Source organism: Halichoerus grypus, chromosome X (assembly GCF_964656455.1).
Source record: "Halichoerus grypus chromosome X, mHalGry1.hap1.1, whole genome shotgun sequence".
NCBI classification, from domain to species: Eukaryota; Metazoa; Chordata; class Mammalia; order Carnivora; family Phocidae; genus Halichoerus; species Halichoerus grypus.
In genome coordinates, this window is record NC_135727.1 from 37,287,650 (window position 1) to 37,848,756 (window position 561,107).

At 43.5% G+C, this 561,107-nt stretch overlaps 3 protein-coding genes, 1 non-coding gene and 1 pseudogene across 26 annotated transcripts; 3 read left to right on the forward strand and 2 right to left on the reverse strand.

Moving 5' to 3' along the window:
* The first annotated feature begins 17,300 nt into the window (after positions 1–17,300).
* On the forward strand, positions 17,301–125,375 carry DCX (doublecortin). Of its 5 annotated transcripts, XM_036092798.2 has the most exons (8): positions 17,359–17,421; positions 17,583–17,610; positions 19,284–19,669; positions 27,746–28,086; positions 92,431–92,533; positions 94,542–94,679; positions 109,340–109,437; positions 119,753–125,375. In XM_036092798.2, the coding sequence occupies exons 3-8, from the start codon at positions 19,306–19,308 to the stop codon at positions 119,807–119,809; spliced, it is 1,101 nt and encodes a 366-aa protein (XP_035948691.1). In that variant the 5' UTR covers positions 17,359–17,421; positions 17,583–17,610; positions 19,284–19,305; the 3' UTR covers positions 119,810–125,375. The 5 variants fall into 5 exon arrangements, with proteins under 5 accessions (XP_035948690.1, XP_035948691.1, XP_077921545.1 ...); XM_036092797.2 differs by lacking the exon at positions 17,583–17,610 and having other exon boundaries at positions 17,301–17,421; XM_078065419.1 differs by lacking the exon at positions 17,359–17,421 and having other exon boundaries at positions 17,443–17,610; positions 109,340–109,434.
* LOC118536116 (U4 spliceosomal RNA) lies at positions 71,105–71,249 on the forward strand. The gene has a single exon (XR_004917510.1). It is a non-coding gene; the product is annotated as a U4 spliceosomal RNA (small nuclear RNA).
* A 27,366-nt stretch (positions 125,376–152,741) lies between the features above and the next one.
* CAPN6 (calpain 6) lies at positions 152,742–177,496 on the forward strand. Of its 2 annotated transcripts, XM_078065074.1 has the most exons (14): positions 152,742–152,838; positions 159,133–159,312; positions 168,033–168,164; positions 169,183–169,391; positions 169,912–170,104; positions 170,863–171,056; positions 171,294–171,371; positions 171,478–171,664; positions 173,530–173,652; positions 173,831–174,033; positions 174,627–174,748; positions 175,094–175,230; positions 175,827–175,976; positions 177,226–177,496. In XM_078065074.1, exons 2-14 carry the CDS (start codon positions 159,148–159,150, stop codon positions 177,328–177,330), a joined length of 1,998 nt encoding a protein of 665 aa, XP_077921200.1. In that variant the 5' UTR covers positions 152,742–152,838; positions 159,133–159,147; the 3' UTR covers positions 177,331–177,496. The 2 variants fall into 2 exon arrangements, with proteins under 2 accessions (XP_077921200.1, XP_077921201.1); XM_078065075.1 differs by having other exon boundaries at positions 175,827–177,496.
* LOC144380648 (U6 spliceosomal RNA) lies at positions 155,100–155,208 on the reverse strand (annotated as a pseudogene).
* A 13,591-nt stretch (positions 177,497–191,087) lies between the features above and the next one.
* On the reverse strand, positions 191,088–444,038 carry PAK3 (p21 (RAC1) activated kinase 3). Of its 18 annotated transcripts, XM_078064982.1 has the most exons (22): positions 309,845–310,048; positions 308,879–308,944; positions 308,646–308,755; positions 303,503–303,650; positions 292,743–292,895; positions 283,227–283,428; positions 264,812–264,912; positions 262,233–262,295; positions 260,587–260,631; positions 259,311–259,464; positions 257,451–257,488; positions 247,858–247,989; positions 246,811–246,976; positions 238,619–238,682; positions 222,972–223,020; positions 222,485–222,597; positions 219,776–219,893; positions 218,222–218,321; positions 217,512–217,708; positions 201,974–202,111; positions 201,516–201,643; positions 191,088–197,766 (listed from the first exon to the last, which is right to left on the reverse strand). In XM_078064982.1, exons 5-21 carry the CDS (start codon positions 292,893–292,895, stop codon positions 201,545–201,547), a joined length of 1,932 nt encoding a protein of 643 aa, XP_077921108.1. In that variant the 5' UTR covers positions 303,503–303,650; positions 308,646–308,755; positions 308,879–308,944; positions 309,845–310,048; the 3' UTR covers positions 191,088–197,766; positions 201,516–201,544. The 18 variants fall into 18 exon arrangements, with proteins under 18 accessions (XP_077921108.1, XP_077921107.1, XP_077921121.1 ...); XM_078064981.1 differs by lacking the exons at positions 308,646–308,755; positions 308,879–308,944; positions 309,845–310,048 and adding exons at positions 394,064–394,159; positions 443,872–444,038; XM_078064995.1 differs by lacking the exons at positions 292,743–292,895; positions 308,879–308,944 and adding an exon at positions 284,236–284,302.
* Between the last annotated feature and the right edge of the window lie 117,069 nt (positions 444,039–561,107).

Here is a 561,107-nt window from a genome sequence, read left to right on the forward strand (position 1 = left end):
TGTTTTTCCCCTTCCAGAAATTCTTTTTACTTCCTCTCAGAGCACTTCAGCGGTGTCTTCTTTATGGCACTGACCTCTTTGGACCCTGTATCGTCATATCTTTGAAGTCATTTGTTCACTTAATGCCCCACCGTGTTCCAGAAAGAATCTGAACTGATTTTGTAAGAAGAAATCAAATACAATAGATATAAATTAAAAGTGGAGTGGAAGAAAAATGAGGGTGGGAACATAAATGGAACCTGGAATGCTATTTTTATATGGTTCTTAACCTTCCTGGCAAATAGTGCCATAAGGAAAGTACTATTTTATTCATCTTTGTATTTCTTTTTTTAAAGATTTATTTATTTATTTGAGGGAGAGAGAGAGAGCATGGGGGGGGAGTGGCAGAGGGAGAGGGAGAAGTAGACTCCCCGCTGAGCAGAGCCTGACATGGGACTGGATCCCACAACCCTGAGATCATGACTTGAGATGAAACCAAGAGTCAGCTTCCCAACTGACTGAGCCACCCAGGTACCCCTCATCTTTGTATTTCTAACAAGGCCTGGCCCATTCTTTTTTTAAAAAAACAACTTCATTGAGATATAATTTATGTGTAATAAAATTCACCCATTTAAATGTAAAATTCGACAGATTTTAGTATATTCACAGAGCTGTGAAATCATCATCCCAATCCATTTTGGAAGATTTTAACCACCCCACAAAGAAACCCCATACCCATTAGCAGTCACTTCCCGTTCCCCCTACCCCTGAACCCTGACCATTAATTTGTTTTCTGTCTCTATGGATTTGCCCATTCTGGATTTTTCACGTAAATGGACTCATACAACCTATGGCCTTTTGTGTCCTCCCCCACTTAGCATAATATTTCATGGTTCATCCATGTTGTAACACATATCAGTACTTGATTTCTTTTTGTGGCCACATAATATTCCATTGTAGGGATATAACACATGCGGTTTATCCATTCATCTGTTGATAAGAATTTAGGTTTTCTCTACCATTTGGCTATTATGAATAATGCTGCTATGCACATTTGTGTACAAGTGTCTCTGTGTATGTATGTTTTCATTTTTCTTGGGCATAGACCTGGCAATGGAATTGCTGGATTATCTAGTAACTCTATGTTTAGTTATTTGAGGAACTGCCAGACTGTTTTCCATGGTGGCTGCACCATTTTACATCACCAGGGCATGAGGGTTCCAATTTCTCCACATTCTGGCCAATACTTGTCATTATCTGTCTTTATGATTCTTCCATCCTAGTGGGTGTGAAGCAGTATCTCAATTTGGTTTTGATTTGCATTTCCCTAATGACCAATGATGCTGAACCTCTTTTCATGTGCTTATTGGCCATTACGCTATCTTATTTGGAGAAATGTCTATCATATCCTTTGCTCATTTTTAATTGGGTTATTTGTTGATTTCCTTTGAGTTGCAGGAGTCTTTATATATCCTATCATACAAGTCTCTTGTCAGCTATATGATTTGCCAATGTTTTCTCCTATTCTGCAGGTTGTCTTTTTACTTTCTCTTCGAATGATGCTGTCATTTGAAGCTCAAATGTTTTTAATTTTGATAAAGTCCAAGGTATCTATTTTTTCCTTTGTCATTTCTGCTTTTGATGTTGTTTGTAAGAAGCTTTTGCTTAGGGCGCCTGCGTGGCTCAGTCAGTTAAGCGGCCAACTCTTGATTTCAGGCTCAGGTCATGATCTCGGGGTGCTGAGATGGATGGAGCCCCTCATCAGGCTCCATGCTCAGCGGGGAGTTGGAGGGAGCCTGCCTGAGATTCTCTCCCTCTCCTTCTGCCCCGCCCTCTGCTTGTGTGTGCTCTCTCTCTAAAATAAATAAATAAATCTTTACAAAAAGATTTTGTTTAACCGAGGTTCACGAATCATCCAGCCCTTTCTTGCACAGACCAGACGTGCAACTGTTTATTTACAACAACAGCTACCATCTGTTGCGTGCTTGCTTTATGCTCGACAAAACGCCGGGCGCTGTCCAGAGCGCACTGACATCAGTGATGGCAACATACTAGCTGATTTTATTGAGCTCTTATATGAACGGTGTCATTTATTCCTCGCACCAAATCTTTGAGGTAAAGAGAAATATGTCTGTTTTACAGATCGAGAAACTGAGGATCATAGACATTATTTGCATATGATGCCTAGAGTTGCTGTATCCATCTTCTGGCCACGAATCCAGCCATTGACATCAAGCTGTGAGGGACAGAAGGAGAATATGGAAAGGACCAGCTATTGATGAGATACTGAATTAAAAACCAAATAATAAGATCAACCACCACATTAATAGCTGACATTTATTGAGCACTTAACAAGAGCTATCTTGTTTAGTATCACAGCAGTTCTGGGGCCCCTGGGGGGCTCAGTCGGTTAAGCATCTGCCTTCGCCTCAGGTCATGATCCCAGGGTCCTGGGATCAAGTCCCGCATTGGGCTCCCTGCTCGGCGGGAAACCTACTTCTCCCTCTGCCCCTCTCCCCTGCTCATGATCGCTTTCTCTCAAATAGATAAATGAAATCTTTTTTAAAAAAAATCACAGCATTTCTTTGAGGAAAAAGGTACTATGACCCCACAGTGAGGCTCAGGAATGTTAAGTACTAAAGCAGACTTTATTGGTCCTTTCCACTCTTCCTCAATAATAGAACCTCGATTTTTTTCACCGTCTTTAGGGTAGTCATGATTATTTTGGGGGAAGGGGGGTGGTACTCTTGCCAATCCTGAGGAGATGAATCATGATTAATTTTAGCCAACCAGGGATCTCATTCCCCTTGCCAATAATTGATTTCTGCATGGAAATGGAACTAATCCTAGCCAATGGGACTTGAATGGAGGTCTGCTGAGGGATTTCTAGGAGAGATTTTCACTGAGAATAAAAAGACACTCATGGGAAGAAAGGTCTTTCCTGTTACTTAAAGTGGATGGTTCTGCGCATGATGCCTAGAACATCTGTAACCTCGTGGCTCATACAAGCAGACACTGATGACAAACTGGGGAGGGCAGAGGGAATACATGGAAAGCACCAGTTTCCTGATGAGCCACTGAATTGAGAACCCTGTAATTGTCCCCAGATTTGTTGTTTAAGCCACTTTTCATCAATTGTTCTTTCACTGGCAGCTATATTCATCCTGTGTATTTATCCAAATACGTAGGTAGTAAATGGCAAAACCAGGAATCAAACCAAGGTCTGTCTGACTCCAAAGTTCATGAGCTTACTCACTATATAACATGTCTCTGTTTGAATTGGTGAACTTGCAATGCAGGATTAACAGCCGGTGATATGATATCATATAAGATCCTGTAGGATAGAAATCATTTTGTATTGGTAAAGAGTATATGTATAAATTTAGAAAAGAAACTTAGAATCTTAGATGTCCTGATCCAAACTCCCATTTGGTGTAGGACTTCCCTCTTTAGCATCTCTAACTGACGATCCTTCCAGTCTACTTAATTATTTCCAGTGGAGAGGCAGTAATTGTAATGGAGAAAAGTTAGACTTTGGAATCTGAGCTGGATCTGAATCCTGACGACTACTACCTTGGCCTTTTGGAGTCTAAATTTGTAAAATGGGCGCCATAATAGTCCATCAAGGCTGTGGTGATGGTTACTACAATAAATATAAAATTTCTGAATAGATGAAATAGATTGTAGAGAGTCATTATCTCATAAGGAAGTCATTCTTCTGTTGAATGTATAGTGATTTCTTTCTCTCTTTTTTTAAAGATTTTTTATTTATTTATTTAATTTATTTATTTGACAGAGAGAGACACAGCAAAAGAGGGAACACAAGCAGGGGGAGTGGGAGAGGGAGAAGCAGGCTTCCCGCCGAGCAGGGAGCCCTATCCGGGGCTCGGTCCCAGGACCCTGGGATCATGACCTGAGCCGAAGGCAGACGCTTAACGACTGAGCCACCCAGGCGCCCCGAATGTGTAGTCATTTCTAATGAAAAGAAGTTGAGCTCCCACCCAAACACCTGGGAAGACTGGATAACAAAATCCTCCTTTTTGAGGGCTAAAGAATTTTGAAGGGTGCTAGCCGATACTAAGAATAGCAATTATACCATTCTATAGGCAGAGGAAACCTTGGGATCCCATCTGACATTTGCTCTTTTAACTCCCAAATTTGGATTATATGGAAAATTGTATTTTCCCACAAAACCACAACAGTATGTCTCACCTCATGTGTTCTTAAACTAGGATCTCAATATTCCTCCCACTGATGGAGTGGGCTTTATGTTTCTTTCCCTCAAGTCTGGGTTATGGCTTATGACTGCTCCAATCACTTACATGCAGTGGAAGTGAGGTTATCTTATTTCTGAAGCTAGTTCATCATAAAGATACAGCTTCTTTGACACAGCCACCAGGCCCAACTAGCCCACGTAGGGAGACCACATAGACAGGCTCGATATGGAGGGGACCCGAGGCCCTCAGGTGACAGGCAGCATCAACCACCAGACATGTGAGCTAGCCTCGAGGTGGCTCCAGCCGCTAGCCTCTGAGTATTCCAGGTGAGGCCCCACACATTATGGAGCATCCCTGCTGTGCCCTGTCCAAATTCCTGACCCACAGAATCCATGGCCATAATAAATGGTTGATTTACGCTTCTAAGTTTTCAGGTAATTAGTTACGTAGCCATGGCAACTGCACTAGGCGACATACACACAAAAATTCAGTAACATATCTGTAGGGTAATTTTTAACCGTAGCTCTATAAATCATAGTTAGTATTTAATATCATCACCTATGGGCTCTGAACTTTGTATCCATTATTTCATTTAATTCTTGCAAAATTCCTACAGGGTTGGCCCTATTCGTATTTACATTTTGTAGCTGAGTAAACGGAAGCTCAGTGAGATTCAGTAACTTGTTTGGAGTCATGCAGCTAATTCCGCTATGTCACATGGCTTCTTAAGAGAGAACTATATTTTAAATATGCAACAAAAGATAGAATCTCTAGGGTTTGATTACAGAAACCTTACTCAGATTTCCCATGCTTGTCCCTCCCAGCTTCCATAAAGCCACTTTCACTAAATGCCTGTAATTACTGCATTAGCTTCTAGTTGGTTTCTTTGCTTTCAGATTTTCGGGGTACAAAGTCCTCCTGTACTTTCTACCCCATTGAGCTTCCTAAAATGCCAATGTGGGTCTGTCTCTTGCCCATGTCTTTAACTTACTAGCTTCGTCCGAAAGCCCCCTTCTTTTCCAAACGACTCCATCAGGAATGCCAATTCTTCAAAGACAAGGATCTTCCACTTCCTCTTTTTCTTTTCTTTTTTTAAAAAATATTTTATTTATTTACTTGAGAGAGAGAGAGAGAGCACAAGCAGGGGGAGGGGCAGAGGGAGAGGGAACAGCAGACTCCCCGCTGAGAGGGAGCCCAATGCGGGACTCGATCCCAAGATCCTGAGATCATGATCCGAAGGTAGACGCTCAACCAAGTGAGCCACCCAGGCGCCCCACTCTTCTTCTTCTCATCGTTGCTCCCTTCCGTGCCTGCCCAGAGCCTGGCAGAGCAGAGGCTCAGGAAATACTTTGTGAAATGAAATCTCTTGAGAACACTATCGTATAGGTCAGTTTTCTGCCTTCTTTCATTTTGTTCCACACAAGGATATTTTAGACCAGGAATGGATCTCTTTCTAGAATTTGTTTCCTGGGATTTAAACTAGGCCAGTGACCAGAGACATCCCTCATGCCCTTCTAAACTTCTGGAAAAATGACCTAAGCATTCACATTCCCTTTGTTGATGTAGAGTGAGAACAGAATGTTTTGCCTGGTTTGAGCAAAAATTTTTTTGTTTAAAAATTTTATTTTATTTATTTGTCAGAGAGAGAGAGAAAGAGAGCACTCACAAGAAGGGCGAGCGGCAGACAGAGGGATTAGCAGGGTCCCCACTGAGCAGGGAACTCGATCCCAGGACCCCGGGATCGTGACCTGAGCCAAAGGCAGACGCTCAACCAACTGAGTCACCCAGGCATCCCAGTTTGAGCCAAATTTATGGGTAATACCTTTCACTGAACTGACACTTGCAAACCTTCTCCCAGGTTAGAGATAGGTTGCATCTCATATTTTTTACAATTAATTTTTAATTCTGTAAATAGTACACAAATGATTTCTCATTGTTTCTTTGACACCATTACTTTCCACAAATTATGTTTCTTTTTGCCGAAGTATATTCTCTAATAATTATTTCTAAGAGTTTCTGTGGTTGGTAAGGATTCTGGGTTCACCTCTGTCCAAAATGGCTTTATTTCTCTCTCCCACTTATATAATAGTTTGACTTGGTAATTAAATCCGAGGTTCAACATTATTTTCACTCAACAATTTGAAGATATGCTCCATTGCTTTGTCTGATGTTGCTAATGGCAAGTCTGATGTCAAACTTCTTGTTCCATTGTAGGTGATCTTTACTTATCTTTCAAGGTTTTTAGTATTTTCCCATTATCTTTGATGCACCAAAATTACACTGTGATGTGTCTAGGTTTAAAGTTTTTTTTTTTTTAATTACCATTCTTGTTTTTATAAGTCCTCCTCCTTGTCACTTAAAGGGTCCTTTCAATCTGAATATTCATGACTTCAATTCTAGGAAGTGTTTTTGTTTTGGATTTTTGTTTTGCTATTTATTCTTCAGATATTGATCCCCATCTATTCTCTTAATTTTTATTCAGTAGAACTCCTATTAGACAAATGTGGAAATTTCTTGATTGGTCTGTCCTTCATGCATCTCACTTTTTCTTTACTACTTTCCACCATTCTATCCTTTATCCTATGCTTTGGGAGAATGCATCAGTGCAATTTTCCAGCTCGATTTGATCTCTACTTGTATCCATTACAAATCTTTTTTCAGTCCATTTACTTACATTTTAATTTTATCCATGGTATTTATTTTTAAAAATTTCTTATTTTTTTCATATTTACCTGTTATTGTTTCAAAACTACTTGTTCTTTCATAGATGTGATCTCTTATCATTCTAAAATTATTATGATCATTTTATACTTATGTTCTGAGAAATTTTTCTCTCAAGACCATTTGTCTGATGAAAGTCTTTTTATTTGTTGAGTTTTTTGTCTGTATTTCATGTTATTTTCTTTGTTTAAATGTTTGATGATTCTCTTATTATATGCTTCTCTCTGTGGTTGAGATTTCTTTTTAGACTATCTGTTCTGTCTGTTTGGGCAACCTGTTTCGGAGAATAGAGGGAATAGGTAGAGCTGCTGTTTCCAATCAGAATGGGTGAGCTAGAGAACATGCCATGAGAAGGGCACCTTGATAAATCTGTGTGCCTCTCTATTTTTCATAAATGCTGCTTGGCCATTGCCCATCACCCAACATACTAGACTATCTCACTGCCTTAAGCTCCCATACTTATTGCTTTCACTTCAAGAGAGATCCCTCTGTTACTGTATGTGGTGACAAAAGGGATGGGCAAAATTTGAGTCTTCTGGCTTTTCTTCCTGGGATACTGAGTAGTTGCCTCTAAGACAGCTCCTTCGTCTTAGTTTTTACCTTTTGGCATGGAGAACTCCTGTGGTGCTTTCGTCATCTGTAAGAATACTCTACTATGCTCTCCCATGTGTGTCCCAAGCTGTGGTTTCCTTCTTTAATCAGAACCCATCTACTCCTTGTCTTTCACATGTCCCTCTCAAGAGCCTGTCAAGAGTGATTTCAAGCATGACTATGTATTGAATCATTTTTGTTGTTGTTGTTGTATCAGGCATAATAGAGAAAGGGAAGAAACTGTAAACAGTGGTGGCTCAAGAAGATATAAGCTTATTTCTCTATTACATAAACAAAGTTTGTAAAGAAGTTTCTCAGGGATGATATGGTTGCCCCATGATCACCAGGCTTCCGTCTATCTTGTCATTCTGCCATTCTCAAAACCTGCCTTCCACTTCCAGGTGCAACATGGCTGCTTGCACACAAATCATATCATTCACGTTTCAGCCAGTAGGGAGAAGGAAAGGCAAAGAAGGGGGTCATCCCTCCCTCTATGGGTACTTCTTATATGTTGTACGTGATACTTCTATATTCTGGGAGTCTGTATTTTTACAGATAATACATATAAAAAAAATAAATACATATAAATGTATTTTTATACACACCATGCATACTGCAAGGAAATTTACATATGATGTTTCATTTATTCCTTAAAACAACCCTTATATTATCCTTATTTTATAGATAAACTCCACTAATTTGCTCAAGGTCATACAAGGAATAACTGGGATCCCAAGTCAGATCTGACTCCAAAGTTTACCTTATTAGGTTCTTTCCACTATGCCTTTGGCTATACATTAGAATGACTAGGGTAGCTTTAAAAAGTATTAATGCTTGGGAACTACACCAGATCAATTAAATCACAGTCAAGAATAGTTTGAAAAGCCTCCCATTTGATTCTATTGTGAAGGCAGAGTTGAGTACTACTGCACTTTCTAACTAGTTTTTTTCTCTCTTCTTTTCTTTGCCTGTGTATGCTTTATATCAAATATTTTGATTACCTGATTGCTAACTCTGCTTATGTTTTTACATGTCTGTGTAATTTTTCATTATTTTGAAGAAATACTGACAACTCATATTTGATTCAAACTAAATAAGTCATTGAGAAATATATCAGACATGCAAAAGTATACAGATTTTGAAAATCTATATACTCAATCATATTAACAGATTACAGAAGAAAAAAATCACGTGATCAAATCAATACATGCAGAAAAAACATTTGACAAAATTCAACATCCATTCATTATTTTTTTTGAAAGCCCTCAGAAAACTCTAGGAATAGAGAAGAATTTGCTCCATTTGATAAAGAACATCTACCAAAAAAAAAAAAAAAGAAGAAGAACTTACAGTTAGTATCACACTTAATGATGAGAGGGCTAAATGTTTTCCAGCTAAAGACTGGGAACAAGTTAAGGATGTCCATTCTTACCACTGCTCTTCAATATAGAACTATAAGAAGATTTGGCCTCAGGCAATAAGGCAAAAAATGAAATAAAAGGTATTCTGATTGGAAAGGAATAAAGCCATCTCTTTTTGCAGATGACATGATCTACATAGAAAATCACAGGACAATTACAAAAAAACTTGTGGAGCTAATAAGTGAATTCAGCACATTTGCAAAGCGTCAGGTCAATATACAAAAATCAATTGCATTTCTATTTACTAACAACGAACATGCAGAAAGCAAAATTTTAAGTATAATACCATATACAATCCTTTAAAAAATCTTAGGGATATATCAACAAGACATGTATAGGATGTGTATGCTGAAAATTATAAAACATTGAGGAAAGAAATCAAAGAAGATATAAATAAATGGAGAGACATGTCATGTACATGGATTGGAAGACTCAATATAGAAAGACGTCAATTCTCTTCTAACTGGTAGATAGGTTTAACCCAATTCCTATCAAAAATCTTGCTGAGGTATTTGATAGATACAGACAAGATTATAAAATTTCTATGGAAAGGCAAAGGACCTAGAATAGCCAAAACAATTTGGAAAAGAGTAAAATGGGAGAAATCAGTTTACCTGATTTCAAAACCTTTTTTATAGTTACAGTAATCAGGATGGTTTGATATTGGAGGAGGGATAGACACAGAAATCCGTGGGCTAGAATAGAGAACACAGAAATAGACTCACATAAATATATTCAATTGACTTTTGATGAAGGTGAAAAAACAACTCAATGGAGGAAAGATAATCTTTTTAACGAATGGTGCTGGAGCAACTACACAGCCATAGACAAAAAATATGAACTACAATCTAAACTTCACAGCTTAAACAAAAATGAACTCAAAATGGATCTTAGATTTAAATGTAAAGCATACATCTATAAAACTTTTAGAATATAACATAGGAGAAAACTTCAGGACCTAGGCTTTATGAAGAGTTCTAGACACAACACCAAAAGCACAATCCATAAACAACAAAAGACTGCCAATAGCCAAAGCAATCTTGAGAAATTGTTGGAGATAAGAATAAAGCTGGAGATAACATGCTCCTGGATTTCAAACTATACCACATAGCTAGAGTAATCAAAACAGTATAGTACCGACACAAAAACACACAGACCAATGGAACAAAACAGAGAGCCCAGAAAGAAACCCAAACTTATATGGTCAATTAATCTATGACAAAGGAGGCAAGAATATACAATGGGGAAAAGACAGTTTCTTCAGTAAATGGTGCTGGGAAAACAGACAGCTACATGTAAAGGAATGAAACTGGACCACCTTCTAACACCACACACAAAAGTAAACTCAAAATGGATTAAAGATCTAAATGTGAGATCTGAACCATAAAAGTCCTAGAAGAAAACACACGTAGTAACTTCTCTGACATTAGCAACGTTTTTCTAGATAGGTCTCCTAAAGGCAAGGGAAACAAAAGCAAAAATAAACAAATGAGACTACATCAAAATAAAAAAGCTTCTGCACAGCAAGGGAAACCATCAGCAAGACAAAAAGGCAATCTAATGAATGGGAGAAGATATTTGCAAATGATCTATCCAGTAAGGGGTTAATATCCAAAATATATAAAGAACTTATGCAACTCAACACCAAAAAAACCCCAAACAATCCTATTTAAAAAATGGGCAGAGGACATGAATAGACATTTTTCCAAAGAAGACATCCAGATGGCCAATAGACACATGAAAAGATGCTCAACGTCACTAACTGTCAGGGAAATTCAAAGCAAAACCACAATGAGGTATCACCTTACACCTGTCAGAAGGCTAGAATAATAATAATAAAAAAATAAATGACAAGCTTTGGCGAGGATGTGGAGAAAAAGGAACCCTTGTGCACTGTTGGTGGAAATGTAAGTTAGTGCAGCCCCTGTGGGAAACAGTGTGGAAGGGCACCTGGGTGGCTCAGTGGGTTAAGCGTCTGCCTTTGGCTCAGGTCATGATCCCAGAGTCCCGGGATCGAGTCCTGGAATCCAGCCCCAAATCAGGCTCCCTGCTCAGTGGGGAGTCTGCTTCTCCCTCTGCCCCTCACCCTGCTTGTGTTCTCTCTTTCTCGCTCTTGCTCTCGTGCTCTCTCTCAAATAAATAAATAAATAGTAAAATCTTTTAAAAAGAAAACAGTATAGAGTTGCCTCAAAAAGTTAAAAATAGATAGACCATATAATCCAATAATTCCACTACTAGGTATTTACACAAAGAAAATGAAAAAATTTATCTGAAAAGATAGAGGCACCCTTATGTTTATTGCAGCATTATTTATAATAGCCAAGACATGGAAACAACCCAAGTGTCCATTGATAGGTGAATGGATAAGGAAGATGTGGTACACACACACACACACACACACACACACACACACACACCCCTATAAAAAAAGATGAGATCTTGCCATTTGCAACAACATGGATGGACCTAGAGGGCGTTATGCTAAGTGAAATAAGTCAGACTGAGAAAGACAAATAACGTGTGATTTCACTCATATGTTGACTCTAAAAAACGAAACAAATGAATACACAAATGAAAAGCAGAATCAGATCTATAAACACAGAGAACAAACTGATGGGGAGATGGGCAAAATGGGTAAAGGAGAACGGGAGATACAGGCTTCCAGTTATGGAATGAATTAGTCACGGGAATAAAAGTTACAGCATAGAGAATATAGTCAATGCCATTGTAATAGCATTGTATGGTGACAGATGGGAGCTACAGTTGTGGTGAGCAGAGTATAACGTATAGAGGTGTTGGATCACTAGATTGTACACCTGAAACTAACGTAACCTTGTGTGTCAACTATACTCAAATAAAAAATCTTTTTAAAAAGCACAATCCTTAAAAAATAAATTACGACTTGCGCTCTATGGAAGACCATGTCAAGAGGATGAAAAAACAAGCAACAGTCTGAGAGAATATATTTGCAAACCACATATCTGACAAAGGACATATCTAGAATATATAATAAACTCTCAAAACTCAACATTAAAAAATGGGGGTGCCTGGCTGGCTCTGTTGGTGGAGCAGGAGACTCTTGATCTCGAAGGTTCTAAGTTTGAGTCCCATGTTGGGTGTAGAGATTACATAAAAATAAAATCTTTAAACAAACAAACCAACCTGGCAATTCAATTCGGAAATGAGCAAAAGGCACAGAGTCATCTCCCTGAAGAAGATACACAGTTGGAAAATAAGCACATGAAAGATATTCAACACTATGACGCATTAGGGAAATGCAAATTAAAACCATAAAGGGATATCGCGACACATCTATTAGAATGGCTAAAATAAAAATCTCAAATGCTGGTGAGGATGCACTGGAACTGGGTCTCTCATACATTGCTGGTGAGAAAGTAAAATTTTAAGTCACTCTGGAAGAAAGTTTAGCAGTTTCTTATAAAATTAAACATACAAGTATCATATGACTCTGCAATTGCTCTCCTGGGCATTTCATTACCAGAGAAATGAAAACTTATGGCTGCGCAGAAATCTGTGCATCACCACTTACACTTAACGCTCATTTATTCTATTTTACTGTGTATAACATTCCACGTATGAATAACCACTGATCAAATTAGTATGCCGATGATGGGCATTTGGGTTGTTTTCATTTTTCCACATTTCAAATAATACTTTTATAAATGTCCTTGTAATGGTCTCTTTGAACCCATGTGTGAGCATTCCTCTTGCATGGGTATCTAGGAATGAAATTTCTGGGTCCTAGATTGATACCTACTTTCAAATCTACTAGCTACTGCCCAAAACTGCTCTCCAAAATTGTACCAATTTATGTTTCCTTCAACATTGTATGAGTTCCAGCTGTTTTTTTGTCTTCGTCATATTTAAAAAATTTCTACCAATCTCACAGTTGCAAAATACGTAATTTCTGTTTTAACTTGGATTTCCCTAGTTATGTGTGAGGTTGAGCATATTTTCACATGTTTATTGGCCATTCCAGGTTTCCTCTCCTATGAACAACCTGGACTAATCCTTCGCTCATTTATTTTTTCTATTGGAGCTTTGCCTTTGCCTTATTGATATAACTTTATATTATATATTTCAGGACATTAATCCTTGTTTGTTATATAAAATTCAAATATCTTTTCTCAATTTGTTACTTATCTTTTAATGCTTGAATGCTGTCTTTCACCTTCAGATGCTTTAAATTTTCATGTAATCAAATTTACAAATATTTTCCTATGAGATTTCTGCTTTTTCGTCTTGGTTAAAAAAAGTCTTTTTTTTTTAAACCACAAAGATTTAAAGAGAATCTCCCATATTTTAGTCTAATAATTGTAAAGTTCTGTTCTTTATATTCAGGACTTTAAGACATCTGGAGTTTATTTTATGTATGGTGTGAGGTGTGGATCTAATTTAATTTTTTTCCATATGAAAGTTAATTGTCCCAAACCATCTATTGAATATTCCATGCTTCCCTTACTGAATCCAATTTAAAAATCCCCAAACCTACTATGTGTTAGACATTGTTCTTGGCATTTTGAATACAGTATTAAAAACAAACAGGGGTGCCTGGCTGGCTCAGTCAGTTAAGGGTCCGACTCTTGATTTCAGCTTAGGTCATGATCTCAGGGTCATGAGATCGAGCCCCACAGGGTTCTGCACTCAGTGAGGAGTCTGCTTGAGACTCTCTCCCTCTGCCTCTGCCCTTCTTCCCTCTCATACACACACACACACACACTCTCTCTCTCTCTCTCAAATAAATAAATAAACCCTAAAAAATAAAAACAAACAAAAATATTACTATTGGTATGGTGAATTGTATTTTATTAAAGCTGTTAGAATATTCCTGCCCTTGTGGAGCTTATATTCTACTTGGCAAGATATATAATAAACATAATAAATAGGTATATTAGGTAGTATGCTGGAAGACGATAATTGTTATGGAAAAAACAGAGCAGGATAAAGTAAATTGGGACTGCTTCCTTGAGCGGGAAAGTTGTAACTTTAAATAGGGTGGTCTATGTTGGCCTTGTCGAGAAGTTGCTATTGGGGCAAAGATTTGAAAGAAGTGAAGGAGATGCCCTATGAGTATTTGAGGGAAAATAAAAACTAATACTTTTACCATATATACTATGTGCCAGGGTTTGTTCCAAGCACTTTACATATATTTACTCATTTAACCCTTATAATAACAGATATTTCACAACAACCGATATTTATGAATTTCACAAAAATTTCTGTTGGGGTTTTTATCGGATTTCCTTCATATATATAGATTACTTTGGGGAGGGTTGACACCCTTACAACATTGCCTCTTGCCATCCATAAGCATGGTCTGGTTCTACATTTATTCAGTTTCTTTTATGTTCCTCAATCATTTTATGATTTTCTCAATAAAGGTTCTGTACACATTTGTTAGATTTATTCCTATGTACTTTATTGTTTTGTGGTCCCCGTAAACAGTTTGTATATATTTTCAACTTCGCTTCCTGTTGCTTACCCTGCGCCACCCCAGATCCTACTCTCTGTGGTTTTTTTTTTTTTTAGGTAATGTACTCTAGTGATTGTGTGTGTGTGCGTGTGTGTGTGTGTGTGTGTGTGATGAATGGTCTTGCTACCTGACCCTGCTCTTTAAGCTGAGTTTGATTAACCCAGACAGACCACAACATATCAAGAACGATCTAAGCCCTTCCCCTTCATGATTTTTGCAAGATACGTATTCTTGTCCTGTCTCCTCAATGAGTCTTTAAGCTCCCTGGGGGCAGTGAGTGTGAGCACATGGGAATGACTCAAAAAGGTCTTACTGCTACTTTTCCCACAATGGGGTTGCTGTACTTTTTCTTCAATTTCTTCACTCCATTGAGCCCTCAACCATGACTCTCCCTTGATCTTCAAAGTTGACTTCCATACATAAAGATGCTCCCTGGACTCACGCCTGAGCTCTTCTTTTCTGTCAGTGATTCCTCTCCTTTCAGGAAGTGAAAGAAAAATCTTGATGAGTAGCTGAGAGCTCTTTGAGAGAAAATATGTTTGTGAGATGATCTAGCCCAGTTTTTGCAAAAGGTTGATCCACAAAACATTAGTTTATGAGATGCCCTGGAAAAAGAGGTTCTGAGCTTTTTAAAAATTTTTATTTATTTATTTGAGAGATTGAGAGAGAGAAAGAGAGAGCACAGCAGGGGGAGTGTCAGAGGGAGAGAGAAGCAGGCTCCCCGCTGAGCAGGGAGCCGGAAGCTGGGCTCCATCCCAGGACCCTGGATCCTGACCTGAGCCGAAGGCAGACGCTTAACGACTGAGCCATCCAGGTGCCCCTGAGTTGTTGCTGTTGTTTTTAAAGCAGGAAGCCCTTTTTACTAAATTGCTTTTTTGAGACAAATGTCATATTTTATGCATATTAAAGGAGAAGTTTTATGGTAAAGAAAACAAACTTTGTTTATCCCCCCACTTTTTAAAAATTTTTGACCAAAGAACCATTTTTGTTTGTTTGTTTTTAAAGACCACTTGTTAACATCCACATACCTCACACAGGGAAACCTTGATCTTGTTCACCCATCTGCTCTTTGATGGATATAAACAAACGAAATCATCTACCCCAGACTGTCTCCTAAAGACATTTTGCGGCTTCCACAGTAGTGTTGCAAAGCCTATATCATGAGGAAATCCCTTCTAAAATCTATTCTAAATCCTTTATGTTTTTTTATCATCCCATCTATTCTTCTATCCTCCCCAGAAAATAAAAAAAAATTGAGTCCCAATACAAAACCGATCACCGTATATTTATGAAACGCTTATGATGTGCAATAAAAATATTAAGACATTCAGGGACGCCTGGGTGGCTCAGTCGGTTAAGCATCTGCCTTCAGCTCAGGTCGTGATCCCGGGGTCCTGGGATTGAGTCCCGTGTAGGGCTCCTTGCTCAGCAGGAAGCCTGCTTCTCCCTCTGCCTGTCGCTCCCCCTGCTTGTGATCGCTTGCTCTCTCTCTGACAAATAAATAAATAAAATCATTAAAAAAAAATTAAGATATTCACCTTGCTGGACAAGGAAGCTACAACCATTGTCTGGAATTTCCTATTTCCCTGCCCTTATTCCTTGATATGTGTCTGCCCTTGACCTGAATAACCCTGATCTTTCTGAAGATGGCCACAGTGTAAGGCAGAAACAAATGGAAGAGAACACACTGGACACAGGCGACCCTCTGAGGTTGTTATTTAGAAGCCAGAAGAACAGCAGCAAAGTGGGCAGCCTTGACTAGGCAGGTTGCGCACGGAGGCTGTCTACCTCACTAACACAGAGATCTTAGACTTGCTTTGCCAACACCTTCCCAAAAAGGAATGTCATTTTTTTAATCCCACTTTGAGGCATCTTACAGTAAAACACATGCACCAAAAAATGCTTCACCTACTCAACAGCTATATCTAAAAAGGAAGGTTAATTGTATTAGGAATCAGATAGAAGATCATTAAGGAGCCTGCTATTAGCTCTGAGCTTTCTGGAAGCCAAGTGACAATGGAGTCATGGTAGGTCAAGACTCTACCTGTTAATACACGTAGTCTCAGTTGTGAAGATGGTAGCCCGCCCCTCCTTTACTCTCTCACCTTTCTCTTCTTTTGTCTTATAGTTTGATCTGATTTAATAAATTTAATGTGGTTGCTTCCTTCCCTTTTCTAACATATTTGATATAAAGAAGACATTTTGTAACCAATAGGAAATTTGAGGAGCCATTAATATTCATCTTGTAGCCATCAGACTCACTTCACATGGAAACGTCTCTGGGTTGGATTCAAACTCACAAACTCTCATAGGTAAACGCCACAGATCCCATTAACCAGATTATTACAGCAAGCTAAAAGGTCTTTGGGGTCCTTTTTCCGACATCATCCCCCAGGAAATTCTGGAACTCTTTTCCCTTGTCTTGTCCTTTTTGTTCTTCCTCGTAGTCTACTCCACTGACCTTAATTCAAAAACGACCAATTGTTGGATGCATGAACTAAGGATGCCTTCAAGAACGTTCAGGTTTGATTGTTTTGTCTCAAGAAGGTGAGAGGAAGAGAGCTACAATTTCTAAGAAGCCTGGTTTGACTACCTGAGTCTGATCCCCAGGCAGATTAGGCCAAGGTTTTGGCCAAGTGAAATTGCCAATTCCTTTTAAAAAGGGGGTGTGGGGGGACTAGCACATTGCTCATTAGAACATTCTGCACTTGCCTCTGCAATCTTTTTGCTACCCTGCAATTTCCTGTCGGTTATAAATGAAACCTTTCTAGCTGTTAATGCAGCCTGAGAATTGAAAAAAAAAGAGCATGTAATTAATCATAGGAGTTGGGGGGATTCACTAAGCCTGAGTTATAGGGGAGAAGCTGGACAAGGCACTAGGACCTAGAAGGCATCTATCCACCCTGGCAGGAATTTCTTGCTTGGAGCTCAGACAACAAAGGCATAGAGAGATTGGTTTTCTTTCTCTCAGCATCTCCACCCAACCAGCAGAAAACCGGTGAGTGGGGCTTTCGGTGATTTTCAGGCAGAATGTAACAGATGCCAAGCGGGAAAAGCACAAGGCAACACACTTGCTCTAACCCTCTCTCCCTTTCTCTCCTTCTCCTTTTTTTTTTCTTAAATTTTATTTTGCCTTATTCTATCGGATTTTTTCCTAAGCCTCTACCTGGGATTTTCCTTTGGAAAAGTGAGTTTGATGTTCATTTGTTTTCACTGTGTTGTTGATTTAGAATAATACCACCCGTGATCCTAAAGCAAAGCCAAGTGTTACTGGCATGCCTGGGGAAATGCTTGCTACTCGTCTTGAGGAAGTGGGGTCTCTCACCCCTGCAGGTTGTCTGACGGAGACAAAGCTGAGCTCAGCACAGGTCATGGTGACATTGGAGGAAAAGGGGGATAGAGCCTGGCAAGCCTCCTAGGCACCAGTCCTCCTTTATCTCCTGTCCTCCTGGTCCCTTGCAAATATCTCGATGTGGCAGTGTGTAGCAGCTGAGCCCTGCTGGCTCTGAGTCTTTTTATCCCCATCTGTGAGATGCATGTTAATAGTTGGGTTCCTAGGCTGTGGTCACTACCTTTGCTAATGCTTGAGGCTTCTGTTGTGTTTGGTTTCATGTTTTGATTTCTCTCCTTTTTTCCTCCCTCCCTTCCTTCCTCCCTTCTTCCTTCCTTCCTTCCTCCCTTCTTCCTTCCTTCCTCTTCCTTCCTTCCTTCCTTTCTTTCTTTCTTTCTTTCTTTCTTTCTTTCTTTCTTTCTTGTTCAGCAGAAGAGGAAAAAACAAATCTGACAAATGACCATCTTTTGCCTCAGCTAATGCACCTGGGCAATAGATAAGTTTGGGGGTGAATTGCTGTTGTGAGGGGCAAAATGCCCCTTCGGTCAGGGTAGAAATCCAGAACAATGAAAGGTGTGCTTGTTTCGAAAGGTCCCATATGCTTTCCAGGGACTCATTGGGGAATCTTTCAACAATTAAATTATTCCATTAAGGGGTGGGGCTGCCTCGTTGGGGAGGGATAAAGCACATATTAAAAAAAAAAGAAGAAAGAAAGAAAAGGATTTTGTGACCAAATGGTACCAGGGGGAAAGCAGAGCTAATAACTTGTTAAATAACTGATTTTTCTAATCCTTTTTTTTCCAGCTTATTTCTTATGATTGTCGGATAGCTGCACCAGCTTGGTGGGGAAAGGGTTTGATGAATAGCACAAAGACACTAGCTATTCTCTGGAGGCTGTCCCTTTAAAGGAGAATTCTGGTTTATTGGGGGGGGAGGGGAGGCACACATTAGAGTAGGAAAGGGGGTTTGGAATAAAATGAAAAACCTTCCCCTCCCGTCGTCATTTTACTGAAGCACAAAGATTGCTTCCTAAACTGGAGATGCTAACCTCAGCCAGCGCCTTCTATTCTCTTCAAGGGGATTCTGTCAGGCTAAGGATTCATTTACAACTGTGAGTCATGTGGGCATGTGTGAGGAAACAGATGCCAGTTTTAATGTATTTAGCCTGAAGTTACAATTTGATAGGACCCACTGTCAAGAAGTCCCAGGATTTCAAGCGATTTCAGAATCCCTCCCTCTCCCCTGTTTGGAACAGTGCCCAGAGTGCCTCCCTCCCTATCTCTTACCCCACCCCCCCCAACACCAGCACCCCCCCCAGCCCCTCCTTCTTCTCTATTAAAATCAATATTCCTGCAGGTCAGGGGCAAGCAGCAGATGGGTCACAGGCTTTTTTCAACCAGTTCTTTCTACAAGCAGCAGATTGCAGAACTGGATCTGACTAATATTTGAATTCCTTTCTTTTTTTTTTTCTTCCTCCCTCCCCCTTTTTCTTTGCCTCTTTCCACCCCCCCCCCTTGTCCCACACTCAGGTCTCTGAGGTTCCACCAAAATATGGAACTTGATTTTGGACATTTTGACGAAAGAGATAAGACATCCAGGAACATGCGAGGCTCACGAATGAATGGGCTGCCCAGCCCCACTCACAGTGCCCATTGTAGCTTCTACCGAACCAGAACCTTGCAGGCACTGAGCAATGAGAAGAAAGCCAAGAAGGTACGTTTCTACCGCAATGGGGACCGCTACTTCAAGGGGATTGTGTACGCTGTGTCCTCTGACCGTTTTCGCAGCTTCGACGCCTTGCTGGCTGACCTGACTCGATCTCTGTCTGACAACATCAACCTGCCTCAGGGAGTGCGTTACATTTACACCATTGATGGATCCAGGAAAATCGGAAGCATGGATGAACTGGAGGAAGGTAATGCAAGGGTGGTGGCTCTTGGTGGGAGGTGGCATCCTTGGCCGTGCTTACATCTCTTGGAGTACCCTGAAAAAAAGATTCGGGAATGGATTTGTCAGAACGCCAGGTTGATGCTGCGACTGCTGAGTCCATAGGCATTGACGGGGCCATTAGCCATTATCCTACTCGGCCTTTAGCCTCTGCTGGCGTTGAAGCGTGGATGGTGGGGACAATGCATTGTGCTTATCTGCCAGGGTATACAAAGGAAAATCTGAATTGTGTCATTTACTCTAGATCTTGTTCATAATTAATTCTAAGTAGCATTATTGAGGCAGACCACGAACTCATTAGGACTGTAAAATGAGGAAGGAACTTCGGTCGGGTTCACAGAAAGATAGCCAAATATCCTTTGGACTGCTTGTGCATTGCGACGCATGGAAATACGCCCCCTAAAAGCAGGACTTCCTGGTCCTATTCACAAAGGATTATACTTTTAGGTAAGTGGTCACTGCTCAGCTGTCGCTTCTAAAAAGCCCACTCCAGGGTGTGTCCCTAAGGCTGAGGTCATTGTGAGAAATACCAAAGAAAGCTGGAGGTATGTCTGGTATTTTAATAAAGACTCTTCCTATTAGAATAGGAACTGACTCACTGCACCTAAATCCCTTTAAAGCCTTTCTAGACTTCGGTTTTACAATTGAATGTTATGATGAGGTTGCTGAGAACCCAACAACCTGTGTACCCACTAAAAAATAAGGGAAGTCTCAGCTCTTACCAAAGCCTGCTCATCCACGACGCATTTTTTTTTTTTTTTTTTTTTTGTGGTTATTTAGAAAATAGATCTTGGGACAGGTGCTTAATATTTTACTGTGTCAAGTCACTCATATTGTGGATGCCTCCCTATGCCCATCTTTAAATGGCTATAACATGTAACCAACTGATAATACAAATGGCCCTCCCCCTGGCCTCTCCCCAACTTTCTAGCCCTCCCTCCGCCCCCCTTCCATTCCCTGAGCACAGGTGAGTTTAGAGCAGGCAAATCTCTCGGGAAACCAAATTATGAAACAGCCAACAGGGAATGGGAATCAGCACATTAAATGACTTGGTGTGGGAGGGCCCCGCCTCCGCTTCACTGCTTCTAGGTTTCTTGTGCTCTTAGACAAAGGAGCATGAGGGCTTCCCTTGCACGAGACCATGTTCTTGCACATTGCTGCTGTTTCTCAAGTCAGGTCAACTGATTTGGGGCCAGTTCCTTATAAGCGACAGTGTCCCTACGGCTACTGGATCTGGGTCTCAGGGTTCAAGTCTGAGGTTTTTCCCCATAGCTGACCTTGAAAAGCAACGCTGAGAAGGCTTAGAATATTGGATCATGTGCTGGATGGCCAGGCAGAGGTTAATCCTAGGCTTTTTCTGCACATTGAAGGATTGACTATCCTAGCCCATGTCTTGAAGGAGAGTAAGGGCAAACTGGAAGGACTTGGAGTGAGGTTGAGGGAGCTGTCCAACAGAGTAATTGATATGCTATGTGTCTTTTGTCACCGTGCAATACATATCTCGGGTGAATTTGAGGGGTGTCTCTGGAATAATTGTCACAAACAAAGCACCTTGAATCACCCAGTGTGTCCTCATTTCCCCTAGCTGTGATTTTTTAAAGACCGTGACAGATGCCAGGGCAGAATTCTGAACCCAGGGACATTGTATTCAGAGTAGGAATTAAAATGTTCTTGTGTCTGATATAAGAGAAGTATCATGCACACATTTCCCCCCACAAATCCATTTTTTTAACACACCTTGCTCAAGGACAAGCCCTTGATACTGATTTTTCTTCCTGGATATGTGTGTGTGTGTGTGTGTGTGTGTATGTTTTGTGATAATCTCAGTTCAAAATAGATAATAAATGTAATTTTGAAGACTGCACCCTCTCTCCTGACCCTTTTGAGTCCTGCTAGATTGGATTCCTCCCCTGGGTGCATGGTAGTACTTCCTGGGTATGTAGAATGTAAATAAGGTTCAGTTGCATTTATTCATGTATCATCTACAACCACAAGCTGCAGTGGGCCTCAACCCCCTCCCAGTCTTGAGTACTGCCTCTGCAGTCAAGGAAATTCTGGGGTATCTCTAGGCTAGTTCTGAGAAATGTGTCCAGTTTTCCCACTGCTGCAGAGTCAGATGGGAAAGGGCACTGGGATAAGGAAGATAAAGAGGAAAAAGCCTTTTCTCACCTGTTTTGTCCTCTGGAACTACTCTTCTAGGAATGGAGGACAGAAGTCCCTCACTTCGTTCACCATTGGAAGAGGTTGAATGAAAGATTAAAAACATTCATACACATTGCTCCCCAAGAGACTTCACACTGGAAAAGTTTGGAAAGATCCCTGATGAAGAATGAGAGGCAGTGGGTTCTAGTCTTAGAGGCAGAAAGTTATCACAGGAAAAGAAGTCTTTGGAATCAGATTTGTTGCCAATCCAAGATCTGCCACCTGCTAGCTCGTGTGACCTTGGGGAAACCAGTTAGACTCCCCGAGCCTCAGTTTTTCATCTGTAAAGTGGGAATAACTGCTTTGAGGATTAAATAAGACAATGGATATGAGGTGGTTACTATTATGCCTGGCATACAGTAACACTCAGTAAAGGGTATCTACGATGGTTGAGTTGTCCTAGTTTATAGCCGGTTAGCTACATGACCATAGGTCTATCCTTATCATCACTGTGAATTACTTTCTCTTTTTTAAAACAGCATTTTTGAAAAAAACAACCATTTAAAGGTATAATTTGCGTAACATAAAAATCACCCATTTAAGCGTACAATTCAATGATTTTTAGAAAATTTACCAAGTGGTACAACCATCATCATAATCTAATTTTAGATCATTTTATTCACCCCAAAAAGGAACCCTGTACCAATTAGCTGTCACTGCCCATTTCCCTCATTGTCTCCAACCCTAGGCAACAATTTACCTACTTTATGTCTATACAGATTTGCCTATTATGGACATTTTATATAAACTGACTCATACACTGTGATGTCTTTTGTGACTGGCTTCTTTCCCTTAGAAAAATGTTTTCAGGGGTTATCTGTGTTGTACTTTGTATCAGCACTTTGTTCCCTTTTATGGAGGAATAACGTTCCATTGCATGTATGGACCACATCTTGTGTCTCTGTTGTAATATTCTTATCTGTAGAAAGAGACTAGTAACACCTGCCTTCTTTATCTATCAGGGCGGTTGAGAGGATATAATGAGATAATAGATAGAAAAACACATTGACAAGGTAAAACTACAGCTACACGGTATTATTGTTAATGATGTAAAAAAAGTAGTAATAATAATGATGATGCTAGTGAGGGGTTGGGATGGCCAGAGGTTCCCAAACCTGGCTGCCTTTCAGAAACTTTCAGAGATTTGGAAAAATATCAATTCCTGGGTCACACCCCAGATCTATTGAATCATAATCTCCAGGGCTAGGGCCCTAGAATCTGTCTTTTTATAAATCTTCTCAGGTGATTCTTATGAGCACTTAAACTTGAGAAATACTAGATTAGGTGATCTTGATGGTCCCTTTCAGATAACTACGGTGGTGGGAGTTCCTAGGAGTGTAGAAGGCCTTGTTTTTGTTTTTGCTTTCTTGCTTTGTAGATCTTAAAGGAATGATGGAGCACAGAACATACGATTTCCAAGTGGCCACTTTGTTAAATATTTAGACTAAAATAAAATGAAATAAAAAACAATGGGTTAATAATCACTCTGGCCTGTGATACTCCTTGTCTAATACCTCTAGTCTATGGTCTGCTAGATACTGAAAGTCACAAGAGGAGTGTTTTGGGCCCAAATCAGGTTATTTATGTCAGCTTTCCATAGATCCTTGGGTACACAAAGAGTCTTAGCGAAGCCATGAAGGCTGTGGTCATATACGTATTAGTCATATTCCCAATGGGTCAATGAATGAAACCCACCAGTGACTTTTCCTTTTGTCTTGCTTAGTCTTCCATCGCTAAGTCATTCTTCTTCCTTTCCTGCCCAGTTCTTTCCCCACTTCCTTGTTTGTGAGTACCCAGATCAATCTTAGGGGTATTGTTTTGAGCATTATTACATGGACCACAGGACAGAATATTTCCAACTGGGACAGTCTTGTTGGAAAATCTGAGTTGAATGGCAGCCCTAGTTATGATCCAGTTCCTTTGCCATAGCTCATTTGAGATGAGATGAGATGAGACCACCTTCTCACTAATTTATCCTCCAGCTACTAAAGCAGGCACATCGCTGAAGAGAAGGATTTAAAGATACCTGGGAGAGAGATGCATCATTAATAGATATGATGATACAATAAAGTATCATTTAATATTTTCCTTCTTGAGTGAGGAAGTCCTGGCAAAGCGGAGAAAGCCCAGGCAGAAGTGTTTCTGTGCTGAGGAAACATGAATGCATGTAATGTTTTTGAAAATGGGGCCCTCCTGAAAGTGAAGGGAGGTGGACATTAGATCGTCTTGAACCCACAGCTTGCTCCCTTCCTGCTCTTTCAGCTGTGCTTCCATGACTTCATTTCCTTACCCCCTCATCCTGAAGCAGATTGTCAGCCCCAGCAAATCGTTGCCTTGCTTGGCTCTGAAGCTAGCTTGCCTTCTAGGCTCTCAATGGGTGGGCAATGGCCCCTGGAAGCTGCGACAGGATGGGAACCCAGCTGTGTAAAGGTGCAACACACCTCATCCAGCTCCAAGTGCCAGGCAGCTGGGCGTGCAGGAAGCACCGAGCTCTCTGGCAGCAGATGTTGCAGACGTTTGCAAAATCTGAACAAGGAAGCCTTGGTCTAGAGAAGCAGCGCGTTTCATGTCTTTCCAGTAGTACAAGTGGCGAGTCCTCAGTAGTGGGCACCTACTTCTTTAACATTTAATGACCATAACGACTCTACCTCCTACAGCCTTCTGGGGATGGAAAAGAGAAGAAAATTCCTTCTTATAGACCTTTAGGGCTGGAAGGGGACTGAGATGTTGCCTAGTGTAATGCCTTCAATTTATAGATGGAAAAGCTGAGACTCAGAGATTAAGTAATTTGCCTGAGGTCACACCACTCATAAAGGCCTGATTGGGACTGAATTCAGGTCTGTCTGACTCCGCAAGCTGCCGCCCTCAACTGCCATAAATTTCCTGCCCTCTGGTAGGGGATGTTTGTTTACTCGGGAGGCTATGCCCATGTGGAGACAGGGGTCGTGTGGGAAATGTCTGTACCTTCCCCTTAAGTTTGCTGTTAGTTGAACCTAGAACTGCCCCCCCCCCAAAATAAAGTCTTACGAAACATCCTGCCCTTAGTGTGCATCAGCAGCGGCAGCAAGCGGCTTCACGTGTGGCATTTTCAGCAACTGGACACTTCCTCTTAACCAGCAGGAAATCGTTATCTTCGAGGCATGAGACCTGGGCGGTGGTCATGTGATGTAATGATCGTAGCTCAGTTCCCAGATGGCTGCCCTTGCCTCTTTCTTTTTTCTTCCCTTGGGCTTTTGCTCTTCCTCTTTTCATCTCCTTTCTCTCAGCCCTTTCTTCCTCCTTTCCTCTTTGCTCTTTCTTTCTTGTTCCCTTTCTATTCCTTCAGATTAGGGCTTTAATGATAACGAGAGGTGGAATTTATCAAATGCTTACCAAGCATCAGGTTCTGGGCTCAGCACTTTATATCCACCATCTGATTTGTGCCTCGCTCCCACCTTATGAGGTAGGTACTGTTATTATCATTCCCACTTTGCAGACAAGCAACTGAGGCCAGGGGAGGTTGGGTAACTTACCCAAGGACACACAACTAGGTATTGGAGACCCCATTCTGACTGACATCACATCAGCTGTTCTTTTTCCATTACTCCATATTGGGGCCAAAAGGAGAGAGTGGAGAGACTAAAATGTACTGTTGGAAGGTGCTCAACATAGATTTGGCCAAGAGCTGGGCCCTCTGGAAAGTTCTTGGTGCCATATGATACTATAGCTGTCTGCCATCATGTTCATTTTCATCTGGGGGTGGTTAATCATACTCATAGTTCAGAGGCTTAAGAGGTTTAAGAGATGGGAGCAAAATAAGTCCAGAGTCCTAATAGGGCTACACAGCTGACTCTCCAGAGGAGACTGAGAATGAGTGAAATCATAAATATATAGCCTCACACATTTCTACACCACCAGTTGTCAGAGTTTTAAAGTACTTGACAAGTTATGGAAAACATCTGACTCAAAGGCACTAACCTCTTGGAAGGTACCCGTGAATCTGGTGGAGTGCTAAGGCGAGGGGCCATCTCTAGGGCGTGGGGGATATTGGCTGTAAATAGATGGGGGAATTGAAAGGGCTCCTTCACCCTTTTAAGTCACAAACTAAAGACCCTAGCCTCTAATCACTTGGGTTAGGTTGGATTAGCCAGCAAGGGAGCCAGAGAAATTAGGGTTTCTTTTGGCTGAGTTCTTTGACTCCTCCATCCTGGGTGTGTGTGTGTGTGTGTGTGTGTGTGTGTGTGTGCACCGAGTGGGAGAGAATGCCCACGTTCACCTACAAACCATCCCTTGGTCCCCCTGTCAAGACAGAAGACTAACAGCCTCTGGGACTCAGGGCAGTGTTGGAAGCCCCTCACCCTTCCCCTTCACACAGACACATAAATGTCCTCAAAAGTGCCCTAGAGATTTTGACTGAATCTTCTCTCCGCACTAACTGAGAAATTTATTAATTAACACGACTTAAAAGATTTGGTGCTACGGCAAAGCAATCGATATTTGCAAAAGGAGTGAATTACCAACCGGGTGTTTCTGAATGTCCCTGCGCGGTTCTCCTGCTGAGACCAAAGGAAGAGCCATCAGAGTATAATTGTGTTTAATGCTTTCTTTGCCCTGGCCAGGGTTGACTTATTCATTTAGAATCATTACTGATGAGTTAAGCCTGATTAACTCACTAGTTTTCTGCAGCTTGACCTCTGGATGAACTTCTGTATACCTTGAGGCTAATGTGTTTTACGCAACAAATGCAGCCTTTTCCAACACTCTCTCCCCCACCAGGCTGAGGCTACCTCTCTTCCTCTTTTCTCCAGCTTCTAATCCCAGGTGTCTAATCTCCACCCCCCTTGCCTCTGGCCCCTGTGTTTCTTCCGCTGTATTAGTCATTTCCTCTAGCCCAAGGTAAATGTGAAAATTATGCTAGATTCCTCCAATCCATAAATCTGGTTGTATAATGTATTCTCACATCTCCACCTCATTACTTGTGGCAGCCAAGGGTGAGCCCTTGTGAGGATGACCTTGAACATACAGATCGAGTGTGTAGCATTTAGGAAAATGGAAAGATGAGGGGTGGGTGGTGGAAACAGGGGAAAGTATTTCTCAAGCAACGGCTAGATTTGCAAACACGAGCCATGGTATGTGTGCATGTGCATGGGTGTGCATGTAGTTATTTAGACAGTTTTTCCACTTGGGTGTGGGGGTGAGCGGTTGAGGACACAATTATACACATACATATATATATTCACCACACACACACATTTCACATTTCAGTATTCTACTACTTAGCCATATATTCCATGCAAAGGACAGTCTGGTTTCTTGGTAAGTATGTACTCTATGCCCAATATGCAAGGACACTTGGGTCACTTTAACTTGGAATAAACTGTATTCATTTTGAAAGTTCTCCTTGGTTTATACTATAACCACCGAACGGGGCTGTGAGTTCAGAAACAGGACAGGAACATTAAGAAATAGACATGTTAAAAACACTCCAGTAATGCCCCCTAGATATTAACAAACATCCAAGAAATTGACATAGGCATTTCAATTGCAGTAAAATTCTGTGAAGCTTGAGAACCCGGCTTGTTAGATTATATTTAGATGTGTTCGTAGTCCTTGAAACCCTTAGCTTTATAGGATTTGTCAACTTAGGTATGCCATTATAATGAAGAATGTTTAGTTGATGACTTGCCCTTGAATTTGAATGAGCCAAGTTGTTAGAGAGAGAGCCCAATTAGAAATTGCGCCGACAGTTGGTTATTATCACGATATTTCCAAAAGTCCAACCCCAAGGTCAGCGTGCGTTAGTTTGGTTAGAAGAGTCCGTATATCGGCTATTCAACTGATTATCGCTTATTTCTTCCCTTAGGGGAAAGCTATGTTTGTTCCTCAGACAACTTCTTTAAAAAGGTGGAGTACACCAAGAACGTCAATCCCAACTGGTCTGTCAACGTGAAGACATCTGCCAATATGAAAGCCCCCCAGTCCCTGGCTAGCAGCAATAGTGCCCAGGCCAGAGAGAACAAGGACTTTGTGCGTCCCAAGCTGGTGACCATCATCCGCAGCGGAGTGAAGCCTCGGAAGGCCGTACGTGTGCTTCTGAACAAGAAGACAGCCCACTCTTTTGAGCAAGTCCTCACCGATATCACTGAAGCCATCAAGCTGGAGACCGGGGTTGTCAAAAAACTCTACACTCTGGATGGAAAACAGGTAATTACTTTTTTTTTTCAAAGTACTCTTCTTCTCAGTTGTTCCACATACCTGGCTGCCCACCCTGTGCCTCAGGCATTTCGGGTTGGGGGACTCTTCCTCCACCTCTCATCATCCCTACCTGATATTTTAGGTCTCACTGGGAAGAAAGGTCTTTTCGGCAGACCAAGCAATGGACCAGACATCTGAGGCTTTGAAATTTATTCTGCTTCCATCTTATCAAGTTGAATGGTCACTTAGCCTCAGCTTTCTGGTCTGCTAAGCAGAGGACCTAGAACCTAGGTCCTACACATTCTTATGAATATGAATGTAGCTATTACACGATGCAACTTTGATCATTCGATGCATGTGACTTGAAATGAGATTTGCGGGCTCCTTTCTTCTTAGGCAGCCTCATGATGGTGTTCGGCGCCCATTCTGGTGAAAAAAGGTTGAAGTAACCATTCATAGTCTATGAAAGGACCCAGATACAGGGGGAGCACTGAAGTGTCAGGTTCGTTGTCTTTGCCTCACACTAGACCACGTTTTTTCTTTCTCCCTTTCCCATGTGACATAGCTGTCTTAATTTGGTTCCACTGATGGTTTTGTGTGAGAAAGGGACTATTTCAGGATCCTAAAATTAGTCCAAGAAGGATGCTACCATCTGTTCCTCTCCAAATCAGGTTCTTCATGTCATTGGTTATGCTACTAAAGTGCCACCTATATTAATATCTGGGAAAGAATGCAGCCAGGCGTCTCCATCAGACAGATGCACCATTCTCTTGAGCATAGGGAGCTGTAAATGTTATGAAAAAATACGTTCCAAAGGAACTGGTACAGTGGCTGGTTCTGTTGGCTTTAAAGGGAATCCTGGTCCCCCATCAGAGAAGACAACTGTGGATTATTATCAGTCCCTACTTTCTACCCCTTAACATACCTTTGGTGTTTGAACAACTAGATAGATTCTAAAGAAGCAGACTCACTATACATCAGAGTGACTGATGAGTGTTCAAATGCAGAACTATGGCTCCTCCCACAATTTCTGACATATACTGTGTGTTTCAAGATTTTAAATTTCTGGTGAAACTCAAACTCATGTATGTGGGAACTTTTCTAAATTTGGGACCTCTATCTGTTCCTCATTTTGTGATCTGAGCAACACCTGGAGGTATTGGTGTTATGTGATTTGTGTTTGTTGTACCGAAGCAATGAGTTTACCTGCAGAGGGAAAAGTCCCAACTCCCAATCATCTCTCAAAGAGTATCTCTCTCCTGAGGACCAAGTATATAATAAACAGGAGCTTCCCAGGAACAGGCTTAATCACCGGAAACCTCATCTTGGAGAAATAGAACCTAGGAATTTTAGGATCGTTGGATTTTAGCGTTGACAGAGACCTGACAAACCATGATACTTAATCTCCCGCCTATGGCAAGGATATACTCTACAACCATTTCGATTTCATTAAGACAGCTTATTCCACTGTTGAAAAGCTGTGAGTTTTAGAAAGATTCTCCTCAAACTGGGCATAAGTCCACTTCTCTATACCTTCAGCCTCTTGAAGTAATGCATCACAAACACAAATCAAGGACATAAGACTGGGAATCAGAAGACTTGGTTTCTAGTCTTAATATTGCAACTTACTATGTGACCTTGGGCTAATCACTTAACTATCCTTCTCTGTACAAAGGGGCTGATCACACCTGCCCTACTCATGCTCACAGGATTCTCCTGAAGATCAAAAGACATAATGGATATGAAAGCACTTCGTAAATTAAAACACAAGATGTAACTATGTATGCATACATCATTAAATGAGACAAAATACGTAAATTGCCAGACAATTTACATATATATCAATAAATGATAGCTCTTTCCCCTCCGCTTTACCTCCATCATTCTTAGCATGAATTTCCAACATTTTGTGGAGATACACCACACCTTGGCATTCTGGGATTGCTCTTAATGCTAAATGAAGCAACACCCCTACCTCCCAGGTGAGCGAGCTCCAGTCCAGTGATGGGTGGATTTTCATCCTACAGCAGGCCACGCAGAACAGCACGTTTTCTCCAACTCCTTCAAGCATTGGCTCCCATTTCTTTGGGGGAACACAGTATAAAATGCCAGCGTATGACATAGTGCGTATACAGAAACTTCGCAGAACAGTGCCTCAGGGGAGCAGAACAATGCCTTGGTAGGCATCCGTGCCTCTCTATACAGTTCATTCTCTCTAAAATGTCTCCCTCTGGGGGTGCCTGGGTGGCTCAGTCGGTTAAGAGTCTGACTCCTGATTTTGGCTCAGGTCATGATCGCAGATGGAGCCCTATGTCAGGCTGTGCGCTGGGCATGGAGCCTGCTTAAGATTCTCCCTCTTCCTCTCCCTCTGCCCCCAAGCCCCCCTAAAAAAATAAAATGTCTCCCCTCTGCCTACTTGGACCCCTGGGGGTTATCTTTTAAGGCCTGTTTCAAATATCATATTATCTCTGGAAACTTCTCTGTCTTCACCGTGCAAAGCTAAAGCAATCTTAACCTTTTTTTTTTTTTTTTTTTAAATGTTCAGCTCCTGATATGTTGTGGAATCTCTATAAATGATTGTTGATTGAATGGACTGACATAAAGAGATTCTCACATGGTTCAGGTAGATGTTCTGAGATGTCCTGAGAAGCCCTCTGCTCTCGGTGCCCCAAACACTATCCTTAGTCTATCAGAAAAAGATAGGAGGCTTCCAAAGGCGTGTGTATTCCACCTGGGGAGCTCCTTCCTATTTGTTATTTACTTGGAGGTCCTGGAGGGCAGACTTTTAAGACAACATTTCCCAGAGTATATTCTAAAAATTGTCCCCATCTCCTGCTCCCCAGCAGCTTTTCATAAAAGGGTTCTGTGGTCAAATAATGTGGTGAAGTGCTGCAAATTATATGCCTTTCTTAGAGATTCACAGTGCTTGTCGGCATATTAAATGTTCTGAGAAGTCCTGCAGGAAGGAAACCCATTTAATTTAGACCCAGGATTTCCCAATTTTATTTAACCACAAACATTTTTAATGGAATATACATATATATATATTCTGCAGAGCGCATGAGAAAATGCTGTTTACAGAAGATGCTGAATGATTAGGCACTAACTACCCTAACCTCACTGGTAAGATTGGTATGCATGGGGTAACCCACAAATCAAACATTGTTGTGTGGTTACAGCAAGGACATTAAATAACAAAATTTGGGGGTACAGGGACAAATCTACTAATTACAAAATAGGTGCTGAGTATACTGAAAGTTAGCCAAACTCAAAATTTTGGAGCCGAGCCCATTCCCCAATTCTGGTGATGACAGCTCTGATGTTAACACCTGTCAGTCACTTTGATTACTGGTGGGTGTTCTTACTGCTTGGGAATATGATCTTCCTCCATGCAGGCTGAAGGCACATGTGTTGCAATGGCTTGGACCTGCTTGGATATTCCATGTCTGTCTTTGGCTAAATGTGGCACCAGGCAGAAAGGACAATGCATGGTCAAGGCTCTTTGTTATGGAACATTTTAATCATGAAATCAAGACCATCACTTGGTTTTGGCCTTGCTCTGACTGGATCTCCAATAGACAAAAATCACGTGGTTTTCTCCCACATTGTTTGAATAATGATCAGTTAAAACAGCCCAGTTGATGATTCCAGATTTACTGTTGCTTCTGTCCTTGTGTGTACCATTTGATTGACTGGCTTACTCAGATCGACAGGAAATCTGCAGACAAGGCTGTCATCTCTCTCTGTTTTTATTTTGTTTGGATGGCTTTTGGAGCGCTTGATCTTTTTAGGGCTTAAGTTTTGCCAGTATGGAAGAAAGATTTCCTCACCCATTGCCTCTGAGAGACTTGTGGTCTGTGTAGACAGGGAAACTAACCATCGTTAGTACAAAGGGGTCCCAATTTATTCTTCACCTCAGTAAGAAGTTGCTAATGAAATAAGGAGTGGTTGGCAGGGCCCTTGCTACTCCTGTGGGCTGTAATGAATTTGTAGGAGATCAGGGAAGATATGAAGGGTTAGATGATGATGCATATTAGTTAACTCTCCAGTGAGATTGTTCTCTTGATTCTTTAGCAGCTGGAGTGGTTGTTGCAGTGTGTTGACGAAATTATCCAAATATTAATTTCTATAAGCAAGCCACACATTTATGCTTAAAGATCATTGGGTGCCTAAAAACCAGAACCCAAATTTCTGGTTCACTTGGTAGGAGTAGCTCCATAGTCTAAACTTAAATTCATTTCTATAAAGCACAGAGCATGGTGCTTCCATTAGAGATGCAGAGCCTTAATAATAGACTCGGAGCTTTTTGGCATCTTAAACAGGGGTGCAGCTGGTCCACACACCATCCATATTCATGCTACACTTATTGGCATCTCTGGTCTCAGTTTTGTCCACATCCAAGGTCTGTGCAGTCAAAGATTTATCATTGCCTCAAGACACATGCCTAAGGGATAAGTATGGCTATTAGTATGTGTGTTAGCTTTGTTAGGCCAGTTTTCAATTGGTTGAATTTATTTCATTTCTCTGTCTCTGTCTTTCTAGTACCAACTACTTGGACTGGGAATTGTAGGTCTCAGAATAACATGAAAGGGTTTTAAGCTGATTCCAAGATTACCCATAGCCTTGGAAGCTAGAACAGGAGTTTTAAGAAATGTTTGAACCATAAGATGATGAAATAGGAAAAATGAGAGCACAGAGGATGTTTGAGCAGCTGTTAAGTATTCCAGAAAAAACTTGCTCCATCTTGCTCTACTAAATAACTGGGTGCTGCAAGCACAAAGGCAATCACAGGAAATACAGGAAGACAAGTTGGATTTAACCTTGAAAATGTTGAGTGCATTTCCCAAGGTGAATGTGTCTTTACTTCGCCTGTGTAGGCAGTTTTTCTCTCCCCTGCCCCCCCCCCCCAGTCATCTCTGCCCCCTCCAGCCACATCTGGTCTTACTTATATTCCCTGGCCTCCAGCTCTCCCACAGCCAACCTCTCCCTCCCTCCTAGTGTTATGCCCTATTCAGCCAACATTGGGCTCAATAGAAAAGGCCACGTGGCCATAAATTATGCCCCATGAGGGAGGTCATTTACCATTGATCTTCTCTTGAGCCAATCAAGGCTGGAAAGGTGATGTTTGTCTTACCAAAAGATCCCCCCTTCCCCAGTCTTCCACAGATTCAATTCCTGGAGACAGGCTTTGAGAAGATTGGCTTGAGCATGAAGTGGAAAAGAGCAAAGATGGGAAGCCAGGCCCGGGCTCTTTGAAAGGAGACAGTTTGCAAACTACCTTGCCATATGTAGTGCATACTTCAAGTTGCCTCACACTGAAGTAGATTCTGTACTTTAAAAGAGGGCCTGTGATAGAAGTAGCCAAACATCAAATATGCCATCCTTCGGGAAAGAAAGGACTAAGCGTAGCCTGGCAATTGGTTATTTCTTCAGTAATTTATCCTCTTAGAGTTTTATTGTTGATGAGATGCTCTTGGCTCTGAGCAGTGAAGAGGTGGAGCTTGGCCATTTCCTTCAAAAGCTTTGGCATAAAATTCCAGTCTCCCACACTGACTAGTCTGTTGATATCCAACATTCGGCCTATGGAAAGAGCCCTAAACTGAGATTCAGAGACCTGAGTTCTAGCAGTCACTCAGTTTCCCACTAACTATGTGATATGGGGCCAATCACATCTCTTCTCCGGGCCTTAGGTTTTGAGATAATACGTGACCTTTAAGAGTACTTCTAGCTCCATTAGAACAGAGTATTTAATTCATGGTGTTGTTTCCATCTAGATATTTTTCACCAAGCCACTAGGCTTCTCAATGCCCTTCAATTCTTTGTGCTCCTAGGATCTCCAATGTGATGTGGTACTCACCTGGGTGGGTATGTTGTTTCCTAGGATGTTCCCTATAGAATTTGCCCTGTTCTTATGTTCCGATCTTTCTTGCGATTTCTGTGATGGCATGACCAAGGAATATTTTCAAACTTATAATTTTGCTTTGACCTCTTTTTCTTTCCAGTGAATGACGTGAGGAGTAGAGTGTGGAGGAATCATAAAACAAAACAAGCTAAAAGCCAGCCTGCCAAAATTGTGACAGGCATTTGACAGTCCCATTATTAAGGTGTCTCCACCACCGTGGTGCCATTTTCAATGCTGGGAAGGATCTCTGCCAATAGGGAAAGTTAGCGTCAGAGCTATTTCTTGAATAAACTGAAGAGGATCATCAAGTGGGGATTGATCCAGGGATGCAGACTGTTCTATGACCAGCCATTGAAGTAATTAGCCTCTTGTCCTTCACTCTTTTCATCCTTCTCATTGTTGTCATTCCCTCAAAGTGGCAAGAAAAGCATTGTCGCAAAATATAGCATTGAAAATAGGCTTACTGAGATATAATTCCAATATTGTATAATTTATGCATTTTAAGTGTATAATCCAGTGGCTTTTTAGCATATTCACAGAGTTAAGCATCCATCATCACAGTCAATTTTAGAACAGTTTCATCTCATCACCACACACACACATACACTGTGGACATCATGCTCCAATCCCCAGTTGTCCCATCCCTAGTCAATCTCTTATCTACTTTCTATCTCTGCAGATTGCTCATTCTGGACATTTAATATAAATGGAATCATACAATTAAGTGATTTATTGTGGTTTACTTCTCAGCATTTTTTCAAGTTTCATCATGTCATATCATAGCAGTCCTCCATTCCTTGTTATGGCTGAATAATATTCCATTGTATGAATATATCCCATGGTATTTATTAATTCATTAGTTGATGGCCATTTGGGTTGTTTCCACCTTCCGGTTATTATGAATAATGCTGCTGTGAACATTCATGTTCAGCTTTTTATGTGGCCTTCATTTATCTTTGGTAAATACCTAGGAGTGTTATTACTGGGTTGTATGTTTAAAATTTTAAGAAACTGCCAAAATGTTTTCTAAAGTAGCATCACCATTTTACATCCCTATCAGCAATGAATGAGAATTCCAGTTTCTCCACATCCTTGCCAACAACACTGGTTATTGTCTGCCTCTTTACTAGGGTCATCCTAGTGGGTGTGAAGTGGTATCTCACTGTGGTTTTCATTTGAATTTCCCTAATAACTAATGATATCAAATATGTTTTCACATGCTTATTGGACATTTGTATGTCTTCTTTGGAAAAATGCCTATTTAGATCTTTTGCCCATTTTTAAGTTGAGTTATCTGTTTCCTTATTATTGAGTTATAAGAATTCTTCATATATTCTGGATACAAGTCCTTTATCACATATGCAATTTGCAAATGTGTTCTCCCAGTCTGTAGCATGTCTTTTTATCTTCTGAATGACTCTCTTAACTTTTCAAGAGCATTTGTTTCATTTTGATGAAGTCTAATTTATTAATTTTTCTTTTATGTAGTATGCATTGGTATCATAGCTAATAACTCATTATCTAACACAGGGCCCTCAAAATTTTCTCCCAGGTTTTCTTCTAGAAGTTTTATGGTTTTATCTCTTATATTTAAGTATCTGATCCATTTTGAGTTCAGTTTTGTGTATGGTGTGAGGTAAGGGTCAAGGTTCATTTTTGGTGTGTATGTTAGGAGCAAATGTATATCTAATTTTTCCAGCACCATTTGTTGAAAAGAGAAGACAGTTTTTTTAAATTTGAATTTAATATGATGCCTAGAAATAGCAGTGGCCCATATTCTCATATCAGGGGGGTACCCTGCATCAAAAGTTGGCAGCCAAATACTCTGAAGTTTTCTAGAACTTCCAAGAACTGTGGATGTAAACTAAAGGCATGGAAGTTTCTCCTATATAGATGCTCTGAAATACTAACTCACTCCAAGGCCACTGCTGTAGCAATGAGGCTGGCTAAGCCTCACTAAGTAGAAAAAAAACCAAGAAGTTAAAAGGAACCGTTGTTCCTTGGCAGTGCCTCCCGCCATGCTCTAGACTACTGACGTTATCATCCCAGACCCAGCCAGACTTGCTTGTCCCATGTCCTATTTCTTTAGGATGGTGCTAAGCACAACTGGGGCAGCGGATGTAGGGAAAGGCCCTGAATTGCTTGGGTTACTAGCTTAATTGAGATATAATTTCCATACCATAGACTTCACCCATTCAAAGTGTACAATTCATGATTTTTAATATATTCATAAATAGGTACAACCAACACCAGTTAATTTTAAAACATTTTTATCATCTAAAAAAAATCCTGTACCTTTTAGCTACCACCGCCTACCCCGTATCCCCCCTAGCCCTAAGCAACCTCTAATCTATTTTCTATATCTCTAGATTTTCCTCTTCTGGACATTTAATATAAACAAGTCATGCAATATGTAGTTTTTTTGTGACTGGCTTCTTTCACTCAGCATATGTTTTCAGGGCCCAGCCATGTTGTAGCATGTATCTGGACTTCATTCCTTTTTATGAATGAATAATATTCCATTGTATGGATTGACTGCATTTTATTTATCCATTCACTTGTTGATGGATATTTGAGGTGTTTCCATCTTTGGGCTATTATTAATAATGCTGCTATGAACATTTGTGTATAACTTTTTGTGTGGACATATATCTTCATTTCTCTCAAATATATATCTAGTAATGGAATTATTAGGTGTTGGGGTTTCTCCTGTCCCCTAACCACCAAGCCCATGTTCCTAAAACATGTTCCTCAAGGGATGCTTCAAACAAATTCACTCTTCTTTCTGTGTAATGATTTGGCCCACAGTTCTTGCCTAAACAATATAGAAGGAACCATGAATGTCTCTTTCATAAGTTTTCTTAAAGTTAGAGTAAATACAAAGAAGTCATTTCCTTTTTCTTTTTATCTTAGTCCCTTCCTGGCTGTTCTAATTCTCCAGAATCAAAGATGTCTTCTAAACAGAAGGGACTCCTAGTACCAAGAATCACAGACTACCCCCAAACCACCAAAGTTACTTAACTTTAAAAAGGTATATCACATGGGATTCCAGAATGCCAGTCTATCTATTTTTCCTAGATTTAGAATACTTTTATTCTTGATGCCATAAACCCTACCCTTTCCAGATATTGTGATATTAGCTCCTGAAAAAAGCCCGCTTGAGTGTAGGGAACCACAGCAGGTCCCTCATGGTCTTCAACCAGGGCAGTTTTCTCCCCAGGGGGCATTTGGCAATGTCTAGAGACATTTTTGGATGTCATGAATTGGGGTGGGGTGTTACCGACAACTAGTTCATAGGGGCCAGGGATGTTGCTAAGTATCTTACAGTGTACAGAACAGCTCTCCATAACAAAGAATGATCTGACCCAAAAGATCAGTAGTGCTATGGTTGAGAAACCCTGTGTTACAGAATAAAGAGCAAGGCGTATGTGGCAGAAGATACAGCTGAGAGGAAAGCAAGGGTAAGATCCAGGAACAACCTTGTAAACTATGTTACGGAGCTTGGATGTTATCCTGTAGGGCTAGAAGCCACTGAAGGATTTTATTTATTTATTTATTTATTCATTCATTCATTTTATTTATTTATTTGAGAGAGAGAGAGAACACGAGTGGGGGGAAAGGGCAGAGGGAGAGGGAGAAGCAGACTCCCTGCTGAGTGGGAACGAGACCCTGGGCTCAATCCCAGGGCCCTGAGATCATGACCTGAGCCAGAAGCCAGACACTTAACTAGCTGAGACACCCAGGCACCCCACCACTGAAGGATTTTAAGCAGAAGAATAACATAATCAGATTTGCAGTTTGGGTAAGTCACTCTGTTGTTTTGGATTTGAGGAAGACAAGGCCAATAGGGAGGCCAAGTAGGAGGCTGTGTGGTATAGTACAGGAAGGAGAATGGAAGGATCCAAACTCAGGCAGTAGTAATGGACATAGAAAGAGAGAGAACAGATTCAAGAAATATTTGGGAGGTAGAAACTGGAGAGCTTTGTGATTAATTGAATTGGGGTACATATTAGTTTTCTACTGCTATGTAATAAATGATCACAAACATAGTAGCTTAGAACAGCATCCATTTATTATCTCACAGTTCTGTAGGTCAGAGTTAAAGCAGACTTGACTGGGTTCTCTGATTAGGGTCTCACAAAACTGAAATCAAGGTATCAGACAGGCTAAGCTTTTATCTGGAGGTTCTGGGGTGAATCCAGTTCCAGGTTCATTCAGGTTTTTGTCAGAATTAAGCTCCTTAGATCTGTTGGTCTGAGGTCCCCATTTCCTTGCTGATTGTCAGCTGGGAGCCATTTCCAGCCTCTAGAAGCTACTCACATCCTTCTCACATAGTTCTCTCCATCTTCAAGCCAACAAGGGTACAGCAAATCCTTCTCATGCTTAGAATCTAACTTCCCCTTTTGCACCAGAGCAAACTTTCTGCTTTTAAAGGGTTCATGTGATTAAATTGCTCTCACCTGGATGATTTTTCTTTTGATTGACCCAAAGTCAACTGATTACTAACCTTAATTACATCTGAAAAGTCCCTTTTGCCATGTAACATAACATAATTGTAGGAATGATATACTCACAGGTTCCTACCACAGTCAAGGGGAGGAGATTATACAAAGGCAAGGGTTGTTCTTAGAATTCTGCTTACCACAAGCAAGGGAGGGGGAGGATTTAGGCGACACTGAGGTTTATGACTGACATGTATGGGTGAATGATAGGGCCATTCATTGAGGTGGGGAAATCCAGGGTAAGAAGCAGAGTTTAGATATATTGAAGTTGGAATGCCTTGCTACATCAAGTGGAGTCTCCAGAAGGTGGTGGTATACATGAGTCTAAAACTCAGGAGACAAGTCTGGGATGGAGATACTAGATTTGAGAGTAATTTGCAAACAATGGAAGTAAAATTCAGGCAAGTAGATGAGCTCACCAAGGGTTCATATGTGAAGTTGCTACAGGAGAAGACGAGGGGGGATATTTGCTTTAAAGGGATGGGTAGGAGGAGAGGCCCAGGAACTGTTAGAGCCATGGAGAGCTAGATAAAGATAGGTCCAGAGAGGTTAGGAGAACAGTTTGAGGCAGGAATGCGCAACTGTTTCAAATGTGGCAGACAAGGTCTATTTCAGGTGAATATTTAGGCTACGAAGCCAATCAAATCCAGGTTATTTGATTGCCTGTCATTATTTCCAGAAATAGATCAGAAGGCAGGGGCTGACTCAGGAGGACCCTCAGAGGCAACCAAGCAGATAGTCACGATTGGGTCAGGCTGTGGGATTTGATGTCTCTTGGCCACTCCCCATGTTCCAGATCTATCATAACTTGCCTGTCCAGTGTCCCATCTTCCTAGGGCCTTACTCTCCACTAGCTCTTGTGTTAGACATGGTTGCTAAAATGCCTTTCTGAAATAGCTTATGTCATATATGCATTTTACTATGCAGAGCTAGTCATTTGTCCAATTGTGCTCCGTCCTACATTATAACTTAAAGCTTCATACCCAGATGAATCAGTTCTTTTTTGGGGTCTGATTTTCTCAGAGCCTTGATCTCAGCTTACGGATTCAATTGGTAAGGCTCTAACAAATCAATCCTCACTATCATGTTAGATCCTATCAGTTTAGAGCACATTTCCCAAACTGTGTTATATGTAATACTAGTCCAATCAAATGTTCTTTGATCAAATAAGTTTAGTAACATTGCATAGTATATTCCCCGCTTAGGAAAAAACCTCCCATAAGCCCTCTGTAAAGAAACCCGATTGATTTTTTGTAGTCCAGTGTTCCCCAAACTTGTTTGAACACTAAACCTTTTAAAAAAACAAAAACAAAAACAAAACAGTGACCATATGGTAGAATGCACTTTGGGAATCATTGCCCTCTGCCTCAGGTTTTTATTTGCATTTTAATTAGAAAATCTTGAAAAGAAAAAAACCCTTCAAGGCCCAGAGGAATAATTAAATGGAAAGAAAACAGGCACCATTACATTTTGACAGGGGTGATAAACTGGGGCAAAAGGGGCTTTGTTGCTAGAGTATCGACAATCACCACCAAGGTAACATCTATTCATCTGTGGTCAGGGTAGGGCTTGAGAGCGTCTATCCTCATACAGACTCTAGAGAGAAAAGGGGAAACTGATCAGGAGGGGAGATTTCTCTAGCAGATGTTTTAAGAGTCCCCCCCAAAAGTTGTAAGAGATTAAGAGAATCCTTTTGATTACAGGCATTAAAGTTGGGCTTCTCCAACCACAGTGGTAAGGAGGCAGGAACGTGAGATGCATTGCCGCCGGGTTTAGAACCTTCGCAATAGATTTGGTCCTAGAGAAACCAGCACTCCTCCCACTACCCCATGCTGTGCTGTCTCACTGGAGGAATCAGAGACGGGTTTACTAATCAGACTTAACTACCATAAGTAGTGTTTGCCATAGATGCAGACTGCGTACTTTCTTTTGCACCAAGTCCATGCTTCTCCAGCTGGCAACAATTTGGCAGACCCTAGGGGTCTGAATGGCTCCCCCAGCATGATAATATCCCTTGCAAGAGGTTTTGGGCCAGAGACCAGTACCTACTGAAGTCTCTTTGTGTCCACATATGCATGCCTGTGCCCCTGTTTCTTTTAAGTATTGGCTGTCTCATCTGATGAAGTCGTATATAAATATTTATATGTCAGGACATTTCTGGTCTTACTCACCAGAGACATTACAGCCTTGATAAAAAGCTTCCCTCTGGCAGTCTCTGACTCTACAGTTTATTTAATATGGCAGTTGATAGGTGAACTTCCTCTTGCTGTTTGCAAAGAGGATGGAGCCTTGCCTTGCTTGGAGTTCCAAGTGTTTGGCTTGTCGCCTGCTGGGAATTGATATTTGTGCTTTCCCAGGGGCTCCCCTGATTAAAAGAAGTTTGGGTTCACAAATGGGCCATCCTACCCTTTAGATTTTGGATCTTCAGGAATAGTTGATATACTTACAGATGCATCATGACTTTTGTAGGCCCTAGGTACTTTTGCCTTTGTGGACCCTTTCCTCCACTAAAATAATAATATTAATAATAATAATAATTTCCAGTGTGTTGGTATAAAGAGGAATATATTAACGTTACACATTTAAACATTTTCTTCAACCTAAAGTGGTTTTTTCTGATTTTAAAAGAAATGAAGTCATTTTCATAAAAGTACGGTGGGCCCCAGGCCCTGTGCCTCTGTACCTAATGGATAATCTGCAGTGGATATACTGGGCTGTTTCCTGGGCTGGTCGTGAGCTCATGTGAGCCAAGCCGTGAATAAGAATGCTGTGACACAGGATTCAGATCAAGAGAGCAGTAGTTACTTAGACCTCCCGATGACTAGTTGAGAAGTAGCAAGTAGGACCCTGAGTTTGGTTCCAACATATTTCACCCCCGGTAAAAGGCATGATAAAACGCCATCAGTAGTCAGGATTTCCTCTGGCTTGGTGGACTCAGAGTTGGCAAGAGGGACCCGCTTCCTCATCATCTTTGAGGAGAGACTTCTGGGATTGATGAATGGTATCATTCATTTCCAGGCTGAAATTGCAGCTGAGGGAAAGGGGGTGTGGAAGCTGATTAGCAATGAGATAGATTACTGCAGCTCATCCAGAGGAATCAGGGTGGGGGCTGGTTTTAATCCATGTCTATTTTTAGTGACAGGTAATATAGACACCTCTATCTCAACCCCAACCATAATCTTCTTCAGCAAAAGCTACCCACCCCGGAATGGGGTTCAGAATTCACCTGCTGCTGTTATGTTGGCTGCTAAAGAGTCTGTTGGCTAAAGGTCTACCACTAAGCCTCACTTGGAAGTTGGTGGTGGCTGGAATTGGGTATGATCTGATGTAGAAAGTAAGAATTTAAAAACTAATGATGTATTGTATGGTGACTAACATAACATAATAAAATTAAAAAAAATAAAAATAAAAATAAAAAAGAATTTAGAGGGTCCCTCTCATGGGGTTTACTACCCCCGCTTTTGGATCTTCCTCCAACTGGGTCTAGGGCTAGGACTCTGACTCCAGGGGAAATAGCTGTCACTCACTGGGCAGGCTAAAACATTCCCAGCCTCCCCCGCCCCACCACTTGGCTTAACAGTCCTGGCTTTGGCTCAGTTCACTGAGTGGTATGGGGTTTGGTTACTCCTCAGGGACCTGGCCGAGACCTTGAGGTCAGATTGAGCAATCTCTGTCCCTCCCTTCTTGTAAAGCAAAAAATCTGTTTAAATCAATATGTTTCCTTCCCCCCAGCTGAATGTGGCTTTCAAGGATGACAACATCTTCTCCATACTACCCTTGCCCTTGTCAAGTCCTAGCCTGAAGTAGAACAGAATGGTGTGGGGTAGCTGGGTTTGTGTATGTAACACATACACCATAAATGCAAAGATACAGACCCTGGAAATCTTCACACAAAGGCAGAACTAGTGGGGATACAAAGCAAGAGTGAAATATAATTAGAAAGAATTAAGGTTGATCAGAGTTTGCAGTCTCTAAGAAACTTTCCTTTGGAATACAAAGGAGAATCTGATTTTCCATTACTCATAATACAATAGATCAAGGGTCAGAAAACTATGTATAGGTCTAAAAAAGAAGAAGAAAAATATGCAACAGAGACCATTTGGGATCACAAAGCCCTATATATTTATCATATGGCCTGTGTTAGCCAGTGTTCTTCAGAGAAACAGGCAAAAGGACAGATATCTATCATCTATCTCTCTCTCTCTCTCCCCCCTCTTGGCCCTGGTGATTGTGGGGCCTCGCAAATCTGAACTATGCAGGCAGGTTGGTAGTCAAGAGACCCAGAGAAGAGTTAATGTTTCAGTCTGGAGTCTGAAGGCATGGTCCTTTATAGAAAATGTTTGCTAACCTCTGAGATAGAGGCAGGGATAATGGAGGAGACCCTTGGGCAAGGGACCTAGAGACTCTTGCTCTGCCACTAAATAGCTGGGTAATGTAGAGTAAACCACTGCCCCTCATTGGATCTTGGTTTCTACTTTCATAGAGTAGATTAAGAGTTCCTTTCCACAAAGCAAACATTGTATGCACTTTAGTCCTGTGTATATGTAAAGTTCTATGATTCCATAACTCAAATCTGGAAGATCCCAAATAGGCTAGCTTAAACTGCTTCCTGTTGATGTCTAGAAATGACTCCCCACTGGCAAGAATCCCAGATATGAGTAAGTTTTCATTATAACATACAGAATAAACAAAATGCCCAATCTTTATAATTTATCAGTGGTTTTTCTTAACAGTAGTTTCTGTTAAGGATAACTGATTGTGAGAGTTCTCTATAATCACTAGAGACATCTGTTATTGGTATTATACAAGGCACTTTGGGGTACTTTAAATAAGTACCAGGAAAAAGAGTATCTAGTCTTGAGGTGCTTATAATCTAGTTAGGAAGACATATGCCATACCTAGAAAAAACTCTTTAATCTTGTAGAGTAACATGCAAACATCTGTTGGCGGCTGAGGCATTGCTTGTTCATGGATGTGTCCTCAGGACCTAGAACAGTGCCTAGAATATGGTATGCATCCAATACATATGTTGAATGAATGAATGAGTGGAGGATGGCTTAGTGAGTAGTAAGTACTAAAGTAAGGCATGCATACTTACATCAGGGCTATGTGGATGCTAATTTGGGAAAGTCTTCTAATGGAGGAGAGGGTATAGTGAACTCAACAGAAGAAGCTCAAGAATGATATTTCTGAAATGCTAGATTTCTGTACATAAAGATACACAGGGCAAAGTCAGGGTTAAGGACCATACAGGTTTTGGACATTAAGCAGACTCAAAGTTGTCTGAAACAGAGGTCTGAGCTTTGGAGTAGAAAGACATAGGCTCTATCTACTACCTTACAACTGACTTGTACATTTCCTTTGGAATACAAAGGAAATTAAGTCATTAAGCTCTCTGTGCCTCAGTTCCCTCATCTGTAAAGTGCAAAAGACATCTAGATTCAGAATGTAAGAGATGGGAGAGACCTTACACCTCATTTGGTCTGCTGGGTTTCAGTCCTGGATACCCATTAGAAACACTTGGAGAACTTTCAGAGGCCCAGTGTTCAGGCCTGTTCCCATACCGATTACGTGAAAAATCTTTGGAACTGGGCCCAGGCATCTGTTTCAGTATTTTCAAAATCTCCCTAGGCAAGTCAGTGTTCAGCCAAAGTTGAAAACCATTGTTCTAGCACAGCCCTTTCATTTTATAGACAGATAAACTGAGGCCCAGAGCAGGTTGAGGAACTTTGTTCAACCTACCTCACGGGACCATTAGAAGGATAATATAAGACTATAACATTTTAGAGCTGAAGGGACCTTAGGTATCAAAATATCTGTGAAAGTGCTCTGAATAACATAAAACATCATTCATTTGTAAGAGATTATCATATCAACAGAAAAAGAAAGTATTAATTGGCAACCAGGCAAAACAGTCTCTTCATCATGAAATTACACTAGAAGGACAATGGATGAAACTTGCATCCTTTTTTATTTTCCAAGTCTCCCTGAGTTAGCAAATGAGTAAATGTCCCATTCCGAAAGCTAAGATATGGATTATTGGTTTGCCTTCTTGGTAGATAAAGGTGGCCTACATTGCCCTAAAAATTCACATTTTCTCAAGAAGAAACATAAGCATTTTGTAAATGTAGGAGGACATGGAGCCTTAGCAGGAAGTGTTGTTTAGCATAGTTCTAGCATATTTCTAGCCCATGTCATCTGTTTGGGGTGTGGTCATGCCTGGAGGCAGAGGGATTAGGTTTGGTAATTTTAGCGTGCTATCAGGCATTTTGCTTAGAAGAGCCTTCTTGCTCTTTGCTTGAGAGACTTTGGCTTGCATTGAACTTGAAGATGCTTCGCTTTGTAGAGGATGAAAAGCCAGGGTGATTTCCATTCAAGATCCATTTCCCCATTCCTACCCTTTCCTTATTTATCAGATCCACTCTTTGTCATTGGTCCTTCCAAACAAGACTGTGAAGTTGGGTGTAAAGAGCATGTTCTAGTTCCCCCATTTAGCCCCTGTTTTTGACATATGTTTATTCTTTATCTGAGAGACTATTGAATTATTTCCTGAGAAAAAAGTGATAAAAATGCAAGATCATTTGTTATGCAGGCCCACTGCCCTCCTGTTTAGGGAAGCTTTCTGGACTACTCCAATTCACTTACCTTGTTTCAATATCTATTATACTGAGAATGCCAGAGAGTTTATCCATCACTGTTTTGTAATTATTTTAATGTGTTAGGTCTATCTCCCCAGTAGATCCTGTCTTACACTCCTTTGATCTTTCGGCTTACCCCAGGATCTAGAATATTATTTTTTTCAAAAGCAATGCTTGAGCCATGTATCTGAGCAACTACCCATTGCTAAAGGCCTTTTGGAAGCTAGTAAAATGCTTCTCTGCTGGAGTCATTTACCCCTTGGGGAAATCGCTGGGAGGATAAGATGTGGGGGTGAGGGTAGAGAAGGTGGGGCAGTTGCAATAAAAATATGTTGGGATGGGGCGCCTGGGTGGTCAGTCAGTTTAGCATCTGAGTCTTGATTTCGGCTCAGGTCGTGATCTGGGGGTTGTGAGATCGAGCCCCATGTCGGGCCCGTGCTGGGTGTGAAGCCTGCATGGGATTCTCTCTCTCTCTCTGCCCCTCTCTCTCTGCCCCACCCCCCACCCCTCTCTAAAAAAAAATATGTTGGGATATGACTAGTCCAGAGCAATGTTTTGTTTCCCAAAATGGGCCATGCATCAGAATCACCTGGGAACTGGAATTTCCCGGGGAGGGACCTGAGACTATATATATTTTGAAGCTCCCCCAAATGATTCTGATGAACAGCCAGGTCAGGAAAACACCAGACTCATTGTTCTGTGGTGCTCCTCAAACTTTAATTTATACAAGATTTTGCATTTCTAACAAGTTCCCAAGTGGTGCTGATGCTGCTGGTCAGAAGACCAAACCAAGCTACAGGGTAGTGGTTCTCAGCATGCAGTCCCTGGGCCAGCAATATCAGTGTCACCTGGGGACTTGATAGAAACACAGATTCTTGGTTCACACTCTGTCTACTGAATCCAAAGCAATCTGGGTCCCAACAATCCTTGTGGGTGATGTTTGTCAGAGTCTGAGAACCACAGCTATAAATAACACTAGTAATAAGGTTCAGGAGAGCGGTGCAGTGGATTTGAAAAACTTCAGATCTCTGCTCTGTCTCTGGACCTTAGTTTTTTCAACTATAAAATGGGAATAGAAATCATATACAACAATTCAACAAACATTTGTTTTGCTGGGCATTTCATTAGGTGTTGGGAATATATTAAGATGAGTAAGATACATTCTGTGTCCTTGAGGAATTCACTGTTGCTTTGCCTAATGAACAAGGCTGTTACAGATCTTAAATGAGGTAGTGTGTGTGAAAGTGCTCTGTGAACTATGAGGTACATTGCAAATATGAGTTACGGTTCTAATCAAATCTGCCCTCCCCTTTTTTTTAACATCTTGCATTCATAAAAGTTCTCAATGGTCCTTGAGCTTTAGCAGACATTCCACTGGTGAAAGCTGAAAGAAGTGAGTGGAGTAGTAATAAAAATATTTGATTGGAAGAAAAGATTTGTTTTCTAATATTTAATTTTTAATATTTCAATTTATTTAAATAAAATATTTTACATATGCACTTCATGCTTTTAGAAATTCTTTCACTTCCTTTTTTTAAAGATTTTATTTATTTATTTGAGAGAGAGAGAATGAGCAGGGGAGGGACAGAGGGAGAGGGAAAAGCAGACTCCATGCTCAGCATGGAGCTCGATGCGGGGCTCAATCCCAGCACTCCAGGATCATGAACTGAGCTGGAGGCAGACACCTAACCGACTGAGCCACCCAGGCACCCTGAGAAGTTCTTTCACTTCTGTTACCCGTTTTGATTGTCACCACAACCCTGTAAGATAACCTAGGTGGATGTGATTATCTCCATATGACAGATGCAGAATCTGGTGTCCAGGGAAGTGAAGGGACTCATCCAAGGTCACAGGACTGATCAGTGGCAGGGGCATAAATAGAATACAGATCTTTTAACTCCCAGGTCAGTGCTCTCTCTCCCATTCCATGCTGACTGATCAAGTAAAGGTCCTTTCAGATATTCCTTACATGCTAATAAGGTTACTGCAAGCACAGATGGGAAACCAACTGAAGCCCTTTCAAAATCTTAAACCTGTCTGGCTTTGACTCATCTACTTGAGTTAAAACATACAGCCCATCAGAGAGACATAGCTAAACTCTGTTTTGAATTTCTATCTATCAGGAGCCTTATCAACTGCTGGCAGGCAGTTGGATTACATGTACATTTCAAGAATCAAAGGCTTGCATTAGATAGTTACATTAGGAAACCAGAATAATAGTCTTGCATCGCCAAAAGTCCTTTAGAATGGATTATAAATAAGAACTTACATCTTTTAGTGCAAGCTGAAACCGGAGGCCTCTTCTTTGCTGTTGAATTTTGTTTTTTTGACACATAGCCTAATTTTTAGAGTTAAGTAGATGTTGGGGAGTTTCACCTTTGGACTACCACAGTTACTAGGACTTACCTCTAAACATAGACATTTCCTATTTGCAAATCAATAGCTAGAGCATGAAATATTTTCCTTGAGCAGACAAAACTGAAGGATCAAATATGCTTGTTTTCTTTTTTTTATTATGTTCAGTTAGTTTATTATGTTCATCATTAGTTTTTGATGTAGTATTCAATGACTCATTAGTTGCGTATAACACCCAGTGTTCATCACAACACATGCCCTCCTTAATACCCACCACCTTGTTACCCCAACTCCCCCCACCCCCTCCCTTCTGTAACCCTCAGTTTGTTTCCTGGAATCCAGAGGGGAAAACTGAGTGGTAAGAAATCAGAGAGGGAGACGAACATGAGAGACTCTGGACTCTGGGAAATAAGCTTGTTTTCTAAAGGAGATGTTTTTGAGATATGTTCTGGACAGAGTTGTCTTCTTCATATAAGAGACAGAACGAATGGCTGCCCGCTGGTGTCTTGAGGGCATTTCTGCATTCTTCCCTAACACCCCTGTAAAAACCTTACTAAAAGGATGGGGTTTCTTTTGGGGGTGATGAGAATGTCCTAAAATTGCTGCGGTGAAAGTTGCACACTTCTGTGAATATACTAAAAACCCAATGAATTGGACACTTTAAATGGATGAATTATATGATATGTGAATTATAGCTATGCAAAGCTCTTATCTTTTTTAAGTTTCTATTTTTAAATTTTTTAAAATGTTTTTTAGAGTGGGGGGGGCAGAGGGAGAGGGAGCGAGAGAATCCCAAGCAGGCTCCAAGCCCAGCATGGAGCCCGACATGGGGCTTGATCTCCCGACCCCAAAATCATGACCTGAGCCGAGATCAAGAGTCAGATGCTTAACTGACTGAAACACCCAGGCGCCCCTAACGTTTCTATTTTAAAGATATTCAAATTCAGCAATATAGTTCATGTATAAATTACAATGTACACCTATCAACCAAAAAATTGTGTATCACAGCTTGCGATGCTTCCTTGTTTTAAATTTTAAACACAAAATCTCTAAATACAGAATAACAGAATTGAAGTAAAACTATTACATAAGGACTGGAGATCAGAGATAGGAAAAATCGGAAAGTTTTCTCCTGTTTGTGAGGTTGGGTGTAGAGTGCCATGTGAATGTGCCTGTTAGCGGGTGGCTTCTAGGAGCTGAGAGTGGCCCCCGGCTGACAGTCGGCAAGAAAATGAGGACCTCAGTCTTACAAGGAACTGAATTCTGATGGCAACCTGAATGAGCTTGGAAGAGAACCTGGAGCCCAGGTGAGAACTGCATTATAGCTGATACCTTGATTGCGGCCACATACAACTCTGAGCAGAGGACCCAGGGAAACTGCAGGGACTCCACATCCCTGGAAACCGTGAGATGATGATGGCTGTTGTTTTAAGCTGCTAAATTGGTTATATCACAATAAAAAACTACTACACAAACTTGCTATGAGAATGGGATTGGGCAGCCAAGATGGAGTTAGGGGGTGACCTCTTTGTTTTGCATCTGAATTTGTGCATTTGCTGTAGCTTAAAGGGCTGTGGGCTGAATAACCCAAGTGTAACCAACATGAAGTCTCTAAATGGGCAGTACAGTCAATTCCAACCTCATTTCAAGTCAGTGGACTTGGAGATGGAGACAAAATGGATGCTTACCAGACAGACAACTGTGGATATAGTAGAGCAAGCTAGTAATGCCCCCCGAAGAGGCTCTTCCTGCCCAGAGAAGAAACTGGGCCACTACTTAATTGGGCATATGAAGTTGGAAGACAGTTATCTGTTAGGAGAAACTGGTGGTGTGGTATGAAGAATATTATTTGATTACATAAAAAATTTTAAGAACACTTTATGACAAAAGATACTATCAACCAATATTTTGCAGTGTTGCTCATAGACCCCATGCTTATGGGGAGGTTGTTAGAAATGCAGATTTCCTGGACCCCACCCCAAACTTACTAAAACAGATTTGCTAGTGGGTGGGGCTCAGGACTCTGTTAGATGATTCATGTAAGTGCTACTGTTTGAAATCCACTGAGCTAATCCCACCTTTTGAAACATTGGGAAGTGCTTAACACCTGGGGCATCAAAAAATACAGATGGTAGGACCCTCCATCTGTATTTTTTAAAAGTGAGAGAAAGAGAAAGAGGGACAGAGATAGATATCTATAGATAGATAGATAGATAGAGAGATAGAAAAGAAGCAGAAGAAGAACCAGGGAGGAAGGAGAAGAGGTGGAGGAGGAGGGGGAGGAGGGAGAGGGAAGGAGGAGCAAAGAAATACCCAATTATTGAAGATGTGTATTGAAGATTAAAGACGAGCTACATTATCAAAGAATAAAAGCCATGTGCATCGCACAGAATATTTGACATCTCTGGGAAGCATCTTCAGTCCCACTCCTCCCTCAACCCTACCATTTTCACACCCAGGGGTGATTGCTGGAGCAGGTGGAGGTGACAGGAAGCTGAGCCCAACCAGCCTGATTTGGCAATTGAATCAAAACAGGAAGGGGGCTTCAATTCCTGCTTATCGTCTCTTACTGGCATATAGTATTAGACCCCAAGACAAAGCTCGGATTGATGCAGTCCCCACCCCACCCTTCTTCTCCTGGCTTCTTTTCTGTAAGTCATGCTTTCAGTGTTTGGAGTCTGGCAGCTGCAAGGCTTGGTTGCTAGGTAACAATTTCCCAGCACAAAGAACTCTCAGCTGGGTAGGTCAGGTCTGTCAGTGTGAAACAGCTGTACAGAATTTTTATTTGTCTTCCTCTTGTTTTGGTTAATCACAGGGCATGGAACCAGAATCAAACTTTTCATAGAAATGAGAAATGCTGGAGGATACTAGCTCAGCTGCTGCTGCTTTTTTGCTGCTCTTCAAATCACAGCCTTTCTACTCTGGCTCAATAGAGCCACAACAACAACAAGACTGGCAGGCTGCAGGTGGAGGAGGGTGGTAAAGGGGTCAGGTGTTCGTTAGCCTCTTTAGCATCTGGGCAGGGGAGGGCATAGTTGAACCATGAGCTAAGAAGTTAACTCCCTTTCTTCACATTGACCAGCAAGTTCCTAGGATTAGAATCGCCGGATTAAGTAAAGGACACCCAGTTAAATCTGAGTTGCAGATAAATGATGAGAAATTGAAATGGAACTGGGCATCTGGAATTTGTGTTTGCTAAGTCTGGCAGCCCTACTTAGTTTACAATCAATTTGCTGTGAATTTTGTGTGGGATGGATATGAACAGAGTAGTAGAGATGGGGATGGACCCAATTCTGGCACTGTCATGGAGGATTAAACCTCAGCCCTGGCTTGGTATGCTAGAAGCTCAAGTTGGAGGCAGTTTTGTATAGAGTTACACAAAGAAAAGGCTGAACCCATTTCTGTTGTTGTCACCTTTCCTTATAGTTATCCATCAGATGCTAGTCTAGTGACTAAACCTGGGTGTGGTGCTCTGGGATAGAAACACATGACTGGAAATCAGGAGGCCTGGGATGTAGGACTGGATGGATAGATGGATGGATGGAGTATGGAGTAGGGAGTACTGGACAAGTCATTGCTAGTTTTGGCCCTAGTTGCCTTTTCTATACCCTCAACAGGTTGTATTAGAGCATAGTTTTCAAAGTGTGCCCCCTCCTCCATCAGCAGCATCAGCATCACCTGAGATTATGTTAGAGATGCAGATTACCAGGCCCACACACCACACACACCTTCTGAAGCAGAAACTCTGGGGTTAGGGCCTTGCAATCAGTTTTAGCAAGCCCTCCAGGTGAATTTTTTCTTAAAACCCTGTTTCCCAAAGCCCCTCCCCTGCCCCATTCCTGGTTCTTCCTATAGAACAGTATAGAACCCCACCCCACTGTCTTCATAAATATCTGATTACAAAGGGAGGGAAGCAGAATCAAGAGGAGAAACTCAGGGAGCTAATGTGCCCTGTAGCCGGTTTCTCACAGTAAGTGGCATCCTGTGGTGTTGTCCATGGTGCTGAATGTGGTTGTTGAGCCTAACCTTGGAAATCTTTGTGGGAAATGTCCGCAAAAGGAGAGGAAGTTGGATTGTTGTAGTAGTCTGACCTCTGTTTCATCTCCCACTGGAGATAACCTAATGAATATGGTAATCACATTATGCAACTTAGTTAAGGTGACCAGGGCAATTATGTTGTTTTATAGGCTAGTGCCTTTCCTCTGGTGTTTTCCTAGTGGACTAGCAAAGAAAGGTGCTCCTAGCTTGGGTAATTATATTTTATTCTGATGCAGAGGGCTGTATGTAAAGTGTGTGTTTACTTAAAAGCAATGAATCATTCTCCACATGCGACCCTGTAATTATGAATGAGTGGGGAGAATACTAAGATATGACAGATGTCAGTCAAGGGCCTACGGTAGGACTCACAAATCATCTTAACTGTCAAGCAACCATAAGGGCAAGAAAACCCAAGAGTGCTGCCTAGGCTACTCACAGAAAGCTTTTTAAATCTACTCTGGGCTATGCTCAAGTAGGTGGATAGCAGGACCCAGATAATTAGAACGGATTAGCTTAACTCTGACACTCCTTCCCGCCTTGTATACTGAGCCTCGGTTTTCTTGATCTCCTTTGGGGTTCTCATTATGGCATGAGCTCTACTTTAATAACTTTTGGAGCAAACTTTTATGTGTTCATCTGCATGGGTGCCTACTCTTAAATTTCAGTTACAGATGGCCTCAAATTACAATGGTTTGATTTATGATTTTTTGACTTTACAACTGTAAGTGATATGTGTTCAGTAGAAACTGTACTTCTTGTTTTAAATTTTGATCTTTTCCCAGGCTAGCAATATGTGGTACACTACTCTCTTGTGATGCTCCTAGTCAGCCATATGAAGCATGAGGGTACTACCTATATATTTGCAACTGTTCTGTTTTTCAGTTTTGGTACAGATTCAATAAATTACATGAGATATTCAACACTTTATTATAAAATGATCCTTGTATTAGATGGTTTTGCCTAACTGTAGGCTGATTTAAGAGTTCTGAGCACAATTAAGGTAGGCTAGGCTAAATTATGATGTTCAGTAGGTTAGATGTATTGACTGCATTTTTTACTTACAATAGATATTTTCAACTTACAATAGGCTTATCAAGACATACATAACACCATTGTAAGTCAAGGAAGGTCTGTAATTTTATGGACTCAACAATCACTTAGAGGATCCAAGTAGGAAAAGGGTAGATGCAGGGAGCCCATAGCTATCGCTCTAAGGAGCCTGGGTTTGCTAGAAGAGAACAAGGGAGGAATATATCCAATTCCAGATCACTTTAAACTGTCACATGTAATTATAAATTGTGACTCATGTAGGTTAATCATCCTCTTTGAGCCTCAGTTTTGTCATCTGTAACATGGATATAGTGATAGGCACTATTTATCGAGTAGTTACTATATGCCAGACACTCCCTACTTCACAAAGTTCTTGTGATAATTAGATATAGCTGTTATAAAGTGCCTGGTGCAGAGTAGGCACTCAAAAAGGGCATTTAGTAAAATTATTAATCATTTTTTAAAAAGATTTTACTCCACTTCTGAGGGGACCTGGATTCATTGGGGCCATGCATGGTGGATCAGACTCTTGTTGGCCAGGAGTTGATGCTATGTAATGTTAGGTCTTAGCATATCTGACAGATGTGTCCCAGGAACTGCAATTATTCCTAGAAACAGGAATAAATACAACCAATTCTTCCCATTTCTTGGCTCAGCAAACACCATTTTGTGTGTGTGTGTACCATAACCCTAAATGAGGACCAGAGCAATCCCTAAGATATTTGACTCCTTAGGTTGAGAGTCAAAGTATCCACACAGGCAAAATCTCCTAAAGGACTGGGCAGGTCATTGCTGGTTAATATTCACACAATTATCTTGTCTCTTCTATGGACTCAGGAACCAGGGAAGGGATTTCATGTGGCTTGAACTTGTTTCCTCTGTTCCTACAGCTCTATACCAAATGGGATGCTCAGACCCTCTGGGGCTAGAAGGATAATGATAGAAAGGCCAGCTTTGCTTTGTTTTGCCCAAAAGTCCAGTAGCTGATAGCATCAAATAATAGTAGTGATTACTCTGGGGACATTAACTCCATGGGTGTTGTGATAATGGAACATTGACCTTCCTAACAGAGAAACTCATTTCATCGCATTGTGTTATCAGCTTTCCTCTATTGGAAAGAATCCCTTGATTACTGACTCCATCATAACCCCAGGCCCTTGTTTAGCTGAATTGCCAGCTCGTTCCCTTCCCTGGTGGAAGGGTCCCTAACAGCCTTCACGGGATTTTTAAAAAGCCTGGCAATCTGAGATTCCAAAGGAGTCACTGAGCTTGAAGGCTCAGCAGCCCTCCCCAACTCGTTCCCCCTCTCCTTGCTGCCTGCCTGCTGAACTGAGCTTCCAAAACTTTGAAATTGATTTACCAGTCATTCATAGGTTTCCTCGTGGTGATAAAAGAAATACTGTTCTGTTTTCAGCTGTCACCAACACTTCCTCTTAAGGCTCAGTGACAGAGTTTACTTCTAGACACCCATCTGCTGCCCTGCCTAGAGCTTGCCACTCTTTTTCCTTTGCCAACCAACTAGTGTCATCTCTCCTTTGAGGGAAGGCTGTTCGAATAGGGGAGACTGAAGGGTAAGATGGCTCTGTGTGATTCTGCCTTACTTGGGAAGAAAATGAACTCTGATGTGCATAAGCAGCCACCTCGAATGGGGCGGGGATAATTGTCCAATTTAATGGGATTTTCGTTAGGGGGAAGAGTAACATAATGTAGCTTGAGTGAGCCCTGCCCATTCTCTGGTTCTGTGGAGATGTTAATCATGCTGCTCCTGGCAAATCTGTCAGAGCTGAAGCCGATGATGTAACTGATTTTCCAGCAGGCCCTTTGTCTGAGTGACTGCCGCACAGCCGCAGAACAGAGCGCCAGGGAGCTGGATGTGTTAATGGGAAAAATGCGCTTCCCATAGTTCTTTCTTCCAAAGGGATGTTGTCACTGGGAGCTTTGTGTGTTGGTCAGCACGGTGGCTGGTCTTATTTCTGGTGTTTCTCAAAGTCAGGGCGGAAGGGGCATTGTTAGGAACGCAATAGATATATATGCTCATGCCAAGGTGTAGACCAGCAACGTTGGACTGCTGTGATCTCAAAGCTTTGTGTCAGAGGTCCCATGCCTTCATTCGGACTTTTTAACTGAACAAGTTATAAAAAAAATAGGTATACTAATATATATTACTATATATGTTACATATATAATACAACATGCATGTAATAAATGTATGGCATTTTTTAAAGAAACAGCAAGTTTTATTTTATTTTTTAGAAAGAGAGAGGGTGAGGGGAGGGGCAGAGGGAGAGAGAGAATCTTTTTTTTTTTTTAAAGATTTTATTTATTCACTTGAGACACAGAGATACAGAGAGAGAGAGAGCATGAGCAGTGGGAGAGGCAGAGGGAGAGGGAGAAGCAGGCTCCCCACTGAGCCAGGAGCCGGTTGTGGGACTCGATCCCAGGACCCTGGGATCATGACCTGAGCCGAAGGCAGACGCTTAACCATCTGAGCCACCCAGGCACCCCGAGAGAGAGAATCTTAAGCAGGCTCCACGCCCAGCTCGTGAGCCCGATGTGGGGCTCAATACAACCCCGAGATCATGACTTGAGCCGAAATAAAGAGCCTGATGCTTAACCGACTGAGCCAGGCGCCCCAATATATGACATTTTTGAGCTCTTACTATGTGTGTCAGGCATAGAAAAGGAAGTGTGGTATTTAGCAGTGTGGAAGTGTGATCCTTAGACTCAAACCACTTTGGGATTATATTCTAGTTCTTCCAATTATTAGCTGTGTGATTTGGGGCAAGGTACTTACCCTTTTTAAGCCTCTTTCCCTATCTGTCATGGGGATCATTTTGGTAGGGCAGATTAGATGAGATAACCCATGTGATTAACTTAGTGCTTAGCAAATTGTAAGCACTTAATAAATGTTAACTTTATGACTAAGTTATTTATGTCCTCTCATTTAAGTCTCCCAATCAACCTGGTGTGACAGGTACTATTATGATCCCTCTTTTATTGGTGAGGAACCTGGAGTTCATAGACGTTTTAACTTTCCCCAAATCACACGAATAGCAATTGTTTCAGCTGGACTTGGCCTCAAGGTAGCTGACTCCAGAGCTGTTAGCCAACAAGCTCTACTGTCTCAGTTACAAAGGGCTGGCAAGTTGGAATTCGTCTATCTCTCTTTAAGGGGTTCTTCACCCTGGCTGCAAATTGGAATCATCTGGAAAAAATCAGAACAGAACACTGATTGCCTCTCAGGGGGTGGAGGTTGGTGTTTACTGGGAAGATGCATGAAGGGATTTTTTAATATCTTGGTAAGGGTTTGTATTATACAGGTGTATGCACTTGTCAAAACTCATCAAATGATACACTTACAATTTATGCATTTCATTATATGTGTTATCTAAAAAAAGAAACCTTAAACAAATATTGAACTCTAATTAATGATATGCCTGCAGAAGTGTTTAAAGGTGAAATGTGCAGATGTCTACAACCTATTTTGAAATGTCAAAAAAGAACGTGGGTGGATAGAGGGATAGATAGGTCATAAAGCGATATAGCAAATGTTAATTGTAGAATTTTGGTGATACCGACTTTACTGCATGTTTGAAAATGTGCAGAATAAAATGTTGGGGAAAGAAATTAGAATCAGTTGGGGAGCTTTTTAAAAATACTGAAGCTTGGCATCCCCTCAGAGTTTCAGAAACAAATTAGTCTGGAATAGGGTCCAGGTATGGGTTTTTAAAAAAATCTTTTCAGGTGATTCCAAAGGGTCTTTAAAACAACATAATGTATTCTGGGCTCTCAATGCCAGTTCACAATAAGCATGCCTGGGTCACAAACTGAAAGTGTCCTGATGACATGTCAGATAATGGTAGGCCATCCCTCCTTCTCAAGCATACATCTCTACTTCCTACACTCCACCCCTAGCCTCAAACATCTCCTCTAGCTGAAAGCAGCACCGGGAAGAATTGCAATAAACAATGTCAGCTAAATTATAAGTGGAAGCCACCTCCCTCTCCTACCCACTCCCAGCCAACAGTTTATTGCCCCCAGTTCTGCCCCACTCAGGCCTCCACTTTGCAGCTCCTGGTGAGGCACACACTCATCTTTTGGCTGAGTGGTTGACCAGACAGCTAGAGCTACATACACGGTATGGGATCATGGAAGAGAGAGCTCAAGGTTGCCTGGATTTTAGTTTCGGTCTTGTTGCCTCTTGTTTATCGGGAGCGGGTTGGGATTGTGTTATCAAACAAGCATTATTTAGGTTTCTCCAAGGGGAGCAGAAGCCCCAGGATCTGAATTTCAGCTTATGGGATCTCCTAGGGGCACTTACCATGTATTTTCTGCCAACCCTACTTAGGATTTCATTCTCTCTCTCTCTCTCTCTCTCTTCATTTCTCTCCTTCTCTCTCCTCTCTTTCTCCCTCTCTCTCTCCTGCCCTCCCTCCCTCTCTCTCTCCTGCCCTCCCTCCCTCTCTCTCATCCCTACCAGAGTGCCATAGATCTATAATGGCTCACATGCAGGAAGGAACTCATGCTGTAAATGACCCATAAGTTAAAGTCACATAGAAATGGTTCCTTCTTCAATCAATGCGCCAGGGGTCACAGGCTACTGATTCAGCTGATTCATCATCTTTTTATCATTGATGTAACTCACACAAAGGATAGTTTCTCCCCTGCATTTGGAAGGCAGCTCTGCCAGGAGAAGCAGGGACTCCTTAATTAGACTGACATATGGCCAAAAGAAGGGTTATGTGAAATTTGTGTCAGACTCTAGTGGAATCATTTCAGGAATCAGTGCAGTCACCAGTAGTTCAGACTGAGGGGAATGAAATCAGAGCCATACGCTAGATTAAGTTAAAATGGCTCTTCCTGGAGTCTCCCAAATGCAGGTAGGTGCATTGTCCCAATACCCAAACCTACTAACTTGGCCTGGCCAGAAATGAAGTTGGGTAGAAAAATAAAATTGCTTTTAATGGCTCTATTCTTTTTTTTTTTAAAGATTATTTATTTATTTGAGAGAGAAAGAGAGAGTATGAGTGAGGAGAGGGGCAGAGGAAGAGGGAGAAGCAGACTTCCTGCTGAGCAGGGAGCGCGACACAGGGCTGGATCCCTGGGATGACCTGAGCCTCAGGCAGATGCTTAACCAGCTGAGCCACCCAGGTGCCCCTTAATGGCTCTATTCTATCTCCAAGCATCACATATTCTGTTAACATTCCTGGCAACCCAGATTCTCTCTGTGGCTTGGGCCTGTCCTGCTCCAGAACTATACTCTGGACCAGGGTTCTCTAAAATGTGGTTAGACATTCCACCTGTGGCACGTGATTTTTTAAATGCGCTTCCTAGATAAGTGTTGTAAAGGTTTGTTTCTTTGTGAGAAAGAGAGCAAGGGAGAGGGACAGAGGGAGAGAGAATCCCAAGCAACCTGACGCGGGGCTCGATCTCACGACCCCGAGATCACGACCTGAGTGGAAACCAGGAGTCGGACACTTAACGGACTGTGCCACTCAGGTGCCCCAAGTGTTTCAAGTTCCAATAGTTATGTTTGCTTTGATGTATTAGGAAAAACTGGCACATCAGTCCTATTATTTCATCAACATTATTGCCTAGGATGAGGCTAATTTCTGTAGGCAAAAAAGAAAAAAAACAGTCATTTTTAAACAAGTGTATGCGGAGATGGCAAAAATCACGAAGGCGATGCTCAAATGACTAAAAATTAGTAAAGACTGGTCTAGACTGGTAGTTTTCAATCTGGAGTGATTCCCCCATGCCAGGGGACGTGTGGCAGAGTCTGGAGACATTTTGGTTGTGACAACTTGTGGAGAGGGGTGCTACTGGCATCCAGTAGAGGCCAGGATACTAATAAACGTGCTACGTTGCACAGGAGAGTTCCCCCAGCCCCTGTGAAGAAAGAATTCTCCATCCCCAAATGTCAGTAGTGCCAAAGTCAAGAAAGCCTGCTATAGACCAGTGCTTCTCTGAAGCACATATGAGTCACGTGGGTATCTCGTGAAAGCACAGCAGCTGATGCAGGATGTCTGAGGTGAGGTCTGAGATCCTGCATTTCTGACAAGCCTTTAGGTGATACCCATGCTGCTGGTCCATGCACCACACATTGAGTAACAAGGACCTATAACTTCCTTCTTTATCTCTCCACCAGATCCTTCCTATCGAGAGTTCCAACCTCTCGCGGCTTTGCTTAAGGTTTGGGTATTCTGAGAAACTACCAAGCAGTAACGACTGAAAAGAGATTAATGTGTTTCTTGCAATTATCAGGGCCACCGAAGCTTTAAAACAAAGATTAACTTGGAAGAGAATTTCAGGAGCTGAGCAAAGCCAGAGAGAGATGCGTGTTTTGCTCTGGGATTCCTTCTGGGGAATAGGCAAAGTTCTCAGTAAAAGCCAGGTGCACCTAGGCTGGGTTTGGAGAAGTTGTCTTGCGTATTTCCCTATGCCTGGTACCCAGCACAGTGCCTAGCTCAAAGCAGATGCCTAAAACATGTTTGTTGAGCCAATAGAGAAGTTATCTGTATGGGCACCTGGGTGGCTCAGTCAGTTGACCATCTGCCTTCGGCTCAGGTCATGATCCCAGGGTCCTGGGATCAAGTCCCACGTCAGGCTCCTTGCTCAGCAGGGAGCCTGCTTCTCCCTCTCTCTCTGCCCCCCCACCCCACTCATGCTTTCTCTCTCTCAAATAAATAAATAAAATCTTTAAAAAAAGAAGTTATCTATAGCTCTTTAGATAACTGCTAGAGCAGCAAAGCAGGGTATCTCTGAGGGCTGAACACTGTTGTCAACCCCTTCGAGACTAGAAAAACAAATGCCCTTCAGCAGCTTCCCATTTGAAACGGTAACACTAAAATGCACCCTCCCAGAATGTTCTGCTGACCCCCGGAGTGACAGCAAGGTCACTGAATAGTTGTGTGTTTTCACTCTTCTTTGTTCAAAGTGAGAAATCACTGAACTCTACCTCTGAAAGTAATAATACACTCTAGGTTATTTAATTGAATTTAAATTAAAAAAGAAGGAAGTCTACAGAGCAGGGTGAGGGTGGTGCATCTGGGGGCAGGGGGTGATATTTTACTTGTTCCTTTCTCAGAAAGGAAGCTTTGTGGTCAGGACTGAAGACTTCAGCCCTAGGAGAAGGAACTGGGCCAAAGAGGGGAATCATCCAGTAGTACTGGCTGAATACGCTTGGCAGTGTACCTCTTCCCACTACCTCTGACTCTTGGAAACGTGTGCTAATAGATTATGTGATTTGAGGTCTGCCAGTCCTGCCAGTGCTCCACATGTTCCCTTTCGTGGGCCTGCCACAGAACCTGAAAGCTCCCCTTTGAGGACTATCACCTTGGATAATGCACCTTTTCTAAAGTTTCCTGTTAAATATATGGATTCTTGGGGCACCTGGGTGGCTCAGTTGGTTGGGCATCTGCCTCTTGGTTTTGGCTCAGATCATGATCTCAGGGTTGAGAGACTGAATCCCGCATCAGGCTCCACACTCAGTGTGGAGTCTGCTTGAGATTCTCTCCCTTTCCCTCCCCCTCTGCCCCTCCCCGTTCTTGTACACACTCTTGCTTGGTCTCTTTCTCTCTCAAATAAATAAATAAAATCTTTAAAATATATGGATTTCTGTGTATAGAGAGAGTAGATTGGTTGGTTGCCTAGGGCTGGGGAGGTTGGAGGGAAATGGGGAGTGACTGCTAATAGGTATGAGGTTTATTTTTGGAGTGATAAAAGTGTCCTAAAATGGATTGTGGTGATGGTTGCACAACTCCAGGAATATACTAAAACCCGTTGAATTGTATACTTTATTTTTTTTAAAGATTTTATTTATTTATTGACAGAGAGAGACAATGAGAGACGGAACACAAAGAGGGGGAGTGGGAGAGGGAGAAGCAGGCTTCCCGTGGAGCAGGGAGCCCGATGTGGGGCTCGATCCCAGGATCATGACCAGAGCTGAAGGCAGACGCTTAACGACTGAGCCACCCAGGAGCCCCTGAATTGTATACTTTAAATGAGTGAATTAGAGAGCATGTGAGTTATATTTCCATAGGGCTATTATAAAAATATATAGGGGCGGGGCGCCTGGGTGGCTCAGTCAGTTGGGCGGCTGCCTTCGGCTCAGGTCATGATCCCAGGGTCCTGGGATCGAGTCCCACGTTGGGCTCCCTCTCCGTCTGCCTGCCTCTCTGCCTACTTGTGCTCTCTATCTCTCTGGCAAATAAATGAATAAAATCTTTAAAAAAAAAAAAATATATATATATATATATATATATATATATATATAGGGGCACCTGGGTGGCTCAGTCAGTTAAGTGTCCGACTCTTGGTTTCAGCTCAGGTCATGATCTCAGGGTCATGAGATCGAGCCCCACATTGGGCTCTATGCTTAGTGGGAGTCGGCTTGAGATTCTCTCCTTCTCTGTCTGCTCCCTCCCCCCCACTCATGCTCTCTCTCTCTAAAATAAAATAAATAAATAAAATCTTTAAAACCATAAAAATAAAGGTAAAAATAAGTACATGGATTAAATTAGGAGATACAGGTTAATTTAAGAGCTAACTAGGGAGTACTGCATGGGAGGGGAAAAGAGATTGTCCCACCAGCAGAGAAGGAAACATTGAAACAAGAAATACAGGGCAGGAATTGGGAATTTTCCTTAATTTTTCAACTCTTCATAAACGCATTTCTGCTCTTTTGGAATCCAACTGCCAATGATGTTATCAAGTTGTTCAACATTAGATTCATTGCTTGGAAAAACAGCCAGGAAATATTTGGATGCTGTGAACAAAGAGAGCCAGGTCCCCTAAGATAAAATGTCCATGGCATCATTAATAAAACATAGGGTTTGGCACTATCCCCATGGTTCTGGAAGCTCTTTGAATTAGATCAAGCCGCTGGACCATTGTTGCTGCCTACAAAGAGCTATAAGACCTGAGGCCTGAGAAAAATGGCTTTCTTTTTCATTGAAATGGAGACTCTGGTTTTGGAAGAGGTGATGTGAAAACCACAATTATCTCATATAGCCTTGTGGCCAAAGGCTCGAAAGCCACAGAGGGGGAACCCTTGTCTTTCCACATGTGGCTTTCCATGAACCCACTGTAATTTCAGTAGTTTGGTATGGCTCAATTGGAGTATAAATGGCAGGGCTACTTCAATAAATCTGTTTAAAAAACAGAAGTGGCAGGGCCTAGGATCTGGAACCCCTGTTCCCAGGGCTGAGCTCATGCTCACTGAACATCCAAGTGGTACAGTTTCAAACATAGTAAAGACATCTTCGCCCGCCCTCCAACTTGTGGCTTGAAATGCCTTTTGGGAGGAAAAATGGCATATTTAGCTATTGTCCGTGTTTATATATTGCTGTGAATGAAGGCTCTAAGGAGTGGGGCATGATGGTTTGGCCAACTTGGGAAAAAATGGCCCACCATTGGGGGATGGGGGCGCCAGCTAGGAGGTTGGGGCTAACGAAACAAACTGGTCTTTTTTTTTTTTTAAAGATTTTATTTATTTATTTGAGAGAGAGAGAAAGAAAGAGCACGAGTGGCGGAGGGGTGTGGGGAGGAGAGGGAGAAGCAGGCTCCTCACTGAGCAGGGAGCCTGATGCAGGACTTGATCCCAGAACTCTGGGATCGTGACCTGACCCGAAGGCAGATGCTTAACCGACTGAGCCACTCAGGTGCCCCAAACTGGTCTTTTTTTTTTTTTTTTTTTTCCAGTTTTGCTCTAGGCTTCTTTTGTCTGCAACTATGACCAGTATGTCCCGGGCTTGCAAATATAAATTGAGATGGGGCTGTCACTGGCACCCAGAATTGTGAATCTGCCCCAAAGGGCCACTGACTACCCTACTGCTCAGCACACCATTTGTGATTTGTCACTCCCTTGGGCACTATTAGTGCCAGAGAAACCCAGGACAAAGGAAATTCTGCAGGAAGACAAAGAGAATAGGTATTCGGTAGAGTACCGAATACATATGTATTTCAGAGTGAGGAATTATCTCTATTGGATGCCAGTTGGAGCTAGTCCAGCATTTGGCCAGTGACTGACCCTGGTTGCAAAAAACCCCCCAATTTTCAGGAAAGCATTGTGGAAACTCCTCTGATTGAACTCATCTCATTCTTTAGAGAACAGTGGGTTATTTATAAGGCATAATGATATCCTGCAATGCTCCCTTTCCTGCTAAGAAGAGATTTCATCATCTCCCCAGATTTCACACCAGGGTTCGTCTCACTTGGCTCCATTTTCCTTGTGTCTGCAGATCTCAAATTGTCATGGAACATCTTGTCAGGAAAAGGCCAGATGGGCAGGCAGGGAAGTGATCCAGGCCCCCTCACCGCACCCCCCACCCGGCCCTCTGCCCCCCCAGGGAAATAAAGTGCTCAACTTATCTCCATTCCCTCAGGGCACTGGGGAGTGAGGGGCCAGACAGTGACGCACAAGAGGGTACCTCCAACTTAGCTTAGAGCTGCAAAAACTGGGGCCAGATGAGCATTTTTGGAGATTAGGAGCAGGAAATTCAGATTTCCATGTTGTAAGTTCACATGATGAAATCTGATACCACCCCCTCCCCTGCTCTGGAAATGAACTCAGTCCTCTCCTTGAATCTGGGGTCTCCGAGCCACAGAAGCTCACAATACCCTTTTGGTTCGTGATAGATGGTCTAAGTGCTCACAATGCACAGGCATGGATCATGATACATGGTCTACGTGCTCAAAATGAGGGACATTCTCATTGCTTTTACATTTTGATTCCCGAGAAATGTTCTTCTCTGGCAATTCTGTGGTAAAGAGATTTTAGACGAAGTCATTCCAGAATCATCTTGGCATCCTCAGCACCTAGCATAGTGTTCCATAGGTGGTGCTCAGTAAATGTTTCCTTAAAGAGTAAGCCTGACATCCAGCATTAACCCGTCCTTGTCACTTTGGAATTTGAGCATTAGGGTCTCTGGTCTCTTGACCTCATCAGGCAGATGCTATCCCTTCTGTGGCCTATGTCTGCCCTCTGGATTGACTATGCCCTGGGAGCCTAGACAATGTCTACATAAAGCAGTCAGGGAAGAGGGAAGCATTGTTAGCCAAGCAACCATGCTTTGGATTCTTCTGCAAGCTGATCTAGGGTAAGATCTAGTTGGCTTCCTCTTCTTGGCCTTGGCCTTTAGCTTTGTGGCTTTGACCCACAGCTGGACTGATAACTTTCTATAGTCTTATTAGCTTTCCTGATTATTATTCCTCTTCCCTGACCCATGATGTGAACATTAGTCCACAGATGTCAGGGCAAGAGGCTTGGCTCTTATTGTATAGTCGCTTTACTGGTGATAAGTCAGAGTATAGTTCTGGGTTGAGGAATTCCAAACCAACTAACCTAGAAAAGGAGCAATGAGAAAGCAAGGTCAGGTTATCAAGTCTGGGGTTGAGATCCACAGGCCAGGATCTGAAAGTAAAATAAAGACAACACGCTGTCTTACATTTGGAAGCATGGGATAGGTTATGAAGATTCCTATCATGAGATTATGCTAATGATGTATTCAACCAGTTGTTCTCAACCAGGAGCAATTTTGCAAGAGGACATTTAACAACATCCACAAATATTTTTAATTGTCATAACTATGGGGATGCTGCTGTCATCTAGTGGGTAGTGACCAGGGATGCAGATAAACATCCTACAAGGCACAGGACAGTGCCCCCCCCAACAAAGAATTATCCAACTCAAAATGTCAGTAGCGCCAATGTTGAATAACCTTGTATTAAAGACAGATACAAATTATAGATCACAACTATATAAAATATACAGATGAAAAAAGACTGGAAGGATACACATCACAGTTATAATGAAGAGTGTCTGGGTGGCAGGATTATGCATCTTTTTTTTCTCTTTCTCTGGTTTGCAAATTTTCTAATATAACCATGTTGCCTTCAATTTACAGTAATTTTCACCTAAATATATGAACATATTCTGCTGGTAAAGTATTATAGTACTGCAGACTAAAGACCTCTCTGACCACCTGGCTTCTCCCTTTCCTTCCCTCAGTCCCTTTCCCAGAGGTAACCAGTTTGCGGATGTGACATTTCAGAGCTCTATCTGTGCATTTACCCATAGATAATGTGCAGCTAAAGAAAACATATATTATCTCATTATTTACAGCTTCATAATATTTTGCAGTTTATCTGTTTCTCTGCCGATGGACATGAGGTTGCTTCTGATCCGGGGCTATCACGGCAAATGCTGCATTGTACTTGCCTCCTTGAACATACTTGCCAGAGTTATATCCAAAAGTAGGTATAGGAATGAAAATTTCTAGGTTATGGAAAACACACATTTAAAATTTTATCACCGGGGCACCTGGGTGGCTCAGTTGGTTAAGTGTCTGCCTTTGGTTCAGGTCATGATCTCAGTGTCCTGAGATCGAGCTCCGCGTAGGGCTCCCTGCTCAGTGTGGAGTCTGCTTCTCCCTCTCCCTCTGCTGCTCCTCCTGCTTGTGCTCTCTTGCGCGTGTGTGCTTTCTCTCTCTCAAGTAAATAAATAAAATCTTCTTAAAAAATTTTTAAAAATTTCAAAAAGATTTTATCACCTACTATCAATTGCCCTCCAAAGAGCCCACATACTTAATTTTCTGACACCTTCACTAACACTTGATAACTTACGTTGTTTTTCACATTTGCCAATCAGATGGTTGCAAAACAGTATCCTGCTTTTGTTTTAATCTGCATTTCCCTTGTTACGGATGAGGCTGAGCACCTCTCCATATATTTGTCGAGCCTGTCGCATATTCTTTTCTCTGAACAGTGGTGTCCACATCCCTTGCTGACTTTTGTATTACAAGACCTTTCCAATAGTTTTTAAGAACAAAAAAGAGCAGGGTTTGGTTGTGTAAAAACACAGAAGTCAGCCTACCCAGCATCTTGCCTGCCCTTTTCTACCTAAGATAGAGCCTGAATCTCACCCAGGCCCAAATAACCCTTTCTTGCCATTCCTGAGAACCCAAGAACGCAGCTCTATTAGGAAACACATTACCCGGGCCCGTTCTCACCACTGCTCCCCATTGCTCTGCACTGTAAGCCTTTGCTATGCCAGCATCTTACCACTGAGTAGCCAGCAGGTACTGCCAGTCACATTCACTCTGGTCAAATACAAATCTGATATGTGATGAGGCATAAAGGACCATGAAAGGCAGCGTGTGAACTGAATGGTATCTGCTGTCCGTGCAAATGGCAATTAGGACCATTAAATTTCAGTTAATCTTCATTAAGAACATCTGTTGTCTAGCCCACATGAGGAAACCAAAGATGGGGCTGGGTAATTGTGACTACTCCAAATAAGTAGTTGTATCAACTGGTTTCCCACCCCGCAGGCATAAACTGAAAGAGATGTGGCAAGGAAAATGTATAACATGTGCTATGTAGTAGCTAAGGAATAAAACTAGAGAGAAGGCTTCTTCAAGACTCTTGGGCGTTATTCGAAACCGGGGTACCTGGAAGCCATGCCCCTTTGTGGTGAAGAACATGATGGATTTCATCCTGATGAATTTCAGGATCAGAAGCAGGGGCCCCAAAGACCCAACCAGAACTGGCCCTTGGCCAGATTAGGTAAGGTCAAGTTGGGCCTTACCCAATCTGGCCTTTCTGGTCCCCTTTATTTTGGTTGCCCCATCCCACATACCCTCCTACTCTGTCCCCTTGGGGCCCCACTCTCTGCTGAGGGACTGTTGATATTAAGCACTTCAAATCCCTGCTACCAACATGTTGCTTGCTTGCCATCCTTCTGCCCCACAAGTGGAGGACATCTTCTACTTCATGACTCTCCCAGTTGGCTTGTGTCTGTGTTGGAGCGGACTGTTCTCACCAGTTCCAGAAGATGTATTAGGGGAAGGGCAGGAACTTCTGGACCTTTGTCTGAGTTTAGGCAGGTTAAAATCTTCCTGACCATCAACTGCCATGGTGATGGTCTTCTTTTTGAAGTGAGTGGGGGGTCAGGTATCTCACCTTGGTAGCCTGACCACAGTTGTAATTTTACATTTTGGGGGGTGATTATTTTGTCAATATCAGTCTCCCCGCCAGTCTGTAAGTAACACGGGAGCAGGAACCAGGTCTATTTTTGTTCATCGCTGTATCCCCAGCACCTAACACAGTGTCTGCTACGTAAGTGCGAAATAGAATTTGTTGACTAAAAACACAAACAGTTGCGGCTTGGATGTTCTTAGAATGAAAGACAGCCAGGTGTTCTGGCAAGCGGGTGGGGAGCAGCATTTGTAAAGGGTAGGGCATGTCGCTATCTCTCTGCTCTCACCCTGGGAGTCCACAATTGACCTTTGTGAAAGGCTGTCCCCAGCCACAGCCATCCTCTGAATCTGCCAACAGTGCTCTCATCGAGGAAGGTTGGGAATGATTGAGGATGAAGCTTGCCTTTGACAGTTAACTATTTCCTCTGCTCTCAAAGCCACTGTCTTCTCCCCGACAGATGCTCATTAGCAGGCGCAGGCCCATCTTGCTTCTTGGGGTCTCAGGGTAAAACTGTGCCAGCAAGCTGTGGAGCTGGGATGATGGCGGGCAACCGAAGAGCTCAGAGACTGTATTTCCACTGAATTTGAAACAAGGACATACTGGCGCATTTCTTGAATCCTCACTGCTGCAGGAATCTGCCACTATATCACTCTCTTGCCTCTCAAAGAGAATTGACATGGAAGGAGGAGAGGATGGAGGGTGTTGCAAAGATGCTGGAAATGGAGCAAAGATAGCGTTGTGAACAAACTTTGACTCAAGCCTTGATTCAAGAGAATTCTTTTTTTTTTTTTTTTAAGATTTTATTTATTTGACAGACAGAGAGACAGCGAGAGCAGGAACACAAGCAGGGGGAGTGGGAGAAGCAGGCTTCCTGCTGAGCAGGGACCCCGATATGGGACTCGATCCCAGGACCCTGGGATCATGACCTGAGCCGAAGGCAGATGCTTAACGACTGAGCCACCCAGGCGCCCTGATTCAAGAGAATTCTTATGAACAGAACTAGTGATTCTTTCTCCACCTCTTCTCAACCATTCCATTTAACCTCTTTTCCAATCCTGCTCTTTTCCCACATCCTTCTCTTGACCTCTTATCTATTGCCCAGAATTCTTGCACAGTCTTAATACCTCTGTTCCTGAACAGCAAAAATCAGAGATTAAATGAATCCCTAGCCTCTCCCTTATGGATCCAGGATCTTGATGCAGAAATGAGGGGCAAGCTGGATCTATGAGTACTTTCTCTGCATCAGCTCCTCAGTTGCTAACTGGAATAGCTCTTGGTCATAAAACCCAGAGTTTTCCAGGGAGACCATTGCTAATCCCATAAACTCAAGACATAGATAGAGCAGTTGGCTTGAGTATCACTAATTTCATTTTCATGCTTATGCTTCCCATCATTCATTCAGGGACAAGAACAAGTCAGCTATGATAAGGGTAAACTGTGGATTAGCATTGCGTATCATAGCTGTAAATTTTACTGCAAATGAAATGCACAGATGATTTACAACCCGTTATAGAAGAAACAAGAAGGGACAGATGAGCCTTTGATGGAAAATAACTTCGTTATTTGCTTAGTTGGGTATTTGGGACTCGTTTATTTTTCACATTTATAAGGAGATAGTTCCCAATAGGTCTGAGGATTGGATTTATGATAACAGTTTAGGAGCTTAGGTGAAATTAATAAAACCAAACTTTAAAATATGCTGAAATGAAAGTTAAGAGTTTGAAGTCTAGCTATTTTTTAAAAGATTTACTTATTTATTATTAGAGAGAGAGATAGCATGAGCGGGGGGGCAGAGGAAGGGGGAGAATCTCAAGATGACTCCCTGCTGAGCCATGGAGCCTGATGCAGGGCCCCATCTCACAACCCTGAGATCATGATGTGAACGTCTGACAAGAGTCAGACACTTAACCGACTAAGCCACCCAGGCGCCCTTGAAGTCTAGCTCTTTTAAAGATACTGACAATTTCCCTTTAGAAAGTGATCCTTTCAACTCTGGACATCTGAGAGACACGAAGTTCATTGCTTTTTAGTGTTTTTTGAAAATGCATACACATAACATACTCATCCGTCATCATTTTTATGTGAGTCAAGCAATCCAAAAGTATAAAGAGAATATGTGAATGTCCTTTCTCCTCCTCCAGTTACTCTTTCTCCTTCCAGAGGTGACCACTGTTAAGTGTTCAATGTGTATCCTTCTAGCCCTTTCTGAATACATTTATATCAGTGGCTCTCAACCAAGGCAATTTTGTCTTTCAGGGGAACATTTGGCAATGTCTGGAAGCATTTTTGGTTGTCATAGCTGGGGGTGGGATGTTACTGTCACCTAGTGGATAGAAGCCAGGAATGTTGCTAAACTTCCCACAGTGCACAGGACAGCTCCTCCAAGAAGAACAAAACAAAACAAAAACCCCACAATCATCTGGGACCCCTGGGCAGCTAGTTCGTTGAGCGTTAGACTCTTGGTTTCAGCTCAGGTCATGATCTCATGGTTGTGGGATCGAGCCCTACACTGGGTTCGGCACTCAGTGTGGAGTTTGCTTCAGATTCTCTCTCTCTCACCCTTCGCCCCTCCCCACTCACGCACTCACATGCTCTCGCTCTCTCTCTCTCTCTCAAATGAATAAATAAAATCTAAAAAACCCACAAAAAACAATCATCTGACCCCAAATGTCAACAGTACCAAGGTTGAGAAACCTTGATTTACACATAGAGATGGAGGTAGAGATAAATATATCTATTCTTAAATAAGATCACATAATCTCCATTTGTCCACAATCTGCTTTTGCACCATTTGGAGCTCTGTCTGTATGGGTATATACGTTCCCATTGCATTCCTTTTTAATAGCTGCATGGTATTCTCTAGTATGGATATATTGTAGTTTATGAAATAGTTCTCTATTGGTGGATAGTTAGGTTGCCTCCAATTTTTGCAGTTACGTACAATACTGTAATAAGCATCTTTGTATGTATATCATTAGATTCTTAGAGGTATAATTACTGGGTCATTGATTACATATATTTTCTGTTTTGATACATTCTGCCAATTGTTCCATCCCTAAAAGGCTTTATAAATGTTTACTCCCATCCACAGTGTTTAGGAGTGCAGTTTTCTTATATTTTCTGCAACACTTTCATCAGTCTTTTAGATTTTTACTAGTCTGATGGATAAAAATAATATATAATTGCTGCTTTAATTTGCATTGCCCTGAGACTATAGAGATTGAGTGAGTGAGAATTTTGGCCATTTTAAATTAATTAGTTAATTAGTTGCCTGTTTATTTACTTTGCCCATTTTCCTATTGGATTCTTTGTTCTTTTTAAAAAACACTGATATGGGAGTGACTGGGTGGTTCAGTCGGTTAAGCGTCTGCCTTCAGCTCAAGTCATGATCCCAGGGTGCTGGGATCGAACCCCGCATCGGACTCCGTGCTCAGCAGGGAGCCTGCTTCTCCCTCTCCCTTGCCTGCCTGTCTGCCTACTTGTGATCTCTCTCTCTCTCTGTCAAATAAATAAATAAAATCTTTAAAAAAATAAAACAATAAAAATAAAAAACATTGATATGATATATTTTAGAAGGTAATCCTTTGTTGAATATGTGGCCAGTATTCTCTGTCTTATAACTTGTATTTATTTATTTGATTTATTTACCTCTTCTTTTTTTGTAAAATGTTAAATTAAAAGCCTTTAATTTTGGCATAATCAAATTTATTACTCTTTTACTTTGTGGCTTCTGTGTTTTAGATCTTGTTGAAGAAGGCCTTCCTTACCTGAAGATCATCAAAGCATTCTTCTCTATTTCTTCAAACATTCTTATTGTTTTTTCCTTTTATGCTCATCTCTATTTTTTGTGTTTTTTGTGAGCTACAGGGAAGTGTCTACCGTTTTTCAAAAGAGATAGGCAAGGTCTCATCCCAATTTATAAAATAATTAAATTCTTTCTCCACTGATTAGAAGTGTCATTTTGACTCTCAATTCATCTATGATCTCTGTTCCATGGATTTATTTCTGCCTGTTCCTGGCATAATACTACCCTGTTTTAAATACTATAGTTTATTTTGATGTCTGATATTGTAAATCTCCACTGGGCCCTTTTTTCCCCAAGATATCATGCCCTATTTTTATACATTTTGTCTTCATATGAACTTTTTAGAAACAGATTGTCAATTTTCATTAAAGTGCTACTGAGATTTTTATTTGGACTGTCTTGAATTGTATATCTAAGTTTAAGGAGAAATGACATCTTTAAAATATTTTGAAAATGAAAATATCTTTTATTTTCTTCGATAAAGACTTGTATAGTTTTCACCAACTAGGTCTAAGACATTTTTAATAGATTTACTTCTAGATATCTTATAATTTTTCTTGCTCTTGTGAATAGAATATTTTTCCTCTAAATTTTTTAATAATTGACTATTGCTGCAGTATAAGAAAACTATTATTTTGTATGTTGATCTGGTACGTGGCCATCTTGCTAAACTATCTTATTGGAGCACATGGATTTTTGTTCGTTTTCTGCAATTTTCTGAGTAGATAATCATCCAGTATGAGAATAGCAATGATTTAGCTCTGCACAGTGGCAGTATTGTGGCCAATGAGGTTTATCCGAGGCACAATTATTGCTCATTGAAAATAGTGATAATTTTTCCTTCTATTTTGCAAAATTTATACCTCATTTTTTGTTCTTACTGCAAGCTCATTACTTTGTAAGGCTATGTGTTTAAAAGTTCAATCCTATGGTGAGTCAAAATCTGTTTTGAAATTCTTTTTGTCCAGCAGTTCCAGCTCAGTGTTCTAGAGCTAAACAGAATAAGGCAAATCATTCTTCTGCAGGATAAGCCTTCAAATATTTAAATTTGTTTATCGTGTCCCCCACATCTTCTGTTTTCCAGGATAAGCACCTCTATTATCTTCAATATATATGCTTTTCCCATCCTGAGTCATCTTTCTCCAAATGCATTCTGTTTTGTTGATGTCCCTCTCAAAACATGGTGCCCAGAGTGGAAGAGAGTTCAGATATTGTCTGACCATTGCCCAGTACATATAGAGAAACTAATTTTACGAAGTTGCACACAACACTCCCCTCAATGTCCTGTAAGATTACAATGTTAGAGCTACATGGCTTTAACATATTATTTTTTTGCAATGGAATTCTTTTTTTTTTTTTTTATTTGAGAGAGAGCACGAGCAGGGGAAGAGGCAGAGGGAAAAGCAGACTCCCTGCTGAGCAGGGAGCCCAACATGGGGCTCAATCCCAGGTCCCCGAGATCATGACCTGAGCCAAAGGCAGATGCTTGATGGACTGAGCCACCCAGGCGCCCCTGCAATGGAATTCTTTTGCAAATGAAATCTTAGCCAGAATCCCAATTCTTAAAACACTTAAGAATGGAGTTTCTCTTGTTGAAATGAAAGGAGGGTGGGAGGTTACAGAACCTTCATGTCAACTTCCTTCTTGTTCCCCAAGGTAGCCCAAGAAGCATCCCAAGGATCTGAAGAGCGTAGTTTGAAAACCATGAATTGAGTCCAATCTCTTCAGAGAACAATGTGGCCCAAAGAGGCAAAGTGACTTACTGAGGTCACATGGTGACTTAGCGAGATAGATAGAACTAAACTTGGGTCTCTTAACTCCCATTCCAGAGATCTTTTCACTGTGTCATTCTATTCCTCACTATTAACTCTCACACATTAATGACTCATATTAGCCTTGGGATCAACTAAAATCCTAAGGCTGCTGTTAATATCCATCTTGCTCCACCATATACAGTTGATTTTTGGAAATCTAAATGTGGAACTTTACATTTATTAAGTACATTAAATATAATCTCTCCTGGAACTCAAAGGAACATTAGAAATCTTTGCTTTTGGCCCATAAGTCCTGCCCTTTAAAAAACTTTTTAAAACTTTTTTTTTTCTTTTAAGATTTTGTTTTCAAGTAATCTCTATACCCAACATGGCACTTGAGCTCACAACTCCAGATCAAGAGTCGCATACTCCACTGACTGAGCCAGCCAGGTGCCCCAGAAAACTTTCTGAAATCTTGATTCTGTCATTTAACATCAATCGCTTTCTTTTGGCAGGGCTATTCAAGTAAAGCTACAATTCATTACACTGACATTAAACCCCCAGTTCTTCAATTTGCCAACAAATGTATAATCAAGACCTAACTTCAGGGGCACCTGGGTGGCTCAGTTGGTTAAGCGACTGCCTTCGGCTCAGGTCATGATCCTGGAGTCTCAGGATCGAGTCCCGCATCGGGCTCCCTGCTCAGCAGGGAGTCTGCTTCTCCCTCTGACCCTCCCCCTCTCATGCTCTCTTGCTCTCTCTCATTCTCTCTCTCAAATAAATAAATAAAATCTTTAAAAAAAAAAAAAAAAAAAGACCTAACTTCAAAAACTTCAGACTGATATTTTATGGCATTTCTGTTCCTTTACCTGGAGAACTCCTACTCATCTATTGAGACCCATTTCTTTCTTTTTTTTTTTTTTTGAGACCCATTTCTTTTTTTTTTTTTTTTTAAGATTTTATTTATTTGACAGAGAGAGACACAGCGAGAGAGGGAACACAAGCAGGGGGAGTGGGAGAGGGAGAAGCAGGCTCCCCGCTGAGCAGAGACCCCCGACGTGGGGCTCGGTCCCAGGACCCTGAGATCATGATCTGAGCCGAAGGCAGAAGCTTAACGACTGAGCCACCCAGGTGCCCCTTGAGACCCATTTCTAATGTCACCTCCTCTGTGAAGTGTTGCTATGCCCTCATTCTTCCTCCTTGAAGCAGAATTGATGGGTCCCATGTCTATAATATACTAGAATTTTAATGACTAACATACTTTACTATTTTATGAATTCCTAAAAGGGTCTTATGTATTTTCTGCATCTCCAGACTGTGAGCCTGGGATGGCAGGTGGACTAAGGTGACTGCCTACTGAGAAGGAGTGCACATCGGGGAGGAACTCAGCGCTAGCGTGTTGTGAGGGGTTATGATTTCTGCCATGGGCTCAGGAAGGAAGTATTTTGCCAACCCTGGCCCAGGGCATAGTCAGTACACAAAACATGTTTTTTAAACTATATTTTTATATCCCCCACAGATGTCTAGAAGTTTTATCAAAAGAAAAGGTAGCTGGGCATGGCTTGTGCTGACCCTTATTTGTGTCTAGTGATCCTAATTTTGCTTGAGTGCTCACAAACAGTATTCTAATAGCCCTTTTGCAGTATTTTTGTGGGTATCAGCATCAAGTTAATTATTCGTTTATATTTTCTGAGATATACTTCTTTCCCTTTTCAAAAAGTAGGACAACATTTCCTTGTCTTTAGCCTTCTGGCGCCTCTTCCATTTTCCAAGAACTTTCCAGGTGGTGGTGACTCATTTAGAGAAAATGGCCCCATTCACTCGGACCTTTCAACAGCATTGTTTGTCATGGTCAGGGGCCATGACTAGGAGAGCTGTTTCTTGGAAAAAGTATATTTGAATTGGGCAAATCAGAGGCTGAAGTCAGGATGGCCAATAAATGTGTTATTGACAGAGGCCTGGCCTAGAAAGACAGCCAAGTCTAGGGAGGCAGTTTTCTCTGAACCATGGCCCAGCAAGCATTTCAGATGGCTCTCCCTGTCTCTCTTCCCTTCCCCTTCTCTTGGCTCCATGTTCTCCGCTTGCTGTAGTTTGTCCACTCTGAGCTGAATTTGGATGGCTAAAGCATAACCTCAGCACAAAAATGACCAGAAGAATGCACATCTGCCCTTGAGTTCCGGATGAGGGCCTAGGTCAGTAACTGTTAATGACAGAGATAATAAGCAAAACAGGAAACTATTTCAAGAAATTGAAGATATTAGGTTAATAACAGATGTACTTCAGGCTGTATGTATCTGAAAAAGAGAGGAGATCAGCTATGGAGACACACACAAATACAGTAAATGGCGATTCGTTGGAATGCTAAAAGAAATAAATGTTCTGTGAACCTACTAGATGCCCAATCCTGTGCTAGCCTGGGAGGGTGCAAAGACACCTAAAGATGTTGCAATAATTAATTAAACTGATTTTTAATTTAACCGATTAATAAATAATTAAACCGATTTTTCTACCTTGATAGGGGAATAACAAATAGCCAGGGTCTGATGTTTAGTTTTTTTTTTTTTTTTCCTTCACACTTCTGCTTGAACAAAATTTGGAACCAAAGTATAAGTGAATTTTTGAAAAGGCTAACCTTCAGTGACCGGAAAATGAAATTCATCCATACGCTCTGTTTCAACCATGTATTAAATGACCCTGGATCTACTGTAAATGTGGAGAAAATGAGATTCAAGTGATCGTAGCTTGTCTCCCGCACTCCATGCGGAGCTTGCTTTGTGGAAGCTGCAACAAGCCTGGTCTTCGTTGGGACTGGGAAATGTCACCATGCAGGTTCAGTCCAGCTAAGGTTCTTGTCTCCTCGATGCCGATCTTACCACTCATTTGGGTAAGAGGCACAGTGAGAGTGGGCCCTCAGCCCTCCAAGGGGTTGTCCTGTTGCTGTAAACCATTGAAAGCCTGACTCCTGATCCCAGCAGCCCATGCAAGGGACGAATGTAAACAGGGGCTGCTTTGCTCTCAGTGGAAAGGTTTGAGTTGAGCTTCTTCCAGGCGATCACACTGGCTGCCATTTTATACAGTCTATTTCTGTCTTCCTGTACACATCCCTCAATTTGCATTCCTGCTTAAACTTGCCACTAGTCCTGCCTCTCTGTGTGGGAGGCGGAATGGATTTGAAGAGGGAAAAAAGAAAGGCCTTTTTGTGAGGAGGGAGAGAATACAGAACTTGCACTAGCCGTTCCTCCTGGGTGTCTTCAGAGAAGCATTTTGTCTCCCGGCCTCCTTGAGGGTTGTCACAGAAGCTCTCTTTCTCACAGGAATCATCCTACCTTCTTTGTGTATTTGACTTTTAGCTGCGTTTGAACGAATCTGGCTCATTAAACATGGTGATGGGCATAATGGGAATGTGAACTAAAAGAAAGTGGAAATGGAACATTAGAGATGGTTTGCATGAAGAGAGTGATTTGAAGGGGCCATCAAAGGCTCTCAGATATCCTTTACCAAATGCTAAGGGATGAGAGATGTCTACTATTAGAGCTTTATTCCTTAGCGTTCAGTTATAGTCCTCTCTAGGCATTACCTACAACCCTGGGCAGGATGCAGATTAAGCTATGAATACTCTAGCATCTAGAAATTAGTCTTCAGAAATGTGCAGTCAACTCATCCTTTCCCAGCAACCAGTTGGACTGGTTGCCAATATATTGGACTTGGATTATTTCCCCCATTCTTAAGGGAAACTAATTTAATTGTGTAAGTTTTCAGTCTTAACAGGCTCAAAACACAATTGCTATGAGTCAAAACTTGGAACCGTGAGGCAGTTGAGATGATTGTATAAACAAGGTCCCAAAGTCAACGTTTCAGACCATTACATGTAGGTCAGAGGCAAGAAGAGATTTAAATTGTGACAGAAGGAACTCAACCAAGGAATTTCCACCAGACTGACAGCTCCTCGAGGACAAGAGCTGTGTCTTATTCTTTGTTACCTAAACGGTTACCATGGTGGCTAAATTCTCATAAGCACTCAGTGATGCTATTCAACAAGCGATTGAATTCAGAAGAACTTTTTGGCCTAAAAGATCACTTCTGGAATGCATTACTAAATCATGTTAGGGAGTCCTTTGTTGCAAAGATTTTATAAAAGGAGATAGGTACAGCTATGCCCAGAATGTGGAAATAAAGTGCTCTGTAGGGGCAGAGAAAGTGGATTTTCCTTCTAGTCCTTGGGTGCTGTAAAACAGGACGAAGATAGTTCACAGAAGATTCTCTGTCTCTCTCTCTTTATCTCTCTCTCTGCTTCTGTCTGTCTGTCTCTCTCCTGCCCCTGTGTGTCTCTACCTCTTTGTCTCTGTCTCTCCTTTGTCAAAACCTGATTTCCCCTACCAGCTTTGTTTGGTCCCTCCTTATCCACATTCATTTCCCCTTAAGTCACACACCTTCTGCAAAATAATTATAATAATTTGCATTCATAGAACATTAATGCTTTTCAAGGCACTTTCATATGCACTATCTTTTTGTTCCAAATTGGAAAAAAAAGAAAACTACAGTTATAGTATATCAGTTCCATTTTTTTAGATGAGGAATAAAGTGTGAGTGACTTGCCCATGATCACATAGCAACATGTGACTGAACCAGGACTAGGAGCCAGTCCTTTGCACAAATATCACCCTGAGTCTCAAAAATCAGAAAAAAAAGTTTGTTAGGAATACAGCAGTTACTCCTACTTGCCTTCATGGTTATAATCCTCATATTTTGTGTTGTTGTTTCAAATTCCTTTTTTGTACTCCTTCCTAAATGTATGAGGCTAACACTTGAGAAAGGGCCAAATCAGACATTATTTCAACCGTGGGGTCTCAGTTTATCCTCAGCGCTTTTTTTTTTTTTTTCTTCTTCAAACATGAAGTACATGCTTGACGAGATTTAAGACAACATTGTGGAACGCCTGGGTGTCTCAGTCGTTAAGCATCTGTCTTCAGCTCAGGTCATGATCCCGGGGTCCTGGGATCGAGCCCCGAGTCGGGTTCCCTGCTCAGCAGGGAGTCTGCTTCTCCCTCTCCCTCTGCCCCTGCTTGTGTTCCCTCTCTCTCTGTGTCTCCCTCTGTGAAATAAATAAATAAAATCTTAAAAAAAAAAAGACAACATTGTGTAGGACATCTTTCTGTCTCTCCTTAAGCCAGCTGACACAGAAGTCTTCTGAAATGTGCTGCATCAGAAAGCATCTTCTCGGTCTTTCTCTTACAACTTTGACAGTCACAGAAGAAGTACCTCTTGTACTAGTTGATATTTCATTGAGTCTTTTCCTTCCTGGGGCAGGTAACTTTCTCACACAGATTCAAGAGGCAACAGGTCTAGGGTAATTACCAGCCCAAACCCCATTTGGTGTCCCAGAATGGAATGAGTAAAACAGTGTTGTACTGAGTACTGAAACCATGGATGAAGTTGGACCTCAGAGCCTGGGAAAGATGCCAGGACTAGAAGAGCCAAGGGCTTTGCAAAAACCAGAGGTCTAGGAAGGCTGTGAGTCATTAACCAGACAAGCAGTTAGGAACTAGGAAATAAGCTTCTTAGCGGGGTTAAAGTAAGGCCAAGGGTCAAAAACTCAATAGCGATGGACAATAGTAACAACAACAAACCACCCTGGGAAATGAGATGAATTCTGCCTTAGCCCAATAGCCTGCTGACATTGAACTGGCTCTGGAGAGTTGCTAGCCTACCATCCATAGGTGGAAGCAAGGAGGCCATCTTTACAGCTGGGGAGTGGAGAGGGTTGTGGTCGTAGCATGGGTAACATCTTGACAGTTGAGAGATGCCCTAGAGCAGGGTTTCTCCAGCCTGGCACTATTAATGTTTTGGTCCAGATTGTTCTTTAGTTCTTTGTTGTGTGGCTCTGTTCTGTGCATTGTAGGTCATTTAGCAGCATCTCTGGCCTCTACCCACTAGATGTCAGTAGCACCCCCACCCCCAGGTTGTGACAACCCAAAATGTCTCCAGATACTGCCCAATGTCTTTGGGGGAGTTAGATGGAGGCAAATGACCCTGGGCTGAGAACTGCTCTAGAATCTATGGATCGTGAAAGCTCATTGGCTTTGAACCTTGTAGGATTCACTGGCTTCTAATTATCTTTAGAACAAGGAGTTTAAGGTTGCAGGCAGAGACATCTGCAATCCCATCCTTCCCAAATGTCCTTTCACATCTAGTGCCTGACTCATCTCTTCCATTAAGCACTATGCAGTTCCTAAGAACACTGAACCCTCAGAATTTTCCTCTAGTCCTACTTAATTGCAAACTCAAGGGTAGACCAGCTCCTGGTTTTCCTTCTTGGTTTACATGCAAATTGGGACAAGTTTGAAAACACGTTTTTATTTTTTGCAATGGAGTTTGAAAAGACATGGTAAGTTTCTGTTTTCTTATTTGCCTTGGGCTTTTACTTCTTCATTTCCATTTCTTTCCTACTTTCAAGCTATGACAGCCTCTACAGTGGAAGTCTGTAGCTGATGAGGTAGGATAGCCAGAGGCCAGAAACGAAGAAGGAGAGAGGATGTGGGAAGAACTGGGTCTAGGAGTCTCTGCTCTGGAAAACAGTTGCAAAGAATATTGTACCCACTTATTTATCTTCCAACTCAGCCTGTTTTCGTACCACTGCATCATACTGACCCTTTCTTCAAAATGTGAGGAAGCAGTCCCTGCAGTTTTGTTCCTCATTGTTGCCCTTGTGGTGGATTTTCACATCTGTCAGTAGTAGGACTCCTATAAAGTCCTGTCGGAGCAACATTGTGGACTGAAACGTGACACAGAAAAGACCACAAGGTATAGTGCAAATGGCCCTAGACTAGGAGTCCAAACCCATGTTCTAGTCTCCATCTTCCTCTTTATCGACATTTGAGCTTGCAAATTCCCTTACCTTAGCTGAAGTTCAGGTTCCTCATGTGTAGACTAAAACTACCCATTTGCCTACATGGTAAGTCCACGGCTCAGATGAGCCAATAAGGTGAAAGCAGCATGAAACATGTAAAGGCTTTTACACATGCAAAATGGTATCATTATCGCTTAATTGCAGTTCACACCTTTTCAGTTATTCTTGCCCAGATGTCACAGGGCCTGCTGGGTGGATGTCACATTCAAGGCCATGGTAACAGTTCCTTTCTCTTGCCTGCAATGACAGACCTGCTCTCCAGGCCTTCCTCTTCAGATTTACTCTCTACTTTCTACCCTACGCCGCCCTGCTCCCTGTCAACAGGCTCCCTCGTCTTCTGGATTCTGGTTGTGTTTAGCCCATGGGGAACCCTGGCAGAGAGGAGAAAAGTAAGGTTAGGCTGTTTATTCCCTGGCCCCCTGCCTGGAAAGTTGCTGGGCGTCTTTTGACTGAAGGTCACAGCTCTGATCAGGGAGCTCTTTTCATATCATTTTCATGCTCTCTCCTTCCTCTAGGTTCTGGTAACTGCTCCCTCCCCTCTCTCTTTCAGGAATAAGGGTGATAGGGGACCCCACTATTACTAGTCCTGGGACACTGCAGTATCCCCTGTGCCTTCTTTGTACCCTGCCCATACTTTTGTAAGCAATCCCCTTTGTTAAACTACTCAGTTTGAGTGTGTCGTGGGTTTCTTACTGGGACCCCGACTGGTACACCCAACCAAATCTCTTTCTTTTCTTCTCTCCTGATCTTTTTTTAGTACTAAAATCTAGTCTCATAAAGGGGGAATGCAGTAGGTTTATGGCCGTTAGCATTCTGTGCAGCCATGTTGAGAATCACCTCCTAAGTCATCAGCTCAGAACATCTGAAATTGAGCTGTATGTTCCTCACCAATGCTCTTTGTCCTTTCCCCAACCAACCATTGAGGCACATTTAGAGGCCATGACTCTTGCGCCTACTCTCTCCCACAAAGGTCATATCCTTGCTAAATTCCAGCATCCTGGGAGAAAACCATCAGATGCACACTCCAGTCTCTGGTTTGCTGTAAATCAGTTTGTACCCCTTTGCTTCCCTTGGACTCAGTTTGCAGAGAATGAGCTTACATCCTTTTGCTTCCCTTGGACTGGAGTCTCAGGAAGCCTGGGAAGGGGGGTACAGTTAAGCCTCTGGGATTCCACCACAGCTGCCAGCATTCTGGCCCTGGTGTCTCTGCTCATTAACTGTGTCCAACTTGGAATGTTTCAGAGACTGTCAGAGCTAGAAGAGACCTCGGAAATCAACTACTCCAGAGGTTCTTAACTTAGGATCTATAGATGGGCTTCAGGGAAATATTTAAGCCCTGAAATGATATGAAAAATAAGCTATCTATCTACACATATGCATTTTTTCTGAGAAGCTCCATAGCTTTCATCAAATTCTCAAAAGGGCTTGTGACACAAAAAAGTCACAGACCTCAAAAGGCTCCAGACCAGCACCCTCACCTTACAGCAGGGGAAACTGAGACCCAGAGAGAAAGCAACTTATCTGATTCCACAGTGAGTCAAAGGCAAGAATTAACCCAGAATCTAGAAAGACATTAACTTCCTTTTTGAAACAAACCTTTCCTTCCTCTACTGAATTCGAAAGCCATATTCCCACTATACTTTGTGCATAGCAGACAGCAGATAACTCGTTAAATGCAACTGATAACGGCAATGGGCCCTCCAAGTACACTCTCTTATTTTAATTGACCCTGCTGAACAGAATCTGGAGTTGTGTGGGGCTCAGAGCCAACCTTAGAGCTTAGTGGTGCCAAGGGATCAAGCAGGGTTTTTCCACCCCAGTTCTCGCTGATGAATGGAGTTCTGTCTCGTCCCTGTTTCTCTGAGCCAACTTGTCCCCAGGGCCCTGTGGAAGGGCAGGTGTCGGTCCTGGGCATGGACTCAGCAGCCCAACTCCAGCGCCTCTGCAGCTGTTCTCATCCCTGCGAGGCCCCCAGTGGGACCTGACACAGAGACTCTTGGAAAATGGCAAAGAAAAGCTAAGGAAAAAACACCCTTGAGCATTGAGGGGTTGCCAGGCTTCCAGGGGAGCTGGCACTGCCTAGCTCAGGTTATTAAATCACAACCAGCTTCTGGTAAAATAGGGTGGAAAGCCTTGCTCCTTCCCATCTCCCCTTCTATGCTCTTCTTTCCCAGGGCATAGATATTTTCATACTACCCAGAGTGCCCTACTGGATTTCCTTACCCAGGTCTCGCCACCTAGGAAATAAGTGCCTTTGCTGTGTAACTTAGGTATCCGGTGTGTCAGAGTCAAAGAAGAAGTCTTGAGTTCTAGTATCAGCTCTGTAACTAACTAGCACTGTGGTCTTGCACAAGTCACTTAACTTTGATGGGCTTTCACTCTTCGTTCATTAAAAAAAAAAAAAGAAGGGCTAATGAACCAAATGAGGTAATGGAGGTGAGATCACTTGACAAATGCAAAACAATGAAAGGTCATTATGACCTTTGGCCATTCAGAGATAAATCGTTTTAAAGGCAGAAAGAATAATCTGGAGGGCTGATATAGCCCAGCTGAGATGTAGATTTCAGTTTTGTGGGGGAAATTCTAGAATGAAGGTGGAAGGAGAGTCACTGTTGGCTATGCAAAATCCATTGACAGAAACTCGATCTATTCCTGAAGTTTCGTGTGCTACTTTACATCCCAGAGACCTATGAGAAGAGCTTCTAAGGACCAGTCACTCTTCACCAGGCAAGGAAAAAGAAAAGCCCAGTCAGGTCTAGTGCTGGAGGATCAGAGGGAGTTAGCCTCACTGTGACTTGCCATAGAAATAGGTAGACCAGCTTGCAGAGGGGCATAGAATTCCCTGAGGGTGGCACAAGATAGTGGGAACAGAATATCCATCTCTCCCACTGCAAGCAGCCAGTCAATACTGTTTCCTAAGGCCCTAAGGATGGGTCACACACTAAAGCTAAGCACCCTGAGGCAAGACGAAGGGAATCAGAGACATGGTCAGTGCCTTCAAGAAGTGGATGCTTTGATGGACAAAAGTGAGACAGGACAAAACCCATAGGGCAACTAAGGTGCTTAAGAAACGGTCTTTAGTGGGTGAGCAGCTTGACACTGCATTGTTTTATACGAATAACTAGAAAGCCGATAGATCCAGAACTTAGTAAAGAGGTCAATCTTCATCTCTTATGATTTTGTCTAACATGCGGTGTAGAGGACAGGGATCACTAGCGGTCTAGAATAACCTTGTCATACTGGAATAGCCTTAATTAGGAAACTAAAATTTAATTATTAGGATCCTTAGACTCTTGCTATTATTGATGATAATATTTTTTTTAAATGTTTGACTTTTTACACTGGAATTTAGTGGAGATGCAGTGGTGAACAAGACAGAAGCGGGCTCTATTGTTTTGGAGCTTCCGTGGTGGCGGTGGTTCTAGTTTAGATCAGGAGATAAGGACACCCTCTCCAAATAGATGAAGGTTGACTTCTGCCTCTGCAATATGGCAGACCAAGTATTCTAAAAAGCCTCCCTGTTACAGTGCAACTAAATCCTGGATAAATTATAACAAACTGTAACTATAAATGGCTCTGGGGCGCCTGGGGGGCTCAGTCGTTAAGCGTCCGCCTTCGGCTCGGGTCGTGATCCCGGGGTCCTGGGATCGAGCCCCACATCGGGCTCCCTGCTCAGCAGGAAGCCTGCTTCTCCCTCTCCCACTCCCCCTACTTGTGGTCCCTCTCTCGCTGTGTCTCTCTGTCAAATAAATAAATAAAATCTAAAAAAAAAACCAGTTATAAACGGCTCTGTTGATATATAATTCACATACTATAAAATTGATCCATTTAAAGTGTATAATTCAATGATTTTTTGGTATATTACTAGGGTTTTAATTGTAGTAAAATACGTACTATAAAGATTCGTCATTTTAACCATTTCGTGTGTGCAATTCAGTGGCACGAATTACACTCACTGTGTTGTTCAACAATCACTACTATCTAGTTCAAGAACTTTTTCATCACCCTAGACAGAAATTATGTAAGTATGAAGCAATAACTGCTCAATCCCCCTCTCCCCTAGCCTCTGGGAACCTCTAATCTACTTTGCATCTCAATGATTTTGTCTATTCTAGATTATTTCATATAAGTAGAAGCATATAGTGTTTGTCCTTTGGTGTCTGGTTTATTTCATTTGGCATAATGTTTGCAAGGTCCAGGCTGCATGTATCAGAGCCACATTCCTTTTGTGGTTGGATTGTATGAGTACAGTGTGATTCCTTTGTATGTGTTTTGTTTACCCATCCTTCCATTGATGGACACTTGGATTGTTTCTACCTTTGGGCTATTGTAAATAATGCTCTAATGAACACGGCATACAAGGACCTATTAGAGTCACTGCTTTCAATTCTTTTTTGTATATACCTAGAAGTGGAAGTGCTGGGTCTGATGTTGTGATAATGTTTTTTATAAGAAATATATATATTTGGTCTTTGTCCTTTTCCTGTCAAAGAGCTCCTAAAACTTATCTTGGAATATCCTAAGGGATGAGTGACGAAGGTGTTCTTTGTTATGTTAATGAGGAGACTTTGGAAACTGCCTAAGGATGTGGGCTGGTTGCCAAGAGAATCAACCAGGTGATTAGTAGTGGAACTTTCAGTCCCACCCCCAGACCTCTGGAGAGGGGAGAGGGGCTGGATATTGAATGGATCATGAATAGCCAATGATATAATCGATCATGCCTATGTAAAGATGCCTCCATAAAAAAACAAAAAAGAGAGTGTTGGGAGAGCTTCTCGGTTGGTGAACACATGGAGATGCAGGGAGAGACGCACACTCAAAAGGCTTGGAAGCTCTGTGTCCTTTACCCATACCTTGCCCTAGGCGTCTCTAAAGAAGTGCAAGCTAATAAGAGAAAGACAAAATATTCAGTCCTCTGGCTATCGTTATCTATAATAGATAAACTAAAAGTAAAAGACAATAGTGTGTCAGGCCAAATGCAGATTTCAGTGAGTCTGAGCTTGGGCCACTAGCCTCAAAGCTGCTCCCGCCCGTGCAAGGTAAAAATTGTGAAGGGGTGACAGAAAGTCCCTTTAAGACCTCTGGTCACCCGAACCATGAGAGACTATGGACTCTGAAAAACAAACTGAGGGTTCTAGAGGGGAGGGGGGTGGGAGGATGGGTTAGCCCGGCGATGGGTATTAAAGAGGGCGCATTCTGCATGGAGCACTGGGTGTTATATGCAAACAATGAATCCTGGAACACTACATCAAAAACTAATGATGTAATGTATGCGGATTAACATAACATAAAAAAAAAAAGACCTCTGGTCACCAAGAGGGTAGTCAACGTGGAGGAAGGGCAAAACCAAGAAACTACTGGAACCAAGGAGTGTAGTGTGAAGGAATTGTTTCATTTTGTGGATCAGTATCATCAACTTCCTGAGGAGCTTTTATTGAAATTGATTATGAGAGTGACTAATTTAGGGGCTGTGTCTTTGAGTGTGAATGCTGCAGAGTGGAAGAGCCTTCCCTTGAGTTTGCAACTCAAAGCTTGTTCTAACACAGGCCTGGAGTTCAAATCTACGGTCCTCAAGTCACATGTTCAAAGTTCACATGTCACAGTTCAAAGCACTGCTGAGAAAAGATGGCCCCATGTTGTTAGTGCCTCTTGGCACCTGGCAGAAGCAAATTCACATCTTTTTGGAGGAGAGCATCCCCAACCTAGACCCCTCGGGATTCCCCAAGACTTAGTTCAACCAAATAGGAGCTCACAATGAAAAAATACGTATCTATCAAACATACAAGAAAACAAGTCACCGCAAGGGAGAGTTAGCACAAACAAGAGATTTGGATTCCCAAAGACTTCAGATACTAGAATTAATCGGATACAGGACATAAAACAACTCCAGATGGATTGTTTCAAGAAACAAAACATGTAATCAGAATGGGATAAGAAAAAGAGATTATCAGCTATGACCAGGCAAATCTGGGAGAAAAATGAAATAGAATTCAGTGAGTGGGCCAAACAGCAAATTAAACACATCTGAAGAGAGAAAGAGTGAACTGGCAGATCTGAAGATCTTTTTTTTCCAGAATGGAGCACTGAGAAATAAGAAGGTGGAAAACATAAAGGTGAGGTTGAAGCATGAAAGATAGAGTAGGAAGGCCTAACACGTGCCTCATTCAAACATGACCCCTGGAGAAAGATCTAAGGTGTAACAAGGAATAGTGAGCAAATAAACTGGTAAATATGTAGGTAAATCTGAACAATATTAACTGTGAAGTAAAAGAGTAATGACTAATTTGTGGGGTGAAATAAAAGAACTAAGAGTCTAAGCAGCAATAGCACGTAAGTTGAGGGTCGCAAGGGCTTAAATATGTGATTCTTTAGATTTGATTGTCAAGAGGCAGCTTGCCCTGTGACCATCCCAGAAGATACTCGACCCTCCAGGTAGGGGGAGCTTCCAAAGTGAAGGCCCAGAGGCAGGAAAGGTCTTGATGTGTTTGAGTGGCAGAAAGTAGGCAGTCAGACTGGAGCCGGCTAGCATGTGTAGTATAAAAGTAGCGCTAAGGTCAAAAGGTTGGTGTTTATTCTCTCTATGATGGGCAGGCTGAAGGATTTTAAACAGAGGAGTGATATGACTGATTAAAATCGTGAAGTACTGTCGTGGTCACAATACGGAGGGCCATATGAGTATATGTGTAGGGGGTGGGGGGGTGTGCTGCCAAGATAGCGGGTATGAGGCTACTGTACTAGATCTTGAACTAGGCCAGTGACAACAGGAAGGGGGAAATGTAACCACTAGTAACAAATGACTTCTAAGTTTTTGGTTTGGGCAACTGGAGGAATTGTGGTACCATTTAGAGGAGGGGGAGAAATGAGTTTAGTCTTGGACAGATTTAAATTTGGGATGCCCATTCCTCCATCTTGGTTAAGTGGAGCTATCAAGCAGGCAGCTGAACATGAATCTTGAGTTCAGTGATAAGAAGGGCCTAGAGATATTAATGTGTGAGTCATTGGTATATCGATAGTATGTAAAGCCTTGGGGGCTGGACATGATCACCCAGTAAATAAATGGAAATGAAGAAGAGAGGGGAGAAAAAGGGGGAAAAAAAGATGAGACGAGATCTGAGCACTGAGCACTGAGGCTTTCAAAAATGGAGTAGTCTAGGTGATAGACATTGGAGAGGGTATGTGCTATGATGAGTGCTGTGAATTGTGTAAGACTGATGAATCACAGACCTGTAACAAATAATACATTATATGTTAAAAAAAAAAAGAAGATAGCAGGAAGGGAAAAATGAAGGGGGGTGGAAATCAGAGGGGGAGACAAACCATGAGAGATTATGGGCTCTGAGGGTTCTAGAGGGGAGGGGATTAGGGGGATGGGTTAGCCTGGTGATGGGTATTAAAGAGGGCACGTATTAAATGGAGCACTGGGTGTTATATGCAAACAATGAATCATGGAACACTACATCAAAAACTAATGATTTAATGTATGGTGATTAACATAACATGATAAAATTAAAAAAAAAATGGAGCACTCTGGAAGAAAAAGAGAATCTAGCAAAGGAGGTTGAGGTGGGAGAAAACCCAGATGGCTGTGGGATCCCAGAATCGAAGAGGGGCAAGTATTTAAGGATGAGGACTTGCTCAACTTACGCCCAGTGTTGCTAGGAGTTTGAATAAGATGAATCCAGAGACGAGACCATGGGATTTGACAACATGGAAGTCATTGTTGACCTTGACAAGAGCAACCTTGTGGAGTGAGGGGGATGGAAGCCTGGTTGGATTGGGTCGAGGGGAGAACTGGAATTGTGGAAGAGTACATAAAATACTATAAATGTAGAGGTACTTTGAAAAAAGTAAAAATATTTTACAAATGCAAGTGGCATTGTTATTTTGTCACCAGAGATTTTATGGAAGTTCAAAACATTGAATAAACATACCTATGCCCATAGAGGTCCTGCAGAACCAAGGAGCTGTTTACCCAGGCAAAAATGTTGTCATGAGAAACCACAAGTAAGACTTCAAGATAACTACAGGAAAACAACGTTGATAAGAAAGCCAGGGTGGTCTCAGAAATGTTGTCTCAGCTCACCAAGCCAACCTTGTGCCAACCTCTGGAGCCCAACCAGAATAAGAATGGCGGTAACTTTTAGAAAAAGCTGCATCCGTAATGTTTACTGACTCTTTCATTAATTCATCTTGCAAAGGTTGCCAGCCACTCTTTCCATGCACTGGGCATACTGTTGGCAAGACTGGGAAATCAGTGTGGTTTGTCTTCCTCGCCGCAAGATTCCCTCTTCTTCACCACCCGGGCCACGCCTCTTCCCATAGATGCTCCCTGCCCTTCTCTTCACCCTTCGTCTCACCAGTAGGCAACTGTATGTTTTGTTTGCAAGGCTGGTAGATGGGTCCAAGCACTGGTGCTCTGGAGAGTTAGAATCTCTGGGACCGCAGTTGATGAGATGCAGGTCTTTTTCTCTAGGGCTACCGAGAAAAGACACGTTCCTGCCTTTATGCAGTTACCTGGAATATCCTTTACTCCATCTCCATCAGCTGTATCCCACACATCCCTCAAGACTCAGATTCTTTGGCATCTTCTCCTCTGTCACCTTCTCTCCCGCTTCTCATGATTAGAATTGTTCTCTTTGTCTTCTGTGCTCCCCCCGCCTTTTTTTTTTTTTTTTTTTTTAAAGATTTTGTTTTATTTATTTGACAGAGAGAGAGAGAGAGACAGCTAGAGAGGGAACACAAGCAGGGAGAGCGGGAGAAGGAGAAGCAGACTCCCCGCCGAGCAGGGAGCCCGATGCGGGGCTCGATCCCAGGACCCTGGGATCATGACCTGAGCCGAAGGCAGACGCTTAACGACTGAGCCACCCAGGCACCCCTTCCCCCGCCTTTTTTTTTTAAGGAAGAACACTGAGTTAATGGTTCAATGTTAATATGAGTTGATTTTATTGATTTTGTGCTGGCAGTCGATTAATTACAAAGACAGGCATCGTGCTTTTGTGTTCTTGTCCCTGACTTAAAGACTCAGGTGTGACTCATGCAAAAGCTGATGTCAGCAAGACCCTTGATCTCTGAGGATGCTGTAAGTGATATCATAATGATTATTAGATTTACCACTTCTGTTGCCACCTCATGAAGGAAATTTTATCTCAAAAAACTCAGTTGCAAAATTATGCATTTGCCATGTAAGCTAAGGTGGACTTCCCGTTGTGCTACCTCCATGGAATTTTACAAAGCAGGTGTGAGTGTGAGTTTCATTTGGAAATTATTTCTTACACTCCATTCTTCTCCTTCTCTTCTCCTTTCTTCTTTTCTTCCTCCTCCCCTCCTTCTCCTCGTCCTCCTTCTCTACCACATACTCAGTTGCCAGTTACAGTAGTGAATAGGAATCTTCTTGTTCAGGGATGCCTGGGTGGCTCAGTCAGTTGAGCGTCTGCCTTTGGCTCAGGTCATGATCCCAGGGTCCTGGGATCAAGTCCCGCATTGGGCTCCTTGCTCAGTGGGGGGCCTGCTTCTCCTTCTGCCTGCCCTTCTCTCTCTCTCTCACTGACAAATAAATAAAATTTTTAAAAAAGAATCTTCTTGTCCCTAGATTCAAAATATGATCCATAAAGATGCTTTCTTTTTTTCAATCTAGTGGTATGTTCTAATGAATATCAAGTATTGGTTAGGACAAAGGGGGACTCTCCTGTTTTAGGCTCTATGCAAGCCTTTGAATCAGGACTTTAGGAAAAGCATGTTCTCTCAGACAATTGAATTGCTTTGTCCTGAATTGACTCAGGACAACCTGAACACTAGTCTCGACTCTGCCAGGAGCCATCTGTGTATCCTTGGGCCACTTTGACTCTCTGTGTTTTGGGTTCCTCATATTTAAGATGGAGAGCCTTCTATTTCCCCAACTTTGTAACAAAGGCAGGGAGAGCTGTTGTGTCTCAGTATCCAAGGCCTTTGGGAAAGCTGGGTATTCACATGCACAATGTGAACTTGTCTACATTTGGGAGCCAGTAAAATGTAGGGAGGGATCACACAAGAAACCTGATGCTGAACAGCTGGATTGCAAAATGAATGTTTTCGAAGCCAGCCACACCATTGTGAGTTTGTCAGAAGCATCGGGGGCTTTGCCTTTCTTAGAAGCTCCCCAAAGGAGGGGTTATCCAAAGGCTTTTCCCAAAGCCTGGGTGGGGGCAAAAAGGCTTGGGGTTGGAGGAGGGTGGATCATTGTAACAGCAACCCCCAGAGCAATCTGTGAGGGCTTTGTTGTCCTACAATAGGATATCATGGCGTGTCACTGCAATGACTGCTTTTGAGCTTTTGGTTTTTGTTTTTGGGAAGCAATTTCCACAAGCACCTCCAAAATGAATGTTCTGGTGCCTTTTGGGGGCAGGGTTGATGTTTGAAGTGTTTGCTCAATTCTTTTCATGGCTAGTAGTTGGTTGAGATTTTCTAGTTCTTTTTGAGCCAATCTCCTTATTTACATTTTCCTTTAAAATCATTCATTTCATCTAAATTTTCAAACAAATTAGCACATTTATGCAGAGAAGGACTTCTGAATGCATAATCATTATTCCTTTCTTATTCCTAAATTTGTGTATTTGTGTTACCTTTCAAAACCTTTCAATGCTAGTTTCTGTTGTCTGCCAAGATTAATTTCTTTTTTGTTCCTACTTTTCTGCCTTTGCATATCCTTACAAAGCCTCCTTCTTATTTCCTTTACATTTGGTTGAGGCAAGAACAGCCCTCGCTAAATTCTCACTATGTGATAAGCGCTCTACCAGGAACCATGGGGAGATACAGAGAGAGATAAACTTGGTTGTTACATTCAGGAAACCTGGGAAGGACGAGGGGAATACTCATGAGAATACAGGCAGGGCTTGAGACAAAGTGCTACATCCTAGAGGCCCCTACCGGAGGGACACCCAAGGATGAGGCTTCCCTAAACCCATGACCAAAATGAAAGTCAGGGCCAGGGCCAACCTCGAACATGGGGACTTGGCAGGGATCTTCAGGGTCAAGGAGGCACCAGGGGGCAAACAATTCAGAGACACACAATGTATCAGAGTTAGGGGCTCCAGATTTGCTTGAGCCAAGGTCCAAGATATCCGTGGGAGTCCTCAGCAGGGTGCAGAGCCATGTAGCCTCTGTCATTGGATTTGCCACCAGGACAATATGGAGGATGCTGATTGAACTAACAGTGCCAGCAGTGACTGCATCATTTGGATGTGGTACTAAGAAGTTCCCACAGCACCTACAGATACTCCTATCCTAGCATTCATGACATGACGTTGAGACGCTACATCCTAGCATTCAAGACACTCTATTGAGTATCTCACTCCATCAGACTGTGAGCCCCCTGAAGTCATGGACTGAGTCTTACACATCTGCGTCTTCCCAGTGCCTGAACTATGCATGAGTGCTTTGTATTACTGCATGGCCCAAAGCACAGGCTTTGGAGTCAGATTGATCTGCTTTTGTTTGGCTTCATTACTCTCCACCTGAGTCATTCACGTATTGTCTCTGGGCCTCAGTTTTCTCATCTGTGAAACAGTGATGACAATAATATCAACCTCTAGAATTTGGGGTGAGAGTAAAATGAGATGAAAGATTTGGAAGTACTTAGCAGAGTGCCTGTGATAGAATAAGCATTCAATTAGTGGTGTAGCTCTCATTGCCATGACGTGATCATGGGATGAATGGGTGAGGGACAAGTGGGCTGAAGAGAGATGTTGGCCTGTTTGATGAGGTCAGGACACAGGGCTGGGAAGAGGTTTAATAGGAGCAACACTGGCAGTCCCCCAAGTCCCCCTCCCTTATCTTGGCATCTCCTGGATGATTGGGAGGCCGAGACAATGGGGATAATATTTAAGCATCTCTCACTTTGTGTTAATCTTGTAATCATCTTGGCTGGGTGGGCGAGGATTGAATAGACCCTGGGTGGGGGGTGATGTTATTAATATAAACATTTTTTCAAATGTGAAATATTGCTCTCTGCACCCAGAAAGCTGTTATTAGTTTGTGAGCAGTGTGCCTTTGGAAAGCCATTGCTGGCAGCTTGCATGGGTAGCTTAGAACAATTAGAAGCTTTGAACACTTTCAAGCTAAGGATTGGGATAAGAATGTTCTGACTCTATGGTTTCTCCTGGGATTTCCCTGGTGTGCTGGACTAATTATCAGATGTAATTAGGAAGCTGAGAAGTGGGGAGACTGCAGGGAGCAACATACTTTCCCAGGGACCCTCACTTCTTTGTGCAGAAAATGGGTTAGGGAGACTATCTCTCTGTTGTGGAGAAGCAGCAATGCATAGGGCACTAGAGGGCAGGAAGGATCCTGGGAACATGGCTTTACCAGCAGAGCCTCAAGCCTATGGGGACTCATTGCTCTTGATTAAGTTTTAAGTGGTCAGGACAGTTTCCCTCCTTGTTCTTGAGGGAAGAATGGTATTCTGGGCTACTTCCACGTTCTTGGTCCATTTTTAGCAAAAGTCCAATTTCCTGGGTCCAAATCAATAAGGAACTGGTGCCCTTCTTTCAAAACTCATGAAGATGAAGAGAGGAACTTCCACATCTTGGTCAGCCACAGAGTCTATCTATTGTGGCTGCAGAAGATCTTTCTCATCTGTCTTGGCTTGCACTTTTGGCCCCAGAGTTGGGCTAGGAGCACTATGTCTTTAAAGCTCTGAGAAAAGGTAACATTTGCAGGGCCATCTGCTTGTGAACTTTTTTTTAAGTTTTTTTTTTAAGATTTTATTTATTTTTTTTGACAGAGAGATAGCACAATTAGGCAGAGAGACAGGCAGAGGGAGAGGGAGAAGCAGGCTCCCCGCTGAGCAGGGAGCCTGACATGGGGCTCGATCCCAGGACCCTGGGATCATGACCCAAGCCGAAGGCAGTCACTTAACCGACTGAGCCACCCAGGCACCCCTGCGTGTGAACTTTTATTCCAAGGCAGAGACATTCCCTTTGGACATGGTCTTGAAGTTCTTCTTCTTTTTTTTTTTTTTAAATGGAGAGAGCGTGAGTGGGGAAGGACAGAGGGAGAGGGAGAGAGAATCTTAAGCAGGCTCCACGCCCAGCACAGAGCCCGACACAAGGCTCAGTCTCATGACCCTGAGATCATGACCTGAGCCAAAACCAAGAATCGGACGCTTAACCGACTGAGCCACGCAGGTGCCCTGGTCTTGAAGTTATTCTTAATGCAATGGAAACAAGATTACCACACATGAAACATAGAAAGACAATGGTATTCCTTTGTATCTTTACTCACTGGGGGCTGTGATGCAGACCATAAGCTTGGTAATTTGAAAAATGGAGATCCCTGGGGGCTAAGGATGATGGCCCAGATGTGAAGCTTTTCCCGCCTGCCAACATGATATTAAGTTTATTGTCACAAGATAATCACGTCAATCCAATGTCTCTGCTCTCTCCACAGGTAACCTGTCTCCATGATTTCTTTGGTGATGATGATGTGTTTATTGCCTGTGGTCCTGAAAAATTTCGCTATGCTCAGGATGACTTTTCTCTGGATGAAAATGGTAAGCGCAACCACTGGACTTTATTGCTCCATTGTTCACCCTCCTTCTATCCCTTAGGATTTTCATGGGTTCATATGGCCTAGAGAACATCCATGCATGGACCCTCAAGGGCAAATATTGTTAGTCTTTCTCCTCTGTGTTTGGATATGTGAGTCACGAAGTGAAAGGTTGACTGAATGTCCCAGATTCCCAGCCTCCAAACTCAATAAAACTCACTCTCTGCCCCAATAGTGACCATATTTCTCGAACTACATATTCTGTCACATGGGCTGACAGGTGCAATCAAACTATAGGAAGGAACATTTGGAGTCAGAACTTGGATATTATATGTATACTTTTTTTCTAGTCAACATCCTCCAGCGACTTGGCTCATGTTGATGGTTCCATTTTAGAAAGATTTTCCACTGTGTTCTTAGTGTCAAATCTTTCCCCTCTTCCCGCTTTCTGGCCTGCTTCCCCATTCCCCCTGCTTTGTGACTCAAGATTCCAGAGGCTGTTAATCTCAGGAAGGAGGTAAACATCTGCCCACTTCCCTTTGCTTGAATCCAAGTTCCATGTAGAAGTTAATGGTGAATTAGCTCATACAGCGACAAGGTTAGGATATGATCTTGATGCGAAGACACATTCAAAACATCTTTCCCAATTATGAGGGGTAACGTGTGAGAAAAACAAACCAAGTTGTATTAATATAGACTTTACGAACCGCTCGAGTGACAAGAACCCTGACAGAGGTGGCATTTCTGCTGTGTTCACTTTGAGAAGAGACAAATGGCCATAGAATAGCTAAACAAATCCCAGGCTATCTCCAATTTCCTATACCTTCTACATTTCCAGCTCTGGACAGTGATCACTGAAGTTCATCAATCAAAACAAGAAGTTAAATAAACAAAAATGAGCTTTCTGCTTAACTCAGTTTCCCCAAAAAACTCAGTTTACCAGAAAGGATCCCCTAATCTTTCTGGGTAATTGATATTTCAATATATCTTTAAGTAGGAGGTGACAAGGAAGTGTCCAAAGAAAAGACTGCCCTCTACCTAGCCATGTGGTTCCACTTTGAGCATCACGGCACAAGGTTGGAAAACCTACAGTGGAAAGAGCACTAGATTTGGACTTCAGAGACTTGGTTGCTAGTCCTAGTTCTGCTATTTTCTTGCTTTGTGGCCCTAAGCAAGAGGCTTACACTCTTTGTAGCCTCACCAGCAAAGTGAGTATGATAATTCTCCTAATGCATTAGCACAATCAGTGCCCCCAAATTACCACAGTAGGGATGCTGAGTGACCTGCATAGAAAGGTGCCCCGAGCGTGGCAGACTGAGGTTGAGGCAAGTAGCAGAAACATTTGGCAGATGCCCCTACACACCCAAGAGCTTTCTATAAGCTCTGAGCGACAGAGTCACTGCTGGCTCATTTATTCATTAAACCAGCATTGGGATTTATGATCATGCATTTTGAAAATAAAAAAGAGCTCTACAAATGCGTGATGGTGGCGGCGGCGGCGGCGGTGGTCGTGGTGATAGTGCCTATTTATAAAGTGACATGACTTACAATACATGGCATGTAATGAACAGTAAATGGTAACTCCCTCTTCTTCCTTTAAATTACTCATGAATGTTTCATCTGTGTGGCTGCAGCCTCTGAGCTGTCAATCTCTTCTCCAAGGAAATTAATTAATTATGTCAACAGGTGCTATTCTGAGACGTGGCTGGGGCGCCCACAAATGATCAAGTTGACTATTTAATAACCCACCCAACCTGCTTTTCAACTCCTTCCCTTGTTTCCATAATCCAGGGATTTAAACACCTGGCTTGGCCCAGATGACTTTTGAAAGTTTCTCCCATGCCTCCCCCCCTTCAGAGCCGTCATTCCTACAAACAATGAGGACCACCTTGTAGTCCTGAGCCATTGGGTACTTTGGCCTGTGGTGGTTATTCCAGTTTCCAGAAGTTGGTAACATGCCAAAGGCTCGTTTCTCCCGTGGCTTTACTGAGCTGTCTGTTCTCTTCTCCCAGAGTGCCGAGTCATGAAGGGAAACCCATCGGCCACAGCTGGCCCAAAGGCATCCCCGACTCCTCAGAAGAGTTCAGCTAAGAGCCCCGGCCCTATGCGCCGGAGCAAGTCTCCAGCTGACTCAGGTAACGACCAAGATGGTGAGTGCTCTTCTCCTAACTGTGCACGCTGACTTCACTGACAGAGGCCCACACCCTCTGCATGCAGGGGAATGAGTTCCTCGTGACCACCGCTGTGTCTCCATGACACCAGTTCGCTCAGTTCAGGGACTGAACAGCCAAACTTGTTTGGAGTCATGGAGACACGGCTGCAACCCCTGGTTCTACTCAGACGGACGCAGACCAGAACTCTGGCCTATTTGCCATGCTTGCCGTAATGCTTATTGTCATGTTTGTTCTCATAGTCTTCATCTTCCACGTCATCCAGCAAAAGCGTAGTCAAGGACATAATCAAGTCAAGCATAAACGTGAAATAGAAATCAAAATCGGAAACAAAAATGTAAAAAAAAACTGCCACCCCAAAGTGTCAACAGAGTTGATGTGCTTGAGCTTCAAATTTGACTTTGAACTTTTTAGAAGTCAAAACAAAAAGAGAAATGAGATAATTTGCATCATTCCCATAACGAGAAAAAAATATATATAGGCCAGGTTCTGAAAGGAAACACAGAGATTTGTCACACAGGATTTTAATTAGTGGATAGTGAGTGATCAAAAAAAAAAAATGTGGTCTGTGGATCCCTGCCAATGCATGAACTATTTATCAGTCTGTGACAAGATTAGAAACTTGTGCCAAATGCAAATTATGCCACTAAGCAAACATTTACTTCAGCTGACTCTTTTTTCCTAGCACGATTTTTTTGATAAAGGCAGCAGTGTGTTCTTTTAAGTTCTGGTGCAAAAGCTTGCACCCACAGTTTGAGTGACACTGATCTGAAAGGCAGAAGGCCACAGAAGTTCAAGTTTAGAGGCTTAGTAGAGTCAGGCACAGACAGTGTGAGTTCTTCATGGGAAGGAAATTGTACGGTCCAGGAGACTCCCATTCGTCGTCCCGAGGCTCAGGGCTCACCCTGAGAATTCTTCTAGCCTGGGAGTCTGGGAGCTTTGGGGCAGAGAGCACAAACGCTCTTTATCTCTTCTTCGGTTTGAGGCAGCTCGAGCAGCCTGCTGGCTTTGAAATGCTCGTGGCCTAGAAAAACAGCCTGTCCTGCCGGCCTCACACTGCCAGGAGCATGCACATCACCAGCCATATTTTTTTTTCTCGGGCAGAAGGAACTAAAATGGTGAAGAGGCAGCTCGAGCTTTTCATACTTCCATGTCTTTGCTCACCCCATTTCCCTGCACCTGGAATGCCATCCCTTGAGCCTACCACTCCTCTCTGCTTGAAAATGTCTGTTCATCCCTCAACACCTCAAATAGAAATATGTTCATTTTCTGCAATATCATAGCATGTTCTTCCTGTATCTGGGGTAATATTCACCACAGTGTGTTGTAAAGTCTGTATTTACCTGTCTCCTTCCCCCACTAAATACTGGGCCCCTCAAGGGCAAGACATCATGTTCGTTTTGTATCCTCAGTGCTGAGCACAGTGCCTGGGTCCTAGTCGATGCTCCAATAATGTTTGTGAGTGAACAGATGCGTAAGAGCGCCTATTTCACCCAGCGTGGTGCTAGAGACTTAGTTAGCACTTAGGGAATATTTGCTAAAGGAACAAAAGTGCATGCGTTTGGTGATATTTTGGTGAAATGTACAAAACAGCACATGCCTCTATCTAAGCAAATTTATATTGCTCACACTGTGAAGACCTAGGTTTTAACACCTGGGTTAAAAACGAAATTATTTGTACAAATTCCAGGCAGGGCCTTGCAAAAAAAATAATGGACTTTAAACACTTGATCAAGATTCATAAAATCTGGCAATAACTGCTTAGCCAGTCATTTTTTTTTTCAGAAATATCACTGACCATTTCTGGGATTTCTAATCTACATTACTTATCTCTTGCTATGAAGCAAATTACCCCCAAACTTAGTGGCTTAAAACAACAAATATTTATTATTTTATCATTTCTGTGGGTTAGGGATTTTGGTTGCTTAGCTCTGTGGTTCTGTCTGGCTCAGGGTCTCTCATACAGTTGAGGTCAAAGTGTCGGTGGGGGCCGCAGTCATCTGAAGGTTCAGCTGGGACTGGAGGGTCCACTTCCAAGACGGCTGTCAACAGGATCTTCTCCCAGAGAGTGATTCAGGAGAGTGAACAAGGAAGAAGATGTAGTGTGTTTTTTTATCTAGTTTCCTAAGCCACATACTGTCACTTGGGTTTTAGTCTATTCATCAGAAGCAGTCATTAAGTCCAGTCCACATTCAAGGAAAGAGGAATCAGTCTTCACCTCTTGAGGGGAGGTGGACCTGTTTTTAGACTGCCAAGAATTTGTGGACCTGTTTTTAAACCAGCACATAACCTATTAGTTAAAAATGCTGAGGTGGCAGCAGCTTGAAGTCAATAGATTCTCTGCGGACTGTATCCAGGTGGGTTATCCAGCACATGTGAACCCAACCACCTGTAATTAAACACGGCTTAAACATATGTCAAATTATTGATCACCAGCATGCTAACCACAGAATTTCCCTTCTAGAAACTCTGCACCTCACTAACTCTAAGATATTAGAGACAAAGAAGGAATACATTAGGACTCGATGAATACTTGTCAAATTAAAAGGAGTTATAATAGATCCCAACCCAGGCAAAGGCAGGCAAGATCTGCTTTTGCTCCTTCAGAACTCCCTTGCTAAAAAGAAGGAATGAGGATAGATTCACACACACAAGATAAAAAGAGTAACCAATTTGAGGCGGGGAAAGGGGACTTGACTTGGCAGATATCAGAACCACAAACAGCCCTTGCTCCCTACCAGAAACAAATATAAAGTGGTGTTCTCATGAGAGAGAATGTAAATCTTTATTTCAGATAGTTCATGAACATAAATGAAGCCAAACTCTAGTCTGGCCAGCCCTAATGGCAATTTCCAGAATGTTTGAGCTCATCGCAGATGATGTGTCTGTATCTTCCGCATGATTTCAGCCCCAAAGCGTAAAAGGATCTATGTGACATGACCTTGTCATTCCATGGCAGTTTAGAGCCATGTCTTAGGCCATCCACTTAGTGAACATTTCACAGGGGCAAAGCTGATCTCAGGCAAAACAGTACTTTGGATTTGGATACAGTACTTTGGATTTGACATACCCATTTTCCCCTTCCTACCTCCATGTCACTCAGGACCATTCCAAGCTGGGAAGGGGAGGGGGCTAGGATATGGACAAGGAGAGGGAGTCATCTGCGTGGGAAGGCCCAGTGACACCATTTCCCAGCTTTTGACTTGGGACAAGTTTCTTACCATGTCTAAGACATGGTTTCCATTTTGGTTAAGACAGAATTCGCATGTCTACGAGGTAAAAACCATTTTCCAATATTATCAGTTTTTTCCAATTTACAGAGTTGTACAATAGCTTCCACGGAATAAGAATTGGATAGCCAGAAGGATGAGCTATAGACAATACATAATTTTGCATCAGCAAGTGTAAGGTTTTTCTGAGCTCTCAGCAAGGGACGCAGGTTAATACACATTTAACCGAAGAATAATGGTGTGGAGTGGGGCTGAAATTCTTTGTTCTTTTCTAGAACATGGCAGTGCCGCCCTGTTTCCATCCTGGGTTAGTCTGTCTTGGATCTGGGACTTGTGGGATGGATTCACATTTTTTTCATTCAACCTGAGTAACTCAAGGTTGAGGAAGATAGGCCATTTCCAGGGAATTTTAACTACCTTCCTTTGAAGGCAAACGACAGCCAAAAATGTTCCTCTGCAGCAGGGATTCAAACCAAACGAAACATTGGCTCAGTTCAGGTTCAGCTAAAGGAATGTTTTGATGTTCTAGTTCATTAGAAAATATATAAGTTTGATTCTGGTTTGAACAAGTTTGCTAGAGTTTCAAATATTTTTTAAAAAGAACAGAGCAATGGAGTTGGGAGAAAGCAAATATTTATTTAAAGCTATAAAATAAAACAAATCTTTCAGAGGAGGGTACTAGTGAATGAATAAGAGAAATGAGCCAATTAGACATCCATCCATATATATATATATGTGTACACTTGATCCAATTCATGGTTCAGTTAATATCTGGGTTCAGTTTGCCTTGAGGTTTAGTAAATTGATGCGATCTGGTCTGTAATTTGCGTCATAATTTGATTCCTTGGTCCTTAAGTTGTCTTTTTTTCTGTTCTTCCCATGAATAAATCAAACTCTGTATACTTTATTCCCTTTGAGTTCAATCCCCACTCCTGCCAATACTGAGGGCGCCCCAAATGGACTGTCTGTTGCTAAGCCCTACACGTAAGTTAAGGAAGGATTCGGTTGTCTATATAATATTGCTAGAAGGAGTTCTCATTCTCGCTGGGCAGAGCTGATGGACTCTTAGAATCCAAGTCCCATTAGCCATGTCTGCCTTTAAAGTAGGACAGGGAACTGTGGTAAGTAGATCAAAGCTGAGCCCAGAGGTCTCCTATGGGGGGTTTGAAGAAAGCTTGTATAGTGCCCCCATTTTGATTAACCCAGGACTTGCCATTTTGATGGGCAAAAAGGCAAGCCTGGCCTGAGAGCTGCAGGAAGACCTTTCTGACGCTGTCTCTTGCTGTTTCCATTTCAGCCATGAATGTGTTAACTTTCCCTTTTCTGCAACTACCCCCAATTGAATTGAATTGAATTAAAAGGACAAAGTAGCTAGTTGCTGGGAAGGAATCTTTTCTTTTTCTTTCTTTCTTTCTTTCTTTCTTTCTTTTCTTTTTTTTTTTTTTTTTCCTAAAGGAACCTCCAAGGAAGCTAATTACGCACCCTGGTAGGCTGAGAGAATTGTAATGTGATAATTAGTTCGCGGTTGTTCAGCAGTAAGTCATTGTTGTAGCAACTCAATATTCCCCACCCTCCTTCCCCCAACCTATGCATACCTAGTCCTGAAAGTCAAATCTTCCCTGTTCCCAAAGCCCTGAGGAAGAATGGATTTGCTACCAAAATATACAGCTTTTGTAAGGGGAGGTCAAGGGACACAAAACAGCGGTGTGGGGTGGTGTCCATGGGAGAATTGTATCCAGGAGTATTTCTTTTCTGAACCCAGCAGGCAGCTTTAAGTTGCCTAAGGAGGGACCTAGCCATTCTGCCCTTCCTGAACGTGGCTGTCTGGACCAGCTCTGTCCAGTAGAAATATAATGTGAGCCTTGTAGATCATTTTCAATTTTCTAATAGCCACAGTTAAAAAAGGCCAAAGAAACAGGTGAAATCCGTTTTGATAATATGTTTTACTCAACTCAATATATCCAAAATATTATCATTTTGACATGCAATCAAAGTAAAAAAATTCTAAGGAGGTATTTTCCATTCTTTGAAATCAGGTTGTATCTTACACTGAGGGCACGTCTCAATTCTGGCTAGCCCCGCTTCAGATGCTCAAAGGCAACATGTGACTAGTGGCTAGTGCTCTAGACAGCACAATAACTTTCCTCTCTGTCTAAGAGAGGTTCAAGATAACCATCTTCGACGTAGATGAGATGCTGTGCAAAATACTTCCAAATCCGTCACCTCAGCTGTCACACACATAATAGCACCATGAACGAGGCTGGGAAAGGAAAATCATCCAATTTTTGTTCTTTTAGACTGGGGCGCTAAGAGGGAAAGAGGTTCAGTATCTTGCGGTCTTCTCAATGCCGTGCAACTATTTGGTACCCAGGAGCTAGAGCCCAGCTGTCTTGACTTCAGGCAGGCAAGGCTTGTGCTGTCCTTAAGGCAAGGTGTGGAAGCTCCAGAGTGGTAAATCGAAAGTTCTCTGTTGGCTGGTCTTTGCTTCTCTGCTTCTTTCCACCTTCCCTCACCTCCGGGCAAGGGATGTGGGGAGGCTGGGGAGTGGAGTGGCCTCGGAGTCATTCTCTTTGTGCTGCAGTGAGTACAGCTGTGAGGAATTAGGCCCCTCTGTTTCCAGTGCCCAGTCCTACACGTGCCATCGGCTCTCCTACTGCCACTCCAAGGGTAAGTGGTGCCCTTGGCAAAGCTGTGGGAAGAGAAAAGCATCCATTGCCCCTCGCCCATTCTGATTCTTTCTAAAGCCACAGCTCATGTCTAGTTTCAGTGGAAGAACTGCCCTACATCTAAGGCAACATTTCCGTCATCATTGGAGAACCACTTAGGAAATTGTTGAAGCAAGCAATGTAATGGTGGCCACTGAGCACGCTGTGGGGCATGGGATGTGGTGGTGTTGACCCATCTCCCTGTAATAGGGCTCCTGTCAACCTGCTGCAGTCTGAGACTTGTGTTTAAATATAATTGAATCGGGGCGCCTGGGTGGCTCAGTCGTTAAGTGTCTGCCTTCTGCTCAGATCATGATCCCAGGGTCCTGGGATCGAGCCCCGCATCGGGCTCCCTGCTCAGCTGGGAGTCTGCTTCTCCCTCTCTCTCTCTCCCTGCTTGTGTTCCCTCTTTTGCTGTGTCTCTCTCTGTCAAATAAATAAATTTAAAAAATTGAAAATAAATAAATAAATAAATATAATTGAATCTCTAGGGTTTTGGTGGGACACCTAGTAGTGCTAGGTGCTACGGGGAAAAGGAATAAGATGAATTCCCTGTCACTAAGAATTGGGGAACCAGCAGACATATAAATATGATAAAAAAATTTATTTACAAATACTTACATAGTTCTTATTATGTGCCAAGCAACTGTTCTCACCACCTTATACATATTAACCGATTTAATCTTTACAACAACCTTACGAGGTAGGCACAATTACCCCCATTTTGCAGCTGAAAAAGCTGGAGCATATGAAAGCTAAGTGACCTGCTCAAGACCACACAGCTAATCGGTGGGAGAGCTGGGGTTTGAACCCAGGCTATCTGGCTCCCCAGTCCACAATTTAACCATTGCACCGTGGTGCTAAATAGGAGTTAACAGTAATGGTGTGTTTGAGTGCCCAGTGAATGGGAGATGCGGGCAGTAAGTGCTTAAAGGAAAAACTGGGGCTTGTAGGAGGGTTATATTTCAATTGATAAGGAAATGGATTATTTCTGGCAGGGAGGGAAAGCATGAACAAAAGATCAGGGGTGGTGATAAATATAGCATATGAGAGTACAGGGAGGTGGCTGTTAATCTACATCTCCAGCCCCAACCTTCCTTCCAGATGTTAATCTCATGAATGCCTACCAGACAATCCTACTTAAATGTACCAAATACAATGTGTCTAAAAACCAAAAACATTTCCTCCTCCAACTCCCTGTCTGATGATAGAATAAATTCTATTCTGTTCCCCGGGTCCAGTGTCTTCGCGTCATCTTTGATTCTTCCTGTGCTTTAATCCTTCAAGCCCACCATATGCCGCTGTTGAAGAACCTTTGAAACATCTCCACATCACTCACACGGGAATCCTTACTTTGCCCTCATCACCTGATGCCAGGGTTACTCCGCAGGCTCCAAAGTAGCATCTCTGTTTCAAATCTCAGTCCCTTTATGCATTTGGTGTGGTGCCACCATATTTCTCATCCTAAAACGCATTTCCATCATGTGACACCATCCCCCTCTGCTGCTGCAGAACCTTCAGTGGCTCCACACTGCATTCGTGGACCACCTCCATGGTAATGGCTGAGAGAGTAAAAAGAGAAATGCAGAGGGCCAAGCACAAGGGCTATGTTTTCAGAAGCACAGCAATAAAATGCAAAAACCAAAAAGCAATGGGCTTCATTTGGAAAAATTTCAATCCTCTAATGCCTGACGTGCTAGCCAAAGAAAGTCCTCAGCCCATAGAGGTTGATAAATCATCCCTCGTAGAAGGGGGTTTCCAAACTCGGTGCCTATAGGTTGCGTAGTTACTCATGTCCTTCCATTTCTAGTAGTGGCAATATTAAGAGAAGAAGATGTCATTATGAAGCCCTTTCTAAGCACTAAGGCACTTAGCTAAGGATATCATGTATAGTCTGCCATGTAATCCTTAGAACAACAACGACTGAGTTAAACAGTCTTTTCATTCAAATGTTACAGATGGGGCAACGGATACCTACAGAGGTTGGGGGACACCCGAGGTTACACATCCAGGCTGAGCCAGGATTTAGAACCTTGACTGGTTCCAAAGCATGTGTTCTTTATACAGATTAAGAGCAGTGCAGTGTTTTCTAGCTTCTACCCCAGGAAAACAGTAGTGAGCATAGGCAACAGGCTCGCTCCGCCAGAAACATGTTCTCGGCAAAACCACCTTCAACAAGAAACAAATGTTGTCAGCATTATCAAGTCAGAGAAAACAATCCTGGCACTCCAGCAGCCTCCTTACAGATGTCCTCTTCTTGCGGGACATTGATCTGTGTCAAAATATTGCAAGAATGGGTGTACATGTTTGTTTTGCAAATTCTTCTCTCCTGATTTAGAAGATTCAAAGCTGCATGCTGCCCAAGACTCTGTAGGAAATAGATTTAAAATTCCACTTCCAACTCCCGAAGTGATGGTATCTCACAACCTATGATTGAATTTGGCCTGGGAACCAGCCCTCTGATGGGATCCATGAAGAACTATTCCTGTGCCCTCAGTTCGGGCTTCCCTCTGGTGTGGATGGCTCTGGGGAGAGGGGCACAAGGTTTTCCACTGAGCAAAAACAATTAGCCAAACCAGTCCAGACACCCATCCCAAGGGTGTCTTCGGAATGAATGTGTAAAAACCATAGGCTCTGTCTCTTGGCCTTGTTCTGAAGTAAGTTGAAACCACCTTGGTTCTACTTGGATGGCCTTCCAGAAAAACTCCCTGTATATGTAGGGAGAAAACAGGGTGTGTTTGAACTGGAATGAAGGAACATTTAGAGCATCTCAATATGAGGAAAAATGAGGAAGTGGCTGAATTATATATTGAGATCTCCCTCTGCAACGCATTAGGGAATGAGAGAAGACAAGACAGAGAACCAATCACTGTAAGGTCACGGTGGGAGGCATATGATGTGCAAATCCCAGAGGTCACCATCCATTGAAGAGAAGCAATTTTTACCCTTTCAGCAAGTCCTACTCTCTCTGAACCTCTATATTCTTGTGATTAAAAGGAGAACACTAATTGCTGGCCATCATTTCTTGGGGTTATCAGGAGAACTCATATATGGTAAAATGGTTTGAAAACAATTGTAGAAATACAACTGCAATTATTAAGACGGCTCTCAAATTATTGTCATGGCTTTTTTTTTTTTAGACTGGGGTTATTTTTAGTGAGCAATATTTCAAAACAGACATCCAACCAAAACCAATAGGCTTGGGATTAGAATGGGAGGAAAAGCCGGAGCTAAGTGAATGAGCATTATCAATTTGGTCTCCTGGCAAAGGTTGGGTAAAAACGAGATGCCAAACCCTCCCCTTTCCTTTCTGTGCCATTCTGGCCATCTAAACTTGAACCCATAAAGTATAATGACTTGTCTAACTTGCTGCCCAGACAGTTCTATGATTTCCACACCTGGGACTACTTACACCCACCTTACGTGCAGCTGCATCCCAATTTCCAGGGATCAGTCCAGCCTCCAGACAAGGGAATCCATAGTCTAGGAGCTCAGCATCAACTCTGTTTGGCTGGTGACCATACTCTGTCCTTGGTTGCCCATGCCAGAAATTGGACTCTCTCCTTGTTCTTCGGGAACTGACTCAACCTGTCTTATTCCTCACTCCTGGGAATCCATTTCCCCCCATGCATGTAAATCCCTGTGAATAGGTACGTCAGCCTAGTTACCTTACCAGCCATTTTTTTTGTTTGGGTTGGTCTTGCTCCATTCTAACAGAGCCAAGGATTTGAAGATGAGCATTGGGGCAAGGGCAGGCATAATGATTCAGAGAAGCTAGGGAGCCAAGACTGTGTGCCGAGCCAAGCTTGGCCATTGTGCTGCATAGCTGAAGGGAGTAATGGACATAGCACAGATACCATCTTCCCAGAAAGCTCTGTGGTGTGTGATGGAAGTTACATGCCATGCTGGCTGCTCTGTCTGCTACTGTTTCATGACACTGTCTATGATCCCCAGTTGTTTGGCGAATAAAAGAAGGTTCTTGCTAAATACTTTCTAATCTAAACTAGGTAAGTGGAATACAAGTTCAGTAGATGTGTGTAAGTTCTGACGTCTACTTCTACCTTGTCCTATTCCTCTCTCTTTTCTCCACCACAACTTTTCTGTCCCCCTTCCTTCCTCCATCAGAAAGTTGTCCTAGGAAGGAGTCCCAGAAGCAATTCATTAATAAAAGCAAGAATGATGTAGTAAAAACTGAAAACTAAATGAAACACACATAGGCTTTGGAATCAGACGTGTGTTCAAATCCTGACTTTGCTATCCCCAAGTGGAGCAGCTTCTCTTTCCTCATTGGAAATGAAAATACAACTAAAAGAGGCTGTGTTTTGTCTGTTTCTTTTTTGGGGGGTGGTGCATGCAGAATGAGTGCCTGATCTATCAGACATTGAAGAAGCACTAATTATTACCTTGGGTTTTATTGATAAGATTGATAAGATGGCCTAGGAGACTGAGAAGTCCTTGATGTACCTTGTTGTGGAGGGAAAAAACTGCCCGTACAACGAGAAAAAAAGGAATGAAAGGATTTGGACTCTGAGGAAATAAAAGTGGCCACAGTGAGACAGGGCTGTGGTTCTGAGCAGGGAAAGGAGAAAGACAAGTCAAAGGGGGCAAAGTCTCCTTTGGTGCATCCCCAAATGGCAGCTGAGAATTAGAAGCTCAAAGACAGGAGCTGAGGATATTTAGTAAAGAAAAATGAAGGACAATGACGGATGTCAAGCAGTGGTGTTATTTCCAGCCACTCTCACGATGAACTGTCATGGCCGTCCGTGTGGATTGACCAATGTGAGACCACGCATAGTTCATCAGACCCTATTTGCAATTTTTTCCTGCTCCTTCTCTTACTTGACATTTATATGAATTGGCTTCAGAATCCATATCAAATGGCACACTCCCAGGTATTTTTTCCCATGTGTGAATGTATTTTTATCTAGTCTGTAAACGTAGGGGCTCCTTCAGATTGGGAGGACTTGACATCTGCTTGTGCATGTCTACGTTCTCTCATGTCTCCATGTCCATCTTTGGGTTTTAGTCCATCAGGAAGTCTGGGCAAGTGTTTGCATTTTCCAACACTGAAATGAGTGGCAGTTAAGGTATTAAAAAACTGATTTTCAAAATGCTTGGTGAATGTGGATGACAAAATAAAGCCTTTTATTACAGATAGCTTAAGATTGACTAGCCGGGGAGTAGCAGAGAGTCAACATAGACACACACAGAGACTAGAGAGAGAGGTATTGATAAAATATGGATTTAGGTATTACCCCTAAAGTTTTTGAGTTAGAGAGTTTCCGAGGATATTGAGAAAATTACTGGAAGTTGCCCAAGAACCTGTCTGTGCAGGTCTATGGCCAATCAATAGGTGGAAACTGCCTCACCCACAGACATGCTTGTGGTTCACATTTTCTCCATTTTGGCAAGACCAGTGCGCTCACCCTCAGCTAGATGAGAGTGTAGATGAAAAAAATTGTTTTTCACATCGGGAGTATAGTAAGTATAGTAACCACCACTGCGTAGTATGGCTGACAAATGCTGGGGAACTCCAATCCGTTGTTGTCAAAGAATGCATTGATCCCGTGGAACAAAATGCCAGAACTTACCTGGGGATGCCTACATCTGTTAGACTTCATGGCTGAGGTCAGGGTTCTTTGGGAAGACTTGCATTATGTCAGCTCAGACCGATCTCCAAGACTGTTCTCTAGCTTGAATACTACATGTCAGGTCCTGCTAGGAAGGCCTTCAGGCACTGCAGATGACCCAGCAACTCCTTCCTTTTCCTGTAATGGACTACTTTGCTCCACTGTGGCTCCACACACTCTTGCCTTTTCCACAGTGCCTCCTTCATTTACCAGAAAGCCTAGTGCCCTGGCCAAGCCTAGCACCCACAGTCTCCATGTTGGTTGGCACAGATCACGTTCTTCTTGGCGTGGCTTGCCAGTGCACGCATATAACCCTCTAAGCTTATCTGTCCTCTAGGCCTCTATCTTCTGCCTTGTCTCTTCTCTCCCTCTCCATTGCCCCTCTCATCATCACCTCTCACCTGGGTTCATGCATTGTCTTCTTTTTAAAAAAAAATTATTTTAAATAAGAATTTAAAGAGAGTGGGGAAAGGGGCAGGGGGAGAGACAGAGAGAATCCCAAGCACGCTCCACACCCAGCGCGGAGCCCGATGCAGGGCTCGACCTTACGACTGAGATCATGACCTGAGCCGAAATCAAGAGGAGGACGCTTAACTGACTGAGCCACCCAGGCGCCCTTGGACTGGTGCATTGTCTTCTAACCGATCTCTTTGTTTCTACCTTTACCTCAGCCCACCCCACCCCAGCTTTATCACAACAGCTGGAGTAATAGTTTTAAAATGCAAAATTGAGAGTATCACTCTCAGATTTCTTTCACAAATGAAACCCCCCCAAAAAAGGCCCCACAAAAGGCCCCCACAGCCCATGTCATCTCCCGTCTCATCTCTTGGAACTCACTGCTGGCACCCTGTTTTTGAGCCATTTGGGCTATCTGTACTCTATAAATATACGGTATTCTGTCACACTCCCTTGTCCTTGCCCCTACTGGTACAATCCTAAAGTCTAGAATACCCTTTCTGCCCTCTGCCTAAGCAGGTCCAATTCATCTTTTTGTAATGGCTTTATTGAGATACAATTCACATAAGAATTGACTCCTTTAGAATATACAGTTCAATGGATTTTAGTTTAGCCATAGAGCCGTGTAATGGTCACCACGATTGCCAGAACATCTTTATCCCTCTAAAAGAAACTCTGCACCTATTAGCAGGCACTTCTCATTTCTCCCCAGCTACCCACTTCAACCCTGGCCAGCCCCTGGCACTGGTCAATCTACTTTCTGTCTCCATAGATTTGTCTCCAGTTATTCCAGAGTCATCTTTCAAGATTTTTTTTTTTCCAGGCATTGCCTCCTCCTGTGTGCCTCCCAGTCCCCTGATTTCAAAGCCTCTCCTCTGGGCTGTAATAATTACTCCTGCATGGTTCTGCCACAGTACTTAGCCCACTGTATTCTTGCCTGGCTCACCACAGGAAGTGACTTACTCATCTCTGAAACCCCAATGTCCAATACTTGGCTTGGTTTAGAGAAAGCACCCCGTAACTACTGGTTAAATGAATGAATGACTTTCAGGAAGCCCTGACAGGGAGAAGGACCTCTCAGTAAGTGGGTGAGAGATGCATTCACTAATACACAGCTCAAGCCAGATGGTGGATACCTATGTGCCCAGTTTTCAGCTTACCTGTACTTGGATAAACTCAGCAAACATCCCACTGGTGTCCCTTCTATCTCTACAGTTGATACACAGGTTCCAAAACCTAAAGGAAACATTATCTTATGTGGAGGAGAGGAACTATATCCTCAGGAAATATTCATGATACAATAGTTTAAGCTTTATGTGTGGGACTAACTCAGGTCATTCTCCTGCTTAACTTTCAGAATTTTCTATTCTCTCTCTCTCTCTCTTCCTCTTGCCTTCCCTTCCTTTTTGTTTCTCTCTTCCTCCCCCCTCTCTGCCCCCACATACCTTTGGGATATTTTTAAAATATCCTTTTATTTTTAAAGCACATTTCAGAATATCTCTGATTAACAATGTTGGTCCTTAGATTAAAAAAAACTAACTTTAGCATGAGATGTCTAAACACGAACCTACTCAAAAGCTGTTTAATTGTTCCATTTCATGCACCACATTTTTTTTTCACATGATTGGATCTTGAAAAAGCTCATTAGCAAGGGAAATATAAAACAATTTGCCAACACAATGGAATAACAAGATGTTACATACTAAACCATCTCCTTTTCAGCATTTTGTTGGCCTAGAGAGAAATGGGGGTGCACCCTGACTCTGGCCATGGCTGGCTGCCTTCCTCTGTCTCTGTGCCTTTCTCCCGGTTTCAAACTTCCTCATTCTTTTCTTCTCCTAATCTCTTACCCCCATCTTCCTTGTCTCCCCTCTCCACTCCTGATCTCTTTCTCTCCCTCGTTTTTGATCCCCTCCTCTTGCCCATCTTGCTCTGCAAGCCTTTATGTCTCACACTGTTTCTCCTCCACTTTCTTTTCTATTCTTCTTCCTGAGTGGTTCCCTTTCTTTTTCCTTTCCTTCTGTTCTTTTCAGCCAGGATGAGGCAGGGAAGAGAGAGTGGGGCGTGGGGGGGAAGAAGGAGGTGAGCAGGAGAAGAGAGAGTGGGGAGGGATTGACCATGGGACTGTCCTGTACCTGCCACATCATCTGCCACCAGAGGGGATGTGCCCCTGGTCCCAATCACCCATATTCCCTTCCCCTTTAAGGTAAAGCACAGAACCTCTTTGTGCCTCACTTTTTTTTTTTTTTTTTCTGCCTTGTAACATTGAAACAAAATCGTATGTTCCCAGACTACCTCCCGGAGATGGTGTTAGGGTCAAACTTGGGAATGAATATGAGAAAGGTTTGAAAAGAACCAGAGCCCTGTAATTGGAAGCACTCAGGGGAGAGGGTGGGCGGATTATGGCCCTGCACTGCTCCAGGATCTAATTAACTGAGGGTTGCAGTTCCGGCTTTTCTGAGGAATGTGTTTCTTCTCACCTTTGTTCCGCTCATCAAATCACTTGGTTGTCTGTGTACCTTGCCTGAATGTTCTTAGTGTCTTCGGAGGGGAAGGATAACTGGTTCCTTTGTATGCTGTTGATTCTTATCCCTTCCTTTTCTCTTGCCTCGGGCTAGCAAACGGGACCTCCAGCAGCCAGCTCTCTACCCCCAAGTCTAAACAGTCACCCATCTCCACGCCCACCAGTCCTGGCAGCCTCCGGAAGCACAAGGTATTATGTCTCTTATACCTTACTAAATCCCTTTGCACTCCGATTTCTTTGAATGGCTGGGTGAGGGTCTGCTCTGCCATCTACTTCAGCAATGCAGCAAGGCCAGAATCTCCCTTCTCTGGTCCTTGAGCTCGCAGCCCTGGGAATCCCAGCAGGGACCAAACTTCCAGTCACTTTCATTTATTCCTCTCACCGCCTGCCTCCCCCACCCCCCTCACGTTTACCTACTCCCAGTTCCACTTACCCAAAAGGAAGAGGTAACAAAGGTCCCAAATACACATTATGAGTTCACGGTGTCGGTGTCGCCAAATGATGGCTCAGAGGATGAGCTAAGTGCTTTTCACTCCAACTGAGAGTCGTAGCAAAGAGGGTGTTGAGGGCAACTTATGTCCCCAGGCACCAGTCGGTGGAAGGGACAAAGACAGCAGTTAAAGTTAGCACCGAGTGACTGACTCCCTTTAGATTTGTGGGACATCAAGATATGAACAGACCCTAGCTTCGCTAGGTATGCTTCATTCCCAGGCAGATTCTGGTTCAGTGTAGGAGAAAAGGACACATATGTGCCGCATTGGCCCTGCCTGGGCACCGTTTACCCCTCCCAAGTCATTCCAAACAAATACCCCGCTAAAATAAGAGAAGTTTGTAAACTTGCTAGCCCCACTTTCCAAGCAGATTCCCACCCAGAAATCTCTTCTGGATAGAACATCTGGAGCGGGAGCGGTCATGGCCTTGAACCTCATCTCCGAGGCGATGTGAACGTGGTTTCTGCTCCGACAATCTGCCACACTCAGGAGCAGCTCCTCCCTGCTCACAAGACTCGGTGTGAGATGGAAAAAAGCAAAAGGCCACTAGTGTGGCCAGCTCCATCATGGAACCACAGATGTTCGGAGCTGGAAGAGATTTTAGATGGAGATAGATTACTTTCACTTGATTCTCTCCATCATCTTGTGAGGCCGACCTTTTGCAAGGGAGGAAATTAGGACCCAGAAAGGTTAAGTTACTAGGGTGACATAGCTAGGTGGTGGCAGACATAGGCCAGCGATGCCATGTTGGTACCTAGAACTCAGCCGTGGGGGGAATATTTGCACCATGGAAATCAGCACACACTACACATCAAGGCTGTTTTCTCCCCCCAGAAAGTCGGTTGTTACACGTGTAACAACAGTACACCACTGCCCGACATCGATTTTCATTTCTCTACATTAGGATTTTAATTTCCTGGTTAATCTGACCGTTACCCGTTCCATCGTTCCTACTTCCTGTTCCATTCCTGTAAGGGCCCCTTTAAGTTTCTGGTACTGACCCTGACCAGAACCTTCTAATTGTCCTGCTCAGCTATTTGGCTTCCCCCAAAGGACGATCTCCCACACTGTGTGTATGGCCAGTGTTACCTAGAGGTTGTAGCAGGGATGAGAACTGCTCTCGCAGTCAGCTTTCAGTTATTCTTCTAAGCAAAGCTTGTTAAGATGGGCACGCCAAGATGGAAAGTAGCCTCCTTCTGTTGTTCCACTCTCCAACAGAAGCTCCTACGCTACATTGCTTCTTGCTGTGTCTTTGCCTTACGCATTTCTGCCCTTACCGCCCTTCAGAGAAGATTGACCTGCCCCCAGCACTTTCCATCAGTACCTTCCCAAAGGGATGGGGCAGCTTGGGCATTTATTTGGCCTGCTCACTTGAGTCGTTCAGCTTTTCAATTGACATGTTTAGTTCATTTAGGCTGGGGACCCATCGTCCATAAGCCCGTTGAGGTGAGTGCTGACATTGTTAAATCATTTCTCCTGGTTGGGTTTGCAGGCTTTTTGTGTGGGTGTTTTCTTTTGTTTTGACTCAATTCTACAAACTAACCACTGAAGGACTAGAACAAGCTATAGGGGGCGACACTGTCAGAGCCTCACTGTGGGATTTCCAGTGAGTCCTTTTATTTTTAAAATGACTCTTTTTTTATGACAGTGAAGCAAACAACCATTACGTAATACATGATACGATTTTCAAGAGCCGACTTTTAAAAGTCTTTCTTTTTGACTGTGTATTGTAGAAATGGAGAGTACGGGCCAGTTCTTTGGTAGAATGTCCTTTGATTTAGGTGTGTCTGATGTTTCCTTGTGATTAAGTCCCTATTATGCATTTGGGGCAGAACTGTCATAGAAGTAATGTCGTGTCTCTCTTAGTGCATCCAATCAGGAGGCAACAGCTTCATGCTTAACACCACCAAAGATGCAGGGTGAGCTGGTTTTTCTGAATAAGCTAAAAAGTTCTGTGACCTTGGCTCAGTCCCCCTGGGTCTCAGGACTCGGCTTCTTGCTCCTCCTTTTACACAGCTACCTGAGCCTTAGCACCATCAAGGTCCTTGGGCAGTGGGCCTAAGCAGTTCTCATCTGAACTTCCATCCATGTGGACCTGAAAGGTGTGAGTCATGGTGGAGACAGGAAGCAGGTGGCTGAGGCCATGACTTTCCTCCTGCGCAACTGGAAACGAACTTGAAGTCCCAGCATCCCTTTGGTAACTTGATGGCTGTGGCAAGGCCCTAAGCTGTAATCAGCCACTTGGCTTCCCCTCTTAAGCAGCTCATGGAGAATCCTCTTTAATGCAGCTGTGAGGGGGTTAGCCAAAGTCCGCATACTCAAGTGCTACAATATGGACACAAAGTAAGTCCTTGGATAGTTAATGAGAACAACATTTTGCATTTCCATACTGCTTTATCCTTTTGCACAGTCATTTTCCTATTTACCCTTGCGATAACACTGCGAAAGAGCTAGGTCAGGTAGCGTTTCCATCTTACAAATGTAAAAGGGGGGGTGCCAAGGGCAAAGACAACCCCAGTATGATTCAACAGTGTGGAGAAGGTAGCACATTAAAGATGTCCCAAAAGCCTAGAAATATAGGGAAACTCTTTTGTTTATTTAAAAATGTTTTCCAGATTAGTGATTGCACTCATGCCTTCAAAGGCATTTGGCTTGCAAAGCTGTCTAGAGATCAGAAGGGAATATATTTGACATATTATTTGAAAATATAACTAACATTATTTAAATACACATTCTCCTCTATGTTTCTAGACCTTTTTTCTGTTGTCCTATAAGCGCTTGGAGATATCGATAGTTTGATGAATAAAGCAGGGTCCTGATCCTTAAATCACAGACACCACTCTAAGTGGATTTTGGTAGTGTAATCAAGAGCGGACAAAAGGACTATAGGAACACAAAGAGGGGTGGGAAAGGCCTCTGCCTGGGGGAGGGTGGGAGATGGGGAAAGTTTTGCAGACTAGGTGACATTGAAGTGGGGCCTTGAAGCCTGGGTAGGCTTTTGATGGCTGAAGAGAATGGGACTCCAGCATTAAGCCACACCATCAGAAAAGTGCAGGGCACATTTGGGAAAAAGCACACCCAAACTAGAAGCCAGGTTTCTCAAAACTCCTCTCTGACTTCCTTTGGACTATAAGCTCCTTGGACCAGAGACCAAGAGTTTGTTTTCTCTAACGCAATAGTATCGCCAGCACAGCTGTATTTGTTACAAACATTTTGTTCTGTAGGGCTCCGAGGGACTAAGCAAATGAATTTCAGGTGCAAATTATTTGTATTGTTAAGCAATATGTGTGTTTCTGTATTTCTACATATCGATCAACAAAAACACAGAGTTGAGATAATTCCTTTTCCTGAACATTGTTCTACCCATACAAGAAAATACCTTTTGAATACGAAATAAGTGGATGGAGGACAGAAGTACAGAAGTTCATTGCCAAGACTAGTCCTATGGATTCCCTCCACAGCCTGCCTCTCACCTTACCGATCCCAAGTCATAGCAACTCCAAGTGCAGTCTCCGCCCTATTCTACCCCTAGGCCTGTCCCCCTGCCTTCCTCTGAAATATAAGTCTGAAATAATCCCCTCCTATAATTATTTCCACCAGCCAACCAACTACACTGAAGGGTCTGTTACATGAATGATCAAGAGCAAGGGTGAATGCTAAAGCCCAGGGTTCAGTGTGATGGGACTCAAAGGGGCCTCCATAATGAAAAGGCCCTTCTGTATTGCCCCCAAAATGCCCAGGGAGTTCATGAACTTGGCAGTGTCTGTCTCGTTTCTCTTGCTTTGGTCTAACTAATAAAACACAAAATGCAGTGATCTGACTTAGAAACTTTTAGAACCAGAAGGAAACTGAAAGATCTTCTAGTCTGCATCTTCCTCAACTTTCAGATATAGAAGCAAAGGCCCCATAAGGGGAAGTTAAATAGCCAGGATAGGGCTAGAACCTAGGACTCCTGACTCTTAATCCTGTGCTCTTTCTCTACAGTGGACATGCATTGTGTGTAAGTTTGACTAATGGAATTCATCAAAAGTCACAGTAGAGTCATAGAACAAAACTACTACAAAACTGTCTCTTATATTTCTACACATCATTACATGCTGGATAGTACTAAGTCCATTATACATCGATGCAGGCATTTTGCTCTGTAGGGTAGCATGCTCAGGAATCACATAATCAGTATTCAGTTGTCAGCGTAAGGGATTTTCAAAGGTACTATTTTTTTAATAACAGCTTATTGAGATATAATTCACATACTGTAAAATTCACCTCTGAAAAGTGTACACTTTAGTAGTCTTTAGTATAATTACAAAGTCATACAAGAATATATTCATCACCCTCAAAAGTAGTCACAGCCCCTTGCCCCTCTACCCAACCCCTGGCAACCACTGATCTACACTCAGTTTCTATGAGTTGGCACATTCTGAACATTTCCTATAAATTTCCCTCTGAGCACTGCTTTAGCTGCATCTCATAACTTCTGGTGTATTGTTACTTCATTTTCCGTTATTTCAAAAGTCCTTTCTAATTTCCCTTGTGATTCCCCCTTTGATCCATTGGCTATTTAGCAGTATGTTGTTTAATTTCCACATATTTGTAAATTCCCCAAATATCTTTCTGTCTTTGCTTTCTAATTTAATTCCACTGCAGTCAAAGAACATACTTTGTATGATTTCACCCAGGTGTAGACTTGTTTTGTGACCTAGCATATGATCTGTTCTGCAGAATGTTCCACACGCCCTTGAGAAGAATGTGTGTTCTGCTGTCGTTGCATGGACTAGTCTATAGATGTGCAATTGTTTGTAGTGCTGTTCAAGTCTTCTCTTTCCTTGTTGGTCTTCTGCTTAGTTATTCTGTACATTACTGAAGGTGGAGTATTGAAGTCTTCAACTATTCTAGATGAGTTGTTTATCCCTTCCTTCAATTAAGTAATTTTTTGCTTTATGTAGTTCGGTGCTCTGTTGTTAAGGCACATGTATGTTTATGTTTTCAGATGTATTGACCCCTTTTGTGATTAGGAAATGTCTTTATTTTTCTCTAGTAACAATTTTTGTCTTAAAGTCTATTTTTTTCTGTTATTAGTATAGCCTCTCCAGCTCTCTTTTGATTACTAACTGCATGGTAAGTCTTTTTCCATCCTTTTGCTTTCAACCTACATGTGTCTTTAAATTGTGACTCTTTCAGGCAGCAGAGAGGTGGATCATGTTGTTTTTTTGTAAAATCCATTTTGCCAATCTCTGCCTTTTCATTTGAGTGCTTAATCTACTTATGTTTAATGTAATTACTGGTAAGGTAGAAATTACATCTGCCATTTTGTTATTTTCTATATGTCTTATGTCTTTTTTGTTCCCTTATTCCTCAATTTCTGCTCTTTTTTGTGTTAAGTGTTTTTTCTAATGTACCATTTTAATCTCTTTGTTGTATTTTTACTAATTTTATTTTGAGTTATTTTCTTAGTGGCTGCCCTGGAGAGTACAATTAACATCTTAGTGCAATCTACTTTGGAATAATATCAACTTAATTTCGATTGAATATAAAAAAATTTACTATAGTATGGCTTTGTCCCTCCCCCCACCCCTTTGGGCTCCTATTGACATACAAATTACCTCTTTATGCATAATAAGTCCATCAGCACACTTATATAATTACTATTCCACGCAGTTGTCTTTTGAACTGGATAATAGAACAAAAGAGTTACAAAAATAAATTTGTACTGTCTTTTGTATTTACCTATGTATTTACTTTTACCAAGTGTTCTTTCTTTCTTATGTGGATTTGAATTACTGTCTATTGTCCTTTCATTTCCCCCCTGAAAGCTTCTCTTTAGTATTTCTTGGAGGGTATGTCTGCTAGCAATGAATGCTCTTTGTTTATCTGAGAATGTCTTGTTTTCTCCTGCATTCTTGAAGGATAATTTTGCTAGATTTTCTTAAATGCCTTGATCCAATAAGGCTCCCTGCCTTGGCTGAGACGCTGTGTGTGTATGTGTGTGTGTGTGTGTGTGTGTGTGTGTGTGTGTGTTGGGGCATGATTTCAATGCTCTGTCAGGCAGTTTATAAATTTCCTTAGCCTTCATTTGCTGCTTCTGCAGGGCCTCAAGGCCAACCAGAGGTGAGAGTCTAGGACCTTCTTAGGTCTTTTCTCAGAATACACCCAGTCCTGAACATATGCCATGTCATTGAGATTCCTGGGAATATGTGAATATGTTATAGCTTTTCAGAGTCTCCTAAGGACACTAATTCTCTAGCTTTTCCTTTTAAGATTTTGAGCAGCTTCATTTGCCCCAACAGTTTCCTCTACTTTAGGCAGCTGTGATTTCAAAAAATTGCAGCTGATTAATGCTCCTTGAAAAGGCGGTTCACAGTGAAAGTGCTCTGCATCAGGTCAAATCAAGAGCCCTACAAGTGGGAGTTTCCAAGGAACTACCAAACAGGTCACATAGTGACAATTCTCTGGGTATGGGGCATTTTGGGGAGCTCCCAACTCATTCTGCACCGTCTGGTCACTACTAAGTTGCTGTTGTTCAGATACTGGAACTGGGAGGCTGTTGGTTTTCAAAGCTACCCTGGAGCTGGGGAGAGAGAGAAGGGAAATAGAATAAGCTAAAGCACTACAAGTTTTGGTATTCTTACTGAGATTCAGCCATTTTTCTTGAACAAACACTTTTTGGATTGCTGAAAGCTTTTGGTTAATTTCCAGGGTTCTGAAAAAGTTGGTATTGACAATTTTTCCAGTGTCACTGTCGGAGCAGATTTTCAAAGAGTCTTTCTTTGCCATTCTGGAAGTTTAGAGCTCAAAGATACTTTTTACTATGTTCAATTTTCACTTTACTCAAGTACAAGAGAAGTAAAATCCCTTCAGAGATGTGACCCGATTGTGTACCACTTTGCCTGAGTTCAATTTTACAAGTTTTTACTGAGCTCCCTATTTTTTCCTCAGCCTTGCACTTCCTGTTTATCAGTTTTATAAGAGATTGTGTTTGGTAGTTTAGAACAAGGGTGCCAAATACTGCTTATGGCCTGGTTGTTTGGGGATGGCCCCCCGATGTAAAAAAAGAAATGTTTCTTATATCTTTAAAGAGTTGTAAAACAAGCAAAACCCAAACAAACAAGACTGCGTGACAGAGACCATATGTGGCCAGCAAAGAAAGCACAAAATATTTACTATCTAGCCTTTTACAAAAAAGTTTGTCAGCCCCTGATTTACCATGAAGGGATGGCGGGTTGGTGAGAAATGAGTCTATTTGCTATAGTTTCCTTTCTTGTGTTTTTTAATGATCAAATAGTCCCTTGAGGGTCCAAAATAACAGTCTGAGAGGTGGAAGAGACATTACATATTGTCCTTTCCAATACTGAATTTTCTTGATGAAGACACCAAGATTCCAAGACTTGTTCAATATCACAGTACTAATTATCCGGGACTAAAAGTTCAGGTTTCTGAATATACTTTGCTCCTCTTTCCATTGAAGCTGCCTAAAAATTTTCTTACCCCTTCCTTCTCAGCAACAAACATTCTTTTTTAAAAAAGATTTTATTTTCAAGTAATCTCTACACCCAACACGGGGCTTGAACTTACAACCCCAAGATCAGGAGTCGCATGCTCTACCGACTGAGCCAGCCAAGTGCCCCATAGCAAAAAGCATTCTTAATGTTAGATAAGTAAGTCCCTCTTCTCCTTCCTCATCTTCATTTTTTCCTTTGACTCACAGAGAAGCTGTATGCTCCAATTTTTTGGACAGTTCTCTACCTAAGCTCTTTCTTTGTATTATACCAAGGAAGGTCTCTTAAATATCCACAGAGTTGACCCTAAATTTTTTGGTTCCCTTTAGTATCTTGTTGATAATGTGAATGGTAACAGTGGTTTTCAAACTGCTTCATTTGGAGATGGGTGAGATTCTGCCTCCCCCATGTCCGATTCAACCACAACAGCTACACTTTCATTTATTTTATGTATTGGGCTTCCAAACAAAATTTCATTTGAATAGAGGATTTAGAAGGAGAAGAGAGAGAGAGATTAAGGGAGAGAGAGAGAGAGACTTGAAAATCGCTGATTTAGATTCTGAGTGAAGTAAGTCCAAGAAGAATCACAAGTACCTCCAAATACAGCTCTGGGGACAGTGGGAAAAACCAGTATCATGTCCTCTTCCCATCTCCTCAAGATGTAGACAAGCCTTGGGCAGAATTGGAGCCATGGATCCTAATTCCTGGTGCAAAATGGAAGGGCATCAGGAAATAAGTTGCAAGTAGGCAGATGGATTACATTTTCTGGGTTAGGCATTTGTTCAGGACCTGGCAGTTCTCTGGGAGCCTGAAATGAACTGACACATATATTTACAACTGATTTTTTACAAAGGCACAGATTCAATCAAAGGAGGAAAGATAGCCTTTTCAATAAGTGGTGCTGGAGCAACTGAATATATATAGGCCAAAAAATGACCCCTAACCTAAACCTCACATCTTATGCAGAAATTAACTCAAAAAATGGACAATAGATGTAAGTGTAAAAGAGGTGTAAAAGGAAATATAGGAGAAGATCTTGTGATCTTTGGCTAGGCAAGGAGTTCTTAGGTTTGACAACAAAAGTACCATCCATAAAATAAAAAGAATAATAAGCTGGACTTCATCAAAATGAAAAACTTTTGCTTTGTTAAAGACCATGCAAAAGATATGGAAAGACAAGCTACAGAGTGGGAGAAAATATTTGCAAGCCACATATCTAACCAAAGACATATATAGAAGATAAAAACAACTGTTAAAACTCAACAGTAAGAAAGAAAAAAAAAAACAAGTAGAATATGAACAAAAGACCCGAAGAGGGGCACCTGGGTGACTCAGTTCGTTAAGCATCCAACTCTTGATTTCGGCTCAGGTCATGATCTCAGGGTGGTGAGATTGAGCCCCGTGTTGGGCTCCGTGCTCAGCGTGGAGTCTGCTTGAGATTCTCTCCTTCTCCCTGCCCGTCCCCCTGCTCACGCTCTGTCTCTAAAAAAAAAAAAAAAAGACCCGAAGAAACGTTTCACTGAGGAGGAATTACAGATGTCAACTATGTATACGAAAAGAAGTTTAACACCAGTAGCCATCGGGAAAAAGCAAATTAAAACCGTAATGAGATACCACTACAAACCCCCAAGAATAGCTAAAATAAAAAGTAGCGAAACCACCAAATACTGGTGAGGACATAGATAAACTGGATCACTAATACTTTTCTAGCAAGAATGTAAAGAGCAGCCCCACTCTGGAAAACAGTACTGCTGTCATTACAGACTAAACGTGCAATTGCTGTACAACTCAGCAGTGGTACTCCTGAGCATTTATCCCAGAGAAATATAAACTTCTGTTCACGCGAAAACCTGTATAGGAATGTTTATAGCAAGCTTAATTTGTAATAGCCCGCAATGCCCTTCGATAGGTGAATAGTTAACCAAACTGTGGCATAACCGCACTATGGAATGTGGCTCAGCAATATAAAGGGGTGAACCTGCTGATGGGTGCGACAACTTGTACGAATCCCCAGGGAATTATGCTAAATGGGAAAGGCCAGTCCCAAAAGGTTACATACCGTACGATTCCATTTATATAACAGTCTTCGAATGATGAAATTATAGAGATGGGAAACAGATCATTGGTTGCCATGGGGGTTTAGAGGTGGGAGACGAGGGGCTGTAGCTCTAAATGGGGTAGCACGAGGGAACCGTTTGATGGGGGTACAGGTCTATATCTCAGCTGTGGTGATGGGCACACAAATACACCCAAGTGGTGAAATCGCATAGGACTACGTGCACGCACATGCAACACGAGTGCATGGAAAATGGCAAGACGTTACCATTGGGGGAAATTGAGTGAAGGGTACATCAGCACAAGTATTCCTCCCGATACTTCAGCTTCCTCTGAATCTGTAATTAGTTCAAAATAAAAATTAGAGAAAATACTAATTAAAAAACCCCAGTCATCTGATGTTGCCCATTTCAGAGCCCAAGATGGCAAGAAAAGGAGTTAACTTTATCTCTTATCTTCTTACAGGATCTGTACCTGCCTCTGTCCTTGGATGACTCAGACTCACTTGGTGATTCCATGTGAAGGAGCAGAGAATGTTCAGAGTCCAGAGTACAAATCCAAGCTTACCATTACAATAGGGTACTTCTGCTCAAGTGTCCAACAGGGCTATTGGTGCTTTCAAGTTTTTATTTGTTGTTGTTGTTATTTTTAAAAACACACTGTAATATGTTGGGTTTATGTTCCTGTGATTTCTCCTCTGGGCCACTGATCCACAGTTACCAATAATAAGAGATAGATTGATAACCATCCTTCGGGGTAACTTTCCGGGGATGCAAAATGTCCTAGTCCATGACCTTTCTATTGAAAACTTAGGCGCCTGCGTTATTTCTCTCCCGTCTCACTTTGCTCATACACGACAGTCTTCCTTCTGTAGAGGGTTGTTTACATACATAGCACTTAAAGTGCGTATGTGGGAAAGAAACTCATTGGCAAATCCAAGAGTGACAAACACAAGTGCCCCTTGTCTCCCGATCTCAAGAATGCTGGAGGATCCTGGGAGGGCAGCAAGGCAGCTCCCCAGCCTCGCTCTTCACTCCCAACTGAGCCTTCAGTTTGTCGTCTAGCACCAATTCTGGCTGTCAAGGGGGAGAAACACCAGCAACTTGTAATTCTGACACCAGATGCTTAGGACCCCGGTGCAGGGCTAGCAAGAGAGAAACCAGGCAGAACTGAAAAATACTGTAGGCGTTTCGGCAGAGTTTCTAAAGCACAGCAAATTTCTTGTCGATCTCTCCAGTGGGGCAATTTGGAATCAATAAGCAATTAAGAGTTGGCGGTGAGGGACTTCATATGCCTGATTCCTCTAGGAGACTGTCTAACATAGCGAGTTACTGCACAAACGGTATGGTATCCATCTGTCTCTGGTCTATTGAATGCCTTGTAAACAGCCAACACTGAAAACACTGTGAGAATTTGTTTTCAGGTCTGACACCTTTCAGTCGCTTTTTATAGCAAGAAAACCAATATCCTTTTTATAAAACTTCATGTCTGTACTGCAGGAGCAAACTCTTCAGGCTCCTTTTTTATAAACTGGTGATTTTTCTTTTGTCTAAAAAACACATGCAGAAAATTTACCAAAAAAAAAAAAAATGCAGAAGAATAACGTAGTTTAGAAATCATGCTGTCACTGCCAAACAGAAACCTCCAGGAGGACACAAAATGAATAGCAGAGGCCAATTCAATAGAATCAGTCTTTTGATAACTTTTTAACAGTTATGCTTACATTAATAATTTCAACGTGGACCAGACATTCTAATTATATTTTAAAGGAAATGTTACGGCATATTTTAAGCAACTCTTTTTTACCTATGATCCTGATATTTCATACTGAAGACATAGAAACCTTTCGCTTGTCTTTAATGCTCGAGAGGATTTCTCTTTGCTAAGGACCGATCATTCGCAATAGTTCTCAGTCTTTGAGGTACCGGTTCATAACACTGCTTTTTGTCTGTAATCATAGCCCATTACGGCAAAGACGACTAAATTGAAGAGAAAGCCATGCATGCCAATTCTGTGTTTGCTTTTAGCAGATATGAAGATTTTTTCCTTATTTCTTTGTAATTGTTCGGATAGTTTGCGAGGTGCAGCATTCAAAGCCAGGCTGCTGTTTGGCTCCTGAGTGACTTGCAATTGTTCCTCCGCTTGAACTGGAATGAGCGTGGGGTGTGTGTGCGTATGTGTGTGTGCTCCCGCAGTTGCTTCAGAATTAGGAGATACTATAGGATACCCCCACGTGGATCCGTGGCAACTTGGTGGCGTTGCTGATGTGGAAGGGAACTCGGTGGTGGAAGGGGTAGCTCAGATGCCCCTAGACAAGCTTCAGATGACCTTAGCTACAGGAAATATGTTTGGTTCAAGGAAAGTCCTGATGATGGTAGTACTGATTCCTGGTTAAATTGGTCCCCGAAGAACCCCAAATCATGAGAATCTCTCTTTGCCCCTCTCCTTTACGTGTAGGCCTGTTGGAAACCATGACGAAGCCCATTTTTCTTACCCCCTACTTCCTTCTGGAAGCTCAAGGTGTTCCTTAGTGCCTCCCAGAACAATTTGTAGTTAATTGGGGAAAACTGGTACTTGGGATTGTAGGGGTGGGGGGCAGAGGCAGTGTAGAGAGAGTGGTAGAACGTCTATTTTTAATCTTCAGGCCAGACCCCCAAAGATTCCACTCTCTCCAGATCTCATTTAACCCAGTTCCTTCCATTTAAGATGAGACGGAGGCTGAGGCAGCTAACTAACATGCTGGTGAGGAGCAAGACCAGAGGAGGAGCTCAGATTTTCTCCTGTCCAGGCCCTGTGCTACCTCCCTGAGCATTTCCTCACTGGTGGCGGGTGTACCAAATGGACACATTTTCTTTGATCCAACAGTCTTCAGTCATAAAAGTAGATTTTCCATCTTTCTTTGAATCAATTATAAGAGAACGTTTCTGTACTGCCACTTCAGGGGGCTTGGTCTTGTTCCAAAATGCAAGCCTTTAATGATTGCATTTTAAATTAGACCATTTTCAAGGCAAAAGACAAAATTGTAACTGCGCGCCTTCACCCCTGTCATTCATGCCGGATTTTGCCCAATCCAGTTTTACCACTAAAGTCCCATTGTGTTACCTTCTGCACACTCAGCAAATATCAAGTCATTCGGCAAGCATCTGCCACCACTCTCCTCATCCTCCCTCCCTGTTTTACGCACGTGCGTGCCCACATGTGCACGAGTACTCACACACGCACGTGCACGCGCACACACACACACGCACACACACACACACAGAGTCCATCTGTTGCTTGTTCCTACCTCCTGATTTTTCTCCCTTACAGAAATAGAAATAGGGACAAAGAAGGGGAAAATGTATATATGGGGGCTGGGCTGAACAACTTCATAAGTAGTGTTAACTAGAGGTAAATTGAGAGAAAATTTCTTTTTCTCTTCACTGTTTTGGAAAGGATAGCCATTAGCATGACTGCTTTGTGTCCTTAAGGACTTTAGTATTAGCCTAGATTGAATCATAGAGATTTCTAGCTGGAAGGAACCTTAGGATCACATCATCTACTCCAAATTCCACATTTTCAGGCCAGGAACGGAGATGCAGAGGTAGAGTAATTTCCCCAAGGTCACACAGCTGGCTAGGGGCAGGGCTGGGATTAGAACTCACATCTCTTGGCTCTTATTCCAGGGCCTTTTCCCACTGAATTGTATTGCCTTCCATTAGGCTCCTGAGAATTCTTTCCCAGGGTCATGTTGCATCTTGGAGCCATATGCTGCTGCCCTGAGCTCAGTGGGAAATCCACCCAGCAACCTAATACGGCTCTTTCTCCCTGTGTTCACATGGTTCCCATCCACATGGACTGCAGATGTCCCCAAAGAGAAGGAGGTACTGAGGACCCACAGGAACAATGAGGTCCCTGACCTTGTCCACCCAACACAGAGGATCACTGCCCCACCTCGAGGAGCCCTCAGCCCTCTGAGCTCCTGCCCTGCCCAACTGAAATGGGGGAAGACTGATTTTTCCCTGTCAGCTCACGTCATCTCATCTCCTACTGGTTGGGTCTTCGTAGGCTGAGGGAAATGTTTCTTGTTCCTAGAGCAGGGAAAGGAAGGAAGAACAGAACCATAGCTTTGTTCATCCTGACATTCCGAGACGGCTTTTCAGTATGTTTTAAATGACTGTGGCTGCCATTCACTGGTAATGATTTCTTTTAAAATATGGGAGAGAGGCTAGCTAGAGAAAAGAACCTGGTCTCGCTGTGGTGGTTCTCATCCACAATGTTCCCATAGCTATCCTGCCCCAATGGGGACAATTTCCAGGTATAAGCAAGGGGCTTTGTAACTAAAATGCAGCCTGGCTGATGGTAAACATTGGCTCCTTGTGTTTGCACTAAAATAGCAAGCTATGTGCTCTACACACCATACTCCTCTTCTTGTGTACATTGCTTGTTCCTGTGGCCTCCATGGCAGAAACCAGGGCAACTAGGTCTGAACACGTGGTTTGCCTCACAGCAAGGTTCCTCCTGGGAACTAAGGGGTATTCATTAGTTCAGGTCCAAGAGACCTCCTTCTGGGCTTACCCCACTTCTCAGGAAATTCTCTCTTCCTCCTGCTTCTCTTCCCCAATTGGAAGGAACCAAGGAAACTTAAAGTGGATGTAGAGTTCTAAGAAGCAGGAAAATAGAAGGGGCCTGAGCCCCCTAGATCCTTCTTTGGATCACCCAGCCCAAGTCTTAGATCAGCAATCCAGTGCTTGGCTTGGACAAAATTGTGTCTACTTCTCTAGTCCTTTCAATACTCTGGCAGGACATGCCCTCAATCCCCCTCAGATTTGCTTCTAAATAGCTTTTCTTTTTTAAAAACACATCTCCCTGGGACAAGGGAAAAAGCATGCCTATGTGCCCCAGATGAGCTCCAGCACACTGATGAGAATGTTTTCAAAGATCAGCCTACCTCCGAAACATCTATGCCAAGAGACATCTCTGGATAGCTGCCCCAGGACAGTGGGTTTTGAATGACCTCCTTTGCTACCCAAGTCACTCTGGGGACTGAAAGGCATTGGAGATTTATTTTTTGAAGAAGGCCATTGGAACCTGTCCTTGGCCACAAAGGGCCACTTGAATCTCCAAGGCCAGGCCTCAGTCATGCATTGCCCTCATTGCATTCAGGGATTTGGCTCTTAGGCCCAGGCTGTTTTCATCAGTAAACCATCAGTATTTTGAAGCTCATCTGAGATGTGGGGGCATTAAGGGTCCTCTGTTTTGGGACCTAGGATCCAGGGAGAATGAAGTCCCAGACATTGATCTGCCAGAGGTGATCTGAGACCTCCTGTGTAGCAATGGAACCGTCACACTTCTGCCACTGCCCTAGGAGGGGGACCTCTTATGTAGCATTGGCCAACGGGACATTCTGTGATTCCATATGGGGTTTCCTCTTCCTTATCGGTGTGACCCCCTGGAGCAAGGATACTGCATTGATTCCTCGTGCCTACCTTTTGGCGGGAGAGGCATCTCCAACAGGCTCTCTGGCTCTTGGTGGCCCAGACCCAGTCTAGTGCTGTTAATATTCAGTGGATTACCCTAAAGGCTGTGATTATGGACCAAAACAACACTGGCCATTTCTTAAAAGTGAGTCCCAATTTTATTCGTCTCTTCAGGAAAAGGAGACTTTCTCCTCTGTCTCCCCCACCCTGGTCTCTAGAGCTTATCCCCATCCCCAAAGATGTGGTGTGGCCTTGACAGTCAACCTCTTGGTGTTGCTGTTGCTTCCTGCTTGTTTTTCATGAAGGATCCATGCAGACCTCCCACTTTGGCCCAGGTGGTGCGATGTGACACTGGCTATCACACGACAAGACTCTGGAACCTGCTTCAAACTGCCTACCTTTGTATCCCTGAATTTATAGGCTTTGACATTTTCTGGAATCAGATGGAATCTTGTCTTACGTTAGATGCCTGGGGCTGGGGGATGGGGAGTATAGAATTCCCTTTGGGAATTAAGGCATCTTCCTGCTCCTGATTAGGACAGGCTAGTGGGGAGAGGTCAGATAACACAACGGAAGTCAAAGCAAACAACCTGTGAACTAAGGCACAAACGTGGGGGCATGGAAACTTCTCATTTCTGGGTTAATAACCTGAGAGGAATCAGTGTCTTTTGTCCACTCTCTACCTCCCCTGTGTATCTCTTTGTCTTCTCTCTCTCTCTCTAGTTCACTAGAATTGCTCTGTTATCACGCTCTCCTTCCAGAGTACAAACGTCCATCCCTTGTCCTCTACAATTCTCTCTCTTGTTTGTTGTCTCCCGTTTTATTCCTTCCTTCTTCCATGTCTAGGTATTGGGCACATGCCTCTTCTTAGCCCTGGGATTCTGCCTTGGGGATGCGAAGTTATTTCTGGACTTGACCAGCGCTGATCCCACCCCAGTCCAGTCAGAAGTGTGGTGGTTGAAATCAATCTGATCCTGGCTCTTTCTTCTCCATTTTCAGTTGTGATTCCCCAAAGATCTTCACAAGCAGTTTCCTTACAGCTCATGTATCTTTGGGTCTTTGCCTTCCAAGCACTGTACGGAGCACTCTGTGGTTCTTTTTTAGTCTGCCATTTTGTGGAACAATGAAGTGTGCTCAGAGAAATAATCAGCTGAACAGAAAAATCCACCCATGGATTCTTATCAGCTAAATACTATTAACTGATTTTGTTTGATTTGCTCATAGTTTAAAAAGCTGCAATATAGTATAATGAAAGACCACAGGTCATTTCTGCTGTCATTTGGTTTGGCCGGGTGGGGGCTTGAGGAGGGGAGCAACTCGGTTCAATTTTACCCCATGACACGTTAAGCTGTCCGTAACAACCTTATGTTCGGGGCTTGCCAACTGTTGAACTGTTTTAGCTAAACTGATAGGCAATTGGGATTGATTTCAATGGAAAGGGTAATTAACAAACCCCTACTATAGAAAGAAACATCCACTTAATTAAAATGTATTTGTCTTTCTGTTACTAAATTCACCTAAACATTTACTCTTGACTCCCAACTGTTCCTATCCCTGTGCAGGCAGTCCATATAAGAGTAATTAGTGGGCCTCAAGAAGTCAGCTTGTAGGTGCTAATTTATTCAACAGGGTGAGCAGCCCTTGGGGATGTCACCGCTTGGCAATGCCATATGGAATGCCCTTTCCGATGGCTTTTCTTTATAAGTCCTCTTAAAGGGATTTGAGCAAGTAGGAAGTTATACCAAAACGTCTCCCATGTATGGTCCTGCAATATATTGCAGCTTGAAGCCAATGATCCCTTATGACTTGTATACAACTAATGCATGTTTTGATTGAAGTTTGCATTTCTCATGTGTGGTAAGTTCTTTAAAAAAAAAGTTTCGGGTCACCTTTTTGTGCCATTAAACTTGTACAGAAAACGCTTTTATGGCCATTTTCAAAGGGAGAAAGTTTAAAATGGAAACAGCCCACCCTTTCTGCCCTATAGCTGTAGTTAGAACTCAGTAAGTGTAGCAAAAGCAGCTGTAATTGGTGGTTGTAGTATTAGAGGCGTTTAGCTTGCTAGTGACTAGCTTTGGAGAGTAAATGCATGGTATTGTACATCACATTTCTTAAATAACTCATTTTAACCTCTGAAAAGAATATATTCTTCCCTGTGGTCCCTCTTCCCTGCCTTGCCCACTCCCTCCCCCTGCTCCCAGGTGTCTCACAGTTGTAAATAACTGATTTGGGGGCTGATGCCTTTTGCCAAGTCAAGTCAGCAAAGAACAAACTGGCCAAAAAGGGGGGAAAGGCATTTCTCAACAGTCTCTTCGGCAGCTAGTGACCATTTCTCAAGGAATGACGTTATGATCAAAGACTCAACTTCCCTTTGCATTAAAAATAATCGGTGGCAGCTCGAGAATGTGTTTGACCATTTGCTTATTACATTGTGGAGTTGAATAGTTCTCAGAATCGCGTGTAATTGAAAGACAGTGGACAATGATGTGTCTTTATCCCTGCAGCAGTTTTGAGGTATTTGGAGACCTCACAAGGTTCTGCTTGACCAACAAGCAATACTTGTTAAGAAGCAAAGAGTGAAATGGAGAAAGACAACAGATAACTTAGGGACTTTTTAGCTGCCCCCTTAGAAGAGTTCTAGCCGTAAAAGACAAGGACATGCTCATATATATGCATTGCCCACCCCCAGGTTTCCCAGGCAATGCCCAGACTGTGATTCTAAAGTAGTGTTCCAAGAAAGGCACTCTCTCCTTTTTGGTTTGCTGTTCCCACTTGGACTGGTAGGTTTGATGAGGCTCATGTAAAACCAGCTGGAGCAGACCCTTTTCATCTCCTGTGCCTGTTAATATCCCTCTCCCTCCCTCCACGATTTCATGAGGGCTTTCTTTGGTTAGAGGACTTCAAAGTCTAGAGAAGTTCCCCATGTGTGTAACGTGTTGTGAACTGTGAGTGCTACAGATTCACGGCATTCAATACCAGGCGGCCGAAGAGCTGCTCTTGCAATCATTTTGGCTCTCAAGCTCTGTTCTTCATCTCATTCTCATTTCTGTGTACATTTGCAAGATGTGTGTAATGCCATTTTCCAAAAATAAAATTCGGTTTCAATATTTCTGGCTGACAGTGTCCTTTTTTTTTTTTTTTTTTTTAAGCATTGAACCAATGATCATATAACCGCAAAATGTCCGAGCTGGAAGAAAACTTAGACGTTCATTGGTCCAACCCCTTAATTTCATAGATGAGGAAGCTGATGATCGATATATGATGGAAACGCCATAATTAACAGCACAGCACATTTACACCATATAAGATCCCAATCTCCCTTCCAGAATGGAGCAGGAATCAAATGGCCTCTTTTTATGTATAAGATGCTTTGATTAAGGTCAGCCTTGGTCATCAGAATAGGTCACTTCCAGTCCTGTGTTTGCAGAGGCCCAAGAAAGACTCCACGTGGGTTCCTTGCAAATACCTCTACCTCTAGTCCCTACCTGCAAATTCCCAATCTGTTGATGGTGCAGCTACTCTCGGGGAGAGGGGACACCTAAATATCTTACTCACCCTCAAGCATAAATGACTAATTAAATAATGTTCTCAGATAAGACTTTATTAACAGGGAGAACACAAGGTGCTGGGCTTGCAAAGAGGTTGATTGAAAGGGAGGAAGGAAAGGTTACAGAAAGAGGAGGCTGAGTTCTTGGAAAACAGTGTGAGCAGTCTCACAGTAAGGGCCAACCTTGAAAAACCCAGTATCCTGGGTATTCCCAAGGACTGAGATGGTTGGGAATTTTCCTTTCCTCCGTACAGCATTTTATCAACTAGCCCCATGCCATTACTCTGGTTGAGACAAAAAAAAAAAATGTAAATGGGGATGGGAATTCTTAGTGTTCCTAATCCAAATACAACAATCAGACTGGCCAGGTTAACCTTCCTGCCCACTATCGCCAGACCCTCCTCCTTGCTGATCTTTCAGGATGTCGCTTTCTCCCAGCTTGGTCTATCCTGGTCTCCACTGCAAGTAGATTCTTTCTAAAAGATCGTTTTGACGTTGTCATTTCTCTGACCAGGAATTTATGACAGTTGTCTACTGTCCATCAGATCAAGTCCAACTCGTCCGTGTGGTTTTCATTAAGACATCTCTGGAGTGCTATGTTCCAGGTACTTTGCCAGTTGTTGGGCCTTGGGTTTAAGAGTTTCAGTCCAGGGAAGGCAGACCTGTAAATAAATGAGTCTGGTGCCAAGGAGCAAGTACTATGGAAACACCAATGATGGGATAATTAATGTCTTGGGATGGTGAAGATCAGGAAAACTTCACAGAACTGGCAGCATTTGAGAGCAGACTCAGAGTTTTTGAGGTGGGCACAGAGTGTTCCCAGCAGAGGGAAGAGCATGAGGAATGGCAGAAAAAGCAAGACCCTCTCCAAGAACTGAAAATTACCTGAGGTGGCAAGGTTATAGGTCCAGTACATAGGGTTCTGGGAGGCAAATACAAGCGCCTAGTCTGGAATTACAGTTTGGGTGGCTGACCAGTGGTTCCCGGGTGTTGGTGCAGCAACCAATGGCAGTCGGTAATAAAGTTTGCTACCAGACTGTGGTGAAAAAAGAGAATTAAGGATAATATAGTGTGGGTTTTTTTTTTTTTCATAGAAATAAATTACTCCAGGGCGCCTGGGTGGCTCAGTTGGTTAAGCGACTGCCTTCGGCTCAGGTCATGATCCTGGAGTCCCTGGATCGAGTCCCGCATCGGGCTCCCTGTTCGGCAGGGAGTCTGCTTCTCCCTCTGACCCTCCCCCGTCTCATGTACTCGCTCTCTCTCATTCTCTCTCTCTCAAATAAATAAATAAAATCTTAAAAAAAAAAAAAAAAGAAAGAAATTACTCCATGTAGAGGACTAGAAGACAGGTACGTGTTGATTTTTTAATGTCCTAACAAGGCAAAATAAAAAGTGAGTAAAACCAGTAGGGGCTCAAATCCAGTCTAGCTCTCTTTATTTCCTTTCTTTTCTAATTTTGATCATCTGTGAAGTTTGGAAGTATGGCAGCCAATGGTTTAGACTAAAAGAACGGACAAATGGAGAAGCAGGTGGGGGCTGAGTTGTAAGGAAAAAGATGTGTGGTATTCGAAGGAAGTTCTTTCTTTGAGCCTAAACATTCTCTCCTGTTGGCCCTCCACCTTCCCCACACTCCCTTCCTCTCTTTCCCTTCTTCCCTCAGTCCTCCCCACCTCCCTCTCTTTTTTCTCTTTTTATGATTTCCTTCTTTCAACAGTTGCTGCTGAAAGCCTTCTCCACTCCAGGCTCTATGCTAGGGGCCTGTGGATACAGGGATGAAACAGGGTTTTCTGCCTTCAAGGTGCTCATATTGCAAAGCAGTGCATCAGCACCACCTAGGCACGTGTCAGAAATGCAAATCCCCCACATACACTGGATCAGAAACTCTGAGAGTGGGGCCCAGTGAGTCCTGTTTTAACAAGCCCTCCAGTGGATTTTGAGGCCCTCTCTCGTTTGAGAACCCCCGCTTTTGTGAATTCCATTTCCCTTATCCCCAGGACCCAGTGAGGACCTAAAGAGCATATTATGATCTCCTGGGCCATTTGAATTCGAGTTTGCATCTTGTCCAGAAGAACAAAGAGGCTAGAAAAAATTCTGGTCAGATCTCTATATGTTTAGTTTTCTGATGAAAGACTGCATCTCCAAGCTTGAGAAAAATCTTGCATAGGTAAAGGCATACTGAGAATGAGTCTTTGCAGCTGTTGCAAGGGTCTGGAAGGAGACAGGAGGAGACCCAGAATTAAAGCCAGATCAGGGGTGGTAGAGAGGAAGGATGGGGCCAACGGGCTGCTGGTACAGAAGTGTCAGGATGTGGTGGACCGGCTGGGTACATGGAGGAGATGTGAGAGAAGGAAAGCCCCGACTTGACTTGAGTAATTCTGTCCTAGCTTCCCCTGTTCCTAGACATGATCCTGTGTTCCGGACAGCTCAGTAGCCTCCTTCTCATCCACCTCCTCCCCTGACTTGGGCCCTGGCTATGCAATGCTCATTCACACTTCACTCTTGCTGACAGAGTCTACCCTTCTTTCTCTGCCCAGAAAAATACCCTCTGAATGCCCTTCCACATTCTCTCCACCTGTCTAAATCTCAGAGGTAGCCAAAACCTACCAGCAACGGAACTTAAAGCATATTTATAAGAAAAACAAACCCAAACATGGAGGAAGACTGGCAACTTTTCTCTCCTGAACTTTCCAGGGCAGTCCTGATCTTATGTAATTTTTTTTTTCCTTTTCCAAATAAAGGTGATTTGTTAAATATATAACTAAATGTGATTTCGTTTTTTAGACCTTTCTTAAAAATTTTATATAAATACACTCACAAATTGGAAAACATCCCTTGTCAGGACACACATCCGCACTGAGGGTTTGGAAAATCTGATCCCTTTCCGGGAGAGGCTTTCCCCAGGCTGGCTTGTCAACTCGTCTGGCCCCCCTCGCCTCCATCCTCTTGCCAGTGTTAGGAGAGACACTGCCCTTCCATCTCTAATCCCTGCTTTTCAATCCTCCAAGAGGGTCTTCCAGATCATCTGATTATATCAAGCCTGACTGCGTCAAGGAGACAGTCTTGAGTAAGTAGGGAATTTCTCTTTGAACCCTGGAGACTGCTGGTTTTCTCCAATCAAGAAGACTTAGTTTAAGTTGTTGTAATCCCTCTTCCTTTTCCCCCACCTGCATGGCCCTGGATGATTCTGAAAATACTTTACCCAATTTAGAGAGGGATAAGTCCTGGAGGTCTGCATTATGTACCACTATTTACTATCGCCCGTAGTGAACCAGTTACGCACAGAATTGCAGAAAGTCAAAGGTGGAAGGGCCCTTAGAAACCACTTGTCCAATGTTTCCCAAACTTCCCCAGGGATGTGAGTCAATTGGGCTACTTGCTACAAATACAAGTTCTGGGACCCCATCCCATTCCCACTTCATTAGCCTCTCCAGGATAGCGGCCAGGCAAACTGTACGTTTAACAAGAGCTTCAGTGATTCTTTCATCTGGGAAGTTCACAGCGCTCCCCCAGACTTTTCTGTGGATGGAATCACCTGAAGATCTTGTTAAAATGCAGCTTCTGATTTACAAGGTCTGGGGTGGGACCCAGATTCTGCATTTCCAACAAGCCACCTGCTAATGCCCCATGCTCCTAGCCCGCAGACCATGTTTTCAGCAGCAAAACCTTATGTTCATTGTTCAGAAGAGGAGGAAACTGAGGCCCAGGGCAAGAAAGGAAGTTGCCCACATGTAGCACTTGGCCAAGGTCGACTAGCACTGAGGACTCCAGACTCCCAGGCCAGTGCTTTTTCCACATGACCAAGCTGCCTATCACCAGCAGCTACTAAAAGCAGCCCAGCTGCATTGGTACTGTTTCCAATCAAAGGCTAATTGGAAAAATGATGTTTCCTGAAAGGGGAGCAGCCCTGGCTTGTCTCAGTAATGAGTGGGCACACTGGCAGGGTGTGGGGGAAGACAAAGTGTGGGGGAGGGGAGAGAATTTACGTCTCATTTTAATTGAAGAAATGAGCCAAGTTCCCCTCATGAGGAGCCTGAGGGTTTAAGGTCACACAATGTCCCCCGCCGTCTTTCAGGAAAAGTACTAAACTAAACTACACCGAACCACCCAACCAAGCAAAAACCCATCATCCAGAGCCTCGGGAAAGGGCTATGACGGAGGTCCTGCAAGGAGCCGGGAGAGCCCAGAGGAGGGGCAGTCTGGTGCTGGGCTGGAGTGATGAAGGCTGCTAGATATTAGAGTTAGTATAATAAAGGATTAATGATGAAAAATGAGCTAAGAATTACCCTGCCTGGAATAAATCTTCATGTTAATGGTCCCCTTCAGGCACAGGCTTCACTGAGGACATGTAACCTGAGCTGAGGCTTAAACAAGTTGGAGTTTGTTAGGTGATGAGGGGAGGAGGGGAGGACGGGAGGACGGGGGCATGGCAGACAGAAAGGCCAGTGTGAACAAAGGCAACGAGGTGTGAGCCCTGTCCACTGTGTCCGGGATCAGAAAGTCCTCCAGTGAGGTGGACTGACCCCCGGGTGCAGAGGGCAGGCCTGTGAGTGGATGAAGACCACGTTGGGAAAGCGAAGTGGGGTTCAGTCGTTTGCTGCCAGCCACCGTCCTGGGCTCTGGCAGGGAAACAAGACGGGGTCCCTGACCTCCCAGAACTCCAAGGCTATAGCTAAAAGAGGGCGGTAATTCTAACAGGGCGCCGAGTGCTGTGACCTGAGAAAGAACAAAATGGCAGAGGAAGCACGTGGTCACCCAATTCAGCTTGGGGCGGGGGGGAGGTGAGGAGAACCTTCCCAGAGGAAGTGACATCTTCACGGAGGCTTAAAGATGAATACAGTTAGCCCAGAGGGGGAAGAATGTTCCAGGTTCGGAGGAAGAGCATACGATAAGGCCCTGAGAGACAGCACTGTTTGGTGGAGCAACTGAAGGAAGGCCGATATGGCCCACGTGTGGAGTGTGATGGAGGAGAGGTGGTGAGAGATGACACCAGAGAGGCGGACAGAGGCCAGACCTCGTGGGGCCTGTAAGCCATATTAAGGAGTTTGAACTTCCCTCCTGAAGAGCACCCAGGGAGTCATTAAAGAGTTTTAAGCAGGAGAGTGAGATGAGCAGATAAAAGTTGTGGCTAGATCACTCCTGCCACTGCCAGGAGACTGGACAGGAGGGACACAGAGCTGGAGGCGAGCAGAGTGTGTGTGTTGCCGGGGGGCGGGGGCAGGCGGGGTTGTCCTGATCCACGGAAGAACTGATGGCAGCTTGGACAGGGGTAGGTGGCAGTGTAGACTAGAAGGAGGGAAAAATTGGCTCTCTCAAGAAGGTGAATCTACAGGCTTGGTGAAGGATTAAATCTGTGGGAGGGTGAGGGAGAAAGGTTTTGGTTCTGGAGGGAGGGAGGTGAAGTAGGAGAATAGGAAGAACTCTGGGCCAGGAGGAGCTAAGTGTCTCTGAAAGGTGTCACTGAGGGAGGGACATTTGGGGACCTCCCGCCAGGCAGTGGCAGACTCTCATAGAACCTGGGCTGCTTCTTCGGGCACAGGTCTACCAGAGGCCAGGGGCCAGTGAGGGACTTCTGTTTTCGAGGCCCCCCTCGGTGCTGTGTGGCCTCTGAGTGGAATGGGTCCCTGCTGGGCATGCTGCCTTCTGGCTGAAGAGTCTGGGCCCAGAGGGAGGAACTACCCATTGCCGGCCTCTCTCATGGTGTGTCAGGCCCTGAGCTTGACACCATGCATGCTTTATTCCAAAGAAGGCTCACCAAACCCCAGCAGGGTGGGGGGTGCTCTCCTCATATTTACAGGTAGGAAGCTGGCTCAGAGAGGTTAAGTGACTTGTCAACAATCACACAGCCAGGAAGCGATGCTCTGGCGGTCTTTCCATTAGACCAAATTGTTTCTCAGAGAAATGGTGACACATCTAATGGACTGTACACTCAGTCCTGCCACTATGGCCCCCGCAGAAGCAGGGTTTAAATGCGTCTCTGCCTGGGACGGCAAAGAGGCTGCAAGTGGATTTGAGGCTGCCTTATCACAACACCCAAGGCTGAAGATGCTGCAGGCTGAAAAGGCAGACCTCACAGGCATGAAGAAAGCAGCAAGAAAGTTGTGGGGTGTTAGAGGTGGATGGTACTTAGGGTAGAGCATGTTCTCTCTAGAAGCAGCCTGGAACTAATAGGGTAAAGACCGTGCAGTGTACACAAAGCTTGGATGCTTAGGGAGCATCACCAGGAGGATGGGAACTCAAGAACATGGCTCAAAGGACTTGGAGGAATCATCTAAGGTGGCCCCCATCGTGTTGGCATCCTTCTTGCTGGGTTCTTTCTCCATTTCAGCACATTTTCCTTGTCTTTCAAAATGTGGGCTGGAGCATTGGATGGCACAACCTATAGCATGGGAGAAAATATTTGCAAGTCATGTATCTGATAAAGCGTTAATATCCAGAATACATAAAGAACTCCTACAACTCGATGACAGCAACAACAAAACGATCCAGCTAAAAATGGGGAAAGGACTTGAACAGACATTTCTCCAAGAAGATATACGAATGGCCAACGAGCACGCGAAAGGGTGCTCAACACCCCAATCAAGGAAATGCAAATGCGAAACACAATGAGATATCACTTCACACTTGTTAGGATGGCTACTCTCAAAACATCCTAGCCAATAACAAATGGTGACAAGGATGTGAGGAAATTAGACCCCTTGTGCGTTGCTGGAGAGCATATAAAATGGTGTGGCTACTACAGAACTCGGTGTGGCAGTTCCTCGAAAAACTGAAAATAGAATTATCATATGACCCAGCAGTACCATTTATGGGTATGTACCCCAAAGAACTGAAAGCAGAGTCTCCACGAGATACTTGCACCCCCCTGTCCACAGCAGCAGTATTTACAAGAGCCAAAATGTGGAGCAACCCAAGTGCCCACTGACAGACAAATGGATAAACACAATGCAGTACCTACATAGAATGGAGTATTATTCAGCCATAAAAAAGAAGAAAATTCTGGTGCATGCTACCAAATGGATATGCCGGGAGGACATTATGCTAGATGAAAGAAGCCAGCCATAAGAAGGCAAATATGGCATTTATATGAGGTATCTACAGTAGTGGACTTCATAGAAGCAGAAAGTAGCACGGTGGTTACCAGGGGCTGGGGGGCTGTTGTTTGGTGGGTGCAGAGTTTGTTAGGCAAGATGAAAAAGTGCTAGCGACCTGTTTCACAACACCAGCGTGAGTATACTGAGCATTATCGAACTGCAGCCTTCAAAATGACTAAGATGGTAAATCTGCTGTGTATTTGATCACAGTTACAATTTTAAAAAGATTTTAAATGCGGGCTGGGAGATCGGTATCTCTGGGAGTTGCTCCTCCCTCTAGAAACCTCAGCTCTCCCCTCTCCTAAGTTTTTCTGAGCTCTCCCCCTCAACCTCCTCCAGAAAACTTTTCTAGACAATGGGAAGAGTGGGACTGATTCTAGGAGCAGGCCACTTCCAAACCTCCTCCGCCTTCCCTCCCCAGCCTGCAGGACCTCTCCTCCTTTGCTTATATCCAGTGGATGTCTTTAGCCTGTTTCCAGCCCTTCATAGAATGTGTGTTCTCAGAGGTCCTGGATGGAGGCTACTGACGAGAAGGGGAAAGGTGCGGACAGCTTGTTCCAGCCCTGTAAGTTACAAGGAGCTGAGCGCTTGTCTAGCAATAGCATAGCTTTGTAGATTTCAGGCAAGCCTCTGCTTCCTCTGAAGTGTTCTTTCACTGCAGGTACAACAACACAGTAAACCGCGATCCAAAAAAAAACCCTGTCCACCCGTGAATGGCGCTTTGTAAGCCGGTTAATGTATAACACTTTAGAAAGCTGGGCAGGGAGCATGTTTGCTTTTCCAACAGGAACCACATCAGGGGTGTCAGATGCCAATAATCCCAGGATTCTGTGGTCATAGGCTTTGAATCTGCAGCCAAACTTTGGCATCCAGACGTGGAGGCCGGTGATTTCCAACCTTTTCACCACCAAGGATCCCTTTTATTACTTTTTCCCCGGCGGGCCCCATGTTTGGAAAGATTTTTATCTAGCAAAGCTATTTTATTATGGAATAATTCATTTTCCCAATTTTTTACTCCCTCGGAGCTTCTGATCCACACGAGATAACCACACCGAGCTAATATAATTTCAGTCAAAAGCAAAGAAACATGATATTGTACTTAGCTCTTTGTGGCTTTGTCTTGGCTGAATGTACAGTTTCTATTAGCCTTTTTTCAATATTGAACGAAATACATCTTAAGGGCACCAGTCACTACTTATAGAGACCTCTGGATTGAGAACTGCCAGTACCAGGTAGTGGGGGCACTGACAGGAGGACTATCAGCTTAAGAAGCTATGAAGCCCATGAACCCCAGATAGGACAGAATCTGTTCATCAGGAGGCCTTCCTGCTTTATTTCACTAGCTTAAGTACTTTTTTTTTTTTTTGCCATGTAAAGGGAATGATGAGAGAGATTGTTCCCCAAATAGAAATAACAAACGTTTACCAAGCCCCTACCTAGGTGCCTGGCATTGTGATGGGACAAGTCCCAGACACAAGAGTCTGCCTCCCCCCTAGGCCCTCTTCTTCCCAATTCCAGGCACACTCCCTCTAGATCAAAGATCTTTGGTCATAGGGCATCTTAGAGGCTCCTCTAAGCCAAATGTCTCTTACCACACTGAATACAAATGGACGTGTCTACGTGTTTATGGAATGCTCTGAAGGTCACGGATCTTGTCCTATTTTTCTCTGTATCTCTGTGTCTCCGCCAACCAGTGCAATGCAGTGCCTGGCCCTCAACAGGTGCTGGGAGAATGAACGACAGCGAGTTCTAGGCTGGATGAATAGTTGAACAACTGAGAATGGAAACGAGACCATGAACTCCTTAAGGGCAGACACTGCGTCTCATTTACTTCTGTGTCCCCAGTGCCTGGCGCGGTGAATGGCACAGCGTGGCCCCTCAACAAATACCCCAGTGAACGAACGAATGGGTGGATTCCGTAATGCGTGATGACGCATAAACCAGTTATTACCGGCACACAGGTCAGGGGCCGCAGGTAGAAGCCTCTTCGCATCATTTAATTTTTCTAAGCCGTCGCCCAGTGCCACCATGTCTCTGGCTAATCCTTGGCTACCACACTCCCTCCTGCGGGACTCAGTACATCTCCCCCGCCCCGCCCTGGCTCCCTCCTCTCCCTCCTACCTCAATCACCCTCCCACCTTGCTGTTGATTGCCTATATAAACCCACACGTACTCTTCCGATAGAAGAACACGGTTCAGAACCCTGGCACCCCATTTTGGAAAGGGCAATGACTCCTGTTATAAAAGCAGCTCGGAGAGGACAGAGAATGAATGCAGCCTAGACATGTCTCTCCCTGTGGTGTCACTGGGTGTAATTTAAGCAGAGGCATTCCTGCAGTTGTTACACCCAGGCAAGTGTGGGGAATGAAGCAGTTGTCTGTGACTGATTTAAACTGTGGTTTTTGACAACTGTGCCCTGGATTGAAGTGTCCCATCTGTTAAATTTAGTGTCCAAGGGAGCTGTGAACATGAGCTCTAAGAGCAGCGGCTTCGGTTCTATGGGGTCCTTGACAACTCAGGAAGAGTTTCTATCCCCAAACCAAATCGGGCATTTTCTCTGCATCTAAGGGCTGTTTAATTAATACAGTTATTCCTGGCAGGATCCTGGAATGCAGGAATAAGGTGGGCAGAACGTGGAGGGGGCAGTGAGGGAATGGCGGCGGGGGGTGGGGTGGGGAAGAAGCCTCGTTTCAAGTATTTAAGAAATAACCAGGACTATCCTCAGGCAAAGGTCACTGAAAATGCCCCCTTCTCAAATTCCCACCTCTACCCGCATCTTCACTCCGCCCCTGTTCCCCTGTTCTCTAAGCCTGAAGTCCCCTGACAACCCCTGCTTCCAGCAAAGCCATTGTAGGCTCCCATTCAAATTTAAACATTATTAAGACGTCATCAACCATTAATGTTTATTCTGAATTTGCCTATCAGATTTATACTAGTGACATGATAGAGCCCTGAGAAAAAGCCATGTGGTTTGGATGGAGGAAGGAAAAGGGAATAGGAGCGAGAGGAAAAGAGGCCTCCTAGGGAAGGTGATCCTGGGTGAGACTTTGCCAGTAATGAAAGGTGAGAGCTCTCTGCGCCGTGGGCAGGACGGAGCTGTTGAAGTTCAAGGAGAAGGGAGGGTGGAAGCTGCAGGTGAAGAGACCCAAGGCACACAGTTTCACCATCAGGGCGGGCCCTGGCTCACCATCTCCATTCCAGAGGCGCTTGATATGAAAGAACTTTCAATGATATTACCCATCCCCAGGGGCAGCCTTCCCAGCTGCCCCAGTCAACTAATCCATGACTGTCTCTACGGCTATATTTGGCCAGGCAGACTCCTGTGTCTACACATACCAGCTTGCGGAACTCACGTAAACTCCTAACTCCTCCAGATTTAGGCTCTGCCCGGTCTACTCTCCCACTGTTTGCTAACACGAACTCTGAAACGCAGCCCCACCGGTCCCCTTCCGTGTTCTTCCCTGAAGCACATTCCCAGCACACACATTTCCACTTGACTGACTCGAGGCCTTAATCTCTGTGGATTGCTTCCCCCCTCCCTACCCCAAATGCCGACTTTCTCTCGGAGCGCCATTATCCTTCCAGGCCCAGCCGAGTCTCACCGATGGCACAAAGAAGTTCTTGACAACTCTAAATTCTATAAAACAGAAACAGAAATGCAAAGTGCAACATCTAATGGAGGATAAAACAACAAAATAGGCAATTAACATAAAAGTGTGATCAGTGGAGGACCTGTGCTCAAATCCGGGTCCTGCTACTTGGTAGCTGCGCAAGTATGGAGAAATCATTCAACTTCTTTGAACTTGTATCCTCATCTATAAAACGGGGCAATTCGCAGTACTTACCTCACTGGGCCAATGGAAAAATTCAATGAAATAATGCATGTGAAACACCTGGCACAGTTCTGCTCCCTTCTGCTCTGGGGCCTTAGACATGATCCAAGAGGCAGTAAGGGCTTAAGGAGGGAGAGTTTGTCCCTGTTTCTTGAGGCTGAAGATTCTGTTGGGATAAGCTTTGACAGAGAAGCAAAAATATACAGCCTAAAGCGAAGTACCTCTGGGGTGGAGAAGAAGAGAGAGAGTCTATAGGAGTTTGGGGGAAAGGAAGAGGCCTGGCTTCCTGGTAGAGGTGAGACCACTGGGGCTGTTTGCAAAGGAACAGTGGGAGCACTGTATTGGTTGAAGGCCAAGCTGGGTGAAGTACCAATTGGTAGATAGCAATAACTTCTCAGCTTCTAAAAAGGGGAGAGAGAGAGGGAGAGGAAGGAAGAGAGAGAGGGAGAGAGAGAGAGAGAGAAATACCCTACCTCCTCCTCCTCCACACCCATTCTGTAAGGCACAAACTACAGAGGCCTTTTAAGGGTATTTCCTACTGAGGGACAAGTACTACCAGTCACCACAACAAAAGCAAGAAACTCATTGTAGGCCCTCATGAGAAGAGAGTCCCCAGATTACATTTTCTCTTGGACTCTTCCACTGTGAAGCCCTTAGTGCCCCCTTTCACTTCTGCCACCCTCACCACCTCCTCCCAGGAACTGATGTGTTCCATCATATTAAAAGTCAGCATACAGAAGAGCAGTCTAAGTCTGGGACCACAGAAACCTTTACCAAGACTTGTAGCAAGCTCCTTAGCTGTCTTCAAAAACTGATATCCTCACTATAAGTATTTGGCTTCTCAAGTGTTCTTGTTCCTTGGCTACTGATTTTCTTCTTATGGTTCTCTGGCTTCAGGAGGTTTAATTCTCCAAGTTGGGTTCTAGTTAAATAGGAACAACTCTGCCAAGAATCTTTTAGTCAGAGGAAGTAGCAACATCACCCATCCTTGAAACCTACAGCTTGACCTCTCCCATGGTCCCTGTCCTTAGGCACAGCCGCTGAGTGGCACCAAGGAACCAAGAAAACCTGCCTGGCGTAGACCTTTGTCTGACACCTCACAACTGAGCTTCACTTGGCTCCTGAGGGGTGAGCACCAGCCGGTTGCAGCCAGTTCCCTGGCAGGCCTCCAGAGGAGTCCTTGTATCTGGGTAAAATTGTCTCATCCATCTTACAAGTGTTTGTGGATGCCCCAGTCCTGGGGCTGTCTATGCTCTTCTGAGTGGAATGTCTCAGGAGCAGACATCTATAGGGGAAGGAAGGGAAGGAAGGAAGAAGCTCACTAAGAATGCCTCTGGACCCCAAACTTGAGCCCAGCTAACCATGGCATATAAGACACAATGGACGTGGCCAGGCCTTGCTATCAGAAATCTTGGATTTGGATCTCAGCTCTGCCACGGAAAGACCCATCTTACTGTCGTGAAAGCTAAACATGACAATATATAGGAAGTACATTGCACACACTGGGTGCTCCATCAAAGTTAGCTGAATCAGAGGTGCTGAGGAAAAATTTGCCTCCTGCGTTTGGAATATCAGCTCATTTTGGGGGTAGTGTGCCTGCATTCATTCTCTAAACCTGTTAATACCCATTCTCTCCAGTAGTCCATCACTCATACTCCTTTCCCTTTGCTACCTTCTTCTATTTATTTATTTATTTATTTATTTATTTATTTATTTATTTATTTATTATTATGTTCAATTAGCCAACATATAGTACTTTATTAGTTTTTGATGTAGTGTTCAATGATTCATTAGTTGCATATAACACCCAGTGCTCATCAAAACATGTTCCCTCCTTAATACCCTCACCCGGTTATGCCAACCCCCCACCCCCCTCCCTTCTGTAACCCTCTGTTTGTTTCCGGGAGTCCAGAGTCTCTCATGGTTTGTCTCCCCCTCTGATTCCCCCACCCCTTCAGATTTCCCTCCTTCCCCTTATGGTCTTCCGCACTATTCCTTATGTTCCACATATGAATGAAACCATATGATAATTGACTTTCTCTGCTTGACTTATTTCACTTAGCATAATCTCCTCCAGTTCCATCCATGTCAGTGGAAATGGTAGGTGTTCATTCTTTTTGATGGCTGAGTAATATTCCATTGTACATATGAACAACATCTTCTTTATCCATTCATCTGGTGAAGGGCATCTCGGCTCCTTCCACAATTTGGCTATTGTGGACATTAGCTGCTATGAACATTGGGGTGCATGCCCAGCAACCCCTTTGCTACCTTCTTAAAGGAGCCAAGATTTAGCCAGACCTCAGGGTGGGAGCAGACCTCCTATGCACCATGAGGCAGGTCTCAGGTCTGCACTCTTTGGGCTTTGGTTTTCTCACTCCCTGATGAGTGTACTATGCTCCCCGATCTTTTTCCACCCCATACCCTTAGCCACTCTTCTCTCCCTGTCATGTTCAAGCCAGGCTTATTCTTCAAGGCTCAATTCAAACTCCTCATCTCATGAAACTTCCCTCCATGTGCTATCATTAACACGGCCTGCACATATTCACTTAACAAACTGGGTTGTAGGAAATGTCCCTGTTTCATTTCTGTTTGGCTTGCCCCCTTCCCCAGGCAGAATGGAGGCAATCTGAGAGCTAGGGCCAGTCATACCTTCTCTCTCTCTCTTTTTTTTTTGAAGATTTTATTTATTTATTTCAGAGAGAGAGAGAACACGCACGCAAGCATGAAGCGGGAGTGGGGGGGGGGCAGAGGGAGAAGCAGACTCCCCGCTGAGCAGGGATGCGGGGCTCCATCCCAGGACCCTGGGATCATGACCTGAGCTGAAGGCGGACGCTTAACCAACTGAGCCACTCAAGTGTCCCAGACCCTCCCTCTTCTTTTGTATCACTGCATTCCTTCTAGGAGGAAGCACTGTGTTAGATGCTGGGGCTACAGAGATCAACTTGACACGTACCTGTTCTCAGAGCAGGGTGAGCACTGCGAAGAAACAGGTGAGAGGAGTGCTATGCCATTTGAAGTAGCTGGCCAGGGGAAGGTGGGCAAGGTAAAGAAAGGAGCCTGTGGAAGGGTCTGGGGAAAAGAGAAAGACATGTCTCGTTCTGGCAATGATTTGAATGCTGTATCGTGGGAGTTTTGGCTCCACAGTAGGAAATACAGCTCCAGGTGGAGAGTGAAGGCCCCTCTGAAGGGCCTGGCTTTGGAAGAGTCTGAATCATATGCTGTAAGTAACGGGAGCCGAGGGAGCTTTCTCCATCTTAGCAGAGAACACATTTTATATCAACTCTCTGTCCACTTGTCCGTTTATGCTACCACAGTGGTTCTCAACCAGGGCTGCTTTTGCCTCCTTGGAGATATTTGGCCACGTCTGTGGATATTTTGGGGTGTTGTGACTTGGAGGATGCTCCTGGCATCTAGTCAGGAGAGGCCAGGGATGTTGCTAAACATGGTACAATGTCCAGACCAGGCCTCCACAACAAGGAATTATCCAGCCCCAAATGCCACTATTGCCACGGTTGAGAAATCCTGTCCTACAAGAAGATTATTGTCTGTATGTCTAAGGCCCAGCAGGTTCTCAGACTTCATGAGTGCTTGAGCGCTTAATAAATATTGAATGAATGAATGCATGGCTGATGTAAGATCCTTTTCTGGGACAAGTATGTATCTAAATAGATGCTAGTCTATTTAATTACTCTCTTTCCCAACACATTCGGTGCATGTCTGTCTCCATCTATTAGAAGGTACCTCCGTGAGGGCAGGGACTCTGGCCTGTCCACACTCTTGTCTCCCCAGCAGCTAGCTGAATGCCTGGCAAATATTAGGTGCTCATAAATGTTTGTTGAATCCATGAATGGTAGGCTTGATGGGTGGGGTTGGGGATAGAGACCAGAGGAAGCCAGGGTTTGAAGTAGTTGGGATTCCTCCCTCTTCCCTGGTCATATGCAGAAAGGGGAGACTGACAACCGCGAAGATCTTCTGTACTGAATTCCTTGAAACCCACTCTCTCTTTTGGACCATGACTCCCAGTTTGGGGAAGTTTAATTATGGTGTGTCTCGGCATGGATTTCTTTAGGTTTATTCGGTTTGAGGCTCACTCAGCCTCTTGAATTTGTAGCTTTATGTCTTTTGACAAATTTGGAAACATTCTCAGCCACTCTTTCTTCGAATATTTTTTCAGTCCCATGCTCTTTACTGCTTCTTTCTGGGACTCCAATGATATGCATATTAACTCTCCCGTTGTTTTTGTTTCCAAGTACAATTTTTTAATGAACTCTCCTGTTACTGTTTCACAGGGCCCTGAGGCCCTGCCAGCTTACTTTCTTCAGTCTATCTTGTCTCTGTTACTCAGGTTGGGTAAATTCTATTGATCTGTCTTCCCGTTCAGGGAGTCTATCCTATCTCCCCTCTATGTTGAGCCCGTCCAGTGAGTATTTTTTTTTTTTTTTTTAGTTACTGTTTCTCAGTTCTGTAATTTCCTATTAGTTCTTTTTTTTTTTTTTTTTTTAAAGATTTTATTTATTTGACAGAGAGAGAGATAGCGAGAGCAGGAGCACAAGCAGGGGAGTGGGAGAGGGAGAAGCAGGCTTCCCGCTGAGCAGGGAGCCCGATGTGGGACTCGATCCCAGGACCCTGGGATCATGACCTGAGCCGAAGGCAGACGCTTAACGACTGAGCCACCCAGGCGCCCACCTATTGGTTCTTTTTTACGTTTTCTGCATCCTTGCTGATATTTTCTTTTCTCTTCTTTCTTTTTTTTTTCTTTTTTGGTTTCACGAGAATGCATAATTGCTTGCTGAAGCTGAGGAGCTGAGCCTCGCATCTCCTTGTTCAGTGTCCTTGAGGCAGGCTGGGGGCGGAGACTCAGCACACCACTGCCCTACTCTGAGGAGGGCGTTGGAGCACTGATTGTTTCTGCCAGGCAAAGCACGGCAAATCAGCCCCCCACTCAGCCCCTCGGAACCCCCAGGGGAGCGCTGTACAGTGGTTCCATTGGTGTTTCGTGGTAGTAGGGTGGGTAATGCCAAAAAAAAAAAAAAAAAATGCGTTCTATTGTTAGGTGACCATTTTCTTAATCCTTTGGCTAGGGGGAACAGGCTTTCTTGAAATTTTTTTTTTGGTCTGTTCCTGTTGGAAGTTCTGGGTTGGGGGTTTCCTGCAGTGTCCTTTCTGGTATATAGGGGAGATAATAAGAGAACACAGGCTATGTTGTTCCTCAGGTGCTAAGGTCCTTAGCTTGTCTGCCTTCTTCCCACCTTTCAGTCTTTCTATGATTGTTTATTGTGTCAAGTCCAGTGTTTTTTAGTTGTAGGAGGGAGGGCCTGGGAGGGAAGAACGGGACTTCTCTATCTTGGCCAGAATCGGAGGTCTGGGGCATGAATTTAACCCTTATTTCTTATTCTGGACATTCGATCAAATCAGTCACCACATGCTAGGAGAGACTTTGGGATGTGTGTGTCATGATCATGTCTTACACTTCTAGAACTCATGAGAGCTTTCAGAGTGTGTTCACAGCCCCGATCTCATCTGGTCCTCACAGTTCAACGAGATAAGTACTATTGCTATGAGGTCCATTTTATGGGTGAGGAAACCGACACAACCAGAGATTCATTAATTGCTCCAAGAGTAGCAGAGCTGGCGTTTGAACCCAGGCCTCCGGGCCATAGTGGAGAGTTGCCTTCACCGCACACATTGGGATGGCCACCAGGCTGATCTGCTTCTCACCGGCCAGTCTCCCTCCAACAGTTGGCACCCAGGGCTTTCCAGCCCACCTTCCGCCTCTGGACTCTTGGTGTATCTGGTCTAAGCCACGGCACTGCAGCCGACCAGTCAGTGGGATTTTCCAAGTGCCCAGTTCCGTGACTTTACAATGAATAAGTCCCCAAAGGCCACTTGAGCTTCAGTCATCTCCGTCAGTCCAGGTCAGCAGGGAGGGGTCGGAAGGGGGTGCTTGTCTGAATTCTCTAGATGTTGAACCTGTGAAGATTTAGCAGCAATGTTCCCTGGGGCCAGGACTTGTGCAGTCACATGAACCCCTCCCTCCCCCAAGGGAGGCCCAGTGCCTGGTTTCATGCTTTGCAGTCACCACCTCGAAATTCCTTGTACGTTTGGAACAAGAGGCCCCTCATTTTCATTTAGCACCGGGCCTCACAAACTATGTAGCCGTTTCTAGCTGAGGTCCATCGTCAGCAGGTCTCTGGAAGCAGGGTTCAGTCTCCCAGAAAAGAGCAGAGGAACCTGCAAAGTTATGGCCTTGAATGAGAGGCCTCCAAGCGTGAAATCTGTTCCTTCGAATTTCACACCACACTTCCATTCTTTTGCCCTCGGTCAGGCTCAGCGACCCGTGTGAACTTTCTCCCTGAGCTGAGAGTCCCACCACCTCCAAGTCTTGGCTGCACTGCTCTGATCTACCAGGGTCACTGCAACTTCGTCTCCAAAAGCGATGGCTGTGTGATTAGAGAGAATATATTTGATGTACCTACTAACCTTCCCCCTACACATACTCTCTTTTTTTATATTGAAATATTTGAGATAATTGTTGATTCTCCTGCAGTCAGAAGAAGTAGTACAGAGAGATCCTGTTGATCATTTCCCCAGTCTTCCCCAAAGGGACCATTTTGCAAAACTCTAGTCTATCCCAACAAGGGTATTGATATTGATCCAATCAATCCACCAATCTTATTCAGACTTCCTGTTTTGCTTAAGCTCATCTGTGTGTGGATTTGCTTCTATACAATTTTATCACACGTGGGTTCACGCATCCACCACCACGGTCAAGATTCTGAGCAGTGCTGTCACCTCAAGGATCCTTTGCGGTAGGATCCTTTTAAAACCGTGCCCACCTCCCTCCTGCGACCCCCTTCCCCACCTGTGGCACACACTGGTCTGGTCTCTATTTCTGAACTTAGCACATCTGGGCCGGTTGCAGGTCTTGCTATCACAACATCACCTCTGTTTCTGCCCGTGTGTTCTTCCCATGAATTCGTGGCCATTGAAATGGGTTAATAAAGCAAGATGTATCAAGAAAAGTCTTCATATCCCCTATCAGTCGATGGATATTTTCAATTTTAGAGGCAACACCGTCCCAGAGAAAGCTAGAGGACTTTAGAGTTAAGAATTGTTGTTTCAAAACAAAACAAAACAAAACAACAAAACAGGGCTCCATTCTTTCTTTCCTGTGTGGCCTGAAGCTGGATACTTAACACCCCACCACCATCACCCCACCCTCCACCCAGCATCTCCCCTACCTCTGCTAACCTGGAAGAACAATCCCTTGTTTTTGTGAGGATTAAATGAGATAGCTCAGGAAAGCTTCCAGTCTCTTCTTTCTTGGCACCAGCTGAGGAGGGGGAATGGCTCTAACATAGTGAGAAGTCGAAATTGTCGTTTTTCTAAATGCAGTTTTAATACTCGCAAGTATTTACAACAAGAGAAAAACAGGACAAGAATGACTATACAACTGGGACTTATAATTAGCTTAATGAGACTTCTAAAGAGCTCTCGGAGGGAACTGGGAAAACTCCTTTTAACTATGTCAAACAAGACCTCGTCCCATCCCCCACTCCCTCTTCTAACATCGAGGAGGGCTTAATTAGTTTAGCAGCTCTTTTCTTTCAAGATCTGGCCATAACAAGCTACAGCCTCCCTTAGTTCAATTTTTTTTTTTCCAAAAATCCTAAATTAGTGGAGGCCAGATGAATGACATTTTCCTGGGATTGAAAAAGATTCCTTTCCCCCCATGTTGGAAATGCTTCATAGTTCTGTTTGTTTCCAACCCCCTCTCAATCTTTACTTCACTCTCAGGCTCAGTGACAGCTCAAGGCTGTCTCCGCCCTTTTTGTTCTAATTCTATAAGCTTTCCCAGCACTTAAAGGGCTGTTTATGGATGTGTAGCTCTGACAAAGAGATGCTATCATTTCTTTCAGACCTCCCCTGTGTCTCAAGTTTTGAAATCCCAGAAGACAGTTCTACTTGATTCTCTAAGCACTTTGTGTGAGGGTGTGATGGACCCATCTCGGGGGATCCTGCTAAACTGTGACTGACTCCCATTTGGAATGTCTCTGGACCCCACTGACAAGGGTTTCCTGCCCTGTGTTTCACACCAGCAAGTGCGCAAAAGGCAGAGCTGCTGCCCTCAACGAGTTCGCAGTTTGAGGAAACTCAAGTGTACACATGAAACAGTTGGACAGTGATCAACTAGAACCCCGCGTGATATGACGCTGACCCCAAATGAGACGATTATTCGGTGGTTGCTGAGCAGTCCGTGAGGGAGGAAGGAGGTGTCACAGAGAAAGTAAGGCTGGAGAATCAAAGGATAAGCAAGACTTGGATGGACAGAGGGGTTGGAAAAGACAGTCCGAGTCTGGGGACATTTCAAGTAAAAACATGGGAGTAGGATTGAATCATGCCATGCGTCCAACCTCCCTGTGAGTTCTGGATCACCTCAGTTCCTGACTCCTCGCCTTGCCTCTTGTTTGTGATCTTGCCTACTCTCACTTGAGTACCTAATGCTCAGTTCTCTGGGGGCTTAAGTCTTGGACGGCATCTATATCCAAAGCATCATCCCGAGCCAGACTTCGGTAGCCCTGAGTTTCCTACCCCAGCACCAGCCAGTGGTGGTTGCGTTCCTGAAAATGTTGTCCAGCCCTAAGAAATGGAACACAGAGGCAAACTAGACCAGCGCCAAGGAGTAGTAGTGAAACCAATCATGGCAAATGGCTAAAATGACATCCCTCGGTGGAGGAAGGGCCTCGGTGACCAAGCAGAGGAGTATAGATTTGATATAGTCATAGATTAGGAACCACTGTAACCATTTATTTAGGGATAGAGGTTTCCTTTGACTAATATTGAGAAACTAGAGCCCTTTAGTTGACAAGGCAAATGAGTTGCTTCCCTTAATTAAAGGAAGTCCTGCCGACAGCCCAGTGAAACATATTTTTGTGTTAACCAGGCCAACAGGGAAGGCATCCAATTTACCCCCTCCCAAAGTCTTGGTTGAACTCCACCCCACACTGGCCCAAGGCTATTTGGTTTGGACGCTGCCGGTCCATCCTCTTCGTGGCTTCTGTTCACACTCTCACTGGCCTTGGGGGATTGTAATGTCAGAATAGGCAAGGACTGCCGTTCGCTGGCCAAAACCAAATGGTGCTGCCACATACTGCTGCCCTCGCTGCACTAACGTGATCCTCCCCACCCCCCACCGCTACACACACACACACACACACACGCGCGCACGCACACACACTGGATGCAGCTGGCTTTTCCCCACCACAGAACTCAATTTTACAATCTAGGGTTGGAAGATGCCCAAGATGAGAGAAATGATTGGGCTGGGAATGCGGTCGGAGGATGCAAAAAGGCAGAACCCAAGACTTGGGTGAATGCTGAGATGGAATTAGTCGGAATCTATAGCATTTTGGAGAGAGTAGCCAGCAACTCGCTCCACAAATCCTGGGCTCCTGGATCAAAGGCTCCTTACCACTGTTCCCACAAACTTTTGAAGGAGGTCAAAACTTCTGAAGAAGTAAAATGTACCACTTTACCCAGAATATGAAACCAAAAAAAAAAAAAAATAGTACAGACAGAAAACTTTTACAAAGTCTACAGATGGTGGACCTCTAACTCCCTGAGGGCTGAGATCATGTTTCTTATTGTTCACCGTTATGTCCCCAGGATCTGACATTGGATCTGGCATACAGTAGGAGCTCAGTAAATGTTTGTTGAATGAAAAATGAATCTCAGTAATAATAATGATAATGATAATGATAATAATAATAATGACAGCATTAAGTATTCGTTGAGTCCCAACCATACGCCAGGCAGTGTTCTAAGTACTTCACATGCGTTAACTAGCTGATGGAATCCTCACAACAACCCTCTAAAGTAGGCCTATCATTATTCCCATTTTCTGGAGCAGGAAAGCAAGGCTCAGGGGGATTGGGCCTTGCCCAAGGGTATACAACTAGTTAGCACAGAGCTTGAAGGAATGGCTACTTCCTCGGGGAAAGAAGGAACATGCTGGCGATCTCTTGACCTTTTGTGGTCTCTTAGCGTTCATAACGATCAATCAAGTGCACTACGAGGTAAGACCCTAGGTAACTATTCTTTATTATTTCCCCTGCCTGGGATGCTATCCTCAATTTCCTCTTATCATCCTACCACATATGCACACATTGCTCCCTTCTTCCTATTCAAATCCTACTCATTCTTCAAGAGCCAGCTCAAATTTCACCCTTTTTACTAAGCTTGTGCTGAGGAGTCTTGCTCTCTCCCACTTTGGAACTCATATAGCACCCATGGGCCATACCACTCATTTGGTCCTCGAAAGCTACTTAGCATGCTGGTTAAGAGCCAGATTTTAGAATCAGACAGAGCAGGATTTAAATTCCAGCTCGGCCAATTTACTAGGTGTGTGACTGTGGGCAAGTTACTTAACCTCTCCATCCAGGAGCATGATCTTTGAACTGGAAAGAGAATTACAGCCCAAGATAGATGAGGAGATAATAAGGGAGTACTTAGCTGCCTTCAATGAGTTCAAGTTTCCAGACCCAGACAAATTACATCCGAGGCTACTGAGAGAATGTGCAGATGTGATCCCAGAGCCAGTCTTACTAACCTTTGAGAAATTATGGCAAAGGGAAGAGGTGAGAGAGGCAAAGAGGCAGGCAAACGTTGTGATTTTCAGCAAAGGGGGGAGTGGTGCTTCAGGGCTCAAGATGTAGATCCTGGAAACTGCAGGTCAGTGAGCATGGCATTGGTCTTTGGCAAAAGTATAGAATGCACTATTAAGCAGGTGATTTTTAAGGCTTTAGAAAGGGAGCGGAAATCACTAGGGGTAAGCATGAACTCACTAAAAGCAAGTCATGCTTCACTAAACCCATTTCCTTTTTTGAATGGGTATCTAAAAGGGTAGACGAAAGGCATACTGTAGCGTAATGTATTTGAGTTTCAGCGAGACATTTGAGAAAGTCTTATGATATCCTCGTGGAGAAGATGGGAAAATAGGAGCTGGGTCGGAGCAGAAGCAATGTGGGCGGCTTCAAGTTTGGACAATCTTATTAAAAGTGCTTGTTAAGAAGGGGAGGACGCCAAGGTTACGGTGCAGTGTTCAGTCCTGGACTCGATCTCTTCAATAATTGTATTAGTCTGGTTGATCAAATATGCTGATAAAAGAATCTTCCTGATATAGAGTGTGCACTGTCAGTGGAGGTGACAGCGCCCCCAAGAGGGCAAAAACTGCTTCTTGGGGAGTGAAAAAAACTTTTTTATATACAGAGCGCAGATATGCGTAGGGTACATAAACATAAGTACAGCATATCTGTGCTATGAAAATCCCATGGAAAATATTAGAAAATAATGTCTTAAAAGGCCCTTTAGGGGTGTGATCATGAAAAAAAGTTTGAGAAACAGTGATATAGAGAATATGTTTTACATGAAAGACTCAAGATCTAAATAAAATTCCAAGGGATACACTGAAATAAAAAGTAAACAAGGAGATGGTTCTTGGGAATGCATGTAAAGCCCAGCATCTAGGTTAAAATAAAAGTCAGTTGTATAAGCACAGAATCAGGCAAATAATAGTAGTTCATACAAGAAACAGAAGACAGATTTTTTAAAGATTTTATTTATTTATTTGACAGAGAGAGTTGAGAGAGAAAGAGAGAGACAGCAAGAGCGGGAACACAAGCAGGGGGAGAGGGAGAGGGAGAAGCAGGCTCCTCGCGGAGCAGGGAGCCCAATGTGGGGCTCGATCCCAGGACCCTGGGATCGTGACCTGAGCCGAAGGCAGACGCTTAACGACAGCCACCCACACACCCCAGAAGACAGATTTAATTGAGCTACAGGATCTGCTCAGAAGACAACCAGAATGGCCAAGATCTGGAAACTGTGTCCCATTAAGCATGGCTTAAGTGAACTGAGGCTATTTAGGAGGACAGAAGGCTTGGGGTGACATGACAAATATTGTAGTCGTCTGTCATGTGAGAGAGGAATTAGAAATCGTTTGTGTGAAGCTGATTTTTGCTCAGCCGAAGGAATATGTTTTTAACAATCAGGGGGTGCTCAAACTTGGAACAAGCTGCTTTACAGAGCTTCTCAGATTCTATGATTCCCTACTCATTTGAAAATTAGGGAGGTAGAAAAGACGGCTGAAGAAGATGACCGCAGAAAAAACACCGCCCCCCCCCCCCCCGCTTGGTTTCAAAGCCCAAATCCCACAACATGGGGGGATACTTGCTTGAGAAATCTGCCACTCAATTACCAAATTGGGTGCCACTATTTAAAGCCCTGATTCTCCTGGGCTTTGGTGTTTTGTACTGCCCCCTACCTCTAGCTCAGTTTCCATTAGGCATAGAGGAGGAGAAGGCACAGAGGGAGTTATGGGGAAAAGCCAAGAGGGAGGTCTCAGAGACCAGAGTCACAGAATTGCTCAGCTCTGTTTCATGAAAATATCATGGTATGGGGCCAGTGAGTAGAGAGAAGCACACTTTCTTTCCTTCTTGGAGTCCTTGCTCACTTGTTCTCTCTCTCTCTCTCCCTTCCTCCCTCCTTCCCACTCCCTCTCTCCCTCTCCCCCCCTCTCCCTCCCTCCCGTCAGTCAGCTAGCCAGAAGGAGGGTTGGTGCAGGGATAGGGGCCGAGAGTGATCATTTCAAGTCAAAAGGTTGACACCACATTGGTCAGGCGAGCTGGGGAAGGAATGAGATGATGAGTCTTCACGGGTTGTGAAAATTGAAACAAACAAAACAACTTGGGGATGGCGTCCCTGGGACTGTGTCCCAGTGAATGTCTCGGAACGAGGCCTTGACCAGGGTGCAGCAGAGTCTTTTACAGGTATTCCCCTGAAGTAGCCCCCGAAGCCTCTTGGCCTTTCAGAGCAGATACTTGCTCTGCTTTTCGCCTCACACAGCCAGGCAGAATCGCCAGGGCCCCCTTGCTCGAAATTAGGCTTCCTACAACTAACTGCCTTGGAATCAAACTCCACTCCCTTCCCTCTTCATGCTCCCTTCTCTCTGCCCTTGGCCAGAAGTAACCTGTGACTTCACAAAGCAATCTTTTTCTTCCCTGTGCCCCATCAGCTCCACTTTCTCTCCCACTCACTGGCAGGATGTGAGTGAGATCCGTGTACAAGGGCCATGTCTGCAGCCCGGCCCGTGAGAACTTTGTTGACACTTCAAGATTTTTCTCTCCGTGTCCTCTCTCGAGTCTTGTCCACATCTGCACTCTTAACCCCGGGACAGAAAAGTCAGGAATCTATCAGAGCCCTCCCTGAAAGTCCTCTTGCTCCTCGGAACAGAGAGAGCTTTCAAACGTGGCTTCCTGAGTTTTCCAGTTTGCTGGTGGGTGGGTCTGGAGTGGGCATCCCGTCTGCACATCTGGCAGGGGGCGCTTTCCAGATTTTCCTCATGACTCAGGATCAGTTTCTGACTGCGAGGCGGGGCAAAGGCTCCTGAAGTTTCTGCGAGGCACCTCCCCCTGTGAGCAGAGCTTGGTACAGCCCAAATAGTTTTCAGGTTAAGAAAGCCAGGATCTTTGTGCAGCGGCACTGACTGAGCAGACTTTGTAGGGGTTACCTGGCCAAGAGCGGCGGCGGCGGCGGCGGCGGCGGGGCGCCTGGGCTAACTCAGGTGAGCAGGGAGGGCGTTTGCACACTTCTCTTTGCTGGATAACTTGGAGGCTAGAGGAGGCAAAGCAACTGGAACTTTATAGTTAGTCCAACTCGGCAGCTATCATTTTTATGAGTTGTCGGAATCCAGTAGGCGTGTGGAATAGTTTGCAAACTTCAAAACGAATGGGACACTTTGTGATGGGGGGCGGGGGGATTGAGGTTGTCTGGCGATGAGATTTTTCTGGTGATATCTGGTCGGTTGTGTGTGGGGTTGTTTGTTGGTGGTGGTGGTGGTGGGTTTTTTTGTTTTTGTTTTTGTTTTTTTTGTTTTTGGCTTCTTGTAACCCAAAGTACCTGAGAAGGAAGAACAAACCTGGGAGGGAGGTGTGGAGGGAGAAACCCTCCCAGGGCTGACAGGGCTTCCTTCTGGCTTCTGCGGACCCACAGTTGTGGGCAAATTATTGAAAGGCAGGCATAATCGTGGCTGCACACTGTGTACCAAAGGTCTTTAAAAGCCCTGGGAGTGGGGTGCACGGGCTGTGCGCTCTTGCACAAGAGAGAGTGGCTGTGGCGGCTGTCCTGTCCGTGCGGCCGGGGGTCCTCCTGCCCTGGTGACAGGTTGATCTTCTTCGTCTCTGATTTTCGCTCTAGCTTAAACTTTGATTTGCAGCTGGGGCTCTACCCCCTTCCTCCCCACTCCGCTGCCACTCACAGCCCAGGGGCTTAACTGGGCTACTTGACCAGAGTGGGGCGGAGGGGGGAGGGTGGCAAAAGGATCCGAGTATTGCAATGGAAAATTGGTTCTGAGGATTTGGAGCCTGCCGTCTGGGGACAGTCATCTAGGAAAATGAAACAAATTCTAACATCCCGACGGTCACCTCTGGCTTCAGGATAAAGCATCGTGGTTTGTATTCATGTTTTACTGAAATATGGCTAACGTCTCATTTGCTAATCTCGGTTGTGCAATGAAAGACATTGTATGGGAGGGGATTAAAAAAAGATTCTTCGGGTGTGGGGCTGGGGGGGGACTGCTAATTAACTCCTCTGCCAGTTTGTGTGCATGTGCGCGTGTGCGCGTGTGAATACTTGGAATTTGAATAGTGTTCTTTATTTATCCTTACAGAGTCCCTAGCAGGCCACGGAAAAGTCTAAACACTTGCCTTGTCAGGAATAGGTTAAAAAAAAAAAAAGTCTTTCCGTGTCCTTGGGTGTTTTCGGTTCCTAAATTAAAAGCAAGGGAAAAAAAAGTCCCTTTGTGACCCCCAAACAGTGTTTCTTTGATTAGCTTTGATTTGAAATCATCACACCTTCTGACAGCTTGCAATTCAAACACAAAACTCCCGCGTGCATTCTTGTGAGAAGAAGACAATGAGAATTCTCAAAAGCAGGAGGTCTGAGTTTTCGGGCCAGCTCTGTCACTAACTGTGTATGTATGTAACCTTGGGCCCGGGCTTTCACCTTCTTGTGAAAGCAAGGAGTTGGGCGTCGTGATTTCTAAGAGTCCTTCCAGCCTAACATTCTGTAAAAATTGGAAGTGGATTCTCGCAAGGCTGTAAAATTAGAGTTATAGGATGGGCTTATTCATCCAAGAGGGGAAAAAACGGGTAGTGGGGCAAGCCAGCCAAAAAGGAGAGGTGGAAGAGAGAGGGGGTATCGAATGGCAGAGGGGCCATTTTATATTGGTCTTTCAAATGTCGGTGAGTGTCTTAGTTAAGGCAGGTGACCACATCTCATTTTCCGCTAAGGATAGAGACGAGATTTATTTTGCTAAAAATGAATGTTTTCTAATACTGCTGCTGGACATTGGTCTTATCTTTAAAAGTTAAAAGTATGTACATATGCTTAATTTTATTCGATCCCCCCCCAACCAGCATAACACTCTGAGGTTGACAAGACAGCCATCGTATTTCCTTTGTGCTGATGGGGAAACTGAGGGACAGAGCTGTTATCTACACTAAATGGTGGTATCTGGGACTCGATCCTGGATCTGCTGACCACTTGTGTTCTTTTTATGATTCTGAATTGTTTTGTATTCTTTGATAAAGTTCTTCAACAGTGGAATTAAAGGGAATTGTGCACTCTTTTTTTCTTCTTCCAGTTTCTTTGAACAGTCTTCTCTCTGGATAGAGTAGATGTGTCCCAGATAAGGCTGGATCCAAGGACTTTTATGGTCCCGTTCCAACCCCAGGATATCTGGCCAACAAGTGGAATCTGGTCAGCCATATGTTCCCTGGTAGATGCGTGTGCATAGATGTGGGCTATGACTCCGCCTGCGTAGCCACGGGAGGCACTATTCTCTGGGGAACATGCCTGTCATCCTTGCACAGGGGCCACGCTCATCTTCTCAGTATCGTCCCCATTTTAGTGTATGTGCTGCCGAAGCCAGCGCTCTGTGTACCGTGGACGCCGAGTTTTTATTACTTCTCCCTCCCCGCACCACCCCCAGGTGTGAGACTAAAGTGGTGCCTACTTCATGCCTGGGCAGAGTTAGGTCTTCTGCATTCAGTTTGCTCTGAAAACTCCTAATTGCTGTTACCTCCTATTTTGCTTCGAGGACAGCACAAGGGGGAACTGAGGGCGGGGGGTGGGGGAGAGGGAGGGAGGGAAACCGGCCAAGGACACCACTTCGGGAGCCATGCTCTCTCCCGCTCTCCCCCTTAAATGCCCGCCCTTCCTCTCCCGCTCACCCCGGGCAAAAGCAGTTTGTAACCTGCAGACCGGATTTCCTCTCTCAGAGAACAATTCTCTTTAAGAAACTGAGGCAGATTTCCTGTTTCAGAGCCAAATCTGGTTTCGATGTTAAGGCTGACCCACAGGTGACGAACAAGTGATTTTCTTCGTAAGAGTTTGCCCAGCTCCCCCGCGATTTCCAGTCCAGCGAGTAGCAAAAACTCCATCCCCCCAACTGCAGCCCTTGTATTATTCTACGTGGCAGGCTCCCTCAACTTCCCCTGGCAATCTCCAACTTTCCACCCTCTGGACCCACCCCTCCCACTTGCCTGCGTTCACACAGCCTTTTTCATGCTCTATCTCTAGGCAGTGGGTCCTCACTGAAATCGTACTGCTTGAGACTGTCGTCTTAATGCAAAACCCTGCACTCTGCTTCACCCAACCACCCAATACCTCCGACCCTCAGACCACGGGGTCCCTCATCTTAGATGTGCCCGTTCCCTTTGTTAGCCAGAGGCTCTCTTTGGTTGATACCCGAAGCCCTAGCTTGGATTCTATTTACTGACTTTCTCAATATGCCATCTTTAACCTAAAGGCCCTCTTGTCTTCACAGTTGGGTGCAGTAAGGCAGCCAAGAGGAAGCAGTCCCTTCCCCACTCTCCTGGGCTCCAGCAGGGCAAATTGTTTGCGACAAACCCAACTTACAAATTTCTGGGTTTCCAGAAGGTTTTGTTTTTTTTTTTTTTTTTCCCAGACTTACCTAATGAACCCTCTGAGGTGAAGGGTTCCAATTCTCCCATGATCATCAGACCGTGGACATAAAGAACATTTTCAGTATCCACCGTGGCAATAAGTGCTAGGCAGAATGCCTCCAACTTAGGTATCATGTTTGCTTTGGAAGGTTTTCCTCATTTGAGCTTAAAAAAAAAAAAAAAGAAATCCCTTCAGTGACCAAAAGAAGCAGTGTGGTGTAAGGGGAAAGCTGCACACTGAATCTGACATTGCACAGACCTGGGTTGGAGCCAGTTTTGCGTTTCTAGCTGCCCCTTCTGTGAGTTGCCATTTCTGCAGATACAAAATAAAGGGCACGGATAATGCCTCCTAAACATGGCTGCCACCAGGAGAACCTGAACTAGAATGTGCGATTCGGACAATACATGCGAGCGTTAATTGTCTGCATAAGACATTCATCCGTTCAACCGATATTTCCTGGACAGCGGGTGTGTGCCCAGCCCTGTGCTGACAATGTGTATCTTGCCTTTACGGAGCCCTTTCTGCTTATTCAAAGTACTTTTACGCTAACCATCTCATTAGGTACAGCCACAGGGTAAGGAGGGCAGGATAGAGAACCCCACTCCCCTGATGAGAAAATCGAGGCACAAAGGAACCAAGCCAGAAATGGGGCGCAGTTCTATTCTGCAAGTCCAACAGGACCTGAGCCTACAATTTGATTCGAATGAAAGCCTGTCAAATTTCAGGCTGATAGCCTGCTGCTCCGTATTTACTGTGCACGCCCTCACCCAGAAGGCTTGCCCTATACACGTCGGCTGGATATTCTGCCTCTGGAAGGGTCTACTGGGATCATAACTGGTGTTTCAAATCAAGCCTGATTTTCTTGTCAGTCGATGCGGCTTCTGCCTGTAGATAGGCCCTCCTTATAGAGCAGGGACTTGCCATTTGACTGAGTAGCGAGGGAGGCATGGGGGCAGAGCGCCTTCCCAAGAACAGGAAATACCCATTTATCCAACACGTTCAAGGGCTAGGGGGTTCTGGCGAACTAAATACCCTAATTGCCCCAGACTATCCGCCATTTACAATCCCCAGCCCCTGGCAGTCCACCAACCCTTCCAGGGAGAGCCAGAGGCACAACAGTGTTTGTTATAAGTTAGAGCACACGTGAAAATTGGGGTCCATTTGTAACAGGCTCCAGAAAGGAGACTGGGTGTACATTCAGATTGGCTCCGCTACTGCTTAACGGAAAATTATTACTGATACCTCTCATGCCTCCAAATACAATGAGATACACTTTAATATTTGAAATATGTGAACAAAATTAAATCTGATGATTTAATCAGAATTAAATCTGATTTAAAGGCATTTTGGCATTTTGCAGTGTCCCATAACCTTCAATTTGAAAAACAAAGGTCCATCAATAAGGCTATATATTAAAAAAAAACAAACAAACTATGATTCTTTTCAGCTTCTTATTCCTTGGATTCAGAGAAAGGGTAAGTTTGTTTTTATATATTGTAGTTTGCAAATAATGTCGAATTCAATTTTTTTTTTTTTTTACGGTTTTCAAATAGGAAGACTTCTTTACCATTAAGGCATCTCAATATAATACTGAAAGGACGTGAAATAAGACAGTAGAGAGGTCTGATTATTATTTCACTTTTTATAAAGTAGTGACTCCCTCTTTATTAACTGGATTTTGAGCTGTTACCAACAGAGACACTCTTTAAAGTGCTAATTAGTTTTTTCAAACTTCGCCCACTTTTCAGCAGATACTCTGACCTTAGATACATCCTGCTTCGACCCTCACGTAATCATGAAATATAGACACAGTTATCCCTAAAAAATATTTTTTAAATAATTGGCACCATGTAAATTTCACAACCCTCCTCTTACTAACCATTGAGCGTCAAGAGAGAATCATTAAAATCATTACGAATCTATCTTTGTGAATCAAGCAAAGGCATTGAGAACCCTATTATCACCCCAAAGTTATTTAAAATCAAAGTTGTCTTTCAAATTATCCCCATAAAAACCAGTTGTTAGGGGCATTTGAGTGTGGGGCACTCAGATAGACCATTGCTTGAAGAGCCACTATATTAATTCTCTATTTAGCCGTGTGAATTTTTTTTTTTTTAAAGAAAAGAAAGCAACAATGTATTGCCGTGGGATAAGAATCTATAGTCCATCAAATTAGTGTAATTGAATTTCAGAGTCTGCCTTTTAAAGTGGGCAAATGATTGCATGTTAGACTTTGAAGAAGAAAGACACAAACAATCTTTCTATCTTCCCTTGTCTTTGGAGGCCATCTGCTGAGCTCTGTTGCTTGCATTAGCCTTCCTGGCCAGTAATAAAAAACGCAAAGCTCTTTTAATGATAAAAGGGAAGGAATTGTGTAAAGGGGCTCCTTAGAAGTGAAAGGGGCTGCTTCTCCCCTGAAGCACATAGTGTGTGGCCCTTCAGGGCACCAACTTATTCTGAATATCGTAAAATGACTTTTTTCTTTTATCTTCAAATTTAAAATTGTCCTTTGCTTGAAACTCCTCTCTGCTGATGTAAAATGGAAGCTTGCCCTTTAAATGAGAATGACATTTAGGGAGCGATCTTAACATTTATTATCTATTTTTTCAATGATATTGTTCAGGCCCATATTGCCCCATTTGGCAGAGGAAGAAACTGAGGCCCCCAAATGTTTTAGGCACCCTAGGCAAAGCCCCATGCTGAGCTAATCGGTTGCAGAGCCTGGACCCTACTTTCCCTGAAAATCTTCACTTTTCTTTTAAAGCCAAGCTCCATGTGCCTAGCTCCAGGAATAAAGTCACTGGGATGACTACCGTTTGTCTAATTTCAGGTAATCTTCAAAATACTTCAGAACTTCTTCCTCCAGTGACCACAATTTTTCTCATTCTAGACATAGTTCGGCAGTATGGGTCCTCCTCTGAAGCTCTTCAAAAACCAGAAGTACCAGGAACTGAAGCAGGAATGCATCAAAGATGGCCGACTGTTCTGTGATCCGACCTTTCTGCCTGAGAATGATTCGCTTTTCTACAACCGGCTGCTTCCCGGAAAGGTGGTGTGGAAACGTCCCCAGGTAACTTTGTCTTTTGTTTGTTCGTTTGCTTTTTACTTTCTGTCTCCTTCTCAGTCTCTTGCATCATAACTCTGCCTGGTCCACGGTTTCTCTCAACACAGCCTACCACGCGCAAAGCAATTTAGGAGACAGCTTTAATGTGGCAAGTGTTATGGATCTGTGCTTCTGACTCTAGCTTGGGGAATCTTGAATTTCAGTCATATTTGGTCAGATAGCAATTTTAAAAGAAGAACAACAAAACTCCTGATGTAATGAGCATAAATGAAATGAACTCTACAAGGACAAGATGGAGTTTTGGGGGGGGGAGCAGGGGAGATTTCTTTGTTACTCTTTGGATACCATCACCTGGATCCCCTCACCATTAGCCCAGTGGGATCTAAGTAGGAGTGTAGCTCTTTCAGACCTATCACTAGTTATTATGGTTCTCTGCAGAACAGCTGTATATTGTGTCTCTAAACCAAGTCTCAGAACCTCTTCACCAGCCCTGCATGAGAGGGAGCTCAGTGTATAAAATGATAGGATGGTGGAATCTGGAGAATAAATGGCAGGCAACCTTGCCTTCTCTAAAGGGTATAACTGGAAGAAGGATATTATACCCGAGCTCCTTCCCAAAGTGGGTGACCAGGGACATAAGCCACAGAGGGCTGTTAGGACATGCACATTTTTGGACCCTCACAATATCCTGAAGGCCTTCTGATCCCATGTACCGATGTATCTTTTTGTGCCCTATTATGCAACCACCTCCTTTAACAACTTAAGGTTGGCTTTCATCAGCCAGCAGGCTTTTTAGTTGCAATTACATTCCTTAACAGACTTCTCACGAGAGCCATTGCAGTTGCTGTAGGTTGCCACCAGGTGGTGCCAGGATACATTGGTCCCTTCAAGGCTCTTGTGTTTCCTATGTGACTGGAAGGACTGGTCTCAGTGTTTGCCCGCAAAGTATGATAGCCATTGAGAGTATGAGACTTGGAGAAGTCCTTTCCATCGGAAGGAAGATGACACTCCTCCTGACCTTCTGCGCCTCCAGTTGTTGACATCCCCGCAGATCACTGACCTGCCATAAAAATCTGGGAAACGTGAGCAGAATTCACTAGCCACTAATTCGGTATGCAGAGGGGTAAGTTCTGTTTTGTTTTGTTTTGTTTTGTTTTTGCAGAAATGCACGAAGAAAATAAAGATATCTTGTCTGGGTGCCACTCTTATGAATGGATGATGATAATGAGGGGCACCACTCTTTTCTGATGCCCGGATCGGAAAGACAGGACATCCATGGGGCAGAAATAGCTGAAAAGGAGGCAGGAAATTGAGGAAGGTTTTCTGTTGGGGGGAGGGGATATCTTTTTAAAATAGGACAGACTTGAATGTATTTCTAGGCCAAAGAGTAAACAGTAAAGAAGAAGAGGTTGAAGACACAGGAGAGAGAAGGAATGATTGATGAGGGAGAGGTCCTGGAGGAGATAGGAGGAGACCCAATGGGCGGCAAAGTTGTAAGCCAACACGAAGCCATTTCCCAGATGTGAATCAAGCTGACAATGCTTCTTGTACTGGCTGGGTCTTGAGACACATGCTCCCTCCTCTCTCTTGGCTCAGTCCTTTGTCCTTTGCCTTCTTCTTCCAAATTCTGTGGACTGAATCCTAGATGGATTAGCAGGGAAGGAAAAAACTTGATAACCATGGCAAGAGTCCATCTTGCCTCTGAAGCAAGCAATACCCTTTCCAGGGTGAGGGGATATCAGAAAGAGAGGGTGAATTGGGGTGGGTAGGAAAAGGAATCGGCATTTATGCCATGCCTACCATGGGCCTAGAGACTGTGTTTAGAGTTTTCTGTACATTTTTTTTCATTTCATCTTCATTTGCCATGGCTTAGCAAGGTAGGTATCGTATACATTTCTCCGACGCGATTCTTTTTTTCCAGTTTGAAAACTAAAGGTAAATATTACTGCATCCGTTTTATTGATGACAAAAGTGGATCTCAGAGAGAAGGTAAGAATTTACCCAGGGTCCGAAGGCGGACACCCTGGGATTTGAAACCAGGCTTGACTCCAAAGCCCACGTTGGTTTTCACGCCGCCATGTGGCTGTTACAGAGAAACCGAGCTCTTTGGGTCTCTTCTTTTTTTTTTTTTTTTTTTTAAAGATTTTATTTATTTATTTGAGACAGAGAGAATGAGAGAGAGAGAGCACATGAGAGGGGGGAGGGTCAGAGGGAGAAGCAGGCTCCCCGCCGAGCAGGGAGCCCGATGCGGGACTCGATCCAGGGACTCCAGGATCATGACCTGAGCCGAAGGCAGTCGCTTAACCAACTGAGCCACCTAGGCGCCCTCTTTGGGTCTCTTCTTTTGCTAAAATTGGTAGCTTCCCACCAGTCAATTCCCACATTCCTCCTCCCTGGGTCGATGCTGTACATCCATTAAATGATCCATACCCTCCCTTTTGAGAACACCCTGTGAGCTTAGTCTTAAGTCTTGAGAAGCATTTATTGAGCACCTACTCTGTGCAGCCTCTGTGCAATTTACAGACACAGACTGGGGTGAGGCACTCCCATTCTAGTGGGAGAGATGGATATTGAGCCATCAACGAGTTAAATAATAAATGAATGCCTGATACAAGAAATGCTATCTTCAGGCACACAGACAGTAAACCCTGTAGGGTTTTGAAGAAGGGGGAGATCAGCATAGATTGTAGTGGTTGGGAAAGGGGCCTCTTGTGGGAAGGAGGGAAAAACGAGGTTCTGGACCACCATCTGAGTCTCCTCAAAAAGCTCTGGATTCCTTTCCAGCCAGAGTGGAGGCCAAGGCTGTGGTCAAGAACCACGTCAAAGTTCTCTGGCCTCCCATCAGGAAAGCCAAGACACAGCCCTGGGCCTCTCTGAATTGGCTCAGGGAGACCAGATGGGTCGTTGGCCTCACCCGCTTCATTGGCAAGGTTGAGATCCCGGTTTGTAGGGAAGCTTGCAGACATCTTGTCCCTTGGCATGCCACACAGCCTCATCCTCAACCAGGGCTGTTTTCTGAAGTCTCTAAAATGGAAGAAGCATGATTAACCTGATATTCTCTGTTTCTTCCCTTTCCCATGTTCAAAAGCTTCTGCCTTTATAAGCCTTCATGCCTGTAAACCCCAGGGCTAGTTGAACCAAACAACTTCAGTTAAGCCCCCAGTATCCTAGGGCAGGATTAAGTGTCCCCTTCTTCCCAATTGCCCCTCCCATGCTGTGTCCTAAGGAGCCACTTTAGATAGGCAGGGATTATGGGAATGTTTTGCAGTTATTCAGGGCCGGCTCATCTGCCCATACCCTCCAGAGAAAAATCCTTCTCCTTAACTCCTCCAGTGGTCCACCCCAGGCCTAGCTTCCTGGATACACTGGTATATGGCTTGAGACATGTGTTCCTGAACTTTCCTGTCCTCCCGGGGCTTCCTCATATACAGTCTTAGTAAATTCTAAGCTATGCCGATTTCTACTGACTGACCGCGTGATCGTAAGGCTTCAGGTACAATTTTTAGGGCTGAAATCTGGCTGGCCAAATGCCCATAAAAAAATCTCTTCTCCAGCCACTCTTCCCTCCTACCCGCCTCTGGCTTTTTTCCTGACTGACTCATACCCAGCTACGAGAGGGTCTTAGAGTCAGACACATCTAATCCCTGACTAAAGAGGAGCAAACCCTCGCGGGGATTTGTGCAGCCAGCTGTGGGGGAAGGAAGGGCACCTGCACAAGATCTTCTGTCAGCTCTGGTCGAGTTTTGAGCCCGGGCCCTACTTACCATTTCCCTTGCCCAGGTCCTTCCACGAGGAATACCCTCCCCAGGGGCCATTTCACTACCCTGCGTGGGAGGAGGGTGATGAGGGTCTGGATGAAAGCCAAAGGTGGTAGGAATGGAAGGGAAAGTTCGATGAGGGGAGACATCAGAAGCAGAATACACAGGCCTTGGGGACAGATTGCCTGGGAGGAAACAGTAAAGGGGAAAACACTTTTCTCTGTGCTAATCGAAGTTTCCGGCTCCCCGCTGAATGGGGCATCTCTGTGCCATAGTTTTGGCCTAGACTGGTCATAAAGTTCTTATCGTTCCCAGAGATCATGTCCCCCAACCTGACTAGTCCTCATGTTTTCCACTGGTGACACAGTTGAAACCAGCTGGATGGGCCCATCCTGTTTATTTTCACTTGTGCCCTTTACCAGCTTTCTCACAGTACAATTTATAGGTCATAAAATTCACCTGTTGGAAGAGTATGAGGCAATGATTTTTAGCAAATTCACAAAGTTGCAAAAACTTCATCATGGTAGAACAGTCACAGTCACCCCGTAAGACCCTCTGTACCCATTTGCGGTGAGTAACCCCCGCCCCCCTGTCACAGGGACTCACTTAATCTACTTTGGCTTTCTATCTAGATTCGCCCGGCTCTAAACATTTCACTTGGAACAGAAAAGTAAAAGCAACTGGTTTCTTTTGCTTTAGCATAACATTTTCAAGGCTCATTCATGTGGCAGCATGTAATCAGTTTGTCCCTCCCATGGCTGAACAGTAATCCATTGCATGGATATGTAAATTCTTCCCAATTAAAGCAGTTTGAGATTTATACCTGGAGTCTTGTAGCCAAAGTCTGAAGGTTCAAATGGGATAACTATGTCGTGACTCGGTTGTCTAGGCTGGAAGTAGAAGTTAGGCTTAAGACCTGAATTCTCAGGCTTCATATTGAGTTTTCCTTGGAGGGTTAAGGAAGGAAGTGGCTATTTTACTGATGACATACTCTTCCCGCAAAAGGAAAATTCGCCAGCAGGTAAAGTGAACTCCTTGAGAGGCTGGTCCAACATTGGTCCCTGAGCCCAGCTCCACCTATGAAGGCCCTGCTTGGAGGTGGTTCAGGTTTCTTAGGATAAGGTAATGGCTACTTGGACCAACTGGCACAGCCCTCGGGTCCCGAATGGCAGCCCTGAGGCCTTCTGGGACTCGTTAGGGTGCTGGACTTGGTCATAATATATCTACTGCAGGGCCAGCCTCACTTGCAGGTGTCCAGGCCCCCAGCCCCTCAGTACCGCGAGACTGGAGCATCCTTGAAAATGCCTCCGCTCTTCTGGCTGCTGGTTTTCTCGGCCTCCTTTCATTTTACTGCAGTTCTTGAGGTTGTTGACCCGGGACCTCAATGCTTATTGTCCGCTAGTTTCGCCTGTGTAAAAAAGTTGCAAAAGCCACGTAGAATGACACGTACAGGGCTCCAAGCCTGGTAATCGTGTGTCTCCCTCCCCGCCAATCTTCCAGAGGTCTCTGCGAAGGGAGCTGAGGTGAGGACAATGGGAAGGACTCTCAGTGCTCAGTTAAGAGAACATATTTCCTAGAGAAGCTGTTTTGCTTGTAGAAGGCTTTGGCTCGGGGATGGGGGTGTGCGGGGACGGTTCCTGGCTTTACTCTTGGTGTCCAGCTTCCTAGTTGTGTGTGTTTCCCCCCTAAGAAATTATTTTGCCTTGACAAACAGCCCAGTTCAAGGATCACAGCAACTGCGCCAACACAGCTGGGAGCCATTAGGGGCCCAGCATCTCCCCTCCCTCTCAAGCCACCCAAATATGTGAATATGTGAGCTGTGACCTCTTCCCCAACTCCATTCCTTACCAGTCCAGCAGAGCTCAGGCTGAAATATCCCATCTGCACTCTCCATCTCGGCTCTGAGTTACAGGAAAATTTCTCCCGCCTTACTTCCTTACTCCCAACATGAAGACACCCCGTTGTCCAAAACTAGAGAAAAAATCAATAAACAGCCATTTCATTATTTTCAAATATGTCACCAAAAAAGTCCAGCTGGCCGTTAGATTTGCACTGACTTATTACCCTTTACCCTTTCTCCCTCCTTAGCTCCTTTCTAGTCTCGGACTTCCTTAAAGAGGTAGAGGATGTGGCATAATAAAGATTTCCTCCCATGTTTCACATCACGGTGCTGACATACATAAGAGATTGATTCCCACTGAGTGGATGAAACTGAGGCGTTTAAAGCCTATTGGTGATATTTAGCTTGGAACCAAAAGCCGAGATATAACTTAAGCAAGTCTTCCAGAACGATGAAGAGCTTTTAGGCAAGTGTTAAGCAGAGAGGCATGAAGCACCTTCCCCAACTATATGTGCTTTTGAAGAACCTCAAACTTCAGTCCTAGGTCTCCTACTAACTACCTGCATGCTGGGAGGGGCAAGTTGCTGCCCTTTCCTGAGCCTGTTTTCTCCTTTATAAAATAAAGAGGTTGAGTAAATAGTCCCTAAGATTTCTTTCAGCTTTGACAATCTATGGCCTTTTAATTTATCATGTTTTATTTTTTATTTTTTTTTTTAAAGATTTTATTTATTTATTTGAGAGAGAGAGCACATGAGAGGGGGGAGGGTCAGAGGGAGAAGCAGACTCCCTGCTGAGCAGGGAGCCCGATGCGGGACTCGATCCTGGGACTCCAGGATCATGACCTGAGCCGAAGGCAGTCGCTTAACCAACTGAGCCACCCAGGCGCCCTAATTTATCATGTTTTAAAACCCATTGTTAAATGGCCATCCATCATGCATGAAGAGTGGTGAAGGAAAACTGGGCCATGGGCCAGTTTACAAGAGGAAATAGAAAATAAGGGATTTTTTGGGCCCAAATTTATATTCTCTCATGATTACATAGAGTTACACACACACACACACACACACACACACTCACAGAATGACCACATTCAGCTTGGATCTACAGGAGAATAATTACCCAGTTTCTCAATTTGAGTTCTGTTTACAGGTATTTGCTCATTTATGTGACCCTTTATGTCTTGAATAAAAACTGGCATGCCAAAAGTGTTGGCTGAGCCTGGATCCCTGCTGTGAAATGAGAGCCTCGTGGCAATCCAAGACACTGTAATGTAACCCCAACCACTAACAACTTCACATAAAACCAGCAAATAATTTGCCTTAATAATCTAAAAGCACACTTTTCCATACACCAGTGTTCACTTTATTGTTTTTCCATGCTAGGCAACTATTATTTGCATCATTGAAACCCAAGAAATCATTGTATAACTTTATGTCTTGCTCCAAATAAAATAGTAACACCTGGCCCACGAGAAAAAGCTGTGTTTAGTTTCATCTTAGAAAGGGCAAAGAAACAATTGGGAAAGAAAGAATATCAGGGCCTAATTCACCCAACACACCTGCTCTATGCTCAATAAGTGAAAAAACAGGCAAGTCCCAGCCCATAAAAAAATATTAAGATAGAAGTCTTCTTCTAAGACAAAAAAGTGATGTCGAGACACTAGGTATGCATCTAAAAAAAAAAAGACCAGAAAATCCCAAACTGAAAACCCACCTAACCCTCTCCTTTTGGCAGAGGGATACCCAATTAATCTTTATTTTGGATTTGTCCCTGCCTAGAATGTTTATTCTTTTCTCATGTGATTTTGGCTTTTAAAGAATATATGGAATGTTTCGTTCTGTAGACCAGATCCTTCATCAAGGAAAATTATGTCCATTAAAAAAAAAAAGAGGTTTGAGAACCAGAAAAATATAGCTGTCTCTATTTAATAAAATTTAAAAGGATATATGTCTAGATTTTCTTTCCATTTGAGACTAGGATTTATTTCTGCTGGGTAAGCAGAATGTCAAGGTACCGGCCAACGGCCTCCTCCACGAAGCTTTCTCCAGATACTCAAGACTTCGTTGGTATTTCCTGCCTTTGAACTCTGCAAGTGCTGATTCTCTGAGTCACACAATCATGTCTTCAATTACGTGATGTTGTGTATGCGGCAATGCCTTTGTCTATGCCTGTCTCTCTACCCATCATGCCTCCGTACCTCTCCCTTGTCCAACTGCCTCACGCTAGTCATCCCTAAGGCTTCAACTCGAGTGTCACCATGGCTATTCAGTCTATTCTATCTACCACCAGGGAGACTTTGGGGATCCTTCCTCTAGACACCGATTATACTTTGAAAATAACCGCAGTGTGCCCTCAGACACTGTGTCCTCATTGTACTATTTGGGTCTCATTTTCCTACTTGCCGTGGGAGTGGCACGGCTGTTGACATGTTTGGGGAAGAAAGACCCATACGCCCCAAACAAATACTGTCCCCCACCTCTGTCCGGCTTCCCTCAGAACAACCTCTGTGGGAAAAGAGTGTGTTGAAGTGCTCCTATGAGGGGTCCATTACCACCTGCTGCCATCTGTATTCATCCAAAGATGGGGAAAAATCTAGTTGCCATGGAGACTGCCGTTGCCTTTGCTTTATGTTGGGGAAAGGGCTTTCTGTATAAGGTCTCCGAACTCATTTTCCCAGGGAGGGAGAAGCATTCACCACCGTCGGGCCTTGTTTTTTGAAATGCAATTACCCTTCCAGGCACAGGTGCTTCAGAAAATCTCCTCATGACCAACAGGACCGGAATGCAATGTGCTAATCTCTATTTCTCTTCAAAAGCTCACTGCTGTAGGGAAAACTCTTCCAAACCGCAATGCTAGTTCTGAGCACCCCCACCAGCCCATCTCAACCTGTCTCATCGCATCCCCTCCTCCCATTTCTCCTGCCACTTCCCCTCATAACCCTATCTCTGCGGCCAGATGATCGACTGCTTTGTATTTTTCCTCACAATCCCACCCCCCCAACTCCCTGGACTTTCCCTTTATCCCACTTATGGAAGTCCTAGTCATGATCTCTGTCCTGCCTACTTCAGCTCACGCTGACTCTTGGGAAACACTTTCCACACCCTTAGAACCAATTATTGTATCTGCAGGACATCTGTGATGACCCCCGTCTGATCGTGGGCAACATCAGCAACCACCAGCTGATCCAAGGGAGACTGGGGCACAAGCCGATGGTCTCTGCGTTTTCCTGTTTGGCTGTTCAGGAATCTCACTGGACAAAGGTATCCCCCTCTCTTGTGAGACCTCACTCAGTTTCCACCTTTTTGTCTTCCTTAGTAATTTTGGGAAAAATCAGGTCATTAAGTTTTTTAGATTGTTCAATTCCTGAATTATGAGAATCTTTTACAAGTTATGAGGATTTTTTACCAATACAGGAAGTTGAAAGAATTTTACAGGGGACACCTATATACTCACCTAGATTCTTACCATTAACATTTTACTCTATTGGCTTTGTCACACGATAGTTGATCTTTTGTCACTTGTAGTGCTTTGACCTAGTAGCTCTGCATACTTGTGTTCTCTGCACTGACTGGAGGATAGAGCCAGCAGGGGCCAGGAAATCACAGATAGGAATAACAGAAAAGACAAGAAAAATGGAAATAGTTCCTTGAAAAGGTTCTAATAAATTCTCGAGTACAAAAATTTCTTTGGCATTTAGGTCGAGTCAAAGGCAGTGAAGCGTTGGCTTGATTTGACTTGATTTTTCTTCAGAAAAAGAATTTTCGAAGAGTGATGTGTAATTGCATATAAAAAGGAGAATTTCCCCAATATAATTTTGTTCAAGGTGTGAGTCAAATCCATATAGAATCTACATGAAATCTCTAGGATGGACCTTTAAAGCCCGAAAGTGCAGGCGTCTGTATTTTCAGTGATTTTGTCTTTTAAAATGCCTTATTTAGATGGTTAAACATGCAACCGGATATGTTAGTATAGACAGTTTCTCATGATCGACTTTGTAGATTATCTGTGGGAAATAATTTAATTCCTAATTGGCTTCCCCTCAGTCACCCTGTGTGTATTCAGGGCCGGCATGGTAATACTATCCTCAGCAAAACTGACCTAGGGAAGCAAAAGTTGTGGGAAAAAAATGCCCAACCTAGGACTTCCCAACCTAGATCCAAACCAGATGTATTTGGTGTGCTTCCTACTGCCGTATAGATTTGCTGGAAGTCAACTGCAACTCAGTATTTGGATGTGGTCTGGTGAATAACAGTTGTATGACTGTTCTTATATTTCCAGACAATTCCCAACCATAAGGAACAGGAATGGGACCCTCGAAAACTTGATAAATATGCTGGGATATTTCGCTTCCGTTTCTGGCATTTTGGAGAATGGACTGAAGTGGTGATCGATGACTTGCTGCCCACCATCAATGGAGATCTGGTTTTCTCCTTCTCCACCTCCATGAATGAGTTCTGGAATGCTCTACTGGAAAAAGCTTATGCAAAGTAAGGAGGGGGTTGACCAGTCAGTGGTCAGCGTACACGAGGAAGGGAAGGCCGCATTTGTCCTTGGGAGCTCATCCTCTCCCAGCCGAGCCCTTGAGTTTAAATGGGGTAGCATAGCAGTCAGATCCAAGGCATTGCTTTGGGCCTGGGCCTGGGCCTGGCCCTCAGAAATCCTGGATGATAGAGAAATGAGCTCTTCCGGTTTCCATTAAAAACCCTCCCTGCTCATAGGTGCCCCTTCCTGCTGCTGATCTGCAGATCGCATGGCATCATGGCTTCACCTTTTCTCCTTCCCTAATGTTTACCCGGAGAAGGAGCTTCTTCACGGACTGCCCTTGCTCAACATAACCTAAGCCGAGAAATCTCTGGCTATAATCTCATAATATCTCTCATTTCATACCTCGAGAAAAGCCAGCTGGTAAAGGCTGGCTGGGCAGGGACTGTTCTAATTCTTGGGAACAAGACGTCCTCCACCTGGAAAAATTAGTTTACCAAGATAACCTTGCATATTTGCCCCCAGGCTGCTTGGTTGTTATGAAGCCCTCGATGGTTTGACCACCACTGATATCATCGTGGACTTCACTGGCACGCTGGCCGAGACCGTTGACATGCAGAAGGGAAGATACACCGAGCTGGTTGAGGAGAAGTACAAGCTATTTGGGGAGCTGTACAAAACATTTACCAAAGGAGGGCTGATCTGTTGCTCCATTGAGGTTTGTTGTCACCAAAAACAACCATTCTTTGCTCACACTACAAAATTAGTAGGGAATGTCACCCTTTCCCCAGAGATTCAGGAGAAGGCATTATGGCGCTCAGAAAGCTAACAATATGCATTGAGTCCTGGAACAGAGGCCACTGAGCTTTAACTTTTTTTATTTTTTCAGAATTTATTTATTTCAGACAGAGAGCGAGCGAGCACGAGCCGGGGGGAGGGGCAGAGGGAGAAGAAGACTCCCCGCTGATCAGGGAGCCCGATGCAGGACTCGATCCCAAGATCCTGGGATCATGACCCAAGCCGGAAGGCAGACACTTAACCGACTGAGCCACCCAGGCGCCCCAGAGCTTTAACTTTTTATCCTTCTGTACGAACCATCCCACTGGGGGCGGATGCAGTTTCTGAGCCTGTGTCAATAGCCTCTGCTAAATTATTCCTCCTACCTCTGCCCCTGGAGGTAGAAGTTATAGCAGTTTGCTCATGCAATAAACCAGCCCCACCAAATTTTTAAGCTGTTGATATCAGTGTACTACTGTGGGAGTTTCAATCTGAATTGTTTAAGTGGGTTATTATATTAAATTCTTTATTTCCTTTCTTTCACTTGCTTTGTGTCAAGTCAGGTGTCTGGATAAAATTTCTATCTGCTTAAGGAGAACTGGCTTCAACCATACTGGGGTAAACCAATCAAGGAAAAGTTGGAGCCAGGCCTTGGGTCTCTCAATTCTTGTGGCCTTATGTATCTTTCTTTGCTCTCAGTCTCCTAATCAGGAGGAGCAAGAAGTTGAAACTGACTGGGGTCTTCTGAAGGGCCATACCTACACCATGACTGATATTCGCAAGATCCGTCTTGGAGAGAGACTGCTGGAAGTCTTCAGTACTGAGAAGCTCTATATGGTTCGCCTGAGGAACCCCTTGGGACGTCAGGAATGGAGCGGCCCCTGGAGCGAAATGTGAGTGACATTTCACTTGGACGGCCACGTCTCCCAAGCCCTACAGTTCTCCCAACGCATCCCTCCAGATTGCTAGTGGGCTGTCAGTGCTTAGTGACATCTGTGGGGTCTGTGACCCAGCCAGAGGTGAAATAAAGCAGGCCCAATCCTCACGCCTTCCAGTCCTTTGGTGTCCTGCTTCCTGTAGGAAGTCAATGGTAAACCTAATGGCTTCTCCCTTCATTCATTTGCCTTTAGTTCTGAAGAGTGGCAGCAGCTGACTATGGCCGACCGCAAGAACCTGGGGCTTGTTATGTCTGATGATGGAGAGTTCTGGTGAGGAGGGGTTTTCAGTGCTAAGGGCCTTGGGGCTCCCATGTGGCACTACCGCTGTAGGTATTTGGCACCATCTTCATTTCTTTCCTGCCTTCCTTCTGTTCAGGATGAGCCTGGAGGACTTTTGCCGCAACTTTCACGAACTGAATGTCTGCCGCAATGTGAACAACCCCATTTTTGGCCGCAAGGAGCTGGAATCGGTGGTGGGATGCTGGACTGTGGACGATGATCCCCTGATGAACCGGTCAGGGGGCTGCTATAACAATCGTGATACCTTCCTGCAGAATCCCCAGGTTTGAATCAATTTTTTTTTTTTTCTCCTAATCTTGTCTCCAACTTCTCAAGGCAATAGGAACTTGGGTCTCACCTTGCAGTATTTCTTTGACATCAGTTTTTCAATTTGCAGCTGTTGTGTAATACTCATCAACCAAGGTGCCTAAGGATTGGCTCAGACGCTGTAAGTCATGGCAGACTGTGTCTATTGCAGAGATGTATGTGGGGAACAATATTAAATCTGAGTCATCTCCTCTGGCTGCCTCTCCCCTGGTGCCATATTGCTTGGTATGGCTCTTTGTGATTGTCCCCCATCGGACAGAAAGGATCTGCTCCCAGACACTCAATTCTTTTTCATTTCTTGACTGCCTATCTGTTCTCTTGGGTGCGCATTTACAGTGTGCATCTTCTTTCTCATGCAGTGAATCTTCTGAATGCCATCATTACGCCTCCCTTCTCTCACCCAGAACCAGGTCATTTTGCCCAGGATCTGAAGCACTACCCGATCAGTGACCCTATCTCATCTGTCTTCCATTACAATGTTCTTCCACATGATCCATTAGGGGTCAAGCCCAAGCATGCCCCAAAGCAAAAAAATCCAAACATCCAAAGCCTGAATCTGTAATAATCTTGATGGTTTTACCCCCAAATGTGCTGATGAGATAACCCACGGGAGGCAAGAATTCTGACTGTACTGTCACCTTACGTCGGTATGTCTTTTTTTTCCATGGGCCTCATTGGCCAGGCATTTGGAAGGACGCTAAGATGAGTAGGCTGATTTATTTAACTCATACCTTTTTCCCCCCATTCTTTCCATCCTTTCTTTTTCATCTTAATTGTCTTTTTTTTTTTAAAGATTTTATTTATTTTATTTATTTGACAGAGAGAGAGACAGCGAGAGAGGGAACACAAGCAGGGGGAGTGGGAGAGGGAGAAGCAGGCTTCCTGCCGAGCAGGGAGCCCGATGCGGGGCTCCATCCCAGGACCCTGAGATCATGACCTGAGCCGAAGGCAGTCGCTTAACCGACTGAGCCACCCAGGCGCCCCTCATCTCAATTGTCCTTAAAGAAAGGAAGGCTCCCATTACCGCCCCCCCGCCCCACATCATCCCCATGTACAACCCTGGAAATGTTTCAAATATCAGGCACATCGACCGAGCTGGAGAAATGGGCTTTTGGCTTCACACTTAACTGCACAAGATTGATCGTTAGGGGCCTTGCAAACCTATGATTCTGGATTTATTTTCTGTTTCTTGCTAAAGGGAAAGAGAGAAAAAAGCAGAGAGAGAGAGAGAAAGACAGAGACAGAGAGACCAATCAGATGCCTTTTAGTTTTACTTCCCAATGGCACCATGATTCCCTCAGATGATGTTTCAGAGTCTCACGCACAGGTCTGCAGCTTCCCAGCAGAGAGGATAGCAAAGCCTCAGTTCTCCAAGGAAGTGGGTCCAGCCCCTCCAGAAGCCCCACATCTGGGCTGGCTAGAGGAGGCTAGCTGAGGGGGATGCTGTAGTATCAGGCTAAGTCAAACAAAAGTGCCTTTTGCCTTTATGGATTCTGGAATTTTTCAGTGTGCAGCTTTTAAAAGCAAGGGATGATTTAAAATAAACCCAAGATCTTACCAAGAAGCTTACCCTCTTTGGCATCGAAGACCCAGGCGTGAAGTTGTCTCTCAATCCATGCCAAATGCCATAGGGAGGAGCAATATATGATCTCCACTTAGCAAGCCCATGAATTATCCAAGGCCACAGTGTCTGGTCAGTGGCAAAGCCCAGAAAATGATCAGAGTCTCTGCTCCTCAACGTAATTGTCTTCTCTGAGATCTGAGCTGGCTCATCTGAAATGGAAGTGCTAACTAAAGCTCCATGGTGGCCTCTTTCCCTTAGTACATCTTCACCGTGCCCGAGGATGGGCACAAGGTCATTATGTCACTGCAGCAAAAGGACCTGCGTACTTACCGCCGCATGGGAAGACCTGACAATTACATCATTGGCTTTGAGCTCTTCAAGGTAAGAACGGGCATGTGCAGCAGAGAGAATAATGGCAAAGAGAGTCACAGTTAGGACGGCCTGGGGTGAGGGGAATGAAGATAGGTACAAGGATAAAGAAAGCAGAGGACCTAGGATCTCCTAACATGAACACTGCGATTCGAGCGGAACAGGGCATTTCGTCCTGTCTCATTTTCAGGTGGAGATGAACCGCAAGTTCCGCCTCCACCATCTCTACATCCAAGAGCGTGCTGGGACATCCACCTACATTGACACCCGCACCGTGTTTCTGAGCAAGTACCTGAAGAAAGGCAACTACGTGCTTGTCCCAACCATGTTCCAACATGGCCGCACCAGCGAGTTTCTCCTGAGAATCTTCTCCGAAGTGCCCGTCCAGCTCAGGTTCAGCTCCCGCGGCCAGTCCAGCAAACTCCTAGTCTCTGCTTTGCCTCCTGTCCCAACCCACCCCCCTCCCTTGACCCTGCTCCTCCTATGCAGACACGCAAAAGGACAACCTGTCCAAGTCAGACTTCACTGACGTGACGGTGGTAGAAATATTTCTCAAAATGGTTATTTTCGTAACCACGAAAAATTCCCCAGCAGAGGTCTGAGCTTCAGACCTCTGGGCTGCCACCTCAGGGGAACAGGCCTATAGCCTAAGCTTTCCCATGTATATCTTCTCTTCCATTCTCTGGCTGACTCTATTCTTCTCTTAAGCAGCTGGGACTCCTCACGGCTCCTCTATTATGTTCTGAATGCTGGGTCACCAAAGCTGCCTTTTCACCCCGGCCCTGCCTACTCTGATCTTTATCTGCTGGGCCTTAACGCCAGGGGAAAGGAAAACAGACTCATAAAATACAAGCTATGTCTGAGGAGGAATGAGCTGGGTCACTCAGTATTCCATGCTTTTCAGCAGCAACGGCTGCCTTGGCAAGCCTATCTCCTCATCAGAGGGCATTCGTCATCAGTGGCCTGTCTTCTTTTTGATGTTCCAGGGAACTGACTCTGGACATGCCCAAGATGTCCTGCTGGAACCTGGCTCGTGGCTACCCGAAGGTGGTGACCCAGATCACCGTTCACAGCGCGGAGGGCCTGGAGAAGAAGTATGCCAATGAAAGTAAGAACCGCAGAGGTGTCTGGGAAAGCGAACTTCAGTTTCATTTATTGCACCTATGGTTAGAAAAGGTGGTCACGAACAATTCTCTCCAGGGGTATTTTCAGTCTCGGGAAGTCAGGATGGCTGTTGACCTGGACAGAGAACGGGATGTGAACTTCCTTGGGCAAGGCCTACATACTCTTCATCTTTATAAAGGCTAGAGAAGAAAAGGGAATCGGGATCCAGGGTTCAAGGTCATTCTGGTACCCAGGTGTTAGGCTAAAAAGTCCCAGTGAACTAGTTTCTCGACTCTCTAGAATGAGAACTGTAATCACTCCGTTAAAAGCGACTGTCGCTTTGTTCCAGCCGTAAATCCGTATTTGGTCATCAAGTGTGGCAAGGAGGAAGTCCGTTCTCCCGTCCAGAAGAATACTGTTCATGCCATTTTTGACACCCAGGCGATTTTCTACAGAAGGACCACTGACATTCCTATTATAGTGCAGGTAGGTGTGTGAGCAGGGACCCCACCCCCCGCCCCCCAGGCTGGCTCACATTCCATTTGAGAGGCTGGATTATCCCGAGTGCCTCAACTATCCAGGATACACAGCAAGGGTCATCCTGGTCTTTGGCTGTTTATTTTTACTCCAAGACACCTCCCACCAAGCACAGACACTGACTGCCTCATTAATTTCCATTGTAAACACCCTCCCCTCCGTCCCTTTCATTGTGGGTGGAAGGGCACATGCTCACAGGTACACGTGTTGTGACATGTACTATAAAATCCCATGAGGGGAAGCATATGCCAGGTCAGATGACCCTTATCCTGCTAGGTCAGGATGGACCACTATCACTTGGCTGTTCTGCTGCCCGGCTGCCTTTACAAAGCCATCGTATAGCTGACCTTGAGTGCTGCTGGCTGGCTCTTCGCCTCTCCTCTTTGAGGTAGCTTCCTGTCAGCTAGAGCCTGTTATCGGGAAAGAGAGTCCCTCGGTTTTAAAACAGGCCTTTCCAAGTTCGGCGCTAGGTTCTAGATGCCACTGGGCCACGTCCGGTCTCACAGAGGGTGGTTCACATTTGCTCTCTTGACTTGTCTCTCCAGGTGTGGAACAGCCGGAAATTCTGTGATCAGTTCCTGGGGCAGGTTACTCTGGATGCTGACCCCAGCGACTGCCGTGATCTGAAGTCTCTGTACCTGCGTAAGAAGGGTGGCCCGACTGCCAAAGTCAAGCAGGGCCACATCAGCTTCAAGGTTATTTCCAGCGATGATCTCACTGAGCTCTAAATCTTCAGCTCTAGGGAATCCTGACAGAGCTTTCCATCCTTCCCTTTTCTGTCAGGTGCCAGGTCTTACCTAATCCATACTCCTTTGAAAGAAAGAAACTCACAGTAACTAACTTTTCCTTTCTTCTGATAAATCCCCCATACCTCCCGATCCAGGTAGCATCAGTAGCTACATAACCTATATACCTCCAGCAGCTGGACAGGGGGAGGTGACAGTCCTATGTGGAGATCACACAGATGTTTGCCAACAAAAAGATCTCTGGGGCTTCCGGGGGTGAGATTTAAGCAGGACAACAACGGCCTGGATACCCTACAGATGTCTTTGCTGCTCTCAGGCGCCCAGTGTTATCTCCCCTGTAGGGCGTGTTGAGGAAGGAGGAGGGGTGATCAAGGCCAAGCTGGTCTAGCCTGACATCCCAGCTCCCGACTGAACACTTCAGACTTGCCGGCAGGCTTTCAGCCAGCGGCCAGAGCCTGCTTCTGAGTCCCCAGCTCTCATCACCGCCGGTCCCAATGCCACTTCCGCCACCACCGCCACCGAACACCACCAACCATCACCACCCCCGGGAAGTGTAGTCCTGCCCTCACCCAGGTCACCCCCCACAGTAGGTTTTACCTGCATGTTGAGGACGCTTCCTAGGTGCTTAATGACGAGCTGGAGTTCAGTGAGGTCTAGACAGCCAGTGGGAAGGGCCCGAGCTCCAGCTCGATGGAAGCCAGCTGTGTGCCCCCAAGAGGGAAACATGGAAGAAGCTGCAGTGGGAGACAAAGCCTCGGTCCCCCACCCATCCACACACACCTACACTCACACACGCGCACATGGGCGCGCACGAACTACCGTTCAGGCAGTCAGCGGGCACGAGGAAGGACGAATAAGTACCACACACCCCCCGAAAGGATGAGAAAACCCTCCCAGGCATATAGTACAGCCAATTTGGGGCCCCTGACTGCAATGTGAAATCTCCTGCTGCTGCTAGGTTTACAAACAAGCCCATTGTCCTGTGCCTCCGAATATCATTGGTACTGAAGACCCCACCTGGGGGCTTGAGATTTTGGGTCCCAACCCCAGGCTTCTCGGTTGGGAAGCTTCATTCCCTGGGGGCGTTTGTTTGCCCTCTTGTTTTTTCAGTATTTCTACAGAATTTTCTCTAGAGTCAGTCATTCTGAAATGTTCTTCCCCTCCATCTCATCTATCAACGTTCTACCCCTCCTTCCAGGTCCAGCATAAATTCCACCTCCTCCATGAAGCCTTCCCCAACCCCTCCCAACCCCCACTTCTGACAATATTTCAACGCTTCTGCAATGATGAAGAAAAAGCATAGTTGTAGTACTTAGTCTAGTCCAGCACGCATTCATTTAAAAATATATTTTGTAGGTGTTTTTTTTTTTTAGCTCACTCATTTCTTACCATGTTTTTCAGTCTGTGTAACTTCTGCAGTGCCTTCACCACACTGCCTTACATAATCCAAACCACAATAAAGTTCACATTCAATAAACCAACCAGTCTTGACTATTTGTTGGCACAGGAAAGATGGCGGCAGTGACCGTCTCTTGAGACTCGTTTTGGAGCCCCTAGAGTTGGGAGTGGGGATAGGGGAATCTGTGCAACCTGAGCCTAACAGGGTGGGAGGGATGAGGTTGGGAGAACGGAGAGGGGGGACCCCTTCTATTCCACATTTAAGGATATTTGTGTGGTATTTGGGGTTACAAGATTTTGAAACCCCTATGGGATCGGACTCCAAGCCAAAGCTATGCTGGCCAGATCTTCCAAGTGCAGACCACCCAACAGAAGAAAATACCAACTCCTTCCTCCCATCATCTCCCCAGACCTCCCAACAGAAGAAAATACCATCTCCTTCCATCAGCCTAATGGATGAGAAGACTTCATTCACTTGTTTCCACACTCAATATCTCATCTGCCCATCTTAGGGTAGGGTATGGAGGAAACTCTTCTCCTTTTTCCTTGGTCCCTGCCTCTTAACAAGGAAGGATACCTAGGCAGGGGAGGGGTCTCCAAGCTCAGCAGAATAGTCTTTCTGTAAAGCCCTCAATCCCCGTCCTTACAACACTAGCTCCGACCACACTGGAGAGGACATTTTAAATACAGGTTTTCAGACGTGGTAGAGCTTTGTCAGAAATGAACTCTACAGTACAAGTAATGTAATAGTTCTATATGGTCAACAGATGGCACTATGATATTACAATTAAGCTCAAAGAAGCTATTACTTTTTTTTTTTTTTTTTTTTTTTTGCAGGGTGAGAATTTTCTTCCCCTGCAAATCAAATGGTAGAAAAGAAAAGGAACCGGCACTTTTTGATTGTTTGCTATGCATCAGGCTCTGTGCCCAGTGCTTTATACTATTCGTCTCATTTTAAAGCCCATAACAACCTTATGAAGTGCTGTCATTATCCCCGTTTTCTCAAAAACAAGGAATTTAAGTCACTGAGAGGCTAAACAGCTTACTCGAGATTGTTCAGTCAGTAATCACATCATGATTATTAGTCAGGCAATTATGTCTATTGACTCCTAGACCTCAACCTGTCCCAGGAAAATATGCCGTCCCTCAGAAAGTGGAAATATCTTCCCTGCATTTGTAAAAGCGGCTGTGTGTCCACAATACTGTACCAAGAACCGTTCAGCTAGCAAATAACATGCGTCTCTCAGAATCTTTACCTCTCTCGCTTACGTGTGCATGTAGGTACTTACATACGCACACATATAATTGGTCAGTACACTTGGTTTTCCCCAAGGGAATCCAATGCACTAATACACACCACTATGTATTTGGCAACAACACGAGTGCATCTCACAATTATTATGCTGAGTGAAAGAAGCCAGAAAAAGAGGGTACAACCGGCCTGATTCCATTCTTAGAAAATCTTGAAAATGCAAAGTGCTCTCCAATAACATGAAACTTACCATTGGTTGCCTGGGGAGGTGGGGAGGGAAGAAAGAAAATTAATACGACGTGGCCTGAGTCAACTTTGGGGAGTAATGACCACATTCATTATTTTTGGACTACTCTCTATCTTGACCATCATATTGGTTCCATGACTGTGTGCATTTTTCAAAACTCAACTGACTTTTGCTGTAAATACATTTTTTAAAAGATTTATTGGAGAGAGAGAGTGTGAGCAGGGGGAGGGGCAGAGGGAGAGGGAGAGAGAGAGAATCTCAAGCAGACTCTCCGCTGAGTGTGAAGCCCGATGCAGGGCTCGATCCCAAGACCCTATCATGACCTGAGCCAAAATCAAGAGTCAGCGCTTAACCAACTGAGCCACCCAGGAGCCCCACTGTAAATACATTTTTAAGAAGTAAAGCCTTAGGACCACTTCACCCTAAGACTGATCCTTTAAAGTTTCATAGGTGTTATATCTAAATACATTAAAAACTCCTCCAGACAATGTTATAATATTTTTTCTTTGCTTTCAATAGTCATACATATTTTTTAAAAACTTAAGAGGAGGAAAGTAGTCTTTTATATTTACCACTTCTGTTTCTCTTTATTTCCCAAGTTCCAAGATTCTCTCTGGTATGATTTTATGTTCAGCCTAAAGAACTTCCTTCAGTATGTCTTTAAGAGTTGTTTGCAAATTCTCTTCGTTTTTCTTCATCTGAGAATGTCTTTATTTTGCCTTCATTCCTGAAGGGTACTTTCACTGGATATAGAATTCTGGTTTGGCAGTTCTTTCAGCAATTTATTTTTTTTAAGTAAACTGTACCCCCAAATGGGGTTTGAACCCATGACCCCAAGATCAAGAGTCGCATTCTCTACCAACTGAGCCAGCTAGGCGCCCCACTCTCTCGGCAATTTAAAGACATTTCTTTGTCTTCTGCCCTCCCTGGTTTCTGATGGGAAATCTGCAGTATTTCAAATTATTATTACCATATGTATTATGTCATTTTTTTCTAGCTGCTCTCAAGATTTTTCTTCATTCGTGTTGGGCAGTTTTATTATCTGTCTATGTGATTTTTTTTTTAAGTTTATACAGTTTGGAGTTCACAGAGTTCTTGAATCTGTAAATTTATGTCGTTGATCAAATTTTGGGAAATTTGAAGCAATTATTCATCCAAAAATTATTTTCTGCACCAATCTCTTTTCTGCTCCCTCTGTGCCTTTAATGACATGAATTTTAGACTTTCTGATATTGTCCCAGAGATCTTGGAGGTCTCTTTAATATTTTTTCATTTTTCAGTTGGCATATATGTTTTTAATTTAATTTTTTCATCTTAGAAATGTACATAGTGTAAATGATTTGATACACCTAATCCCCTGGGGTCAGGAAAAGATGGTGGAAGTGATATCTAAGCCAATCCTAATGGGTGAAAACAATTAACCAAATGAAGAAGAGAGGGACCAACAATCACAGGCAGGAGAACGATGTGTGTACGTGATTTGCACTTAGTTTGTTACAGTTGAAACATAGGGAGCCAACTTGGAAATGATAAAAGATGGTGTTGGAGAAGTAAATGGAATGAATCATGCAAGATTTCAGGGTAAACACCTTTGACTCAATCAATCCTGAGGAAACTCTCAGGAGTCTGGATTGTCCTGAGGACAATTGGAAAATGAGGTTTTTTAAAAATGTGAAGTGAGTTTCTTTTTCTTCCTTTTACTTTTCTGATTTTCTCCTGTTTCTATAATGAACGTGTATCACTTTTGTATTATAACGGCTTTAAGTGAAATATAGTTCGCATACCATACAAGTCACCAATTTGAAGTGTGCAATCCAATGGTTTTTAGTGTATTTACAGAGTTGAGCAACCATCGCTGCAATTGATTTTAGAACGAGTTTATCCCTTCCAGAAAGAAACCCTGTACCTTTTAGTAGTCACTTCCAACTTCCTCCCAGCCCTCTTCCCCTCCACCCTAAGAAACCACTAATCTACTTTCTGTCTATGGATTTGCCTATTCTAGACATTTCATATAAATGGGATCATACAACATGTGGCCTTTTTTTTGGTCTGGCTTCTTTCATTCAGCACAATATTTTTAAGTTGCATCCATATTGTAACGTGAATCAATACTTTGTTTCTTTTTATTGCCAGATAATATTCCATTGTATGCCTGTACCACATGTTATATATTCACTCACCAGTTGATGGAAACTTGAGTTGTTTCCACTTTTTGCCTATTATGAATAATGCTGCTGTGAACATTTGTGTACAAGTTTTTATGTGGACATACATTTTTAATCTTCTTGAGTATATATAACTAGGGGTGGAATCACTGGATCACATGGTAACTCGATGCTTAACTGAGTAACTGACAGATTATTTTCCAGAGCAACTGCACCATTTTGAATTCACTCCAGCAATATATAAGGGTTCCAATTTCTCCAATTCCTTGCCAATACTTGTTATCTGTCTCCTTTTTTCCAGTTTTATCAAGAAATAATTGACATACATCACTGTATAGTTTTAAGATATAGAGCATGATGATTTGCTATGTTTAAGGTATACAGTGTGATTGATTTACACATATTGTGAAATGATTAGCATAATAGGTTTAGTTAACATCCTTAGTCTCATATAGATACAGTAAAAAGAAAAGAAAAAATATTTCTCCTTGTGATGAGAACTCTTAGGAACCACTCTTTGAACACCTTTCCTGTATATTATACAGCAGTGTTAACTATAGTCTCTGTGTTGTACATCCCATCCCTTATTTATCTTATAACTGGAAATCTGTACCTTTTGACCACCTTCATCCGATCCCTCCTCCCCCACTCATTGCCTCTGGTAATCACAAATCTGATCTGTTTTTCTTTTTTTAAAAGATCTTATTTATTTATTCATTGGAGAGAGAGAGAGAGAGAGAGATGGGGTGGGGGAGGAGCAGAGGGAGAGGGAGAGAGATTCCCAAGCAGACCCTATGCTGAGCGCAGGGGGATTGAGCTCACAACCCTGAGATCATGACCTTAGCCGAAACCAAGAGTCAGACGCCTAACTGACTGAGCCACCCAGGCGCCCCTGATCTATTTTTCTATGAGATTTGTCTTCTTGATAATTCGCATCCTAGTGTGTGAAGTGATGTCTCACTGTAGTTTTGATTTGCATTTCTCGGATGGGTAATAATGCTGAACATCTTTCTATGTGCTTATTGGACTTTGTTCATCTTTTTTTGAAAAAATGTCTATTCAGATCCTTTGACTGCTTTTAAATTGGATTATTTGTCCTTTTCTTTAGTGAGTTGTAAGTGTTCTTTATATATTCTGGATCTATGTTATTTAAGAGATAAGTGATTTGCAAGTTTTCTCTCCCATTCTGTGGGTTGTCTTTCCTATTTCTTGATAGTGTCCTTTGAAGCACAAAATTTTTAATTTGATGAAGTTCAATTTACTTTTCTTTTGTTGCTTATCATTTTGATGTGATATCTAAGGAAGCATCGCCTAATCCAAGGTCACAAGATTTATGTCTATATGTTCTATACGTTCTAAGAGTTTTGAAGTTTCAGCTCTTATATGTAGATCTTTGATCCGTTTGAGTTAATTTTTGTATATGGTGTAAGGCAAGGATCTAACTTCATCCTTTTGCATGTGGATATCCAGTTGTCTTAGCTCCCATTGTAGAAAAGACTATTCTTTCCTCCAGTTGAATAGTCTTGACACTCTTGTTAAAAATCAACTGACCACAAATGTATGGGTTCATTTCTAAGATCTAATTCGACCCCATTGATCTGTAAGTCTATCTTTATGTCAGTATCACACTACCTTGACTACTGTAGCTTTGTAGTGAGTTTTGAAATCAGGAAGCATGAGACTTCCAATTTTGTTCTTGCCTTTCAAAATTGTTTTGGCTATTCTGGGCAGCTTGCACTTCCATATACATTTTAAGATAAGCTTGCAATTTCTGCAAAGAAGCCTGCTGGGATTTTGATACGGATTGCATTGAATTTTTACATCAGTTTAGAGAATATTGCCATCGTATTATTAAATAACATTTAATTTATCAGAATGAACATGGGACATGTATTCATTTTTAGATAAAAGTAAAACTAATATTATTTATTTACAAAATGGTACACTACCCTCCTTGCAGGGCCCCTGTCTCAATGAACACCCCATATCTCCCTATTGTATTGTTTCTAGTTGGTCCTTTAGAGACAGAAACAATGACCTTGCTATTAGAACTAGACCATATCAAAAAAGGGTAGCTCTGATCCTGAGGATTCTTGGTTTTGCAGACTCACTTTTCATGCAGTCTCAAGCTGGACAAGAATAGAGGAAAACTATCATTTATCAAGAGGATACCATTTGCCAAGTCTTGTACCCTGCATTTCTTCACAACATGGTCTCAATCAATCTTCACAACAGCATTTTACATGGGTATAACTATGCCAGTTTTACAGATAAAGAAGTGAAATCCTGGGGAGTTCACAGAATTGGATCAAACTCAGGACGGTTAGGTGGCAGAGGTGGGATTGGAATCAAAGTTGTCCTAACTCCAGAGCCTTTGATATGCCCACTGCTCCCATGACCTGAGACCACTGACAGTAAGAAAGCATCTGTCCAAATACCTTTCTAACCCTGCTGCCCAGACCTGGCATAGGGTCTCTTCTCCTTTCTCTGGACTCTCTTACGCTGTTGAGTTGTTGCCAGATGCTCTTTAGAGATGTTGAGAGTCACAAGAAAAGTTCATAGTCTGTGCCAGAGTCCTCATCCAAGTTGACTTGGCCCCTGGCACAGTCCAACTCTTTGCAGGAGCTCTGCCCAGAGAAGGGCATTACCTTTTATCCCAGGGCTGAACTTATAACCCAACCAACAACACTCTTACTTTTGAATTTCAGTACAAACCTTCTCACCTGGTAAATCATTTGGGATGAAGCTCTGAGTGATAATTGTGTAAGAAGATTTTAAATTATGTAAAAACATTTTACTCCGTAGTGGAAGATGTCTGTGTTTATAGCTCTAGACCACTATAGGGCTATTTCCAAAAATTCTGAATATATCAAACCCATCCAGAAGGATCGTGCCTTCTCAGAGCATCAGAATAAGAGGAGAGTTAACTTACTTTTTGGGAGGGAGGCTAACCTGCAGCAACAGGAAGGACAAATCCAAACACCATGGAATGGGAACACTATGATTCCTCTGAACGATGCCCGGTGCAAAAATGTCTTCTTTTCTTCTTAATCAGTCTCTGAGTTCTCAGCCACAGAACTAATGACATCCTAGGGCATATATATATGTGTGTGTGTGTGTGTGTGTGTTTCTCATGGGATTATCATACAGGAAGAGTTTACAGACACAAACTATAGCCAATGTTCTTCACAATTTTTTTTTACTTCCTAGTGGCTTAGGGATCAATAATTTTGATGTCTTGATGTGACTTTCATATGTGTTTCCCATATCTCTCCAGGGATTTACAATCCAAGGTCATGGTTTCTGTTCAGGAATTATTAGACAAGCTCTTGAACTTTTTCTTTAAAAGATTTTATTTATTTATTTGAGAGAGAGAGAGAAAGTGAGAGAGAGCATGAGCAGGGTGAAGGGCAGAGGGAGAAGCAGACTCCCCATTGAGCAAGGAGCCTGATGTGGGATTTGATCCCAGGACCCCGGGATCATGACCTGAGCTGAAGGCAGACACTTAACTGACTGAGCCACCCAAGCGCCCCTTGAACGTTTTTTAAAAAAGATTTTATTTTTATATTTGAGAGAGAGAAAGCATGAGTGGGGGATAGGGGCGGATGGAGAGGGAGAAGCAGACTCCTTGCTGAGCAGGAAGCCCGATGTGGGGCTTTATCCCAGGACCCTGGGATCATGACCTGAGCTGAAGAAGGACACTTAACTAATGAGCCACCCAGGTGCTCTGACAAGCTCTTGAACTTTGCGTGAGCATCCACATGAAGGGGTTACCCTGAAGAGCAAGAGGTCCATCCTGATGGTGCCAGAGAGTCCATGCAAAGGATTTAAAAAAGGTTATGACTTAGTCAGATTTGCTTGTTAAAAAACAACCATCTAGGGGCACCTGGGTGGCTTAGTCGGTTAAGCGGCTGCCTTTGGCTCAGGTCATGATCCCAGGGTCCTGAGATCCCAGAGCCTGGGCTAGAGCCCCACATTGGGCTCCCTGCTCGGCGGGGAGGCTGCTTCTCCCTCTCCCTCTGCCTGCCGCTCTGCCTACTTGTGCTCGCTATCTCTCTGTCAAATAAATAAATAAAGTCTTAAAAAAAAAGAATTAAAGAATCACCTAGCAACAATGTGAATCAGAAGAATTCCAAGAGTGGAAGCTGACTCACAGTTCCTAAGGCCTTCATAGTTTATTTTCCTGGATTGCTGAAGTATTCCCCAATAGTCGTGAGGTAGTGAGGGTAAAACGTTAGGGATAATTTAAGAGACGACAGAAGTAATCAAGAGAACTTGGTAACTTAGAAAATAGTAGGGATAAATAAGATGAGGAGAAATTTAAAGATGATGCCTAGATTTCTGATGTGGGTGGTGATGAGGAAAAGAACGTAAGGAGAGGATCTGATACAGTGAATAGGAGATAATGCATTCAGTTTGGGACACATTAGTGGAGATTTCAAGTAGGTAGATGGATTTATTATTAGGGTGTGAAGCTTAGAGGAGACATATGGACTGGAGATAATCATTTGGGAGTTATGGTATAGGTGAGAGCTAGAGACATGGGTGTGAATAAAAAAAGACCATGAAAGAATTGTGGGGGACACTTACATGTAAAGGATGGCTAGAAGTAGGATTCTGGAAAGGGAACTGGAGAGGTGGCAAAAAGAGAGGTGAGAGAATGATAAGGAGGGAGTGGTCACAGAACCAAGAGAAGATAGGGTTCCAAGAAGAAAGGAACTGCCAGGCGCCTGGGTGGCTCAGTCAGTTGAGCCTCCGACTCTTGGTTTCGGCTCAGGTCATGATCTCAGGGTCCCAGGATTAAACCCCCTGTTGGGCTCTGCAGTCAGCACAGAGTCTGCTTGTCCCTTTCCCTCCCCCTCAGCTCCTCCTTCCACTCGCACACACGCATGCGCGCGTGCTCTTGCTCTCTCCCTCAAATAAATAAAGAAAATCTTTGGAAAAAAAGAAGAAAGGAACAACCAACATTCGCTGAGTCAACTAAGGTTTATTGAATGCCTACTATGTGCCTGGGGATGCTTCAAGGAATTACAAAGAAGATATATGCCCTGGTGGAACTTACATTCAACTGGGAGGAGTTAGACAATGGACAAAATAAACAAATAAATGGTAGAGTGTGAAAGAAGTTGATAAATGTTATGGAAGAAAGGACCAGGGAAAGCATATCAGGAGTTCTGGTCGGGCAAGTGCAGTTGAAATGGGGTAATCAGGGTAGGCCTCATTGAAAAAGAAATATTTGAGCAAAGACTTGAAGGAAGTGAGACATGAGACATGCGGATATCTGAAGGAAGAGTTTTCCAGTTAGAACAGCCATCACAGAGGCTCTAAGGCAAATGCATGCTTGAAATGTTTGAGGAATAGTTAAGAAACCACTGTGTGTGGAGCTGAATGAGTGAAGGAGAGAATAGGGTGGGATAAGATAAGAAGGTAAGAGGGTGGTCCACACAGTGGAAGGCCCTGGAAGTCATTAGAAGGATCTTGTCTCTAAGAGGAATGTGGAGCCATTGAGAGTGTTGATTTATGTTGAATGACATGTCAAGATTATAGTTAGGCATGCAAGAAGGTAGAAATAAGAAGATCAGTCAAGAGGCTATTGCAACAATCCAAGCAAGAGATGAAGATGACTTGGATCCAATTGGTAGCAATGAAGGTAGTGAGAAGTGATCAGATTATATATACATACACACATTCACACACATACACACACATATGCTCAGTCACAATCATGTAGTTTCTTTTTTTTAGAGAGAGAGAGAGGAAGAGAGAGAGCAGGGGGAGGAGCAGAGGCAGAAAGAGAGAATCTTAAGCAGGCTCCACTCCCAGTGGGGAGCTGGACCTGGGGCTCGACCTCATGACTTCATGACCCTGAGATCATGACCTGAGCCAAAATCAAGAGTCAGATGCTTAACCGACTGAGCCACCCAGGCGCCCCCATGTAGTTTCTTTTTAATCAGCTTCATTGAAGTATAATTTAGACACAATAAAATTGCATGATTTTAATTGCACAATTCAATTATGGGTCAACCATGTCTTAGATGGATGCTATAATGTCTCCTGCTAAAATAAGTTTAAATAGCTGGGTTTTCCCCAAGAGTACTGTCCTAAGGTTTTAAGAATATTACACAAAGTCTTTGGCAATATAAGAAGGGACTTGGTAATTTTTAAAAAAACTGATTATTTCAGCCAAAGATGGATGAGGGCTTGAAATACAAATGTCAGGCGTGAGTTTGTTTTGCACAGCACAAGACTTCAGCAATACAGAGAGCATAACTGGTTGCTATACCCAGATGCAAGCCACTGGTGTTAGTGAGCAAAGATTTCTTGCTTTAGGATACAGATGTGAGAAAAATTGGGATGCACGGTCACGCTGTCTGCATACTTCACCAACTAGAACTTGCTCAAGCCTGTCTTCCACAGGACCAGCAGGTCTCCAACAATGGCTACGGTGTTATGGAAGAAACATTTCTCTGCATTTGGACTGCCAACCAAAATTCATTCCGAGTAGCGGTTACTTTTGAAGGTGTTCTGGTTGGCCAGAACTTTTTTTAAGGCTAATAATAATAGCTACTATTTATTGAGTACCTGCTCTATGACCAAATGAGCATTTTGATAAGTTAACTTTTTTATTCTTCACCAGTGTGTGATGTATTTTTTGTCCTCTTTTTAAAAAAGATTTATTTATTTATTTGAGAGATAGAGAGTGGGGAGGGGAAGGGTGGAGAGAGAATCCCAAACAGACTCCCCACTGAGTGCGGAACCGAAGAGGGGCTCAATCCCACGACACTGAGATCATGACCTGAGCCAAAATCAAGAGTCGGATGCCTAATTGACTTAGCCTCCAAAGCGCCCCTATTTTTGTCCTCTTTTTATAATTGAACTTAATGCTTAGAGAGAAGTGAAATGTAGTTCTGGCTCTGAAACCTAAACTCTTAATCCCATATGAGCCTAAGGGGGATCCATCATTTAAGAGATTCAAGTAAATTGATAGCACATGATTGAGTCTTGCTGAGGCAAGAGCAAAAGAGGTGGTGGGAGCCAAGATGGAGCATTTTGGGTACAGGGCTATAATTCTACTAGGAATGATGATTTTACTCTCATTATTTTATTTTTGGTGGGAAAACCCGCTGTCCAGAGACTTCTTCTATGGGGGGGAGGAAGTAGGAGGTCTGAAGATTTAGAAAGCTGATATAATATGTAGCTAGATTGCAATGGAAACCATTAGAAACACACAGCTTGGTCCTCCCACCCCAAGTCATTTTGCAGCAAACTTGAATGGAACCAGCACCAATGCAATGTTAGAGGGTGATGACAGGAGCTGCATGAAGGGGTGCTGAGTGATGTTGAGGAATGGGGGCGGCGCTGGTGAGCCCCAAACGATTGCCCTATCTATGGACAGGGAGAAAAATGGGGTAAACCTATCACAGTGGGCCACAGTGTATACTCCAGCCAATAGGTAATTAAAGGGAAAGCCACTGTCCATACACTGGCAGGCAAAGTAAATACCCTTAGAGGCTAAAGAGCCAAACTTGTACTTGGCCTGGCTCCTGCAGCTGGCCCAGGTATAACCAAGTACCATGAGGTTGACGAGGTACCAACCAGGTACCATGGTTGATGAGGGACCACATGACTGGAAACTATTCAGCACAACGTGGTGGTGGGGGCGGGGCAGAAGTGATGCCAAAATGGTGAAGGAAAAGTTGGTGGTAAACCTGAGGATCTGAGAAAGTGCAGAAAACTGAAATGGGTCCATGGCATCTTAACAAATCATTAAGCCTGTGACCATGTGCCGAGGCTCACCTTTACCATCAGGAGAACAATGATTTCTGGAAGGTCACAGAGAGTGCAGAGGCCCATCACAACGACATTGTGCCCCGCATAGTATAGATATTAGTGCAGATGACATCAAGGCTTGGGCTCCTTTAATAACTATAAAGTGCTATCATTGAGATGCCATTTGATGAAGGGCCTAGGGTAGGTGTTAATAACCCCAAACCTATCCAGATAATGAGTTAGGAAAGATCACAGGAGTGTATCATGGAGCTAAATTAAAAGGGTTTCATTGATCCTGGAATTGATGCCTTTGCTACTCCTATGAACACTAAATAAAGGGGAATGTTCTAGATTACAGATATTTATCCTGGAACTGTAGGCTAACTGATATTGATCCACATGCCTGTGTCATTGGTAAACACATCAGTCTAAGTGGAATCCATATAACTCTGCCACTGGAGAGGCATTTTCCATGGAATTGAAAAATTCATGAGTGTAGCTTCTTGCATGAACCTCTTGAGACTGTCTTCCAATGTGGAGGACCAAACCTTTTATCGTTCAGGATTTGGCAATATGGGCCCGCACACTATGCTGTATTTATATCATTTTGATGTTCGATGGGTTGGTGTCGGTAAGAGTGATGGTAACATATGGGAGCCAGATAGTATTTATCCAAGAGAGTTAGAAGACTCTAAATTACAAATGAACAAGATTGGACAAGATCGTCTTTTCCGCAGTCAGGTCCTATGAAAGAAATATTATGACACATGCACTTCTGCTTCAGGTAAAAAAAAAAAAAAAGTTTACCAAACCCAACACACCATCAGAAAAGAATCATTGCTGAAGGCAGTAATGGACCAATAACACTGGGGATAAAAATCTTCCCGAAGGGCAATAGTTCGGTAATCCCCGCTCTCTACTTGAATGCTAGGGGAGTAACTGTATCATTTTAAGTGATTAAAAGGTTTTTTGAATTATGTCACACAACCACTTAAATATGAATGGGATTTTCACTACCATTTGCTAATGTCTGCTCAAAAAGTTTAGAAAGAAAATGTGGAAATCACAGTGGGGCTAATCATTTGCGCCCTTTTGCAGGGTTTCAGGACACAATGTCAAGAGCCTTATTCTGTAGTATAGATGGTAAGAACATGACATTACCCTCCTGTATTTTATTTTATTTTATTTATTTTATTTTTTTTAAAGATTTTATTTATTTATTTGACAGAGACAGCGAGAGCAGGAACACAAGCAGGGGGAGTGGGAGAGGGAGAAGCAGGCTTCCCACCGAGCAGGGAGCCCGATGTGGGACTCGATCCCAGGACTCTGGGATCATAACCTGAGCCGAAGGCAGACGCTTAACGACTGAGCCACCCAGGCGCCCCTACCCTCCTGTATTTTAAAGCACAGCAATTCAGTTTTACCTCTGTGAAAGTAAAAGTTGTTTCTTGTTAAAAATTTTATTCTCAGGTGACACTGTAGGCTGATGAGCCAACCGACGCCCATGGGGAAGAACTCCTAAGCAATGACAGTTGAGTTCCCTGCTTCCCCAGTGAGACCTCAGAAGCGCCTGGAAAGAGAGTGGGCAGTCCTACTACCCAAAGTGGAATTAAATTAGGGAGGAACTTCTTGATACCAAGGTGATTGGTAGTTGGTGGTGGAAGTGGGTTAGGGTACCATATCCAGCCTGCGTCCTATCTCCTTGCCATGACCCCTGAAATGTCACGATGGAGGTATCACGTAGTCTGTTGCTTTTCTCACTGGAAATTTTATCAAGATCATTGAAGAGCCACATGCAGTTGTAAGAACTAATATAGAGAGATCCTGTGCACCCTTTACCCATCTCCCCCCTGCCCAATGGTAACAGAGTCTGTTACTTCTTGCTTTGTGGGAATGTATATCCTTTGGAAATAAGACCAGAGTACTCTAGTTAAAACATTAAAGTGCACATATAATGGAGCCAAACTGCCAATTTCCTTTTCACTCCAAGGTGGGCCACTTGGGAGAACATGGAGAACTTACAAGTGAGATTCCAAGTAAAAACCATGACTCTGAGCTATTCCATGGGACACCCGATGGAGCCCCTGGGTCTGAATTACTTAGTGGCAGAATCTGCAGGACATTTCCTGCATGGCTCACGAAGGCAGGGCATTTCCCCGTGAGCTAGGTAAAATGGCCAATGCCAAGGGGGGGCCAGGAAGGTGACAGAAGAGAGAAGCACCAGCTCGTTGATGTTTGTCATTTTTATTTGCAATACTTTAGGTCCAAGTTTCAAACTGCAATATTTTTACACTCAAGACACAGTCATGCACAATCCATATTTCAATTTTCTATTGCTTCAACCACAATTTAAAATAACGATATTGGAAACAAAAGTCCCTAAAAAAAATCAGAAGCTGAGGTCAGAAGGATAGAACCACACCATCAGCAGGTCTACGAAAGAAATAACTTACCGAAAAAAATCAAACAAACAAAAAGACCATAAATACCTTTAATCCAAAGTTACAGAAGAATTTCACTACACATGGGTTTACAGGTAACACATTTGAACAAAAGTAATGCACAACCAAATGAGATACAATTCTGATAAAAAATGAAAATATAGATCCTCCTCAACTTGTTTTGTCTGGATATCATGAGTATAATCCCATCAGCCACCTGTGATCTGAATCCTCCTGGCTGATGTCCTGAGATTTAAAACTCAACCCACGAATGGTTATAGGATTCTGTGAAAGGTCTTATCATCACTAATGAATATAGTAGATGCGGGTCCATAAAGCACGCCACACACAAGCACACACACTGAACTTGAATTTCGCACTCAGGGCTGGTTGGCACTCTGCTAACAGGCAGGGCATTGGGACTAACTGACTTCCGGTGCACCCTCTCTCCAGCAGTATCCTCCGACAACTGGCTGGTCAACTGTGGGAGCTGTCATCAGAAATGCTATCTTTGGTTCCCAACAAGTGGATTTGTCAACACTCCTCAATGCTAATAGCATGTACTTACTTTGTCATTTCTTTCTCTGCAACCTACAAGTGCTTACGTCCGCTTTTAATAGTCCCAGCCGTTGACATGCATGGTTCTGCCGTCTTGTGCCATTTACAAAGTAAAGTCTACAAAGCCCAGCATCGCTTCATAGGAAAGGAGAGGCCCAAACGTAGTTCTGTTCTAGCAAGTGTGACAGTGTATTTCTGTTCTAGTAGCAAATACTGGCCACAGCTTAATGAAAACCAGACTTTACATACAGAGCATATGGGAAACACACTAAAAACTGGGAACACACTACAGGAAAAGGACATTAAAACAACAACAAAACAAAACAACTGTGAGGATTGGGAAGGCTGCCACAAGTTTTATCAACACTCCCTAGTGTTATGTTCATTCACTTGAGGTTTTTTTCCCCCATCATCTTACATATTTCTATTGTTTAGTGGCAACATAAGAAACCCAGGCTTAAGCATGTGATATTTGCCATCCATCACTGTAGCAGGCTAGGTCTGCAAGGCAACCTACGGTACCGCAGAATGATAGAACTTTTGGAAAGACCTCGGAGGTCGTCTAGTCTGATACCCTTATATTACAGATGAAGGAACAGCCGTGAAAAGGTTAAGTGACTTGCCCAAGGCTACACACTAAGTGAGCAACAGAGCCTATATTAGAATCCACGTCTCCTTACTCCTAGGCTAAGTACTCCTTCCACTATGTCTGCTTGCTTCTTTATAATTGCTGTTGACCCGTTAGGTACTAAACCAGGTGAACACGGTATCTCCCTTACCGCTGGTAGCATTCACCCGATGGCAGCTGCCGAAGGAGACTGATGGCACTAACCAGCTTCTATCAGTTTATCCTGCAAGTTTGACTGTGTTTTGTGGCAGGAAATGCGGCTTGTAATGTTGTATATACTCGCACACGGAAGTGTGCGCACGGAGGCGCTAGTTCCATTCCCACGTTTGCAGATTTGGTGAGATATTGTTTAATATCAAACAGACATTCCCAATGCATGAGGAGTTGGGTGATATTCATTTGGTCACTAAAGGAGCATGGGATCAGGAAAGGAGTGAAACAATCAAAGCTAACCAACAGAAAAGATTATATTGGAACCAAATCTTTTATGAAAAACTCTTTCTTAGGAAAAATATTTCCATTCCTTCCAAGGTACCATTTCTTTCCCTCCCAAGCCACATGCAAATATATGTTCAGAATTGCGTGTTAAGTTCACTTGAAATCCCAGGCCTATTAGACCATCGATTTACAAATGCTGAGTTTCAGTCCTCTTGCTCAGAGACTGGGAGAAGCTTTGCATCACTGGCCATGCCTGTGTTTAACTGGGAATATTAACTGCAAGTAGCTCAGAAAAGGACCATGAGATTCGACTGGGGATGGTGGGGAGCAGAACTCCTGGAAGTATTTTTATGTTGAGGATGGCCAATGAAAAGTGGGTTCTCCAGGTATAAGGTCTGCTCTTGGGGAAACTGAGTAACATCTGAGACTGCTACCTTATAACAAGGTCACCTACAATTTCTTCAGTGAGTTAAGAGAAAAATTCCTCTCTTTTGGTGGACGGTCTCCCTTTTGCTCTTTAAAAATGACAGTAGTTACTGCCTACAACCTATAAATCAGGCGGTACAGAAAGCACACGGAGGCCATCTCCAGCCCAAGCTAACCGGAGCTGAAGACCAACAGGCAAAGGCAGCTCTAAATATTTGTCTTTATGTTTTCACAGTCAGCTTTTAATTGCAAGTCATAACTTCTATTGAGATCAAAGGGACTTGCCCCCTGGTCACTAGCAGGAGAATCCTGCCTGAATGATACAACATCCGGTCAGACAAGGACACGGTGGGAGCCGGGGGATTCATCCTTCTATGCCTCCAAAATTTAACCCGAAAATCTGCTAACAGGAGCCAGAGAGGTGATACCCGAACCAGATGTTTTCAAGGGGGCGAATCAAATGTCACCCCACCCAATCTACGGTAACCAAAACAGAAACCTCTCTGCCATGCCCAAGCACAGGGCGGCCACTTTTAAAGCAGAAGGATGTGCCTGGAGCTCGAATAGCGACGTCTCCCTAGCTTCCACTTAGAGATAACAGTCCCCTAAGAAAGCACGTGCCATACCCGAGCGTGTGCCAACCTCAGCACCCAGGCAAATACGAAGCCTACGGAATAACTGTAACTAGCAAATATCTGTGCCCCGCATGCTCTGGGCTCTGGCCAGACGACACCTGCTGCTGGCATCTTCTCTATGTTTCCATAGTCCCCTTTCTGCTGTTTATTTATTATAAAGCAATATGATAACAATACCAAAGAAAATTTTAAAAGGAATGAAATTGTTTGTGCATAATCCCACCACCCTAACACAACTGATTTCAACGACCTGTGTTCCCAGTCTTTGTCCGTTACGCACACTTAGTTTTACAAAGCTGTAATCCCTGTTTATGTTATTTGAAAGTGATCTGATAGACTCTCTCTGAGAACTGGCAGCCTCGTTAGAAATAAACAACCCAATGTGCAAGGGAATATAGTTATTTACACGATCTTTGAGCTGAGAAATATCCTTTATAGACAAACATCTCAAACTATCAAAACAGTTATACAGACGACAGGAAGCAATTTCATATTTCTTTTTCTTTTAGCAATGGAATGTGCTTCACAGGGGAGGAATAGATGTGGGGGATCAGGTGGTTAAACTCAACATCGGGGGTGCAATTCACAAGCCTGAAGAAATCTGAGTAACACAATTAAAGAATAAATACTTGAGTTAAATCTTCTTACATGACTTGGCCATCCAGTAGCCAAAACGGAACATGGACACACGAATATTTACAATGACACATAGACGAGATCAGCAAGAACGAAGTCATTACCCAACATGGTGACTGATTTGGGGGGATTGTGTCATCCAAAAAATCTTCATTGGATTATGACAACGCACCGGATCCTCACTACATTAATGTTCTTTTTTTCTTAAATAAATAATCTCTACTGTGCTTCTCACCCTTCCCTGACTTTCCCACTGCCCTATCCCTATCTCCGGACATTTTGGAATCAACATTCCACAAAGTGCCCTCATTATCTCCGGGCGTGCTAGCAACTTTAAAGATCTGGATAGACTCATCTGTGTCAAGATGAGCTTAAAAAAAAAAAAAATCCAGAGAAAGGGAATAAACGATTAACCACCTGGAGTCCAAGTTGTTCAAGTGTACCCAATGTGAATCCTTCAGGATCATTTTGGCAGGAGAAACAGCTTCTTGCTAATACTTATTAGAAATATACATAACTCTCCAACACAGGGCAGGGGCTTTAGAAGCTGTTCTCGTTGAAAAATTTACATAGATATAAATTTGTAAGAGTAAAGCCTACTGCACTATATTACCACAGAATCTTGGTACAATGGGGGCGTGGCGAAGAAGTACCTGGCTCCTCGTTGTTAATATGCACAACTGAAAGCATCAAAGAGCAACCATTTCTCTGCCTAGAGTGATACGAAGGATCACTGCTCCAGGTCTCTCCCTGCCCAAAAGGCCTTTATGACATATAAGAGATGCTCATCAGCAACTAGGACTTCCTGACTAGCCCTGTGGTTCTCTCCACTGGCAGGGCTGAGTTAGTGTACTGAATTCTATTCACACCCCAGGTATTATTTCATTGAATTCCCTGGCACTATGAATGAAACACTAAAAAAAAAATATTTAACTTTAAATGAAATAAAAATTAAGGCCTCTCTCTCTCTTTCTCTCTCTCATTGGAACAGTGTGGCGTTAAAAATTTCAGGCCGAACCACCTTTTTGTAAAGTAGAACACAGCATGCTTCAAATGAATGTTACCATTTGATTTTCTTTTTCACATCTGTTGTTTTCTCTCACTGTGGGTGTTTTCTGGGGAGGGGGGTGTCAAGCCCCTCCCAACCTTTATAGTCAAAGAAAACAATAGGAAAATAGGAAATCCACCAGCGGCGCCGTTTCCTCAACATAAACACGTGCACTACATGGTTAGCAGAAACTCTCTAAAGAAAGTGCTTGCATTTTAAGGAATGGATGGATGGTTAGATGGACAGATGTACCATAGCAGAGAAGAAGAGAGGCCTGGGCCATTGATCTCTTTCTCCCTCTTGCTGAATGTAGATAGGTTCTTATTCAGATTCTCGGTATGTTACAAATCAAGAAGCCTTCTATTGCACAAACTGTTAGCTTCTCCAAGGCTTAGATAGGCCACTTTGCAGAATTTATGCAACTGACAATACATTTGAAAGAGAAGCATATCCTTTTCTATGCAGCCACCCTCTAGATATTTTTCTGCTCTCAGAAGATTCAGGAAGCGCCAACTGTTGAATTTTTAATAAGTAGATACATGGTTGGACTGCTACTTCTTGGGATATATGATTGCAAACCCTAATTATTTTTCACTGGAGAATTTCCAGATCTCTCTGAACATGTTTTTGAAATTCAAAAGCTCAAAAGACGATGTCTGACTATGCTATATCCTGAAACAGAAATCGGTGAGACAGAGGGAAAATGGGAACAAGTACTTAGAGCCAAATGTTGACTGGGATGTAGTTTTCACTGACCTCTCATTACTGACAGGGCTGAATACTTACAATATCTCTGTTCTCCAGGTCTTTTAAGACATTTTCAAAATGTTATAATGTGTCATATGATTCTGATCATAAGCAAATGTTGGCTAATGGGTCTATTTTCTCCTAATGTGCCTATTTGACAATGCTTGTGTTCCATAAGCACAAGAGAGGATTAAATTAGGTGTCTTGATTTTTGTTTCCTTCTGTCCAACAAAGATCTCAGCATTGCACACTCCTTTTGCTTTCCTTTTGGCTCTCAGAGAAAGTCCCATCTTTGTTTAATAATGGTTTCTCCTATCGGGGTTTCCCAGGTTGAGGACCTGGACTCACCCAATAGGAGGGCCACAAATTTCAGTGTGTCCTTTGTCAGGCATCGTGAAGATGAACGAGCTGGTTTATAGAAATGATACATCAACTACCTCTTAAGCATCGTCGTGAAATTGTTACAGGATCTCACCATTTGAGCTTTATTTGGATAGACAGTTTTTAAAAGCCCTTCCTGAACACACATATTCCTCTCTGCTTTTGGAAAAATGCCTTAAAAGAAACCTTTTCCAATACAAATGCAGAAAAACAGGTACACAAACCAAGCCACCACTATAGAAGAAGAATAAAAAATTGCAACTCTATGAGGGCATGGACTTCCACATGTTCACACAGTACTTGCTCTGGGGTATTTTTTTGTTTTGTTTTGGTTTTTTTGTGTTTTTTTTGTTTTGTTTTGTTTTTGCTTTTTGTTTTTTGCTTTCTTTTTTTTAAAAAAAATTTTTTTTGACGTCTTTTTTTTTTTTTTTCCTGGACATCTAATGACAATGCAAGTGAAAAACATCACATTGGGTAAGGAGTTTTGAAGGAGGTTCGAATGCAAGAGGGACTACTCTCTAACTTAAAAACGAACACGACACTATGAAGAGGGAGTGTGCATCTTTGAGAAACCCTTTTTTTCTTCAAAGTGAATGCACAAAATGAGGGGATTCACTACTGGCTCTTTCGCTTCACGGTAGAAGTGACCGCTTGTGGCCACTTGGACATTGCTGCCCTGCTCGGGCTGCGGTTCAGGCTTACAAATAAATTACATAATCCGAGGGAGTAGGAAAAAGGCTTATAAGAAGTTTCTATTCATTTGAAAGTTAAAGATCGCCCCCACCCCTATTTGACTGTCTTTTCTTCCATCTTTTCTGCAGCAGCGTCTCAGTTCAGTCTTACTCAGGAGGGAGACGGTGGAGGGTAGGCCTCACGGTCCTAGCGGCTGCTGTTCTTAATCGCTTCTTTTGCGGCGATAATCAGAGGAGTCAGGCTGGAGAGAGGCTTGGCTAATTTTAAAAATGGATGCTACAAAAGGGGGAAAAAAAAGAGGAATTACTGGAATCCTTTCCTCCAACAAGCGTATTACCTTACATTCTCAAGAAGCAGCCCTTTTTTCACTCAAATAAATGTACCTTGAGCATCCAATTAAACCTGATTTTATTAAAAATAGTGCCAGCTTTCATGTGTCTGTTGGCCATTTGTATGTCTTCTTTGGAGAAGTGTCTGTTCGTGTCTTTACCCCAAAGACACAGATGTAGTGAAAAGAAGGGCCATATGCACCCCAATGTTCATAGCAGCAATGTCCACAATAGCCAAACTGTGGAAAGAGCCAAGATGCCCTTCAACAGACGAATGGATAAAGAAGATGTGGTCCATATATACAATGGAATATTACTCAGCCATCAGAAAGGATGAATACCCAACTTTTATATCAACATGGATGGGATTGGAGGAGATTATGCTAAGTGAAATAAGTCAAGCAGAGAAAGTCAATTATCATATGGTTTCATTCATATGTGGAACATAAGGAATAGCATGGAGGACATTAGGAGAAGGAAGGGAAAAATGTTTAGGGAGGGAATCAGAGGGGGAGACGAACCATGAGAGACTATGGACTCCTAGAAACAAACTGAGGGTTCTAGAGGGGAGGGGCGTGGGGGGATGGGTTAGCCTGGTGATGGGTATTAAGGAGGGCACGTACTGCATGGAGCACTGGGTGTTAATACGAAAACATGGATCGTGGATCACCACGTCAAAAACCAATGATGTATTGTATGGTGACTAACATAACATAATAAAATAAAATTTAAAAAAAATCGTGCCAGCTTTTGGCCTTCCGATGTTCTTGTCATTCAGTGTCATGAAATCCTCTGACAGCTGACTGGTAGAGCCAGAAACTCGGAGTAGGGGTCTTGCGAAAATCGCACTAGGTTTTCAACAGTCTCGTTTGCTGATTTTCTCAAACTGATGCATTTATCTGGGGCAGCTCTCCTGCTTGAAAAAGTGTCTTTGGTGGCCCCTGACCCTGAAGCCAATGGCTTCTCAACTGCTAAACCCCGGACGGAGCTGTGCCTCCACCATTTTTCTTTTGGCCCCTCTGCAGTATGTAATACAAATGAACATCGCTTCTTTTTTTGAAATGTTTTCCTTGTTGGGGGCCTGTGACATTCCACAGTCTTGGTTCCCTTCCCCGTGCACGCTCACTGACTCCTCCCCTTCTATCTTCTTCCCCACTTTCCCTTCCTCCTCCCACCTCCCAGAACTCAGCGCTCATCCTGTTCTTTTTCTAACTTAATTCCTCTGAGAGCTCACTTTCTTTCATGGTTTTGACCTCTCATCAGATTAATGGGGATGACTCCCAAATCAATACGGTGTGACCTGATCCCTTCCCTGAAGTCTGGTCCTATCTCTCCAACTGCCTGCTGGGTATCTCCTTCCGAATGTCCTTCCGTCCCCTTGAAATCAACATTTAAAAAGGTATGTTAAAAAGTCTCCCGCACAGGGTACTCCTGTGTGATGTAAGCTGCAGAGGCTTTGGAATCTGCGCAGCACCTACGTTCAAGTCTCTCCTCTGCTTATTATGATGGTTAGATGAGGTAAGTAAGTGACAGTTCCTTGTAAGCTACACAGAGGCTAAGAAATGTTAGCCATGGTATTATCCTCCATCATTTTTGCTTTTACTGCATGCTGCCATTGGTTTGATATTCTGAAGTCGCTTTTGTCTTCTTCTCCCTTATGTTCTACATGTAATCACCTACCGAGTCCTTTCTTCTCAATGCCCTCCACCGTTATCTCTTGCCTTCCTTAGTTCAGCCCGAAGCAACTGAACCCTCAACTATAGCCGTAAGTCCTCCTTGATCTTCCTGCCGCCATTTTGTCCCATTGCTAATTCTTATTGTATTCCACCAGATTCACCTTCCTATACAAAGCTGTTGCCAGGTGTCCCTCAGATATCTTCAGGGTTTCCCCACTGGCTACAGCCCCCCAGTTCTATAGCCTGGTGTTCAAGGCCCTCTATGGCCGTATCTCTTACAGCCTCCTGACTGGACCTCTTTACTTCAGCTGTCCGCTTTATTTTCTGTTCCCTTCAACCTTGCCTCCTCCATGCCTTGGGTCACACTATAATCCTTCCACCTGAAATCCCTTCCCTTGTTTACCTCAGCCAGTTAAAGCTGCTCTGTCCTTCAAGACTCGGCAGAACTCTTTCCTGTTTGCAGACACTTTCTCATCACCATCACCCATACAGGTATTTCTCTAATCAACCATGGCATTTATTGTTTGAATAGCCACTGGGTTTGAATGAGTCTTTAAAAAGCCTTGTGTTGTTTTTTTCATATACCCAAGGACATTGTGAACTTCTGGAGAGTAGGAACCATGCCTCTAAGGTTTGTATCACCCACTGCAGTGAGCCCTGCACATTGAAGTTGCTCAAAAAACATCAGTTGATGCACAGAGACTTGACTTAGGCCATACAGAAAGGCACACAAATACTCAAGACCCGTGTCTTTTCTCAAGCCTTCTAGGGGGGTGAATGTCATGCATCCCTCTGTTTTCTAGCCCCTGAAATGGGCAGTGATAGGCTGGAGTCGGAGAACAGTGTTCGATGCCACAAATACTCAAGACCCGTGTCTTTTCTCAAGCCTTCTAGGGGGGTGAATGTCATGCATCCCTCTGTTTTCTAGCCCCTGAAATGGGCAGTGATAGGCTGGAGTCAGAGAACAGTGTTCGATGGACTTTGGGTGATACCCAGGTTTACTGCTAACATGTAAAATGAAAAGAGGCAACAAACTATTCAATTTAGACTCAAAATACAGTTTTGCATTACTTAGCTGCCTGGTTCAGATCCAAGTACTGTCGGGGAAGGAACTGACTAGGTAACTGACTCAATGATCTATGTAACTGTATAGTTACATTAAGAGAACCCATCTCATCACTTCTCCTTGGAACATGTATCAGGATGTGTCTGTGGGTGGTGGGAGGAGTGAAGAGATGTGGGAGCGAGGCACTCTAAAGTTCAGCTTTTTTCATCTGTGATTTGAAGCCGGCTTAAAGAGAGGATCAATGAAGGGCCATTGCAGATTTGAAATTCAAGCCCATGGGACAGCCTGTGAAATGCTCACAGCAGAAAAGCGAAGGTGTAGCCTCTTTGATTCCTGGAAATCAGTTTATTCCAGGTGTGATTTGGGTCGGGGTGGGATATTTTTGACCCGGGTGTGGCTCTCTGTCTGGAGGGGGTTCGGGAGCAAGAGGAATGATTTTATTTCTTTTTTTGCCTGGAACAGACTGAGTCTGGGGTTAACACACTAGATAACCAAATGTTGCACCTTGTGTTTAACTGGATTAAGTGTTCGAAGTCACAGAGAGAATATGCAGTCACTGTTTTTAGATGTTACAGGCTTGATACATGTCCCCGAGGAAAAGTCCCCAGCACTGGAGTATATCTATGTGTCGTCCCGGGCATGTGTTACTTTATTGATATAAGCATATTTTTTTTTTCTCTAAATTGGTTTGTGTGTTTGTTCGGGGGAGGGTCAGAAAATCCAGGGCTCAAATCCCAGTTCTGCCACCCGATGGCTATGTAAGCCTCAATTTCTACATCTGTAACATGGGATAATCCCACCTACCCTATACAGTTGTTTTCAGAATTAGATGAGATAATATGTGTAAAGGATTTGGCACACAATTGGTACTCATGATCATCAGATAGACGAATCCCTGAGAGCCATGAAAAGGACAAATGGTTACAGAGGCACTCACCACTGGATGGTACTCACCCAGGCAAGCAGGTGCCTGCCATTTGGCATCACAAGCAAAGGGGCTTTGACCAGTAAAGCATTAGGGTAGCAAATGCCATGGAAATAATTGCATAGTTATGTAGAGAATTACCTCCGGCCAAGAGCACCTGCATACAACATCCAGGGGCACAAGTAAAGTTTAGAACAAAACAGCAACACCAGAGGTTCACAGTTTTCTTTTTCCTCGCAAAATAAGACTCCAGGAAGAACAAAAGAGATTTACAGATTAAACCGCCACCTTCTCAGAAGAAGGGCAACATGCCAATCAATCTTGTCTTAGATGCATGCCCATACTTATGTGCCTGTGGCCTAAAATCAAATGGGTACAGCCCAACTCAAACTAGACATCTCTTGACACAGCTCTTACTGTCACACGTTGAGATGGAAAAGCTCAATATAATCACTCTCTCTTTGTAATTGTCCTATTTTATTTTCACCTGCAAAAGCTCCTTGGCAGATCCTCGCCTGTCCACATCCATCTCAAGACAGCGATTTAAAAAGTCACGGAACACAGCTGACAGTCTCTCAGGATTCTGGAGCTCTGGGGTTCCATTAGTGGCTATCAGATATAATGCCTACAGGAAAAAAAAGAAAAAGAAAAAAAAAACCCGGAAAAATCCATTCAGCACATACAAATTAGGATCGTGAGTTGGCAAGAGGGTACAAATCCAGTTTCTTCCAGTTTATACTCTGGGTCTTAAAAATTCCATTTTAGAGAATGACACTGACATATATTTCAAAGTTTCTATAACATTGAGAAATTGTTCCTCTTGGCAGCAACTGAGGTGACATTGAGGGGCCCCACCCCGAAAACCTTGGAAATAAAGTTATAAGATTGTCCTTTGAGAGTTAAGGCGGTACAAATCCATTTATAATGAATGTGTGATTAACCACCTAGGAAATTAAGCCTGTGCATCTGTGACTGTAAAGACGTGGGGAACATGCTGGCCTGCGTACAACTCCAGAAGGCGCAGTGACAAAAGTGATTGTAATTTACTAAGTGTTTATCTTGTTTGAAGAATGTCAGTGAGCAGACCAGGGATGAACAGAGTACATTACAGAATTAGAGAAGCACAAAGAACCAGAGGATCATAGGGCCTGGATGAAAAGGAACCTGTGAGACCCAAAAAGTCAGGTGCTTTCGTCCTGTGGCAGATGTATCCCTATAGAGGATAAGGAGATTGTTCATGAAGGTCTACCTGTGCTAAGAGAAAATATGACACAAGTTGCCATTAGGAGTCCCAGAACCTGACAATTATGTATCCTTCTGTAAAAATAACCAGTTGCTAATAGATCTCTGAGATCTTTGTTCTGTAGGGCTGCCCCTGAGAGACATCGACAGACTCACTGCGTGCTGATGGAATCAAGGGCCTTAGCCTCCAGGGAGAGAGCCGGACCCAGGTGCCTGATTAATTCACAAAGGTAAACCCATCTTTTGAAAGCTCAAGATGGCCAAAGCGAGGTGGCCATTCCTCATGCCTCCTCTAAACAAACAATTCTAGGGCACTATGTATCAGGTATTGTATTGGACACTGGTGACCCAAGGATGAGTAAGAGAATGCCCTGCTTTCAAAGATCACACAATTGAGTGAGGGAGTGAGACGTAAGTAGCTACAATACAGTGAGAAAGAAGCCAATGGAGGGATAGAGCAAGTGTTAAGTAAATACAAGGAGGAAGCAATTTACCCTAGAGCTCAGAGGAAGCTTCACAGAGGAGGTTGGCATCTGAACAGGGTTTTGAAGGATAAGTAATTTTCCCTACAGGTATTGCCACCAGGGTTATGTCTGCCGAGGTGACCAACGCCGTAACTGTTATGAAGCCATGCTCCCTCCTGAACTTGCTTGGGCTTTGTAGCAAATTATTACGCCCACTACCCCAACCCCCTTTTCCCTTTGCCCACCATGGCTCCTACTATTATTATTATAAGTATTTCTATCAAAGTCCTTTCTTGGACCAGTTTTCATCAGCTGGTAGGGTCATCGCTCCTCCTGCCTAAAAACTTAGGGTTAGGAGGGGCTGTTTCATCCAGTGGCTGTCAACCTCTAGGACACATCAGAGTCATCTAGAAGGCTTGTTAAAACAGATTCATAGGTCACCCCTAGAGTTTCTGAGTCAGTAAATCTGAAAAGGGGCCCAAAGAATTTGCATTCAAACAAGTTCCCTGTTAATGCTGAAGCTGCTGGTTCCAGGACCACACTTTGAGAACTGGTTTAATCCACCTGGGTAATTAAAGCAATGGGCAAAACTAGAGGTTCTGACTTGCTTGCACACAGGAATCACCTGGGGAGATTTAAAAGATCCACGTGCTCAGTTCTCACCCCCAAACCAATGAAGTGAAAGTCTTTGGGGATGGAAGGCAGGCCTCGGTGATTTTTAAGCTCTCCAGGAGATTCCAATTTACAGCCAACATTGAGAACCACTAGCCCAGGACTTGGAGCCCACTTAACCCAGAATCTGCATTGTAAGCTCACCAGACACGAGAGCCACAGAATCCCATAGAGCGAGATTCTCTAACGTGGTGATGGCTGAGAATTTCAATAGCGTATGTTCCTACAGAGTACGATGAAACTTTCTGGTTTTCCCCCCAGTACATTAAAAAAAAACCCACATGTAAATACAGCCCCCTCCAAACCAACACCTTCTTTCCCCCTACCCCTCACTCCTTTCTGATTTTCAGTTCCTTCGCTGATGCACAGCAAATGCACAGGGCAGCTATTGGGACTTCCATGCCAAAATACAAGTCAGTTGCACATCTAGTCTTGACTAAAAAAAAAAAAAAAAAGCCAGTACGAAAAAGGAATGCATTTATAAACTCTTTTTAGGAAATCATCAATCGGGCAAAGTCAAATGGTGCACAATCACAGCAGATATATTACATTAAGTTCAAACAGGGTGTTTTCGTTCTTGGACGATTAGCGCTCGAAGCACCTGTCCTCACAAACTGTCTTTGTTCCCTTATTAAAAGAAAATTGCTGGCCATGCACATTACATTTGCTGCCTCCTCTTAAAACTGTCTTATTTCCGCTGGCCACAATTCTGCCACGCTCACTGTCCTTTGCTTGCTTTGTTATCTGCTCTGTAGCCAGGCCTGGTCCTAAGCACGCCCGTGTGCGCCTGCACGCGCGCACACAAACACACACACACCTCTCTTTTCTCCTTTTCCACGCTCCCTGGGTCTGCCTGCATGCTTACATGCTTTCATTTCCCCACCTTTCTTTCACCATTGTGGCTCAATACATTGTCCTCCACATAATCTCATTCCTCATGAGTACGCATAATCCTCCTCACCTCTCTTTAGCTCACGCCTCATTACCTCAGGAAATGCATGCCCCTCTTTCCATTCCACTTGGGAATTTACAAATGACCTTCATCATAGTTGTGCAGCCTGAGTAGGGCTGGTGATACACAGGAGCACGGGAGCAGAAAGCTCTGTGATCTGATGGGGAATCAGCTTAAGGAGCCAGTGCCATGAACCTCTACAGCACTTCACAGAGAACGGATGTCCTTTTCTGAATTTCTACCAAAAGAACGACTCTGGGGCACCTGGGTGGCTCAGATGGTTAAGCGTCTGCTTTCGGCTCAGGTCATGATCCCAGGGTCCTGGGATCGAGCCCCGCATCTTCTCCCTCTGCCTCTACCTCTCTCTCTCTCTCTCTCTGACTCTCATGAATAAATAAAACATTAAAAAAAAAAAAAAGAATGACTCTGGTGTTTGCTAGGGGGTGCGGGGGGCCTCAGTTGGTAGCCTAACAAGAGGACCCCCTCCCAGTTGATTGGTGCCGATTTGCTTCCAACGCCCTCACCCCCCAGTCTAGGTGTCAAACCCCAAGACTGCCTTGTACTCAACACTAGATCATTCTGAAGAACTTTGTAAAACATCGAACAGTATTTCTGTTAACTGCTGGCTCGATGAAAAAATACACATACTCAGGAGAAGGTCGAAAGGAAAACACACCAATATGTTCACAGTGGTTCTCTCTGGCTGGAAAGATTACTCGTGACTTCAGTTTTCAAACATATTTTTCGATTTCCAAATTTTCTACAACGGACACGACAGCTTTTATTATTTTTTTAAAAAAACCCTCCAAAACATTACTGAAAAAATAAATGTAAGAAGTTGTGCCAGCCAAACTTACACAGAACTCCTCATCTATGTCTTTCTGTCTTCTGAGGATTAAACCTGCTTTTCATCAAGTCCTACCCCTTGAAGGAAACAAAAACCCAGACGATTTTTTTTCCAGCTATTGTTTTCGTTTTAATTGCAACAGTATTATTTCCAACTAATTTCCATTGCAAAAAATCCACACTTTCAGTTATATTAGGGGCTAAACTGGCCTTTGTGGGATGGCCTGGGAACGTATTCACCACGCATAATGCTGTTTCTATGGGAAACTGCACTCTGAGTTCCAAATGATTAACTTAAAAATGAACTTTTGGAACACGTCCTGTGTGTAAGCTGGGTACTATCTTTGTAAAAAGAAAATTGCTACCCTCTGCCCTGCTGTGGGGGACAAATACAATTGCAGTCAATACAACAGTCACGGCAAAAAGGCTTTTACTAGCAAAGTCAAGTCGTACATGAGGAAAGATCGAGGGAAAAGAGATCGAGGCGTCAGGGATCACATTTGGGTTTTATCTGAGTTAGGGAAAAAACTCAAAGAAAATGAGCTGTCTGTTAGAGCTCTTTGTTGGCACCCCCCACCCCCAGCCCCCGTGATCCATGCATGTGGTTTTCCTACTGGACTCCCCCAAAATTCCCCTCCAGGGCAGCCAAGAAGGAAAAGAGGCAGGGCAGGGAGACACACTGTACAGACTGGGAGCCTGTGCCTACACTTATTTGTTTCAATCAGAGACATTTTTCTTTTTTTCTCTATTTCTCTCTGCTTCTGAGCAAGGCTTCATTTGAACCAAGGGCTCGCTACAGTTGTCTGAAAACCAGCGGTCCACAGGACACAGTCATGATCCCTGGGCGTGGCATGCACGGTCCTCCATGATTGGGACCCTGGCCACGTCTGTCGTCCTCGGTGTGTGCCCTTCTTCCCCTGCCCCCACCTAGGGACATACATTGGCCAACGCTCACACACTACAGCCAATTTCACTCTCCTATTAAATCTGCCTACCACGCTGGCCCCATTTCCCTGAAATGCCTGGTGAACTTCTTTGCACTTTAAGCTCTAGTTCACATGGCATTTCCTCTTTAAAGGCTTCTCCATCTCTCCCAGACACAGAGGGTGACCAACCACCTTGGTTTTCTGGGGACTGTTCCCGGCTTTAGTAGTGAAGCCAAGCAAACTGGGAGCGCGGGTTACCCTGCAGATCGAGTTAGCCGTTCCCTCCTTTGAGCCACCATAACTGTTTAGTTCAGACATCCATTTTCACATTGTATTGTGAACACCTGTGGCTTGGTTCCAGGCTTGCCCTCCTGGCCTGTGAAGGTAGGAATTGTGTCATGGGCATCTCTGGCCCCAAACCGGTGCCCAGTAAATGTTTTTGTTGCTGAATGAAATGAGAACCAAAATGTTGGAATCAATTTCACTGAGCTGGGACTATCACAGACTTGGATATACACAAAGTACTACAGCTCAGAACCTAAAGGGAACTATTAAACATATAAGAAGACACACGGAAGAAAAAAAAAGAAGATACACAGAGAATGAGCAAAGCACCTTTTCTGAGTCGCAGAGGCCTGGCACGTGGTAACTTCTGATGACCCGCCCATCAGTGTGGCAGAAGGAAAAGAGCTCCAGGAGCAGAGTATGGAAGGGGATGGTACCAAAGGGAGGGAAAACTGGAAAAAGATGGCCACAACATGATAATCTGCTGGGCCGGCAAACCCAGAGAGAAAGGTGAGAGAATGATAGTCTCTGGAACTTGAAACATAGTTCAGAAATGGAGTCTCCTCTGACCAATCTTGCACAGAGAAGGCGCTCTTCATTAATCTTTTGCTACATCATTAAACAAGGTCTGTTTGATTCCCCCAGTGAGGCAATGCAGGCCCTGGGACCTACTGTCCTTGTTTATAATGTTAGAAAGTCCACCTTGGGGCCAAAAATGGTGGCTTTCTTCATGTTGACATACACATTACCTGTAAGTTTCTGATGTTCTGAATTTTTTTTTTTAGATTTTATTTATTTATTTGAGAGAGAGAGAGAGAGAGCTCACATGAGCAGGAGGGGCAGAGGGAGAGGGAGAGAGAGAGACTCTTCAGAAGGCTCCCTGCTGAGCGTGAAGCCTGACTCGGGGCTCGAACTCACAACCCTGAGATCATGACCTGAGCTGAAACCAAGAGTCAGACGCTCAGCCGACTGAGCCACCCAGGCACCCCTGATGTTCTGGCATTCTTAATAATAACTCTAAATCTCTTGGCAATCACACATAAACATCATAGTTTTCACTGACCCCGAGGTGCAACTAAAATTTACCTAAGTCCTCAGAGAAAACTATTCTACCCGGTTGAAGGAATAATTCAATTGACCTCATTGGCAATTTCCTCAGTTAAAAAAGATCAGTGCAGTCATCTTAGAAGTTACCACATTTCTACAAGGAGGCCCCCAAACAATCCATATGTGCCCAATAAATTTTCATTAAGGCAGTTTTGCAACAGGACTAACCATTTAATTAAAAAGCTTCAGTTTGTGACTTAAGTTCATTATAATACTTTATAAAGATTAAGATGCTAGAAAACAAACCAGAAGACTTAACATGGCAATATGTTAGTAACCACGAGAGGCTCCGGCACCGATATAAAGACTCAATTTACAAAGATGATAGGGTGTGGTACAAACATTTCTTTCTAAGTTGAATATTTGGGACCCAAAACACATTTTCCTATGGAAATTATGTTATACATGGTGAACAGGCTCCCAACCTAGCCAACAAAAATTTAAAAAACAATCTAACCAGGGACGCCTGGGTGGCTCAGTTGGTTAAGCGACTGCCTTCGGCTCAGGTCATGATCCTGGAGTCCCGGGATCGAGTCCCGCATCAGGCTCCCTGCTCGGCAGGGAGTCTGCTTCTCCCTCTGACCCTCCTCCCTCTCATGCTCTCTGTCTCTCATTCTCTCTCTCTCAAATAAATAAATAAAATCTTTAAAAAAAAAAAAATAAATAAAAAACAAAAAAAATAAAAAACAATCTAACCGAACTATAAGACCGAGAGGGCTATTCATCTCTGTCTCAGTATCTTTATAAATACTATGTCCATGGAAAGTATTAAAAGCTAACATTTATTCAGTGATTCCTATCAGGTGGCTTAATCCACACAACAACCCCCTGAGGTAGATTTGATTATGGCCCCCAATGAACAGATGAAGGAAATGAGGGCTGTGGGACTAATATAACTTGTCCAGTATCACACAGCTAGCAATGAATCCCGGGAATGTGAGTCCAGAGTCCGTGCTCTTGACCGCAGCAAATACCGCCTCACACTGTTCCCAGTACCTGAGGAAGGAATTCTCCTAGCAGAGGCAGACAAGGGCTCTTCAAGAAATGAGGCACAGTCAGCAACTTCACCTCTACCTCTACAGAGGAAACAGACCCTCTTGAGGTCAATCGTTCTCCACTTGTTTAGAAATGGGGAACAAGGGCAGGTCCCCAATTAGAGGGTTTCACACTATATTCCCCGGGGTCTATATCTATGTTGAGAGTTTCTAAGCAGCTTGTACTCTGGTTGTTGCCGGCAACCTCCTGTTGTCCTGGTTCCTTTCTCATTTTAGAATTTCCAACTACCTTTGAGTGTTTTACGAGAGTGATTTGGCAACGAGTGACTTGACACCTTATGGCTTAGTTTACTCAGGACCTGGGATTTCAGAGGTCAAAGGCCAGAGCATACTGCCGCCTCTGATGTGTTTACGGATTTCATGAAAGGCCCTAATGCTTCTTTCTTTTTCTTTCTTTCTTTTCTTCCTTCCTTCCTTACATTTCTTCCTTTCTAAGAAGAAAGTGAATGGGACCAAATGTGCAAAATGAAGTGACTATATTATAACTAATGTTTTCTTCCATACGTTGACTTATTTATCCCAACAGTCCAGTGTGATAACTGAATAAGCAACATGGAGTAATTTTGTTCCCTACTTGTCTTGCATAGTAGTCCTCATCTGTCACCAAAACACGGTGGGGGGTGGGGGTTGTAGTGCTTGTTGTTGTTTAATCCTTAAAAAGTCATTTAAAATGAACCTATTACAGATCTCTCCCCTTACAGGTTGATGGCAAAAAGTAATTAGGTACCACTGACTGATTAGGTGTCGGCCTAGCTTTAGAGCGCTCCCTTCAAGCATCAAGGACTGGCCATGGCCAGAAAATAAAGACCAGATAACTCTGACAATGGGTGTGCTCATTCTAATCTCTCAGGATTAATAGTGCTTGTCAAGAAACACGGAGCGGGCGATGTGTGCTCAGGACGAAACCCTGGGCAGCCCGAGCAGCAACCCAAGGTTGGGAACCAGAGGGGATCTAGAAGTGGGAATGGGGGTAGGCATAGACACAGACAAGAAGTGAAGCAAAATGGAGCCAGAGGTGGAGGAGAAAAGCTGCGAGAAGCAGGGGGAGATGAACACAGGGCAAGGACAGGAGCCAAATGACAATGGGGAGAGAAGGTGGCTGGTGGGACACCGAGGAAAGGAAATGAAGACAAAGGCTAAAGAATCGGGGAGGCCAAGGGCACCTGATCCTAGGTCCCATTCTGCTGCTACTGCCCCATTTCTCTGGTCGTTCCACATAAAATTTCTCAAAGCATTGCTTACAGTTTTGATAGGCCAACTTCTTCACCTCCCATTTTCTCTTCAACCCACATCGAATTTCTGGTTCTAAGGTACCACAGAACACTACACATTTGCTCATATCTCATTTCAGAATATGAGAGCAGGCAGGGACCAACTCCCTGAGTCTTCGGGGCTTTTCCAAATGACCGTATTAGGATCAAAATGGCCCGACTGTGGCATGATCTGTGAGTCACACAGACTGCTCACATAAACTGGTTTCAACTGCTACTTTATAAGCAGTTCATCAGGTGAAAAGCGCTGCACCCGATAACATAGAATTGATTCTTCCCCTCACACCCCAGAGTGTGGTGGAGATTATGGATCCCTGTAGCATTTCTATCACCGTGGTGCTTTTTCTAGGTTTCTCCCCCAGAGTCCTGTCAGAGTGGGGCAGCTCGGTCCCCACTGCAGCAGGTTTCATTCCCATCCCGATCAAGTGTCTTTGCTTGGTAGGAAAAGGGGGATCTTCCTTCTTTATGGGACACAGATTTAGTTGGGAGGTGATGAGAGAGACATCTCTGAGCTATTTCCTGGAGATCACTTCCATGAAAGCACTCCTAAAGACAACACCCACTCAAACCACAGCTCTTCTGGTAGTCAAGGAAGGCTGGAGCCTATCTACAGCCTAAGAACACAGAGTAAGAGACCCATGAGTTTCTCCTTTTATTTAAGTAATGCTCAGGTGGAAGCCCAATACAGAAAACAAACGAAAGAGGCCCTGTGTTGGTGGAACCAAGAGCCATGTGACCTCCCCCTTGGGCCCTTAAAGCTCAAGGAGCTCCACAGAATTCTAGGGCCTTGTGAAGTCCACTGGCGACCAATAATCTCATCAACTTCCACTTGTTTTAAGTGCTAAGGAGATGGGGGCCCAGCAAGAAGTAACCTGTGCAAGGTCATGGAGTTCCTGACTGACAGACCTGGGAATAGGATTCGCTCGTCAAGTCACATAATGTGTACAGCTGGTAGAGACACTAGAAAGCTCTTTGTCTCATCCTCTCACATTTATTGGCCATTCCTGGATGAAAAGCAATGATGAATTTTGCCATCTAAGCACTAGGGCATTCCTTATGGAAGGAGGAGAAGGGGATGGAGAAGGAGAAGGGGAGGAGGAAGAAGAAGAAGAGGAGGAGGAGTTGGAGGAAAAGGGTAGAAGGAGGGAAGGAAGGGAGGGAGGAAGGAGCAAGAAGCAGCAAAAACATCAGCCCGGTTCTTCGGATGATGTTAGCCCTTTGCCCCTCCCAGCTACAGAGGTAAGACTGCCTTCATCAAGTTAAACTTTCTCTGCTGAGAGGCTCAGGTAAGACTTCTCAGAGTATCCTTTTATCCGAATGCAAAGGGCCTTCTAAAATGATGCTGCAACCAGGTTGGAAAAAGTATAGTTCCAAATGATGACAAAAGTCAGAAATGATCTTTAGTTATCAAGAGAACCTGGATATTCTTGGGGAAGTCCGTTTTTCCTTGGCAAAAACACAGATTTAAAAGGCCATAGGATCAAGCATGCCAGTGGGCATTTCACTAGGCAGATGCCCATCATCATACTCCGTGATTTGTCTATTTAGAAGGGACTCTGATTTCGAGGGACCTAACTACTTCATTCTAGGTCTGGTACCTATTAGGGCAATAGGTCTATGCATCCTTGGCTTATTCCCAAGTCATGCTTTAAGGATACTGAGGAATGATAAGATGATATTAGGATAAAGGCATATCAGTCTTGGCCAACAGTAGGCCCCTGGTCACCCCATTTTTAACCTTTCTTTCCCTCGTCTTTGCCTGGTCAGAGTCTCAGGTTTTAGTTGCTGTGGAATCAATTTCTTCTTTGGCTGTCTTCTGGGTCATAACTCACCAGTTTAAGCTGTCTGCTTCTGAATTACAATCTAAATGAGACTTGCAGTTTTCCTATGGCTAGGTCCCATTTTCCTATGCTAAATTCCTGACAACCAATGATTCTTAAGAGCTGTCTATCCTTTGACAGGCAATATTTTTTTTCTGATTAAAAAGAAACCCTGTTACTGTTCTATAATTATTTTAGTTGCTGTTGTCCCAACAGCCCCCTCCTCTCAGGCATAGGTTTGCCCTTAAAGTAGGAGGAGTGTCAACAAACCATCAATAAACCTTGCTGTTCCATAGTGGTTTACAGAAAAAGAAGGGACTGCTCCCAGCTCTTCCTGAAATACATTCAAAACAATATTGACTGAGTGCTAGCAAAGTATGCTTGCTTCTCTGGCGCTCAGGAAGTTTATGTCTGACTTTAATTCCAAATGAGCACGCGCCATCAAACCCAGACATTCCAATCCACAACACAGGTTCCAGTGGTTGGAGGAGCTAAAAACACTTTGGCCCTTAGTTGCTGTTTTTTAGTTGCTAGAGATTCCCTTCTGCTTAACTCCCTTCTCTAGACATAGAAGCTAACCAGAATTTCCTTAGTTCGATAGTAAAAAAAATAATATTTGTGTAGTGCTTTAAGTGTGCATAAAGGGAGACTAAGAAGCCTCACAGTGTAGACAACAGGGCTGATGATTTTAGATTCCTGCCCTCCCTTCTCTCTGGCCATACAGGAAATACACTCCTAATCATGAGTAGTCAGACTGATAGCTTTATTATCACCAATATGTGCTATGTACTCAGCGGCTCGCACATTTAACAATCAACTCTATTTTTAATAAGTAAAATTGGAAAAGAAATGGCGTATTATGAGTGTACCTGCTGAGCTAGTGCCATTTCTTTGATAGTGTTCCTGGACTGCTAAGCCAGAGAATGCCGTAGAGTGCACCGTAGAGTGCATCAGGATTTCGACAAGGCTTTGACAGAGTGATATATATATATGAAATGGAGAAATGTGGACCAAATAAGAGTGTGCTCTTTTTTGGTTGAACAACCATGCTCAAAGAGGGCTGATGAAGAATTGTTCTCCAGTTTAGACAGGGTTCTAGAAAGGGCTTGCCACAGAGCTTTGTTTCTAGTTCAGTCCTTGGTGTGGGAACCTGACATCATTGGTTCTTCAAGCTCCGCAAGTGATTCCAATGCACAACCAAGGAGTAGACCCACTGGTACAGAATCAGTGGTTTACACACTATACTAGTGTTTTGAGCATTCAGAGGTCTCTTATTAATACCAAGAACTGTCTTCCAAATAGCCAATGTTTGCTACCGTTTCGTCGATGTTTAAAGTGAGGGCTGAAAGACAACATATGTTGAACGTTCATTTCAAGTAGGATAAAGGTTTGGAAAAGTACACATAAAAAAGGGATCCACCCACAGTCCAGTAGGAACTTCAACTGGATGTCACGGAGACATTTCACAGATGCTAGATTCCATCAAAACCCATTGACAAGAACAGCCCAATTACCTGTGAATGCAAAGTTCATAAAGAGGCACTCTTTTGGTGCTGAGAAAAACAAACCCAAGATTTGCTCTATGGAGATGATTGTACCTCTTTATTTAGAATCAGGTCATTATAATCACAGGTTTTAGAGAACATATCTCCAATTAACAAAAAAGTTGGGGAGATGAGCAGAACACTAATACTGATTTGCATATCCACAGGGGACGTTCGATTTTAACCCCGGTCACTTTGGCAAATAGAAAGAACAAGGCACTTTATTATTGGAGACCACACTAAAAATGTCCACGGGCCACAGAACAACATGTTTAAGGCCAATCACCTTGAGTGCAAAGACTTCAGGCAGTGGGGGACGGGAAGAAGCTTGTCTCCTCTCTGTCTCTGGAAGGGTACCAACCTCATAACATCAGTACAGTTAATAACTCTATGACCTTTAAAAGGCATTTTATGAGTAAATTAGGTCAATTAGCACAGAGCAATTTACATTAAAAAAAAATCCCAACCACTTTATAACTAGGGGGGGAAGTAGCTAATTCCTTGCATGAATGATATGTTAACTGGCAACATTCACAAAGGGCTTGCTTGGTTGCAACGGACACAACAAAGACACATGCAAAAAACCACAACGAAAGGCAAACAGCCTTCAAAGATATAGCCCATCTTCACCTTTAACCTGTCCTGTTCAGTGTTACCTGTTCATTGTAATTTTACTGGACTCTGTAGAGCCCTCTACTCTTTGTGGGGATGAGAGTGTAGCCAGCGTGAAGGGGAAGTTTTTGCAGAAGTGGGGAATCCAATCTCCCTTTATGAATGTGGAAAAAGCACTCTAAGGATCCTTTCTTTTTCCTTTCTCAGCTTTCTATTCATATAATGTCTCTCTCTATATACACATACACACACACACAGACACACAGACACACACACACACACACACACACACACACACACAATACGTATATACGTATTTCCTACAATGAGCTAGACACTGTGCTAGGTGACTTACATGCATTATTTTATTTAGTTTTCACACTAACTCTGCAAGACAGGTATCCTCATTTTATACAAAGGAAACAGGTTTATAAAGGTTTTAAGTGACTTAAGGAAAGTCACTACAGAGCTTGTAGGTTGTGGAGCTGGGACACGCCAGATCTGCCTGACTACAGGGGTCAAATTTTTTCACAACAACATGCTAACCTCTATTCTACCCACGCTGTCTTCCTTCTACGTAATTCCCTCTTTCCTCCTCAAAGCCCAAAGGGGTGGGTGGATGGTAGTATTGGAAGGATTTCAAAGAAAGAAGGACTAAACTACCTCTCTTTTCTACCTCTCCTGAAGCTCTGCAATTTTCCAATCCCCCACACATAGCCTGGTCACCAGGATCCAAGAAAATACAGGCTCCTTACAGGCTCCTGTTAGATCGTTTTCTCTCCATCCCCTCCATGGTTTTGGTGACTACATTTTTCAAATCCCAAATAAGGGCATACGGCTTGAGATGCTGTGTTTTCTTTAAGTGAACACGAGGGCAACATATCTGAAATCAAAACTAAGAAAGTACTTGTGGCACCTAGGAGAGAGGGAGAGGGCTGGCTCAATATGGACTTGTTGATTGATTGAATCATTGGAGGTTGATCACACATGGAAAGTAATGAGCAAAGTTAGACTAAGTCCTTATCAGTGGAATTCAACAGGGTGGTCTTTCTGACAGGTCTTTTTGTTATAGCCTTAATGTAGGCTTCCTGAACCTGGCGGCTTGTTAATCTGCAAGTACTTGTTTAGATACAAGGCTGTGGATTCTAAGAGACAAGCTGTTCATTATGAGTTCTAATCCTAGGCTAGAAGAAGCCTATAAAGATTAAAACTTGTTTCCTTTTTTCTAACAATTAACAGCCCAGCTAAAGAGCGATCAATTGTAATTGGGGAACTGAAGAAGGTAATAAATGCATTACTGAGACCAGTTGCTTTACGGCGCCATTTATTTAATCCTTAAATTTTGCAGGTTGTAAATTACTCATTAGAAGGCAGAAAGCAAAATAGCCGTAATCCGTTTAGTGCCTCCAAACTCCGGAGACTTAGAGGAGGAAATCCAGTGAAACAAGAGGCCTGATGTGTTCTTTCACTGCTATTTCTTAATGGGCAAAGGTGGTTAAACAATAAGGATAAGCCCCAGTAATTATCCTGATGCGCTCGGTCCATAGGTCAGGGGTGGGCTTGATTAAATTCGTGGAGGGCTGACCCACAAACGGTGGGAAAATGCCCCTTCTTTTTCACTCAGCCCCGCAGGCAGCTAATCAATGTGCACATCTCACTTCCAGATTGTTTCACGAGACCAGAGCAACAACGTGTAACATTCATTAGGGCATTCACTCCCCTCTGTTGTTTCCTAATCAGTACAGGGACTAGGACAAGAGGCCAAGTGCCAGAGAAGACTTAGGAGGAGGTGAGGAGGAGGCTGTCCCCTGCTCCCTACACGGGGGCTGTAGCTCCCAATTACAAAATGTTCAACGGCAAAAACGAGACAATGAGTTTGTAGGTTGCTTGACATATACAGAAAGCCACGTATATTTGGTGTGAAGGTGGATTTTATAAGCTGACCGTGTAAAGACTTAACCATTGACCAAGGCCGATTCTTTTTATACTAAGGGTAAAATTCAATTTTAGACTCAGTGGTAATGATGCAAACAGTATGCGAGATATTGTTGGCGCTGGTAGGCTACTTGGGATCTGAGAGTAGAATTTGAATCTGCGCATATTTCCTTTTTCGGAAGTGGGATGCCCTTTAAGTATACAACACAGCTTCTGGCTCACCCTTAGGCAATGCCCAACAAAAGAGCTACTGGCTCACTCCTGCGCTGAGCCAGCATTTCTTCCATACTCCTTTGCCTTTTACTCTCATGATCCATGGCTCATCTCCAAATAAAGATGGTGGGGTTAGGCTCCGAAATGGAGCTTCTGTCTTGGCAGAGGTAACCAGACCACATAAGGATCAAACTCTGTTTCCGCAGGAGCAAACCGAGTTACCCAACGCCAACTATTTCCATTCATTTTCTACTAGACAGTCTAATTAAGTTTGTGATTCCACCAGGCTGGCACTGTGTCTATCTCGCGCTCCATTCAATACCCACCGAGCCACTGCTGCTCAATAAATCATTACTGACAATGAGACAAAATCTAATTTAAAAATTATAGGTGTTCTGGAAATGCATTTATTCACTTTGTTAAAGTAATTATAAAGCAAGTGTTTCCTAGATAGATCATTTAACCGTGGCATGTGATAAAAATACTTTTCTTCCCACATCTTGCTTAAAAAAAAAAGCATTTTTTTTTTTTTTTTAACAGCAGAAAGTTGTACTAAAGAATTTTAAAGACCCCTGCCATTAGAAATACTGATCTCGGGGCACCTGAGTGGCTCAGTCATTAAGTGTCTGCCTTCAGCTCAGGTCATGATCCCAGGGTCCTGGGACGAGCCCCACATTGGGCTCCCTGCTCCGCTGGAAGCCTGCTTCTCCCTCTCCCGCTCCCCCTGCTTCTGTTCCTGCTCTCGCTATCTCTCTCTCTGTCAAATAAACAAATAAAATCTTTAAAAAAAAATCTCTGTCAAATAAACAAATAAAATCTAAAAAAAAAAAAATACTGATCTTCAAGCACTTGGACACCTGCTGGGACACCTTAGAAGATATTGAGAATAACTCACAGTAATTGAATAGAATCTAAATAGAATCTATTTATAGATATCATAGAACTAAATAGAATCATAACTTTGAGCTTCTATGTCATTTGTCCCAGGAAAGAGCCCATTCTGGCCCCTTTCAGTAGAGACGAGAAAGGACACTTGGCCCCGTTCCCAGGGAGGATGTACCTGAATTTTCTCCTGACTTACCCTGAGTGGATTTTCATTAAGGTAAGGGGGTTCACCTTCCACCATTTCGATTGCCATAATCCCCAGAGACCAGATATCAACTTTCGGACCATAAGCTTTTCGAGTTACAACCTCAGGTGCCATCCAGTAGGGAGTTCCCACCATAGTGCTCCGTTTACTTTGCTCGGGGGTGATCTGGGCGCAGAACCCAAAATCAGCTGCAGGGAAGAAAAGTCATTTACAATCAATTCAATTTCTTCTTTTTTTTTTTCACAATAGGTCACTTTCACATATGGCTGTCCCTTCCTCCATTCGACACGGAGATTCCACCACTCCCTAGCTCCTAATCATTATTACCTGATCCCTCTGGTGGCCCTGATTTTAAGAGGGTCTGAGATAACCGATTAACGTGATGTCATTTTTGCTAGTCCTCTATCTGGTTCCCTCCCTATTACTGTCCCTTCCAACTTATAGGATCTTTCGGTTTTCTAGTTAGGTATGTGTCATCTAGCAGATGGCAGTCCCTAGGAATTCTGAAATGTTAAACCCCCAGAATCCGGCCACGATCTATAGGAACACGGCATTAGAAAAAAAAATTCTTTACTTCAAATGGGGCTCTAAATGCTTTCAAACCAATCACTTTCAATAGCCACTTTCTTCTCAAGACAGACAGGAAACAAGCAGAAATCCCCCGATACTCTTTCAAACACCATCTGAACCAAAATACCTACTCAATTTAACAGAGCCATCCATCCCAAGAAGAATATTGTCACTCTTTATGTCTCTATGGATCACTTGGTTTGAGTGCAAAAAATCCAGAGCTTGGAGGCACTATTGAAATCAGAAAAATAAGTTCTAATTATATCACAAAGAATTTAAAACCATGTAAGTTTCATTTCTAGATAAATGTGGGGCAAAGGTATAAATTTACATTGTCATGTGAAATAGATTACTGTTGTCTTATCATTTTGAAATCATGTTACCATTTACATCAATGCTATAACAGCATTATACATTATAAAAGCTCCCGAGTCAGACTAGGACATGAAGAGTGGGGTGTGTGTGTGTGTGTGTGATAAATAGCTCTAAATCCTTAATACAGCCAGACTAACCAATTAATAATCATAGTTTGACCTTGTCATCTGGAGGGTGTGGATTCGGCTTGGTCCTACACAGGCACAGTAAGTTTCTGCCTCCATGCTATTTGATTCGGGAGGCCTGAAGGGGGACCCAGGAATCTGCATTGAAAACGAGTGCCCCAAGCTACCTCTGATGGACAGCCATGGTTGGGAACCACTTCTAGGCTATGAAGTAGCTATAGTCACTTGTTGGGAAATGGCTTTGCATCATGCAACATGGAAACCACAGGCTCAGGGTGGAATGGTCTCCTATATATTAGAAGTTTGATTCATTGCATGAATAGAAAATACCTATGTTTGGTGGATACATCTATGTGCTTGGGCAGGAGGAAATGGGGACAAGAGGAGAGCAAGGCAGGAGGAAGTTTAAGTGAACGATTTAAAATAATAAAAAAAAATGACTAGCTGCAATTATTTGGTTTTGTTTTCCCGTCACTGGTTTTCAAGTTTCAGTGGGTCAGAGGTCCTACTTGTGTCTGCAAGACAACCTCACTACAACGAATGGGGTAGATGGTCATGTCCGAGATGAGATTCCAAAGAGGAGTGTGTTTTCAAGTACTGAGAGAAATATGATAAAATGTCCTCAGTTTTGCATGAAACTAGGGATATGACACTGTTATGGGGCGAGAGGCAGACACTCAGACCCACTGGAGGGTTTGGAGGGACGTCCAGATTGTCCTGGGAAAGCAAATACTGTCTGGGCTGAGGCAGGATCTCGCTTAAATTGCCTTCTCAAAAATTATGGGGTTATAATGGTTTGTATTTTACAAGGCTCCCATTGCACATGCAGGACAAAATGATTATCATGTAAAAATCATGTAAAAAATTGCATGCCACCATCAGTGTTTCCCATGTTCGCTGAGACTACAACATGCAGGCTTAGAGGCGGCACCTTGTGAATGGCATAATAGAACTCAAAAGATCCAGAGCGAAGGGACTAAAATAAATAACAGGCTGGGAAGGGAGGGGATAGAAAGTGCTATTAGGAAAGGATCTGAATTGAAGTTAGGTTCTCCAATTGGTTTTATTTTTTCGTAGAAAAGATGTGCTATCGTTACTTTGATGTTATACGCATTCTGGATAATCAGAGATAAAGAACTGCCAGTTTTGGCATTCTCATCAGCTAGAAACGCTCTATTTTCTTACCTCTCTGCAGACAGCTGCTATCTGGCCTTCATCCATACAGGTCTCTGTGACCACATCAGTAAGAGAGCCACCAGCCAAGTATTCCATGACTACCCATAGTTCGTCACCCACTAAGTAGCTACAGGAAGAGAAGAAAAAGACATTGACTCGGCCTAAGGAAGTGGGGACTCTTCTATATTCCCTTTAGGAAGGTAGTTCTCAGGTGGTGTCTGCATTTGGCCATATTCTATAATGGGAGGAAAATATCAATGACGGGGATAACAGGAAACTTCCTTAGCATTAGAAGAGAATATGAACAAACATTTTTCCAAAGAAGACATCCAAATGGCCAACAGACACATGAAAAAGTGCTCAACATCGCTCAGCATCAGGGAAATCCAAATCAAAACCTCAATGAGATACCACCTCACACCAGTCAGAATGGCTAAAATTAACAAGTCAGGAAACGACAGATGTTGGCGAGGATGCGGAGAAAGGGGAACCCTCCTACACTGTTGGTGGGAAGGCAAGCTGGTGCAGCCACTCTGGAAAACAGTATGGAAGTTCCTCAAAAAGTTGAAAATAGAGGTACCATACGACCCAGCATTTGCACTACTGGGTATTTACCCCAAAGATACAAATGTAGTGATCCAAAGGGCTATATGCACCCCAATGTTTATAGCAGCAATGTCCACAATAGCCAAACTGTGGAAAGAGCCAAGATGTCCATCAACAGATTAATGGATAAAGAAGATGGGGTATATATATACAATGGAATATTATGTAGCCATCAAAAAACTCGAAATCTTGCCATTTGCAACGACGTGGATGGAACTAGAGGGTATTATGCTAAGTGAAATAAGTCAATCAGAGAAAGACATGTATAAACAAATAATACCTTATATGTTAAAAAAAAGAAGATAGTAGGAAGGGAAAAATGAAGGGGGGGAAATCTGAGGGGGAGACGAACCATGAGAGACTATGGACTCTGAGAAACAAACTGAGGGGTCTGGAGGGGAGGGGAGTGAGGGGATGGGTTAGCCTGGTGATGGGTATTAAAGAGGGCACGTTCTGCATGGAGCACTGGGTGTTATACGCAAACAATGAATCATGGAACACTACATCAAAAACTAATGATGTAATGTATGGTGATTAATATAATAAAATTAAATTAAAAAAAAGAAGAAAATATGCGTGAAAACCAAAGGATCATCAGACCTAACTGTGCACCATGGAGGAAGGAGGTCTCTGGTGAATGAATACTGGCTCTCATTCCACTGTAAAAGCTACTTGCAATGAATGGGATCAGTGACTAGCCATTTTGGATAACTCAAGCCATTGTGTTGACGTCTTGGACTGAACTGGCCCCTGGCGTACAGATTTATAAGATATTTATTCAGATCTCAGCATTATTTTTGATTCTACCAAATTAACTGCTGAAATGCTTTCGAGCAGTTTCGGAATCAAAGAGACTCATGTTTGCAATGGATGTACTTTGCTGAGGTCGTGGTCCTATTAGAAGTCAGTAGCAATGTGCCCATTTTCTTTAGGTGGTTACTGAGGAACACACCCCAAGTGATCAAACACGGGGAGGAAGGTCACCAGAGCCCGACAACTGGGCAAATTCAAAACATCTGGAACTATCTGAAGGCACATTAGCAGCATGATCAGGTCTCTCTTTCCCCCTGCTCAGCAAGAGAGGAATTACGGTGAATGGAATGACCCCAAAGATTCCATCCTGCCCTAAGTTCCACATCAATACAAAGCAAGACTTTCTATCCAGTGATGCTCAAACTGCAGTGCTCTTGAGATTCACCTGGGAAGCCTGGTAAAAATGAACATTCACAGGCTCTAGCTCATTAGTAAAGAAAGCATCCGAGAAATCTACATTTTTTTTTTTTTTTTACAAAGGCAATTTTTACAAAATTAAAAAAGCAGAGTGGAGTCACTTTACTGCAGATAGCCCATAAGTGGCACTTTATGAAGCTCGGGTTTCGGCCGTAAAATTTGACTCCATTTTTTTTTACTCCCTCTTTCCCCTCTTTCTCTGGTCCACCTGGCACAAAACACAGAAAGCAAGATTTTAAGCTCATTGAGGTTGGAGACCTCATCTTATTTCCTTTATATCCCCCCAGAGTACACAGTACAGTGGTGCTAAGCAAACACTTACTGAAATTGAATGAGACAGATGTTAACCACAGGTGAAGAGTTAGCGCCGTCTTTAAACGCCTATTTATAACCCACCACTAATACCACTGGTGAAAGAGACATTAATTACCTGGTCCAGGAAAAAGGTTTGAGATTAAAGTCTCAATTCCCTAGACCTCACTGTCAGTTAATCACAAAGCACCCATTAAAGCGGGGCTGGTGCAGCCAGCCTTCTTCACTCACAAACCCAGAGATTGTACCGGCTCCAAACACTTGGTGAAAGGTTTAAAACACCGCGACTCTCCCCTGTACGCAACAGTCTATTTCCTGCCAACATGGAGTCACGATCCTCAAAAGGAAATTACACAAACTGCTCATGCTTAGAAGCAGGACCATAAAATGTGTCTTCAAATGTTTGATGGGTGGGCAACGTTGAGCAATAGATGTGAGACTCCCTATTCTGTAGCCTTCGAGGAGTATTTGTAGGATGGTTGCTACACGACTAGATCCTAAATAAAATACTTTGCCAAGCCAATGACGTCGCATAAAGAAAGCCAGTACGTAATGAGAGAAAACACTTACCTATCTAAATAATTAACAATATTGGGGTTCTTATTTTCCCTCATGACCAGAATTTCATTAATAATTAATTCCTTTTTGGGCTGCTGTTGAAGGTTCATCTGCTTTATGGCCACCTGAAAGATAATGCAAGGATGAGTTACAGTCATTAAATACACACATCCATGGTTTTGTTTTTGTTTTTTTGTGTGTGTTTTTGTTTTGTTTTTTGTGCTTTTGTTTTTTTTTTTGTGTATGTGTTTTTGGTTTTGTTTGTTTTTTTTTTTTTGGTACACAGAGTAAGGCATAAACATTCTTTATCTTACTAGGCTCTTTCTCAGCACCACAAACTCATGCCCTTTTCTTTGGTCAATCAGGAGGAAACCACCCACTTCTGAAACTTTGGACATCGATGGAATCGATTCCCACGTCAACCCAGTGCCACCCATTTTGTAAGGCCTAGCTGCCCTCAAAGAAGAAGTAAAAATCAGGATCGAATGCGAGCACTCACCTCTTGTCCAGTGGCAATGTCTAGCGCTGTGTAAACAGTACCTGATGCCCTGTGAAGGTGAAAGTTATCAAATGAATAAGCAATCCAGGTGTTATCCATATACTTGATTTGAAATAAGGTGTAATTATTTTTAGGAGAGGGAAATCGGCAAACTTAAGATTCAAGGATGAAATAACGAAGGGACAACTGTTTTGTGTGGTGGTTACACCTGAGACAGTCTCAGTGTATCCCTTTTGGTGGGCTAGAAACTCCGGTCAGACTTTCTGCAGTAATGAACTGAGCAAAATAGCTTTGCTCCTTTTAGGAAACTCCTGGAATATTCTGAATACTCCTTGGATGTTGCAACAAACAACACTGCAGTCCTCTGACTAAACTGAAGTACCGTTTAGGAAAGATGTATCATCTCTTTTTTAGGCAACTGTATAAATCAATCTTTCCTTTTAGCATATGGACAGAGTGGCTTTTTTTCCCATAGATTTCTAATTCTTAAGAATATTTTCACCTAGGGGCGCCTGGGTGGCTCAGTCAGGGAAATGTCTGCCTTCGGCTCAGGTCATGATCCCAGGGTCCTGGGATCGAGCCCCGCATTGGGCTCCCTGCTCCGCGGGAAGCCTGCTTCTCCCGCTCCCATTCCCCCTGCTTGTGTTCCCTCTCTCGCTGTGTCTCTCTCTCTCAAAAAAAATTAAATAATCTAAAAAAAAGAATATTTTCACCTAACAAATCATTCACACTCGGTGCTGTACTTACCTATTGCCGTAGCTACATAAAGCAATGGACAACATGACTTCACTGTTTTTCTTTTTTTTCCTTTTTCTAAATTTCTCAGCAGCTTCTACTACGAGGTTTCCTTCCAGCCCACCATCCTTTAAAAATCTATTGTTGGTTAGGCCTTGGAAGTACTCACACTTCCATTCTAACTTCAATTATAGGGGTACTTTGCTTTGCAAATAGCAATCGTTTAGTGAGGCTGAAGTCACAGTAAGGTTCTGTGAAACACACATGCATTCTGAACTACCTCCCCACCTCTATCCCCAGGAAAAAGGAAAAGCCTCATCAATTTCATTGAAATGTTTGTGATGAATAAAGGAATAAGGATGGAGATCAGTCCTTGTGATTCACCAGACATTATAATGCTCCAATATTGCTATTTAAAATTTCTAGTAACTATTGTTTCTCCTTTGCTCTCCATTTATCCCTTGCTATTTTGTTTTCTGGGTTCCGGAATTCTTTTCTTTCTTTTTTGTTTTTTTAAAAGATTTATTTATTTTAGAGGGAGGAGCGGGCAGAGGGAGATAGAACCTCAAGCAGACTCCCCACTGAGCACAGAGCCCGATGTGGGACTCAATCCCACAACCCTGAGATCATGACCTAAGCTGAAACCAAGAGCTGGACGCTTAACTGACTGAGCCACTCAGGCATCCCTTGAATTTTCTTATGTCAGCTATTTCTTTGCCATACTTCTCCCTCCTTCTACTTGGATGAAGCAAAATATTTCTCACAAGCCTGGGAAGTTTACATTACCTCCTCCAAAGGAGTAAAATGAGTGGGGTAGTATGAGGAATATTTGACTACTAAAAGAGATCTGAGTTCTAATATTTGTCCTAACGTCAACAAGCTGTGTGACCTTGGGCCAGTCACTTCCCCTCTCTGGGCTTCAGTTCCTTTGACTCGGAAAATAGTGATCACAATAACAGTAAAAAATATGGAGCATGTTAGACACTGCACTAAGAACTTCATATAAATCACCTTATGTAATCCTTACCATATTTCTATAAGGAAACTGCTATTACCCCCACATTACCTATGAGGAACCTGAGGCTCAGAGAGGTTAAGTGACCTGCCCTACATTAAACAGTTTACAATCCAAGTCTGTCTGACTCTATGACCTGTAAAATACAGCAAATGGGCCACTTTATCTCTAAGGTTCTTTATTTTTTTAAATTTCTTTTTACATAAGCTCCACACCCAACATGGGGCTTGAACTCACAACCCCGAGATCCAGAGTCCCATGCTCCACCAACTGAGCCAGCCAGGCACCCCGATTTCTGAGGTTCTTTAATTCCATGATGTACAATCTACAAATTCTACTGCTCTCTTCGTTCTGTGTAGGTATTTAAATATCCATTGGAAGTAGACAAAAAAAAAAAAAAATCACCCTTACTCTATGGGTGCCACCTAAAGCAGGACTTTCAAGTTTCAGAAATTCCTCAGGGTGGAAGTTTATGTTAAACAAATCAGCCTCCCAATTTTGTATGTTCGAGATTCTGGGTTCAGAGCATGCGGTTGGTGCTCATTAAGTATTTTTTGTGTGTGTGCTCATTAAGTATTTGCTGAACAAATAAATTAATAAAAGTCTTTTCAAGCAAACATGCGGTTGCAGTAAAACCTTTCCTTTCTGTGAAGGAAACGTGTCTTCTTCTGCTTAAATCAACATAAAACACTTCCCACGTGGAATAAGCTATCAGACATTCCTGATTTCAGGGGCCAGCCTGTGATTGGTCCTTCTGAACTCAGGATCCCTGGGCTCAAAGGAACAAATCACCTGGACCCCGCGTGTGTTTCGGCTGCAGGAGCTCTGAGATTCATAACTGCTTTATCCTATTATCATCTGTTGCTGTTACTGGTTTCACAGTAGAGAATGCCTGATTACTAGGTGTTGGCCCTTCCCAATCTCTCAGTCAAAACATCCTTGCTCGTGCCTGTCCCTCTTTTCTAAAAAGGCCAAAAGCCAGAGGGGACCCTACTAGACCACCTTTTAGAGGTTCCACATCCTTTTCCTCCCTAGTGGGTTTGCCTTTTTCTTTCAGTTTGGAACGCCTTTATCTGACGAGAACATATATAAAAACCCTCCATATAAAATGGGAACTGTTCCAGTTAAAGCTAGGAAGGGAGGCCCAAAATTTCTGCCCCGGCGGCCTCCCCCTTATTCACCACGCTGTCCCCAACCTCCAATCCCATTTGCACTGTCCCGGGGACTAAAATTGTGATTGACTTGGAGTGCAAAGGGGATTAGTGTTTATCATCTCCAGAGATTTACCTTTCAAATCCTTGGGTTTATGGCCCCCAACCTCCCTCAACATTTCATTGTCTTAAATTGCTAACGTCCTTACCCTGGAATCCCAATATCCTGGGTTTTGTGGCATTCTGTGGTATAGAATTGCCACAAATCCCTACTCCACAGAGGTTTAAAGGCCCTGAAACTCTAGTAGAACATCAGTTATTAACTCAAAAATTAGCTTTTCTCCTCACTCTCCCTTCTCCTACCTTATCACATATATGTAATTGTCTAGTGGGAGCCATTTTCCCCTTCTTCAACCCTTGTTCCCAGCCTTAAAATGGCGATATCCTCCTCTACCCCACTTCCCATCCCCCACCCCTTCCACCCCCACCAAACAGGTTGGCCACTTGGAATTCACCACTCTGACCAACAAATTATTGGTTGGCCCAACTTCTAGCCTTCACAGAATCCTCAACTCACATGCACAAACTTGGGTACTAACCTGCAGAGTGCCCTGTCTCCAATTCCATCTGGGCACCTCAAACGTTTCCCTGCACACACATCTGACGCCTTCCCATATTCTAGCAATTTAAGACTCTGCTGGTATAAATGTCAACGCTTCTCCTCTTATTCATTTACCAAAGCGCTCTCTTTGCCCACTGATAGGTTATGAACAGTAGTCCTCACCCCCATCTCCTCAAACCTTCCTGGGTTCAAATCCCACCAGTTCCTAGCTGTGTGTCCCTGGGTAAGTAATTTTACCTCTCTGTAGCTCAGGAATAAAGGATTAAATGTATACAGTAGTTAAAGCCAGTTAAAGCCAGGTATACACATTGCCAATATGTATGAGCAATAACAACCATCATCATTATCCACAGACTACAATTTTATTATTATTAGGTTGACTGTTCCCTAATACATGCATTAAGCTCCTAAACTGTAATCTGTGGCTCACTAGGAATCTCTTTTAAGCATCTGGGAGTTTCCAAGATATTTGATTTCCAAATTCCTAACAGAAATTTTACATTTACCTATGGCAGAGCTAATCAAAATATCACATATACTTCTTTTTAGCCAGAATGATACCAACTTTTGATTACATTGCATAGCTCACTGATCAAAAGCTCTGAGCAGTGGTTAAACACTGTTTCCTTAACTGAGTCTGAGAAATAAGCTACTATTTAATAAATATAGCTTAATAGTTGTAATTACTCATAACCCGGAGTTCATAAAGACAAATAATTAAAAGGATCCTTGGTGGTGAAGCTGGGAAGCAACCTCCTTGTAATAAGTGAAGCACAGTAGTGTCTACTAAAGAAATGATCTTTGAGCCAACAACATGTCACACTGATTCCCCAAAAACCGGGCCTTGTAACAGCCTGGGATATGTCTAAGTATCTCAATGGCTATCTTTACAAAATCAATCAATCACTTTAATGAAAAAAAAAAAAAAGTCAGTATCACTTTAGGACATAAAGTTGGCAGGAATCAAACTCACAAATGTGAAAGTTAAAACTCACAATTCTCTAGTAGATTGGGCTGGTATGCTAAAATGGTCAACGTTGTCGATCTGATTTTTATGCCATTTAATTATATTGATCTCTATTATCTCTCCATTCCAGTTATATTGAAGCCAGATTGCTGTGAGGGAGAACACTTGTTTACGATGGGGATTTTGTTTATTCCAGCCCTCAGTCACTCTGATGGTATAAAGAAATCATGCCTTATCAGGACTCCAAGGAAAATAGAGATCATCCAGTTTAACCTCATCACAGATGAGACATCTGAAGCCAAGAGAGCAGGGGGAATGTGCCCCAAGATGACACAGCTAGTAAGTAACAAAAGCCTCCTAATTTTGAGCAAAAGATATTTCAGCGAACCTACACTATGGTTCAAGAATATTAAACCCACAGATTGCTCAACTGTTGGGCCTCATCATCAATTACAGCATGATGAGTACTGCTGGGTTCTTGGCATCACATTAGATGCTTTATCAAGAATTTCTTTTTGACCTGGCCAAGCACTTAATACTCAAATGGAAACACTGGCATCTAGCCTAAAGTGTCTAGAAAGAAACAAACAATTCACTATTTCTCCCTTTTCCTCCCAAGATGAGTCCATTTAATTATCAGCAATCTTCATCAGGTTTTGATGTTTCCTGCTAAGAGCCAATGTCAAGCCACGATCATGAGTAGTTGCCAAGGCAGCAATGCAGTAAGACTTACAATTTCTATAAATCACTCCGATTTCAGCATCGAAGTGGATTACAGGAGGGAAAGAAAGGCAGGCAAGTCAGGCGAGGAGGAAGCTCAAAGGCTGAGAGAAAAGGGAAGTGGGCAAGAGGACCAGAGGGCTCAGTGAGGTCTAAAGGAAAGACTCGTGGTAATAAGAGTGAGGAAGCCAGAAGGATAGGGCGATAATCACATTTAAGGTTTTATAAGCATAAATCCAGTGCTAATGAGGTCACAGTTAGGGATTTAATCCACACTGAGGATGGCTGTGTTTTAGATCTACTCGTCCTTCTGCCGCTGCTGCTAGAAAAGGCTGTCTCGTTTATGGACATGCCTTCCTTTCTGTCTGCTCTCTGTAAATGGGTGAGCTCATTTACTGCTCGCCCTATGCAATGTGACAAATGAAGATACTGGAAGGGGACATGGGAAAGTAGCCTGTCCAGGGTTACACAGTTTGTCAGCAGCTGAACTCAAAACCGCGTGAGTCTGACTCCAAGGCCCATTGCACTTAACTACCGCTTCATGTTCTGTTACAGACCTTTAGCATTTTTACGTCAATGCTAAGTGCAAGCGTGGCACTTCCTAATGCCCACGTTTGTATCTACTGCACTATAAAGTGCCTCCCTAGAATATTGCCTCTCATTTCCTGCTTAACTTAGTCCACGTGCCCCTTGGTAAGGCATTTACTTTATCCCTGGACACGGTATGGTTGACTCCTTTGGCATAACCATTAGGAGCTGGCTCTTCTGTTTTCTGACTCAGTTAAGCTTGCTCACGTGGCCAAGAGTGGACTAGTTCTTAGGACTGGACTTTATGTTCTGCTGAGTATTTAAGATATGGTTACTACTTTGTAGGCCCTTATCTTGCTATATTAATGCACTTGACATAAAGACACCTGGATATCATATTGTCCAATACTACCGTGCCTCTATTCATCTTGTGGAGGCATATGCCCTCTGGGCTTCTGGAATGGTGATGAACAGTGTCCCCACTGCATGCAGTAACTCAGAGAGGGCCCCAGGGTTTCCTTTATGTAATCTGTCTCTTAAAAAATATATCACTAAATTTAAAAAATAAAATAAAATTACGTAAAAAGCATGTTCTTGAAGTACCAGGATGTGGTACTGTCTTTAATTACTGGGATGATAAATTGGAACACGGGATTTTCTGTTCTTTAGCTAGGGTGTGGCTTGCCCCAGAGCGTCTGCAGTCCTCTAATTTTAAAGAGAGCTGTAACACATTATGGGTGTGGGGCCAGGGAGCTCAGTGGGTTAGAGTCCAGTGATAATGAGGCCACTGTTCCAGGCCTTAATCCTTGGGAAAGGCCAGATAACTCAAGGACTCACTCCAACATGAAGTCTAAGCAGCTGTTTCACAGTGCGTGCCACTGGTCTCAAGAGGGCCTAGACAGGCAAGGGGGGCAGGCGGCTTAATACAAGCTCATTACTATGGCTGGAAAAAACAAAGTGCAAACTCCGCTAATGGTGGCTGATTGAGTGGCACCATCTTTCTTTGCAAGGGACGGCACATAACACAGTGCATTTAAGAGCATTAAGTAGAACAAAGCGCATCTTCCATGGCTCTATAAACATTGTTCTTCACAAATGCTAATGTATTTCCAATCTCCTTCATCACAAAGCCGGTTACAAAGCCCAGGCGACATCTATTTAGTGCCTTGTAGGAGTGCTCTACCTTGTATGGCCCAAAATAGTTCCGATGAGGAAGCAAATACTTTTGGGGTGGGTGGTCCCCCCCGAAGAATCACCACTGTAAGCACACTAGACACCACTTCTGCTCTTGCCCATAGTTTCCTGAACAAAGAGAAACGAGTCAGAGGTTTTATCCTCAGCACTTATCCCCGAGTTCCATGCTGTACACTGCTTTGTCGGGTTCTCCAAACAAGCTGTTATTCATCAAGTCCTTTAAGAAACAAGTTTCAAAACTATTCATCTTCAATATGGGAACTTCATGTCGGCGTAAGAAGAAGAGGGTTCCTCACTGAGTAGCCAAGAGAAGTCTGAAAAATACCTAACAGGATAGATTTACTTTCTGAAGCCTGAAAACAAACTAATTTAGAGGACAGGGACTGAAGGCTTACAAAAAAAACAAGTTTTGTCCGAAATTACGGACGGATTGATCGTATCATCATTCCATAGAATTATATGATTGGCAAAGATCCAGATGGTAGACAAAATGCCTTTGGCCAAACGTGTTATCTTTAAGTGCAGGAGGAAAACGATTTCAAGAAATGCTCCCATTGTCAATTTCTGTGACAAATTTAGCCATGCAGTTGGTCTAATCTATGAAGAGATGCGACATACATCGAAGGTATACTTGGGCATAATACAGACATGGACTATGCTGACCAACAGATCTTTCACGAGAGCCTTTTGTTTGCCATATAACTTCTTGTTAAGAGTTCCTTTCTTAAACATTTTCCCTTCTGAAAATCAGCGTGGTGATGAGTTTTTAGTATAATCCTAGAATCCCAAATAAATGAAGACGGCTGTGGCAGTGAGGGTGTGGGCAAACAGGCCCTCCCGAGCATTGTTAGTGGGCAATGTCTAGTGGAACGACCTCTATGGAGGGCAACTTGGACATTAAAAATGCACATATCCTTTCATGTAGCAATTCCACTTTCCCGGGCAGTTTAACCTAATGAACAATTTGCATATGTATGAAGTGGCTTGTTTGTAAAGATCTCCACTGAAGCCTTGTTTATATGAGCAAAATATTGGAAACAAATGAAATGTCTATCAGTGGGGGCCTGATTAAATACATTATGGTCCATCCAAACAAACAAACAAAAACCACCGCATCTGTTAAACACAATGAGGTACTGATATGGAATCATCTCTTCAGACAAAGGCAAAAAACAAAATAGATTTCTAGTATGTTACCACTCGTGTTAAAAATAGAGCCATGACACAGACACACAGACATACACACAAATACACAGAAATGTACCATTTGTGCCCAAATACAAGGTAAGGTATCCCCCCCCCAATTTCTTCCTCAGGAAAAAGGGGGAATTGCCTTATATTCAAATCCTTATAAAATCTCTCATGCAATATGGTAATTCTCCATATTCATTTATTTTTATCCATAAAGTACTGTTTGGGAAAGACACATTAGGTTGAAGTATTCTCAGTCAATGCCAGTTTTGGATGCTCATAGAGACTATCAGAATTGGAAAGGATGTAAATAATTTCTGAAGGTATGATCAGAATTGCAAGTGTTAGATGTCATAAACAAGCTTTTTAAAGGTCACTTTTGAAATTAATGTAGTGAAAAGGGCACCTGTTAGCTCAAGATATGATAGCGTGACTATCAAATACAACAGTGAATACAACTGATTGAAACATATTGAAAATATAAAGACCCATGAGCTTATAACAAGTTTTTTAATAAGAGAGAATGCTTCCTTCCCCTACTTAAAATAGAATCAAAACACCCCTCATTGGACACTTTAGGAAGTAACTTGGGTATCAACTCCTTACACTAAAATTGGCAATTATAAACTTAATGAATTTATCTTGATTTGCCTGTATGAACTATATTTCAGGGTGACCAAAGACCCTCAGCTGATGAGAGGTAAAGTTATTTTCAACAAAAGCATTGTAGTTAATAAAGTGAGGAAGGTAATTTTTAGAAAAGGTAAGTTTTAGAAAATCACTATTTTGTAATGCCTAATTTAATAACTGATTTGGGCAATATAGTCATCAATAGATGAAAACATTAGATGAAAGGCTGATGAGGAAATTGGCATTGGAAGGGACAGGGAGTCCCCACTGAACCTTCTGATCAATCAATTCAGCACTACACAACGGGTCGATCAGACACTGTGTGCCTTCTGATGTAATATGAAATACACAGCACTGACCTATGAAGAAATCTTGCCAAAAGTTGCACCTGAATCTTATTAAGCTTTTAGAACCAACTTCCATTTATAGGAAATACAGGGAATAGAGGAGCAACTTAAATGACATCAAATGAAACTAACAGACAAATCCAGAAAGTGGTACATTCTATAAGACAATGACTAGTTTCTTCAATAAGTCAATGGTAGTGGAAAAAGAAGGGGGACTGCTTTAGAGTACAGAGATTTAAGAGACATGACCGAATGCCATATGTTGATCTTCTTTGGATGCTGATTTGAAGGAATCAACTATAAAAACTGCATTTTTGAGACAACTGGGGAACTCTGATAATAGATGATATCAAGCCATTCCTGAATTTTGTAGGCCTTTTTATGGTATTGTGATATTAAAATATTGATCAATGTTGAACTGGGGCGATAAGAATATGCACATTTCTGTACTATTCTCTCTACTCTTGTATATGTTTGAAAATTTGTAATAGAAATTTTAAGTGATAGAGGAGAGAGTTATGTTGTGAAGATGTACATATACACCTACAAAACAGATTCAGAAAGCAATCATCTTAATGTTATAGGAATGGCTTAACTGCAACCAGAAATAAAATATCCTGGGGCAGAATAGTATGTGGATTCAAAAATATTATATCTAAAGATGGTAGATGAAATTCAGATGATGTACTTGGATAACTGCTGGGTGATTCAAAACGGGGCTCTAATGATTACAAAAACAATGACATTAAAGATGCATAGGAAGATTTTGAATTATACTCCTCATGAAACGTGAGAGTAGAAAAATCTCTCCCAATGCACACATTATATAATATGTGGTTTTAAATATATAAATTAGAGTGATTAACAAGTTAAATATCAGAAATAGACATTCACCATTTGTGTATCTAACAGTTTACATATTCAGATAAGTCAAAAACCTGTTTTAAAACTTACGTCATTGTGTGACCTTATATTCACGCATACGTGGTGTGTGCGTGCACGCGTGCCTGTGTGCGCAGAGAACCTATGGAAGTTTAACCTAAGGAACCAGTAAAAAATCCTTTCTGGAGCTTTCCTTTGTACAAGATAACAGGGAGGCTAAGGCACAAGGCTTGGAGGGACGTTTACTTTTCACTGTCTACTCCTGTGAACCTCCTGGTTACACCATGCCCAAGTATTACCTACTTTAAAAAAACTGAACAAATAAAAATTACAGTGCAGCTTGTATCTCTCACTTTGTTTCATGACACAGTCCCAACAGATCCTTTTTAGCATTATTTCCTGTTAAGTCCCCTGCCAAACTGGAGGTTTAACTGTCCATGAGACTGGTACCGCTGATTTCACTTGTCTGGTCTTTCTGATATGCATTCATCAAATAGTTGCTAAGGATTTCCTTTATGGCAGACACTGTTGCGGGCCCTAGGGATACCAAAGCGAATACAACCTAGAGTATGAAGCCAGTGTTCCTTTGGTTTCCTTCCAGCAAACCTGCCCATAATCCCCACGTGTTAAATCCTACACTTTCTCAAGTCACGATTCAAATGCACCCTTTTCTAAGGATCCTTCATCATACCCTCTCCCTGGTTATAAATGGTCCGTCCCTCTTCTCCGTCCCCATGGCTCTTTGTAATTATGTTATGCTACCTGCCCTATTCTGCTCTATCGAATAGTAACTGTGGGTGTCTTTCACCTCTAATGATACCCAGCATTTACTGAGCCCTTCGCTATGTGCCATGTTGTGCTGAGCACCTGAAATGCCTCCCCTCCTTCACTTCCCTCAACCTGATGAGGTATGTATCTTCTGCTTACTATGGATGAGAAAACAGACGCTCTAAGAAATTAATTAAAGTACATGCATTTGGGGGGGGGTCCCCCGCTTATTTCTCGATACAACTTTCCTTCTCTCCCCGTTGGATGTTCTGAAAGGCAGTGAGCCCTAGGCTCACTGTGACTTTCAGAAGCTGGTTCTTAACTACGATTTTATGTTTTGTGCATTATATGTAGCAGGCACTCAGTCAAACTTCACCAAATGAAACAAGTCACTCCTTAAACTGGATCCAAACCATCTCCAGGTTGCATCCTCAAAAATATTTGTCTATTACAATGTTGAAGAGAGAGCAAACATGAAAGCGAAAGAGAAAAGGGGTCTGTTTTTCAGTGCATTCTCTTGTAAGAAAAGGTCTTAAAAACAAATTCACATATATTAATGAGAAATCTGTGAGGCCCGCTGCCGACGTTAGTAAACTCAGCCCTCTGCAATCACGTGGCTACCGCTCCTGCGAGAATTAGACAGGCTTTGCCAGGTTGATTTCTGACAAACTCATGTTGTTAATGATAATTTGGAGGATGCCAGGCCTTTTTACTTTCTTCCTTTCCTTTTTTTTAAACTTTACATACATCTGCTCAAAATATCTAGATTTGGTGGCCAATTATAGAAGTCTTTTCACAGAAATCTGGTGAAATAATGTCATTTTTAGCCTTCGACTCTCAGCTATGGCCTCAAATGATTAGACATGCAATTCTGAACTTGATTTATGGAAGATGGAGGCCAATTCTCTGGCCCCGGGCCTGAATGCTGGGATGGCAGAAACCCATACTGGAAAATTTTAGTTTTCCAAGTAGATGAGGGTGATTAATGGAGAGGTTCTTCTCAAATCCGGCTCCCAAGAGTAAGCTGCTGTGCTCCCTGAAGCTGAAAATGGAATACGGGGCCTGATTATTCCTAGCACCAAATGATTACAGACACAGGTTTGATTTTCACCATCATAATAGGTAAAGCAAAACAATAAAAAACATCCGGACTTAATGAAAAGAAAATACAAGCTCTATACACTGAAAGCAGAGGCGAGTTTGTCTAATTTAGGCCAGTAATTCATGGAAAAATCCATTGAGAGCAATTTAAGTAAAAGGAAAATTAATTTAAGTGGTTTTCATTTTTTGGTCTAGAGAGAAATCAATATTTTGCTCACTCACTTTAGAAATTAAGAACAGAGAGCAAAAATCTACTAAAAACACAAAACCAAAATTAGTAAATTAAATACAAGCTAAAATCACAGTAAATAAGTAGATTTCAGTTACTATATTATATCTTAAAAGCTCTTTAGACGTGCATCTTGATTTTATATTGCGACCATTTGGGTTGAGTGTGTGTGTGAAAATGGGCAGTGCAAGGTGAAGCCAACACGAATGAAAAAGACAGCCATGCAGCACACACAAGTACCCAAAAGATAAGGAATCAGATCAAGTTATTATGGGAAGAGATGAAGACACACCAAGACAGAGAAAGAGATAGGGAAATAGGGAAATAGGACAGAACGCGCAATACAGACAGGTATATACACATGAAAAGACAGGCCAGAGGTTTTAAAAGGAGAGCTAGAAAGACAAACATTTTCTTGTTTGTTTCACAAATATTTACTGAGGCAAAAACAGATCCAGAAAGATGGGAGAGGCAGACAGGAGAAGCTCTGTAGATCTTTGACCTTGGCCAAGTAAACTCTTGCTGTAGACTGAAATCGTACAAAATTGTTTCCTTTGTTTTTTGGAGGGAGGGGGCTACTAAGTAAAAAAGCCCCGTGCTAGATACCAAAGGAGACAAAGGGAGGAATAAAATAGACTCCCTACCCTCTAAGGACTTATTTAAAAGTTGAATTGGGCATATGAGTGAACTATCTACTGGTTTCAACATTCTTTAAAATGATGAACTAGCTGAGAATTTAAAACAGACCTTTCCACAGTGGCAGGCAGGATTTCTGCTTTGACTTTTCAATTTAGATTATAAAGGTTTTACAGAGTTATGGAGAAATACAGAACTTTCCTTTTGCACCTTCAGAGATCAGAGGCATAAATAACTAGGAGGGGAAATCTCTTTGGTATGCCAAGTTGCTTGGCGGCCTAATCTTTGTTCTTGGAGAAATCAGTCTTGCTTCATTACCTGGGTATCTGGGAGATATTTGAAACCATCTTTTACTTTTTTCTTTTTTAAATTCAATGCTATTTTTGGCTCAGTTGGGTCTTAGTGGGAAAGGACAATCAAAACAAAATTATAACATCTCCTACTTCCCACTCCCCAAGAAACAACTCCTGAAACAAACCTACTTTTTTGAAAAAATAAACAAATAGCTCCCATTTAGACCTACAACGAGAGTGGTGCTGCCCTTCAGAAATATAAGGTGAACTCTATTTTAAATTTGGGGGGAGCTATATTCTAAAAAGTTTAAAAGATAAAATTAATTTTAATAATACATCGTATTTAACACAATGCATGTAAAATACCACTTCAACATGTAACCAGTATATAATTTATTAATGAGATATTTTGCATCATTTTTTCCTCCTAAGTTTTTGAAATTGTGCATATTTTAGACTTGTAGCATATCTCAATTTGGACTAGCCCCACCGCAAGTGCTCAATGGTCACACGGTTACCATATTATATTGGACAGCTACGATCTGAAATGCTGCTTCTCTGTGGATTGTGTATCCCTTCCTATTATTAGCTCCACCAAAAACCCAACCAGAATACAATAAAATATAAAAGGCAACTTTTGCTTTCCAAGCTCCCTGAATACTGTGTTGTTTTAACTGGCCTTGGGGTGTTCACCTTTTGGGCATTAAGAAAGCGAGTTGAGGTGTATGTATGTGTATTCGGACTGGAGAAGGTATGGCTTCCTTACTTAAGTAAAACAACCAGTCCACCAGAAGTTAAGAAGGAAAATTCCAGGTGGGAAATAATGGCTACAGAAGCCAGCCCTGCCCTGCACTCAGGTGAGGGAGACTTGTCTCAATGTGTTCCTTGTACCCTAATGTATCCCTCTGTCAAGTGTTTACCACTATAGACTCTAAGTTCTTTGAGGGCCCACATCATTACCTATCTCTGTCTCTCCAGCCTTTAGAAAAGTACCTGGCACAGAGTTGGCACTCAATAAATGTGTGATAAACAAATAAATTAATTTAAATACATACAGTTTCTCACATTTGCTTGCATCAGACACATTTCAAGTGCTCCATAACCACATGTGCCACTGGCTATCAAATAGACAACATCTCCATCATCACAGAAAGTTCTGTTTAGATAGCACCGGTCTAGAGCAATCGGCAGAAATACTATTTGACTGGTTAGGTGACAGGGGTCCCTAGGGACTAAAAACTCTTTTTTTTCCCCCATGAGCAAGTAAGAATACCACTGATATCAAATGACAAAGAAAGAAGCAAAAGCACAAATATTTTAACCCCTAGAAAGTTCAAATGCAACAGCTTTATGGTTTCCACGGGAAGAAGAAACTTGGCCATCTATTTCTCCCTGAGTTTCTCCCTCCCTCTTCTGGTTTTCTTACCATAAGAAAGAAACCAGGCACATTCCCCACAAGTGCCCCAAGACCCTTACCCCCTGGCCAAAATATCTAATGAATGCTTTCCCTTATTTTGTGAGATAAGTCGGCAATTTCAAAAGAAACTTCAGTGCCAAAGCTAGCGGGAAAAAATAAATAAAATATAAAAATCATGAAAAATTGTCAAGCTTATGTACAACATACAATTTTCTGAACCTAAGAATCCAAGGAAAAACAGTGAAGTACCTGAAGAAGAAATTGTCCATTCCCTTATCTGAAAATAGACTCCATTGGCTGAAGGGCTAGCATAATTCCGTAGGGACATTAGCTGTATCCCTTCCTCTCAGCCAGGAGACCTCTGGGCTACCATCTTGGTTCCTGGCGTACAGTAGTTGATGCATCTAAATATTTGCCTCCTTCCCCACTCAAGGACGCCTCTTAAGAACACTTCCTTTGATTTTAAACAAAATGTTTCCCTGTTTCAAACATGGTAGCCCACTCTCAGTTTCACCCTGAGATCTGAGAAACATGCCTAATTACAGTTGACTTAGAGAACAGATGACTTCCACCTTTAGCTCTAGTGAATGATCCGGCCCTGTGGTTCCCTTGTCTTGCTGAGGATCAGGATTTTCGGAGGAATTTTCCCAAAGTTCAGATTCCTGGGCCCCACTCCAGACTTCTGAATCAGATCTCTGGCAGCCGGGCCTGGGGATCTTTATTCTTAGCAAGCACGCTAAGTGAAAATGATGTACTCCTTCTCACTTAGGGATTATTGATCTGTTTCCTCCTTACTTGAAGAGTCAACTCTGCCCCCCTCTGGACTATTAGGTAAGGACTTCCCCTGCCCCCACTCTGTCACTGTATAGTTTGACAATGAAACAGGATCTGAAGCCTAACATCCGTACAGATGTAGTGGGGACAGGGATAAAGGGGGTTTTCATACAAGTTAGAGGTTTCTATAACCCTACGGCTTTTCCAGAGAAATCAGTTTGAATCTTCTAACTATGTGGGATTCAAATATCCTTAAACAATTCGCCCTTGGCCCAACATTAGTGCAGATTCCAGCAGGATGTGTTGCTAGATTAATTAACAGTCAGCCTGTCAGCTAGAAAGCCCAATATTGAGAATGCAAAACATGAATATAACCCAGGCTGTTATTGAATCTGAATGTATATCTCTGGTGCTTATCTTTTGATATTTTAAGTAACAATCACTTACCCTTGGCCTATTTTTTCAAATCTTGTGTATTTTTTCTTTGGGTCACCAACACTCACAATGCTTCCTGAGTTTGGGGGTGGGGGGAGAGGAAGAGAGAGAGAGAGAGATTTAAATTAATTGGTTGATTTCCCTTTATTTAATACTAAAAATTACAATGCCAGAGTCAGTGACAAATAAAACATTAGAGCAATATTCCCATGGAATTTCTATAATTTATATGGCTAAAATACATTTTATTAAAGTAACAAACAGTACTATATTAATTAAAATAGTAGTAATAACCCATGCTTTTATATTCAAAATTGATGATCTTTGGGAAACAAAAATGATTGGACACAACTCAACATTTATAAAAAGTTCCCATAAAAGGACACTGTAGATCAGGAGATAAAAACATCTAAGAACTTGTATGAACTATTTAATAAAATCACTATCTTCTCTGAATTGGAGTGAAATTGAGCCCTACACTACATTCAGTTCTGCTGGACAAATATCTCTTGAGCCATTACTATGTACCCAGTACTGTGCTAAGGGTGATGGGGTCTAATAAAGAACAAAGCTGACTCATAAAGCAATGAGACTCATGCTTTCTGAAAACTACATCCCCAAACCCAGGACCCTACCTGCACTCCACACATTTTGTAACTTCATTGTAATATGATTTCCATACCATAAAGTTCACTCATTTAGAGGGTACAATTTATCAGTGCTCCCAAATATATGAAGCAAACACTGACAAGACTGAAGAGAGCGATCGACAGCAGCACAAATGATCGGAGACCTTAATTAATAGACTGAACAACCAGAGAGAAGATCAACAAGGAAATGGAGAATGTGAACAACACTATGGATCCATTGGAGCTAACACATTTATGGAACGCATCACCCAACAACTGAAGAATACACATTTTTCTCAAGTGCACATGGAACGTTCTCCAGGATAGACCACATGTTAGACAGCAAGACAGGCATTCGCAAGTTTTACAAGATTGAAATCATACAAACTGCCTTTTCTAATCGTAATGGATACAAACTAAAAATCAATAACAGAAAGATGACTGGAAAATCCCAAGATATTTAAATAAGACGTGTGAAAGAAGATACCTCAAGAGAAATGTAAAAAGAGTTTGAACTAAATGAAAATTAAATACAACCTATCAAATTACGTGGGATGCAGCAAAAGCAGTGCCAAATAATTTTTAAAGAAAGAAAAAAAATTAGTGTACAATTCAATGGCTTTTCGTAAATTTTTTGAGTTGTGCAAATTTATTAAATTTCACCATGATCTCATTTTAGGATGTTTTGGTCACCCCAGAAAGAAACCCTGTACCTGTTTGCAGTCACTCTTCATCCACCCCTCCCCCTGGCTTCCCTACCCACCCTCAGGCAACGGCCAATCTACTTTGTGTTTCTATAGACTGTTCCAAACATTGTAGAGTAAGGTTATAAACCATGCAAGAAAAACATTAATTTATCATATTTGGCTCTGGGAAACAAATACTGGTTTTGTTATTTCAAAAGAGCAAATCCAGTACTCAGAGGATGAATACACCACTCAGAACAAACCTAAAAGAAGTGCCATTGACTCTTCAACGCAGTGCTCAAATAGGTGCAGAAAAATTCTGGGGCATAGCAGCATCATGGGAATACAGGTTTAGATTCTCAAGTGGACTACCTCAAAGGGAATCATTTATTTGGATGCCTCTGGCTCTCCTTTCTTTTTTTTTTTTAAGCAAACATATCAGTATCATTACCTTTGAGTCATATTTTACTATCATGGCCCCTGTTTCAAAGAAGTGTAGTGTCAGTAGGATAAGATTTACAGCATGAACTAATCAAGAGAAGGTCTGTAGATTCTACCTCCTAATGGTCACTGTTATTCATTCCCTCCTTTTCATGCCCATGGTCAGTGCCATTGTTCAGGCCCTTAACATCTCTTGTCCAAACAATTGCACTCGTCATTACCTACCCTCAACACTCTATCTTCTCTATCTTCCGCAATGCTTTTGGAATAGGGTAACCATGTAATTCACAAACCAAGACTGTCCTGGGTACATATTCAAGTTAAAATTTCTTAGTCTGGCATAGAGGGCTGTTTACCATCTAGCACCAACCAACTCCTACCTAACCAGACTAATCTCATATAATTCCTCTACTCTCCATCCCTCCTACTTTAAATCCTAGTAATGCTATCATTATCCAAGGCTTATGTCTTTGCAGATGCTCTCCCTTTCCCTTTCTTATCTAACCCATAAATTCCTATTTATTACTTAAACATTATCTCAAGTCATCCTACTTTATGAATTCTTCTCTGATTCCTCTAATGAGATTCTCATGTTTCTTCTTGAGGGCAGGAACCTTGTCTTTTCATCCCTGTAACTTCAGTGCGTAGAACAATGGCCATCACTGAACGGATATTTGTTGACCAAATGACTGAGGACAAGAAAGTATGTATTCAAGTGCTAAACTGTGTGCTACAAACAATACCTGGTGTTAACTCACACCTACCAGTAGATGGTATACCTTGAAAAAAAAAATAAATGTTTCAGTCCTGGACTGTTCATCAAGTTGTTAGATTTATTGTTGTTGGTGGGGGTGGTGGTTTGTTTTTTACAACTGAAGTCCATGTTTCAGTGAAATTAAATAAGACGTATACAATATGTGAGTTGTTAAAATTCTTTTTCTTTTCCATTTCCAATCTTAGTCCATGGAACTACCATCTGTCTACTCTTTAGCCCAAGTCAGAAATCTGGGAGTTAGCTCTGACTCATCCCTCACCTTCACTACCCCCATGCAGCTGTCCACCAAGTCCTGAGCCTGTATCTGCTTACCTCCTAGAGACCTTGTCAATCTGTCCCTTCCCCTTGTTCCTACTATTCTAGTTGGGCCCTCATTGTTTTTTGTCTGGGCTGTTCCAACAGCCTCCTCACTGTACTCCCAACGTCCAGCCTCTTCACACTCCAGTCCACGATCTACACCTGCCTCCGGCAGGATGCTCTAAGTGCAAACCCGATCAAGTGATTCCCTGGTTCAGGAGTCCTCCAAGCTCCCCTCCCTCCCCCCGACACCTACAGGGTAAAGCTCAAACTCCTTGGCATGGAGTGCAAGGCTCTTCATATCTGACTCTTGCTTCATTCTCCATCTCCTCTCCACCACTTCCCCACTCGACCCTCACTGCATTGACCATAACAAATTGCAGCTCATGATCAGCTCTTGCTTGACCGTTGAGCTTCCTCTCTTAAGACTCTGATCCCTCCACCTACCACCAATTTTATATTCAAGTGATATTGAGTAAGTTAGCATTCCCGGGTGTATACCTTCTATACTTGCTATTCTCCTGCCTGGAACATCCTTCTTAAATTTTCAAGTTCCTATTCATGCTTCAATTCAGCTTCGATGGTGCCTCTCCTAGAAAGCCTTCCCTGATTTTTTTGAATAAAGTTAATAATTCCCCTTCTCTATTCTACTGTACCTTCTCTCTCTCTTTCTGTCTCTCTTACCTTTGCACTTACTCTGCTTCTCTATACTTAATACACCATGTATCCATCTCTATATATTTGACATCCCCTTATAGACTATGTCTTAAAGACAAGAGTCAGGTCTCATTCATTTCTGTATCCTCAGCACCTCCTCAAACAATGTTGTGTGAGAAATACATTAGTTACTCAATAACTGTCTGTTGAATTGAACTCAAATAAAATTAGGCATTTCCTTTTGTAAATGCCCCATATTTTAAGACAGGGGCTGGAGAACATATTTTACTTGAGTTACATCTATAGAATGCCACCAATTTAACAATTTCTGAATTGCCACTTCACCTTTCAAATTGTATTATAGATTTCTACATCACTGAGAACTATCCCTATTCAAGTCAGCTATTAATGGATAAGGGCCTGGACCTTTTTCTTTCTTTCTTTCTTTCTTTTTTTTTTTGGTAATGAAATGACAATTTTAAAGTTACTTGAAACCATCATTTTATTAAGGAGTTTATAGTCTTCTAAGAAAGTTATACTATTAAGTTGCTGAGCAAACTCTTTTCCATAGACTGAGCAAAAGCAAATAAGCTTCAGCCCAAGCCACTTTCTGAATTATGATCAATTTCAATTGGCAGGGCTCAGTTAATGAGGTTTTATGATAGTAAATTACTCAACCTAATTTCCTTGGAATGCAGAGTTAAAAAAAAAAAAAAAAAACAAACCTGGAAATAAATCCTTTCATGAGGATTACCAAAAGACAGCCATTTTGAGGAGCTCCTGCCTCTGGATTGAACTGCGGTTCAAATAAAATGGCGTCTCCACACCCACTACCCTTCACAGGAGAGTGTGTGCTGCCATCTACTGATGTGAGGCAAGTGCACAGGAGGTCTTGTTTACGATTCCCAATCACAAAACAAGCTTTTCAAGGGACCTCTTTCATCAGAACCATTGTAATCTGCTTTTATAAATTACACTAAGGAAAGGGGGGAAAAAACCCCACTGTGACACAATAGGGGAAAAACAGTGACAAAGATCAGCAACTCAAAATCAAAAGGACAAAAAAAAATAGCAACACCAAAACAATTTTCCTACCGGGGCAATTTCTTAAATAAGAAGCCAACTATTCATTTGAAAGTATAAGGATTTAAGAAATGACTAAATAGTAGTATTTGAAAATAGGGTTCATGATGTGGTTTCAGTAAAGCCTATCAGGGTATTTTCCTACATATTAAGCTAAGTTGAACTCCGACCATTAAAAAGATTATTCCTTTAGCATACTGAGGAGGTTTTGATTCCTGAGGGAAAAAAAAGCAACAATAATTCTCTAAATTAATATTAGTCCTATCCGAGGGGGAAATTAGAAGAGTTTTGAGTGAGGAATGCTGCAGAAGGGAAAAGACAAGAAGAGGAGGTGATGGTGGGGCCCAAGACAAATTTCCTGCCTTGTACCATTTTGCTGACAGCGCCTTTTGGAAATTTTCTCTAAAATGTAGGGGTTTCTTTATTTTCCAACAGATTCAAACAGACCACAATGAACAAGCCAGACCCAGGCTATCTGTCTGTGTAAAACTGAAAGATGATCTGTTTATTTCAACTATTAATGATCCCATGGTCTGGCCCCCACAATCAGCATCTGCGTGGAAGAGGGATAGCCTGGCAGCTCTGTAGTCTGGGCTGCCCACCTCACAGTAATTGGATCCCTGAGCCCAAAGAGGGCTGCCCTCCCCCCCTTCCCCATGCTTATGGTGGGATCCACTCTGGTATGGGCTGTAGGCTCTTCCTCAACCTCTCTGGCTCCCAGCCTCCTCTCCTTTGCCTCTCAGCACAGGCTCCTTTACTCCTTCCCTAAGCTCCAATGGGGACCTTGATTCTCTCAATGACTTCTGTATAAGGACCATACATCTTGGCTCATTTCTGGTTTCAAACATTCTGTCCCACTGGAAGACCCCCACTTTTTTATGTTGCAAAATACGGTGGCTCTCATTTGGCAAAAATAACACGATAAATTTATACTACTATTTATTGCTCTAGGTGTCTTACATACTTCACCTTGTTTAGTCCTTGCCGAATCCCTATCACATCGGTACTATTATTACCTCCATTTTTCAAATGAAGAAACTGAAATTCAGAGGAGTTGAGTGACTGGCCTAAGGACACACAGCTAGTCTGGGCCTATGACTCAGACTCCTTTATGATTCATTCCAAAGCCTGGCCTAGTGTATGATCTTACTAAGGCTTTATACTCATGTAATAAAATGGTAATTACAATTTATTGAGCACCTACTGTGTACCAGGGACTGTGGCTGAGGTTTTTATATGCCCTATTCTCATTTAATTATTATTATGACATGAGGTTGGTACTATTAATATCTCCATATTTTTCTTTTTAGATGAGGAAAAAGAGGTCAAAGTTAAATAACTTGCCCAAAGTAACACAAGCAAGGGGCTTGTCATTTGAATGTAGGCCTTTCTGACTCCAGTACTTGTCCTCCTAGTCATAGGCTGAGTTACATAAAATCCATCCTATAGACAGAGTCCTGAAATGCAGTTATGATTCTTCTCCCTGATGCTCAGAGGGCTGAAATAAATCATCTGAAGTTATACAGCCAGGCCGTGGCAGAGAGAGAGGGCACACAGGGAGTGCATGCCCAGAGGTGAAGCAGGAAAGACCCATTTTGCAGACTCTGCAGTATAGCTCAGTCTGGACCCGCTTCATGAAAAGCATTCCCCCATTTTTCTATAGGTTCTCCCTGCTTTTTGAGGCTTACTTTCAGCCATCTGTAAAATGAGGATATTGAAATCCACCCCAAGGTATTATAATGAAAATTAAACCTTATGACGTATGTAAAGTGGCCAGCCCAGAGAGCGCTCAATAGATGTGAATTATTACTACTGTTATTATAGCGAATAGTAGGTATTAGCACCAGAGGAATATTTAATCACGTATAGTAAAGTCAGTTAGCTGAAGTCCCAGTGGTTCCAGTTCCAAACGCTCACTGCCAACCTTTGCATTTCCAAGTACCTCTAGCTCACAATGTCTCAACCTCAACACTGCCGACATTCGGGGCTGAGTAATTCTTTGTCACAGAGGGAAAGTAGGGGGGGTTGACCTTAGCATTGCAGAGATTCTAGAAACATCCCTAACCACTGGCCACTAGAGGCCAGTAGCGCTCCCTGTGCTGTGACTATAAACATGTCTCCACACATTGCCAAGTATTTCCTGGAGGGGAAGATGGCCCCACAACCATCTATGCAGTCTCCCTGTGGCCTCTAGCTGGAACTGCTCTCTTCTTTTCCTGAGGTCTTCGAGATGGAAATTTGCATGAAACCAGACGGCTTCCTAGTCTCTAATTATATCACGTTACTGAATCTTATCATCTAAATAAAATTGTAAAAGGTTCCTGATGGCAGGAAATTGTTTTTCTATGGTTTCCTCCAAAGATTCTTACATAGAACAGACAAGTAGGGACTCAGTCAAGGTACATTTTTTTTTTGCTCTTTTTTTTTCATTCATTCACTCAAAAAGCATCAGTTAAGTGCCTTTATGAACCAAGCACTTTATTAGGAGCTGGACATATAGGAAAAGGAGACACAGTCCCTTCCCTTGAGGAGCTCACAAGTCTAAGTGAAAGAGGTAGGACTAGTATGGTGTGATTTGCTGCCATAAAGGCAGTAAAGAAGAGGAGCCCTTAACTCACACTGGGAGAGGCAAAGAAGGCTGTCCTGAGGAGGCAACTTTTGAGTTGGGTTTTGAAGGATGAATAGGAGTTAGTGAGATTGGGGGCACTGATTGAAGATAACTAGAAATGTGTTAGATGTTTCTATAGTATGAGTTTAATGACTATGCTTTACAGGCCTTTGGCTCTTTTGAGCAGACAATGTCCTTTTCTTAAATCTCCTTGATCCAGAAAGCTAATTGAAAGAGAATTGTTCCGTGAAACTGGAGTGAGTGTGTATGCACAAGCGTGTACACAATAATGACACTGGAGGAGGGAGTTTGCTAGCATTTGCTGGCCCTGCTCCCCTTTTCTACATAGAAATGCTCCTAAATTAAGGGAAAAGACTATATTACTGTGGCTGTTGGTTTTGATTGACTGCTTTGGGCTTTGAGGTTGACTTATCTATCATGATTGATCAGTTGGGAGACCTTGGGGGATAATCAAAAGATATGTCATCAGATTATTTTATTCCTTTCGGGAGCATTGTCTTAAAATAAAACTCGATGTTTAATTCATCGTGTCAAGTTTTCACCTTAATTGATTTTGTCAAGCGAAAATATTTAGTTTCTGTCAAATTTGGAGTGTGGGGGAAGGAGTGATCTGGAATACAGAGCAAGTTCCAACCTTTACATCTTTTGACTTCAGGGAGCCTGGAGTTTATGCAAGGAGGCCAAAACTTTGAAAGAATCAGTTCCCAGGGGCGCCTGGGTGGCTTAGTCATTAAGCGTCTGCCTTCGGCTCAGGTCATGATCCCGGGGTCCTGGGATCGAGCCCCTCATTGGGCTCCCTGCTCAGCGGGAAGCCTGCTTCACCCTCTCCCACTCCCCCTGCTTGTGTTCCTTCTCTCGCTGTCTCTCTCTGTGAAATAAATAAATAAAATCTTTAAAAAAAAAAGAATCAGCTCCCATTTTACAGGTTTTACGAGAGACCATCCCATGAAGTAATGATGGCTAAAAACAAACAAAACAAAACAAAACAAAACCCCCCCAAAACTCACTTAGCTTCTCTAGGATCTCCTCGTCCGTCATCTTGGATTTTTTCCTTTGCCGATCTGTGTTTCTATACAAAGTACTGGAGTTGGCGTTCTCAGCAGAAGGTGGTGTGACCTCTTTATTTGGTACTGCCGGTGAAGCAATGGATTCCAGCACAGAACGAGTGTAGATCTTAAAGATAAGAAAACAAGTTCTACGATAAAAACAGTAGGCCAAGTGAAGGGTATGAAGTCAAGATCCTGTCATGTCAATGAGGTTTTATTTTTTTTTTCATTAAGACAAAATTTTAGAGCAGTTTTTGGTTCACAGTCAAGTTGAGAGGAAGGTACAGATTTCCCATCTACCCCAATGCCCACACATCACAGCCTCCCCCATTGTCAACACTCCCCCGCCCAGAGTGGGACATTCATTACAACTGATGAACCTACATTGATGCGTCATAATCACCCAAAGTCCATAGTTTACATACTGTTCTCTCTTAGGGTATACATTCTATAGGTTTGGACAAATGTATAATGACATGTATCTGCCATGATGGCAATGGAGTTTTGTCACTACCCTAAAAATCCTCTGTGCTCTGCCTATCCATCGCTTCTCCACACCCCAACCCCTACCCCCGATAAGTTTTTAAAGTCAAGTGATTAATTAAATATTAAACAAGAACTTTAAGTTGCTTCAAATATACTGTCCTTGAAAGCTCTCGGGACTCTGTCTTCTGAGGTCCCCATACATGCTGTGCTAATTCTGGTCTTGGTGCCTCTGCTTAGGCACTTCTTCCTACTTGATTCACATGGATTTCCTTCTCTAATTTAACTTCTGCAGCGATCTTATAACTTAGCACTTATTTGTATGTCGTTTGATATCATTCTCTAATTGTCATGTACTATCTCGTATCCTCAAAGAGCAACCTCAACCAAGGTTGTACCTGATATTCTAGATCAGGGAACACAGTAAATACTCAATAGGTAGGAGCTGATTAACTAGATTCTGACTCTACAATGGTTCCAGAGGACATCTTTTGAATCATTTAGGAATAGTCATTTGCAACTTACTGATTTCGTATGCTCGGGTCTTGGCGCAATAACTGGGGGGGGCTCATTGTCATCTTCTTCTTCTTCCTCTTCTTCCTCTTCTTCTTCAGACACAGGTGGAGCCAAAGGAGGCTCTGATGCTGTTTTTGTACTCTTATGACAAAAACAAAGTTTAGAGACCAGGTATTAACTCCCCGTTGTTTTTCTTCAGAAATGAGAAAAGGGAAATGAAATATTTAATCACATAGGGATATGAAAAAAACCACACCTTTTACAAATGAGCAGAGCCATCTACAATTTGGTGACCAGGACTGCCCACATTCAGAGGTAAATTCAGGCCATGGTTTTAAACATCATGAAATTTTTTTTTTAAATCTTTTTATTTTCCACTGAGCTCAGAAGCAGTGAGCTATTCAATATTTGAAAGTTCAATGTTTTTTAAATCAATGAATAATATATTTTTAAAATGCTACTAGAGCCTTCAATTTGTACTGGGCAGATTGTCAATTTGCTGATTGATAGTCTGTCAACCAGAAAAGGGCTATTTTGTGCCTAAAGATCAGAGCATGCATATGGATATGGTAATAATACAGCTCTGCAAATACTCACTAAGTACAAGCAAGCCCATAAATGTTGCTTCCCTGTTCAGCCTCCTGGAAAGAAGCACTCAGAAAGTAACAGACATGAAGATCTAAGGAATATTCATCAACATAAATAATTATTCAGTCTTAACCAACAGGTATAAATGGTGATTTGCAATGTTAAAAATTGCAATAACACCACCACCACCAAAAATAACAATTGTTGTATCTAGGATCGGTTCTTGATCATTCATATTAATTCAGGGGTAAAAATGGTTCCCCCCAAAGCTGAATTTTGAAAGCCCTTTGGCCATGGTTCTCAAAGTGTGGTCCCCAGACCAGCATCATCACCAGGAACTTGTTAGAAATGCAAATTCTTGGGCTCTATCCACACTAATGAATCATAACTCTGGGAGTGGGCCTAATAGTGTGTTAATGACAAGCCTTTCAGGTGATTCTGTTTCAGGCTCAAGTTTAAAAATCACTGAACGATGATAGAGGTCTGTGCTGTCCATGGTTAATGAATAGTTACAATGTGGCTAGTCTGAATTGAGGTGGGTTGTAAGTGTAAAATATGTATCGCATGTTGAATATGTAACATGAAAAAAATTGTAAAATAGTTCCTTGGTGAAAGACATTTCCTTTTATGTTGTGTATATGTTAAAATGATAATATTTTGAATACGCTGGGTTAAGTAAAATATCATTAAAATTAATTTCACCTATTTCTTTTTACTTTTTCTCAATGTGGCTACTAGAAAATTTAAAGTTACATATATGGCTTTTATGACATTCATTTCTATTGGAAAGCACGATTATAGATGATTTTTTATTGTGTGTGTGCGTGTGTATGTGTGTGTGTATTGGTTTTTTGTTGATGTCTTTGGGTATACAGGCTCAAGCTAATCCTAAAAAGAATTTTTACTTCTCGAGGACAAAGCTCCTGAGGTAGATACAGGGAGCCCTACTAATAGACATATTATATCAAAGGACCTCAGCCTATGAATAAAATTCAACACAGATCTTCTACAATCATGTAAAAACCAACGGTAGAGCTATAAGGTGCAATCATAGATCTGAGCGGAGACAGCAAGATTTATCTACTGTGCAAAGGAAGACAACTTAGAATTTATAAAAGAGTATTTGAAAGAACATTTGCTTGCCCTGATATACATACTGAGTGGTTTACAGACTAAAATTCATATACTTAGTTGATATTGGTTTTCTTATTTATACACCTATATTTATTCTTAATTTGGCCAAAATAGCTAAGCTATGATATTGTACTGTGGCTGTGTGGAAAGTGACATGTGTTAATGACATTAAGTTTTCAGGAAAAAAAAATTCAGTGGGCAAGCTTAGAAATTGTCTTTAGTTTATTGGTGTTTGCTTTGAGATTATTTTGTTTCAGAAAGTTCTGCTCTATCTTATGCCAGCTGGGATCAAGAATGCACCTAATCATTGTTCATTGGTAGAAGGGCAGAACCTGCATATAAACTGACCACTTTTTATATGGCAAACAAAGCTCGCTTCTCTATTAGGCAATATGAACCATGCTTCAGAATAGTAAGCTTTCCATGGGCTTATGAAAATATCTGAAGTCAGAAATAAGTCATTGCCTCCAAAATGCGACAAAAACCTCTAAAATCTAAAGTCATTAATGTCTAATTACATGTCTACGAAGTATAACTACACGTCAACTTCACTTAGTGACTTATATTTAGTAGCTATAGAAATTTCATTACATTAAAAACCAAATTGTGGATTAGATCGTCTTCTTTAGCAACAGCTCCTGAGTATCATACTGACTTCCAATAAATGATACCTAACCAAAAATTCAGTGTTACTTGTAATCAAATAATTTCAAAATCGATATTTTAAAAAATCACTTTAAAACGTTTACAGCAAAAAAATTAAGTGGGGTAGAGGAGCCCTTTAATATATTTGGTACAACTCATCATGCAGCCTCCATAAATGAGAGTATACAGAGCCTATGAGGATCTAAAAATTCCCCTGGTGGCAAATAAAATGGGCCTAGGTCTAGGCTCCTCAGACTGCTACAAAGACCAATCAGTACTACTGACCAAGCGGTAACCTTGCACATCTCAACAGTGGCTATTTCATTAAAGAACATCTGCCTGCAAAATCTCACTGTTTCTTAACATTCATTACTATCCTCACTCTTCTCATTTCGTATGGAGACCCTCCCCACCTTCGATGATAGACTAAAGTACTGTTAGAAAACCTAAAGTCTTTCATCTTCTGAAGGTTTGTGGGGCAGGAGGAAGACCAATGTTTCTGTTTATCTGGGACCAGACACTATACCGTCATGTTGGCTGGTTGGTTGGAAAGAATGTGTGGCCTTCAGGGGACATTGTTTTTTTATTTAAGATTTTATTTATTTATTTGACAGAGAGAGAGAGAGAGAGAGAGAGAGAGAGAGCATGCACAAGCAGGGGGAGCGGCAGGCAGAGGGAGAGGGAGAAGCAGGCTCCCCACCAAGCAGAGAACCCAGTGTGGGGCTTGATCCCAGGACCCTGGGATCATGACCTGAGCCTAAGGCAGATGCTTAACCAACTGACCCACCCAGGTGCCCCAGGGGACATTATGTTTTGCAGGATGGTTGGGCCAGGGAACATTAGCTGACCTAGTAACACCAGGCGTTGGTCCTGAGAACTGAAATCAACATAATTTCCTGGCCCCACGTTAAGTAAGACCAGGACCAGGCATATTTTCCCATCCCTGTGTAATAATACTGGGGCTGGGCATACTTTCTTTTCCCTGTGTTAAACAGTATCAAGTGAGAGCATATTTTCCTGTTCTTATGTTAAACAATACTGAGAACAGGCAAAACTAGCAGCTTCTTACTTCAAGAAATGCTTGCTCTTGGAAGATAAGACTGAACCAACTGAAGTATTTTGCTTAGTAAGAAAAACAGCTTGCTCACCAAGACTCTCTTGAAGACTCTCACTTCACCAACCTAAAGCTATTTAATCACAAACACTGCACAATCCTAACCCGTTCCTTGCCTTGTAAGACCTGCTTTAAAATCACATAGCCATGGGGGTCTGGGGGGGCTCAGTGGGTTAAGTGTCGGACTCCGGATTTCCACTCAGGTCATGATCTCAGGGGCCTGAGACTGAGCCCCTCATGGGGCTCCGCGCTCATGGGGAAGTCTGCTTCTCTTTCTCTCTCTCTCTCCCTCTGCCCATCAGCCCCCCCCCCTCCGCCACTCTCTCTCTCAAATAAATAAATAAATCTTTAAAAATAAAATCAAGGGCCGCCTGGGTGGCTCAGTCAGTTAAGTGTCTGCCTTCAGCTCAGGTCATGATCCCGGGGTCCTGGGATTGAGCCCCGTGTCAGGCTCCCTGCTCAGCAGGGAGTCTGCTTCTCCCTCTCTCTCTGCCCCTGCTCCTGCTCTCTCTCTCTCTCATGTGTGCACTCTCACTCTCTAATAAATAAGTAAAATCTTAAAATCAAATCAAATCAAATCACATAGCCATGCTCTAAAACCCTATAAATGTTCTCCCCTAACATCCCCGTTCCAAGATACTGCTAAAACTCTATAAAGGGAGGGCTCTTCCTTGCTGCTAGAGTTTAATAAACAGCTTTGCTTATTAACAGGTTTTTCTGGTGTTCTTTTTGGGAGTCACAGGTATAATGTCGTTACGCTCTTCCTTCTAGGCTGAGAATGACTATGTCTGTCTAAACTTGAAAATAATATAGATAGGTACTCCGTTTTCTCTTCAGATGATAACCGGAGGGGAGGTGTGTGGGGGGTTGGGTGAAATAGGGGATAGGGATTCAGGAAGGCAATTGTCGTGATGAGTGTCTGGTGGCATATGGAAGTGTTGAATCACTACATTGTACATCTGAAACTCATATTAATTACACTGTATGTTAACTGGAATTAAACCAGCAAGTAAAGAATATTTTTGTCTTACTGAAAATTTGTGATACTCTTCTTGTGCCACACAGTGGGGCAAGGGAGGTAATTCTTTACTTGAGCGGGGTCTTGGAGTCTTTTAGAACTCTCCAGAAGGATACAGGTAGGTATGTGCTTTTCCATATAATTTCAAGGGTTCAGAGATCTTATAAAGCCCATCCGTATGGACTCTTAAGTTATAAACCCTGCTCTAGAGCATACACTAGCTAGAGGAACTACCTTAGGAAACTCTTCTTTCTTTGAGCTTCCTTGTTAAAGGCCAAAGGAATTAGAAGTAAGGACCTTGGAGGCTCCAGATCATGCGAAGTGTGGTCTGTGGGCCACTTTTGGTGCTTGTTTAAGATGCAGATTTCAGGGTTCCATTCCATTTTGACTTGTGCCTTCTCCAGGCAGTTCTGATACACACTGAAGTAAAGGGACCACTAATCTAGATGAACAAAATAAACCAGTACTTCGAATCGAAAGCTCAATCTGTGTCAAGTGTATACCCAGGTTCTCTGGGCACAAATCCTGATGTGTTCATAGTATTGTTGCTACCTTCCACTCAAAATACTAGTCCAGCATTCTAAATGCATTACTTTACTCTCAATGGTCCAATACAAATATAAAATTTTAAAGTAGCCTTAAATTTAAGAGTAGGTCCCCGAACAGTATTTAGTGTTTAATACACTCATATCAAAGAAGCTACCACAAGTGAGCAGTAAAGCAGATGTCATAGGACTATGGGAGGTATTGCTGAATTCAATATTAATGACGTAGTCATTCATTTAAAATATTTAGTGACCACAACACTGCTTCTATGGTAATTCCCACCCAGGCTATTAGAGGATGCCAAAACTGGTGATCAGTTTAGGCTATGTCTATAAGGGATTGTCCAATCCCATTAAATCAGATCTTACAGGATAGCTAGCTGCGTCTACTTGGGAGTGTTTCTAATGCAAGAAAGCATAAGCACCGTCAAGGCAATCTCCCCCTGGAACCATAAGGAGAGCACGGGGTGCTCTCAATTCCCCATTCCTAAGTAGCTGAGTCCCACTGAAGGGATCCAATCTAAACTTAAGGGTCTAATCCAGTCCATTTGATCAATAGAAACCCAGCCTCAGTTAAGCAGTTTAATCAGTATCTCCACCTGGGAGTCCTGCCAGCCCTTCAAACTCCAAACTGTCCAGTAGGAAACTCAGCATCTGCTCACGGAAATTTGTAACTCCTGAAGGATAGCATCCTCACCCTTTTGGCTACCCTTGTATCATTTGAAGCCTGCAGTCACCTTTGACCTTGACCTTTCCTCCAACATCCAATCAATAACCTAAACATTTGAACCTCATCTCCATTCCTGCTGCCACCATCTCCCCTAGGCCCTCGTTACCTACAGCTTGGATGCTTGCGCAACTCCTCCAACTGGTCTCCCCTTCATCCAGCCTCACCCTCCGCCCTTAATTCACTCTGGACATTTGCTGTTAGGTAACTGTTCCCAAAGCATAAGCTTTCATTGCCTAATTCTCCTGTTCCAAAAAACTCCAAGGGCTTCCCAATGTATACCGGAAAAGGCCAGATTTCTTTCTTTCTTTTTTTTTTTATTTTTTTTATTTTTTTATTTTATTTTATTTTTTTTTTAAAGATTTTTTATTTATTTATTTGACAGAGAGAGGCACAGTGAGAGAGGGAACACAAGCAGGGGGATTGGGAGAGGGAGAAGCAGGCTCCCTGCTGAGCAGGGAGCCCGATGCGGGGCTCGATCCCAGGACCCTGGGATCATGACCTGAGCCGAAGGCAGACACTTAATGACTGAGCCACCCAGGTGCCCCTTTCTTTTTTTTTTTTTAATTTAAAGTTTACTTAGTTAACATACCGTGCAATATTGGTTTCCAGAGTAGAATTTAGTGATTCATCACTTACACACAGCACCCAGTGCTCATCACGACAAATGCCCTCCTTAATACCCTTCACCCCTCTAGCCTATCCCCCCCCACCTCCCTCCATCAACCCTCAGTTTGTTTTCTCCCGTTAAGAGTCTCTTATGGTTGGTTTCCCTTTCTCCCTTTCCCCGCCCCCTTCCCATATGTTCATCTGTTTTGTTTCTTAAATTCCACATATGAGTGAGATAATATGATATTTGTCTTTCTCTGACTGACTTATTTCACTTAGCATAACACACTCTAGCTCCATCCACATTGTTGCAAATAGACCAGATTTCTTGGAATACCATTTAAGGGCCGCTATGATTTGGCTCCAACTTAATGTTCAAGGCTTAATTCCTATGATTCCTTTTCTTGCATCTGTCTTCATTCAAAACCACACCATTTTGTCCCCATGCTCTCCTCACTATTGTGCCCTTTCTTATGTTTTTCCTTTTGCTTAGAATGCCCTTCTCCATCTATTCCAGATCCAAATCCCCTCGGACGTTCGCGATCTAGCTCAAATGCGACCTGTTATAGGAAGCATTTTCCAACTCAACATTCAACAAATATGTACCAAGTACCAACTTTGTACCAGGCACTGAGCTTTAAGCCCTCCAAGACAAGAGCCTGCTTCCTTTTTCCTACCCAGCTGAAAGTAATCTCTTTTCTCTGAGTTCTCAGAGCAAATGGACATATTTTATGTTATGTAACATAGTCCATATTGTACTGTGTTTCTTGATGTGCATACTTCTCTTCCCTTACCAGAATGAGCTCCAGATTTCCTAGTGCTTGTAAGGAGGCACTCGATAAATATATGTGAAAAAAGTAAATATCCAGTTGTTTTATCTCCAAACAGTGAGAACATCATTTTTTTTTCTGATTTGGTGGAATATTTTGATCATTACGTAGATTTAGTTTGAATTCCACAAGCAAAACCAGTAGAAGCATGTTCAAAAGAAAGGGACAGTATTTCAGGAGATATAAACTGTTGACAAAAATAAAAACCAATCTACCGACCATCCTAATAGGTTAGCGTTTAAAATAACTGACCTACCTACCTAAAAAAAATACTATTTCTTTGCCAGAATACCCAGCTTGTATTTATTATATAATAATGATATTAAGTAAATCAAGGGAGGAAACATAAGTATTCATCATGGAAGGTTGGAATTTTTGCTTTAGCTTACACTTAATAAACATACAGCACGTGCTAGGTAGTATACTAAGTATATTATATGCATTATCACATTCAATACTCATACAATAAGACTAAATACCTATGTCCAGAGCCTTCATTCTTTTTTTATTTTTATATTTAATTGTGGTAAAATATACATGACATACAAGTTACCATCTTAGCCATTTTAAATGTACAGTTGAGTAGTGCTAAGTATATTCACACTGTTGGGCAAACAATCTCCAGAACTCTTTTCATCTTGCAAAAATAGAATTCAGTATACAGAGTATTCTGTATCTCCTATGAGTAGAATCATACAGTATTTGTCTTTTCATGACTGGATTATTTCACTTGGCATAATGTCCTCAAGGTTCATCCATGTGGTAGCATGTGTCAATGGTCAGAATGTCCTTCCTTTTTTTTTTTTTTTTTAAAGTAGGCTCCATGCTCAGCGTGGAGCCCAACATGGGGCTTGACGTCACGACCCTGAGATCAAGACCTGAGCTGAGATCAAGACCTGAGCCAATATCAAGAGTTGGACGCCCAACAGACTAAGCAACCCAGGTGCCCCAGAATGTCCTTTCTTCTTAAGGCTGAATAATATTCCATGGCATGGATATACCACATTGATTTATCCCTTTGTCTGTTGATGGGCACATGGGTTGCTCCCACCTTTTGTATATTGTGAATAATGCTGCTATGAACATGGGTGTATAAAAATCTGTTTGAAAACCTGCTGTCAATTCTTTTGGGTATCAATCCAGATGTGGGATTGCTGGATCACATGGTAATTCTATTTTTAATTTTTGAGGAACTGCCACACTATTTCATAGCCTTTACTCATTACCACTAATGATCTACTGCTATCACACTTGTCACCCAGGGTGACATCAAGCGGGCCAGCATCTGTCCTCTATAAAAGGTTGATTATCCAGGACTCTATGAATCAACAGTTAGGAAACTCTCACTAATGCTAATTATTTTAAAATAAAACCACACAAAGTAAGCCTTGTCTAAGATAATTGTCTATCTAATGCCTATGGGTATTCTTGCAGATACTCCATCATTTCTAAGAACTTTGAATTAGGTTACTTATTTTCTAGTCACTTCTCTGATCAGACTATCTATGTGAGTTTGGGCAAAGCTCCCCCACTGCATCTCAGTTTATTGGAACAGGTGACGCTCAGAGGTATAATGGTATGACCTCAGATGAGTTATTTTACCTCTCTGAACCCCACCTATAAAATGGAGACAATGGTAAGACTTCCCTCATCTGGTTGCAAGAAAGGTTAAGGGAATGTAAAATGTTATCATCCCAGTGCCTGGCACATTGTAAGTGTTGAGTAAAGAGAAGTCACTATCAAGATGATTATTATTTTCATGATTCTTTGTGTAAGAGAAATAGAAACATTTATCTACATAAAGATTTATACATGCATGTTCATAGTAGCGTTATCTACAAGAGCCAAAAACTGTCAATGGTCCGGAGATCCTTCAATGGGTAAATTATTAAACAAACAGTGGTACATCCATACCATGGAATACTACTTTGCAAGAAAAAGGAACAAACTACTGATAACACACAACTTGGATGAACCCTAAGAGCATTATGCTGAGTGAAAAAAGCCAATCCCCAAAGGTCATATACTATATTATTTTGTGTACACGAAATGTCTAGAAAGACAAATCCCATAATACCAGATCAGTGACTGCCTGGGGCTAGGGTGGAATGGGGAATAGCTGTAAGCAGGTATAAGGGATCTTAGGAGGTGATGAAAGTATTCTAAAGCTGGATCGTGGCAATGGTAGCGCTGGTATATACATTTACCTAAACTCATCAAACTATACACTTAAAAATGGGTGAATTTTATAGATTTAAATTATACCTTTAAAAGACTGTTGTTGTTTTTTTTTTAAAAGAGACTCTCTATCTAAACTGAATCTATGTGACGGTATTCTGTTGGACTGCCAGAAACACTGATCACTCCAAACCATTTTCAATTTTTCACTTACCGAGGGATGGGCTGCTATGTATCCGTGTGCACTTTTATCTGGAAAGTAAAGATAAAGATGTCACCTTTATTTCATGAAGCCTGCCTCACTTAGAGACGTTAATAAAAAATTAACCTGCATGCCTTTGACCAGAAGGAAATTCTCCAGTTCAATATTGAATAGATACTATGACACATGACATCATTGTTCTGAAAATAGCTCACACCCTTGCCCCCTCACATGTCATTTTATAGATCTTAATGAAGGCCTCCAGCAAATCTCATCTATATGGAGGAATATCAAGATCAGCTACTCCCTTTTTTTTAAGATTTTATTTATTTGAGAGAGAGTGCATGCGAGTGCGAACGTTGTGTGCAAGCAGGGGGAGGGGCAGAGGGAGAGGGAGAGAGAACCCTCAAGCAGACTCCCCGCTGAGCACAGAACCCAGTGCAGGGCTCAATCCCAGGACCTTGAGATTGTGACCTGAGCCAAAATCAAGAGTTGGATGCTTAACCAACTGAGTCACCCAGGTGCCCCAAGATTACCTACTCTTAGTTGGTATGAGTCTATACACCTATATCCAGAATTTCTCCCCTACTTCCTCCCTCCCTCCCTCCACCTCCACCCTCCCTTTCACCCTGCCTTCCTTCCTTTCTCTTTCTCCTTCCCCCCACCTCCTCCCACCCTATTCCTCGGTCTCCAACACTAGAGCATCCATGGAGTGTCTGGTGAGTTTTACTCAGCTCAGAGAAATACTGGAATGAAACACTTTTGGTTCTGGTCGCCTGTGGTTCTCCAGTGAACCTGGAGGACAGTTCTAGACTTCCTCACATTAATTAAGCACTGTTTGAAGTGTCACTAGGATCTCTGAGACATTTCACTCTATGTGGAAGACTAAATATCATAAAACCTCTCCTTGCTGGCTTTTTTTCTTTTTGGTTTTCTGCCCTGAAGAACAGCAGTTAAGCTATCTTCTCAGTTAAAAACGTCCCATGGAGCCCGTGAATTACTATACGCCTTAAGTTTGGGCTTTGACATGTCTTATGACCAAATGAGACACTCCTCCCCTTCCAAGTGTCCCCTTGCACCATCCTTGAAGATATTTCAAGCCTGCCCTGTGTTAAAACCAATGCCGAGAGGTAGGGGCTCTTTACAGCTGGGCCACTAATGATAGGATGTTCTTCTCTTTTTAGATGTTAAATAATAAGTTGTTCTAGAGAGGCACCCCAGATCATCTTTCTCAAAATGCAAAAATATTGTCTGGCACATATTTTTCAGTTGCTTATAGTGCAAATGTGAACCTCAAAGCTTCAAACAAAGGCTGGGTCTACGTGCTAGCAACTGAAGTCAAGATTTGGCAGGAACACGGCCATTTCGATTTCTTATAAATAGCCAGACATGATTTCTTTTTTTAAGCCTGATTTTGAGGTTGGATCAAAATAGCCTGGCAACCACAAAATGCATGCTGTATCATCAGGGTCCAATTCAACGAATTGGAGGGATAAAAAAACTTCAGGAGACCATGGCTGGATCCATACATCTCTTATCTCATGGACACATCACAAGGCCTGATCCTACGTGACTAAGTGTCGTCTTCATGCCAGTGCAGAGACCAAACATTTGTGATTGCTGATTCAAACTGACAACTGCTGCTTCACTGAGCAATTAATTACCCCTACTTGAGTTCTAAAAACAACCAAGTGGTAAACCTCCTCATATCAACTTCACCTTCCAACCCATCTTTCGATTTACTGCCTTTGAAGTCATTTGGAGAAGGCACTAGAACTGGCTTCAGATGCCCTACAGGCATTCTGTTCTAATCCTGAGGCTCTGAGATGGGAATTCCTTGTTCTCTCTTTGATACCTTGGATTTCCTCTTACCTCCTGACGTAAAGCTCATGTATTTCTGGTTGTTGACCGTTTCTTTGGAATCGTAGAATTTGAGAACATCCAGGACGGCTTGTGGGTTCTTCTTCTGTTCCAGTTTTGTTATGTTGGAGGTTTGGAGTAACCGTGCCCACTGCTCAGGGATTCCCTGTGGACAACCAGAGGGAGAGAATGGCAGCTCAGAACATTCAGCAGCTGCATTTTTATGTTCCAGTAAAGTTCTTCACCAAGAAGCCCATGCTACCTGTAGGATTACACTTGGGAAACTGAAGTGACACTCTAGATTTAAAGTTAGTAACTTAATAATGCAATCATTCTCTTCTCTAATTAAAACACATAGGTAAAACTAGGATCCAACTTAAAAAGGGTGGGTGGGAGTATGACTGTGATAGAAAAAAAAAGCGCATGAAAATCACCTCCATATTAATTCTGCTCATCCATGAAATGATGTTTACGGCTTAGCTTATATTTTCTGGCGACTCAGGGCAGACATAGCAAGACTTCTCTAAATTTGTGCACAGTATAGTATAGTGCAGATCAATGGATTTTATATGACTGGAATCACATAAGCTGTTTCTGGGCATGTCGTAATCGGAAGATCTTTCTGAACAGAAGAAAAGCCTCACCTTTGGGCAGTTTACGCTTTGTGATTACAAAATGTAATTTGGGGGGGGTGCTCTAGGGCTTTAATACAGAGGGGGATTGAGAGGAGGCAAAAATAGAATAGTGGAGGAGCAACACCACGGAGGTGCTAAATAGTTTCTCCTCTCCTCCCTCCATGCCCTCCTCCCCACTTTGTTCGTTGGCCACATGGAACCTGGGGACTGTGACACACGTGCCAAAGCCTCGTGAGAATTGGCAATACTCTAAAGCATTTAGAGCAGACAGGAGGGAGCGTTTGGAAATCTAACCTGGGACAATTGCACCAATTACGCTGAAAGGTTAGTTTCACGTTGAGCGTTTAGCATTCTTTCCTACATGTCCAGCCTACAGATGTCCCCATTTCGTAATTGTCCAGCCTCCAAAGGCAGCTTGGAGCAAGAGACAGACACATCGTTCCTGCAGTGCATCTAGACACAATTTATGTGGCCTTGCCCTCTGAAGTCTCGGCAAAACAATGTGTGACGTGGGCCTCCAGAGTTTGGGAATGACAACAAAAAAGTGAGATAAGCCAAGCAACAACTCTACTGCACACACATGAACCTGCTGCAGTGCTATGACATCTCAAAGAAGCACTTTGATGCAAGCTTCTTTTGGGCCTGTGACGCACCTCTGGGAGCTTCCCTGGGCACATCTGTGAGCCATAGAGATCTGGCTGTAATGGACGTAAATAAAGAAAGAAAAGAAAGTTAAAACAGAATGTGGGACAACTTAGAAGGTGGGAGGAGATGAAACCAATGGGTCTGAATGGGGGGGGTCATCCCTTCTCAAGTGGGGCGGTTATGAAAATCGAGAGGTCTTAATTCCATCAGGGGCAGGACAGGCTAGGACAACAGATTTCAGGAAACAGAGGAAAAAAAGACAACGTTCTCAAGTTGGGACACGTAATCCCACTTGGGGCCAGATGCTTCCTCCATAAGTACACAATAGTAAGAATTACTGTTAAAGGACCAGAGAAATTACCAGAAGGCAGAAACATGACTTTGGAGGGAAGAAGGATGGCATCATGAAAAGCTCTAATGATAATTTGTAAGTCTGTATTTACAACCAGGTGATCACAGGTAGCCGATGGCCATGTGATGAACTTACAAATTTCAGTTCTCAATTCTGGTTAACCGTTTCTGGTTTCAGCATGGAAGTGTCTGTGTGGCTAAAATGGACAGGATGGCGACATGGGGATGCTAAATTTAACTGCATTCTCATTGATGCGACTCTTCTGCACGTTGCAGCGAGAAAGTCGTGACTGGTTTAGGGAAAACTAGATTAAGGATTTCCCACACAGCCAGACTCTACCTTTGAGTTTCTTTAGACCAGGGAAAGGGAAACCGTTTCATTTCAAACCATATATGAACAATTTCCATTTTAATACTGCAGTTCGGAAGTCCCGGCTTCCCACAAAATAAGATCGGATATAAGGTAATGGCTTTATCTAAATAAAGAGATTGTCTCCAAAGCTACAGAAACATGCTTCAACCCAACTGGTTTGATTTGGGATATAGGTCTTTGATTCCTGGCATTTGGGGTTACTCCAAGCACAGTGAAACGACACTTTGACATGCATTAATCACGCAATTCGATGCTAAAGCCTTAAGCCACATATTTGAACTCAGGAGCCCATGCATGATCCCAGTTCTGATTCTAAGTGCAATTAATAGCATTTGGTTAATACTGTAATGGCCAAAGGAGTTATTAAGTGTTATAAAACCAGGTATGCATTGCACATAACCACTAGGGCAGACATCACTGGCATGATCATTACCGTAATTATTAGAATATTTGCAATTATTATACATTCTGATGGCACTTCTAAACTTTTGTGATAAATAAATGTCTCGTGATCACTAGACAGCAGGAAAACATGCTGTCAATTGCAGAAGATCCTTCAGACAACTATACTTACCACATGACTACCCTGCTGACATAATTTCTTGTTTCTTTGAGAAGTTGAGATAAACTAGTCGATCAATGAGACCTGACACTTAAATTTGAACGTACGCCACGAAGGCACATCATCAGATGGCCATCTCATTACTCCAGATTGAGGTACAAATCCCAAAAGTTAAGACAGCTAATGGAGACCTAGAAGTATGAGCATCAGAAGCAGGAGCACATATCAATGCCTGACCACGGGTACAATAACAACCAGATGTACAACAAGCTGGGGATTGTCCAGTGTAGCCCAGGAGAATGGCAGCATGATACAACAGGCCAAGCATTTATCTTATCATAAGAAATGATCATGTATATCACTCATACCATTCTTCCCTCTGATTGACTTGAAGCGACCGTCACAGGTCTAGAAGTCTGGAAGGGGGAGTTCTGAAGTATTTGGGACAAAAATGGCAATATAAAGGGTAAGGACTTTTCATAGTTTAGTACCCCAAATCTCACCTCCCAACCTAATTTGAATCTCAAGGTCCAAACGTATAACCAGGTGTACAAGGTTATATGGGCCAACTAGCCATAGGACAATCACCAAAGGGCACACCAAATTGGCGTCCAAATATTCACAGTGACAGGCCCTTGGAAGACAACTGAACAAGACAGTTCAACAAATTGCTCAAAATTCAACCTAAACAACAGCAATAATCAAATTTGGTAATATGTCCCTCCCCCTCTGCACGCGCACACACACAATACATTAGTGGCACCGTGGCAAATAGGACCCAATTTTAAATGCTACCAACAAAATGATTTTAAAAGCTTATTATCATTTGGCATTTTTAAAAGTTAGTAAATGCAAACCAAAGGTGAAAAGAGTTAAAAAGGGCACAATTTGGCATCTTTAAATATAATGTGTGGACAAGTAGTTTCAAAAGACCACCAAGAGGACAATAAATGCATCAGATTTCCAAATTTAGCCTGTGTCTGTCTGTATATTCAAACAACTGCCTGCATCCAAACAGCTGCTTTATTTTAAATTGGGTGTGGTGGAGGCGGGGGTGGGAGTGGGGCGGGTTTTGGTTTGGTTGGGTTCAGTTGCACCAAACTGTTGGTCACAATTGGAAAGAGTGCCCATCACATATCCCACCCCCAGCCCTCTCTGGTGGGTTCTTTGGGTTCTAACCGATGGCCAAGTGAAAATGCAGTCAGCAAGATGATGGTGATTCACTTTTTTTCATTTCCACTCAGAACCCCGAAAGAACAAAGAAAGAGCTCAAGATATATTGTATTATAAGATGTCAAGCAAGTTGGAAAGAGCGGAAAATATTTTTAAAAAATTGGAAAGGAACCAGAATGTCACATGAGAATAGTGGAGGAGAGGGCTTTCACATCAGACCAAAAGGAAGGAAAAAGAAAACGTGGCATGACAGCAGTAAAACATAAGAGAAGTTAAAGCAGAAGAAAAGCACATAGAAAACAAAAAAGGTCACAACTGCAAGCATAACATTCTTAAAATAAAAACAGGGAAGAGTTATTAGACCACATTTATAAAGTTGAAGTGCTTTGACTTTCAAATGTCAAAAAAGTCATAACATCTTTGTTCAGATTATAAAAATCATCATTATTATTATTATTTTTGGTGGTGACAGCAGTCAAGGCCATTTGAAAATGTTTCTGACTTCATGGATGAAATTGGTTAAATCCTACCACTGTCTCAACTTTATTAACATCAGTATTTCTTTACGTTCTCTTCTGCTTACTACTGAGAGTATAGAAATAATCAGCTCATGTCACTTTACAAGGCCAAGATGTTTACTCTGTTGTGATTTTATTCTCATATTGTATACTTTTGGAATTGGGGAAAAAAAAGGCAATTTGGCTGTCAATTCAGAGACATGGTTTGCTTCTCCAAATCCAGTCAATTTGTCCCCCGCCCCTTTTTGGTTCACTCAGTCATATGAGTTTACTTACTAACCGTCAAGTTACAAAACAGAAAATTTAATTATTCAACATCTAAAATTATCTCTGGTTTTAGAACCCAAGAATCAGTGGTGATGATATTATAAAAGATTTTTCTTCTGAATGCATTCAAAATTACTCATCATCTCAGAATGTACATTTTTATTGAGATCCTTACTAGTATGGAAAAAGATAGTTGATCCTCCTGGGGACATATTTTTAGCCATATCTTTTCCTTCATCCATCTAAAAACAAAGATGCCAGATCTTTAAAAAAAAAAAAAAAAGTACAAAATGACTGAGATCTTGCGCTATTTGAGCACTACAAATATCCAAAGAAAGGCTGACTCTATAGCTATGGTCTTTCTGGAGAATTCGTATTGGTATTTATTGTGGATTGTATATGTGTAAAGCACATAACCACTAAAGCACACATGATATATTCATAGTCTTCCTGAAACATGGGGTTTGTTGTTTTGAAGGCCTATGAAATATGCCCGTTAATAGGCCTAAAAATAAGCCATGTTCTTGAAATCAAAGGGAAGACCAGGTCAATTGTACAGAGATTTTTGGTTAGTTGGTTAGCTGATCTGGGTAATCCAGGTTCCAATGTCAAGCCTGAATTATTCAGTTGGACTGTATTCACTGGCCAAGTTGAGTCAGTTGATTCTCTGATTCACTTCAAACAATAAAGAACAGGCTCAACAGAGTCTCTCTACCGGGACTACCTCTCCTGTGCCATGGAAAATTCGCATTTTCAATGACATTGAAGACTAACTGCGATCAGACATTTTTATGATGGACGAAATAATTTTGCCAATACTCTTGCCACTCTCTAGTTCCAACTGGGATTGACTCAGCATAGTCCATCTTCCTTGAAATCATCCAAAGCATCAAGCCTGACATTCTGGGACATGGGCATGTTTTCTTGAAACCTATTGTCACAAAGGAATTTTTTCATGGCTTGCAAAGCACAATAAGGAGCTTACTTACAGTGAACTCCCCGGTGACTGCGTCAAACCCCACATGAATCGTATGTTCAAAGTCTGAAGGAAGAGAGATCTCTGGGCGTTCTTTCTCCTTCTTCTTATTGGCTAAAGGCAAAATGTTAACATGTATTTATTGGGGATATAGTTTTGTCATCCCTAAGTTGTACAATTAGGTTCATCAAAAACAATTACAAAGTTGAAAGACAACTGATTCCAACACAAGCTTAACAGGATTTAGCTCCAGAAATTATAATTTCATCTGCAGAAGTAGCTGAGAGTTTGACAAAAAATGTTACATCCAGATAATATACAAATTTCCCAAATCAAGTTCAAACAAAACTTGCGGTCACACTGATTTATGTCCTTTACCAGTCTAATAATGTAACCCACAGGTATGTAGGTGTATTGTGGTTAACTGGCTTTGTTGGATCGAATAGGACTTACTAAAGAAGCAATTCATGATGATCAAGTCAAGCTAAGGCTTACTATTACAAAGAAAGAACAGAAAAGTGCTGAAGCTATCTATAAAAGCGTTAATTGTTTCAATGATAACCATAGTGAAATATCAAGAAGCTAGAACTTGTTTAATTTACATGTTTACATTTATGAAGCATATCTTAATAGACTCTTGGTCTTCTTTCAGTGAAAATACTATGGCAGACCATTAATGTTACACATCTTTATCACTAAAAATGTTTTTAATCATTTCCTACCCAGCACTTTGCTAGTAAAAAAAAATACAAATGGCTGATTTTTACTGAATTAATTTTATTTAGTTCTTAGTAACCTCAAATCAATGCTTTGGCTTAGTCATTCCAGTGTGTAGCTATTTTTCCATGTCCCTAATATATTTTTTTGTCATATTAGCCATTCAAAATCATTGTCCTCAAGTAGATTTTTCATAGTGACACAATTATGAATAAACACATCCACAGTTAATATGTCAAAAACCTTTAAAGATATTATCATTGGAGAAATTAAGTTGGGAACTGTAATGAAATTAGTCTATCTTGGAATAGATTCCAGGAGGAAGTTACTGTGGAAATGTAAAATGGCATCAAGTAGGTTCCATAATAGACACATAAGCAAATCGGAGCATGTATCTCTGATCGGGGTGCATTTCACACTCAAAAGACAATAATAATAATACTCACCCTCCTAATAATGGGAAAGTCAGCATGGTTTGCCCAATTGAAACCAGTCAATCTCAGAATTGCCAGGGTGGCCAACTTAGAACACTCTGGTTCAAATAGATGTTTCCTTGGCCTGAATTTCAGACAACATTCAATTAACCATATACGGTTTTGTGAGTTACCCAGGATAAATTTTCAATTCAAGACCTTTCACATTCAAATGTCATTCTCATGGCTTCTTGTCTCTTTCTACCCTCTCTCACTGCTCCCTATCTCCAGCTAGGGGACAGAGAGATGGGGCAGAAATATGTACATTCAAGGAGTAAGAAGATTAGGATACAGGATTAGGAAAGAAAGATTGGAGGTGGGGGTGGGGGGGTAGGTGGGGGACAAGGGTCACTCAAAGCCTCTGCCTGGCCACGGAACACATTAGGACTCAATTTGAAAAGTACATATGTGCCATTCAACTTGACTTCAGCATAGATGCCGTGTTTACAGCAAGCCTACTTTGTTGAATATGATCCTAACAATGAAGTGTAGAGTTTTTTTGTGGGTACCTACTTCTGCTGTGTGTTTTGGCCCCATAGCTACCACTCACACTTGCTTGGCCGCCAGGCAGCTATCCTAGCCACTCCTGTAATCGTGTCCTTGTTTTTCCTCTTCCTGGCTCTCCCAACCATGTTGGATGTGGCTGACTCCCTCTCTTTTCACTTCCTTCACAGTGTGGTCCCATTCTCCTCCTCCCTCTGTGACCATTCTTTATTTGACTGGCATCGCTTCTCCTTCTGCCTTTTCTAATGCAGTCTTTGGCCTTTAACAATCCTTTCTTTACCCCTGTTCCTCCTGGATGGTAGCCAGTCCCAGATACTAACCCATGCGGTGTAACTCCCGGATCTGCGGTTGGCTGGGGATGACCCGGGTACTGTGAGACCAAACGCTTTATACAATTTGAGAGGAATGCTCCCTTTAAGGAAAAACACTCCAAGACTACCAGGGCCCCTCCTAGGGCCTTGGAAGAGCCCCAGGCTAGTGAGGAACTCTAGAGAAGTGTTATTCACTTCATAGTGAATCTACTTCTAGTGACAGGTGACTCTCTTGGGGTCAAAGACCACTCTGAAAATCTGAAGAAGGCTATTGAACTTCTGCCCATAAATTGCACTGAACATATCTACACAATTTCCCATATAATTTCAGAGGTTCAGAACTCCCCTGGACTCCAGGTTGAGAACCCAGTAGCTCAGTCTATATCTCCAATCACTGTATCAACTTGCATTCATGACCTCTCTTGCCAGCAAACAGTCTCTTCTTACTTTCCATTAGCAATGGCTGAATGTTTAAAGCTTATTGACTTAGCCCTAACCACTCCACTTGGGCTGAGCTATAGGAATTGACTTCATGGAGTCTCTCCAGAAGGCTACCTGATTGCCAGTCCCTTACCAGCCTGATCATGCCCTTCCCTTCACTCAGGGCTAAGCGTAACAAAGGCAGGAAGCCCAAACTTGCTCTTCCTTTCTCTCAGTGAGATAGTACCACTAACCACGCAGCTCGAAGAAGGATTCAGGCTTTAGACACCTCTTCTTTTGGGAGGCCCTGAGCAATGAAAAGATTACGACCCCCTCCCTCTCCAATATATAATTCAAATAAAAAAAATACTAAAGCATAAAAAGGTAAGAAAGTCCATAAAGTTCTGCTATTCCTATGGTGATGAAGTCTTTCTGAAAACTACATACACAAACTAAAAATGTGGCCAGGTTTTGGGGGCCCCTGATTTGCAGGGCCTGTAGCACACGTTAACTCTCTTTATTGGGTCATTCAGCACTGGCCCAACTGCCCATGCCATAAATTTGGGAGCTTCTCTGACTCCCACTGTATTTCTACCTTAATTGGTCACCAAGTTCTATTCTAGAAATCTCCCACACTCCCACACTCATCTTGAATCTCCCTTCTTCCTTTCATCCCCACAAACCATTACCTTAGTCTACGGTACCACTATTCCTCACCTGGTCTTATTGCCTCCAATCTTGCCTCCTGCTCTTCATTACTTTGTGGCCAGAGTAATCTTGGAAACACACAAATCTGACCACATTCCTGCCATTAAGATCCTTAAATGGCCCCCCACTCCCCATATGGTAGAAGTTCATGCTCATTAGCATGCTATCCAGGGGCCTGCATGATCTGCCCCCAGCTTACCTCTCCATTGTCTATTCGTGCCATAGCCCCCATTGTCCCATACCCACGTCATGCTCCCTAAACCGCTCGATTTTCTCTTACTTCCAAGACTTTCATGCTAGGCCAAGGCCTGGCAAGTCTTCTCTCTTACCAAGATCCCTCACCCTGCACTTTGGGTGGGTGACTCCCATTAGTCCTTATTCTTGAAGATTCACTCTTGGCCTTCTTCTTTTTGGCAAGTCTTGCCCTGTCTTCCCTCTGCAGACAAAGTTAAATGCCCTTCTCTTCATGCTTCCATAGAACTGTCCGGTGCATACTCGGAGCTTGGCATGTATCAACACTGGATTGTTATTTCTTCTTTACATACCTGTATCTCTAGCTAAAATTGGAGATACTTGACAGCAGAGACTGTATCTTATTCATTCTTACAACCCTTAGCACCTGGCTTATGTCCACACACTTCATGATTTTAATTTATGGAACATTTACCATGTGCAAAAAGTGCTTCTAGGGTCATCTCATTTAATCTCCATCACAATCCCATTAGGTAGACCTTATTGGTATTGTATTATTGTTCTATAGATAAGGAAAGCGAGAGTGAGGTTCAACCACATACCCAGGTATGTAGCAGGTGTCAGAGCCAGAATTTGAACTGAGGTCCCAATTGTGTCTACAGGGCCCAAGTTCTTAACAGCTACACCATTTATTATTCAGTAACATTAAAAAAAAAAAAAACAAAAACAAAACGAACATCTTTGAGCCCTGGTCTTCAGTAAGTGGTTAGTGACTAAATGGCGCTTAGGTGAGAATTTTTTGTCCTTTCTTTTCTGGAACACTAAAATGTCTGTATCTCCCCCAGAAAATTGTTGAGCATTGGTCATTTATATTAATATTAGAAAAACAACTTTCAGTTCTACTCTCCAATGAGGGTACCACTTCCTCAGATAATCCTGATGGACACTGCTCATTCTTCCCCATCCCGAGTTCTTAGGGGTGGAGGAATGGGGAAGGGTAGGGTTTCCCCCTTTTAATTCCAAGCTGTTGATCTGAGATCAGTACTTCTGCACTTGCCTCCAAAAAGCCCCTCCTTTGAGGTTACTGCCATTCAGTGCTCTTGGCCAAGTCCCCTTATCCATTGAGGATTCGGGCTCCTGGTCTTCCTTCCTACCCTCAATGCTGCCATCGCTCTGTGAAACGTGATATATAAATGGACATCTCTTTCACACTCCTTCCTTTTAACTCCTTGACCTTCCTCAACGCTAATGAGTTTCAGCTCCCTTCTAGTTCAATCTGCTCCCCTGGCCACCACTAACCCAGTGGTTGTCAACCAGGACTGTTCATCAGAATAATCTGTAGAGTTCTATAAATGACCAATGTCTAGGACCCATGCAGAACCTACTGTAGCAGGATTTCTGGGGGCGGGGAGACCTGGACAAATGATTTTCTAAGCTCCACAGATGATGTGCAGAGTGGAGGACCACAGGTACTCCAGGCCTTTTCATTATCCAAATTACCCTTTCTTTGAAAGATTAAACCCGGTTATCCCAGCCTCCCATCCTGCTAGCTCTCTTTCCAGCCCTTAATCCCATTTTACTTATTCTTTGGTCTCAACAAAAACTCTAGTCCCTGGATCCCTCTAATTTTAAGCCAAGTTCCCAGCTTCCTCCTGGCCTAGACTCTCTGGTCCATCATTTAAATTGCTCTTAAGCCACTGCTTTGGAAGCAATGCCACTCTCTGACCTACTCTTGCAACTCTCCTGCAAAAATCTACTCTGAGAGAATCCAACCATGAAACCTCCACTTCTAGACTGAGGCTGATGAGCTATTGGAGGAAAAAATAAACCACACAGCTATGCAGATTGGTTCATACTATAAAAGTAAGAGGCCATAGTTGGGTCATCAGTGGTGCTTGACAATATTCTTCTTGTCTGTTGCCAACTTCCTTTCCCACTTCTCTTACTGAATATTCCAGAATTTTCCCACTTTGCTCAAACTTCTGCTTCACCCTCTCCTCCTTGACTTTCTGCATATCAAATTCCTTCACTTCACTGAGAAAAATGGAGGCCACCGGTTTGGAACTCCTTTGGGCTTCCTGTCCCACCCCGACTGCATTTTTCTCCATCAGTAACATCTCATGTCTCACCGGAAGCAATGTCCCCCCCTCTGCCTGAGGTTTCTCTCTCCACTGGTGCTCTAGATACCAGTCCCTCTCACTTTTCCAGGGCTCTCACACCAATTATTGCCTATTTCTTCTTGTAGCTTCAAATCTCTCCCTCCCTACTGACAACTTCCTATCTGGCCTGAGAGACCTGCTGAGATCTCTTTCGTCCTTAAAAATTAAAACCCTCTGCCATCTCACATCTTTCTCTCACTGCTACAGCTCTGCCTTTCCTTCTGGAGCTTAAACTTCTTGAAAAGGCAGCCCAGACTTCCTTAACTTTCACTCCTCAAACCAGTGCAACGAGTCCCTGAGGTCTCGAATGAATCTCCTACTTGAAAATGCGCACTTTTCAGTCCTTACAACTGTTGACCTTTCAGTCAAAACTGACATTGCTGACCCTGAACTTCATGAAACGAAATCCTTCCTGCCTTCTTTCACACAGTCCTTTCCTAGAGCCTGTTGCTGAATTTCTGGGTCTTCTGTTGACTCTTTAAACAGTACTTCGCAGGAGCTGTCCTAGGTCCTCATCTCTTCGTACCAACACGCCTCTCCCTTTGGCCACCTCACCTACTTGTACAGTTTCACTTCCCAGCTATACTAGTGGCTGCCCATATGGATGTCCAGCCCTGACTTCTACCTGACCCCGTGGACTTGCATTCTGAACACCTCTATTCCGATATTTTCAAAAGTAAATGAATTTTCCACTGCCTTCTCCCACGCAAAACAAGAAATGACCCTTCTCTTCTCATCATCTGCTTAGTTGCCTACTCTATTAATGCTTCCTCATAAATATTCCCTCTGTGTTGTCCTCTTCTGTTCTTACCGATAATGGCCCTTAGGCCAGGGCACTGTCATTTCTCACCTGCATAACTCCATCTGTCTCCTTCTGCCCCCTCCCCACCCCCACCACAATCCACTCTTCTCCTGTGGCTGGAGTGATATTTCGAAACACAAAATCTGATAACGTTCCTCTGCATCAATGCTTCCCCAATGCCTTCAAAATCAAATTCAAAGCCCTTAGCATGGCGTATATAAGCCCTCCAGGATCCTGTCCCCAATTACTTCCACGGCTCAGTCTCCCACCCCTCGCCCACTCTCACTCTATGCACTAGCTATTTGGAACTACTTGTAGTTGTATTCACAGCACCCCGATGAATAATGTGTCATGCCTACTGCCTTCGTAATGCTGCTCCTTCTACCTGGAATGCCACCCATCCCTGACATGGCTAGCTCTTTTCTTTCTTTAAGACTCACCTCAGTTCAGTGGTCACTTCTTCCAGGAAGACTTCCCTAACTTCACCTCGGTCTTGAAGAGCTGTCCCTCCTCAGTGCTCACTTCTGTACTGCACTTACCATGCTAAACTCTAATTGATGACTGACTTGTCCGTGTCCCCCACTAGGCCATCAGTTCCTTAAAGGCAGGAACTGGGACTTAGCCACCTCTGTATCCCAACATCTATCTAACACAGTGCCCAATTCAATAACTATTTGATGAATAAGCACATGCGCAAATGAATGAATGGATGAATGACCTTCATTATGTGAAATGAGACCCGGTAAGATGGAGACAGGTCATGCCTATGTGCCTTTATGTGTTCATGGGTGAGGAGACTAGGATTCAGGTTCCCTAAAAAGGCTGTGTGGTGGGAGGGTATGTCTTAAAGTACTTGTTACAGTTGAAGATGTTGGTGGCAGCTTTGGGGCTATTTTTCCTCAACAGCGGGGATGACTCTGAACTCATTCAGGCACACATCTTGCCAGATGCCAGCCTGGGGCCAAAAGCATATATTGGCAACACAGTTGGGCAGGGTTCAAGGTACAGCAAAGCGACCAATTCTCACCCACATGGAATCCCTGGACGATGCTATGCTTGCCTTCTGAAAGCGTTTGAGAAAATGGTCACCTGAATCTTCCTCGTTGTAGGAATTCCACTTGTCATCTTCCCCTAAAATTCCTGGAAGTTTTGTTGGGCCTTCTCATTGGATGATGTCATATGGTCACATCCAGAATTATGTTGTGGAGCACTTTCTAGCTCCTTGAAAATAGAGCATGCAGGAGAAGAAAGGGAATGGCAGAGAACATAGGAAAATGCTTTCCTACATGAATGGAGCCTAAAAGCACAGAACACCAATCATTTTTTTTAAAAGCAATGGAAAGCATGCAAGGTTCCAGCATGTGGCATAGGAAAAAAAGTGACATTTAAAGCCACATTAATACAGAAGGCTAAAAGCAAAATATGATGTAGAAAGCAGAAATAATTTTTCCAAAGGAAAACACACACACACACACATACAGGCTGCCTAGTTCTAAGCAGAAAGCATTTCACATGCTGGTAGTGGCTCTAAAAGGAACAATTCTATCTTGCTACTGTCCCACTTTCCTTTCCTTTGAAAGTGTACACAGCCTTGTGGATCAGTGTAGTGACAGACTGCGCTAGGTGGCTCATTAGGAACTGAAGTAATATTCTAGACTTGTAATCTGACTGGGGAAACACACTTAGCAAATAAGAAATAGTGATCGATACTACCAGACCAAAGACAATTAGGTGCTAGGTTGAAAAGAATAGAGTATAAATCATGTAGAGGACAGCCTTCTGGCTGTGGTGGATAGTGAGAGCTTATTGGAGGAGGTAGGACTTGAGAGATGGTCTTAAAAAGTGGCTAGGCACGGGTCATGAGCTCAGGGTCCTGGGATGGAGCCCCGCATTGCATCGGGCTCCCTGCTCAGTGGGGAGCCTGCTTCTCTCTCTCCTCTGCCCCCGCTCCTGCTCTCTCTCGCTCTCTCTCTCTCAAATAAATAAATAAAATCTTTAAAAAAATCGACAGGCAGGAAAGGGTAAAGCACGTAAGTAGAAAAAAATAGGAGAAGCAAAGCTTGCAAATAGGAACATATGCAGCATATCGATGAGGAAGTGGGAAGACACACAGGTAAATAGATAGGGTATAGCCTTGGAAAGCAGGAAGGAAGGTGAAATTGGAGATGGTAATGAAGAATGTGCTAGAAAAGGTTTTTAAGCAGGTGGATGATATAATAGAGAAGGTACTTTCTGGAAGACAAGCCAGGGAGCTATGTGCTGCTAGCTAGGTACACAAGGCTTGGTGGGGGCGGGCTTCAAAATGGTAGCTTACTTCACATAGGCTAAGAAGAAAAATACACAGTGGGGATGGAATGGGGAAACCTCTGTGTTACTGCATCTGTTGCCTCTAAGATCACCTACTAGGCATTTCTTCTAAACTGTGTGTGTGAGTGTGTGATCTCTGCAACCAGACTGAAAGTTGTAACCTAAGGGAGAGGACAGGGAACCTTGTCTTCTATGTACTATGCCCCACAACACTCAGCACAGAGCTGGGCACATAAAAAGCATACACAAATCTTTTCTGAGTGAAGTATACCGGGGAACTATAAACAGTGCTCCAGGGAAGCCTCTATTCACATCCAATACTGGTCTGTCTCCTTTTTACACGGAGATAGCTAGTAAACTTGATCTGTGCTTCAAGTCAGCACACAGCCTAGCTTTATGCATTGGCTGCTTGCTCATCTCTGTCCTGTGATGTTCCATGAAGTCCTCTGAGAGAAAGGAGGTCTAATAAGATATGTTGCGAGGAGGCTTGTACTGAAGTTGCGGGGGCTGGAGCTCTCCTGGGAGGGACCCTCACCCCGCAACCCTCAACTTGACACCAGAAACCCTCCTCCCTTCTCCCTACACAGGTGCAATATGTACTCAAATGTACTCTTTAGCGGGGTGATAGGTGTTTCCTGTGGCTCACTCATTTCCCTCATCCACTAAGAGGCTGCGAGTCAATGCCTCACAAAGACCATTTATAGAATGTTGCCCTTGTGGCCTCTAAGAAGTAAAACGCCTCAGTGTCTACCTAACTACCAGGAAAGTAAATTAGGTAGTGGAGTTGTTGCTTTTTTAAAAAATTCCAACAACAACAAAAAAAGCCATTCTGCTCCATCCTCTGATGCATGGGTCACAGAGCACACTGTGTCTTAACCCCCTGGAGGGAAATGTTCTGAAGCCTAATACTTGGGTAAGAAGTATTCCAGAGCAGTTCTGGGATACAGTTCCTCCTATGGCAACAGCAGCCCTGCACGTGGTGTCAAAGACAGCAATAGAGCCAGAGGGACTGATTTCTGCAAAGATGATTCTCATCTCTGACACTTCTGCTCTGTAAACAAATATGGTTTGGGGACATAGGATGAGAGGGTATCTGACAATTTCTTATTCATTTTATGAAATGTGCATTTTTCCCTTACACAAGGGAGGAAATAATTCTCTAGTTTTCCTCTATTTTGGGGGGCAGGGCATAGACAGAATGTCACTTGCGGGTCTTCAAATTTATGTTTCCCACTGGAAATACTTGAAGGTACTATGTGGTGACTACACTGGAAAGTTAGGCACAAAAATAGATTTTATTCTTGGTGCTAAGTATTTAAAGAAATTGACAGTGCAAGGTGGGTAAAAGATTTAAAAAGAGGTTCTACGTCACAGATGTATTTTTGGCTTCAACCTAGCATCTTGGGCAAAATATATACTGATTCCGAGCAGAAAAGGAAATTGGTGTTTATTAAATGAAGAAAAATACCCAAATCTTTAAATACTGGATTATAAGTGAATCTGAGAGAAGGTGTGAGAGGTGACTGTCGTGTTCTATTTTCCTATGGTTCTTTCATAGTTTAACTGTAAAAGCATGAGTTATTATTTTTGTAAAAGAAAAAAAAAAAGATTTAAAAGCCCCCAGAATCACACTGGAATCAGGAAGAATTAAAAATTTCTTTTTTTTTTTTTTTTTTTTTTTTACAAAGGCTGTTGCTTTTTGCTAGCCAGTCAGACCCCCAGGAGTCACTTGTAAAGACAAAGGTAAGGCCCCCGTCATCATTGCAGGTTGAGAAAGGGGGTGAGAATCACCTGCGTGTCGCTTGCTTCTTTAAAAATTCTACTTTTTCATATGCCACGGGCTAAAACCCTATTTTCAAAACAAGTTAGGTGGCCCCCATTTTATGGTAAGCAGAGGGATGTTCAACCACCGCTGGACTAGAAGTCAGGGAAGATCTAAATTCCAGGTCTGCCTTGCTTTGTAACCCTTAGTGGGGCATCTTTGTGGAAGTCACTTGACTTCTGAGTCCCTAACCTTTTGCCTTCCTCTATAAAATGGGGGCAAATCCTTGCTTCCGCCATAAGAGATTTGAAGGAGGTAACTGGTGTGAAACCACTTTGAACTCCGTAATATCCCTTTAACTGCCATCCCAAATACATCATCTCATTAGTAATATACTCAGCAACTGGGTGACTCTGTTTGCTAGAGAACTAATCTGCCACTTTTTTACCCAGGACTTCCCATCCTATGAGTGATGTCTATGAAAATGTAACTACTGAGAAAGAGGATTAGACTGGGCTGTTTTAAATACTCACTGCTCTTATAATCTTTTGTAATGTTAGCAAATCCCTAAGTATATAGCTGGGAGGGCCCAGGGTGGAGGGTTCATTGTCCTGCTTCAGGTAGAACCTGCTAAAGCCATGAGACCCCCAGTAGAAGAACCTAGAAAATCTCACCCTTGGTAATTCATAGTATTTAATCAGCATATCTGGAATTTCTTTATGCCTAATTCATTCCTGCTGGTGAAATAGTAAGCCTGTTTTCTCCTGCCAGGTCTTCGGGGGCTATGGAAAACAATATATACTCTCCATAAATTAGCAGCCTTTAATGTGCAGATAAAAACTCAAAAGTGGTACTTGATTCTGCAAGAGCTCCAGGCCCAGTGCCTACGCTGCGTGTTCCACGAGGGTGATGGGGGAAAGGAAATGATAGTCCCAAGTGAGCCCTTCCAGTGACCTTCACTCACACACAGACAGCCCTCACCTGCAGGGGTCATCTTCAAAAACATTCAGCAACAGCAATCATTCTGGCAAATCATTAGGACTCTTACCATTTCCTGCCAGGCAACACACACTGGTTCCACTCTCCTTTACACCCGGTTCACACATGCAACAATTTGAATGGAAAATGTTTGAAAACAAACAAACAAACAAACAAACAAACCGAACATCAGGCAATGTCCTAAACCAGACGCTCCTGATCACGTGGATAATTATATACGGCACAAGGCTGAGAGAGGGGGGAAGAGAAAAGGGCCTCATTTGCTTTAAGGAGGAAAGCAACTGCATATCCCTTAGCTTGTGTCCATTTTCCTCTGCTTGCAACACTTCGCTTTCATGTTTGAAACAACTCTCTCCAGCCTTCCCCTCTTCTCATCCATCCCCAGTATCCTCCCTACCCCCTAAACCTCCCCCTCACACACTGTTTCCTCTCTCGATTTAGATCTCCCTGTTGCTTCTATCCTTTCGTGTATACATCTCCCTATCAGGAATTCCGTACTTCTCTTGAATTTGACCGTCTGCTCATTTTAGCGGGCCACCATATTGGTGCCCAATTTCCCTCTTTATTGGCCTTGATGTAGAAACACAGGCCCTAGCAGGCAGAGGGCATCACTATCCCACCTTCTTCCCATTTCAACCACAGGGCACTTTTAGGAGTAAAGGAGGCTTTTCTCCTGGGGCACGGCACTGACCTTGGAGGACAGGCAAGATGCCACCTCCTTGAGGCTTCCCAAAGGGCAGGGCAGTGATCTCCAAAGAGCACTCCGCTGAGCTGTATGGTTTACATTTGGAGAACCAAGAAGAATGTAAAAACCATTCAGGATGAGCAGTCTCTGACATCTGGCTGTCTGATAACAGAACCCTCAATTAATTTTGACCCAATCACTGCTAGTGCAATGATAATAACCTTGGGCTACTGCAAGATCCCAAAGCATCTTCAGTATCACCGAGGAAAGACTGCATACTGTTCAGTGTAGTTATCACACTAAGTATTTTTTATTGTGCATTAATTAGATGAAAGTAACGTGCATTGACCAGAACATTTGATTAAAATGACCATAAAGGATCACTGAGAGTCTTCTTTAATATAATTGTTGCACAGCAAAGCTTTTCTGTGTAGCATAAAGAGAAGAGAGCACACCCTAGGAATCAAAACAACTTTATATACATATATATATAATATATATATATATATATATATATAATACAATAACAAAACTATATGGCACTTGAACTTTTTCACATGTATGAACACCCTCATGCTGAGCCTTGACTTTCTCAAGTAAGCAATAAACAGCCTGTCAAGTACACCCATCAAATGAGAATGAAATCCACAGAATGCCCAAATCCAATGTTAGCACATCTCTCTTGTCAAGAATATTTTCCCACCATCATTTCTTTAAAAAGAAAAACAAACAGACATGAAAAAGTTTTCTTTCCCTCTGAGCAGTGCTGAAAAAAAAAGTCCCCCTTCCTGAAATTCAGATATGCTTCAAAGTACACCGCCATCTTAAGGGAAAACGAGAGCCACTGCTGGCTTCTGGAGGCTAGGAGCAAACTAGAGTTTACCACGTATTCCCTACGGCCTGTTGCAAGGTAGTGTGATGAAGCAGAATACGCACAGGGCTGGTAGTCAGAAAGACCTGGGAGACTCCTAGCTTCCGTCGGCTGCTATGTGATTCTAGGCTGCCTACTTAAATGCTTTGAACTTAAACGACCTCATCTGCAAAAAGGGGATAATACAGAGTAGCTGTGAGGATGAAAAGACTCAATACGTGTAAAGTGCCTGGCACAGTTTGGCACCTGGGAACTAGTCAGTAAATGGGAGATGACCTCTTGTTTGTCTTGAGTTGACTTCTACCCACCTAGCCCCTCGTACTCCTCCAGGGAGAGGGGCCTTCACTTCATTCTCAGGCTCACCAGCTCCCAAATCTCTCTGGGTCCCCTGCAAACAAAGGGCACATCAACCGTGCTCTCTAAAGATACAGCCCTTCACACGACATCTCAGGCCCTCTGCAACCCACCTAATGCCCCAGTGCGGCTTGCGACACAGGACATGTAAAGCGCGTCTCAGAAGACAAAGACGTCACGCACACCATGTCACCTCCAAATGCAGCCTCACCTGCTTCTCTCCCACATGTTCCTCCAAGCTTCACGTCCTTAACACTGATTATTTTTAGAGTCCTATGCCGTCTGCAGGGTCCTGGCTGATTCATTTGCCTCATTGCATTTGCCCTACTGGTTTATTTATCCGTGTATTTTCTTATATGAATATATATATATATATATTCATCCATGTATTTAGTCCCCTTCTTGTTCCCAAATGGATATAAGGCAGCTTACAAGAATACACAAAATACAGTATGATAGCATAAATCCAAAGTAGGTAAGAAAAGGAAAAGGAAAAAAAAAAACAGTAACAAAGACAGAAACATAAAATGGAGCCTGGAAGAAAGCCAATACAAAGTGCATACATACCGTAGGGTTCCATTTCAAGCGCTCTGCATGGGCCACACATTGGGCTCCAAGCTTTGTGGCAGCCGAGCCACCTGATCGGTCTCACCCTTCACGGGGACCATCAAATCAAATCAAATCACTTGTTCAGGATGTCCTTTTTCCTGCTCTACATTCTGAAAACTTTTCTATAGTAAAGTATCACCAAATGGTGGCAAAAGGTCTCTCCTAATTCGCTCTAACGCCAAGATCCAGCTCCTGGAACAGTCTCCAACAAAGATAGATCCTCAATCTGGAGATTACATTCACTGCTTCTTATTTTGTTTCTGCCTTGTCTCTTGAAGCTCCATTTGGTCAATGACATGTAGCTATTAAAAAGACTTCTTAAATGAGCAAAAACCTCTGCTTTCATTTAACTCAAGAGATAGACAATGTGACGTTATTTATAACAAAAGTTTGGAAAGGACCCCAAATAGCCAACAAAATATCCTGGTCAAATAAACCATGATGCTACTATATGGTGAAATATTACACACCATCAAAAATGGTATTTATGAAAACTTATTAAAAATGTAGGAAAATATTCATGATAAAACTTTTAAGTACATGTTAAGTAAAAAATGAAGATATAAAAGAGCATTATTAGGATTTTAACTATGTAAAAAACTGTGCATAAAGATATATATATATAACGCCACAAAAAAGTCTGGAAAGAAATCCACTAGAATGTTAATATCGTTTCTGGCATTTGTGAATATAGGCAACTTTTATCTTTTCTGTTTGTCTTTAGTTTCCATTTTTTTTTTATATATTGATAAACAAGTTCTATATGAAATGAAGGAGGAGGACTAGGAAGAAAACCACCAACCCAGTTGGTTATTTTTAGCTTGTAAAATTATGGGCAATTTTCATTTTCTTTGAGGTTTTCTATAATCAGCGTATAAGTTCTAGCTAGACACAAAAGTACTTCAATTAAAAAAAAAGAAACAAAGAGTTCTAAAAATATGATTGTTTGGTTGTTTTGTTTATAAGGTCCAGAATGATACAAATGTAATACCACCTCACTATTATGTAGCCCTTTTTAATTTTAACACCTCTCTAATACTTAGAATTGCATTTGGCTACCAGAAGATATCTTGTGAGGTAGCCCGGGTATCACTCCCTGCACTTAACTGGTTCTGAAACTCAGGGACTAGCCCAAAGTCACAATAATCAATGGCAGAGCTGAACTCCAACCCAGGTTCTTCAGAGCCCAAATCCAGTGCTCTTCCCATTCATTCAAGACTGATTGTGCTATAACCCAAGCAGTCACCAAGAGGCAGAAACATGGAAACAGTGACCCCTCCTTACCCATGAGGGTCAAGTTCCCGAGCAACCCCCAAGGTAGTAGAGTTCAGCTGAAGAAAGTATGATTTTAGGAGGTTTCCAAAAAAAGAGGGGGGAGGGGAAGTGAGGTCACATGCAAACTTTTGAAAGCCCTCATGGGTAATTTTTTGCACAGTGAAGCAAAACAATAACAACAGCACATTACATAAAGAGAATGAGAGTTTACATAGCTTAAATTCATAAAAATGATAGGTTCTACAGCGTTTCCATGTAGATCCTAAGATGATTTCCAGAGGTGATGAGTATGTCACGCTCATTATGGCAGGGGGACAATGGGGGTGACAGTGAAGTGATGAACAGGGGTGAACTGTTAGCTCAAATCGTGGATCTTCATATTCTCCCAAGTCATCGGAATCCAATCCTGAGATTGGAACAACTTGCTTGTGCCTTTTGCCCTATCAAAGCAAGTGGTTTTAGTGGCAAAACTTCATGACTGGCTCTTCTGAAGATACTGTCTCCTCAAGTCTTTCCTGAAGATACTTTAGCACTTCTGTACAGAGTTCAAATTGAATCGCTCAAGCTTTCTCTGAAGGTGGCATACCAAGTGTCTACTGTGGGTACTTAAATGGCACTACTTGAAGATTTAGGCTCTTCTGAGGGTGCTTTCTTCCTAATATGGTAATGTAAAAAGACTTTTAGCACCTCTTTATAGAGAGTTCAATGAAATCCTTCACACTTGGTCTGAAGGCAGCTTATCAGCTGTCCAGCAACGATATTGAATGGTCCTCCTTGACAACTCAAGTTCTGCGGAAGACACCTTCTCTCCAATGTGATATCTTTTTTTTTTTTTATTCATTCGAGACACAGAGATACAAAGAGAGAGAGAGAGAATGAGCAGGGGGAGAAGCAGAAGAAGGGGGAGAAGCAGACTCCCCGCTGAGCAGGGAGCCCAACATGGGGCTCGATTCCAGGACCCTGGGATCATGACCTGAGCCAAAGGCAGATGCTTAACCATCTGAGCCACCCAGGGGCCCTCCAATGTGATATCTTGAAGGCATCACAGCACCTCTTTACAGAGTTCTTCTAAACCACTCAAGCTTTGAACAGGTTAAGATTTGACATGTAAATGTCTCAATTTGCATTACTTTCTTGGGGGAGGTTTTAATCGTGTTCTAAAGGCTCTGTACCTGTTGCTTCTAACTATATTTGTCTCCAGTCCCATAGCTTCCTAAGTATCTTTATCATAACTTATGATAATCACCCCTGGGGTACTGGAAGCTTCCTGAGAGTCATCCTCTAGCAGCATCAACAGGTTCAGTTTCAACTTCAGCCAATGTGTGCTCTTGTACCAAATGTCCCTCCTCATTTATAGGTTCTTCTTGATCCAAAGATTCTCTGTCTTTGGAACAGATCATTGAAAGGTATGTCACCATCTCTAGCCAGATTTTTTTGTCAGCTTGCATTACTGACAGGTCTGTTAAACTAGCTAATGCTTCTTTTATTAAGAAGACAACATTAAACTGATAAGAACAGATACTACACTTCATAGTGTCAGAACCCCATGCATTAGGATCTTCAGACAGAGGAGCCTTTGAGATTCTGAACAACAAAGGTATGCATTAGTTTGGCATAAGTCCTCTTGAATGGCTGGATCATGCAATGATCTAAGGGCTCAAGGATCTGTTAAGGTTGTCTTTATAAGGACTGGGAAGAATCAGCAGGACTTTGAATTCAAGATTTTTTTTTTTTCATCCTGAACTTCCACGAGAAATCACTGCTCAAACCATTCCTTAAGGAGAGGAGTTATCCAGACTTTTCTGTTTGTGTGCCAATACACCAGAAACTTGGCTTGGCTTTTTGTTTCCCCTGAGAAGATTTGGGCATAGTTTTGTGTCAGGCAGCAATGGTTTCGCAATGAGGTCACCCCAGGTGTTGGCACAAAACAGAAATGTCGGCCTCTCTGTTTTTGCTGAACTCGTGTCGGCATTGGTTGGCTCTTTTTCTTCAAAAGGGCAAGTAGGATTATTCAAAGGTTTCCAAAGCATGGTGGTCTCAACAGCAGCGAAGATTCGGGCAGCCACATAATCTCCTGCTTCAGTTGCTTCCTGCACTTGGGGCAGATACAACACAGTGGTTCTTTCTTCTGCACCACGCTCACCGAGGACTTGGTCTCCCGGGCATGGTGCACCTGAAAGTTCTCAAAGCATCCCTTGCTCTCGGCAGGGTTTTTTTTTTCTGGGACCCACTTCGGTGTCTGAAAACACATCTTTGGCCATCCCTCGTGCACATTCGCAGACCCTTGCGTGGAAAGTGCTTTGTTGTTCTTTTGCTTGTCTTCACATGCAAGGGTTTAACATTTCCATCGTTTCCATCCGGGTCACCAGGGATAAAGCGCCTCTTAGGTGACAGAGGCGTACCAAGAGGCAATCCTGGTCCTAATAAGTGTTGGCTTTCCTTATGGTACGAATTGTGGGACTCATTCCCACCATGTAAGTGACCTGCAAAGCTATTTGTTTTACCTCGAAGGAGCGGATGGTGAACGTCTCCTTTCTAAAGACACCCCTTTTCTTGCCTTTTTGGCAGCTTGCTCTGGTCTTGCTTCACTCTCTTCTGCCTCAACAGTCACATTTATAGAAGCCATGTTTAAGTTTACGCTAATTAATGCAACCTGACCCCTATTTACTAGAGATTCTCTAGCCCCTCAGTATCACAAATGGTTTTATGAATAACACATGGATAAATGTTAATATATTGTTGGGATGCTCAGTGCAAATGGGGCTGATGGTGGAGGAATGAGAGAGAGAACAAAGGACTCAGAAGGGTCTCCCCACCTCGTGATAAAGCCAGAGAGACAATCACGTGACGACTTGGACTGACTCCCGTATACGCAATTCAGAATTTTCACCATTGTCAGAAAGGTATACAGAAGTAAATCCACCTATACTCAAATCTCCAATAAGATCAACTTACAGTTAGAAAGGGATTACTGTAAATTCCCCTCTAAGTTATGGGAAAGAAAGTCACTATTCATATATTTAAGACAGTGCTGTTGCTATGACTTCCCTTGGTCGAACACCATGAAAGGGCAAACACGGCCTAAGTGAATTTTCTGTAAACCCGCAGTTAAGTCAATCACACATTATCCTCTGACAAAACGCAACCTCTGAAGATGTACACAGAAAGGTCAGGCAGGCCCCGCACAGCCAATGCTCCAGAAATGACTACCCAAGAAAGAAAGTGACAATGAAAGAAAGAAAACTAGCCCCTTTTCAATGCCCGGCCACTGATACTTTACTTTTATCCCCTCCTCCTGGGAAGATAGAGCGAAGCCTGGCTTTCTTATTCTTCTCTTCAGGGGCCATGGGAAGTGGTTTGGAACTGTGGTTGAGTGCTGAAGAATCTCGGTTGTTACTGTTCATTCTCAGCGGTGGGGCTGGGGGTTTCTCTTCATTATCCAGACTGTCAGACATTTTCAGGGACAACTGATTGCACAGCTCCTACAGAACAGGAGGAGAAAACAGGAATTGAGAAAGAAGCGGCCTTAAAAAAAAAACAAACAAAAACCAATCCGGTAAAATGGGGATTCTGCCGTCTTAGACGCAAAAGCGTTGGTCTTGCGTGGTCTCAGGTTTTGTGATGACCTTTTGCGGAGGTTTCTTTTCTAGAGGGGAGGGACCTGTCTCCCTAAAGACCAATGACGCCATTTCCCAAAGAGGAAAATGAAGGCAATAATTAATGGCTTTTCAATACATAGACACAAACACAGAAAGTCCCTTTCTATTTTCTGCTGTCCGCTCACAACCTTCTAATGAACAATTTACAACCTTCTTTAAAAACTCTACCCTGATTTTTGGTGATGCTCGGGAAGCACAACCTCCTCAAAGTCTGGGGTCGACACGGGTTTGGCTGTTGATTTTTAATGGCCCCAAACAAGGATTTGTTAGCTGCTTTGACACTGGGATGCCACGGGCGCCGGATTCTTACCTGTGTGTACCTGACGCACAGAACACACTCTACTGTCTTATGAGAAAGAACTGGGGCATAATCTAGTAGGCCTGACAGCTGCAGCAGACTCCGGATGTAGCGACGGGGAAACAATGCCCCATTTTCAGGTAGTGGGTAGAATATAAAGCTGAGCCAGATGTCCCCACGAGCAAAGAGGAGCTAGCTCCAAGGAGAGGAGCAGTTCCTGAGGAGACATCATACCCTTCCTCCCTGTCATGTTTTATGCCCTGAACCGGGGAATGAGGGAGATGGCCTGGGTAACAGGGTTGAAAGAACCAGTCAGGGTTTCAGCAACTTACCTGCTCTTAAATTCATTACTCGTTAGTATCTTCTGCTTAGGGCCGAATACGTTCAGGTTTCATCCCACTGGAAGGTAAAGTGACCTGGAAAAGCATGGACTCCCCGAGGAAATGTTCCCGCTTCCAACTGTTTTCCTATTCTAATTCAAGTCCCTCCACTAGGACCCCAACGGAGGCTTGCGATCTCAAGTCACGTCTTAAGAGTATCTTCCAAGTGAATCTCCAGTTTGAACACAAGGCAAATGAAATCCCAGTGCAACAGGATCTATGTAAATTCATCAAGTATTAACTGGCGCTAATTTAGGAGCATAAGAGCTCTCCAAAAACGACTTAGCAGATCACTTTATTCCAACAACATTTACTATAAACAAACTTAAGTACAGCAACAACCAGGGTCTCCTCGTTACCTGCTGTAATGAGAAATAATCTGTCATAATTATTTTTACCTCTTTAGTGGTTACAATGTGTTTACTATTCGCAGTAATGAACTCTTACATCATGTGATGTGGAAGATTTTCAAAATTTTACTATGTCCCAAATTTTCTCCAATTTAAGTATTCAAGAATAGGTGAGTACCAATTAATAGTTTCTCGATCTGCACAGGTGACTGCCAACTAACAATGACCGGCTTGATCTTAATCTGGGCAAGAGATCTCTTTTCTTTTGGGGGCATGGGGATGAAAAGCAAGGCAATGATGTTCTTTGGAACAATATCCAATACTTCCCTTATGTACGGACGTGTGATTATTGGCCCTGATTTCTCATCTAGTAGGATAACAGCAGTCAGAGAGTCTTGCCCTCCTGTGAACTGTTGCAGTCCCTCCTTTTTTTAGCACCCTTCGTTTTGCAATACACATACCCTGACTTGTTTTGTAGTTGCATTTTTATCTGTATATTTAATAAACATTATATATATATATATATATATGTATGTATATATGTATACATGTGCAGCCAGAGATGAAACCCACTGCTCAAGCCTATAATCTCACTTCCAGTGCCTAGCACGGCACCTGACACAGAAGCTTAAATCATTATTTGTTGTTTGAGTACGTATGAATGGAGACACAGATGGGTTACTTAAGAGACATATTCTTAGAGTTACTATTGGACCCCTTAAAGGATAGTAGGTTTCTGTTTCAGTCTCAGAATTCTTTGAAGCAAGAGTCAACTAGAAATCAATAAGAAGAACCCATGCGGTTGTCACGTCTTACATTATCTTAATGAATTTAAGACCCATTCTGTAGCTTTTTCAGTAATCACGCTAGGGGAAACACTCAGTAATAAAAGTTTGGTCACCAATGACAACTTGATTAACCTCGCATTTTCCTATTTAGGTGAAACCCAGCACAAGATAAAGTGAAAAACTGTGATTTTAAGGATAGAGTACACTCACAGATACCACTGGTACTAGTAAATGTTTTGAGTAATCTATGAAGCCAGTGCTAATGGGTCTGCATTCTCTTTTGCATTTTAAATTTGGTCCTTCTAAATTCATTGTTTCTCCAGAAGAAAAGTGAGTTTAACACTGACTTCACCAGCAGCATTATTCTGTAGTGGATGGGTTCATGGTTTTCATTTAGTCACTGAGAAGAATTTGCCACAGAAAGCACTAATTTTTTTGTGTGTTTTTTTTGTTTGTTTTACTTTTGGGGCTTTAAAAATAGTGCTTGAGTATGGGGTGATTATTACATAAAGCTCAGATACACAAAATATAGCTTGGTAAAAATAATGAAATTTGAAAGCCATTGCAAAAAAAAAAAAAAAAAAACAAAAAAAAAACAACCACCTGAGGATTTAAATAGAAATACCTAGAAGCTAGGTTCCTGAAAAATGTATCTCACGGTGGGGGGGGGGGGGAGAGCTGGATGATACATATTTTCTGATGACATATTACATAACTTAAGATGACAAAAGTCAGAGAAACAGGCATGGCCTCTTTAATATGATATACGAAGCTGACCTTACGTAACAAGGCAAGCGAGAGTCTGGGTCGGTCAGGGTTCTAGTACACCTACGTAATTCAAAATACTAGGCTCCTTTGTTCTTGATAATTAGGTGTGGCTAACGGAGGGGTGTTTTGGTTCCTAATTACTCTCTCTCTGGCTAGAGACTCAACTGGTAGATGCCCTGCTTCTTTTCAAGCTGCCTGATTATTCTGACCTTATTTGACCAGGTATGTTCTAGGCTGGGGAAAAAGGGGGTACTTGGGATAGAAAAGCCCAACTATACTCCCTATGTTACACTCGAAATCCCTGACCAAAATTTCACCACCACATGCTTGCCGTGGTCCATAACACAGGCATTTGTGAAGGACCCAGCTTATATGGCACACCTTCCTACTGCCCAGCAAACTGGAATTGTTTTTACTCTAGTCACCTCATCTGGGGATTGTAAGAGGAGCCAGAATACACCTTTCACAGAGATGGAAAAGAAACTGAGGAAACCTTGTCTAGTTCCACACTGAAAATGTGCAGCATGAAGCAAATCATCGTTCAGTTTTACCTAGACATTTCAGATTTGGTTTTGCTTGAGTTGTCCTGATATTACTTCAGTTCTTTATTACCCTTTACCAGGCACAACCAACCTTCATCTCCTAATCATTCCAGAGAATTCTGATTTGGTGACAAAAGAATAGTGCAGGAGGCTCTTGTTATCTTTAACTCACCTTCAAAGCAAGCGCTTCAAAGCATGCTTTCAGAAGACCGATGGAAAAGGGGTATGGGCCGGTAAGGAAGCTCAGCTGTTAATATGTATGTTTCCCAAGTGGGAAGTGTCTCCGATTATTCCAGAAACGTAGAAGAACGGGGGATTCTATTATGTTATGTTTGTAAACAATGCCAATTTACTAATCCAGGTCCCTCCCCTGAGACAGCTTTCTACAAAGGATACTATTAATGGATTGCTGGTTCAATCTGCCTATGATGTCATTATTTCCAAGATCTTGAAAGAGACTATTTTGTTCGGGGCGGCTGTAGGCTCTATTTCAAGAATTATACAAAAGCGCCATTATTCTCTAGGAACCCAATCAAAAAACTGTTTATCTTTAAAGTTTAACTGTTGTCGTTCACTTCTGCAACAGAACAGAAACTGGCAAGTGAGTGGCACACTGGAGCTAGCCCCAGCCCATTCATTCCACTTTTAGAACATGGCCCTTAGCATTGTGGAGAAAGAGCTAACTTTAATGGATAACCAGCAACAGTTTATATCTGCTCACAACTTGATTTACTACTTGGCTACTAGGTTTTTCAGAGAGAATTCAAGTGGCTCCTGCAGATGGTGTATAGTATATTTTTGATCCAGCCCTTGGGACTTAATGTGGCTTACCGATGGTCTGTAATTATAATTGAAATTCATCAGCAACAAGAAATAAGCCTCTTGTTTCAGGATAACCAAGGAGTCTGGACACCCCTTTCTTCAGAGTACTAGGAACGATTACTTCTCTCTTCCCCTTCCTCCTTAGCTTTTTTTCTCTCTTTACTCCACACTCCACCCAATCTCACCCCCAAGTGTGAGGGCAGGCGTGTGCACACAGTCACACATACACACACACACACACACACACACACACACCACACAGCCTTTCACTGACTTGCGTTTTATTTATTTTTTATTTTTTTTAAAGATTTTAGTTATTTGAGAGAGAGACAAAGAGAGCATGAGGGAGAGAGCAAGCAGGAGCAGTGGGAAGGGCAAGAGGGAGAGGGAGAAGCAGACTCCCCACTGAGCAGGGAGCCCGATGTGGGGCTCGATCCCAGGACCCCGGGATCATAACCTGAGCCGAAGGCGGACGCTTAATTGACTGAGCTACCCAGGCGCCTCTGACTTGTGTTTTAACACAAAGATTTGGTGCAAAGCATTTTAGAGGAAAACTTTAATCAAGCTCTATGGCTAAACTCTCATTCCTCAAAAATGCATTCTCTTAATCAGTGCAGTGAGACACCAGACACTCAGTGAACCCTCAGTAGATTCAAAGAGAAAGCCACCAACTTGCATGTTGCAGGAGTCAAGAGGAAAGACAGATGATCAACTGTAGCTAGTGTGGCCAAAATTCATACTACGGCACCGGTGTTGAATTGGATACAATCAAAAATGCCCGTCGTGCCCATTTGCCACGGGTGTTCTGCCCAGGTGTGTGAAGGGTGAGAATCCAGCAACACTGGCCCTACAATTTTCAAGGCCTCCTATTAAGTCACAAGCAACTGAAAGAAATGTTTTCATCCAATCTGGTGCCATCAGAGACAACCCACATGTCTGTATCATTCTGTCTGCTTTCAAAATCGAGGTAGAACTCCCAAACCACCAGCCACACGAGGCTATTACTACAGATCGGTGAGCACACCAATATCACTTAACACCCTCTTCATATCAAACTAGAGGATTTAACATAGAAATGAGATGTAGCCTAGGGGGAACTTCCTAATGTTTCTGAGATACTACATGAAGAATAGGGTTGCAAGACACCTCAAGCTGATCAGATGGCAGCCAAACTGACAAGAGCACATATGAAAGGAGATGGATTTTAGGGTCTCAAAAATAGAGTAAACAAGTCATGGAGCTCTATGCTAAAACATGTAACAACATAGGAGAGTATTTCAAATTTCTAGAACTTGGGAGACCTTGATTAACAAGCGCTAGCTCTATAGACCAAGAAATAATTGAGCTTTTAATGACAGCCTCCAGACTTGGAGATATTATGTAAATACAGATTTAAAGTCAGCCAAAGTGTCTCCTGAGACAATGGTATCAGTGCTGGGCTGTTCTTCGTATTTGAGGATGAGGTTGCTGCTTTCGCCTACCAGGAGAACGATGGACACACTGAATTATACTTTGGTGGTGGGGAAAAAGGATCCAAGAGCTACCTGCTGGCTCCTTTCTTGGCTCCCTTGTAAACAAAAGCACTCATTTTCAAGATGGCTCGCTGACCTTCCAGGTATGCTTTGCTAACTAGCCTACGCTAATACGAAACCCACTCATCCTGGACACATCATTGGCAACTGAACCAACCAGCTTATGACTGACAATGCAAGAAGATGTAGGGGACTGCTTTTAATTGCCAGAAAAACGAAGAACAATCACCAAGTCTTTCACAAAGGGGGCAGTGTATTATAATATGGAAGATACTGCTTTGCATTTTGACAGCAACCTGCATCTGAAGATTTCTAGCAGCTTTTCAGAGATTAATTCCCATAGTATGCTAAGATGTCAAAGAGGAGGGAAAGAACATTCGCCTAATTTGACAGGGAGAATGAGCCAGGTCTGAGTCTCCCAGCAGCTCCGAACCCACACTCCTCTCATTCCCAAGCTAAGTGGACGAGGGACAGCCCAACCACCAAGGACAGGCAGCCAGATGGGCCTAACTTGGCAGATCCGTCACCTTGTCTCGAAGTGCGCATAGTCCTTATACATGCCATTTCCCCCACTAGATCATAAGCTCCTTGAGGGTAAGGACCCCCCAGTCCTAACTGTATGCTTTCACACTGCCTCGTTCAGTGCCTTGTTCCTAGCCGGCATTAAATACACACGTGCAGTAGTAACCAGAACTCTATACATTCTGTGTATTTATCACAGTGCTGAGTATGTTTTTCATCATGTTGCAAAAGCCCGTATGCCCACTCAAAGCAGGTCTGAGCCAAGAAGCCATGTTTGGAAAAACCGGCAGTAGTCCAACTGCCAAGCCACTGGGCACGGCGTAGAAGTCAGCTACCAGCTGATGATCAACACCTCATTTTTTTTTTTTTTTTTACTCCGCAAATTTGTAACATCCCAAGAGCTTCTACCCTCACTTGAACTGAACACCACCATGTGAAGAAGGGAGTACCAGCCCCATCTTCACCACGAGGAATTTACAGAGCACCGAGGTTGACTTGCCCAGGGTCACAAAGTGCAAGAGGGGAGATGAGAATCTCAAACGCTCCTCAATTTCCCTTCCAGGACAACCACGCAAAGTGTAGCCAAGTAAACCAGCCCCACACACATACCCCTCATATATACACTTCTATCGTCCCCATATACTCACATGACAGTTCTAGCTTTCTCATTTAAACCCGCTGGGGGCCGGTACTTACCGGTTTCACCGGCTGTTCTCATCCAACAGCCCAAGGCTAGGTGATTAGCTGACAGAACTCCAACAGGTTGCTTTGGCCAGTAGAACCAATTCTTAGACGGCCTTGTTTTGGAGCTTGTCTGTTCTGGGGCACTCACCAAGGGAACTCTGCTATCAGAGACAGGGGTGTGCTGTTTCAGAGAAGCCTCGCCTGGGAGATACCATTACAGTGGGTAATGAAGGGAAGCCATTCCTAAGATCATTTGATCAGGAGGAACGGAGCTACTTGTTAGGCCTATTTGCAGAAGCAGCCGGACAAGCAAGGGAGGCACTAGCTCTTTTTCCAGCCGCCTGGTTTCGATCTTAGACCCCGCAAGAGATAGCCCGCTACCGACATACACACGGGCACGGTCACACAGAACACATCCGTGTTCGCTCTCAGACACACACGCAAATGAGGTCAGGTCGGCGGTAGTCCTGTTCTCGGCTAACGTCTTTAATGAGTGACTTCCATTGTTTGCGGCAGGAACCTGACATTCATTAAATCCAATAAGCCAGCCTATTATAGTTGCAAATTTCAAAGACAGGCTGCAAATAAGGAAATCAATAGGTAGACCCCAGCATCCAGACCTCATATACCGCACATATTATGTGGAACCAATAGTCCTTATTCGAATGACTTCTTAAGCTTCTACATGTACGCAGCGCCACACTTTAATATGCATCGTGTATGTTGCCATGAGCTAATGCCAAGAAAATGCTAATGAGGGGCACCTGGGTGGCTCAGTCGTTAAGCATCTGCCTTCGGCTCAGGTCATGATCCTGGGGTCCTGGGATTGAGCCCTGCGTCCGACTCCCTGCTCAGCGGGGAGCCTGCTTCTCCCTCTCCCTCTGCCTGCCTGTCTGCCTACTTGTGATCTCTCTCTCTCTCTCTGTCAAATAAATAAATAAAAAATCTAAAAAAAAAAGAAAATGCTAATGATCATGGGATGTGTATTTATACTTGCAAACTGATGCATTATTACAGGTTTCAGCTTTTACACTTACAACACTGATGCTTCTGAGAAGAGAAAATAGGATGCATAAAGAACAGAGGTAGACTATTTCTTTAGCATAAAAACAAAACAAAACAAAACAACCACCACCCAAGGCTGATTACCTTCAAAGATGCCTTTAAGAAATGTGTGGGAAAAGGAAAAGGGAAGCAAAGCCTAGCAATAAAACATTTCCTAATTCTCAAAACAGAATGTGGTATCCTTGGAGGCATTCAGATGGGAAAAATTAGATGCAGACGGACAGCCCCAGTGAGCAGGATATGGTAAGCCAATGTCTTGAGTCTCTGGGGTTTTAGCTGCCCTCTGTTACTATGCATGGGTGATAATTACACCCTGCCCTGATCCACTCCAGTGAAAAAGCCACAAATTTCCTCAAATTCAGGCCTCAAAATTCAATTCCCAAATTTGTTAAGGCTTTCTGTACACCAAACAGATGCCTGAATGCGGTTTTCCAACCCATGTGCCGCGGCTCACCATCCTAGGTCCTTGCTCTGTTCTCAGTTACTCTGTCCCCAAATCGGTCTTCTGCAAGAAGGTGGCCGCTGCAGGTTGGAAGAGTGGAGATAACACGGGGTCGACGGAGACCTTTGTATCATTTCTAAAGCAGGAATTTAGATCGATTTGCAAAGCTCATATTTCACCCAAATGAACGAACGAACGAATGAATGGCATCTTGTCAGAACTGGAGGTCAAAGAAGGTGAGCTGGCATAAAATGCAGCCACTCTTTCTCAGGCTTCTGCCCTTGACCTAAGTTTCCATGTCCACATTTGGAGAGAGTTGCGTGTGTATCTCAGCATCTTATTTGGGGGCTATGGTTAAAGAAGAGGAAATACTATCTATTTAAAAAAAAAAAAAAAAAAAAGGCTTCCCTCCAATACTAAAGGACATGACAAGACCTACTTTCCATCTATCCCACTTCACAGATGGTCGGAGATTGAGATTCAGTTGGCCAGAGCCTTGGTGGTTGGAATCCCCTGTCTCCTCCCCCGGCCAAAGACAATATTTTGGTCTTCATCAAACTGGCCATGGGTCCACAAAAAGATCATACCCCACTCAGAGAAATCCCTCGAGAATCCGAAAGCCTGATCTGAAGGATGACCTCACAACGGAGCATGCTGATTTTCCCAACTTACACAAGTTCTTCATTTGCCAGTTGTTGGATCTACCAAGCGGTCTGTTCCCCTTGCCACGGATTACTCCACTGCCTGGGGCAGCTGCTACAGTCCACTTACAGAAGACATGGCTCACCAGGGGTTCATGCGAGAGCAGATCCGCCCTCCAGCACGCAGTCGGCTTTGCTTCCCCAGTGCTCACACACACACAGGACGGGAAGACTGCCCTGGGCGTAAGACTTTCTGCGGCCCTGGGAAGCCCCTGGGTTGAGATCACAGGGCCCAGCCCTCACCTCAAGGGAAGATACGGTGTCCCAGCAGGAGAACTGTAGATAAAGCAGAAGCCGGGTTTGGTGCCAGGAGCTGGAGTCAGCAGGCCTGAGGGGGGACCCATCGGTAGGTTCTAAATTTCTCCTGTGGAGCCTGGACTGTGGCCTGGCAGACATCTGGACCAAAAAACCCAGGTAGGAACAAGGAGAGGAAAGCCGGTGTTCACAATAAATTCTATAACTCTGTATTATAACTCTGCATCAGACAATGTCCATCTCAGAGTGCTCTTTCTGCTTTAAGACTGAGCCTAATACACTGTCTGCACCCACGGTCATGTGAGCCAACCACCAGCTGCTTCGGGCCTTTCGCGGGTTGCCTAGGCATGCCCTATCCTCTTGTGCCCTGCTTAAGAATGAGGGGCTACAGGTTATATGGCTGTATAAAGAGAGGACAAGAAAAGATCTTCCGTCAGCCTAACATTGCTTTTTCTAGAAAAAGAAACCAACCGCATGGGTTCTTCATGTTGATTTCTGGTTGACTCTTGCTTCAAAGAATCCTGAGACCAAAACAGAAACCTACTACCTTTTAAGGGGTCTGATAGTAACTCTAAGAATATGTCTCTTAAGTAACCCATCTGTGTCTCCATTCATACGTACTCAAACAACAAATAATGATTTAAGCTTCTGTGTCAGGTGCCGTGCTAGGCACTGGAAGTGAGATTATAGGCTTGAGCAGTGGGTTTCACCTCTAGCTGCACATTATATATATATATATATATATATATATATATATATATATATAAAATGTTTATTAAATATACAGATAAAAACTCAACTACAAAACAAGTCAGGGTATGTGTATTGCAAAACGAAGGGTGCTAAAAAAAGGAGGGACTGCAACAGTTCACAGGAGGGCAAGACTCTCTGACTGCTGTTATCTTACTAGATGAGAAATCAGGGCCAATAATCATACGTCCGTACATAAGGGAAGTATTGGATATTGTTCCAAAGAACATCATTGCCTTGCCTTTCATCCCCATGCCCCCAACACCCATAGGCCCCCGGTGCTGGGTCAGGTACAGAGGGCATACAGAGATGAAGAGCAGTCCCTGTCTTCAAAGAGCTCACAGTCTAGTGAGGATGACAGACATACCCAGTAGGAAATACAATGCAATGAGACCCTCGGCATAGGAAGCTTTGGAGGGACACAGCAGGGAGGATAATATGTCCCCAGAGGGGTCAGAGGATACAGCACTTGAGCAGGGTATTGAAGGATGAGGAGGAGTTCACCAGGATGTGAAAAGTGAAAAGCATGAGGTTGGTGTGGGCCATTATTCAATAGTATATTCCAAGCAACAAATACTCCAAGCATGCTAGAGTAGCCTTCTTAGCTTTAGGCCCCTGTTTCTGCTGAACTAAATGAGTCTGGGGCTATGTAAGAAAGAACAGATCTCAAACCTCTGGAAAAAGGAACCTGTATGAGACTTTAAAAAAGCCAAGTCACTGGCTCCTAATGAATTATGGAAGAATAGGTCAGTATGGTCTGATACAAAGCATCTTCTAGAACGGTAACCATATATGAGCAGAACAGACCTCTTTTGGGGAATGCATTAGGAAGATAATACTTGGAAAAAGAAAATCCTTCCTTTCATAGTTCATTTCAGAACGAAGTTGCATTCTGTTGTGCAGTTTTAATTTCAGGGGTTGATTCTTAGCTACTCTTTTATATACCCAAAAGAATTCTCTCCAACAAAAGAAGAATAGCTCATTCCAGTTCTACTTCTGGATCATTCTGTGATCTTGAGGAAATCACTGAATCTTCAGAAATAAATTCATTCATTCAGCATTGACAAAGCATCTATCTGGTATGTGCCCAAGTAGGCAGAGGATGCTTTGGAAGTACAGTGCAGGAAGGGTAACTAATACTGCCCAGCGAAGTCAGAGGATACAGCACTTGAGCAGGGTATTGAAGGATGAGTAGGAGTTCACTAGGTTCTAGGGCAAGCCATGAACAAGGTACAGTCTGCCCTTGAAGAGATTTAAAGTGCAATGGGTGTGGGCCATGACAGCTCGGTACAAGGATGGCAACAGGTTGCTACTGAAGGACAGAGTAAGGGACTCTCCACAGCATGAAGGCAGCTTCACAAAGGAAGTACATTTGAGCTGAATTCGGCAGAACAAGTAACCACACTGTGGCGAGGACATGTCTCAGGCACAAGGAACATTATGTGTTAGGGCCCAGAGGAGATTAGAAATAATTAGAACCACAGAATTTTTACTTGGGTGACAAGGTGGCAGATGTCCAAGGCTGAAGACTCGGGGAATTTTTCCACCACAGGGTGGAATGTTCCAGGTAGCAATGTGGAAATAATTTGGAAGAAACACTACTGAGCGGGTGAGCCAGAGGAGAAAGCAAGCACAGGTACCAGGGAACTAGAAAGACAGTAGGAGGGACATTTCAAGAGGGGCCTCTGTTTTGGGCATTGGCCGAAGACAGCAGGGATGTTAGGCCTGGTGGGATTAACTGGTCTCAGAATCGTGAATGGAAATACAACTCTATCCCAAAAGGACCAAAAGAATGTGGGAGGCCAAATTCTTTTTTTTTTCTTTAAGTCTTTGGGGTTTTTCCAGCTTTCCTGAGGTATAACTGACAAATAAAAATTGTATACACTTGAGGCATCCCATGTGATGGTCTGATACATGTGTATGCTGTGAAGCGGTTACCACAATTCAACTTAACTGATACAGCCGTGACCTTACACAGCTACCTTTTTGTTGGTGTGCTGAGAACACGTAAGATCTGCTCTCTCAGCACATCTCAAGTACAAAATACAGAATGATTAACTACAGTCACCGTGCTATGTATAAGGTCCCTGGTTTAACCGTTAGTTTCTGTTGGGGATTCCAAACAGAACTGTGTCTCAGTTTCTGTTTTGTTTGGGTTTTATCTGTTTTGGGGGGTCTTCTCAAACAAGAGTAAACGACTAGCTTAGAATGGTGGGAGGAAAAATTAACGAAGCTGGTATCCTGATAATAAATATGATTATGTTGGAAGCCCCTCATGTTAGCAGTCACTAAAGCACCAGTAATAACTGTATTCCCATAAGAATAATAAGGACAAACTGTTCTAATGATTTTGGCCAATATGACAGCATTTATGACTTTTAGAGAAAATGCCTTTCAACTTTTATATAGACTCTACTAACAAACATAAAAATTCTACAAAGACTAATAAGTATCCGCAGATGGACCTCGAATGGGTAACTTTTATAAATGTCAACATACAAAGAAAAGAGAACACACACAGGGACACGTTGTATATCTCGGCAAAAATTAAACTAGGACTATCTGGAGGGAAGCACAACAAATATCTAAGCATCTTGACTCTGAGAGGTAGAGACCACATAGCAAGTCATAAAAAAGCAGGAGGAAACATCAATGCACAGGTGGTGGAAAAAAATCTCTCCAGCTATCTAGCCCTCTCAATAGAGACACCGAGATGAGAGACAATAAATACAAACGTAGCAGTGCTCTTACATGTTGATTTGGCATCATGAAATGGTTCAAGAGAGATGGACACGGGCGCTGTGGATATGAATCTGAAGACCATCAGCACAAGAGGTACACAACTGCCCGGGAAGAGTACAGAGTAAGAGAGAAGAAAAAGAAAAAGCTACATAGAGGTCAAAAACGCTCCACTTCGCGTCCTCCCATCCTTTCCCTAGAGTTTGCTAAGGTTGACGTCATGTCACTTTCATGTCAAGAGAAACGGCCAAGTGGCACCAGAGGTCTGTGGACGTGTTTCAGAATGTTTTAAGGAATCCCACACTCTGGACATCTGGTGTCACTTGAGCAGCATGAACAAAACCACACAGCATACCTGGAGAAAGATTTTCTTTTTGGTGGTAAAGAGTACCATGGTGGCAATATATCACTCAGCCTTGTTGCAAAGTGTACTCTTATGAGGTCGTATTTGTTGCATTCCTGCAATGTGTCGGACATTGCACAGGGTACAAAGAAAAATACAATATGGTGGGGCTAGCAGATAAACCGTAGCTAGCGTTCAATTTTCTTCGTCCACAAGAAGGATTATGCTCAGTTCAAACAGCTCTTATTTGCTCAACGTAGCCCCCAAAGGCTTTGCCAAGCCAAGATGCAAATGTTCAGTGTGGCCGGGTCCCACCTCCGCCTAGTACTGCCGCTAATGAGCTTCGTGACCTTGAATACATCCCGTGGCCCCTTTGAACCTGCTTCCTCATGTACGACAGGGGACTACCTCGCCAAGAGGTTGTGAGAATCAAAGAATTCACATGTGGGAAATATGTGGAAGCAATTCAAGATATTCTACCCAGAGAAGATGCTTATGATTATGACCCTAGATTTCACGAGCCATAAACAAAATCGCCAGCATCGAGATGTCATGTCCCAGGCACTCTGCTGAAAGTTACTCCTGCCCAAGTTCATGCCACTTGCGTAACTACATTAGGTTTTATTATTTCCATTTTACAGACGAAACAGACCTCCAGAGACATCAGGTCACCTAAGGGCATACAGTGGGAGAGTAAGACTACAACCCCATGTCTGTGGGGCTCCAAAGCCCATGCTCTGATGTCTGCTTCCTCAACCACACAACAGTTCCATGGGACATGACGTGTTCTCAGTTACTCACAGCCTTTGCATGAACACGGATGTTCTGAGGGCTTCACAGTGAACTGTGTCTCCACTGTGGCGCTTAGGACCAAAGCCTGGAAATGGGCAGACCCTCTACCCACAAAGCAGACACTTCAACATTAGAATCAAGGGCAGAGGGGCATCTGTAGTTAGACACCAGACTTCTGGCTCCCCCAGGATCGGGAGTCTCTCCTGTTCCCCTCTTCCAATGTTCTACACCAGCAAATGAAGATGGCATCACTGGGGACTTCCTGATTTCAAGGAAAAAGTTGTCGGACTAGAGGGGACATGGACATGAACCAGAAACACTGTTGCAATGGCCAGATAAGCATGTCCCAGAAGGACCCAGGAATGGAGGCACCTCTCCATAGGTTAGTTCTGGTTTTCTCCTCATCTCCTTAAGTGGGGATGAGCACTGCCTCCTAGTTTATGGTTAAGCAGAAATATAAGGAAAGGAGGCAACCAGTCGTGTGAAAATCAGCTCCTTGGCTGCAAAGAACCCTCTTCTTTCTCTGCTATCTTAGGGTTCTGTCCCTTTGAGGGCGCCTACCTCAGAGGGCTGTGGTAAGGGTAAGAAGATCTATCATTTGTTGAACACTTACTGTGGGCTGGATAGTGTGCTACAGCCTTACATACATTAGCTCATGCCATCCTCATACCAGCTCAGTGAGGTAGAAGCTATCAGCGTCTCTCCCATTTTACAGATGAGGAAACTGAGCCTTACGAGGGATGAGTAATTGACTCAAACAAGGTTCTGCAGCTAGGAAGCGGCCAAACTGGGATTCAAAGGCTCATCTTCAGACTCCAGAGCTGGTGCTCCAAATTCCTCTATCGTAAGGATGAATGGGTTATTAACTGTTTTGAAAAGTATAAAATATTGTATAAATGCGGGGGGGGGGTTGATTCACTTAGCACTTCACAAGGCATTCAAGTGAATTCAGGCAGGTGTATTTTTTTTTCTTTCCTAAAATTCACCCAGTCCTATAAAATTATATAAATTGCTTTTGGTGACTCTCAGCATATCCACAGAAACGATCGAATGTAAATTTGCCAGGCTGTTTCTCTAAAGCCATCTCTTGGAGGACGTGATGGCTAAATTTTAACTCAGTACAAAATTTCCATTGAGGTCTGCACCTCACTTTCCTTCCTCTACCTTAGGCACTGTTGACAAAGGGCTCCATTACACCATCTTCTGGAAAGATGGCATATCTCTGGGCTGGGCAAGAGGTCTACGAGGAGGTCTGCTTTGGGAAATGACTGCCCCACATCCTGGCGGCTGTTTCCAACCACCCATGGGCCCTCAAGGCCTTGGGAGCCTGAAGACCACTGGATGATAAAGAGTCCCCCAAATCCCAAGCTTCAAGACTGTTGCCTTGTGCTACTGTTGCATGGTGACGCCATCTTTCCCACTCGAATGAAAGTACCTCAAGGGCAGGGTATGTTTCTTTCCTCCATCTGAATCTCCTTCTGGGTCTAGCACTCGATAGGGCCCACAGAAGATCCTCAGTCTACGCTGGTAATGCCATTGGAATTCTAGGATTGAGGAAGGCAGGCACTGGATCTGTCCTGACACACTGCTGTCCACCCACCTCCTTCAGTTTCTGACTGGAGTTTCACAAGTAGCTGCTCTGGGCCTGGCATCACGCTAGACCCTGGGAATCTAAAATAAGTTAGACGATGTGGTCTCTGCTTTCCAAGAAGGTCTCAATCTAATTGCAGGTGTAGAAGGTAGTGTGTGGTATTTCAGAGTACAGGCTTTTCCCCATGGTGCCAGAGTCCATTATCAAATGGCAGCTTGGGCCTAGTTTGCACTTATCTTTCCTCCAGAGAGGCTCCAGCAGGGGAAGCCATAGATTAAGGAGGCTCCTACAAGGTGCTCTCATGTTTCTAAATCTCTCGTCGGGAACTGGTGTGGCACAGGACTCTGGCACCAGGCCCCTGATCTACTGGTTGGTTCACTCCTGGGATTTGCACTTCTTTTTACCCTCTTGCAGGGAAATCTACAGTCTGTCTGGAGCGCAAGGAAGTTTCTTCAGCTTGCCTTTATCCACGCCTACTGAGAAATTTCCTCTGTTAATTTGTCAGTAGCAGCTGTTGAAATTCCAGTGGGGTCTATGTATGCACATGCACGCTCACGACAGAAACTTGAATACCACGTTCCAGGGCTAACAGGGTAAAAGTAGACCTGGCTAGACTAGAGGTGCCTACCGGAAACAGCAGGGAATTCCAGATCAGAAACATACAGAGACCCAGACTTTTGCCTAGGGAACCACTGTGAGTGCATAAAGAAACACATGCTTTAGCCTGCCCTCCCCTTGGGAGAGAAAGGAGGTGGCAAGTTAAGCCGTAAACTTCCAGAAAACAAACCATCTAAACCCCAACCCCTTTTGGATAGACCAGCCAAGGTTCTCTTAGAGATGACTTCCATAAAAGAAAATTATGGCAAAAGGACATAAGATTTGACCTGTGGGTTTGAGCTTTTTCTTTTTAATGCTAGACATAAATTCCACTCCTTTTGGCTCTGGAAAGATCTAGTCCCACTGGTGCCTCGGCTGAGACAAACACTCTTCTTTTGGCCACAGGCTGCTGAAAAACCTTCCAGCAGGGGTGAGGAGAGCACTAGTGGCAAGTAGGGGCAAAACAAGTGACAACTGTACTCCCCGCAGTGGGGTATGTGACGGTGCGTGTGTCAGTGAAAAAGTGTGTGGATGTGGCAATATCCGCGGGGGGCCATGTGTAAGCTTGGGGATGCGGGGTGTGTGCCTGAGTGTGGGATCACTATAAGCCATGTATGAGTTGCAGATGTGGGGGAGTGGGACCACCTCAGTGAGGGGGTGTAGGTCCGTGTCCATGTGAGGATGTGTCAGTGTCAATGCGTCCGTGTGAGAGTCCAGGGAAGAGTCCATGGCCGTTCAGGCGAGCAGGTCAAGCTAGAGGCGATGTATCTTATGCCTCAGTGACTGTGTGGGCACGTGGGCCAGTGTGAGCAAGTGTACCCCCCTCAGGGGGGACGTTGCAGGGGGAATGAGAGTCTGAGTGAGTGTGAGCCTACGTGGCTGTCTGTGGCGTCACCAGTGGCCTGTGTGCGAGTGCATGAACTCATTTACGGGCATCGAGGGTGACAGTGTGGACTGTGTGGCGTGGCGTGGTGTGTGCTAGCACAGACGCAGGTTGGTGACTGTGCGGGTCACCACGTGTGTACTGGTGTGCATGTGTGTGGCAACGTGAGGGTCTGTCAGTATGAGAGCACAAGAGTGAGAATGGGCAAGAATGGGAGCGTGTGGGGAGTGTGCCAGTGTGAACGCGTGTGATGCAGAAACGGTAGTGGGAGAGGGAGAGGGCATACATGTGAATGTACATGAGTGTGAGAGAGTGTGCCCCTGGGGATATGTGGGAGCGCAGGGTTCAGAGTGCGTGGCTGAGAGTGTGAGAGGATGGAAACCCGTAAGAACGTGCAAACGTCAGTATGTAGGCACGGGTGTGCCCTAAGTGTGACTGCATGTTGATGTGAATTAGCGTGAGTACTGAATGCGAGCGAGCAGATGGGTGTTGGTGTGTGTCGGTGCGAGTGCATCTGTGTGACTCTGAGTGTGAGGGCAGGGCGATGTGTGTCCGTAAAAGTGGCCGAGGTTATGAAAAGGTGTGTGTGTGACTATCTCTGAGGGCACATGCTCGTGAGTTTGGTGAATAGTGCGATCAGGTCTCAGCATGAAGGTGAGCGAATGAGCGTGAATGGGTGTCAAAGTGAGCGTGTCTCCATGTGTAAGTGTGATTTCATGTGAACGCGATAGAGGTGGGGAGGCTGTGTCCGTGCTGAGCAGGAGTCCCAGAGCACGCGATACTGAGGGTAAGACAGTAAGGTGGTGTAACAGCGGAAACGGTGAGACTGTGGTTATGGTGGGAATGTGTATGCATGTGCGTGTGTCCCTGCGAGGAGTTATGAGCTGTGTCAGGGTCTTACTACGAGGAAGAGACCATGACGGTGCAAATGTGTTAGAGCGTCTAAAACTGAGGTATGTATGGCCGTATGAGAAGTGGACAAGGGAAAGTGGGTGTGGGGTCTGCATGTAGACTGTGTGAGCATGAAGGAATTTGTGGGTTAAATGTGATTCTATCATCGGCGTGGATATGGGTGAGAAGGTGTGACCGTGAGTGTGTGAGAACGTGAGAAAACGTAAAGGTGTGAGTGGGTGAGAACGTGAGGCTGGGGTGTATGGCAAGTGTGGGGCGTGTGTCACTCCAAAAACGTGAACATAAAAATGTACGTGGCAGTGTGTGGCCGTATGAGCGTGGGCCTGTGTGCAGCATGTTTGTAAATACGCGGGTGAGGGTGAGGGGGTGGGAGTGACCGTCACCACGAATGTGTCCGGTGGGAAAAGTGTGAGCCAAGGAGGCAGAAGGATTGTGTGAAGGTCCAAGAGTACACGAGTGTGCTCATGAGAGTGTGTGTACGTGTGTGTGAGCACTGAAGCATTTGGGATGCTGAGAAACTCTCGAGGAAGTGTCTTTCCTCCCAAAGCCATTGCGCGTGTCCAGTTACAGCACATTACTTAGCCCCTCTCAACCCCGGTCTCTTCGTGGGCAAAACCATGATTCTAGAACCTACCTTGAGCTAGTCTCACTTTTATAATCAGAAACAAAAACAATAATTATTAGGAAAAAAAAAATACCTACCTTGCAGAGTTACTGTGGGATCAAACAGTCTCCTGCAAGTAAAATGCCCAGCCCAGCGCTGGCAACAGCAGACGATAAATACACGTTATTATTGGAGCTGCCACAGAATACCCAGGAGAGACCCCAGGGCTCGCTTCTGACTTGAGCGAGTTCTAGTTACCTTCTGTCACTCGAGGTCTATAGAGGATCCCCTACCGCAGCATCTCTAGGAAGCTGAATACATCAGTATCGGCAGGGCTGTAATTTCATACCCTCAATATCCCAGCCGAAACTCTGGAGCTTCCCCTTCACGAGGAGGCACCCCACAAACACCTGCTGCTGAGCTGCGCTTTTCCTTTGTCCTGTCGGGCCGGGAACTGCACTGCGTATTCCTTGTTTGTTCTTTGTTTTTCTTGTTGGGGTTTTTTGGGGTTTTTTTGCTTTTTTTTAAGTTTGGTTGGTCACTCGCTTTTGACTTGGGCGCTATGAGAGATGCCCGGGTAACTGACAAATAGACAGAAGCGCAGACAAAGAGGAAGAGGCACGTAAGATACAAACAGGTAGCTGGACGGCGGCATATGGCAACAAAAGGCCAGAGGGGGCAGCTGACAGCAGAAGCCCTATCAGCTGCCCGAGGAGGGAAAGAGGTCGATGATCACAGGCAGGCCAGGGAACCTAAAAGAAATGGAGAGGAAGGGAGGGGCCCAAATCGAAATGCTGCCGGGGAACTGTCGGGCACTTGGGAGAGAGACGAGAGACCTGTGAAATCGAGTCCCTACCCCTAGTTTATGGTCTACTTTACCTGCCAAGATGAATACTCCAGAAACCGTGCAAGAACGATCGACAGCAGTTGAGAAATAAGGGCTATGCGATACTCTATGGACTCAAGTGTTGTTAGAGAGCTGGGGGGAGAAGTGCTCCCTGCTTGGTTGGGAAGGCAGAGAGAAGGTTCTGGAAGGTTTCAGCCCATCAGGCCCGGAAGCAGGGATAGATGGGGTTGGGGTACACCTTGAATAGGAAGGTCAAATGAAAGGTGTGGAGCAGGAGAAATTTCGGGAACTGACTGGTCAGTCAGTGGCATGTGGCTGAAATGCCACGTTGACATCCGGAAAGCAGGAGGAGAGGAAATGCCAGCTTGAAGGGAAGTGTGTCGGTGGTTACACAGAAGCTCTTAGACGGAGCCTGACAATTGCAAAGGACTTGGCCATGACCATTCAGTTGTTTCTCCTACTCACCCCACGATGTAGGTCACGGCTATCATTCCCATATTAGAAACGGGGAGAACTGAGAAACTAAGGGCAGCTATACGGGCCACAGTGCCCCAGAAAGGAGGGGCTATGCACCCAGTCCTGGCTCGTGAGGCCCAGGCAAGGTCTTTAATACTAGCAGCTCTGGTGGAAAGGTGGCCTTTACCTGGATTTGGACATCCCTGACTCCCTGCCCTGGAGTCCATTACTCACCTCTTATTGCCACGGCAGCAGGACCTCAGCACAGGTGGGCGCTGCCCATGAGAAGGGGCCGGGCTGCCTTCAGCTCCCACGGACTCAGGGCTGGGCACGTCAGCTGCCACAAGACGCAAGGACTCCGCTGCACTTTCTTGGGGGCAACCTGCCAAGAGAAGCATCGTGGGGGTGCAGGAACCTCTTGCCCCACCTGCTACTATTCCCTCAGCCAACCCGCCCAAACCTCACACACATGCTACAGTGGATTTCAGAAAACCCCTCAAGAAGGCAGAGAATCAGAGGGGAGAAGCATAAAAAGGGCTTTGCGAGGTCGGAGTCCAGCAAGGGCACGAACTGGGGGTTTCAGGTTGAGAACTGTCACCTTGCCACTCACTCTGGCTCTGCCTGCTAGCTCGCAGAGAAGACCTGCCCAAGCCACCCTGGACAAGTGTCAGGAGGACTAGATCAAACAGGACAGATGGGAAATAGCCGCATATTCACAGGAGGTGGTCTAGCCCAGCGTCCGACAGAAAACCGAGAGATCGTGGCAAATGCACATTGGCTCTGGGGACACCTGAGCTTCCCAAAGATCTAGCAATGCTGTTTCACTTCCAGGCCCCCACCTCCACCTCCTTCCCTTTGCAGCAACCTCCTTCACTGAGTGGCGGTGGGAAGCACTCGGTGGGGGGGGGGGGTGTCCCTAATTTGCTATCATTACACAGCTGCTGAGGGCCTCAGCCTCTGATCCTAACTAGAACTTCCTTCTGCCTCCCCTCCCCCCCAACCCAATCTCCACTACGGGGAGGTCTTCCACAGCCTTTCTCAGATTTCTTAGGGTGAGTATATCCTGGGGTTTTTCGGGGTGACGGTTTACCCTATCTTCCGCACAGAGGTTTCCATGTCCAACTGTGGAGGCAAGGTCTTTAACCTCTCTTTTCCTGCCTTCCCCCACAATCGCTCGAGCCTCTCAAGGAGACGGATCTTCCCTCTGCAATCCTTCCTACCCTGCCCCCGCCTTCCCTCCACGTGTCTGTCCTCCAAGAAAAGCAGCACCTCTATGTGAAATCCCAGCAAAGCCGGTCCCAGGCTAGCACACGTTCTACCAGCGGGTATCAGAATGTACCAGGTCCTAATCCAAAGACACAGAGGGAGGGATAGCTAAAGGTGGAGAGAGAAAAAGTGAAGACTCAGGGAGCCAAGAAAAGCCCCAGGATTCCCCACTTCCCCTTGGTGAACGAGAAGACCAAGCCATACCCCAGATCCACCACTTGCTCCTGGCAAGACTCCAGAGCTCGGCCGCCTGTGTCCCCCAGGGGGCCGTGGCATTCCCTGAGTGCTTCCCACTCACATACTCCCAGCAGCCTTTCCAGATCCCACCCACTGGGCCACTAAGTGGTGTGCCCACCCCCTCCCTGGCGTCGTGAGCTCATCCTGCAAGGGGGCGGGGTGGGGAGTAGGTGAGTAATGGCTGCCAAAGCTCCAGAGAGGGGCAGGACTGGAAGGGGGCTCAAGAAGGTTGGCCACAAAAAGTCCCCTGAGCCCGGGGAATGGCAGCAAGCACCCATGGGGGTGGGGAACAGTGCTGGAAGGCCAGGTGGGGGTGGGGGGCAGTGGAGGCACCAGCCTGGACCAACCAAGCACCTCCAGGTTCCTGTGCAAGACCGAGAGCTTTCCGTAGGCCTGCCTCCATCTCGCCTCAGCCTCCGATGAACTGCACGGCTCTCTGCTTCAAATATACCAGTTGCACGGCCGGAGCCAGTGTGCGGAGCCCGGCAGGACGCAGCGCTCCCCCTGGTGGCTACACTCCTCTCGCCTGTCCTGTTGGGGGGCGGGGAGGGGGGGAAGTGTTTTGTTGGGAGTGTGAAGATGAGTCCTGTGTGTGAGTACACACTGTGGGGGGCGGCTAGTGTATCTGTGCTGCTTCCTGTACCCCCACGGTATCTGGGTGCCTGTACCCAGGCATGTGCGTGCCGTACCCTATCTATGCTATTTTGTGGGTGTCACGTCTGTATCCCGTCGTGCAGGGGTGTGCAGTCATGTTTATAGTATGTGTATGGATACAGTGTCTGCACTGTATTGTGTATGTGCTATGCGTCGCACTGCGTGGCCTGTGCCTTGTCTGTACGTGGCACGGATCTAATCCCTATTCTGTATCATGTGGCTCTGCCATATTATGTGTAGCTTGTCGTGTGTTTATACTGCCCTGTGTCTGCACCTGGGGCTTAGCCTCCTCCTGGAGGCTGGGGGTAGGGATCAGTGTACCCATTTTGTGCCTACCAGCACCCCAGCTTTGCTGCATTCCGGCTAAGCACTAGGGAGATGGTGTCCTTGCTCAACCCCCAGTCCCATCTATATAGAACGGCCTGCAGGGAGCTGCAGCTGCCTCAGTTTCTCCTTCAGGCCATCTGGAAGGACTGTTAACTCGAGAAGGGAGTTAACAGCTGCACAAGGGATTAGCACTGGCAAAGGGAGCTGGGCCATGGGAGCAGGAGGAGCTCTGCCAAAGGTGTCCCTGCTGCGGTCACTAGAGGGCGCGATTGTGCCGGCTTAGGGGTAGTGTGTCTTGAGGGTGCGAAATTCCAAAAAGTCCACCTGGCTCAGAGAGAGATGAGGGAGAAAGAAGGAAAAGGATACACACGCTAAGCGGGCCTTCCTTCACCTTCATCCCAGGCCCTTCGGTTTTGAGGCTAGGTTAGGGAGTTAGTGCCACGAGTGCCCATCTGCCCCCCACCCCACTGTATAAGATCTGTATCAAATCCCCACAGAGCTTCTCAGGGGCTTGGTTTTAGGGTCCCTAGCAGATTCTCCACTTGGGCTTCTATTCTCCCTCTCGTTTCCCATTCACATGAAATAAAAATTAAACCACGCTGCTCAAACAGATGAAATGTGTGTAGGGATTGGGGGTTTGTTTTATACTGTTTCCCCCCAAATCAGAGGGCATACCAAAAAGTGTGATTTAAAAGGGTAAATTTTTTGGGGGGGGGATGTTGTCCTATGGTGGACCTGCCTTCATGACCAAGAACAAATGGACCCACTTCCTAAAATCTCCTGACCATCTCAGAAACCACTTCGTCCAACCCCATCATTCAAAGACAGGGAAACTAAGGCTCCGCGGAGAGGGGCAGAAGCAGACGGCAACACCAGACTCCTGACTCCCAAGGTTTGTTCCACCCCAGCTCCATGTCTTCTAGTCTCGAAAAAACCTTCCTTCTCCAAATCCAGCACCTTCCCAGCTCAGGGCAAAACCCTGTCCTCCCTCTCCGCTGTGTGGGCTCCAGGATGGTCCTGTTCTGTCTCAATGATCAGCCGCCCAGGCTCTGCTGTGATTGCACCTTGGGAACGATCTCCATTCCCCACCAGTAAACTGTTCCTCTCTTTCCAGTCTTCAAGGTCCCCCTCCCCCATTTTGCTTCCCGCCCGCAGCCCCAGCCGGATAGCTACGCCATTTTGCCCCTCATCACGTCTCCCGGGTGCAGCACAGATTGCCCCAACCTGCAGATAATTGACCGAATGTGCAAATCAGACATGGATCCATTGTACTGATTAACATTTCCAATTAAACTCTGGGGTAGGCTGCGTGTATTAGTGACTGGAGTAATCACTGCGCCGTATGTAAATGCAAATGCCTTCCAAAGTCCTGGGGTGCGGGAGGAAGCGACACATTTGGGGAGGGAATGGAAACAGACTGCCAGGCCCCGGGGGTTCCTTTGGTTCTCTGGTACCCCTAAATCAGATTTTAAACATAAGGCTGTTACTTGATCCCAAGGCTCCCACTTCACACCGGAAATGGACGACTCCGGCCCTGCCACCGCTGCGTGCCCTTTCCTGCCCCCTGCTGGATAAGCAGCAGAGCGCCGAGTTGGCAGGGGAGTCCACCCGGGGCCCTGCAGAGGGAACCGCCTAGCCTCTGGCAGGTGGAACCGCCTAGCCTCTGGCAGGTGGAGAGCCTGGGGGACAACAGGGCAGCCCAGAAGCCTCAACAGCTGCACTTACGTTCTAGGGCAGGGGTTTTCACCATCCCTCACCTGCACAGGGTCCCATGGGCCCCCGGGAAGGAGGGCATTTTTGGAGCACAGCCAAATACCCCCATGCCTGCAGCAGGGACCCCAGACCTGGCCCTGGCCCTCCCCGTGTAAAAATAGTCAACCTACCTGTCTTGGGCGGATTCGAAGCTCCCCTAATCGCATTGGGACCCTGCCCCCCTTCTTCCTTCTCCTTACCCAGGAGGAAAGAGCCACTGTGGAGTCGGCTATTCACAGAGTTTCTTCTTCCTATGACCAAAGCTACTAGCTCCTGAAGACAGGTTACACGGATGGAAATGCTATCGAGGCCCTAAATATCAAGAAATTGTCCCCCTAAGTCTGGGCTGAACCACATGTGCCTCGACCACCACCATTTCCCCATCTCACCAGGTAAAACGGGGCCTTTGAGCTCCTGGTTAAGACCATGGCTTTCTTCTTCTTCTCTCTATGGCTTTGTTCCTACCTGCTCCATCTGAGCTTACCTGCGTCTAGATTTCTAGCCCTGATTTCTTTTTGCCTTGGCCACCCTCTTTGACCTCACAGTAGCTTCGTCTCTGACCTCACAATAGCAGAGTCTCTGATGGGGACAGCACCTCCCATTCCCCCCGGCCCCAGTTATTCCTCATTTTTCTCACTTGTCACGTCTGCTGCCCTCTCCCCAAAGACCTCAGCACGTTCGTTTGCTTTGTAAGCCAATTCTGCCTCTAAGCAATCTGCAACCTGTGGTAATGGTCAGCTAGTCGGAACGCCTTTGGGGTGTTGTGGCCCCTTGCCTGCATCCACATCACAAGTGAACCTCCCGTTTTCTGTTCAGTCTCTCCTACAAGGCCCACGTGCCTGCCTGGAGGCTTGGAGGGTCCACTCCTTGACATCTCAAGGTCCCTCTGGCCTCAAGATTCTCAGCTGTTGGCTTTTACCCAGCATTCACGCCAGTCTCTTCCCATTTTGCCTCTTTCATGGAGTAGGGAGGTATGGCATTTGTACCCAGAAGCGGAGGCTTATGTGGCTCTCCCTCTTAGTCATCCATTACCAGATTAAGCCCCTTTACCCAAAGGTGCCCTGGTTAGGGGCCTCAAGTACCAAATCACAGACCTGCCCAATTATAATTTTGCAAATGGCCCAGTGAAAACCGCACTGACCTTTATACCTCGGTCATCCCAGAACAGGGCCACAGTGTTGTCACCAACAGGAATGGACCTCCTTCTGTTCCAACACCTCAGACAGCCATACAGTTGGCCTGGATTTGAGTCTGCAAAACCATGGGGGGAGCAAGACTAACATGGCTAAAGGCTTCCCCGCTGAAAGCCATTAAAAAAAAAATAATAACACTGCAACCAACCCCCTTCATGCTTCCCAAAGCCAAGCCACTCACCCTTCTGTCCTTTGCTTCTACAGACCACAGCCTAGAACCCTCAAGTCCAGAGTCTGCCACTGGATTCTGGAAGGTGGGACCAAAAAATCAAGTGGGGCCTCTGGCTCCCTCCCTGCGGGCACCGCCCTCCCACCCCGTCCCTGAACCACCACCTAGGGAAGGAAAGCCTGTGAGAGCAAGAATCTAAAATGTTCAATCCGCCCCAAAGTGTGTCAGTCCTCTCTCCAGAGCCAGTTCACAAACTGAGGGCAAGGCCCCCTGCGTGCTGAGGACAGGGTAGGGGGGCCATGGACTTAATGACCCCTAATGACCCTTGCCCCCCTCCAGACAAAGACAAAGGCCAACTGAGGGACCCCAGGCTTTTTAGGGATAGTACTGCATCATTCCAGTCGCCACGTGACAAGAAATGAGTCGTCCTGTCATTACCCTCCCCCGACCAAAAAAGGGGAGGAGGGTAAAGAAAAATAAAAGAAAGGGTGCCCCGTAGAAGAAAATCGTCACTTTTTATGTTTGCTCAGGTTGGGCTTTTCCCCCTCCCCCGGACTTGTCCCGGCCGCGGCCACACCTCCTCCCCTTGGTGGGTTTTTTTTTGGGGGGGGGGCTGCCGTCGCTTCTGTGGCTGGGGGAGGGGGCGGGAAGATGGTGTAAGACTAACGGGCTGACGTTGCTTTGGGGGCGGCTTTGGCCTCCAGCGGCCCAGGCCCGAGTCGGCGAGTCTAGGGCTTGCCCCGGCGCCGGGGTCCAGGCCCTCCGAGAGTGGCCCTGACACACCCACTCGTCCGCGTCCGCCCAGCGCGATCGGGCGAACTGCGCGCCGGGTCTGGCGGCTCCGGGGGCGCCACGGAGGGGACCCGAGGCTGGGGCGCCGCGAGAGCAGGAGGGGACCCCCCGGGAAGGCAGAAAATCCGCCCAGCAGCGCCACACCCTCCCCCGAGCGAGCCGGGCGCCGTGAGTCGCGGGATTTACCTGCCACTGGTCCAGCCACCCTGTCCAGACCTTTCCTCTCTACCTCCGAGCGCTCGGGCTGGCGGGGCTGGGGGGCGGGGGCCGCAGCCGCAGCCGCAGCCCCGGGCCCGGCCCGCTCCCCCCGGCTCTCCTCCCGGCTCCGCACACCTGCTCCGGGCCCGGGAAAGCTGCAGCCCCCCGCGCGAGCCCCCAGACGGTGCGCAGCCGACAGCTGCCCGCCCGCGGCAGAGCCCGGCTCGGCAACCGCTCCCTAGCTCTTGTCTGCTATGACGTCACCCGGGCTCTGCGCCGCACGCGGGCCAATCAGAGGGTGAGCAGAAAACTAAAATCGCCCTGAGTGGGCTGCTGGGGACCAATCTTTTGTTTCCAGGCAGGAAGCGCCTGGGAGGGGGGAAAAAAAAACTGAAGGGGAGGGAACAGAGAGAGGGAAAGGAAAAGGAGATGGAAACTTCTACACTGTCGGGGTTGTCTAGACAGAGGTGGGGCCGTCAAGAGAGAGGCGCACCTGACAGTAGGAAGGGGCGGGGGCATTTCATGGGTCTTCCTTAACCGCCCCCCCAGTACCCCGGGAAGACTGGAATTTCGGATAAATTTCCAGGGGAGGGAATCCATCCAGCTACATGGGCACTCTTTACTGGGGAAAATGGTTTGGATTTGGGACACCACCTGTCAGGCCAACAGGTTACGCTGATGGAGTCTCTGGATTACACAGTAGACTCTGGCAGATATGACAGTGGCATTCAGAGATGACAATCTAGATAGGGAAACTCTCTTTCTGCCCGTGAAACACACACTTCAAAACACGGAGCGTTATACTAAATAAATAAATAAACAAACTACTTCAAGTAGTTTAGATACATAGATATATAGATATATTTAATTTCATTAAAATGTGGCTCTCCCTAGAACCTTCCCTGGCCTCTCGTCTCTAAGAAAAAGTTCAAATTTTTGCCCGTGTGCAAAGCTTAAAATTAACTCCGAAAGCTACTCCAAAATCCATACCCCCCAGGATTTGGCTAGATTATATAAATTATGGTAAATCCCAGCAAGGAGACAGTAAGCTGTCATCAAAAATGACAAAGAATGCAAAATACTAAGGACCTTTGAATTATAGTGATGTAAAATACACCCACAGAAATGATCAGAAGAGAACATAAAATTACCACAGTCAGGTAAAAGTTTATGGATGATTTTCCCTCTCCACTTTCAAACTTATTTTTATGAAGACAAATATATCCTGCCATACTTCAATGATAAAAATGGGTTATGACCCTCCACAGTACACTTTTCTTCAATTTTCTCGACACCCCATAACGTCCGGCCATCATCTCTCCATAATGCTAGCAAAACAAGTTTCAAGACAGAGAGTGAACTAATATATATTTGCCAAGTTCCTTTTAGGAAAAGTCACACAACAGGCCTCTAGATTCACAGAGACAACATCCGGGGAAGGTGAGAGAATGGGATACCTCTTTGGACTAATTCATTTAAAATTACGATCATGCTGGAAGTTGAAAAAAGAATAACGAAGACCCTTCTAATCTACGATAAGGCAGGAAAGAGGGAGGCAAAGACTAGGTAAACTACATACTTCAAATTTTTTAAAGGATCACTTTGCATTTTACTTTTTATTTTCCTTAATTAAAAATATATTTATGCCTACATGACTATTACATGAACACTGTAGGAAGTCGCAGAGGTGGAATTTGTATCTAGATCTGAGTCCAAGGCCCATGCTTTTTCTAATACGATACATGGTATTATTGGTTTTGTTAAAATATGTATTTGCTTGGAAAAAAAAGAGTATACTAGATTGGTGTTTTTTTAAAAAATCAGGCATTTTTAAATAGCTTTTTGTGTGTGTGCTTGGTGGTTGTCTTCCTAATGTAAAAACACCCCTCACCCTCCTCCTCAAATCCCTGATTAATAGGTTGAAATCACGAGGGTTCTGCTTTCAATGATTTTACAAATATCTTTTTAATTAACTTTGGGGTTAAAGGAAGTAGCCCATCACATTGATTTTTTGTTTTTACATCATGGTAAAAGTAATCTAAAAATCACTGATCTAAATGAATGAACATTTACTTAATGTTATATCTCTGATTTGTAAAATGCACTTATTTGGGTTATTTTAAAGAATAAGAACGTTCTTATTTTTTAAGAAATAGATAAAACTGGATTTTTTTCTGGCTAATGATTTAACTTGTTCTTCTGGGCTATTGATTTAAATTGTAATTAAAAGGTATTTGATTTCACTCTAATCCTCCCATATACCTCAGCTATAACTCAGAGCTATTTATGCAGTCACCGCACATGGTTATTTAAGCATTTCATGTGTGTATTTCTTCTCTCACTGGTGATTATAGAAAGTAGCACGGTGCCAAAATCCTATTAGGTGCCTGAAAAATTAAAGCATAGGGTTGTCATAGAAAGAGGACTGGACTTAGGAGCCAGGCCCAGCACAGAAGACTTCAGTGTTCCCATGAAAGGGCAATAACCTATATTCTTCCTTTTTTTAAAGAATTATTTATTTATTTGGGGGGGGATGTGCATGCCCTCGTGAGTGGGGGAAGGGACAGAGGGAGAGAATCTTCAAGCGGACTCCCCGCTGAGCACAGAGCTGGACTGGGGGGCTTGATCTCAGGACCCATGAGATCATGAACCATGAGATCAAGACCTGAACCAAAACCCAGAGTCAGACGCTTAACCACCTGAGCCCCCCAGGTGCCCCAATTCTTCTTGATACCATAAAGCAGTCTTTACTACCAAAGTGGTTTGTTCTCCAAGAATATAGGACGACAGCATGGGAACTTTCAGGGAAGCTGAGAATGTCTTAAAGATTTCATCTGTGTAATTTTTTCCACTCAACTCCCACTTCCCCTGTTTCCTTCTCCAAGCTCATTGATTTAAGGATATAATAACCACACTACTGCAATAACCAGTTGGCATGTGTATCCTGCTTCTCGGGTTACAAACCACTTTCATACCTCCCCGTTTGATCCTCACAACAATCACAACAGTGTATTGTGGCAAGTAAAAACTGCATTCGATAGATGAGCAAATGGACACCCAGGGATTTAAAGTAGCCTGTCCAATGCCTCAGAGAGATCCTAGAAGCCAGCTCTCCTACTCTCAGTTGTGTTGTTCTTTCTTGTTTTGTGTTTGTTGTATTGCTCCTTTGGCTCTCACCAACCCTACCAGCCCCTAGAGTCACCCGAGAATCGACAGGCTCTGGGATGTGGCTTAGAGCAACAGAAGTAAACTACAACTATCTTCAAAGCCTTCCAGTCAAATCCCAGAGAAAAAAAGCATTGCTCACTCTCATGTACCACGGATGGGAGTGTAAGATGGCAGAGTGTTTTTTGAGGGCAAGCTGGCAATACCTAGGAAATTTGAAGTGCTTGTGCCATTTGACCAAGCAATTTCAACTCAAGGAATTTGATTATGGATCACTCATAAAAACACGCCGACATATGTTCGAGTGTGTTTGCTGTTGAATCTTATATAAGAAAGAAACACTCATCATATAAAGGCCAACCTAAATGTCCCTCAATAAGGGAACTGGTAAAAAAGATACGGTAGACGCAGGTTTTAGAATATTAGACACCAGGGGTGCCTGGGTGGCTCAGTCAGCTAAGCATCCGCCTTTGGCTCAGGTCATGATCTCAGGGTCCTGGGATCGGGCCCCGCATCGGGCTCCATGCTCAGCAGGGAGTCTGTTTCTCCCTCTCCCTCTGTGCTCTCTCCCTCTCTCTCAAATAAATAAATAAAATCTTTAAAAAAGAATATTAGACACCAGCTAAAAAGAATCAAGTAGATTCTTATGTACTGAAATAGAAAAACGTCTTGACACATTCTTGAGTGAAAAAAGTTGCAGAACAGCACGTGTACTATTATTTTATTCTTGTTAAAAAATGTGCGCATGCGTGTTTGTGTTTGTGTGTGTCTTTCAGCTGGAATCATACACACCAAACTGCTAATAGGGTAACTCTGGGAATTAAAAAGGTGAGAAGGAAGACATGTGGGTATGTGTGTATGGTGGAGGTCATCAACTGTTTTCTTTATATACTTCCGCATTGTCTGTACATGTTTTTGTAATAAACATACCGAACATGTAAGAACCCTTACAAAGTGAAAACATAGCTTTCTTTGGTTGGAGACAGAAATAAAACAAAACAAACAAATAGAACGAACAAACTGCTCTCCTGAAAGGGGTCGGAATGCGAGGCCAGGCTGAGCCGAGCCATTCCTGGGCAGGCACGGAAGGCGGACATGTACAACCCATTGGGCGAAAGCCGCCTGGATATCGGGGCTCCCTTCCCACCCCTGCCTCAAGTCCTGCAGCCAGAAATCATTCCCCGTGGTGGACTCTGCGTCTTTGTGGCTCTCAGTCTTCACAGCTTTTGCTATAGCAGCTGCACTTAAAATAAAACAAACACAAAAACAAAAAACTCCCCCTCCTGCTCTGAATACAAAAGAACCCAGCTGGGCAGCTAGTGCAAAAGGCGGTTTGGTTTGTTAGCTGAGAGCACTGTGCCCGCTCCTCCTTCATTGGGGTCTGCTCACTGCACCTTGTGGCCATCGCTGCAGTCAGATCCGACTGTGCCCCTTCCTTCCTGCCCCCCAACTCCCACTCATTAAGGGCTCCAGCTTTCCCGTAGGAGGCAACGTGGTGGGGAGCCTGCTAGGCAAAAAGCAAGGAGCCTCGGAAGTGCCAAAAGGCTCATCCTAGCTCCCTTAAAAACCAGAGGCTGAGGGAAGAGGGAAGCCCATGGCTAGGAAATCACTGTCCTCTTGGGGCTTCAGAGTTCTGGCTGGGGAAGAGGGAGACCCAGATTCCAGTCCAGCTTCTGGTCAGGAAACCCTGAGCGAGACTCAGATTTCCCTGGGCTTTAGCTTTCTCCTCTGTGAAACTTGACCTGCTATCTCCCTCAACTCTTGTAAGGATGCAAACAGCTAATGGAACAACAGTGGATTTAACAAATTTCAGAGCTACACACCTCCTTAATAGACTTGATGAGTCTCCATTTACATACGCTCCCTGTACTGCAGGACCTTGGGAATGGGGGGGTGGGGCGGGACGCGTCTCTCCTCACCTTCCTTCACTATAATTAGCACCCGTTAGGGACCTGCCCTGTAGAACCTGCAAGCTTTCAGGAGCTCGCAGCCTCTGCCCTCCTCCCTTCCACCAGGGAGTTAGCAAAGGAAAAGCAGAAGACAATTAAATGCAGGTGGCTCTGGATGAACTAATATGAGAATTAGGAAGTTCCTCTCCTCTGACTTGGTTTTAATTAGCCCCACTTCCACCATGGTCCTACATAACAAACCACATTATTTAATTGAGCTGATGCTCTGTTTGATTTTGCTCCTAAGTGGATCACATTATACATTCTTTCTCCACACGCTCCGATCACTGCACACTGCCTGAGCCTAAGTCAAACTGCAGAGTAAAGTGAATTTAGAAAGTTGGTTTCCTTGCTCTCCCCATTTCACTAGGAAAAAAAAAAGAGAGAGAGAGAGAAGGAGAAAGTGGAGGACAAAATCTAGGGGACAAAACCAAGGGGAGAAATAGAAAATCAAATCTTAATTTTTTGGACTGGCTGGACTATGATGTCATGCTTTCCCAGCTCACCTGTGATTGGTTTCTCAGTTCAGCATCTGCTGAGCGCTAAAGGCTGATTATTTGCCAGAGATACAGACCTTTCACAGAAGCTTTGAATCATTGCTGGTTGTCGTGACAACCTGGGCAGTGTCTGTTCCTGATAACCACATAATGAGGTTGTCAGGAACAGAAGTGCCCCCGTCCCCACACCCGGCCATCCGAAGTGGTAAGCGATGCAACATTTCTTTCAGGAGGTGAAAGGAGGAAAAAAATCACCAAGAGGCATGGTGGAGATCCCCTTTGATAACGTATGTCAGCCAAGTCCTGGAGAAAATCTCCTTCTTGAAGAGTTCCTTACCTACCATCTCTAGGTCCTGTCGGAGCCACTGTATTCGCTATAATTCAGAAAACTGAAGAACAGGTGGTGGAGAGGTAAGGCATCTCTGCAGCCCCCCAGCAAAGCTGACCTGAGGAAAAGTGTGAGTGGAATGCTAAATCGATTAGGGCAGGCACATTACCTCTTTTCAAAGGATGCCATCATGGCACGGTCCAGGAGCAACGGGGGGCATGTGTCAAAGATGACAGGGCATTGCCGTACCCAGTCATCAAAACCAGACACAAAGAGAGCCTGAGGGGGATGGGTTGTGTGCTTTTCTGTGGGTTACCTTCACTGCCCCGCGGGTAGACACTTCACCCAACCTTATCTCGGGGCTCCAGATGTCATTGAGAGGGACTATCAATTACATCTTTGTGATATGGTATTCCTTCTTAGGACAATTTTATTAGTACCTACCAGGTGCAAAACACACAGCTAGATGCTATACAGATGAACCAAACTTGGACCACCTCCTTAAGGAACTTGGAATCTAGTTGGGGAGAAAAGATACATACCCAAGTGACTGGGACACAAGGCCAATATAGGAAGTACTACAAGAGAAGCCCAAAGTCCTTAGTTTCACAGAGAGGAAAATCACACGCAGACTGTCACATTCCAGCTCCATCCCATCTTTCCAGGTTGTTCTTCCACTAGTCCTCGCATATACCCCAACCATCAGCCCCGTCAAACTATTATCTCCCTGATATACCTTGACTTTCGTATTTCTCTGCCTTTCTTCCTGCTCTTCCCTTTGCCTAGCACAGCTTTCTCCCTCCTTTCCCTACCTGGTGAATTTTTTAATTCAAGTGTAATTAACATACACTGTTATATTCATTTCCCGTGTACAGTGTAATGATTCAACAAGTCTATATGTTTATCGCAGCATTATTTACAATAGCCAAGATAAGGAAGTAGCCCAAGTGTCCATCCATAGATGAATGGATAAAGAAGATATGATATATATACATATGAATGCAATGGAATATTACTGAGCCACAAAAAAGAAAGAAATCTTGCCATTCGCAACAACATGGATGGACCTAGAGGGTATAATGCTAAGTGAAATAAGTCAGCCAGGGAGAGACAAATACCATATGATCTCACTCATATGGGCAACCTACCTGGTGATATTAATGCGTATTTTCCACACTCTACTCAAATGGCGTCTTGTGGATGCGCAAACTGGTCCCAACTTAATAACACCTCAGGGATCGGTACCTGGTAGACATGGATATTGACTGATAGCACGACTGGCTGCTGTAGTCAAATCCAGCGGATTTAAATCAGCAATACATAATAGGACATTGGTGCAACCAAATTTGGATCATTCGGGGAAGAGCAGAGGTAAAGTCAGACTGCTTTTAAAAAGTCTTATTTAGATCATCAACACAAACCTGTTCTCCCACTGAACATGTTCTGTTTTGTTTTTTTTTCTTCAAAAATAGTTCCAGGCTCACAAGAAGCTGCAGAAATAGTATGGGGAATCCCTAGGTATCTTCCTCCAATTTCCCCCAATATTTTGATACACTGTATTACTTATTTTACACAGCCACAGTACATTGTCAAAACCCTGGAAATTGACATTGCTGTAAGACACTAACTGAACTATAGGCTTTATTCAGAATCTACCAGTTCTATGTACACTCTTCCATTAAAGAATTTACCAACAGAGCTGAAAAGGTGCAAAACTATGAATAGTTGATCTGAGCACCAACTTTTTTTTTTTTCTTATGCCCATCCCTGCTGAAAAAGGCCAAAACCTGAAAGAGTCAAAACTGGCCTGGGACTGAATGAGAAAAAATCAGCTCGGACTGTGATTAATCAGGCTGAGGGAGCAGACTGACAAAGCCAGCTGCAAAGTGAGCAGAAAACATTGCTTCTCCCAAGGTCACACAGCAGTTGCAAAATGTTAGGACGACCCCCCCCCCCCCCCGGCTCTGTTGAGTGCCAATTGCTCTCTTTCCAGGGATGCCCTAGACCTGCTTTGCTTTTTCATGTATCCCTGGGGATACCCGATTGCCAGCCACCCACTGCCTCATGATAGTCCCCGATTCCTAGTCAATATCCCCTTCTCCCGATCCCACCTCAGGAACTGCCATCAATCCCGAACTCATCCCTGCTTCTTTAGACGATCCTCAGAATCCTTCAGTGGGAACTCACATGTTACAAAAGATGTTCCCTCCTCCCTCTTTTTCAAGAGCAGCATCCTATGGTTCCTCTGGAATGCACTTCCTCAATGCATCAGGTCAATAAATTTGACTCCAGGGGCGCCTGGGTGGCTCAGTCGTTAAGCGTCTGCTTTCAGCTCAGGTCATGATCCTGGGGTCCTGGGATCGAGCCCCGCATCGGGCTCCCTGCTCGGCAGGAAGCCGGCTTCTCCCTCTCCCACTCGCCCTGCTTGTGTTCCCTCTCTCGCTGTGTCTCTCTCTGTCAAATAAATAAATAAAATCTTTAAAAAATAAATAAATAAATAAATTTGACTCTGTCCAACTACAGTTTTCTCTCTGGTGATCTTTGGCTGGTTAAGCTTTGGCATAATTGACAACCAACCTATAGATATCTGGAAGGCCCCTTGAATTATCCGGGGTTAGCCATGTTTCCTTAAATCTACGGAGAATCACACAGTGTGTCTACAACTGATTTACATAGTAGATGCCGAATAAATTCTCACTGACTTGATGTAGGATTAACATATCGGATTTGTTGGAATGGTGCCAGATACAGGGACAAAAGCCCCAACAGACAGCACTGCATGGAAGTTCAACATGCAGACTCTGAAATTAAACTGCTGGTATTCAAATCCCAGAGTTGCTATTTAAACAGCTTTTGGAACTTGGGCAACTTGTTTAACCTCTCTGAACCTCAGTTTTCTCATCTGTGAAATGAGAATCTAATAGCACCTCCTTCTTAGGGTAATTGGGAAGATTAAGTTAAATGCATGTGAAGCAGGAAAGCCTTAAGGCAGTGGTGTTCCCAATTTGCTATACTTGCAAATCACCTTGTGATCTTTATAAAATGCAGGTGACACGCCCCTGCCCCCAGACATCCCAATTTCATTGTATGGCATGAATCTGGGCATCATAGTTAAAAAATGTCCTTGGGTTGGGGCGCCTGGGTGGCTCAGTCGGTTAAGCATCCAGCTCTTGGTTTCAGCTCAGGTCATGATCTCAGGGTTCTGAAATTGAGTCCCGCATTGGGCTCCACACTCAGTGGAGAATCTGCTGGAGATTCTTTCTCCCTCTCCCTCTGCCCAGCCCCCCTCAAAATCAATCAATCAATCAATCAATCAATCTTAAAAAATATCTCCTCAGGTTCTAATCTTCTCAAGATTGTAATGTGAAGCAAAATATGGGAACCACCGGCTTAGGAATTTCATTACTTAAAGATTATCTTTTCCTCCTCAGGTTTGTGTGAAGTAGAATCGGGCAACAGGCTTCACCTGGCTTTTTCCTGCAGTCCCCACCCCATGGGCCATATGGTTTGTTCAACTTGTATAAGAACATAGCCTTTTTCTTCCACGTGCATAGCAAAATGATGAAGACATTGGGTATTTGGGTAAAGCTGCAGCTGTATTCATCTCTCTCCTTTTTTCCCCTTTCCAAACATAACTCAGTCACACTTCAAATTAAGTGGTCTCAAGTGTGAATTTGAGAACAGTTAATATGTGCATGCAGGATTAGCTGACCATCATAGACGTGTTTAATAGATGCAGATCTCAATGTGCTTTTGTTCCATATAATTAAGTACCTGTTGAGCCTCATAATCAATCCTTATTTTGTTATAATACAGGAACTTGTTACATTCAATGTTCTCTGGTGTTCACTTGATCAGGTCACTTATGGGGATGGAATATTCAAAACAGCTTGCCTGTCTTCCTCTTTTTAAAGATTTTATTTATTTACTTGAGAGAGAGAGAGCGCTCGAGGGGCGGAGGGGGAGAGGGAGAGAGAGAAGCCTCAAGCAGTCTCCCCGTTGAGCATGGAGCCTGCCGCGGGGCTCGATCCCAGGACCCCAAGATCATGACCTGAGCCCAAACCAAGAGCTGACCACCCAACTGACTGAGCCACACCACCCCTCTTCCCCTTTTGAATCATCCTAGCGAATACATCCCCTCCTCAGTAAATAATAAAAATGAATTCACGGATGAGTTTAAAAGTTAACTTCTAGTTAAATAGAAGTTTAAAATATGGTCATGTTGAGTTTTATGAGGAGTTCACCTCCCTCCCTCGCCCCCCCTTATTCATTCCACCTGTTAATAAGGAAAACTGAACAGATTCTGACATGCTAGGGTAAAATTTACTGCCAAAAAGGAAAGGGGGCAGGTTGCTAGGCAAATTAATACTATAAACATATGAAAGTGACAGCCTGATAGGGGACTGTGCTAACGCACAATTTTAAGCGCCACTCAAACAGCTCTTTGCATTCAAATGACCAATATGCTAATCACAGTCCTTATCTGTTTGTTCAAGGCCTTAAGAGTCTCAGCGGCTCAGAGCACAGACCCCAGCCAGCAGTTTGACTGCAGGTTTTTGGCAATAACAACATAGCATTTCTTTAAACATATTTTTAAATTCAAGCTTCTTACAAATCAAGATTGGCCTTTCCCCCATTCAGGGCATTAGCGAGGCGTAACCGTGTTCACTATGGTGCCGGCCCCCCACAAACCCCTGCTCGGGAAGTCTCTGACTCCTACTTGAGCACTGTCTGTTGGGGGCAGATTTCCATGGTAATTTGCTGGTTCTCTCTTGAAAGACGTGGGGCATCTCTGTAAATGGGAGGGAGGTGTACATTCCCATGAATCTTGGGATCGTCATTGACCCTTTTTAATTTTCGCCACCCACGTCAGGCCAGAAAGAACGCTCATCCCAGCTTTTCTGTAATTTAAAGCAAATGCCCCCCTAATTCTGTTCTTAACAGAGAGAGGTAGAAAGAGCATCATTCTCTCTATACTCCAGTTGAAATTTTCAGACATTTATCAAAGCTAACTATTGGGGGAGTGAGGAGCTGAGGATAGATCACTCTCCCCCCACCAAGGTTGGAATTTGGATTTCTCTGGTGGAGGGGGTCGATGGTGAAAGTTTCCTATTCTGATTGTACCCCACAGCCTTCAAATTCCTTAAATTTTTAGTAAGATCTAAATGATCCAGAATCTCAAAAACAGCATCCTGTATAAAATACATTTATATTTTTTTATTATATTCCACTTTTAAGCACCCCCATACACACATGCGCACACACGCTGACATCTGTCTTCTCTCTACAGTTTAAGACAATAATCCATGACACAATTATGCATTCAAAGACATGTAAGCAAGACTTTTCATGAACTCCAAGAAGCTTAAGACAAAAAACCAGGGCTTTTCTTTAAAAAGGAATGTAAAATGCCTTATAGTACTGTTGATGCTCAACTTTGGTTAATTGCAATTGGACCACGTTAGGAGTCAAGACCAGTCCCTGCCTTGGAGCATCTTTCTTGGCTGCCTTGCATTTTATGCATGTTGCTTTAGAAGGCTGGGGGTGACAGGGAGTTGGGGAGCAATGTCATGGCTACTTTAACCTAGTTTGGGGATAACCTGGATTAAAACAGACTGACTAAATTGAAAAACCATTTTCTGGTCTGGGGATTTTGTTTGGCTACGATGCACTGCTTTGTTTTTCATTTTTAAACAATCATACTCTCTTGTTTTAAAAACGGCGTTTAAAAGTAATTCAGCACTTGAAGATAAGTTGGATGCTTTCTGCAACTTTTGGAAAACCTGCTTGTACTACGACCACTAGTACTACTACTACTACTAATCAAATACGTTTTCCTCTAGAAAGATTCTCTCTGGCCCTTTCTGGATGAACTGTGAGCCCAAAGCTATTTCTACACTGGCCCCAAGAAACAAACCAGGCCACTTACCCCATGGGTCATATGCAAATCCCCTAGAGAAAGGAGTAGCAGTTTTTCAAATAATTTACTATGCCAAAATACACAAAAAAGAAAGGCGCAAAAGCCAAAATAAAACCTCCCACATCCCCCTGAGTTAGCGAAGAGACCATTTCAACGTTTCTGAATCAGAAAGACAAATAAATCTTAGAAAGACTTAGAAGCTCAATAACTCAGCTGCCAGGGGCACCTGGGTGGCTCAGTCAGTTAAGCGGCCGACTTTTGGTTTTGGCTCAGGTCATGATGTCAGGGTCCTGGGATGGAGCCCTGAGTTGGGCTTCGCACTCAGTGGGGAGTTTGCTTGGGGATTCTCTCTTTCTCTCTCCCTCTGCCCCTCCCCTCCTCAAATAAATAAATAAATTAAAAAAATAATAAATGAGCTGCTGCACAACATAGTTTGAAACTACCCTGGGTGTGAACCATCCTCAAGTTTGACACCAGGACTTGTCATTTCCTCTGTTCAACTAGAAAACAATTGGGTGCCATCCATCCACATCATAGCATGGGAGGCAGGGCCCAAGGAAGCAACCTGGAGGAGAAATGCTATCTGACCCATAGCTTGAGCTGAGGGGAGAATATTTAAATCCAGAGAGGCAGAAGACACAGAAGAGAAGCAGCCATGTTTAGAAGCCACCCCGCCACTGGGGCTAAATACTTACAGCCTGTGATTAGTTTTATTTCATTTCATTTCATTTAACAGTCACTACTTCTCTTAGAAAGTACAGCAAAACATCTGAAACTAAAGATGTACTATATGTTGGCTAATTGAATTTAAATAAAAAATTTTTAAAAAAGAAAGTAAAGAAGAAGAAAATGAATTAAATCCAGTAAATCGGTAACCTCTTGCACCCATTATTTTATATGCAATGGAACGACATGGCTCTGAGCTAGTTTCCCTACCAGTCAAGGCAAACAGGTCTAGTTCCTGCCCTCTGGATGCTCACAAAGATGGATAATCCAAGAAGCAATAGAAATGCGTGTGCAAGAAATATTGGACAAACATTAGGTGGTATCCCATGACCCCTTCTGAATATTTCATGGACAATTCGAAGGGACCAGCCAGGCAGTTCTCCAGCACACTGGAAGGTTGTTGAATGCTCTATCTCAAGAAATGTGTATTAATTTTTAGCGTGGGATTAATCAGGCTGGGTATGTCCACAATCAAAAAGATAAAACATGATTTTGAAGTTGCCTTTATCCACGTAATGGGTAAAAGAATTGAATGTCCTTCAATGAAATAAATAAGCTCAATGCTAGGTGGTAAGGTCATGTTCACCACTCTGTCTCCAGTACCTAGCACTCTGTAAGGCATCAGGAAGTGAGCAGTATTTATGAACCAAGTGAAAGACATGCTGTATACAGAAAAGAGTGGTAAGACCCGAAACTATAAACACCCTAAAAGAGAATGTAGGCAGTAAGCTCTTTAACATAGGTCTTAGTGATATTTTTTTATCGGTCTCCTCCAGGCAAGGAGAACACAAGCAAAAATAAACAAATGGGACTACATCAAACTAAAAAGCTTTTGCAGAGTGAAGGAAACCATTAACAAAACAAAAAGGCATCCTACTGAATGGGAGAAGATGTTTGCAAATCTTACATCTGATAAGGGGTTAACATCTAAAATATATAAAGAATTCACACAACTCAATATTGGAAACACCAAACAATCCAATTAAAAAAAATGGGCAGAGGACCTAAATAGACATCTTTCCAAAGAAGACATCCAGATGGCCATCAGGCACACAAAAAGATGCTCAACATCACTAACCATCAGGGAAATGCAAATCAAAACCACAAATGAGATATCACCTCACACCTGTTAGAATGGCTAGTATCAAAAAGACAAGAAATAACAAGTATTGGCAAAGCGCTGGTGCACTGTTGGTGGGAATGTAAATTGGTGCAGCCTCTATGGAAAACAGCATGGAAGTTCCTCAAAAAAATTAAAAATAGAACTACCATATGATCCAGCGATTGCACTTCTAGGTATTTATCCAAAGAAAATGAAAACACCAATTCAAAAAGACATATGCGCGGGTATGTTCATTGCAGCATTATTTACAATAGTCAAGATATGGAAGCAACCTAAATGTCCACTGATAGATGAATGGATAAAGAAGATATGATATGGGCGCCTGGGTGGCTCAGTTGGTTAAGCGACTGCCTTCGGCTCAGGTCATGATCCTGGAGTCCCGGGATCGAGTCCCGCATCGGGCTCCCTGCTCTGCAGGGAGTCTGCTTCTCCCTCTGACCCTCCCCCCTCTCATGTGCTCTCTCTCATTCTCTCTCTCTCAAATAAATAAATAAAATCTTAAAAAAAAAAAAAGAAGAAGATATGATACACACACACACACACACACACACACACACAGGAATATTACTCAGCTATTAAAAACGAATGAGATCTTGCCCTTTGTGACAACATGGACGGACCTAGAGGGCATCATGCCAAGTGAAATAAGTCAGACAGAGAAAGACAAATACTGTGTGATTTCACTTATATGTGGAATCTAAAAAACAAAATAAAGAAACAAAGAATATAAAACAGAAAAAGACTCCAATCCAGAGAACAAACTGATGGTTGCCAGAGGTGAGGGGTGTGGGAGGATGGACGAAATAGGTGAAGGGGATTAAGAGGTGCAATCTTCTAGTTAGAAAATAAATAAAACACAGAGATGTAATGTACAGCATGGGGAATACAGCCAATAATATTGTAACAGCTTTGTATGGTGATAGGTGATAACTGGACTTACTGTAGCGACTATTTCATAATGGATATAATACTGAATCACTAGGTCCTACACCTGAAACTGATACAATATTGTATGTCGATTCTTCTCCAACTGAAAAGCAAAAATTAAAAAAAAAATTAAAAGTAAAGTTAAAAAAAAAAAGAGTTGGCGCATATCGTGGGGAAAGCACAGGGTCGAAGTGGATACTGTGTGGATACTGCCTGGCTGGGGAATCCCTCCCTCGCTCGCTCGTGCTGGGGAATCCCTCCCTCGCTCACTCGTTGTCAAGAGCATACTGTTGCACCTTCCAGAATGAAAAATTCAGAGATGAAGTCTTTTGTGCAGCCACTGATCAAAGAGGTCAAGAGTTGGCTGCGATGAAAATAAAAGGAGGAAGGACACAAACAAGACTATAATTCATCAGTTCAAATGTTTAGACTGTACTGAGGGTGGCAAAGGAAGAAGGAAAGGCACCACTTAAGAGGTCAGAGAGAACAGAAAGGGTTCATGTGAATAAGTCAGGGAAAACAGAAAGAAACCTGAGCCTCGTAACAAGCGAGAGAGGATATGCAGCGAATAATGATTAAAGCCTACAAGAGTGGAGCCTTTTTAAAAGTCCACTGGCAAATATATAAACTAATTTAGGCAAGCAGCAAGCCACAAAGGACTCATAAAAAGAGCCATCCACCAGGATGAGGTGAGGGACTACTTAGGAAATGTGAGCCCGCTAAAGCCAGCAGCCACAATATACCAAATCATATGAAGGAAAGGCTTGGTTTTTCCTCTCGGTGCTGTGTTCTGATTTATGGGAAAGCAATGTCAAAAGGCATGACAAGAAAAATGGGACAACCCCGTTCATTTGCTTCCAGCCAATTCAGTTTCATGATAATCCAGCCCAAGGGTAGAATAAAATTATCCTTTGCATTTCCTACCAAAGAACTGTTTGCTAAGCAAATTATGAGTGTTGATGTTAGATTTAACCAGTTTGGGAGAAGATAATTTGTCTTTTTTTTTCCTTAGGTAGGCTTCATGCCCAGCGTGGAGTCCAACACAGGGCTTGTACTCACGACCCTGAGATCAAGACCTGAGCTGAGATCAAGAGTCGGACACTTAACCGACTGAGCCACCCAGGTGCCCCAGAGAAGATAATTTCTTTTAATTATTTCTGTGGCATTGATTTGTAATCTGTGTCCTAATTATCAACGTGTCTCATTCATTCAGTGGACAACCTTCATCTGTTTTTGTTTTTTTTTTATTAACACCTATTATGCGTCAGGAAACATGCTAGGCATCAAAGAAACACAGAGAGAGCTGTATTCTCTGCCCTCAAGAAGCTCATAGTCAGGGATCAGAGGCAGAGAGGGATTAGAAGGAATTATCATCCATTTAAAAATCACTACTGAATGTCTACCGTATGTCACAAGAAATGCTGTATATTCGAGATATATGTAACTTGCATTTCCCTACATTTAGCCAGCACATGGGAGCAAATGAATTCACTTTAAGTATAATAACTCAAGTAAAACTGGTCTCCTCTTGGTACAGTGGAGAACAACAAAAAAATCTTTTCTCTTTTCCTTTCTCCCCCCAACCAATTACTATTGGCTCTCCCTTCCTCCAAACTAATAGCACAAGGACCAATGGAGTAGCTAACTCCCAAAAAGAAGCTGCCAGAAACAGCCCCTGCTCCTCCACCCTCATTCCGCCTTGAAGGTCTTCTTTATAATTAGAAACTTTCCAATAGCCACTTGGTGTCTAGCTATCTAAGAATGCTCCAGAAAACACTTCAAACTTTTGTGAAATAGTATGTCTCAAGTTTTCTCGAGGCCATACCTGACCTTGACTACAAGTAAAATCACCTGCACTTTACAAGCTCACATGTCACTGACTTGTGTCGCCACCTGCTCAACAGAGGGCCTCAGTCCCCCGTAACATCTCCTCGGTTATTTCTGAGAATCCTCAAGAACAGTGCTTTCATTTGTTCTACTCCCTCTCTCCTCATGCATGTCAACTGCCAAAACATTAACTGAACAAATGTTTCCTAGATATAGACTATGTGCCAGACACTTGCCCAATTGCAGGAGATCCAGTGGGGACCATGACAGACAAGGGTCCCTTTCCTGGGGGAGCTTCTGTTTCCAATGAAAGACCATCCATGGCAGCCCCTCTGCAAATCCCCAAAGGGCCTGAATGGTGCTGCTCTCCCTGCAGGAAGCTTTGGCTGAAGCCACACATGGGTCTACCCAGAAGACTGGAAATGTCCCCTTTCTGTTCTCTGCCACACCTTGTCACCTTGTACACTGAAGCCACATTGCTTCTACCCTGTGGCTCAGGGAGGCAGGCCCCCGTGGAATAAGAGCAGCTTCAGCCTCTTCCTGCAGCAACACCCCCACCCCCACCTAGAGCCCCCACCACGCTGGCTCAGACTTCCCAACTCCGTTCCTGTGCCTGGAGAACAAATACCTTCATGTCATACCAGATTGTTTCCCTCACCCTCAGAGCCCTGGGTTTCTGATGCAGCCCTCCTCATAGCATCTTTTCGTTTCCATGGATCATCTCCAGCAAATAGACATCTAGGTATCTTCACATACCCGGATATGTCTGAATCTCAATTTGGGGTCCACGGGACCCCTGCAACACAGACAGTATGTCATGTAACCCTTACAGTAATCTCATGGGGTCAGGCACAATTCTTCAGTCCATTATCAATAAGTTGCAGAGTCCAGAAAGCTCTGAAAACCAGTGTTTTTATAAGTTGTCTACCGAAACTTAATTTTTTAAAGATTTATTTATTTATTTGAGAGAGAGACTGAGAGAGAGAGAGACAGAAAATGTGAGTGGGGGAAGGGCAGAGGGAGAGGGAGACAAGCAGCCTCACCGCTGAGTGGGGAGCCCCACACGGGGCTCAATCCCAGGACCCCGAGATCAGGACCTGAGCCGAGATCAGGACCTGAGCCAAGATCAAGAATTGGATGATCAACCAGTCGAATGAGCCACCCAGGCGCCCCTGTCTACTGAAACTTACATGCTGACAAACCCTGTGAGGCTCTCTCAATGTAAATATCCATAGGTCTCATGGCAGAAATATTGATGTGATTGATTAATGGGTTCTGTTTCAAATTCCACTGAAGGTATCATTATGCACTGTGCAATATTTTTTAAACGAAAAAAATACTGAATTATGAAACTTATCTGGCCCCAAATCTTTTGGATAAGAGGTTGGGAAACTATTTCTATACCAGTTTATAGATCAGGAAACTGACATTGAAAGACCTGGCCAAGGTCACAGAACTGGCAAGTGGTGAAGCCTGGAGTAGAATCAAGGTCTTTCTGACACTTACCCCCTTGCGATTTCCAGTACACAAGTCTGGCTGGGTGTTTATGTAGGAGGTAGGGTATGTGGGTGGATGCTGAAATCAAAGAAAGGTTGAGAACGAGTAATCAGAGCACATGTCAAAATTCTGCCTTGCAAAATTTGTGTATCTGTTAGTCACTTTCGTCATATCACTTGTCACGATTCTACTCGCAAAAGAAATTATTTTCTGAGAGTATTCTGGTACCATTTTTAGAGAGGGTTAAGGGGGAAAACTCAGAAACAGGATCCATTTCTAAAGGATTCCCTGGTCTTTACCACTCTGCTCTCTGGCAGGGACATGAGAACATGCATTAAAAAAATTTTTTGAATTGTGTTATTTGCTCGAGGTAAACTACCTGTATGACCAAATAAGCCATCTCCAGCCATGTGACAGCTTCACGGTATGCTCCCAGCACCTTAATCACCGTAATCGTCAGAGTTACTATTTTTGAGACTCTATGAGGAATGAGAAATTCTGCTGCATAATTTGTATCATTTTATTGAATAATCTTTTGACACCCCTCAAGTGTAATTAGAGATGGGGACGATGATGATGGCGATGGTAGTGACAATAATAATATTGTATTAAGTCTTCACAACATGGCAGGCCTTGTGTGGGCGAAATTCTTGATGTAGAAGATCTCAATCCTCACAGCAAACCTGTGAGACAGGTACTATTATTATCCATTATTATCCCATTAAAGATAAAGAAATTAAGGCACAGAAAGCTTATAGTAAAGCATTACTAGAAGCTAGTTAGGGAGTCACCAGGCTTAGAATACAGTTCTACTGATCTCCAAAGACCAACATCACCTCAGTGAACTAGTTTTCTCGATGGTGTGTATGAGAACTCCCTAAAACACGTTTAACATGCAGCTAAATGGCTTAACATGCAGCTAAATGGTATAACATGCAACGGGCTGTCCCATTAGGTTGGGCCACTTATGTGAATTCTGGAGTCTGATATGCAATCACTCATTAACTATGACAGCCACCTGATAACCACATGCACCCTAGGAAGTATCATCGGAAAGAACATTCTAGTACAGACATGAAAAGGTTGGGCAAATGGCAAACTGCACGTGAACGAACCACATGCGGCTCAGGAGGCTGAGGGAGAGTATCACTGCATTAAAGGATACAACAATTCTCTACAGGCAAACAAGAGTGAGTCAGATCTGCCCTCAATTACATGAGTTGGGAGTGAAAATTTTCCCCACTAGGTGCCCAGCATGTAACAACATGGTCAGACTCTTTGGAGAGCATCGTCGGATCAAAGCAGTGACCAAGACAGAAGATCACAAAGTAGGCAAAGTGCAGACTGTGGCAGGATTACATCTAACGTCTTCAGATGCTCCTGGGATTACTGACCGGTATTTTCTGTGGGCCTCACTGCCTCAGCTATAAAATGGGCATCATATTAGCATCCAAGCTGGAGGAAGCTCCATGTGTCCCCTCCATCGGATAGCCACGGGGGCTGTTCCGGCTCTAAGCTCTGTGATTCATTCGAAAGAGCCATTTGTGAGGTACAGTGATGACTCCAAGCACATAAAAGCCTGAACATTTCATTAGAACATTCTTGTCCTGCCCCCCAGTTTAATCTGCATTACAAAGATTTCTCTGCAGTGACGGAATTGCGAAGACTTTTCTGCAGTGAAGGAACGTAGCTCAGCCTCAAAAAGGCAAGATGTCTCCAGTGGAGGTACGCCCTGACCTAGACATGTTGATCACCATTTTGAAGTCACAGAGTACTGGTCACCTCCCTCAGAAGCACACCCAGTTCAAGACTAACCTGCTTTGTCCACGTAGGTGATGAAATTCAGCAACGAAAAGATAGGGGCTTCACAATCACAACAGCTCTGGGAGCTCCGGGTGGGTGCAACTCCCCTGGCAGCTCAGCCAATTTGTTCCTTTGTTTCAGGGTTACCTGGTGCTCATGGAATGCCAAGTCACTTTGTAATGGCTTGCATGAGTAGAAAATTGATCAGAAAAAAGAGAAAGAGCTAATAGATAATCTGGTGCACAGCGTAGGGGTACCCGGCAGGGAGGTGAGCAGAATGCAGTGTCAGGTCCCATTTTATCTTGCACTATCATTAATGATACAGAACGACGGGGGGGGGGGGAGGCAGTCGCACTGGGTCTACAGAAGAGCCCAATTAAGGGTCATCAAGGAAGCGTGGACATGAAAAACAATGGATGCAGGAATGAAGACAAAACACTGTGGCTGGGGTCTAGTGGGGGAGGAATTGGCCCTATTCATCTGGAAAACAAATTAAAAGCCACCATTCTCAGGATGTATGGATCAGGCAGCTGTGGGGGATGGGCAGTAGCAGTGGGAGGAGGAAAAGAACGCACATGCAGCCCGAAGGAGGCTCCTGTCCCAAGAGATGATATACAGACCCGTGCGGCAAGGCAATGAGACTGTGTTCCTGTAGATAAGGTACAGAAAGAGATGAAACACCCATCCAGACTGTTAAGGAGGAAAAAGATGTATAGTGTTTGGAGTTTCTTTGATTTTGCTAAGAATATCTGCTCTATATCGGTCCATCCCATTTCTTCTTCCAACGCCCATTTACTAACACCTGTGTTTTGCTGAGCTCTGTCAAAGTATTTGAGGAACTACTGTGGAGACAGGTAAGTTGTGGTCCTTGCCCTCAAGAAGCTTAGAAGGTAAGTGGGGAGACAAGACAACTGCACAAGAGTTATAAATACAAGCAAAGAAATACCATAGGTTACGAGAAAGATACAAATTACCCCCTTTGCTGTGGACACCATGGGTTTGAAGAGCAAGAAGGCAGTGATGTTGAGTAGAATAAAAATTAATGAGATAGTCCTAGCCTCCGTGGACAGATGGATTATTTCTTAGGACAGGGCTTTGAAGCGTCTACCTCCGCCAATCCCACATGACCTATGCGATGTGCCCATAACCAACCAGCCAGGATTTTTTTCAGCATAGCTACAAACCACCAGAATTAGTTGAATTAATATGGCCAAGTGTGTTCTGCCTGGCAAACAGGGCTCATAAGGCAAATCCCTACTCTCTGACCCTGAAGAGAAAGCTTTAGTTTTTCCTGCCCCTCTCTCAGTGGATCAACTGATTTTTTGGAGCTGACATTCAGTCTCATTTCTCACATCCCCAAGTGCTCACTCCTAGGTGGTACTGAATATAAAAAAGCCAATATCACACTGCCTCCAGATTGGGAAACAGGCAGAGACACACACTGGGACAGACAATTACTGTTTGTATTGATTGAGAATACAGATTCGAAATCCAGCCATGCGGGACTCAAAAGCAATTAAAAATCCGCAATAAAAAAATAACCAAACGGCCCGTTCCCATCACACAGACCCAACACAATGCACACCTATAAATTAAAAACAAACACACTTCTAAATAACCCTTGAATAAAAGAGGAATTTAAATTGATATTATAAATGCTTTAGGACTGAATGATGATGAGAGCAATCAAAGTCTGTCAGACGTAGTCAAGGTAATATTCAGGGAAAAACGTAGGGCCTTAAATTCACATATTAGAAAATAAAACCAAATGAAAAATAAATAAAGCTATCAACTTCAGAAAAAGTGGAAGATAAAATCAGAAAATGGTAAAATAGAAAACAAATAAATTTATAAAACAGAAACTTTTTTAAAAGTCAAACTTTCATTCAATAAGTACTAATAAGAAAAAAGTCAGAGGGCACAAATAAATACCTCCAGGAAGCCAAATAGGAGCATGAATACAGGTACCAAGGCAATATTAAAAATAAGACAATACTAAAAAGAAAAATAAGACAATACTACGTAACATTTTAAACTAATATGTTTCAATGGGAAAATTTCTAGGAAAAGACAAATTACTAAAATTTACCCAATAAGAAGTAGAAAATCATAGACAAAGAACATAGAATGGATTGAAAGGATAAGCAGTTTTATCCTTCCAAGCCTTTTTAAAAAAGATTTTATTTATTTATTTGAGAGAGAGAAAGCACACAAGTGGGAGGAGGGGCAGAGGGAGAAGCAGACTCCCAGCTGACCAACCGGGCAGCCTCAGGGCTTGATCCCAGGACCCCGAGATCACGACCTGAGTGAAAGGCAGATGCTTAACCAACTGAGCCACCCAGGTGCCCCAGTCCTTCCAAGCCTTTAATCACTGACAACACCCATTTTATAGAAATGGCTCCATAGAACAGAAAAAGATGAGCTGCTCCCACAAATCAGACAGACAGGACTAGAAAGAAAAAAAAAGTATTGACTAATATCACTTGTGGATATAAATACAAAAATCCTAAGGCAAATGGAATTTAACAGCTTATTAAAATGACATTCTGCCCAAGTAGAGTTTATGCCAGGAATGTAAGGATAGGTCAACATTAGCAAATTAATGTAATCCACTACCAAGATAGATTAAAAGAGACAAACTATACAATCATCTCAACAGATGCAGAAAAAAAATCTGACAAAATTTATAATACCCACTCTTGATAAAAACCCATAGCACACAAGGAATAGAACTTCCTCAACAAACCTTGAAAAAACTACCAGGGGGTAATTTTGGCTATGAGCACAAGAAGCTTTGGAGTCAGACCACTTAGGTTTGGATCTTGGTTCCATCATATATAATGTGTATGTTCTTGGGCAAATTATTTAATCTCTCTGAGTTTCACTGTCCTCATCCACAAAAATGAGGGCAATAATAGCACATTCCTCATAGTATTGGTATGAGGATTAAATGACATAAAATATATAAAGGTACTTCCCAGAGTGTCAGGCAATATTAAGTACTCAATAAACCTTAGTTGTTATTGGTAGTACTTACTGAGAAAACATTAAGATGAGAAATAAGACAAGGATGACCACTATTCCCACTTACTATTCAACACTCTGATGTCCTAACCTATACAATAAAGTAAGAAAAATAAATAAGAGAATAAGTATTAGAAAGCAAAAGACAAAATTGCTGTTATTTGCAAATAATATGGCTATATAGAAATCTGAGATTGTTAACTGATAAAATATCAGAACCAGTACGAAAGTCCAGCAGGGTGGTTAGATAAAATATCAGCTTACTAAAAATCAGTAGCTTTCCTATAAATTAGCAAGAACTTATTAGGATATCTGAGAGAAAAATACCTCATTTACAATAGCAATAGCAACAGAAACTATAAAATACCAGTTAGGAGATCCTGAGCAAGTTATTTAACCTCTCTGGGCCTCCTCTTTTTTTTTTTTTTTTTTTTTTTTAGATTTTATTTATTTGTCAGAGAGAGAGAGAGCACACAAGCAAGGGGAGTGGCACACAGAGGGAGAAGCGGGCTCCCCGCAGAGCAGGGAGCCTGATGCGGGACTCGATCCCAGGACCCTGGGATCATGACCTGAGCCGAAGGCAGATGCTTAACCAACTGAGCCACCCAGGCATCCCACCTCCATTTTCTCTTATGTCACATAAATATACAATAGTACCTGCTTCATGGGGTTCTTGTAAGTACTGAATGAGCCAAACAATGCAGAGTACTCCAGCAGTGTTCTCACTGACAGACAACGTACTCATTAAATGGTAGCATTATTATTACTATTGTTATCACTGTTGTTGTTTTAAACTTGTCTAATTCTCTTCCTCACAAGTCCTGATGGAAGAGGTCTGACTCACAGTGTCATCCTCTTTCTACAAGTACGAAATTGTTCAGAGTAGGGGAATGGCTTAGCCAAAGCAGGAGCATGTCAGAGCCCAAATTAGATACACCATCTGGTTTCTCCTTTAAACAACCAAGGCACTCTGATGTTCAGAGCAGTAAACAGACGAGCATGGTTCGGGGTGCGTGGGAGGGGTATATAGCCTCGAGCAGTCCTGGAATTGTGCTCTTCACCTTGCTAACAAAACCCCTGGAAGACTAGGGCAAATCGTGTTATTCAGGGATGAAATCAAGGCGGTCCCAAGCTCATTTTGAGCAGTGTTGAGGGCTTTAGAGCTTCTGTTCAGGTGTAAGGAATCGCTGCTTTTGCAATGAATGCCCACTTTCATGTGCTCACCCTTCCCACGAAGAAATGGCTAGCCTACAAGCAGGGGGCTCCTGAAAGCCTCTTTGGGGGAATCTTGGTTCTCTTTAGTTAGGCTCAAATAATTTAGTGAGTGACTGCTTGCAAGTCACTGGAGAGAGATGGGTATAGAATAAGACAGTGTCTCTCCCCTTTCACTCTGAGGCTTTTCACGATTCCATTCAGTACTCCCTTCTTACAGATAGTATTCAGAACGCTGCATATTGCCAGATTCTTCGCTAAGCATCTTATACCTATCTCCTTTAATCATCATAATGCCTTTTGAGATACTGTTTTTATCCTCCTTTGGCAGACAGGAAACTGAGGCACAAAGCAATTAAATGATCTGTGCCAGCTCATAGAGCAAATGAGTAAAGGGGCTAATATTAGAATCCAGGTCTGTGGACACCTAGCTCCTTCCACTTGCCCACGACCTGACTGAAGAATACTTTGTTCCGTTGTGCTTTTCAGGTATTTCCCAAAAGTGTGAGGAAGATAGGTTCTTTTGAGGAAAGCACCTGTTAGGCATTTGCCTTCAGCCACCAGTTCTTCTAAGCTAGGGTAAGAAGCATGAGTTTTGTTGTTGTTGTTGTTGTTTTTTCAGGAAGCAGGAGCTGAAGCTGTCATATGGCGCTGCAAATAAAATGGCATGGAAAGAGCAAAGGCAATAAGCCCGAAGCGGTGGCTGCCGCAGGAACACTACGACAGTCTTCAAGGTGGTAGTAGCCTTTCTCTCCCAAGGCAGTAACAAACAAACGAAAACAAAACAAAAACCAAGGCCAAGATAATTTCTGGACCCAAGGGCTTCTACACGCCGATGGTGTAATGAATCACAGTTCCCTATTCTCTTCTGTTCCCAATTGGCTTGATAACTAAGGCAGGCAGGCAACAGCGTCTGCAGAAGGAATTCATACCTAGCTTCGATAAGCAGGGTCCATCTGCCCAGAGTTCAAGTCAACACAAGCCAATGCTCTGCAGTCCAGAGAAGCGCGGGCTGCCTATGCAATTCTTTTCTAATGAAGATGGGACTTGGTCTCAAGCTTGGAACTACATTCAGTATACCACACATCCATGATTTAACAAATTTTTTAGTAAACTAGGAACTTCTTACCTTGGGGAAACTTATCTATTAAAAACCTATAGCAAGCCTGCTTTACTGGTGAAAATTTAAAAGCATTTTCATTAAAATGCAAAAGAAGAAAAGGATGATCACTAGCAACCACTATTCCATATGGTACTAGATATCCTACTGTCAAAACAGTAAGAGATAAAGAGAAAATAGGTTTAACAACAAAGTGAAAAGTAAACTATTTGGAGCTCATAGCACTTTTTAAATTGATGGGGTATATGGTTCACAGGCCAAAAATCAATAGTTTTCTGTATATTGGCAATAACCAATTAGAAAATGTAATAGAAAAACATCACATTTGTAATAGAAAAAAAAAAGATTGATATAAATAGGAATAAATCTGACCCCAAAAATGATCAAAATTTTAATGGAGAAAACTATGAAACTTTACTGAACAACCTAAAAAAGGACCTGCTTATAGATGCAAGACATGATGCTGAGGATACAAATTCTCACAAAAGTAATCTTGTAAAAGCAACACAATGACAATCTAAATCCCAAAAGATATTTCACAAGATTTGACAAGCTGAGTCTAAAATTTAAAAATAAAGTGAATATGCAAGAATAGCCAAGATGATTTTTATTTTTTTAAGATTTTATTTTTAAGTAATCTCTATACCCAAGATGGGGCTCACAATCACAACCCTGAAATCAAGGGTGACACACACTACTGACTGAGCTAGCCAGGCGCCCCAGCCAAGATAATTTTTAAAAGACATAGAGAAGATACTTGCCCTCATAGGTATCAAAGCATATGATACATCTGAGTAATTAAAAATGTATTTGCATAGCACTGGATAAAAAATAAATCAGTATAATGAAAAATCAATAAACTGATTCATGTATAGATGGGAATTTAGATTATGATAAAAGTGGCATCTCAAATCAATGAAAAGCCTGACTGTTCCAAATGGCATCTGGACAACTGGTTATCAATTTAAATAAATAGTATACTTATCTAAAATACATCATTTGCAAAAAATAAATTTCTCGTGAATTAAAGACCTAAACAAAAAATACATATACAATCATCTAGAATATACAATAAACACCTACAAATCAAGACAAAGATAATCAACACAATAGCAAAATGGGGAAAGAATAAAAAACAACACTACAGAATAGTAAACCCAAATGGCCAATGCATCTGAAAATGCATCCAATCTTCCTAGTAATTAATGAGATCCCATGTTTATCCATCAGACCGTCCAAATGTAAATTTTTTAAAACACTGAATATTGGCAAGAAAAATGTTTAACCAGACTATCAGATGTAACTTCCAGGTGGGAGGAAATACAAGGGAAAGAAGAACATGTTAAATGACACTATCATAAAAACAATCACACACATATAGAATATAGAGACAAGACAACAAACTTGGTTTCTTTAAAAATCAAGGTCATGGGGAAAAAAAGAAGGGAACACAGTTCTAGAATAAAAAGGTTAAAGAACCATAACAAAATGTAAAGTGTTGCACAAATGACCAAACTGACTATAAAAAAGAAATTTAAAATCCTGAATAGACCTATATAAAGAGATTGAGTTAATAATCAAAAACTTCCTACAAAGAAAAGCCCAGGACAAGAAGGTTTCACTGGTGAATTCTACAAGATGTTAAAAGAAGAAATAACACTGACACTTCACAAACTCTTCCAAAATTAAGAGAGGAGGGAACACTTCCTAAATTCCTTCTATGCGGCCAGTGTGTCACCCTCAAACCAGACAAAGACGTCACAAGAAAACAACAGACCAACACCCTTTACAAATATAGATGTAAAAATCTTAACATTATAGTAGGGAAGCAAAGCTAAAAGCATATGAAAAATATTATACACCATGACCGATGGGATTTGTCCCCAAAATGCAAGATTGGTTCAATACATGAAAATCAATCAATGTAACACACAATATTAATAGAATAAAGAATATCCCCACATGATCATCTCAGAGATACAGAAAAAAACATTTGACAAAACTCAACAGTCCTTCATGATAAAAACACTCAACAAACCAGAGATAAAAGGAAACTTGTCCAACCTGATAAAGGGCATCTATGAAAAATCCACAGCTAACATCATAATAATGAAAGACTGAAAGTTTCTCCCTAGGATCATAAGACATGAATGTCAACTCTCACTATTCCTATTCAACATTGTACTGGAGGTTCTAGCCAGGGCAGTTAGTCCAGAAAAAGAAATAAATGGTGTCTAGATTGAAAAGGAAGAAGTAAATCGACCCCTATTTACAGATGACATGACCTTATAATTAGAAAATCTTAGGGAATCCACTGAAAAAACTATTAGAAACAATAAATGAGTTCAGCAAAGTTGTAGAATATGAGATCAATATAAAATTTCTATTTCTACACATTAGGAATAGAACATCTGAAAATGAAATTAAGAAATCAATTCAACAGGATCAAGAAGAATAAAATACTTAGGAATAACTTTAACCAAAGAATTGAAAAAGTTGTACACCGAGAACAATAAAACATTGTTGATAGAAATTTAAAAATAAAAGGAAAAACCTCCCATGTTTATGGACAGAAAGACTTAATATTATTAAGAAGGTATCACTCCCCCAAATGATCTATAGATTTGATGCAATCCCTTCCAAAACTCCAGTGGCCTTTTTTTTTTTTGGAGAAATTAATAAGCTGATTCTAAAATTCATATGGGAATGCAAGAGTCCCAGAATAGCCAAACGATCTTGAAAAAAAGAACTAAGTTGGAAGACTCACACTTCCTAGTTTCAAAACTTACTACAAAACTAGAGTAATCAAGACAGTGTGGTACTGGCATAAGCATAGATGTATAGATCAATGGGATAGAATTGGGAGTCCAAGGCCATTTAAAGAGAAAAGAACAGTCTCCAACAAATGGCTCTAGGACAACTGGATATCCAGATGCAAAACAAGAAATTTTGACACCAACCTTACATCATACACAAAATTTAACTCAAAATGGTTCAAAGACCTACATATAAGAGCTAAAACTATAGAACGTAGAACTCTTAGAAGGAAATAGAGGGGTTGATCTTCATGTATTTGAACTAGGCAACATTTTCTTGGATATGACACCAAAGTATAAGCAACCAAAGGGGGAAAAAAATAAACTGACCTCATAAAAATTAAAAAAGTTTTGTGTGTCAAAGGGCACTATCAAGAAAGTGAAAAGACAATGCACAAAATAGGAGAAAATATTTATAAATCATATATATGATGAGGAACTTATATCTAGAATATATGAAAAACTTCTACAACACAATAATAAAATTAATAAAGGATTAAAATGGTAAAGAATTTTAAAATGGTAAAGGATTTAAACAGAAATTTTTCCAAAGAGGATATACAAACAAACAAAAAAACACAGGATTCTCAGCAATATATTAGGGAGATTCAAATCAAACCCACAATTAGATACCACCTCATGCCCAACAGGATGGCTATAATTTTTTTAAAGGTAAATAACAAATGTTGGCAAGTATTTGGGGATGTTGGAACCCTTATACATTGCTGGTGCAAATGTAAAACGGTTCAGCCATTGTTGAAAACAGTTTGACTATTCCTCAAAATGTTAAACATAAGAGTTACCATATGACTCAACAATTTCACTCCGAGGTATATGTCCAAGAGAAATGAAAACATATGTCCACACAAAAAATTTGTACAGAAATGTTCATGGCAGGGTGCCTGGGTGGCTCAGTCAGTTAGGCGTCCAACTCTTGGTTTCGGCTCAGTTCATGATCTCGGAGTTATGGGATCGAGCCCTGCGATGGGCTTCTCGCTGAGCAGGGAGTCTGTTTAAGATTCTCTCACTCCCCCTCTGCCCCTCCCCATGCATGCTCTCTCTCTCCCTCAAATAAATAAATAAAATCTTTTAAAAAGTGTTCATGGCAGCATTATTTATAAAAGCCCCAAAGTGGGAACAACTCAAATGTCCATCAATACATGAACGGGATAAAACAAAATGTGGAAAATCAATCCAATGTACATTCATACACTTCAGTGGAACTTAAATTTGGAAAAGCCACTTAAGTGTTCACTTTCGCAATATTTATTACAATGAGAAAAGTGGTGGGGGGCATTCGCTCTGACCCAGTGGTTCCCAGTTTCAAGGTTGCATAATTGTAGCATACACTCTGGTGGAAAGCAGACTTGTCTCAGTATGTATCACAGCTGAGGTGTGAACTCAAAAAGAAATCTCTTACTCCATGCACTGTTAGAGTACGGCTTCTCATGTGAGCAAGGGCTGCCTGATGGTACGTGAAGCATGGGTGGGAGCCAGGAGGGTTGCCTGTGGATATGCACTATAGTGGTACGGGCCTTGGTCTGAGAAGGTGCTTTGTGGGATTATCCTGATCAGTGGACAAAGGCCCTGAAAGGCTGTGTCAAGGAAAGAAGAAAGGGCTCTGGGCTGGATGGGGCCTGCCCAATGTGGTATGGCACAGTCTTGAGAGTCTTAGGTGGGGTAAGAGTTATCCCACTGTATGTAGCTTGGTTGGAGGGTCTCCATCTTGGCAAGATTTCGCCTAATTGTATGTACTGTGTCAAAAGTACCTGGGCCTTGAATGAATCCTAGAGCAAATGATAGCCATACAATTAGAACACATAGGGAACTAATACCCTAGAAAGGTTGCCAGTTGGTGACTACTCAATGGCCTATATCTTTCCATCAGTTACTCTGTATAGATTTAGAAACAGAGACAACCTGACAGTTGTAATGTCAGTTCAACCTGACATATCCAATCCTGGAATCATAAACTTACATAGCCTTGTAATCTGGAAGACATGGAGCTTTCAATCCCCCCCACCCATCCGCACTGGCCGAAACTGGTAGTTAGCTCAGAAAAAGTATTGAGAACCTCAAGCTTTAGAACCTACTGGGACCCCAACTCTCTCACCCGCTTCTGAACCACTGATAGCAACTCATTCTTCAACCAGGCACAGCTCATTCCATCAAGTGTATCTGAAGCTGAGGTGCCTGGCTGGCTCAGTCGGTTAAGGGTCTGCCTTTGGGCCAGTTCATGATCCCGGGGTCCCTGCTTGCACTCCCTCTCTCTCTCTCTCTGTCTCTCTCAAATAAATGAATAAAAATAATATGATAAAAAATAAAATAAAATAAATGAATAAAAATAATTTTTTAAATGTATATCTGAAGCCTACACTTCTCTATATTCTAATCTCACTTCCCTCCTGGAAGTTAATACATAGGAAAGCCCTGCCTCAGATACCCTTCACCTCAGTTACATGGGGGTCTGTTCCTGAGTATGTCACACATCTCAGAAGAACCTACATGAACCTAATATATCTGTGTGTATGAGATACCTGTGCCATGCACCTATCAGAAGCTTCCACAGTGAAAGCCACCACTGTCTGTTCATAGTTTAATAATATCTATAACATGGTTTCCTATTTCACAAAGGATTAAAGTATACCACAATGCCCTTATCTTTTGAGCTTTTCTGACGTGGAAAGGGGTTATGGCAATGTTATGAAATCCCTTTTTCCATGAAAGAAGTCAAAACTTTTACAAAATCATCCACTTGCAGGGCTCCTGGGTGGCTTAGTTGGTTGAGCGTCTGACTCTTGATTTTGGCTCAGGTCATGATCTCAGGGTCGTGAGATGGAGCCCCACATCGGGCTCTGTGCTCAGTAGGGAGTCTGCTTGGGATTTTCTCTCTCTCTTTCTCTCCCTCTGCCCCTCTTCTCTCTCTCTCTCTTAAATAAATCTTTAAAAAAAACCAAAAGTCATCCACTTGCATTGCCACTGCATCAGCTTAAGACTTTATAAAATTACCACATATTCTAAAAGGGTCAAAGGAAGGAACACATCTATGATAATGTATTGGTTAACAGATTTGGCTCTGAAGTTAGAGAGCCTTGCTTCTAATCCCACCTCTATGACTCAGTAGCTGTTGACCCAGGAAAACTTATTCACCACTCTAAGCCCTGGCTTCATCATCTAAAAACTGGTGAAAACATTAATAGTACCCGCCCCATGGGAATCACTGACGATGAAATAAAGTTGTGAGATAATGTGCTTTGGAGGATTAAGGCACTGTTGGCCACGTAGTAAACGATAAACGTTAGTTGCCATTGTTAGTAAGCCCACAAGGTGGAGGGACTGAAAACAGAAATTCTTGACCATGACTTTACATTCTCTGTAAGACAAAACAAAGAAAACTTTTACACTACCCAGCTATGTGAACCATTTCCTGGGGGTCTTCTGGTTCATGTCCCAGTATTCTGTTGTCTTGAGTAACTCATTCTCCAGTGTTGCTGACCTAGAGATTGTTCATGACCTCTGACACCTGCCCGTTCCTTCAGTTCTTGCCTGTTCACCAACAAGGAATCTAACAGTGCTGATTTCCCTTTCTCAGCAATTTCTGGAGATGGTGGGAGAAGCTGGGAGGAGGGCCGAGAGTACGGGGCTCCGGTTTCTGAATTAGGCAGCATGAGGAGCTTGGCTCAGCCTGGGCCAGGGGACTAGAGTAGATGGTACCTGCTGCCCCAACAGCCTCCTCTCAGACAGGTGGACATACTGTTTACAGCTTGGCTTCCAAGCTTCCCAGGCTCCTCCCGTACCATGACCTTGGAACTGCCGAGAGTTAGTGGAGTCACCATCCATGTGTTTTTGGAAGGCCAATCACTACCTTAAACCGTGAGAGCTTCACCTTAGGATCTATTTGAGACTCGGTACCTAATGAGGTGTCTTCCTGTCTAGTGCTTATAATGGATCTAGTGACAGCTGAGAAGGTGTGAATCATCAGCCTCCATTGTCCTCCTTAGTTCTTTTCCTTCTCCCAAGCACTTAAAATTGCTTCCACACATGCATGCACATGTGCGTGCACACAGACACATATATTTTCCATAAGGACCACCCACTGATGTCATTTGAAACAGAGATCAGCATGAAAATGGAAATCCAAGTTCCCAGAGCCTCAGATTTCAGTAGCAACCCAGTGACAGGGGGAGGAAAAATGGGAGCTTACACTGATTATTAGCCCAAGAGAAAAAAAATCTGAAAATGGTCAATATGGAACATTAGGTCTAGAGAGAAACACAAAAAGGAAGAAATGGGCACGAGACCATTTTTTAAAAGCAATCTCTGCGGGCTTTTGGCTTATTGCCCAGAATGTTACACAAATTAAATTCTTCCAGTGAAAGCTTGGGAGATTTTTCCACTGGACAAGCTGAGTTTATCAATAAAATTCTAAGACCAGGGATTCACATTCAAATCTTTTTTTCCTCCATTCACATATTCAACAAGGGTTTATTGTGCATCTACTATGTGCCAGGTACTCTTCTGGGCCCTGGGGACATGGAGGTGAACAAGTCACAGAAAGTCACTGCTTCCATGGAGCATTCATCTTTTTTTTTTTTCAATGTGAGTAGAATTTTTTTCTAGAATCCAAATTCACACTGTCTAGTCTTGTTCTAGAAGAAAACCTACCTCTCTCTTTCTGCTTAAGCTCAGGGCCCAAGGCCCAGAATGAAGTTCTAGGTTTAGTTTCTGTAGCAGCTGAGAGGCTTAGGCCACTTGCCACCTTGTCCTGTGAGTCTCTGTTTTAGAGCCTTCTCCTCTCCTACCACCCCCCGCCCCCCCACCATAGGTTTGCCTTGTGCAGTCTAGACACAGACACAGGACAAATAGGCCCTTCAATCAAAACAAAACCCTCATTGTCATGTCCTCATTAGGGACCCTGTTATATACTCTCTGCACAAGCCCTGACACTGGGTGGTGCCAATCAGCCAAGGGAAGCAGAATAATCCATCTCGGAAAGGTTCTTGGCTCCCACCAGGGGTTCAAGATGAAGCCTGGCATGGAGGATGGGACCTTGCTTAGTGGCAAAGGGAGAGGGTAAGGTCTGAGATTGTTGCCCACAGCTCCTTCTGAGCTGAGGGGCTGGGCCCAGAGGCCCAAGGACCTCATCCCAGCCCTGCTACTCAGATGACCTCCGTCCTCTTGCCAAGCCACACACTGGCAGTGAATAAAAATTATGACAGCGCTTCAACTGACGGTATTAGCCAGATACAAAAATCTTTATGTGTCTGGGTGAGATTGTTGATGCCCTGGCCGCTGACTACATTGTTTCTGGTGTGGAAGAGATCAGAAGGTGCATTTGTATGGGGAGAGCAAAATAGTGCCCATGACTTTATAGCCAGGCCTTTTCCCCAACCGATCTCAGTCATTCCAAGATATTCTCCATTGCTAATCTCGCTATCTGTCCCTGTGAGTAGTGAGGAGCATATGCTAGGAAGCTGACATCAGGGAGGATGACAATGCCTCCTCATGGCCCACGCCTGGGGCCCCCTGCCTGGGAAAGAATTCACAGAACTGATCAACGGAGGGGGTGGACGGCAGTGGCAGAGGGGAAGAGGCTGGGGAAATTGGAGATTACTATAATCCATGCTTTCTGCTTGTATGTACTTCCTGGGAGCTATGAGATGTGCAAAACAGATCTCTTGAAATAAGGATTTCCTTTACCCTTCAGTTGCTTTGGACTCCTCAAGGACCCCCGCTCCCATGACTTTACACTCTCATCTCTGTGCTGGTGATACCCTCAATTTCTATCTCCCCTCGAGTCCTTCCCGCAGAATCCTAGACCCACATCGAGAGGCTCTGCCAGAAATCTCAGGGGATGAGTAAAAATCAGCCTGCTCTAAACTGAACCTGTCATCCCCCCTTTCCACCCACCAGCAATTCTCCCAAACTCTCTGGTTTGTTTTAATGGAAAGAAATCACGGAATCATCATTTATCTCTCCCTTCTACTCCTATAATTTCCAGATAGCAAGTTCTACTGATTTGGTCCTTTATTTCTCTCCCTCTCTCTCTCTCTCTTTTTTTTTTTTTTTTTTTTTTTTGATTAATGGGTGGATAATGACTTATCGCTTAATTGATTTGTGGTTCCAGTTTTGCTACTCTGTAATAGAAACTGTGACCTAGGAAGAGTCTCCTGGTGTTTCCAGTATTAAATACCCTTCGATGAAATCTGGGTGGGTTTGGTCTAATATTGATTTTTTCCCTCCTCCATTTTGCTGCGTACTGCCACCAAATTAATTAACGGCTTTATTGCCTGTTGCCCGTATTACTGCAGTGACCATGGTGCTGCCAATTAATTTACTCAACACTCATTCGATACATATTTATTGTGCATCTACTACATGCCAGATGCTGTTCCAGGCATAGGGGATGCAGTGGCAAAAAGGCCAGAAAAGCTTCCTGCCCTCATGGAGCTTACCTTCAGGTTGTGTGGTAGGGAGCAGCTAACGCTTCAAGAATTACCTTTAACACTTAATAAGCACTTAGCAAATTATCTTGATAGAGATAAATACTATGAAGAAAATAGGGGTGCCTGGGTGGCTCAGTCAGTGAAGCGCCTGCCTTCGGTTCAGGTCATGATCCCAGGGTCCTGGGATCAAGCCCCACATCAGGCTCTCTGTTCAGTAGAAAGCCTGCTCCTCCCTCTCCCACTCCCCCTGCTTGTGTTCCCTCTCTCACTGTGTCTCTCTCTGTCAAATAAATAAATAAAATATATTTTTTAAAGATTTTATTTATTTATTCATGAGAGACAGAGAGAGAGAGAGAGAGGCAGAGGGAGAAGCAGGCTCCCAAAGAGCGGGGAGCCTGATGCGGGACTCGATCCCAGGACCCTGGGATCATGACCTGAGCCCAAGGCAGACGCTTAACCATCTGAGCCACCCAGGCGCCCTAAATAAATAAAATCTTTAAAAAAGAAAAGAAAAGAAAACAGCCTGATGTATCACCAAGTGATGGCAAGGAAAGGAGGCTACTTTAGGAGGCCCAGACAGGCCTTTCTGAGGAGGTCACATGCTGAGACCTAAGTGACGCGAAGCAGCCCATTGCATGTAAAGAATCAGGGGAACAACATCCCAAGAAGAGAGAAGAGTTGGTGCAAAAGTTTTTTTAAAAAAAGATTTATTTGTCAGAGAGAGAAAGAGCACAAGCAGAGAGAGAGAGAGAGCCTTCTCCTCTCCTACCACCCCCCGCCCCCCCCACACTTGTTTACAGAACAGAAAAGACAGCGAGCCTGTAATACAGTGAGCAAGAGGGCGTTTGGCACAAGATGAGGCTCAAGAAACATGCAGGGGCCAGAGCCTCTAGGGCCCTTATAAGCTGCAGTTAGGAGTTTGGATTTTATTTTAAGTACAAGGGGAAGCTATCGCATGGTTTTGGGCAGATGAATGACATGATCTTACTTACATTTTTAAAAGTTCTCTCTGGAGGCTCTCTGGAGAATTTACTATAGACCCTATAATTAATAATTATATAATAATGATATATAATAACACAGAGGAGCAAAAGTATAAGTGGGAAGACCAGTTAGGAGACTATTATCGTTGCCTAGGCAAGAGATGATGATGATGGTTTGGACCCAGATGAGAGCAGTAGAGACAGAATGGACAGATTCTTAAAATGTGTTTTGGAGGCACAGCCAATAGCATTTGTTGATAAATACATGAACAGGATGTGTTGGGTGACAGAAAGTAAGATCAAGAACGAGGCTTCGGTTTTGGTCTTGGACAAATGGTACCACTTGGATGGGGGAAGCATGAGGTCGGATGGGAACAATTTCATGGTGGGGGTAAGAGGGGCATGGATCAAGAGGGTTTAGGGGCCATGACAAGATTCTGAGATGCTAGAACCCTAAGTGGAGATTTAAGTAGATGTTAGGATATAGGAGTCCAAAGCTCAAAGGAGAGGTGAGAGCTAAAGATATAAATGCGAGGGGCGCCTGGGTGGCTCAGTCGTTAAAGCGTCTGCCTTCGGCTCAGGTCATGATCCCAGGGTCCTGGGATCGAGCCCCACATCAGGCTCCCTGCTCCGCGGGAAGCCTGCTTCTCCCTCTCCCACTCCCCCTGCTTGTGTTCCCTCTCTCGCTGTCTTTCTCTCTATCAAATAAATAAAGAAAATTTTTTAAAAAAAAGGATATAAATGCGAGCTTCATCAGCATGTAGAGAATATTTTTTAAAGATTTTATTTATTTATTTGTCAGAGAGAGAGTTAGCACAAGCAAGGGGAGCAGCAGAGGGAGAAGCAGGCTCCCTGCTGAGGAAGGAACCTGATGTGGGACTTGATCCCAGGACCCCGGGATCATGACCTGAGCCGAAGGCAGACGCTTAACCGACTGAGCCACCCAGGCGTCCCATAATGTAGAGAATTTTTTAAAACTATGAAACTGGGTGAGGTCATTTTATGAGAGACTACTGATACAGAGGACCTAGAGTTGAGTTGTGGGGCATTCCAGCCGTTGGAGGTGAGGTAGAGAAGAAATGGTCAGCAAGGGAGGCTGCCAAGGGATGGGTGGAGAGATCTGAGGGAAACTGGAGAGTATGGAGCTGTGAAGAGAAAGAGAAGAGAGCCTTGTAGAAAGAGGACAGAGACATGACCATTGGCGGTGACTCCATGGAGGTCATTGGTGACCCTGACATGAGTGACCATCACATACTGGGGGACAGAAAGCTGTCTAGAGCATTTTGAGATGTTGAGAGGAGTGTGATGAGTGAGGAAGCGGAAACAAGAGTAAAGACATCTATTTTTTTTCTAGAAGTTGTGCTACCAAGGCAGTAGGGAAATGTGGGGGGAGGCTGGAAGGGAATTTGGAGTCAGAGGATAGTTTCATTTGTTTGGATTTTTTTTCCTTTTCTTTCTCTCTTTCTCTCTTTTGGAAAGCAGCAGGCTCCCATTGCACATCCATGGAGAGAGAAAGATTGATGATGCACGACAGAGAGAACATTGCAAGACAGATGTCCTTGAGGTGGCCAGAGGGGGTGGCATTTCCTGTGTCCCACTGTCAGAGTGCCTTCCAAAAGGGCAATTTGATGAGGCAACTGCTCTGCTCCAAAATTCCCCATGGCTCTCCATTGCCTACTCTATAAACCGAACTTTCTAAAATGGCATTTCAGCCCAGCCCCAAACACACTTTTCAGCCTTGCTATCCCTCACACCAGCTACTCACTGGTGCCTTCATGCTCTGTGTGCTCTCCTCTCCGAGGCTTTGCTGGTATGCTCTGCCTTCAGTTCTGCCTGTTGGAGACCTCATGTTCCGTGCTTCCCCGATGCCCCAGCAAGAAATGATCCCTGGTGCCTATGGCACTTTGCAATTGTTAAGGCCTGTACAAAAAACTGCAACCACTGACATTTATGTTGTTTCAGCTTATAAAGGGTATGGGTACATTCTCATTTTGCCTCGTAATTAACACTGTCCTGCCTTACGACGTGTTGAGTATGAGGGTGTGTCTTCTCTCTGCCACTAAACCATCACCTCTCTGAAGTCAGGGACTAGGCCTCAGTCCTCTTTGTATCTCCCAAATGGCACAAAGTAGGTGCTCACTAAATGCTTTCGAGTAACAAAATGATGCTGGATCTTCTTCGCTGCAGAGCATATGTCCCTTAATGCAGTACATGTTTCTGAAAGGTCAAAGGAACTTTGAATTTATTTTTTTAAAGATTTTATTTATTTGAGAGAAAATGAATGAAAGAGAGATCATGAGCAGTGGAGAGGGGTAGAGGGAGAAGCAGACTCCCTGCTGAGCAGGGAGCCTAACGTGGGACTTGATCCCAGGACGCTGGGATCATGACCTGAGCCAAAGGCAGACGCTTAACCAACTGAGCCACCTGGGCACCCTGGAATCTTGAATTTATGTAAGTGAATCCTTTACTACATTCACATCAGAGGCTGTCAGTTTTAAAGCAGCCTGCCTCTCATCCACTGGGGAGTACTGAGCTTCCCCCTCCTTAAATAGCCAGGTGCTGTGGCGCATGTATGTCCTAGGGCACGGTTATGCCTTATGCCCTAGCTCCTTGAGAACTACACACAGTGTATATGGGATTGCAGCATTAGCCAAGTTCTGTTGCTTTAAGGGTTATTAACACTGCGAGAGCACATATGGGAAAGACAGGGGAACAGGATACTTTATAGTATCTACTATTTATAACAATAAATAGTACTTACATAGCCCTTACTGCATGCCAGAACTATTCTCAATGTTTTTTATATACGCTATCTCATTTTCTCTTACAAAACCCCAACGAAGAGGTACTATCCATATCCTCATTTACAGATGTGGAAACTAAGGCACATAGAGGTTAAGCGACTTGCCCAAACCACCTGGATGGCAGGTTGCTGGGCTGAGATTTGGAATCCCCCACCCCATCTGGATTCTGGCTCTGTATGCCTCACATGATTTTATACAATATTGTATACCTGTCTCTTTTTAAGATTTTATTTATTTGAGAGAGAGAGATAGCAAGAGAGAGCACGAGCAGGGGATGGGGAGAGGAAGAAGCAGGCTCCCCGTCAAGCAGGGAGCCCGATTCGGGGCTCGATCCCAGGACCCTGGGATCACGACCTAAGCCGAAGGCAGATGCCTAACTGACTGAGCCACCCAGGTGCCCCACAATATTGTATACCTTTCTAAACCCTCTAACCTCTATCACTGTGCCCCCACAAGAGTCATGTGTGATAAAGCTGACCAAAGACTAGGCGGTCATTTTACAGAGGAGTAAACTGAAGCCCAGTGAAGGGAAATGGCTCATTTAAAGTCACGTGCTTGTCTGACCGCAAGGCTCTTTACTCCTCCCAGGGTAATCTCTCCCCGACACAGTACCCACCTCATCTATTGCAGGGAAAACAAGTGGGCCTCCCACCCTTTAGGGTTGAGCCATTTTGACCCTTCCTTTTGCGGTCAGCAAATGAATGCAGTGAATGCATATAAAGCACCCCAAACGGTGCCCAGAACATAGTAAGCCCTCAAGGAAAGAATAGTTCCCTTCTTGACTTCCTCTGTCTCCACTCCCATACAGCTCTGTCTGCCCACAGTCACTCAACGCTCTCTTCTGGCCCGAGATTGAGCAAGTCAGCCAGGTGGCCCTGGTTAACAGTAGGCCATGAAGTTACAGAGGGAAACATAGATCGGGAGATGAGAAGGCTAGGTGATCTCAGCTTCGTGGACTGGCAATGGCAGAAACAAAAGCTGGGGAGTGGGGTCAAATGGAGGTGACCAGTGTTGAAAAGTTTCTGCCCACTAGAGCTCTATACCCGTATCACGGTACCACTGAGAATCGCCCTCCACCCGCCCTTCAGCCTAGCCCAGCTCTGGCCCATGGAAACAGTAGCTGGGATGAAGTGAGACCTTCACTTCCTAGAGGAAAATAAACGCTGCTCATTACAGCAGAGCCTCCAGAGCTGAAGGTGTGTGACTTGGCATGACTGCTGGCAAGACATACGGCCCTCACTTAACAGAAGAGATCCAACTTCGGTTTAGTGAATCCCACTTTCCAACTACCTTCCTTTCTCAACTTTCCAATTATCTTCCTTCTCATTATCCTGGGAAAACATCAGGCATTCAGTGCAATCACATCACACTTAGGGGATAGCAAGTTTAGTGAAATCTCTTATTTAAATGAAAAAGAAATCCGTAACCGTATGCTAAATCATCCACAGTTCTTCTCAAGTATCAATAGCAATACTGTGCTCAAAATGTCAGAAAATGTAACTGTTGAAAATAAAAATATAACATAATCCTGGCAACCTGGCGGTATCTGCCTATAACATATTGGAAAGCGTTATTATGTTCTGGGCACTTTTCCCGTTGCTTGCCCTTCTCGGCCTCTTTCCAGACACCTGTGCCTGATTTTACCTGTAACATCTGCTGAGGATCCTTGGGAAGAAGAATGAATGGCACCTGAGCTCTAAGATGGAAGTCAATTGCACTGGGGAGGGGAGGAGGGGAGAAAAGGTCTGGGCAGGTCTGGGGCTGAGGTGTCTGTACACTGGGCTTCCCTTGCGAAGGCTGTGATCACTGAGAACTTTCATGTCATAGACCACAGCCTGAATCTTCCATCTCCATTCGAGTCTCCTCTGCCAGCGCCCCCCCTCACCCCACAAAAGGCACAATTTCAACGATCCAGCTTAGCTGGGCAATGCCAGGATGGCAGGCTTTCTGGGTGTTTTTGTTCCACTAACCTGCTTAAACACATTCCAAGATCAACTTCTGCTAAGTCACAGACGACAGCACAGATGGAGAAATTAACACGCGTGTGTAAATACACTTCAAGACTCTGGTACGTAGATTCCCCAGCGGTGCACCTGAGGGACTGCTACTACCGTGTGAGAGGGGACGGTTGACAGCAGTCAGGCCACCACAGGAGCCAAGAAGGCACGCAGGGATTTGCCAACGATCAGGCCCCGATGTGACACAGGGCTCCCTCTTTCTAAGGCAACAACCAGGATGTGACCGGGGTCCTTGGGCAGGAAGGAAAGGAAAGGGCCAGGAACCTTGACATCATGGCTTTGGAAGAGTTGCCAACCCTTTCTCTAGGACTTCCTAAACAAAGCAGGGTGGCCAAAGACTAAATGAAGAAAGCACGTCTCGCCCTTGGGGAATGCTGCTGGGGGTAGCCATTGAAGGAAAAGCAGAAGCCACTGTGGGCCATCCTCCCAGCATTTATCAAGAGTAGGGGGTAGCACGTTGGGGACTAGCACTCCTCCATTGTTTGGTAATGTGACAGTGACACAGCAGAATGCAAGGGATATCTGGTGGAAACCCAAGTTCTCCTTGAAGCTCTGTCATTAATACACTGTGTCGCTCTGGGCAAGTAAATTCAAGAAGTTTCCTCATCCACAAAGTATATGTAGCTTTAGCCTCCCAGTCCACCTGTCGACTTCGAAGCATGACGACAGAAGTGCATGCCGTATACTTTGGTTTCTTGTAAGTGTTGAAACCACCCAAAATCTCTGGACAGATATGCTGTTGAAAATCTTCTTGAAACCAATAAATAATTAACAAGGTAGTGAGCATTCTAGGACACAACTTAAGTGATAATGGGAACCTAGAAATATGACTAGGAAGGGAGGAATCTTCTTTTGTCCTAAGGGCATTTTCCAGGGCCAGCAAATTGTAGCTTTCATGTTGAAAGCCCCGAGGAGCAAGCCTTCAAGGGGAGCAGAAATGAAAGCCCAGAGCCAACAGAAAGCGAGAAATCTGGTAGGAAACTCTCCCCCAAAGAAATCGAGGGCTCCAAATATTTATACTTGCAGGATAAGGGTGAACCACCTAGGAACCACATGGACTTGCAGCCTGAGTTCATTTTTGTCCGGGAAGGCTCATGTCTCAAGATTAAATGGTTGCAGACGAGCAGTGCCCCAGGATCCTGGCCAAAGCAAACACAAATTCCCTCTCTGGAGAAAGATAACTTTATCCCGGGCCTCCAATGATTCCTCCAAATTATTTTTCAAGTGCAAGGACTGGCATAGGAAGATAACCAGATACATATGGAAATAAGGTACCATGTCCACGAAGCTGCTAGAAAAAAAGCAAACAACAAAGAGACCCGCAGAGACTTCAGATACTGGGCAGACTATAAAATGATCCTGTGTTTAAAGAAACGGAGTTAGACTGTTCTAAGGTCCCAATGTTATCCATGAACAGCGTAAAAATATAATAAAAAAACTGTGACACATTAAAGATGCACACTCTAATTTTCAGGTAATGACTAAATGAATATAAAGAGTGTTTATCTTCTAGGGGCGCTGGATGGCTCAGTCGGTCAAGGGTCCGACTCTTGATCTTGGCTCAGAGGTCATGATCTCGGAGTCGTGAGATTGAGCCCTATGCTGGGCTCCACACTCAGCCCGGAATCTGCTGGAGATTCTCTCTCTCCCTCTCCCTCTGCCCACCAAACTCTCTCTAAATAAATAAATAAATAAATAAATAAATAAAATCTTAAAAAAAAAAAAAAAAAAAAGAGTGATTATCTTCCAAACCAGTAGAGGGGAGAGATAAAGTGATTAAAAAATAAAATCAATGCCACAGAAGGCAAGAAGAAAGGAGAAAAAGAGACAGAAGGACAAGAAGAAAGCACAAAATAAGTTGCTAGGTAGTCACAATGGACAGGGTACATGCAAATGCTAGGGAAAAGTCTGCAGTGTTTAATGAAGGCAAGAGATTCTTTGATTTGGAAACCTTATTCACAGTAAGCACCGAAGCATCCTTTACTTTGAGCTTTTACTTCTTGAATGTTCTATGAGTGGGATGTGGGGTGGCAGAGTGGCCGTTCACTTGAGCCTCAAAAGAAACCATGACTGATTCAAAAGAAATCAGAATATAGAAAATAGATGCAGTCTTTCCTTTATGGTCCAATTTCCTGAGACCCAGGGGAGAACAAAGCTGAGAGCATGGACCCAGGTACCATCAGGGGCCTGGGCAGGGCCTGGGCACGGGGCAAGGCGAGACAAAATAAACTACCACAAATATGACAAATTGGTCATTTGGACACTTGGCCATTCGGTAATTTGATGTTCAATAAATTCGTTTTTGGAAAACTGGCTTTTACTACGTGACGCTAGAACCATTCGATATGGACTGGCGGACATGTGGATTTCTGCTGTCTCTTGTTCCAGGGACTTGGGGAGCAGCACCAAAGACTAGGGATGGCCAGCAGGGCTGGCTTCATAGGTGTGCCTGCACAGGGAGGCTCTGCTCTCACTGTCTTGAAAGTCTTGATTTTTAAACCAGCGGCCTCACATTTCTATTTTTCACTCGGTCCCGCAAATTTACAGAGCTGGTCCTGAGAGCTCTCGTGGTAAGTGGGCAGCAGCAGAAGGTGAGGATGAGGCCAATGGCCACGCACGGAGCTCTGCCAACGTAATGGCTCATGAGAGCTCCAAGCCTAAGGCTCAGTGGATGCCCCAGGGGTGACACATGCAGCTCAGGATGTGTTGAGTGGAAGTGGTGATTTGGGCACCAGGGCATCCATCAGGAACTCTTTGAGGGGTATTTTACTAAGGCCACACATCTCCTCAGCACTGATTCTAGACCGGGCACTGGGCTAAGCCCTTTGCATATATTGTCTAATGAATTCCTTAACTACGAGCAGGGTACTGTACTAGGTGCTGTGCGGAAAAAACAGAAATTCTTTTTTAAATACCCTTTCAGGGGCGCCTGGATGGCTCAGTCGGTTAAGCCTCTGCCTTCGGCTCAGGTCGTGATCCCGGGATCCTGGGATCGAGCCCCACGTCCGGCTCCCTGCTCAGCAGTGGGGTGTCTGCTTCTCCCTCTCCCTTTGCCCCTCTCTCCTGTTCATGCTCTCTCTCGCATGTGCGCTCTCTCTCAAATAAACAAAACCTTTTTAAAAAAGCCCCTTTCAGAGAGGAGCTTACAGTCCAGTTGGACAGAGGTATCTAAGCCGTGGTAACACCTGAAAAGGCGGATGTGTTTAAGTGTTTAAACACATGACGGGTCTGAGCAGTAATGCAATCGTAGTTCAAAGAAGGGGAGTCCATTGAGTTGGGGTGGTCAGAGAAAGTCTCTTGAAGAAACTGAGGTTTGAGATGGGTCTTGAAGGAAAGGAAAGTCCTGGATGCGTGGGTGAGGGTGTCAGGAACTCTGAGCAAGGAGAACCAACTGTATGCGAGAGAGGCAGGGAGTAGACACACTCTCGGTGTAACAGGGACTAGAGGCAGGATGAGGTTGAACAATCTTGTTGAAGTAGACGGTACAGAGGGTAGGGTGAGGGGAGCAGCCAGAGCTTCTGGAAAGAGAAAGGTGTGGAAGGCCTCCAATGCCATGATTTTGACTTGATCTATAGCTCGTGGGGGGAGAAAAGCAGCAAAGGTTTTGGGCAGCAGAGGAGTGGCTGTTTGGGGGAAGGGATGTTTGGGGAAGGGATGTTTGGGGGGATGTTTGGGGAAGCTGGACCTAGTGGCAAAGATAGCGGGTACGGGGTGAAGCGAGTGGTTCTGGGGCTTCCAGAGGAGAGTTCAAACTCTCTCTGAGGGCATCTGGTGAAACTGCCCCAAACATTCCACCAGGACTGACCCTGAGGGCTACCACCCAAGAGGGTAAAGTGAGAACAACTCTGTATGCCCCAGGCCTCTCCTCTCCTCATCCCTTCCCATCATGGGACTGTCTGGAACCCCACTCTTACCTCAGTGCCTACGCAAACACTAATAAGTGCCAAAGTGTTGCCATAGAAACCATTGCTTCATCTTTCTTATGGAATGCTCTGCAGCCACAAGGCTTCCTACTCCGGGAAGCTTTTTGCAAATATTTGAAGAAAGTGGCAAATGCATCAGCCATGAGTGTACGCGTAGGACTGGCTGGAGGGCTGGAGGCGGGGGCTGGAAGGAAGGGGTCATATCATGGTACAGGCTCCACTGGGGAAATGACTCAGCCATGGGGCCACTGGAAAACAATCACCTTTTTTTTTTTTTTAAGATTTTATTTATTTATTTTAAGAGAGAGAGAGAGAACATGAGCAGGGGGAGGGGCAGAGGGAGAAAGAGACCAAATTTCAAGCAGACACCCCATTGAGCATGGAGCCAGATGCGGGGCTCAATCTCATGACCCTGAGATCATGACCTGAGCTGAAGTCAAGAGTCAGATGCTTAATGGACTGAGCCACCCAGGCACCCCAAGACAATTACCTTTTAAAGCCACAGTGCCTTTAGTTACTAGGCTAGGGTCCTAACAACGCTTTACCTCTTCCCACTACCACTGGATTATACCCTAGGGCCTGACCGTCTCAATCCCATCCAGCCACCTTGGGAGACCACCTGTGACACTCCAGACTTGCCTACAGTACAGCTTGGAATGATGGGAGTAAAAGCTACTAGAATCGCATGGAACACAACAGGGCTGAGAGTTGCAGAGGGGAAAACATCCATAAGGATAATAACCAGAAATAAATTCTTGTTTATTTTGTGCAGGGCACTGCCTTAAGCACTTTAGAGGAGTTTCCTCATTTAATTCCCACAATATCCTCTTGAGTTTGGTCCTATGAGCTTCAAGTGGCTAAATGATCTACCCAGACACTCACAGGAAATAGGTCATAGAGCTGGGAGGGTGAGCCAGGACGTGTATATTCTTAACCACCCCATGACACCACTTTTCTTTTTTCTCTTTTTAATAATGGTTTTACTGTGAAATATATAGCATGCATTACAAAGTGTATGAAAGGGGCACCTGGGTGGCTCAGTCGGTTAAGTATCTGCCTTTGGCTCAGGTCGTGATCCCAGGGTCCTGGGGTTGAGCCACGTGTCTGGCTCCCCGCTCAGCAGGGAGTCTGCTTCTCCCTCTGCCTGTCACTCACCCTCCCTCTGCCTCTCCCCACCCCCACTCGTGTTCTCTCTCTCGCTCACTCTCTCTCAAATAAATAAATAAAATATTTTTTTAAAAAGTGTATGAAAGTATTTCCCTGATGCTGAGTGATGTTGAGCATTTGCTCATGAGTCTGTTATGTGTGTGTGTGTGTGTGTTTTAAATAGTTATATCTATTTGCTTCTGGTAATTGATCTGTAATGATGGTGACGATGATTGTAATAGTTAACATTCACTAGGCAATTAGTTTTTGCCAAGATTGAGTGCTAAGTGCTTTACCTACATTCTATCTTATGTGATTCTCAGAACAACCTAATGAATCAGGGATTGTTATCACTTCTATTTCCGAGAAGAGGAAAATGAGGGTTGGAGAGGTTAAGTAACTCATCTGATGGAACTTGGCGAAGCAGGGACAGGAACCCAGGTCGCTCTGATTCCGAGGCCATCCTGCTATTTGCAGGGGCTGAGTAGCATTCTCTCTGGCTGTAGGTTGAGATGTCTAGTGCAGGCAAATCTTCACCCTCCACCACTCTGGTGGCATCTTGAAGACAATTTTTCCTACACACACTTTCCTGGAGTGGTTAAGAACTCTCGGGGAACCGGCCCTACTGTAACATGCAGGATGGGGCCCTGGATTCTCAGGGTCTGCAGGTGTGCCTCAGCCAAGACCCTAGGAATTATGTGCCTCCCAGGACCCCTTCTTAGCCACAGCGCCTCCCACCCCCGCCCCCGGGCCTAGCTGCTTTAGGTACTTTAGGGAAATTCATTCACCTATGTGCTCACACCTTGCCTTGCCTTCCCGGTTTGTGTTTCAGCCCAGGTCAGGGCTGGGGAGACTGACACTCAACTTCTAATCATGCAGGAAACCACATCTAGGTGGGCTGCAGTCTAACCTGGTTCTCCAAGTGAGAAATCATCTTTGCCCCAGCTCTCCATGGCCCTTGGCCCACATGGTCTATGAAAACATCAGCCCGGTCCGCTGAGCTGAGGAACTTCAGCATCCTCTGAGCAACCTCTGCTGGAGGCATACTTCTTCTGATCTTTAGTGAGTGGCGGGTGGTGGGGAGCGGATGAATGGATGCTATTTTCTGCCCAAATAAGAGGCTAAAGTCAAATGGCAGATGCAGATACAGCTAGGTCAGATAGGAAACTGACAAGCTGATGAGGCATCAGTTTTATGCCATGAGGATTTCTCTCATTGAATAGCAACAGGAACCTTACAAATGAGAAGATCGTAAATTGGCAAGGGACATCCAGCACATTAATGAAACAGTTTCACCAAAAGCCTCTTGTCAATCACAGCTGTCCAGCATCTTACCAGGTGGCCGAAAGTAAAACCAGCTCTCAGAGTAACAGTTGCTCTGTGAGCATGGGAAGGGTGGCTGGTTGAGCCTGCCCTTCATTCATTCCGCGGAATTTTGTGGATCGATTTAAGAACGTCATCCAAGGAAACACAAGCTCAAATGAGAATGAGAGAGGCATAAGAGGAAGAAAACTCTCCTAAGTTCGGGCTTCACCTGGGTTAGTCCGAGGCTTTCCTTGCCACTGACTAGCTGGGTGACCTGGGAGGCAAGTCACAGAACTTCTGATCAGAAACTGATGGTAAAGTCCGCCATGTCCAAGCCTCTCTTGATGCTTCAGTATATTTATTTATTTATTTTTACTTTTTTAATATGTTATTTATTTCTTTGTCAGAGAGAGAGCACAAGCAGGGGGAGTGGCAGGCAGAGGGAGAAGCAGGCTCCCCGCTGAGCAGGGAGCCCGATGCAGGACTCAGTGCCAGGACCCTGAGATCATGACCTGAGCTGAAGGTAGACACTTAACCGACTGAGCCACCTAGGCGCCCCTGATGCTTCATGAGTATATTTAATACCTCCAGCCTCTACTGGCATCCTGATAGTGACAGGGAACTCGCTATCCATCAAAACATTTCCTCTAATTCTTTTTTTTAAGATTTATTTATTTATTTAAGAGAGAGAGAGAGAGAGAGAGCACGCACAAGTGGGGGGGAGTAGGAGAGAGAAAGAATCTCCAGCAGATTCCATGCTGAGCGCGGAGCCCGATGCGGGGCTCGATCTCACGACCCTGAGATCATGACCTGAGCTGAAACCAAGAGTCGGACGCTTAACCGACAGAGCTACCCAGGCGCCCCCATTTCCTCTAATTCTTAATGAGCTCTCAATTTTACCAGTTTTGTTACTTAACAAGCACTTATATTGTGCTTCATATATTTCAGATACTGATCTAAACAAATCACAAGTATTAAACAATTGAACCTTTAGAACAACCGATGATGTAGGTACTATTGTTATCTCCGTGTTACAAAGGAAGAGGCTGAGTGTCAGAGAGGCTAAAATATTCAAAGTCACACAGCTAGAATATGGCAGAGCCAGGATTCTAACCCAGGCAATGTGGCTTCTGGCTGTATGTGCTTAACCACTGTACTATGGAAAGCTCTTTTATTGGGCTGAATCCTGTTTACCTTTTTGTAACTTGCACCCCATTGGTCCTAGGACTTACTCTTTCTGGAGCCCCATATATTTAACCTCAGAAAGGCCTCTTAACATGCTTGAGTACAAAGCAGATTAGGATGCTGGAGCCATTGCCCTATCAATGATGGGGCTAGTACCCTAGCCCAAGCAGGCAGAGGATGGCAGGGCACTTGACCGTCAAAGAACCAGACCCATAGAAGGAAAGGAATTCCTCCAAAGTCAAAGAGTGCATTGACAAAAGAGTTTGAGCTTGAATCTATGTTTGGACTGCATGTCAATGTCCTTAATACTACCGTCCCTGAAGCTACTTCTATCCTTGCCTCCTGCCCCCCAACACATGTATTAATATCTTTGATATAATCATAGCTATCATCCAACGAGTGCTTACCTATTCTGTGCCTCATGCTCTGCATACACTATATCACTTAATCCTGAGAACCACCACTATCCTGTGAGACAGGTACGACTGTCATCTTTATTTTCCAGAAATGGAAGTGGAAGCATAGGGACGTCCAATAATTTGCCAATAGCCAAAGAGCTAGTAAGCTGTAGAACTTGGATTTGAATTCAGATCTTTCTGTCACTGGAGTCTGGACTTTTAATCACTGACTTACAGGTCTCTCCAGAATATTCACAAGAAACCCGGGGCACCTTATGAATCCCTTGTTGAAAGGGAGATTATTAAGGCTGGAGACCTATGAATACCTTTGGATACCCTGTTCCTGATATAATCAGATACTTTTTTACAATAGTAAAGAAGAGTTTGAGAGAGAAAAAATAGAGAAGGTAATTTGCCTCCTAACTCAGGTGATAAAACACAAGGTTATAACCATATAATACACGATTCTCAGGGGGACATTCATACTTGCTTTACTATTACAACAAAGTGTCTGTTTCTCAGCATCTACTATGTACCAGGCACTATACTGATACTGTCTGCTACTTGACCAGGTTCATGTTGTTTCTTGCCAGAGTTATGCTGAGTTTCTATGATGAAGAAGAAGACAATATTCACTCTACTTCTGCCCAGAACTGAAATACCTGCTTTTCCTTGAGTGGTAAAAGTCACAATACCAAGGAAAGACCAGTCTTTTAATAAACAAGGGATGTGGGAAGATTTTAAAAGCCATCCACACCAACCCAAACCCCAAGTGGAAATCCTCTCATTTTCAAAAACACTTGCAGGGAATAAACAAGATCTAAAAAAACAAAAACAAAAACAAAACAAAACAAAAAAAACGGTCACCACAAATATCACAGGGGGTTGATTGCTTTCATACATAAAAAGCTTGCACATTTGTTAAGAAAATACTAAGACTGTAATGGTTAAATGGGCAAAAGATACAGTTTTCGGAAGAGGATCTATAAATGGCTAATAAATACGCAAAAAGGATTCAGCCTCGCCTAGTAATAAAATATATAAGAATGAAGCAACAGTCAGATACAAATTTTGCCCATGAAATAAACACAGGTTTTTTTTTTTAAGATTTTATTTATTTATTTATTTGAGAGAGAGAATGAGAGACAGAGAGCATGAGAGGGAGGAGGGTCAGAGGGAAAAGCAGACTCCCCGCTGAGCAGGGAGCCCGACTCGGGACTCGATCCCAGGACTCCGGGATCATGACCTGAGCCTAAGGCAGTTGCCCAACCAACTGAGCCACCCAGGTGCCCCAGTTTTTTGTTTTTTTTTAAACAGAAGACTCAATGTTGGCAAAAGTGTCCTATGGACACCCATGCATGGCTGGTATGAGCCAGACAAGCTTTCTGGAAAGAAATTTGGTAATAAGTATCAAAAGCCTACAACATGTGTAGGCCCTTAATATATAATGGTTTGCTTTAGGCCTATGGGAGGAAGCCGCTATGGCTCACAGGCCTCCCTACCTAGTCAACGCACACCCAGCACAGCCTTGGGCAGTCAAGCTTAGCCTTGGGTAACTCTTGGTGTCTCAACCAAACTTGAATGTGGTCGATGTCCCGTGCCACCTCCTTCAGCGAGTGCCCCGCAATAAGTATGTGTTCAAGGAATGGCTGCCTAGAGATCACTGAACTCATGGAGATGGTGATACACTGGGAGCCCCAGCTCCATGTTTTAGATTGTGCGGGTAGGAAGCATGGGCTCCAGCATCGGCTCTTCCAATTGACTGGCCATTTGGCTTTGGGGAGTTACTTAACTTGGTTTCAGTCTCCTGACCTGTGACTCAGAGCTGGTCCCATTCACCTCTCAAGATGACTTGGGACTGAAGTTCTGCCAGTTCCAAGCTGTTTGATCTTGAGAAAGCTACTTAAGCCTCTCTCGGGGCTTCGGTTCCTCAACTATTTAATACTTCCCTCCTAGGCCTGAAGTAAAGACGGAATGACACGCTGCATGGGAAGAGCTTAGCACTGTGCCCAACAGAGAGTAAGAGTAATAATAAATGAGGGAGGCAAAAACGTACTGTCTTACAGTTGCACCGCATTAAAGCATTTTCTTTCCATTTTTTCCGTCTCTCTCTAGGAAAGCCTGAAAGCATCTAGCTAATAATGTCTCACAGCTGTGACCACAACCTCTGCCTGCTGGCACACCACACCATCTCCACCCCACTCGCATGCCAGGCACCATTCGGTCCCCAGCATGGCGTCAGCTATCCATAGGAAAGAACAACAGGTGGTTTGACAAAATTCAGCCAACTGCTTGTAAGGCCCTCTGGGCATCCGAGTGGCTATTTAACGGCGAATAAACTGAGGCTTAGAGATTTGGGCGAATCCCCGCAGAGTGCAGAAGCTGAAACAAGAGGTGGAAATCCTTGCCGCTTGTTGACCACAGTTCCCTACATTAGCATAGCACTCTGCATGTCAGGATGCTTTCCTGACATCTCAGTTGAGCCTCTCAACAAGGCAATGCGGTTGGCAAGGCAGATACCACCACTGCCAGTGAAAAGATGAGAGTGAGGCTTAGAGGACAGCCTTGCCTAAGGTCAGATGGTTAATCAGCAGCAGAGGAGAAATTAGAACCTAGGTCTCTGCTCCGGTAGTCTAGAGTTCTTTCTACTACACTCTTAAGTCCTGGCACAGCTGTCAAGGTCAATTTCTTTTTTCCTTTCCTTTTTTTTTTTTTTTTTTTTTAAGAGAGAGAGAGAGCGTGCCGCAGGGGTTGGGGGAGGGGCAGAAGGAGAGGGAGAGAGAGAGAGAGAATCTCAAGCAGGCTCCATGCTCGGCACAGAGCCCGATGTGGAGCTCGGGTCTCACAATCCTGAGATCATGACCTGAGCCAAAATCAACAGTTAGACCCTTACTGACTGAGCCACCCAGGCACCCCTCAAGGTTGATTTCAAAAGAGTGTAGCACCTCACACAGGTTGTCCTGGGAAAAGGAGTAAATCACTGGTGACAGTAAGCCCACACTTTGGCCCCACTGTAATCTACTTGCCCTAACCTGGGAAATGGCCAAAGGACTGAAACAAACAGCATCCATAGAGTAATAAAGTAGTTGTCTGAAAGATCAGCCAAAGAAGCTTATGTAAAAATTGGATTTTATACATTGTTGGAAAGGGGGAAGTGGAGAAATGACAATGTGATCATTGAAGCATCTGGCCAGTCTCTTGCTTATGGAAGGTGACCTCCAATTGCTCGCAGGTTCATTTTAGAAAAAAATCTCCTCTGGCCTTTCTGTCTTCTCTCTCTCTTCTTAAAGGCTTTCTTTTGCGTATGTGCTCGCACGTGCTGTCTCTCTCTCTCTGCTAAATGTTTTATAAATATTATTTTATTATTCCTTACGACTCTATGAGGTAGGTTTTATCATCATTCCCATTTTACAGATGAGCAAGAGGATGCTTAGAGCAATTAAATAAGTAGACCAAGGTCACCTAGTTAATGTCACAGCTCAGAATCAACCAAAATATCCAGCTCCAGAGCCTATGACTTAAACATTACGCTACATTCTCCTGAATGGATGCAGGAAGATGGATGCTCCCCCCAAATAAGACATAATATTTACTAAAAGTTCTTCAGAGTATTTTTATACTTTTTACTTTATTTCATCATTATAGCAGGTATTTTTAGACCCCATCCTATAGTAAGGAAAGAGAAAGTAAGGAAAATTCCTCAAGGTTCCACAGCTAGCTAATAGCAGAGCCAAAATTAGAAGACAAAATTCTAGGCTCCCAGTATCATGCTCTTTCCATTATACTATGTCTGTTCAATAGCTTCTGACACGGATCCTGATGCTCCCTCCCTTGGTATCCATAGCCATGGCGCATGGGCTGGACTTAGTGACTTGCTTCTTCTTTCTCTTTTTTTTTAAGATTTTATTTATTTATTTGAGATAGAGTGATAGGGTGCGCAAGAGAGAACAAGCAGGGGGAGGGGCAGAGGGAGAGGGAGAAGCAGGCTCCCTGATGAGCAGAGAGCCCAACACGGGGCTCGATCCTAGGACCCCGGGATCATGAGCTGACCTGAAGGCAGACATTTAATTGACTGAACCACCCAGGTGCCCCTGGACCTAGTTACTTGCTTCTAAGGGGCAGAATATGGCACAAGTGATAGGATGTCACTTCAGTGAGTAGGTTACAAAAGACTTAATACATCTTGCCGGCACTCTTTCTCCATTGCCTTTTTGGCTTGGACACATTGATGAAGTAAACTGCCACACCGAAGAGGCCACACGGCAGGGAACTACGGGCAGCCTCTGGCCAGCAGCCAGCAGAGCTGAGGCCCTCAGTACAACGACCTGCAAGGAACTGAATCCTCCTAACAACCATGTGAGTGAGCTTAAAAGTGGACCCTCCCCTAGTCGAGCTGTGACATGACTACACCCCTGGCCAACACCTTGTCTACAGCCTTGGTAGAGACCCTGCTAAATTACACCTGGGCTCCTCACCCACAGACACTTGGAGATAATAAATGTGTGTCATGTGAAGCCACTAAGTTTGGGGTGATTTGCTACATCACAATAGGTAATTAGCACAATATGATTCTGGCTCACAGCTTCATCGATCTTCCGCTTATTCATGGCCAAACAAATCCATGGCACAGCCCTTGAGAGGGCTGAGAAAAAAGATCTAGGTGAGTTTTGGAAATCCAGAGTAGAGCTGTGAATCTGAGACTCACCTCTTGGCCTACTTCAATGTTTCCTCTGCCTGTAAGTTCTGATAGCCACGGTCCAAGGTGGTACATGGAGATCTAGGGCTTCTCCTTCTCAACTGCACACCAAGTCCCGGATTTCTCAGTGCCCAGCTTGTGTTTAAACCAAGTGGTTGGCAACATCAGGTCAGGTTCTCTTCACTGTCAGCTTGGGGAGCCCCATAATTCCCCTCTTAGGAGTTCCCACAGGGCCCAAACTACCACACCAAGCTGTCTCCATCCTAGCAACTGTAGCTGCTCCCCAGCCACTGCCCTAAGCACAGTGCTATTTTGGAATTTCTAACTGAGTGTGGGCTGGAGTAAGTGAGGGGTTTTGACAGACTCCCTAAAAGCAATTAGCCAAATGGGAATCACTTACGCTCAATTTTCAAATGGCTAATTTGGTGTTGGAGAATCTTCTTCAAAAGGTGTGGGTGGCAGATGTCCCAGCGTATCCTGTAACTATGCAGCTAGATAGCTTAGCCAAGGGAGTTGCATTCCCACGTGCTGAGAAAAGTCTTACCAAGGGGATCCACCTAACTTCTTCCTCTGCCAGCTCAGGGGGCTCTAAAATATTAGAGACAAACCAGGGTGAATTACTTTTCATCATGTCAGTAGAGACAGAAAGGTGAATGAAGGCCAGTGAGGGCCTTTGCAGACCTTCTGCAGTACCTGTGAGGTAAGAGTCCTCCACCGCCAACCCTTAGGCTTGTGTGTCATGAATGCCTGTGTGTGTGTGTGTGTTAGTGGCCATACGTATGGGGAGAGGAGGAGGGAAAGAAGGGCTATAGCACATTTGGGAATGTGTACCCCCTCCCACAGACATGTATGCTTGAACAAGTATCACCTCTCCCAGAAGCAGGTGATAGGTATAAAGACTGGGCTCTTCAGAGTCCGTGTGAATGCATGTGTAGAGGGCTGATGGCCACGAAGACTGTGGAAGTGTATGGCCCCTTTGTGAGCAGAGGGAGGCTGTGAAGAAGAAAGCTCCACCAAGCTCTCCCCATGTAGAGCTGGGATGTTTCAGGGTCAACATACCTAAATTGGGTGATAATAAATCAAGTCACAATGGGACTACAAGTCTCAAATTCTCAGTGTGAGTCATTCACTGACGTGTGTGTGCATCAGTGCACCTTCCTGCCCATTAGTAATGAGGGAAAAGAAGACAAGTACATGAGCACAGGAGACAGAAACTGACAATGAGTCCATGAAGAGCCCTTTAAGAAGAGGATAAGGAAGAAGATCTGGCTCATTAAGTACCTACCTCATTAGGGCCTGAGCTGTCAGGGAGCTGAACCAAACCACTTCATTTCCTTGACAATTGAGCCAATTTCACTCCCTTCTCCCTCCACTTCTATAATCAGGAGAAAGGGAACTGGAGCAAAATTCTGTACCCCCCTACCCCGCCCCATGAAATGTACATGTCCTCCATGCCTCCTTCTTTTCTAATACATGTCTGTGAATACTTGCCTAGCCTGGGCTCAGCATTGGGAAGTCTCGTGTTTGTTTTTCACTATCTTCACTTGATCTACACGAGTACATTGTTCACAGAGGCATCCAGGGAAGAAGAATGGTTAAATGGAATACTGTGAGCCACCCAAATCTCAATTTCTGACTGTTCCCACAATAACAAGAGCACTGGCTACAGGTCAAGCAATAAATGGATTATCTTGTACCCAGAGGTCTGGCGCCCTAAAAAAATCAGGCTTGGCTGAAAACCAGAGTTGTTCACATAATGTTCCTCTTTTGCCTGTAGTTACACAAATGCAACCCAGTTTTAATGGTCTTCAAGAGCACTGATTCAAATGTTTACAAGCTTAGGCAAGTTTCTGGATGAAAGACGCCAACATGGTGGTGAAAAAGAAATGTGTTACTCCTTACTTTTTAGAACAATCAATTACAACAAATCCAATGTTGGGTCTCAATCATTTTTGGGCCACAGATTTCCATGGCAGTCTGATGAAACCTACAGATCCCTCTAAGAAACAATGTTTTTAAATGTATAAAATTAAATATGTAGGATTACCAAGGAACCCAACAATATTAAAATACGTTATAAATATATTACTATAATGTTCTTTAAAAATGTGGGCTATAGTCATATATGAGCTTCTTTGTTAACATCCCGAATAAGGTTTTGCTGCTGGTCTCATAACTAATGCAATTGCAGAAAAAGCTAACTTTCAGTTAGAGATTAATGAAAATACAAATGTACTTTATCCCCCATCCAAGTTCATGGAGCCCTGAATTATTCTATCCACATATCACTATATGGTTAAATTCTCTTGGGGGAGGGGGATAGAGGGAAGGAGAGAAGGAGAGAGAGAGAAAGAGCACAACAAAGCTGAAAATAAGGTTGTGTTAGCAAGCCCTAAATAAGAGAATGTTCTGACCACTGCTGAAAAGTCAAAGGAGGCTGAGAATGACAGTTGTTGCATTAGAGGCAGAAAGAAATGACAACAAGGGAAAAAAACAAACAACAAAGGAAAAGTTGATCCCACCTCTGACTTGGTTCACCAAGTGTTCAGAAATCAGAAGTGCTTCGGCCATAGACATTTATAGCCACTACAGGAACTGAGCAAGATGATGGACCAGTGTAAATGGGAAAAGGTTAAAATACATTGTGCTACTTTGTTCTCTACTCAGAGAAGCCTTTCATTGTTTTCCCTCTCTCTACTTAATGGGAGGAAGCCTAATCTTGGGTTGGCCTCCAGGGATTCCTAGTACTTCCCTCCTACTAGGAGCCTTCTCTGACCCAGTCAGAGAAGTTAATCACCCACTCTAGGCTCCTCCAGCCCTTTCTATCTACTTGAATCTAGTACTCACTTACTGTATTCCAGTTCCCTGTTACACATATGTATCTCTCCCACTAGACTGTGAGCTCCCAAAATATTGGAGCTTATGCTATATTTGTCTCACGGTAGGTATCAATTTGTTTAGGTTGCTTGTGTATGCTAATGAGTGAAATGTCTTGTTTCCAATGGATGAGCCATTTCAAACAATTTTCTTTGACCATATCACTAGTTCACTTTGTAGTCTGGTTGGGACAAGGGTAAAGATGGGTTCCATGGAGTTAGGTGTTTACCAGTTGCCCGAATCACAGGAAAATGGAGAGTTCAGCTGACTACAAACTGACTTGTAATGTAGCTTAAAGTTTCACAGTGAGAATCAATGTCATTCAAATGTATTGAAAATAAGTTAAGATGCAGCATTTGCACCACTGTTGGGCACTTTTAAAACCTAATGAAAAAAGTGGGAAATGACCAGGAAGTGTCTCATGATGTCTTGAGGCAGGTCTATCTGAACTTCAAAAACAGTCAGGAAACAAGCAGATCAACTTGAGATTTTGTCCTTTGTCTCAGTCCAGTTCTCCATCCATCTATGCATCCATCCATCCATCCATCCATCCAACATCTCCTCAGCTCTATTTCCAACATCTACCCATCCATTCATCCATGATCTACCCACACACATATCCAGCATCCCTTCATTCATCCACCTGTCCATCTATTTAGCCAACATAGATAGCCAGGAAGTTTAATCTTCTTAGAATCTTAAAAGCGAATGAACTCTACAGTGAATCTAGCTCTCAAACTGAGTGTCATGTGAAAATTCTGGTGGGGAGCATGGAAATCTAATATTTTTTGAAGATTTTATTTATTTTAGAGAGAGAGAATGAGAGAGAGAGAGAGCACAAGAGGGGCGTGGGTCAGAGGGAGAAGCAGACTCCCCACCGAGCAGGGAGCCCAATGTGGGACTCGATCCTGGGACTCCAGGATCATGACCTGAGCCGAAGGCAGTCGCTTAACCAACTGAGCCACCCAGGCGCCCTGGAAATCTAATATTTAACAACTGTTGAGTTGAAATAAGCATCCCCTCTCTTAAAAAGCTTCCTGGATCTTCTCAGTCTTGCTCTTTGGTCCCACGGCAGATTCCCAATAATTCTTACACATCAATCCTGTCACCCTTCTACACAAAGTTTCTCCTCAGTGAACACTGGTAAGGATTGAGGAGGAGGGGAGGGGAGGCTTCCTCCTCAACATGAAAGTGGGAATTCTGCTACAGTCTTTTGATAGATGTAGAGAAAAGAGAGGAGGATTTAGGGAGGATTTGACAAAACTAAACCTTGCCCTAAAACTCAGCTCTTCCCCGGGGTGCCTGGGTGGCTCAGTCAGTTAAGTATCCAACTCTTGATTTCAGCTCAGGTCATGATCTCAAGGTCGTGAGATTGAGCCCCGCATCAGGCTCTCTGCTAAGCATGGAGCCTGCTTGGGATTCTCTCTCTGCCCCTTCCCCTGCCCCTCCTTCTTTAAAGATAAATAAATAAATAAATAAATAAATAAATAAATAAATAAATCCTTTAGAAAATATAGAGTGGAGTTACAAATCAAAATTACAACAATAATGTTTTTTGTATTTGTCCATGCATTTACTTTTATTGGAGAACTTTCTATTTTTCTATGGCTTCAAATGGCTGTCTAGCATTCTTTCATTTCAACTTGAAAGACTTCCTTTAGCAGTTCTTTTAGGGCAGGTCTAGTGAGAATAAACTCCCTCAGCTTTTGTTTGTCTTGAGCATGTCTTAATATGCTCCTCATTTCTGAAGGACAGTTTTGCTGGATATAGAAATCTCAGTTGAGAGTTTATTTTTCTTTCAGCATTTTAAATATAGCATCCTTCAATCTTCTGGCCTACTAAGTTTCTGCTGAGAAATCTGCTGATAGTCTTATGGGAAATTCCTTATCTATTACAAGTCACTTTTCTCTTGCTACTTTCAAGACTCTTTTTCATTCTCCTTTTGCTGTTTGAATATAATGTACCTTCATGTGGGTCTTTTTGGGTTTATCCTACTTGGAGTTTACTTAGACTCTTGGATTTGTATATCTATGCCCTTCCTCAAATTTGGGAAATTTTTTAGCCATTATTTCTTCAAATAATTTCTCTGTTCCTTTCATTCTCTCTTCTCCTTCAGGGATGCCCATAATGTACATACTGGTCTGTTTACTGGTAGCCCATAAGTCCCTTAGGCTTTGATGACTTTTATTCATTCTTTTTTCTCTTTGTCCTCCTCAGACTTTTTGTGTTTTTTTCCCTTTTTAAAAGTAATCTCTATGCCCAACGTGGGGATCAAACTCATGACCCTGAGATCAAGAGTCATATGCTCTCCTGACTGAGCCAGCCAGGTGCCTCCTCAGATTTTTCAAATAACACCAAATAATCTGTCTTTGAGTTTGTTGATTCTTTCTTCTGCCTGTTTGAATCTGCCTTTAAAATCCTCTAGTGAATTTTTCAATTTATTTATTTCATTTTTCAGCTTCAGAATGTCTGTTTGGTTCTTTTTAATAATTTCTATGTCTTTGTTGATATTCTCATGTTGTTCATATATTGTTTTTCTGATGTTTAAGTCTGCTCATGTTGCCTTAATAAAATGCCATAGAATCAGTGGCTTAAACAACAGAAATTTATTTTCTCACACCTCTGGAGGCTGGAAGTTTCAGATCACGGTGCCAGCAAAGTTGGGTTCTGATGAGAACTATCTTCATGGCTTACCTTCTTGCTGTGTACATACATGGTAGAGAGATGGAGAGAGAAAGCACAAGCAAGCTCTCTGGTGTCTTTTCTTATGAAGGCACTAATCCCAGCAGGAGAGCCCCACACACATGATTTCATAAACCTAATTGCCACCCAAATGCCCCCTGTCTAAATACCATCACACTGGGGACTAAGATTTTTTTTTTTTTAAGATTTTAATTATTTATTTGACAGAGAGAGACAGAGCCAGAGAGGGAACATAAGCAGGGGGAGTGGGAGAGGGAGAAGCAGGCTCAGAGCCCGATGTGGGGCTCGATCCCAGGACCCTGGGATCAGGGCCTGAGCCAAAGGCAGACACTTAACGACTGAGCCACCCAGGCGCCCCGGGGACTAAGATTTCAATATATGAATTCAGGAGAGGGGACACCATTCAGTCCCTAGCACTTTTATTTCCTCTAGTTCTTTGTATTTTCCTTTAGCTCTTTAAGCACATTTAAGATAGCTGTTTTAAACTTTTTGTCTAGTAAGCCTGATGGGTGTGTGTGTTTCTTCAGGGACAGCTCTAGAAACTGCTAAGTACTAGATGTATTTTGTTCCTTTTAACAGGCCAGTGTTTCTTTTGTTTTTGTACAACTTGTGAACTTTGTTTGAAAATTGGGCATTTGAGGGGTGCCTGGGTGGCTCAGTCAGTTAAGCATCTGCCTTCAGCTTGGGTCAGGATCTCAGGGTCCCGGGATAGAGCCCCACATTGGGCTCCCTGCTCAGTGAAGATTCTGCTTCTCCCTCTCCTTCTACCTCCTCCCCCCTGCTCATGCTCATGCTCTGTCTCTCTCTCTCTCAAATAAATAAATAAAATCTTAAAGAAGAAAAGAAAAGATAATTGGGCATTTGAAAAGGCAGCCACCTTGTCCAGTCTCTGCAGACTAGCATGGAAGACCTTCACTAAGTAGCAGCCCCCTGAGACCTGGAATCAGTCCAAGGTGAAGGCTTTTAGGTTTTTCTCAGGTTTCTTCTGGGCATGCATCCTGTCTGGGCTTGTGTATGTATGGCCTTGTTTTTTTTATTTCTTCCAGGTGCTTTTAAATGTCTTAATTTCTCAAGGAGTCTCACCTCTTCTTTTTGGGCCCTTAGATATTCACTGTATTCCTCTGCCCATAATCTCGTGCTCCCAGGCATTCACAGGTCTGCAGTTCTTCTTCAGTTCTCACAGCAACTATCACTGCCTCCATGGCTTCCAGCCTGAGATTCAACCTATGCTGCCATTCCCCATCCGAACTCTGAGTCAGGTGAGACAGGAACCAGTTCCTTGGGTAGCCTATAGGCACACTAGGACATTGCAAACAAGTTCTACTCTGCTACTTCTGTCCCAAGGGAGGGCACTGGGAATTTGGCTGATTTCTCCTGACCATGCTGCACCTCACTGGGGGGGTAGGGGTGGGGGATGAGGCAAGGGTGAGTAAAATGAAATTTCCTACCATGACATTTCCATGTCATGAAATTTCCTACGATTTTGAATGTAGTTTTTTGTTTTGTTTTTTTTCTTGATTGGGCCTTTGCTTGGTTGCTATTGATCTCTGACTGAGTTCCTATCAAGTTATTTTAGTCAGTCCTTAGGTGCTTATTTGACATTTCCATGAGGCCTGGAGCTTCCCAGTCCACCATCTTGCTGACATCACCTGTTTGTACTTATTATTAATCATTGAATCTACAATACATGGCACATAGCAAGTGCTTAACAAATGTTAGCTTGACTGAATTTTCATCTGACTTGCATTATTCATTATTGCTTTAGGTATATTAGCCTGGAGTTCTCACCTAGATTGTAAGCTCCCCAGGGTAAGAAACCATTCATAACTTCTGCTGTGTTTACACAGAGTAGGTACTCAACATTTGCTTATTTTGCTCAAAGTAGGTGTTTAATAAATGTTTATTGATTCTGTATGCCTGACTTGGCTTTTAGCTCTTATCCTTGCCTTGCCTTTACCTGAAGAGCAGACTTGGATCTCATTAGCTGGTACATAAAATGAATGGACTGGAGCCATATACTGCCCTCATCTCACTCCCAGGAGGTAAAAATAAATCCAGGTCTAGCCTCTACTCTTTCCCATGCCAAACTCCTATTCATTTCCAGCCCAAAGCAGGGATCACTATCTTTGTTGAATTTTCACTATTCAGTATCGTGAGTCCCAAAAGAAACACCAATTTCAGAATAAAAGTAACAGGTCATAAACTCCTTTTTATCTCCAAGAGTCCCTGGGGCAGGTGCTTTAATCATCACAATTCTCCCTTCCTTCTTTCCTTCTTTCCTTCCATAACTATACATGAAACAACCACTATTGAACAAGAACTGATGATGTGCACGAAAGATGAGTAATGGCCCTTTTGCCCCAAAAGAGTTCACTGAATAGTAATATCTGTGATCCTCCTTTCTATCTGGAATAAGGGTTATTCATTTAAAGAATTCAAACAGCTAATTATCTCCCTGGTAACAAAAGCATTTTGGATCTTGTGACCTCTCCCTTTGTACTCTAACACATGTGCATGCATGTGTGAACACACACACACGTGTGCACGCACACACATACACACGCACACACACGCATGCACACACGCTTTTTAAGTAGGCAAACTATCAAAGTTTCTCTTTTGGCTTTTCCACGCCTCCATTCAGTTATCCGGGCACTCCTCCTCCCTGCCCCAGGCTGCTAATACACTCTTAATGATACCAGCTAACATTTATAGACGGTTTATGCTCTGCCTGGCACAATGCCCCCACCTGTTGCCACAGAGGCTCCTCTTCCTGACAGGGCCCCATGCTCTATATTCACCCCTCCAACACATCCTGTCTTATGGCCCAACCCCTAATGGCTATCCTTTTACCTCCTAGGTAACTGGAAAAAGAATTTTGCTGAGGTACTCAAGGTTGCTGAATTTGATTACTCAACCCAGTGACAATTGAGCCTTGCTGACAGGAGCCTTGGGGGAAACCACCTCACTGGGCTCCTTCCCCACCTGGTGATGGAGCAACCTGCTTCCCCTTCCACTGGTGTGCATACTCGTCTACCTTATTCTGTACAATTCCCTACCTTTAGACCTCCCAACAATTCTGCCCCCAGTAGCTACCCCACTGCCTCTTCCTTAGCTCAGACCTTCATCATCTCATGTCTGGACTTGCCTACTAGCAGCTAATATTTATCAATTACTGACTAATATTTATCAATTGCCAAACCCTGTGCTAGGAGCTTAACACAATTTAATCCTCACATAACCTTTTGAGATGAGTACTATTACTCTTCTTGTTTTACAGATGAGGGACTTGAGGCATGCTAACTAGAATCATACTGCTAACAAGTAGCAGGGCCAGGACACAGACTCAGGGAAATTTGGCCCCCATTTAATGATCACATCATCAGCTGAACAGCCTCTGTCTCCATTTTTTTGTTCGTAAGATCAAATCATCTTAGCCCCAGGAAGCGAGTCTCTGTGAAACAAGGTAGCCAGGGAAGGTTTCATGAAGTAAACAGGGCTAGAGCAGGTGCTCAAAGAGTGAATGCAATTCAGACAGGAAGACAACGGCAGTGGGCATTTCAGGCATGGCAGCAATGTGAGCAAAAGGTAAAGAGTGGGGAATGCCCAGTTGTAGGCAAGAGAGAGAGCATATCAAACTGCTAGAGCAAAGGGTTCCTTTGGGGAAGAGTTGGAAGTCTGATGGGAAAGGCAAGTCAGGGTCATGTTAGTGCAATCTTGAATGCGAAGTTCAGGGGTATGACCCTCTTAAGTAGGCCAGTGGTCTTCATGATGGCCCTTAAAAGAAAGGAGGCTTTGGGTCCTCCCTCCTCACTTCAACTGAAGCATATCTACATTTTTAAAAAAGATTATTTATTTATTTATTTATTTATTCATTTATTTATTTAAGAGAGAGAACATGCATGCGAGCATGGTGGGGAGGGGCAGAGGGTGAGGGAGAGAGAGAGAATCCTCAAGCAGACTCTCCATTGAGCCTCACACAGGACTCGATCCCAGGACCCTGAAATCATGACCTGAGCCAAAAATCAAGAGACAGACGCTTAACAGACTGTGCCACCCAGGCGCCCTAGAAGCATATCTACATTTTTTAAAGCATGTCTACTTCTATCTGTTTCTCATTTTGGGGTTTTAACTACCTAATATTTTGCTTGAAAAAAGCATCCCCCTGCTACCTGGAAAACAAAGAACAAACAAACAAACAAATAAACAAATGGACTGTAAAAAGTACTTCTCCAAGAAATGGAAAGCCAGCTATCATTTTTGACCAGGGGTCTGACAGGCCCAGAACAGTGTTTCAGAAATAGAATTCTGTCAGTAGACTTTCAGGTAGACTAGCAGAGATGATACTAAATAGGGGGATCTGCTGGGACCTTGTTGTAACTGTTTAAGGTGACAATGCCAATGGCAGTGGGAATGGTTAAAAAAAAGAATAGATGTTCAAAACATTCCAAAGAACATACACAGAGCGTGGTCACTATAGCATAACTGACAGGATGTGTAGGTCAGGAAGGATTCAAGGGGTCACATCTCTGAAAAGGGCATTTCAGCTGAGAAGGAAAATTGTGGGGCTGGAGAGACCATTCCAATGAGACTCAAACCATTCCGTGTTGGATGAGCTGCACTTCTGACTCTTCAGACTCTGCACTTCTGACTCTATTTGTTATTCTGGAAGAGAACACAAACTGACACATTCATCTTCAAGAGAGCAAGCCGGGCAAAATAAGGAGCTATTTTTCAGGACTACTCAAAGACCAGTTACCGGATATTCATATCTGACAACAAGAAATTCCCTTGGGGGTCCTAAGGAAAAATGGCAAGAAACAAGCTTAGAGAGGAGAAATGTTCTCATAAGTCTGTTCTGTCTGTGCAGAGCAATAACTATTTTAGACCGGGCTCCAACAAATTGAGATTGGGAGCTGCAGGACAGCAACCAGATTTAATTCAATGGTCTCGAGAGCACCTAGCACATTACTAGTGCTCAATCAGTGTTAAATCAGCCATGGGAAGAAGCATAGATCTGTATGCCTAGGGTCAAAGAGAAATTGGGCTGGGCTAAATAAGACTCAAGCAGAGGCCTAATGAGAAATGGAATTAAGATCTCATGTTATACCCCTCATCCCCAAGTGCAATGAACACTGGATGGGGATTCCTAAATTCAAGGCTTAACCCTGTTGCCAATTATCCGTGTGACTTTAGACAAGTCATTTACTTCTCCAGACCTAATTCTCTCTGTTGACAAATGAGGAGAGTGGTTCCTGCCACACAAGGCTGCTGGAAGGGTGGAATTAAATAAACTGCTTTAAAAAGCATCAAGTATCGTATACATGCCAAAGTATTTTGATACAGATCTTATATGCCTTGAAAATGGTATGGGTCCAGCCAGGAGTTTTCTAAAACAAAACCACCGCTGTCTGGGATCCCACAGAGGAGAAGATCCTATCCTACTCCTTACAAGTCTCTTTCAATTCAATCCCTTTACTCTGGGGCAATACATTGACTATTGAGAAGGCAAATGAAATCTGCTTAACAGATGAACAATACACTTTTTGATAATAAAATGAGAGAATCAGAACACTATTTATGAATATGGGCCAAGCAATCTTCCTATAGGTAAATTAAAACCCTCTGACCCAGCAATCTTCCCCCTCCACACTGGTAAATATGAGGATGCTGCCCCTTTTCAGGGGAATGACCACAAAGTTCTACACCACCTGAGCGCTTATCAATAGGTGAATGGCTGAATAAATCCTGGTATATTCTTATTAGGGACTATTATGCAGCCACTTGGAAGAAATGAGCCAGATCTATTACTACTGCTGTGCTGTAAGCTCTGTGATGTACTCTTTTTTTTATTTTTTTATTTTTTTTATTTTTTAAGATTTTATTTATTTATTTGACAGAGAGAAACACAGCGAGAGAGGGAACACAAGCAGGGGGAGTGGGAGAGGGAGAAGCAGGCTTCCCGCGGAGCAGGGAGCCCGATGTGGGGCTCGATCCCAGGACCCTGGGATCATGACCTGAGCTGAAGGCAGACGCTTAATGACTGAGCCACCCAGGCGCCCCATCTGTGATGTACTCTTAAGAGCAAAGGTCAAGCTGCAGAGAAATGTGTATCTCATGATCCCATTTGAGTACAAATGGCACGATCCCCAACTGATATGCTCCACGCCTGCTCATATTTGCATGTGCACAGGAAGTTTGTAGGAGGATTCAGACCCAGGCTGTTACTACTGCCTACTATGCAGGGAGGGGACAGATAGAGGAGCATATTGCTCACTTTCCTCTGTATGGCTGTCCATTATTTCACCGATGGCACTGAGCATGCACAACATTTATAATTTCTGACTGTGTAAAGTTTTAAAAACTTCATATGGGACTTCAAAGACTGTTCCCTTCCACCACTTCCCTGGCTTTTCTGGTGCCCCTGTCCTTCATGTCTTCATTGCAAGATAACAAAGGTCATTTCTTGCTCAGAGACTCTTGCCTTCTTTGCCGCTAAATCGTTTGCATGCCAGAGAGGTAAGGAGCAAAGTGTGATGGAACAGGAAGGCCTTGAACTAGGCTGTATCTCCGTGCCCCTTCCCAACATTTCTGGGACATAAAAGTAACTTTCATGGGAAGTCAGACACAGCCCTGTGTACAAACCACTCCTGGGTGAATACGAGGCAGCCATGTTTCAAAATCACGCCTTCATTTCAAGGAATCGGGAAATTGGCAAGCCCGGTGGCCAAAGAGTCCCAATTGCCCAAACTGCCCGCCCCCTGCAGCGGCCTCCCTCCCCTTTTTCATTCTGTCCTCACCCCATCTGGAGAATAACAACCCAAATCCCAAAAAGTCATCGCCATCTTTTGAACACCCATTTACGAGGCAGGCACCGCCTGGCACTGTGCTAGGCATTTTCAGACCTGTTGTCTCAAGCTAATCTGCACCACAGCCTCTGTGATAGGAAGGCTGTGGCTTTGCAAATATGGAATAAGCTGGAGTCTTCTAAGAAAGCTGTCCTTGGGAGTCGAATCCCTTAATGGACCAAAGGCTGAAGAGTTCCCCAGTGCTATTCAAACTATACTTGATGGAAGATACAGAGACGGAGTTCAGGGAAGATGGCCGGTGCTTGAAAGTTCCCACAGCCATGAAGAACAGAAATGAGAATGGCTTGTCCAGGATTTGAGTTAGCCAGGGGAACTTACAGCTTCCTACGGTTATCGTGCCCATGAAGCCATTCTGCGTGATATCAATTCCTGACATTGACATGGCAGTTTACATTTTGCAGAAATGGCCCTGTATGATTATCTTATACCCACGAATCTGAGGGAGATAAGACAAGAAAGTTGCCCAAAGTATAGTTTCAGAGGGGTTAGATGACTTGTCCAAAGTCATAAAGCTAGGCAGTTCATGAGCCAGGACTAAAATCCAGGTAGCGAATGAAGGAAGCTACAGTATGTGGTTGCTACATATTATTGTTTTCCATTCAACCAACTAATTAACATCCAGGCTGAGATTTATGGGGACACGATATTACTTAGTGGGGTAGAACATGGGTTTTGTTCCTGACGCACTATGTGGCCTTGGACAAGTCATTGACCAGCTCCATGCCTCAGTTTGCTCATCTATAAAAAGTAAGTAACAACAACGCCTACCTCCCAGAGACACTGTAAGAAGCCTTCAGTGAAATAAAACTCACATAGAGCATTGAGCACAGCGCTTGGCACGCAGAAAGAATTCAGTACCTATAAACTATTCTCATCTTTAAAACTACTGAGGATGTGGTTCTTGCTCCCAAGTACAAGTACCAAGTAGATCTTTGTGAGGTGGTAGAGCCTGCCAAGGTTATTCTGTAATAGATGTTTTGATACAGAGCAAATTTATTCATGAGGGCAAGGAGCCCAAAAATGGAAAAGGCGGTAACAAAAGGGACCGCAGTCCTTCGAGGCCAGAATTGGTCATAATCCCTTTCATGTTGTCTGCTGCCCCTGGGGCCACCAGAAGGCAAGGCAACAATGCACAGTTGCCACTGTGCTTTTTGCTTGCTTTCAGCAGTGGCAAAAAGTGACTTCGCCAGCCTGGACCCACACTCCACCAGTGCCACTGTTTGGGTCTGGCATCTTCCCAGTGGGCCAACACCCCCACTCTCCCTAAACATATATGCCAGTCAGAGACACTTACCCCATTGCTCCAAAGAGCAGAGGGGTAGAGAGAGAGGGGGCAACTGGGAAAATAGGGAGGGAAGAACAATGTGGGGAGTGAACAGTGACAGGAGGAGTGGCAAGTGAATGAGTTCTGCCTTCCTCTAGATACAGCCAGAGTGATGTAGTGGTAGCACAACATCGTGAAGGTACTAAATGCCACTGAGTTGTTCGCTTTAAAATGGTTAAGTGTGTGTTATATGAATTTTACCTCAATATAAAAAAAGCTCAGGGGCGCACGGCACCACAGTTCCAGAGAGAATGTTATGCAGACACTGGCCCTGGCCTGGGGTTCACAGAGCCTCTCATAGGCAACGAATGTTTATGTGTGTCTCACTTATAACCTGTCTCCTCTGTGCTGCCCGCTCTCGGTGGTGGTGGCAGTGGCGTGTGGGTGTGTGTATGTGCGTGATAGAGTGCATGCATGCGTGAGAGAGATTTCTTAAAATAGTTCCTGTGATCCTTGACTGCAGGAATTTTCTCGGATAATAATGACACTAGTAACACCTAGTCTTTATTAGGCTCCCACGAGATGCGGGCTTTAATCCCCACAGCGAGCCCCAGAGGTAGGAATTACTATCACATCCATATTACAGATGAGAGAACGGAGGCTCAAGAAGTTCCAGGAGTTGCTACGAAGTTACTCGCTAAAGTAAGCGAAGTGGACCTGCTGAAACTCAAACCCAGGCAGTGAAGCCGGCCGACGGCTGTGCTCGCTTACAGAGTGTGCATCTGCTTCATGCACCAAACACCTCCTCTCCGCCAGGTGCCATGGAGACACCAGAACAGTAGAAAGGATATGGCCTCTGCCCTCGCGGCCACGATAACGCAGATGGGGGAAGTCTGCAAAGGACCAAGTTAAAGAGTGCTTGGTTGCTAAGTGAAGCCACTCATAATAAGAAGGAGCTCTGAGAAGAGCTGATGGAGATAGTAACCGCAACAATTACAATAATTTGCTTTGGCCACGCACTTTCTATGTGCCCGACATGTGTTTGACACGCCTGTCCTTCTTTCTTCCTTACAGCAATCCTGCAAGTTACTAATTTAAACCAGCCTCACTGAAGAGCAATGGAAATCAAGAGACCCAGAGAGGTCAAACAAAGTAACTCGTCCAAGGTTTGGAACAACTAGCAAGAAGGGTCGGACTAGATTTGAACCACTCTTCGACTATACATAGAAGAAACTCGATAAATACCCATCAAATGAATGGCTATCTTCTACCTATTGCACACTTGCTATGCTCTCTGTCTCATTTAATGCTCACGACCCTCTGAATTTCATACTAATATTGGCCCCATCTTACAGCCGAGGAACCTAAAGCTCAGAGACGTTAAGTAACTTGCCCAACCTCACCCAGCGATTCAATGGCAAAACTATGATCCAACCCGGGTCTGACCAACTCCAGTGCCTAGAATTCTCATTTGTCTTCCAGAGACTCCTGTGGGGCTGAGTGCTCAGGAAAGCCCTGTTGCCTCTTGCTGGGCATCCATGTCAGCTGGCCTTCATTTGGACACAAATAAGGGAGCTACAAACCACAAGCTAGCTTCTAATTCAACGTCTGGAAAAAACACTATCACAGCATGCAGGCGGAGGGAAAAGGAGCTAACACCAGGAAGGGAAGGAGGCAAGGTCTAGAAAATTCTGATGGAGGCAAGGGCTGTTCTCCATCTGCTCCCATCAGGGGAAAGACATTTTGGCTCCTCTCACAGCAGAAGCAACAAACTCAAAGCATGCCACAACCAGCAGCCTGTACCTTGACACCTCGTCAGAACTACGTTGTTCTCTGCAAAAGCCTCAGCTCGGCGCCAGATACCACCCGCTTGGGAGGGGCTGAAATTCTCCCATGACCTGTATCATGGGCTGGCTTTTGAAGAGACTGCCTCACACCCCCCACCCCTTCCCTTTGCCGCAAGCCTTTGTTTATGCTTGTTGTGTTCTACGGATCCGAGTGACTCTCACAGGATCAGATCACATGGCTGACAGGGAGTTGCCATGGTCAAGAGGTCAAGATGGATGATGGGCTGCCAATCTGTGGAGCTTCGCATGCCCACCCTACGTCATCTGGAAAATTTCTCCTGCAGTACGGAGCCCTGAGTATGGGGTTCCAAAACACTTGCTGATTGACTGACAGATTTATGCCTGGATAATTCAGTCCTCGAGCTTTGCCACGCCAAGTGTGGCCCGTGAACCAGGGACAGTGGCTCAGAAAAGCCTTTATTGTCACCTATCTATCGTAGGTCCCTGTTCCCTCTGTTTTTCTGAATCCAAGGGTTTCCAAATCTGGTTGTACATTATTTCATCTGGGGAGCTGGATGTTTTGGGTTGTGTTTTGTTGTGGTGGTTGTTGTTCTTTAGAATTTTTTATTCGGAAATAATCTGAAACGAACAGAAGAGTTCTAAGAATAGTACAAAGAACTCTCGTCAGCAGGGTGAGCCCTCACCCAGATTCACCAAATGTTAGCATTTGCCATATTTGCTTTATGCCTTCCTCCCTACGTTTTCTTGTGGGTTTTTTTTTTTTTTAATTCCTAATTCATTTGAGTAAGTTGCAGGCATCATGCCCTTCACCCCTAAAAACTTAGGTGTGTATTTCCTAAGAACAAGGACTGTCTCTTACCTAATCATAGTACAGTTATCAAGTTTAGAAATTTTAACACTGGTACAATACTATCTAATAAACAGCCCGTATCCTAACGTGACCGATTGGCTCAATGATGTCCTTTATGGCAATGTTGTTTCCCATCTGGAGAGTTTTTAAAAAGTACGTGCTGGGGCTCTAACCCCACACCAATTACGCCAGACCCTCTGAGGGAGAGGGCTGTGCACATACACTCCGAGGGCTAAGAGCCCACGTGCTCTAGTGAGGCCCTTGTATCATAGGGGTAGGAACTCTGGGCCATGCAGTGAGCCCCGGCGTGTCCTTTATTTTTTTATTTTTTTTATTTTTTAAAGATTTTATTTATTTGATAGAGAGAGATACAGTGAGAGAGGGAACACAAGCAGGGGGAGTGAGAGAGGGAGAAGCAGGCTTCCCGCCGAGCAGGGAGCCCGACGCGGGGCTCGATCCCAGGACTCCGGGATCATGACCTGAGCTGAAGGCAGACACTTAACGACTGAGCCACCCAGGCGCCCCCCCGGCGTGTCCTTTAATCTGAGTTCTGACATCACTAACCACCTAGGAGGTTTGCCTGTGCCTTTCCCCATTGCCTTGCGGTGCCACTTCTTGAATGGAAACAAAACATTCATTTTTCCATCCTCCTACGTCCCCAACAGCTGCTCAGCACAGCCCCTTTCTCCTTAGGAAAAAAAAACGAAGCCACGAACGGTATACACGCTGTGCCGTGTTCTCCACACAGCTTCATCTGACAAGTGGGCTACGTGCCCTGGAACTGCAGAAGGGCCAGGGCAGATGGCGGGGAAAGGACACCGGGAACACAGCAAATCAATGAAGGTGAGGGCCGCATCTCTCTGTTGGTCTGGCCACAAAGTTTCTCTCGGGCGGGCCGACCGCTTTCTCCTAACTAGACTGTTCTCGAATTCTCTTGGCTCGGAAAGCCGGCTGCTGAGGTGAGCAGCCGTAGCAAGCTGGGGCTGCCGTGGACAAGAAGGTAATGTGCAGATGGGGAGCAAAAGCGAAGCTAATCCCAGGAGCCGGCAGGCTTTTGTATTTCCTTCAAGAATTTGGGTCAGTCCAACGGGTCAGCTTAACTGCTTCCGTGGATCTGTTTCTGTTGACATCGGGTGGCAGGCCCAGGGGAAAGCCCGGCAGGTCTGAGAGGTAGCTGAGCAACAGTTCATGATATTTAGCCAGCTCGGGGCAGAACTGTTTCCCCAGCACCGAACCAGCACGGCCACCAGTGCTCCCGCACGGCCTCCCACCCAAACATCTGCTTCCCTCCAGCCCAAGAAAGCTTTATCTGAGAAGGCTCCAACAGAGGAGGCTGAGTCCACACTTGGATGTGTTGGTGCGTATATTCTGAAAGAAAGGTGAAGGCAGGAAGGAGATCATTTGGCTTCAGAGCTGCTTTGTAAATGCCTGACAAATCGACTTGCTTTTAGTTGGTATTGATATTCTTCAATATTTGAGGGAACTAGCCTGCTCAGATGGATTGCTTTCACAGATACATCTTTGCAGTTAGTCAATGGCAAAATATTTGTGAGCAGTTAGTGTCTTTCCTCTTTGCAGGCACTCAATGATGTGCCAAATGAGATCATTCCCTCTAGCCTGGGACTCGAGAACGTTCTGAAGTGTGTTCATCCTGACTGGGAACTAAAGAAGACTCTAGTTATCACCAAAGTACAAATGGAGGTTATTTGTATTTCTGGACAACCATTAGAAATGTCCTTAAATTTGGACCCCATGGGCATCGCCATTGCTGCTTCTAATCGTCTGTCATCAGAGGACTCTGTGTCTTATTGCAGATTTCTGTCCCTGCCAGTAAGACAGAATGTGCTTAAATTTATCAAGTATGTGTGAATTGCACAGATCTCAAGTTTTCTTACGAAAAGGCCAGCTTTGGGAAATGTTTTCATCGAATATGATGTTTCACATAGTTTAACTCAAGCTAACAAAGGGATTGTCTTTCACATTAAAACTATTTTAAAAATTGGCTAATGTTCTCTCCAACCATCAATTTTCATTTTCTAGTTATTTCATATGTATATTAAATATATGTATAGATATACATTTTACATATCTATACATTTTTTGAAAGATTTATTTATTTATTTGAGGGAGAGAGAGAGTGCGAGAGCATGCACGAGCAGAAGGGGCAGAAGGAAAGGGAGAAATAGAGAGAGAGAATCTCAAGCAGACTCCGTGCTGAGCATAGAGCCCAATGCAGGGCTCAATCCCGCGACCCTGAGATCACAAACCAAGCTGAAACCAAAAGTGGGATGCCTAACTGACTGGGCTACCCAGCTCCCCTACACATGGATACATTTTATTTTTATTTTTTTGGTTTTTTTTAAGATTTTTATTTATTTGACAGAGAGAGACAGTCACAGAGGGAACACAAGCAGGGGGAGTGGGAGAGGGAGAAGCAGGCTCCCCGCAGAGCAGGGAGCCCGATGGGGGGCTTGATCCCAGGACCCTGGGATCATGACCTGAGCCAAAGGCAGACGCTTAACGACTGAGCCACCCAGGCGCCCCCACATCGATACATTTTAAAACATATACATTTAATATATACATATGTACTCACACACACACATTTACACATTTCAGGCTCCATCAACCACAACTCAGGTTTATATGTAGTAGAAGAATTCAGACATACACTAATTCAAATATCCCCGCTCTGAACCTGATTCTTCCCCCATCTGATAACCCCTAACTCCCCCTCTCCCCTATCACCCTGCTCTAATTCAACCCTCCAAATATACAGATCCCCTGCCTTCAGAATAAAAACCCCAAATCCTTCGCTTGGCATTCAAAGCCCTTGCCACAACCTGGTCCCGAAGTTTACCTCCACCACTCCCAGGCTCACACCCAGCGCTCCTGGCAAACCATCTCGTTTGCTATTCCGTATAAAGCAAGGCCGTCACGTATGCTCTGGAGTGCTTGCTATGAGCCAGCCACTGTGTTAGCTTACTTCGTATCATTATCTCGTTTACTCCTTCCCACAACCCAGTGACGTAGATTACTTTCATTTTCCAAGTAGGGAAAAATAAAGGCCGAGAGATGTTCAGTACCTTGCCCAAGGTTAGGGTCAGGCAGCTGGCAAGAAGTCGCACTCCTGAGCATGTCCCCTTTACTAGGACTGTCTAAATAGGTTTCATGGAATGTGTCCAGCGTTTTTGTGCCTCTGTATTTTTGTTCGTGGAAATATGGCAACCACCCTCTTTCTTCCTCCCCTGGCCCAGCCTGCTGAAATCTTGTCCAGCTCCAATAGCACCTCCTCTGCGAAGCCTCCCCTGACTTCCCAGGGCTAAAATTCATTCCTTCCGGCTCAGGGTTCTCATGGCACGGGCTCCAGCGCTTATACTCCGTTTTATTATTGTAGCTACCTGTATGTGTTTCCTCCTCCTACCCACCTCTACCCTGTCCTCCAGGAAGCGGAGCTCACTATTATTGTGGCCCTGTAACGCTGAAGCCAAAAGAGTGCCAGTCACGTGGGTCGCCAGGGATGTGGCAGAGGTGGGCGAAGGGGTAGGTCATCTCCGAGCTCCCTCCCAACTCGGAGGTTCTCTGACCCTGCACGGTGGTTCCTCCAAGGGCAGGGATGCACCCTCCGCAGCAGCGAGTGGAAAGCTGGCACGGCTCTGGAATTGCTGAGTTGGCAAAACTCGGACGCACATGTGGATGAACAAGTGCTGGCTACACTCTCCCTCCCGGTCTGTGTGTGTTTATCTGTCACCGTCATGTGTGTTTCAAGGTGACACTGCTCTGCAGGAGTGGCTCGAGAGCTGCAGGCCTTGTCTTATTCCCTCCCTACGAAGACGACCCTTTTGTCATGCTCCAAACGCATGTCGACATCTGTAACACTTGGCGCTTTGCCTTTCCTTCTAGACCAGTGGTTTTCAAACTTGAGCATGCATCGGGGTCACCAAGAGGGTGTGTTAGGGCACACTTTACTGGGCCCCGGCCCCGGGAAGTCCAGGGGAGGACCTGAGAATTGGCACTTCTAAAGGGTGCACAGCGAGGTTGGGGCTGCAGGTCCCAGGGCCACACAGAGGGCCACTATCCAGACAATGGCTCCACTCCCAAGGAGATGGCTCCTCTCTGCCCATGGAATCTGGGGGGCTGGTGGGGGTAGAGTGGGGGCTGGGGGAAGCTCCCAACTGGGAGCCAAAGATCACGGTCCCACTGCAGCCGCCAGCTCTAATGAGCTGTGTGACCTTGGGCGAATCTCAGCACTGCTCTGGATCTCTAGTTTCCTCCCTGGCACAAAGACAGGGTGAAGCTGGTGATTGCTACCCTGGGTATTTCTAGAATTCAGCGTTGGTCTGTCACTTGTCCCCGGCCCAGTCTTTCAAGCTGGGAAGCCAGATATTGCCATAGCGCCTCTTCAAACAATCAAGTGCCCACTCCTGCCCAGCATCACTCCAAGCTGGAGTGGTCCACTTGTTTGAGGTTCTCCTTCTCCAGCCATCCTTGTGTGTGGAGCCTGAAGAATGAAGTTGACGCCCTCCCTCTTGGAAACCCAAATCTGCCACACTGGGGCATGTGCGTCTTGAATTTAAAAGGCACTTGAGTGCAGAGAGAAGGATCCAGAATCCCACTGTGGGTCTCCTGCACAGAAGTGGCTCTCACCACTTACTGTGCAACCTCGCATAAGTTAACATCTCTGAGCCTCCCTTAGCCAACTTTTAAACGGAACAACTGTACTTACTCCGTGGGGTTGTTGTGAGGACTAAAAGAGATAACGCGCACAAGGCATGTACCAGAGTGCCTGGCACATCCTAAGGGCTCCAAATGGTAAGTGCTGTTTCTAAAAGGAAGGTGACGGTCCCTCTATAACACTAGACAAGCAGGGAACCAGAGAACAAATGCTATGGCCATAGGTCTACTTTCTTTACCCCCCGCCCCCCATGGAACACAACAATAGTAACACCTTGCACATATGCGATGTCTTACATTTCATAGGATACTATCCGCTACGTCTTCTTGTCCAGTCTTTGTAACACTGGAAGGACTAGGCCAACACACGCGTGCGGACCTCCGGATGGCTTGAAATGGTCCCCAAACACCAGTGCTGTCTACAAGCCTCCCCGGGCAGCCAGGCCGGCCTCCCCGTGTGCATTTCTGCTTCTGCACAGTTGGAAGAGGAAGCATCCTGGGCCGTGGCTGCGAGCTGAGGAGCCTCCAGGGAACCCCTCTGGTACTTGGCCTGTCTTCTGCAGGCCACACATCAGACTAGGGGGCTGCTTCCCGTGCGCCATCGCTGCCTGCATTCTGCTCAGTGCATATGTTCCCAGGCCTCGAACACCCAGATGACGCTAACAGAATGACTCGGGGACGATCGAAAATAAACATACACCAAACCAGAACGAGGTTCTGGATTTTTCATCAGTCGCACTAATTAGTCCAAGAAAAAGCAGCCCACCCCTCTCTGCTCCCGATGACGCTTCTCATTAAGGTGACATTGTAAAGATGTCTCAGGCTGTGGTCTTACTGCCACACTCAGCATTAATTAGAGTTCAGTGATTGGAGAGGAGCAAAGCACGGGAGACTCAGAGCCTTATTATGGGGCTTACTAATGATTTGGTTCCTTACCAGAAATTGGACAGGTATTCTAGACCCCAGCGATTGCACTTCCTTGCTCTTCCCTTCCCTTCACATTTCTGTCCTCTGTGACTCTGCTGGAAACCTCTATTTGGTGTCTACTGTTTAACGCCCCTGACCCTTGCCCTGTGGCCACTTTCTTTCTGTTATCGTTAAGACCCCAGAAGGAGGCACACTGACCTTGCTCACTCTGCCCTAGCTCCACCGGGTTTTCTACTGTTCCTTTAACCAGTCAGGCCTCAGGGCCTTTGCACTGGCCACTCCCTCTGACTCCTGTGCTCCTTCTTGGAGCTCTTGCTCCCTCTCTTCTTTAAAGTCTTTTCTTCAAATGACCATTTTAAAGCTGCCCCTCTCCTCCTCCCTATCTGCCTTTTTCTGCTTTCTTTCTCTCCATAGCACTCCCTGCCTTCTAATATACGATACCATTAACTGATTGTTTTATTTATTATCCCTCCCTCTTTCCCTCTCTCCCACCCTCTCTCCCTCCCAAAAGGTTAAGACCCAGGAAGGCAGGGATATTTTTAACTTTTTATTTTGAAATAATTCTATTAAACAATTTTTTTCTGGAGGATGAAGTGATGATCTTTTTATCTCTTTTGTAGCTTCTATCACAAAACTGAATGTTTAGAGCTTACATTTCTCTAATACTTCAAAAGCAGGGTTCCTCTGCAAATTCTTTAATAAGGAGAATAAATAATGATACATAATTATTGGGTCTAATTGACAGATGAGGACACTGAGATTCAGGAAATGTAGCAGAGACTGTCCATGTCCTGCCCGTATTCTCTTGGCATTTATCATTTCTGTGCCTGCCAGCTTGCTTTCAAACTGCCTGAAACACTTTTAGACCTTACAGGAAAATTGTAAACCCAACACAGAGTTGCTGTATCCCCTTTACCCAACTTCCCCTCGTATTAACAACTTACATAATAATGGGAAAAGTATTGGGGCGCCTGGGTGGCTCAGTCGGTGGAGGGTCCGACTCCTGATTTTGGCTCAGGTCATGATCTCAGGGTTGTGAGATCAAGCCCTGTGTCAGGCTCTGTGCTTAGCACAGAGTCTGCTTGAGGATCCTCTCTCTCTCTCCCTCTGTCCCTCCTCCTGCGCTCTCTCTCTCTCGAAATAAAAAAAAAAAAAAAAAACCTTTCAAAAAAAATAATGGTAAAAGTATTGAAGCCAGGAAATTAATAGTGATACAACACTATTAACTCATCTGTAGACCTTAGTCAAATGTCCTCTGTTTTCTCACTAGTGTCCTTCTGCTATGCCAGGATCCAATCCAGGAGTTCAGATTCAGATTTGTTGCCATGTCTCCTTAGCTTCCTCTAATCTACGACAGTTCCTTGGTCTTTGTCTTCCATAATCTTGACAACTTGACAACTCCAGGCCAATTATGTGATCATTTCCTTCAATCAAAGTTTGTCTGCTGTTAGTGCATGGTGAGATTAAGACTGTGCGTTAGGGCAGAAATACTGCAGAAGCGAGGTTGTGGAGGCTGGGGGTTTTGTGTGTGTGTGCTGCGTGATCACCAGTTGACTAGAACAGGGCTGAACACATCGGAGGTGCTCAGTATTTGTGAAGACACAAAGGGACCAGACCACCAAGCACCCACACTCCTTTCTGGACATGGGAAGATTATGTTTCGTGGACTATCAAGTATGTGGGAACCTCATACCTTCAAGGAGGGGGAAGGTAGGACAATGGAGGTAGGGTGAGGGTCCGCTACCACAAAACTAAACAGTAACAAGCAAAGGGACCCAAGTAGCATGTAGCCCAGTGGGAGGAAAAATGGTATAACACTTGGACAAAATGGTAGCAATATTTTTTAACTTGAAAAAATACTACCCAACCTTCCTGCTATAGACAGAATATTTGTATGCACCCCAAATTGCTATGTCGAAACCTAATCCCCAGTGTGATGGCATTTGGATGTGACACTTTTGGGAGGTGATCAGCTCATGAGGCTCGAGCCCTCAGGAATGGGGTCAGTGCCCTTATAAGAGACACCCCACAGAGTTTCTCTGCCCCTTTCTGCCACATGACATTATAGTGAGAAGATGATGATGGACCTCATCCGACACTGAATCCGCCAGCACTTTGCTCTTGGACCTTCCCAGCCTCCAAAATGGCAAAACATACATTTCTGTTGTTTCAAAGCCACCCCGTCTATGGTATTCTGTTATAGGAGCAGGAACAGACTAGGACATGGCCCCAAGAAAACCTGTTACTTTACATATATGAGTCAGGGGCAGAGATTATTACTATTACTCTTACTATTACTTTCATTGACTGATAAGGAAATCGAGGCATAGAGAATTGGAAGGATTTATCTAAGGTCTCCCAGCTAGCAAGTGAGAGAGCTCGACAAAGATGTAATTCATATGTGTCCTAGGCTGGTGCTCTTCCAGTACTCCCCTAGACATACGGCGCTGTCTCACCCAAATGCCAAGAATTTGGGCCTCAGTTCACCTCTGAACATCACACGCTTCTCGGTGCCGGACAGGGTCTGGGGCGCTGTCAACCTTCTACCATCTTACGGTACAAGCGAGAGAGGCAGTACCAAGTTAACCCAACAAGTATCTCTTGAACAACGGGCATGCTGACAAGCACAAGGCAGCTTCCACCTTTTGATACAGGGTTTCTGGGACGGTTGTTTAGACGGTGGGAGGCATTTTCCAAGGGAAATCTCCCTGGAAGCAGGAGTAAGCACCCAAGTCAGACCACCAGATGTACCAAGAACAGAACGCTGCTACGGTTCCAGAGCCTTCTCCACAGGTTTCACAGGGGCAGGGGGGAGAGGAGAATGAAACAAGGCTGAAGAGGCAAAGGCTGGATTCTGCCAGGCCCTGATGGCCTAGGAAGAAAGTTGGGTTAAATTCTCAGTATGACAGGAAGCCACGGGATGAGACTACCTGTCTTACATTTCTAAGACAGCACCCGGATGCTGTCATAGAGACCCACGTAGAATGTAATTCTGCAGTCAGACTGAACCGGGCTTCGGTCTCAACTCTTCCCCTGCGTAGCTTGAATCTCTCTTGTTCACTGAAGACGAGAGTAGTATTCACCTCACTGGGCTGCAATGAGGACTACAACCGACACGGTATGCAAAGTGCTTAGCTCAGGGCCTGGCCCAGAGTAGGCACTCGGTATGTGTTAGCTGCAATTAGAAGGAGGAGTAAGGAGGAGGAGGAGGAGGAGGAGGAGGAGGAGGAGGAATTGTAATATTTAGTACTACAGTCACAACTTTGAGAAAACACACAGGATGTGGCCCAGATCAGGTATGAGGTCAATGCTGGTGGAAGTCAATTTTTTGGACTCATAAGACCTAACACAATGGTGGGGTCTCTGGGGGCCAGGTGAGGAGATGGAAAAGGTCTGTCTGAGGTTGCTGCCAATTCGCTACGGGGGTTTCCCTGGGTCTTCTTCCAAGTCCAGGACAAGCACCGGCCACCAGCCACGGCCCCCCACCGAGCTGTGGCTGGGCATAAAGCGTGGTGGCAGGGGAGGCATGGAAAAGGAAGCATTCTTTCCTCGCCCTTCCTGTCAAGTCCTTCATCCGAAAGCTGCCGAGGGCCTTCTGTGTGCTCGCTCAGAGCTGGGCCGTGCCATCTTCCCGGCAACAGTGGGGTTACAGGCCCCACGGGGCAGCCCCTCTGGGCCAACCCATCACCTGCCACTGTGGGGCTTGTGCCACGCAGCAGCTGGGGTGGGCCAGGCGCCAAGGCCGCCGGGCACTGCACGGGCAGGGGCTTCTTCTCCGTGGACTCTGGCTTTGCTGTTCCCTGGCCTGGGCTGTATACAGGAGGCTATGAGTTAGCATCCAGCCAGCGCGGGCCGGCCGGTGGGCTCTGTGTGCCACAGACAGACCACGCCCGGAGAACGGTGATGACACGAAGTGGTTTCTCCTTTGGCACCCTCCTGAGCTTTGGTCTCGTCTGGCCACACCTCGTTCTCACAGTCCCAAAGCCTGTCCTCTCCCCGGAACAGATGACTACAGAGACATCGCATGCCCTCCTGGCAAAGGGAGTCGGGCCGCGTCAACCCCTGCTTCGGCTGTCTGGCCCTGGCGGGGAGCTCGGTGCGCCAGGAGTGGGGCGGGAATGACGGGACTGAAGCCAGGGTGCCACCAAAAGGTGGAAGCTGCCTTGTGCTTGTCAGCATGCCCGTTGTTCAAGAGATACTTGTTGGGTTAACTTGGTACTGCCTCTCCACTCACCTGTCACTTTGCCCTGCCACTCGACTCTTTGATGTTTACTCTCACGGACGTCTGCAATCATTTGATCGTGCACTTACTTGACGATATTTGCTGAGTGCCTACTCTGTGCTGGGCACTGTGGGAGGTGATGGGGATGCCCCAGACCAAGTCCCTGCCCTCAAGCTGCTGACCTTCTAATTCTGGAGTGGGGGTCATTCTCATTAAAATAAGATTTCTCCCATCCCCCAAATTAATAAAACCCTCTCTCGAGGCGAGTCTCCCCTCAGATACTGCTTCTGCCCCATTTCTGTCCTCCTCTTAGGACTAAAATATTGGGGCAATTGTTTATATCCATTGTCTCCAAATTCTCTCCTTCTTTTCCCTCTTGCACTCACTCTCATCACTGTTCTGACCAAGATCACCCAGTGACCTACATTACGAAATCCAATGGTTAGCTCTCCGTCCTCATCTTACTCGAGCTCCTCGGCAGTGCTGTACGTTAAGTGACCACTCGCTCTTCCCTAAATCACTTTTTTCTCTTGGCTCCCAGGAAACCACTTTCTATTGGTTTTCTCCCTTCTGCTCTGGCTGCTTCTGCTCCATCCCCTTTGCTTGTTGCTCTGTAACTCAACCTCTAATCTTTGGAGTGCTTTAGGTCTCAGTCCCTGGGCTTCTGCTCTTTTCTACCTGAGCTTACCATCTAGGGGATTTCATCCAATCTCAAGGCTTCCGAAGTTCTAGCTCCAGGCCAGACCTCTCCTATGAACTCCAGGATTGTACATCTACCTCTCTACTTGACATCTCCAGCTGAAGGTCTAATGGGCACTTAAAACTTATCAAGTTCAAAACTAAGCCCTTGACGTTTCCTCCTGAAACCGATTCTTCCCACTGTCCTACCCATCTCATTGTAATGGCAACTCCATTCTTCTGGATGCTCAGTCCTCCTTGACTGTGTGCCTTGTCTTGTGCCCAACACACAGTCTGTCAGCAAATCCTGTGTATCCTAACTCCCAAAATACATCCAGATTTGGACCGTTTCTCTTGGGTTCTGCCATTTCTACCATCCTTCTCCAAGCCACCATCGTCTCTCACCTAGATCATTACAGTAACCACCTCGCTGGTTTTGCTACTGCCACCCTTTTGCCCCTTGAGTTCCCTATGGCAGGTAGAGTGAACCTCTTAAAATCTCAGTCAGATTATGCCACTCTCTGCTAGAAATTCCTCAGTGATAACCCTTCTTACTCAGAGTAAAAGCCAAAGCTCTTACGATAACATTTAAGCCTCCACATTATCTGCTCCCCTCTATTACTTCTCTGAATGTATCTCCTACCACTCCGCCCCTTGTTCTCAACTCTCCAGCCATGCTGGTCCCCTCACTGTACCTCAAATACACCAGGTATAATCCAGCCCCAGGGCCTTTGCACTTCCTCTTCTGTGCCTTGAATGGTCTATATTCAGCTAGCTGCAGATCTGAATCTCTCACTTCTTTCAAATCTTTACTCCAGATTCACCTTTCCAGGCCACTCTATCGAAACCTTTTCTCCCTCCCCTCCCCCCAAAAAATCGTATCTCCATTTTATGCTTTATTTTTTCTCCTTAGCACTTATCATAATCTAACATATCATATATCTTAGTCTGTTCAGGCTGCCATAACAAAATACCATAGACTGGGTGGCTTGAACGACAGAAATTTATTTCTCACAGTTCTGGAGGTCAGGAAGTCCAAGGTCAAGGTGCCTGCAAGGTAGATTTCATTCTAAGGTCTCTTCTCTTGCCTTGTAGGTGGCTGCCATCTTGCTGTGTGCTCACATGACCTCTTCTTGTGTGTGTGTGTGTGTGTGTGTGTGTGTGTGTGTGTGTGTGTGGCAGGGAGGTGGAATGGGGGAAAGAATAAGCTCTCTGGTCTCTCTTCTTATAAGGGCACTAATCTCATCAGACCAGGGTCTTACCCTCATGAGCTCATCTAACCCTAGTCATCTCTCAAAGTCCCCATCTTCAAAAATTATCACATTGTAGGTTAGGGTTGCAACATATGAATTTGGGAGGGGAGACACAAACATTCAGTCCATAATAATAATAATAATAATACATATATATGTACACATGTAGTTTCACATATATATATATATATATACACACATACATATATGGCTGTATAACTATGTATAGTTGCTGATCTTATTTATTGCTTGCCTTCCCCACTAGAATGAAAGTTTCATAAAGGATTAGAATTTGTGCTTTTTGTATTCATGATTTTAATCCCTGCGTTTCGAGTAGAGCCAGGCACATGGTAGGAGCTCAATAAATACTTATTAAATGAATAAATGAAAAGAATTACATCTGGTGATAAGCACTAAGAAGAAAATAAACAAGCCCATAGATTAGAATGGAGCCTGCCAACCTTGCCCACACATTAAATTAACCAGGGGAACATTTAAAAATACAGATAACCTGGGCCTTGTCCCCAGAGATTCTAATTTCTTTGGTCTAGAAGGGGCCTGGCCATTTTTTTAACGTTCTCTTGGTGATTCTTAAGGTGAAGTGAGGGCTGAGAACCAATGAGCTTGAGATTAACAAGGGGGCATGGCACGTGAACCAACGGGAAGCTACTTGAGATAGGGTGCGCAGGGAAGGCCTGGATGAATGATCCCATTCTGAGATGGTATCATCTAAGTGGAAACCTGAAGGACAAGCACAGGGAAGCTGGGGCATGGGTGGGATCCAATTCCTGGTGGCGCACAGAATGAGAACAAAGGCACCGAAGCAGGAATGAGCTTGGCGTGTTCTCACACCAGAAGACCCGTGTGGGCGGTACAAAGGGGGCAAGGGGAAGAGTGCAACAAGACGAGTTTGGAGATATGCAGGGGCCAGATTATGCAGGGCCTTGCAGACCGTGGGAAGGAGACTGGACTTGACGCTACACGAGACAGGAGCTACTGAAGGGTCTTGAGGAGGGGAATGATGTGATCTCATTGTACTACTTTCTAGAGACTTCTCTTGTTGCTGTGTGGACGGCAGGGGTGAAAGTAAGGAAACAACTTAAAAGACTACATTGTGGTAGTCTAAGAGGGACTTGGTGGTGGCCTGAACTAGGCTCGTGCCTAATATCCTTTTTCGTGTAGACAGCAGAAGCCTAGGAGTAGTACGCATGCCCAGTCTGCTCAGATGAATGCACACCCCAGGCCACTGTTTTCTGGAGAACTTTCCAAAGCTAAGATACTGTACATTGCTAATTCTGTGATCACTGGTTCAGTGGTTGGAACATGCATGATATGGCTTGCCCTAGGAAAAGGTCCCGTTGATCAGTTAATGGCAGTGATGTTTTCAAACTAGAAGACAATACCATGATCAAGGGGCTTAGGAAAAGTGAGGGCAACATTGACTCATCTAAATGTTCAAGAGCCCCCTAATCCCCAGCACTGGGTCTTTTATGCTTCCTGGGTGGAGGGGAAGAGACAGGAAGAGAGAGAGAGAGAGAGAACTCTGCTCTCCAGGGAACTTACAAATTAGAGGAAGGGATCAAGACATGAACCCAAATAGAAGTAACATAAGACATAATGAGGTAAGTATCCAAGGGGTACTTGGTATAAATATATTCGATAACTGCCCTCAGTTATTTAGCACTCAATTTATGCTGAACATTGCGTTGGATGGCTTACGTATGTTCTCACTTCATCTCCACGACTCTGTGGAGTAGGTAGTATGATCACCCATAGTGGTGATGATGATGATGACAGCAGCTAACAGGAAGTGGTTCATACTGGCCAGGCACTGGGTTTGATGCTCTGAAATCTCTTATATAAGAGTATCTTCAGTCTATAGGTGAGGATAACTAGGCCTAGCAAGGATAAGTGAAGAATCCACGATCACAGAGGTGGGCAGGTTCAAACACAGGTTTGACTCTCTAGCCCAAGCTCCTAATGTGTTCTGGAAGTTTGGAGGAGGCAGCTCCTACCTTGTTCTAGGAAGTGGAGGGAGACCCCCATGGAGGGAGGAAGACCCCCATGGAGGAGGAAAGATGTGAAGATGAGACAGGAGGGCCTACTGAGGTTCAGTAAGTGGCCCTACTAGCCAGAGCTTATGTGTGATGGGGAATAATGACTCAATGGCAAGGCAGTTCTCCTTCCCCTTTTGGCTCTTAACCAACTCACCTGTGCCAGCCAGGGGCAGAGCCTCCCATCAAGCTTGTCTGTCACTCAGGGTTTGATCTTGGGGTGCCTCGGTCCTGCAAAGGCCCCCGAGAGCTCCAACAGGTTTAACTCCACTCCAAGGGAGGACAAGGTATAGATTTTCAAACACAAACCATGATCAGCAGGAAGTTGGGCAGCCCCCTCTCTAGTTCTTCTCTCTTTAGTAGAAAGTAGCCCTTGGAATTTAGAACATTGACAACAAGATCCAAAAAGGAGAGGGAATCCAGAGGCCCAGAAACCAGCACCCAACACAACATCTCAAGACAGCGAAGAAAGTTCCCCAGGCAACACGGCTTATGACAGCAAAAAATTTGCCAATGATGCAAATGTCCATCTATATGGGATTAAAGAGGTAAATTAGGAAACACCCCCCCAGAAAAGAACACTAGGTAGTCATTAAAAAGGATGAAGTCAAACTATATGTTCTGACAGGGAAAGATGTTTCCAAAAGATTGTTAAGTGAAAAGAGCAGGTCACGAAACATTCTGTACAGTATGATCCCATTTAAATCACAGATCTCTGTTTCCTTAATTGTTACAAATCGGCACAAAATCGTTAACCACAGTTATCTGGTAGGTTGTTGGCACAAAGAATTACAGAGGGACTTACACTGTCTAATTCGTACACTTTGGTATGCCGTGGACCTGTACAACAAGCCAATACTACTTTCATAGTTGGGAAAAAAAACCGTAACAGTTTCCATTTTACAAACCAAAGGGTGCCATCTTAGATCATCCTTTATCCACCCTGCCTTTTATAACCACAACATATCTTGGATTCATCAGTGCATCTGAAATCATCTCTTAGAACTTTCTCATGAATGGACTAAGACAAGACAGCAACGTATTAACCAGATTATAACACGAGTCAGATGGATGGGCAATTGAAAGAATTTTACCCAAAGCATAGGTGACAACCTACAGAAAAGTCTCGAAAGGCCGCGGGGCTTTTCCACGTTTATTAATAACTTCGATGACACAGAAAATACACTTACCACGTCTGAAGATGACCCAAAGCTGGCAGGAATATCAAATATGTTGAAGAACAAAGCTGAGTTTCAAAACGAGCTCAGATGGGCTGGAATACCGAGCTAAAATGAAAAAAATCAAGAAAGGTAAAATGTGTCAGATAAAGTGAAAATCCTCAATTAAAATTCTGAAAGTCCTTCTTGTGAAGCTAGAGTAAGGGAAGCATGGCTTGGCAGCAGCTCACATAAAAACAAACAATTCCAAAAAGATCGAGGGGTTTGGGTTGACCCACAGCATAATTCGAGCCAACAGTTAGTTTACGTAGCTTAATTATTTAGCGGTTAAAGTTTAGGTTGTATTCATCCAAATAGAGTTTCTAGATCCCTGAATATTAATGTTGCCCCGCAATCTCTGCTAGCAGTTCCCTCCCGAAGCGTCCTGTTCAATTCCAGGCACCACATTTCAAGAGGGTCACTGAGAAAAGGGACCACCTCCAGAGGAGGGTCACGAGAGTGACGAAGGGACTGGAAACCATCCCAGAACAGGAGTGGCTCTTGAAAGGACCAGAGATACAGGGCCCGAAAAAGAGAAACGTCAGGGAATGTATAGGATCCCCAACTGCCCTCACATCTCGAAAGTGTTTTCCTATGGAAAGTATGCACAGATTCTGGGATGCTCAGGCGACAGAACTCGGACTACTGCCACCTAGTGGTGGTAAGGAGGCAGACTGTCAGTAAACCCGTCAGAAGGCTTTCTGACCTTGACAGGGTCCTGCAAGAGGCTGAGCAGGCTGGTGGGGCGGTGCAGGTGAGTCAAGGCTGGGTGAACAGATGCCCAACGGCAGAATCACATGAACTGGGTCCCTTTCCGCTCTAAGAGATTCCATTGCTTTCTCCTATTCTCTGCGCCATCACCTCCACTCCATATCCCCCTCTGGACCAAAGAGCCTTCTCTCTGCAGTTTACAGAGTGGTAAGGACAACTCTGCAGGGACGGCTGGGCCTGCCACCTCTTGTTTAGTATCATCCAAGGCCTATGGAGGCAAAACCCACTGCTTATGGGAGGGCTGAATGGCTGACAGAAGTCAGATCACGCACGCCCCTCCCTGGACAAGATCCCCCCATGCCTTTGCATCTCACTCCCTGTAATCGGCAGTCATCACGAAGGCCTACAAAGCCCTAAACCAGCTGCCCCTGTGACCTCTCTGACCTCCTATCCTATTACCCTTCCCCTTGTTCACTCCACTCCTGTCACAGGGCTTCCCAGCTGTTTCTGAAAGGCCAAGCATGCTCCTAACTCAGGGACTTTGCTCTTGCTGTTCTCTCTGCCTGAATGGCTCTTCCCTGATAGACCCGCATGGCCTGCTCCCTCACCTCTTCCGGAGGTAGACACAAAGATCACCTGTAGGCTTTGCACACTTCCCTCCCTTGCCACCCCTCCCCATTTCAGAACTCCTTATCACTCCATTTTTTTTCCTAAAGATTTTTTATTTATTTGAGAGAGAAAGCAAGCACGAGCAGGGGGGAGGGGCAGAGGGAGAGGGAGAAGCCGACTCCCCACTGAGCAGGGAGCCCGACACAGGGCTCGATCCCAGGACTCTGGGATCATGACCTGACCTGAAGGCAGACACTTAAGCAACTGAGCCACACAGGCACCCCCCTTTTCACCCCATCTTAAGGGTTTTTTCCCATAGTACTTCACGTCATGTAACATAGTATTTTATACTTTTACTTTGCTCTCCTATCTCCCTCTGTGGGCCTATACGTTGCTTAAATGCGGGGATCCTGCCTGTCCCGGTGATGCTATTGAACCTCCGTCCCTGGAGCATTGGCCAACAGAGAGGAGGCGCTCAGTCAATGTTTCATGCCATGATCACTGCATCCCAGATCCCTGCCATTTTCTTCAGTCTTGGTTTCCTCGACAGGAGAAGTTTCCAATTTAAGACCTGGATCTCAAAGTAGTAACAAGGACTGGTGTCTTAGCAGTAAGATCTGGGGCTACCTTCATGATCTTATGTTTCTCGAGTTTTTGTCATGCGGCCATATTATGTGGGGGCGATTACCTGGCCCTAGGAGCTGGAGCGGCTGACGTCTAGCGTGGGCTTACCCTGTGCCGGGCATTGGGATAAGCGCTTGACTTGGATTCATTCATTTAATCCCCAAGGCAGCCCTCTTCGGTTGGCACTAGTCCTAATCCCACATGGAAGACCAGGAAACTGAGAAACGGGGGCGATCTGACTTGCCCAAGGTAACGCAACTACTCTCAGGCAGGCTCCCAAGCACCCTGACTTCACTATAAGATGGAAGCAGATGATGATGATAATGGCAGCTAACACGTCTTTAGTACTCACCATATGAAAACATATCACCACCTGGGGCACCTGGTGGCTCAGTTGGTTAGGCATCTGCCTTCGGCTCAGGTCATGATCCCGGGGTCCTGGGATCGAGCCCCGCGTCAGCCTCCCTGCTCAGCGGGGAGCCTGCTTCTCCCTCCCCCTTGCTCATGCTCTCTCTCTCTCTCAAATAAATAAATAAAATCTTAAAAATAAATAAAAAAATAAAACATATCACCATCTTGCCTGTTCAGAACAGGCCTCTGAGGCGGGGACTGTTGTCAAGGCCATTTTATTGTACTAGGCCCTCCCATCATGTCATCACCCCTGCCCGCTGTCCCCCTTGGACTCGGCTTTGGTTTCATGTAAGGCATGCTTTGATTCTGTCTTCCCGCCTCGTGGAGAAGCTGGAGAACTGATCGTCGGCTGGCCACTGCTTGAACCCTCCCCTCCATGCAGATCATTCCATGATCAGCCTTTTCCACCATATTCTCTCTCACTCTACAGTCTGCACATTTCGTTCAAGCCGGGTCATCCCCAGCTTCGCATTGCTGGCTCTCTTTCCACTCAACTATGTCCCTTTGGCTCACTTTACCCTGTAACTCATGGAAGGTAGCTAGGCCTTCATCCCCTTGGTGTGCCCTGAATAAATGGTACGTTCGCTCGCACGTAGTAGGTGCTCAGTAATGATCTTGGTGATTTCGTGAAGATGCTATGCCCTCACTGATGTAAAATGTTCTCTTTTCAGAGCGCGCTCATATGTACTATCTCGGTTTTACCCCACAGCAGCCCTGGGAGATAAGAAAGGCAAATCATATTTCTCTCAGTTTTACAGTGAAGGAAATGGAGGGCCAGGGAGATTAAATAAGTTGTCTCAGGGCCCGCTGAGCCCCGCCTTCTGGACTCTGAGCCCCAGATTCTTTGCACCAGCTCACACCGATTCTACCTGAGGGCACCCCTGGCTGGGAGCAATGCTAATAACACTCCTATAAAGACCTCATCTTGATTCTATCACGGGAGCAAAAGCAATAAAGAACACCAAGAGGCAATATCCACGGTTGAGATGGGGCAGGCAGGTAAATTCATACACTCTGTGGTGAGAAGTGCCCGGGGCTTATCAGATGGGTAGTGATGACTCTGTTAGGTTCTTTGTGAGGCACGGGGACTGAACTGAATGCTGGCCTCCGCACGGGGCAGAGGAGCTCTACCCTCAGCTGAAGAGAGGCAGCCTCGCAGGTAGCCAGGCAGCTGTGAGAGAGCACGAGGAGGCGAGAGAGCCAGGTTCAAGGTCCAGTTCCGCTACAAGCTAGCATGTGACCTTGGAGCAAGAACCTGACCGGAGGCTGCACTTCGTCAATAGAAAACATCCATTTTCAAGACTTCACATGGTCCAATGGTCTGCACATCTATGACAGAGGCCCCAAACTGGTGATCTGTGGACCAAATCTGGGCCACAGACATATTTTCTTTGGCCTAAGTAGTGTTGAATTTTTTTTTTTTCTTTTTGATCTGGTGACCAACACATTTACAACGCCAAAGATTTTACATAAATGTTTGGATTCCCAGGCTCTCCAGAAAAATCAGAAGATCTAGCCACATTTCTAATTTGGAATCTGATTTCCAATTCTTTCTAAAAAAAGATCTGGACATATGGGGTTATTTTTCTCATTATGTTTATTATTTACAATATGGTGTGTTAGGTTGTGATAAGCACCATGGGGGAAACATAAAGGAGATGGGTGGGGGGTTCTGAAGTGGTAGGGGTAGGCAGATCCCGCAAGGCCTACAGTTTACAGAAGGTGGTCTGAGAAGGCCTTGCTGACGAGGTGACCTCATCCCCACAGGATGGAGCACAGCCATTCCTTTTCTGTTTTGAATGCAGGTCACTACCCACTAAATTGATTTCCCGAGCAGTAGGTAATAAATTGGCAGCTTGAGAAACAGTGCTTGAGACTCTTGGTTCCCAAATCTGTCCCCACATTAGAATCCCTTGGAGTCCTTGTTAAATACATATTCTTAGACTCCATTCCAAACCTATGGAATCCGAGTTTCTTGAGGATGAGGCCCAGGAAGGTTTAGGAGTGCTAATATCCTCCACATACCAAGTGGAGAGTCAAAAGACACTGACGTGGGTTGATGTGCAGTGAAACAGCTTTATGTTTATTACGTGATTTCACAAAGGCAACAAAAGCGTTTCAAAAGTGAAAATGAATACCAAAGTCTGGGACAAGGAGGGGCGCCTGGGTGGCTCAGTCAGTTGAGCATCTGACTCTTGATTTTAGCTCAGGTCATGATCTCAGGGTCGTGAGATCGAGATCCATGTAGGGCTCCACACCCAGCGGCGAGCCTGCTTGTAATTCTCTCCCTCCGCCCCTGCCCTCCCTCTCAAATAAATAAATAAAATCCTCAAGAAGAAAGCCTGGGAGAAGAAGAAGAGCAAAGTGTGTTTACAAGGCGCTCACTAACCAAGAGCAACTGAACACCCCAATAAACGCAGATACATTTTCTGTCTAATGGGGTCAACGCAATTAGCCTGATACCTGTGGCAATACCCTCACTTGCCCTACATCTCAGGCCAGGCCCATTACACGGTATTAAAACTCATTCTAATTAGAGAACAAACCAACTCTGTCGACCCAAGCATAGCAGAGGATAGATGGGGAGAGAAGAGAAATAGATCCTACTCCGTTCTCTTGCTGGTCATGTCTTCTTGTCTGGGCTGGGACCTGAGAGATTATTTCTCTGGACATCTGTGTCTCCAAATGGAAGACAGTGTTCTCTGTTGTATTTCAAATGTTTTTTCACCATGACTTACAGTAAGAAATACATTTGCCATGCATACAGCATACATCACTGAATTATATATGAAAGTATACAGCCAACATTTCATGAAGCAATATTTACCCTTACTGTGTGAAGTGCACACTGTTTTTCCTATTTCATTCCTTTTCTGTTTTTTTAATGCAGGTCACGACCCACTAAACTGATTTCCCGAGCAGTAGGTAATAATTGGCAGCTTGAAAAAACACTGCTCGAGACGACTGGTTCCCAAATCTGGCCCCACATCCGAATCCCTCGGAGTCCTTGTCAAATACATATTCTTAGGCTCCATTCCAAACTCACGGAATCAGAATTCCTTGGGGATGAGGCTCAAAAATATATATATGTTTTACCAAGGACCAGCCATGCCCTGGCATTAAGGAATCCTGATTCTCCTCAATGCCCAGAAGCAAGTAACATCACTAACAACAATAATGATCAAAAGTCTACTTCATGCTAGTGTTGCTGGCATCAGAGCTTTCCATTTCTTATTTCGTTTATATCTTCACAACCACCCCGCTTTAGCGATGAGAAAACAGGCTCAGAGAGGTCCATTAAGCTGCTGCAAGACACACAGGCAGAGAGATTAAGAAAGGGGTGAGGCTGTGATTTCCTGAGGGGTCTGTTCCTATCCTTCCTGACTTCCTACCCTCTCTCCTCTGCAATTCCTGGCACCTTGGACCTCTCTCTGAGTCTTCTTTACCAATTCAAATTCCAAGTCATACACCAAGATGGTCCAACCACCCGAGGCAAAGAGCAGACAAACACCAACAATAATACTTTGCATTCATATGGAGTTTTAACTGTCTCCAAAGAAATGTGTGTCTGTTTTCTCCATGCTTATACCTTCTGGCTATCCTGTGAGGCAGGAGAGGCGGATGAAAAACCAGAGCTCCAAAGAGGGGAAGTGACAGGTCCAGGGTCTCACAGCAGAGTCAAGCCAAGCTGCAGCCCTCTGACTCCTGTGGGGGGGGGGTGTCTACTGCTGCACTTAGGTTGGCTTTCTCCAGAGCTCCCAGCTCTGCTCCATTTCAAGTCTACCTCCCTTTAAGGCAGGAGAGGAAGAGATGGCTTGCTTTCTGCCTCCCTCCCTACAGGATTAGCATCCAGCTCCGAAAGGAGCATGTTCTGGACACACACGGCCTGAGGGGCAGGTTGCCCCGAAACTCCTCCACGGCGCTATGCTGAGGACTGGATGCATTTCTGTTTTTTGCCATGCAATTTGTAAAAACTTCTGCACTGTGCTTCAAAGAAAAATAATGGATTCCATGATGAAAGAAAAAGTCCCTATCCTTCCCATGGAGGTTAAATGCCACCAGCCACCAGCGAAGCAGCATTTGAAAGTCTCTGCTGAGCAAAATGTTGAGCGCCCACAGAAAACCTAGGTGGTATTGGACCAGTCTTGGCCATGGCAGAAAGGGGCTCGAGGGATGAATGACCCTCATTTAGCCTCCTCAGCTGAGGCCCTCCCTCTGTTGAGAACAACCCCTCTGTTTCTGTCACAGAGAGGGGTGTTGTTTGCAATGTGTATATATTTATGTGACAAATGACTGGCTATTTATCAAACACTGTATCGATTCTAACATTTTTCTTCACCCTTTCCCCTTGACAATGCAGGTCATTCTGTCTCTCCCCTTAACAGCTCCTGAGGCAAATCTACCACACACACACACACACCCACACCCACACACACACATACACACACAGTGGTGACTTGGTGAAAATAAAAGCAAGACACCCTTCTCGTGGCCTCAGTCTCTCTGTACAGAAAGTAAGTAGGTTGAACAAAATGCTCTGTTAGGTCCTTTCTTTGGTCCTAGGATTCTGATACGATAATGTAGGGAAAGCCCCAAGTATAGCCCACAAATTTCTGCTTCAGGCTCTGAACCTGAAGGGGCAAACTAACTCCAAAATTGTGTTTTTAAACAGTCATCTTTTGTTAAAGGGCTTCCAAAATGCGGGTTAAAGAAAAAAAAAAAACATTCCCATTATGCCCGTGAGCAAGCCGACATCTTAACGACGAAGATTACTCTGCCTTTTGCCTCTTCTGCTTTAGTTTTCATTTATTGTTCCTGTGGTCTGGGCTGCAAAGCCCGCCTAGTCAGTTGCCTCCCCCCCACCCCGCCCCTGTCAATTTCTCTTCCGGCGTGAAGGCGGCGCGCGCAATCTAGCCCTGTAACTGCTGAGGTTTCGACCCCGTGGAGCTTCAAGCTAATGCCATTCTCACCTCGGTGGAAGCGCTCCGCTGTATGTCAGAAAAATGGGGAGAGGTGTTAAATTTGCTTTGTGACTGCAACTCCCTTTTAGTTCGGTGAGGCTGGCCGAGGATTTGATGGTTTTATAGATTTCAATATCAAGAAAGTACAAAATCTCTCAGCTTTTTAATTTATATCGTCAATCACCGAAGTGGCTCCTTCCCCCGTGGGGCCCGGTAACTAGATCCGCGCTTGCTGCTGCTGGCCCGACATGGCAGGCGCCCCTCTCCTACCTGCTTTCCCCGGCTGGGTTCAAGACCACGAGAGTGCGCAGGGGAAACGCTCCCCGGGCACTGCCAAAAAGAAACCGGGAGGAAATGAGTATTCTCACTCTTCCACAGTACGGCAGAGAGATTCTCGTCAAACTGCCTGAGTTTAAACCCACGTTACTGACTCTCCTGGGTCTCAGTTTCCTGGGGATATTAATCGAATAAAGTGCTGAGAGCAGTGACCACCCCATGCTAATATTTCAATAACTGCTGGCTAGGCTCACTACCATTCCTCCTTGCCAAACCGGTCTTGCAACTTTCTGATGTGTACCAGTCTGCATTTTCTGGCCATCTCAATTCACCGGAGGATCTGAAAGCACACTCTAGAGATGGGGCTGAGCTGAGGTTCATCCTAGAGCCCTTCGGGTGGGTCGAACTTGCCCATTGCCCTGTTCATCTATTTATTCAGTCGGCAAATATTTACTGACCGCCTATTACACAGCAGGCACTGCGCTAAGTGATGAAAATACAATAGTGAACAAGACAAAGTCCCTGCTTAATAGAGCTAATGCTCTAGCAGGGGGTGCGGTTCCGGATAGAAAAAAAAAAAAAAAAGTACAGTGAAAGAGACAGGAATGCGCTTGGGTGCTCCAGGGACAGAAGGTCAGTGTGGCTGAGGTTGGGAGCCGGGCATGAGAGAGAGTGGTATGGACATGAGGCTGCAGAGGAAGGTGGGGGCCGGATCGTTGGAGATTTGTGAGCCAGGTAAGGAGTTTTGTCTTCCTCCTAAGAACACTGGGAAATAAATGAAAGGCTTCCAGCAAAGGATCAATACACTCAAGTCTTTGTTGCTGACCGTTGTATGGAGTTAAGATCGTTGGGGGCAGGGCTGCCACTATCTGATGCAGTGTCTTTGTGTGCATTACAGAAAGATGCCCCTTCCTCGAGTTAAAAATTCGAGTTCTCCAGAGTCTCTACAAGACCCTGTGCACCGACACAGGTTTATGTAGGAGCAGGCTCTCTTCCTCCGCTCTCAGACTCGGAGCCAAGAAGAGCTGAATGTGTGCACCCATCTGCACACTCTCTTATGTAAGTTGGTATGTGTCTGTGATAAAAATGGCACATCCATAACTATGGTGCCCTTGCGTAGTATACAACCTGAACATCCATACGTGGCCACCCTGGCAGCAAAAAGTTGACTCAAGGAGACCAACTAGGAGGATGTTACCTTGGTCCAGGACAGAGATGATGGTGACTCACACCAAGTAGCAGCTGAGGAGGTGGCAAGAAGTCGGCAAAATCAGGATATATTTTGAAGGTGGATCCACAGGATTTGCTGATGGCCAGGAGGTGACGGGTGAGGGAACGAGGGGAACTCAGGATAATGACTAGAGGCTTGTCTGAAGCAAGCAGGTGAGTGGTAGTGCCATTAACTAGGTGGAACTGAGGGGAAGAGGAACACCATAGGGGAAAAATCACAAGTCCTTCTTCGGGCAGTTTGCATCAACTCCAGCTATCCACCTAAGTGGCAGATCTATCAGTCTCTGTATCTTTAAGCTCCTTCCCACCGAGGATCTCAAAGCACAAGGGCCCTCTGGAAAATTGGTAATCCCTGATACTTATCTTTGCCTCAGGAGGTTGTTTCTTTCTCTGTCTCCTTTGACCTGGGATGAAATACTGATTTCAATTTGTTCCTACCAGTTTTTCAAGATTCCTCATTTATTTACAGGATTCTGATACCTCTCATTCAATCTCAATCTCTCTCTCTCTCTCTCTCACACACACACACAATTTCCAAATGTCCTTTTCTGAGATTGCTTTTTATCAAAACCCCAAAACTTTCCTCTTTGTGGAGTACACCTTCATTCAAGGCCAGGGATTCTCCATCTGCCACCACCAGGCAGCCCAGAGCCCTGCCATTTCACCAAACCCTCTCCCCGGTACAGGAAAAAGGTCCTTGGAGCATGGAGCAGAGCCAAGTGAGTGGAGAAAATGAGCCAAGCACTGAGAAATTAAAGAAAGTAATGCTGCCTGTGGGTGGCAGGGGGTAGGAATGAATCAGGAAATCTTAAGGTCATTGTGATCTCGATTGCATTTCCATCTAGCAGCAGAGGACAACAGATTGATTAGTGCCACCGGGGCAGCGAGGAGAGGGGGTGGGAGAGAATTAAGCTAAAAGTGTAGCAGCACCCAGGGCTGCATCTTCTGTAGGGAGAATGAATGCCAGCAGGTGAAGTCAAGTCTCCTCATTTCCTGGCCGGCACATCCCTGTAGAACCCACTTCCCCTAGATAAATACCAGGCAGCCTAGGCACCACGCACCTTTTGTAAATATAAACCGTCGCCCTGCACACCGTGCCCACCCTTCACACTCGATCATGCTATCCCCCTCCCCCAAACACCCCTTTCCTGGGCTGGCCCAGGGGAGGCTAAGGAGGAATGAATCACTCCTGGTGATCCAGGCAGGTCTGGGGGGCCTGCCCTTGCTCCATTACTCCCAGCTCTGACTCTCACTTCCTTGAGCCTTCCTCTTAAATCTGCCCATGTTGGCAGAAGAGAAAAGAAGTCCTCCCTTTTCAGGGATAGGTGGTGGGCCTGCCCTCCATCAGCAAAAGACACCGTGCCATGTTAGCCTTGCCCCATTCTGGCCAGCAAAATGTGGTAATCCGAACTGCGTGGGACCTAATCCAGCCGAGCACATGAAAGGAAATAGCAATCAATAACAATCACGGCTCTGATGTCTTCAGCTCCGTGTGCTCAGCAATGGGCTAAGCGCTTTATACAGCTGATCTCGTCCAATCCTTGAAGCAAGGCAGGTGTGATGAGCATCATCATTTCATAGCTTAAAAAAAACTGAGGTCCAGAGACATTAAGGGATCAGTTTAAGGTCACACAGCTAGAAATGAGCAAAACCAGGATTTTAAACCCAGACCTGTCTGATTTCAGAGCAAGTGCTCATCACCACCTAGGTGCACCGTGATGGACCCAGAAACATCCCTCTATTTTTTCAGCCTCTTTCTTCCCTTTCTAGTAGGTGCTCCAAGTATCTCCAAAATCATTGTGATGACTCCCCAACATCTGGCTCCAGCCTTGACCTCTCTAGCCAGCTTCAATCCTTAGCCAACTCCTCTCTGCTGATGGTTCCTCTTTCTATTCATGGCCCCCTCTTCACTCAAACTTAACATAACTAAAACTTATTTTTTTTCCTCCCAACCAGCTCTCCCTCTAGATTTGCCTCTTTCTGTCCATATTATCCCAATTTTCAGGCTCCTAACTTTAGAACCATCCCCAACTCTTCTCTCTCGGACCACATCTATCCAGTAAGGCACCAAATTATGGTGACTCTTCTCTCCTTTCTTCCATTTCAAATGTTTCTTACATACCTTTTGGCTCACTTTAAACACACACACACACACATTTACTATCTCACAAGTTTCCATGGGTTAGAAGTCCAAGCACAGTAAGCCCGAATCAGGGGTTCAACAGGCTGAAATCAAGGTGTCAGCCAGGGTTGTGATTCTCATGTGAAGCTGTTAATATAAAACATACAAGTATAGTACAAAGAATGTCCATATGCCCTTCACTCACATTTCCCAAATGTTAACATTTTACATTTGCTTCATCCTTTTCTTTGTTCTGAGTTATATATACACATACACTATTATTTTTTTTTTCTGAACCATTTGAGGATAAGCTGTAAACATTATGCCCCTTTATCCCTAAATAATTCAGTGTATATTTCCTAAAAAACAAAAAAACAAGGGCATTCTCTTACATAAGTCATAGTGCAGTTATCAAAACCAGGAAGTTAATATTGATAAAACACTACTGTCTAATCAAAAGGCTTCTTTCTATGAAAACAATGGATCGTGGATCACCATATCAAAAACCAATGATGTATTGTATGGTGACTAACATAATAAAATTAAAAAAAAAATGTTCCATGTATAGTTGAGAAGAGTATGTAGTCTGCAAAAAAAAAAAAAAAAAAGAAAAGAAAGGCTTCTTTCAAATTTCACCAATCTCCCAATAACATCCTTTAGAATGACAACAACAAATTTATCTGGTATAGGACTCAAACATAGATTGATTGATTGATTGATTGATTTTTTAAAATTTTATTATGTTATGTTAGTCACCATACAATACATCATTGGTTTTTGATATGGTGATCCACGATTCATTGTTTTCATATAACACCCAGTGCTCCATGCAGTACGTGCCCTCCTTAATACCCATCACCGGGCTAACCAATGCCCCCTCCCCCCACCAAAACCCTGTTTGTTTCTCAGAGTCCATAGTCTCTCATGGTTCATCTCTCCCTACAATTACCTCCCCCCCCATTTTTCCCTTCCTTCTCCTAATGTCCTCCATGCTATTCCTTATGTTCCCCAAATAAGTGAAACCATAATTGACTTTCTCTGCTTGACTTATTTCACTTAGCATAATCTCCTCCAGTCCCATCCATGTTGATGTAAAAGTTGGGTATTCATCCTTTCTGATGGCTGAGTAATATTCCATTGTATATATGGACCACATCTTCTTTATCCATTCATCTGTTGAAGGGCATCTTGGCTCTTTCCACAGTTTGGCTATTGCGGACATTGCTGCTATGAACATTGGGGTGCATATGGCCCTTCTTTTCACTACATCTGTGTCTTTGGGGTAAATACCCAGGAGTGCAATTGCTGGGTCGTAGGGTAGCTCTATTTTTAAATTTCTGAGGAACCTCCACACTGTTTCCAAAGTGGCTGTACCAACTTGCATTCCCACCAACAGTGTAAGAGGGTTCCCCTTTCTCCACAACCTCTCCAACATTTCTTGTTTCTTTCCCTGTCCATTTTTGCCATTCTAACTGGTGTAAGGTGGTATCTCAATGTGGTTTTGATTTGGAATTCCCTGATGGCTAATGATGATGAACATTTTTTCATGTGTCTGTTAGCCATTTGTATGTCTTCTTCAGAGAAGTGTCTTTTCATATCTTCTGCCCACTTTTTGACTTGATTATTTGTTTTTTGGGTGTTGAGTTTGAGAAGTTCTTTATAGATCTTGGATACCAGCCCTTTATCTGAAATGTCATTTGCAAATACCTTCTCCCATTCTGTAGGTTGCCTCTTTGTTTTGTTGACTGTTTCCTTTGCTGTGCAGAAGCTTTTTATCTTGATGAAGTCCCAAAAGTTCATTTTTGCTTTTGTTTCACTAGCCTTTGGAGATGTATCTTGAAAGAAGTTGCTGTGGGCGATGTCAAAGAGGTTACTGCCTATGTTCTCCTCTAGGATTTTGATGGATTCCTGTCTCACATTGAGGTCTTTCATCCACTTTGAGTTTATCTTTGTGAATGGTGTTAGAGAATGGTCAAGTTTCATTCTTCTGCATGTGGCTGTCCAATTTTCCCAGCACCATTATTGAAGAGACTGTCTTTTTTCCATTGCATGTTTTTTCCTGCGTTGTCAAAGATTATTTGACCATAGAGTTGAGGGTCCATATCTGGATTCTCTATTCTGTTCCATTGGTCTATATGTCTATTTTTGTGCCAGTACCATGCTGTCTTGGTGATCACAGCTTTGTAATATAGCTTGAAATCGGGCAACGTGATGCCCCCAGCTTTGTTTTTCTTTTTCAACATTTCCTTGGCGATTCGGGGTCTTTTCTGATTCCATACAAATTTTAGGATTGTTTGTTCCAGCACTTTGAAAAATGTCATTGGAATTTTGATCGGGATGGCATTGAAGGTATAGATTGCTCTGGGTAGCATAGACATTTTAACAATGTTTATTCTTCCGATGCATGAGCATGGAATATTTTTCCATCTTTTTGTGTCTTCTTCAATTTCTTTCATGAGTGTTCTGTAGTTCCTAGAGTATAGATCCTTTATCTCTTTGGTTAGGTTTATTCCGAGGTATCTTATGGTTTTTGGTGCTATTGTAAATGGAATCGTTTCTCTAATTTCTCTTTCTACAGCTGCGTTGTTAGTGTATAAGAAAGCAACTGATTTCTGTGCATTGATTTTGTATCCTGCCACATTACTGAATTGCTAGATGAGTTCTAGTAATTTGGGGGTGGAGTCTTTTGGGTTTTCCACATAAAGTATCATGTCATCTGTGAAAAGAGAGAGTTTGACTTCTTCTTTGCCAATTTGAATACCTTTTATTTCTTTTTGTTGTCTGATTGCTGTTGCTAGGACTTCTAGTACTATGTTGAACAATAGTGGCGAGAGTGGGCATCCTTGATGTGTTCCTGATCTTAAGGGAAAGGCTCTCAGCTTTTCCCCATTGAGGATGATATTCGCTGTGGGGTTTTCATAGATGGATTTTATGAACTTGAGGAATGTTCCCTCTATCCCTATACGCTGAAGAGTTTTAATCAGGAAAGGATGTTGTATTTTGTCAAATGCTTTTTCTGCATCAATTGAGAGGACCATATGGTTCTTCTCCCTCCTCTTATTAATGTGTTCTATCACATTGATTGATTTGCAAATGTTGAATCACCCTTGCATCCCGGGGATAAATCCCACTTGGTCGTGGTGGATGATCCTTTTAATGTATTGTTGGATCCTATTAGCTAGGATTTTGTTGAGAATTTTGGAATCCATATTCATCAGGGATATTGGTCTGAAATTCTCCTTTTTGATGGGGTCTTTGCCTGGTTTGGGGATTAAGGTAATGCTGGCCTCATAGAATGAGTTGGGAAGTTTTCCTTCTGTTTCTATTTTTTGAAACAGCTTCAGTAGAATAGGTATTATTTCTTCTTTGAATGTTTGGTAGAATTCCCCAGGGAATCCATCAGGCCCTGGACTCTTGTTTTTTGGGAGGTTTTTGATCACTGCTTCAATCTCGTTACTGGTTATTGGCCTATTCAGGTTGTCCATTTCTTCCTGTTTCAGTCTTGGCAGCTTATAGGTTTCCAGGAAGGCCTCCATTTCATCCAGATTGCTCAGTTTATTGGCATATAGTTGTTGATAATAATTTCTAATAATTGTTTCTATTTCCTTGGTGTTAGTCGTGATCTCTCCCCTTTCATTCATAATTTTATTAATTTGGGTCCTTTCTCTTTTCTTTCGGATAAGTCTGGCCAGTGGTTTATCGATCTTATTAATTCTTTCAAAGAACCAACTTCTAGTTTCATTGATCTGATCTACTGTGTTTCTGGTTTCTAATTAATTGATTTCTGCTCTAATTTTAATTATTTCTCTTCTAATGCGTGGCTTGGGCGTCATTTGTTGCTTTTTCTCTAGTTCTTTAAGGTGTAGAGTTAGTTGGTGAATTCAGGATTTTTCTATTTTTTTGAGTGAGGCGTGGATGGCTATGTATTTCCCCCTTAGGACTGCCTTTGCAGTATCCCATAGGTTTTGGACCAATGTGTTTTCGTTCTCATTGATTTCCATGAAATGTTTAAATTCTTCTTTGATTTCCTGGTTGACCCAAACATTCTTGAGCAGAGTGGTCTTTAGCTTCCAAGTGTTTGAATTTCTGCCAAATTTTTTCTTGTGATTGAGTTCCAGTTTTAAAGCATTGTGGTCTGAGAATATGCAGGGAATAATCTCAATCTTTTGGTATCGGTTGAGAACTGATTTGTGACCCAGTATGTGGTCTATTCTGGAGAAAGTTCCATGTGCACTCGAGAAGAATGAGTATTCTGTTGTTTTAGGGTGGAATGTTCTGTAAATATCTATGAGGTCCATCTGGTCCAATGTATCATTCAAAGCTCTTGTTTCCTTGTTGATTTTCTGCTTAGATGATCTGTCCATTGCTGAGAGTGGAGTATTGAGGTCTCCTACAATTAACGTATTGTTATCAATATGACTCTTTATTTTGGTTAACAGTTGGCTTATGTATATGGCTGCTCCCATGTTGGGGGCATAGATATTTACAATTGTTAGATCTTCTTGTTGGATAGACCCTTTAGGAATGATATAGTGTCCTTCTGTGTCTCTAATTACAGACTTTAGTTTAAAATCTAATTTGTCTGATATAAGAATTGCTACCCCAGCTTTCTTTTGAGGTCCGCTGGCATGGAAGATGGATCTCCATCCCCTCACTTTCAGTCTGGATGTATCTTTAGGTTCAAAATGAGTCTCTTGTAGGCAGCATATGGATGGGTCCTGTCTTTTTATCCAATCTGCAACCCTGTGCTATTTTATGGGAGCATTTAGGCCATTCACGTTGAGAGTGATTATTGAAAGATATGAATTAATTGTCATCATGTTGCCTGTGAAGACGTTGTTTTTATAGATCGTCCCTAAAAATTCCTGTTGTATATCACTCTTGGGGTCTTTCTCCTTTTATAGAACCCCCTTAATATTTCTTGCAGGACCGGCTTAGTGGTCACATATTCTTTCAGTTTCTGCCGGTCGTGGAAGTTCTGCATCTCTCCATCCATTCTAAATGACAGCCTTGCCAGATAAAGTATTCTTGGCTGCATGTTCTTCTCATTTAGTACCCTGAATATGTCTTGCCAGGCCTTTCTGGCTTGCCAGGTCTCTGTGGATAGGTCTGACGTTATTCTGATGTTCCTCCCTCTGTACGTAAGGAATCTCTTCCCCCTAACTGCCCTTAAGATGGTTTCCTTGGTTCTAAGATTTGCAAGTTTTACTATTTTTTTTTTTAAGATTTTATTTATTTGAGAGAGAGAGAATGAGTGAGAGAGAGCATGCACATGAGAGAGGGGAGGGTCAGAGGGAGAAGCAGACTCCCTGCTCAGCAGGGAGCCCGATGCGGGACTCGATCCCAGGACTCCAGGATCATGACCTGAGCCGAAGGCAGTCGCTTAACCAACTGAGCCACCCAGGCGTCCCTTGCAAGTTTTACTATTACATGCCGGGGTGTTGGCCTGTTTTCCTTGATCTTGGGAGGGGTCCTCTCTGCCTCTAGGATGTGAATGTTTGTTTCATTCCCCAGATTAGGGAAGTTCTCAGCTACGACTTGCTCAAATACATCTTCTAGTCCTCTCTCTCTCTCTACTCCCTCCAGGATTCCAATTATTCTGACATTGGAACACTTCATGGTGTCACTTATTTCTCTGATTCTACTTTCATGGTTTCTGAGTTGTTTTTCCCTGGCCTCCTCTTTTCCCTTTTTATCTATTATATTGTCTTCCAGGTCGCTTATTCGCTCTTCTGCCTCACTTACCCTAGCTGTTAGATTATCTAAATTGGATTGGATCTCGCTGATAGCATTTTTAAGTTCTACCAATTCAGCTTTCATTTCTGCCCTTAGAGACTCTATGTTGCCATTAATTGATTTCTCCATTCTAGCCATTGTCTTCACAATTGCTAGCCTGAATTCCATCTCCGACATCTTGGTTATATCTGCATCCATTTGTAAATCTGCAGCATATGTCATAATCTCTGAGTCTTTTCTATTTTGGGGGCTCCTCCGCCTAGTCATTCTGTTGATGGGTGTTTGAGGGAATGTATAGAGTCCAAATTATTGACCAGAACCCAAGCAAGATGCACCTGTTTTCTTGGGACCTTAGGGTTGCTGGCCTCTTGTTCTCCCAGCCTGTCTTCTGCGGGAGGGGCCTGCCGCGCTGTTACTCAGGCAACCCTGTTTGGGTGGACTTGCCCTGCACCCCTGTGGCGGGGGATGGGCTCAGCGGGAATCAGTCTTTGGGGCTTTTGTTCTCTGGTGCCTTTCCCTGGTGGCTTTCCGCGTCTCTTCCATGAGTCAGAGCAGAAGAGACTGTTTCCAACCCTCTGCCTCAGAGCAGAGAGACCGCAGTCTGTTCTTCAGTGAGCTCTCCAGGCCACCCCGTCTCCGTTTCTGTCCGTGCTGCTATAAACTGCAGCGGCCTGGGTTGTGCGCCCCTCCGCAGCGCTCCCAGTCCTGCCTCCAGGTCGGGCCCGTCTCTGCCCTTTGTGCTTCTAAAACCGCCAGCCGCTCCCAGTTCGCGTGCGCGCGACCCCACCGGTCCAGGTTTCCGTCCAGGGGCTGCAGTTCGCCGGCGCAACCCCGCCGCTCCGGGTTTCTGCCCCGGGGGCTGCCCCAAAGTCCTTTCCCCACCGCTACCAGTCTGCGAGTCTGTGCCCCATCCGCAGCATGTGAGGCTGTCACTCACCGGCGGTGTAGGATCCCCACATCCAGGCACCCTCCCGCTGCCGTTTATCCTCCGATATCTGCCGGCAGAATCACGGCTCCCCACTTCGTACCTCGAAACCAACCGCCTGTGATATTCTGTTTGTAGAGATCCAGATCTTCTTACATCTCAGACTGGTTTTGTGGGTGTTCAGAGTGGTCTGGTAGATATCCAGCTCAATTCCGGGGACCAGTTGAAATAGGGTCCCCTACTCCTCCGCCATCTTTCCCCCCTCCTCAAACATAGATTTAATCCCTGAATTTAGTTATCATGTCTCTTTAGTCCCTCTCTCTTTTTAAGATTTTATTTATTTATTTGACAGAGAGAGAGAGCACAAGCAGGGAGAGCGGAAAGCAGAGGGAGAAGCAGGCTCCCCACTGAGCAGGGAGCCCGATGTGGGACTCGATCCCAGGACCCTGGGATCATGACCTGAGCCGAAGGCAGACGCTTAACTAACTGAGCCACCCAGGCATCCCTCTTTAGTCTCTTTTAATTGGAAACATTTCCTCAGTCTTTCTCGTCTTTCATGACCTTGACATTTTTGAGGAATACACTACACTGGCTTCTGACTTTATATGCTTTACCTCATAGCAGACAGAAGAGCAGCCTATTCCATGACTTCCTTACTACAGAATCATAGAACATGGAAGCAACCTAAAAATGAACTACTCCACTGGGTCCCACACTGTTTCCAGGCACTCCTCGAAATTTTGGTCACATTTACTCAGCATTTTTCTTTAAATTAGTTCACTTTTTAAACTTAATGACTGTGGTAGGCAAAATTCTGAAATGACCCCCAATGATCCTGGCTTTTTTATAATCCCCTCCCCTCTGAGGGTGGGTGGAACTCAACAATATGATGACAATTCACTCCAATGATTATATCACATTATATGGCAAAAGGGAGATTATCTGGGTGGGCCTAATCTTTTTCTTTAAAGATTTATTTATTTATTTTAGAGAGCATGCCCACGTGCCACACACGTGAGGGAGGGAACAGGGAAAAAGGCAGAGGGAGACAATCCTAGAGCAGACTCCCCGCTGAGCATGGAAACTGCTCACAATCCCAAGACCCATGAGATCATGACCTTAGCCAAAACCAGGAGTCTAACGCCTAACCACCTAACCGACTGAGCCACCCCAGTGCCCCGGGTGGTCCTAATCTAATCACATGAATCTTTTAATAGCAGAGTTTTCTCTGGCTAGTAAGCAGAAGAGGAAGTTAGAGAGATTTGAAGCATGAGAATCTGACATGCCCACTGACTCTGAAGATGGAGGGGCTATGTAACAAGGAACGTAGTAGGTGGCCTTTAGGAGCAGAGATTGACCACTGGCTGACAACCACCAAGGAAATGGGGACTTCAGACATATACCCCTGAGAAGGGGATTTCTGCCAAAAACCTGAATGAGCTTGGAAGTAAACTCATCCTCACAATCTCCAGATAAGAGCCCGGCCCAGGGGACACCTTAAACAGAAAACCCTATTAAGTGTACCAGGACTTCTGACCTACAGAACAAAATGAAAATGAAAATACAACAGGCTACACTGAAAATCAACTTAGCATGGGCTACATGAGAAAAGCGACATAATTATGCCAATTGATATAGGAAGGTACTTGACAATATCCAACACCCTTTCATGATTAAAAAAAAAAAAAACCTCTCAGAAAACTAGCAATAGAGGGGAACTTCCTCAAGTTGACAAGGAACATCTACAAAAACAAAAAATAAGACTCCCACAACTAGCAAATTGGACCAAGGAATATCTAAAAAGGATTATACACCATGACCAATTAAGATTTATTCCAGGAGCACAGAATTGGCTTAACATCCCAAAATCAATTAATGTAATATATTACTTCAAAAGAGTAAGGTACAAAGACACATGTTCATTTCAATGGACACAGAAAAAAACATTTGACAAAATTTAACACCCCCTCATCAAAACACTCAACAAACTATAAATATAAAGGAACTTCCTCAACCTAGTAAAGAACATCTATTAATAACCCACAGCTAACATCATACTTAACAGTGAAAGACTAAAAGCTTTCCCCCTAAGATGAGGAGCAAGATAAAGATGTCCACCTTTGCCATTTCTATTCAACATTGTACTGTAGGTCCTAGTCAAGGCAATCAGGCAAGAATTTTTTTTTAAAGGCATCCCAATTGGAAAAGAAGAAGTAAAACTATATCTGATCACAGATGACATCACCTAGATCTCGAAAATTCTAAGAAATCCACACAAAACAATTAGAACCAATGAACAAGCTCAGGAAGGTTGCAAAACACAAGATCAATATACAAAATATCAATTTTATTTCCACACAGTAGCAATAAGCAAACCAAAAATAAAATCAAGAAATCAATTCCATTTATAATAGCACCAAAAAGAATAAAGTATTTAGGATTCAATTTAACAAAAGAAATACAAAACTTATGGTCTGAAACATACAAAACATGATTAAAAGAAATTAAAGACATAAGTAAATGGAACAAATAAATGGGATGTAACCCTAAATAAATGAAAAGATATCCCACATTCATGGATTGGAAGCCTTGATATTGTGAACTTGGTAATAATCCAAAAATTGATCAATCGATTCCATACAAACCTTATCAAAATCCCAGTTGCCTCTTTTATAAAAATTGACATGATAATCCTAAAATTCATATGGAAATGCAAAGGTCCTTCAAAGAGCCAAAACAACCTTGAAAAAGAACAACAAATTTGGAGGACAAATGCTTCCCAATTTCAAACCTTACTACGAAGCTACAATAATCAAAATAAGTATAGCACTGCCATAAATATATACATATAGACAAATGGAATAGAATCGGGAGACCAGAAATAAACCCTCACATTTATGGTTAATTGATTTTTGACAAGTGTGTCAAGAATTTTCAATGGGGAAAGTTAGTTTTTTCAAAAATGGTGCTGAGACAACTGTGTACCTACATGCAAAAGAATAGAAGTCAGACTCCTACCTCACACCATATAAAATATTAACTCAAATGGATCAAAGACATAAACATAAAACTAAAACTATGAAACTTAAAAGATAACATAGGTGTGAATCTTAGTGACCTTGGATAAGGCTATGGTTTCTTAGCTATGACACTAAAAACACAAACAACAAAAGAAAAAAATAGATAAACTGGACATCATTAAAATTAAAAACTTTAGTACTTCAGAGGACACCACCAAGAAAGTGCAAAGGCAATCCACCGAAAAAAAAAATTTGCAATTCATATACTCCTATATCTGATAAGAGACTTGTATCTAGAATATATAAAGAACTCTTACCCAATAATAAAAATACAACTATGACTATGACAGTGAAGAAGTGGAAACAACCTAAATGTCCATCAACTGATGAACAGATAAACAAAATATGGCATGTGCATAATGTCATATAATTTAGCAATAAAAAGAAACAGAAGTGCGGATACATGCTACAACACGGATGAACCTTGAAAACATTATGCTAAGTGAAAGAAACCAGTGTCAAAGACCACATGTTGTATGATTCCATTTATATGAAATGTCCAGAACAGGCAAATCTAGTGACAGAATGTAGACTTGGGGTTGCCTAGGGCTGGGAGAGATAGGAGGTTGGGCAGTGACAGCTAGGGGGTGTATGGTTTCTTTTGGGGGTAATGAAAATGTTCTAAAATTGATTGTGGGGCACCTGGGTGGCTCAGTCCGTTAAGTGTCTGACTTCGGCTCAGGTCACGATCTCAGGGTCCTGGGATCGAGTCCCGCATCAGGGTCCCTGCTCAGCAGGGAGTCTGCTTGCCCCTCTCCTTCTCTTTCTGCCTCTCCCCCCGCTTGTGCTCTCTCTGTCTCTCTCTCAAATAAATAAATAAAATCTTTAAAATTGATTGTAGTGATGAATGCAAAATTCTGTGAATATACCAAAAGTCATAGAATTGTATAGTCTAAGTGGGCGAATTGTATGGCATGTGAATTTTATCTTAATAAAGCTGATAAAAAGATAAAGCTACAGCTAACATCATACTAAATGATGAAAGACTAAATGTTTTTCCCTTAAGATTGGGAACAAGGCAAGGATTTCTGTTCTCATTGTTGCTATTCAACAAAGAACTACCCAGCGCAATAAGGCAAGAAAGGAGATAAAAAGCTTACAAATGAACAAAGAAAGAACACTGTCTCTATTTCTGATTACATGATCATTTACATAGAAAATATCAAAGAACTGGGGTGCCTGGGTGGCTCAGTCATTTAAGCATCTTCCTTCAGCTCAGGGTCATCAGATGGAGGCCTGAGTCGGGCTCCCTGCTCAGCAGGGAGCCCGCTTCTCCCTCTCCCTCTGCCACTCCCCCCGCTTATGCTCTCTCGTTCACTTGCTCTCTCTCTCAAATAAATAAATAAAATCTTTAAAAAAAAAAGAAAATATCACAGAACCTATAAAAAATTCTCTTTGATCTAATAATGGACTTTAGAAAGGTCACTGGGTACAATATCACTACACAAAAATACAACTGTATTTTTATATACTAGCAATGAATATGTGAAAACTGAAATTAAAACTACAATACCATTTATAATCACTCAAAAAAAAAAAAATGAAGTACTTAGGGGCGCCTGGGTAGCTCAGTCAGTTGAACATCCTCCTCTTGGTTTTGGTTCAGGTCATGGTCTCGGGGTCATGGGATTGAGCCCTGTGTTGGGCTCCCACCTTGGCTGCTTGAGATTCTCTCTCTCCTTCTCCCTCTGCCCCTCCCCCCACTGGTGCGTGTGCACACACTCTCTCTGTGTCTCTCTAAAAAAAATAAATAAATCTTTTTTAAAAAATGAATTACTCAGGTTTAAATCTAACAGGACTTGTATGCTGAAAACTTAAAAAATCAAAGATCTAAATAAATGTATAGACAAACTGTGCTCATAGATTAGGAAATTCAATGTAAGTAAAAATGTTAATTCTCCCAAAACTATTTAATGCAATTCCTATCAGAACCCCGAAAGACTTTTGTGGATTTAGGCAATCTTATTCTACAATATATTTGGAAAGACAAATGACTTAGAATAGTTAAACAATTTTGAAAAAGAATAAAGTGAGACTAATTGCTTTACCCAATATTAAACGTTACTATATATAACTACAGTAATCAAGACAGCATAATATTGGCAGAGAGTAGACACAGAGATTAATGGAACAGAACAGATAACCCAGAAATGAACTCCCACAAATATGCTCAACTGATTTTTGACAAAGGTGCAAAAGCAGTTCAATGAAGAAAGATAGCCTTTTTAACAAATGATAATGGAGTCATCTGACATCCAGAGAACTTTGACCTAACCTCATGCTTTATACAAAAAATTAACTCAAAATAGATCATAGATTCAAATGTAAAACTATAAACTATGTAGAGTTTATAGAAGAATTCTGGAAGAAAACAGAGGAGAAAATCTTAGGGACCCTTGGTGAGTTCTCAGGCATGACACCAGAAGCACAATCCATAAAAGAAAAATTAACAAATTGGACCTCATAAAAAATGAAAACCTTGCTCCATTAAAGATTCTGTTAAAAAGATGAAAAGACAAGTTAAATAGTGAGAGAAAATATTTGCAAACTATGAATCTGACAAAGGACTAGTATCTAGACTATATAAAGAACTCTCAATACTCAACAGTAAAAGACTCAGTTCAATCAGAAAATGGGCACAAAACATGAATAAGTATTGTGCCCAGGATATGTAGATAGCAAATAAGCACATGATAAGGTGTTCAGTGTTCAATATCATTAGCTCTTAGGAAATGTAAATTAAAACTACAATATGTCACTACACACCTGTGAGATTGGCTAAAGTAAAAAATTAGTGACAACACTAGATGTTGGCAAGGATGCAGAGAAACTGGATTGCTCATTCATTGCTCATGAGAATGTAAAATGGTGCAGCCACTCTAGAAAACCGTTTGGCCATTTCTCATAAAGCTAACCATGCATTCACCTTATGATCCAGCAATCACACTCCTGGACATTTATTTTACAGATGAAAACTTCCATCCACATAAAACCCTGTACACAATTGTTCACAGCAACTTTATTTGTAATACCCCAAAACTGGAAACAACAAAACTGCCCCTCGTTAGGTGAATGGTTAAACTCTGGTCTATCCATACCATGAAACACTACTCAGCATTAAAAAGGATAGTATTATTGGGGCACCTGGGTGGCTCAGTCGGTTAAGCATCAGACGCTTGATCTCAGCTCAGGTCTTGATCTCAGGGTTGTGAGTTCAAGCCCCACATTGGGCTACACGCTGGGAGTAGAGCCCACTTATAAATAAATAGACAGATAGATAAATAAATAAATAAATGCAAAGTATTATTAATATATGAAACAACTTGGATGGGTCTCTAGGGCATTATGCGGAGTAAAAAAGCCAATATCAAAAGGTTGCATATTGGGGCGCCTGGGTGGCTCAGTTGGTTAAGCGACTGCCTTCGGCTCGGGTCATGATCTCAGGGTCCTGGAATCGAGCCCCGCATCGGGCTTCCTGCTCGGCGGAAGGCCTGCTTCTCCCTCTCCCACTCCCCCTGTTTGTGTTCCCTCTCTCACTGTCTCTCTCTGTCAAATAAATAAAATCTTAAAAAAAAAAAAAGGTTTCATATTATATTATTCCATTTATATAACATACTTGAAATGATAAAATTATAGAAATGGAGAATAGATTAGTAGTTGCCAGGGGTTAGGGATGGTGGGGAGAGGAACGTCTGTGTGACTGTTCTGGGGTAGCAGGACTGAGATCTTCACGGTGATGACTATTTCTGCATCTGACTGTGGTGTTGAATATATAAACCCACACATGTGATAAACTGTCACAGAGCTGCGCCCACACATTATGTCAATGTCCGCTTCCTGGTTTGATATTGTACAATGGTTCAGTAAGATGTAACCATTGTGGAAAACTGGGTGAGGGATACGCGGGATCCCTCCGTAACATCTTTACAACTTCCTGGGAATCTGTAATGATCTAAAAATAAACAATCTAAAAAGTTGTGGCTTTCATAAGCATTTTGGCCTGTGGTGTCATGGCATTAAAAAAAAAAAGTTGAGAGATTTTATGTAAATATCTGGATTTCTATCTTCTCTTGCCAAGTCCTAAGACATGGAAACCCAGGGCCCATATTCCCAGGGTTCCCTCTGCTTTTTTACTTGGCAATTGCTCTCTCCAGCCATCACAGTCCCCCCCACCCAGGTCCTTGTGGTCATTTATGCCACAAGCCTGGCCCTCAAGGTATTTGAGTTTGTCCCCTACCCTATGCCTGCCTGAACTTTTTTTTACCCATTTCCAACACAGCCATGCCCCCAAATAGCACAAGCGTGCAGAAGAACGCTTCAGCTTAAGGAAGAACACTAGGTCTCCACCCTTCCGTTATCACCTCTGAACTTTCTTACTCATTAGTCCCTGATCTGTTTGCTTTTGTCCCCCTAGCCCTGTTCCAGGTTTTGCCCCATAGGGCAAGCCTTTGGGATGCTAACAGTACCGTGGGTTTCTTGAACCAGTCAGGACACAGGGTGTCTTAAATAGGCACATTACAGGTCAGGGCTCTCTGCTTCTACCTACCTGTCTGAGCAGGAAGGCCAGACACTCCCGGAGCTGGCTGAGAACTGGGCATGTGCCTCAAAGCTCTGCGAGACGCTCCTGAGTGTTCTAGCTTTCCTTGGTACACAGGGAGTGTGCGGCACGCATAGGACAGAGTCACTGCTGTCTAGGATGGGGCACTCTTGGGAGCAGTATCCACCCGGGACACGGACCCTACAGACAGATCCTGTACCTACTTTGTTCTGTTTCTTAGAACTTGATTTAATTACAGAAGTTATTCATATTTTAGAATTCTGATGAAATTACAAAAAAAAAATTTTAAAGAAACAATCTGCAACTTCACCACCTCCAGATAATTACCATTTAACATTTTGGTATGTTTCCTTCCGGTCTTTTTTCTAGATTTGTATACTGGCACACACACTCCAAAATGGCGTCACCTTGATAGATTTTGTCACATTGCTTTTCTCACTTAATCTTATATTATGGACAAGTTTCTTGTCAATGAACCTTACAAAACAGCTATTGAAGATTCGATTTGAATGGGCCCGTTGGTCCTATATTTTTTCCTTCTCATTTTTTCAGAGGGAGTCTCTCTGATTTCTCTTTCTCTTTCCCTCTCTCTCTGTGTCTCTCTCTTTCTCTTCTTCCTTCCCTCTCTCCCTCCTCCTCTCTGTCTTTCTTTGACATTCGACATGAACCAAATTGACAGGGATAGATGTTTGAGAGGGAAGCAATGGGTCTGAGGAAGGTATAGACTGAAGAGGAGGTTTGGTGGGTAGAGAGACAAAGCTCCTCTGGGCATTAAAACTGGTCTGCTGAGCCAAGTGGCAAAAGGAATTGTCCTACCCTCCTTTGTGTGCTAGTGAATGGATCTGGAGCCCGGAGGCCAACAAAGACCACCATTCTTTCCATTCTGGAGACTTCGGCTGTGGAAACCCACTCTCCAAATTAGAAAAATATATCCCTTTTTTTAGGTCATGTGCATTTAGCCATTCATTGAAACAGTGAGCCTACATCAGGTTAGTGAACCATAACCGCCCTCACTTACCAAGGATTTCCGTGCGCCGGGCTCCGTGCTCACCACTCTACTAATGGGAGTTTGTGCAGGGAAATAAAGCACAGTGCTTAAGAGGTGGTGGCCTCTGGAGCAGCCCTCTGGGCTCAATTCTCAGCTCTGCCACTTCTGAGCTGAGTGACCTTGGGCAAGTGCCTTACCCCTTTGGCTCTTTGGGTCCCCCGTCTATAAAATGGGGATAAGAGTACCGATCGCATAGAGTTGTATTGAGGATTTCACGAATCCCAGCATGTGAAGGGCTGAGAAGAGTGCCTCGTCCGCAGCACGTGTGTCAGTGTGAGCCAGCATTATTAATAATTAATCCTTACGGTAGCCCGCCCCCTGCCCCGGTGGAGGTATTATTGTTATTCTTCTATGAGAGGCGACAAAACCAAAGCTTGGAGAAAGCAAGTGGTGGCCGGAGCTCAGGCTGCGTCACTCTGAAGCTGGGCTTCTTTTTTTTTTTCAATATTTTATTTGTTTATGAGAGAGAGAGGGCAAAGAAGACTCCCCACTGAGCAGAAAGCCAGATGCGGGGCTTGATCCCAGGACCCCTAGATCATGACCCGAGCCACAGGCAGATGCTTAACCGACCGAGCCACCCAGGCAGCCCCTGGAGCTGGGCTTCTTAACCACAGTGCCCTAAGGTCTCCTGCCTTTCTGTGAATAGATGCGGATGCCCTTGTTCCCAAAGCCTGGTGCTGAGGCTGAGCAGAGGAGGAAGGGGCCCCCTGATAGCCAGCTGGCCTTCCTGGGCCCTTGGCCACTGCAGCAGACCTCAGACAGAGGGTTCAAGGCAGCAGCCGCCCCAATCAGAGGAGGGGAACTTGGGGGATAGCTCAATAGCTTTTGATCTCTCGCCTGGGGACAGTGGGCTTAAGCCCCCAGCTCTCTGACTCTCAGACATTTTGACCCATCCCAAAAGAACTGCTACCTGGATCTGATTTTCCTCTGTCCCATTTCCACTTCAATGTCACCTCCCTGAGGCCCCCATGGCCTTCAGGGCAAGTCACGGCCTCACTCTGGCCAGAAGAGACAGCTGTCTCGAGGCCGGCCCCTTTGTTCAGGAGAAGCTGGTAAATGAGCAGTAATCCCTGATTCGCAGTGATAATCAGCTCCCTGTCTGGACGGTGAGGGCTGTCCAAAATAACCAGTGGGGCCGCACCTGTTCTGGGGGTCTGGCACTCGGAGAGCAAGCTGCTCTGAATGGCCCGAGCCTCTGCCGGGGCAGCAGCTGCAGCCTGGAATCAGGGCTTTGTTAGCATAAGAATGGAGCTGGCCACGCCAGCCAGCCAGCCAGCCAGCCAGCCAGCCAGCCAGCTTCGTTTTCTCCCCCCTCCCTATCTTGCCTCGAACACCAAATGGGCCACCCTCATTGTGAGCAGACGGGCTTTGCATTTCTTTTCTCAACCGCACCGATCAATTTTTCATTTGTGGGAGAAAGTGCACTCTCCTTTCTTCAGACTTGGCCCAGGTAGAAGAGGAGTGCGTAGATCGACTCGCTATTCACCAAGTTCTCATTCTGGGGGTGGGGGGGTCCGGGGGGGCCCACAGAACACAAGTCCCAGGAGGCAGGCTATACAGAGAGCGTAATGCAAACGGTGTCCCTTGGAGTTGTGCAGGGCACAGCCCGTGTGGCCCTGCTCCAGGGGCAAATGTAGACCAGGGGATTCCTATAGAAAGGCTCCGAGCCCATTGCCGCCTAAAGTGTGGGGTCCGTGGACCTGCTACTTCAGCATCAGGGAGCCTGTTAGAAATGCAGAAGCTAGGGGGCGCCTGGGTGGCTCAGTTGGTTAAGTGGCTCCTGTCATGATCCTGGGGTCCTGGGATGGAGCCCCGCATCCAGGCTCCCTTCTCAGTGGGGAGTCTGCTTCTCCCTCTCCCTCTGCCTCTCCTCCGTGCTCCTGCTCTCTCTCTCTCTAAAATAAATAAGTAAAATTAAAAAGAAAAGAAATGCAGAAGCTCAGGCCCTACCCCAGACCTATGAATCAGCAGTCTGACTTTAGCAAAATCTGGTAACTCATCTGCACATTAAAGTTGGAGAAGTACTGGGCTACAAAACAAGGCCCCCTCGCGCGGTTGAATCAGAAACTAACGGCTCAGATGTTAGCTCCCCTCAGTCCCTAGCTGTATGACCTCAACCAAGTCCCTTAACCTCCACGAGGCTCAGTTTCCCCATCTGTGAAATGGCAAAAATAATGATAATGATAGGTGTACTGTGAAGCTGAATAACAAATGTTAATGGAAGTCACTAGCAGGCTGCTGGCATATGGGCGCATCTCAAGAAATAATAGCCCTTATTGTTATTTTGCTCCCTGGTAAACAACGCTAGCCTGCCAATTTAGATGATTCAGGTGTTGACTTGCCCAGTCATACTGGAATCAGGAAGGCCCCTCTACTTCTCCTTTTGGAAAAAAAGATTTTATTTATTTATTTATTTGAGAGAGAGAAAGAGCACGAGCATGGGGAGGAGCAGAGGGACAGGGAGAAGCAGGCTTCCCGCTGAGCAGGGAGCCCGATGATGCGGGATTCGATCCCAGGACCCTGAGACCATAACCCGAGCCAAAGGCAGACGCTTAACCGACTGAGCCACCCAGGCATCCTCTCCTCCTTTTGCTGCTATGGGAACTGAAAGCAGTAGGTTTAATTAATAACACCCCACATCTATATCGCACTTTGAACTTTTCAAAGCATTTCCACACCCATGATTTCTCAGCATTGAAGACTCAGGGTAGCAGAGCTGAAGGAGATCCTAGAGATCTAGTCCAACACCCTCCTTATTCAGATGAGGATTGTTCAGTGACTTGCCCAAGGTCACACACAGTCAGCATTAAAACCTGAGTCCCAGTTCAGTGCTCTTACTTTACTAGCAGTTTTGACAAGAATGGTTGCTTAGGGAGAGATGACACTGGAGGGTCAGGCCAAGCCAGAGCATGGCTACAGATGACTCACCCATGAACATCCTCTAAACTGGACAAATTAAGACTATTTTACAGCCTGGGACTCAGAACCACCAGATCTGTTAATGTCAAAATTCAGTTTTTGTAAGTGAGAGCGTGCATTTTCACCTTTCCCGAATGCAGATGAAAAATCTATGGGCTGGTCAGGGCCTCATAAGGTCCTCCCAGTTCCAAGAAAGGGACCAGAATATGTAACAATCTTCGATTCAGTGGACTATTCTGCCGCTCTCAAGAAGACTCTTTAATCACTTGGAAGGCTATTAAAGATATGTCAAATAGAGAAAACAATGCAAGTCACGGACAGTGGATAGCTTGGTATTTGAGGCTGACCCGGGATGATGCTTTCATCAAGGCCATGGGTGTTCTTTAGGCGAAGTTCTTCGATCTCCATGTCTATGACAGGGACAAGCAACCCCAAAGGAAAGAGGAAGGGCCTTAGAATGCTCCCAGAAAGTCACATCAGATTGTGAGGGCCCTCAGTCTGGGCCCTGGCAACCAAATGTACCCATCTGGGGGGGACATAGTTCCCAAACACAAGCTCTCTGAAGCTTCCCCCTCTTCTTGATGTAAGAAATGCTCTTCTATTCCTGATAAACAGTGACCTTATTAGAGTGTGTTGCGAAGACAAAGGTCAATGGCATTCAGATATTTCGTCTGGCTTCAGAATTTTCACTCCAATGGAGAATGTCCTCAGACACCCAGGATGATAAACAGACACAAAGCCCAACTACCCTAGTTAAATTGAGGAGTTTGGCCCCGATGCGTAGTCCAGTCAGCCCACTGCCCCTCACCTTCACTCCAGAACACACCTAAGGATCCATGAAATAGACCCTGAAAACAATCTGCGCTAAGTCAGTCCCTGAGAATCATTAAAGGCATCTGAGCAGGGAAGTCACATGGCAAGTTTCATGTGGTGGAAAGATTATTCAGGTTCAGAAGATGGCTTAAAGGAGGTGGCTACAGAGCCAGGCACTCCAGTTACGAAGATCGTGCTGTGGTCCACAGAGAAGAGAGCTGGTGAGCATCTAGAGGATGCAAAGGAACAAACAGATAAGGGGCGCTCTGGAGAGAGACTTGGGAAGGAACTGGCAGTTGAGGAAAGTGGGGGACACAAAGGAGGAATCTTGGATGACTCAGGTTTTGGACTTAGTGGAATCAGAGTATATAAAAGGTCACGTTCAGTTTTGGACACGCTGAGTGGAATTTCTAGGCCGAGACAGCCCACAGGCAGTTTTGTAAACAAATCTAGGACTCGGGAAAAGAGAGTTGGGGTGGGGGTATTCTCTACCTGGGAGCTATAAACAAGTAGGTGATTGGTGAAGTCACAGGCATGGATAAAATGTCCAAGAAAAAAAGATGTGAAGTAGGAAGAAGAGAGAGAGAAAGATTCCTGGGGATGCTTAACGTTTTAGGTCTGGGATAAAGGAAGAAAAGCTCAAGAAGCAGCCAAACAAAAGTAGGAGGTAAGTCAAGAAAGAAGAGTGTCATGGAATCCACTGGAGAACAAATTTTCAGGAAGGCAAGCAGTATAAATTAATGGCTCAGAAACACCAATGAAGTTAAAAGACTGAGAAATTTTCATTAGATCTGTCAGCTGGGAAATCACTGGTGTCCAAGGCAAAAGATGTCCCAGAGAGAACTATGAGAGCAGAAACCAGATTCCAGTAGACTGCGGAAGTGAATGGAAGAGGAGGGAATGGAGACAGGCTAAGGAGACTCATTTTTTAAAGAAGCTTGACTATGGGGGCGCCTGGGTGGCACAGTCGATTAAGCATCCAACTCCTGGTTTCTGCTCAGGTCATGATCTCAGGGTCATGAGATCGAGCCCCACGTCGGGCTCCGCGCTCAGCACCAAGTCTGCTTGAGATTCTCTCTCCCTCTCCCTCTGCCCCTTGTGCTCGTGCTCTCTCTCTCTCTTTCTAAAATACATAAATAAATCTTTTTAAAAAAGACACTCGGCTGTGAAGGGAAGAGGGGACATAGGGCAGTAGCTAGAGAGGGAGGATATAAGGTTGAAGAGAAGGTTTTGTATTTTTTTAAAGATTTTATTTGTTTATTCATGAGAGAGAGAGAGGCAGAGGCAGAGAGAGAAGCAGGCTCCCCGTGGAGCAGGAAGCCAATGTGGGGCTCGATCCCAGGAACCTGGGATCACGACCTGAGCCAAAGGCAGAAGTTTAACCAACTGAGCCACCAAGGCGCCCAGAAGAGAAGGTTTTTAAAGATAAAAGCGACTGCAGACAGTTTGAAGGGAGCCAATGATAAAGTAAGATGTTGAAGAGCCACAAATAGAGGAAAGTTTTGGAAGAGGCAAAGGAGAGATTAGAATAAAAATGGACACACAGGGGCGCCCGGGTGGCTCAGTCGGTTAAGCGTCTGCCTTCGGCTCGGGTCATGATCCCAGGGTCCTGGGATCGAGCCCCGCATCGGGCTCCCTGCTCCGCGGGGAGTCTGCTTCTCCCTCTCCCTCTGCTGCTCCTCCTGCTTGTGCTCACGCTCTCTCTGTCAAATAAATAAATAAAATTTTTTAAAAATGGACACACAGACATCGAGGTTTGAGGTAGCAGGGAAGAAGGATGAGGCCCCGGACGTCTCCGTTTTCTCTATGGAATGGAAAATGAAGCCATGTTCTAAGAGAGACAGGGACAGAAGTGGGGTTGGAGGCGGGGGGAGGGCGATGAAGTTTGATTTAAGCCCTGAGAGGAATGTGAGATGGAGCTCACTCACTAAGGTCACTGTGTAAGATTTCTAAGCAGTGTAAATGGAGCAACTAAGATTCCTGCCCAGCTGGTAAAATACAGAAAGGGAAGAGGAAGATGCTGGATTCATCCAGGAGGCCTCTATTTGGCTGCTCCTTAGAATTACTGAAGGGGCTTTAAAAATACCTACATGATGTGGGCCCCATCCCACACCAATGAAACCAGGCATCCACAGATTTTAAAGTGTCCCTGGTGATTCTAATGTGCAGCCAGGACTCAGATCCACTGAACTGTCTATAGTTTGGACTTTGCTGAACTACTGTAGTAGAAGAATAACCAGGCAAGAAACCAGCAGTTTAAGAGAGAGAGGGGAGGAAGAGAAACCAGAAGGACTGATATCCATGAAGGCCTAAACAGAGTCAAGGAATGAGAGATTGAGATGAGGTGAAAGAGAAAGTATACTTAGAATGAAGAAGCTGGGTGTACAAGCTCTTGTTATCACAATACCCGAGTTTACAATTTCAGAGGTGAAGCAGTTTGGGGCAATGACAAAATAGAGGGGTTGGCAATAGGGACAGGGGACCAAAGTGGAGTAGAGATGAAGGTGAATGAAGATAAGTGAGACCAAGGAAAATTCAAACAGAAATCAGACTCGATCCCGTTCTCTAGACAGACCCTCCCCTCTAGTGGCACACCATTTCATTCAGAGTAGGACCCAGAGTCCTTACAATCTCCTACAAGGCCCAGTAAGACCTGGTTCCGTGTTGCCTCCCTGACCTCATCCACTCCTCTCCCCTCACTAACTCAGCTCCATCCATAAGGCCCTCCTTCCCGCCAGGCACATGCCTGCCCCAGGACATTTGCACTTGCTGTTATCTCTACCTATAATGCTCTCCCACAAGATATTATGGGGGGGGGTGGTGAGCAGTGACAATGGAGCTGCTTAGAATTAACTCCCTGGACACTTGGGAGAGAGTGGTTTCCAGGCTGTCCAGACTACTGGGGATGGATGCAGAGCAAGCTTTGGTTAGGTAGGCAACTGGGCTGGCTAGACCAGGATCGGGTCCCTTACGGGGTCAACCTGGAGACAGGGAATTGTTCAGGACCCTTAATTCCACCGTGATGCTAAATCCATACCCACCCCCTTCAACACCCCTGGCTGGGTGCTAGAGGACGGGCTAAAGCCCAACTAACCCCAAAGACTTCGAGTTATATTTCAAAGTTGCAGTGATCAAAACAGTATCATACTGGCACAAAAATAGACACACATTAATAGAACACATTAGAAAACTCAGAAATATACCCACAATTATATGGTCAATTAATCTTCGACAAGGATGAATGAATATCCAATGGGAAAAAGAAAGTGTCTTCAACACATGGTATTGGGAAAACTGGACAGCTACATGCAAAAGAATGAAACTGGACCACTTTCTTACACCATACACAAAAATAAACTCAAAATGGACTAAAGACCTAAATGTGAGACCGGAAACCATCAAAACCCCAGAAGAGCGCACAGGCAGTCATTTCTCGGACATCGGCCGTAGCAACATTTTTCCAGCTATGTCTCCTGAGGTAAGAGAAGCAAAAGCAAAAAGAAACTATTGGGACTTCATCAAAATAAAAAGCTTCTGCGAAGCGAAAGAAACAACCGACAAAACTAAAAGGCAACCCACTGAATGGGAGAAGATATTTGCAAATGACATATCCAATAAAGGGTTAGTATCCACACTACAGAACGAACTGGTACAACCCAACTCAGTTCCTCTTTGAAAAGCAACCTCAGAAGTTAAAGGGTACTGGGCAGGGTGCTGCCTCTGCAGACTAAGTCATCACACAGCGCCCCCTTGAGGCCTTCCCTAAAATGGACCTCTAGTGCCAGTCAGCTCCCAAGTGCTGCTGGAAGGTTATGGACTCTCCTCGCCCTTCCCACTCTGCTGGTGGGGACTGCTACATCTCTTTTTTAGGGACTCATCTGGGCGTCCGTGCATATCTACAACTGTGTGCGAAGTTCCTTGGGTACCTGAGAATAATTCTGGACTTTCCCCTGAGAAGGGAGCAAGGCTGGGCTGGGTCGTACCCAAGGAGCAAGCTGTATATGATTTCGTTCCAGGGCTGATCTCTGAAGCCAGGACATCCTAAAGTGCAGGTGATCCGTGGGTCACCTGTACCAGCATTTCCCAGGATGCTTGTAAAAATTCAGAGTCCTGGGCTCCTACCTCAGCACTGCAGGATCGGACAGCTCTCTGTGGAACTGAAAGAATCCCATTAAAAAAACGGCAGTAGGGACACCTCCTTTTAGTTTTGTCTCGTTTGGACGTGGTCACCAGCTATATTTTGTCTATTTTGTGACTGAATCTAAGGTTCCATAACATGCTAGCCATGGCCTGTGTTTTCATTTTTTTTTTTTTAAGATTTTATTTATTTATTTGACAGAGAGCGAGAGAGGGAACACATGCAGGGGGAGTGGGAGAGGGAGAAGCAGGCTTCCCGTTGAGCAGGGAGCCCGATGCGGGGCTCGATCCCAGGACCCCGGGATCATGACCTGAGCCGAAGGCAGACGCTTCACAGACTGAGCCACCCAGGCACGCCCAGTCTGTGTTTTCAGATGCCACATGCTGAAAGCCACGAAGGCCCACCCCTGCCTGAACAACTGAGGCTTTTAGGCCACTTCCCGTCTTCCCCTTTGCCATCCTGAGCTAGCCTCCACACACCCATGAGGCCGTTCTTCTGCGAACACAGAGCCTTTACCACACTACTGAAGGATGCTCCGGGGACCAAGGTTAGGAGTGCCTGGTGTATCCTGCTGACACGGCAGCAATTGCTCAAAAGGTGATTAATGACTGAATGTGGCTCAAAGTCTGTATCAAAGCACCTATCTCTTCGAGAGTATGTCATATTTTTTTTTAAAAAGAGCTTAATCCAGAGTTACGTCTGATGCCTTAGCAAGAAGAATAAAGTTGAAAGTGGAAGGTGTTCCTTCCCTTAATTGATCCATCAGTCAGTCTTCAATACTTCGTGGCTTGGATGCTTTGGGGAATACAGACATGAGTAAGACATGGCCAGTGTTGTCAAAGAGTTTAAAGCCTACCTAGGGAGACAACAAATACACTCGTGTTAACTATCATCAAAACAAAGGAGTATAGGATCCATGCTGAAAGCGCATTAGAGATGAACACGTGGCACGGGAGGGCTGAGCTGGGCTCGGAGCCTGCTTCAGGAGACACCCCCCCCCCGCCCACGTCCCTCGGCGGTACTGCCAGACATCTCACTCAAGCCAGACACACGGAAGTCTTCCTCGATTGCTCCCGCCCCTCAGCCCCCCATACCCAGTGCCTTAGCAAGTCCTTTGGGCTCTAGCTGCAAAATGGATCCCAAATCTGCTCATTTTTCTCCATGGCCACTGCTACCCCCCTAGTCCAGGCCACCAGCGATCTCTTTGCCTGGCCTCCTCTCCTGGCCTCCTAGCTTGCCTCTCTCTCTCTCTCTCTCTCTCTCTCATTGCCACTCTCCAGTCCAATTTCTTGTAACAGTCAGAGTGCTATTTTAAAAGTATAAACTAGGGGCGCCTGGGTGGCTCAGTCGTTAAGCAGCTGCCTTCGGCTCAGGTCATGATCCCAGGGTCCTGGGATTGAGCCCTGCTTCAGGCTCCCTGCTCCGCGGGAAGCCTGCTTCTCCCTCTCCCGCTCCCCCTGCTTGTGTTCCCTATCTCGCTGTGTCTCTCTGTCAAATGAATTAAAATCTTAAAAAATAAATAAAGTATAAATTAGATTATTTTGATCCCTCACTTAAACACGTCAGTGACTCCCCACTGCACTCAGCATACACACAGAACTCGTTCCCGAGGCCTGCCAGGCCCTGCATGGCCTCTGACCTCACTGAGCGCCACTTTCTCCCCGGCTCACTCGTCTCTTTCAGTCTCTTGAAGATGGCGAGCACCCACCTCAGGGTGTCTGTGCAAGCAGAACACTTTGTGTTAATATTTATTCATCTAACGGGTCTCAGCTTGGATGTCACTTCCCCCAGAAAGGCCTTTCTTGATTCCCCGCCCATCTAAATCAAGTCTCTCTCGTCAAGGTCTCTCCTACTGCCCTGTTGTTTCCTTGCACAGCAGTTACTACAATTTATAATTATATGTGCCTGGGTTTATTGGTGTAATGTCCGTCTCCTCCTGTAGACTGTGAGCTTTGTGAGGGCAGGGCATAGGTCTGTTTTGTTTATAACCATGTTCTAAATGCCTAGCACAACATCTGACATGTAATAGATGCTCAAGGGGTGTCCGGGTGGCTCAGGTGGTTGAGCATCCGGCTCTTGGTTTCGGTTCAGGTCGTGATCTCAGGGTCGTAAGATTGAGCCCCATGTCGGGCTCCGTGCTCAGCGCAGAGTCCGCTTGGGATTCTCTCTCCCTCTCCCTCTGCCCCTCCCCACTGCACTCTCTCTCTCTCTCTCTCAAATAAATATATCTTTAAAAAAAATAGATGCTCAGTATGTGTCCTTGGGCTGAAAGGATGAAAGAATAAAGGCATAAGGAAGTGAGGTGGTCTGAGAAGGCTTTCTGGAGAAGAACTAGCAGGAGGATACCCTGAGCAAAGCCCTGGAAATGGGTATTCGTGCACAAGGTACGTTCTGGGGATGGGACAGGTACGACCAGAGTATGGGATCTGTGTGAAAGAAATACTATCAGAAATGTATGTTAGAGTCCTCCCTAGTCATAAGTAAAAAGTCTGAGACTCTAGGCTAAGCAGCGGGACCTTGATTTGGCACTTTCCACCATGCCACTACCCTAACCTGGTCCCATGGATCCCCCAAAACAGCCCGGGGTGGGCAGAAGGCACTACTCCTCCTCGGCTGCAAGCAGTTAGGGGTGGCGTGGCCCTCCTCCTCTCATCTCCAGCCTCAGCCAAGGGCCCCACAGGATTGGGATTGAGCAAGGGGAAGGGGTGGTGAGGAAGGACTTGTCCTCAACATACATCACCGGTCCTTCTGGGTCATACAAACCCTTCCAAATATTCTGTAGGGGTCCCGCTTCCCATCTCGACCCTTCCTACTCGAGTCGACAGAGACATCTAGGAACGACAGTGGTGCCGGCCTCATAAGGTTATCGCGAGGATTAAAACGGGAACTACCTGGCAGGTCCTTAGCTTAGTGCCCAGCGCACGGTAAGCGCTCACTGAATGTTAGCTGTTATTACTCCTCCTCTATAAAATGGGACTAATAATAGTACCTACGCTCCCACGGGATCATTGTCACTATTAAATGAGATAATACACGGAAATGCCCAGCACATAATCAGCACCCAATAAACGTGAGCTATTACTGCTGTTATCAATAGCACGGATGGCGGCAGCAATAATACCAAATGGTTCGGGGAAGGAGTAACAAAGGCTGAACTAAGGCACAGACATTGGGAAATCCGCTGAAGGCAGCGCATGCCTGAAATGGTCACTCCGGGGGCCCCAGAGGTGGGGATTCATTTAGAGAGAAAGGCTCAGAGACTAGTACACAGCCAATTGGGAGGGGGGCGGGACAGGTTGCTTGGTCACCAGGCTGAGGCAGGTGATGCCCTGGGAGGTGGCCCCCCTCAAGGCAGGCCCTGTCGCCAGGGCCCAATTCCCAGCTCTATTGATCAGGTAGGAACTGTCACTATGGTAGCATCTGGTTGCCATACTTGATGAATTACTTGGGGAGGAGACGCCTGGGCTCTCCGGCCTGTTGTCTTGGAGGAATGCCAGGGAAGGCGAGGGAAGGGCAACCAACAGAACTTTGTGCTCCCTGGGCTCCTGTGGGAGTTGCCCAGCAGGTCTCATCCCCGTTGTTGTTACTTTGTGAACCGTTTCCGGGCCTGGGAATCAGCTGCTGTCCAGAAGGCCAATGGGACACTGTGGGGGTGCTGTTGCAGGAAGCCCTGTCAGCCTCAGGAGGTCCCCACGCAAAAAGGCCCTGTCCTCTGCTTGTCCCAAACAACGCATACCACACAATCATCAGCAACCTCTGCTGGGGTGGGAGTGAGGCCCAGGGTGGCCCAGACACTGAGAAGCCAGGGACCAAAGGGCCTACAAGGGTCACTGAGGTTGGCAACTGGCTGACAGTAACAATCCCTTTCGAGCACTTCTATGTACCAGGCACTGTGCTGAGAACTTTGCGGGAATTATCTTGTTTATTCCCGAAGGGGGGAAAAAAAAACCCTAATAAGTACCTACTCTTTTATCTCCATTTTACAGGTGAAGAGACTAAAGTTTAGCGAGGGTCAGTGACTTGTCCAAAGTGCTTGGACCCACACCCCTCCACAGGGCTATGTGCACTCCTAATAATTAAAAGAAAAAATGAGCTGTTGGGGCGCCTGGATGGCTCAGTCCGTTAAGCCTCTGACTTGGGCTCAAGTCATGATCCCAGGTCCTGGGATCGAGTCCCACATTGGGCTCCCTGCTCAGCGGGGAGCCTGCTTCTGCCTCTCCCTCTGCCCCTCCCCCCGCTTGTGCTCTCTCCCTGTCTTTCAAATAAATGAAGAAGACCTTAAAAAATTAAGCTGCCATTTATTGAGCACGAATTCTGGGGCAGACCCTTGACCTACATGATCACTTTGATTCCTTCCCTGAACTCCATGAGTGGGTACAAATTATTACTCTTTCCATTTTACAGAGTTAAAGGCAGTTAGGTTGGTTAAGAAACTTTCTGAGATCACACAGCCAGGAGATAGGGCCGGGATTTGGACTTGGGCAACTGATTGCAGCTTAACCTTACACTGCCTTCTCTTTTTCTCCAAAACAGCTCTTCGGCCAGGGAAAACCTGAAGACAACCGCAAGCGCATAGCTTGGCCCATTTGTTTTTGCTCGACTCTCTCCACGGACAAGGGAGAATCAGGATCATTGCATATGGGAGACCTGGGGCCTCATAAGACCTTGAGGCCTACTGACTCTCGTGACTGGGAATAACAATAAAGAGAACAGACTCTGTGGAAAATGGGTGGAAGTCTTCATCTGAGGGCTCAAACTCAAAAGACCTTTTTAGAGGAATTACAGCCAATACAAGACCTTGCCAGGAAAGAGCCAAGAAAGAGTGGAAAAATTTTTGTTTTTGTGCAGCAGTGTTCAGTGCATGCACTCCAGTCAGTGTGAAAAGTTGGGCTTCTTCAAATGGGGCATTAGCTTAGGGTTTGAGGAGAGACTCCGACCCGTGGGCATATTCTGGAAATCTCTGTGCCTGGATGTGTTGTGCTCATGAGTTTGAGACCCATCAATCCTAGTCCATTGAGTCTGAATTGGTGGCTGCCAAATACCCCTTGCTCTATGCCACAAGTTTGATAATGACGATCAGGCAAGAAGGACTCAGGTGAGCTGAAAATGCAAGAACCCAAGCCTATTCTGGGCCCTCCCCCTGGCTCTCTCCCCTTATCCAGACCCCCATTAGCTGAGAGCATCCCGGAACTCCCTCCTGACCTCTGGTCCCCTCTAGCCTTGATGCCGGCTTCCTGACAGGATTAGGAGGAGAAAAATAACCGGTAGGTTTCCTGGCTCTGCCATCGGTGAAACTAACAAAACTCGCAGGGTCTCGGGAATTTCTGTCTCAATGCAGTTACCCGTGCGCCAACAGCAAAACCCATTTCCTGGCCCCAGCCTTCCAACGATACATAATGACCCTGGCCACATCACTCTGCCATTAAAATGAACTCGCCTCTCTTTCCTGGTGTTTGAAGTTATTCAGACTCTTCAGGGCTCAGGCTTCACAGCCAAGAAAATCTATTGCTGCACACACTTGCCTTTGGCATAACCGCCTTATTACCGCGGGGGAACGCTTCGTAGCAGAATATTCCGTTTAACCATTCAGGCCCCAGGACCAGGCAGCCAGACCCGCTGCACTACTCACCAGCCAAATGAACTCGGTGTGCAAGTCACTTGGAGGCTCTGAGTCTCAATAAATGGCAGCTATATATAAAAAGGAAGACTTGCTGTCTCTGAAAGTTTGCCTTGGAGAAGCATCTCTCTGGCTCCAAATTCCCCTGCAATGAAATGAAGGGCTGAAGGGTGAGCCACAAGAATGTAAGTGGGGTAAATGGGTGTACGTTGATGCTGATAACTCCTTTCCTGTGGGCATTTAGAGAGCAGGAGGGCACTGAGGCCGTGCCTCTAAAATCAGTGCTATGACGAAGGGAGGGCTGAGGGGTACGGTGAGAGTTGGGGGGAGGTTAGGGCCTAAAAAGCTGGGGTGTTGAAATCCCATCAAGTGCGGGAACCCACTGCCATGCTAGGGGTTTGAGGAAGGGAAGAGAAATAAAAGTTTTTAAAAGTCAAAGGAGGGGTGGAACCATCAAATGGGATTCGAGGGAGAGCTTGGGCAGAAAGGGTCTGAGTTCTGGAAACTACTTTGTCCTTTCTCAGAAATGCTGCTACTGAAGACTTTGTGCCAAAGGGCCTGAAATATGCTCATGACTGAAGAGCTGGTCAGTCTGTTCATCCAGGCCTTCTCTTATTCAAAAGAACATTCTGCTCTCCACTTATCTAGGCAGAAACCAGCCCCAGTGACCTAGGTCAAAAACCAGCCTCCTCGAATGCAGTCTTATGTCATAGGTTTCTTCCTTAATTTTCTTTTTTTTTAAGTTTTTTTTTTTTAAGTGATCTCTACACCCAACGTGGGGCTTGAATTCACAACTCCGAGATCAAGAGTCACACGCTCTACCGACGGAGCCAGCCAGGGACCCCTGGTGTCACGGGTTTCTAAGCCAGAGCTACTGGGAGGCCAGGACTTTCTCACTTAGGAAAATGGTTTTTATTCCCTCAGGCCAGAAAGCCCAAGGAAGGGCTCTTGCCTCCTGAAAGTTACCATAGGAGGGGGCTCCCGCCTTCTTTGAATCACCTAAGAAGCTGGTTAAGGCATAAGAATTCCTGGGTCCCCTCCTGGAGTTGTAGATTCAGTGGGTTGAGGTGAGGACTCCAGCTTTTAATGTGCCCCCAAGTGATTCTGTCACAAAAGCACGCTCTGACTTCAGAGATGAACATGCTTTATTTAAATGGAAGGCACTACAGGATAGATCTGTGATTCCTGACTATGTCCTCATTGTATATGTGAAGAACCCGAGGCCCAGAGACATTTAAACACTTGTTCAAGGTCACACAGCTAATTCGTACCAAAACCAGAATCGGAACCTGGGTCTTCTGCCTCCCCATTCACTGTAAGCTCCATTTACCGACTATCTTTGCCTCTCAGCAAGATTTTTCCTGGAAGTTTAAGTACGTAGACGGATGTTCCTCCTGGTTCTAATCGGAGTTCAAAAGCAATGCTACCTTTGGGGAATAATTCAGTAAAAACAAAATACGATGATCCCGAGTTCTACTGAAAGCATCAAACATAGTTTGAAAAAGAAAAGAAAACCTGACCTTTCCCCTTATGACCATTCATAAGGAGAAACAGGACACAGGATTTAGGTGCAGAGACCATATTTGTGGCTATAATGCTTTAGTTTTGAATCATTCAGCACCGAAGAGGAGACAACCTAGCTTTAAGATGGGACACTCGTGAGCTTAACAACCAAAAGCATGTCTTTCTCAAGGCTGCAAAGATGAACAATTATATTGTCTGGCCATGAGTTCCCCTGTGAACTCTCCTTACGCTACTCCAAACCTTTAAAAGAAAGAAAAAAAAAACCCCAACAACTATTAGATAGGATCTAAAGCCATTTGCCAAATACCAAGATTTTAAGGTAAGTGGGAAACCACAAATCATAAATGTCAATAGTTCAAATAATCCAAATGATTCCTTGGGTACCATACCCCCCCATCTTCTGACAACTCAAAAGGATCCCAGCGCTGGGCTGTGTATGTACCACGCTAGGTAAAGGGAACGATGGGTAAGGACAAAGGGCATTCTTAAAGCTATCCAATGGGGAAGCAGCACCTCAAAGGCACCAAGGTCCATTCCTAGGGGAGACCAGGTGCCAGATTTTTAGCTAGCGAGTGCTGGGGGTAGGTCAGGAGCCTTTCCCAGCAATGTCCAACTCTGAGAGCGTGGTCTCCTCTCCAGCTGTGTCTTCACCATCTGTAAAATGGGCCACCATCGTCACCATCTGTTTGCGTGTCTCACACTGCTCTGCCACCCCTCAAGGAATTTTAAGGTTGCTACCATCACGCTAAAGACAAAAGAGAGTTCTCAAACCACACAACCGACCCCCATGACTTCCATCTTCTCCTAATCCGCAGACCCTACCTGTGGCCTAGAGCAGACAGCCAATTCCCCGGGGCCGAATCTGGACGTGGGCAGGAAGGAGAGGCAAGAAGATGAAGCAAGTGGCCGCAGAGTGAGGGGAGAAGCTACACCTGTCCCCGTTTGCCACCATTCCCTTTGCAGAGGGTGACATCACTGTTTATTTCTGTGAGAATAACTTCTCATGGGAGGGCCTCAAACTTGTCCTCTTTGCAGGAAGTCAAGTTGGATAGAAGCTGACTCCTACTCAGCACTCAGCCTCTGGAAAATTCTGGAACCAATCTAGCTGACCTCAGAGGTCGGCGAAGATGCGGCAGTACCTTTTTTCCCGAGTGTCTTACAAGGTAGATCTCTAATGTCAATTTGCCATTGTCCGTTGCTGCAGCTGCTGCCAACAGAAATGACCCTAAATGGTCATTCATTTCACAGTGAATTTAGAGAGACTTGATGTTAGGAAAATGCGTTTGACACAGTTCTAGTTGGAAATGAATTAAAAAGCCTGTTTGCTTAAATAATTGAAGGTGAAGCATGTATTACATGTGTTTTGCGTGAAGTTAGGGATTTCTGCTCCAAACCTTTCCTGGTGTCCAATATGAATTCCTGCCTAGCACTTGATTTAAGAGCCGAAATCTCAATTATTGGAAGGCATCAAGAGGAGGAGCAAAGTATACTTTTATACTCTGTGGTTGGAATGTAAACTGGTAAAAAAAGGAAGAAGAAGAAGAAGAAGAAGAAGAAGAAAAGAAGAAGAAAAGAAGAAGAAGAAGAAGAAAAGAACACTTCAGAGAACAATTTGGCAAGATCTAGGGAAAAAAAATTACCTGAAAAAAGCCAGTCCTCGGAATTTATCTTAAGGAAATAATGAGCCCAATGCACATGATATAGAGTCCAAGGATATTCACTGTGGCCTTGTTTGAGTTTTCATAAAAGAACAGAGTGCCAATTAGGAATTTTCAAGTTTGAAACATTTCTATACAACTGAAAGACACTTTAAAATCGAAGCAAAAAAGTAAACAATAAACTGCTTAATATACTTACAACAGAGGAAATGTTAGCTGCTGTCTGATATATGTAAAGAGATGGCAGTTGTCAAGATGAGAAAGAACAACTGAATAGAAAAATAGGCCAATAAACAGCCGAAAAGGTGTTCAACCTCTCTGGTACTCAAAAAAAAAAAAAAAAGCAAAGAAAATGGGGACTGTTTTCAGCTATCACATTATCAAAGACTAAAGATCAAGAGTATCTGAAATTGGTGAGGAAGAGCCTAGCTAGAGAAATGGCCATTGGTGGTGGGAAGGTAAGTCGCTATAACCTTCTTGCAGGGCAATTTGGACAGGGCTCTGTTAAAATCAAGGACGTGCAGACCAAAGTCTTTGAACCAGAGTTTCACGACTGGCCATTTATTTTACAAAAACCCTTGCAAGAGTATGCAGGGGTGCAGGTCAAAGGAAGTCGGCTGCCCCAATATTTAGTAATTCTTTTTAAAAATGAGAAATACTATAAAAATTCATCAGTGAAAGCTGGATTAGAGACATTATGTCCCAACCATAGAAGTTAGAGTACTACGCAGCTCTTAAAAAGAATGAGACAGCTCTAGGTTTACTGGCAGGAAAAGACGTCCAGACACAGAGTTCCATGAAAAGCATGTTGGGAGAACAGTATTCAGAGCACTGGTCGCATCCTTTGTTATTTTATGCACAGGAATACGTATAGGAATATTCATAAAAACATGCACAGAATGATACATACCAAATGGTGAACAGGGCAGGGATCGGATGATGGAGAGGCCCAGAACATTCTACTTCAGACTGCTATTTTTACAAGTATACGCGTGTATTATTTTAATCATAAAAATGCTTTTTTGAAACAAGAAGGCAAGCTGTGCCACTCCCCCACAATCTCCCAGCCTCTAAAAATGTCCTCTTCAAGGACATGGTGTTCCTGCATCTAAGATAATTTCTAATACCCAAGCCATGGGCTTGTTGCTACTTAGAAGTTAAGAAACACCGGAAAGAAGTGAAAGGGATGCCCCCATTCTTTTAGGAGAGTTTCCTTTCATGCTATTAGGGTGAAACTGACACACTTTCTAGAGGGACCTTCCTCTCCTGTCTTTTCACATCTCCCGCCATTTTTCCTGCCCTGCCTCCTTTGCCCCCTGCATGTTTTTCATAAGGTTGGGAGAAGGGGACATGGCTTGTTCATTTCAATTCCTTTTCTGTTTTTACCTCAGGAACTGAATCCAATCCCATTATTTCATCCTAAAGAGATTCCACACTAACTTCCACTCCCCCGGTCTATTTGGCACAAGGCTCATCCCGGTATTTCCAATCCCTCCCTCCCCCCCAAGTTAAGGTTGACAATTCCAACTCTGGGAATTTTTCGTATTTAGGGAGCGTCTACAAGTGGCCCTACGCTGTGTACTGACACCAACAGCCGGCAGAGTTGGAGCCCCGCACCTACACGACCCTCAAATTCCATGCCCTTTTTGGGGGGAGTTCATCAGTAGCATTCATCAAACTTCCAAGGAGGAAAAAAAATGAATCATCACCAAGGAAGAAGGACTTGGTGATTGAATCATCCACTGAGTATCGAAGCAGAATACCCAGTCCTGAGGTTTCCAGAGTGGCTGGGTGAATCAGACAACGGGACACTCAAGAGGAAGAGAAAGAGAGAGGGGAAGCATGGCCTTTTCAGGCTCCACTAGAAACCTGTCTCTCCGCTAAAGGTGCCACACGAGAGCCCACACAACTCGGGCCTGGACATGACCTCCAGGTCCCACTGAAGAACCAACCCACACCCCCCTGAAGTACACAAGAAGATGGCTGGGTCGAGCGGAAAGAGCATTAGGAAGCAGCAGATCTGAGTTCTAGAATGATGACTGTTGTGTCACGTGATAGCTGTGGATCCTAGTGAACGCACTGCACTTCTCTGGCATTTTGCTCAGCCGAAACAGACGCTTTGCACCAGATGAACTTGGAAAGGCACTTGCGGTGCCACCATTGTGAATCTCCCCTACTGGACAGGTATCTCTGCCAAACTTTCCAGAACAGAGGAGGACTTCGCTCTCGAGGTCCAGTAGCGCAGTCTTCAAGTCACAGCGTCTGCTCTCATGGCTGACCTAAACCCTCCCTGCTGTAACTGAAGCTTGTTGCTTTCATGCGGGGAGTGGCCGGTTGCGCGTAAGGTGCACGGTGGAATGGGTAAATCTAAGGCCTCCCCGTCAGTCTCTACCCCCGAGCCAGCTGGCAATGGTTATTAGCTGTTAATTCTCAAGAAAGGCACTCTTCCTTCAAGGTGGCTTGTAAAGAAGAGAGGTTGAGGGAATTAATGAAGAGCCCAGGGAATCGGAGAGGGTCAATAGTCACACGAGTGCTTTTTCTTCGGCCTTTAAATTTCCTTAAAGATGGCCATGCCTTCCTATTGACTACACGGGCCGGGCACAGGGTCCACTGAACATGAACCCTACAGTGGCTGCGGCCAAGATGGCCCTCCGGAACTACTTCTGCAGGAGAATGAGTCTGAAGGATAAAAGCAACTTTCCAACTCAACTTAATTTCCACCTCCAGGGTTCTCTGGTCAGCAGGGTGTGTTCAAATTGGTGGGATTTTTCTTACGGCCCTACTGATGATACCTCTGGCCCAGGAAATTAGAGGCCACACTGGAATCTTCAGGAAGTGGAAGGAAGTAAGCGCAAAGAACTGAGTCACCCAAGGTTGAATGAGGATAGGTCTTCGCAGTCAAAGCCGAGCAGAGAACTGAGGCAGTCTGCCCAACAGTGCGGCAGAAAAACAGGATTTGGGCCTGAATTATCAGGATAATTGCCTTAATTCTGCACTTCCCTTTCATAATAACCTCGAGTTTATATAGAGCCTTTCTTCTAAAGAGCTCAAAATACTTGCAGAGATATTATCTTAGTTGTCATCACAACATCACAGACGGTGAGAACAATGATTATTATCAGCCTCATTTGGCGCATGGGGGAAGGAAGGCCCAGAGGGTGAAGCGAGGCGTCCAAGTTACCCAGCAAGATACCGACAGCCTGTGAACTCCAAGGGAAAGGCTCTTGCCTGGCACTGCCCAGCCAATATTCTCAATAGCAGTCTGGCCAAATGCCTGTCGGAACAGCGGGTTCTGTGGGCAAATACACCTGGGAAAGGCTGCAGATTCTCTGCTCCTGGCGAGTCACCGTATACATTAGCCTGGTAAAGGCTTTCAGAAGCCCTGAAATAAACAAACCTGTTTTTGCTTAAGCAAGAATTTCCCAAATTTAACTTGACCACAAAACTCTGTGTGTGTCTGGATGTGAGTGTGTAACACCTACTAGCGTCCGGTGGAACTAGGCTTCTTCGTCACCCACACTGGCAAGCTCTTGGCCCAGCCACTAGACTTACCTGAGTATAGACACAGCAGACGTATCCATTCCTTTCCAGCCCAAGCTGTGGGGGAATGTGCCTTAGAGATGCTGCCTGATACTTTCTGCTACTGACAGCCAATGAGCAAAGGACCTTGATGTGCCCAAATGACCCCGGGCTATCATTTCCTCTGCCTCGGGGCACTGGCCAGGCTGGGGGTGGGGGAAGTCAATTCAAGCTCAACCGCTTCTGCTGGCATTCCTTTCAAACAGAACCCAGGGCTATTTTTGGTCTTCATTTCAGGGAGGAGATGCTCAGGATGCTGGTCCAAGCCCTCAGAGCCCACTCTTAACTAGCGTTATTTTGTGCCCACCAGGCACTTCCAGCAGAAATCATTCATCCCTTAGGTTCGTTTCCAGTGCCATTTATCAGCCCGTGCAACTGGCCCCAACACAAAAAAACGGGAGACTCAGAATGTGCACCCCTATTCGGGCTTAACCGCAGGCGTCTTAGAGTCAGTCCTCACACAGCCATTCCTGACTATGCACCTAACATACAGGACAGAAATCTTGGGCTATTATTAATTACCAGTGACACAACTAACAGTATCTAAAATGTAAAAGTCCCTGAAGACCCTGTCCTGGTTAATTTGCATTTTACATACAATCCAAATGACAAAAGATAACGGACAATGGATTTCATATTTATTACTACCATTTCCATGCTTTCAGTAGTCAGTATTTATTAAACACCCACACCACGAGGGAAAGTGCCTGCACTGACATTGGTAACTTTTTGTGCACAAAGTAAATGCAACGCGGGTGTATCTTTCTTTATCCATCTATTGGCTACACAAAAAATTCTGTGTAAATTGCATTTGGGGTAAAAATCTTCACTGTAAAGGTCAGAGGGGCACTAATATTTAAGATGATCTGATTATGAAGCCTTTGTAAAGCAACACATTCTGCAATGTGAATACTGTCCATCTAGGTCATTTGCCTTGTAAATACATAGCAGATTTGCTTAAAGCAAAACACTAATATTTTTAAATGAGCTGGACCTTTCTTAAGATGGGGACATGTGCTGATCTTTATCATAGATAAGATACTGGCTCCTTTTGGATTCACCATTAATCACCATCCCAGGTGGCGCCTGGGTGGCTCAGTCGTTAAGCGTCTGCCTTCGGCTCAGGTCATGATCCCGGGTCCTGGGATCGAGCCCCGCATCGGGCTCCCTGCTCCGCGGGAAGCCTGCTTCTCCCTCTCCCACTCCCCCTGCTTGTGTTCCCTCTCTCGCTGTGTCTCTCTCTGTCAAATAAATAATTAAAATCTTTAAAAAAAAAAAAAAAATCACCATCCCAGTCCAGGTAGACTCATTCTGAGTTTGTGATAGTAATACTTCTGAGGACTCCCTGCTGTCTTACTTAACCATGACCCCTCTGCCTTTATATATGCCAGTCCTTCAACTTGGCCACCTGGTGAATTAATTCTTCAAGACTCACTCAAATGTCACTTCCCCCATGAAGCCTGTCCGTCCTTCCTTCCTTCCTTCCTCCCTTTCTTTTTTCTTTCTTAAAAGATTTTATTGAAAGAAAGAGAGCACGCGTGTCCACATGGGAGTGGGGGGAGGGGCAGAGGGAGAAAGAGAATCTCAAGCAGTCTCCCTGCTGAGCGTGGAGCCTGACCCTGAGATCATGACCTGAGCCGAAATCAAGAGTTGGACGCTTAACTGACTGAGCCACCCAGGCGCCCCAAAGCCTCTCCTGATCATACCTCCCACCCCCAGCTAGGCACCCCTCCTCTGTGCTCTCACAGTACCTTGCCTATCTCTTGTCATACTCTACTGTAATCATCTGCTTACACACTCAATCTTGTCTCCCGGACTGTGCAGTCCCTGAGAACTGAGATGATGTTTTATTCATTTATTCATTTATTCATTTATATACTTCCAATACCTAGCATTACCACTGGCACATAGCAGGTGTTTAATAAATGTTGGTTGTTTGACTGAACAATCACTACCCTTAACTGTACATTTTTGGCCCCTGACAAATAATGCTTTCTTAAAGCCTCAAATAAAATGTACAAGAGAAGGTCTAGCAGTGCAAGAGAAGATCTAGCAGTTTTGTTCATGTTTGTTGATTTCTTCTTTCTTTGATAAAAAAAAAAAAAAACCACCACCACCATACCAATTCACATCTTACAGTTCCAGGAGAATAAAAAAACCCTCTAACCCAATTCACTACTAATACATAGGTGCATCTAGTATGTTTATTTTTCTCCAAACATACAGCTACATCCTGGCTCAAAAGTAACATCACTGCAGCAAAGACGACATGAGCATCCACTAATTAAAGGGGTGTGGGGGGAGGCACTGCAGGGATCACTGTAAGAGCTTTGGCTGAGAGAGGGAAACCTGCTAAGAAAGTTGGGCGTCTTTGGGGGAACAATAATCATGTCCAGTAGGACTTGGTCAACCTGGCTGGAAATTCCACAAGCAGAATGTCCTAAGCAACAGCCCCAAGCTGGGGGGATTTCCATCACTTTGAAACCATCATTACCCTTCCAGTGTGGGCAGAACAGGTTGGACCTGATCCGCCTGCGTGTTACTGCAATCTGGCTTGGCATGGGATGATACCCAAGGACATGTAATGCCAGGAGTAACCCAACCCCATGGCGCGCGCGCGCACACACACGACACCCCACACTCCAACTCATACTCACTGCACCCCACACAAAACCCGCACCATCTCCCCCCCACCCGACACACGCCACCGCATTCCTGTGTGCCCAGTCACACACACAGGGAGTGCCCCCTCGCATTCTCTCACTTCCCCAGTGTGCCTGGCCCACACCCCACACCGCCCGCAGACTGCAGCCTAGCCTGGAACTGGAAGCTGGTGCGGACTGGTTTTTGTTGTATGTAACAAAGCCCCATGCACCCAGGTGCCCCGCTGGATCGGCTCCATCCATCTCTCCCCGCCCCCATCCACGAGCTCCCAGAACAAGAGAAAGCTCAGCTCTGGGAAGTGGATGCGGGGAGTGGGGGTGCACGGAAAGAGAGCTTGAGGGGTGGGCGGGGGGCGGGAGTCCGGGCAGCTTCGGGGCTCCCTCGCCACGAAGCCTGAGGGACGGCGAACTGGCCAAGGGACCGAGCTGCCCTCCCGCCCCATCGCACCCCGTCTATTCATAGAAAAAACCCCAACGCGGAGAAATCATCGACCCCAGCGCCCGCCGCGCGCCCTCCCGGCGGCTCTGGGGAGCCAGGGGCGCTCCAACTGCCCGCAACAAAGCGCCCCCCGCACAGACCTGTTCCAGGTTCTCGGCGGCCCGAGCGCAGGCAGCCGCGGCTGAGGGTTCTGCCCTTCGCCGCCGCGGACGGGAGGAGGAGCAGGAACTGGGGGAGGAAGGAGGACGAGAGGGGAGAGGAGACGGTGGCGGCGGCGGCGCGAGGAGGAGGAGGAGGAGGAGGAGGAGGAGGCGGCTGCGTCTGCGGCCGCTGCCGAGGATGCTCCGGCGGGAGGCAGGGCCGGGCGCGCGGGGCGTGGGCTCACGTGCGCCCCGCGGCCCCGGGATGCGCGCGCGGCTGGGTGTGTGAGAGCATCTGGGTGGATTTTGACTGTGATTATTCCAGTTCCGACCTAGTCTGGAACTTGTGGTTCCTGCAGCCAGGCGGAAGTGAAACCCTTTCACTCTCCCAAGCCTGATTGTGCCGACCTGGCGATGGGGGTGGGGGTTTGGGAGCGAGGGCGGGGAGATGGGGTTCAGCACCAGGGCTCCGGGCCTGCCGTCAACGCCTGCACCTCTTTTTTTCAGTCTTCTTTCTGGGTACTGGTGGCTTGCGTCCGCAAGTATCTCTGGAAAGCCTATGGCCAAAGAGAATAACAGAAAGAGACCCGGAGACCGAGGACAGTCCCCATCCACATCACATTGCATTGAGTGAGCACTCACGCTGTGCTGGGCCGGCTGTCTCCAGTACCCAGAAGGCAATTTTCTGTTCTAACTTGGGATTGACTTTCAGGAGTTTGAGGTGCCCATAACCTCATACGAGATCTACCTACATTCCACCTTTCCTCCTGTGTCTCATTCCATTGCAGTATCTCTGCACTTGTAACCAAAGTGGCATCCAATCAGTTCTGTACTTTTTAGTCTGCTTACCTAGGCAGCATCATCCAGGTCCCTGGTTTCCCTGGTGTCAAGGGGTCATTTAATCCTCGTGCCACTCCCCTTCTAGGACTGGGATATTCAGTTTAGATGAAAACCAAGACTGGCTTCCTGGGGGTCACACAGTTGAAGGTCATCATGGATCCAGCTGGAGACCCCGTTTGGATTTAGACCCCTAAAGCTAAGATAAGGGGAAACCAATTGTGAGAAGCACAACTTTTCCCCATGATTCAATCCTTGTTGAAGCCCTTGCTAAGAACTCTCCTGAAAGTCTTCCTGCTCATAACTTTTTCAGCATTTCACTTCGTCTTGCTAGTGGCTTATGCTTGTAGAGTACTTTGGGATTTACGAAGCACTTCCCAATAATAGGATTCCTACCATATCATCTCTGTGAATTAGGCAAGCAAAATATCATTATTCGTATTTTACACATGAGGAAACAGATTCAGCAAGATTAAGTGGTTTTGCCTAACATTATAGGCTAAAGGGTGGCACACTCAGAATTGGGACCCAGATCTTCAGATTTCCAGGCCAAAGTTCCTTTTTAAAATTCCATCTTGGAAAAACATTTCAAACTCATCTGTTGATCTCCACGTTGGAGGTAAATGGTTTAGTGCCTACACTAAGTTGAAATTGTTAACTAAAATATTTTGAAAAAGTATTTTCAGTTAGATCCATACATTCAGGTGCAACTCACAAGTTAGTGGGCAAAAAAGAGTCAAAGATTTTTGGGCCTCAGTTTCCAATCAACAGACATAATTATTCCTTTGATTCTGTTGCCAGCTACTGCAAGCATAATTTGAAATGAAGGTAGAGAAAGGACAATACAAAGAGGGCTTATTTGAATTTCCTGAGGTGATAATCTTGTGAATGTTTCCCCCACAAGCTAGATCTGCATCCTCTAAGTCATGAGAGTGAATCATTGTTTGCCACCAAGGGAGAAAACCTGTCTCCCACAGGGCAGCCTGGGCAGTCCCAGGAGCGTGCAGATGGATATCAAGCAAAAGAAACAGGCGAGTGCAGCAGGTAAAAGCTCCACTCTGGAGTCAGACAGACCCAGCTGGAAAATCTTGGGGAATGACTCCATATCAATGACCCACCTGTCAAATAGGCGTAGAGGTGTGAGGACAAAATGCAGTGCAACAAGTGTGTGAGGCAGAGCGAGGCTCCATAAATGATAGGTATTATTATTCGAGAAAAGCGACAACTGCCTTCATGGGGCTTTCTCCATTAAAGGCAGAACTCCTTTATTACGAGTAGGACCTGGACATCGAGCGAACGCAGAGAAAGAGATGTTTTTGCTCCAGGATTGGAGAGATCAAGTGCTCATGATGGGAGGTAGGCATGATAAACAAATAGAGATGAGGAATTCTCTGTTACTACTGAGGACCAGCATGGAACTGAGAAGAGAAGAGGATCCGAAGAGGATGATGAAGAGGCCATGCGCAGGGGATTGTGACCCAGATTCTTGCTATACTCATGGTTATCAGGACAGGTTGGGAGTACATGCCTGCTAGCGGTTTTGTAACAATGTATATGATTTACTCGGAAGGGGAGTTTTGGCTCCTCTAAACAAGTATCTGTTTATCAAAAGACCTAGGAAAGAACTCCATTCAGAATATATCAGAGATACCTGCATCTTCCGTTCAGCCAGGGACTCCTTGCTCTGATTTGGTACCAGAGACAATCCCTGCTTGAGCCTTGACAAGCACAGAGAGATTGAGTCATAACAATGCTCAGAGCCAAGGCGCAGAAAAATGGTGAAGGAGATGAAATCTGTCTCCGACACACTTCCAGTCTCTCTGCGTTGCATGCTTTTCTTCGTACTTCTAATATCTGGACATCAAAATCCCTGCCTTTCCCAACTGGGGAAAAAGTGACCTGACCTCTTTGTTTACAAGAAAGTGCCTTTGTGTGCTTCTCTTTGCAAAAGGAAGATTAGCTAGTGGAGACAACACTAAGCCCAGTGAAATGGATCACTGATGCTATATAGAAGTTCAGGCATTCTGGGTAGTAAAAACACCTTGGGTGTACTCAAATCATTCAGTTTTCTCACCACAAATTATTTTTTTCCCTGATAACCACATCACACAAGACAAACGTGCAGAATGGTCTGTGTGATGCCAGGCACCTAAAACTGAAATTAAATTCGAGGTATGATGTAACTGATGAATCACTGAACACTACATCTGAAACTAATGATGTACTTACTATATGTTGGCTCATTGAATTTAAATTAAAAAAAATTAGAGGTATGAGACTAGGCTAGGTGGTGGACAGAGTCCAGGTCTCTCCCTGAATCTTTTTCTTTATTATTGTGGTAAGAACATTTAACAGGAGAGATCTACCCTCTTGACACATTTTTTTTAAGTGTACAATACAGTATTAACTAGAGGCACAATGTTGTACAGCGGATCTCTGGAATTTAGTCATCCTGATAACTGAAACTTTGTGTCCAATGAATAGCACACCCCCTTTTCCCCCTCCTCCCCAATCTTGGGCAACCACCACTCCACTCACTGGTTCTATGAGTTTGGCCATTTTAGATACCTTATATAAGTGAAATCATGTGGTATTTGTCCTTCCATGACTGGCTTATTTCACTTTGCATAACATCCCCCAAAGTTCATCCATGTCCCATATGACAGGTTTTCCTTCTTTTTTTAAGGCTGAATAATAGTCCACTGTATGGGGGCACCTGGGTGTCTCAGTCGGTTAAGCAGCTACCTTCGGCTCAGGTCATGATCCCAGGGTCCTGGGATCGAGCCCCACATTGGGGTCCCTGTTCAGTGGGGAGTCTGCTTCTCCCTCTCCCTCTGCCTGCCACTCCTCTTGCTTGTGCACTCTCTCTCTCTCTCTCAAATAAATAAATAAAATCTTAAAATAAAAATACTCCACCATATGTATAGTCCATCCATCCATTGATGGGCATTTAGGTTGTTTCCACATTTTGGTTAATGTGAATAATACTGCAATGGACACGGGAGTGCAAGTATCTCTTCAAGATTGTGATTTCAGTTCTTTTGGATAAATACCCAGAAGTGGGATTGCTGTAATTTTTTGAGGAAATGCCATACTGGTTCCCAGAGCAGCGGTACAATTTACATTCTCACCAACATGTACAAGGGTTCCAGTTTCTCCACATTCTCACCAACACTTGTTATCTTTTGGTTTGGTTTGGTTTGGTATGGTTTTCGCTTTCATTTTGGTTTGATAATAGCCATCCCAACAGGTGTCAGGTGATTTCTCATTGTGGTTTTGATCTGAATTTCTCTGATGATTAGTGACGTTGAGCATCTTTTTATATACCCCTTGGCCATTTGTATGTCTTCTTTGGAGAAATGTCTACTCAGGTCCTTTGCCCATTTTAAAATTAGGTGGTGGTTGTTGTTATTTGCTCTTGAGTTGTAGGAGTTCCTTACATATTTTGGATATTAACCCCTTATCAGATACAGAATTCACAAATATTTCCTCCCATTCTCTAAGTTGCCTTTTCACTCTGTTAATTGTTTCCTTTCCCGTGCTGAAGCTTTTTAGTTTGATTCAGTCCCATCTGTCTGTTTTTGTTTTTGTTGCCTCTGCTTTTGATGTTATATACAAGAAATCATTGCCAAGACCAATGTCATGAAGCTTTTCCTCCATGTTTTCATTTTAAGAGTTTCATAATTTCAGGCCTTATGTTTAAGTCTTTAATCCATTCTGAGTTGATTTTTAGGCATGAAACATGGTAAGGGTCCAATTTCTTTCTTTTGCATCTGGATATCCGATTTTCCCAATGCCAAAGAAACTTTTCTTTCCTCATTGTGTATTCCGGACACCCTTGTGGAAGATCAGTTCACCATACATACATGAGTTTATTTCTGGACTCTCTGTTCTATTCCATTGATCTCTATGTCTGTCTTCATGCCAATACCATACTGTTTTAATTACTGTAGTTTTGTAATATAGTTTGAAATTAGAAAGTGTGATGCCTCCAGCTTTGTTCTAGTCTTCTGTGTTTCCATATGAATTTTAGGATTGTTTTTTTCTAGTTCTGTAAAAAATACCACTGGGATTTGAATCTGTAGATCACTTTGGGTAATATGGACATTTTAATGATATTGAGTCTCCTAATCCACAAACATGGGATGTCTTTCCATTTATTTATGTCTTTTTAAATTTCTTTCATTAGTGATTTGTAGCTTTCAATGTACAAGTCTTTGACCTCTTTGGTTAAGTTTATTACTAACGCTTTTATTCCTTTTGTTGTTATTGTAAATGGTATTTTTTTCTTAAATTCTTTTTGGATAGTTCATTGTTAGGGTGTTGAAATGCAACTGATCTCCATATATTGATTTTGTATCCAGCAGTTTTACAGAATTTGTCTATTAGTTCTAACAGTTTGGGGGGAGTCTTTAGGGTTTTCTACATATAAAATCATGTCATCTGTAAACAAATAATTTTTTTCCTCTCTTCCAGTTTAGAAGCCTTTTTTTTCTTGCCTAATTGCTCTGACTAGGGTTACCAGTACTATGTAGAATAAAAATGGTGAGAGTGGGCATACTTGCCTTGTTCTTGACCTTAGAAGAAAAGCCTTCAGTTTTTCACCATTGAGTATGATGTCACCTATGGACTTTTCATATATGTCCTTTATAATGCTGAGGTGATCTCCCTCTTTTTTCCAGCTTTACTAAGGTATAATCAGAAATAAATTGTATGTATTGAAGGTATAAAATGTGATGTTTTGATATATGTATACTTTGTGAAATTATTACCACAATCAAGCTAATTAAAACATCTATTGGGATGCCTGGCTGGCTCAGTCAGTAGAGTATGTGACTCTTGATCTTGGGGCAGTGAGTTCAAGCCCCAACCCATGTTGGGCAGAGAGCTTACTTAAAAATAAATCTATCACCACACACAGTTATCTTTTTGTTTGTGTGTGGTGAGAATACTTAAGAACTACTCTCTTAACAAATTTCAAGTGTACAATACAGAATTATTAACTATAGTCACCATGCTATACATTAGATCTCCAGAACTTATTCCTCCTGCATAACTGAAACTTTGTACCTTTTGACTGAGGTAATTTCCTTCTATTCCTAGTTTGTGAAGAGGTTTTTTTATTTTTAATCATGAAAGGATTTTGAATTTTGTTGAATTTTGTTAAGTGCTTTTTTTCTGCATCTATTGGGATGGTCATGGGATTTTTATCTTTCATTCTTTTAATTTTTTTCTTCCAAGTTTTTGGTTAAATTCCAGTTAGCTAACATACAGTATAATATTAGTTTCAAGTGTAGGATTTAGTGACTCATCGCTTACATACAACACCCAGTGCTCATCACAACAGGTGCCCTCCTCAATACCCGTTACCCATTTAACCCATCCCCCCATCCACCTCCCCTCCAGCAGCCCTCAGTTTGTTCCCTATAGTTAAGAGTCTGTTTTATGATTTGCCTCTCTCTTTTTTCCCCTGTGTTCATCTGCTACATTTCTTAAATTCCACATATGAGTGAAATCATATGGTATTTGTCTTTCTCTGACTGATTTATTTCACCTAGCACAATACTCTCTAGCTCCATCCATGTCGTGCAAATGGCAAGATTTCATTCTTTTTGATGGCTGAATAATATTCCATTGTGTATATATACCACCTCTTCTTTATCCATTCATCATTCTTTTAATATGGTATATAGCACAAATTAATTTGTATATGTTGAACCAATCTTGTATCTCAGGAATAAATCCCACTTGATCATGGTATACGATCCTTTTAATGTGTTGTTGAATTCAGTGTGCTAGTATTTTGTTGAGGGTTTTTGCATCTATGTTCATCAAGGATATTGGCCTGTAATTTTCTTTTCTTATAGTATCTTTGTCTGGCTTTGTTACCAGGGTAATGCTGGCTTTATAAAATGAGTTTGGAAGTGATTCCTCATCTTAACTTTTTTGGAAGAGTTTGAGAAGGATTGGCACTAATTTTTCTTTAAATCTTTCATAGAATTCACCTGTAAAGCCAACTCGTCCTGGGTTTCTTTTGTTGTTGTTGTTGTGAGGTTTTCAGTTATTGATTCAATCTCCGTACTAGTTAACAGTCTGTTCAGATTTTCCATCTTTTCATGAATCAGCCTTGGTAAGGTGTATGTTTCTAGGAATTTAGTCGTTTCTTCTATGTTATCCAATTTGTTGACATATAAAAGCTCACAGTGCTCTCTTATGATCCTTTTTATTTTTGTTGCATCAGCTGTAATGCCTCATCTTTCATTTACTATTTTATTTGAGTTCTCTGTTTTGTTCTTAGTCTAGCTAAAAGTTTGTCAATCTTGTTTATCTTCTCAAAAAACCAACTCTTAGTTTCATTTATTTTTTTCTACTGTGCTTATACTCTGTTTTGTTCATTTCTGCTCTGATCTTTATTATTTCTTTCCCTCTGTTAATTTCAGGCTTGGTTTTTCTTCTCTTTTTAGTTCCTTGAAGTATAAAGTTAGATTGTTTATTTGAATTCATCTTTTTTAATGTAGTCACTCATCACTAAAACTTTCCTCTTAATATTGCTTTCACTACATCTAATAAGTTTTGGTACATTGTGCTTTCCTTTTCATTTGTCTCAAGATACTTTCTAATTTCCCATTTGATTTATTCTTTGACCCATTCATTGTTCAGCAATAATTCCATGAATCTTGCATTTTTAGAATAAGCCCTTCTTGTGAGCATATTATAATGAGCCTCTATTCAAAATAGAGTACCAGGAAATAATCTAGTTAGTGAAAGTTCCCAGTTTGTTGGGGTCCTGTTAATTAAGGCTTTACTATAATCCCAAAATACAGAAAGGATTTAAAATAATCTGACCCTTTAAAAATAGAACATAAACCCTAACCCTATTTAATCTTGCTTCCCTCTGTTTTATTGCCATGCTTCCTGTCTAAGCTGTTGACCGTTACTTGGTATTAAAAAGTTTCCACAAGATTTATTAACTAGTCTTTCTATTTCCATAAAGGTTTAGCATTTTCTATAATACAAGTGTAAAAAAAAAAAAAAAAAGGTGTGATCCCCATCCTCTAAGAACTGGAAGGAACTAAGTATTTAATTGATCAAGTTTCCCAGGCAACTTTCTGAATTTCATAATTGGAAAAATAGTCAGGAGGACTGGTTTTCCTCTTGATTAGATGAGTTATTTCTATGGACAGATTTTTTTTTCAGGACCCAATTTCTTGATCTACAAAATCAGGTAATAATTTTTTAACACATGTCACCTTGCAAAACTGGGAAAGATTGAAGGCTTATGGGGAGAGTGCTACATAATCCATGGCTTTCAGATATTGATGCTAAAGGCAATACATGGTGAATATGGGTACTAAAGCCCCTTTAAAAGTCAAATTATAAAAGAAATGGAAAATGATTAATTCACGACTTTTTACAGTATGCATGTTAAAATAGCAAGAATAATCAACAAAAGTATATACACGAAATACATAACTTTCAAATCAGCAGAGAGAAAAATGGAATTCAGAAAAGCTTAACCCAAAAGAATTCAAGAAAAGAGAGGGAGGAGGGACGCCTGGGTGGCTCAGTTGGTTAAGTGTCTGCCTTTGGCTCAGGTCATAATCCCAGGGTCTAGGGATCGAGTCCCACATCAGGCTCTTTGCTCAGTGGGGAGCCTGCTTCTCCCTCTGCCTGCCACTCCCCTGCTTGTGCTCTCTCCCTCTGACAAATAAATAAATAAAAATCTTTAAAAAAAAAAGAGAGAGGGTGGAAAATGAAATAGTAAAAGGGACAAATAAAAAGCACATAATAAGAGGGTAGGGATAAATCCAAATATATCAGTAATCACTCTAAATATAAATGGACTAAAGTCCTTAATTAAGATTTCAAGGATTGTCAGAATGAATAAAAGAACAAACTCCAGTTATATACTGTCTATAAGAGAATACCTTTATATATATTTTAATGTAAGAGCACAGAAAGACTAAATATCAAAGGATAAAAAATATATATATTACTGGGTAAAAACTGACCAAAAGAAAGCTGAAGTAGCTATTTTAATATCAGATTTTTAAAATGTAAAGCAAAAGCATTACTAGAGGTGAAAAAAACACTTCATAATGGAAAAAGTAAATTCAACTAGGAAGATATAACATTTCTAAATGTGTAATTGCCTGTTAACATGGCCAAAGTTTTTTTTTTTTAACAAAAATTGACAAATTTACAAGGAGAAACTGATTAACCCACTATCACAGTGGGAGATTTTAACACAGTTTTCTCAGTAACTCATAGATCATGCAGGAAAAAATCAGTAGAAATAAAAAAAGATCTGAACAGCGTAATTAACAAGCTGGATTTAATAGACACATATTGAAAATTTTTAACAGAGAATACACATCACTTTCAAGTACATTTGGAGCATAATACAAAATTTGACCATATGCTAGCTTTAATAAATTTCAAAGATTTGATATCCTATCAGCCACCTACTCTAAATACATACAATTAAGTTATAATCAATCTAAAAATATGACTAGAAAAAAATCTGTATGTTTAGAAACTTAAAACAACTTATTAGATAACTTATAGGTAAAAGAAAGATCATATTGAAAATCAGGTTTGGAACTGAATGTTTAGAAGTGAAAGATAGGGGCGCCTGGGTGGCTCAGTTTTTAAGCATCTGCCTTCGGCTCAGGTCATGGTCTCAGGGTCCTGGGATCGAGCCCCGCGTCAGGCTCTCTGCTCCACAGGAAGCCTGCTTCTCCCTCTCCCACTCCCCCTGCTTGTGTTTCCTCTCTCGCTGTGTGTCTCTCTCTGTGTCAAATAAATAAATAAAATCTTTAAAAAAAATAGAAGTGAAAGATAATGATAATACTGCATATCAAAACTTGGGGGATGTGCTAAAGTGATATTTAGGAAATAAATAGACTTAAAAGCTTTCACTAGAAAAGAAGGAAGACTCGGAATTAATCAGTTAAACATTTAATTTAAGAAATTAGAGAAAAGGGGCACCTGGGTGGCTCAGTCGATTGACTGCCTTCAGCTCAGGTCATGATCCTGGTGTCCTGGGATCAATCCCCACATTGAGCTCCCTGCTTGGTGGGGAGCCTGCTTCTCCCTCTCCCTCTGCCTGCCACTCCCCCTGCTTGTGCTCTGTCTCACTCTCTCTCTGTCAAATAAATAAATAAAATCTTAAAAAAAGAAATTAAAGGAAAAATATCATAATAATCTTCAAGAAAGCAGAAGGAAATAATAGATATGAGTAAGATGAAATGAAATATAAAACCAACACATACTACTATCAACAAAACCAAGAGTTATTTCATTGAAAAGACTAATAAAATACACAAATCTCTGGCAAGATTAATCAAAGGGGAAAAAGCACAGGTGGTGCAAATACACATTGTGGAATAAAATAAGCAGGTAAGAATTACAGATGCAGCAGAAAATAAACAGATAATAGTAAGATAATATCAAGAACTTCAGGTCAGTACATTTGAATACTTGGATTTAAAAATTGACACATTCTTAGGAAAATATAATTTATTAAAAGTGACTTAAGAAATCGAGAATTGAAAAAGTCCTCTAACCATGAAAGAGGATGAATCCATACATAAAATTGTTCCCACAGAAAAAGCCACCAAGCTCACAGCACTTGACAGGCTAGTTCTACCAACCATTCAAGGAAAATATCATTCCAATATTATCTAAACTCTATTTTATCTGATCAGAAAAGGAAATAAGTAACACTCCCCAAGTTATTTTGGTAACAAAACCTGACCAGGACTATATATAAGAAAAGAACGTTACAAATTAGTCTTGCTCATGGTTATAGATGTAAAAATTATTTTTAAAAAATACTAGCAAACTAAATTCAGTGATATATGAAAAGATAATGAATATTTATCAACTCAGATTTATCCCAGGAATGCAAGGTTGGTTTGGAGAATTAATTAGCATAACTCATCATAATAACAGATTACAGAGGAAAAAACCCTTATGATAACCTTACTAATATATAAAACACATTCAGTAATATTTAAGATCCACTCATGATTTTAAAAAGCAGTCCCTTCACTAACTGGGAATAGAAGGGATCTTCCTATACTTGACAAAGGGCATCTGTACCAATAACTACAGCAGACATCATATCCTTAAAGTATTTTCTTAAAGTATTCCCTTTAAGATCAGAAACAAGAGAAAGATGCCCCCTAGAACAACTTCTGTTCATCATTATACTAAAGGTTCCAGCCCATGCAATGAAACAAGAAAAAAAGAAAGATTAGAAAAAATAGAAATAAATGGTGATTATTTGAAGTTTGTGCAGTATATTTTATGGCAATCATACCCCAATAAAGCAGTTTTAAAAAACCTTTATGTCTTGATCCTGGCCTAACCTGAGCCAACCTGGTCTTATGTAATTTAAACTGACACCTCCAATATTGAGGTAGAAGTGATCCTATGACAGGAAGACCACAGCCCAGGTACTTTCACCCATATGTCTCCCTCTCTGGGAAAATGGCCCAGGTTGAGGTTAACTACTTGGTGTAGGGATAGGAACTGCTGGTAATCAGGAGTACCTTTTAAGGCCGGGGGAATCTCTGCACCTATAATGGTATAGCACACACTGCATCAGGATGCTGTTGAAGCAAAGCTAAAAGCTCAGTTTTGCCAGGTGAAATGTCATTGTTCTAGAAAAGGTAGAATTTTCACATCCACGGTTTCCCATTGAGTAGATGCCCAAGCACATACGTATGGGAGCCGCCAAGGCCCCACCCTAAGAGATCCTCTGACCTGAGAGCTTTACTGTCATTACAATCATTTGCATGTGACTGTGGCAAGTGAAACAGACATAGGCGGATGCCCCTACTCAGGAGCTCTGGCAAGGGGCTGGAATATTCTAATGCAAGAGAAATAGAGTATAACTATATGCTGGCAATATATCCTGGTAGAACTACTGATTGCCACAGTGGCCTATTCAAAACCTTGAGTGTGGGGACTTATGGTAGTCCCATATCTGCCACAATGCCAGCCAGTGATCCAGCACTTGGAGCCCTTGCACCCTGATCAAAGATTGATCTGGAAGGTCCAACAGACTAATTCACCCACTACCAACCCTCAAACACGCTCCTGACATCATTACTTGATTGATCATAAACCTACTCCTTGTTTTGTAATCCTAATATTATCTTGGTTGCAGTGGATAACGTTACCAGAAGGCCATCACAATTGGCAGTCCAGTTGATGATTAAGAGACTGGGCTTTGGAGCTTGACAGCAGGTGTTTGAATCTAATTCTCTCTTTTGTTAGCTGTGGTCTTGGATGAGCCACTTAACTTTCCTAAGCCTAGTTTCCTCATATGTAAAATGCAGACAATAATAGTCCCAACCTCATAGAGTTGCATACAATAGTATGTGTAAAGCATTCTTTATTGCATATTTAATTTTTATGCAAGTAATACATGAATACATTTTCATTGTAAAAAAATTAGGAAAGTTAAAAAATACATAGCACATGCACAAAAATTTGTATCTAAATATTTATAGCAACATTATTCATGACAGCTAAAGAGTGAAAATAACCCAAATGCCCATCAAGTGATGAATGAATAAAAAGTGGTATATCCATACAATGGAATATTATTCAGCAATAAAAATAAATTACACATTGATACATGGATAAGATGTGAAGACATTAGGCTAAGTGAAAGAAGCTGGTAATGAAGGACCACATATTATATGATTCCATTTATATGAAATGTTCCAAATAGCCAAGCCCATAGAAACAGAAAGTAAATTTATGGTTATCTAGAGCTGGGCATGGAGTGGGATTGAGAGGAAATAGGGAGTGACTGCTAATGGACAAAGAGTTTCTTCTTGAGGTGATGATAATGTTCTAAAATTGGTGGTGATGGTTACACAACTCTGAATATACTAAAAACCATTGAACTGCACATTTACATGTGTGAACTGTATTTTATGTGAACTCTATCTCAATAAAGCTGTTAAAAAAAGTATATAGCATATAAAGTAAATGTCACTTTTATAATCATCTGTGCCCACCTTTCCCTCCTTTTTGTAGGAACTCTAGTACATATCACTTCAGATCCTTTAAATGAGATTTCGTACATATGGGTACATATACAAATATATGGTTCTTACTTTATTTTAGGATAACATTGTGCATTTGTTCTGCAACTTGCTTTCTTTATCTACCAATGGCACTCGAATTCTTTTCATGTCAGGACACATATTTCTACCTCATTCACCTAATTGCTGAATTATAGCTCAGCGTAATGAGGATGATGGATGAATCATAGTTTATTCACTAGTCTTCTTTGCTGGACGCTTAGATTGTGTCCAATTTTTTGCTATTTTAAATAAGGTTTCAGTAACATCTGTGCACATGCCTATTTGTGCACACAGAAAGTAATTTTTCTAGCAAAAATACAGTACTTCTAAAAGACTTGCTGTATTGAAGAGGTGAAGTACATTAAATTTTTTTCAATTCTGTCAAATTGTCCTCTAAATGGGTTATATCAAATTACATATGAACAAGCAGCTACTACGAGTATCAATTTCTCCTCACCCATTGTCCATTTAGGAAATGAGTTGATGGTTTCTTATCATTGACATGAGAGAGTTCTTTATATAGTCTGGACACAAGTCATTTCTTAGATATAGGATTTGCTAAGTCTTTTTTCCAGTCATTCTCTTAAGAATGTTTCTTTGAGGGGTGCCTGGCTGGCTCAGTAGGTGGAGCGTGTGACTTCATCTCGGGGTTGGAGGTTCAAACCCCATGTTGGGTGTAGAGATTACTTAAAATAAAATCTTTTTAAAAAGTACTGTTTTTTGAAAAGCAGAAGTCTTATATTTTGATGAAGATTAATTTATCAATTTGTTCTATTAGGGATCATGTCTTTGGTGCTGTACCCAAAAACTCTTCACCTAACCCAAGGTCACAAAAATTTTCTCCTATGTCTTCTTTTATAAAGCTTATATAGATTTTATATTTAGGTTTGTGATCCACTTTTAATTTTTGTATATGGTTTGAAGTTCATGTTTTGCAAGTAATATCCAATTATTTCAGTACCCTCTATTGAAAAGACTATCCTTCGTGCCCTTCACGACCTTTGCACCTTTGTAAAAAAAATTAGTTATCCATAAAAATGTGGGCTTTATATCTGGACTCTATTCTGTTACATTGCTCTATTTTCTTTATTCCAATACCACATTGTTTTGATTAATACGGTTTAATAATACATCTTGGAATCATTTAGGGTTAGCCCCTCAACTTTTTCATTTTTCAAAGTTATTTCGCCTATATTCAGTCCTTTAGACTTCTGTATCAACTTTAGAATCAGCCTGTCAATTTCTACCAAAAGAAAACCCTGCTGGAATTTTGATTGGAATTGCATTTAATCTATAAATCCCTTTGGGAAGACTTGACATCTTAACAATATTGAGACTTCAAAATCAATGAAAAAGGTATACTTCTTCATTTAGTTAATCATCTTTATTTTCTCTCCACAGTGATTTCTGGTTTGTGGTGTACAGGTCTTTCATATTTTTATCAGATTTATCTCTAAGCATTTCATATTTTTATGCTATTACAGATATATATCTTTGAATTTTTAATTACTGATTGATTTACTTGATTTCTGTATGTTGATTCTCTATCTGGCAACACTGTGAAATGTGATTAGTTTTAATAGATTTTTGTAGATTTTATCACATTTTCTAAACAGATAATCACATCATCTGCAAATAAAGACAGTTTTATTTTTCTTCTTTTCCGATCTAGATATCTTTTATATCTTTTTTTCCCCTATCTGCACTATCCAGAGGACCAGTACAATGTTGAATAGAAGTGGTGAAAACAGACATCCTTGCCTCATTCCTGATCTCATGGAAAAAGTATTGCCTTTCTTCACTAGATGTGATGTCGTATGTAGGCTTTTTAGATGCATTTTTCCAGGTTAAGGAAGTTCACTTCTATTCCTGGTTTTATTGGAAGTTTTTAAAAAAAAATCAGGAAAGGTTGTTGGGTTTTGTCAAGTGCTTTTTCTTCATGTATTGAGATGATTATATGGTTTTCTCCCTTAGTTTAGTAATATGGTGAATTCCACTGATTTTTTTTAAATATTATTTTATTATGTTATGTGTTAAACCAACCCTGCATTCCTGGAGTAAGTCCCACTTGGCAATGATGTTTATACTTCTAATAGAATGTTGGATTTGTTTTGCAAATTTTTTAAAGACATTTTTTCTGTCTATATTAATGAAGAATAGTGATTGGTAGTTTTTTTTAACATCTTTTTCTGGTTTCGGTATCAGGGTAATGCTTATAGAATGATGATTTGAGAAATAGTACTTCTTCAATTTTCTTGAAGAAAATTTGTAGTGGATTTGGTATTATTTCTTCCTTAAATATATAGTAGAAGTGAAGGCACCTGGGCCTGGAAATATATTGATGAGAAGGCTCTTAACTACAAATTTGATTTCTTTAATAGATTTATGACTATTCAGATTATGTCTTCTTGAGGGAGTTTGATAGTTTGTATCTTTTTAAAAAGATTTTTTAAAGTAATCTCTACACCCAACATGGGGCTTGAACTCACAGCCCCGAGATCAAGAGTCACACTCTCCACAGACTGAGCTAGGCAGGCAGCCCTAGTTTGTGTCTTTTAAGAAGCTTATCCACATCATCTAAGTTGTCAAGTTTATTGGCACAAAGTTATTCATAATATTCCCTTATCACCTTTTCAACATTGGCAGAATCTGTATTTCTGTGCCCTTTCTCATTTTTGATATTAGCAATTTGTGTCCTTTTTTTCTGAAAAGTCTGGCTAGAGGTTTATTAATTTCTTTGATTTTCTCAGAGAACCAGCTTTTTGTTTCATTGTTTTTTGCTATTGTTTTTCTCTTTGATTTACAGTTTAGTCTTCATGATTACTTTGTTCATAATTATTTTGCTTTTATTTTTCCAGTTTTTTTAAGGTGGAAATCAAGATCATTGATTTGAGATCTTTCTAACCTACTTCTAGCTACAAATCACAAATTCTGATATGTTGTGTTTTTATTTTCACTCAATTCAAAATATTTTCAAATTTCCCTTTTGATCTCTTTGACTCATGGGTTATTTAGAAGTGTTTGTTCAGTTTTTAAATACATGTGAAATTTTCTTAAATGGTTTTGTTATTAATCTCTAATTTAATTCCGTTGTGCTCAAAGTATATTGTGTCACTTGATTCCTTTAAAATTTATTGAGACTTGTTTTATGTTCAAGAATATGATCCATCTTAATAAATGTTCCATCTGCACTTGAGAAGAATGTGTCATCTGCTGTTGTTGAGTAGACTGGTCTATATATGTCAACCAAGTCAAGTTCATTGATAGTGTTGCTCAAGTCCATTATGTCTTTGCTGATTTTCAGTCTCCTTTTTCTATTAATTATTGAGAGAATATTGAACTCTCCAACAGTATTTGTGGATTTTCCTATTTCTCCTTGTAGTTCTATCACTTTTTGTTTCATGTATTTTTTAGAGGCATAAACATTGAGGGTTGTCATGTCCTTTTGAAGAATTGACCCCTTTATCATTATGAAATGACCTTCTCTATCACTGATAATAGTATTCTTCACTTTGAAATTCATTTTGTCTGATGTTATCACAGCTGTCAGCTTGCTTTTGTCTAGTGTTAGCATAGTATGCCTTATTTCATCCTTTTACTTTTAACCTATTTGTGTCTTTATATTTAAAGTGTGTATGTTGAATGCAGCATATAGTTCACCTTGCCTTTTTAAGTCCAGTCTGACAATCTCTGCCTTTTAGTTTGTAAGATTACACCATTTACTTCTAATATGATTATTGACCAGGTTAGTTTTAAGTGTATCATCTTACTATTTGTTTTCTAATTGTCTTATCTGTTCTTTGTTCCCCTTTTCCTCTTTTTCCACCTTCTTTTGAATTCATTATACATTTTTAATGATCATATTTTATCTCCTTTGTTGGCTTTTTAGTTATAGCTTTTGTTTTGTTATTTTAGAAATCGATTCAGGGTTTATAGAAAATATTTTTTAAGTTATACAGTCTACCCTTAAGTGAATTTATACCACTAACATTTTATTTCTTCCCTCCCAGCCTTTATGATATTATTGTCATACATTTGACTTTTGCTTACTTATAAACCTGACAATTCGTTTTTACTATATTTGTTAAAAGAATCAGTTATCTTTTAAAGAGATTTAAATAATATAAAAAACGTATATATTTACCCAGGTACTCATTTTCAGTACTCTCATGGCTTTGTGTAGATCCATATTTGGATCTGGTGTCATTTTTCTTCTGCTTCAAAGACATCTTTTAACATTTGTTATAATGTGGGATTGCTGGTGATAAAATCTTTCAAACTACTGTATGTCTGAAATGTCTCTATATCAACATCCTTTCTAAAAGATACTTTCTCTGGATATAGAACATTAGGTTGACAGTTCTTTTCTTTCAGTACTTTAAAGGTACTGTTCCAGGGGTGCTTGGGCTGTGCAATTGGTTAAGCATCTGACTCTTGGTTTTGGCTCAGGTCCTGATCTCAGGGTCATGGGATCAAGCCCCAGGTTGGGCTCTGCACTCAGCACAGTGTCTGCTTGAGATTCTCTCTCTCTCTCCCTCTGCCCTTCCTGCCCCCGTTCATGCTTGCTCTCTCTCTCAAATAAGTAAATAAATCTTTAAAAAAAATTTAAGAATAAAGATACTGCTCCATTCTCTTCTCACCTATACCATTTCCTTTTTTTTAAAGTAGGGGCTTGACACTTTGGAAAACAGTGTGGAGGTGCCTCAAAAAATTAAAATAGAGCTACCCTATGACCCAGCAATTGCACTACTGGGTATTTACCCCAAAGACACAGATGTAGTGAAAAGAAGGGCCATATGCACCCCAATGTTCATAGTAGCAATGTCTGCAATAGCTAAACTGTGGAAAGAGCCAAGATGCCCTTCAATAGATGAATGAATAAAGAAGATGTGGTCCATATATACAATGGAATATTACTCAGCCATCAGAAAGGATGAATACCCAACTTTTACATCAACATGGATGGGACTGGAGGAGATTATGCTAAGTGAAATAAGTCAAGCAGAGAAAGTCAATTACCATATGGTTTCACTTATTTGTGGAACTTAAGGAATAGCATGGAGGACATTAGAAGGAAGGGAAAAATGAAGGGGGGGAAATCGGAGGGAGAGATGAACCATGAGAGACTATGGACTCTGAGAAACAAACTGAGAGTTTTAGAGGGGAGGGGGTGGGGGGATGGGTTAGCCCGGTGATGGGTATTAGGAGGGCACGTACTGCATGGAACACAGGGTGTTATATGAAAACAATGAATTGTGGATCACTACATCAAAAACTAATGATGTATTGTATGGTGACTAACATAACATAATAAAATAAAATTAAAAAAAAAAAAGTAGGGGCTTGAACTCCCGACCATGAGATTAAGACCTGAGATGAGATCAAGAGTTGGATGCTTAACCAACTGAGCTACCCAGGTGTCCCTCACCTGTACCATTTCCAGTGATAAATCTACTGTCGTTCTTGTTTTTGTTCCTTAGTACATTACTTGTCTTTTTTCTCTGGCTACTTTTAAGATTTTCTCTTTATCACTGGTTTTGATAAATCTAATTAGGATGTGGCTTGGTATAGTTTTCTTCATGTTCTGTGTGGGGGGGATTTTCTGAGCTACTTGAATCCAGTGTTTGTATAGTTCATCAAGTTTGGAAATTTTTCAACCACAGTTTCCTCAAATGATTTTTCTGTTGTCTCTTTGCTCTCCTTTGGGGGACTCCAGTTACTCATGTATTTGACTGCCTGAAGTTGTCTCACAGCTCACTGATGTGTCTTGCATTATACTGATTCTTTTTCCCTCTGTTTTTTTGTTTTTCATTGTAGATAGTTTTCATTGCTGTATTTTATAGTTTACTAATCTTTTCTCCTGTAATGTCTAATCTGCTATAAATCCTATCTGGTACATTTTTAATCTCACATATTATACTTTTCATACCTAAAGTTCTGTTTGAGTAATTTAAAAAAATCTTCCATGTCTCCAATTAACACTTTGAACATATGGACTACAGTTAAAGTAACTGTTTTTAATGTCCTTGGTAATTCTAATATCTGTGTCAGTTCTGGGTTGGTTTTCTATCTTTTTTTTTTTTAAAGATTGTATTTATTTATTTGACAGAGAGAGCGAAAGAGCACAAGCAGGGGGAGCAGCAGAGGGAGAGGAAGAAGCAGGTCCCCTTCCGAGCAGGGAGCCCAATGCAGGACTTGATCCCAGGACCCTGGGATCATGACCTGAGCCGAAGGCAGATGCTTAACCATCTGAGCCACCCAGGCGCCCTCTGGATTGGTTTTCAATTGATTTATTATTATCATTAGTGGTTGAATAATATTACACTGTATGAAGGTACCATAATTTATTTAGCCAATCCAGCATTGATAGACATTCTGTTCTTTCCAGTCTTTTACTAATACAATTAATGTTGTAATGGACATCCTCATATTTATGCTGTTGTGCAAGCATATCAATAGGATAAATTTCTGAAGTCACATTGCTGAGTTAGAGTATGTGCACTTTTAAAAATTATTTATTTCATTTATTGGAATTTTTAATTTGATAGTCATTCTTCCTTCTGCAGAGGATTTGGTTCCATTCCTGCAAGTAATATCTGGAGCAGGTGTAATCTCAGCATCTGTCACTGGGTACCTTTGGTATCCAGTCAGACATCATTCATTTGGTTTGCCCACTCTGACCTGCTTGGTGATATTCCTCTTGCCTTTCCTAGTCCTCCCCATTTGGCACTGCCCCTGAACATCTACTGCTTTCCTAAGACTCCCTTGCACGACCACTCATTTTAGATAGAGTTTTCCTTCGGACATAATTTTGCTATTTCTTCTCTCAAGGTCCATGACCAGGGACATTGGGAAGAAGTATCTCTGGTTTCTGATGCCTGTCTTGCAAGACTAACTCACTGTGCTACTCTCCTTTCCAGCCTCCACATTATGGGAAGAGCATCAAACAGCATTTAGAGGGCAACTTTCTTCTTGGTCATGGATTCAGGGCTGCATGCTTATTTATCAGCTACCAGGAGGAAGTTTTGGTCACTGTGTTGGCACATGCCCTAGCTTGATAGAGATCCATGCTACCAACTTTGGGTTCCAAATCCTGCTATATATGAAGACACTCACTGATCTAGCACAGTGGAATCACAGAATGCTGCTTTCCATGTCTTTCTTCTCTCCTGCACGCCTACAGACATGGGTGAGTGAAGTTAATGCCTCTTGTAAGTTCAGAAATTATCTGGGTCTCTTAACTAATCTGAGAAATATATTTGGTGGCCCAGCTTGCAAAGGGGAGCCAATGCACTCTGTCACTACACTGAGGATAGAATAAACTCAGGGCCCTTAAACTGTGTGGTAGACCAAATCCTAATCAAATGAACCCAGATGCCCACTCAATCCATACTCATCAGTATGGATACACATCAGTGTGAATTGAACCACCACCAATGAGTTTTTCTGATTAGGATACCCTTGACCCTTAAGATCACCTCATATGTAAGTATATAGGAGGGTGTAACTGGACACTGCTGCTCATCACCCACTGCGCAACCCCACTTGGTTCTTGACTTTGCTTTCCTGGAACCTGAAGACCTAGCCACTGATACAGGGAAAAATCTCAATGGGCTAGCTATAGCAAAGAATGGTGGCATGTGGGGTGGATTCACACAAAGCAGGTAGCTGGAGTCAAAAACTTATGATATTGATAATGTTCATTACTTTAAAGTGTCCTATATGGTGCATGTTTGTGTTTGTCTCCCATGTTGATGCTCTCCTCAAGGAGCCAGAATTTTTCAGCATACATCATGTCCTGACCTTTAGCATTCTGGTAGCTTACAGGTCCTTATGTCCAACATGGCATGGGGGAGTATAGAAAGCAGTGGGCTAGAAGTCATAACTACTGTACAAATACTTATTTCTAGCGGGATAAATGTGACGAGTTGTGGGAAAACTCAGGCATAGTAAGGCGGGGAAACCAGTGTAATGTTAGCAAATTAAGTTAGCTAAAAAAGGTGAAACAGCTGAGGTACTCCTCTAGTTAGTTTTTAGTTGGTATTCTCAATCTGACCTCTATATCTATCAGCAATAGGCAGTTGACAAATTGATACTAATGTGAAGGGCCCTGAGCAGGGCCCTCCAAAATGGGGATGACAATTGAAGGCAATAATCAGAAACCAAATAGCTGAATAATTTGGAACCAGGAGATTCTTTTGATAAAATAATCATAATTGGAGTAGATATAGAGCTGGTGCTGAGTATGCAATGAATGATATTTTTTTCAGGGCATCTGCCACTACGAGGACTTTGTGGAGTTATGAAAAGGGAATATGCTAGAAATAGTTTACTATAAAATGGTATCTGGGAGGTGTTTGGAGATCTGAAGTGGATAATGAATTCTCTTGGATCTACTAGTCTACTCTTTGAGTTGGAAGCAGCAATCATAAATGATGACTCATTGAAGATGTTGTGTTAGAGAGGGAGCCACTACTAAAAACCATGTTCAAGGTCTTGACTTCAGTGGACCACAGTAGCCAGCAGGGTGGGGTCATGGTACAAGAGAAGTACTTGTGTGTGAGCCTCTGCATCTGGGAAATACGATCACCCACTCTAATAGAGTGAGCAATTCCAACATTCTCTGCCTCTTGGGGCTGTCACTGCATGGGCCTGAATCTCATCCAGGTGCAGTCATAAGTAGGCATCCAACTGCAGCCTAGTCTGGATCATGCCAGTTAGTTGTAGAGTGTAGTGGTGTAGGGCTTGATGTCTAAAGATCTGAATCCAGCACCTAACTCTTCAAACTTAGACAAGCCACTTAATCTCTTCAAACATTAGTTTCCTTATCTCTAAAATGGTGATGATAATAGTACTGACCTCAAAGAATTTTCCTGAGTATTTAAATGAAACAATTTGTGTAAAGCATTTATCCCAGTGTTTGGAGCACAGGTTTAACATTAGTTACTATTTTGCTTGGGGCTGGATAAACCAGAAGATCTGTTGAAGAATCTACCAGAGTGAGGCTGCCTCCATCTTTCTGCCTTACTCCAGCTTTTTCTGAGGTAATGTTGGATCCCTTCTTCCAAACAAATGGAGCTCTAGAGCACTGGATTTAAACTAGAATGTATTGCCACTGGAACCTGCATTGTCCACAGGGATAAGACTGAGCTGGACTGCAGCCTGGGGAGAATGGAACACAGTTGGGCAATTCAAAATGCAGATTTCTGGGGAGAAATTGAAACCAAAGCCACAAGAAGAGTCAAATCTAGATGTCAGTCCAAATAAGCAGGGTAGAGCAAAGGAATCTGTGATCGAGGCTACCGAGTGGAAAGTGGGAAAATTACTTAAGAGCTAGAGAGGGCTTGGTTACAATTTGACTCCACCATATTCAAGGTGAATGGCCTTGATCATCTTAATTAAATGTGGTTTATATTTTGTTTCAGCCATTTTTTAGCTGGTGGCCTTGAATGAATTACTTATATTTCTGTTCTACTGTTTCCTCATCTGTGACAATAGAGATAAAAAGAACATGTCGAGTCTTAGAGCGCTTGCAAGAATGAAATATGGTCATCTCTATAAAGTGTTTAGTATATATAGCGCCGGGCGCACAACAAGTTCTCGATGAATGTTAGTCATTGTTGTTAAACAGAGTGTGGAGGAGAAGCCTGGGAGAATTCCCTGAGCTGTGGAGCATTCACACAAACAAGTTTTATAGGGTGCCTTTGACCACAGCGTAAGGAGAAGGAGCTAGAATGGGCACTGACTTAGCTCATATAGACAGTATCCTCCCAGGTGTCCTGGCTGCCTGATATATAAAAACTACAGATAGGAACAGTTCAAAATGGGGCCCACTATATCCACCATGGAGATGCTGAACTACTCAAAAAAAAAATAACCCTCTACATCTTGGAAGGCTGAGCTGCTGGGTCTGTCTCAGTTGCCTTAGCCTATTGTAGTAAATGAGTATCAGTCATGGGTGTTGGATACCCTTGAAGTAAAGCCTCTGTATTTTTAGGTAACATTAGGTTGATGGCTAATGGTCCTTACACCTTCACAAAGTTGGTGGAACATAGGCGCGGATGTTTCCTTCCTGGAGAAGCAGGCATAGAAAAGGACAGTGGTGTAGCCAGGGTCCTCTCAAGTTAGATAGGTATCCATAGTTGTTTTTGATGGCTTTGGTTTCAATGGTGTACGGCCATCTAGGCTTAGGACGCCAGGGTGAGGTCAGAAATGAGAAGTGGCTCCAGTTGCTAGACTATGACCTTAATAAGAACCAGATAAACCCTTTTCTTTCTTGAGAAGGTTGATCTGGAGTAAGTGTGGTAAAAAGGGGTACAAGGCAGCAGTTATACTCCACAAACTTCAGATATCAACAGACCACTTTGATTGACCAGAGGGGTCCCAATCTGGTATGGTTGGCACTTTGTTAGGCACCATGTAGACAACTTGGGTGGCCAGGCCTTTGTTTAAGGAAGTCACCTCTGGACTTTTCGAGGTCTTCTCAGAGGTGGTGCTGTTTCAGATAGCTCAGAACCGCCCAGACCTGACGTTCTTTGAGGTCAGATCATAGGAATAAATTAGGATATCCTCCAGGTAGATAACAAACCTCCTGTTGAGGTGGTACAAAATCAGGGGTCAGCAAACTGCTTCATGGGTCAAGATCAAGCCACTCCTTGTTTTTGTTTGGCCCACAAGCTAAGAATAGTTTTTATAGACAAATATTTGCAATTGATTTAATGGTAGGAAATGCTAACTTTGAAACCCAATTAAGTAAAATGTTATTCCAAAAAAGATTTCCAATTTCTCGTTGGTAGGTCTGTATTATCAAAAATTATACATGATCATTATTATATTTGGAATTTTGTCAGTAAAATTTTGTGGAAATTCTTTTTCTTTCTTATTATAAAAGCATTTACATAATATCTTGAATTTGCTCTTAGCCCATATAAAGCTTAAAGTATTAACTATCTGACCCCTTAAATGTTTACAAATATAAAAAAAAACAAAAACAAACTATCTGACCCTTCACAGAAGAAAAAGTTTGCTGACCCCTGTGTAAGAGAATAAAAGTAATAATAAATAATGCTAGCTAATATTTATTGTATTTTATATGCTCAGGCAACATTCAGAGTTTACACAGATTATCACATTTACTCCTCAGAGTAACCCTATTGCCATCATTATAATTATGTTCATTTTATAGTCATTAATATGAAAGAGGAGAAAATTTATGTGATCTGACCAAGAATGCAGAAGTGGTGGGGCCAGGATCTGAATTCACAGTCTACCTCTGGAATCCACGCTGTCCAACACTGAGCTATTTACATAATGGATCAGGCATCACTCAGGTCCAAAAGTGGAGTAACACATTCAGACTGGCCAAGGCACATGGAGAAAGGGCAGCCTCCATTTCTCATTCTCTCTGTCAAAGATGTAGGCCTCCCAGAAGGCAGCCCTGTGCTCTGAGAGGTCAGTGATCAGAGGAGTAAGCATCTTATAGCCGTAGGAATCCTGGCAGAAATGTAGCAGCCTGTTTTTCTTCCTCACAAGGAGCACCAAAGCTTTTGTGGGGTTAGGAGGCTTGGTGCATCTCTCCCACAAATCAGCTTCTGTAGACATTCAGGAGGCCTGGGTGTTGGAATCTAAGGGGTATGTGTTTGGCAGAGAATGAACCCTGGATACTGGGATGATCTCCCAGTTGCATTCATAAGAAGACTGCAATTATTCTTCCTTCATGCTCCCAAATGCTTCTTGGCCCATGTGTTCAGGTGACAGATGAGTTAGGCCCCAGAGGGTACAAACAGCATAACACGGAGTCAAGCAGAGGATATGGATTTTCCAAGTGACAGGAATGGGATGGTGGTGGGGAAAGTAAGATATGGCTTTCCAGCCAGCAGAAACCAAGGACCAAGAGTAATTCTCTCTGAGAAGCTGAATTAGCAGAGACTCAACACCTCTGGCCTAAGGAATTTGAGGCTTTCTAGGCCCACTCTAGTTACTGGAGATAATTGGCAGAGACAGCAGGTCAGGGTTTTGAAGAATGCCCCTAGAGCTCTTAAGGTGAAGAAGACTTGTCTGCAAGTCTTCTCAATAATGGGTTTTAATATTTTTGAGTCAGAGAGACACAACTTCAGGCCCCCAAGACTACTCCAGAAGATTTCAGTAGCTCATTCAATGCCCCAAACACAACTTACATGGCCTTCTTCTGGCCTCACCACCAAACCAGCAGCCTTCAGTATTCCCTTACAGCAACAACTATGCCCAGCAGCCTTCAGTATTCCCTTACAGCAACAATATGCCCAGGAGGGAGAAATCTATATGCCTTATGTCACTGTTACCATGGACTTCAACTCTGACCCACTTTCCTCATAGGACCCCAACACAACAACAATAATAACAACAAAGGCTTGGTAGAGCACTTAGTATGTCCCATGCACTGTTTTAAGTAACATGTGTATGTGTGTGTGTGTTCCACAAAACTGGCTCATTGCTTCTCTGTCTCAGGGGCCCACCCGGCATAGCCACCACTACTCTGTCCACCCTGGGATCTTCTATCTTTACAGGCTACCTTGAATACAGATTTGGAACCAGGCACATTTGTATCTGAGTCCCAGCTTTGTTACTTTATTGGCTATAGGACTTTGGGCAACTTACATAAGCACTCTGAACCTGTTTCCTCATCTAGCAAACAGGGGATAACAGTAGCTCCTACTTCATAGGGTTGTTATAAGGATTGGATTAAAGACATTAATATATCTAAAGCACTCAGGGGACGGCTGGGTGACTCAGTCGGTTAAGCGTCTGCCTTTGGCTCAGGTCATGATCCCGGGACCCTGGGATCAAGTCCCACATTGGGCTCCTTGCCCAGTGGGGAGCCTGCTTCTCCCTCTGCCTGATGCTCCCCCTGCTTATGCTCGTGTGCTCTGTCAAATAAATAAATAAAATATTTTTTTAAAAGCTTAAAAAATAAAATAAAGCACCCGGAACTGTGCCTGGTACATTGTAAGCTCTCAACACATACTAGCTCTTGTTATTACGGTGCATAAGATACTATGTCAGGCGTAGATACTAGCATATCTCCTTGGAAGTATTTCCTACCAGACTGTAAGCAATAGTGTGCTGATAGATGCTTAACAATTAGCTCTCCTGGGAAAGAAAAGGCGGGGGGGGGGGGGAGCCTTGATTTAGAGTTTAATGATGTATGTGAAATAAATACTTTGAGCATGGACAATGTCAGGTTATTAACATGATGTCACTGAACCAGAGCTGGGGAGGAATGTTATCATAAGTGACTTGAAGGGAGAGCCCTGTGTTTAGCACTGAGAGTTTTAGCACCCAGGGTCCCACATCTGAAGTAAACTGGGATGGTAGGTCACCCTAGGCTGACTCTAGTTATTTTAGTAGTAGACCCAGTTCCCAGCACAGTGCTGGGCATAGAGTAGCTGTTCAAGAAATATGGATGAATTGCATGACGGCTGGGCATTTTGTAAGATACAGAGCAGCAGGTACTCCCTGCTCTCGCTCATGTCTGGTGGCCCAGCCCATGGATTTGGGCTTCCGACACTGGCTTTGCCACTGAATAGCTGCTCCTAGCCTCCATCTCCCCATCTGCGAAATCAGGGCAAAAGGACTCACCTCCTAGGGGTGCTGGGAATGTTAAATAAGGTGAGGAGTGAAAAAGTGCCAAGGGCACTTTCTGATTCATAGTAATCGCTCAGTAAATGCTAATTAACAAACAGCTCCCAATTGTCCTCTTCTATTTACTTCCTTCAGGCCTTAAAATTGGTGATTTCTTCCACTCTTCTAGTTTCTTTGGACTCATTGCACTTGGATTTAAAAGAAAAAAAAATGAGGTATAGCCAAGTATTGGAGAGGGACAACAAGCTAGAAGGCCCAGAGTGGGATTTGCTCTGGGAGTCAAGCCCTACATGGCTTTGGCAGAGTGGGCAACATCCGGGGTAATCTGCGGGGCCTCCCTCCCAGACCCCCGGGGCACCCGTGGGCACGCAGAACCCTTATCACAGATCTTTCCCATCCGCTGCCAAGTTGTTTGAGAAAACAGGTGTTAAAGGGGTTACACCTTAAAATTTGTAAGCCTGGGGGTGCCTGGGTGGCCCAGTCTGTTAAGCGACGGACTCTTGGTTTTGGCTCAAATCAGGATCTCCGGGGTCATGTGATGCAGCTCCGCATCCAGCTCTGTGTTCGGTGCAGAGTCTGCTTGAGATTCTCTGCCTCTGCCCCTCCCCCCTCAAATAAATAAATAGAATCTTAAAAAAAAATTATAAGCCTCCATCTTAGGTTTTAAAAAAAGTGAACAAAGATTAAGGACTTGTGGGAATAAACCATGAGATCCCAGAATGCAGGAGAGATGAGAAAAATGGAAAGAGAAAATGAAAAGCAGCCAAAGACACACTTCTCAACTAATTCTCAGCTTTGCTGAAAGCTGGCCCTGTTGACACAAATACAGAGCTTTCGTTTTTTTAGCAAGAAATACTTTTCTGAAGAGCAAAGAAAAAAAAAAAATCTCAACTCTCCAGAGTTAGCAGACTGCGCCGCTGAAATGAGATCTGACATGTGACTCATACCCAAGCTAGGGGAACATCTGGAAATCTGCTTGCCACCCTTTCTTTGCTAGAGTAAATGCCTACCAAGTGAGGAGACCCCAGCCCAGAAGGAGAAGAAAGATGTTTCTCGAATCAAATCCTCCTCACCCCACCGCCTGCCATATGGCATGTGCTAACTGGAATGAGAGCACGTCCTGTTTGAGGATGTGACACGGAGGCTTCTCTCTAGCCTCTGCCTGTCAGTTCCCGGGGTCCCCTGGGATGAAAATACAACATTCACTGTAAAAGCAGCAATGCCTTATTGTGTAATGTCGGAAGAAATTGCAGAGCAGGAACAACAGCTAACATTGCTCCCATTTATCGAGGGCTTGCTATATGCTGGGCACCTTAGAGCAGGTCTGATTCAATCCCCACAACAACCCTAGGAGATACTGTTCCCATTTTACAGAAGAAGAAAATGAGGCTCAGTGGAGGGAGAGCGGTAAAGCTGCTTAAGGTTGTACCACTGGCAAGCAGCGGATGTGGGATTTGAAGGCTGGCTAGTCTGACCCTAAAGTCTAGCTACTTCGCTATAATGCTCTCCTTCTCCACCATGTCAACCCAGGGAGCTCTTTTCCCCACGCTTTCTGGGAGCCTGGTCCTACCCTTCATATATGGTGCTAACAGTGTACTCTCCTGGGCACAGAGGAAAGAATTAACATTCTTCAGCTTCTTTCTGGATTAGCTTCCATGGCTAAAAATAAGGCTGGGAAAGTCCCAGCATCCACACTTTGGGCTACAGGCTAGCCAGGGCCACCACAAATAGATGCACATTTCTCGCATTCCGCAAATGCCCCCAGCCAAGTGGGAACAGGGGGTGAGTTGGAACTGAAAGCCCGTCCTCTGCTTGTCAGGCTAGTGGAAAGGGGCTCTTCGGTAATTTGCCCACCCAGGGGAAGCGTCTCTGTCATTTGCACCAAGGCACGCTATGGGTTAGCGTGGAAACAAAAACAGCTCAGTGGCGTGCTGATATTTGCTCTGTCAGAATGAAGTCCCGGTGGTGGAGAGGCTGTCTTTGTGAATCCGTAAGTCTGCACTCCATCCCTCTTCAGGCTGCAGCCTTCTGATCGTCCCAGCTGTGTCCCTCCGCTTTTTTTGCTCTGAGCAATTCAACATCTCTCTCCGGGCCAGGGTCTCCACAAGCACATATGGCATCACTGAGTGAATGACAAAAAGGCAGCCTCAATCAGGAGGACAAACTAGGGGAAAGATGCCCCTTCCCTAGGGCTGATGCAGCCCCAAACCAGAGCACACAGCATGGGAAATGGGAGTGCAGAATGGTGTTCAGCTCCCCACTCACCTCCCCTCTCCCCAGCCAGGTGTCCTTGTGGGGGAGAGATCTACTTAATCTGCCGCAGTGGCCCTACTCCATCTGTGCCAAACCACACGGGTCTCTTCCCCTTTTGACTTCCAAGTACACTTCCTGTATTTGAGACCTAGGAAATAGAATTACTTTGAAATAGGGCCTGGACTATTCCACAGCTAGATATTATGGCTATTGAGAGCAAGATTGACCAGGGATCTATTTCTATACTCCTCACAGCCCCTAGCACTGGTCTGGGTGTCTAGGAACCCGTCAACAAATACATAGAGAAACAGAATTGTGGAGTGTTTGTGTGTGTGGCGGGGGTGGGGGGAAAGGGCGTGATCACACAAAACCTGGAATTGTTTCTGCCCAGAAATGCTGCTGCATGCACATTCAGGAGCATCCTGCATAGACACTGCTACCCCACCTCACCCCGCCCATTATGCAACACCCTGCTGCCCAGCCTTCTTATATAACCTAAGTCTCCCCACTTCACGGGGAGCCCCAAACCCCTCATTTAAAGGCACATTCTCCCTGGGAACCACAGAGGCTAGGGTCTGGCCCCACTTTTACAAAGTGGATTTGAGTGTCTTTTGTTGCTCTCTTTGGAGCCCACGGATGAGTGATTGGCATTTTGTTAATATCCAAAGGCGCCTCCGCCTGCCGGGGCGCATGTAATGCAACCACTTCTGCTCGTGCTCACTGTAGCAGGAAACACAGGCTGCTGTCTATAAAACAGGAGAATACCTCAGGGAAATGAATCCTCCTGAGAATGGCAAGGCTCATATCTTGAACTACATTTGCAGGCACTGAGGAAATCTATATTAATCAGCTGAAATGGAAGGCCATTTTATTTCAGAAGTAGACTGTAGTCAATAGCTGGAAGGACTGTCAAACAATGCATTCTATTAAACACTGAATTAGGTACCCAGGTGCTGGAGGATGGTGGGAGTACATAGTCCTGCCAGGTGAGAAAGAGCCATAGAGTGTTCCTAGGTGTTTAAAGAACGACTGAGGAAAAGAGAAGAAAGCCCTAAGGCCCTCCACCTCCAATCTATGTTGAATCCCTTCCTTGGGATTTTTTAAAAAATTGAGACAAAAGGCACATAATATAAATATCCCATCTTCACCATTTTTAAGTGTATAGTTCAGTAGTGTTAAGTAAGTCACATTGCTGTACAGCCAATCTCTAGGACTCTCTTCCTCTTCCCAAACTGAAACCCTGTGCCCATTAAACACTCACTCCCCACTCCTCCCTCCCCCCAGCCGCCGGCAACCACCATCTACTTTCTGTCTCTATGAATCTGACTGCTGTAGGTACTTCATATAAGTGGAGCATACACTTCCTAAGGACTTTATACACATGATAGAGAACATTTCTTACAAACACTGCTGCTTGCAATGCCCAAATCTGAGTCATAACAAGACTCCACTTGGCCTATCCCTAGCCCCTAATAGATTCTGCCTCTAAGAAGACTTTCTTCTTCTGTCCCTTAGGTGTTAGTGATTCTTGGGCCTCTGTCTTGGGCCCTCTGTTCTCACTCTACACAGTCTTTCTGAGCAATTTCATTTACTCCCATGTATCCATGTGCTAAAGCCTTCCAAATTCATATTCTCTATCCTAGGTCTCTCTCCTCCCATGCTCTACACCAGGATATTCAGCGGCTTACTTGGCATCTACACTTGGATGTCTCCTTGGCACCTCAGACTCAGCAGGTCCAAAACTGAACTCATTCCCCATCCCAATTGGCTCCTCCCTCTCTGTTCCCTAGGTAAGTGAATGGTACTTCCATCCGCTTGACTGCCCAAGCAAGAAACTTAGGACCATCCTTGTCTCCCACTGCTCTACCTCCCCGAGCATCCACTCAACCATCAAAACCTATGGATTCTGTCTTCTCAAAGTCTTGCTTATCTGCAGCATCTAAGAATGATGACACCAGGGATAATATAATTCACTCTGCATGGGAAATAGGCAGAGAAAATCTCACAGATACTTCAGCCAAGTACTGAAGAATGAGTAAGAATATCTCAGGAAAACAGGGGGCTGGATCATTCCAGGCAAAGTAGCGCCTGTGAAAGTATATAGAGAAGAAACAGCACTTGGGGGAACATTGAAGAGTTAGTTCAGTGTCGCTGGAGCACAGAGAGAAAGCTGGGGAACACGAAGAGAAATGCTAGCATAGGGGTTCATGGAGGGCTTTGCACACGGTGCAATGGAGGCACATTTTGCAATGGAGCAATAGTAAAATGTTTTACAAAGCATACTCAGAATTGTAATTACAGATTTCTGGAGGCAGTGTGGGGCGTGAGTTGGAGGGGAACATCGTGAAACTAACACTCAATAAATAATGACATCATGCATCCCTGATATTTTCACTCCCACATCCTGAAGGACTTCTCTATGACCTGTGCTATGCTTCACTTCTGAACCTGTGCCTCATCTCCTTGGCTCCTACCTCCTTGTCTTGTCTCCTATTTAGAACCTTCCACTGTATCCTTAAACCTGATGCTTGATAATCTCCCTCAGGTACTGGACTTGACTTCTTTAAAAGGACTAGCATTCCCACTTTTTGAAATTAACCCCAACCCCAACATAGACTCAAGCACAGGGAAGTCCGGGGCTAGCCTGACTGGGGTGCCCACCAAGTGGTTGACATATATAAACACCAAGTCCAAAGGGGCAGAGTTAGGATGGAAGGAGGTATACAAAGAAAGGGTTTCAAAATTAGGCTGAGGGGTGCCTGGGTAGCTCAGTTGTTAAGCGTCTGCCTTCGGCTTGGGTCATGATCCTAGGGTCCTGGGATCGAGTCCTGTGTTGGGCTCCCTGCTCAGTGGGAAGCCTGCTTGCCCCTCTCCCACTCCCCCTGCTTGTGTTCCCTTTCTCACTGTGTCTCTTTCTGTCAAATAAATAAAATCTTTAAAAAGAAAAAAAAATAGGCTGAAATGAGAGCAAAGCAAGAGTAAGTTGAAACATAATTGGGTGGATTTTTGGGAAACAGTAATGACTGAATGCTACAAACTTTTTTGGTGTTGGGCCTTGATTTTAGAGTCTGGTTGGTGATTGGAATGTGAGCAGGATGGGTGAATTTAAAAGGCAGAAAGCAGCACAAACTCTTTCAACCCTCCCCCACAACCAAACCCCTTTGCTTATAAGGACTAGGGCTTCCTTGGGTATATCTGGTGGAAGGCAGGGTACTACATTAGCTCTTAGGGTCCCTCTTTGTCTCTTGTCTTCCCTCCCCACAGCCCTTTAAGTCAACCTAACCCATCCATACCCTGCTTTCCCACTTGCTCAGTTAAAAGCAAGCCACAAAACCCTCCTAGTTTACATAGAAATCACACTTTAATCCTGATTACCCACTTCAAACCTTGTCCTTGATTTAATTCTACTTCTACCAGTTCTCAACTTTTGCTGGAACCACTGTCCTGATTTCTACTAAGCATCAGGCCTGGTCTCTATGGCATTAAACCTTCAACTCTTCCTGATGAATGGTGGCTTACCTGTCCCTCTAGCTCTTGAGACCCTGGGTTAGCTATAAAAGACTCCATTTAGGGTGCCTGGGTGGCTCAGTTGGTTAAGCGTCTGCCTTCGCCTCAGGTCATGATCCTAGGGTCCTGGGACCGAGTCCCATGTCGTCCAGCTCCCTGCTCAGTGGGGAGTCTGCCTCTCCCTCTCCCCCTGCCCCCCACCCCTGCTTGTGCTCTCTCTCTCTTTCGCTATCTCTCAAAATAAAAATAAATAAATCTTTAAAAAAAGACTCCATTTATACTTTGGCCCTGTAGAACCCAACCCAATCCTGATCACAACTAGTTTATAAACTGGACCAGGTACATATTATCTCTCCATTCAACCCCCCAATAAAGGAGGATTTGAGTAAAAACCCTTCCTTGTAGACCCAGTGTTAGAGCTCATAGGGTCAACAAGAGTCTATGATCCTCAGATCTCAGAATTAGCTAGGAGAATATGTATGTGTGCATGAGTGTGTGTGTGTGTGAGTGTGTGTGTGTGTGTTGGTGGGGGAAAGGTACAAGAGTGAAGAGTGGAAAGATCATGCTTGATAAGCAAGGAATATACGAAAAAAGAAGATAGGATGAATGTGCACAAACCATGATCAAGACCGAATGGCACAGTGTTGAATAACTTAATGATATTAGAGAGCCTAGAAAAAGGGGCGCCTGGGTGGTCCAGTTGGTTAAGCATCTGCCCTCAGCTCAGGTCATGATCCCAGGGTCCTGGGATTGAGCCCCACCTCTGGCTCCCTGCTTAGCAGGGTGTCTGCTTCTCCCTCCCCCTGCTCTTGTGCTCTCGCTCACTCTCTCCCTCTCAAATAAATACATAAAATCTTTTTTTAAAAAAAGAAAGCCTAGAAAAAGAAATTAATTTGGGTGGTTGTACAGCTATAGCAGGAGGAGAAGCAAACAGTGTCTCAAGCTTGATTATATCTTCAGGTGCCCACAATGGCTTAGGATTTGAACCATTCCTTGGAATGTTAGAGGTTGTCCTGTGGTTCTGCCCAGGTATTCAGAGGTAGTAGATGTAGAAACTATGGTTCGTGTGGAACAGCTTGTTCTTTTTTTCAAAGCCAACTTTATTGAGGTATAACTTTCATATAGGAAATATAACCATATATATTGCATATGTTACATAAGTAATATAATGAAATGCACCTGTTTTAGGCATACAGTTTGTTATTCTGACCAATGTACACACCTGTGTAACCACCTCCAAAATCAAAACATAGAACATTTCCATCATCCAAAAAGGTTCCCTCATGCCAATTCTCAGTTGGCCCCAGGCAACCAGTAATTTGCTATCTAGACTATAGATTATATGTGTCTTTTCTAGAGTTTCATATAAATAGTATCATACATATGTGGCTTTTTGTCTGTTTTTTAAATCAGCATAATACTTTGGAAGTTCATCCATGTAGCATGTATCAGTATTATATTCTATTTTATTGCTGAGCAGAATTCTATTGTATGGATGCACCAGTTTGTTTTTCCATTTACCTGTTGTTGGACATTAAAGCTATTTCCAGTTTTTGGCTATTATAAATAAAGCTGCTATAGAAATTCATGTACAAGTCTTTGTGTGGACATATTTTTTACTTCTCTTGGATAAATACTTAGAAATAGAGTTACTGGACCAAATGGTAAGTGTATGTTTAACTTTGTAAGGAACTGCCAGATTGCTTTATAAAATGGTTGTACTATTTACGTTTCTACCAGCAATGAGTTCCAGTTGCTCCATATTCTCACCAACACAGTATTATCAGTCTTTTTAATTTTAACCATTCTTTGGGTGTGAAGTATTATCTCAGTGTGGATTTAATTTTTATGTCTCATGACAAATGACATTGAGCATTGTTTCATATGCTTAAGGGCCATTCTTTTTTTGTGTGTGTGTCTTTTCCACTCTTTTGCTTACTTTTTAAATTGTCTTCTTATTTGAGTTTAGAAGTTATTATACGTATAATGTATTATTTGTTTCAGAGGTACAGGTCTGTGATTCAACAGTTTTACACAATTCACAGCGCTCACCATAGCACATACCCTCCCCAATGTCTATCACCCAGCCCCCCCATCCCTCCCACCCCCCACCACTCCAACAATCCTAAGTTTGTTTCCTGAGATTAAGAATTCCTCATATCAGTGAGATTATATAGAGGGGAGGGGGGTGGGGGGATGGGTTAGCCTGGTGATGGGTATTAAAGAGGGCACGTACTGAATGGAGCACTGGGTATTATACACAAACAATGAATCATGGAACACTACATCAAAAACTAATGATGTAATGTATGGTGATTAACATAACATAATAAAATAAAAAAAAGTAAAAAAAAAAGTTATTATACACTTTACATATAGTATAAGAACTTTCTAATAGTAAACTACCAGTTCTCCCATCTCTGACTTTAGGCTATTATTGTCATTAACTTTTCTTATACATATGTTATAAACCCATAGCATGTTTTTTTCATAATATGTTGCTATTATTGTGTAAATGGTCAATTATCTTTTAAAACAATTTAAGGAGTTTTCAACAATTTATATATTTACACATATGGCAACCACTCTTGGTGCTCTTCAGTCTTTTGTGTGGATTTGTATTTCCATCTGCTGTCATTTTTCTTCTGCCTGAAAGAGTTTAGTATGATGTTTGCTGTGGGTTTTTCTTAGAAGGCATAGAACATGTTGAGGTATGTTGCCTCTAAACCTACTTTGATGAGGATTTTTTATCATGAATGGATGTTGTACTTCGTCAAATGCTTTTTCTGTGTCTATTGAAATGATCATATGGTTCTTAACCTTTCTCTTATTGATGTGATGCATCATGTTGATTGATTTGTGAATATTGAACCACCCTTGTAACCCAGGAATAAATCCCACTTGATTGTGGTGAATTATTTTTTTTAATGTATTGTTGAATTCAGTTTGCTAGTATTTTGTTGAGGAGTTCTTACATCTATGTTCATCAGGGATACTGGCCTGTAGTTATCTTTATTAGTGGTGTCCTTATCTGGTTTTGGTTTCAGGGTATGGCAGCCTCATAGAATGAATTTGGAAGTTTTCCTTCCTTTTCTATTTTTTGGAATAGTTTGAGAAGAATCAGTATTTACTAAAAAAAAAAAGGAACAGGTATTAGTTCTTTAAATGTTTGATAGAATTTGTCTGTGAAGCTGTCTGCTCCTGGACTTTTGTTTGTTGGGAGTTTTTTGATTACTCATTCAATTTTTTGCTGGTTACTAATCTGTTCAAAATTTTTATTTCTTTCTGTTTCAGTTTTGGTAGTTTATATGTTTATAGGAATTTATCTATTTCTTCTAGGTTGTCCAATTTGTTGGCATATAGTTTTTCATAATATTCTCTTATAATCATTTGTGTTTCTGTGGTGTTGGTTGTTATTTCCCCTCTCTTATTTGTGATTTTATTTATTTGAGTCCTTTCTCTTTTTTTTCTTGATAAGTCTTGCTAGAGGTTTATCAATTTTGTGTTTTTTTTTTTTTTTCCCAAAGAAACAGCTCCTGGTTTCATTGATCTCTTTTATTGTTGTTTTAGTTTCTATATCATTTATTTCTGCTCTAATCTTTACTATTTCCTTCCTTCTGCTGGTTGTAGGTTTTTTTTTGTTGTTCTTTTTCTAGCTCCTTTAGGTGTAAGGTTAGGTTGTTCATTTGAGAGCTTTCTTGTTTCTTGAGGTAGGCCTGTATTGCTATATACTTACCTCTTAGAACTGCTTTTGCTGCATCCCAAAGGTTTTGGATCATTGTGTTTTTGTTTTCATTTGTGTCCATGTACTTTTTTATTTTTTCTTTTTTATTCCTGATTGACCCATTCATTGTTTGGTAGCATGTTATTTAACCTCCACGTGTTTGTGGTCTTTCCAGATTTTTTTCTTGTGGTTGACTTCTAGTTTCATAGTCTTTTGGTCAGAAAAGATGCATGGTATGACTTTAATCTTCTTGAATTTGTTCAGGCTAGTTTTGTGGGCTAATATGTGATTGCCTGTTCTGGAGAATGTTCCATGTGCACTTGAAAAGAATGTGTACTCTGCTGTTCTAGGATGCAATGTTCTGAATATATCTATTAAATCCATCTATTCCAGTGTATTATTCAAAGCCATTGTTTCCTTGTTGATTTTCTGTTTAGATGATCTATCCATTGACGTAAGTGGGGTGGTAAAGTCCCCCACTATTATTGTAGTATTATTCATTAATTCCCTTATGTTTGTTATTATTGTTTTGTGTATTTGGCTGCTCCCATGTTTGTGCCTCCTGGATCTGGATATCTCTTTCCTTCCCCAGATTAGGAAAGTTTTTAGCTATTATTTCTTCAAATAAATTTTCTACCCCCTTTCCCTCTCTTCTTCTGGGACTCCTAGAATATGAATGTTATTATGTTTGATGGAGTCACTGAGTTTCCTGAGTCTATTCTTGTTTTGCATAATTCTTTTTTCTCTCTTTTGTTCAGCTTGATTACTTTTCATTACTAGGTCTTCTAGGTCACTAATTTGTTCCTCTGCTTCTTCCATCCTGTTGTTCATTCCATCAAGCGTGTATGTCATTTTCTTTTTTGAGCACTTTATTTCTGCTATGTTATTCCTTATCTCTGTGTTAGGGGTCTCACTCATGTCTTCCACTCTTTTCTCAAGTTCAGTGAGTATCCTTATGATTATTACTTTAAATTCTCTATCAGACATATTACTTACATCTGTTTTGCTTAGTTCTCTGGCCATGGTCTTGTCCTGTTTTTTCATTTGGGATAAATTTCTCTGTCTTCTCATTTTGTCTAAGGCTCTGTGCCTGTTTTTCTGTGTTAGAAAAGTCAGCTATGTCTCCTCGTCTTAAGGGTAATGGTCTTATGAAGAAGTCCTGTAGTGCCCTGCAGTGTAGTGTCCCCTATTCCCCAGGGCCTGGTGCTTCAGGAAATATCTCCAATGTGTGCTGCATGTGCTCTGCTGTTATGTCCTGGCTGCTTTATCCTTCAGGCCAGTTGTCTGCAGAGGCTCTCTTTGCCTGTTGTGGGCAGTATTTGGTTCCTGGCCTGAATGTGGCACATTTTAACTAGGTGTGCTCTGGTCTGCTTGTGAAATGAGACCTGTTGCCACTGCCACCTGAACCAAGGCCTTGCAAAACTCCTGGGTCAGGAGATGTGGTGTTGGCAGGGATTTGGGCCAGTCTTCTGGGGCAGGGGTCTTGCTATGCTGGGACAGAGGCAAGCATGACTGGGAGGGGCAGTTCCACTGGAGCATGGGGGGGGACAGGGCTTGGTGTAAGCAGGTTAGGTAGTGTGTGTCTGTGCTGCACTGGTTCCTGCGGGTGGCCTTGTGCTTATGCTGAGGGGCAGGGGAGGGAAATGGTGCCTGCCATTTCCTTTGTTCCCAGAGGGGTCTGTCTGTGAATGCTACCTCTTTGGGACATGCTCCAAGAGAAGCAACTAACCTCCTTACTGTGTGCCCCAGGTGCTGTTTCCACACTGTATGTCTGCAGGTTGTTTGCTTGCCTTCTTTCCAAGAGCAGCCCCAATGCCTCTGGCCTCTCCCCAAGCCAAGCCTACTGACCTTTAGAACTCCAGGCTTTAAACCCCGCTGGTTGCAAGAACTCACGAAATGTGGCCCTTCTCACTTTCCAAGCCAATTGCTATGGGGATTCATTTTCCCCACGTGCTCCCCTGTGTGCTAGTCTGTCTCTCACCTTTCTCTGAGACCATGGCTCCCTCCCCACTGCAGTGGCCATGGTCTGTTCCTCTCCCAAACTGCATTTCTTTACTTCCTACCTTCTTCAATGTGGCCTCTTCTCTACCTTTAGTTATGGAGTTTGTTCTGCCAGTCTTCAGGTCATTTACTGGGGTATTTAGGATGATTTGACAGTTATCTAGTTGTATTCGTGGGACAAGGTTAGCCTAGGGTCCTCTTAGTCTATAACCATCTTCCTGTGTCTCCAGAAACATATAGATACTCTTCATCTGTTAAGTTTCAGCATCATAATCTACTAATTCTGTCTAGAATGAAAGGGAGGGTACATGCAATAGTCCCATACACAAGTGAATTTTTATTCTAAGTAACTAAAATAGCTTGAAAAGAAGGCCTAATTTTAGGAAGGTCTCAGTGGGCTGCCCAATGGATAGACAATGTGCTCCAAGTCTCTCAGCCTCTTGGGAATTCAGAGATTTTTACATGGTGGTATTTTGTTGCCCACTGATAACTTTTCACTGCAGTCATAATACCTACTAAAAGAGTGGGCAGGAGATGGGCTACTATGTAAAACAGTTGGAGGAGCAGTATTAGCCTATGGGATTGGTTGGGCCTAATCCTTTACCATTCCTGCACCCTGCTTTGTTTTTGTAGAGTTGTGAGCAACGGCACCTCCCTTCATGTCTGGGCAAATTTATGAATGAATACTTGATCCAGCTAACCACACAGTCCAAGTCAATCTTGAGTTGCCATTAATACCCTTTTGCTGTAGGAGCCGGGTTTCTTATGAGACCTCACTATTGAATGGGGGTTGGGGAATAATTTGAATGATAAAGAATGCTATTATTTAAGTGGTATATTACTTACTGCCTTCACAATAGTACCCCAGCTGTACCAAGCACTGCTACCAAAATTATGAAGGAAACTTTCTGTCCCCAAGGACTTGACATCCACCTGATCTCTCATTAGAAAGCCAAATTTGGATTCCTGCTTTTGGAGGGTGCTATTCAAAGCTCTCCACATTTGCATCTACCTGTCATCATCTGCAGATGAGTGGCCAGATGCATCCTTTAAATGAGCTCTTGAAGGTATCCCTCTGTGCTACATCTCCTACACACAGCAAGTACACTTGTTCCCCAATGTAGTGGGCATGAGATTCACATAGAGAAAGCCACTGCACACCTTCCAGAGGCACATCCCCTTTCAGAGCAATTAGGTTTTTCTCTTTAGCACTTCTATAACTCCAATTGCTGGCCAGAACCTAAAGGGTATACAGACCAACCAACAGAACTTCTAGGCTCCACCTCTGGTGGGCCTACGATGAAAACAAGAGGGATATTGGCCAGTTTCTGAGTCCAGAAGGAGCTTTCCTATTGTCTGTGTCCCCAACTGAAGGATGGCTACCTGAAGCCCTTAAAAGAGGTGGTCAGCTTGATAGCATTTCAACTCTGTCTGCTCCCCTGCATATTTTACCATTCTCAGTTTCTTCTAGGTTACTGCTCAACTGGCCCAATGACCCAAGGCAGGAAATAGAATGTGTTGTGGAAGAGGTAATTGCCCACTCTGTTGCCATGTCCTTTAAAAGCTTCTTGCATGCCCATACTACTGCAGTTCCCTGTCTTAGGGCTTGGGAACAAGTCTAGGCTTTACCACCAGGTGCTAGTCTCTCTTCTCCTTGGCTGTTTTCAGACTCCATTATTACTGAGTGGAGCCAGTTACTCTTGGCTCTTGAGAGCTAAGAGTGCACATATCTCTCCAACTCTGCATTTAGTGATGTCACATTGGTGTCTTTACATTATCCACAATAGGAGTATTTATACCATGAAAATCGACAAACACTACAAATCAGAGCCTCACCTCCCCCAAAGAGCCAGTTATACATTTACCAGCAAACCATTGCTTGTACTTTACCTCCCCATCTTTGACAAATCCTATTTGGTTTTATGGCCTGGGAAAGATACTTTTCTTTTCTCTGAACCTACAATTTTTGAGGTAGTTGCTTCAGGGAACTGCTTTTTGATTTGAAATGATCGTATTGAGGGACAAGAGGCATCCCATCTCTTTGGCCTATCTAAGTATAAGGAATATCCCTCTGATGAGAACTACAGTAATCGCTCTGGCTCAACTTGCCAGAAGCAGTGTATCAGACAAGTTTTAGAGAGTCCATCTGGCTTCTTGGGGGTTTTATTTGCATTTGCCAGAGGAGGGCTGTGGCAGTGGTGTACGTAGACACCCTGCCAAGTGACAAACCAGCATGAGAACTATGGAGTTTCAGTATCCAACCCTGAGCCTTTGCTGCCAAAACTCCCACTCCTGTACAAAATCACTGGTGATTGCTAGTGGTAGTCCTATTTTGCATGGAAGACATTCTGTTCTAGGTTTGCAGGGAATGTGGGACATATTACATAATTGGTCTCTTGATTGGCAGATAACAAAAAATGATTACACATGCTCACATAGTACTTACTATGTACTAATCACTCTTCTAGGTGTTTTACATACATTAACTAATTTAATTCTCACATCAACCCTAAAATGGGTACTACTATATCACCATTTTACAGATGAAGAAGACACTGAGACATAAAAAGATTAAGTAACTTGCTTAAGGTCACATAGCCTGCAATTAGTAGAATCAAGAGGTAGACCCTGGCCATCAATCTCTAAATGTTACTACTACATTAAGCACTATATAACTACATAGTCACCTACTAACACAATAATGTTAGCAAGTCTCCTGCTATAGCATGACAGTTGACCCCTCAATAGAGCCAACATGTGCTTGGCACTTGCATTCAGGAGGATCTTCTCTGAGCAATGGATTTCTGTTCTGGTAATGAATTTCAGTTCCTGGCTTAGGGCTGGAATGAAATGATTTTTCCTCATGAGCACAGTTCTGAGATGATCTCAAGGGTACAGATCCCAAACCCCACCCCCTGAATTTCAAAGCTGGCATACCCAAGGATAGACCCCATTAAGAGTTGACCTGCATTTTCCAATACAGCTGTCAACATTATCCATCCAACACACACTAAAATCAGCTGCCTGCACATATCACTCATTCGCAACTGTGAAGAGTGTGTGTCCAAAGGCTGGGAAAGCAGGTGTGCCTGTTTTCCAGAGGGTCTGGTCCAGTCGTGTACTAGAACTGACTTGTACTTGCTTATGAGAACCACTATTGGATTTTTAGGAATGTCACAAGCTGGTTGTGAACATAGCATTAAAAATTAAATCATACAAACTTTCAACTAAAATATATAAACACAAAGGTAATAAATACTCAAAACTTACCACTTCCTAATTATTTCATGACATTTTCACCATCTGTGCTCTGGAGGTTGTTTATGGCTAGTGTATCTGTACAGTGGAAATAGTATATGATAGTGTGCTATAGCATATCTCTTCCCAACTCCACGTGTATTGATGTCATGTTGGTAGCTTGAAGCATGACGGCTCAAAACTGGCCACAGTGGGAATACTTACAACATGAAAATCAGCAAACATAAAAAATTGGGGCTTTTCCTTCAGGAGAGCTAGTTATTAGACATTTACTAGGATACCACTAGTCCCTGTTTTCTGATCTACAGTGGCATTGCCCTCTCCCACCAGAGACGTGTTCAGTCCAACAGAACAGACTATATAAGGCCCACCTACTATAAAGTGTGAACTCCCAGTAGCACGTGGGCTCATACCTCCACATCAAGGCCTTGAAGCCCCAACCTCCCCAACACAAAGCCTCACTGATCTGAGATGACGTAGCAATGTCAGTCAGTTCGTGAATATCTACCTGCTTCCTTCCATGGGCCAGCCTCTGTTTTAGGTGCTGGTGATATAACCGAACAAAAGAGACTAAATTCTTCACCTTATTATGGTTGCATTCTGGGTTGGGATGGAAAAAGAAAATAAGCATAGAAGAAAACATATAAATAACATGATTTCATACAGTCATGTGATGGACATAGGGTTGAGGGGCTGGGGGGCAGTTACTGTGGAGAGGGTGGTCAAGAAAGGCCTCTCTAGTGTAGTGACATTTAAGCTGAGATCTGAATGATGAGAAGGAGACATCCATATGACAATCCAGGGGAAGGTGTTTCAAGCAGAATGAACAGCAAGTGCAAAGGCCCTGAGACAGGAAAAAACTATGTTTGCATCCTAGTGCTTAACAGCACAGGTTCTGGACTCAGTCCACTTGGGATTGTTACTGCCCCAGCCATCTGCTCTATGACCCTTGGCAAATCATTTAATTTCTCTTGTACTTAAGTTTTCTTATCTTTAAAATAGGTATAATAATAGAATAGGCATCATAAATAGCTGTGAGGCTTAAATGAAATAATGCATATAAACTGCTTAGTACACTGCCTGGCATATAGTAAGCAATCAATAAATGCCACCTATTCCTACTATTTTTTCAAACTTTTTATATTTATTAATATTTGATTTTTCAAGCCACTCTATTGAGGTATGAGCAACATAAAAAGGCAGTACATATTTAATGTATATAACTTGATGAGTTTGGGGATGTGTATACCCCCCAAACCATCACAACAATCAAGGCCATAAACTTATCCATCACCTTCAAAAGTTTCCTTCTGCCCTTTTTATTTTTTTATTTAAAAATTTTTTTAAAAATATTTTTTTCTTTTGTAACAAGGGAACTCAACATATAACCCACCCTCTCAGCAATTTTTAAAGTATACAATAGTGTTCTTAACTCTAGATCCTATGTTGTACAGTAGATCTCCAGAACTTATTTACCTTGCATAATTGAAACAGTGTACCTTTGACCTACACCTTTCCATTTCTCCTTCCCCCAGCCCCTGGTACAACTATTCTACTCTTTGGTTCTTTGAGTTTTACCATTGTAGATTCCTCATAAAAGTGGGATCATGCAGCATTTGTCTTTCTGTGTCCGGTTTATTTCACTTCATATAATGTCCTCCAGCTCCATCCATGCTGTCACAAATGGTGGGATGCCCTTTTTCAGGTTAAATACTATTCCACTGTATGTATGTACCCCATTTTCTTTATCCATTCATTTGTTGACATTTAGGTTGTTTCCATATCTTGGCTGTTGTGAATAATCCTTCAATGAACACAGGAGTGTGGGTATCTCTTCAAGATCCTAACTTCAAGTCCTTTGGATATATATCCCAAAGTGGAACTGCTGGATCATATGGTTATCCTATCTTTAATATTTTGAGCAACCTCCATACTGTTTTTCATAGTGGCTGCACCAGTTTGTGTTCCCACCTTATTACTATTAGTATTAATACCGCTGGTGGGCACTGTCCGTGGAGGGGATCAGTAATTCTGGAGACATTCCATGAAATAGTGAACGGGAGAGAGTTCCCAGAGTTTGGTGCAGTCTATTACACAGTGTCCACCCTTCCCCTGGGGCCTCAGCTTTTTCTTGGCTACAAGTCCTCAAAGTACTTATCTGCTTCAAAACTCAGGCTTTCCAATTTATAACAGAACAATACAGTTACCCAGTGCTTCATGCATGCCCTCAGCCCTGGACCACACAGAACACTGCCCACCCTGGGGGTTTGGGGGCAGCAGGTAGAGAAACTGTCCGCATACTGTGTAGGAACACAGTTGTTCCTTTCAGCCTGGACTCTGGGGCTCAGGTTACTGCTCAGCTCGTATATTCTGCCTTAAGAGTCCAAGGATAAGACACCAACTTGCTGTAGGGTTTCATTTGTTTCCCTTTACAAGACCCTACGTTCTTTTATAACTTTGAAAACTGGAGAGTTCTACCCCTACCTGAATGGCAACAATCACCACATGCACATGCTGACTTCCAATCTCTGGGACAAGTTCTGTGAGGCATCACTATGAAATTGGCCCTTTGGGGGCCTATAATTGTGTTCATTTCCTGGAAGGTGATGAGTAGAAGTAGCACCTCAGCCAAGGCAATCTTACTGTAATACGATTTGGCCTAAGCAATGTCCTAAATATCTTTAGCACTTAGTGGGATGGAAGAGAGCACAGCATTTGACAGTGGTTTAGCACAGATGCTCAGAGTGTGGGCTCTATGGTCAGGCTACCTTGATTCAAATCCCAGCTCTTCCAATTACTATATGACCTTTGGGTAAGTTACTTAAGCTGTATGTGTCTTAGTTTTAAAATCTATAAAATAAGGGTAAGAACAGGATCAGGGACATAATAAGCGCTCAGTAAATGTTGACCATTATTTTAGTGATCAACATCTTATACAACCTCCTGCACAGACAGTCTGTTCTCTGTCTGGATGGCATCCTATTTTATCTTCTGACTGGCTTTCAAAAACAGAGCAAAACAAAACAAAGAAAAACATGGTCTGGCCTGTCCAGAACTGCCTATAGTGACATCACCCTTGAACCCACACTGCAAAGTGCAGATTCCAAAGGCCAGAGGTGGAATTCTTTTTTCCCAGCTTTACTGAGGTATAATTCACAAATTAAAATTGCATATATTTAAGATGTACAATGTGATGGATTGATATATGTATACATTATGAAATGATTACCATAATCAAGTTAAATTCACACATCCATTACCTCACATAATTATCTTTTTATTTACTTTTTGGTATAGTCAGAATGCTTAAGATCTACTCTCTTAGTAAATTTCAAGGATACAGTACAGTATTATTAACTATAGTCACCATGTAGCACATTACATCCCCAGAACTTATTCATCTTATAACTGGAAGTTTGAATCCTTTGACTAACATCTCCCATTCCCCACCCCCAACCCCCATTAACCACCATTCTATACTCTGGTTCTATGAGTTCTACTTTTATAAACCCCAGAGGTGAAATTCTTGAACCAACCCCTGTCTGGCCTAGATGTCATCCAGGTATAGCAATCCTTTAGGTCAATCAAGGATGTTTGTAAATGCCTATAGTTTACCCAATTCTTCTGAGCATTTATCTACCATTTCTGTGCCCTTACATTGCTAATTGTGGACCTTTATCTAAGGGGAAATGGGTTCCTCTAATCTTTGATCATAGCATGGCCATAAAGGCTCTGTTCACCTCTGCTCAGGTTCTGGTCTATCCAACTAGACCATACATACCCTAGTGAAGCTGATTCTGTCATATGTATAGGGGACCATTCCATCACAGAAGAATCCCAGTACCAGTGCCCATTTTCCTTGTCTGATTCTCCAGGAGGCTCCTTGTGGACATTGTCAATGTCCTTGCAAAAGAAAGCTACTAACCATCAAAACTCTTTAAGTAGTATGTTGTCACTTTCTCAAGGGTCCCAGTGTTTGGTGACAGAATACTCAGATCGTGGAAGTCTCGAACAACTTATACACAGTGGCTTCTTACTACTGGTTTACCCTCTGGGCACATTAGATATGAACTTAGGATACCAGCAAGGCAGAGGTTCCAATAAACTAAGGAATATATTTGGAAAAATTTTGATATAAAAAAGCACCAAAGTAGCATCTCAATAAAAATAACTTTGCACTTCTCTAATGCCTATTTACAGTTTAGTATTGTTTATATTTTCAATTATAGATGCAAAGTATATACATTTCTGTGCTTAGGGCTTCTAAAGGTTTACAATCTAGCCACCATGTGTCATATTACTCAAGTGGTTAGAGCCTGCCATCTGCTATATCCTAAGCAGCCAGAATTCTAAGGGGATCCTAGAATCTGGAGTACTATGAGATGGGAAGGCAACTTCATCCAAGGAAATTCAGGTAACGGGAAATTTTGTTGTTGTCAAGACCTGGCCACAACTAGCAGAAGTGGGTCAGCAGGGGCCACAAAAAGTTGACTATGTAGAGTGGCACCTTATTGAGTTTCAAGGTCACTCATAGTTGGCCTTTGGTGGTGCCCACTTCCTGACATTATTCCAGCTGTCCAGCTCTTTGTGGCTCATCCCAATCCTTAAGTATGGGACCTATGGGAATCCTGGCAACTAATATGACCCTCTCCAGAACACCGTGAACTCTTGACACCTGTATCCAGGTCAAAGATAAGTCCAGGCAACCCTAAGACCAGTTTCTTCCACTCCTGACACCAATATGCTCCTGGCACACGATTACATTCAAATTTATTCCCATTCTGGCTTTTTTCCATAGCTACAAAGCCATCCTTGTGATGGCAGTGGGTGTACTAAAAAAAAATTTCATGTTTGTATCCTGACTCCATCCATAGAATTCACTCATTTATTTGCTCAATAAATACATATTAACTGCCTAGCGTTCTGAGTATTGTAGAAACAGTATTAAAAAGGAGCAACGAGGTCCTTGACCACATAGATGTAATAGTCTGGGAAAGAGGAGACAATAAATAAGTAAACAGATAGCTAAACCAATCAATCCAATCTGCAGATGTTGATAAATTCCACCAAGAAAATTAATGGAATAATGTGAAACAAAGTCATTGGTAGGAGTCAACTCTACACAATGTGATCAGAAAAGACTTCTTTGAGGAGGTAAGACTGGAAGGATGAAAAGGAACAAGCCATTCAAGGAACAGGAAGGGAGAAGTGAGAGCAAATGCAAAGGCCCAATGGCGGGAAAGGGCCTCGGTTTCAGGAACAGAAAGAAAAAGCTGAAGTATGGTGAGTTGGTGGGAGACTGGTTCAAAATGAAGATGTAAAGGTAGGTAGGGTCCACCACCATCTTATTTATCTTACAAGATCCCTTGCCTCTGTGGACTTCCCAGCCATCTGGCCCAGCTTCATCCATCTGTGTATCATCCACCTACAGACTGAGTCAAAGAGTTTAATCAGTCCAATGCTAGAAGAATTTCCCTGCTGCTATACCGCCTACCAGCCACATGACTGATCCACCTACTCCACCATAGCAGAAATTGCCTGTAACATCTCACTGTATTCCTGCTTTGCAAACACCTCCTTTCATAGCAACTGTAGTCTTTGCCTCACTATTTTTTCCCACTTCTAGTATCAGGGACATCCTTGTTGCCAGTTTGCACCCCAGGGGAGCTACAGGATGCCCAGAAAACCCCCTAGGACATCTTCTGGTGAGCCAAAGACCAATCCAAAAGACAGACTGACTGGTACTGGGCACAGGGTGGAGGAAAGTTAATGGGGAGCTCGATAAGGAAGACAATGTCTGAGTTGCCTCTAGGCACATAGGCACCACAGAAGCTCAGGGATCAGTGACTGGGAACTTTTAAGATCTCTGTCATCAACCCTGGAGCTCTCTGACACCAGCATCTCTGTGACTCCATGCCCTTTGGTGAGCATCAGCCCTCATGTTCCCTGCTACACCTGACCCACTAAGATCTCATCTTCCATTCAGCACTTCAGTGGCCCTCCCAGATGACCTACGCTGAAAAAGACGAATATGTCATAGAGCGAGTAGATGGCTCATGTTGACAGTAAGGCTAGATCTATGCCTGCCCTGATCTCACCTTTGGTCAGCAACAGGTCAGAATTCATAAGGCAAAGGTAGGAAAATCTCAGAATACACCACTTGTCACAACGAATTTGGAAGGGAATAGCATCTGCTCTGTTGTCACCTGTTTTAATGCTTCCAGAAGAACCATTATGGTGGTCATGGGACCTGGATGAAAATCCACTGAAGTCACCTGTGTTCTGACACAGTCATTACTCCAGGTCTCTCCCTCCTCCCCACACACCACCCCCTCCCCCCAGCTCCACAAAATCTCTTGCTCATTTCCTTCGGTTTCAATCTCCCTCAAATTCATACCCTGACTCTCCAGCTTAGTTTAGACCCATGTGGATTAGAAATTTGATTTTGGACTGTTTTCATAGCTTTAACCTGGAATTTCCTTAGGACAATGTTTCAAGTAACTTCCCCTAGACTCCATTCAATGCAATAATCACAATGGGGAAGAACAAAAGTAGGAGAGGAAGAGCTAAACTTATTGAGTTATTACTATATATCAGGCATTGTGCTAAACATATGTTCATTATCTACTTAATGCTTGAAAAACTCTATGAAGTACTTACTATCATTAACCTCATTTTATAGATGAGACATGTAAGGCTCACTAAAGTTTAGTGGCTTGTCAAGATCATACTGATAGAGATACACAGAGCTAGGATTCCAACCCAAATTCATTTGACTCCGGAAGCCCTACTCTTAACTCTTCTGTCCCCGCCACATGCCAAGTGAGGTCTGCAGCAGAGGAGGGGAGTCAGACACACCCCAGCTACCCTTAATACCACTTCTCCTCTAAATGTGGCCACCATGATTATACCCAAGGCCATAGGCACTGCATGTAAGGCTGCTACTGCATGAGTGAAGGAAAATTCTTCCAGGCTTGCCTTCTTCCCACTTCTGCAAACCTCTTATCTCTGCCCCTCTTCTGGCTACCCATGTGTCTTGGGTTCCAACTTTCATCCAGACCAATTTGTGCTTAGTTACCTTGTAGCACTAGATATTACCACTTCCAGTTACTGGTTGTAGACTAAAGCTCTTAAAAACATAGGTGACATGCATTATTGCCCCAGCACCTAGCCTAGGCATAGATGACAGCGCTCACACACATGCTCAAGGGTACCAAAATTTGCCCTGCAAAAACCACCAGAACCAGGGACCTTGTGTGGCTTCTGCTGGCACTCACTGAGGCTGAGAGTCTGTGCTTGTCTGTCCATGTCTTCTGCATGTACCTAGAGCATGGCTGCCATTTCTACTAGATGTAAATTAATGACCTGTTCCTCCGACCACCTTATAAGGGAATAGCAATGACAAATAACTCTTGAGGCCACGCCTGTGAACCACAAGATGGCCATATCAAGGCGAATGCAGGGGAGCACATCAAAAGACATTTTTCATGTCTAATTTTTATCAAATATGGTCAAACTTTTGATGAAACACAAATTGGATTACCCACCACTCCGCTTAAATCTATTAATAGCTCACCCTTGCTTACTTGGGAATGTCAAAATGAGTTAATACAGCTTCCAAAGCTTTCGATGATAGTAGCTTTCAAATGTTTTTCAGGATCAACAGTGAAAATGATATTTTATCCAGTGTCTACATTTCCCCTTGGTCCTTCGGGTTTTTAGTGCTGGAAGCCCACAACTTTTAGCCACTTTCTGGAAACACCATGTTCTTCCCTTGATATTGTTTGCCCTTCTCCTTGGCTCTATCCCATCTGTCCATCCTAGGTGCAGAACCCAGGAAGCATGTTTACTATGAAAGCTGACCTGTCTCTGGAGCCCAGGTGCCAATCAAGTACCCATATCCCTCTCTAAGTCAAAGACCTAGGCCTTCTGTAATGTGGGCAACAGGTACTATATTGCTTGATGGTTCAGCACAGAAGTTTGGAGGTCAATTAGACCAGAGTTTGAATCTTGGCTCTGCCTCTTATTAGCTATGTGACACAATCTGCCTTGATTTCCTTCTATAAAATGGGGATGATAATAATTGAGCCTGCTCTCATAATGTTGTTCCAAGAATTGTATGAACTAATTCATATACATCTCTCAGGGTCCTACCAGTCATTTGGCTTGATGCCCTGCTATTTAGAAGTGAGAGTGAAGGCTCTGAAATCAGATAAATCTGGATTCAGATTCGAAGTCTTCCATTTGTCACCTGTGTGACTTTCAGCAAACTACTTAACCTCTGACACCTTCTCTTTACCTGTGAAGTGAACGTAGGAACAGAGTTGGTGGGAGGATTAAATGATTCACAGGAAAGTGCTTAGCATAGTTTCTGGCACATAATACACCCTCCATAAGCACTAGCTATTAGCCTAATTGTTAATAATCGCTAGTATTATTACTACCATTATTATTGCCGTTGTTGGTAGTAGTATGGTGATGTACTGGGGAAGTCATAAAGCACTTCATCTCCACAAATGAAGGCTCAGTGCTCTCTCCTTTTTATTTTTATTTTTATTATGGTAAAATGTGCACAAAAATTTACCACACTAACCATTTGAAAATGGCCTTAAGTATACTCATAATGTTGTGCAACTATCATCACTACCTAATTCCAGAACATTTTCATCACCCCAAACAGAACCTCCATACCCATTCAGCAATCACTCCCCATACCCTCCTCCCTTAGCTCTTGGCTAACACTAAGCTGTTTTCCATTTATATGAATTTGCCTATTATAGATATTTCATAGAAATGGAATTACACAATATGTGGCCTTTTGTGAGTCACTTCTTTCACTTATACTGTTTTAAAGGTTCAGCCATGTAGCACGGATTAGTATTTCATTCCTTTTTAAAGCTGAATAATATTGCATTGTATGGAAAGACCACAATTTGTTGATCTATCCATTTGTTGATGGCCATTGGGGCTATTTCCACCCTTTGGCCATTGTGAATAATGTTGCTATGACCATTTGCGGACAAGTATTTGTGGGGTACCTGTTTTCAATTCCTTTGGGTCATATGATCCTTCCCTGTTTAATTTATTGAGGAGCCATCCAACTGTTTTCCACAGCAGCTGCGCCATTTTACATTTCCACCAGCAATGAATGAGGATTCCAATTTTTCAACACCCTCACCAACACTTCTTTTTTATTATTATTATAACCACTTAGTGGGTGTGAAGTAGTATCTTATCATGGTTGTGATTTGCATTTCTCTGATAACTAATGCTGTTGAACATCCTTTCCTATGTTTGTTGGTCATTTGTTTAACATCTTTGGAGAAATGTTGATCCAAATCCTTTGCCCATCTTCTATTTTATTTTATTTGTTTTCTAGTTGTAAGAACTTCATTTTTTAATTCACATATCATATATTACTAGTTTCAGAGGTAGAATTTAGTGATTGATCAGTTGCATATGACACCCAGTGCTCATTACTTCAAGTGCCCTCCTTAATGCCCAATCACCCAGTTACCCCATCCCCCCACTTACTTACTTCCAGCAATCCTCAGTTTGTTTCCTAGAGTTAAGAGTCTCTTCATTTTTTTAAAAAAAAATTATTTAAATACTATTTGGTTAACACACAGTGTAATATTAGTTTCAGGTGTATAATAGAGTGATTCAACACTTTCCTACATCACCCAGTGCTCATCACCACAAGTGCCCTCCTTAATCCCCATCACCTATTTTTATTTTAAATGAGTTGCTTGCTTTTTTTTTTTTTTTTTGAGTTGTAAGAGTTCTTTCTATATTCTGGATAAAAGACTCTAGTCAAATATAATTTACAAATACTCTCCCATTCTGTAGCTGTTCTTTCACTCTGTCAGTAGCATCTTTTGTGCACAAAAGTGTTAATTTTGATGAAATCCAGTTTATCTTTTTTTTTTCTTTCATGGCTTGTGATTTTGGTGTCCCATCTCAGAAACCATTGCCAAATCCAAGGACATGAGTGTTTATCCCTGTGCTTTCTTCTAAGAGTTTTATAGTTTTAGCTCTTATATTTAGGTCTTTGATCCACTTTGAATTAATGTTCGTATATGGTATAAGACAAAGACCCACCTCATGCTTTTGTACATGACATTCTTTTGTCTTTGGTTGTCCCAGCACCATCTATTGAAGATTATGCTTTCCCCATTGTATGACGTGGCACCAATACAGAAATATCAATTGATCATAGATGTATGAGTTTGTCTCTGGATTCTCAGTTCTATCCCATTGATCTATATGTCTTCCTTATGCCAGTACCACACTGGTTTGATTACTGTAACTTTGTAATAAGTTGGAAATCAGGAAGGGTGTGCTCTCCTACTTTGTTCTTTTTTTTAAGATTGTTTGGCTATGTGGGGTCCCTTAGAAGTTCATATGAGTTGGAAGATCAGCTTTTCCACTTCTGAAAAACAAAAAAAACTATTGCGATTTTGATAGGGATGGTACTGAATCTGTATATCACTTTTGGAGAGTATTGACATCTTAACGATATTGTCTTCCAATACATGAACACACGATGTCTTTCCATTTATTTAGATCTTCTTTAATTTCTTTCAGCAATGTCTTATACTTTTCACTGTACAAATCTTGCTCTTACATGGTTAAATTTATTTCTAAGCATTTTTATCCTTTCTGGTGCTATTGTAAATATAATTGTTTTCTTAATTTCCTTTTCAGATGCTCCATTGTTAGTGTATAGAAATCCAATGGTCTCTTGAAGAAAAAGAGAGAGGGAAACAAACCATAAGAGATTCTTAACAATAGAGAACAAACTAACAGTTGATGGAGGGAGGTGGGCTGGGGATGGACTAAATGCGTGATGGGTATTAAGGAGGGCACTTGTTATGATGAGCACTGGGTGTTATACGTAAGTGATGAATCACTGAATTCTAATCTTGAAACCAACATTACACTATATGTTAACTAATTAGAATTTAAATAAAACTTTGAAAAAAAAAGAAAAATACTTCAAAACTCTGCCTCTTCCAGGACTACCTTGATTCTAATATTGTTGCCTATAATCTTTTTTTATATTTCAATGTTATTATTTTTTTACTTGATAAGAACATACTGTAGTTAATCAAATACCTGTAACATATATTTGCAATGATCAGACCAAGAAGAAGAATTTAATCATCATCATCATCATCATCATCATCATCATAATACACTGATTATTCCAAAATGTAGCAATCCAAACAAATACAGCTCGGGATTGTTGATCAAGAGTAGGGATTTGGTAGAGTCTCAACAGTGATACTTTTGAGAATCAAATAGGCTAACAACCCAGACGGGGCCATTAGGACTGCAAGTTTAAATCTCTGTTGCCTGGGTTAAACCCACGTATGTGGTAACCCCAATTATTTTCTGTCTATGCATGTGTGATAGTCGACTCTTGTGCTGCATAGACGGACTTGTACCTCAATGAAAAAAGCAGCACGTACACCTTGCTGTGTATGCATTCACTGGATACTAACATGCCTACTCTGTACCAGGCACACTCAGAGATGGCTACACGGAGCCTGAAAAAATTCAGCTACAGGGATTGCGCTGCCTATAATCTCACCCGTGTTAGGAAAGTTGACCATGTAAGACAGGCTGTAAGAATCTCCCAGCTGGTCTGAGGACACAACCATGCTTTTGATCTTTGTAATACCCAGCCGTTCTCCATCAACAAATAACCAGTATTCTACACCACTACCTGGGCAGAATGTTATTGTCTAGTTAGATGACATTCTCAACTCTCCCTCCTTTTGGACCAATCATGACAGGTACTTATTTAGAAGCTCTGAAGTCTAATTCCTCAGCCGAGATTTATTTGGCCACATTGTCAGGGGTAAAGTAACATGTGTCAGCCTTGCTGGACTTACCACTCACCTAAGACAATCCACTCATTCCACAGGATTTCTTGGGTAGTAGCAAAGGTTCAATCTTTATTTGTTCATCATGGCTGCCTAGGTAACCAGACTCATCAAACAGAAGAGGAGTGCATCTGTATCCTGACCTTTTGTATCCACCCCCATTATCCTGTCCACTTTTGTTATCACCTAACTCTAGGCAGTTAAAAGCATTTCACATTGCAGGGAGAGCCATCCTGTTTCAAAAGGACTTAGTGACCTCCACCCCTATGCTTATTTCTCCGGGAAGCTTCTTGTGGAGTCAAAGCTGTTTGACTACCAAGGCCACCTGATGTTGATGTGTTTTCAGACCACTGCAGCCTGGAGCATAAGAGATCGAGTCATAACAAGAAATACATGTATTTGTGAGGATGTGGAGAAAAGGGAAGCCTCATGCACTGTTGGTGGGAATGTAAATTGGTGCAACCGCTAAGGAAAACAGTATGGAAGGTCCTCAAAACATTAAAAATAGAACTACTTTATGATCCAGCAATTCCATTTCTTGGTATTTATCTGAAGGAAATGAAAACACTAACTCAAAAAGATATATGCACTCCTATGTTCATTGCAGCATTCTTTACACTAGGCAAGATATGGAAGCAACCTACATGTCCATGGACGGATGAATGAATAAAAAAAAGTTGTGGTATACAGATAATGGAATATTATTCAGCCATAAAAAAGAATAGACTCTTGCTATTTGTGGCAGCATGGATAGACTCTGAGGGCATTATGCTAAGTGAAATAGGTCAGACAAAGAAAGACAAATACCACATGATCTCACATACATGTGGAATCTTAAAAACAAAAAACAACCAAGCTCATATATATAGAAAATAGATTGCTGGTTGCCAGAAGAGGGAGGGTGGGGGGGGTGAAATGGGTGAAGGGGGTCAAAAGATACAAACTTCCAGTGATGAAATAAGTCACAGGGATGCAATATACAGCATGGTAACTATGTTAATAATAGTGTATCGCATATTTGAAAATTGCTAAGAGTAGGTCTTCAAAGTTCTCATCACAAGAAAAAAAATTCTGCAACTATGTATGGTAACAGGTGTTAACTAGAGTTACTGTGATGATCATTTTGCAATATAGGCAAATATTGAATCATTCTGCTGTACACCTGAAACTAATATTACATTGTATGTCAATTTCACCTTAATTAATTAATTTATTAAACTGATTTTATTTATTTATTTGAGAGAGGCAGAGATAGCGAGAGAGAGCACTAGCAGGGAGGAGAGGGAGAAGCAGGCTCCCCACTGAGCAGGGAGTCTGACACGGGGCTTGATCCCAGGACCCTGGGATCATGACCTGAGCCGAAGGCAGACACTTAACTGACTGAGCCCACCCAGGCGCCCCTCCACACCTCAATTTAAAAAAAAAGGATTAAGAGATGGAGCATAAAATCACCCTTCTGGGTTTTTGTAGCCCATTCATGTAACTACCATGTACCTCCAAGTTGTTCCTGATTTAGGGGGGTTCTCCATTTTGACAAGTATGGCCTAATTCCAGCAGACCGACATGTGGCATATCCATGAGATTTTAGAGCAGGATTTCTCAACTAAGACACTATTGATATTTGGGCCAGAAAAATCTTTGTTGTGGGAGGGTGTCCTGTGCATTGCAGAATGTATCTCAGCATCCCTAGCCTCTACCACTACATGCCCGTAGCCTCTCGTCCCACCCCATTTTTTTTAAAGATTTTATTTATTTATTAGACAGAGAGAGAGAGAGCACAAGCAGGGGGAATGGCAGGCAGAGGGAGAGGGAGAAGCAGGCTCCCCGCTGAGCAGGGAACCCAACATGGGCCTCGATCCCAGGACCCTGGGATCATGACCTGAGCCGAAGGCAGACACTTAACTGACTGAGCCACCCAGGCGCCCCTCGCCCCACCCCATTTATGACAACCAAAAATATTTCCAGACATTCCTAAATATACCCCAGGGGGGCAAGATTACTCCTGATTGAGAACCACTGTATTAGAGGGATACATGTATTAAAGGGATAGCTCTTCTGCCATATCTCCTACCAAAACATGACTTCCTCAGCACAATGGAGATGCACTTAAATCACTGCAGTCCATCTCTCAAAACCCCCTCTTCCTTAGCAACCAGTTCCCACTGCGACTATCCCCTACTCTCCCGCACTCACTATCCCATTTGGAGCCAGATGATCCTTGTAGGAACTAGGGGCTGCTCCAAAAAACCTTTCCCTGTAAGACATTGGTAGAAGGAGTAGGCCAGCTAGAACCAAACCACAAGGAATGACATCTGAATGGATCCTACCGTATGGTCCTCTTCTAGCCACTACTCTCTCCCTGTTTTATTCTAGAATCTGGAGGGTTACTATTCAGAACTGGGGTGACAGAGGTTGTCAGTCCCAAGGTCTTCCAGTTCCAGCAGATGTCCTCTATGCACACGTAACCAGTCTTGCATCACTGCTGGTGTGCCAGCAGGGGGTCAACAACCTGAGTTGAGAAGTGTGAGTTTACTATGCAAGTGGCTCTGGGTTCAAGGAAAGCTCTAGAAATTGACACCCAGAAATAATCAAAGAACCTGATTGGTGCCCTTGGAGTTGGGCACAGCATGCCTTAACAGTTTGCAGGGGGAACATTCAAAGTTCTGGATCCTCCCAGACACTTTAGAACCTTCTACCAGGCAAATTCCAAGGGAGTGATGTCTCATTCCACCTGGAGCAGAAATCTGTAAAGACTGAGTGGTGAGTGGTGTTCTTTACATATCAGTCACTTTAACTGCTCCCAGTATACCCGTGCCAAACGCCTTGGCAAGTTTTCAAACACAAGCCAATTCTTCCAGCTTTTATCCTGCCTTTCACCTGCTTCAAATCTCACATGCTGTCCTCCCCTGGTCCTACCTTTGATCATCATACTCTGACCCCAGTGGTCTCCTTTCTGTTCTTAGACAGGCCACACTCTTTCTTTCTTTCTTTTTTTTTTTTTTGCCTCCAGGTCTTTGTATTTGCTGTTTTTTTCCCAAGAAGCCATTTCCCCAAACACTTCACTTCTAACTCCTATTCATCCTTAATGACTCAGTTTATTTTTTTTTTTTTAAGATTTTACTTATTTATTTGAGAGAGAGAGACAGAGATAGCAAGAGAGAGCATGAGCCGGGAGGAGGGGGAGAAGCAGGCTCCCCGATGAGCAGGGAGCCTGACGCGGGGCTTGATCCCAGGACCCTAGGATCACGACCTGAGCCAAAGGCAGACGCTTAACGACTGAGCCACCCAGGCGCCCCAATGACTCAGTTTGAAGATTACCTTCTCAGAGCCTATCCCTGACCCCACAGCTTAAATCACTATTCTCCCCGGTAACCCCTCTCCATTTTTCTCTCTCATAGCACCCTGTACCCTTCCCTTGATGGGGCACTTAATTAAGTGGCACTTAATCCCATTCATTAGGGTTTGTTTTGTTGGTTTACTATTTCTTTCACTAGATTGAGCTCCAGGAAGGATGGGATGATTTTTGTTCACCATTGTATCGTATCCTCGGGGCCTACCCCAATGCCTGACACATGATATGCTCTCCAAAATGATTTTTCCAATAAATGAATGTGTACAATTTGAAGTGTCTTCCTTATGACCCATAGATTAAATTAGCTTGAACATTTAATTTTGAAAAGATCAGCTGTCAATCTTTAGTTAATTTGGTTCCAACACCTTTTCCATGGTTAATTTGATCTAAGGTGGTTAAACCTTTGATGAAACACAAATTGGATCATGTCATTACCTTGCTTAAAATCCTTCAGCAGCTTGCCATGGCCTATCAGAAAATGTCCAAACATGTTAGCAAGGTTGACAAGCTCCACGGTGACAGTGGCTTTCCCACATTTTTGACTGTGACCCACAGTACAGAATACATTTTACATTGCAATCCAGTATCCACCTGTATAAATGTGGATATAAATAACGGAAATTTTTTTCACAAAAAAACTGTAACCTTTACTATGGGCAATGTTTTGTGTTTTCTATTCTCTTATAGTCCATATCATTTAATAAAATGTTGGTCATGACGCACCAAATCGATTTCACAGCATAGCAATGGAAGGAAGGTTACAAGCGGTGGATAAAAACACTGCTGTGTGATTTGACCTCGGTCTCCAGCCTCTCAGACCATGCTGAGCTCCTTACAGCTCCCCTCGTGCACCATACCATCGCACCTTCATTTATATTGCTTGCACTACCTGTAGGACACTTACTTGTTTTTCAAAACTCAGTTCAAGACTCAGTGAAGCATCTGGGCACCCCCAAGGAGAAGTGATCACCCCTTCCTCTGGATCTGGCCCATCCCACGCTTTAGCACCCTGTATCAGCATCCTTTATCAGAATCCTTATCAGAATGTGCTACTTGCCTTTACTTATCTGGTTCCTCTTCAGCACCAGGTTACCAAGGTGGAGTTATAAATACATTGAATAATGGAAGGTTCTTGGTCCTTTCTTATGTAGCAAAGACATTCAGTGATCCTTGGGAACCATTAGGTACCCTCATCCTGATTCCCATTTTTCAATCCTTACTACCTTGTTCACGAACCACTCATGAAAGAGACAGACTTTGTTTTGGTTCCAGTGGAAGGACTTACGGAGTTTCCATGCATCGTTGGAATGGCAGGTGAGTTCCTATGTTTTTTCTTCCATATTATACATTTATCATTGAGTCTGGTATTCTTCTCCAGATGGTTAAGGGCTGGAGAGAAGATGTGACAGACCCAGATGGTGGTGTCCTGGGGGCTTGGGTTGGACAGTATGGTTGGCTCAAGTTTGCCAGGTCAGTACCATTTTGACTTTGGACGCTATTTCTTGGTTTGGGTTCCATTCTTACCCTTTGTGATTGAAGTCTGTACGTGATTTTCTTGGTTTTACCTTCTGTATTCCATAGGTTTTTATTCTCTGCTTTGGCCCTTTATGTTCCTGGCTGTCTCAGGGTAAGGGAAGTAGTGTCTTCTGCTCTTCATGATGCCCTAGCACTGGCTCCCTTGGCTAACACTCCCTAGGCTGGGCTCACCCCAGCACCCTGAGAGTGGAAACTCACAGATATGAAAACGACTAAGACTCAGTTCCTGTCCTCAAGAAGCGTATGTTTTAGAGAACATGTTGAGCTTCTAGAACTATCCTTAATCCAACAACTCTGCTTTTGCTACCTGGCTTTGCCTAACTGGAAGTCATTGTCACTAATGGATCCTAGGCTTGTGGACCTTCAGCTTTTTGCTGTGGACTGTGCATACAAGTCCCCCACCGTGGTCAGAGTCTGCCTAGCCAGGTGGAAATGCAGTTCCCCAGAGATCTCCTTGGAACAGCAGTGGTAAGCTCCCACAGCTCTTCCCTCTGTCTGGAGATAAGGTATTATACCCATTTTTTTGAAGGTAGTACAGCATCCGGGCAGCCACAGACCTGTGGTTTTGGAATAATTAAAGTAAACCTATGAATGAGACTCTCTACCTACCCCCCGCCCAAATCCTAGTACTTTTTCTGAAAAAGAAGAGAATAAAACCGAGGATGTGCTAGAATGCTTAGAAAATCAAAGCAGTGATGACAGGATCACAACTTTTTTTGCTCAGCTCCAGAGTTTCCAATCAACTTAGAGGGTTGTGTATTTATAGTCCTGAACCTAGCGGGGAGCACATGATCCCATCTCAGTCAGGAAGAAAATGAATGAAAGGCAGAATTTTTGGACTTTCTTAGAGGTAATTACATTATTTGATGATTTCTTTGAAATATGCAATGCCCCAAAGATATATCCACACCTTATGGCCTAAAGACTCATCCATGAAACTATAACCGATTGGTTTCTTCTAGAACAAACTGATATACTCTCAAGATCTGGTCTCCCATGAGATGCTGGTATAGGCAGTTCCGGGGTGACTACAGAAGGCCCCCTATTTGGGAGACAAGATGACATCATTACACTCATACCTTTGGTGAGATCATCCATTATAGTAGCTTCTTTTTTTAAAAAAAGATTTTATTTATATATTTGACAGAGAGAGAGAGCGCAAAAGCAGGGGGAGCGGCAGAGGGAGAAGCAGGCTCCCCACTGAGCAGTGAGCGTGACATGGAGCTCTATCCCAGGACCTTGGGATCATGACTCGAGCAGAAGGCAGATGCCTAACCAACTGAGCCACCCAGGCACCTCTATAGTAGCTTCTAATTCTGTCTCTGTACTATTGACTCTCAAATTCATATCTGCAGCCTGGACCTTTCTTGTCAACACCAGACTCACATTTTCAACCACCTCCTTGACTATTTACTTGGAAGTCTAAAGAGCATTTCAAACTTAACATGTCCAAAATAGAACTCAATCTCTCTCCCCCAAAAAACTGATCCTCCCATATGCTTCCCAATATTGATTAATGACAACTTTCAAGTTGCTCTGGCAAAAAAACCTTAGGCTTATCTTTAATTCTGCTCTTTTTCACCCCATATCCAGCATGTCAGCCAACCCTGCCTACTTTGCCCTCAAAGTATATCCACAGTCAAATTACTTCTCACCGCCTCTATTATTTTCACCATGGTCCAAACCTCCGTTATCTTTCATTTTTAAAACAGCTTTATTGAGATACAATCCATAGACTATACAATTTACCCATTGAAAGTATAGAGTTGAGTTTTTCTTTAAAAGATTTTATTTATTTATTTGACAGAGAGAGACCAGCGAGAGAGGGAACACAAACAGGGGGAGGGGGAGAGGGAGAAGCAGGCTCCCCGCAGCGCAGGGAGCCCGATGCGGGGCTCGATCCCAGGACCCTGGGATCATGACCTGAGCCAAAGGCAGACGCTTAACGACTGAGCCACCCAGGTGCCCCTAGAGTTGAGTTTTTTAATGTATCCAGTGTTTCATTAACCATAACCAACATCAATTTTAGAACATTTTCATTAACCCCAAAAGAAATCCTGTATCCCTTGGCTATCACCCACCTATTTGCCTATCCCCCCACCTCTCATGGCCTTAAACAACCACTCATCTACTTTTCATGTTTCTGGATTTGCTTGTTCTGAACTTTTCTTATATAAAGTCATACACTATGTGGTCTTTTGTGATTGGCTTCTCTTATTTAGCAAAATGTTTTCAAGATTCAGCCATATACACCATGTATTAGTACTTAAATTCTTTTCATGCCTGAGTAATATTTCACCATATTCTAGTATAGCTAGACCACATTTTGTTTATCCATTCAACAGTTGGGGGCACCTGGGTGGCTCAGTCGATTAAACGTCCAACTCTTGATTTCGGCTCAGGTCATGATCTCAGGGTCATGAGATCAAGCCCCACATCGGGCTCTGTGCTGGGTGTGGAGTCTGCTTAAGATTCTCTCTCTCTCTCTCTCCTTCTACCCCTCCCACTCATGCACTCTCTGTCTTAAAAAAAAAAAAAAAGTTGTATCCGTTCGACAGTTGATGACATCAGGGTTGTTTCTACTTTTTGACTGTTGTGAATAACGCTGCTACAAACATTCAGGTACAAGTTTTTGTGCGGACATATGCTTTCATTTCTCTCGGGTGTACACCTAGGAGTGGAATTGCTGGGTCATGTGGTAAGTCTGAGGTTAGCCTTTTGAGGAAGTGCCAGGCTGCTTTCCAACTCCATCCTCTTTTGCCTGAATTATTTCAATAGCTTCCTAATTGTTCTCTCTCTCCTTCTGCCTATATTCCCCCTCAGTTTATCCTTGCACAGTAGCCAGGGCAGTTTAAATAATGGCATTCAGATGGCACTTCTTAGTCTCATGTAGAGAAAGAGACAAAGTCCTAAAATCTCTATATGGTCTGGGCCCTTGATTAACTCCCTTGACTTCATCGGCTGTCACTCTACCCTGCATCCACTTTGCTGCAGTCACAATGGCTACGTCCTTATTCCTGTAATATACCAGCTCTCCCCCGCACCTCAGCTTTCTTGCGCTCGCTGTCCCCCCGGCCGTAAATGCTCTTCTCCCATAAAGCTTCCAGGCTGCTCTACCACTTCTTACTGGCCGTTGCTGAAATGTCACTTTCTCAATGAGACCTTTCCCGGCCACCTGCTTTTTACCTCCAAACACATCAGATCACTGGGGCTCTGCTTATTATTTTTTCCCCTTTGGCACTTACAATGATCTCACAACCTATACACTTCTTTATCTAGCTAATTGTCTGTCTCCTGTATTTGAGTGAAAATTCCGTAACAGCAGGGATTTTATCTGTTTTGATCATGCTCACTTCTGCCTACCCAATAACCAGACTGTGTCTGTACCAGAGTATGAAGGGATACAACAAATATGGGAATTAATAAATTAACAAATGATGGAGTGAATGAATGAATGGTTCAGAGCGTGAGCTCTGGAGTTGGACGAGCCTAGTTTTAAATCTCAGCACTGCCACTTGTTAGCAGTGTGACTTTGGGCAAGTTTCCCTGAGCCTCAATTTCTTGCATGACTCATAGGGCTGATGTAAGAATTTTAATGACATAATCTATGTAAAGCCCTCAGTGTAGTTCTTGGCATATAGAAAGTATAAGTGACATATAAAACCAATAATTATGAAATATCTTCTAAGATGCAATTTGAAAACCTAGAGGATGAACTAAGCCATGTGTGCTTGAGGGTGGACATGGCATCCTCAGATGTAACATGGCAAGATTCCTGAACCAGCAAAGGCATAACAGATTCTTAGTGGGGTGATAAGGTATCACCGGGGATCTTGTCCATTTTCCCAGTTTAAATGGATGACCTCTCTAAGAAGAGATGAGAGGGGTGCCTGGTGGCTCAGTTAAACGTCTGACTCTTGGTTTCGGCTCAGGTCATGATCTCAAGGTTGTGAGATTCAGCCCATGTTGGGCTCTGCACTCAGCTCGAAGCCTGCTTGAGATTCTTTCCCTCTCCCTCTCCCCCTCCTGCTCGTGCTTTCTCTCTCTCCTAAAATAAATAAATATACCTTTAAAAAAAAAAAAAGAAGTGATGGGGCTTCCTCTGACTCCAGATCTCCAGCTATGTTTGAAGCCTAGACCCCTCTACACAATCCTTGCACACCCTGACTTGGCTCACCCATGATTCATTCACCCATTGCTATAGTGACCAGCCTGGTACAAGACGATTCCTGAGAAGGAGCAGCCCAGAAAATGTTGTAGGTCTAACTGTGCTGGAATCTCATCAGTGGCAGCAGTAACTGACTTCTATGGCCAGCAGTGACAAGTGAGAACTCAGTATCTTTATGATGTGGTACTTCATGGATGGAATGAGGGGGTGGTGATGCCCTACCACAGGGACTCTCAAACTTGAGCCTGCATCAGAATCACGTGGAGCACCGATGATCAAGCTTGGAAAAGCCCAAATGATCGAGCTCCACACCCAGAGTTTCTGATTCAGTAGGTTTGAGCTAGGGCCCAAGGTTGTGCATTTCTGACAAATTCCCAGATGGTACAGTACTGTGGGGAACATGCAGGGAACACTTTGAGAATCACTGCTCTAGTCCAAGCACATAACCATCCCTAAGCCTAAGAATCTGGGGCCCAGTTCTAGGAATCTTCATTTTAAGCAAGCACTCCAGGTAATTCTGTTGCAGGTGTTCTGTGGACTGACCACACTTTGTGATACCTGGTATCAGTGCCCAGACCCTATCCCTGAGGATACTAGTTGAGTAAGTTCTGGGGTGGAGCCTGAGAATCCATGAGTTGAGCAAGCTCTTGGGTTGTTCTGATGCACATTACAGTTTAGAAGCCATTGGTTAGTCTAGTTAGCTGAACTGACGAAACAGCTCTCACCTGTCCTTTGTTAAGGAACATCTGGGAGATACAAAAGGGAAAAGGGACGTCTGCATCCGTTTGTGAGAGCTTGCATGGAAAGGATGTTTGAGAGAACTGCTTTTCGGAATTAGGGCCATTGTGTAGGTTGGGGTCATGGGGAAGAGAATGCAGTTAAGTAGCTGCAAAGTCCAAGCAAGTTTTGCATAGGGGCCAACTTTTGATCACTTGAGCAAGAGCTATTCTGATAGCAGTATATGCAGGCAGAATCATACTCATCCCTCAACACCCTGCTCTGAAGCATCTGTAGCCTGCTTCAGCAGCTTCGCTAGGGCCAACTCAAAGTTGTCCTTGGGACAACTCCTCATGGAAAATTCTAAGATGGTGGGGTTGAGAGGAATCTCAGAGATCATGCCCCTAACTTCTCTTTCATGGCATTAGGGATGTGGAGACAGGCCCGGGGAGAGGAAAAGGGACTCTGCACATAACCTAATAACAGTAACCAGGAATGGTGCTAGGCATTTTATATACATTATCTCATGCAATAATCCCAACAATCTCATTAACTGAGCATTCTTATTATCCCTCTTTATACTATTCCCTACACCTTGAGACCTAGAGAAGTTTGTGCCCCTGAGTGTATATGTACACTTGAGTAGAGTTTGTTACAAGGGCATGAGCTGGAGAAAGCAATAGCCAAGTAAACATTATCAGCTCCCTGATTGGTCAGAGGGGCAAATTCCAACCACCTAGCAACCACGTTTGGGGAGGAGGATTGGCAGCTCTTTCATGACAGAGGCCAGGGGAGGAAAGGAGGCAAAATGGCTGCCCACCTGAATACTGCACACGTGCAGTAAAGGGGGAGAAGGGGAACAGTTATACACACGGAAGAGGCTTTTCTTCTGCCCAGAGTCAGGTAAGAGGCAGCTACACAACTGAGCATGTGCATTTGGGACGGGGTTATGTAACAGGGGATCCTGGGGCCCAAGCAGCAAGTTGGCAGTGACAGCTGTGAGGGGTGGGGGCTTCAACACAGCTAGGGAGTAGCTGAACTGGGGGTTGAGCTCACAACTGTCTGAAATAAAAGCTTCCACTCTTAACTTTTACATCAGTGGATCTCACAACTTAGTGTGCCTCAGAAGGATCTGGAGAGCTAGTTATAAATACAGGTCACAGAAATTCCGATCCTGAGGGTCCTGGGGAGGTTCAACCAGGACCTCTAAGAGATTTTGCTGCAGATGATCCACAGCCCATCATTTGAAATTTACTACTTTGAACATTCTAATAGACTAACGCCATTTCCAGGCCACAAAAACAGTGGTCATCGTCCACATCCACACAAAGATGACCCACATCTTCCCTTGCACTCTGCACCCAGATGTCTTCAGGCCTGGTCACTACCACACTGTTCATCAGAAGAGTGCTGCATCTCAGTCCTCAGCACAAATGCTCTGGTCAAAGGTCCCAATTCATGGCCTTTCCCCCTTAATACAAAAGGTGTAAAGTGATCACAGATGGTCCATGATTATGGATTACCCTTTAGTATTTCTTGAATTTTGTAATTCACACGGGGTAAAAAAAAACGAGGTAAAAAAAGCACAAAATTCATTGTAGGGACTTCTTTCTCACTTCCTGCCCCTTATCCCTAGTCATTTCTCCTAAAGGAAACCACTATCAATAATATCTTGTCTTTTCTTCCAATGTTTTTTTTTTTTTTTTTTTTATCAACTACTGACTTTGGGGGCCACTCTTGCAACCTACCTGTTTGCCATCCACAGGTCAATACTTCAAGTTAACATTGAGCGAGTCCTACGTTTGTGCCAGTCACTTTACACTGAGTATCTCAAGTAACCCTCACAACGATCCTGGGAGGTTAGGCAGTATTATTCCCATTTCACAGATAAGGAAACTGAGGCTCAGAGAGAATGAGTAATTTTCCTAAAATTGCACAGAAAACGCACGGCAGAGCGCTAGGACCTAACTTTCTCGGAGGCCAGAGCCTACATGTTTAACTACCAAACCCTCCTGCCTTTTGGTAGGATATTATAATAAAAGCTAGTATGTACTGAATTCATACTGTCTGCCAGGCACTGTCCCAGGCACATTACCTGCCTTGCCTAATTTTAACTTGCACGATACCCTAGTGAGTTGGGTATTATTTTCATCCCCATTTTATAGAAAAGGCAGGAAAGGTACAGAGAGGTTAAACAACTTCCCCCAGACCACACGGCTGGTAAGAAGCAGGGCTGGAACACACGCCGGGCAGTGTGGCTTCAGTGTCTGCATGTTCATACACAACGCTGTGTGGTTTCCTTAGACAGAAGGAGCACATAAATGAGCCTAAAATCCTCAGGTTTCATACTGCTGAATTCACACAGAATTATTCCTGGTGTCCCCAAGCCAGAACGCCCCCTGTCATGCACCTTTGACATCCCCTTAATGCTTGCCTGCACCCCCAGGCTCCCTCGCGCTAAAGCTCTGAGGCCAGCTGCTGCACCTGCTGATCTGCAGGAGCCAGCGGCGTCACCCGGATGGCGTCAGGATCCCCCTGCAGACTGCTCTGCTCTGGCTCTGTCAGGCTGTGGCTCTCTGGCTTCTCAGATCCCTTGGTTGGCTTCTTGGGCAATCCCTGGACCTTAAACTTTGGTTTGGGACTGTGTCTTTCTAGCATCCCACCTTTATTTTTCTCTGATGGAACCTGCCTTGGACAGCCTTCCAGGTTTTGTGGTCCGGCATGTCTCAGGAGGAATGCCCCCTCTTCCTCTCATCCTGTAGGACCAAACCTCAACCGCAGCTGCTTTTCCCTCTTCCTGGCTGGGCCAGCCTCGGCCTCCAGAGCCCCGCGTGGTGGGGAGTCTCAAACAGGTTGCCTCCAACTCAGGATTGCTCCACAGAGCTGTCACCTGCTGTCTGGGGACAAGAAAAGGCCGATTGCTTTTGGCAGGTGCTCATTCTGGCAGCTAAGTCAGCCCCAGATTGGCCAGAGCTGCTCCTCTGTGACGCCTCGGGGTGCAGCTGCCAAGGGATCTCCAGCCCTGCCTCTACGCCACCCTCTGGAGAAAAGAGGAAGTGACCTCAGAAAAAAAACAAGAAAACAAGAAAAACCCAAACCCTGAGAACTACTGCTGTATATGACCCCCTCTGACCCCTCCCCGCCCCTGCAATCCCTCTTTGTACAGGAGCCTGAACACAGGGGAGCGGGAAGCAGAGAGGGGGCGCTGTTCTAGCAGCCAGTCAGTTCCCTCTCAGGGTCTTCTAGGGATGTCCTGACGGCTCTCCCCTAGAGCTTGTCTCAGAGGGGTTAGCCAGGGCTGCCGTCTGCAGCCCCCTGGCCCAGAGATGCTCTAATGCAGGGCTCCTTAGCCCGGCCTCCACTGATGGGGTTCATCCACAGAGAGGATATGGGAACTCAGATGCCGAGAAGCACATCCTTGTTTTGACTAAGTTCTAACTTTAGTTTCCTTCCATTCAGTGTAGTGTTTCCTCCACTTACAAGTATAAGCAACAGCCCGCACTGGTCTTAGCAGTACCTGTGACTTTGTCATCAATGGAAGTCACAGATGGTTGCATATCACACTGAAACAGCTGCACCCATCTCCAAGCAACGTTTCTGCTCTTTGCTGCTTCGGAATGATGGCAGTAATGAGACCTGCCACTAGATCTTGTCATTTTACGTGTGATCAAGCAGCACATAAATTGCTCTACCACAAATTCACTTTTAATATTTTGAGAACTGTGTTTCAGTATAATGTGTTTCCCTTTTACTCCTACATAGCTTGTTTTCTGCATTTAAAAATGTACTTCTAAAAAGGGGTTCTGTCCGCTTCGTGGGTCTTCCAAAGGGCCCCATGCACCCAGAAGTCAAGGATCCTAGCTCTTAGGAATTCTATCTAGCTCTGGCCCAGGAAACTGGAGGGATGGGTCTGCACTTAGGGCCCATGCTGGGAAGGCTGGGTTTCTGGAATGCTAAAACTGCAAGCAGAATAAAACCGAAACTTAGGTAGAAGCTGTCATACCATGAAGCCAGGCCTTATCTTTGCTGCAGGAGCCCACCCTCTGCTTAGGTTGAAAACACCACAATGCAAGCATACACCACCAGATGGCGCCATTGTATGAGCTGGGGGCCAGGAGAGGACTCCGCGCCATAGGAGCCCATCACTGTAACAGTCACTATTCTGAAGTTGGGGGGCCTGTTGGCAAGGCCCGGATAGGACCCTCAGAGGCCTGAGAGCACCGAAAAGACTACTGTGTCCCCCTCATATGAAACTCAAAAGCAAAACTGAAGTGTATGTGATTTTGCTGAATTTCCAGTGACTTATTTCTAGGTTTCCTGATTGCAAAGTTCTGGATAAGGTCGTTGAAGTTGAACATATCCTGTGCCTCCGATGTGCGTTTAGTCAGCCTGCCCATCAGGAAGCCCAGCACTGCCTTCTGGTAAAAGAGTAACCACATAAAATCCTGCCCTGGACCCTAACTGAGCCCCAATCTCCCCCACCCCGCCCCCAGTCACAGTGTGTTGGACCCTGGCAAAACCCAGGATGTCTAGTAACAACCTCCAGACTCCTGGCGGGCTAAGGGGTTTTGGAGAACCCTGGGGACACTGCCCCAGCCAATGCACATGGCTTAGAGGCAGCCCCGACATGGGCGGGCCCCAAAATGTGATTCAGAAAATGAATAACCCCTGAGGTACACAGAAGAGTCCATCATGGGAATGTTCTGGCCAGATATAATGTCACCCACAAACCTTACCTGTCAGCTTCACCCTGCCTCTCGCAGCCTATACATCTCAGGATTTTGTCAGCAGGTGCCTCTCTAACCATTCCTGCATGAAGTCCTGCTGAGCTTCATCGACCTGGCTACCCATCCCCCCCAACCCCACCAGCAGGGACCCAGTACTCTGTAAAAAGCAAAATTGAGAACTCTAGGTCTGCCAGGACTCTGACGCATCACTTCCGTGACCATATGGAACCCTTCACAATTCCAGTAATTCCCCACCTCCTGGATGAACTCCTAGGGAACTTGGGGCAGTGAAAAGTTGGACTTCCAAATCAGCTACATCCCTGATCAAATTCAGGAGTGGGACCAAAACCAACTCCACCATTTTATACCTGTTCCAGACAGTTCCTGCATCTGACAATGGCCTGCAGTTTGCACCACATCTCAGCTTTCCATACGGCGGCTGCCCCAGATCCCACGAGACCCTCTGTCTCTGGGCTTCATTGTGATGGCTCCTGTACTCCCATCAAGTCTGTGGTTCAGCCATTTCCGGGCCTGCTGCAGAGGTACTTACACTGCTAAACGAACATTCTAGAAATGGAGGGTTCCTTGGCCTCTCTCTCCCTGTCTGGGTCATCGGCATGGAGTCAGGGGAGAAAGGAATCCACTAATCTGGGGAAGGATCGCTCCTGGGCCCTTTGGGATATACAGCAATTCCTGCTTTCCACTGGGCAGTTTTAGTTTTTTGCACTTGCTGTCCCCCTGATGCTAAATGCCAGGAAGCAAGCAGTTTGGTTGAAAGGAAGGTACACTGCCGGGGGCTGTAGCCTTCTGTCACACAAACCTGAAAAAGGCTGCCTTTAGGAGGGCTGGGGTTGGCTGGGTGGGGGAGGGGTGGCAAGAGCGCAATCTAGCCCATTCCAGCCTGGCGCCTGAAAGCCAGCTGGGCGCTGCTGCTCCCTGTGGGGCCATCCCAGGCCCACACTTTGTTGATAGCCTGGGCTTAACTTCCCCCTTAAATTTTTCAAAGTCCTTTAACAAATACTTTTCACAATGGCTACGCACCAGGCACCATTCTAAGCTATTTGCATATAATAAATTATGTAATCTTTACAACAACTCTGACAGGTACCATTTTAATTTCGGGTTCAGAGACGAGGGAACTGAGGCACTGAGAAAGTCTCTTGCCCAAGGTCAAAGAGCTGGCAAGCAGCAGGGCCCGAATTCAGACCCGGGAAGCCTGACCCCGCAGTCCGTGGGCTTAGCCACTGTGCTCGAGTCCGCTCTGCCACGCGATGCCTCTGACAATTCCCTGGGCTTCTCTTTTAAGTTTTAGTCCACAGTATCCTCTGTGTTTTTCTTTTTTAAATTTATTTATTTGAGAGAGAGAGAGTGCAAGTGGAGGGAGGGGCAGAGGGAGAGGGAGAAAATCCCAAGCTGACTCCACGCCGAGTGCGGAGCCCGACACTGGCAGATCCCACATTCCCGAGATCCTGACCCGGGCCGAAACCAAGAATCAGATGCGTAACCGACTGAGCCACCCAGGCGCCCCCTCTGCTGTGTCTCATTTGCTCCCACCCATTCAGGATCAATGTCCTGCCTATTGCCACCCAGCCACCAAGCCTGGGTGGCAATAGGAAAACTAGTCGTCCCTCCACCACCCCCCCCCACCAGGTATAGCCACGCTCCCCGGATGGGCTCCAAAAACAGGTGGGGGGGAGGGGTCAGGGGATGAACTGGAAAGCCCAGCAGTGGGGATGGAGGATGAGCCACAGATGCCAGAGAAATTTCTAAGGCAAAATCAGCGGGATTGCGAGGCGTGAGGAAGAGGAGGTCAAAGCCCATTTCCAGGCTTCTTCAAAGATAATCATCTGGCTTGGGTGGCTGAGCAGGTGGATGATGAGGCCACTCGGTGAGGTTCAGGCACAGAAGAGAGAGCAGGTTCGCGGGGGAAGGTAATAATAACAGCTGACGTTCACAACACACGCACCAGGCAAGTGAGAAAGCAGGCACTGATCAGTATGCTCGCTTTAGAGATGAGGGAATGTGAGCCTCTGAGAGTTGAAGGAATTATCCTCAAGTCACACAGTAAGTAGCAGGGCTGGGATTTGGACCCAGATCTGTCTGCCTCTGAGTCTGCACTTTTAATCAGCTGGACGGAAGACAATCTTTCTGTCTTCAGACCCTCTTCCCTTGTTCTGCCTGCTATTTCAATTCTGGTCGTTGTGCCTCTTCAAGCTTCCTGTTTGCTGCCTTTCCAGGCAGATTTCTTTTTGGCTTAGGCCCTGACCCTGGCCCTGGCTGCTGACCCGACAGTGACTCCCAGACTTTCTCCAATCATCAGTGTCTAAATAGCTGCCCTCCCCAACGCCACTCTCCCCTCCCCAGCTCCCTCGAGCCCCACTGCACCCTTTTCCCTACAGGGCTCATCCAGGCTCATGACTCCAAATTTGCAGGTTTAAAGACCCTTCTCCGGGTCCCACCCACAGCTGAGCCTCCATCCTGAATTCTTCTCTTCCAGACTAGCCCTGTAACGAATATCAGGGCTCTGACTCAGTTTCACCATGGAAGCTTTGTGTCTGTATCAGGGTTTTGAGAGCATGCAAGTGTGTATAAAGCAGGGATCGGTTCCACATGGGGGCACCCTACTGGCATTTAGTGGGTGGAAGGCTTGACCTCCTCAATATGCTGAACTGTCCCACACGGTGAAGAATGCCCTGTATTCTGCCCAACTTTTGAATGCCCCACCCCACCCAGTTATTCATGTAGGTAAAAAAAAAAAATCTGTTTGTAATGATCTGTGCCTAGAACATCACTCTGCTTCACACATCAACACAAAGGTTTTTTTGTTTGTTTGTTTGCCTGGTTTTAGTATATGCTGAAATTTCTAGGACGAAATTTCTAGGACTACAACCACCATATAAACCGAAGGAAAATTGTATGTTATTTTGCTCAGAACTCTCCCAAGAGTTGTTCACAGTTTTGAAGGCCCCATGGCCAACAGTAACGCTGCTTGTAGTAATTAAATCAAATTAAATCTGTATGGGTGGGCACTTGTAGCGTTTGTTTTCCCGGGGTTTCTACACATAGTGCAAGTTTCTGTCTGTTCCCTTAGGTCTTCTAGCGTGGTGTGGCCTCACCCTCCGCAGATGGACTCACGATGAATCACAAATACTTTTATTTCTCCTTTGCACTACAGCTAGGCCTCTCTCTGTCTCGTACACACGCGCGCGCATGCGCACACACGCATACGCAGATACATAAAATTATGTGTATAGTAGGTACATTATATTGTCTACGAGTTTCCTTTTTCATTTCAGGATAGTAAGGGAGTCACAGCAAATTATTCGTTAGAAATGAAAGCAGTTGGAAACTGCAAATCGTGCAGTTTCAAGTTCATTATTATATATACTTCCCTTAATCCTCACAAAAACTGAATGAGATGGAAACCATTTTCACTTGTATTTTGCGAATGAAGACACTGAGGCACAGAGAGGTTAAGTAATTTGCCCTGGGTCACAGAGCTAGTAAGTGATGGAACAGCAATACCAACCTAAGTCTGTCTGACTCCAAATGGAGTACACATTCGGCTACACATATGTGGTAGATTATCTACAATGTTTCTTAGAACAGGTTCAGGATGATTCCAAGGGCAATATATTTTTAAAATGTTTGAGGGTTCGTGGAAAAAGTATACACAGCCCCAGGATGACTGCAGACTCTCATGTATAAATTTGGGTATGTTTCTTTAACACACATGACAGCCAATCAAATGACTTGAGTCAAATTTAATGGTGTCTTATTCCTTAATTGCTTTGTGCAGCCAATCAGATTGCATAAGGCCTGAAAGCAGCTCTTTGGCAACCGTGCTTTCCATTTGAAGAAATAAGGTACGTTATCTGACACTGACTGTGGCAGTGAGACTCAAACAGTTTCCATCTGGACTCTCCTGGAAAACTCCCCTCTTTTTCAGCAACCAGCCACATTCATAGGACTTGGTGTGACTACCAAGTGAGATACCCAGATCTTGATTGTTCCCAATTAACGAGATCTACCGGGTGAAAATGCACATCACACACCTGCCTTACTCCGAGAAATTGGCCATTTATTTTGGCTCTGTTTGTAGCGGTCAGCCTCCGTGGAGAACTGCCGGTCCCATTCTCCAGCATTTCTGAATTCCGGTCACTAGGTGGCAGCCTTCTCAAGGTTTTGAGTAGCCGGAGAGGCCAGTTTTGTTTAATGACTTTTTTTTTTTTTTTTTCATGAATCATAGGTCAAGTTAACCATTGTTCCTGCCGCCGGAAGAATGCCCAGATGTTTTCCACGCTGTAATTTCAGGAAAGGTAACTTGTCTTTGGCCACTTGTTGACATTTTAACAATAATCTTAAGCCTGTTCTAAGACAGCAGGATCTCCTCTGTGGGGTTCAAATACTCGTTGAGCCCATACTCTGTCATAAGGGCCACCCTAGGTGCCGGGGTACAGTGCTGAAGCCAAAAAAGTTTTGGCTCTTAAGATAGGCACAGTCTAGTTGGGGAGACTGATGTCTAAACAACAACCAAAAAAAAAAAAAAAAACCCACAAAAAAACCCTATATGACAATGTCCTAAGCACTGTGATGGGGTGAGCACAGGATAGGACACCCACTTCAATCCAGTGGCTTAAGGGGAGTCCTGGATCTGGTGACAGCAAAAGCTGAATCTTGACGAATGGGCAGGCACGGTCCAGGAAAGAACGGAGGGGAGGGGACTTCAGGCAGAGGAAATGGACTGAGCAGAAAGCTTATAACACTGTGGCGAGTGCTGGGAAACTAAGTGGGAGATGTTGGGCCTAGTAAGAGAACACGGTAGGAGGTGCAGGCGGTAGGGAGAGGTCAAGTCAAGGGAAGCTAGAGAATCCTGTCACAACCAGGAACCAATATATAAGCCACCTAGTCCTCCCAACAACTTCCCGAGATAAAAGCATCGCGATCTTACCTGGAGAAGGAACCATCTCTTCGTTTCTTACAGTCTTGCAGTGGTAAGTGAAAATGACCTCCGCAAACATACATGGAGCCTCCGCTAAGTACTGAGCACTGTGCTAGGAACTTCTTCATGCGCCGCCTTCTCTCCTGAACCAACGTATTGTACACCTGAAACTAATATAGCACTGTGTTAAGTACACTGGAATGAAAATAAAAACTTAATAATAATTAAAAAAAAAAACACCTCACTTAATCCTTTCAACAGCCCCGCGAAGGCGGGACTATTATTATCCCCATTTCACAGATGAGGACACTGAGGCTCAGAGAAGTTCACCAACTGGCCCAAGGTCACTTGGTTGGTTAGTGGCAGAGCTGGGATTTGAATCCAGGTAGTCTGGCTCGGGCGCCAGGAAGACATGAGTGGGGACTTTTCGGGCAGGGGAGACAGCCACAGGGATGAAGTGGGTGGAAGGCTGGGAACTCAGAGCCGCTGGGCATTGTGGGATTGTAAAGTGGGGGAGCTGAGGGGTCAGGACGGTGAGGCTGGAGAGGCCCGCAGGGGCCACGGGGTGAAGGGCGCCCTGGAGCCAGAGGCAGGCAAACACTGCAAAGTTGTAAGCAGGGGAGACACCTAATGCTACTGGTACCTTGATGGGCTCCCTTTCGCCACCTCCTTCAGGTAACCAGCTCCTCCTGCGACACAGACATCACCCCACAGCTCGTACTTTTCCTAAGTGTGCGTCCCTGTACTTCCTGCTGCTACAGCTCCGGATGCGCTCTGTGACAGCTGTGTTCGAAGACACAGTCTCGCCGTGAGGTACCTGGTCGGCAGCATCAGCACCTGCGCCATGAACTTGTTAGAAAGGCCGTTTCTCTGGCCCTATCCGAGGCCCACTGAACTGGAAATTCTGGAGGGCGATTTGTGTTTTATCAAACCTCTGGGTGATTCCGAGGCACGCTGATGCTTGAAAACCGCTGTCTGACGCTGCCGCTTGGAAACTGCGCATGCGCGTGCGTGTGCGCGCGTGCGTGCGATTTCTTTCTTTTTCCAGCTCCCTGAGGCCAGGAAGCAAGTCTTCTCTTTTAGCACCCTGCCTGCCACCTCTCCCTCCTGCCCTTGACACAGAACACCCTGCAGATCCCAGCTCTGGCGTTGGCTAGCTGTGTGGAAGCCCCTCATTCTTTCTATGCCTCAGGCTGATGGTCTGTAAAATGGGAAGAATAGTAATAATACCTACTTCCTTCCATTACTGTATCAAGAATTAATGTAAGGGGCGCCTGGCTGGCCCGGTGGGTTAAGCGATGGACTCTTGTTTCGGCTCAGGTTATGATCTCGTGCTGGTGAGATCGAGCTCCAAGTCAGGCTCCATGCCCAGCGTGCAGTCTGTCTGAGATTATCTCCCTCTGCCACTCTCTCTGTCTCTAAAATAAATAAAATAGTTAACGTAAGTAAAGCTATCAGCACAGCTCTTCTTGAGGCATATTATTTTATATATTATTTTATGTATTTTTATATTCTTTTATAAATTGTATAATATCTGCATGCTGTATTTTTATATAAAACTTATATATTATATATAATATATAGTTATATAAATATAATTATATATTAATTAAAATAATAATTATACAATAATTTAAAAATAATAATATAATTACAATTATCCTACAGGGCTGTTCTAGCACTCCAGGAGCCTGACTTTGCAGGGAGTCAGAGAGGAAGAAGGGGGAAGGGGAAAAGAGGCAAAATAGTCCTGGTCCCATTGTATGAAATGTCCAGAAGAGGCAAATCTATAGAAAGCGAAAGCAGATTAGTGGTTGCCAGGGGGTGAGGTGGGTGGGAATGGAATGTGGGTGTGAGGATTTCTTTTGAGGATAATGAAATTGTTCTGGAATCAAATAATGGTGATGGTTGCACAGCTCTGCGAATATACTTAAAACCAGTGAATTGGGTACATTTTATGGTATGTGAATTCTACCTCGCATTTTCAAAGCTTAAAAAGAAAAAGCCAATCTGAGTCAATCAGATTGGTCAATCTGAGAAGAGAAGTCGGGACCTTTGCCTTTTTTTCTCCCATTAAGCCCCCGGAAACTAGGCACAGAGCAGGTGCAGGCAAAGAAAGAGTCTTTGGCTGGATTTTGTTCTAATTTATTTGCTTGCCACATAGGGGCACCTAACTCATTTCCTGTGTCATTATTTCAAAAGACATAAAAAAAAAAGTCTTACATTTTCATTAAGACCCACCAGATCAATGGCATAAAATTAAATTGCAAGAGAAAGCGCAAACCCAGACTAACACATAATGGGGAATCTTGCAAATATGTGTATCACATGCATGAGTTCAACTTGGGTGAAAACATCAACCTTTTCTTTTTTTCCTAAGTCCTCAGGCAACATAACCTATTCAAATAGTCCTGGAAGATCTAATTATATCCCCAAATGGCCCAAACCACTTAATTTTCCCTCCCGGCTTTTAGAGTTTCCAAGAAAATCGTTCAATGATTATTTTATAGAGTGATAAAAGCAGCCTTGTACCTTTGTAATATGGAATGGATGAATCAGGGCTTGAGGAATTGTAAGGTTTAAGTAGATGCTCAGCATGGTTAATTATGGGGGAAGGCCACTTTATTTTATTAAAGATAGTCTAAACATGTCTGCCTTAGAGAATCTCCCTGTGACAAGACTGCTTACTGCCAAGAGGGTTTTACCAGGAAACAATCTAAGACAAAAAACAAACTAAATATGCATGAAGCAATGACTGCTGGCAAAAGTAATTTATATGAAGGCAAAAGGGAGGAGACACATCTATCTAGTGGTTAGAGGCAAGGATGCTACATGCCACAGACCTAACTTTATTAGGTCTCAAAGAGTAAGCCAAACTAAAGAATGTGACTGTGTATAGTACAGGGTTGAGCATGCAAGTTCTAGAGTTAGGCTGTTTGAGTTCGATTTATTGATTCTATTCTTGGTGCTCCTGGCTTCCCTAAGACATTATTCTATTTATTTCTCTCATAGTACTTTCCACAGTCTTTATTGTTATGCCCCGACTCCCTCTAGATTATAAATTTTATAAATAAGGCAAGGAGCCATATCTGGCTTGGCATACAGGAGGTTCTCAATAAATATTTGTAGAATTGACTAGAACCCTTAGCTTTGTGTTCTTGGGCAACTTGCCTCTCTAAGCCTCGGGCTTTTTTCCCCCTTATTTGTTAATTGAGGACAGTGATAATATCCACTTAAGAGGGTTGTTGAGAGGAATCTACATAAAAGTACAGTGCCTGGCACCTAGCAAAAGATAAAAATGATACCTGTCATTATTTTCCTCCTCCCTCCTCCTTCTCCTCCTCCTTCTCTTCCTTACCCCCCTCCTCTTCCCTTTCCACCTCCCCCTCCTCCTCTCCCTCCTCTCCCTTCTCCTTCTCCCCCCTCCTCCTCCTCTCCCTCCCCCTCCTGCTCCTCCTTCTCTCCCTCTTCCTCCCCCTCCCCCTCCTGCTCCTCCTCCTCTCCCTCTTCCTCCTCTCCCTCTTCCTCCCCCTCCCCCTCCTGCTCCTCCTCCTCTCCCTCTTCCTCCCCCTCCTCCTCCTGCTCCTCCTCCTCTCCCTCTTCCTCCTCTCCCTCTTCCTCCCCCTCCCCCTCTTGCTCCTCCTCCCCTTCTTGCTCCTCCTCCCCCCTTCCTCCCCCTCCCCCTCCTGCTCTTCCTCCTCTCCCTCTTCCTCCCCCTCCCCCTCCTGCTCTTCCTCCTCTCCCTCTTCCTCCCCCTCCCCCTCCTGCTCTTCCTCCTCTCCCTCTTCCTCCTTCTTCCGGAGAATTTCTGGATAAGCAGCATGCAGATACTGAAACAGGCAATTCAATAGGCTGTATCCTTTCTTTAAAAGGGACATTTCATTGGGTTAAAAAAATCATCTGAAATAAACCTCACAAGAATATCAATGCATAAATTTGGTTCATGGATACTTGGGTGTTTTTTATTACTCCCTATATTTTTATATGTGTGGTGGTTTTAAAACATGACCCCACAATCATTGACACTTTTCCTATACATAGGCGGGATCTCTGTCCCCTGTTGTTGAATTTTTTGTTGTTGGTATTTTGTACCCCCCCCCGCCCCCTGGCTTTATTGAAGTATAATTGACCAATAACATTGTATACATTTCAAGCATACATGGTGATGATTTGATCTACAAATACATTGTGACATGATGACCACAATCAATCTAATTAACATATCCATCACCTCACATAGTTACCATTTGTGTGTGTGTTGTGATAACACTTAAGATCACCTCTCTCAGCAAATCCATTTGTCTTTCTCTGTCTGCTTATTTTACTTAGCATAATGTCCTCCAATTGCATCCATGTTCTCATGGATGTCAGGATTTCCCTTTTTATGGCTAAATAATATTCCTTCGAGAGAGCGAGAGACGGAGAGAGATTTTTTTTAAATAAGAAGAAAGTTTATTTTTATAGCCCTCTTAATCCAATCCTTAGGTACATCTTCTTCTCTCTACTCTTTTTTAACAAGAAAATTTGTTAATCAGACGTTTATCCACTGTTGAATATTGGTAAGTGTTTGGTTGACATAGAGAAAGTCTATAGTTGGAAGTTTGCAATTTCTTGGTTTGCATTTTAAGTGGTTCCCATGAACATTTACTTATATTTGCTATAAATCCTTTCTTATTTTTTTAGTTATTGTTTTTTAAATTAACATATAATCTATTATTTGTTTCAGGGGTACAGGTCTGTGATTCATCAGTCTTACACACCACCCAGCGCTTACCACAACACGTACCCTCCCCAAGCCCATCACCTAGCCACCCTGTCCCCCTACCGCCCCCCCAGCAACCCTCAGTTTGTTTCCTAAGATTAAAAGTCTCTTATGGTTTGTCTCCCTCTCTTGTTTCATCTTGTTTCATTTTTTCCTCTCTTCCCCTATGATCCTCTGCCTTGTTTCTTAAATTCCGCATGTCAGTGAGATCATATGATAATTGTCTTTCTCTGATTGATTTATTTCACTTAGCATAATACCCTCTATTTCCCCCCACGTCATTGCAAATGTCAAGATTTCATTTTTTGATGGCTGTGTAATATCCCATTGTATGTATATACCACATCTTCTTTATCCATTCATCTATCGATGGACGTCTGGGCTCTTTCCATAGTTTGGCTATTGTGGACATTGCTGCTATAAATATGGGGATGCCGGTGCCCCTTTGGATCACTACATTTGTATCTTTGGGGTAAATACCCAGTAGTGCAATTGTTGGGTCGTAGGAGAGAGGGATTTTCTTTATGCATTTCTTTATCAACAGACACTTAGGCTGTTTCCATTCCTTGGCTATTGTGAATAATTCTGCAATAAACATAGGTGTACAGATATCTCTTTGAGAAACTGATTTGCTGCCTTTGGATATACACCCAGAAGTGGGAGTGCTGTCTCACAGGGTAGTTCTATTTTTAATTTTTTGAGGAAACTCCATACTGTTTTCTTTAGTGGCTGCACCAGTTGATATTCCCACCAACAGTGCATGAGGGTTCCCTTTTCTCCACACTCTTACCAACTCTTGTTCTTTCTTGTCTTTTTGCTAATAGCCACTCTGACAGGTATGAGGTGATATCTCATTGTTGTTTTGATTCGCATTTCCCTGATGTGTGATATTGAGCATCTTTTCATGTACCTGTTGGCTATCTGCATGTCTTCTTTGGGAAAATATCTATTCAGGTCCATTGCCCCCTTTTGGATCAGATTAATTTTGGCTATTGAGTTGCATGAGTTCTTTATGTATTTTGGATATTTCTCTCTTATCAGATATACGGTTTGCAAATATTTTCTCTCATTCCATAAGTTGCCTCTTTGTTCTATTGATTGTTTCATTTGCTGGGCAGAAGCTTTTCAGTTTGACCTGGGTCCATTTCTCTATTTTTACTTTTGTTGACTCTGCTTTTGGTGTCATATCCAAAAAAACCCATTGCCAAGACCAATGTCAAGGAGTTTTGTTTTCCTCCAGGTTTTCTTATGGGAGTTTTGTGGTTTCAGTCTTACATTTAAAGCCTTTAACTCATTTTGAGTTGATTTTTGCGAGTGGTATACGGGCCCATTTCATTCTTTTGCATGTGATTGTCCAACTTCCCCAATACGATTTAGTGAAGAGACTGTCCTTTTTCTATTGTGTATTCTTGGTGCCCTTGCAAAGATTAGTTAACCATATATGTATGGGTGGATTTCTGGAGTCTCTATTCTGCTCTATTGGTCTATGTGTCTGTTTTTAGTGCCAATACCATACTGTTTTGATTACCGTAGCTTTGTAATATGCTTTACAGTCAGGAAGTGTGATGCCTCCAACTCTGTTCTTTCTCCAAATTGCTTTGGCTATTTGAGGTCTTTTGGGCAGTCCCATACAAATTTTAGGATTCTTGCTGGATCTTGCAAGCTCACTTGTACCCCATAGGGTGTTGTAGGAGTGACATTGTGAATTCTGAGGCCAGATGAGGAAAGGTGATTTCCATTTTCACTGTGCTTGCTAGGACACTCACTCTTGGAGCCCTGGGTCACTGTGTAAGAATTTTGACCACCCTGAAGCCACTGGACAGTGAAGAAACCAGCCATGTGGATAGGCCACATGTAGGATTTCTAGTCTTTTGAGTCCCTCTAGGCACCCGGCATGTGGGTGAACAAGACTTCTGATGAGTCCAACCCCTGGGTATCAAGTCACACCCATCCTTCAAGTTTTCCCAGCGGAGTGACCGAACACTGTGGAGCAGAGAGAGCTCTCCCCATGGTGCCTTTCCAAAATTTCTGACCTGGTGATTCCATGAGCATAAAATCAGGGCTGTTTTAAGCTGGTAGATGGGGCAGTCATTTGCAACAGTATGTTCGGAATATTTCATCTTTTTTTTCAATATGTATCTTTTTAATTGAGATATAATTGACATATAGCATTATATTAGTTTCAGATATGCAACATAATGATTCAATATTTGCATATATTGCAAAATGATCACCACAATAAGTCTAGTTAACGTCCGTCACCATATATACTTAGAAAAGGTTTTCTTGTAATGAGAACTTTTAAGATCTATTCTCTCAGCAACTCTCGAATATGCAACACAGTATTTTAACTATAGTAACCATGTTGTACATTGCGTTCCCATGAATCATGTATTTTATAACTGGAAATTTGTACCTTTGGACCCCCTTCACGTGTTTCACCCATCCCCCACCTTATGCCCCTTGCAACCACTCATCTGTTCTCTGTATCTAAGCTCAATTTTTTTAAACATTTCATAATTTTAAAGAAAGATCATTAAAAAGGCTAGTCCTGCTCTCATGCCACCTAATTTAGATTTGGGCAAGAGCTAGGATGTGCCTCAAGAGTGGGTAGCCGTGCCATGATGTCATTTGAAGGACACTAAATCTCCAAAGCCCATCACCCTATTCTAGTGTCTGTGATCCCACGGATCAAGATTTGTTTGAAGCCTTTTACTTCCAAGGGTCCACTATTAAAAAGTAAATAATCCTCCAAAAGGCATGGAGGTGGGGGACAAGAAAAGGAGGACATTCGATCTGGGGCGTCATAGTCACAAAGGGTTTCAATTCTAGACTTCCATAGTTATAATCTTGTGAGCTTCTAGATATACAGCGTACAGTGATGTGACAAAAAGAAGATATTCATCACATAACCTTGAAGTTCTGTTTCATCCCCATGCCCACTACCTGTACTGTACCGTGAATTAATTTTTTTTACATAAACCTGGCAATTACCTCCTTACTAGTACAAATATATTGTGGAGCATAGCCATTTGCAGTGGAACATTTAAATTAGAATTAAGCTATAGATGATGAGTGACTCATGGTCATCAGCCAAACCTCTAATTGGCACAGCAGTCTCTGGTCTCTATCAAAAATCCTGTGACATTAGTTAACGGCAAAGCTTCTGGAATTTTCCATCAGTCCAAAAGTACCTTCATCATTAACTCTTTGTGAACAGATAGAAACAAATTAATGCAAATAGAGTGTAGAGTGTAATTTTGTGCCATGTAAACATTGAAGATAAAGCACAATCTGAGAAACCCGTTCGGTAGTTAAAAGACATATATACGTGTGGAGAATCGTAGTCCCCAGAAATGGCTCCTGTCAGTCTGGCTCTCTGCGAAGCCCCGGGTGATACTAAAAACTATCATTTGGGGAGGTGTGGGGGATAAAATTTAATGATGGAGTTTTATGCAGGAATCATCTTTGAAATCCTTTCTAACCTTTTGAGGTCTGGCGAGTGTTTGACCCAATAAAGCCTTCTGGGGGAGACATGTGGGGCCCAGACTGGAGACTGTGGCATCTCTTCTGTGGAATATTCTTCTCTCGGACTTCTGCCTGGGGCTTCCAGAGGGAGGGGGTCCCAGGGGCTGGGACAGACCGGATCAGCTTTTTCTGAATGCGATGTCCTGATGCAAAACTGAACTCCCCTCCGTGGATCCAGACGGGGGCAAACTCTGCACACAGGGTTACCATGGCTACTGCGCTATCACAGGAGCTCCTGTCTGGTACCCGGAAAGGGTGTGTGCCAGACTGTGGCGCACCCATTCCCTGCAACTCTAACCCAGCCTCCTCCCAAACTCCCTGAGCCACTAGGCAGTACCGGCCAGCAGAGGGCGCTACCCACCCCCCCCCCCCCACCCCCCCCCCCCGCTGTAGGGCCCGCGGACCACCCCGAAGGGCTGCAGGGCTGCCACCTTGTGTCCTGGGAGGGGGAACAATTGCTTCCGGAGGGAACAGCTCCACCTCTCAGTGAGAGAGAGCTCTCCCAACACATGGGGTGGCTTGACCTTCTCCTACCGCCCCCACCACTCCCTAGCCACCAACTGGCCCAGGGTCCCCCAAGATTGCTGGATAGGTGCGAACCTCTTCTATATGCCCTTCTTCCCCTCTCGTCTGCGTGCTCACTCTCACTTCTCTCGTGTCTTCCCTGCAACTTTTCCCCCCCCTCCCATCTTTCTTCTGGTCGGTGTTCTCTTTTCTCTGCCAGCCTTCTGTTTCCCCTCTACTTCTTGGGCTTCCTCCTCATTACCCTCTTTTATTGCCTTTGATTTGATCCTTCAGTCTTTAGTGGCTTCTTTGTTTTTTTAAGATTTTATTTATTTATTTATTTATTTATTTGAGGTGGGGAGGGGCAGAGGGAGAGAGAGACAGAGAATCTCAACCCGACTCTGCACTGAGTGTGGAGCCATGGTGGGGCTGGATCCGGCGACCCTGAGATCATGACCTGAGCCCAAACCAAGAGCCCGGGGCTTAACCGACTGAGCCAACCAGGCGCCCCTACTTGCTTCTTTTTTGAATCTTTCTCCTTTTCTCCTGCTTTCTCTTTTCCTCTCTTTCTTGTTCTCTGATCCTTTATTTCTCTCTTCTTCCTTTTTGATCTGCGAACTCAACTCTATCTGCCACTTTTAACCAGAGGTTGCAAACTGGTGGCGGATGAGCCAAATTCAGCGCATAATTGGGTTTTGCTTAGCTTACAAGGTAGTTTTTTCCTAATATATATATTTTTTGCTAACATCAAACAATCATGAGATTTCCTTTAAAAAAAATCTGAATTTCAAGCTTTACTTGAAAAACAGTATCTGGTAAACCTGATCCCCATTTCTACAAGACAATAATCAGCGGGAACTGTGTTGTGCTGCCTTTGACAAAGCCCAGAAACCTTCCCTCACATATGCTACCAGTTTGGCCCCTACAGGTGTGTGGATTTCAGCTCCCTCCCCCCATCTCTTTTCTTTGTTCCTTTCATGGCTTTTCATGGGAGGCAGTGAACCTACTGGTTAAGCTCCCAACCTTTGAGCTCATTCAGATCTGGGGCCGAATTTCAGTTTATCGAGCTGTGTGAACTCAGGTAAGTCTCTCAAGTTCTCTGAAGCTCATTTTTCTCATCTGTAGAATATGGGCCTGTCAGTGCCTATCTCCTGGGTTTATTGGTGGGGAGAACAAATTAGATAATGTTTATAAAGTAATTAGAACAGTGTCCGGCACAGGGTAGGCCCTCAATTAATGATATTTACTTTCTTTCTGCTCTTATTTACATCTTTTTCACTGCCTTTCAGCCTCCTTCTTTTTCCTTATATCATTCCTTCTTTTTCTCTTTCTTGCTTCTACATCCATTTGTGTGTGTGTGTGTGTGCGTGTGTGTGTCTAGGCCCTATTATTCTCCTTCATTTTGCTCTTATTTCCTCTTATTCCTCTTTCTTCCCCTTCTCTTGATCTTTGGGCTTATTTAAGTATTGACTCTCCCTCCAGGCTTTCTTTCTTACCCTCTCCCTGGCTCCCCACCTTGCTCTCCCCATATATACATGCCCCAATTCCTCATAGGTTTAAAATTATGAAGTTCCAGGGGCGCCTGGGTAGCTCCGTTGGTTAAGCATCTGCCTTCAGCTCAGGTCATGATCCCGGGGTCCTGGGATCGAGCTGCGTCGTTGGGCTCCCTGCTCAGCGGGGAGTCTGCTTCTCCCTTTCCCTCTGCCCCTCACTGCCCCCCCACTCGTGCCCTCTCTCTCTCAAATAAATAAATAAAAATCTTTAAAAAAAGAAATATCAAGTTCCAGGGTTATGGAATATGTGCGCAGTTGACCCTTGGACAACACAAGGGTTCAGGGCACCCATCCCCTTGCACTAAAAAAATTCTGTGTATGGCTTTTGATTCCCTCAAAACTTAACTACTAGTAGCCTGCTGTTGACCAGGAGCCTTATTGATAACATAAACAGTCCATTAACACACAATCTGTATGTTTTATGTATTGCATACTGTATTCTTACGAGAAAGTAAGCTAGAGGGGTGCCTGAGTCACTCAGTTGGTTGGGCGTCTGCCTTTGGCTCAGGTCATGATCCCAGGGTCCTGGGATTGAGCCCCGCATCGGGCTCCTTGCTCAGCAAAGGAGCCTGCTTCTCCCTCTCCCTCTGCCCCTGCTCATCTGTGCTCTCTCTCTCGCTCACTCTCTCAAATAAATAAATAAAATCTTAAAAAAAAGTAAGCTAGAGAAAAGAAAGTGTTATTAAGCAAATCATAAGGAAGAGAAAATACAGCTATAGTACTCTACTATATTTATTGTATTTATTGAACAAAATCCATGCATAAGTGGACCTCACAGTTCAAACACACATTGTTCAAGGGCCAACTGTATGCATAATATTAAGATGTTTCTCATTGCCCGACCTTGGAAGGGATTTAGGATGGGTAAGAGGAAATAAAAGCTGTAAATCTAGAGATCCTCCCTTATGAGGCAAGAGCAAGAATGATGCATCCCTACTTCTAGATTCTTCAGGCCCCAGTACAGCAAGTTCAATACTGGAGGCTAAGCTCTCCCTTCTAAGTGCAGTTCCTAGGAATTTTTAATGTGGGGTGCCTTGGTGGCTCAGTCCATTAAGTGTGTCTGCCTTTGGCTCGGGTCATGATCCCAGGGTCCTGGGATCAAACCCCACATCGAGCCCCACATCGGTGGTCCTGCTCATCGGGGAATCTGCTTCTCCCTCTCTCTCTGCCTCCCCCTCCCCCACTTGTGCTCTCTCTTTCTCCCTCTCAAATAAATAAATAAATAAAATCTTTAAATAAATAAAATTTTATTGTGAAATATTTAAAACATACAAAAGGTATGTGTACCTTCTTGTTTAACTACCACCCAACTTAAGAAATCAAGTATTACCAGTGCAGTTGGAGCCCACATGTGTTTCTCTTTCTGACCATACCCTTTGCTTTTTTCTCCAGAAGTCACCTCCATCCTAAATTGGGTGATTATCATTCTACGGGTTTCTTTATTCTTTTACCATGTATGTATGTAGGAGCAGGCGCCCTTTGAAGGGCTTTGCCAACTCCCTAGTAGCAGGTTCAATACTATTTTGACAGCAGTGACAGATGACAAAAAGAGGAGGCTCTGGTGATTCTTTGGGGCAGACAGCTTTCAGCTTTGGGCACAGGCTAGATGCTGCAGGCTGCCAACAGTTAGCAGAGAATATGGTGGTTAGGAGCATGGACACTGCAACTACACTCACTGGGGCTGAATCCCAATGCTGTGTTTCCTGGCGAGGAAGTCTTGACGACCATACCTGGCACAGAGTAAGTGCTCCATAAATACAAGCTTTCAACATATTTATTTATTTATTCTTGAGAGCAGAGGGAGGAGCAGAGAGGGAGAGGGAGAGAGAGAATCTTAAGCAGGCTCCACGCCCAGCATGGAACCCAACTCAGGGCTCGAGCTCATTACCCTGAGATCATGATCTGAGCCAAAATCAAGAGTCGGACACCCAACTGACTGAGCCACCCAGGCGCCCCTAAATACAAGCTTTCAATTAGTAATCGTGAAGGGCAATTGCTAGGTAATGAAGGTGGGAGCTTTCTGACTTTGACTTCAACCAAGAGAGGCTTCAGCTAGATATTGAGTGGTGGCTGAGCCTCCAAATGGGAGGAGACATTTCATGGGTTGGGGTGAAATTGACCAGAAGTAAGAGCAGTTCAGGGCCTGCCTTACTCCAGTTGGTGCCTTACAAAGGTGTTTAATTCTTGCGAAATAATTTCTGCAGAACGCTTCAAATTTCCTTCTAAGGGTGCCTTTCTAATAAGAGCTTGGAGATTGTGTTTTAAAAAGATGATGCTGTGGGGCACCTGGGTGGCTCAGTCTGTTAAGTGTCTGCCTTCAGCTCAGGTTGTAGTCTTGGGGTCTTGGGATCGAGCCTCGCATGAGGCTCCCTGCTCAGTGGGGAGTCTGCTTCTCCCTCTCCCTCTGCCCCTCTCCCCACTTATAGGTGCTCTCTCTCTCTCTCTCAAATAAATAAAATCTTTTTTTTTTTAAAAAGATGATGGTGTGATAATGTCTATGTAATGATAACAAAGCAAACTTTAACCCACCACCCTTTCCCTCCCTTGGAAAAAAAGTTCAGCCACAAGGAACAATAAAAATGGAAACAAACAATGGGTTCATCCTAATTTATTGTTGTGGACTTTGAGGTTTGATTCTGAGATCCTGGGAGTATGGTGGTGCCCCTGATGTACAGGGAAAAGTTGACACAGGAAGCAATTGAGAGACACAAGGAAGACTCTATGTTTAGATACATTGAACTAAAAATGATGGACTATATATATGTGGAAATGCTCTCTGAGCAGGCCTGTAAAGTAGGAAGGCAGTTGCCCATTTGTTAATTGAAGAAATAAAGGTTCAGGTAAATGAAGTCATTTGCTCAAAATAAAGAGCAGTAGTTCTTCAATTTTAGGCTGCATCCCTTGGCCTTGATAGGGCTCAGGAATCACATTTGGCTCTGTTACAGGTGGTGTTTGCACAGAGCACCCTGGAAATTTCTGACACATGCTGTGAGGAAGGGCGTTTCATGTGGAGAAGAGGGTATAGTCCCAGAATGATGCAAAGACAGGGAGGTCAAAGGCCAATCTGGCCAGCTCCTCAAAAGTGTTTGCTAAGGAGCAGCCTAGCCCAACCAGCCTTTAGTTGATAAGTGGGTCCAGATCCCTCCTTCCATTCCAATTCAGTCCTCTCTGCCCTGACTGGGTAATAGATAATATATCTCCTTGCAGTGTTATATTATGGTCTCATCTTCAATTGTTGGTATCTGGCCTCGGGGACATGGGGACTACTCAGTAGTGGGGTATGGGGGACCCTTGGGTGCTTTGGGGTAGGGTAATTGGGGTGCGCACAGAGATGAAGGCTCAGAGTTTTGCACTGAGGTTTCACAGTACAACATGAGTTGAGCTTGCTCCTTTGAAAGATATTGACCCAGGACACGGGGCAAAAAGATCTGTACTAGAAAGGTACATCTCAGAGTCATGTGTGTAGATAAGGTATACCTCCACTAGGCAAAATGAAATGATTTGGCAAGTATGCCATTTGTTTGTCAGTATAGACAAGTGATCTGGATAATTCAGTCCATCCACAATGACTGCATGAACTACATAATTGCCACCTCACCCTCTCACTTGGGACTATGGTAAACATGGTTCCAGTTACCACTTGGGAAACTTGCCTTGGGAAAGATCAAGTGAAAAGTGAAAAGATCCAGATAAAGGGAGCTGTGCTTGAAGAGCCATAGAACTGAGGATTGCTTTGCGACTAAAGCCAAAGGAACACTTGGCCAAAAGAGGCATAGACTGGGGGAGGACAGCTCTTGAAGCTGTTTTCATTTCGGGAGAGACCAATAAAGACCAACTGACTCCTTTCTTCCCTCTAATCCACAAACAAGGGTTACTCAATGAAGCCATTGGCAAATAAACATGGGACAAGTAAAGTGGATAATGTCTTCCTGCAATATGTCACTCCTTTGTGGAAGTCACTACGGCAAGGAGCTGTAAATGGAAATGGTGAGGCCATCCTTTAAAAATGGATGGGCTAATTTCATAATCAGCTCTAGTACCATTTGCATCTTTGGCCTCAGGGAGAACTCATCTTTATGCTTCAAGTTCAAAGCCCATATAACTTGGTGGGGTGGGAGTGTAGCTTCAAGAAGGATTCATGTCTCTTAAGAAGAGCCATATACAATTAGCACACACTGGGGGTTTTCTTTGGCTGGTTTGGATCAGCATACGGGAGGTTGGATCCATTTGGCTCTTTCTTCTCTGGGAACCTTTTTTTTAGCTTTGCTGAATTCATGATTCATAGAATCACAGTATCACACAATTCAGAGTTGGAAATATGCTTTAAAAGGACCTAATTCAGCCGTGTCATTTTTCAGATAGGATTCGGAGCCAGGAAATGACTTACTTAAGGTCACAAGCCTAGTTATGTGCATAGAAACGTAGACATGTAGTCAGACTAGTTATTTGATTGGGTACAGATGAAATACTCAGATGCTTGTCTGAATTGACTAGATCAGTGGCTTTCACCATTGGCTGCAGAAGTGGTATTCAAAATATTTAATAATGGGTACAGTGCTGGGCACTGACTAATGAGAATGGAATCTGGCTAACTGCTGAAGCAGGGTTCTGGAGGACTCCTGCTGGGCCAGGCATTAACTATTTAGTTACTGATTGTAGGGAAGTCTGGGGGTTCTGGGCTGGAACAGAGGAGGTGTCCAGGACACTTGGGTCTCAGGGCATTTACCAACGTCCCTGAAAGCATCCTCAATATCTTCCCAACTGGTATGGCTATACCAGTGAATCCTGCCTTAATTATCTGCCTTGCTGGGCCTGCACACTAGAATCATCTGGGGAGCCTTTAAAAATATCAGTGCCTGGGTAATGTGCAGTCAAGGGTGAGAACCATTGGACAAGATGTGCTGGCATCTAGTTCTGGAGGTTTTGGAGACCTATTTCCTTTTAAGCTTAGCTCACAGCCATTACTCAAGAACCTAACTAGAATGAGAACCGGTGATCAAGCTTGTTGGACTTCTTCTGAGACCTCTGGACTTCTTCTTGTTTTCCAAACAAACATATCATGTCAGGGAAGGTCTTGATGACACTGCCTGGGGCCCCACTTTCTGTACAAACTGTCTTTGCAATAAACTGAGGTCATCACATTTGGTCCGGATGGACGGTAAGACAAAAACTCCATAGAAGGCCATGTTCAACTGCACAAACCAGGATGGATACCTTTGTGTGTCTACTGTAACTCCCCCTGTTCTGTGAGCTTGTATCACAAGTGATAAGTGATGAGCCCAAAAGCTAATCCTTTTCAGTGGGAGCCAGGGGGGTGTTGTGGGGCCTGGGACGGGAGGTTCCATCAGTTGGCACAAGACCATTGAAGAAGTCCAACGGACAAACTGAGCGCATCCCTTATCAGAGGACAGTCTGAAATGGAGTTGTGGTGGAGATGGAAGTTAGAGGATCCGGGGGGCAGGGGTGGATAAGAAATGTGAAGAGACAAACTATAACCCGGAGAACAAAATTGGAGAGGGCAAGTCAAATGCTAAATACAGGCGAGCACGGGGAATTCAGATCCAGGAAGAGATGTGGGGAGAAAAGCGGTGTTTCTAGATGATCATAAAACCCATCGTTTTTGTTCTCCAACATTTTGTTATCAGTACTTTAAAACATACAGAAAAGTTGAAAGAATTTCACAGTGAACACCAAGAAACCAAACGCCTAGATTCTACAGTTTACGTTATATTGGATTTGGCATTATCACGCACTTCACATCCCCATCCCTCTACCCACGTTCTTCATCTTATTATTTTGATCTATGGCGAAGTAAATTGCAGACAATAAACTTCCCCCCAAATACTTCAGCATGCCTATCATCAACTAGAGTTCAGAATTTGTTTATGGCACATTTTTCTTTTGAGGTTGAAGTCACATAAAATGAGATGCACAAATCTTGATAGAAACATCAAGAAGTTATGCAAAATTAATACACCTGTGTAACCCAAACCCCTTTCCAGATACACACAACCACCACCACCTCAGAAAGTTCCTTGTGTCCCTTTCCAGTCCGTCCCTACCCTTAGCCCTCCCTCAGGCAACCACTGCTTTTTTTTCTTACCATAGATTAATTTTGCTTGTTCTAGAACTTTCTATAAATGGAACCATACAGTTCATACTTGTTTGTGTAAAGACTTTCATTCAGTGTAATATTTTTAAGATTCATCTATGTCATTGTATAAGAAATTCATTCATTTCTATTGCTGAATAGATACATTCCACTGTATGACTATACCACAGTTGTTTTTTTTTTTTAGCTATTCACCTATTAATGGACACATGAACTGTTTTCAATTTAGAGATATTATAAATAAAGATGCTATAAGCCCTCATATGCAAGTTTTCATGTGGACAAATGATTTAATTTCTCTTGGGGAATACCAAGGAATAGAATTTTTAGGTGTTAGGGTTGCTGTATATTTCGTTTTATAAATAACTGCAAGATATTTTTCCAAAGTGGTTATACCGTTTTACACTCCCAGCAAAAATCTATGCAAGTTCCAGTTGTTCCACATGCTTGCTAACATTTGGTGTTGTCATTCTATTTAATTTTAGCCATTCTTTTGAATGTGTGGGGGTATCTCATTGTGAGTTTAATTTGCAATTCCCTAATGACTAATGATGTTGAGTATATATTCATGCATTTATTGGCCATTCACGTATCTTATTTTGTGAAAATTCTGCTCAGATATTTTGTCCATTTTAATTAGATTATTTGTCTTTATATATCCTGTATACCAGTCCTTTATTAGATACGTGCTTTGTGAATATTTTCTCCTACTGTGTGGTTTATGTACTCATTTTCTTTCTTTTTTTTTTTTTTTTTATTTATTTGACAGAGAGAGAGACAGTGAGAGAGGGAACACAAGCAGGGGGAGTGGGAGAGGGAGAAGCAGGCTTCCCGCCAAGCAGGGAGCCCGATGCGGGGCTTGATCCCAGGACCCTGAGACCATGACCTGAGCCGAAGGCAGTCGCTTAACCAACTGAGCCACCCAGGCGCCCCTATGTACTCATTTTCTTAATGGTGTCTTTTGATAAAGAGCTGTTTTTAATTTTGGTGGTCTAGTTTATCAATTTTTTTATTATATGGCTATTCTTCTCTGTGTCCTATATAAGAAACTTTCATCTACCCCCAGGTCATAGAGATACACTCTTGTGTTTTCTTCTAAAAGATTTACGGCATAAGCTTTTACATTAGGATTGTGATCCTGCTCAAATTAATTTCTGTGTATGATTTGAGATAGGGATGAAGATCATTCTTTTTCCTCTTTAGATAATCCAGTTTTACAGCACCATTTAATGAAAAGACTACTTTCCCTATTGGATTGTGTTGGCACTTTTGTCAAAAAATCAAGTGACCTTATAAGTGTGGGTCTATTTCTGGGCTTTATAATTTTCTTCCATTGCTCTATGTGTCAACCCTTAGTCAATACTACATGGTCTAGATTACAGTGGTTTTACTGTAAGCACTGAAGTCAAGTAGAGTACATTTTCTGACTTTGTTTTTTTTCAAGTTTGCTTTAGATATCTATATCCTTTGAGTTTCGAAATAAATTTTAGAATTAGCTTGTACACTTCTACCAAATGCCAGACGTGAATTGAATATTTTTTGGAATTCCATTCTAAATTAAAATCTATTCATTGGCATTTTAGTTGTTATATTTTCCTTGTGTTACACTTTTAGTGGTTGCTCTAGGGATTATAACATACATCCTTCACTTTTCTTTGTCCACTTAGAGTTCATCTCTTACCTTTCCGCATAAAATATGGAACTCTCTCAGCTGTTTAAGTCAATTTACCTCCCTTCCCATCTATGTACTATAACTCTCAGAGACATTATATCTATGTACATTTTATTTTTGAAATTTTTTTAGAAAGAGAGAGAGAGTGTGTGTGTGCATGTGAGTGGCGGGGGCGGGGGGCAGTCGGGGCAGAGGCAGAGGGAGAGAGAATCCTAAGCAGGCTCCACACCCAGGGCAGAGCTCTATGTGGGGCCTGATCTCACAACCCTGAGATCATGACCTGAGCCAAAATCAAGTCAGAGGCTTAACCGACTGAGCCACTCAGGCGCCCCATATCTATGCACATTTTAAATCCCACCTGATAATGTTATGATCTTTACTTTAAACAGTTATATGTATTTTAAAGAAATTCAGAGGAAAATAGGTTTTTTTTTATATATTTACTAGATATTTACCATTTTAGATACTCTTCCTGAAGATTCCAGTTTTCATCTGGCATCATTTCCCTTCAGCCTGAATAACTCCCTTTCTCATATTTTGTAGTACAGATTTACTGGACACAAAGTCTCCTAGCTTTTTCTATGTAAAACCATTTTCATTTCACTTTCATTCTTGATGGATTTCTCTTGCTATAGAATTCTAGGTGAAGAGGTGTTTTGTTGTTTGTTTACTTTTTAGCACTTTAAAGATATTACTCCACTGTTTTCTGCACTCCACTTTTTCCTACTAATTCTAACATTTGGATCATTTCTGGATTATTTGAACCATTGTTCCTCTGTATAATGTCTCATTTTCTCTTTTCTCTTTCTTTTTGGTTTTCATCAGTTTGACTGTGATTTGCCTTAGCGTGGCTTTCTTTGTATTTATCCTGCTTGGGATTCACTGAGATTCCTGAATCTGTAAATGTGTATCTTTCACCAAATTTGGGATATTTTCAGCCACTATTTCTTCAGAAAGGTTTTTTTTCTGCTTCAGTCTCTCTCTCTCCTTTCCTTCTGGAACTTCAGTTGCACATGAGTTAAGACTTTTGATATTGCCCCACTGTCCCCTGAGGCTATGTATTAGTCTTGGGGGTTTTTCCCCCATTTTTTTTCTTTTTTCTTCTGATTGGATCATTTCTATGGATCTGTCTTCAAGTTCACTGGCTCCTTTTGTCATCAACATTTTGCTGTTAAGCCCATTTGGTATTTTTTCTTTATTTCAGATACTGTACTTTTCAGTGTGATAATTTTCATCTATTTCATTTTTTTTGAGAGAGAGAGAGAGAGAGTGCTCATGTGAAAGGGGGTGAGGGGCAGAGGGAGGGGGAGAGAGAGAATACCAAGCAGGCTCCATGCCCAGCACAGAGCCTGATGCAGGGCTCGATCTCACGACCCTGAGATCATGACCCGAGCGAAAATCAAGAGTCAGACGCTCAACCGACTCAGCCACCCAGGTGCCCCTCATCTGTTTCATTTTTATAGTTCCTATTTCCCTGCAGAGCTTCCCAATATTCACATTCATTTTAGGCATATTTTCCTTCATTGAGCACATTTACTTACAACATTAGTAAGCAATATAGTTACAACAGCAGCTTTAAAACCCTTGCCTGCTAGTTCCAACATGAATTATTTCAGAGTTGCTCTTCATTGGATGTTTGTTCTCTACAGAATGGGACATCATTTCCTGATACTTCACCTATCATGTAAGTTTTGGATTGTAACATGGACTTCATGAAGATTGTGTTGTGGGAACTCTGGGTAATGTTATCTTTCCTTGGGGGGTGTTGATATTTTTGTTTTAGGTAATTAAATTGGTTGGACTCAAACTGCCATCTGATTCCTGGGTGGCAGCTTGATCTCAGATCAATTGTTTTATCCTTAGCTGAACTTCTTGGAGTCCACTCTGCACCTCTAAAGTTCAGAGGTCAACAAAGATTTGGGAAGAATTTATAGACAGAATTCATACCTTCTCCTCTTTGCTGCTTTCCTCTCTGAGAGTCTTCCTTCACTTCCTAGCAGCTGTGGTTGCCCCAAATCCTATCCTGTGGTTACTCGATCCAGAAACAATGTCAGTTTTCTATCAGAGCATTAGCTGCCTCCACACGGCAAGAACAAGGGCCTGCCCTCGGCCAAGGTACTGTGATAAAAAGAAAACTTACCCTTTGCCATTCTCTTTGACCAAGTGTTGACTCCCCTCCAGAATCTGCCTGCTTCCTGCTGCTTTCCAGTCTCTTGAAGGAGTTGTTTTTCAAATTTTATCCAGAGTTTATGTTTTTTATCTTTAGGAGGGCTGGCCCAATAGGTGTTGTGTTAGCCATTATCAGAAGTAGAACCCAGTAGCTTCTTTTGAAAATATTTTAAGTTACAGAAATAACACATGGTTATACTCTTTATTCCCCTTATTAAAATTTCAAATCACATAAATGAGCAAGGTGTCTCTTGGCCACATCATCTCACTCCTCTTCCCCAAGATAAGTATACGATATATAACTTACTGCATAAGTCACCATAATGAGTTTGAAACACATCCTTCCAGATCATTCTTTATGAAATAAAATACATATACATATATACTAATACAAAATTTGGGGGGCTTTACTTATGTAATGAGATAGGTGGTATAATATGGAGATTAAATGATAGGTTCTAGAGTCAAATTGCCTGAATTCAAATCCCCACTTTAGCACTTACTATCTATGTGTCCTTAGAGAATTTTCTCAAACATTCTGTGCCTCAGTTTTATCATGTGTAAAATGGGGATAATGATATTACCTACCTCAAAAGTAGGATTGAAATGATGGTAATAATCAATTAATATGTATAAAAAACTTGGGACAATGTCTAGTACATATTAAGCCCTCAATAAATGCTAGCCATCATTGTTTTTCTACAAATCACTTTCTCCCTTTATTAATGTCCTGAATATATCTATAAATTTATATAATTTTATCCTGCTGCATAGTATTATACATTCTGGCTACATCCAGATTTTTTTGCCCATTACCCTACTGATGGACATTTTCTCACTCTTCTCCCTCTTCTACGAAGTACACCACAAAGAATATCCTGTTATGTGCCTCTTTATGCACATAGAGGAGCATTCCTCTAGGAATAAATACCTAGAAGTGAAATTGCTGGGCCAAAAATATCTGTACAGTTCAGTTTTGGACATAATGTGGAATAAAGCAGATGGGCAAATACTCTAATTGTCTTAACACTGCTATCCTTGAGAACAAGTATTTCCAGTGTGGGAGAAGGGGGATATATATGTAGGGTAAAAAGAGGCTAATAAAGTCCCATGTCATCCTGAGTATGAATTGGAAAGGTCGGTATAAACTGATAGGGTATTTTACTTAAACCAAAGACACAATAATGACTCCAGTAGCAAGAAACATTTTTAGTGCTCAGGGAGTGGTCTTGAGATAACATTTTTGTGTGGGAAATAGGGTTTCTTGGAGAAACAGCTATCAGCAACCTTGCAGTGGCCTTCAAGGCCCAGCATGATCTGGCCCCAACATAGTCCTTAGCCCCCAAAGTACTTTCCCCATCCCTCACTCTGCTCCTGCCACACCGATCATTCCATTTAATATGGCATGTCACTCCTTGACCTGAGCACTCCTGATTTCCCTTACGCTTTTACTGTATTTTTTCCATACATATATATATAGTGTGTGTGTGTGTGTGTGAGTGTGTGTGCGTACCGATACAATATATAACTTACTGTATAAGTCAAATACTGACAAAATCATTCTGTGTTAACAAACTCTCCCAAACCTCAGTGGCTTCAAACAACAATTATTTCTTCTCCATCAGTTATCTCTGGGTGGCCTGCGGGTTGGCTCTAAGCTGCAATTCGGGTCTGGTTCTCTTCCGTTCGCCTCTCATCTTCTTTGGATCAGGAGCTGACCAGGGCCATATCCTTCTCAAGCTTGTGGTGGAAGCACAAGAAAGTGAGGCCCACCGTACAGGCACATGTCAAGCCTTTGTTCACACCACCTCCACCCACATTCCACAGGCTAATGCAAGTCTCGTGCTCAGAATCAACATTAATGGGCTCATATAAACTAATAATATACTTTGTCTCTAGTAGGGGAAATTACCGAGTCACTTGGCAGAGAGTACAGATGGGGGGGATGGTGCAAATCGGAAGAGAAATACTTACTTTAACACACCAATTGTGTTTATTGTTTATCTTCTGCCTTCCATCGACTGGAATAAGTTCTAGAAAGGCACGTTTCGTTCATTGACATATTCCAAGTGCCTAGAACAGTACCTGACTCCTAATTATGCTCAGTAAACACTTCTTGAATTAATATGTGAGTGAATTATCCCTGCCGGAATGAATGGCTCCTTCCTCCTTGCATCCATAGCACCTGGTTTAGACCTCTCAGATGATAGTCGGTGCGTCTGCTTTGAATGTGGCTTCTTCAGGGGACGCTATGGGACTGTGGATCTACTGGTACATCCACACTCCCAGTAGCGAGGGGCAAAGGGCAGAGACCTCAAGCTTTAGCTTCCGGCTCTGAACTGTGAGAAGGCACTGTAGCTTGGGAGGGGGAAGGGGGGCATGGCCTGCTCCTCCCCCATGTATGCTGTATTCTTGCAATGACAAGTGAAAAGCAAAGGATGCTTAGGAGTCAAAAAGAACAACTATGATCGTGACATAGAATCAAAGGAATGAGAAACGCAGATTTCTCTCCCCAAGCAAAAATGATTTGTGCCTTCTCATTGCTTGCAGTTCCTGTACGGCGCTGATGAAAGTCTGGAAAATTTCCTTTAAGATGGTATTGAATGATGATGGCATAGTATTTACCTTCTTTGCAAATGAACAGGACAGGGCTTTAACCCTAAGGATCTAGAAGGTGGGAAAGAAGCTAGATGGGGACAAATGACTTCTCTAGTGCTCCTTGAATCATCCAGCAGGGGGCCTGGCCAATAATAATAATTTTACACACACACACACACACACACACATGTGCGCACAGATTGCTGAGCCCCAACTACAGAGATTCTGATTTAATTGGTCTAGGCACTGAGATTTTAAAAAGAAAAGCTCCCCCAAGTAATTGTAACATGTGACAAAGCTTGAGAAGCACTGCACGTGGCTTGAAATGTTTGTCACAAACTAGTAAACACCTGATGGATGGGGATGCTAAGAAATTTCTCTTTACTGGATCTTTCCCAATAGCCTAAAAACAGGTTACTACTCCCATCTTTAAACTGGAAACCTCTTCTCGACTCCACTCCTGAAAAGGATTCTCTATACTCTAAGTTCCCCACTTCCTTCTTCCTACTGTCTCGTGAACCCACTCTCATCAAGTGTTGGCTTCCTACCACTTCTCCAAAACTGTTCTTATCAAGGTCACCAGTGACATCGCAGGAATAATCCAGGGATCAATTCTAAATCCTCAACCCATTGGACCTATCAGCATGTTTTCACAGCTGATCACTCACTCCTCCTTGAAATATTTTCTTCACTCCGCTTCTAGGATGCTACACTCACTTCTTCAGCCTCTTACCTCTATGGCCACTTCTTGTCAGTCTCCTTTGCTGGTTTGTCCTCATCTTCCTGTCTTCTAAATATTGGTCAGTCCTAGTACCTCTTCTTCTACCACACTCAGTCCTTAAAGGATCTCGTTCAGGGTCTTAATATTTATAATATTACATTTAAAGAGGCATTTGAGTGTTTTTTTTTTTTGAGAGAGAGAGAGAGAGAGAAAGAGAGAGCGTGCATGCGTGTGAGCGGGGTGAGGGAGGGGCAGAGGAAGAGAGAGAATCTTAAGCAAGCTGCATGCCCAGCGCAGAGCCCCACATGGGGCTAGATCCAGAAATCATGCCCTGAGCCAAAGTCAAGAGTCGGACACTTAACGGACTGAGCCAACCAGGCGCCCCTTGCTGTCTGTTAGGTATTTTATTTTATTTTATTTATTTATTTTTTAAAGATTTTATTTATTTATTTGACAGAGAGAGAGATAGCGAGAGCAGGAACACAAACAGGGGGAGTGGGAGAGGGAGAAGCAGGCTTCCCGCCGAGCAGGGAGCCCGATGTGGGACTCGATCCCAGGATCCTGGGATCATGACCTGAGCCGAAGGCAGATGCTTAACGACTGAGCCACCCAGGCGCCCTGTCTGTTAGGTATTTTAAACATTAACATATCCGAAACTCAGCTCCTGATCTTCCTCCCCCAAACCTATTTCTACTGTCATCTTTCTCATCTCAGTAAATGGCAACTCTTAATTCCTTTGCTACGATCCAAAGCCTTGGAGTTTTTACCTTACATCTGATCTATCAGAAAATTGTGTCGACTCTACCTTCAAAGTTGACTGAGAATCTGACCTCTTCTCAGCACTCTGCCACCCTGGCCCAAGTCACCAACATAGCTTGCATGGGTGATTGCAATAGGGCTTCTAGCTGATGTTCTTGCGTCTGCTTTGGCCACCTTAAGTCTATTCTCAACGTAGCAACTAGAGTGATCCTATTAAAATGCATGTTAGATGACACAGCTCTGATCAAAATCCCCCAACAGTTCACCATCTCCCCCAGAGTTAAAATCAACATCCCGAATGTGACCTTCAAAGTTCTACATGATCTGGCCCTGTTCCCTCTCTAACCCCATCTTTTTACCGCTCTCCTCACTCCATCTGCTCCAGCCACACTGGTCTCTGTGCTATTTGTTGACCACGCCAGGCACCATCCCACCTTAGGGCCTTTGAACTTGCTGTTCCTTCTGCTAGGAACATTTCTCTTCCAGATAGCCATGTGGCTCACTTTCTTGGTCCCTTCCAATGTCACCTTCTTGGTGAAGTTACCCTATTCTAGAATTGCAAAGTCCACCCCCACCTTCATCACATACACTCCCTGCCTCCCTCTGCTTCATCTAACATAGTCTATACTGCCAGCTAACATAGTCTATATTTTGCTTATTGATCTTGTCTATTATCTTTCTCCCCAGCCCCTACTAAAATGTGTATTCTGTAAGGGCGATTTTTACCCTTCCTTTCTCTTTTGTTAGCTGATGTTCCCCAGAGTCTGTGACAATGTTTGGCACATAGGTGGTGCCCAATAAATACTTGTGGAAAGGATGAATGAACAAAAGTAGAGGCTAAATTCTTTAGTGATAACATTTGATTATTACGGAATAAACTAGCTCCAACCTAGGATCTCGCTGCAATTTTGGATCAAGGCAGTTATCAAAGTGGTTAAAGGCATGGGTGCTAGAGTGTGACAGTCTGCATTTACAAGCTGTATGACTTTGGGCAAGTACTTAACTTTCCTGAGCCTCAGTTTCCTATTGAGACATATGCACCTCAAGTGAGACACAACATTGAAGTGATCGGCTTATCTGCAAAACGGGTCAAACATATATGAGGTATCTAAAATAGTCAAACTCACAGAAGCAGAGAGTAGAATGGTTGACAAGGGCGGAGGAGAAGGAATCAATGGGTGTAATATTTCAGTAACACAAGATGAGAAAGTTCTAGAAATCTGCAGTATAACATCTTGCCTATAGTCAATAGTATTGCTACTATACACTTAAAAATCTGTTAAGAAGGCAGGTCTCCTGCTAAGGGTTCTTGCCCAATAAAGTTAAAAAATTTAAATTAAAAAAAAGACCCAACTAAAAAAAACCCAAATCGAAGAGCCTCGTAACTGTGAAATAAATTGATTTCTTAATTAAAACTCCCCCCAACGCACACAAAACACAGGCTTTGCGAGCATGAAGAAACTAAGTACTCAAGGAGGTTCAAAACCATTAGGACCTTGGGTCTTAAGTTCGATGCCAGGTTGAATGAACATCTGTCTTAACTGGAGCTAGGTGCTTTGAGTTTATATGTGAAGTAGTGAACAATGCAGAAACTTTACCCATGATCGGGATTCAAATCTTAGCTTCATCATTATATGACCTTGACTCAGTGATTACTTAGCCCCTTTAAGACTTAATTTCCTCATCCATAAAATGGAGACAAAAACAACACCCTGCTCCTGCAGTTGCTGTGATGAATAAATGAGATAAATCAGGCTTAGTTCAGTGTGTGGCACATATTACTATTAAAATTGTCATTATTTCAATCACCGTCATTCATTGATTTGGGCTTTCTAAATTATTACTATTATTTTTATTTGGGGTTTTAAGGAAATTCAAAGCCTAATAAATATTAGGCTGTATAAATGGGTTTTTAAAAGATTTTATTTATTTATTTGACAGAGAGAGAGAGAGAGATCACAAGTTGGCAGACAGGAAGGCAGAGGGAGAGGGAGAAGCAGGCCCCCCGCTGAGCAGGGAGCCCGATGCGGGGCTCGATCCCAGGACCCCGGGGTCATGACCTGAGCTGAAGGCAGACGCTTAACGACTGAGCCACCCAGGCGCCCCAGGCTGCGTAAATGTTTATTAATATACGAACGAATTCTAATTGGAACCAGGTTCACCAGCTTATTAACACGTACCTATAGCCCATCCGCGGACTGTTTTCTTTTGCACTTAGGAACTGCGACAAAGATACCAAATGCACCTTTCAGGAGCATCAGAGGGCAGGCAAGTGGTGAGGATCATATAGTTAGCTTTTTTAAAAAAGATTTATTTATTTATTTATTTGTGTGCTGAGCAGGGAGCCTGACATGGAGCTTGGGATCATGACCTGAGCTGAAGGCAGATGCTTAACCGACTGAGCCACCCAGGTGCCCTTTATAGTTAGCTTTTGCATTCATGCTTCTGAAGCAGCTGAAAAATGAAAGAAATCTCTAACATTTCAAGAAAAGAGATAAGACCAAGAAAGTACAGAGAAGGATCAAATGGGAATTTTTTTTAATAACTGGAATATTTTTAATTAAACTGGAATCTATATGACATCAACTATACGTTGAGAATAGGAGAAGGGTAGGTGGAGTCCATTTTCAGCTGGAATTCTTAGTGCCTGCTCACTGTGTTAATATCCAACAGGTACACAAATGCGAAAATTGATATAAAATTCCTTTTGAAGCTGCCCTCACGATGCCCCGAGCAACTAGGGTGTCTAGACAATGCAATGAAGAAATCACTTAGAACTCTGCTTGGTTACACAGTTGAAACATCTAGTTGGTTTAATTTTTCACTTCTCACCAGGTTTCTTGGGTGACAGGCAGACAAAACCCAAATTTGCGTTTTTTTTCTTTTCATTTCTTAAATCTGATATAATGCTTTTAGAAATGGAAAAGGTCATGATCAATTTGTCACACAGAAAGCAAGAGACATTTTGTACAAAACCAAGAACACCAAGCTTCAGCTTTGAGAATGAGTCTTGATGGAAAGTCAGCTGCCTCTGATTTTCACACAATCACTTCTTTTACTTTTATTAGTAAGTGGACCTTGCATATGAGTCGCTTCTTGTCCACTTTTCCCCCAAAGGACATTATCTCATTTGCTCCTCCAAACAACTCCTTGAGATGAATGAAGTAGGTAAAACTCTGTTTTCATTTTAGAGATAAGAAAACAGAGGGAGAGAACTGGTTAGTGAATTTCAGGTCACATAGATGACAAATGATCGTGTTTAGACTAGAACCCAAATTTCTCACTGAGAGTCTGAAACTTTCACTATACCACGGTGCTTCCCTCTGCCCTCACTGCTTTACACATTTTCCTGAACCCGTCCATCATGGTGAGCCTCATGAAAAGAAAAATTCTTCTGACAAAACTATCCAAAATTATTGGAATCTTCTAAAAGCCTCCTTAAATTAAAATATATTCGTCTTCCCAGCCTCCCACCACCTTCCCTTCTGTCTTGTCATTCCCTCCAAAACTCATAATGAAACTGCAAAATCTAATAAGGAATTTGCTTTAGGCATCAAGGGCCTTTTCTCAAATGTCTCTCTAATTTCGTTGGTTCTCCCTGTTTAAAGGGTAATTCCCTAAACACAGTGTTATATTCTGGGTGGAAGCCTGGGATGGAAAAAAGGATGTTAGAAAAACCGGTGAAATCTGAATAAAGCCCAGAGTTTAGTTAGTAGTCATGTACCAGGTATTAATCCTTTCATTTTGAAAAGTGTGTTATAGTTACATGAGACGCTAACGTAAGGGGTAACTGGGTGAAGGGTGTATGAGAGCCCTCCGTATTGTTTTTGCAACTTGTCTGTAAATATGAAATTATTCCTAAATGAAAACTGTATTAAAATATAATTGCAAGGTACAGTAACTGAAATAAACCTGTGGTATATCTCACCTGGAACCATATATCCATAAATGTATATGGTTTATCATTATTAGTACCATATTTTTACTTTCCCCTCTACTTTATGTAACTCCCATGTTGGTAGGCAGTGGAGGAGGTGAATCAAGAAAAGAAAAATAGTCTCCAAAAATAATTTTCAACCTCGCTTTCTCCTTTGAAACACCTACCCAGCTGCCAGCAAATGTTTCTTGGAGATGTAAGCACATGGCATCAGTCTGAAGAATAAGCTTTGTATTGACATTGGAAGTTAAAGGAGTAGAAAGCTGCCCACTGACTCAAGAAGATAAACAGTGAGTATCACATACCCTCCCACCTGCCAAGAGGCTGCCTGATCTTTTCCCTAAATCAAAGTTCATAAGCCATACACTGACGGCTTGAAAGGGGAGAAGATTCTCAAAGCAAACCCCGTCTTTAAAGAAATTTGTAAACCATATAAACCACCTTCCTTCTTCTTATGAACACCCTTCGCGGTAAAATTCTTCATTTCCAGCAGGCTGCCTCTGAGTGGCACTTGTCAGGATCATGAGGTACGGGGTTGTGACAGAGAAAGGGAAATATGCTAAGAAATCTAGATTGGAATTGCGTTGGCACTAAGGCTACTAATGGTACTATTGAGCCAGGAACCACATTCTTTCTTAAACTTTCTCCACCCCACCTCTCCTGTCTTTTGAGCAAAACTATCAGGAGAAAGAGGAGGAGAAAAGAGGCTAAGTGATATACCGTGTTTTTACCATAGAGACAATGCTCCTACAAAACAAGTCCTTTGAGATGTTCTCTCTTCTTTTAAAGATTTATTTATTTATTTTAGAGAGAGAGAGAGAGAGAGAGAGAGCACGCGAGAGGGGGCAGAGGGAGAGAGAGAAAGAATCCTCAAGCGGACTCCCTGCTGAATGCGGAGCCTGACATGGGGCTCGATCCCAGGACCCTGAGATCATGAACTGAGCCGAAATCAAGAGCCGGCTGCTCAACTGACTGAGCCACCCAGGTGCCCCTCTTTCTTTTTTTTTTAAGTGAAATTATAGGCATTTATATTTATTGTGATTACAGATATATTTGGATGTATTTCTATCACCCTTTTTTGCATCTTTTCTTTTTTTTTTTTAAGTTTTTATTTAAATTCCAGTTAGTTAACAGATAGTGTAATATTAGTTTTGGGTGTACAATATAGTGATTCAACACTCCCATGTGACACCCGGTGCTCATCACAAGTGCCCTCCTTAATCCCCATCACCTATTTAACCCATTCTCCCACCCCCGTTCCCTCTGGTAACCTTCAGTTTATTCTTTAGAGTGAAGAGTCCATTTCCTGGTTTGTCTCTCTCTCTTTTTTCCCCTTTGCTCATTTGTTTTGTTTCTTAAATTCCACATATAGTGAAATTATATGGTATTTGTCTTTCTCTGACTGACTTATTTCGCTTAGCATAATAGTCTCTAGTTCCATCCATGTTGTTGCAAATGGCCAGATTTCATTCTTTTTTATGGCTGAGTAATATTCCATTGTATATATTACCCCCCTTCTTTATCTATTCATCAGTCGATGGACACTTGCCTGTTTCCATAATTTGGCTATTGTAGACAGTGCTGCTATACATATCAGGGTGCATGTATCCCTTTGAAGTAGTGGTTTTGCATTCTTTGGGTAAATAACTAGTAGTGCAATTGCCAGATCATAAGGTAGTTTTATTTTTAACTTTTCGAGGAATCTCCATACTGTTTTCCAGAGTGGCTGCACCAGTTTGCATTCAGTACCTGGGCTCAGCTGCAGGGAGCCATCCTGACCCAACCCTCCTCCTCAGACAGCTTCTTTTGACCATTGAATGTCATGCTTAGGGTTTTATTAGTTAAAAGCCTTTGAGGAGCATCTGGGTGGCTCAGTCAGTTAAGCGTCTAACTCTTGATTTCCACGCAGGTCATGATCTCAGAGTTGTGAGATTGAGCCCCACGTTGGGTTCTTCTGTTTCTTCCTCTCCTTCTGCCCCCTCCCCCACCCCATCCCCACTTACCCACGTGCCCTCTCTCTTTAAAAATTAAAAATTAAAAAAAGACTTTGAGTTTGTATCTGCATAATTCTTGATGTATTACCCAACGTGTGTTTTCCTTCTAGACATTTCCTTTTATTCCATTACCCTTCCCCCATTCAGGCTGATTCATTCAGAATCAGCATCCATTGCCTCAGAGTAGGGACATCACAAGATAAGTAATGGGAGAAAGAAAGAAAAGAGTCAATTGTTGGCTTTTAGAGCTCAAATACCTATCAGTGTGAGCCTGGATGAATAAGCTGTGATACCTTCCCAGGGTAGAATATCATACAGCCATCAAAATGAATGATCTAGAGTCCCACACAATGTTGATGAAGTTAGCAATATGATACTAGGTGAAAAAAAGAAGTCCTGAAAGACTTTCATAAGACTTGATACCCCTTTAATAAAATTAAAAACAACCATGACTTTAAATATGACTTTTTGTAAGATATGTAGATGCAATAAAATGATATAAAAAGAAAGCAAGAGAGTGATAAGCATGGGACTCAGGATAATGGTTACATCAGGTAGGGGGAGTAGGGGGAGGAAGGGGTAAGCTTCTAACTTTCTAGTCTGTGCTTTGAATGGGCCATTCTGAGTGTCTATCACAATTATTAAAGATAAATATCTAGCTAAATCAAAAGGGGTCATGTGTGGACCGATGATGAGGGTGTATCTCGAAACAAGGATTATGATGAATCCATTTCTTCCAAATGGGGGAGTCGGGGAGTCAGCAAGGAGCCCCGAGTGGAGGTTCTGTGTCTGACACTTCACTAAGAGGAGTTCTGGGAGCAAGAGGAACCGTGGGCTTCCCAACTAGTTTAGAGAACCCAAGAGGAGACTGATCTTGTGGGCTTAGGAAGGACACGGAAGTAATTACCCACAGCTCAGAGGTATGTGGGATCAGAAGAAGTGACTACAGATGGGCCTGAGGTAGCCCCACTGAATTTCCTGCAGCTGCAAAGGGACGGAGAGGACAACGCTGTGACCCATGGGCCCAAGGAGCGTGGACTTTAAGAGAGAGTTGGACATGGAGGAGCCCCATGGCAGGGAAGAAGGGACAATGCAACAGTGACCTGCTTGAATCCACAGCCAAGGACCAGGCAGAAGGCCTCAAATGCCAGCAGATTCTAGTATATCCCCCCACCAACCCCACACACGCATCTCCTCAACCCCATTTGGGGCAAACTCTGGAAGCTCCTCAGAACTTAGATACAACTCTGAAGAAAGGGGAGGGACCCGAAATGACTGGAAGGACCAGAAGTGCCTAAGCGTGAGAGTCTACCGAGGGCTTGAAGGAAGACTTGACATAGACATTAGGTTGTGTTGAGAAGCTTTCTTACACAACTGAGCTTGTGGCCTAGGATATGCAACCCCCGCATGGATTTGCTGTCCAGTCAATCCCAATGGCTACCCGGGAATATGAGATATGGCAGCAAAGCATACAGATTAGCCTAGCCTTTGTGCCGTAACCGGCTGTGTGAACTTTGGCAAATCTCTGGACCTCAGTCTCATTTATATAAAATAAGACTGGTGCCTAGAACCTAGGTCAAGCTCTGACCTTGCCAGTAGCTCACTGTGTGACCTTGGATGCATCTTTTTCCTTCTCTGGGTTTCTGGTTCCTCATCCATAATACAAGGGAAATAGATGAAGTCTACCCCTACCTCTTCAGCTCCAACCATCTATAACTGAACTTTCCTATGGGCTTCTTTGGACTTCAGATGCACTAGACACAACTAATATTCTCTGGTTTCACTAACTATTAATGTGAAGATAACTCTTACTTTCTTCTAAAACGTTTAGAGCCAAACTGGGTTTATAGAGGATCATTTATCCAAATCTATAGCCTGTCACTCAGGTGGCCAGAAACAGCTGAGATGTTAATATTTAACCATGAATAACCAGCAGGATTCCTCTACAGAGCTAAATACAGTCCCTTTTTGTTATTTTTCTAAATATTATTGGCTTGGCTGTCTCTGCTTGAGAACAGTTTCTAGGGTCATGAACACAATCAGACAGCCCTCCTCTCCTACAGCTACCTCTAAAGAGGGACGGTGGGTCTATTTATTATTTTAGGAGTCTGTGTATTTTTTTTGGCCCCCTGCCTATTTTATTTATTTGCCTGTGAAACACCATGAAGATGGGGAGGTGGGTAGAATGAGGCATGGTGGGCACTGATCTGGTGAGCTAGGAATCTGGGGATAGGGGAGCCAGGGGATTCACTGTCAGGGGGGATGGGGAAAAGGAAGAGAGGCAGTGATCATACCAAGCCACGTGTAGACAAATAGCCTATCATCGTGAACACACGGACACACGGATGGGTGGGATAGTGAGGGGTTCAGAGCACAGGCCTTAGATTCAGATAGACATGGGTCTGAGTCTTGAGTTTCTAGCTGTGCGAGCTTCCTGACTTGTAAAAGATGGGATAATAGTAAAATAACAGTGACTCCCTCATACGGTAGTTCGGAAGCCAAAATAAAAGAAGACGTGTAAACATACTTGGTATTATGCCCAACATGCAATGAGTACCTAGTAAATAATAGTGGCCTGATTAGTTTTTAAAAGATTTTATTTATTTATTTATTTATTTATTTATTTATTTGAGAGAGAGAGTGAGTGAGAGAGAACACGAGCAGGGGTTGGGGGGAGGGAGGAGCGGCAGGCCGAGGGAGAAGCAGACTCTCCGCTGAGCAAGGAGCCCAATGCGGGGCTTGATCCCCAGACTCCAGGATCATGACCTGAGCCGAAGGCAGACGCTTAACTGACTGAGCCACCCGGGCGCCCCAATAGTGGCCTGGTTATGAAGAATGAATCGCAAGTCCACAGAATTCCCAAACGAGAAGGGACCCCTGAGATCATGTACCTCAGTCCTTTGGTGGTATAGATGAAGATGCCGAGACCCAGAGAGGTAAAGGAACTTGTCTGAGGGCACACAGACCTAGCTAATGACAGCACCAGGACCGCGGCCTGGTCTCCCAAAGTCAGCTTCTGAGATCTTTCACCCCACGGCACTAATCTACACAACTTGCCAGAATTGTGATGAGGCTCGCTTTGCTCTTCTGTGTCCCGTCACCCTCCTTTCCCCATTCGGGTCTGAGTCCAAAAGCCTGGGCAGATCTCAGGCCCTTGGAGCCCGCCTGTCCTGAGGGAAGCTCAGGGCCAAAAAGAGCGGCAAGAGCAGCTTCCTTGGCAGCCAGAACTGGTTTCTTCTGTGCACACCTCGGGCCAGGCCCTGTGCCGGACGCCTCGCTCTCTACCCAGGCAGCCTGCAGCAGTGGCAGGTGCTCCTGGCTTCAGGGCTGCCCTAACCAGTGAAACACCCTGTTGTTTTTCTCCGGAAGATCACGGGGTGCTTTTTCTCCATTCAGTTTCTTCTCACCACCACCAGCAATAGAGATGCCATTTTGTGATGCACTTCGGGTGATATCCGAAGTAGTGAGTTCCTGGCCCAGCATGGCCAGATAACCACGTGAAGGCCCACGAGCGCTGGGCACTGAAAGCCTTCTGCGGTCCCAGCCATGAACCCTTTGGCTGTGGACTGTGTGGAGAGTCCCGGGGTCCCGGGTGGGGGGGGCAGGAGTGGTAGAGGCTGCAGGGGACCCTCAGGGAAGCCTGGGACAGCGGCAGTTTACCCAGCGTCGAGGAAGTATTTCACCCCTCGAACAACGGTACAACCGTACCAGAGCCAAGTGCGAAATGTCAGCCTGGGTGTACTCAGGTAGGGCTTTAGGCCCGGGGTTAATGGGGGGGGGGGGTGCCAGCCAGAGCTGGGCCTGGCCCTCTAGAAGCCCACGTGGTAGACAACTGTGCCCACGCCAGGCTTCCAAGACAGCTGGGCAGAAGCGTGAAACCCCAATCTGCTGGCGACAGCAATGCGTTCATTATTCCCAAGGCTGAGGAGGCTCCTTGCGGCCCCCACCTCGGCCTTCAAGGGCTTCACCTGACAAACAAGTCAGGAGCCTTTAGACATCGCGCTTGCTGCTTTTGAGACAGGCTGTCCTTTTTTTTTTTTTTTTTTTGCAAGGGATGGATCTAGCATTGTTTTGAATAGGAACTGAAGGGAAAGATGCTTGCTCCGCGGACACCAATATTTTTTTTAACCCCGATGATCTGCCGTGTAGTCCCTCTCCTTCTCATCTTACGTGGTGAGGCATTCCAAGAAACTGCAGGAGCACTGGATCTCGAAGTGACTCTCCAAAGGCATATTTAGCCCATGTTGTTTTGAAAAAAAAAAAAAAAAAAAAAAGTCGAGCTTGTCAAATGGGCTGCCTGAAGATGATAATTAAATTAAATGAAATTAATCCCAAGAACTACTATTATGGGATTGGCTGATTACATAGGTAGCTAAGACCCACTAACTACCATTTTCCCTGCTGGACTCAAAAAACGGCATTTCTGTTATGTATGAAGAAGTAGTAAGAGGGGGCACAGCCCTGTCCACAGAAGGAACTCCTCTTTACATGTAGCGCAAATCGAGGGGCAGGACAGAGTCCCCGAGTGTGTGCTCTGGTCTGATTGCCCCCCACCCCCCCGCTCGGCCCCGAATGCTCCTTGCTGTTCTGTGCCACAATTAATCAAGCTTTCTAGGTTTTAGTTAATTTCAGGACCCCAATAAATTGGTTTGTACTGGCATTAGTCCAGCCCTGCTAATTTCACAGCCGTGTGCTTGGAAACTGCTGCAAGTTTGCACAGGACTTAGCAAGCAGGGAGCGGGGGCCGAAAGCATAAAAGAAACTCTTGTTTGGTTTAAGTTCCATTAATATTGGGGAAAGCTGAACTCTAAGTGACAGAAAAACATGGTTGAGCACACGGACTTGGTAGCTGGGAGTGGGTTTCTCTGGGTTCTTTGTACCCTCCCCCAACTCATGGTGGATTTGAAAACAATAAAATTAAATAAACCCAAACCTTAGTTTGACATTTCTCTTTGTCTGATTGTTCTCGAGTTTTTGTCTCTGATTTCACAAGAGTCCCTTGAGGAATAAGCACTGGAGCCCATAATCTAGTAAAAGGTTCATTTGGGTTTCAGCTTTTTATTTTTAAAGATATGATTCTTGGAGATTTTTTTTTTCAATTACAGGCAGCTTTTATGACTGAGAGGTTACTGGGGAAATTCAAAAGCAGCGAGAGGAGGGGTCTCTAATGAGAGCAGACATTTGGGGCTGCCCGTGTAAATTAGCTGCTATGGAGAAGTAACCCCAACTACCAAATCTTTCTGGCTTCCAGAGGCTCAGCGATGTCTCTGACACTTGGCTTCTAGAATGCCCTGCAGCCAAAGAAACACAGGTTGGAAGGGGCCAATAGGCTGAGTGAATAGGCATCTGGGATATGATCTGACAAGGACTGCTTGAACTTGAAGGAATCCGAGAGATCAGAGAGTTCCACTCTTGCATTTTACAGATGGGAAAACTGAGGCCCACAGGAGGCAGAAGGCTGGGATACGACCTCTCCGAGGCAGAGACAGGACTAGAGCCAAGAGTCCTAGTTCTCAGGTCAAGGATCAGGCCGGGTTCTGCTGTTCCTCTTGTGTCAAGAACATCATATTGTCTCCATCATGAAGAGGGGAAAAAAAGACATGGACACTTGGTTATAGGGCCAACGTGCGAGTGGCTGTTTAGATTTTCAGATTGTCTTGGCAAAACCCTCTGGACGTGCAGATTCCTTGCTAGGTTTTAAAATGATCTAAACACAGAGAAAACTGGAGATGAGTGTTCGACTCTGTCTACATGATGCCTAAACAGACAGTTGATTCAGTCAAAAAATATTATTCATGTTGCTGGTTTGGCAAACGGTATCAGTTGGTGGACTGAATCTTTTACTTTTTAACTCCTTGAGAGGCAATATGGGGTGGAAGAAAAAGCCGTAGACTGGCTGTCAGAGAACCTGGCTTCCAGACCCAGTAGAACCACTTATACCCCGCCCCGCCCCCACCTCCCCGAGCCCCGGGCCTTAGTTTCTCCCTTTCTAAATTAGTCGGGTTTGGACTAAGTTGTCTCTAAGATGCCTTAGAATTTTTGTCTTTGAGGGTACTATTGTATATATACTCAGTCATTTTCCAGTATGGGATGGGAGAGGGTGACATCCCTGCTTGTGGTCTTTGCCATCTGCGAATCTGCACGAGGTCAGCAGCCCTGCATTTCTAGTGTGAGAAGAGCTTTCTGGATGTAATTCCCAGCCTATTTCCATTTCACTCCCAATGTGGCTTCTAAACAGGCAGCTTACTGCTCTCCCTGGTCCCCTCCCTTCGGCTCCTTCCCCTCAAGAGAAAAGGAGTCCAGTATTCAGTTGACAGGAAGGACTCAGCAGCAGTCCTGTCAGGAGGGCCTGTACTTGGTCATCTGACCTCATCAGGCTAGTGCCAACCCTTCATCAGCCCACACCTCCCTCCCAGATCACCCATGCCCAAACGCTGCATAATTGGCCTGTGGGATTTTTAAAAAGAGGTAGGGAACAAGGAAGTAGTGTTGACTTAATGATGGGTTCCATGTCAGGTGTTGAATCCGACTCTTTCTGGTTGATTTCTGACTCTTAGCCTGGGAACAAGAGCTCCTGGCTTCTGTCCCCTGACCATCCCATTTACTCGCTGAAGCTTTTCTGAGTGGATTCAAGCCAGTGGTGTTCTGGCGCCAGCTCTCACCAGCTTGTGAGAGGCAACCGGACACATCTCTCCCTGACTCCACACTCAGGGGCAACCCATCAGTAGTTTGAGATCGGCCATGTTGGGGATATTTACATAACAGAAACCGGAAATTGCTACAAATCAGGATTTTTTTTTTTTTTCTTCCCAGGGAGCCAGTTATTACACAGTTATCACTGTACAGCGTGGTTCAAACCCAAGTGCCTCGAGGGGCTAGAAAAGTCCTCTGAGTGACTAGGACAGGGCTTCCGGTAACAACGGGAACACAGTCGGGAGCGATGGGCACCGTGACAATTGGTGAGCACACATACTGTGTTAAGAGCAGCAGTAAATACTCTTCTTCCAGCCTATGTTATAGGGCAGAGAGGTCAGCCCCACATTGCCAGCAATTCCAATTTTTCAAGAGGAACCGGAAATCAAGGTTTTTGTGTGAAATCTCCGAAAGATGAAGATTAAAGATGGTTTAGAACCAATTCAAAATTTGAAAAAAAAAAAAATCCCTCTTCAATCCAGGCAAAACCTGCGGGCTGGTTCTCCTGGACCTTGGGGTCAGTCAGCAGTTTGCCATCTTGGCTCTCTGGACTCTCTGTTTCCTGCTCCTATTCCCTGGGTTAGATCTCTGATGCTGAGGGGCCGGTATCGATCCGAATGAAAAGCAAACTTGCATTCCTCGTGAACTGAAGGAACAAGGGAATTTCAGATCTGAGAGTATCCAGGTGGCTTCTTGTGATTCTACTCTGACTCCTGTCTTGTTTCTAGTCCATGTGTCATGAAGCTACAGAAGAGGATGTCAGGCCCAAATGTGCTTCTAACGTTTGACAATATTTTCCTGGCACATTTTATGACAATACCCGGCGTTCGTGCACCTGTGTGTGAGGAGAGCATGTCTTCCATTTTGGCATCAGCCTCTTAACTGTTCCACTGGAAGGCATGTTGGCACTCTACTCTCCAACTCACTCCCTGCCTAGAACAGGGTGGGAAATTGGGCTAATTATTGGTTTTCTCTTCCTGTTTTTATCCCCACTCTCTTCTAAAGACAGGCAAACTGAAGCTTGAGTAGCTAATAGAGGATTTTACTGAATGGGGAATAACTCTCACATTTGGACTCAGTGGATGGGGGCGGGGAGGGAAGAGTGAGGATGGAAACAACTAACGAGTGCCTACTGTATGTCAGGCATCATGTCAGGCACTGAATCTCCATCGCAACGTTCTTGTCCTCCCCTTTTCACATATAAGGAAGCAGACTCCAAAGAGGTAGATGACTTGGTGGGATTCAAATTCAGGTACGCTTGATTCTAAAAGCTTTGGTTCTTTTGAGTGCATCATGCCACCTCCCCGAGGAGAGCTAGATGCAGTGGTCAGGACAATGAGATAATCACTTCTGTTCGTTCTCTTGAAAAAATACTAGTGGATAGTTCTGCTACCTTGCTTTAGAATAAAGACAGATAACCTGGGATGTTCCTGGTGGTTCTAGGGAACTGTGGGGACCCGGGGGGTCCTACAGTAAGCTCTCTCAGCCAAGGCAGTCTAAAGCAATTAAAGGTTCCATAGCAATAGAGCTTCCAGAAAGACGGCTTCTATCCCACCATGTTGCATTTTTCTATGCACAATATAACACTTGGACATATTATATCTCCAGTTTGTTTTAATGACATCCCTGGTTAACAAGTTTTACACACCTCTGTAAGACTACTCAAAAATGTAGTTAAACGATATGAAACAAACCTTTGATCAGAAGTGGGTGTATGTTATGCTCTGTCCTTTCGACTCATTCATGGTAATTGCGGGCATCCTACAATTTTGGATGAAGGAATGCACCCCCTTTCGTTTTTTGGATATTTACTATAATCCTGCACACTATGATGAGCTTACCATGGATTTTAAAATAAATATGTTCCATGAAATTTTCTATAAGCCAAATCTTGCCTTTTTGATGGCCTTTATGATAAACCTGGAAGTGTGTTCCTTGGAAGTGTTTCACTTAAAATATTTCCACAAATATCTCAAAATCACTTAAAAGGAAAATCATTTCTATAAAAACGTTGTCAGATACAATACAAAGCACCAATAAAAAAATACCTTGGGTTCTCTTCGTGGGATACAAGCATAAATAGAAAATGACAGCTTAACTAACAATAATACACTGAACAAAAAAAAAGAAAAACCCATAACTACTTCTATTAACTTGGTTTCTGTGCTTCTATAAAGCTACTCTCTCTGTTCACTTCTGTGGTTTTCTAAAATTCTAGGAAACAGAATTGTTTTTACTGGTGGTATCAGTCAGGATTGGCCAGGTTATGCTGCAAAAATAAGCAACCTTCAAATCCCAGAAGCTTGATTCACAAAGTTCCATTTTTTTAAAGATTTTTATTTATTTATTCATGAGCGGCAGAGGCAGAAGGAGAAGTGGGCTCCCCGTGGAGCAGGGAGCCCGATGCAGGACTCGATCCCAGGACCCTGGGATCACAACCTGAGCTGAAGGCAGATGCTTAACCAACTGAGCCACCCAGGCGTCCAACATAAAGTTCCATTTATTACTCACTTCAGATATCCAAAATGAGTCCGTTGCGGGCTGTATTCATCTTAGTCATTCAAAAACCCGGGCTTCATTTGAATACATGCATTCAGGATTCCTGTGGTGGTGGGAAGGGAATGCGGTACATCATGCATTGGCTCTTAAAGTTTCCACCCAGAAGTGACACATCACTTTTGCTAAGATTTCAATGGCCAAAGCAAATCAGATGGCCACACTCAACCCCGAATAGGGAAGAGGGGTAAAATTTGACCATGAACCTGAAAGGAGGAAAGCTGGAAGTATCAAATGAACCACACCAATGACAACCAATTTTGTATTCTAGCACTTTTTAGAAATGACTAGCAGGAAGAAAATATAATAAAGAGACAAAAATTTAGTAACAAACAAGCATATAGGCAAGTAATAAAGAGGCTCATATTAAAATATAGCTTAAGGGCCCTAAAAGGTTTGTAGAGTGATTTGTCACCTTTTAAATATTGAATTAAGTATCCGATTAATACAAACCCTAGGTCAGTCTGATTTTCTGTATAAAGACACAAACCTATACCATAATACACTTCTCATCAATCTTTATGGGTCTTGCCATTGTTTGGAAAGGTAATCAAATAACCTGAGTTTTCCAAGTTCAAATGGGACAAGAAGCATTTAAAAGGCTAAAATTTGTATTATCAGAACAGTGTTCAGTTTTTATCATTCTGAATACCTCTACTTTCATATTCATTTCTGTCATTTGTGACAACACGGATGGACCTTGAGGGCATTATGCTAAGTGAAATAAGTCAGAGAGAGAAAGACAAATACTGTATAATCTCAATTCTATGTGGAATCTAAAAAAAAAAAAGCCAAACTCAGAAACCGAGTAGAACGGTGGTTGCCAGGGACCTAGAGGTGGGGGAAATGGGGAGATGTTGGTTAAAGGGTACAAACTTCCAGTTATAAGATGAACAAGTTCTGGGGGTGTATTGTACAACATGGTGACTCTAGTTAATAATATTGTATGATATACTTGAAAGTTGCTAAGAGAGCTCTTAAATGTTCTTACCACATACAAAATTTGTGATTATGTGAGCTGATGGATGTGTTAACTAACCTTATTATGATAATAATTTCACAGTATATAAATATATCAAATTGTCATGTTGCCCACCTTAAACTTACACAGTGTTATATGTCAATTATATCTCAATAAAGCTGGAAAAAAATAAAATGAGTGTGAGTTCTTCAATACACAGTATTGTGACACACACTAGCAACAAACACTGGAAACCAAAATCAAAAACACAATAACATTATGTTGTACACCTGAAAAGAATGTGACATTGTGTGTCAACTATATTTCAATCAATAAATTTTAAAAAAATCACAATAACATTTACAATTACTCCAAAGAAAATAAGATATGTAGGTATGAACCGAACAAAACACGTATAGGATCTATATGCTGGAAACTACAAAGCATGATGAATGAAATTAAAGACGACCTAAGAAATGGAGAGACACTGTGTTCATGGATTGGAAAGATGGAACACATGAAAATTGTCAATTCTCGCCAAATTCATCTATAAATATAAAACAATTTTGATCCAAATATGAGCACGTTTTTTATAGACATAGATAAGCTTATTCTAAAATTATACAGGAAGGTACAGGACCCAGAAGAGCTAAAACAGTCTTCACGAGGAAGAAAAAAGTGGGAGGAACCACTCTACTTAATATTAAAGCCTCTATGTGACTACAGTAATTAAGGACATGTGTTGTTGGTGGAGCACAGACACATAGATCAATGGAGCAGAATAGAGAAACCAGAAATAGAGCCACACCAATATGCCGATCTGATATTTGACTAAGGTGTAAAAGCAATTCAATGGCAGGAAGATATTTTTTCAACAAATCATGCTGGAGCGATTGGTATCCACAGGTGAAAAAAGTGAACCTTGATCAAAGTCTCACACCTGTGTAAAAATGAACAAAAAATGGTTCATAGATTTAAATGTAAAACTTAAGGGGCACCTGGCTGGCTCAGGCAGAAGAGCATGTGCCTCTTGGATCTGGGGGTCGTGAGTTTGAGCCCCACATTGAGTGTAGAGAGTAAAGGAATAAACTTTTTTTTTAAAATGTAAAACTTAAAACTATAACACTTTTAGAAGAAAAATATTTTTGTTTCCGATATAGGGCTGGGCAAAGAGTTCTTAGATTTAACATCAAAACACTATTCATAGAAAGAAAAATTAATAAATTGAACCTCATCAAAATTAAAACCTTCTGTTCTATGAAAGCCCATAGGAAGAGGATGAGAAAAGAAACTGCAGACTGGGAGAAAATATTTGCAGATCATGTATGCAACAAAGGAGTAATATCTAGAATATATAAAGAACTCTCAAAATTCAACTGTGAGAAAACATTCCAAAGAAAAAGTGTGCAAAATCCAATGAAGTTCCCGGAAGAGGGTACATAGATGTCAAATAAATACATGAAAAGATGGGAGACACCATTAGATATTAGGACAATGTAAAATACAACCACAATGAGCTATCTCAATACACCTATCCGAATGGCTAAAATTAAAAAATAATGGCAACAGTAAATGTTGACAAGAATGCAGAAAAACTGGATTTCTCATGCATTGCTGGTGGGAATATCAATAGTACGGCCACTTTGAAAAGCATTTGACAGTCCTTAACAAAACTAAACATGCACTCACCATACAACCCAAGAACGGCACTGTTGGGCCTTTATCCCTGGGAAATGAAAAGTTATGTTCATGCAAAATCTGGAGACCTATGTGCACAGCAGCTTGATTTGTAACTGCCCCAATCTGGAATGAACCCAGATGCCTCGCAGTCGATGAATGGTTGAACAGGCTATGGTATGTCTGTACCACGGAATATTAATTAGCCATAAAAAAGGAATGGATTATTAACATATGACACAACTTGGATGGGTCTCCAGAGAATTATGATGAATTAAAAAGAAGCCAGTCTCAGAAGGTTACATACCGCATGATTCCGTGTAATACTCCTAAATGACAAGATTACAGAGATGGAGAACAGCTTAGGGGTTGCCAGGGAGTAGGAAGACGGGGAGAGAAGCTAGGTGGGACTATAAAAGAGGAACACTGGGAATCTTTGTGGTGCTGGCATTGTTCAGTAGTTTGACTGCGGCAGTGGCCACATGAACCAACACGTGATAAAATTTCATAGAACTATACACACTGGCAAATGGGTGCATGTAGAACTGGTAAAATTGGAAGAAGGTGGATGGATTGTATCGATATTATACTACAGCTATGAGTCATGTTACCATCGGGGGGTGAAGGGTATTTGGGAATCCCTCCAAATTATTTCTTACAATTGTAAATCTACAATTATCTCCGAATAAAAAAGTTTTAAGAAGGGAGTATGACATGATCTGTGCCCTAATCCCCATTTAATAGGGAAAAAAAGGCATGGAAATAATCCTCAGTTTAGTTTAAATAAGGCCTGGTAGGAAGTGGAGGTTTGGGCTCACCCAAATTAGAGATCCCAATTCAGAAATCAAGACCAACTAATACAAGGACCACCATCATTTACATGAATGAAGAACCTTTCAGAAAATCCCTGCAGCTCCCTTATTAGTTGCCAAGTGTAAAAGAGATCCTGAGCAAAAACTGCCCAGTTCAAAAGAACCATTTGATCACAGTAAATTGTTTTAAGCTTTTTTTTTAAATTGTTTTAAGCTTTTAAGCCACTAGGTTTGGGGATGGTTTATTATGCGGTAATCAGAATGTTAAATCAGGCGCGGGGAGCGAGTGGTAGTAGCCAAATACATGAGTGGTAAATTTCAGTGAGTCTACTCATTTTCAATGCTAGGATCCATGTTTGTCCCAGGCTGTTGTTCCTGAAACCCATTTTCCTGAATACATACTCTCTAGGCATGTTGGCAGTGATGATGGGGGCTGGGGAACGCAGATACAAAGGAAATTGAACAACCAGTCCTTGCCTTGAAGAACTCACAGTCTTGTGAGACAAAACATCAGCACATTAAATGGCATGAGAACAGTTATAAGGCAACAAATCAGCAAGTTCAAACTAATATACTACAGCACAAATTGAATGCATGTGGCAATGTATGGCTACCCAAACAGCGGGATGGAGCTAGACATTTTGGACCCTGAAGGCAACACTTTAGAAGGGCCCCTTTTCCTTCCTTAACAGTGAAATAAACATCTCCAGCAATGCAGGGGCTAGTTGGATGATATTAACACTTCTGAAGAAAGAAAAAGGAGGTAATTTCCAGAGACAGTTATTCTTGTTTTACTTTTCCTTTGTTCTGTGTTCCTGATATGTGATTTAGGGGCAAGCTACAATTTACCTGAGCATCCATTTCCTCATCTCTAGGCTGGAGGTAACAATCAGAGAGTAGTGGGTTGAAAGTCAGGAAACCTGACACAGAATCTCAAATCTGTCATTTACTAGCTGCATGACCTTGGATACATCACCTCCCTCCACCCCATCCATTTCCTCTTCTGCGACATGAAGATGTTGAGCTCCATGGTCCAGGAGATCCCTACCGACTGACTCTAACACTTGAGGCCACAGATAGTTCATAGTTGGTGGTGAGGGGTTAAAAAAGTAATGATGATGTATACGAAAGTAATCCATAAGCCATAAAGATATATAGATGTTAGAAATAACAATATGATCCAGTTCCATATTAAAAAAAGAAAAAAAAAAAAAAAGCCCTGTAGCTCTCCTCCAAATTTAGGGGCTTAAAATATAAATGGGTACTGTCTGTCAAGGCAGCACTTTGGGGCCCTTAGAGGATTCTGAGAATTCTTTGTAACTACTGCTCATCAAATAAACACAACTTTGCACTAGTCTGTCTCAGGCTCACCAAGCCATCCGCAGGGCTATTGTGATTTCAAGGCTGGGTTCTTGGCCCAACTCAGAATCCCAGGGACTGCTAGAACAGTGGTGGCTGTGGTGGGCCACTCCAAATTTTCTTCAAGACCCCGAACAGTTAGTAAAGGCCCTTTCCATGAGGCGCGGGGGCCCTCTTTGTGGGAGAAAGCAGATTTCTAAATCGTCCCCTCTCCCTCCACACAGAC

Coding starts and splice junctions, on each gene's coding strand:
- DCX (XM_036092797.2), top strand. CDS start 19,306: ATGGAACTTGATTTTGGACATTTTGACGAAAGAGATAAGACATCCAGG. Junction 19,670..27,745: donor CATGGATGAACTGGAGGAAG/GTAATGCAAGGG, acceptor TTCTTCCCTTAG/GGGAAAGCTATGTTTGTTCC. Junction 109,438..119,752: donor GCCTCCGGAAGCACAAGGTA/TTATGTCTCTTA, acceptor ATCTTCTTACAG/GATCTGTACCTGCCTCTGTC.
- CAPN6 (XM_078065074.1), top strand. CDS start 159,148: ATGGGTCCTCCTCTGAAGCTCTTCAAAAACCAGAAGTACCAGGAACTG. Junction 169,392..169,911: donor CTGGAAAAAGCTTATGCAAA/GTAAGGAGGGGG, acceptor ATTTGCCCCCAG/GCTGCTTGGTTGTTATGAAG. Junction 175,231..175,826: donor ACATTCCTATTATAGTGCAG/GTAGGTGTGTGA, acceptor TTGTCTCTCCAG/GTGTGGAACAGCCGGAAATT.
- PAK3 (XM_078064981.1), bottom strand. CDS start 292,895: ATGTCTGCCAGGCCACAGTCCAGGCTCCACAGGAGAAATTTAGAACCT. Junction 283,429..292,742: donor ACACCGTATCTTCCCTTGAG/GTGAGGGCTGGG, acceptor CCTGTTCTGTAG/GAGCTGTGCAATCAGTTGTC. Junction 262,296..264,811: donor CAGTCACCGGGGAGTTCACT/GTAAGTAAGCTC, acceptor CAAATACTTCAG/AACTCCCCCTTCCAGACTTC.